Below are 542,593 nucleotides of genomic sequence, written 5' to 3' on the forward strand. Positions count from 1 at the left end.
GCCCGGGCTCAGCAAGGCCAGCACCAGCAGTCGTTCCTTCCCGTACCCTCGACAGCAGCTACTAGTAAGTGCCCCTTCACATGCATGTGACCCACACAATGTTATGCCAGCACAAACCTTTGCATTTTGGCAAGGTTACTTATACACTCATGCACAGTCCCATAGAGCAAGATTACACAAGCCCCATCGACCCTTAGGACAACACATTTGTGCCACATGCATTGTGTGAGTGGTTAACATGCATGACCCAGCTGTTCATTGCATCTCCACCATTCTTGTTAAAGCTCATAGACATAGCTAAACTCTCCACTCACAGCTATGCCACCTATTTATATGGGACTGCATCACAATGTTATCTTTTTGTTCATGGCATGTTCGGCTCCACATGCTCTAAAGCTTCAGGTACTTGTACCTGTTTTTAAAATCTTTTGGGTGCACCTTAGAAATCTCTAGCACCTTACATGTTACAGTGTGTGCATATTATTTTAACAGGTACTTCCGTTCTTCCAATGTCCTGAAAAGGCCCACAGTTAAAAGGGCCCAAACGATTCGACACTACCATTTGGGGGAGTCTTGCAATGTGGAATACTTTAAGCAAAGCTTCGGGCATGCACTAAAAACAGAGGACTCAGCTGTCCTCCGTGTGAGACCTCCCTAAAGACTACCTCCTCTGTGGACTGTGCAATTACTTTGGAATACAGCCACATTTGTTTGAAACAACTGGAGGACTGAAAAAACATTCTAGTTGCTAGTTATTTTTTTTTTTTTTGTCCTGCACATTGGGGGGGGGGAGGGTGTGTGTGTGTGTGTGTGTGTGTGTGTGTGTGTGTGTGTGTGTGTGTGTGGGGGTTTGTGTGTGTGTGTGTGTGTGGGTTTGTGTGTGTGTGTGTGTGTGTGGGTTTGTGTGTGTGTGTGTGTGTGTGTGTGTGTGTGGGTTTGTGTGTGTGTGTGTGTGTGTGTGTGTGTGTGGGTTTGTGTGTGTGTGGGTTTGTGTGTGTGTGTGTGTGTGTGGGTTTGTGTGTGTGTGGGTTTGTGTGTGTGTGTGTGTGTGTGGGTTTGTGTGTGTGTGGGGGGGTGTGTGGGGGTGTGTGTGTGTGGGTTTGTGTATATATATATATATATATATATATATATATATATATATATATATAGTAATTGTGAACCCCTCTAAATTCAAATTTAATGTTTTTCTTTGTTTATTTACCCATCCCATAACACTATAAATCCCTTAGCACCCTATACCCCTACCACCCCTAAAGCTTAAAAATCTTTTACCACTCTATACCTCTACAGGACCCCATAACCCTAAAAATACCCTTACCACTCCATACCCCTCCCCTAAATACACCCTAACCACCCTATACCCTACCCACCCCTGAACACAAACAAGCATTGGCATAGCCAATAGGTCTCGCCTTGGGGACCCCCTAAGTGTTTAGCTATGCAACGGTTAATGTTGTTGCACCAAGGATATTGTGGTGCATAACTAAATACTTATGAGGTCCCAAAAGCGAGACCTATTGGCTATGCCAATGCTTGTTCTAATTTGGTTTAAGATTTTTATAATTTTGCATTTTGATTTTATCACTGTTTTAGTACTGCACAAATACTTTACATAAGTTCTCTGCTCTGAGGCATAGCTACCAGGTTAATTTAGTGACTTTAATGGTTCACCCAGACAAGGGTTGTGATTATTCCTTGAGTTGGGTAGTCATCCCACCCCCCAATTAATTATATCAAATTTCTTACAGAACATACATAGCCACTGCAAGCTGAATTAGAAATGTATACATGAGCATTCCCACAAGACCTTAAGGTTGGGGAAGAAAGCATTCAAAGAATTATTAATCAAAACACCACAGAGTAATAAGATGAGCCCACAAAAGATTCACTCATCAAGCATCTGGGGCAACCATCTTTGAGGAAACTCACCACAAGAAGGAAGAAGTAACCACGCTTGAGAAATTACCACCAACTAAGCTTTTTCAAGGTGGATCTCAAGCAAGGCCTACATGAAGTCAGGTCGCTAGAGTCAATATATTGGGTTGTGTTCTTGGAGAAATTTGCCGACAAATGCCTAGTGGAGGAGTACCACCAATGGACCTGGATTGTATCACTCGCAGAACAAAATTTATAGCTAAAAATAAATAAAAAAAGAGTACCAGGAGAATACATTTAGAAGAAATAATGATTAGAAGGAGCAGAACGAAACATTAATTGGATAGATAAGATCGCCGGGCTGCAATACACAATCTAGTGGAAAATAAAAAGTTACAGATGGAGCGCACAGAGTGGCCCCACTCAATTCACACAGTGGTCTTGCCCGATTTTGGCATGGCCTCAATTTTGAATAAATTCAATATAATGGGAATATCCAGATTCAAGTGTATGCGTATTTACTCCATTCACATTGCAAAAATAGGTTTTCAACCAGTAACGGAATTCGTGAGACACCACAAAAATCAAAACCACTGGGGGCAACAGTTTCATCAGTTTTCAAAACAGCAACCCCAGCAGCACATCATAAAATGTCTAGAAGAAGATCAAGAAATGCTAATTCTAAAAACTGATAAACTCAGGCAAGAACATCATGACTGTTATGAATGAAAAAAAGACCGACATTGCAAGAAAAGTGGGGGAAGAGATCACTTTCTTAATATCCCTCACTCACCGTTCCTCTAACATTGAGGGTGGAGATGGGCACAATGCTGGCAGCGGCTCTATGAAGATGACTTCTCAATACGGCCTACTTATTCCTGTCTGTTTAGGTCCTCCGCGATCCATAGCTGAACTGTTCATAATTGGTGGGGTAGGGGACCCACCCATATTCCCCACCTCGTACGGGTCTCTGGAATTCAATGAAAGGTGACAGATCATGCCCAGAAAAACACACAGTTTATGGATCAGTGCTTTTAGGTCTGTTGTCACTCGGTGAAGTTAATAATAAAACAAAAAAAAATGAACACTTGTTTTCCACTGCTTATGAATCAGAGCAAATAATAACTGGGTTTCAAAACCCACAGTGTAGTTAATTCCTTATAATGCATCCGTTGCATACCTGGATGGTACCCAGGTATCCAAGGTCAGACCACCAAGTGGTTGGGTGGAGAGGGATCCTTATTAGACAACTGTGCAGAGGGTTGGTTCCTCTAGATTGGCAGACACAGCTGGCTTGAACGTCTACCATTCCATGAGCATAGTATTACAAGCTAGTAGGAGGTGAGACTGATTAAGGAGGGATTCAAAAGAACAGTCAGTAGAGAGAACATGAATACACATTGGATAAAAGAGGGAGGAAAGGGTTAGGGAGTGGCAGTGGATGGTTAGCTTAATCCTTAAAGATCTAATGATGGCAGTGCTATAAACACATGGATCACTAGAATGAACGGCATTGTTGACCAGGGGTAGGAATCCCAGAAGCAGAAGTGTAAGAAACTTTGTACACATTCAATGCTTTCTGCTATAATGTGAGAAGTCTCGATTAACTCTCTAAAAGACTTAACATACTACAGGAATTCACTGAAAATAAAGTTCATGAGTCCTTTATTCACATGATGAACCTACTCAAACATGACAGTTCTTGTATTCATTCCCCCTATTTCCCATGGCAATTCTGATAATACTCCAGAGAAAACAGTAGGATTAGGAATAATCATTTTAACTTCATTTTATTTTGTTGGGGTTTTTCGTGCTTTAGATCAATTTACGGAGGCCTCAAAGCACTTTGGGATATGGGTACATAAAAATAGGATTAGTTGAAAGCAGATGTACATATCCAATATGGCAGTAGAAGAGGAAGAGCTAGGCGATCTTAATGGAGGTCTCAGAGTGCTTAGAGATATGAGTACAATAAAAAGAGGATTAGGTGAAATGTAAATGTTGTAGACTTGTAAAGCGCACAGCTGCTCCAGCAACGGGGCGTCCCGGCACTGTAGACCGCTGGGGAACCCGTCCTGGCTATCCCTGTGAGATGGTCCCTTTCTGGGTATCTCCAAGGTGAAACCAGGCATCCCTGGCGTCTGTGGGGGGCCGTTGTAGAGATGAGGCAAGCTTAATGCCCAGAGTTGCCGAGTGTGTTCCTGGTTAGAGTAGGTACCGAGGCGAGAATTATCGAGTCCGTTTTGACCCTGGTCCACAACCCTGCCGCGTTGGGAATTGAACCCTGGTCCCTGGCCGATTCTCCGCTTACGGGTCTGCCGCCTCTAACCAGTGAGCCACACCTCTCCACAAATGTACATGTTTGAAACACCTGGGTGAGAAAGAACCAGGCAGTTGGCCAAATGGTATCTTAACAAGGGGTGTCAGACTGGACTTACCATGGTAGCAGGGAGGCAGGGGTGCATCAGCAGAGGTTGCCAAGTGCACACTGCAGTCCAGTGCAGGTTAAGACTGTCATCTCCACTTCACTGCCGATACAAGGAGTGCTGCTAGGTTTCAGAGCAGCTCAGTGCCACACAGCCTGACAAATAGTTAATGGTGCCTAGTCCCTGGACACACTTGTGATCCTCACCTCATATGCATGTGGATTAAGTATTTTTATTTATTTTATTTGAAAAGTTTTATAAAGCGCGAACATGACCAAATCAGGTATCAGAGCGCTGTACAAAGGAGCGTAAGTGGAATGAGGTAAAAGTATGAGTACAACAACAAAATGGAACATATGAAGTACACGAAAAACAACAAAGTGTTATGGGAGCACAGGGAAAAATAAAATAATAATGGTGACCCAGGGTAATCAGCCCATCTTGCGGGACCTGTAAAGTTCCAAATAGAGTCTCCCTCTTGCGCATGACCTTTTGAAGGAAAATCGGCATGAAATATGCAACACATCCACAAGCTGAGACACTTCACATTCATCACATCCAAATCCTTAGCCAAGAAAGTCAGTCTCTGATTCACAAATTGTTTTTTCCATGAAGTTATATGAAGATATGTTTCTAGTCCCTATATCCTGCCTTGCCTGTTCCTTGGCTGGCACAGTTTTTATGTCTTTCTTTTGCCTTGGAGTCCTTTTTTGTACTTTGCTCTTATTCCTGCATGCCCCTATTGTTTTTTTTTACAGAGTTTTACATAGCACGAACTTGACCCGAATTGGGTATCAGAGCGCTTTACGTAGCACCAGTTACGTTACATGAGGACACACATTCATTTTTGGTAGGCACAGGGAGATTAAGTGATTTTCCCAGAATCACAGGATGTTCAGCGTCATTGCCGAGACTCAAACCCAGTTCCCCAGGTTCGAGGTCGACCGTCCTAGCCGTTAGGCCAACTCCTCTCCCCTATATTTGCAATTCTTCCTTTGGTCACAAAGGACAAGTTCTTTTATCTTTGGTAACGCCTTATTTGGTAGACTCTCTACTTTTTAAGTATCCCCAGGCATCAGACTAGATTCAGAATTTGTTTGTGAGCATTATCCCTGCGTGCCGTTATGTGGCATCGATTGACTCTGTATGGGCATTACCCCTGCACACCGTTATGTGGCATCGATTGGATATGATGTGCGTGGTGCCTATATAGGCACCCCCATAGCACACTGACATCAGTTTCTTTTTGCGACTTTCCATACAGGAGCTCAAAGCCACGAATAACACTGACCACTGGTGTGAAAAACTAGGGCCCAGAAAGGGAGAAGCCCTATCCTTAGAAATCCGTTCACAGAACAAGGAGGATGGGTGAGTCAGTAATGAATCGGCGACTAGATTAGTGTCTCTACCAGATAAGACATTACCGAAGGTAAGTAACTTGTCCATCGGATAGACACTTCTAGCTACAGATTCCTTACCTTGAATAGATACCCAAGCAATACCTCCCTGGGGGTGGGCCTGCAAAATAATTTAATACAAAAAGTCTTGCAGGACCGAAAGGGCAAAGTGCTCATCCAGAAGGACCTGACTGTCCAGGCAGTAGTGTCTTGTGAACATGTGCAAGAAAGCCCTGTTGCAGGGATTCTGCACATACACAGATCTATGTGCAGGAAAACAGGACCTCAGTGAATAGGGGTGTATCAACCTACCACATTAGTACCCAAAATCCCAAACCGACTAGCTATAGTGTCTCATTCGTTCTCCAAATATCATGGAGCTACAAATGATTTGACAACCCAGAACACAACACTCCGACTATCTCAGGAATCACAGGAGCAAGACATACTCTTTCGCTCACTCACTCGTACTTGTCCACAATGAGAAAAGGCAGAGTCACTGAAATAGTTCAAAATGTTTATTTTAACTATGGTGTTCTAGAATACAATTGGATAAGTCATTTTATATAAAGACTGTGGAAATAAGGGCCTTTAGGCCTGACCACCCTCCCCTTGACTAGAAGAAGTTCATTTTATAAAAAGGACGATCTTTGGGCTTTGACAGCAGACCCCATACCTTAAAGCCTGGATGGAAGGTTTACGTCATAGGAACAGCAGAGCTCTTCTCCATGGAACAGCTTTCTCCAAGTGTGTTAAAACAACATGCAACAACGTAATATCAAAGCACGAGTCTTCAGTACTGCAGCTGTGTGTAGCATGTTATGTCTAGGTGCTAGGGACTGTCCAGAACAGAATAACAAGGGGCACTGTTTATCGACCTTGCACATCGTGTTCAGACTAAACTCCAAGAAAGGCAGAGAACGCGAAAGCAGCCCGCTCTCATGTGAAAGGCACCAACAGTCTTGCAAAAACAAAGTTATGTGGTAACGTGCGCAAAAGCAGCATCATGGCAGTGAAGCTCATACTAACTTAGCAATGTTGACAATGTCCCTAAGAACCATATAACACCCTCCCCTTTGGTAAGGTCTTAGACAGTGGACCAAAACAGAGTTCACAAGCTAAGCAGTTCAAAGCTTTTGAAAAAAAAAACAAATTGGAAAAATTCGAAATTTTCAACAACAAAAAAACTTGTTTCAATTGTGTCATCATTGTTTATTGAAATAGAGCTGTCTCCGTGATAACAAAGTCATGACGCAAAACTTATTATGAAGGAGGTGGGAAGTCCATCAAGGTTTAGGAACCGAGGAATGCAATCCCATCCAAAATCGTTGGTAATAAAAAGGGATGCCATCCAATTAAGTAAGTCGAAGGAACACAAGTACTCCTCATAACCAGACGCCTCCAAGTGTGAGAGGTCAACCTGCGTGATATTCGATGAAACTCCGTTGCAGGACGTTTGGCGCAGCAGCACAGATATCCCATTCAGCCAATACTCCGAGTGCCATACGGCCATCCCCAGAACAAACCTGGTCATAAGCCTCTAAGGGACCCATCAACTGGTTAAAATCCGGGAATGGATGGGACGTATTGGAGAGGCATATATCCATTGCCCAATAGAAGGGGCACCGCCGACAGTAAAAAACTGGTTGCACGCAAGTAAAGTAGGCAAAGCGAAAAGTTAGTCCATAACTGACGCCAAGCGTTGCCAATGGCAAGCATCCAAAAATGTGTTGAATGCGATTACAGTACAGGAAGCAGGATTCCAGCACCTAAGACTAAGGGAAAGCCTTCAAAGATGCTGGAAAAAATAAAATGAATAAAAGCCTGTATTACTCTGAATATCGTCTGAAAAGAAGACACAAGGCCGGATCCCACACGTTTAAAAAAAATGTGCAAGGCCTTTTGTGTCAGATGCATTAAATATTTGGAGTATAAGCTCCCCAAAATAATGTGGGAGGTTCGTGTTCAAAAGGGACTGTATCTCACTAGAAGTCCTAGCCACCTGTAACTCGAAGGTCTCTCGGTCCGAAGTGAGAGACACCTCTTGTTGGAATGGTAGCGCTTTGAGCCTGTTCAACTTGTTGAAATCTGTTTTCAAAGTTGGAATGGAAGGCCAAATTGAACTATCTACACTCCCATGCAGGGGTGGAAAAAGCACATTGGTACAACAAGTTATGCGCTGTGAAACTGTTACTAAATACTGGACTCCTGCCCGTAAACCACAGCAGTCTTGGTTGTTCAAAATAAGATACCTGCCATTTGTAAGCAAGGAAAAGCGGGAATTATGACGGAACTGGCGTCCCTTTAAAAAAAACAAGCAAGATAGTGCGCTGACACATTACACACGCCGTGCAACTTAACGTGTTTGCAAACCAGGGAATGCCCTATTGTGGAATCTCAGTCCTTCCCTGTAAGCAAAACTTCCTTACCCTCCCTCTGACATTTGTAAATGAAAGGTAGGGACCACAATTTATGTAAAAATGCACTGCCCAGTGGTTCAAAACGGCCAATCGGAAAATGTTGCATGCATGATTTAAATTTAAATAGCAAAAAAGGGAGAGAGATGACCCCATGAATTAACCAAACAGCAGAGTCCGTTTCTACTACCGACATTGGAAAGGGCTCTAATTGTTCAATATGCAATAGTGTATATGCAGCATCTTTCATGGACATGAATCGTTGTTTATCAGCCAGATTAAATGGCAAAAACTAAGCAGTGGCATTCAAATAATCCTAAGGAACCTATCCCATTTTAAGAGTCTGTATTGTCCAAGCAAATTGCATAATAGAGCGTAACTGATTTTGACCATGATATAACACAGAAACATCATTTTGAACAATATCAATAACATATGAAACAATATTATCCAACGTATAAATGCGAGAGGAAAGTTTGGTAATGCTGTTGTCGACTATGGCAAGGACTTTTTCTAAGTTGGCTTGATCAATTTGGCGCAGACGAAAAGCAGCTTCGATCTGCGAAAGCTTCCATATGTCATTGTATGCGGCTTAAAGAAATCGCTTAGCTCTAGGATTCCTTGGACCTAAGATGAAATCAGCCAGACTGATGTCCTGCAACAGCAGAGAAAGATGTTGTTTCACTGATGTCAGCGTGGACTGTTCCAACCATTGTTGGCATAACTTACCCACCAAATATGTGGTGACCGAATGTGTATTGGTATAACGAGGATCAGGCCTAGTTTGAATGAAACCGTGCGTAAAATTATAAAAACGTAATTGGCATGCATTTGTATTTGTTTGCCACACCAACCACCCAGAAGAATCAATTTCAGAGACATTGAAAGTGTTGTTTCGCAACAAAGCTTGCAATGCCTCGATGGTATAATTTGTGTGAGTGCGCCAATCATCATATTCCACTAAAGACTGAATGGATGGTGTATTTAAATCCTTTACAGTTGCCCGGCCAAAACAAGTTGTTTGGTACACTGTGTCATTTAAAAACATAATTTGAGCTGGGATCAGGCAGGCACGATGTAAAGCTTCAGTTCCCTGAACTTGCCAAGGCGTCGTGCCCCAAATTAATATTAAATGAACAGTCTCTTGCCAATGATCATAACCCTTTGTAGCCAACTTGTTTCTAAACAAATTGGTGTATATTAATTTAGTGTGTGTCAACATAAATTTGGATTGTGAAGATGGTTGAAGTTTAAAATAAGATGAAAGCGGATCAGATATGTCATAATCTTTAAAATATGTGAATTTATCTCTAAGAGTTTTATAACTCCCCTCTACGGGAGTAGGACAATGTTCCCACTGTGTATAATTAAAAAACGGGTTTATCGTGTTAGTTTTATGCAAAAATTATGCCCATAATGTTGGTAACAAAATAAATCCCCATTATTGGCAGAATGTAAATACAAATCTTCAGCATCAAAAGCAGCATATTTTAAATCTGAAAAAAATGCATGTACTGCTTGCACATCCCAATCATCAGAATGTATGTCCCGTGTCACCACATCTCCTAAAGAGACGCGAAACACGTATGGCACGCTAACAACTTCGGTCGGACCGTGGATTTTGTAAGCTACTTTGTCCCAAACTATGCCATCTGCAACCAGGAATGCTGAAATGTTAACATGAGACTGATCACGTTTCATGATATGGGACAAAGTATGAGGGGCCAGAACTCCATCGACCAAATTTACTGCAGAGCGTTCAGGCAAGTAATGACCATTGATAAGCAAAAAGAATACTGTCACAAATCCAATTGACATGAAGAGGAAAATCGGGATAAGTACCAACCAAATGTAGGTCCATGGAGGGACCGGGTAAGTCTTTTCGAACCAAGAGAAAGAAATATTTAATTTAGTCGGTGTGTCTGCCATACTGGATGTCGAAGAAGATGAGCCAGAAAAGTGGCTTGCATGATCTCCATAGTAGCCACTTGTAGGTTGATTGATCAGAGGTGGAAGTGTTGGATCCGCTTGATGTTCTTCAGGACTGTTCGGCACCTCACTTATGGACTCATCAGGATAATATATATACTCGACATCCATGGTAGATGATAGAGGTCGGACGGGAGAAAGATCAATGATAGTGTCCATCACTTTCTTAGCCCTACGAGGACCAGTGAAAGATGATGAAGTTAGTGGATCCAATGACATATCTTTGCACGAAACTGCAGGTGTGACACTATTCAGAATCGGCCACATGGTGTAGCTTGACATTGTCCACTGAAATGTATCTGTTGTCTTTCCGACCAGGTAAATGTGATGAAATAACTGTACGAGTACCCTTCAGTCCAAGCACTGGAACCGATAAGAGGGCCCAAATTCTATTTTTGTTCTCCAACTTCTCTTGTACCAGATCTCTCACTTTTGAAAGGCAACCGTCTACCGGAATCAGATGTGCTGGATCAGTGGAAGAGGGTAAATGTTCACTTGCATAGCTGTCAAGTGTCTTTTGTTCTTCCTGTAACACAGTAGAATGATTATCTATGTCAAAGGTTGCGGCAGCCACCACAATGTCTAGACCATCAAGGTCTGGCACAAACATTTTAATCCTAAAGAGCATTTCGTATGGGGTCCGCCCACCCAGAGATCATCTAGGGAGGTTATTAAGTGCACATTGAACCCCATACAGCCAGTTCCTGCCAGTACCTAAGACTCTAGCTGTCAAGGATTGTTTTAAGTCACGGTTCATTTTCTCCACAATTGAATTGCCCTCAGGCCTGTATGGAGATGAAAACTGCACCAGCACCCCCATAGACTTCATCGCATCCTTGTACGCCTTGGAGGCGAACGCTGGACTTTGGTCTGAATGGAAGGTGCCACAGGCAAACATCCCGACAAAGACACGCAAATCCCTGATGACATTTTGAGCATCAGCACTGCGTTGTGGCCAAACCCAAAGGAATCTAGTGCACAAATCAACTGCAACAAATATATATTTATAAGCAGTGTGGAAATGAGCCTTTTTAGGGGCTCACCGGTAGAGGGGTTCATCCTTATCTGTCCACAGGTCCTCAAACCAACAAAGAAGAGAGTGGCACTGAAGCTGGAATTCAAAATAACAAGTTTATTAATTACTCATGAGTGGGACTACATCAATACAGCACCCTCAGGCACTGTAGGAGGTAGTCCATAGAATACAGAGGCCATGGGCCTTTTATACAGACTTTGTTGCAGAATAAGCATGAAGACTCAAATAGAAGGCAGAAGCATACACAGGAATAGCTATCGACTAACATGGTCAGACAAATATTACTTAGTCAGCAAAGTGGGAGGGTAGACAGAACTGCTTACATCAATTAAGATACCCTGACATTTACATTCTAAAACAGGTGCATTCTAGCAACTACAGGCCTTTCTGAGCTTACACAGTGCTCTGGCTCAGTTCTGAAGGAGATAACTACAGTTGATGACTCAAGCAGAATAGAAAAGCAAGCAACAGTGAAGACGGAAGAATCACATGGCTAACAAAAATGGACGCCACAACCAAGATGGCTTCAGCTCATGCTAACAGGTTATCTGCGATTTCCACAGCCGTATCAGAAGAGAGAGGACCGCAGTGATCAAGATAGATACAGCCAAAAGGTTGATTAGAAATACACAGCAGTGTTTGTGGTGGGCGGGTGACCGTAGATGGCTTGATTTGCCAACAAATGTCACAAGAAAGGGCATAATTATGGGTCTGTTTATTTAAACCACTCCACCAGTAACTTTGCTGTAGAATAGAGGTTGCCGCTGACACACCAGCATGTGCAGATGCTATGCCTTCATGTGCGGCTTTGATCAAGGTAGGTCTGGGTCCATGTTGGGAATCATACGTACCCCAACTGAAGAAATTAAAGCATAAGGAACCTGATCGGGAGTTATGTGATAAGAGTATTTCGAAGGGAAACCCTGAAGATAAGCAGTTCCCTCACTTGTTGCAGCTACTGCTGCCAAAATCTCATCTATTTTAGTCATAAATCTTGTAACTGCTGCTACGGAACACGTGGCTACTGCAGACTTGGCAGCTTCATCAGCCAAAGAATTACCAAGAGCATGTGCTCCCACACGCTGATGGCCAAGAGTATGGGGCAGACGCTGTTTAAGATCTGCCACTTGAATCCAAAGCGTTTTATGCTTAATTGAGCTGCCTTAAGAATCTCGAGTCATTCCAAGACCAAAAGAATAAGTTTTCACTAAAAGACTAGACACAGTAATAAGAATTGCACACAATTAGAGTATTCACATTTGGATCAGCAAACTTGAGAGCAAGTACAAGAGCATGCAGCTCCGCCAATTGTGCCGTACAGTCTCCAAGTGCCTGAGTATGCACAATGGAAGACTTAAACTCTCCATTACCAATTGAGCCTGCAACAATTGGGCAAGCCGCAGAATAAGCATGTTTGGAATCCGTGGCGAGTTGAGCCGAGCCATCGATATAAATGATGCAGGTGTACTCATGTAAAGGTAGCAGAGACAAGGGTGGAGGATGAACTTGTTCATACTGTAAAAACTCCTGTGTCTGTAAGGAAGGATCAAAGATGAACGTGACATCAGCCGATGTCAACGAAGTGGCCCATTGTATCCAACGGGGATGTAGTGCTTTCAAGTTAGGGACACTCGCTTTAGTCAGGGAAGAGCGTGACTATAAGAATGCATTTGCCTTGCGCCAGTGAGCGTTCTTTCAGAATCGCCATCTGTACCGCCGTAAAGATTTTTTCAACAGTTGAAAAGGGCATTTCAGCAGCAGTTTATAAATGTGATTTGTATGCAATAGAAATTGTGTCACCCTCATTGAACGTCAAGTAAGTGAAACCCACCGTCCCAGAAACAATACGTATTACCAGGTTTGTGGTGTTATCATGCATCAACAAGTAGTTGCATGCAAGTCAGTTTGCAAAGAATTTAGAATAGAAGTATGTTCCGGCTAGCTAGCAGAAGAAAATGTAGGTTGTATCAACGCATAAAGCGGTTTGATACGCTGGTCATAATCGGGAATGTATGTCCTCCTGAAATTCAGAAATTTCAGCAAGGACTGAAGTTAATTCTGTGTAGAAAGGGGTTGCAATTGTGCACATTTCTCCAAGAAGTGAGGGGCCAAGCCCTTTCCTTCATTATTGAGCTCATAGCCCTAAAAGAGCACCGCCGAATGGGCGATGTGCAATTTTGCAAAATTCAATTTATATCCATAGTCGGCAAAGGACAAAATAATATTGTCGACTCGGACAAGATGTGGCATAAGCTCATCGTCCGTCAGATAAATGTCATCCACGTATGAGAACGCTTCAGGGTCTATGTCATTCAACAAAGAAACAATACGGGCCACAAATGCCCTGGGGCTATTTTTATATTCCATAGGCAATTGTGTAAATTATTTCTGAATCCCCACGGCAGTGAATGCTTTCAAATCACGTCTCAGGTGCGAGATTGTGACTATAAAAACCATTTGAAATATCAAGTGTAGCTTTGTATTTTTATGAACAAGATTGTTCACCAGCGCAGAGCTGTGAGTGTTCTGCACCGCAAAAGTGCGACAATGACTGTTCAAATTTCAGTAATCCAATCCAATCCGATATGAACCATCAGGTTTTGACACCGTAAAGCGCGGTTTATTCATCGGTGATGTACATGATTTAATCACTCCTTGATACTCCAACTGTGTTAGAATATCACAAACGGAAGCTTTTGCTTCACGTCTGATTGGATATTGCGGTTGTCGCTGTGGCATAGAGCGTAAAGGTTTTTCATGGGCCAGTGAATCGACATCCCAACCCACCTGATTATGATACACAGCTGGGGCAAGGGCCGCTGCCCACCCTGCTGCGAAAGCCTGTGCATGCTCCTCAGGGATGTAATGCGAAAAACTCGGTAGTATCACGTCCTCCCTTCTTGAAGCAGCAAACACAAAGGGTGGAGGCCAATCAGCCTCCGCTAACAAAATGTCATACAAGGAGGTTAGACTTTCTCAGAACACCGCCTTGATTGGACGAGGTATATCACCTTCAATTTGAAAAATAACCTCATATAGCCTATCCGGGGGGGCAACCCGGGTATCTTCAGTCTCTACTGTATCAGGTGCTGTCGCCTCCAGACATGGATGCAGAGCCTCCTGTACTATGGCAACCTCCGCCGCGCTGCCGAGCAGAGTCACTGCCCATGTCCAATCCAGGAGTCACGTTCTCACCGTCTGAGGCATATCTTGCTGTTAAAGCAGCAACTTTTTTCTTTTGAAACGGGGGTCGAAAATGAGGCAAATCCTCTTGTTTTCCTTTGACTTCAAACTGTTGAGGCTGATCTCATCCCTGTGGCGCAGGTTGATTCATGCCAGGATCCTGGCGTTCCCCACCACCGACTTGAGAGCCAGATATGTTTCTGTGAAGAACGAGGAGAACGCTGATCAGGGACTTGAAATCTATCAGGAGACTTAATTTTAGCGAGGTCGCGCAAGTCATAAGTACCCTCAGAAGACTCAGGTGTGGGTGAACCAGCACACAAACCTTGCTTCTGTTGTTGCTGCCCCTGGTTTTTATTGTTTCAGTTCTTTTTAGAAAAGAACGGACGCTATCATTATCAGTCTGGGCCTTTTGTTGTGTTTGCATTTGCTTTTGAGCAAAAAGCTTAACTCCCAGACTATTGCGGCCAATGATTTTATAAGCCTTTGCAGTAATCTTTGGTAATTCGCATGGCTTGTCCACATCAGGGACAGCCTCCAAGCGGTTTGCCACTTGAAAGCTTACTGCATCGCCCTCGACTTTAGCAAGGATCATATCGGCAACCACGTTGAACAACCCCACCAGTCTCATCCCCAACTCTACAGCTGCTTCGGCCCCTTGTTCATCTTGAACACGCTTAATCATGGAGGAGAGCACAGTCATGGAGGGAGTGCTGAAACCATTCGAATATACCGCTGCAAACACCTTGCTCTGGGTGTTACAAGCAGCCAACTCGGGAAGTAAGTCATTAGGCAAACTAATAGTCAATATCCTGTGTTTCTCCATAGGTATTTCAGTAAGCCAATAAGGCAATTCATCCTTATTTTGTGGTCGCTTGCCCATTACTGAATTAACCACGACAGGACTGATAGTTACACCACCAGATCCTGCAGGTTGCGCAGCAACGCCAGGTGGTCCCACCTGGACGTTGCGCGTGATGTACTGAATAACAGCCCTATGGACACGTATTAAAGACGTATGTATGACACAAAGGTCTCCAATTGCTAGAGTTAAATAACGTGGGTGTGGGGTGTAGCCAGCCAAAACGGGCCAAGTGGCCCCAATATCGATAAAGGACTCAAACAGACCAGTAATACTGGGTGAGAAAAGACACCATTAAACCAAATTTGGTGTTGCCAAGCTGTAAGCGGAACTTCAAGAGCCCTAGAAGGCTGATGAGCGTGAGGAAGGGCCATGGCAGTGTATTCATGGAACAGATCATCAGTTTCATCCACCGCCGGGAAGGTGACCCAAGGATAAAACACCTCAAAGTGGTAAGCTGGGTTCGCTTCCACAACAAATATAAGGTCCGCACCCGCATCAGGCATTCCATTTTGAGCCAATTAAGCCTTGAGCATGGCGCGGCTATGAGGTGGAACATCAACCGCCTGCACGAAAAACAAAGATTAACAACCTAGAGCGCGGCAGTGCAAAAACGGGTTAAGAATAAAGAGAAAGCACCTTTTAAAAACTTCAAGCTTTAAATAACCTATAAAAACATCAATATAGGAGGTCACACCGTCACAGCTGTCTCCGGAAACAGAAGTGAGGGTATTGTGGACAAGCACACGCGCTACTCAAGCCTCTCACAGATAAGAACCAGACAAAACGTTGACGGTGCCATGTTGCAGGGATTCTTCACATACACAGAACAATGCGCAGGAAAACAGGACCTCAGTGAATAGGGGTGTACCAACCTACCACATTAGTACCCAAAATCCCAAACCGACTATTTATAGTGTCTCATTCGTTCTCCAAATATCATGGAGCTACAAATGATTTAACAACCTACAACACTCCCGACTCTCTCAGGAATCGCAGGAGCAAGACGTACTCTTTCGCTCACTCACTCGTACTTGTCCACAAGAATAGGCAGAGTCACTGAAATAGTTCAAAATGTTTATATTAACTATCGTGCTCAACAATACAATATACGTGCCACTACTAGCAGCAAAATGCATAAACTCAGCACAATTAGCATTGTTACAATTCCATAGAATACAAAGGGAGAAGTCATTTTATAAAAAGACTGTGGAATTAAGGGCATTTAGGCCTGACCACCCTCCCCTTGACTAGAAGAAGTTTATTTTATAAAAAGGACGATCTCTGGGCTTTGACAGCAGACCCCATATCTTAAAGCCTGGATGTAAGGTTTACATCATAGGAACAGCAGAGCTCTTCTAGATGGAACGGCTTTCTCCAAGTGTGTTAAAACAACATGCAACAACGTAATATCAAAGCACGAGTCTTCAGTACTGCAGCTGTGTGTAGCATGTTATGTCTAGGTGCTAGGGACTGACCAGAACAGAATAACAAGGGGCATTGTTTATCGAACTTGCACATCGTGTTCAGACCAAACTCCAAGAAAGGCAGAGAATGCGAAAGCAGCTCGTTCTTATGTGAAAGGCACAAACAGAGTCTTGCAAAAACAAAGTTATGTAGTAACGTGCGCAAAAGTAGCATCAAGGCAGCGAAGCTCATGCTAACTTAGCAATGTTGACAATGTCCCTACGGGCCATATAACACCCTAAGAACCACATAACAGCCCATGTTGCTGCCTGGCAGATGTCCAGGACCGGGACGCTGCATGCTCACACCAGTGGTTGCAGCCTTGACTCTGTTGGAATGCGTACGCACATCCTAAGGGGGGTTGCTTCTTGGCCAATGCATAGTAGATTTTAATGCAGAATGCGATCCATCAGGAGGTGGTCCGTTTCTGCACAGCCTTTTCCTTCACTCTGAAATCCCCCACAAAGGGTTGGTCATCCATCTGGAACTCTTTCGTGCAGTCAAGGTAGAACGACAATTTTTTGGGGGATCCAGTTGATGAAGTCGCTCCTGCCCGGAAGGGTAGCCTGATCAGAAGACCAATGGACAAGCTCAACACCTCAGGATACCAAACTCTCCGAGCCCAATCTGGAGCCAAAAGGATGACTTGGGCTTGGTCATTCCTGATCTTCTTGAGAACTCTGGGCAAGCGTGGTATTGGCTGAAAGGCATACAGGAGGCCTGAGCGTCACTTAAAACGAAAAGTGTCTTCAAGTAAGAGTTGCCTTGGAAAACCCAGCATGCAGAACTGCTGACATTGCGCGTTTCCGGCAGTGGTGAACCGCTCTAACCAAGGCTCTCCCCACTATTGAAAGAGACTTTGCACCACCTCTGAATGTAGAAGCCATTTGTGATCCTCAAGGCATCTTTGGCTGAGTTTGTCTGCTCTGGCGTTTGAAGAGCCAGCCAGATATTGAACCACCAGGGATATGCATTGCTGTTCCAGCCATGTCCAGAGACGCAGGATCTTTTGACAAAGGGTCCACAACCCCACCACGCTCTGTTTGTGCAGTACCACAAGGTGTTTTCTGTGAACACTCACTTTCTCTGGATGGAGCTTAGAAAGGCTTTCAATGCCAATCGGATAGCTCGAAGATCCAACAGGGTGATGTGGAGCCCAGATTCTGTGGGACACCAGAGTCCTCTGATCTCCACCTCTCCCAGATTGCCGCTCCTTCCCAGGAGGGAGGCATCTGTCACTGCTGTCAGAGCTCGGTGGGGAAGGGACAGGAGTCTGCTGTTGACCCAATAGCACACCACTGCAGGTACTTTGCAGATCTGGAATATGTCTGAGAGATTCCCCTGTTGCTGTGTCCACTGGAACTTCAGGTCACTCTACAGAGCTCGCATAAGCCAACAGGCATGTGTCACAAGCAGGATGCAGGAGGCCATGAGGCTCAGACACCTCAGACTCAGTCGCACCAATATCCATAATTGAGGCTGAAACATTGGTATCCTAGCCCGAATATTCTGGACTCGCCATTCGGAAGGATAGGCCCAAAAATGCACTATGCCCAGAACAGCTCAGATGAGAAGGAGCATCTGAGTGGGAGTCAGGAGTGATTTCAGCACATTGATTGTGATTGTGAGAACAGCCTGCGGCGAGCCTGCCTTCAACAGCTAGTGTCCAGCTAGAGGAAAACTGGCACTTCTGATCTTTGCAGATGAGCTGTAACCACCATCGCCACCTTGCTGACAACCGAGAGGCACTGGTGAGGCCAAAAGGGAGAACAGCAAACTGAAAAAGCTTGTTGCTCAACGTGAAGCGCAGGTAACGTTTGTGGGCAGGCAGGATGGGAATGTTAAAGTATGTGTCCTGCAAGTCCAACGCTACCATCCAGTCTCCAGGGCAGACAGGACTTTAGCCAGCGTGAGCACCTTGAATTTCTCATTCTAGTAACCATGACCTACTTATGGCACCAGCACTCTCTATGGTTTCTTTGGACAAAAGAGCTGTCACTTTCTGGCCGAGAAAAGATAGGTGGTCCTTTGTCAGGGGCATATGTGGGTGGCACGGAGGGAAGGGTAGTCTTGAAGGGGAGAGAGTAGCCCCTTCATACAATCTGCAAAACCCACCTGTCCGATGTTATGGACTGCCAGCGGGGCAGGTAATGGCAAATCCTGCCTCCCACTGTGTGTCCACGATGGTAAGTGGGCAGACTAGGAAGGTTTGAAGGCTGCAGCTGCAAGGGGGGTTGGTGGACTGGTGGACTGACCCGACTGCTGGCCACTTGACCCACAGGGCAGTAGGAATCATGTCAGCGGGCACGCATAAACTGGAAAGTTGCATACCACGGTGGCTGGGCAGGATAAAAATGAGGCTGCACACCTCTGCTGTGGCCACTAAAGCAGCAAAAGGCGGATTGAGGATGACGAGGGGCCATATAATTACCAAGGACTTGGCCGAGGCCCTGCTTTCCTTAAATTGCTCCAATGCCGAATACGCCTTGTCTCCAAAAAGCCATCAAAGGGCATTTCCATGAGTGAGGACTGGACATCCTCAGAAAAGCCAGTCTCCCTCAACCAGGCGTGGCGTTGCAGGGCCACTGTTGACGAAACCGTTCTGCCTAGTGAGTCAGTGGTGTCAAGTCTACAACCTATGGTGAGTTTTGCTGCACCCCTTCAATAGGCAATAGCCTGGGAGAGCATGGCCTGGGCCTCCTCAGGGACTGTTGGCAGCACCTGTGCAACCTTATCCCACAGTGCGTGCTCAAAAGACACGTCATGTACACAGACTGCAGTGCCAGGTTAGTGGAAGAAAGCATCTTTAGACTGTCCTGACTCTTGGATTCCCTTTCCGGGGATGCGACAGGTAATGTGCCAGGATTTGAATGGGATGTGGTGGCTTGGACCACCAAAGTCTCCGGTGTAGGGTGAGGAAATATGGGTCTCCTGGAGCTGGGCGGTGGCAGCGGGCAATCGTCCTGTTCACAGGAGCCCCTGTGTTGGGCTTGGACCAAGTCACAAGTAGGACGTCAGTAAGTGCCTAAGTGAAAGGGAGAAGGGGGTTCTGATGGGGATATTCCTGGCTGAAGCTCTTCCGTCAAGTCAAATATTCTTTACTGCCAGAGGGCAAGCCAGGGTCCAGGACCTCAGCTCCCCGAACCACCATTGTGAATGAAACTCCCAAGGTGGGGGGGAGAAAGCATGCCAGTATTTGGAGAAGTATCCAATCCACTGGCTTCACCCAGATCCTTAGCCCAGTCCCGTTCTTCATAAGGCTGCTATTCTTCAGGGTCCAGCGAGCCCCTCCAATTCTCCCCCAGTCCTCCCCATGAGAATAGGGCTCCGGCTCTGACTCGGAAGGCATGGCTCCAGTCAAAGCACCAACCGGGACTGGAAGATGCCCCTCTGGCTCCATTTGGGAGATGACAATGAGGATGGAGGTGCCAGTGGGTGCCATAAGTGTTGGCTTCAGAATTGGAGTCGGGGAAGGTCAAGATGGTACGACTGGTGCAGATCCAGAACCATCTGTGCATCCAGTAGGGGCCCGTCCCGAACCCATGGGGCCTGAATGCATGCCTATGGAACAGGCCACTCAAAGATGAGGTGCATGGCCTCCTAGAATTCTCCCAATTGGGTGGCTCCAGCTCCCGGACACTCGGGGAGGCACAGAGCTGACCCAGATACTGGCTGAACTGGAGAGCCAGGCCTCAAGTGGCAATGTCCCCTCAACTCCTCGTCTGACAGACGAGGGGAAGCCGAAGTGAGCTTCAACTTCTTCTTGTGGGACTTACCCGAATGGCTTGACGTCTTCGAATGCAATGACGATCTTAGGTTCCACGACCACTCCCGGGACCTTCCTCTCGACTGGGACTGTGATCGTCAAAGTATTGCATGTCGCGCTGCCATAGGTTTGAGGGATCACTCCCTCAAGGCCTTCGGGTGCGTGGTACAGCACTCAGGGCAGGTCTCCGGGTCATGGTCTTTTTCGAGGCACCAGAGGCATCATGGTACAGGTCCGCCACCTACATCTGTTGATGACAGGTGCCGCATACATTGAAACTGGCTTTCTTGGGGAACATTCCTGCCACATCAGAAAGTAAAACTCAAAAGACTGACAAAACATTGAAAAAAAATCTAATCACAAAATGACTAAGGGGGTAGCTCTTCCCAAATCTGCACTGGCTGGCGCAGAAAGAAAAGAACTGATGTCAGCGCACCTTGGTGACGCCTATATAAGCACCATGAACATCACTTCCGGCGTGGCCAACGCCACATGGAGCCAAACAACGCCACCTACCTGCGTGCACAGGTACTGCTCACGAAAAAGTTCCAGATCAGTCCGATGCCTGGGAATAATTCTAAGGTAAGGAATCTGCTGATAGAAGTCTATCAGATGTCCATTTTCATGTGTTCCTTTTTTGATTATTGACCATGCCTCATTTCTCCGGTCTTCTGACACCAGGTGTCTCAATGGTAATGGTAAGATATTGCACATCTGGTGATCATAATATCTTATGATGGCAAAAGCATGAGCCGCCTTGGTGGACGTTGCCATGATTAAATGTATTCTCCAACCCAAGTTATTAATGTGCTTGTCATCTTTAGGTCTCGCTGAGTCAGCGCGCATGCGCTGCTCGGAGAGACTTTAGTAAGGGCTTTAAAAAATGCTACCGCCGGCCACAGCTTGCAGTGCATGTACGCGGGCACGCGCTTCAGGAGAGGCGCCATATGGCGTGATTACTGCTGAGCGCGCACATGCACTGCAAGCTATGGCTGGCGGAAGCCTTTTTCCCTTTGCGTGTTTTAATTTTATTTTTTTGGTCAGGGCGTGTTTTTTTTTGCACATATTGTAATTAGCAGAGCCTTGTATGTGTAGTATGTGATGAGACGCACCACTTGTGTGCCCTTTCTCTTCCAGTTGTGGTTGCAGCGTTATATTCCTTTTATAATTCTCCTTGAAGGTCAGCCAGTGCTTTAACTGGGCTGGTACTGAATACCTGCACTTCTGAGCGGGACGGAGTAGAATGAAAAGACAGTCTTAATGAACAAGTTACTTACCTTCGGTAACGATGTATCTGTAAGAAACATTGGTTAGTTAAATTCCTCACCTTAGAATATCCCCAGGCGTCAGGCTGGATCTGGAAAGATTTTTCGTCAGCAATACCCCTTGCGCATCGCTAGGCGTCGTCTGCGGCTCCGTGTCCGTCGTCGTGTGCCGGAATGACGTCGGAGTACTTAGACGCCGCCCTCGTGCGCTGACATCAGTTCTTGTACATAGCTTTCCGCGCCAGGAATGCAGAGCCATGCAAGAGACCGACACTGGTGCCAAAAAAGTCTAGGGCCCTGAAAAGGATAACCTTAACCCTAGATGTTGGCTCGCAGAACGGAGAGGCTGGGTGGGTCGGTGAGGAATCTAACTAACGTTTCTTACAGATACATCGTTACCGAAGGTAAGTAACTTGTTCATCTGAAAGAAGCACGTTAGTTAGATTCCTCACCTTAGAATAGATACCCCAGCAATACCAACCCCGGTGGTGGGTCTGCGAACCAAGATCACACCAGAAGGTCCTGGAGAACAGAACGGCCAAAGAAGCCGTCTCTCCGGACTTGGCTGTCCAGGCAATAATGCTTGGCAAATGTGTGCAGCGAGGCCCACGTTGCTGCCTGACAGATGTCCTGCAAGGGGATTCCCCGACCCAGGGCAGTCGTCGCTGTCGTGGCCCGAGTGGAATGGGCCCTCAACCCAACAGGAGGTTCCTTTTTATCTAAGTAGTAACAAGCTTTGATGTACAAAATGACCCACCGAGAGATGGTTTGCTTGTGCACCGCCCGCCCCTTCTTAGCGCCCACGTAGCCAACGAAGAGTTGGTCGTCCACCTGGAACTGTTTTGTGCGGTCCAGATAGAAGGAGAGCACACGTTTTGGGTCCAGACGGTGGAGCCGCTCTTCCTCTTTCGAGAGATGCGGAGGCGGAAAGAAGGTGGGCAGAGTAACAGACTGCCCGATGTGAAAGGCAGTCACAACCTTAGGAAGGAAGGAAGGAAGGACGAGTGCGGAGCACAACCTTGTCCGGATGAATAGAAAGGAAAGGAGGCTTAGAAGAGAGAGCCTGGAGCTCACTCACCCTTCTAGCAGAGGTGATGGCTACCAGGAAAGCAGTTTTAAGCATCAAGAGACGAAGAGGACAATTATGAAGTGGCTCAAAGGGAGCGCACATCAGATATGTCAAAACAAGATTCAAATCCCACTGAGGCATTACGAAAGGGACCGGAGGAAACATGTGAGTAATGCCCTTAAGGAATCGAGAAACAACAGGGGATTTGAAGAGAGAAGGAAGGCAGAGATAACAGAAAGATAACCTTTAAGAGTGCCCAGAGCAGAGCCCTGCTGGGCCAAAGAAAGAAAGAAGGAAGAGGAGAACCTCAGAAAGAGGGGCGGAAAGGGGATCATAGCCTTTGCTGTGCACCATGCCACAAATTTGTTCCACCTACAGGCGTATACCGTTTTAGTGGAGGGACGCCTGGCTGCCAGAATCACATTGCAGACTTCAGGAGGCAAGTCAAATGGCATCAACTGTCGCCGCTCAATCTCCACGCATGAAGGTGGAGACTGGACAGGTTTGGGTGGAGGACCGTCCCCTGCAGCTGCGACAGAAGGTCCTCCGGAAGAGGCAGTCGTATCGTGGGATCGATTGACAGACTGAGTAGCTCGGGATGCCAGTACCTTCGTGCCCAATCCGGAGCCACCAAGATGACTTGGGCCCGGTCGCGCCCGATCTTCTTCAGCACTCTGGGCAGAAGTGGTATAGGCAGAAAGGCGTACAACAGACCGCAACTCCACTCGCGACGAAAAGTGTCCCCGAGCGAGTGCCGCCTTGGAAACTCCAACGCGCAGAACTGCTGACATTGCGCGTTCTCTTCGGTGGCGAATAGATCTAACCAAGGCTCTCCCCACTGCCGAAAGAGACCTTACGCCACGTCCGAGTTGAGACACCATTCGTGATCCCTCATGCACCGGCAGCTGAGTTCGTCAGCTCTGGCGTTCAGAGAGCCCACCAGATGTTGAACCACCAGGGTGATGCCCCTATGTTCCAGCCATGTCCAGAGGCGCAGAGCCTCCTGACAAAGGGTCCACGACCCCACCCCGCCCTGTTTGTTGCAATACCACATGGCGGTGGTGTTGTCCGTGAACACCTGCACCACACTTCCCCGGACAACGGGAAGGAATGCCTTCAGTGCAAGTCGGATCGCTCTCAGCTCCAAAAGGTTGATATGGAGCAGAGACTCCGCCGGAGACCAGAGTCCTCTGATCTCCGCCTCCCCCATGTGGCCCCCCATCCCAGGAGGGACGCATCATTCACCACTACATGTTCCGCGTGGGGTAGGGAGAGGGATCTGCCGCTGACCCAATCGCGGTTCGTGAGCCACCACTGCAACTGTTTTGCAGTGCCCTCCGAGATCAAGACATGGTCGGACAGGTTGCCCCGATGCAGGGCCCACTGAAACTTCAGGTCCCACTTCAGAGCCAGCATTCGCCACCTGGCGTGATGCACAAACAGGATGCAGGAGGCCATCAGACCCAGAAGCCGCAGCACCAACCTGACCGAAACCCGGGATAGAGGCTGAAAGATGGGAATCGGAGCCTGAATATCCCGGACCCGCTGCTCCGGAGGATAAGCCCGGAACTGCGCCGAGTCCAGAACCGCCCCGATGAAAAGGAGCTTCTGGGAGGGACTCAGATGCGACTTCGGCACGTTGATGGAGAACCCCAGCAAATGCAGGAGGTCGCCCGTAGTCTGGAGGTGGGAGACAACCTGCTGGGGCGAGCCCGCCTTCAACAGCCAGTCATCGAGATATGGGAAGACTGGAACCCCTGATCTGCGCAGATGAGCTGCGACCACCACCATCACTTTCATGAACACCCGAGGGGCACTGGTGAGGCCGAAGGGGAGCACCGTGAACTGGAAATGCTCCTGACCCACGGTGAACCGCAGGTAACGCCGGTGGGCCGGCAGGACGGGAATGTGAAAATAAGCGTCCTGCAAGTCCAACGCTACCATCCAGTCTCCTGGATCCAGGGCAGCCAGAACCTGAGCTAGGGTAAGCATCTTGAACCTCTCCTTCTGGAGGAAGGCGTTGACGCTCCTGAGGTCCAAGATAGGGCGTCGGCCCCCTTGCCCTTCTTGGGAACCAGAAAGTAGTGGGAATAGCAACCACGACCTACTTCTGGACCAGGAACGCGCTCGACGGCCCCCTTGGCCAAGAGGGCTGCAACTTCCTCCCTTAGAAGATTCAAGTGATCTCCCAACATGCGGTGGCACTGCAGTGGCATGGCTGGAGGGGTCGTCTCGAAGGGAGGGAGTAGCCCCTTCGAACGATTTGCAGCACCCACCTGTCCGATGTGATGGAACGCCAGTGGAGCAGGTGATGGCGAACTCTGCCTCCCACTGGCGTGGTATGGGCCTGAAAGCACGGACTAGGAGGGCTTTGAGGCGGATGCTGCCGGGGTGGATGTGGACTGACTGGCACATTGACCCCCGGTACCGCCTCGGCGGAATCCACGACCGCGAGCGCGTGCAGGTTGGATCTGCGGCCGGTGGCAAGGCGGATGTGAGGGGGCGCCCCTTCCTTGGCCACGAAAGGGACAAAAGGTGGAAGTTTGTGGTCGCGGCCCGAGAGGCCCAAGGACTAGGCCGTAGCCCGGGAGTCCTTGAAGCGCACCAGCGCACTATCCGCCTTCTCGCCAAAAAGGCGAGTGCCATCAAAGGGCATATCCATGAGGGGGCTCTGGACATCCTCTGAGAAAGATGTGGACCACAGCCAGGCGTGGCGGCAGAGCGCCACCGTGGTTGACATCGCCCTACCCAGCGAGTCCGTAGTGTCTAGTCCACATCGAATAGCATGTCGTGCTGCATCCTGCCCGTCGGCAAGACCCTGGGCGAGCCGTGTCCGGGCCTCCTCCGGACACTGGGGCAGCATGTCCTCCACCGTATCCCACAGAGAGTGGGAATAACGGTCCAAGAGGCAAGCGGTGTTCAAGGACCGCAGTCCCAAACTAAGGGAAGAGAACAGCTTCTTACCGAACTGTTCCAGCATCTTGGATTCCCGATCCGGAGGAGCGGACGGGAAGGAGGATTGGGAAGTAGAGGCCTGGATAACCAGGCTCTCGGGCGTGGGGTGTTGGGACACAAAACTGGGGTCGCCCTGAGCAGGGCGGTGGCGCCGGGCCACGTTCTGATCCACAGGAGGTACTGTGGAGGGCTTGGACCAGGTGCCCTTCAGAACGTCCACGGAGCTTGCTGGCGGCTGAAGCACTTCAGTGAGGAGGTTAGTCCTCACGGCCACAGCAGGCAGCTCCAGCCCAAGGGCTTCGGCCGCCTTGCGCAGCACCACTGAAAATGCAGCCCCTTCCTCCGAAGCCACAGTCGGAGGAGAGATGAAACCAGTGTCTGGGGAGGTGTCCAGACCAGTGGCATCCCCCAGCTCATCTGCCCAGTCCTGAGATAAGTTGGCCTGCATGGCCAGAGGGTCCTCAGACCCCTCCCAGTCGCCCCCGTCATCCGATTTCTGATAAACAGGGGGAATAATCTGAGCCGGAGGGTAGATAAAATTGTCATCCATCGGCGTCGGCTGCGTCGCCGCACCGGCGCCGGGCCCGGACCGGGGCTGAACCGGGGAACGGCACTGTCCAGAGACGGCGCTGGGGGTGGAACCGGTGTCGGCACCGGCGGAGGAGGCGTCGTGAAGTCGACTGGCACCGACTGAGATCCAGGCCTGGATCCCACGGGGATCTGCGGCGTCGGGACCGAACTCGACGACGGCGCCGGGGCCGGAGCCGGAGCCGCTGGCTCGCTAAGTCGCCCAGTCGAGCCCGCGGGGCCCGAAGGCGCGCTGGCAGGCGTCGACGGCGGAGCCAGGCTACTCATGGCCGAGAGGAAGGCACTGATCTCCGCCGGAGTCGCGTCGGTCCCAGGGACCGGTGGGTATGGGGACGGACGCCGCTCCTGCGGCTCCGACGGAGCCGCGGGGGTGGTACCACCCGGACCCTCGACCGAGTTGCGCGACCGGCGAGGGGAGTCCGAAGAGCGATGTCGCCTCTTGGACTTCTTAGCATGCTTCGACTTACCCGAAGACTTTGACCCCGATGAGCAGTGGTGGTGGCTGCGGCTCCGCGACCGGTCCTTCGACCGGGACCGTGAACGGGGCAGAGCCGAGTGTTGGAGCTCGAGAAGCTTACAAGACCGCTCCCGCCTAGCCTTCGAGGTCAAGGCCTGGCAGTCGAGGCACTGCGCCATGCTGCGGGGTATTTACTGGCAGATGCGTCACGTAAAGCCCTGCGCCACATGTAGGCGTTCTGGAGTAGGGGGGGGGGCGTTCCGGCGCAGGAACGCCTCCTAAATGTGGCTGAGTGAAATCTACAAGATTTCGCTCAGTCACTTTTAAGGCCATGCTGCGTCAAAACCCTGCGCCTGCTTGAAGCAGGCGTAAGGATTGACGCAGCATGTAAGGGATAGGGCACTCCCGAGCCTTGCTGGAGCTGCGTCGCGCTTGCGACGCAACTCCAGCAATGCGCCGCCTTTCCGACAGGAGATGCGTCACGCATCTGCCCATCCGAGTGCCACGGTGCGCCGCATTTTAAATGTGGCGCATCAATGGTGGCGCATGGGTGGGCAGAGGCGTCACAACTCTTCTGGCGCATCTCTGCTGATTAGCAGAGATGCGCCAGACGTCATAAATCTGCCCCTATGTATTTTACCTATTACTAAATACTTGCGGGCAAAATGCGATGTGTGTGGTGAAGTTGGGGTGGTGGTGCTCGTAATCTATTGTTGTTTGACAGGAATGCCTCCTAACTACTCATTTAGAGAGTGGCTTTGTGTTTTCTGTGAGGCGCAATTAAAGCAATAAATCCCAGTGCTGATTTAATGATTTGCGCCTGATCGGACACGTGCCCAGAATGATTCTGCTTGTAGTAAACATAGTAAAGCAAGACATGAAAGTATCTTTCTGTTGCAGGGTATCAAATAACGAGACAACTGCAGGATAACGTTGGAGACACGTTTATTGTCTCATTATTCACAGGAGCCCACATCCAGGTCCCTGCACCTCCAGAGCTGGGACCTAGAACGTCGGCCAGAAAGACACATAGAACTACTACTGTGCGTCTCCTGGCGTGGCACGAGATGCCCAGCCACAATATACATATGATACTACACGTCATCCTACCATATGTTGACTGCGCACCTTTAACAGTATTTACGGATTTGTTGTGCTGCTACATTGTGAATGCAAATAATTAGGATACGTTTCGCTGTTTTACCAGAATGCAAGATATGTGGTGTGAAATCACTTTGTTCTGATCTTTTTTCCCATCCTTCTTCTGAGCTACTATGTACAAAATAAATACAAATTTCCCAAAAAGCAGCTGTGTTTAACTCTTTGCAGTGTTTCCGCGTGCTGGGTGCTTGTTGGACTTGGCGCCTGTCAGCGCACTGCAAATAGCAGCTGCTCAAGTTCCCGTGCGCCCACTCATATGTTTTAATTTTTTAGTGCCGAGAACTGTGCATAATAGGGTGCTTTCGTCGACAACTGCAAAACATGCTGAGTGTTTAGTGGGGGGCACTGTCTAATCCTGTACTATCATGTGGCGTGAACATAGAGTGAGTGGTTAATGCATCCAATCATGAAGCACCTTTTTTTCTTAAAAATGTCTGAAGGTTAATGTTATAGTGTGTAGCGGTTGAGTCTCTTGGTAATACCGTACCCAAGATCGGTGCGTTTTTGCTTCCGTGTCTTCAGGGAACCTCTGTATCTTGGTTACTAGATTGGGAAATGATAGGCGCTACTATTGGGTTATGCTAGTGGAAGTCCGCCTTCTATAACCCAGACTCCAGCTGACCTCTATTCCCACCCCATCTTAAGCCTGCCACCCTGTTGCCTAGGCCCAGTGCACATGAATGTAGGTGTCTACCAGTAAAGTGACAACAGCATGAAGTTCAGGGTCGGCGCAGCAAGCTTGAAGCTTACTATCAGAAGAGACCACGTAAACCCATATGTGCTTTAACCCTTCATTCAACAGCAGTGGGCCTCCTTATGAATCAAACTGTAGTTGCGCAAAGGCTGTGTGGCCAAGCCTTCCTGGCTATCAACTCTGATCTTCCCAAAAGGCACATAATGTGAATGTCTGATCCTACAGGGCATGCTGGACATAGTCTATGTGCCCAAATGCCAGTTTCCCTTTAAAAAGCTCTTTTGAGATAAAACAGAGCAGTGGTCCAATTCAAAAGGCGATGCCTATGTACAACAAGCATTTGCAATGCAATAGGTCTCGCATTTACGCGAGTTTAAGCTATTGGCATTGTAATGACACTGCCTTTTATTTATGTTTTAAAAACGAAAACAAAAATAAAAGGCACTGTTATTTGCGATGTCAATAGCTCAAACTCCCGTAAATGCGAGACCTATTGCATTGCAAATGCGTGTTTTTGGAGGGGTTGAAGTAGGGGAGACCGGGTTTTTAGATTGCTGCTGGGCTGCTGCCAGAATCTGGATGTGGGTGAGGCATGCTGAAGAAATGTCTGGTGCTCCATATTTCTGAGGCGAGCGAGGTATTACAGCTTGACTGCAGCTGATGGCTTAATAGACTTTCAATTTCTTAGGTTGCTCCTTGAAATCGTAAAGGAAGCATTGCTGTTAAGTTGCTTCCAAGTACAGATCAAATATCACCGCTGTCCTTTCTAAAAGGGGATGGAAGTAAGAAGTGTTGTTTGTAGAAGACTTGAGATGCATTCCTTCTACATCTTAGAGTGTCAAGCAGCCCCTTCGGCTATTATCTGCATGATGGTCCTGTCCCCCTCATCCTGGCTAGGAATCTCCCCACCTTCTTCAAGTTCAACTGCTACTTCCTTATTCTGCTCCTCCCATTCATTATAGTCTTCCCCCCTGTCCTCGTGGACAAAGGTACCTGTTCCAGTCTGTGGAGGTTGCACCAGTAACAGTAGTTGTATTGGATAGGGTGGTAGCAGCTGCACTGGAGGTGGCTCATAATGCAGTTGAGGAATCAGCTTGGAAAGTCTCCATCTGTTGACAAGTGTTCAAGAAATTCAGAGGCACTTGCATCATAGGTGGTTCTTGGTAGTGACACCTCTAAATATACAGGTAAGGGTGTGTGGCCAAGATAGCGACAGAGTAGCTGCGTTTCTGCTGAGTTCTGCTCGCCGAGGCCGGTCCATTTGCACTGCATAGCCGCATCGGGTCCCTATCCAGCCTGGAATTGCCCCCAAACACACCGGCGCCCTGAGGCTCGCAGAGTGGTGCACAGCGGGGCCTACTTTGGAGCAGTCCCGTGGACTCCGGCCTGGCGTGGGGCGCCCACCGTGAGCGGCGGAGATGCTCGATGAGATACTGTAGCGGAGCCCGGCCCGTGCCTGAGTGTGAGACATCTGGGGAGGCCTCCAGGCGGCATCGCTCCCGGCCCCAGTGTGGATGTGCTCCCAGCGGCTGCCCGGCTGACGAGCATGAGGGGTCCTGCCTCCGGAAACAGAGAACTTTGCTGGTCGCGGTGGAGACGCTGCTGCGGGGACCTCGCATGGGGGGGGGGGGGCACGGCCCAGGAGTGGTGCGTCCATTGGGGCATAGCCCTTCCGCCCACAGCTCCCTCGGCGTCTTTGAACTTAAGTAAACTGAATCAGTTTACTTAAGTTCAAAGACGCCGAGGGAGAACTGACAATCATGTCAGTCAGCATGACGTCGGACCGCCCACCCCCTTCAGAGTCTGAAGGGGGTGGGCGGTCCGGCGTCATGTTGACTGACATGATTGTCAGACAGACCGGGGGCATCAGGCAGCAGCACAAGTGCGCATGAGTAGGGAAGGTGCGCAAATTTTCGCACCGTCCCCAGTCATGCTCACTAGTGGATGCACAGGCTGGAGCATGCCCATTAGAAGAGTGAGGGTTGAGCAAAGGCTCAAACCTCGGTCTCCTAATGGGCAGGTGGGCGAGGAGTAACCATGCCCTAAGCCAATCCTGGCGCTGCTGGCAGCGCCAGGATTGGCTGAGAGGGGCTGTAGGCGCCAACGGACCCGAGGCGGCACGGACGGCGGACCTGCTCAGGACAGGTAGGATTTTTTTAATTTATTTTAAAACTCACCCCCCACGCAACCCTCCCCGCCATAACCCTGATTGCAGTGAGTCAGGGAGAGAAATGCACAGGGTGAGTGAGGCGTGTAGAAATAGCTCGATGGCAGTGCCCATGCTAAATGACATTGAAACGTTATCTTAGTCTGCCTGTTTGTTTTATCTGTTTATTATATCTGTGCCGCTGAGAGGTGTTGATACGTGTTTATGCTGCTTAGAGCATGTGTGACTGCGGATCGGAATACATTAATTCATGGATTGTGCAAAATGTTTAATTGACTAGCCTCTGTGGGTTACACTGTGCTGTCAGTTTGCAGGAGAATACCGGAGCACCAAGGGAGCTAACTAGCAAAACACAGTAACTGGAGCCCATCAAGAGGTCGGTTGGCATATAACGTGCACCTGGGGGATCTCATGCCATTAACTGGATTAGGAAAAAATATCTGTAGCCTGTTATGGCCATTGATTACCTGGAGCACATCACGGCTTTAAACATTATATCCATAGAATGGTTAAAAGGTGATCCCTGGAGTACAATATGGCTCTAAGTGTTGTTAGTCAGAGTTCTGAGGCACATCATGGCACTAAATGGCAGACAGGGTATGAGGGGCACATCATGGGTTGATTGGCAAATGGGAAATCCCTGGAGTACATCATGGCATTGGCAGAATATGCGGGAAATATGAGACACATCCTAAGTCACTGAATGGTCTGTGGTTGTTAATTAGTTACATGAAATGTATGTCTGGCATATTATGGGGTAACTGTGCATATGATGACAGACTGATGTGTGATGTGACACTTTAGTATATAAAAGTAATGGCAATCATTGATGCAGGTTGTAATTTGAGTGTATATCCTAGAGAAAAGTGATGTCATTTTGTGGTTATACTGAATAGGCAGCTACCAATATCATTTTCATGTGAAATCTTTTTTATAGATGTCACAACTAAGCTTTCACAAGTGCCTTATTAACCTTCCTACTTTCTCAAATTTGCTTGAAAATGCACCCTTTGCCACATCTTTTTTTCAAAAGGTTCTCAGGGGAAGAACCCCCATCCCGCCTCCAATCAGACTTTATGACAGTTGGGCTAGTTCGCTACGCTCGCTTGATACACATCAGTCACACGATTTTGTTTACGCTCTACCACTTTCAAATGTCACCAGCCGCCCCAACCCGGGACTGCTTGGCGACATCCCTCCTGGCCCCAACTAAGAAGCCGTGACCTGAGCAAGCAGGGGCCCGCGTGGGTGCAGCCACGAGTAATGAGACCCTGGGGTGGCTCCGACGGTGCCCTGTGAGAAGCGGGCATGCCCTCCCCTCCCTGGAGGATCTAAGACACAGTGAGCTGTGGCCTGTGGGAGGGGGGCATAAGATTTGAAGGCTGTGAGGCAGTGGGTCTGCGGATTCCGGCCAAAAGAGGTGCCCGTGCCGTGCCTGACCGGCTTGAGCCTTACCTCCTTTGGGCCTCTGGCAGCACGTCTCAGATGCCTCCTGGCATGGGAAAGCGCTGATTTGCCCCCAACTATTGAGAACAGTGCAGGGAGAGCCATGGCACAGCAGAGTCGAGGAGGCCTAGAGCTGCCCTGGTCCGAGATTGGGGAGTGGGCCTCGCCTCAAAGACACCAAGGCCTTGCCAGCATTTTGCTGTCCTGCCTGGGCGTGATGATGATGGAGTGGGCCCCAGGGAGAAGAACCAAGTGACTGAGGCGAGAACCAATGCTTGTGGCGGCAGGAAGGTCTGACACTGCAAACCAGCGCCATCAGTCGGTCTGGTGACCATGAGGCGGTGCATGAGTACACGTGTTGGGCTGTCTGCGTGCCCCCCCCCCCCCACAGGCGGGCCCCCGCGCTTCCAGGTCCACCTGGACCATAGCTAGCTGAATCCTGGGGCGCTGGCCCGAACCCAGCAACATTGGAACTTCACACAGCATTAAGTCTGAGACCTGTCACAGACAGAGTGCCCCTACAGCCTCACTGGGTCGGCGGCCCTTGAATAGTCTTGCAAACTAGCCCGCCTTGAGTCCAGACACTGGGCGGTTGGTGAGCACTTGCCCAGGCCCTGCAGAGATGTCCATGCATCGCACAAAGAAGGATCCCAATATCAAGGACCTCCTACAGAAACCAGGCCCCAAGATGGGAGACCAGTCCATGGCCCAACAACAAGAGAAGGAAGTAGACTCTCCAGGTGAGCCCCAAAAGGAACTTATCACTCGCGGATTCCTAGAGCAGCTATTCAGCTGGACATTTCCTCGGACATCAAACAGATTAGAGCGGAGGTGCAGGAAATCAGCGGCTGGGTAGACACGCTAAAAAGGAATGGTGGTTGGAGGGAAGAGGAGATCACCTAACAGACCTGTGAGTTGCTGGTGCTCAGGGAACGAAACGAGGAGCTTTACCTCTGCATCGAGGACTCGGGAGAACCGCTCTCGAAGGTCCAATATACGCATCAAAGGAGTACATCCCCTGGTTGATAGGGGGAAATTGGAGGACTGGGTGACCCGCATCATCCGCCATTTGGCCCCTGCGCTTGGCGACAAGGACATCATTCTGGACAGTACTCACCGCGCGGGCCATCCGGCGAGGGATCCGGGACATCAGGACATATTCACATGCCTTCACTCTTTCCAACAAAAAGAGATCATCATGGCCGCCTCCAGGGACAAAGCGACACTTGAGTTTGAGAGGCTCCAGATTAGCGTCTACCAGGACTTATCACCATTGACTCTCCAACGGCCAGTCAAGACCTATCTGCGTGATAAGGGTGTCAGGTACCGATGGTGCCACCCGTTTCGCCTTTCCTTTGTGTGGGATAAGGAGATGCGCTGAGTGCAGTCACTGAAGGAGGCGCAGGAGGTACTTAGGCTTGATCTGGAGGAAGGGGAGTCCATTGGGCGGCCCACAGGAGCCGGTACTTCATGAGAGCTGAAAAAACCCAGTCGAAGAAGGGGTACCAGACATGAGAAACCCACCAAACTCATGGCTACTGCGAGCCAGAAGGAACGTGAGGCGCTGATACACCAAATTCAGAGTTGAGATGAGACCGGGACAGCCTGAGGGTCTGACTGTGTGTCCTGAGCTTGGCCCATACTGCTGCCCTTGCAAATGTTGTGTTACACCCTGAGATGATGAAAACCAGCCTCGGCTGAGGGAGCCCATGCCCGACGACGTGATGACCACCCTACAGACACATGGACCCTTGCACGACGGTGCAACTTCTGCCAGGTTTTTGGCATGTTCTCAATGTTTGCTTGTATGCTCGCTTTCTCTTTTCTTCTTCGCTTTCCTTTGCTAGAGTCCTCTAACCTCTACCAGTCACGGAGGGGGTGGGGTGACGGGGGAGTGGTCTGGGGGCACACCTGTTAAAGAGCGGAAGCATAGCTCACACATTGGGGGTTCGACAACAGATTTGTGGGCTGCTCCCACCTCATATGGTCTCTTAGGCCTGCACTGGGGTACTACGCCTATGGGATATAATGGGAGGGACGGGGGTTGACACGCAACTCGAGGCCAAACAATCTTGGAACGGTGTGGTCGGGAGGGGGGGGGGAAGAGAGGGGTTGGTACATTGTTACCTTTGAATTGTGGTGCCTTAGAGGGCCATGGGCGGTTTTGGAAGGCTGGGTACGGGCCCTACTTTGACGCAACCCCTTACAGAGATCCATTCAGGTAGTTAGCTAATATGTCCACGATTAAGGTTAAGATAAGAAGCTTTAATGTTCGGGGACTCAATACCCTGGTTAAATTCTCGCATTTCTTAAAGAGGATGGGTGTGACATTTGTTTATTGCAAGAGACCCATCTAATGCGTGTAGACTGGAAGCGTCTCCACTCCAAATGGTTTGACAGACAATATTTTTCCTGAACTCCTGGTAAAAAAAGCGGGGGTGGCCAAACTGTTAGCCTCTCAGGCAGGATGTTAGCGCTGCGAGTCTTGGTGGGCACCCACATGTACACTAAAGCCTCCATCTATAGCCCCAACGAGCAGCAGGAAGCTTTCTTTCGGGATACATTAAACGCATGTGGGGGCTCTCCAGATGAGGACCCGTTTACGGGAGGGGGGACGGCTTTAACATTGTCCCGGACTCACAGCTGGACAGTTCTGTGACACGGGTGGGACATTCGGGATCTCTCTGGGAATCCATGCTCCAGAGGCTTGGGGAGATGGGGCGGACTGATGCTTGGCGACATGGTAACCCCACGGTCCGAGAATATACCCTTTTCTCAGCTTAGCAACACATCTATGCGAGGATTGATCTGGTCCGGGTCTCCCAACGAGTGTTGGGATATATCCAGGATGCTACAATAGGAATAGCGGCCCTGTCGGACCACTCCCAGATCAGTCTCTTATCCTGGGCCTTCCAGGGACCCACCAAGACAATGCTCTTGGCGGCTCAATCATGATCACATCCGGGCTACAGTCCGAGAGTATATAGCAACTAACGATGATGGGCCCGTCCCGCTTCCCCAGGTCTGGGATGCGGTAATCAGGGGTTGGTTCTTGTCCATCTCCGCAGGGCAAAATAAGGAAAGGAGACATAAGAGGGAAGTACAGGAGGCGCAGGTCAGGGAGTTAGAAGGGATTCACCGCCGCACGGGAACAACTCTGGCTCAAAAGCAACTTAATACGGCGCGGAAACAGTTAAAGGCCCTGGATTATGATCGGGCGCAGTACACACTCCTACGTACTAAGCAGCGCTATTATGAAGGTGGAAACAAGCCTGGGAATATACTTGCACACCTCCTGCATGCACAGACGAACGAACATCACATTGCCGGCATAAAGAAATCGGGTGGGGAGCTTCTCCAGGGGGATGCAGACATTGCGGCCGGGTTTGTGGCTTTCTACACCTCATTACAAACGGCGGACCACTTGGATGAGTCAGCAGCCATAGACTATGTCCAACAGGTGCCGGTGACTCCTCTCCCCCTGACCCATGCTGAGGCAATGGACTCAGATATCCGTCCTGAGGAGGTCCTGCGAGCTATACACAAACTTCTGGCAGGCAAGGCGCGGGGATGTGATGGTTTCCCTGTAGATTTTTACAAGGCATTTGCCCCGGAGCTGGTCACCATCTTGGTCCGTCTTTTTAATGGCTTCAGTGATACGGGCTCGATAACCAACCCCACTATGACTATGGCAGAATGGGTTGTGATATTGAGGCCTGGCAAGGACCCGAGAGAGTGCGCCTCGTACAGTCCGACTTCTTTATTGAATGTGGACCTCACGCCAGCTGCCCTCTTACTAAATTCCAACTATGGTACATCACACGCACTTAAGACTAACGCCTCTGATATCTACTCTTTCCTCAATAAACCTAAACACAGTGGTAAAATCCCAGCGTAGATGGGAAGCTGAGCTGAGCGGGAATTGTCCCCCAAAGAATGGCAAGACATCATCCATAGGGCCAGAGCTCCCGCCTGTAGCACGGCTGGGAAAGAGATGTTTTTAAAGATTGCCCACCACTGGTACTACACCCCTGTGAGACTTGCTAAATGGAAACCCGCTGCCAGTGATTTATGCTGGCCTAACTGTGGTCAGTCAGGCACGTTAACTCACATTCTCTGGCAATGCCCGAAGGTACAGCCCTTCTGGAACACTATCCTTCAGGAGGTAGACTCCATACACCACACCGAAATGCCCACATTCCCCACTTACATCCTCCTGGGATTGCCTAATCCGCTGACCTACCCTCGCAAGTCATGCAGAGGAAGAGCTATTACTTTAAATCTGGGAGCCGCCAAACCGGTGTTACTATCGAAGTGGAGGGCTGACGAGGTTCCGACCAGACTAGATTGGCTGTATCGGGTATGGGAGTAGTAGGCATGGAAAAGATTACAGCTGGCTTGTCTTGCACTCTCCCTAAATTCGACAAAACATGGGGCACCAAAATTAATTTCCTCTCCTCCGAGTTTGTGGAACTTACCTGCCCAAAATACCTGGGAGTACTCCGCCTCTCTATCACGCAGACCCAGACAGGTGACCAACCCCAGCTCAGGAGATAACTTCCTCTGTGTCCTCCAGGAAGTCAGGGACTCCCTGCTGCTATCTTCTCTACTTCCTATCTGCCTTCATCACTTCTTCTCTCTTCCCTCTCGTTATCTATGTTGAACGACTTTCAAGTAACGATCCCCACCGGCCAAAGGATGTAGGTGGCGGCTTATGTTAATCTTTGCATCAAAAATTAATAAAAAGATTTAAACCATAAATATACAGGGAATCCTAGCCCATATGCAGGACAACCTGATGACAATGTGGTGGTGGAGGCAAATCCTCAGTCAATTGCCTTATAAATCTCTCTTGAATCTTTTTCCGTGTAATAAGCATCATGCTCTTCATCTTTAGGGTGGTCACTCTCACATTCTGGTACATGGTGGAAATATAGCTGTGTGGTACTGCAGGCGATATCTAAGACTAGGCTCTGATCACTAAAGCCTCCAACTCTGAATGTAAAAACTGCACTGGGTAAGTCCCGGGAGCCACAAATATGAAAGTGGCCTCTCCAGAGAGTGAGGGATATAAATAGCTCGGGCCTTTGGCATCAATATGTCGATATATGCTGGAGTTGCAGGGTTTATCATCAATTCATTCTTCAAAGAAGTCAATGGCCAGTTTTGACTGAGTCTTCGTCTACAAGATCTATTTTTGCATCAAAATGATAGTTGACAGTAGGACGTATTTTACAGAGTATCTCCATCCTGAAATGTTTGGGCAGGGGTGTTCTTGAATCATCAGGGATAGCCACCAACATCACGCTGGCCACGACTCAAAGGCCATGTGTGTATCTGCCTGGGAGACCATGTTTCCAGACCTAAGGGCCATAAATTGACGCTTCTTTCCTGCGCTGGAGTGGCAAAACAGAGAGAAATATCGCTTGGCCTTCTTGCACTTATGTTGTGACTTTGGACATTGACTTACTTGGAGATTTGCTGCATACAGGGACTTTGTGTGGAAACCCCGTGACCTAGAGTGGGACAATTGTATCAAGTGCACTTTGACACATTTTATATGTTCTACAACAGAGATTTGCTTCTCAGTCCCTGATCCCCTTTGAATGCATCAGGTAACATCTGTTGCATGACTTCAAGTCATTACTAAAAGCTAGCACCACTAACATAGTATAGATCTGTGCTGGACATCTGCTTCCTGCAGTCACTGCATTGTTTAAAGCTTGTGGTCTTGGTGGAAGACATTTCTGTGCACCCTGTCAAATTCAGATTTTTGTTTTCTGGGAGTTTTTAAAGCCAACAAAGTTGGGAGCAGAGCACGGGATCCACGTCTAAAGGCATGGAGAGAAAGAAACTGACAAGTGCAAAGGGGCAGCACCCACATATGGCTCCATTGCATCGCATCCACTGGTAGTGCTAGCCTGCCACTGATTCCGATGCTGCCAAGTGGGTGAAAAAAACACACAGATCCAATCTAGCTCCTATGGATATTCTAAGTGAGCAATCTGTAGTTAGAAGCATCAATCCTATGGTAAGGCACTTGAGTAACTTGTTGTTTTCTATTTACTTTGTATTTCTTATGATTTGTATGTGCCCTATCATTTTTGCCATTGTTTATCATCTTATTATTGTGTTTATCATTATTTATTTATTTTTTTGAAAACTTAATAGAAATCATTTGAAATCAAAAAAGAAGTATCAATCAGAAAAACCTTTGGCGCTGCAAACAATCATAAGTTGAGAACGATAACCAGGCCCAGTTCATACATAGGTTTCTCTTGATGCGGCCTCCCATATAATTGCCTTTTGTGACTCCTTTGCATCTAAATGCCCAGAAAGGACCAAGAACCATTTTTGTTTTTTCCGCCGTATTGACTGTCTTTTTCCCGCCTGTTGCCGCCCTCCGTCTTCCCTCCCCGCTCCCCGCCACCACCGCTGACCCCGCCCCTTTTTTCCTTCTGTTCCCTCCCCGCTCCCGCCTCCCAGCTGCTCCGCCCACCCGCGCACTTCGCCATATATGGCGACTGTGCGAACGCGCAGCGGTCACGCGCAGCGGGCGCGCCGAAGGCGCGCCAAAGGCAAGCCCGTCTACGCCCGTCCGCGCCTGGACCGCGCCCAGCGCCAGGACCCCTGGCCCACGAGGACCCCAGCCAACCCGCCTGACGTACACCGCCGCCACCCTCAGCGCACTCAACACCGGTCGACTCCCAGGATGCTACCAAGCCACCCCACGACGCACCCACGGACCCTTCAGCTGCCACGCCTGCAAGTTCACCTGCATCCAGACCTGCCTCGCCAAGCCGAAGCCGAACACCAGCAGCAACCACCTCAAGTGCATCCTGCTCAACACCCGCTCCGTCCACAGACACGCCATCGAACTCTGGAACCTCCTAGACGCCACAGCCCCTGACGTTGCCTTCATCACGGAGACCTGGATGAACGCCTCCTCAGCGCCCGACATCGCCATCGCCATCCCAGAAGGCTACAAGATCACCCGGAGGGACCGCAACGCCAACCAGGTGGGAGGAGGCATCGCCATCATCCACAAGAACACCATCCGCATCACGACCAGCACCGACAACACCCCACCCTCCGCCGAACACCTGCATTTCCAGATTCACACCGACCCGAAGACCACCCTCAGAGGCACCCTGATCTACCGACCTCCGGGACCACGCACTCAATTCAGCGAGGACATCGCCGACTTCGTCAGCCCGCACGCCCTCCCCTCCGCTGACTACATCCTCCTGGGGGACTTCAACTTCCACCTGGAGAACAACAACGACTGCAACACCAGCACCCTGCTCGACAACCTCGCCAACCTTGGACTCAAGCAGCTGGTGTCCACCCCCACCCACCTCGCCGGACACACACTCGACGCCATCTTCTCATCCAGCAAAGACATCGCCTTCAGCCACGCCACAGAACTCCACTGGACGGACCACAGATGCATCCACTTCACCTTCAGAAGAACGACGATCCACCACCACCAGCAACAGGTTGCCCGAAGAAGCTGGAACAAGATCACAGCCGACCAGCTCGCCGCTTCCCTGAGCCAGCACCCTCCGGCCAGCTCAGCGAACCCCAGCCAGGCCGCCGACAACCTCTCGAAGTGGATCAGCAAATGCGCAGACAAACTCGCCCCTCTGAGGACCCCGCCCAGCAGACCCGGCAATAAGAGAGCCCCATGGTTCACCGACGAACTCAAGAGCTCCAAGAAGAACTGCCGAGCCCTCGAGAAAGCCTGGAGAAAGGAACCCACGCCGGACAACAGGACCACCCTCAAGCTCGCCACCCGGAAACACCACCAATTGATCCGCACCGCCAAGAAAACTGCATTCAAGAACCGACTGGACAACAACGCACACAACTGCAAGGAACTCTTCAACATCGTGAAAGAGCTCTCCAACCCCAACGCCGGAAACAACGACATCACCCCATCGCAAGACCTCTGCAACTCCCTCGCCTCCTACTTCCACAACAAGATCGCGGACATACACAACAGCTTCAGCACTCAACCGACGCACGCCACGACCACAGCAACGCCACCCACCACCACCCTCCGCGCCTGGACCCCGGTCAACACCGAAGACACCGTCCACATGATGAACTCCGCCCACTCCGGATCTCCGACCGACCCCTGCCCTCACCACGTCTTCAACAAAGCCGACGCTGTCATCGCACCCCACCTGCGGGACATCATCAACACCTCATTCGACACCGCCACCTTCCCCGAGAGCTGGAAGCACGCCAAACTCAGCGCTCTACTCAAGAAACCTACAGCAGACCCCACCGAACTCAAGAATTACCGCCCCATCTCTCTACTCCCGTTTCCAGCCAAAGTCATCGAAAAGACCGTCAACAAACAGCTGGCCGCCTTCCTCGAGACGAACGGATCCCTCGACCCATCGCAGTCCGGATTCCGTGCCAACCACAGCACCGAGACCGCCCTCATCGCCGCCACTGACGACATCCGAGCCCTGATGGACAACGGAGAAACAGCGGCCCTCATCCTCCTAGACCTCTCCGCGGCTTTCGACGCGGTCTGCCACCGCACCCTAGTGCAGCGCCTCAGCAACGTCGGAATCCAGGAGAAGGCACTGGAATGGATCGTCTCCTTCCTCGACGGAAGAACACAAAGAGTCCGCCTACCACCGTACAAGTCAGAGGCCACCGAAGTCATCTGCGGCGTCCCTCAAGGATCCTCGCTGAGCCCTACTCTCTTCAACGTCTACATGAGCCCCCTCGCGGCCATCGCACGCCAACACAACCTCAACATAATCTCCTACGCCGATGACACCCAGCTGATCCGCTCCCTGACCAACGATCCCGCCGCCGCCAGAGCCAACCTGCACGAAGGGATGAGAGAGGTAGCCGAGTGGATGACGACGAGCCGCCTGAAACTCAACTCAGATAAGACGGAGGTCCTCATCCTGGGCTCCTCGCCCTCCGCCTGGGACGACTCCTGGTGGCCCCCCGCCCTGGGCACCGCACCCAAACCGACGGACCACGCACGCAACCTGGGTTTCATCCTGGACTCCTCCCTCTCCATGACCAGGCAAGTCAACGCCGTCTCCTCGTCGTGCTTCAACATCCTGCGCATGCTTCGGAAGATCTTCTGGTGGATCCCCACAGAGACCAGGAAGACCGTCACCCAGGCCCTCGTCACCAGCCGACTGGACTACGGCAACGCACTCTACGCCGGAACCACCGCCAAGATCCAGAAGAGACTCCAGCGCATCCAGAACGCCTCAGCCAGACTCATCCTCGACATCCCACGACACAGCCACATCTCCGGACACCTAAGAGACCTGCACTGGCTCCCGGTCAACAAGAGAATCACCTTCCGCCTCCTTACCCACGCACACAAAGCTCTCCACGATCAAGGCCCGAGCTACCTCAACAACCGCATCAACTTCTACGCTCCCAAACGCCACCTCCGATCTGCCAGCCACGCCCTCGCCGCCGTCCCACGCATCCGCAGAGCCACTACAGGAGGAAGGTCCTTCTCCTACCTGGCCGCCAAGACCTGGAACTCCCTCCCGGCCGACCTGCGCCTGACCCAAGACCACCTCTCCTTCAGGAAGAAGCTCAAGACCTGGCTGTTCGAGCAGTAGCGGCACCCCCCCCCCCCCAGCGCCTTGAGACCCTACGGGTAGGTAGTGCGCTCTATAAATGTCTTTGATTGATTGATTGATCTTTTGCAGTATTAACTTTCAGTTCCACTGAAGCCAGTTTTTTCAATAAGTGTCTCTGTGAGGCCATGCTATCCAGCTAAAGGGGTTTTGCTAATACTTTGCAATAGCTATGACGAACAGGTCATGCCCAAAAGAGATTTGGGGAAGAGCCCCCTCTGGCTGATAATTGGCACTTTGATATGTTTACAGTATTAAATATTACACATAATGCTGTATGTAAATCAAAATACAATTCACTAAAAAGTAATACTCTTGTAGCTTTATATCTATTGTTCACTGGCTTGTGAACAGGAGTCAGTCACACAAAGTTCACTACAATGAAACAGGTTTAAACCAGGACATTGGGTAAATGCATTTTCAGAATTAAAGCACCAAGATCATGCTGAGTGAATCGTGTTCAGTTCTCTAATCTATTGTTAAAAATGAGTAAATCAAATATTTTTTCCACAGCTAAAGCTAACTGTGCAGCATTTTCATGACTTATGAATGAATTTAAATGAACTGTAGTAGCAATGTTTAACATTTTAAGACATCCACTTTTCTGGCAGATTAAATTCTATCTTACTGATATTTTGGAACCTAAAAGACACTGACAATGAAGGTAGTTTGTACTTTCCAGTAAAAACACAATGAATAATAATGCACTTGATAGTAATTTCTATATCACATCATGACCAATGGTCATTACTGGATCCACCTTCTTGCCCATTAGCATCCCTTACAATTTTTCCCAAGCAATCTTTCTTACCCAGCTAGCTAACGAAAAAATGGACTCGTACAACATTTTGAAAAGCAGGTTTATCTAGCTGCGCATTAGGTTTTTGGAAAAAATTGAGTCATGGTAGGTTGACCCACAAAGGTTACAGTAAAAAAAAAAGCTAATTTAACAAGTCCACATAACAATATACAAAACAAATGCTACTATTGAAAATCACTTTGAAGCTACAATTAACAGTTAGAAAAAGCATCCACAGCACGAAAATGATTTAAACACGAAACATGATTTAAAATAATGAATGCAAAACAATGTCATCTGCTTTATATTTAAAATTACTCCTTACCACATGCACCAAGGTGTGAAATTTAAAGACTACACCCTGTTTTGTGCAGATAGTTTTGCTCAGCCTCTCATTCTGGGCTCAACACTCACTTTCCCTAACAGAATACAGTAAACAAAGAAGATATCCCACAAAAAATATACTTTTAGACCTCTTTCAAAGTTGAAATTAGAACCTGAAATGTTGTATACCTGTTCACAAGCATAACATAATGACAGGGAACTTGAACATAACATATCAAAGCTGCAAAATCAGTAACCACTACTAACTCTCATTTTCCACTACCATTGGAGAACTTCACTTCAGCGATATCCTTAATTGCTATTTTAACATTGTGGTGGAAAACACGTTTATGGTGCACTTCTGAAGTTGGACATTTGGTAAAAAATAGTCCACCTGCAATTTACAATACATAAATATGGCTAAGGTAGGCATTTACTGTTGTGATTTTTAATCCAGTGCTCACACCATCAGCATGGAAATAATGACAGAAAAATGAATTGATATTTGCCACTCATTATCCAAATATATATACACAATAGCCCTGCACTCTTTATAATAGTCACAATAGCCAACGCGTTTCGTCCTCAATCGGACTTCTTCAGGGCTTAAAAACGCAAAGAATATTAATTAATTCAGTTGTTGTCAAAAGTTAGAATGCAATAGAGGTGAAACCTTGCCGAACATGATGACCGCATGAAGACGGGCGCGAACCTTTGCCGATAACACTTTTTTCTTGTTCGTGAAATATATTGAACTGACATAAATCATATGTCGAATATATAAATTTCAAATCGATTGCATTCTAACTTTTGACAACTGAATGAATTAATATTCTTAAGCCCTGAAGAAGTCCGATTGAGGACAAAACGCGTTGGCAGCGGTTTTGAACTCTTTTAAAGAACATAAATAAAGAATAACTTTTAAAACATTACAAGATTCGATCGACTTCTCTCATTTGGGAAAATGACCATCTACTGAAAACTACTTACATTATGGTTATAGTTTGCAAAAAAATGATTTATATGTTTATGTGACTATTATAAAGAGTGCAGGGCTATTGTGTATATATTATTGTAGAGTGTACAAAGATGCCATTTGTCTCTCTGGTTAGGACCTAGGGGGATTGTGTCCTAAGCCTTTGCACCTAATTGGTTGTATATTATTATGTGGGATGTTAAGACTGGTGCAGACATTAATGCTTTGATCCCCATTTCCGTGGGGTTATCCAAATATATATTTTTGAAAATGTAATGCCACTGTCCCCCTAAACATATTTTTTCAAAATACAGTAGCCAATACAAATATATTCTCAACACTGAAACCAATTATATTTAATAGTTTTACCCTCAGGGGTTACTTGCAAACCCTGCCCACAAAATTAACTTCAAGTTGTTGACTACCACATTCATCTACTTCCCACTAACAAATTGAATCAGATAAGATCTATTTTTATCAGTCGTTGAAAAAAGCCTGAAACAATCAAATATGAAGACTAGCTAAACATCTAATGTATGATCTGCGAACACTACATTTATGAACACAGAGGAAATACTGCATGTCATTTACTCAAAAAGCAAATAGAGCACTTAGAAATTACGCTATTTTGGAACGAGTGGTAGCACATTTAAATCCGGATCTAAATCTGTAAAGTAATTAATCTGTGCAAATTCAGAGACTGATAAACACTGTCAGTAAAGATGAATTTGCTGCTTTTATGTCGACAAAATACAACATAATTTCTTGACTTAGCAAGTTACAAATAGATGAAAATACTCAATGTTCACATCACAGGTGAGATATGATCACTTAAACAATTAAGGGTAACATTCCACTATCAGTCTGACTACTGGATATTATGAAGCCAAGTATTTTGTTTTCAGTTTTTTTACACCAGTTTCACACTTCTGAACAGACCACATATCACAGTCTTGTGTATCTTACAAATACTGACGATGAATACAATGATGTAAACTGCCGTTTAGCTACTGCATGGGATATAGGTATATCCCAATCGATTACACATTACAACAACTTGGAAACTAAAAGGCTCATTAGGATGGCGGACAGAGTGGAGCCCGTCCACCATCCTGGTGTAAACCGGGACTGTCCGCCATGCAGACGGCGGTCCAACAAACCCGATCAGGATGCGACCGCCACCATGGCAGTCAGATCTTGATTTTTAACACTGCGGCAGGTGCTGCTGACAGCAGCACCCGCCGTGATGTCAAATGCCATGTTGTGCATTTCACAGCACTACGGGGCAGGCACCACACGGTGCCTGCCATGTAGTGCTGTGAAATGTAGGGGGGTAAGTGCATCCTTACCTCCCACCCACGCAAGGGGGGCTCGCAACCGCCCCCCGTCACTAATACCCACCAGCCTTTCCATAGCGGTCTTGCTTCCATGGAAAGGCCTGCAATGCCAAGCATCCTAATTTGATGGACGGTGCCTGCTAGGCACCACAACCATTGAGGGCTATGGGATCTGTCCGTCAGACAATCTGTGAGATTGTTTTTGGCGGACCCGTGGCGGACGGTCTTTGCATCCGCCATGGTCCAAGCGCGATTCCCTCTGCTACCGTAATGAGGCAGAGGAAAATCGCGGTACAATTGCGGAAGGACCGCCACCGCATGGCTGGCAGTGACGGGTCTTCCGCAATCGTAATCGGCCCCTAAGATCACTCAATATTTTCCTATCAGTATATCTCATTAAGCCACAGGCAAGTTGTTGATGATGTGGCGCTCAAAACATGCAGAAGCACCTCTAGCTACCCCACCCTAAATCTGTAAACGCTGAGTGACAAAGGCGCAGAGAAAGGCAGTATGGGGTATTCACAAAGTGAATAGGAGAGGATAGACAGTTGAAAAGTGACTCCATTAAAAGTAGAGATTAACATTGATGCATGAGGAGAGATCAGGTAACTTAATGTGAATTTTAATATAATGTGTGCCATAAGATGCAATATTTTTACCATGCTACTTTAACACCATTTTCCACACATAGCTGTTACGGGCCTAGGTTTATTCCATAATTTCTATATACCGAGAGATTTTTCTATGCCTTTGCAATACTGAAATCTTTTAATATATTTCCCTTCTTTATCAGACAATCTTAGACAATATTGGAACACGAGCTGTGATCATGAAAACCTGAAAAGCCACCTCTCTCTCTCTCTATATATATATATATATAGATCAAAAAATAGAGTTGCACTTTTATTTCCTTTTAAGGATGAACTGTAAGCATTGATTTGTCAATACAATTTAAAATGTGCCTAAATGTTAGCAGGTTGCTTCCTCTGCCAAATTGTTTTTGCATAACAACTCTACAATCACAGGAGTGGTTGTAACAAAGACGATGAGCGTAAGTATTAAGTCTTACAGGAACCATAATTATATTTTGTGTAAACATTTTCAAAAACTATTAAAGATTAATACCGCCATGCAAACCCATTGAGAAATCAGTCTTTATTGTCAATTATAGACCAGACTTTATTTTCTCATGTCAACTTTATTGGACATGCTGGTTCTAAAATCTCTGACTGAAGCTATAATACTGCCTAAAATAAGAGTGGTGCCTTCAAAATGATTTATGAAAAGACAGAAGGGGTCTCCCCATAAAAGAACAAGATGTTGAATTGTTTTTTTTTTTTTTTTTTTAAAGGCTACACTATCTTTCATGAAACTACTGGAAAGCTAAAATGTGTTACTGTAATCTAGTCCATGCTAATTAAATTTCCAATTTTTTAAAATATTTTGGCATACATGCTACAATGACAGACCGGAAAATAAAGTACGAAATTGATACTAGGGTGCCCCAAGCAATACAAATACTTTAAACTTATATTCACTTGATATCTTAGTAAAGGGCATAGAGAATCATATACAAAAGAGACACATTTGTTTTTCCACTCAGTATTAATGGCCATTTGAGCTGCAAATTATTCAAATGGGTAAACCTACAGCTATAAGCACAATAGCATTTCCTGGTGGTATAAATGTAGTTGCTTCCACCTGTATGGAGTATGGGATTTAAAATAAAAGATGGCAAAAGATGGAAAGAGCCATAGCTACCAGCAACAGCCTGTATCATGAAAGTGGGTTGTAGGCGGGTGTTTCTAGACATTTTTACTGCTATTCAATATGATTCCAAAACATATATGCAAGGTGTTGACTGGTCATTATAAGCAAAGCAATGACTTGTCATCAAAACATGTTTTTACGTCACACATGTACCACTTTTTAAATTCCTAAGCCTTGGGACACAATTCAATGTATATGTCATGTGAGTTACTCACATGTAGCTACATATGGACGGACAGTACAACCCGTTACAGAAAAGTCAATGCCTCTCAAAAAAATGTTGTTCTCATAAAGCACTTTGAGGTAAAGTCGAAAAGTTTATACCTTTCACAGCCAATGTCTGAGATTACAAGCAGCAAGTCAAAACACCGGATACCGCACCTCCCTCCTTGTCCAAATTTATTTCTCGAAGGATTTATTTTATGGCGAGCACATCCACAGCACCGCCTGCTCAAAAGGTGCAAGCAAACACATGTGAAGGGCACCACAAAATCAAGAATCCAATATGAATATATCAGTCCAATCAGTTCATATAAAGTCCAAAAAACCTTTATTGTTCTGGATGACAAAACAGGACGGCAAAAGCATTTCGTTTACATCGTGAACTTCATCTGGGCTAATATTCTCGTAGATCAAGAAAAGTTATTAAAATCAGAAATTAGAAAGACTTATTTCCTTCTTTGTAAGTCTCCTCTGTGCGATAATTTCATCCCAAAAGTCCTTTAAACTCAATTAGACTCCAACGCGAAGTACTGTGGGGGTAATTGTCAGGGACATAATTTTGCCCCATCCACAAAAGTTTGTTTTTTTACGGCAAGGCGTGTTACTGTTTCATGATAGGACTTGGCGCTTACTACGGTGCCTGGATGGCACAAAATTATGTTCCTGACAATTAAGTCTCATTGACTTTATAACAATTGCGGATGAAATTCTCACAGCCAATGTGTTATTCACCTTTCGTCAGATTATCTTCTCCAATCACTACCTAACTTCCATACAGGCAACTAGTCAAACTAGATCAATGTAAAAATCTATTTCTGTACTGTGGAACTGTTTCCATGCTTATAGAAGTAATACATTTGGAGTTAAATACCTCAGCCTAGAAATAAAAGGAATGGCTGCCAGCTAATGCTTTACGCATTAATAAAACAATGTTCCATTGAACTAAAACTATTTTTCTACATAAGTATTTTCATACCATTAATGAAACTATCGATCGGTCCAACCATCCAGCATCGTTTTGCTGCAAACAGGCAAAATTTATGATAACATTTGTTTAGCGAAGTACAATACTACCGAAGACACATTACAGAAAAGGATCTTTCTTCCAATAACTACCTTTTATGGGGTCGCCAAATCTGGGATAAGAGACATGTGACTTTTTTTTAACATATAGATATAAAAAGTACACGTTATTGCAAAATGTCAAACACATAGTTCAACTGCCTGTAATTACACATTTTGGTGTCCAATAACCATCTTTTATGTGGCCTCAGTTACTGGAAAACCAGATATTTTGGAATGTGTTAAAAAAATACACACTTTTTTGCATAATATTAATGCCACTGTTTAAATGGTTCCAGTGTGTCTTTCTCTAAAACTTCTGGCTTGTTAAAGCTGAGTGACCTCAAATTATTGTTTAAACTTGAAGTGCTTAAGGATGTGTTCACATTTCACCCATGTTCAACAACATCATGGGTCCTCTAGTATAAACATTACTATGTCACATTCTCTCTAGAAATTGATCTGGCCCAGTACGTTGACCACATCAAAACTTTGATGACTGCTATGGAGAAGCTGTCCTAGAGCAAGTGATTACAATAAAATTTGCTTTTCTACAACTAAGGAAGTTCATTTGTGTAAAAAAATAGTTCACAAAGGAGGTTTGGGATGGGAATTTTGACTCTTTATCATATAGCAGAAATCCTTCCAAAACTAGACACGCCAGGCCAGTTTACTTAGGATTTTTGTACAGCACATACTGCTGTTCATTTCACATCCAGAAAGTAATGTTGACACCAACTTTGTTCTCAACCTTTTCAGCAACGTAACCCATACATCATAATTTCCTAGTTTGTAATTTAAGAGTATTAATCTAGATGAGCTAGTCAGTCTTTAATCAATTCTTAAATATAACAACCTTGTCAACATCATGGATTGCTAGGCTATAACAAGGCAATACTTGACTATTAACTTCACTTTCTAGCATACATGCTTTATGGAATACAATGTTTTTTATAACTGAATTTCAAATGCATTTAACATCCCTTAACTGAGATATATGCTTCACAGATAAGACTGGTCATTCAGGCTCACTTCAACTCAGTGGTTTGGACAACAGAAAGCCTTCAGATTTTATGCATGTTTCTAAAGAAGTAAATCCAGTTGACTTAAAAAGGAAAACTTTTAAATTGCAAAATGGTATATCTAAGGCATATCACCACACTAATTTCAGTTAGAAAACATGTTTATTATTGTTGATTAACTGAAAGATGAATGATTTATTGTACCATTATTTTATACTAACTGGCAGTCGTTTGATATGCCCCCAAATTAATGGTACAATCAAAAATGTCAATTAGTAAATAGGATAGTATTATCTGCATAGATCATTCGGCATGTGTGCTTGCATAATGAGCAGTTTATATAGAAGTCCTAGAGTCATGCAATCCCTCTAGAGTTTTTAAATACATCACAGGAAGGAGACAGTCACACCATGAAGAATTATGACATACTAGCTTTATTTTACTTGGTGTTGATGGACATTACTGTTAGAGATATTTCAGAGGCACTGGAGAAAAGCACCCTTAACGTGTCACCCTGTTAAACCAACATCTTAGACATCCTACCCAAAAAAGATGGCTTCAAGCTTTTTTGACTGAAAGCAGCAAAGTACACAAAAAATATATTTAATAATTACAGAAACACCAAAAGGATTGGTGCACTGAGAAAAAAATTTATCAAACTGACCACAGTTTTCCTTTTAAACAAAAAAAACTCAAACTGCTATTTAAAGATCATTTTGGAAACTCACAATGACCCTAGAATTTAAAGTCTGCAAATTTCATTATACATAGACACCCCTAGCCCCAGTAAGGGCAAGATTGTGCACACTTTCAGAAATTATATTAAGTTACATCACAAAGATTAAGTAATGTGTTTTACACAAATCTTTTTTTCTCTCTTAAGCAAAGGGATAACTCGCTCTAGAGAACTGGAGACAAACATTTTAGGGAACAACCTATCCAATGTCACGTACAATGGTAAACCACAACTGCTCAAAAACTTTAGAGCAGCACACACCTCCATAACAAATAGAAAAATGTAAGTAACTGAAAAGGAAATTATATTATCTTGGCTAACCTTTAAATGCTATAAAATATGTGCCATCCCTCACATTAAAGCTCTTAGAGCTGTACATGCAAAAGTGCATATATACATGTATTCATATATACATATATATATATCATTACATGTTAAGCAATTTCGCCAATACAATGTAAAATCATGTTTTAGCTGTCATCTTATTTGTGACAGTGTTTTATAAATATACATAGAAAATATCAAATATAAATGTGATAGGTTACAGAAAACCTGAATTCCTCAGAACACAATGTTTGGTATCTCAATGAAATAATCTTGAGTTTGTTGTTCAAATCAATGCATCATTCTTATCTACAAAAAATCCCATGGATTCATTAAAATTATGTTAGCAATTAAAGAAACTAAGCTATCAAAACCCATTAGTTCACAACTGGTACAGCACTGACACTGCCTGTACCCAAACAATACAAGAATACGGTTACATTTGTGCAATTTTCTTCAAGGTGGAACCTCAGCCCACTTTGTCAATCTTTTTTTTATAAGCTTGGTGCAATACACAATTTTACAGTTTTGATTTTATTAAATACTATCATGACATTAAATTGTATGGCAATCGTTAGTTCTCATTTATAAATCTGTCCTAAAACGGCAGAATACAGTATTAAAATTTTTTAATTGAGCACAAAATAAAAATAAACACCCTATAAAAGAAGATACAGAACTCCACATTCAGAAACATCCATTTACAGCTGAGCTACTCAGGGTGAAGAAAATGTTCATCATACAATATTAACAGAAAAGGTGCACACACTATGCACATGGAAAAAAAGAAATATGCATAACAACTGCAGACAATTTTGGCCTAACTGATAATGCTTGCCTGGGAAAGGATAATATACTTTTACACACACAGCGGGAAGATGAGAAAGGGATAATACAATGGCCTTCAAACACACTTGAATGACTACAACTTGCATTATTTCAGTCATGTATACACTTCTGGGAACTATTACAACTAAGGCCGTTAACATTGTGAACAAACAACTGACCATATGGTCACTGTGTTCTGAACCTGGTCTCTAAAGTTATGCATATATTATTTAGTTGCAAATTTAGTCTACTAGAATCCAGCCTAGGAATAAAGCATGAGTATCAAAACAATATTATATCAAAATACAAGGTGTATGGCTCCAACAGCCACAGGTTATATTATACAGGTTCTAAATGTACACTGTCCTCTCTCATAATGTGCCTAATATTGCTAAACATGTAACTGGATTCCTACAATGATCGTCAAGTATTTATTAAATCACAAAGTATAAAGCTTAACAAGGTTTTGCAGCATTTTTCCAATGGCAAAATTAAATGTGCAAAACCTAGAAAACATAATGCTATATAGATATGCTTACACACACACACACATTATTTTTCCCTCCTCACCTGTGAACACAAGTGTTTTTAGAAGAACATAATTCAGTTCCTATAGATTCTCACTGCTGGGTGGTGCAGTGCAGATTACAACAATACAAACAGCTCCAAGGATCTTTACAAACACATACATCAGGGAAATGGTACGATAAACCTAATTCAAAGAACTGGACTGTTCCTTGTGGCATGGTCAAGAGAAATATTAAGAAGAGGAAAGTTATTAGGATCGCAAACACCCTGACTGGATCACGATGATCCAAAATTGAAGACCAAGCAATATATCTAACAAAGCCTACCAACGGAAACTTTGCAAGCCCTAAGAGCTTTTATTGCCATAACTGGTTCAAGTGCATTTGACAAAAACATGCCCAGCACTTTAACAGTCTGGCCTGTATGGGGAGATAGGAAGAAGGAAGCCACTACTCAAGAAAGCACACCAGTTTACTTTTTAAGTATGAAATTACTAGATTCAGTAGTAACACGGAGAAAAGTTATGTCATATGCCAAAACTATATTTTGACCTAAGTACAAAGTGTTAGATTTGGCGCTATCTCAACACTGCTACTCGCCCAAGGAACACAATAACTAATTAAATCTATTGTGGTGATAGAAACAGCTCATGGAAATGTTCCTGTCAGCAGGGTCTGTGGCACTTGCGCTGGTGATTGAAGGTGGTAGGAACTGGTGCTTCTTTGGGATTGTGTCATGCTTTCATCGAAAAAGACAGAGTAAGGCAAATAAGAGGAAGAATAGGAAAACTGGAAAACCGTGGCAAAGGATGAAAACAGAAAACAAGAACCTACAAGAGCGAGATAAAGAGAAAGACATGGAAGGCGGTGGAACCAAAGTGGCAGGAAGAATATTCAAAACTAAGCAGCCTTGGTATTCAGCAACTGAAAGACATTGGCCTCTTTACTTTTTTCCTTTTCAATAATGAACTAGTCACAAGGCTAGATGGGGATTTTTATGGAGCAATGCAACAAAATACCTTCAAAAGAATCTGCTGCCATCTAAAACAAATGCTCAAACTTGGACTTGAGAATGCCCCAACCCAAAGCACAATGCCAAAGTTATAGTAAAGTTGTTAAGGAACCAAAACGTAATATTCTACAGTGGTCCGGTTACAGCCCGACCTAAATCCAAGCTCTGTCAAGTCACTCAGTGAGCATTGAAGAGAATCAGTTTTATAAATAAGAATGATCAAAAATTAAGAAATCTAGGTGTGGAAAAGGTAGACACCAGCACAACACACTCAACTGTTACTGCTGCAAAAGAGAAGTCCACCAAATAATGAGGCGTAATACAAATATATTTCAGATTTCTATTTTTGATGCATTATTTATGATGGTTTCTGAACAGGAGCATTGTACTTTGTGGTAATGTCCCCTGCTAAATGTAATAAGAGAAAACTGGATTAGAATGTATTTTAGAAGCTTATCAAACCATTTTTATTTCCAAGAGCTTAGAACTGCCATCATTAGGTATGTTTGCTGATTAAATCAATGTCTCAATGTCTATAGGAGAAATATGAACTAAGTCTAGTGGGTTGTGTCTAACAATGCACCAGGATGTTTATTAACGTAATATCACGGAACCATTTTAATTCCAACCTGTTAGTCCTGGTGCATCTCCAAAAGTAAGCTGTTCCATAACATGTGCTGTACAACGGCAAGACGTTATATGATTGAACATCAGCACTAGACCCTTGTCGCACTTTGTTATAACAGCAATTCAGAGGCAGACAAGTTAAGAGATACATTGATCAAAAACATATTTTTATACTGTTTTCTTCAGGAACCAGAACCACAAATTCCAATTTCAGATGATCATTCACAGGTAATATTATCTTCTGGGATGCAAATATACAGTGAATCTACCACCAGGCCCAATGTGAGAGAAACAGCTCAAAATATTTACTTGGTGCTATTTATGATATATATATATATAGATAGATAGATAGATAGAGAGAGAGGGAGAGAGAGAGAGAGAGAGACTGGAAATGGAGTGTAGGGAGATGGAATGCTTAGCATCCTAACTACTGTATAGATAGAACGTTCAGCAATAAGTACCAATATTTCTAAAACTGCTGGATACCTTCTGCTGAATACTCCATTATGCTTGTAGTACGAAACACGGACATTCATTCCTGTTCAACCACACGGTTTCTAAACAAATTACAAAGAAAAGTAGTTGAATATTCTGTTCAAAATCAAATTTTCCTATACTACCGTTTCATTGCAGGTATGTTGGCAAGCTGAAACAAAAAAAAGGCTAAATGAAGTCCACAAATATTTCTATGAGGTCATAATTTAAACCACATACTGCCCTACTTCAGAAACTGAAGATTAAACTGAATTAAGTACTTCCCTATATATAAGAAAGTCAACATATTCAGGATGAAAGTAACGATTCAGGTACCAACCAATTTTGCAAAGCAATTAAAACCTGACCAGGCTGAATTTGTTAAAGACAAGGAATGTTGAAAAAAAAATCCTAATTGTTTTAATGATTCATATAAATACTTTCTTTTTAAGAAAATATAAGTTATTATTTCATTACACAATAAATTGTGCATCTGGACAGTTATTATAGGGCAACCATCTGATAACTTTCAGAAAGAATGCTTTTAAATGCATTTTAAAATAAGGTTCTCTTTAGGCACGCAACTGTCAAAACGTTCACACACATTTTAGATTCACTGCCACCTTATATAAAATATTGCGAGAGATTTTACTACAAGCTTAAGTGACAATATTTTCACTGTGCTCTGGTAACACTATAAACTAAGATACTTGCCTATTAAAATGTCATTTTATCCTACAGATTTTATAGTAACAGGTTTCGTACGATTAATGGCAAAACAGGCCTTTCGTGCTGCAAAGCACAAAACATCTCATGAATCTGAAATGGCTATAGAATACAAAATAGCCAGTTGGTGGATGTTATTTACAACCCTTCTAAGCCAATTACAATAAATGGGAGTTGCGAAATCAAGGCTCTACATAACAGCCTATAATAGATTTATGTAGTTGTACACAGAAATCTACTTTGCGAACTGTATTGAAATTGAATTGACCAAGTACAATCATAAAGTGTGTATCTATATATATATATATATATATATATATATATAAGAAGCCACAAGTTCCGGTAAAGGGATCCATCTGTCACGGGCGGTCCGAGCCAGGAAAACCGGAATTCCTAGTATTTGAGAACACCCACTCTCGCCGTCACGAAAATTAGACTCGGACTCCGAAGCTGCATGCAGATTTTTTAATGTTCAAGTGCAAAAACGACGCGTTTCACCTTTACGGCTTAGTCACGCGTGACTAAGCCGTAAAGGTGAAACGCGTCGTTTTTGCACTTGAACATTAAAAAATCTGCATGCAGCTTCGGAGTCCGAGTCTAATTTTCGTGACGGCGAGAGTGGGTGTTCTCATATATATATATATATATATATATATACATACACACACACAATCTAGTCTGATAATTGTTTGTGAAAAATCCAGGTCGAACTGCTTTCGCTACATCAGTAGTACAGTCTCCGAGTGGCTCAAACACAAATAAGGCTCATAGGTGGCTTTTTATTTTTACTAAGGTGTGACTTCAAAATAGAACTGAAAAATTGAAAAAGGATAACAAAGCTGTCAGCCAGTGTGTGACATGCTTTAGCTCTTAGCACCACACAGCTCTCTCTGTAGTTTGGGAATATTAGGATAATGGTCAAGTGCTTTTTTGTAACATATAATGCTTTCAAATCATATCTATTTTCACATTTAGCTACAGATGAACATTTTGTTTGCACATCTGTGTAGAACACATCTTCCATTGTAAACTAGCTTTTAGAGCATTAAAGCTACCTTGAGAAACAATGAGAATGTAAGACAAGGTTTAGAAACCTAAATGGATCTTTTAGTAAATTGCAGCACTGAAAACCTAATATCTCTTTAATTCCTCAGTTTACTTCAATCTCCTAAAGATCCTGATCTTGTACATGATTGTCTGGTATCCGGAAATGCAGCATCCAAGGATGAATTTTAGTAAATTTCTGTTGGGATGGCCATTAAGGAAAAAGTTACTTACCTGTAAGCAACTATTATTTGTAATTTGTAGTAGCGTCAAATTTTGTGCTCTATTCTGCAATCTCATGTTGAGTTCAGAATACTATAACTTGTTTACATCAAAAATTGAGTTTCGGCAAGGACTAGTGTTCACGTAGTGAAAACCACAATGTGCCAGCAAGCAGAATCACCATTAAAATATTGCATTTTCCACTTCAGAAGTGTTGTGTTTGTAGAAGATAATACAAATAAAGTATTAAGTCTGTAGAATATAAACTTAAAGTAATCAGTGAAGCAATTTAGCAATCTCTATACTTTCCAACCACAGGAAAGATGGACTGTACATGTAAATCTACAGCAAGCTGCACATTGGTTACAGCTAAATGGCCTTTTCAGTTTGTAACATGCGTTATTGCAAATAATTGGCTTTGAATCAACTTCAAAGCAGTGTGCCTTTCCCATAAGACTGAGGTGGACAGAAAGTAGATGTAGTTTCTGTAAATACGTTTTTGGAACAATTTTGCCCACTTGAGCTGCTTTTCTTGCACAAATGTTGACATATTAATGTTTTTTGAATGCGTGTGCACATGACCATGCTGTGCCTAGCAAATATCTAACACTACATTGTACAAGGAAGCCATGGCGGCATCTTTCTGCATGTAGAATAAGCATATGGAATTTCCATGTGCGGTTTCCCTGCACATACATAACAAACATGTATACAACACACAAACCATCTGGCTATGCTCTCTTCTAAAATAGACTTACTCAGCTGTGCAAGTTACAAAGAAAAGAGTTTTGAGTAAGGGTTTGGTTCTGTTAATGCAATACAAGACTGCATGTTTAACATCTAGATAGTCTAGTGTGCTTTCTGCCCTGCTAATATTCTTCAGAAATGTGTTAGTTCAATTGTTTAAAGTGAACTAGTGATACTGCCATTAAGAGAAAGCTTGGGAGTGTAAGAAACATTGGTATTTGTAAACTTGAATAAAAGAGCATTTGACGTTTGCTAGCTCTTTGTAAAGAAGAGACTAATCATAAATGTACCTTCCCAAGGTAACTCTTGCAGTGAGCAAGTATGTGGTAGTTCAAAGGGTGGGCCCATACATTCACTTAAGACAGTATTAGGATTCCAACTAGGTATCTGCGTGGGTTTGGTGGTATAACCTTTCTCAACTCTTCTACTAATGCTTCGATAACTGGAACTTTCCAGAGTGTGTGTTTTATAAATAAGCAGATAGTGGTGATAAATTAATTTGATTGAAGCGCAGGCCAGGCCTGCTTCTTTAAGAACATAAGTTGTAATCATGTCAGAAGGACTTGGTGCAAGTGAAGGTATAAAAATGAGTTCATAGTAATGGACAAACCGCTTCCACTTTCCTGCATAAACGTCTATGCAGCGTACTGACGTAGCTTAAAGAGAATAGTCCTACACTCCTTCGATGGTAGATTATGGTAACTAAATTCTACTACAACTTTAGGGGCCAAATTGCTAGATTGAAGGATTGTAGACTGGGATGATAAGTTTGGCTATTGTGCACTGTTGGCTAGATTTTGCATGCCACTGCTCATAACAGTGGAAGAGGTGGAAAATGACCAATTTATCCACAAAGCATTCTCTTGGGTCTGGGTGTTTGGAAACCTGGTTTGTTTTGAAGAGCGACAAAAAGATCTGTCTGGTGTGATGCATCTTTGAATATATTACTTGAGAATTCTGATGTTTATATCCCACTTATGTGTTTATTGAGCCTGCTGCAAAGGCCTGCAAAATCGTTTTCTGTGTCTGGAAATTGTTCTAGGAAGTGAAGTTTGTATTTGAGCACCTAGTGCCACATCTGTTGAGGGATCTGCGTAAGAACTAATTAATATTTCCCTCTTCATTTACAAACGAAAGTGCTTATTTTCAATATTGCTGTGCAAATCTGGACAGTTTTGCCTTATCAATGTTTTGGAAAGGCAGTGGTGCAAGAAATACGGCTCTTTACTCTTATCACACACCTAGCAATTGTTCTGCTCTGTTCCGTTGTGAAATAAGTAATATTAGGCTCCCCATCCCTGAACGGAGGGGTCCGTGGTGAGATTGTCTCTATAAAGAATTGCCTTATTGTGAGATTACATATGTAACAACAAAGTAGTTTGCACTTAGAGTAAGTCAGCAATAATTATACCCAATTCGCAGCTGTTTTTGTCCACTGGGACGCCAGACACATATGTAACAGCCTCATGTGTAGAATTACATTGAGAATGAGCTCTATGCACAAAACCATAAACCCAAAAGCATCATTACCGTTATGCTTGCCAGAGATTGTGATGTCTAGAAAATTTGAATCAGTCCCTGAAATCCCTGTATTTCATTGTTGGGAAAGCCCTAGCTAAAGGGGTGTTTTGGGATGCCCCCACAGTCTGGGTATGTAGAGGATGCAGATGGGACATTTTCATACTGATGGTGAACCTAATCGATGGAGCTTGGCAAATGTTATCTGTGTATGATAAAGAGGTTGCCAAGCTGTCTTCGCTGGAGTGGACATAGTAGAGGAACCACAACTAGGGAGGGACATTTAATACAGACTCCTGGAGATAAAACTGTGAACAGATCACCATTCAATACTATAAATTCAAATTATTTGCAATGATTTGATAGCATTATGAAATGGAAACAGGCATTGTTCAGTTAGAAGAGTGATCAAGTCCTGTAACATTGTCATTTTTATATGTATAGGCTGCAGCAAAGAGTTTAATATCCTCAGATCTAGAAACTGTATGCAATGCACTTTACTTTTTATGAGGTACATAGATCAGACCTATGTCCTTGCCGATTCAATGGTACTTCCTCTATACACACACCCATGAATAACACTGAGCAAATTTCTTGCAGTAACAGAGGTATATGGTCTTCGTTTATCTTGTGTTTGCTTAGAGGTTTATGTGGCAATAGGTACATGAACTTGATTGAGGATCCATTTTGCGATGTTGACAACCCCACTTGTCTATTCATCTTCCTCCGCTCCGGAGGGTAATCACTCATTTTTCCTGACAACAGATGTTGTGTGAGTAGGGGAATGCTTAAAGGGTTCTTAAGACTGCATCAAAGGTGGTTTGCCTACAGAAATTGTGTTTTGAGAGTGATGGTCCTTCAGTGTGGAAGTTATTTCTCATGACCAAATCTCATGCCTGACGGTAGGCTTTCAGATACGGGAGTGGAGACTTGGAATGACATTGCTAAAAACCCTTTAGACTATAGGGTGTGTTGAGCGACCCTTAAGTGGAGATATAAATTCTGTTTTAAGCTCAGCGTAAGTCTCTGTGCCTCTGCAGTCTTGTAACAAAATCATATTCAGACCCCTCATTCAGAAAAACGATATCAGTCTTTGTTGGCATCATACAACCCGAAGATAATTTGTCTTCCTTTTCCAACGCCATATGGGTGTAGTAAGCCCACTTATAATCACATCACTTACGTATAGTCCATTTATACTTTAAATACTGTCATGACCAGCAACTTCTTTTGTTGTGAACTTGAGGAGTGCATTAATTACAAACCTGAGGCCAACGCGAGTCTGCAAATTTCGATTGACAAGTGTAAAATCTAAGTGTCGTATTTTTCTTTCCATAATCCTCAAGGAGTCAATCTTATACAGCCTGAAAGGTGAGTAGGCAGGGTTTTTCTACACCTTGTTTAAGTGTTTTTCTTTGGGTAGCAAGTAGTAGAGGCTAATGTAGTTCTATATCACTTTCTCTTGATTGTGGTGCATTAAATGTGATTTTCTGGTCACAATTCAATTTCAAAGACTGAGCACCAAATGTCAGTGATGGTGAAACGGAACATGCATGATGATATATTGTCAAGTTCAGCTACAGGATCATGAGTTATTTTAGAAAATGAAACTCTTTCTTCAAAGTAAGTTTGAATATTTTGAACCCAACACTTGAAGGCACGGTAGTGAAAAGCAAGTTAGCAGCAACACATGCTACAAAGACTCACATACAAGGAAGGCAAGGCACCAGGAAACTAGGATTTGATTAACAGGTGCTTTAAATGAAGTCAAATGTACAAACACTCAAATTTGAACCAGAAAACCATTACAATATTAAAAAAAACTCCATCATCCTCCTGACGAGCTTCTCACCATGAAGTTACTTAGTTCCTACCTACTACACACACACACGCACACACACACACAGGATTATCCGCTTTATTTTATCCAGCACAAAATCAAAGTCCACCATCAAAATGTTGTTGCCTGTTCCAGTGATTTCTCTACTGGTAACCTTCGTCAATCCCACTTCGGTTCACCTGCCATGCTCTGTCCTTAATAATATCTTCCAGCCTATTACAACAAATTAATTTGTAAAATATTGAGCGTCCCACTACACATTTATATATGACTAAAAATATGCATGAGGTGTTTGAGACACTATATTTTACAGGACACTGTTTAAGTACTGTTCTATACAGTTAGTTGAAGCATTAACTTTCCTAGTAATAATGCTCTTGAAATCCGGGACAAACTGGTCAAAATGTATATTTTTCCAGAATATTATTTCCAACTAATTCCTCCACTTCTTGAATACAAACTGTATAGTTAATTATTGTAATTAACTCTCTTGCACACACAGGTAATCTAATATCATGATATTAAACTGCCACTGAAGAATTCTGTTGACAGGAAAAAAACCTCAGAGCTGAAGGTAAACCAAGGTGGCAACAGAAATGAAGAAAAATAGGTTATTGTTTGAACTACCTAATGTGATTGTTTATATTTGTCCATTTTGTTCAATAGTAGGCATTCATCTCATGTGGATGGAGTCTTCCCTCAAAGAGGAAACTACTATTTAGTGTGATATAAAAAGCCCTGATTCACATATTTGCATTTATATTTACACATATAACACGACATATTGCTCCAAAAGACAGTGCAACATCACATTTATTTCACTTCTCATCGAGGGAGCGAGTTACAGCTCATCAGTGGCATAGCCCTGATACCTTCGGCATAAACTCCCTCCGTTCATTAATCTGTGAAAACTGTGATATTATAATAGCTGCTGCATCAAATAACCACAGAACTGTGCAAATCAACATAAAAGGCATTGGTTAGACATATAACCCAATCCCAATAACATTTCAAGGGGTACATTTAATCTAACCAATTGGAAATTATTATATACATGTCATGTATGCACAGACAACCAGTTGGCTAGCACTGTCAAAACCTCTGAATCTGCATGTTTCAGGAATTCCTAAAATCAAAACAGAATTTCCTCTTGATTAGAGCCATACGTGGAGTCTGCCCAACTTTGTTGACTGCGCAATGTGCATGATCATTGTTGTCTGGGCAATTCTGTGACAGAACTTTAGAGATTTTTCGGTGAGGAAATATTAAACAGAAAACTTGAGTGGAAAAAGGACATGCATCTTGTAACAGGTAATGTTGGCAAATAATTCATAAAAAACCTTGCGGAGTAAAAAGGGGAGTGCTTTAAATCTTTAACTGCATTTCACTTGCAATGCTCAAGTAACAACTACATATCATTTCTGTACTTTGGCTGGCATCAGGTACTTTCTTATCTTCAGAGACCTAGAAAAACTACACTTTTTCATCACTTTCTGCTTTTATTTTTGAGTACTATAAACGTAAGTCAAGTCCACGGTCCACATTTTCTTATCTTATTTACCATCCAGAGTCAAAACCCGTGTAGGAAAGTTTCCTATATCCAGAAAGTAAAAGATTCAGTTTTCATAATGTGGCTTGTCACGTCCTGGCATTGGTAAAGTCTCCAAGTAAATGCTTTAAAGGATATGTCCATCGAACAGTGTACTTTTTAGTCACCATTGAAATGTTTCGATCTAGCCAGGTATTGTTCCATGTTAACCACAATGTTTTATTTACACCTTTTTGTAAGAAATTGTAACATTCCGTCCCGGTTCAATGCTCGCTCACAAGTTGAGTTCAAATTTCCAGAACGTGTAACAGATTCCTTATTACAGAACCTCTGCAAAAATGTCAACTGCCCTCAGTTGCAAAGGAGTGCTGGGATGCGATGAGCTTCAGACGCCCGTAATCATGATTGCAGACCTGTTTGTTTTGAAAAGCCACACTGAAAAGGTAGAGGCCAGGCATCTTTTTTCACAATTTAATGGAAATGCACAGATGAATTAATTTGCTGGTGCCTCCTGGCAGTTTTACACGTAGAAAATGAGTAGAAAATAAAAAGTCTACTTTGCCTGGTTATGGTCAAAACCAGTCTCTATCCCACCTTCCATGATGAAATAGTTAAAAACATCCACATTATTCAGATTTGTGGCAATAAAGGTCCTTAAGTGCTTTTAGCTCTTCAATTAAAGTTTTGTTTTGATTTTCAAGCACAGCCACTCTATTTTCTAGACATTTTACATATTCCTTTTTCTTCCTACGACACTCCCGCGCTGCTTCCCTGTAATTGAAAAAATAAAAACAAAATAAATGACCATTTTAAATGTACAATGTGCACCTAAATTAAAAAAGCTTATATATGACTTGATTTTAAACTCGAAAGACCACTAACCTCACCATTCAAGTGAAATTCAGGACCTGATTACTGTACAGAGATTCCCAATGATGTTCGTGTATCAATATATCCTGTATCTCTTGATCCCTCAATGTACAGGTCAGTAACCCACACTAATCTTTTCGCATATTTGTAATGTTTAGACTGCCACATTGTGAAAATCCATTTTATCGCTAAGCATGTGTAATAATATATGACCCAACTCGCCTGCTACTATAGATGCAACATTGGTTTTTATTAACCACCTATACAAAGTAACATACAAAGTAATCACCTTTAAATACAGTTCTCCAGCATTGCTACCTTTCATAGCTTCACATGCTTAAACCATTTCCTGCCTTGCTAGGAATTCCTCACGTTTTAAAACAGCACTAAACATAATTATATGATTATAGAAAAGATAACATAAGGGATATGCTACTTACCAGTATGCATCTGTTCTTGGCATGTTGAGCTGCAGATCTACACACTATGCATAGATCGCCATCTGGTGTTAGGCCCGGATGTTTGCACTTGTTTTTGTCCTGGAAAGTCTTTGGAGGTCACGAGATCGGCGACTCCTCCTTTGGATCATAGTGCACATGGGCATCGGCTCCATCCTCAGATTGTTTTTCGCCAGGAGGGGAATGATGGAGCTTTGTAAGAAACAGGAAAGATGCCTATGTATGCTGTATCTAAATAAGATAATACTGGAATAGATGAAGGTAGCCGGGGAGGCGGGTGGGCATGTGTAGATCTGCAGCTCTACATGCCAAGAACAGATGCATACTGGTAAGTAGCATATTCCGTTGAGAGGCATATGAGCTGCAGATTACACACTATGCATAGATTGTATAGCAGTATCCCCTCCTAGTGGCGACCACCAGTATCTGTTGCAGTGGTTTGAAATAATGTTTTGAGTACAGCCTGGCCCACACTAGCTTGTTGTTTAGTTTGCACATCTACACAATAGTGTTTTGTGAATGTGTGCGGTGTAGACCATGTAGCTGCTCTGCAGATATCATCTAAGGGAATGTTTCCTAAAAATGCCATTGAAGCCCCTATCTTTCGTGTAGAGTGGGCATTAGGAGGAACAGATATTGTACGTTTTGCTTTGTGGTAGCAAATTGGTATGCATTTGACAATCCACCTAGCTATCCCAGATTTTGATATGGGCTTGCCATTGTGTGGTGGAGAGAAAGACACGAAACGTTGTTTGGTCTTACGAAAGGGTTGCGTTCTCTCGATGTAGTAAAGCAATGCTCTTTTGACATCTAAGCTATGAAGAGCTCTTTCTGCAACTGTTTGTGGCTGCGAGAAAAATACGGGCAGCTCCACAGATTGATTGAGGTGGAGGGAAGAAGGAATATGCGACTTACCAGTATGCATCTGATCTTGGCATGTAGAGCTGCAGATCTACACACTTTTGCATAGATCGCCATCTGGTGTTGGGCCCGGATGTTTGCAGTTTGTTTTTCCTCTTGGAAAGTCTTTGGAAGTCACGAGGTCGGTGACTCCTCCCTTGGATCGTATTGCGCATGGGCTTCGGCTCCACCCTCAGATTGTTTTTCGCCAACAGGGAAGGATGGAGCGTAGTGATAACAGTGAAGAAACCCATGTGTGTTGTCTCTAAATAAGATAGACTGGAACAGATACAGGTAGCCGGGGAGGCGGGTGGGCGTGTGTAGATCTGCAGCTCTACATGCCAAGAACAGATGCATACTGGTAAGTAGCATATTCCGTTCGAGGCATATGAGCTGCAGATTACACACTTTTGCATAGACTATATAGCAGTTCCCAACCTTAGCGGCGACCACCGGTATCTGTTACAGTGTTTTGAAGGAATATGCTACTTACCAGTATGCATCTGTTCTTGGCATGTAGAGCTGCAGAGTCACACACTGAGGATAAGATCGCCATCTGGTGTTGGGCTCGGATGATTGCAGGTTGTTGTTGTCTTCGGAGAAGTCTTTGGTCACGAGGTTGGTGACTCCTCCCCTGGACAACAGTGCGCATGGGCATCCACTCCATCGGCAGATTGTTTTTCGCCATGATGGGAAAAGATGGAGTATATAGAAAAGAAAGAAAGGATGTCCATGTGTAATGTCTAAGTAAGACGGATGCTGGAACAGATACAGGTCCCGGGGAGGCGGGCGGGCGTGTGTGACTCTGCAGCTCTACATGCCAAGAACAGATGCATACTGGTAAGTAGCATATTCCGTTCGAGGCATATGAGCTGCAGATCACACACTGAGGATAGATTATACAGCAGTGCTCCCCTTAGCGGTGGTCGCCTGTATCCGTTGCAGCAGTTTGAAATAAAGTTTTTAGGACAGCCTGGCCCACGGAGGCCTGTTGTTTGGCCTGCACGTCAACACAATAGTGTTTAGTGAAGGTATGCGTGGTAGACCATGTGGCTGCCTTGCAAATGTCTTCTAAGGGAATATTGCCTAAGAAGGCCATAGAAGCCCCTATTTTACGCGTGGAGTGCGCCCTAGGGGGAACTGTGAGTGTACGTTTAGCCTTGAGGTAGCATATTTGGATGCATTTAACTATCCACCTGGCTATCCCTGATTTGGAGATTGGGTTGCCTTTGTGTGGTGGCGCGAAAGCAACAAAGAGTTGTTTTGTCTTTCGAAAAGGTTTTGTTCTGTCGATGTAATAAAGCAATGCTCTTTTAACATCTAAGGTATGTAGGGCCCTTTCAGCTACCGAGTCTGGATTTGGGAAAAAGACCGGTAGTTCTACTGATTGGTTAAGGTGGAAAGGGGAAATCACTTTTGGAAGAAATTTAGGGTTTGTCCTAAGAACCACTTTGTTACGGTGTAGTTGTAAGAAAGGTTCTTCAAGTGTAAGGGCTTGTATTTCACTTACTCTGCGCAGGGAAGTGATTGCGATAAGGAAGGCTACCTTCCATGTTAGGAATTGCAATTCACATTTGTGCATAGGTTCAAATGGGGGGCCCATGAGTCTTGTTAGAACCACATTGAGATTCCACACTGGGGCAGGTGGCAATCTTGGGGGAAGAATCCTTTTGAGACCTTCCATAAACGCTTTGATGGCTGGTACCTTAAAAAGGGACAGGTGTTGCCTATTTTGCAAGTAGGCTGCCAAGGCTGCTAGGTGTAATCGTATAGAGGAATACGCTAGATTGCATCTTTGCAAGTGTAGTAGATAGCAAATGATGTTTTGGATGGAAGCATCCAATGGATGTATGTTATTATTAGCGCAGTAGATGGCAAATCGTTTCCATTTAGCGGCATAACACGCTCTAGTAGTAGGGCGTCTGGCTTCTTTTATGATATTCATACAGTCTGGAGGGAGATTGAGGTAACCGAACTCTAAGACCTCAGGAGCCAGATCGCTAGGTTCAGTGTTTGAGGATCTGGGTGTCTGATTTCTCCATGGTTCTGGGTTAACAGATCCGGGGAGAGGCGTAGCTTTTGATGTGGAACTAAAGATAGTTCCAGAAGTGTGGTGAACCACGGTTGACGTGCCCAAGTGGGAGCCACTAGTATTAGTGTTAGTGACTGTTGTTTCAGTTTGCGTACCACAAATGGAACTAGTGGGAGAGGCGGAAAGGCGTACGCAAATCTGCCTGACCAGTTCATCCATAGGGCATTGCCCTTCGACTGTGGGTGTGGAAACCTGGCGGCGAAGGTTGGGCATTTTGTGTTTTCGGGAGTGGCGAACAGGTCTATGTCTGGTTGTCCCCACTTTTGGAAGAAGGGGAGTAGAACCTTGGGGTGTAGTTCCCATTCGTGGATCTGTTGTGTGTGGCGACTTAGGAGGTCGGCCACTTGGTTGTGGATCCCTGGGAGATGTTCTGCTAACAGGTAGATGTTTTGGGGAATTGCCCATCTCCAGATTTGCTGTGCCAGTTGGGACAGTTGGAGAGAGTGTGTCCCTCCCTGTTTCTGTATATAATACATTGTCGTCATGTTGTCTGTGCGTATGAGGACAGTTTTGTTCTTTAGGTGAATTTGAAAGGATTTTAGTGCTAGGAACACTGCTAAGAGTTCCAGGTGGTTGATGTGGAGCAGTTTTTGTTGACTGGTCCATCTGCCCTGAGTGGTATGGTGAAGGAGGTGGGCTCCCCACCCCGTGAGAGATGCGTCTGTAGTTAGCACAACTTGTGGAAGAGGCTCTAAGAACGGTCTCCCTTTGGACAGGTTGATGGTGTTCCACCATTTCAGTGATCGAAGTGAGCGACTGTCCACCAACACCAGATCGGTAAGTTGTCCGTGAGCTTGGTTCCACTGTTGTGCTAAGCACTCTTGTAAGGGACGCATTTGAAGTCGTGCGTGTGGGACTATGGAGATGCACGACGCCATCATGCCTAGGAGCTGCATGAACACTCTTGCTGGAAGAGATGGATGAGTTTGAAATTGAGAGATGAGATTTTGTATACTGGCTATCCTGGCTGTGCTGGGATAGGCAATGGCTTTGGATGTATCTATGGTTGCTCCTAGATACTGATGTAAGTGGGAAGGTTGTAGGTGGGATTTGGGGTAGTTGATAGTGAATCCCAAATCGTGGAGAGTTTGAATCGTGCGATGAGTGTGGAGAACGCATTTTTGGTATGTATTGGCTTTTATGAGCCAATCGTCCAGATAGGGGAAGACATGGATCTGTTGTCTTCTGAGATGCGCTGCCACGACTGCTAGGCACTTGGTGAACACTCTGGGTGCTGTTGTTACTCCGAATGGGAGAACTGTAAATTGATAGTGTTGCCCATCTACCACAAATCGTAGATATTTTCTGTGAGCGGGATGCATAGGGATGTGAAAGTATGCGTCCTTGAGGTCCAATGTGGCGAGGAAGTCTCCCTGTTGTAAAAGTGGGAGGACTTGTTGGAGAGTGGTCATGTGAAAATGATCCGAATGTATATACTGGTTTAGTAGTCTGAGATCCAGTATGGGCCTTAGTGTTTTGTCCTTTTTGGGAATGAGGAAGTATAGAGAATATACCCCTTTTCCCTGATGTTGAAGGGGGACTGGTTCTATCGCATGTTTTTGTAACAGGGATTGAACTTCTTGTTTGAGGAGAGAGAGATGATGCGAGGACATTGGACGTTGTTTGGGCGGTATGTTTGGGGGGGATTGTATGAGTTCGAGGCAGTAGCCAGACTGGATAATTTGTCTTACCCACCTGTCTGTGGTGATGGAAGTCCAGACAGGCAGGAATTGTTGGAGTCGCCCCCCGACCGGAGTGGAATGGTCTGGGGGGAGTGGTGGCAAGTCACTGTTTGGTGGCTGGTGAGGTGCGGGTGTTGTTGTTGTTGCCCCGTCCTCGACCTTTGTTATTGTTTCCCCTATAACCTCCCCGGAAGTAACCTCTGTTAGGGGATGTTTGTCCAGAATTTTTAAAGGTGGACGTGGTCTCAGTTGATGTGTTTTTGGAGCCTCCTCTATAAAAGGAGCGACGAAAGGAACCCCGGTTTTGATGAGACTGCAGTGCTCCCATAGACTTGGCAGTTTCATTATCCTTTTTCATTTTTTCTAATGCAGTATCCACTGCAGGGCCAAATAGCTGCTCTTGGTTGAAAGGTTGAGCTAAAATTGCGGTTTGAACCTCCGGTTTAAAACCGGAAATACGGAGCCAGGCATGTCGTCTGAGTAAGACGACAGTATTGACCGCTCTAGAAGCAGTGTCTGCTGCATCTAAGGCGCATTTAATGGAGGCATTAGATATTAATTTGCCTTCTTGGATGAGGTCAGAGGCCTGGGACTTAAAAGGTTCAGGCAGATGTTGCATAAGGTCCTCAAGTTGGTCATAATGCGCTCTATCATACCTGGCTAACAGGGCCTGGGTATTCGCAATACGCCAATGGTTAGCCGCCTGCGCGGCGACCCGTTTGCCCGAGGCTTCTAAAAGCTTAGACTCCTTGTCTGGGGGAGGCGTTTCTCCAGTTGTCTGTGAGTTAGCGCGCTTCCTGGCATTTGATACGACTAGGGAGTCTAAAGGGAGCTGGGCCTTAATGTATGCAGGGTCTTGCGGGGCTGGTCGGTACTTCTTTTCGATGCGTGGGTTGAGAACCCTAGCTCGAACAGGGTCTTTAAAGACTTCAGTAGCATGCTTTATGACCCCTTTGATCATGGGCAGTATGTGAACAGTCTTTTGTGACTGCTCAAAGGTATCAAGGAGGAAGTCCTCTTCAATGGCGTCTGTGTGCATAGTAACGCCGTGGAATGTTGCTGCCCTATTTATAAGTTGGCCGTACCCTAGGTGGTCATCAGGAGGGGAGGGCTTGGAAGGGTAGGTAGTGGGGTCAGGCATGTCAGGTATAGGATAAGACCAGTCATCCATGGGTGCTGGGTCTGGGAACGTAAAAGGGTCGTTTGGGTCAACAGGATCATCAAATAAATCAGGGTCCGCCCCTCCCCCTAAGTCATCATTATCATCCTGTGGAGGAGGTGAATGATAGGGAGATGGTAAAGGTAAAGGTAAAGGTAAAGGAGAATCAGGAGGAGGAGGGGGGGACGGGTTAGGAGGTAAAACAGGAGAGGAAGGACGAAGTGGTGAAGTAGCACAGTCCTTTTTCCGTATGGGAGCTGGGGGAGGTGTAGTGTCCAGCTTCCGCTTTTTATATGGGATGGCAGTCACATGTCCCGTTTTAGGATTGATATAGATCCGCTTCTGAGTAGGATCTGGTCGAAAAAGATCATCTGGCTCCGAAGGTGGTGTCTGTGACGTCCGCTTCGGGTCTTTATGAGCTTGTTTCGGCGGGGACGCAGTTTTCGGCTCCGATGATTTTTTCGGTGTCGACTGATTTTTCGGTGTCGACTGATTTTTCGGTGTCGACTGATTTTTCGGTGTCGACTGATGTTTCGGTGCCGACTGAGGTTTCGGTGCCGACTGAGGTTTCGGTGCCGACTGAGGTTTCGGTGCCGACTGAGGTTTCGGTGCCGACGGACTTTCAGGCATCGATGTTGAAGAACGTTTCGGTGCCGGTGGAGACTTCGGTGCCGAGGAACGTTTCTGTGCCGAAGGAGATTTCGGTCTTGGAGCCTGTTTCGGTGCCGACAATGGGTGTTTGGGTGCCGAGGGTGTTAAAGGCACAATTAGGTGAGGTTTGCTCGAGCCCGAGCCACCCACAGGCTTAGTTGTCTTCGGAGCCGGGCCCGAGGGCGGGGCTTCTGAAGAGGATTTCCGGTCGCGACTGGGCCCAACTGGCGGAGTCTTGACCAATGCTTTTTTGGATGGGGCAGGGGCAGGGGGGGTGGTACTCACACGCTGCCCTGGAGTGATGAGGTCATCGGAATCGTCGGCTTCGGACACGATCTCGAGATCTTCGGTGTCGTCTTCGGGAACATCTTGAGCAAAGATGTCCTCCGGTTCTGGAGCTGGTTTGGCCATAATATGGCGTCGAGCTCTTCGGTCCCGGAGGGTCTTCTTCGAACGGAAAGCGGAACAAGCTGGACAGGTGGACTCGTTGTGTTCCGGCGACAGGCAGAGGTTGCAAACCTCGTGGTGGTCACTGTGGGGGAACTTCGCTCCACACTGGGGGCATTTTTTGAAGGGTGTCCTGTCCATCAGCCGCTTCCGGAACCGGTCCGAGTTGATGTCGACGTCGATGAAATGAAGATTAAAGAGTTAAATTGATTGCTGGAAGTTTTCTGCTGGAGCGGAAAAAAGTTCATCCGAACCCAATGGCGGAAAAAAACAATCTGCCGATGGAGTGGATGCCCATGCGCACTGTTGTCCAGGGGAGGAGTCACCAACCTCGTGACCAAAGACTTCTCCGAAGACAACAACAACCTGCAATCATCCGAGCCCAACACCAGATGGCGATCTTATCCTCAGTGTGTGATCTGCAGCTCATATGCCTCGAACATAGTGTTTTTAGTAAAGCCTGGCCCACACTAGCTTGTTGCTTGGTTTGCACATCTACACAGTAATGTTTAGTGAAAGTGTGCGGTGTTGACCATGTAGCTGCTTTGCAGATATCATCTAATGGGATGTTCCCTAGAAAAGCCATAGAAGCCCCTATCTTTCGTGTAGAGTGGGCTTTAGGGGGAACAGATAGCGTTCGTTTTGCTTTGTGGTAGCAAATCTGTATGCATTTTACAATCCACCTAGCTATCCCTGATTTCGAGATGGGGTTGCCTTTGTGTGGTGGAGAGAAAGAGACAAATAGTTGTTTGGTCTTTCTGAAAGGTTGTGTTCTCTGGATATAGTAAAGTAAGGCCCGTTTAACATCTAGCGTGTGTAGAGCCCTTTCTGCAACAGTTTGAGGTTGCGAGAAAAATACCGGTTATTCTACCGATTGGTTTAGATGAAAGGGGGAAATGACTTTGGGTAGGAATTTTGGGTTGGTACGGAGAACAACCTTGTTATGGTGCATTTGGAGAAAAGGTTCTTGTATGGTAAGTGCTTGTATCTCACTGACCCTTCTAAGGGAAGTGATGGCTACAAGAAAAGCTGTTTTCCATGTGAGAAATTGCAGTTCGCATTTATGCAACGGTTCGAAGGGCGGTTCCATTAGCCTTGTGAGAACTATATTTAAGTTCCACACAGGTGAGGGTGGTACTCTGGGGGGAATTATTCGTTTCAGGCCTTCCATGAAGGCTTTATTGGCAGGCACTCTGAAAAGTGATAGGTGCTGTCGGTTTTGTAGGTAAGCGGCAATTGCTGCGAGGTGTAGCCGAATGGATGTATATGCTAGGTTACACCTTTGTAGATGGAGCAAATAGCATATGATGTGCTGTATAGATACGTCTAGAGGATTGATTGTGTTGTTATGGCAATAAACAACAAATCTTTTCCACTTGGCAGCGTAGCAGGCTCTAGTGGTAGGGCGTCTAGCTTCTCTGATGACGTTCATACAGTCAGGGGGAAGGTTAAGGTATCCGAATTCTAGGATCTCAGGAGCCAGATCGCAAGGTTGAGCTGAGCTGGGTCCGGGTGTCTGATCTCTCCATGGTTCTGGGTTAGGAGGCATGGTGAGAGGTGTAGCTTTTGGTGTGGTACTACCGAGAGATCCAGCAGCGTGTTGTACCACAGTTGTCTGGCCCACGTTGGAGCTACTAGGATCAGTGTGAGGGAATGCTGTTGTAGCTTTCGCACCACTAATGGAATTAGTGGGAGAGGTGGAAAGGCGTACGCAAATTTGCCTGACCAGTTCATCCATATCGCATTGCCTTTGGACAATGGGTGTGGGTATCTGGCGGCGAAGCTTGGGCATTTTTTGTTTTCGTGGGTGGCGAAGAGGTCTATCTGTGGATGCCCCCACATCTGAAAGAACGGGTGAAGAACCTGCGGGTGAAGTTCCCACTCGTGGATCTGCTGCGTCTGTCTGCTGAGCAGATCTGCCATGGTGTTTTGGACTCCTGGGACAGGTTGGGCTAGGAGAAAGATTTTGTGTGGAATTGCCCATCTCCATATGCTCTGTGCTAGTTGAGAGAGCTGTGGAGAGTGTGTGCCGCCTTGTTTTTGAATGTAGTACATGGCCGTCATGTTGTCTGTGCGAATGAGGACTGCCTTGCATAAAATGTGTGGTTGAAAGGATTTTAGGGCTAGAAAGATTGCCAGTAACTCCAGATGGTTGATATGGAGTAACCTTTGTTGCGGCGTCCATGTGCCCTGCACTGTGAGGTGTAATAGATGAGCTTCCCAGCCGGAGAGCGATGCGTCTGTTAGTATTATTTGTGGAACCGGGTCCAGGAACGGTCGACCTCTGGAAAGATTTGTGGTGTTCCACCACTGCAGAGAGCAATGGGTGCGACCGTCTACCAACACCAGATCTGTCAGTTGCCCCTGGGCCTGGTTCCATTGGCGCGCTAAGCACTCTTGGAGTGGATGCATCTGGAGTCTTGCGTGATGCACTATAAAAATGCAAGAGGCCATCATACCCATCAGTTGCATAAACACTCTTGCTGGAAGGGAGTGTTGAGGTTGGAATCTTTGACGCAAAGCCTGAATGCTTGCAATCCTGGCCGGATTGGGGTAGGCTATGGCTTTTGAGGCGTCTATAGTGGCACCGAGGTATTGCTGTATGTGGGATGGTGTTAGCTGGGACTTTAGGTGGTTCACCGTGAAGCCTAGCTGGTGAAGTAGTTGGATCGTAGTGGCGGTGTGGTGAACACATTGGTTGTAGGACGTGGCTTTTATCAGCCAGTCGTCCAAATATGGGAAGACGTGAATTCTTCCCAGTCTTCTGAGGTGTGCTGCCACGACCGCTAGGCACTTGGTGAATACCCTTGGTGCTGTTGTGACCCCGAATGGGAGCACCTTGAACTGGTAGTGTTGCCCGTCCACTACAAATCTGAGGTACTTTCTGTGAGCATGGTGTACCAGAATGTGAAAGTATGCATCTTTCAAGATCAATGTGTGGTGAGAAAGTCGTTCTGGGAGAGGAGCGGAAGTACCTGCTGAAGCGTTACCATGTGAAAATGGTCTGAATGTATGTATGTGTTTAAGGGCCGGAGATCTAGAATAGGTCGTAGAGTCTCGTCTCTTTTTGGTATTAGGAAATATAGGGAGGAGACCCCTAAATTTTGCTGATTGGCGGGAACTTGTTCTATTGCCTGTTTTTGTAGGAGGGAGATTACCTCCTGTTTTAGTATTGTGGAATGTTCTTGTGACATTGGGCGTTGCCTGGGTTGAATGTTTGGGGGGAGTAGATGTCAATTCTAGGCAGTACCCTGAGCGAATAATTTGGGTCACCCATTTGTCTGAGGTGATGGTCTCCCAGACCTGAAGGAAATTTTGTAGCCTGCCCCCGACCGGAGTGGGATGGTCTGGAGGGAGCGGGGGTCATTGGGTAGGCGGTGTGGCAGAGCGGGCGGTATTTGTTTTGCCTCTGCCTTTATTGTTATTGCCCCTATAGCCGCCTCTTTGATCACCCCTTGTGAAGTTGGACTGAGCAGGGGATTTGTAGGAAGTGGACGCGCTATCTGAGGAGTAGCCTCTAGCCGTACCCCGAAAGGAAGAGCGGCGAAAGGAGCGCCTAGGAGGGCGTGATTGCAGGGCTCCCATAGATTTCGCCGAATCAGTGTCCTTCATTTTTGAGGGCCTCATCTACCTTTGGGCCGAATAGGTGTTCTTGGTCAAAGGGATGATTTAGGATGGAGGCCTGTACCTCAGGTTTGAAACCTGATACTCGTAGCCAAGCATGGCGACGGAGGAGGACGCTAGTGTTAATGGCCCTGGAGGCTGTGTCTGCTGCATCTAAGGCACAGCGTATGGAGGTGTTAGTTATAGTCTTACCCTCCTGAATTAATTAATTGGCCCTATTTTTGTATCTTTCTGGGAGGTGGTGCATTATGGTTTCTAATTCATCATAATGCGCTCTATCGTATCTGGCCAATAGCGCTTGAGTGTTGGCGATACGCCATATATTGGCTGCCTGTGACGCAGTGCGCTTTCCTGACGCATCCAGTAGCTTTGACTCTTTGTCAGGTGGTGGTGCTTCGCCTGACACCTGGGAGTTTGACCTCTTCCGTGCAGTGGAAACCACTAGGGAATCTAGTGGCGCTGGCCCTTTGATATAGGCAGTATCTGTGGGGGCAGCTTTGTACTTTTTCTCAATGCGTGGGTTAATGATCCTAGCCCTGACTGGGTTCTTAAAAACCTCTGGCGCATGTTTTATCACCCCCTTGAGCATAGGTAGTATGGAGGTAGACCTATGTGCGGTATCAAAGGTGTCGAGGAGGAAATCCTCCTCTACTGGGTCAGTGTGTAGCTCTACCCCTTGATAATGTGCCGCCCTTTGAAGTAGGTGGTGGAAACCTAATGAGTCTTCCGGTGGAGATGGCCTGGAAGGGTAAAGGTCATCTTGTGGGACGTCTGGAATATCTGGATTATTGTAGTTGTCCCATGGGTCTGGGGATCCTGTAGGGGTGGGGTCTTGGGGCACATCCCCTGGATCGTAATATGTGTCCCTCTGATCATCATCGTCTGGAGACGGGGTCGGGGAGCGATGAGGTGGGGGTGGAGAAGGCGGAGGGGGCAGAGGTGGAGAGGGTGAGGAGGTGGGGAAGGCATTCTGAAAGGGGGGGTAGCAGAGTCCTTTCTCTTTGGAGGTGGAGGCGGAGCCGGTTTGTCCAAATGTCTCTTTTTAGAAGAGAGTGCCAAATGTCCAGTTTTTGGTAAGAGTCTTTTGCAAGGGATCCGGTGTAAACAGTTCCTGTGACAATCTTTGTTCCGTCTGCACCGAAGGTTTCAGGGCCGATGACTTTTTAGGCTTGTCCGTGCCGTACTTAGCACTGGCCTTGGGAAGCTCCGTTTTCTTGGTCAGCGCCGAGGTGGGCTTCGGTGTGGAAGTGTCGGTGCCAAGGGCCTTATGGGGTTTGGTCGGTACCGAAGATGGCATCGGTACGGAAAGGCTGGGTTTCGACACCGAGGACTTTGGTGCAGAGCTCGGTGTCGAGGTAGAGGCCGGTTTCTTTTTCGGTGCCGAAGTGTTTCTCGGCACCGCTGGAGGGCTGGGGTGTGTGAAGCAGTGTCTCTGGTCTTGCCTAGGCCCGGAGGCGAAGGCGTGACCGAAGCCTTTTTGGGTGTGGGCGCGGGTGCGGGAGGGGGTACAGTACTCATGACCCTCTGCGCCAGGGTGATGTCCTCCACATCGAAGTCGTCGGCTTCGGAAGCACTGACGAGGTCCTCTTCGGTGTTCTGCTGTCCCGGATCTTCAACGTCGTCCCCGAAGATGTCGACTGGAACGGAGGTCGAGGAGTACGCCATGTTTCGTCTGGCTCTTCGATCTCGAATAGTCTTTTTCGATCTGAAAGACTTGCAGGCCGGACAGTCTCGAGCCTCGTGTTCAGGGGAGAGGCAGAGGTTGCACACCTCATGAAGATCGGTGTGGGGGAATTTGGACTCACATCGAGGGCACTTCTTGAAAGGAGTTCTTTCCATCAGCCGGGACCGGAGCTTGGGTAGGCCCGAAGGCCGCCGTCGACGACAGGAATCGAAGATGTGTTCGAAGAGAAGGTGATTGAGGAGATCTGGATCTGAACAATACCGCGATGAGCTCACATTTATGTAGAGGTTCAAATGGAGGACCCATTAGTCTTGTGAGAACGATGTTTAAATTCCACACAGGTGAAGGTGGCACTCTGGGGGGAATTATTCTTTTGAGGCCGTCCATAAAGATTTTTATGGCAGGTACTCTGAAAAGTGATAGATGTTGTCTTTTTTGTAGATATGCTGCTATGGCAGCAAGATGCAGTCTAATTGACGTGTAAACTAAGTTGCATCTTTGGAGGGGTAGTAAATAGCCGATGATGTGTTGGATAGATACATTCTAGGGGATTGGTGTTGTTGTTATGACAATATATCCCAAAACGTTTACACTTGGCTGCATAGCATGCTCTAGTGGTTGGCCGTCTAGCTTCTTTAATGACGTTCATACAGTCAGGGGGAAGGTTAAGGTAACCGAATTCTAGGACCTCAGGAGCCAGATCGCAAGGTTGAGCTGAGCTAGGTCTGGGTGTCAGATCTCTCCATGGTTCTGGGTTAAGAGGCGTGGAGTGATGTGTAACTTCTGGTGCTGAACTACGGAGAGTTCCAGCAATGTGGTGTACCACGGTTGTCTGGCCCAAGTTGGAGCCATTAGGATGAGAGTCAAGGAATGTTGCTGTAGTTTGCGCACCACTAGTGGAATGAGTGGGAGAGGTAGCAAAGTCTCTCTTTTTGGGTGGTGGAGCCGGTGCAGGCGTATCTAGTGGTCGCTTCTTGAAGCTAAGCATTAAGTGTCCAGTCTTAGGGTCCTTTACAAGAGTTTTTTGGGTAGGATCTGTGCGAAACAGTTCTTCTGTGGGAGGCAGATCCTTCGGTGCCAATGGTGTTGGTACTGTAGGCTTTTTCGGAGCAGACTCGGTAGCGGTTCGGGGTTTGGAACCGTGCAGTTTTGTAGTGTCTTTGGCCAATGGAACTTGTTTCCTCGGTTCTGAGGTCTTTTTCGGCTTCGAGGCATGGGAGTCGGGGCCCTTTGGTGGCAGTTTTTTGGTCGGCTCCAAGTGTGTTGTCGGTGTCGAGGAGCCGGTGCCAGTTTTCGATGCCGAGTGCTTGGATGTCGAAGCAGCGGTCGGTGTGGATGAGGAAGAGGACGACTTCTTTTTCGGTGCCTGTGGATGTTTTTCGGCACCGAGGGTAGGTTGACTCGAGCCTGAGTCACCTGAACGCTTAGTAGGCTTCTTTACCGGTCCCGGAGGCGGGGCATGGGAAGCAGTCTCTCAGTGTGCACCTGGGCCCGAAGGTGAGGGTGTGACCAAAGCCTTTTTAGATGGTGTGGAGGGGGGAGGGGGGGTTTGGGGTCGACGTCTGTATTCACGACCCTCTGTGCTAGAGGGATGTCCTCGACGTCGGAGTCATCGGCTTCTGAGGCGCTGACGAGGCCTTCTTCGACCCGCCCCTGCCCTGGCACATCGACGCCCTCTTGAAAGATGTCGTCGGGGATCCAAGAAGACGATTCGGGACCGACGAGCTAGAAGAACCATGGCTCACTCGTCGGTCCCGAATAGTCTTCTTGGAGCGGAAAGAGGCGCAAGCTGGACAGTCTCTGGCCTCGTGCTCAGGTGAGAGGCAGTGAGTTGCACACCTCATGCAGGTCGGTGTGGGGAAACTTCGACCCACATCGAGAACACTTTTTGAATGGCGTCCTTTCCATGAGCCAGAAGCTAAGGCCCTGGTAGGCCCGAAGGCCTTTGTCGATGACTGGAATCAAAGACTTTGAAGTTGTTAAGAGTCGCGTGGATTGGGAAAACGCGTTTGATACAATACCGTTGAAAAGGGAAGGATTGCGCGTCGAAAGAGAAAACCGGTAACCGTTGCGAACTGGAGCGCGAGAAACACAATGGCGGAAAAAAACAATCTGAGGATGGAGCCGATGCCCATGCGCACTATGATCCAAAGCAGGAGTCACCTATCTTGTGACTTTCAAAGACTTTCCAGGACAAAAACAAGAGCAAACATACGGGCCCAACACCAGATGCTGATCTAAGCATAGTGTGTAGATCTGCAGCTCTACATGCCAAGAACAGATGCATACTGGTAAGTAGCATATTCCTTATGTTATCTTTTCTATAATCATATAATTATGTTTAGTGCTGTTTTAAACCGTGAGGAATTCCTAGCAAGGCAGGAAATGGTTTAAGCATGTGAATCTATGAAAGGTAGCAATGCTGGAGAACTGTATTTAAAGGTGATTACTTTGTATGTTACTTTGTATAGGTGGTTAATAAAAACCAATGTTGCATCTATAGTAGCAGCTTATATGCCTCAAACATTAATGAATGTGCTAAGAACTAACACACTTTGGAGGTCACCACAGTTCATAATTTGCAACACAAGCATCAGAACAATAGTGGGTCACATGTTAATCTATGAAAGGTAATACTGGAAAACACCCTTTACAGTGAACTTTTTTCTTCTTTCGAAATTCATTGTCCATAGAATCTTGATTCAGAATAGCAATTATTAGGGAGGAAACAATCATTTATAAAGCGCAGACAATCAACCGTTAGGGTCCTGAGGCGCTTGTGGCTGCTGCCGGTCATATCTCATTTAGACATCCAGGCCTTGAGGTCTCCTCTGAATTTCTGGAGTGATGGGGCAGTCCTTAGGTGCAGGAGAAGGGAGTTCCACATCTTGGCTGCCAGGTGCGAGGAGTAGTATCCTCGACTGTTGGCTCGGTAGATCCAGGAAGTGTCTGTGAGGGATGATACACTAGTTACTTACCTGTAACAATAGTTTTGCAGCAAGACTCTTCTAGATTCACATACTGTGCATATATCCCGCCATCTAGTGATTGAAGTCAGAAAGTGCTTTTATATTTATTTTCTCTTTTCCCTAATGGGTGGTTGTGAAACCCGATCTTCCGGGTTAGACTCGGTGGATCCAGGAAGTGTCTGCGAGGGATAAGGAGGCAGATCGAAGGTGTCTGGTTGGTTGGTGGAAGGTTAGCCAATTGTCGAGGCATGCTGGTCCTTTGTTGTGTAGGGCTTTGTCGATGTGGGTAATCATCTTTAAGTGGCATCTCTTCTGTATCTGTATCAGGAGCCAGTGTCGTTTCTTTAGGTGGGGTATGATGTGGTTGCTTCTGGGTAGGTTGAGGATGAGTCTTGTTGCTGAGTTCTGTATTGTCTGCAGTCCCTTCAGGAGGTGTGCCGTAAATCCTGCGTAAAGACCGTTTCCGTAGTCCAGCCTGCTGGTAACGAGGGCCTGTGTTACAGTCCTTCTGGTGTTGATTGGGAGCCACCTGAAGATCTTGTGAAGCATGCGTTGGATACGAAAGCAGGCGGATGAGACTTTTTCCATCGAGAGTTTACTGTTTAGGATGATGCCGAGGTTGCGGGCATGGTTTGTTGGGGCCGAGACTAGCTGGGCACCATTTGTCGTTCCAGATCGAGGTGTTCTTCCAGAAGATGAGGACTTCCGTCTTGTCAGCGTTGAGTTTCAGACAGTCCACTCTCATTCATTCGGTGACATCCAACCTGCAGGAATGAAAGTTGGCTCTGGTGGTGAAAGGGTCTTCGGTCTGCAAAATGACTGTTACAGTCAGTTTGCAGTGCTAAAGATTCTCATGCCTTGCCCGCTCCTGCCATCTAGTTTTTGGTGTTGGCACTGCAAGTTGTTTTTGTTCAAAGTAGAGGTTTCGGCTCCAAGGTAACTCTTGATACGTCACCCAGAACCTGCAGTGGCGTAGGACGTAGACTTCACCTAAGACGGTATTTTCCCTTAAGGGAGAGAGTATGTAGGTGAAGCAGGTCAGGATCTGTGTACTATTGTATTACTTTTAGAAACACCGTGGCGTGAGCTCGCATTCAGGGAGGTGGGAGAGTGCATGTGAATCTATAGTCCTATAAGCAGCAAACCGATTACGTAACATAGCAAACATTTTCCATTTGCAACATGTGCTACTGTAGATTACAAGCTGCGCACAGACTGAAACTCACTGCCCTTCATTGTAAAGTGACAGCTGTACCGGAGACGCCTGAAACAGTTCACACAATAATATTTGGTGAAAGTGTGGCAAGTATACCACGTTGCAGCTTCACATATATCTGAATACGACATGTTGCCTAGGAAATACTTAGGGCAGTGGTAATGGACGAGTGTCCCGCAGGCTGCTAGCAGTCCGGCAGAAATGTTGTTGTGGCACGCAGACATTTTTAATTGGCCTGCTATGAAGTACTCAGGTGTGACTTTGTCTTGATGGTCAATGTTGGACCTGGCCCAAATTTTGGTCACTCCCAAACTTTATGCCTTCACCCCTCTCCTGTTGCTGAACCCATTTTGTTGGCTTTTGGGACCCTGTGCACGCTTGTGCTCTTTCATTTAAACATGATAAAATTGGCTTACACCCTAGTGCCACATTTAATTTACCTGTAAGTCCCTAGTAAGGTGGTACTATTTAAATGCTACTAGTGGGCTTCAGCACTTATTGTGCCAACCACTTACATAGCCCTTTTAAACATAAATCAGGCCTGCCATTACAGCCTGAATAGGCAGTTTTAAACTGACATTTTGACCTGGCAAAAATAACCCTTCTGCTGTGACCAAGCCACCTTGGGGTTAGCCTATGCAGCCTATAGGGCAGGGTACAGTTTATCTAAAAGGTTGGACATGTACTTTAAAGTTTTATGTGCCCTTTAAGTTTCAAATTCATATTTCACTACTGCAAGAGCGATCTCTTTTGTTTTGGGACAAGTGGAAATGTCATGTTTGGTGTCTGAGGAATTATAATTTAAAACCATCTTTGATGGTAAAGTCTGATTTTAAGTCACAGTTCTGAAAATGCTACTTTTAGACAGTTGGCATTTTCTTCTCCTAACTGTAGGAAGCTGGCTCTTTACACAGTGTACCTCATTTTGGTCCACTATGTAAAGAGATCAGGCAACCCTTATTAGTTTACAGAGACAAAAATGCTCTCTTCTGAGGTAGTGTGGGCGAGCATTTTAGGCTTTTCGGAGGGCAGAGCTAAGAATTTGTAGTACTCACAGAGAAAATAAATGAGACACACTCAAGAATAACTCCTAGACCAATCTAGAAAAATGAGTCTTGTTTTATGTAAATTTTGATACCAAGAATTTCGTTATCAAACACTTTTTAAAATTTTGAATTTAATAGGTAAGTTTTGCAACGTGAATCCTTTTCTGGATTCACATGCTGTGCATTAATACGTCATCTAGTAGTTGGCTCCGGAATTTTTTTGTGGTTGTTGTTGAACACCATTTGGTGCCAGGTACGTCCCATGTGTGATGTCCATGTGGGTGGTAGCCATCTTCAGCTTCTTTTTTCCGCCACTGGGTCTGGAAGCAAGACGGGAAGCTCCGAAAATTTTTCAGATTTCCCCCCCAAAAATATCAAGAACAGAGAACCTCGTCGGTCCACAAATGGCAAGGTAGGGGACATGGAAAATACCCCCTTTAAGTTTTGTCCCAAGTGCCACCACAAGTACGCTCAACGAGACCCACACAACGTCTACAACCTGTGCCTGCCCAAGGATCATCAGGACAAGGACTGCGAGGCCTGCGTGGCGTTCCTCTCGAAAATACTCAGGAGCCGCTAAGACCAAAGAGAGGCCCACTACGCTACGATGTAGCAGACCACGAAGAAAACATCCCTCAAAGACCTGGGTTTCTCCAGCGATGAGGAAGAATGTGGAGTACCAGCAGAATAAACAAACTAGGAAACAGACGTCGAAATTCTAGAAGGGGACTCCAGAAAATTCACGCCCACAAGAAGGCAAAAAAAACAAAGAAAACAGATAAGGTAAGACACCATATACATCTGTCGGAACCGAAGGGCCACGAACATAAGACGCAACCCAAGGCAGCCCCGACGCCGAGCAAAAAGGCGATCGAGGGTCAGACACGATTAAAAGAACCCCACCGAACCCAACCAAAGGAGAAAATCGCAGAAGACGTCGAAGCAAAGGGTCAAACACGAACCTGCGAAGAAAAGCACTACGCTGTTGAAACCGGACGTAGCCGCTAGTAAGAAGAGAAAATCTCTGGCCTCCGACGCCGAGAGAGCTCTCGAGGTCGAAAGGAAAAGACTCAAGGACCAAATGGCAACGCTCCTTCAAAAGAAGGAGTTTGACGCCTCTCTGAAGGATTTTCGAATCCTTAAAATCAAAGTTCAGAGAAAACGTTGACAATGAAGACACCGAGGGAGAAGAAGAAGGTATCTTCGACTCATCACCAACCCCAGAACCTCGCGACGTAGAGCCTGAGGAATACATGGAGCTACCGGAGGAAGTGGAAATCACAGAAAATTTGGGGAATTCATGGAACGACCGACACCGAGAGCCTCAAGGAGGAGGTATACAGTTATCCTTCAAAAGCATCACCACCAGACGACATAGCTTTCTACAATGGACTAGTCAAAAGAGCAGCTGACCATTTCGGAGTCGCCCTCAAGGAAGAAAAAGGAGACACATGTTTTCTCCTGGAAACCCTAGCCCCTGCCATCAAGGGAACTCAATACCTCCTAATGCATCCTAGCATACTGGCTCAAGGCAAAGAAGCCTTTAAGGAGCCCGCCTCAAGCAAGGGCGTAACACCCAGGGTAGAGTAGAAATAAAAGGCCTCCTCAAAGGACCCTAAGTATATTCAAGGAAACACGGTGCCAGATTCAATTATTGTCACCACAGCCAGAAGAAGGGTAAGAGAATGGACATGGTTGGGAGAAGAATGGAAAAGGAGGCGGCAACACAATGGCACATCTCAAATTCCAACGCCCTACTAAATAGATACGGGCACCAACAATGGGACGAAATAGAGGAGATCTTCAATAAACTGCCTGAAGAGGACAAGAAAAGAGCAAGTTCTATTGTCCAGGAAGGCACAAACGTGGCCAATACATGCCTTACGTCAGCCCTTGATGCTGCAAACACTGCCAGTGGGCAAATGTGCACAGGCACCATCCTCAGAAGACATGCCTGGCTCAGAATTGAATATGCTACTTACCAGTATGCATCTGTTCTTGGCATGTAGGGCTGCTGACATTCATATCTGTGCATAGATCGCCGCTTAGTGTTGGGTCCGGATGATTGCACATTGTTGTCCTGGAAGAGTCTTCGAAGTATCACGAGATAGGTGGCTGCTCCCCTGGACTACAGTGCGCATGGGCATCCTCTCCATCCTTAGATTGTTTTTCGCCATTGAGGCAGTGATGGAGTAGATACAGTAAGTGATGACCATGCTATACAGTAATTCTGAGTGCTGCAGCCGCTACAGGCGCCGGGGAGGAGGGTGGGCGATATGAATGTCAGCAGCCCTACATGCCAAGAACAGATGCATACTGGTAAGTAGCATATTCAGTTCGAGGCATGTGGGCTGCTGAATTCATATCTGTGCATAGATTATATAGCAGTCCCTCCATTAGCGGCGGTTGCCCGTGCCAGCTGCAGCAGTCTGAAAAAGAGTTTTGAGAACAGCCTGTCCTACAGCTGCCTGCTGTTTTGAGTGTACATCTACACAGTAGTGTTTGGTAAATGTATGTATAGTGGACCATGTGGCTGCTCTACATATTTCCTGTAAAGGAATGTTTCCTAGGAAAGCCATGGACGCCCCTAACTTTCGTGTTGAGTGGGCTCGTGGGGGAATCGTTAATGTGCGTTTAGCTTTTTGATAGCAAATTTGAATACATTTAACGATCCATCTGGCTATCCCTGCTTTGGAAATGGCGTTGCCCTTGTGTTGTGGAGAAAATGCAACAAAAAGTTGTTTTGTTTTCCTAAAATCCTTTGTTCTGTCTATATAGTACATGAGGGCCCTCTTTACATCTAGTGTATGGAGCATTCTCTCTGCGACATTTTGTGGACTTGGAAAGAAAACAGGCAGTTCAATAGTCTGATTCATGTGGAACTGCGATATCACTTTAGGCATGAATTTGGGGTTGGTACGTAGTACAACTCTGTTTGCGTGAACCTGTATGAATGGCTCTTGAATGGTTAGTGCCTGGAGTTCACTAACTCTTCCTAACGAAGTGATTGCTACTAAGAAAGCTACTTTTCAGGTGAGGAATTGAATCTCACATGAATGGAGAGGTTCAAAAGGTGGACCCATTAATCTGGTGAGGACCACATTGAGGTTCCACACTGGTGCCGGTGGGTGCCTTGGGGGAATCACTCGTTTGAGTCCCTCTAAGAAGGCTTTGATGGCAGGCACTCTGAATAAAGAGAGGTGCTGCCTGTTTTGAAGATAGGCTGCTATCGCGGTTAAATGTATACGTATGGAGTTGTATGCCAGATTGCATCGGTATAAGTGTAGGAGATAACAGATGATGTTTTGAATGGATGCGTCCAGCGGGTTAATGTCATTGTTGTTGCAGTAAATGACAAACCTTTTCCATTTAGCCGCATAGCAAGCTCTGGTTGTGGGTCTTCTGGCCTCCTTGATGATATCCATACATTCAGGTGGCAGGTTTAGGTAGCCAAACTCTAAGACTTCAGGAGCCAGATTGCCAGGTTCAGCTGTTGCGGATCTGGGTGCTGAATGTCGCCATGGTTCTGCGTCAAAAGCGCGGGTGTGATCCGCAGCCTTTGATGCGGCACCACGGAAAGTTCTAGAAAGGTGGTGTACCATGGTTGGCGTGCCCACGTTGGAGCGACTAGGATGAGTGTCAGTGAGTGTTGTCGCAGTTTGCGTGCCACTAGCGGTATTAATAGCGCTGGGGGAAAAGCGTACGCAAATCTGCCGGACCAATTCATCCATATCGCATTGCCCTGTGACTGCGGATGTGGGAACCTGGTGGCAAAGCTTTGGCATTTTGCGTTTTCGTTTGTGGCGAATAGGTCTATCTCTGGATGACCCCACTGTTGGAAGTACGGTTGGAGTACTGACGGATGTAGCTCCCACACGTGCATCTGGTGGCTGTGTCTGCTGAGCAGATCCGCCATCTGGTTGTCCTTGCCCGGGAGGTGTTCCGCCATGAGGAATATGTTCCTCTGAATGGCCCACTTCCACATGCTCTGAGCCAGAGGAGACAACTGTGGAGAGTGTGTTCCTCCCTGTATGTAGTACATGGCAGTCATGTTGTCCGTCCGGATCAACACGACTTTGTTGCATAAGTGTACTTTGAATGCCTTCATGGCTAGGTAGATTGCCATCAGTTCCAGAATGTTGATGTGCATCTTCTTTTGCTGTGTCGTCCATAGTCCCTGCACTGTGTAATTGAGTACATGAGCTCCCCATCCCTGGAGAGAGGCGTCCGCTGTCAGTATTATTTGTGGAACAGGCTCTTGGAACGGTCGGCCCTTGCAAAGGTTTTGTGGATTCCACCAATGCAGAGAGTTGTATGCCCGACCGCTCACCAACACTAGGTCTTTTAATTGTCCGTGAGCCTGATTCTCCTGAAGCGGGCGTATATGTAGTCTCGCGTGCGGTACTATGAAAATGCAGGAGGCCATCATGCCTATCAACTGCATGAACACTCGCGCAGGAAGGGAGTGTTGAGGTTTGAACTTTGTGATCAGCAGTTGCATGCTGTAGATCCTCACTAAATTTGGCTGCGCCGTGGCTGTCAGAGTGTTTATGGTCGCGCCCAGGTACTGTCGTACGTGTGCGGGTTGAAGATGTGATTTTGGGTAATTTAGTGAGAATCCCAGACTGTGAAAAAGGTGAATGGTGAGGGACATGTGGCTGGCACATTGCTGGGCTGACTTTGCCTGAACAAGCCAGTCGTCCAGGTAAGGGAAGACGTGAATGTGCTGTCTCCGTAGATGTGCAGCCACTGTCGCTAGGCACTTGGTAAAGACCCTGGGTGCCGTCGTTACTCCGAAGGGGAGAACTTTGAACTGATAGTGATGCCCCTGAATAGTGAACCTGAGATATTTTCTGTGCGATGGGTGTATGGGTATGTAGAAATACGCATCTTTCAAGTCCAGTGTGGCTAGGAAGTCTCCCTGACTGAGTAGCGGTAGACCTGCTGTAGGGTGAGCATATGGAAATGCTCTGATAGAATGTAGTGGTTGAGGGGTCTCAGGTCTAGTATAGGTCTGAGAGAACCGTCCTTTTTTGGGATTAAGAAGTACAGAGAGTACACCCCTGTTCCCTCTTGGGTGACGGGCACGACTTCTATTGCACCTTTTTGCAGCATACTTAGTACTTCCTGCTGCAATAATGCCAAGTGCTCTACGGACATAGGACGGTGCTTTGGCGGTATGTTGGGTGGAGTGGACGTTAATTCTAGACAGTAACCGTACTGGATAATGTCTCTGACCCACCTGTCTGTGGTGATGGTTTTCCAGACTGACAGGAACTGCTGGAGTCTCCCCCCGACAGGTGTTATGTGGTCGGGGGGCAGGGAGAGGGCGTCACTGTTTGTTTTTGGGGGAGGACCTGGTGTTGCCGTACCCACGTCCTCTGCCTTTGGTGCTGGATCCACGATATCCACCTCTAGTGGTTTTATCATAGTTACTTTGCGTGCCCCCTTTATTGTACTGCTGCTGGGACCCCTGACCTCTAGCTGCTCCTCTATTCCCGGGGCGACGAAAGGAGCCACTACGAAACTGCTGCGACTGCAGGGCCCACATTGATTTTGCAGTTTCAGTGTCTTTCTTAATTTTTTCGAGGGTAGTGTCAACTTCAGGGCCAAATAAATAGTCTGGGTTGACCGGTTGATTTAAGATATTGTTCTGAATCTCAGGCTTGAAGCCTGAGATTCTCAACCATGCGTGCCTCCTCAACATGACGCTTGTGTTGATCGCCCTTGCTGCAGCGTCGGCTGCATCTAGTGCGCATTTGATGGACGCATTTGTAAGGAGTTGTCCCTCTCTGATAAGGAGCTCCGCTGCCTCTTTGTATTCATCTGGCAAATGTTGTAGCAGTGATTTTAGTGTGGTAGTGGGACCTATCATAACGGGCCAGGAGTGCCTGTGTGTTGGCAATGCGCCAGATGTTTGCCGCTTGCGCTGCTATCCGTTTGCCTGATGTCTCCAGCACTTTGGACTCCTTGTCGGGGGGAGGAGCATTACCCGTTGTTTGTGAATGGGCTTGTTTGCGAGCATTAGCAATAACCATGGAGTCTAAAGGTCACTGACCCCTAATGTACATAAGGTCTCCGGGTGCAGGCTTGTATTTCTTTTCGATTCTGGGGTTCAGCACCCGTGCCCTGGTTGTTTCTTTAAAAATGTCTTTTGCAGGTTTTAGAACTCCCTTCAACATTGGCAGGGTTTTGACGGTTTTCTCAGAGGAGGAGAAAGTGTCCACTAAGAAATCTTCTTCTACAGTGTCAGAATGGAGTTCCACTCCATGATTGGCAGCAGCCCGTTCTATGAGGGCATTAAAGGCAGCAGTGTCCTCTGTGGGAGATGTCTTTAGATTATAAAGCTGCGTGTCAGGAGTATCTGGTGCGTTACCCTGGTCGGTGGGGTCATCCCATGCCTGATCTGGGTCTTGGAAGTGATCATCAGGATCGATATCCCCGGGGTAGGTGGTATCATCCCCTATATAGTCCTCTCCTGCGTCTGCCTCTGAATGTGTAGGAGAAAAGGACGGCGGATCCTGAAGGAAGGGTTGAAAGTGTTCATGAAGCACTGGTGCGGAACCTGCCGGCAATTTGTGTTTCAGAGGAATCTTGTATGAGTCCAAGCCCTTCTCTGGCGTGATTTTCCGCTTGTGGAGCATCAGCCTACCAGTGTCGGCGTTGATAAAGTGTGCCTGTGAAGGCTCGATATCGGTTCGTCCAGTGGATAGTGACTGTGTTTGGCGGACACGTGTCCGAATCTCGAACATTTTCGGTGCCGTGGGTGGCAGCAATCCAAATGTGATGTGCGCCGGCACCAAGTGTGATTTTGCGGCCTTGTGCGTTTCGGGACCCGACGTAGAGTGGAGGGTTGCCCGGTCTCTGATGCGTTGCAACGATGCTGAGACCTGTTCCAAGGTGAACGCAGACGGCGCCTTGGAACCGATCGGCACCTTGGAGGTAGGCGTCGAAGCGGCATCCGACTTATTTCCAGTCTTTGGGTCGTCGATCCGAAGGGAGGTATAGACGCTCGTCTGAGTCGATGGCTTGGCAGGCGCCGCCGTCTTCGATGTCGACGCAGACGGGTCGACCACCTTGACCTTGGTGGGTTGGGCCGTAATCTTGATGCCATAGGCCGAGGCGCCTTGTGGGGACCGAGGGTCTTCTTCTTTGGCTCGGCGCCGGGACCCGTCGCGGTGAGCTCGGCACCGAAATCTCGTTTGGCGCGTTCGGTGCCGATGACCTGTGCCGGCGTCGAAGGAGTGGAGGGCTTCGAGGCCTTTGATCTGATCGCAACCTGTTTCACTTTAGGTTTCGATGTAACCGGTGCGACGGACGGTTTCGGTTTCACTGAAGGGAATCCAGTCGTCTTCGATAATAATGGCTCCTGTGAAATGTTCGAGGCCGGGCCTTGAGGCGGGGCCGAAGAACCGTGTGACTGATCATGGGTAAGGCCCGCAGGCGATCCCTCGACCTGAGCCTTATGACGACTTAGTCTCTCGGCCTCCGTATCCACGGGTAGGCCTAGCTCTTCGCTGGAGCTATCTTCCTCGGCCCCAAGGGCCTCATTGTAGTCTCCTACCTCTTCGACGACGTCTGCACCCTCAAAGATCACCCCATCGTCGTCTTCCGATCGGGAGTCATGTTCGGAAGCGTGGCGGGAGTCATGTTCGGAAGCGTGGCTGGAGTCTACGTCTTCTACGCTCTCGGCGTCTTCGTCCTCGGTGCTAAAGATGTTGGCCGGGGCAGGCGCCGATTGCTGTGCCTCCAATCTCGCTGCCCGTCGATTCCGGAGAGTCTTCTTCGAGCGGAACCGGGCGCAGGCCATACATTTCGACTCATCGTGATCCGGTGAGAGACATTTATTGCATACCGGATGGACGTCGATGTGTGGGTATTTCGCGTGGCATAAAGGACATCTTTTGAAGGGAGTCCTCGATTCCATCGTCGATCGAAGTTCGATGTTCGGACCAAAGCCAATCCGAAAAGCGTGAAGAAGGTGCTAGAACACAAAAGAAACTGGTCGATACCGAACGGGAACAGTACCGACGAGATCTAAAGGCCTTTTGGCCTTAAACTAAAGTTTCCTAACTTGAGCTAAGATAAGCACATCCGAACCCAATGACGGAAAAAAACAATCTAAGGATGGAGAAGATGCCCATGCGCACTGTAGTCCAGGGGAGGAGCCACCTATCTCGTGATACTTCGAAGACTCTTCCAGGACAACAATGTGCAATCATCCGGACCCAACACTAGGCGGCGATCTATGCACAGATATGAATTCAGCAGCCCACATGCCTCGAACAACAGGATTCAAACAGGAGGATCAAACCTCTATCATCAATAGACCATTCACTGGGGACGCACTCTTTGGAAAAGAAGTGGATGAATCCCTCCAGCAGATTAAAAAGGACAACAAGACTGCTAAGGCAATGGGAGCCCTTCAGCAGAGAGGTTCCTTTAAAAGAGGTGCATTTGGTAAGGGACAGCAAATGTCACAGCAACCGCAAGGTCAAATCCCTGGGCAACAATCAAGTTAACAGTGAAGCTACCTAGGCTGGCAACAACAGCAGAAGCAGCCCTTTCGGGGGAGAGGCAGACGCCAACCCCCCAGAGGAAGAGGAAATGGCTCTAACTGACTGACTCACAGAAAGGAACCCACACAAAACACCAGTGGGGGGAAGAATATCCTTTTACCTCAAACTGTGGGAAAATATCACAACTGAGAATTGGAAATCAAATTTGGTAAAGTACGGGTATTGCATAGAGCTAACAAAAACCCCAACTGCAAACCCACCGAAAACAAGAACATTTCTGGGATCAGAACTAACACAGCTAAATTCAGAGATCAAGGAACTATTCCAAAAACAAGCAATAGAAGTAGTACCAAAATAGGAATGTTTCAAGGGAAACTACTCACCGTACTTTCTAGTAACTCTAAAGCCAATCCTAGACCTAAGGTTCATACTAACACAACACTTCAAAATGTGTACTCTTCCAGAAATAATCCCACAAATTCAAAAAGGAGACTACATGGCAACAACAGACCTAAAGGACGCCTACTTGCATTTCCCTATGAACAAAGGACACAGAAAATACCTGCGGTTCCTACACAACGGAACACATTATCAATTCAAAGTTCTTCCTTTCGGAATAAAATCAGCTCCACGTGTCTTAACAAAGTGCCTAGCCTTAGTAGTGGCACATCTAAGAAGGGAAGGAATCCATGTCCATCCCTACCTGGACAAAAAAAAACACCAAGACTTTTGCAGACCCAACCACTAGATGGTGGAATAATGCACAGCATGTGAATACAGAAAATTCTTCAAGCTGCAAAACTACTCCTACTGGTAAGTAACCATTTTGTTCACTTATATGCATCTTTACACAGCAATGCCTCCCTATGGCAGAAAAAGAAGTAACTGCATGCAGTTATTTACAGTCGGTTTCTTGGGGTCTCCTTTGGGACTTGGAGTCGTAGGGTGCCAAGGTCCAAAGTACCTGCTCTGAGGCATCCGGGTGCAGAGGTGCCGATGGGGTTGGTAGCTTTGCACGCTACACTACACCGGTGGAAGGAAGAGGGGCCACCTAGAAACAGGCTAAGCATGATGGGATATTGGTGGTCTCTCTGCTCTTAAAGGCACAGTTCTCTTTGTCTACACTTATAATGGCAGCCCATGGGCTACAGGGCCAGGCACTTCTTCATATCTGTCTGTTCATAGCAAAATGGTTGGTGAAGGTTCTTTTTCTATGCTATTACTAAAAAGATATATTCTGAAAGTATATATTCTCACAGTCCCTTCTTTTGCCATTACAAGATGCAGAATTCTCACCTCAGTGGCCTCCTCCTAGGCTGCATTATGACATTCTTAAGTGACTTTCAAAGCATTTGTTATGGCCACAGGTATGTCAGTTCCAAAGCAAGGAATCATGAACGGTCAGTGAACTCTCTCATGAAAATAGGAATTTGGGGTTGGAGGGAAAAAGTTGGGCCACCATTGATCTCCTTGATAACGTAATTTGTGATCTAATAAATGACACCATGTGTGAGGTCGTGAGCAGTGCACTAAAAGGAAGTTGTGTCTGCAGATCACAACTTCTAAATGTTAGTCGTTACTAGGTTTGAGATCATATCCGTAACCACCATTCAACTGAAGAATTTAACTACAATTTCAGTTGCTTTTATGTATATTACTTTTCTGGGTGAAGAACCTGAAGATCGCTTTTACAAAGTTTTCAGAGACTAGATACTACATAAAGATTTACTTGGACAAATTATGAATTGCAGTTTGTCAAAATATTGTGTGCCAGTCCCTCTCTACTCGCAGCATCAACTGTAGAGCCTTTTGCATTGTGTGTGCATGTATCATATTTTTTGTTATACCTACTTTATATTTACTTACCTGTTCTTCATTAGTCGCACCTCTCTCTTTCTTGCAGCCTCCTCCGCAGGCTGCGCAGGGAGCACTGGTGAGGATGCCATGACAACTCCAGGTGCAATGGTACTAGTGGGAGCTGTGCGTATCTGGTAAGTCTGTACATCTCCTGAGGCCGCTTAAAGAAAAACAAGGTGAGAAAACTGTTTTAGTTTTCATAAAAAGAAAAAACAAAAAAAGAGAAAACTTAAGTACTACCATGTGATATATATATGTATATATATCTGTCAGAGCCACTGGAAATATGCGGCAAGGGAACCCCGAATCATGCAGCATGGTTGACTAAACTATGCAGCAAGACAAGGAAAATTATCTAGCATAATGAGACACATTTTTTGATACTACTACTTCATTATTTTGTAATTTTTACACATCGTAATATGTCTGGGAAAATATTTAACCTGATTAGTACCAGTTTAGCAACCAAATATAGATATAAACAACTGAAAGATGCAGAGTTAACCTTTACAAAGGGCATCCACGATGCACAAACACATGTCACAATGTTTTTAGTAACTTTTCATCTATTTGAGGCAGAAATATGTTTTTGGGGGTTAAAATCGGCAGATCATTCAGCAGATGATGGATTATGAGGCAAATGCAGCTGCAGAATTGCAGAATTTTAGTGGCCCTGAGATTATTATATATATTATCTACTGGTGGTCGCCAGTAGATAGTTATAGTTAGGACCTAGTTTCCATAGGAAAAGCATTTTTTCTTTTTCCAATAGCTTTGGTGGCAGTTGACAAAGCATCGTTAAATTTTCAAAACTAGTGGCCCGCTCCGGTCAGCTCCTATTCTGAAAGTTTCGGGGTGATTCGCCAAGCGGTTGCCGAGAAAAAAAAAAAAAGGGGGGGGGGGGGGGGGGGGGGGGGTCTCTCCGTGTTATTTTTCATAGGAAACTTTAGACACAGCTACAGCCTGAACTGCTGAACGGAATTACACCAAATTTGGCAAAAAGGTAGCCCTTGGTTCAGAAGAAAAGAGAAAAACAAACGTGAAAATCAAGAAAAGGGGGCAGGGTAGAAACTGCTCAGGGGGTCCCGCAAAGACCCCCAGGGCACAAAAAAGCATAAAAAAAAAAAACCGGCCAAATTTGCGTTAAGTGCGCGATTACGGCAGAGAAAATAAAATAAAAAACGAAGCGCTGCTTCACTTCGTTGTATTGAAGCCCCTGGGTGGGTCAGGTCCCGGGGGCACTGAAAAAATGTGTTTGTGGGACCTGTGGCGCGTTTTAAGTTGGGGGAATTAATTCCCCTCCAATCCTGAGGGTCCCTGGGGGTCCAACTAGCCCACCAGGTACCGCCAGTAAGCGCCACAGGGCTGCCTTGCAGAGAGGTGGTCAGAGGCCACGACCCTTTTTACACTTCTCTACAACCCAGCTGTGTGGCGCTTACTGGAGGTACCTGGTGGGCTTGTTGGACCCCTGGGACCCCCAGTATTGAAGGGGACTTAATCTCCAAACTTACAACGCGACATAGGGCGCGTTTGCACAGTGGTGAAGGGAGGGGGCGAGGCCTAATGTGACATGTGTGCAAACAGGCCCTGTGGCGCGTTTTAAGTTGGGGGATTCATTTCCCGCCAATCCTGAGGGTCAATGGGGGCCAACTAGCCCACCATGTACCTCCAGTACGCACCAGGGAGCTGCGTTGCAGAGAGGTGTTCAGAGGTCACATACTTTTTACACATCTCTGCAACGCAGCTCTGTGGCGCTTACTGAACGTACCTGGTGGGCTAGTTGGCCCCCAGGGACCCTCAGGACTCAAGGGGAATTAATCCCCCAATTTACAACGCGCCAGGGGGCGCATTTGCACAGTGGTGCACGGAGGGGACGGGGCCTGACATACCAAGTGTGCACAGTGGTGAAGGGAGGGGGTGGGACCTGAGGTGACAAGTGTGCAAACGCGCCCTGTGGCCAGTGTCATCAGTGATGTCACTGACCATGTCATGAATGATGTACTATGTGACGTAATCAGCAGTGCATTGCAGGGGCGCAAGTTATAATTAGCTGAACTAACTATAACGGGGGAATTTTTATGGTTTTGAAGAGTGAAATGTCCAACTAATTATAACGTCCCTGAAACCTATGTTTTATTCAGTGAATTTCTACAGTTTTTTAAATGCTAATTTCTAACTATAACATGCCTGAAACCTATGTTTTTTCAGTGAATTTCTAAAGTTTTTTAAATGCTAATTTCTAACTATAACGTGCCTGAAACCTATGTTTTTTTCAGTGAATATATATATATATATATATATATATATATATATATATATATATATATATATATATATATATATATATATATATATATATATATATATATATATATATATATATATTCAGACAACGCTGTAATTCCTCCTTTCCTGAATCCCCAGCAACCACGGACACCAAATGAGCTTCAAACCGGTCTTTTTTAATGAGAGCAAATAGGCAAAACAATTACTCTACGCGTTTCGGGATCACACTCCCTTGATCACGAGTAAGGCAAAGTGAACCAGGAAGTACAATATATAGTCATGTGATTCTTTTTAGTAAACAAAGAAAACAGACTTCCAGGCTACTCGTTACTTCACGAGGCCATTTTTTTCTTGAAAGCAACTTTAACAAAGTTTACATTTCGACAAAATTGCATTGCGTGGAACTGAGTAACACATTTGATGTGATCAGAACATTCATTGCATTATATACAAATAAATAACTAATCCCGTTCATTTAAATCATACGGGTTAAATATATACCTTCCATCATATTCCGATTCAATCGTTATTGTTTCTAAACCATTGTCCACTAAAGCCCCTGTGGGCAGTTGATATACAATGTCAAAATTGCTTGTTTGAATGGAAATTAATTTTACTTGACATTTAAATGGTACGTCAAAATTGCATATATGCATCTTCAGTCAACACTTCTTGCCCCAGTGGGCTTATCAGAGATACTCAATCTTCCATATGTCACCAGAATAGATCAAAGTTTGCATCTACAAGAAAAACAAATAAATCAATCAACAATTGATCGAAAAAAATTAACTAAGACTATATTTCCTGAAACTTTACACTTTAAAATTCATAAAAACATTTTTTGCAATAGCATTTGTACATAAGTTGCTGACTCTCGTTTCAAAAATGCTGGCCTGTGAAGATTCAACATGAACATATTCAATTCATCCTAAGTGCACCGCTAACTCTTCGTCACAGTTATGACCCATCGGGGCCAAAGTACCATACTGGATTATTAGTTTTGACTCCAATCGTCTAAGGTCCTGTACCCTATTTCCTCCTCTCTCATTCATCTTTATTGTGTCAAGGACACAAAAACTGAGTAAATCACTGTTTTGATTATGATGACTCAGGAAGTGTCGTGCAACAGGGTATTGTTTATCGCCATGTTTGATGGCGCGAAGGTGTTCTAAAATTCTGATTTTAGCCTTATGTATGGTGCTGCCGATATAGGCTTTTTTACAAGGACAAAACAAGGCATAGACGGCATAATCTGTGTTACATGATGTATGTTTTAAAATCTTGTGGGGCTTGTTGTTTGGAGAAAGGATGCATTCCTTGCAGTTTTTGCTATGTTTGCACGCCTTACATTTTCTGCATGTGTAAAAGCCTTGTACCCCTAGAATGTTGGTGTGTGTAGGTTCAATAGTTCTGCACAGTGTGTCCTTTAATGATTTCGCCTTTCTATATGTGACTTGTGGAAACATTTCCACACTTTTTGAGAGGTCACTGTCAGTGTGTAACACTGGCCAAAAAGTATTGAGGCTCTTGCGCAGATCACTGGCTTGATTGTTAAAGGAGGTAATGAACCTTATTTTCTCTGTCTCGTCATCTTTTGTTTCTTTTTCAGTTAGTAATGATTCCCTTGATCTTTTAGCTACTTCTATCTTTGCTTTGTTAACAACAGTCTTTGAGTAACCTCTTTCCAGAAATCTCAGAGTCATCACTCCTTCTTCCTTTTTATAATCCTCCGGGGAGCTGCAGTTGCGCTTGGCTCGCAAGAGTTCTCCCAAAGGGATACTGTCTAACAGAGGTTTTGGGTGACAGCTGCGTGCGTGCAAAAGGCTGTTTCCAGCAGTTTTCTTCCTAAATAGGCAGCATTTTAATTTGTCATTTTGGATGGTAAGGGAAAGATCAAGAAACTCAATGGTACTCTGTGACCATTGGCTTGTGAACTGAAGATTGTAGATGTTGTCATTAAGGCTTTCTACAAACAGATTTGCTTCGGTCTCACTGCCATTCCAGATACATAGGATGTCGTCGATGTACCGCACCCATTTAACTATCTTATTTTTGAAAACATAATGTTCTTTGACAACCTTTTCCTCCCAGTACCCCAAATAGAGACAAGCAAAGCAAGGAGCAAAGCAAGTCCCCATTGAAGTACCGAGAGATTGTTTGTAAATTTTGCCATCAAAAGTGAAGAAGTTTTGTGTTAAACAGGAAGTCATCATGTCAACAAGCATCTGAGTGTGCCTGAGATATGAGATGGATCTCTCATTCAGAAAATATCTACATGCTGCAAGTCCCAACTCATGTGGTATACAAGTGTAGAGACTTGCAACATCTAAAGATAGGAGCGAAAATACTCTCTTCCACTCCAAATTCTCAATTACTTTCAAAAAATGACCTGTGTCCTTTATATATGATGGAAGCTTAGTGACAAAGGGTTGCAAGAAAAAGTCGACATATTTGGAAGTGTTCTCCATACAGCTACCTCTGGAAGAAACAATCGGTCTTCCCGGAGGGTCTGTTGGGTTCTTATGGATCTTTGGTAATAGGTATAGGGCTGGTAATTTGGGATGTCTGCACGTCAAAAAATCATACTCATTTTTCTCTAATACCCCATCTTTCTTCCATTTGTCTAAGCTTGTTTGAAACAGTCTTATAGAATGTTCGTACTCCATCCTATAACTCCTTTGATATTTCTCACTGTCTGCTAGTTGTTGCAAGCCCTCATTTATATATTTCTTTCGTGATTGAACAACCACGTTTCCCCCTTTGTCTGATTTCTTGATAACTATAGAGTTATCATTTTTCAAACTATGATTAGTTTGAAAAATGACGTGCAGACATCCCAAATTACCAGCCCTATACCTATTACCAAAGATCCATAAGAACCCAACAGACCCTCCGGGAAGACCGATTGTTTCTTCCAGAGGTAGCTGTATGGAGAACACTTCCAAATATGTCGACTTTTTCTTGCAACCCTTTGTCACTAAGCTTCCATCATATATAAAGGACACAGGTCATTTTTTGAAAGTAATTGAGAATTTGGAGTGGAAGAGAGAATTTTCGCTCCTATCTTTAGATGTTGCAAGTCTCTACACTTGTATACCACATGAGTTGGGACTTGCAGCATGTAGATATTATCTGAATGAGAGATCCATCTCATATCTCAGGCACACTCAGATGCTTGTTGACATGATGACTTCCTGTTTAACACAAAACTTCTTCACTTTTGATGGCAAAATTTACAAACAATCTCTCGGTACTTCAATGGGGACTTGCTTTGCTTGTCTCTATTTGTGGTACTGGGAGGAAAAGGTTGTCAAAGAACATTATGTTTTCAAAAATAAGATAGTTAAGTGGGTGCGGTACATCGACGACATCCTATGTATCTGGAATGGCAGTGAGACCGAAGCAAATCTGTTTGTAGAAAGCCTTAATGACAACATCTACAATCTTCAGTTCACAAGCCAATGGTCACAGAGTACCATTGAGTTTCTTGATCTTTCCCTTACCATCCAAAATGACAAATTAAAATGCTGCCTATTTAGGAAGAAAACTGCTGGAAACAGCCTTTTGCACGCACGCAGCTGTCACCCAAAACCTCTGTTAGACAGTATCCCTTTGGGAGAACTCTTGCGAGCCAAGCGCAACTGCAGCTCCCCGGAGGATTATAAAAAGGAAGAAGGAGTGATGACTCTGAGATTTCTGGAAAGAGGTTACTCAAAGACTGTTGTTAACAAAGCAAAGATAGAAGTAGCTAAAAGATCAAGGGAATCATTACTAACTGAAAAAGAAACAAAAGATGACGAGACAGAGAAAATAAGGTTCATTACCTCCTTTAACAATCAAGCCAGTGATCTGCGCAAGAGCCTCAATACTTTTTGGCCAGTGTTACACACTGACAGTGACCCCTCAAAAAGTGTGGAAATGTTTCCACAAGTCACATATAGAAAGGCGAAATCATTAAAGGACACACTGTGCAGAACTATTGAACCTACACACACCAACATTCTAGGGGTACAAGGCTTTTACACATGCAGAAAATGTAAGGCGTGCAAACATAGCAAAAACTGCAAGGAATGCATCCTTTCTCCAAACAACAAGCCCCACAAGATTTTAAAACATACATCATGTAACACAGATTATGCCGTCTATGCCTTGTTTTGTCCTTGTAAAAAAGCCTATATCGGCAGCACCATACATAAGGCTAAAATCAGAATTTTAGAACACCTTCGCGCCATCAAACATGGCGATAAACAATACCCTGTTGCACGACACTTCCTGAGTCATCATAATCAAAACAGTGATTTACTCAGTTTTTGTGTCCTTGACACAATAAAGATGAATGAGAGAGGAGGAAATAGGGTACAGGACCTTAGACGATTGGAGTCAAAACTAATAATCCAGTATGGTACTTTGGCCCCGATGGGTCATAACTGTGACGAAGAGTTAGCGGTGCACTTAGGATGAATTGAATATGTTCATGTTGAATCTTCACAGGCCAGCATTTTTGAAACGAGAGTCAGCAACTTATGTACAAATGCTATTGCAAAAAATGTTTTTATGAATTTTAAAGTGTAAAGTTTCAGGAAATATAGTCTTAGTTAATTTTTTTCGATCAATTGTTGATTGATTTATTTGTTTTTCTTGTAGATGCAAACTTTGATCTATTCTGGTGACATATGGAAGATTGAGTATCTCTGATAAGCCCACTGGGGCAAGAAGTGTTGACTGAAGATGCATATATGCAATTTTGACGTACCATTTAAATGTCAAGTAAAATTAATTTCCATTCAAACAAGCAATTTTGACATTGTATATCAACTGCCCACAGGGGCTTTAGTGGACAATGGTTTAGAAACAATAACGATTGAATCGGAATATGATGGAAGGTATATATTTAACCCGTATGATTTAAATGAACGGGATTAGTTATTTATTTGTATATAATGCAATGAATGTTCTGATCACATCAAATGTGTTACTCAGTTCCACGCAATGCAATTTTGTCGAAATGTAAACTTTGTTAAAGTTGCTTTCAAGAAAAAAATGGCCTCGTGAAGTAACGAGTAGCCTGGAAGTCTGTTTTCTTTGTTTACTAAAAAGAATCACATGACTATATATTGTACTTCCTGGTTCACTTTGCCTTACTCGTGATCAAGGGAGTGTGATCTCGAAACGCGTAGAGTAATTGTTTTGCCTATTTGCTCTCATTAAAAAAGACCGGTTTGAAGCTCATTTGGTGTCCGTGGTTGCTGGGGATTCAGGAAAGGAGGAATTACAGCGTTGTCTGAATACGTAGAGGTTTGCCACCTCGCTGCGGACCACCATCACAAGTGAGTAGGGGGAGGGCTAACGGTAGCGGTTCGCTACCATTGCGGTTTTTGATTTATATATATATATATATATATATATATATATATATATATATATATATATATAAAAGTTGCTGTGCATTCATGGTTCAGATGCACTTTCCACTAAAAGAAGGATTATGTTACTTACCTTGTAAGCTTCTGTTCTTGGCATGTAGAGCTGTAGATTCACATGCTTTGTATACTTCTGCCATCTAGTGTTGAGTCTAGATGTTTGCAAGTTGTTTTTCTTCAAAGAAGTCTTCTCCAGCCACGAGGTAAGGTGACTTCACCTTTCGGTGCTAGTGCGCATGGGCATCGACGTCATTGTCAGACTGTTTTCCCGCGAGAGGGTGAGAATGGAGTTAGTAAGTGTAGTACAGAGATATGTGGATGTAATGTAAATAATAAGGACTGCAACAACCATAGGTGTCCGGGGAGGTGGGAGGGAGGGCGCATGTGAATCTACAGCGCTACATGCCAAGAACAGATGCTTACAGGGTAAGTAACAATCCATTCGAGGCATTTGTGCTGTAGATACACATGCTTTGCATAGACTGTATAGAAGTACCCTCCAAAAGCGGTGGCTAACCACTGGGTGTTACAGTTGTTTGAACGAAATGGTTACTTACCAGTAGGAGTAGTTTTGCAGCTTGAAGAATTTTCAAGATTCACATGCTGTGCATTATTCCGCCATCTATTGATTGGGTCTGGAATTGTCTGTTTTTTTTGTCTTGTTTTGATCGCTGTCAACCACCATTTGGTGCCAGGTACGTTCCCATGTAGGACGTCAAGACGGTATCCTGAAGGTCGACGTGCGTGGTAGCCATCGTCTGATTCTTTTTTCTGATCCTATTTCTATTTTGTAGTGCTTGATATGGTCATTAAATAACTGATGTAATCATTTGCTTCCCCACCTGTTTGTTTTCCTTGTAGGGGAGGCCGGGTGGGTCGCATGTGAATCCAGAAAATTATTCAACCTGCAAAACTACTCCTTCTGGTAAGTAACCATTTAGTTTTGCAGTGTGAATCCTTTTCTGGATTCACATGCTGTGCATTAGATTACATAGTGTTTTCTCCTGTGCTTGGGAGGCTGTGGTGAGAGGAAGACTTTGTAAACAGGTGTTGAAGAACCTTCTGTATAATTTGAACTTCCTTACTCATTTGTATGTCCAAACAGTAATGTTTTGTAAACGTGTGTGGTGATGCCCATGTTGATGCTGCACAATTAGTGTCATTGGGTACAATGGCCATGAAACCCAGGGTTGCTCACTAGAGAGAAGGGGAGTGAGCTGTTGGTCGCATTGTTAGTTCTTTTTTGGCATAACATGATTGGATGGTCTGTACTATCCATCGTGCAATTGTAGCCTCTGTGACCGCTGATCCAGTGTTTGTATGTGCATAGGCAAGAAACAACTGTTTTGTTTTGCGTATTTGTTCTGTCTTTTGCAGATAATACAGCAACGCCCTCCTTACAGCTAGGGTATGGAGGCTTCTTTCTCCTTTTGTTTTTGAGTTTTTGAAGAACTGGTAGGATGATATTTTGATTGAAGAGATATTTTGATACCACCTTTGGTAAGAAATGTGTGTTTGTTTTTAAGATTACTTTATCCTTGTGGATTGCAAGTATGGTTCTTGTAATGTTAAAGCCTGTAGCTCACTTACTCTCCATAGAGAAGTAATAGCGAAGAGAAAAGTTGTCTTTAGAGTAATGTGCTTGAGGTCCGCTGCATGCATGGGCTCAAAGGGTGCTGCCATTAGTTGTGCTAATACTGTATTTAGGCTCCATGCAGGAACTGGTGTTGCTCCAGGTGGGGCAATTCTTTTTGATCCTTCTAAAATCCTTTTAATCACAGGTCTTGTGAGGAAACATTTGCATCTTTTGCCTCTTGTGTATGCTACTGTGGCAGCCAGATGCACCATTGTGCTTGAGTAGTTGATGTTGTTGTTCAAAAGGTAAGTTAGGTAAGTGATGACTATTTCTTGTGTGTTGATGGAATTGATTTTATTATTAGCGATGTACCAGGTGGTATATTGCTTCCATTTCGCTGCACAGCATTGTCTTGACTGTTTCCTTGCCTCTTTAAGAATTTCCATTGTTCGTAGAAGTAGCTTGAGGTGGCCAAATTCTATGTACTCAGGTGCTAAGCTGCCAGATGCAGTCGCTGGTTCCAGGTGGAAGATGTGGCCTTGTTGCATTGTTAGCAAGTCCTTGTCTGCTTTGATTTTGATCATCTTCCCTTTGGATAGTTGCAGCAGGGTTGGGTACCATGTTTGCCTTGGCCATTGAGGGGCAATGAGGATCATGTTTGTTCCTGGTTGACGTGCTTCTATTAGCACTCTTTGCATCAGGGGTATTGGTGGAAAGATGTAAGCAAATGTCTGTGACCAGTTGAGTGAAAGTGCATTCCCCTTTGACAGATGGTGTGGAAACCTCGAGGCAAAGAGTTGGAATTTCTTCTTTTGCACTGTTGCAAACAGGTCTATGACTGGTGTTCCCCAGAGGATGAAAAGGTATTGTACTGTTTTCTGTTTCAACTCTCATTCGTGGGAGCAGTTGTTCTGTCTGCTCAGCTGGTCTGCTGTAATGTTGTCTACTCCTGGTAGATGTACCGTTTGTAAGTTGAGTCTTTGAGCTACTGCCCATTGCCAGATTTCTGGTGCAAGTTTGCTCAGGTGGAAGGACTTTGTACCTGCTTGTTAAGATAGAACATTGTTGTTGTATTGTCTGTCTGTATTAGGATAGTCTTCCCCTGGATGTGCTTCTGGAATGCTTAGAGTGCAAGAAAGAATTTTCCTCTCCAGGAAGTTGATGTGTTTCATGGAATCTTGTTCGTTCCATTGACCACGTACTTTAAGCTGGTTGTAATGTGCTCCCCAACCATTGACAGATGCATCCGTGGTGATTGTCACAGATGGAGTTGGGTTCCTGAAAGGTCTCCCCTGTGCTATATTGTTGGATGTCCACCATTGTATCTCTGCTTGCACCTTTTGTGTAACAACCACTGGATACTTCCAACTCCCTGTGGCTTGAGACCAGCTGTTGGTAAGCCATTCCTGGAAAGAGCGCATGTGCAGGCGGGCGTGAGGGATAAGTGGGATGCATGATGCAATCATGCCCATCAGTTTCATGACCCTCCTCACTGTCAGAGATTTTCCTCTCAGATAGAGGGTCGCTTCTTGATGGATAGCCTTATCCTTTTTAGTGTGGGGTACCCTCTCGCACTCGAGTTTAATCTTGTTCCAAGGAAGGTATTTTCCCTTTCTGGGTGGATTTGTTGAAGATTTTTTGTGGTTGATTGCGGCATGCTTGTTTTGAGTGTGCCCTTATGAGCCAGTCGTCCAGGTAAGGCTAGACGTCGATTCCCTCCCTTCTTAGATGTGCTGCCACTGTGGCGAGGCACTTTGTGAAGACACGTGGAGCTGATTTTATCCAGAAGTTAAGTACTTTGAATTGATAATGTGTTCCGTTGTGTAGGAACCGCAGGTACTTTGTGTCCTTCGTTCATAGAAATATGCAAGTAGGCGTCCTTGAGGTCTATTGTTGCCATGTATTCTCCCACTTTTGAATTTGTGGGATTATTTCTAGATCAGTACACATTTTGAAGTGTTGTGTTAGTATCAACACGTTTATGTACCTTAGGTCTAGGATTGGCCATAGAGTTAGGTCCCGTTTCGGTACTACAAAGTAAGGCGAGTCCTTTGAAACATTCCTGTTTTGGTACTACTTCTATTGCTTGTTTTTGGAATAGTTCCTTGATCTCTGAATTTAGCTGTGTTAGTTCTGTTTTTGGTGGGTTTGCATGGGGTGTTTTTGTTAGCTCTACGCAATACCCGTATTTTACCAAATTTAGTATCCAATTGTCCGTTGCGATATTTTCCCACTGTTTGAGGTAGGATATTCTTCCCCTCCCACGTGTGTTTTGTGTGGGTTCCTTTCTGTGAGTAAGTCAGTTTAGAGCCATTTCCTCTTCCTCTGGGGGATTGGCCTCTGCCTCTCCCACAAAAGGGCTGCTTCTGCCGTTGTTGCCAGCCCTGGTAGCTTCCCTGTTGACTTGATTGTTGCCCAGGGATCTGACCTTACGGTTGCTGTAACATTGCTGTTCCTGACCAAATGCATCTCTTCCTGTGGTCATCTTTTGTTGAAACCACCTCTCTTCTGTAGGGCTCCCATCGCCTTAGCAGTCTTGTTGTCCTTTTTAATCTGCTGGAGGGATTCATCCACTTGTTTCCCAAAGAGTGCGTCCCCAGTGAATGGTCTATTAATGATAGAGGTTTGAACCTCCTGTTTAAATCCTGATATTCTGAGCCAGGCATGTCTTCTGAGGATGCCTGTTCACATTTGCCTACTGGCAGTGTCTGCAACATAAAGGGCTGACCTAAGGCATGTATTGGCCACATTTTTGCCTTCATGGGCAATAGACCTTGCTCTTTTCTTTTCCTCTTCAGGCAGTTTATTGAGAATCTCCTCTATTCTGTCCCATTGTTGGTGTCCGTATCTATTTAATAGGGCATTGGAATTTGCGAAGCGCCATTGTGTTGCTGCTTCCTTTTCCATTCTGCTCCCCACCATGTCCATTCTCTTACTCTACTTTTCTGGTGGAGGGCCGGTATTGGAGAATGCATTAGCCCTTCTTCTGGCTGTGGTGACAATAACTGAATCTGGCACCGTGTTTCTTTGAATGTACTTCGGGTCCTTTGAGGATGCCTTATATTTCTTCTCTACCCTGGGTGTTACACCCTTGCTTGACGCTGGTTATTTGAAGGATTCCTTGGCTTGAGCCAGTATGCTAGGAAGCATTGGGAGGTATTGAATTCCCTTGATGGCAGGGGCTAGGGCTTCCAGGAGAAAACATGTCTCCCTTTTCTTCCTCGAGAGTGACTCCGAAACGGTCTGCTGCCCTTTTGACTAAGCCATTGTAGAAAGTTATGTCATCTGGTGGTGATGCTTTCGAAGGATAACTGCATACCTCCTCCTTGGGGCTCTCGGCGTCGAGGTCGTTCCATGAAGACTCGAAATGTTCGGAATTTTCCTCTTCATCTGGTCGTTCCCTGTATTCCTCGGGTTCTTCTTCTCGAGGTTCTGGGGTTGGGGGTGAGTCGAAGATACTGTCTTCCTCTATCTCGGCGTCTTCTGCCTCTTCGCTGCGACGTTTTCTGGTTCAGCAACCGTGGTTTTTGAAATTCGAAAATCCTTTAGAGAAGCGTCGAACTCCTCCTTTTGGAGGAGCGTTGCCATATCGTCCTCGAGTCTTTTCCTTCTCTTTTCGACCTCAAGAGCTCTCTCGGAGTTGGCGGCCAGATATTTTCTATTCTTACTAGCAGCCACGTCCGGTTTCGACGGCGTAGTGCTTTTCTTCGTGGGTTAGCGTTCAAACCTTTGCTTCGGGGTCTTTGGTGATTTTCCCTCCTCGGTAACCTTGGGGTTCTGTTAATCGCGGCGGACCCTCAATCGCCTTTTTGCTCAGCATCGGGCTGTCTTGGGTTGTGCCTTATGTTTTTGGCACTTCGGTTCAGACGAATGTATGTGGTGTTTTACCTTATCCGTTTGACGTTTTTTCGCACGCCTTCTTGTGGGCGTGGATTTCTTCAGAGTCCCCTTCTAGAATTTCAACGTCCGATCCCTTGTGCATCGATTCTGCTGGTACTCCATGTTCTTCCTCGTCGCTGGAGAAACCCAGGTCTTTAAAAGATGTTTTCTTCGTGGCCTGCGACATCGAAGCATAGTGGGCCTCTCTTTGGTTTCGGCAGCTTCTGAGTGTTTGAGGAACGCCGCGCAGGCCTCACAGTCCTGCTCCTGATGATCCTTGGGTAGGCACAGGTTGCAGAAGTCATGTGGGTCACGTTGAGCGTACTTCTGGTGGCACTTGCGACAAAACTTCAAGCAGGTATTTTCCTTGTCCCCTACCGTGCCATTTGTGGACCAACGAGGTCTCTTGTAGTGTCATCGCCGGAGTTCTACTCTTGTCCACGGTTACAGCGTCGATGAACGATGAGATTCGTGGGAGACTTTTTTCGGTTTTCTTGAAAGTTCTTGGAGCTTCCCGTCTTGCTTCCAGACCCAATGGCGGCAAAAAGAATCTGAAGATGGATACCACGCACGTCGACCTCCAGGATACCGTCTAACGTCATACAGGGGACGTACCTGGCACCAAATGGTGGTCGACAGTGACCAAAACAAGAGAAGGAAAAAGAAAAGACTATTTCGGACCCAACCACAAGATAGTGGAATAATGCACAGCATGTGAATCCAGAAAAAGGATTCATGCTGCAAAAAGAGTGTTTTTAGCACTGCCTTTCCTACATTAGCTTGTTGACGTGCCAATACATCCAGACAATAATGAATTGTAAATGTGTGTGGTGTAGACCATGTAGCTGCTTTACATATGTCAGATAAGGGAATGTTACCTAAAAAGGCCATAGATGCCCCTAGTTTGCCGGTAGAGAGTAGAGATCTAGGAGATATAGTTAAAGTTATTTTAGCTTTAACATAACAACTTTGACTACATATAACAATCCATCTAGAAATGCCAGATTTTGAGATGGGATTTCCTCTATGAAGTGTAGCAAATGCAACAAAAGGAAAATGCTACTTACCAGTATACATCTGTTCTTGGCATGTAGAGCTGCAGATCCACACAATTAGCATAGATCGCCATCTGGTGATGGGCCCGGATGTTTGCACTTGTTTTTGTCTTGGAAAAGTCTCTGGAAGTCACGGGACAGGTGACTCCTCCTTTGGACTATAGTGTGCATGGGCATCGGCTCCATCCTCAGATTGTTTTTCGCCAGCAGGTAAATGATGGAGTTTTTTAAGAGACAGAAAGATGCCCATGTATGCTGTATCTAAATAAGATAGTACTGGAACAGATAAAAGTAGCCGGAGAGGAGGGTGTGGATCTGCAGCTCTACATGCCAAGAACAGATGCATACTGGTAAGTAGCATTTCCCGTTCAAGGCATATGAGCTGCAGATCACACACTTAGCATAGATTGTATAGCAATACCCATCCTTAGCGGCGACCACCAGTACCTGTTGCAGTAGTTTGAAATAGTGTTTTGAGTACAGCCTGGCCCACACTAGCTTGTTGCTTTTGTTTGCACATCCAAAGAGGAATATGCTACTTACCAGTATGCATCTGTTCTTGGCATGTAGAGCTGCAGAGTTGTACACTTAGCATAGGTCGCCATCTGGTGTTGGGCCCGGATGTTTGCAGTTTGTTTTTCTTCTTGGACCGTCTTTGGAAGTCACGAGTTTGGTGACTCCTCCTTCGGTCCGTACTGCGCATGGGCTTCGGCTCCATCCTCAGATTGTTTTTCGCCAACAGGGAAATGATGGAGCGTAGTAATAACAGTGAGAAACCCATGTGTGTTGTATCTAAATAAGATGGACTGGAACGGATACAGGTAGCCGGGGAGGCGGGTGGGCGTGTACAACTCTGCAGCTCTACATGCCAAGAACAGATGCATACTGGTAAGTAGCATATTCCGTTCGAGGCATATGAGCTGCAGATTGTACACTTAGCATAGATTATATAGCAGTACCCAACCTTAGCGGCGACCACCGGTATCCGTTGCAGCTGTTTGAAAGAGTGTTTTTAGTACAGCCTGGCCCACCCTAGCTTGCTGCTGGGAATGCACATCTACACAGTAGTGTTTTGTGAATGTGTGCGGTGTAGACCATGTGGCTGCCTTGCATATGTCATCTAAGGGTATATTCCCTAGAAAAGCCATAGAAGCCCCTAACTTTCTTGTAGAGTGGGCTTTAGGGGGAACAGATAATGTTCTCTTTGCCTTCTGATAGCAAATTTGTATGCATTTTACAATCCACCTAGCTATCCCTGATTTTGAGATGGGGTTGCCTTTATGTGGTGGAGAAAAGGAAACGAACAACTGTTTGGTCTTCCTGAAGGGTTGCGTTCTTTGTATGTAATATAGCAACGCTCTTTTCACATCTAGTGTGTGTAAGGCCCTTTCCGCAACAGATTGGGGTTGCGAAAAGAAGACAGGTAATTCCACTGATTGATTGAGGTGGAAGGGGGTAATGACTTTGGGCAGGAACTTCGGATTAGTTCGAAGTATGACCTTGCTGTGATGCATTTGTATGTAAGGTTCCTGTATGGTGAACGCTTGTATTTCACCAACCCTTCTAAGGGAAGTGATAGCTACAAGGAAAGCTGTTTTCCAGGTGAGAAATTGTAGCTCACATTTGTGCATTGGTTCGAAGGGCGGACCCATTAGTCGTGTAAGGACCAAATTTAGATTCCATACAGGGGAGGGTGGTGCCCTGGGAGGAATTACTCGTTTGAGGCCTTCCATGAAGGCTTTAATAGCGGGCACTCTGAAGAGTGACAAATGCTGTCTGTTTTGTAGATAGGCAGCGATCGCTGCTAGGTGTAGGCGTATGGATGAATACGCCAGGTTACACCTGTGAAGATGGAGCAGATAGCATATGATGTGTTGTATGGATGCATCTAGAGGGTTGATTGTATTGTTACGGCAGTACATTACAAATCTTTTCCACTTTGCGGCATAGCATGCTCTAGTGGTAGGACGTCTGGCTTCCATGATGATGTTCATGCAATCAGGGGGAAGGTTAAGGTACCCGAATTCTAAGATTTCAGGAGCCAGATCGCCAGGTTGAGCTGAGCTGGGTCCGGGTGCCTGATTTCTCCATGGTTCTGGGTTAGGAGGCATGGGGAAAGGTGCAGTTTTTGATGTGGTACCACTGATAGTTGTAGTAGCGTGGTGTACCACGGCTGTCTGGCCCACGTCGGAGCTACCAGAATGAGTGTGAGGGAGTGCTGTTGTAGTTTTCTGACCACTAATGGAATTAGTGGGAGAGGTGGAAAGGCGTATGCAAATCTGCCTGACCAGTTCATCCATATCGCATTGCCCTTGGACAATGGGTGTGGGTATCTGGCGGCGAAGCTTGGGCATTTTTTGTTTTCGTGGGTGGCGAAGAGGTCTATTTGAGGATGCCCCCACTGTCGGAAGAATGGGTGAAGAACTTGTGGATGCAGTTCCCATTCGTGTAGTTGTTGAGTCTGTCTGCTGAGCAGATCTGCTATGGTGTTTTGTACGCCTGGAACATGTTGTGCCAGGAGAAAAATGTTTTGGGGAATTGCCCATCTCCATATGCTCTGGGCTAAGCGGGAGAGCTGGGGAGAGTGTGTCCCCCCCTGTTTCTGTATATAATACATCGCAGTCATGTTGTCTGTGCGAATGAGGACTGCTTTGCCTGAAATCTGCTTTTGGAAAGATTTTAGGGCTAGAAAGATCGCCAAAAGCTCCAGATGGTTGATGTGGAGCGTTTTTTGCTGTGGCGTCCATAGACCTTGCATTGTGAGGTGTAAGAGGTGCGCTCCCCAGCCGGAGAGCGATGCGTCCGCTGTTAGAGTCACTTGGGGAACCGGGTCCAGGAACGGCCGTCCCTTGGAAAGGTTTGTGGTGTTCCACCACTGCAGAGAGTGATGTGTGCGGCCGTCCACCAACACCAGATCCGTTAGCTGACCCTGGGCCTGGTTCCACTGTTGTGCTAGGCACTCCTGAAGTGGACGCATGTGGAGTCTTGCATGGGGCACTATGAAGATGCAAGACGCCATCATCCCTATGAGCTTCATAAACACTCTTGCTGGTAGAGAGTGTTGAGGAAGGAATATTTTGCGTAAGGCTAGAATGCTTGTGATTCTGGCTGAGTTTGGATAGGCAATACCTTTTGAGGTGTCTATGGTGGCCCCGAGATATTGCTTTGTGTGAGATGGTATGAGGTGGGACTTTTGGTAGTTCACCGTGAAGCCTAGCTGATGAAGCAGTTGGATGGTGCTGTTTGTATGTTGCACGCATTGGTGGTAGGACGCGGCTTTTATGAGCCAGTCGTCTAAGTAAGGGAAGACGTGAACATGTTGACGTCTGAGGTGTGCTGCTACTACTGCTAGGCATTTGGTAAACACCCGTGGTGCGGTGGTGACCCCGAAGGGGAGAACCTTGAATTGGTAATGTTGCCCGTCCACCACGAACCTGAGGTATTTTCTGTGAGAGGGGTGTATTGGAATGTGAAAGTACGCGTCTTTCAGATCCAGTGTTGTGAGAAAGTCTCCCTGGCAGAGGAGTGGGAGGACTTGTTGTAAGGTGACCATGTGAAAGTGGTCTGAATGTATGTAGGCATTTAGAGGCCGGAGATCCAGAATGGGTCTGAGGGTCTCGTCTTTCTTTGGGATTAAGAAATATAGGGAGTAGACCCCTAGATTTCGTTGATTGCCGGGTACCTGCTCTATGGCGTGTTTCTGGAGGAGCGAGAGTACCTCTTGTTTGAGCAGTGTGGAATGCTCTTGGGACATTGGACGGTGCCTTGGTGGGATATTGGGTGGGGTAGATGTTAGCTCGAGGCAGTACCCTGACCGAATGATTTGGGTCACCCATTTGTCCGATGTTATGGACTCCCATACGTGGATAAAATCTTGTAGTCTGCCCCCGACCGTAGTGGAATGGTCTGGGGGGAGCGAAGGGGAGTCATTGTGCGGGTGGGGTGGCAGAACGGGTATTGTTGGTTTTGCCCCTGCCCTTATTGTTGTTGCCTCTGTAACCACCTCTTTGGTTGCCCTTTGAAAAGGTATTTTGAGGAGGGGATTTGTAGGAGGTAGAGGCATTATCGGTGGAGGAGCCTCTACCTGTGCCACGAAAGGACGAGCGTCGAAAGGAACGCTTAGAGGCTTGGGTCTGGAGCGCTCCCATAGACTTCGCTGTGTCTGTATCTTTCTTCATTTTTTCGAGCGCTTCGTCTACCTTTGGGCCAAAGAGTGTTTGCTGGTCAAAGGTGTGATTAAGTATTGATGTCTGGACCTCAGGCTTGAACCCTGATATCCTGAGCCAGGCATGGCGGCGAAGCAGGACACTGGTGTTTATGGCTCTAGAAGCAGTGTCTGCTGCATCGAGGGCACACTTAATGGAGGTGTTTGTGATTAGTTTGCCCTCCTGTATCAGGTCATGAGCTTGGCGTTTGTATTTCTCTGGAAGGTGCTGCATAAGAGCCTCTAATTCATCATAGTGTGCTCTATCATATCGCGCAAGCAGTGCTTGTGTATTTGCAATGCGCCACATGTTTGCAGCCTGGTAGGCGGTGCGTTTACCAGACGCGTCCAGAAGTTTAGATTCCTTGTCTGGTGGTGGGGCATCTCCTGAGGATTGGGAGTTAGCCCGCTTTCTAGCTGTGGAGACAACTAGGGAATCTAGAGGAGCAGGGCCCTTGATGTATGCAGGGTCTGTGGGTGCCGCCTTGTACTTCTTCTCTATTCTAGGGTTTAGTACTCTGGCTCTGACAGGGTCTTTGAATACCTCTGTAGCGTGCTTGGTGACACCCTTAAGCATGGGTAAAATAGCAGTGGAACGATCTTGTAAATCAAATGTATCCAGTAGGAAGTCTTCTTCCACTGGTTCCGTGTGCATGTCCACCCCATGGTAGTGTGCTGCTCTCTGCACTAAATGGTGAAACCCTAAAGAGTCCTCTGGAGGAGACGGCCTTGATGGGTATAGGTCGTCTTGAGGTACATTGGGTACATCAGGGTTATTATAATCCTCCCATGGATCTGGGGTCCCTGGTGGAGTGGGATCCATTGGGGCGTCCCCTGGGTCATTGTCCGGGTCCCCGTCATCCGGGTCTGGGGATGGGGCCGGATCGTAGTGAGGTAAAGGTGGAGGGGGTGGTGGTGGGAGGGGGGGTGGCAGTGGGGAGGGTACTCTAAGGGGAGAAGTAGCTGAGTCCCTCTTTTTGGGTGGAGGAGGAGGAGCCGGAGCCTCAAGGCGACGCTTCTTAGTAATCACAGTCAAAAGGCCAGTCTTTGGATCTCTGGACAAAGTCTTTTGTAAAGGGTCTGGTGTAAACAGAGCCAATGGCGCCGAGTCGTCTGTCGGCACCGGCGATTTCGGAACCGGAGGTTTCGATGTTCTGTGTACGCCCTGCTTTTTGGAGGTCTCCGTGTGTTTCGGCGTCGAATGCTGTTTCGGCGCCGGAGCGTCGGTGCCGACCGATTTCTGTTTGTGTTTGGTCGGCGCCGAGTGTCCAGGCTTCGGCACCGGTGGTTTCGGAGTCGAGCTGGATTTTGCAGGCTTCGGTGCCGAGTGGTGTTTATCGGCACCGGGCGTCGGCTGGCTCGATCCCGAGCTGCCGTGAGACTTTGAGTGCTTCGACACCGGGCCCGAAGGTGGGGTGATCGAGGCTTTGGTTTTGGTTTTGCCCAGGCCGGCAGGCGAGGGAGTAACCGGAGTCTCTTTGGTTTTCGGTGCGGGGCTGGGAGGGGGCATTGTACTCACGGCCCGCTGTCCTGGTGTTACGTCCTCCAGGTCGGAGTCGTCGGCCTCGGAAGCGCTGACGATGTCTTCTCCCAGTTCGGTGTGTGTCTGCCCCGAAGCTTCGGCGTCGTCTCCGAAGATGTCCGGTGGAGCTGTCGAGGATGAGTGCGCCATGGTGCGTCGAGCCCTTCGATCTCGGATCGTTTTCTTCGATCGAAAAGACTTGCAGGCGGGGCAGTCTCGAGCCTCGTGTTCCGGAGAGAGGCAAAGGTTACACACCTGATGGAGGTCGGTGTGGGGAAATTTAGACCCACATTTTGGGCACTTTTTAAACGGAGTCCTTTCCATCGGCCGGGACCGGAGTCGCGGAGGGCCCGAAGGCCGGTGTCGATGTACGGGATGGAAAAAGTGCCGCTTCGAGAGATGAAGATGATGAAGGAACTCGAAGAATCGAGGATTTTCCGTCGAGGCTGGAACCGTAGAAGTTCGAAGCCGGAGTACGAAGTATCACATCCGAGCCCGATGGCGGAAAAAAACAATCTGAGGATGGAGCCGAAGCCCATGCGCAGTACGGACCGAAGGAGGAGTCACCAAACTCGTGACTTCCAAAGACGGTCCAAGAAGAAAAACAAACTGCAAACATCCGGGCCCAACACCAGATGGCGACCTATGCTAAGTGTACAATCTGCAGCTCATATGCCTCGAACATAATGTTTTGTGAATGTGTGCGGTGTAGACAATGAAGCTGCTTTGCAGATGTCATCTAAGGGAATGTTCCCTAAAATTGCCATTGAAGCCCCTATCTTTCTCGTTGAGTGGGCTTTAGGAGGAACAGATAAAGTACAATTTGCTTTGTGATAGCACATTTGCATGCATTTAATAATCCATCTAGCTATCCCAGACTTCGATATGGAGTTGCCTTTGTGTGGTGGTGAAAATGACACAAAAAGTTGTTTGGTCTCACGAAAAGGTTGTGTTCTTTCAATGAAATAGAGCAATGCTCTTTTGACATCTAGAGTATGAAGAGCTCTTTCCGCGACTGTCTGTGGTTGTGAGAAGAACACTGGCAACTCTACAGACTGATTGAGGTGGAAAGGAGAAATTACTTTAGGGAGGAATTTTGGATTGGTTCCGAGAACAACCTTAATGTGATGGATTTGTAGGAAAGGTTCCTGAATAGTTACGCTTGCAGTTCACTAACTCTTCTAAGAGAAGTGATAGCTACTAGGAAAGCAACTTTCCATGTTAGAAATTGGAGCTCACATTTATGCAGAGGTTCAAAGGGAGGACCCATTAGTCTTTTGAGAGCAATGTTTAAATTCCACACAGGCGAGGGTGGTACTCTATGTGGAATTATCCTTTTGAGGCCTTCCATAAAGGGCTTTGATGGCAGGCACTCTGAAAAGTGATAGGTGTTGTCCATTTTGTAAATAGGCTGCTATGGCAGCGAGGTGTAGCCTAATAGATGTGTAGGCTAAATTGCACCTTTGGAGATGTAGTAGGTAACCTATGATGTGTTGAATAGACACGTCTAAGGGATTGATGTTGTTGGTATGACAGTATATTACAAATCTTTTCCACTTGGCTGCATAGCAGGCTCTAGTGGTGGGGCGTCTAGCTTCCTTAATGACGTTCATGCATTCAGGGGGGTAGATTAAGGTAACCGAATTTTAAGACCTCAGGAGCCAGATCACAAGGTTGAGCTGAGCTGGGCCCGTGTGTCTGATCTCTCCACGGTTCTGGGTTAGGAGGCGTGGGGAGAGGTGTAGTCTTTGGTGCGGAACTACAGATATTTGCAGTAGTGTGGTGTACCACGGTTGTCTGTCCCAAGTTGGAGCAACTAGGATGAGAGTCAGTGCATGTTGCTGTAGTTTGCGCACCACCATTGGAATGAGTGGGAGAGGTGGAAAGGCGTACGCAAATCTGCCTGACCAATTCATTCATATCGCATTGCCTTTGGACAATGGGTGTGGATACCTGGCGGCGAAGCTTGGGCATTTGGCGTTTTCGTGGGTGGCAAAGAGGCCTATCTCAGGTTGCCCCCACATTTGAAAGAATGGCTGAAGAATTTGTGGATGAAGTTCCCACTCGTGAATCTGTTGCGTTTGATGGCTTAACAGATCTGCTATGGTGTTTTGGACTCCTGGGACATGTTGAGCTAGGAGAAAGATGTTCTGGGGTATAGCCCATCTCCATATGCTCTGTGCCAGTTGAGAGAGCTGCAGAGAGTGCGTCCCGCCTTGTTTCTGTATGTAGTACATGGCTGTCATGTTGTCTGTGCGGACTAAGACAGCTTTGCCTAATATTTGGTTTGGAAAGCTTTAAAGGCTAGGAAAATGTCTAGTAGCTCCAGGTGGTTGATGTGGAGCAACTTTTGTTGAAGAGTTCACCTGCCTTGCATGGTGTGATGTAATAGGTGCGCTCCCCAGACGGAGAGCGATGCGTCCTCTGTCATGACTATCTGTGGAACAGGCTCTAGGAACGGTCGCCCTTTGGAAAGGTTCTTGGTGTTCCACCATTGCAGAGATCGATGAGTGCGACCGTCTACCAACACCAGATCTGTTAGCTGACCTTGAGCCTGGTTCCATTGGCGTGCTAAGCACTCCTGGAGAGGACGCATATGTAGTCTTGCATGAGGTACTATGAGTAGGCAAGATGCCATCATCCCTATTAGCTGCATGAACCCCCTTGCTGGGAGAGTGTTGAGGCTGAAATTTGTTTATGAGAGCTTGAATGTTTGCTATCTTGGTGGGGTTGGAATAGGCTAATGCTTTTGAGATGTCTAGTGTGGTACCGAGGTATTGTTGTATGTGGGACTGTTGTAATGAGACTTTGGGTAGTTTACTGTGAACCCCAAGTTGTAGAGTAGTTGGATAGTGGTGTGAGTGTGATGAACACACTGATTGTATGAGCTGGCTTTTATGAGCCAGTCGTCCAGATATGGGAACACGTGAATGTGTTGTCTTCTTAAGTGAGCTGCCACTACCGCTAGGCACTTGGTGAATACCCGTGGTGCTGTTGTGACTCCGAAAGAGTACTTTGAATTGATAGTGTTGGCCGTCCACTACAAACCTTAGATATTTCCTGTGAGCTGTGTGAATGGGAATATGGAAATAGGCGTCCTTGAGATCTAGAGTAGCAAGGAAGTCGCCCTGTGAAAGAAGAGGAAGGACCTGTTGGAGTGTAACCATGTGAAAGTCGTGCGATTGTATGTACAGGTTTAGAGGTCTGAGGTCTAGAATAGGCCTGAGAGATCCGTCCTTCTTTGGTATGAGAAAATACAGGGAGTAAACTCCTGTTTTTTTTGTTGCAGGGGAATTGGCTCTACTGCACCCTTTTGTAGGAGGGAGATGACCTCCTGTTTTAGCAGAGCTAAGTGTTGTGAGGACATTGAGTGTTGTTTGGGTGGTATGTGTGGGGGGTAGAAGTAAGTTCCAGACAGTAACCTGATTTAACTATTTGTTGCACCCACCTGTCTGTAGTGATGTTGGTCCAGACAGGCAGGAACTGTTGTAGTCTTCCCCTGACTGGAGTGGAATGGTCTGGGGGAAGTGGAGGGAAGTCATTGGGTTGGGGTGGAGGCAGAGCGGGTGTTGTTGGTCTTTCCTCTGCCTTTGCTAGTGTTGCCTCTGTAGCCTCCTCTCTGGTAACCTCTGATAAATGTAGACTGAGCGGGAGCCTTGTAAGAGGTGGAGGGGTTGTCTGAGGAGTAGCCTCTGGGGGTGCCCTTGTAAGTTGAGCGACAAAAGGAACGACTGGGAGCTTGCAGCTGCAAGGCTCCCATTGATTTAGCTGTGTCCGTATCCTTTTTCATTTTTTCAAGGGTTGAATCCACATTTGGGCCAAATAGGTGCTCCTGATCAAAAGGCTGGTTGAGGATGGAGCTCTGAACTTCAGGTTTAAAACCAGAGATGCGTAGCCAGGCATGCCTACGCAAAAGGACACTCTGGTTTACAGCTCTGGAGGCGGTGTCTGCCACGTCAAGACCGCAACGGATGGAGGTGTTGGTGATAAGCTTACCCTCCTGTATGAGTTCATTGGCCCTGTTTTTGTATTTATCTGGGAGGTGCTGTATTATGGACTCTAGTTCAGCATAATGTACCCTATCATACCTGTCTAACAGCGCCTGAGTGTTGGCGATGCGCCATATGTTAGCCACTTGTGAGGCTGTTCTCTTGCCAGAGGTGTCCAAGAGTTTAGACTCCTTGTCGGGTGGTGGAGCGTCACATGATGTCTGAGAATTGGCCCTTTTCCGTGCATTGGAAACTACCAGGGAGTCTAAGGGTAAGCTGGGTCGTCAGGGGCAGCTTTATATTTTTTGTCGATCATGGGGTTAATAACTCGAGCCCTAACAGGATCTTTGAAGACTTCAGGTGCATGCTTAATAACGCCTTTAAGCATAGGTAGTGTTGAGGTGGATCTTTGAGTGGTGTCAAATGTATCCATTAGGAAGTCCTGCTCTATGGGGTCTGTGTGCAAGGCAACCCTGTGGTATTTGGCAGCTCTGTGGAAGAGCTCATTAAAGCCCATGGTGTCCTCTAGGAGGAGGGGGGGGGGGGGGGGGGGGAGGAAAGGCCTGGAGGAGTAGATGTCATCCTGTGGAACATTAGAGACATCTGGCGTGTTATAGTCATCCCAGGGGTCTGGGGAAGAAGGTGGACTAGGATCCCCTAGTGCCACATCGTCCGGACCCCCACCCCCCCATGTCATCCAAGGTGTCATCATCGTCTACTGGTGTAGGGGAACAGTGTGGTGGAGGAGGTGGTGGAGAAGGGAGTCTTAGAGGAGATGTAGCAATGTCCCTTTTTTTAGGTGGTGGAGCCGGTGCAGGCGCCTCTAGTGGTCTTTTCCAAGAACTTAGAGTCAATTGACCAGTTTTAGGTTCCCTTATGAGAGCCTTTTGAGTAGGGTCTGGTGTGAACAGCTCTTCTGCTGTAGGTTGGTCTTTCGGTGCTGAACGTTTCGGTTCCGTAGGCTTCTTCGGCACCGACTCTAAAGCGGTTCTGTGTTGTTTTAGTTTGGAACCGTTCGTCTTTACAGTCTCTGTGGCCTGTGGAACTTGTTGTTTTTTCGGTTCAGAGCCTTCCTTGTCTCCGAATCCAAGCCCTTCGGGAGTGTTTTTTTGCTCGGCTCCGAATGTTTTTTCGGTGTTGACGAGTCGATGCTTGTGGGTTTTGGTGCCGTGTGCTTGGATGTGGAAGCAGCTGTCGGTACGGAGGAGGAGGAGGGCGGTTTCTTTTTCGGTGCCGATGATTTTGTTTCAGTACCGACGGCAGGCTGATTCGAGCCCGAGCTGCCTGAAGGCTTAGTAGGCTTCTTTGCAGGGCCAGAGGGCGGGGCATAGGAAGCAGTCTCTCGGTGTGCCCCTGGGCCTGAAGGTGAAGGTGTGACCGAAGCCTTTTTTGAGGGTGTAGGGAGGGGGGTCGGGTCGACGTTCTTACTTACGACCCGCTGCGCCGGAGTGATCTCTTCGACGTCGGAGTCGTCTGCTTCTGAGGCACTGACTAGGCCTTCTTCGACCCGCTCTCGCTCCGGCACGTCGACACCCTCTTGGAAGATGTCAGAGATTGATGTCGACGAGCAAGCCTTGGTTCTTCGCACGCGTCTGTCCCGAATGGTCTTCTCCGAGCAGAAAGAGGCACAAGCTGGACAGTCTCTGGCCTTGTGCTCTGGTGTAAGGCAGAGGTTTCACACCTCATGCAGATCGGTGTGGGGAAACTTCGACCCACATTGAGGACACTTCTTGAATGGCGTCCTTTCCATGAGCCAGAAGCCAAGGCCCAGGTAGGCCCGAAGGCCTTCGTCGACGATCAGAATCGAAGACTTCGATTTGGAGAGATCCGCGACGATTAGGGTTCGCGATCGACACAATACCGTTGTAAGGGTGAAGGAATGCGCGTCGAAAGTGGAATCGGTAACGGTTCCGAACTGGAGCGCGACAAACACATCCGAGCCCGATGGCGGGAAAAAACAATCTGAGGATGGATCCGATGCCCATGCGCACTATAGTCCAAAGGAGGAGTCACTTGTCCCGTGACTTCCCGAGACTTTTCCAAGACAAAAACAAGTGCAAACGTCCGGGCCCAACACCAGATGGCGATCTATGCTATGTGTGTGATCTGCAGCTCATATGCCTCGAACAGTTGTTTTGCGGAAATCTTTTGTCCTATCTGTGAGAAAGTGCCATCTTTCTTGCATGGTATGCCCCCACTTTTTGCTAAATTGCTGAATGTACTTCGATTGAGTGTACCCTAGGTTCCTGCCAATCAGGTGCCCAGGGCCTATGATCCTTCCTTAAACCACACAAACTCCAAATTGGCAAACCCTAGCCACATGTCAGCCCCTAGTAAATGGTACCCTAGGTACCCAGGGCCTTGTGGCCAGGGAAGGCCTCTAAGGGCTGCAGCACTCATTGTGCCACCCTCAGAGGCCCTGTACCCTTACACACACACTGCCCTTGCAGGCTGAGTGTCTGGGTGCAGGACAAAACAAAGAGTCGACATGGCACACATCACTGTGTACCATGCCCATCACCTACACTGCCAAGGCATATGTCAGCCACCCCTCTAGCTGGGTGCATTACGCCTATGGTGTGGGCACAGGAGCAGGAGCCCTGTGCCCCTACAGTACCCGGGTCAATTCCTGGGCACTGTAAGTGCAGTGCTGTCATTTAAGAGTACATGGTGCTGAGAGCTTGTCAAACACGAGCTCCACAGCACCATATTGGCAACACTGAAGCCTGGGAAGTTTGGTATCAAACTTCTCAGCACATTGAACCCACACTGATGCCAGTGTAGGATTTAATGTACTAAGCACCCCAGAGGGCATCTTAGAGATGCCCCCTTACAGCTAACTTACAATCCACGTCTGCTCTGAGGCTGCCCAGGCTGCCACACAGCAGACACGTTGCTGGACCCCTGGGTGGGAGAGCCCCTGCTCTCCCGGGCCTGCAACAATGCACATCCTGGGTGAGGTGAGAAATCTCCTCCCCCAGGATGAGCAAAGGGAAGCTTCAAAGGCAGGCCGCCATTTGGAGTTTCCCCAGGCCACTGCAACCCCCCACTCTGGCGGGAGGCTTGGCCGGAAACCCCATACAAGGACATGATTCTTAACCATGCATGCCTTCTCTCGGTGACCCCTATGGCCATGAGTCTTGCTGAAGTCTCTGCCCCGTCCAACGCCGTCTTTATGCAGGAGTTGGCGATGTTTTTGCCTTCATCTACTAGGTGTGAGGCTCTCTGGCGGTATTCTTCGGGGAGATGCTTTACTAGCTCTCCCATCTCGTCCCAGTGCTGGTACTGGTGTCTATTGAGAAGAGCATTGGAATTCGCCATGCGCCAATGCATAGCGGCGTTCCTCTCGACCTTTCTTCCTGTGAGGTCTATCCTCCTGCTCTCTTTATCAGGTGGTGGGCCCGAGGTTGCTGGTACGTTGGCCCTTCTCCTGGCCGTGGACGCTATGATGGAGTCTGCGGTCACGCTACCTTTGATGTAAGGGGGGTCCAGGGAAGAGTGCTTATACTTCTTCTCAGTCCTGGGAGTGATCGACCGGCAGGTCGCTGGTTCCTTGAAGGCTTCTCTCCCCTGATTCATCACGCTTTGAAGCATGGGGAGGAACTGGCTCCTCGTCTGGATGGGGAGCAGGGTCTCGACGAGAAAATCGGCTTTCGGCTTCTCTTCCTCGAGTTTGACGCCGAAGGCTGTCGCTGCGCTCCTGACCACCATATTGTACACCCCGATGTCGTCGGGTGGCGAAGGCCTCGAAGGGTACGTGTCCACGGACTCCTCCGGGTTCTCGGTGTCGAGATCCTGCCATTCAATCTCGTGGCTGGTCGATGGTGCCGAGCCGTAGACCGACTGTTGGTCTTCTTCCTCGGCTTCCTCTTCATAATAGGTCTCGTCTTCCTCTTCGAGATCCCTCATCAGTCCCTCGGTGTCGAATTCTTCCTCGACCTCGACGACGTCCGCCGATGAAACCGTTGGAATCTTGAATTCCTTCATCTTGGCGTCGAACTCCTTCTTCCATTGAAGGATGTTCTCCATCTCGGCCTCGAGCCGCCTCTTCTTTTTCTCCATCTCGGAGATGCTTTCGGCGTCGACAGCGGATCTTTTCGTCGAAACTTGCGTCGACGTCGACCGTTCTTTCAGTGTCGATCGGGCCGCTCCCTGGGTTGTCTTCGACGACCCTTGCCTTTCGGCGTCTTTCGGCACCAGGGAGTCCTTCTCTAAGGATCCGCTCGGCCTCTTGTCCATGGTTCCCCCTTTGGTCGTCGAAATTTTCGGCGCCGGGGCTCCCTTCGTGGACTTAGACTCAGATTTTCTCGAGTCACCCTCATGTTTGAGGTACTTTCTGTTTTTCGCCCGACGATTCTCTTACCTCGTCTTCTTTTTTCTTGTCGGTCTCTACGACCGTGAAGTTTTCGGCTGTCCCGGCGACGTTGTCCTCGTCGTCCGAGGAGAGGCCCAGATCGTAGAGCGACGGGGCCTTACCCTTGCCATCCATGCTGGCGTTGGCTCTTCTCTGCCGATCTCTCACCCTGAGCGTCTTCGGCGCGAAGGCTGAGCAGGCGTTGCAGTCCTTACTCTGGTGTTCGACCGGTAGGCAGAGGTTGCAGACCGGATGCTGGTCCTTCTGCGCGAATTTGTGGTGGCAGTTTGGGCAGAACTTGAATGGCGTCTTGTCCATTGCGCTCAGGGCCTCTGAGTGCGCATTCTCCAAGGTCATCGAAGAAAAAAGGGCGCTGAACCTCCTTTCTTCGCGCTGCTGATGAAATAACCTCCTTTCCTGTGAAAACTCCGATGTATTTGTCGACGAAACTCGCTTTTCTTTCTTCTTTCTTCGGTTGTAACTCTGGAGCTTCTCGATGACGATCCAGACCCAACGGCGGAAAAAAGAATCTGAAGATGGCGCCCCAAAGGTGGGACTTCCGCAGGAAGCACGACGACGTCACGGAAGGTGCACCAAATGGTGGTCGTCGCCGCCCACCTGGGCTACAAAAAAAAAACAACAAAAAAAAAAACAAAGAAAAGACTACGAATCCGGACCCAACCACAAGATCGCGGAATAATGCACAGCATAGTGAATCCAGAAAGATTCACGCTGCAAAACCTATTTTTAACCCCTGGCAGCAGCCCGGAACCGCGGACCCAACACACTCTGCACCAGCCAAGCCTGGCCAGTGCCGGAGTGGACAAAGACCCTGAAGACGACCCCACGGCGACTGTGACCCCGAGTCCGGCACCCAAGGACCCCCCTCGACATCCCGGAGGAAGCCTGCAGCCTCAGAACCAAGTGCCACCCCAACCGCGATCAACCAGAGGGTAAGATTCCCGACGTCAAAAGGCACCCCTGCACCCCCCTGTACCCAATCCCGGGGTACCCACCTAACCTACAACTACCCAACTTACCTCTCGAAGTGGTGGTGGCACCTGAAACATCCTCGTCCCCGAGCCTGCAGCCTTTTTCCAAACCGGAACATTCCCATTGATTTCCATTGAGCGCCCGAAGGCTCAAAAGCACCCTGCACCCAGCCGCCCGAGTGGCCCTGGCAGTGCCCTCTCTACACTAACCTACTTCCCCACTTGCCCTGAGTAAGTGACCAGGAGCCCAGCTCCCACAGCCGCGTGGCTTGCCAGACAGCAGCCACCAACCAAGGCCCCCCTATCCCTCATAGGATAACATTGGGCCTAACTCTCTCTGCACCCGGCCGTCCTGAAACCGCTGAGGGTGAACCAACTGTACTTATCTAACACTGGGGGACCCCTGAGTCCATGCCCGGAATTTCAACTCTGCCAGTCGAGTACTTACCCTTAAACCGCTAACTTCATTTTCCTCATAGGGTAACATTGACTGGCTTTTTCTTCAAAAATCTTCTAAGTGTGAACTTTTCAAAACTGCAAAAATTCACCAAAAATCAGCCAAGTGACAAAAACGAATTTACTCACCTGCTCCTAGGTGAGCTCCCAGTGCTGGATCTTGGTGCCCAGCCCTGACCCTGAAAAGGGTTCACAACTATACTTACCTCTAACTCATTTTTCTCCCATAGGAAACCATTGTCTGCTTTTCTGTGAAATTTCTTCTAAGTGTCTATTTTTGCAAATTTGAAATATTCTTTTAAAATCGTACCATTTCTGCAACCGAAATTACTTACCTGCTTTTGATAAGGACCCCAGTCCTGGGTCTAGGTACCCAGTCCTGGATTACTAAAGTAACGATAAAGTACTCTACCTGCAATTTGAATTTCTTGCCATAGAGATCCATTGAATGTTTTCTTTGAAATATTTTCTAAGTGCTAACTTTTGAAATAGCTAAATATTATTTAAAAATCATTACAGTTATTAAGTCGACTTTCATCACTTGATTCTGAATACTGACCCAAGGCTGGTTCTAGGAGCCAGACCTGGAATTCCAAAAGTAATTTATTACAAATACCCTGAATTTACCATTGAGCTCAATGCATTGTTATGTTTAGGAAATAGGATTGTTTATTGCAACCAACTGTGACTGTTTACACAAATTTATTGCTTAAGACAAAAGTATTTATATTCAACCTCTCATTCTGAGAAAGTATATTTTTACCCCCTTTGTGGTTCTAAAAATAAAACAAGCATATATTTTATATATATAAACCATTGGCCTAGAGTTCAGTTATTGAGTGTGTGAAACCATTTGCTGACTGAGTGTGTACAATAAATGCTTTACACTGTCCTCTGGTACTGCCTTACTGCTCGACCAATCTACCACTTTTGAGAGTAAGGTCATATCTAACTTTGACCTCTATCAGCCTCTGGGGGACTGTGGACTCTGTACACCCTGTACCTATTAGGGAACAGTATATACAGAGCCACTTTCTCACACTATCAATATAGTATAGTAGTGCTCTTTTGAGTTCAACTATATGTAAAGCTCTTTCAGCTACTGAATCTGGTTGAGGGAAGAACACAGGTAACTGATTGGTTAATATGAAAAGCAGAAACCACTTTTGAAAGGAATTTAGGGTTTGTACGAAGAACTACTCTATCTTTATGAAGTTGAAAGAAGAGTGCTTCTAAGGTTAATGCCTGTAACTCATCAGCACGTCTTGGTGAAGTGATAGCAATCAGAAAGGCAACATTCCAAGATAGAAATTGTAATGGACAATTGTGGAATGGTTCAAAAGGTGGACCAATGATCCTTATGGGTACAATGTTAAGGTGGTATTATTCTTTTAAGACCTTCCATAAAAGCTTTAAGTACTGGAACTTTGAATAAGGATAAATGCTGTCTGTTCTGCAAATATGCAGCTACTGCATTAAGGTGTAGTTGAATAGATGTGTAGGCTAGGCCCGCTCATTGTAAATGCAATCCCTTTCCACTTTGCCGCATAACATGCTCTAGTGGCAGGTTTCCTTCTTCAAGAATTGATTTAGGTATCCAAACCATGATTTCAGGAGTCAAATCGCTAGGTTGAGCTTGAGGTTTGGATGTCTGATTTCTCTATGGTTCTGTGTGAGAAGGTTGGAAGTGAGGTACAGCTTTTGATGTGGAACCACTGACAGTTCCAGTAGTGTAGTGAGCCATGGTTGACAAGCCCATGTATGAGTGATGTCTGCCTTAGTTTCCGAACTAGAAATGGACGGCGAGGGAGAGGCGGAAAAAAGCGTAAGCAAATATCCCCGACCACTTCATCCATAGGGCATTGCCTTTTGATAGCTGGTTTGGGAGTCTGGAGGCGAAGTCTGGGCATTTTGAGTTCTCTGCTGTGGCATAGAGGTCTATGTGCGGAAATCCCCATTGTTGGAAGTACGGAGAAGAACCTGGGGATGAAGTTCCCATTTGTGGACTTGTTGCCACATCCTGCTGAGTGGGTCGGAAAACTGGTTGTGCATGCCTGGAAGGTGTTGCCAGGAAAAGAATTTTGTGATGTATTGCCCAACGCCAAATGGTCTGAGAGAGGCATGATAACTGTAGATTGAGTGTCCCCGTTTATGTACATAATACATAGCTGTCATATTGTCAGTTCGGACTAGGACAACTTTCCCTGTGAGGTGAGGCTGAATAGCTTCTAGTGCTAGATAAACAGCTAGAAGGTCCAAGTAACTGATGTGTAGACTCATTTGCTCGGTGTTCCATAAACCTTGAATTGTTAGGTGATGTAGATGGGCACCCCAACCTGTGAGAGATGCATCTGCTTTTAGTACGACTCGTGTAATAAGGTCGATGAAGGGCCGCCCTTTTGTTCTACCACTGCAAAGAGTGATAAGTGCGACTGTATAACACTAGGTCTGTTAATAGACCCTGTGATTGATTTCACTGGCGTGCTATGCATTCTTATAGAGGATGCATGTCTAATTGCATGAGGCACTATTGTGATGCATGATGCCATCTTTCCCAATAGCTGCATGAAAGTTTTGACTGTTAGATATTGGTGGTTTTGAAACTCTAGTACTAAGTTTTGAAAATGTTGAATTCTGACTGTATTGAGAGGCTAGAACTGTATAAGTATTTAGTGTTGCCACTAGATAGGTTTGCAGTTGTGAGGGTTGAAGATGGGACTTAGTGCATTGACTGTAAATCCCAACAGATAGTGAAGGTTTATGGTTTTTGAGAGGGCTGTAAGCACTTTTGCTGTGTGTTGGCTCAGATGAGTCAATCGTCCAGATATGGGAAGACATCTTCTGAGATGCGCTGCTACTACTGCTAGACATTTTGTGAATACTCTGGGTGCAGTAGTGACTTCGAATGGGAGTACTTTGAATCAGTAGTGATTTCCTTCTATCACAAATCTGAGATAATAGCGATGTGCTGGGTGGACAGCTATGTGGAAGTATGCCTACTTTAAGTCTATCTAGTGTAGACATAAAGTCGCCTTGTTGTAAAAGTGGAAGGATTTGTTTAAGGGTAACTATATGGAAGTGTTCCAACAGTATGTATAGGTTTAACGGTCTGAGATCCAAGATTGCTCTTAGGGGCCAGTCCTTTTTGGGAATCAGGAAGAAAAGGGCATAAACTCCTGATCCTTGGTGTTGGAAAGAAACTGGTTCTATAGCTCCATTTGTTAGAAGAGCTTGTACTTCTTGTTTGAGGAGCTGTAATGCTGAAGCAAGATTCTGTGAGTACAAGGTGGAATAATGGGAGGGTTGCTGGATAATGCTGAATACCCATTTCTCTGATGTTAGGATTGCCAAATGGGAAAGAATTGTATTAGTCCTCCCCAACAGGTGTTAGAATAGTGAGCAAGTCACTATTTGTTGGGAGATGGAGAGGTACGTGTTAGTGCAACTCTACCTCTGCCCTTGAAATTGTTTCCTCTGTAACCACCTTTATAAAATCCTCTTGATGGCGAGGATTGTGTATTTGACTTATATGAGGACGCATTTGGATCTGAGGAATTACCTTTGGATCCCCCTCTATAAAAGGAGTGGCGAAAGGAGGGCTCCTATTTATTTTGCCACTTCTGTGTCATTTTTCACTTTCTCAAGTGACTCATCTACTTGAGGTCCAAAAAGATTTGGTTTATTAAAAGGGTATTAAGAATAATTTGTTGAACCTCCCGTTTAAACCCAGAGATTCTCAACCATGCATTCCTTCTAAGAAGAATGCTGGTGATAATAAACCTTGTATCCTGTATCAGCAGGATCTAGTGCACATCTGATAGATGAATTAGATAGGAGTTTACCCTCCTGCACTAATTCTTTCCCTTTTTCCTGTGTTCTTCTGGGAGATATTGGAGCAAGTGCTACATTTCGTCTCAATGAGCCCTGCCAGATCTTGCTAGTAGGCCTTGTGTATTAGCTATATGCCAATGGTTGGCGGATTTTTGCAGCTACCTGTTTCCCTGATGCATCTATTAATTCAGACTCCTTGTTTGGAGGTGGTGCATCTGCTGTTGTTTGGGAAATAGCTCTTTTCCTAGCATTTGACACAAGTAAAGAATTTAGGGGTATCTGTCCTCTGATTAGTTGGAGGAGGTTTGTATTTTTTGTCACCCTAGGTGTTAAAATACAAGCCTGTGTAATCAATATCAGGCTGTGTGTGTGGTGAACCCAGTGGTGTAATATCTAAAGCGTTTGAGCCTGGTGGTGGTGAAGATGGGGGAGGCGTTAGGATAGGGCTTGTAGCCACGTACTACTACTTTTTCAGAAGGATGTTGCTTAAATCCTCAGAAGGAATGTTCCTTTTAGAAGGAGTGACATGTTTAGCAGATATATGTCCAGTGTGTGGGTTAATGTAGATCTTTTTCTGCTAAATTTGAGCAGTGACTTCGTAGGGAAATCTTTTTCTACTTCGGATCCAGCTTCTCTTGTATATAACCTCTAGGATCGGCTACAGAGGCTTATGATGAGCTGCTGAAATTTCGGTGCCAAGCTGGATTTGTCCTTTTTGTCCTTTGGAGCCAAAGATTTCGGTGTCATAGGAAGTTTTTCTTGGCCCGGTCCCGAGCCGGAAGGCTTGACTGTGTTTCGGTGCCGAGCCCGAGGGCGGGGCGTTGGTGCTGACCATGGCCAGAAGCCTTATGTTTGGTAGAAGGAATCTTGAGGGGCAAAGGAGCTTTGGTACTCCCGGCACCCTGTTTCGCTGGAACATCTTTAACTCGTGCTCGATTTCCAGTTCGGAATCTGACTCTTGGATAGAGAAAGCCTCTTCCTCTTCCGCTGCCTCCATTTCTTCGTGTTCAGTATCTTCTCCGAAGATACGCAGTGTGTGTTTGATGTTCTGCCGTTGCATGCCCCTTTGTCGAGCCAGACGGTCCTGCAAAGTCTTTTCAGACTGGAACGATCAACAAGAGTCGCAGTCCTCTTCATTGTTCTCCAGTGAGAGGCACAAGTTGCAGACTTTATGCAGGTCGGAGCACGGATACTTGGGAATGACACTGAGGACAGAATTGAAACGGAGTTCGTTCCATCGGCAGAAGACTGGCTACTACGAAACAGAGTGCAAGTCAACCGACACGGCTAGGCCTGAAGGCCGCCAACAATGTCTTCTATACCGAAGATAGTGTTTTTTTTTCTATTTTTAGAGATACGAAGAATATGAACTGTGTACGGAACAATACCAATGAGGGTATAGATTGTTTGCGCACCGAGGAGTGCCAGAAGAATGGCGTCGAACCGGAGCGCCGCAAACCACGTCCGAAACCAATGGTAGAAATAAAACAATATAACAATGGAGTCGATACCCATCTCAGAAAGGAGAAGTCACCTTACCTTGTGACTGGAAAAGACTTCTTTGAAGAAAAACCACTTGCAAACAAAACTAGATGGCAGGAGTATGCAAAGCATGTGTATCTACAGCACACATGCCTCGAACACTCAGTTTTTGAGTTGCCATTACATTTTGACACCTTGGATTGATCTTTAGGAAATTTGGTAAAACGTTCGCACAAAATCTGGAAAACAAAAAATCTGCTAAGGTTCGGCATCCCAAATTTCATGCAAATTAGTGCTAGGGAAAAAAAAGTTGAGTGGGGAAAGGGGCGGGGGTCGGGTGTAATTGGGTTTGTCCATTTTAGCTTTCATGTGTTTTCTGCTGGTGCCTACAGCAGAAACCATTGAAAGGATTTACATGAGACTTGGCATAATAAAAGTAGGCCATGAATCAGAAAGTATGCTTACGTTTGCTTGTTGTAAATCCATTTAGTAGGTTTTGAGATATTAAAGTTACATTTTGACACAGTGGAAAAAAATATGTTCACAGCCCGGTTTGGGGCGATTCCATGATGTGGATCACGCACAGATAAAAAATTGAATGCTCATTATCTCACTCTTGCTGTAACAGGTGCAGTCACAAGTGTCAAATAATCTTGTAGGTCTTATATTATATTACATTACCATTAACACTATGAATGAGATGAACATGAATGAAATATTGACTGCTGTGATGATACTTTGTGATTTAATGACGTTGCAATTTTAGGTGTTATTTTTTATTAGTAAAAAGATATTGAATGGTCATAACCATTTCATTTGATTTGTGGGTTTCTGTTTCAATGGCTGTTGTGCAAGTTATGCATTGCGAAACTGGTGAATTTTTATTTATTTTTGGTTATATCATGACTTTAACTGTATTTATTGGGTGAATTTCTGTTTATGTTTAAACATATATTAAGGTGTTAAATATTTTTCAGGGTATAAGCGACACATGAAGTACAGAGAACAATTTTATAGGTCAGTGGTTCTTAACCTTTCGATTTCTGTGTTTCCCCACATTTCTGAAGGCCAGGGAACCCAGTGTAAACAATTTTTACAATTTGAACCTCAAAACAATACACGATAATGCCGAAATGAGTACACATTAAACAAATACATAAATTATGAAAATATTTTAATTCACAAAAACACAACATATGAGCAAACTGACATTTAGATTTATTTACATGAAGCAATACGCTAGACTCCAGCATATCACAGTTTTTTAGTTCCTAATGCGTGGTTTTACCCAGTGCATACCAATGTTGTTTTAACTGATGCACCAATCCATACTAGATTCTGCATGCTGCACTTGCACTGCTCCCACAAATCAACAGGATACCAACTTAAAGTTTAGCTTCTAATTTCAAATTCAGAGCATTTAAAAACTTTACATTTTCCTATTTTGTATATGTACTTTATTAATCTGCTAATATCTTTTGCAATTTTACACTGCAGTGGACCGTGTGAACCCAGGTACCGTGACCCCAGGTTAAGGACAGCTGCTTTACAGCAATGTCTAGTCAAACAATGGTATGCGCAACTAGGAAATGGGAGGTTCTAATGTTGGTGGAGCCTGCTGTTTAGCATAAACTGCAGCAGCGGAACAAAAAGGATATATCATTTGGGAGATTGTTTCTTGACCCACAGTCGCAGGTGGCCATCAACACAGACATGTTGTGGTGCACATATGGCTAACCTAACTATACAGCGGCAGTGGTTGCCACAGCACCAATGGCTGGCAAGCACCTACAGCACTGTCATTGCCCACCACGGGAATCTCAACCTTGATACCCTTTACAGTTAAAATATGCCTATTCATCCACACAAACAGTTAAAACATTGTTCAGACCTGCTCAGGCAACAGAATGGGAATCCACTGCATCCTCAACCTTGCGATCTGATAACTAAGGTCATGGAATTTGGTGCAGTTTCAGGAGGATTGTATGTATATTGCTAAATAAATGAGATTACTCAAACACGCTATGTAGCATAATGGAAATGCCTTGTCCTGTGCTGTTCCAATCTTCATATTTATCTATTAGCACAGCAGTTCTCAACTTGGGGTCCTGGGACACCTGGGAGGGTCTGCTGCACCTACTCCGGGGGTCTGCGACTGCTTAGAAAATTGAATAATGTTAAATTAATAAAAAGTAAAGTTTTAAAATGGAGGAAGGGGGACAAGCATCAATGCAGCGGAAGAGAGGGTGACACGGACAAGGGAGAGAAGGAGGCGCCAGGAGCAAGCAAATGGGACAATGGAGTGTGGTAACCAAGTAGTCCAACAAATGCAAGTTTGTATCCCACCGCTAATCCACCAATGTGTGAAAGTGGCTGTGTACATACTGTTCCTTAATAGGTACAGGGTGTACAGAGTCCACAGTCTCCCAGGGTTTGACAGAGGCTAAAGTTAGATATAACCTTACTCTCCAAAGTGGTAGCTTGGCCAAGCAGTACGGCAGTATCAGAGGACAGTGTAAAGCATTTGTTGTACACACTCAGTCAGCAAATGGTCTCACACACTCAATAACTGAACTCTAGGCCAATGGTTTATATATAAAAAATATATGCTTGTTTTATTTTAGAACCAACACTTGGCATTAAAATATATTTTCTCAGAATGAGATGCTTTATATAAATACTTTTGCAATATGCAATTGACTTTTGTAAACAGTTACAAGTGGTTGCACTAGGCAACACTATTTTAAACACAACAATGCATTAAGCTCAATGGAAATTTCAGGTTATTTGCAACAGATTACTTTTAGGATTACTTTTGGAATTCCAGGACTGGATCCTAGATTCAGTCCTGGGTCAGTACTTAGAATCAAGTGATGAAAGTCGACCTAATTACTGTGATGATTTTTAAACAATATGTAGCTATTTTAAAAGTTACACTTAGAAAATATTTCAAAGAAAACAGTCAATGATTCCCTATGGAAGAAAATTCAAGTTGCAGGTACAGTATGTTCTCGTTACTTTTGTAATCCAGTACTGGGGACCTAGACTCAGTACTGGGTCCTTTAGCCAAAACAGGTAAGTAATTACGTTTTCAGATATTATACGATTTTTATAGAATATTTAAAGATTGCAGAAATGGACACTTAGAAGAGGACACTTAGAAGAAATTTCACAGAAAAACAGTCAATGATTTCCTATGGAAGAAAATTGGGTTACTGGCAAGTACAGTTGTAAGTATTTTTCAGTCAGTGCTGGGCACCAAGATCCAGCACTGGGAGCTCACCTAAGAGCAGGTGAGTATTTTCGTTTTCGTTACTCGGCTGATTTTGCTTAGAAAATTGAAAAATGTTAAATTAATAAAAAGCATATTCATAAAATGTAAAGTTTTAAAATGGAGGAAGGGGGGCAAGCAGCAATGCAGCGGAAGAGAGGGTGACACAGACAAGGGAGAGAAGGAGGCGCCAGGAGCAAGCAAATGGACAATGGAGTGTGGAAGGGAGGAGTTGGGGTCAAGGTGATGCCAGCAGTAGGCAAGAGGAAGGGGCTGTGGGCAAGCTGAGGAGCATGGAGGGGTGGCAAGTACACAAGAGACAGCACAAAAAGATTCACTCTCATTTCGTTAAAAATAAATAAGTAGCACATAAAAGAATGAGCAGCAGAAGAACACAAGTAATTAGTGTAACACATGAAGATGAAGAAAGCCAACAGCAGCAGAACAACTAAGAACATTAGAGTGACAAAGAAGCCGACAACGGTAAGCAATGGGCAGCCTCTAAGCCCGTTGTTAGAAAACAAAAGGTCTCAAAAACCAGCAAATGCACTGCCTAAACAAAACCTAACGACCAAATATAAATCCCACTATGGCGACACAAAGGCCTTCAGTGGAGATAAATGTTGCAAATCTTTAAAAAGTCTCAGCAAAACTGGTGATTTAAACAATGAAGGATGATTGTGGAACATGAAAAACAGACAAAGCACACAAGTAGCTTTTAACAGTGCCCAAACCGGGTCCTTGCTCAGCCATGGACAAAAACTAAATTTCAGAAAACTTGGCCTACGATTTTGTGAACGCTGCACCAAACCACAAATTTGTCACAGAGACCGGCATACACTCATTTGGTAGAGGGACGCCTTCTGGCCAAGATAAGATATACAACTTCGGGGGGTGTTTGTCAAATGAGGTCAACTAACGCTGCTTATCTTCCAAAACAGAGATGCAAATTGTGCAGGTCTGGGTGTAGCACTCTCTGCTGCTGCAACAAAAGAACTTCCCAGAGGCAGCATGATTGGAGGAGAGATGTTTATGCCCATGAGCGCCGGGTACCACACTTTCCTGGCCAATCCGCAACTACTAGGATGACTTGGGCCCAGTCAGCCCATTTCTTCTTCAGAACCCATGGCAGGAGAAACAGCGGTGGGAAGTCATACAAGAGTCCAGAGTCCCACTCTAGCTGAAAATAATCTCAGAGAGCCTTTTCTAGGCACTCTATTGTTCAAAAATGCTGACATTATGCTTTCTCAGCAGTGGGGAAAAGATTGAGCCAGGGTTCTTCCCTTTGATGGAGAAAAGGAAGGCTTTCAACACCAAACAAATTGCACCAAACTCCATCAAACTGATGCGGGGTCAAGCTTCCGCTGGAACGATAGGCCTATCTCCACTGCTCCCAGATGGCTTCCTCAACTCATAAGCGATGCTTCAGTCACTACTGTCAACTATGGGTGGGTTGACGAGCGGGCCTACCACTAACCCAATTGCGGTCCAGCAGACACCACTGCTTATTTTATTTGCAGTTTCCTCCGAAATCTGGATACAAACCAAAAGACAGATCTAGGAGCGTCTGCGAAGAAATCAATGATAGCAAACTCCAATTATGGTAAAAGGTTTGCTGTTGCCTGGAGGTGGTTGACGACTACCTGGGTCAAGCCCGCCTTCAACAGCCAGCTGCCAACCACTACCATCGCTTTCGTGAACACTTGAGGGCCACTGTCGAGTCTAAAACTGAGATATGCAATCTGAAAATGCTCCTGACCAACTGTGATCCGTAAGTAGCACTTGTGGGCCTAGAGAATGGGGATATGGAAAGAATCGTCTTGCAGGCCTAAAGCAAACCATCCGGAGCATGCACTAGAACTCCATTTTCTCACAGGAGGTATTCTGGCGTCCATGCTACGTCTCTTTACAAGAGTAGTAGGGAGACAGAAGCAGTGTTTTGACTTCTTACATTTCTTGTTTTTGGACTTACCTGAAGATTTGGAGGGGGATAAGGACCTCTCTCAGAAGTGGCCTCAGGACCAAGAATGCATCCTTGACTTCGATCGAGATGAGGCCTTGTGAGCCTTCCTATGACCTCACAAATGTAGATGGCCTTTGGGCTCATCTGAGAGCAGCTTTCTCACAACTTCAAGTGCAAGGAGCTGAGACACACCAGAGACAGAACTTGTGCGGGTCCATCACCAGCATCTCCTTTCGGCAATCTTTATAGAGTTTGAACCTAGTTGTCTGAGGGTGAGGAGGACATGTCCCCTCCACACTAGAGAAAAATGTAAGAAAATGTTTTCTGTAAAGTGACAGATTTCGAGGGAGCGGGTTCCCGATCGCGTTCGAAGGCGCAGAAAGGAGAAAACCGACACTGACTCGGAGAGGTGGCAGTTATAGTGTGGCCCAGTATTTTTTAGGGCGGTACAAACCTAATACGGGGCCACACTACTCCACCTACCAGCGCAAGAGGGAATTGGTGAGAAAAATCTTCAAACCCTGTTTAATGGCAGGCGGTATTTACAAGGAGAGGAATCTGTGGTTACAAGTATCCATCAGAAATAGAGGAATCCAACCCTTACTTATCAGAAAATGGACTATAAAGTTAAACAAAGTGAAACAGCATTTACAAAAATGACCTACTTCAGAGCAATGCATTATTTACAGGGATTATATTCACAAGGATTACGACGACGGGTTGTGAGGCCAAATAGATTTTGATCAATTGGAGCGCATTGCCTGCTAGCCAACAGAGTGCTCTTTCTTCTCTATGCAATAGTTTCCATTATATTATCTCTTTTTAGCTTGAGCAACGTAAAAATAAAAAATAATTCTTCAAGAATGTTACTCCTTGTACCTTTAAATCAATTTTTAAAATTTTCCAATTGCGTTTCTTGTATATATTTAAAGGTTTTGCTAAAAATTTAAGACAAATAACGTAAGATGTCTTTAGTATTTTTTTTTTGACAATAGGTGCTTTTCTCTGCACTGAAAAATTGCTCCATTATCACACAAATGGGGATTGGGGTGGATATTCAGTGCCTTTGAATAATAAGGAAAATTCTATGAGGGTAAAATACTTTTGTTGAAGCCTAAGCTCATTTTAATATTAGCCTATGTGGAAGATGGCACATTGTACCTTATTGTCAAAAATATTCACTGTTTTACCCTAAGGAGAATAGGAACATTTACAAAATACACATTCTCTCAACATACTGTAATGTATTTTTGTTTATTCAACCTCTAACAACATAATGCAGAGTGTGATATTTTTTATGTGTTTAACAAAAACTGATTCTACAATGTTCATACCTTGTACAACAACCTGATTGCTGGGCACGAGAATCTGTTGTCCATCTGTAGTCTGGGCATATTGCAAGATGGTTGCACCAGGCTGGTTTCCTGATGCATTTGACATAGTGAGCGTCTGCAAGCCCTGTACAGCGTCTGTGCCATTGTTTGCCAATTGTATTGCTCCTCCTTGAGTGATGGCAACTGTGAAAAGACACAGTGTGATTAGTTGATTTGCCACATGGAACACAATAGTACAGCTTTAAGATAATTTTTTTCACTTTCTTTTATTTTAAGAATAATGTAATTTTTGTTTTCCCATATTTCATGTGTATATACATAACATACCTTGCTGTACACTTTCAAAGGAAGAAGGAACAATAAAAGACAGGCATTTGCAATGCAATAGGTCTTGCATTTGCGAGAGTTGGGGCTATGGGCGTTGTAAATGGCAATGTCTTTTACTCATGTATTTTTGTTTTGAGTGTTGTGGTTGTATGTGGTGTACTGTAATTGTAACTGCATTTATATATATAGCTCTAACAAGCCGAAGATGAGTCAGCAGTGTGCTGAGAAAAGAAGGACTCAGGACGTGTTTGTTATTTAAAAGGGTGAAAGTGACTGCGTTATGAGTCTTCCATTCGAACCAGTGACACAGGCCAGCCGGAAAAAACACACATGCGAAGCAACAACTTAACAGCCTGAAAATTAAAATCAATTACAACAGCTTTTAAAATATATATCTATTTACAACCAGATTGGGTAACTTGACAGAACTTGGGTCAGCGTACATACAAAAAAGTCCATCTCAGAGTATTTCCGCTGGAAAACCGACTCCACGGGAGGTACACAAACATGCTGGAGAGTCTAAAGCAAATAAAGACAGCAAACAGAAAGCAGGCTAAGCTGAGGGACAACACCACAATGGCAACAGTAAACAATGGATGAAAGGCAGTCTTGGGCAAGCTTTCATCAGGTCGTAAATATTTCTTAGGAAAGGCTTGGACTTAATAAGGGGTTTGATTTCAGACCCTTTTCTTGGTACTAGTTTATTTACCCTCGAGGGCACACCTGTAGAATAGACGAAATAAGGTTCGCCCGCTCATAATCTTGTCACGTGCTGCTGCGAGGCACAGTTCCTTGATAGGCAAGGGGTGGTGTTGGTTTAAAATCTGTCTGTTTGATGTAAGTGATTGTGAACAGAAGATAAACTCCCAATGTTTGTAGAACGGAAGTGCTATGTGGAGCTGAGTGCCAATAGAGGGGGCACAGTGGGGCGGTGCCAGCCAGAGATATCGAATAGTTTCTTACCTGTCGGTGTAGTTTTGCAGCTTGAAGATCTTTCTGGATTCACTATGCTGTGCATTATTCCGCGATCTGGTGGTTGGGTCCGGATTCGTAGTCTTTCTTTTTTTTTTGTAGCCCAGGTGGGCGTCGACGTCCCACCATTTGGTGCACCTCTTGTGACGTCGTCGTGCTTCCTGCGGAAGTCCCACCTTTGGGGCGCCATCTTCGGGTTCTTTTTTCTTCTCGTTTTTTTTTTTTTAACCCTAGGCGAATGATTAAATTATATGTCCACTTTTCTGTAGTATTTCATTCCTTCTGTACTTCTCTGTTTTTCCCTCTCTTCCTCCAGCCTCTTCTTCCTGGCGGAGGTGGGTGGGTTCGCTAGTGAATCCAGAAAGATCTTCAAGCTGCAAAACTACACCGACAGGTAAGAAACTATTCGTTTTGCAGCGTGAATCTTTCTGGGTTCACTATGCTGTGCATAGACTTTGTAGCGGTTTGTTATCTTTGTGGCGGCTGGGTGGTAGATGAGCGTTGGTCGTTGAATATGTGTTGAAGCACCTTCTGTCCTACTTGTGCTTCCTTGTTCATCTGTATGTCCACGCAGTAGTGCTTGGTGAACGTGTGCACCGAAGCCCATGTTGCCGCCAGGCATATGTCCTGAATGGGCGTGTTTGCCAGAAAGGCAATGGTTGCCCCTTTCTTCCTTGTGGAGTGAGCTTGAGGCCCCTCCGTTAGCTCCTGTCCTGCCTGTTTGTGGCAAAACTGTATAGTTAGTGCAATCCATCTAGCAATGGTGCCCTTTGCCACTGGTCTCCCCATGAAGCTTGATGCAAAGGACACAAAGAGCTGCTGAGTTTTTCTGTGCTCCTTGGTCCTCTCAATGTAGTGCATCACCGCTCTCCTAGCGTCTAGAGTGTGTAGAGCCTTTTCTGCGTTCGAAGTTGGGTTTTGAAAGAAACTGTATCTGAATACTCTGGTTCAAATGGAATGCCGAAACGACTTTAGGCATGAAGTGTGGGTCCGTTCTCAGGACAACCCTGTCCTTGTGTATCTGTATGTAGGGCTCTTGTAGCGTTAGTGCTTGCAGTTCGCTCACCCTGCGTAGCGAGGTTATGGCTACCAGAAATGCCGTTTTCATAGTCAACATTTGCATTGATGCCTTGTGTATGGGTTCAAATGGTGCTTTCATAAGCTCCGTCAGGACCACGTTGAGGTTCCATGCCGGCGGCGGCAATCTTTTAGGTGGCGCGATTCGTTTCGCTCCTTCCATGAATCTCTTTACTACCTGCGACGTAAAGAAACTTCCACCCTTCTCCCCTCTTGTGTAGGCTACTATCGCCGCTAGATGTACCCTTAGGGAGGTGGAGCATAGGTTACTTTTCAGAAGGTGCGTGAGGTATCTCAGCACTGTTGAGTCCTTTGTCATTTTATTTTGCAGACCTTTTTTGCCACACCATATTGTAAATCTTTTCCACTTTGCACTATAGCATTTGCGTGTAGTTGGTCTCCTTGCCTCTCGCAGCACTCGCATAGTGCTTGAAGGCAATCTAAGGTCCGCAAACTCTAACTCTTCAGGAGCCATGCCGCCAGGCTGAGGCTTTCTGGCTCTGGATGTAGAACCTCTCCGTTCTGCATGGAGAGCAGGTCCTTTCTTCTTGTGAATCTGTGTGGATTCCCTTGAGCCATTTCTAGAATTTGGGAGAACCAAGTCTGCCTTGCCCACTGTGGTGCCACCAGGATCAGTGTCATGTTGCTGGTTCTGCATTTCTCGAGCACCCTGTGTAACAGTGGTACCAGCGGAAAAGCGTAGGCAAATGTCCTTGACCAGCTTATCCATAGGGCATTCCCTTGGGATTGCTGATCCGGTTGCCTGGACGCGAGGCTTCGGCATTTTGCATTCTGGCGTGTTGCAAACAGGTCTATTGTGGGAGTTCCCATTTCTGGAAAAGCTTCTGCGTTTCGTGCCCATTGAGCTCCCACTCGTGTGAAGCCGAGGTCTGCCTGCTTAGCCAGTCTGCCTCCACATTGTCCTTCCCTGGTAGGTGAATCGCTAACAGGTCTATCTTGAGAGGTATGGCCCATCTCCAAATCTCCTGTGCCAGAGTGGAAAGGGGGAACGACTGTGTCCCACCCTGTTTGTTGATATAAACCATGGTTGTGGTGTTGTCCGTTTGAATCAACACTCTCTGGTTGTACAGGTGCTTCTGGAATGCCTTCCGGGCTAGCAGGACAGTCTTCAATTCCAGGTAATTGATATGTCTGACCGCATCTGCCGGAGCCCACAGACCCCTCACTCTGAGTTGGTCCATGTGTGCTCCCCATCCCCTTTGAGATGCGTCCGTGGTGATGGTCACAGTTGGGTTTGGTGGTGCCAGGCTTTTCCCTGTAGTTATGTTGTCCCTGTTCCACCAAGTTATCTCTTCCTGCACTGCGTGCGTAACAACCACTAGATCTTCCCAACTTCCGCTTGCCTGTGACCATTGCTGTTGTAGCCATTCTTGGAATGGTCTCATGTGAAGTCGTACATTTGGGACCAGGTGGATACAGGACGCCATCATCCCCATGATCTTGCTCACTGTTCTCACTGTCAGAACTCGCCCCTTCTGGTAGAGGCCCGTCTCCCTCAGTAGGGCTTCTGCTCTCCTGTCGCTGGGCACGACCGTCCTGTTTATGGTGTTGATTTTTGCTCCCAGGAAAATCTTCACCTGTTCTGGCGTCATTGATGACTTCCCCCAGTGTATGGAGAACCCCAGGTTCGTCAGTGTCTTTGTCACCTGTGCTGCGTGTTTCTCGCACTTTTCGTGGGTATTTGCTTTGATCAGCCAGTCGTCTAGGTAAGGGTACACATAAATCCCCTTCCTTCGTAGGTATGCTGCGACTGCCGACAGGCATTTCGTGAATACCCTTGGTGCTGATTTTAGCCCGAAGGCCAGGGTCGTGAATTGGTAATGGTCCTGGTTGATGCTGAATCTTAAAAGTCTTTTGTGCCTTCTGTTTATGGGGATGTGCAGGTAGGCATCCTTGAGGTCCACGGTGGACATGAAGTCTCCGTCCCTTATTGGGGGCAGCACCTCCTGTAGTGATGTCATTTTGAACTTTTGTGTTCTGATGTATTTGTTTAGGTATCGCAGATCCAAGATGGGTCTGAGATTTCCATCTACTTTTGGTACCACGAAGTAGTTCGAGTAGACCCCTTTGTTCCTTTCCTTGTAAGGCACTGGCTCGATGGCTCTCTTTTCGAGCAGCTTCAGTGTTTCCTCTCTGAGTTGAGCAAGCTCCTGACCTGAGCGTTGCCTTCCTTTTGGTTTTCTGTTTGGAGGCGTCCCCTCCAAGTCCACGCAGTAACCGTGTTGTATGACGTTCAGTATCCACTTGTCCGTGGTTATACGTTGCCATTCCTGTAGGTAGAGGCCCAGCCTTCCGCCTACGGGTGTTGGATGTTCGTAGGCGATTGGGTCTCTTCCCCCCCTCGTTGTTTTTGCATTCCGCCTCACCCCTGGGGGTATGTTGGGGGTGAGCGTCCCCATGCGTGCCGAGTCACTTCGATGAGGGTTGGTCACTCCCACGTCCGTTTCCCCTCCCGCGAAAGGACTGGCCACTTGGCTGGTACTGCCAGTTTTGTTTTTGCTGACCTTGCTGGCCGTGACTATCACCCTGCTGTCCTTGCTGGAACGTCTGGTGCGATGCTCCCTGCTGGTTACCCCCTCTACCGTAGGGTCTTCTAGATGGAGTGCCTCTTCTCATCCCCCTGAACTGTAGGGCCCCCATGGACCTTGCCGTCTCGTTCTCGTTCTTCAGCTGGGTGAGCTTTTCGTCCACTGTCGCCCCGAACAGTGTTTCTCCGTTGAAAGGGGTGTTTAATATGTTGCTCTGCACCTCCTGTTTGAATCCAGAGATTCTCAGCCAGGCCTGTCTTCGTTCGGTGATCCCTATGGCCATTAGTCTGCTTGAAGTTTCCGCCCCGTCCAATGCAGTTTTAATGCATGAGTTGGCTATGTTTTTACCTTCTTCCACAAGGTGGGATGCTCTTTGGCGGTACTCTTCAGGGAGGTGTTTGACTAATCCCCCCATCTCGTCCCAGTGCTGGTACTGGTGTCGACTGAGAAGCACATTGGAGTTCGCCATGCACCAGTGCATTGCCGCGTTCCTTTCGACCTTTCTTCCAGTGAGGTCCATTCTCCTGCTTTCCTTATCGGGGGGTGGCCCCGAGGTCGCTGGCACGTTGGCCCTTCTCCTGGCCGTGGAAGCGATGATGGAGTCGGCAGTGACCACTCCCTTGATGTAAGGCGGGTCCAGGGAGGAGTGCTTGTATTTCTTCTCCGTCCTGGGCGTGATGGACCGGCATGTTGCTGGTTCCTTAAAGGCCTCCTTCCCCTGGTTCATTACGCTTTGGAGCATGGGGAGGAACTGCCTCCTCGTCTGAATGGGGAGCAGGGTCTCGAGGAGGAAATCAGCTTTCGGCTTCTCCTCGTCCAGTTTTACCCCAAAGGCTGCTGCAGCACTCCTGACGACCATATTGTACACCCTGATGTCGTCTGGCGGCGAAGGCCTCGAAGGATATGTGTCCACGGGCTCTTCGGGATTTTCGGCGTCGATATCTTGCTAATCCAGTTCATGAGTGGTTGATGGCGCCGAGCCGTAGAACGACTGCTGGTCGGCCTCCTCGTCTTCGCCTTCATAGTAGGTGCCTTCTTCCTCCTCCTCAGGATCTCTCGGCAGCCCTTCGGCGTAGAATTCGTCCTGTTCTTCGATCTTGACGACGTCCGTCGACGGAGTCGTTGGAATTCTGAATTCTTTCAATCTGGCGTCGAACTCCTTCTTCCTCTGAAGGATGCTCTCCATCTCCGCCTCAAGCCTTCTCTTCTTCTTCTCCATTTCGGAGATGCTTTCGACGTCGACTTTCGACGGAGCTTGCGTCGACGCTGGCTTGTCTTTCTGCGTCGAACGCCCCGCTTCGTGGGCTGTTCTCGACGAACTCAGCTTTTCGGTGTCCTTCGGCACCTGGGAGTCCTTCTCGCAGGATCCGCTCGGCCTTTTGTCCATGGATCCATCCTTGGTCGTCGAAATTTTCGGCGCCGGTGCTCCTTTTGAGGACTTTGACTCAGATTTTCGAGAATCTGTCTCGGGCTTTCGAGGCCCTTTCGGGGGTTTTGAACTCGACGATTCTCTTACCTCATCAGGCGTTTTCGTATCGGTCTCTGCGACCGTGAAGACGTCGGGTCCTTCGGCGATGTTGTCCTCATCGTCAGTGGAGAGGCACAGATCGTAAAGCGACGGGGCCTTACCCTTGCCTTCCATGCTGAAGTTAGCTCTTCTCTGGCGTTCTCTCACCCGGAGCGTCTTCGGCGCGAAAGCTGAACAGGCGTTGCAGTCCTTGCTCGGGTGGTCGATCGGTAGGCAAAAGTTGCAGACCGGATGCTGGTCCTTCTGCGCGAACTTGTGGTGGCAGTTAGGGCAGAATTTGAATGGTGTCTTGTCCATTGCGCTCAGAGCTTCTGAGTGCGCATCTTCGAAGGGCGTCGAAGAAAATTCCTGGGAATTCTTCCTTCTTCGCGTCCCGGATGTAAGTTATTCCTCTCTGTGATCTCAGTTGTGCTTTCTCGACGAAACTCGCGTTTTCTCCTTCTTCCTTCGATTGAAATCCTGGAGCTTCTTGATGACGATCCAGACCCAACGGCGGGAAAAAGAATCTGAAGATGGCGCCCCAAAGGTGGGACTTCCGCAGGAAGCACGACGACGTCACGAGAGGTGCACCAAATGGTGGGACGTCGACGCCCACCTGGGCTACAAAAAAACAAACAAAAAAAAAACAAAAGAAAGACTACGAATCCGGACCCAACCACCAGATCGCGGAATAATGCACAGCATAGTGAATCCAGAAAGATTCACGTTGCAAAAGTAGGTCGCTGTCGAACAGAGCGCGACTTCGGACGGTGAAAGGTGCATTCTGGGTATGTGGATAATGTGTACCTGGAGCCACAGTTTCGGCCAAATAAAAGTACACGTTCTAAAATAAATTCCGTGCCATCCTCTGGTAAATGCATGCCCTGTGTTTAAGCAAACTGCAGCAGCCCTGTGGGAATGGTTGACTCCTTGTAGCGCAATATTGTGCATGCTCAGCATTTGAACTGCAAATAATTCACTAATTCTTCTCGTTCTAAAACAAATGTGTGCGCTGAGGTACACAAACCCCTCCGTGTTGAAATCGTTCTGTGCCTTGCGTTTCACTTCTCTTGTATGCCAAAACTGTGACCTTCGTCAAAGGCGCTTCGATTTTCGGAGTCACTCGGACACAAGAAACTGTAGTTATTCAGGTGGATGTAAGGGATGGTTACTGGTCTCTCACACACAATGATGTATTACTCGTGAGCGGAGGCTGTTCACACTGTTTGCTGCTCTTCAACGGAATACCTATTGGGACAACAATGCTATCACCTAGACATTGTGCACAGCAAATGTACAATACAAATGAAATGCCACACAGCAGCTCTACCTTCACCTAGCTAGATTGACACCCCCAAAACCTTATGAATTCTACTCGCCCACTTGCCACCTCCAGTTGCTGCTCTGGGAAGGGTGGGTCGGGGAGGGGAGGGGCTCTCGCAGCACTGAGCTCTGGGGAGTCATTCTATACTGGGGCTTGTGTTTGGCTGTGGGAGTCACTTCAAATTGCAGCCTATCTGTTTTGTGCACTCTGGAGACACACAAAGCGAGCTCGTCGTTCCCATCCCATCACGCCTGATCCCTCGACACTTACAAACCGTCCAAATGCTGTAAAGCACAATAAAAGCGCCAGCATGATATAACAGCATTTACCATGCGCTGCGAGAGGCGAGGACCTCACAAAAGCACCACCATCACTTTCACCGATACATCAACTTTGATGAGCCCCATCTCAATCATCAACAAGCACTGGTGTTGATAGTTAAGTGCTGCTGCTGAGCACCGGAAACCACCCGTTCAAATTAAGCACTGACTGACGTGCTCCCATTCCGGCTCAGTTCATCTGCCCTGCATGGGATCAGCAGCCACCGAAGTCATCTGCGGCGTTCCACAAGGGTCATCGCTCAGCCCCACCCTCTTCAACGTCTACATGAGCCCCCTCGCAACCATCGCACGTCAACACAACCTCAAGATCATCACCTACGCCGACGACACCCAGCTGATCCTCTCCCTCACCAGCGACCCGGACGCCGCCAGAGCCAGCCTACATGAAGTGATGAAAGACGTCGCCGAATGGATGAAGAACAGCCACCTGAAACTGAACTCAGACAAGACGGAGGTCCTCATCCTGGGATCATCACCCTCCGCCTGGGACGACTCCTGGTGGCCCCCCGCCCTGGGAGCCACCCCCCAAGCCAACGGACCACGCACGCAACCTAGGCTTCATCCTGGACTCCTCCCTCTCGATGACCAGACAAGTCAACGCCGTCTCGTCTTCATGCTTCAACACCCTGCGCATGCTTCGAAAGATCTTCCGGTGGATCCCCACCGAGACCAGGAAGACGGTCACCCAGGCCCTCGTCACCAGTCGGCTGGACTACGGGAACGCCCTCTACGCCGGCACCGCCGCCAAACTCCAGAAGAAACTACAACGGATCCAGAACGCCTCAGCACGACTCATCCTGGACATCCCCCGACACAGCCACATCTCCGGACACCTGAGAGACCTGCACTGGCTCCCCGTCAACAAAAGAATCACGTTCAGACTCCTCACCCACGCACACAAGGCCCTCCACGACCTGGGCCCCATTTACTCAACAGCCGTCTGACCTTCCACAAGCCCACCCGCCAGCTCCGCTCCACCAGCCTCGCTCTTGCCACCGTCCCCCGCATCCGCAGAGCCACCGCCGGAGGAAGATCCTTCTCCTACCTGGCAGCCAAGACATGGAACTCCCTCCCCATCCACCTCCGGGCAACGCAAGACCATCTCGCCTTCAGGAAGCAACTCAAGACCTGGCTGTTCGAGCACTAGCATCCCCCCCCCCCCAGCGCCTTGAGACCCTCCGGGTGAGCAGTGCGCTATACAAATGCCTATGATTGATTGATTGATTGTATTGCCTGGCACGTAGGAGCTGAAGCAGTTTCTGTATTACACTCCTGGCGCCGCCTCTGACTCTGCCTGGCTCTGAGGCAGACCCCATTCCTGGACGGTTACCATTCCTCAGCGAATGAAAGATGTACGGAAGGTATTGTGAGAGGAGCTCCTAGTGTCGCAGGGTTAGGACATCTACGCGTCCGAGGCTGGAAGTAAGAATGTCACGGGCTTGATTTCAGAGACCCTCCACTGGGAAATGACACTCGGTGGGCAATAAAAGCTTCACATTAGGCGGCAGCGGAGAGACGCGGAACTTGCGAAGAGAGTTTCCGCCCCGTCCAATGCAGTTTTAATGCATGAGTTGGCTATGTTTTTATCTTCTTCCACAAGGTGGGATGCTCTTTGGCGGTACTCTTCAGGGAGGTGTTTGACTAATCCCCCCATCTCGTCCCAGTGCTGGTACTGGTGTCGACTGAGAAGCACATTGGAGTTCGCCATGCACCAGTGCATTGCCGCGTTCCTTTCGACCTTTCTTCCAGTGAGGTCCATTCTCCTGCTTTCCTTATCGGGGGGTGGCCCCGAGGTCGCTGGCACGTTGGCCCTTCTCCTGGCCGTGGAAGCGATGATGGAGTCGGCAGTGACCACTCCCTTGATGTAAGGCGGGTCCAGGGAGGAGTGCTTGTATTTCTTCTCCGTCCTGGGCGTGATGGACCGGCATGTTGCTGGTTCCTTAAAGGCCTCCTTCCCCTGGTTCATTACGCTTTGGAGCATGGGGAGGAACTGCCTCCTCGTCTGAATGGGGAGCAGGGTCTCGAGGAGGAAATCAGCTTTCGGCTTCTCCTCGTCCAGTTTTACCCCAAAGGCTGCTGCAGCACTCCTGACGACCATATTGTACACCCTGATGTCGTCTGGCGGCGAAGGCCTCGAAGGATATGTGTCCACGGGCTCTTCGGGATTTTCGGCGTCGATATCTTGCTAATCCAGTTCGTGAGTGGTTGATGGCGCCGAGCCGTAGAACGACTGCTGGTCGGCCTCCTCGTCTTCGCCTTCATAGTAGGTGCCTTCTTCCTCCTCCTCAGGATCTCTCGGCAGCCCTTCGGCGTAGAATTCGTCCTGTTCTTCGATCTTGACGACGTCCGTCGACGGAGTCGTTGGAATTCTGAATTCTTTCAATCTGGCGTCGAACTCCTTCTTCCTCTGAAGGATGCTCTCCATCTCCGCCTCAAGCCTTCTCTTCTTCTTCTCCATTTCGGAGATGCTTTCGACGTCGACTTTCGACGGAGCTTGCGTCGACGCTGGCTTGTCTTTCTGCGTCGAACGCCCCGCTTCGTGGGCTGTTCTCGACGAACTCAGCTTTTCGGTGTCCTTCGGCACCTGGGAGTCCTTCTCGCAGGATCCGCTCGGCCTTTTGTCCATGGATCCATCCTTGGTCGTCGAAATTTTCGGCGCCGGTGCTCCTTTTGAGGACTTTGACTCAGATTTTCGAGAATCTGTCTCGGGCTTTCGAGGCCCTTTCGGGGGTTTTGAACTCGACGATTCTCTTACCTCATCAGGCGTTTTCGTATCGGTCTCTGCGACCGTGAAGACGTCGGGTCCTTCGGCGATGTTGTCCTCATCGTCAGTGGAGAGGCACAGATCGTAAAGCGACGGGGCCTTACCCTTGCCTTCCATGCTGAAGTTAGCTCTTCTCTGGCGTTCTCTCACCCGGAGCGTCTTCGGCGCGAAAGCTGAACAGGCGTTGCAGTCCTTGCTCGGGTGGTCGATCGGTAGGCAAAAGTTGCAGACCGGATGCTGGTCCTTCTGCGCGAACTTGTGGTGGCAGTTAGGGCAGAATTTGAATGGTGTCTTGTCCATTGCGCTCAGAGCTTCTGAGTGCGCATCTTCGAAGGGCGTCGAAGAAAATTCCTGGGAATTCTTCCTTCTTCGCGTCCCGGATGTAAGTTATTCCTCTCTGTGATCTCAGTTGTGCTTTCTCGACGAAACTCGCGTTTTCTCCTTCTTCCTTCGATTGAAATCCTGGAGCTTCTTGATGACGATCCAGACCCAACGGCGGGAAAAAGAATCTGAAGATGGCGCCCCAAAGGTGGGACTTCCGCAGGAAGCACGACGACGTCACGAGAGGTGCACCAAATGGTGGGACGTCGACGCCCACCTGGGCTACAAAAAAACAAACAAAAAAAAAACAAAAGAAAGACTACGAATCCGGACCCAACCACCAGATCGCGGAATAATGCACAGCATAGTGAATCCAGAAAGATTCACGTTGCAAAAGTAGGTCGCTGTCGAACAGAGCGCGACTTCGGACGGTGAAAGGTGCATTCTGGGTATGTGGATAATGTGTACCTGGAGCCACAGTTTCGGCCAAATAAAAGTACACGTTCTAAAATAAATTCCGTGCCATCCTCTGGTAAATGCATGCCCTGTGTTTAAGCAAACTGCAGCAGCCCTGTGGGAATGGTTGACTCCTTGTAGCGCAATATTGTGCATGCTCAGCATTTGAACTGCAAATAATTCACTAATTCTTCTCGTTCTAAAACAAATGTGTGCGCTGAGGTACACAACCCCTTCGTGTTGAAATCGTTCTGTGCCTTGCGTTTCACTTCTATTGTATGCCAAAACTGTGACCTTCGTCAAAGGCGCTTCGATTTTCGGAGTCACTCGGACACAAGAAACTGTAGTTATTCAGGTGGATGTAAGGGATGGTTACTGGTCTCTCACACACAATGATGTATTACTCGTGAGCGGAGGCTGTTCACACTGTTTGCTGCTCTTCAACGGAATACCTATTGGGACAACAATGCTATCACCTAGACATTGTGCACAGCAAATGTACAATACAAATGAAATGCCACACAGCAGCTCTACCTTCACCTAGCTAGATTGACACCCCCAAAACCTTATGAATTCTACTCGCCCACTTGCCACCTCCAGTTGCTGCTCTGGGAAGGGTGGGTCGGGGAGGGGAGGGGCTCTCGCAGCACTGAGCTCTGGGGAGTCATTCTATACTGGGGCTTGTGTTTGGCTGTGGGAGTCACTTCAAATTGCAGCCTATCTGTTTTGTGCACTCTGGAGACACACAAAGCGAGCTCGTCGTTCCCATCCCATCACGCCTGATCCCTCGACACTTACAAACCGTCCAAACGCTGTAAAGCACAATAAAAGCGCCAGCATGATATAACAGCATTTACCATGCGCTACGAGAGGCGAGGACCTCACAAAAGCACCACCATCACTTTCACCGATACATCAACTTTGATGAGCCCCATCTCAATCATCAACAAGCACTGGTGTTGATAGTTAAGTGCTGCTGCTGAGCACCGGAAACCACCCGTTCAAATTAAGCACTGACTGACGTGCTCCCATTCCGGCTCAGTTCATCTGCCCTGCATGGGATCGTTTCTCTGCTGGAATTGGGAGCTTTTGGAAACAGGCTACACGCCAATATCAAACTCTATATATAAAAGAAAGTGACGTATTGACAACATGACGGCCCTCAAACACGCCACCCGCAAACACCACCAACTGATCCGCGCCACAAAGAAGACAGCCTTCAAGGAACGACTGGACAACAACACCCACAACAGCAAGGAACTCTTCAGCATCGTCAAAGAGCTCTCCAACCCCGACGCCGGAAACAATGACATCACTCCCTCGCAAGACCTCTGCGACTCCCTCGCAGCCTTCTTCCACGACAAGATCGCCAACATTCACAACAGCTTCGGCCCACCAACCACGAACCCCACCACCGAACCGATGCCCCCCACCGCCACCCTCCGCACCTGTACCCCAGTCAGCACCGAAGACACAACACGCACAATGAACACCATCCACTCCGGATCCCCTACGGACCCCTGCCCACACCACATCTTCAACACGGCCGACCACATCATCGCACCCCACCTCCGCGACATCATCAACGCCTCCTTCAACACCGCCACCTTCCCGGAGTGCTGGAAACACGCCGAGATCAGTGCCCTGCTGAAGAAACCAACTGCAGACCCCTCCGACCTCAAGAACTACCGCCCCATCTCGCTCCTCCCGTTTTCTGCCAAAGTCATCGAGAAGACCGTCAACAGACAGCTAGCCGCCTTCCTCGAGACCAACGGATCCCTCGACCACTCGCAATCCGGCTTCCGAGCCAACCACAGCACGGAGACCGCCCTCATCGCAGCCACAGTCGACATCAGATCCCTAATGGACAACGGGGAAACTGCGGCCCTCATCCTCCTGGACCTCTCCGCAGCGTTCGACACTGTCTACCACCGCACCCTGGTACAGCGCCTGAACAACACCGGCATCCAGGAGAAGGCCCTGGAGTGGATCACCTCATTCCTCGCCGGAAGAACCCAGAGAGTCCGCCTCCCCCCGTTCCGGTCAGCAGCCACCGAAGTCATCTGCGGCGTTCCACAAGGGTCATCGCTTAGCCCCACCCTCTTCAACGTCTACATGAGCCCCCTCGCAACCATCGCACGTCAACACAACCTCAAGATCATCACCTACGCCGACGACACCCAGCTGATCCTCTCCCTCACCAGCGACCCGGACGCCGCCAGAGCCAGCCTACATGAAGTGATGAAAGACGTCGCCGAATGGATGAAGAACAGCCACCTGAAACTGAACTCAGACAAGACGGAGGTCCTCATCCTGGGATCATCACCCTCCGCCTGGGACGACTCCTGGTGGCCCCCCGCCCTGGGAGCCACCCCCCAAGCCAACGGACCACGCACGCAACCTAGGCTTCATCCTGGACTCCTCCCTCTCGATGACCAGACAAGTCAACGCCGTCTCGTCTTCATGCTTCAACACCCTGCGCATGCTTCGAAAGATCTTCTGGTGGATCCCCACCGAGACCAGGAAGACGGTCACCCAGGCCCTCGTCACCAGTCGGCTGGACTACGGGAACGCCCTCTACGCCGGCACCGCCGCCAAACTCCAGAAGAAACTACAACGGATCCAGAACGCCTCAGCACGACTCATCCTGGACATCCCCCGACACAGCCACATCTCCGGACACCTGAGAGACCTGCACTGGCTCCCCGTCAACAAAAGAATCACGTTCAGACTCCTCACCCACGCACACAAGGCCCTCCACGACCTGGGCCCCATTTACTCAACAGCCGCCTGACCTTCCACAAGCCCACCCGCCAGCTCCGCTCCACCAGCCTCGCTCTTGCCACCGTCCCCCGCATCCGCAGAGCCACCGCCGGAGGAAGATCCTTCTCCTACCTGGCAGCCAAGACATGGAACTCCCTCCCCATCCACCTCCGGACAACGCAAGACCATCTCGCCTTCAGGAAGCAACTCAAGACCTGGCTGTTCGAGCACTAGCGCTCCCCCCCCCCAGCGCCTTGAGACCCTCCGGGTGAGCAGTGCGCTATACAAATGCCTATGATTGATTGTATTGCCTGGCACGTAGGAGCTGAAGCAGTTTCTGTATTACACTCCTGGCGCCGCCTCTGACTCTGCCTGGCTCTGAGGCAGACCCCATTCCTGGACGGTTACCATTCCTCAGCGAATGAAAGATGTACGGAAGGTATTGTGAGAGGAGCTCCTAGTGCCGCAGGGTTAGGACATCTACGCGTCCGAGGCTGGAAGTAAGAATGTCACGGGCTTGATTTCAGAGACCCTCTACTGGGAAATGACACTCGGTGGGCAATAAAAGCTTCACATTAGGCGGCAGCGGAGAGACGCGGAACTTGCGAAGAGAAAAGAGGACGTTACGCAGTAAAGAAAGAATGTGCCCCTCTCTGAATGACACGAACCAGTAATAGCAAAGAACAAGACAAATCTACACGTTTCCAGCTCAGTGGCTCACTTCAAGCCAAGAATACACTGTTTTCACGGTCATCGTTCAGGATGGTGTGTATTTTCCAGGGAAAGCCTGGCCGTCCTATCTAGGAAAACAAATACATGATCCCCACATACTCAGAACAAGCCGGAAGCCAGGCGCTCTTGCCCGGGACGTGGGCGGGGCCTGCTCCTGCATGAAGAGAAGCCGGCGTGCCGTGCTAACGCGGGGCTCCCATGCTGGAGGGAGAGCCCCGCAGTGGCGGCCGGAGTGGAGAGAAGCCCCGGGTCGCAGGAGGGGGCCCGGGTGAAGAGTGCAGCGCGGGGCTCCCAGGAGTGCAGGGAAGCCCTGCAAGAGAAGTGCTGCAGCCGCGAGGAGGACCCCCCTCTCCTCCAGAAGAGCAGCCTGGTGAGTGAAGAAGGGCTGGGGGGCTCTGTGTGGGCTATTGTTGGTGCCTGATCGAGGCACAGTGTTCTTTTGGCATTCTGAGCGGCCCGTCTTGCAGCGGGCCGCTCCAACGGGGCTGGCATGTGGTCGGAAGGGGGACAGGAGATGTGCACATTGCGTGTGTGGAGTGCATGTTCACGTGCGCGTACACAGGCTCAAATCTGCTAAAAGCCTGCGCGTGCCCATCTCCTTTCCCACTTCCGAGGCAAGTCAGCAACAATAGATCTCGCTGTCGCGCTGTGTTCGCCAGGCGAGACCTAAAAAACTAGGTGCACCAGTCTAGAGAATAGTGTTTCAGGTTTTGCAGAAAACAGGTTAGATATTATCTCTGGTATATACACAAAACTGAGATCACTGGAGAGGCTGGGTACAAAATAGAACATTACCCCCATGAAACGATATCTACAGCAAACAACTGCAGGTCACTAGCTCTTTAAGTTGGTATTGTTTCTGTTAAATAATTAGTCTTGAAATATGGTTCACGCTTGACTTATGCGACTCAACTCTGACAAAGGGGGACGGACACAACAATTCTGTCATAACACGAATTTCCTAAGAAAATGCATATTTCCTAAGGGGGAGTTGTGAAGAAGGCAAATGCTACTTACCAGTATGCATCTGTTCTTGGCATGTAGAGCTGCAGATCTACACACTGTGCATAGATCACCATCTGGTGTTGGGCCCGGATGTTGCAGTTGTTTTTCTCTTGGAAAGTCTTTGGAAGTCACGAGGTATGTGACTCCTTCGGATCGTATTGCGCTTGGGCTTCGGCTCCATCCTCAGATTGTTTTTCGCCAGCAGGGAAATGATGGAGCCTAGTAATAAACAGTGAAGATGCCCATGTGTGTGGTATCTAAATAAGATAAATGGAACAGATAAAGGTAGCCGGGTGGGCGTGTGTAGATCTGCAGCTCTACATGCCAAGAACAGATGCATACTGGTAAGTAGCATTTGCCGTTCGAGGCATATGAGCTGCAGATTACACACTGTGCATAGATTGTATAGCAGTACCCATCCCTAGCGGCGACCAACAGTATCTGTTGCAGTGGTTTGAAACAATGTTTTGAGTACAGCCTGGCCCACACTAGCTTGTTGCTTAGCCTGCACAGCTACACAATAGCGTTTAGTGAAAGTGTGCGGTGTTGACCATGTAGCTGCTTTGCAAATATCATCTAAGGGGATGTTCCCTAAGCATGCCATGGAAGCCCCTATCTTACGTGTAGAGTGGGCTTTAGGGGGAACATATAGCGTTCGTTTTGCTTTGTGGTAGCAAATCTGAATGCATTTGACAATCCACCTAGCTATCCCAGATTTGGAGATGGGGTTGCCTTTATGTGGTGGTGAGAAGGAAACGAACAGTTGTTTGGTCTTACGAAAGGGTTGTGTTCTCTCGATGTAGTAGAGTAAGGCTCGTTTGACATCTAACGTGTGGAGAGCTCTTTCTGCAATGTTTTGTGGTTGCGAGAAGAATACAGGTAGTTCCACAGATTGGTTTAGGTGAAAAGGGGAAATGACTTTAGGGAGGAATTTTGGATTAGTACGGAGAACAACCTTGTTATGGTGCATTTGCAGAAAAGGTTCTTGAATGGTGAGTGCTTGTATCTCACTGACCCTTCTGAGGGAAGTGATGGCTACAAGAAAAGCAGTTTTCCATTTTAGAAAGGAATATGCTACTTACCAGTATGCATCTGTTCTTGGCATGTAGAGCTGCAGAGTCACACACTGAGGATAAGATCGCCATCTGGTGTTGGGCTCGGATGATTGCAGGTTGTTGTTGTCTTCGGAGAAGCCTTTGGTCACGAGGTTGGTGACTCCTCCCCTGGACAACAGTGCGCATGGGCATCCACTCCATCGGCAGATTGTTTTTCGCCATGTTGGGAAAAGATGGAGTATATAGAAAAGAAAGAAAGGATGTCCATGTGTAATGTCTAAGTAAGACGGATGCTGGAACAGATACAGGTCCCGGGGAGGCGGGCGGGCGTGTGTGACTCTGCAGCTCTACATGCCAAGAACAGATGCATACTGGTAAGTAGCATATTCCGTTCGAGGCATATGAGCTGCAGATCACACACTGAGGATAGATTATACAGCAGTGCTCCCCTTAGCGGTGGTCGCCTGTATCCGTTGCAGCAGTTTGAAATAAAGTTTTTAGGACAGCCTGGCCCACGGAGGCCTGTTGTTTGGCCTGCACGTCAACACAATAGTGTTTAGTGAAGGTATGCGTGGTAGACCATGTGGCTGCCTTGCAAATGTCTTCTAAGGGAATATTGCCTAAGAAGGCCATAGAAGCCCCTATTTTACGCGTGGAGTGCGCCCTAGGGGGAACTGTGAGTGTACGTTTAGCCTTGAGGTAGCATATTTGGATGCATTTAACTATCCACCTGGCTATTCCTGATTTGGAGATCGGGTTGCCTTTGTGTGGTGGCGCGAAAGCAACAAAGAGTTGTTTTGTCTTTCGAAAAGGTTTTGTTCTGTCGATGTAATAAAGCAAGGCTCTTTTAACATCTAAGGTATGTAGGGCCCTTTCAGCTACCGAGTCTGGATTTGGGAAAAAGACCGGTAGTTCTACTGATTGGTTAAGGTGGAAAGGGGAAATCACTTTTGGAAGAAATTTAGGGTTTGTCCTAAGAACCACTTTGTTACGGTGTAGTTGTAAGAAAGGTTCTTCAAGTGTAAGGGCTTGTATTTCACTTACTCTGCGCAGGGAAGTGATTGCGATAAGGAAGGCTACCTTCCATGTTAGGAATTGCAATTCACATTTGTGCATAGGTTCAAATGGGGGGCCCATGAGTCTTGTTAGAACCACATTGAGATTCCACACTGGGGCAGGTGGCAATCTTGGGGGAAGAATCCTTTTGAGACCTTCCATAAACGCTTTGATGGCTGGTACCTTAAAAAGGGACAGGTGTTGCCTATTTTGCAAGTAGGCTGCCAAGGCTGCTAGGTGTAATCGTATAGAGGAATACGCTAGATTGCATCTTTGCAAGTGTAGTAAATAGCAAATGATGTTTTGGATGGAAGCATCCAATGGATGTATGTCATTATTAGCGCAGTAGATGGCAAATCGTTTCCATTTAGCGGCATAACACGCTCTAGTAGTAGGTCGTCTGGCTTCCTTTATGATATTCATACAGTCTGGAGGGAGATTGAGGTAACCGAACTCTAGGACCTCAGGAGCCAGATCGCTAGGTTCAGTGTTTGAGGGTCTGGGTGTCTGATTTCTCCATGGTTCTGGGTTAATAGATCCGGGGAGAGGCGTAGCTTTTGATGTGGAACTAAAGATAGTTCCAGAAGTGTGGTGAACCACGGTTGACGTGCCCAAGTGGGAGCCACTAGTATTAGTGTTAGTGACTGTAGTTTCAGTTTGCGTACCACAAATGGAACTAGTGGGAGAGGCGGAAAGGCGTACGCAAATCTGCCTGACCAGTTCATCCATAGGGCATTGCCCTTCGACTGTGGGTGTGGAAACCTGGCGGCGAAGGTTGGGCATTTTGTGTTTTCGGCGGTGGCGAACAGGTCTATGTCTGGTTGTCCCCACTTTTGGAAGAAGGGGAGTAGAACTTTGGGGTGTAGTTCCCATTCGTGGATCTGTTGTGTGTGGCGACTTAGGAGGTCGGCCACTTGATTGTGGATCCCTGGGAGATGTTCTGCTAACAGGTAGATGTTTTGGGGAATTGCCCATCTCCAGATTTGCTGTGCCAGTTGGGACAGTTGGAGAGAGTGTGTCCCTCCCTGTTTCTGTATATAATACATTGTCGTCATGTTGTCTGTGCGTATGAGGACAGTTTTGTTCTTTAGGTGAATTTGAAAGGATTTTAGTGCTAGGAACACTGCTAAGAGTTCCAGGTGGTTGATGTGGAGCAGTTTTTGTTGGCTGGTCCATCTGCCCTGAGTGGTATGGTGGAGGAGGTGGGCTCCCCACCCCGTGAGAGATGCGTCTGTAGTTAGCACAACTTGTGGAAGAGGCTCTAAGAACGGTCTCCCTTTGGACAGGTTGATGGTGTTCCACCATTTCAGTGATCGAAGTGAGCGACTGTCCAACAACACCAGATCGGTAAGTTGTCCGTGAGCTTGGTTCCACTGTTGTGCTAAGCATTCTTGTAAGGGACGCATTTGAAGTCGTGCGTGTGGGACTATGGAGATGCACGACGCCATCATGCCTAGGAGCTGCATGAACACTCTTGCTGGAAGAGATGGATGAGTTTGAAATTGAGAGATGAGATTTTGTATACTGGCTATCCTGGCTGTGCTGGGATAGGCAATGGCTTTGGATGTATCTATGGTTGCTCCTAGATACTGATGTAAGTGGGAAGGTTGTAGGTGGGATTTGGGGTAGTTGATAGTGAATCCCAAATCGTGGAGAGTTTGAATCGTGCGATGAGTGTGGAGAACGCATTTTTGGTATGTATTGGCTTTTATGAGCCAATCGTCCAGATAGGGGAAGACATGGATCTGTTGTCTTCTGAGATGCGCTGCCACGACTGCTAGGCACTTGGTGAACACTCTGGGTGCTGTTGTTACTCCGAATGGGAGAACTGTAAATTGATAGTGTTGCCCATCTACCACAAATCGTAGATATTTTCTGTGAGCGGGATGCATAGGGATGTGAAAGTATGCGTCCTTGAGGTCCAATGTGGCGAGGAAGTCTCCCTGTTGTAAAAGTGGGAGGACTTGTTGGAGAGTGGTCATGTGAAAATGATCCGAATGTATATACTGGTTTAGTAGTCTGAGATCCAGTATGGGCCTTAGTGTTTTGTCCTTTTTGGGAATGAGGAAGTATAGAGAATATACCCCTTTTCCCTGATGTTGAAGGGGAACTGGTTCTATCGCATGTTTTTGTAACAGGGATTGAACTTCTTGTTTGAGGAGAGAGAGATGATGCGAGGACATTGGACGTTGTTTGGGCGGTATGTTTGGGGGGGATTGTATGAGTTCGAGGCAGTAGCCAGACTGGATAATTTGTCTTACCCACCTGTCTGTGGTGATGGAAGTCCAGACAGGCAGGAATTGTTGGAGTCGTCCCCCGACCGGAGTGGAATGGTCTGGGGGGAGTGGTGGCAAGTCACTGTTTGGTGGCTGGTGAGGTGCGGGTGTTGTTGTTATTGCCCCGTCCTCGACCTTTGTTATTGTTTCCCCTATAACCTCCCCGGAAGTAACCTCTGTTAGGGGATGTTTGTCCAGAATTTTTAAAGGTGGACGTGGTCTCAGTTGATGTGTTTTTGGAGCCTCCTCTATAAAAGGAGCGACGAAAGGAACCCCGGTTCTGGTGAGACTGCAGTGCTCCCATAGACTTGGCAGTTTCATTATCCTTTTTCATTTTTTCTAATGCAGTATCCACTGCAGGGCCAAATAGCTGCTCTTGGTTGAAAGGTTGAGCTAGAATTGCGGTTTGAACCTCCGGTTTAAAACCGGAAATACGGAGCCAGGCATGTCGTCTGAGTAAGACGCCAGTATTGACCGCTCTAGAAGCAGTGTCTGCTGCATCTAAGGCGCATTTAATGGAGGCATTAGATATTAATTTGCCTTCTTGGATGAGGTCAGAGGCCTGGGACTTAAAAGGTTCAGGCAGATGCTGCATAAGGTCCTCAAGTTGGTCATAATGCGCTCTATCATACCTGGCTAACAGGGCCTGGGTATTCGCAATACGCCAATGGTTAGCCGCCTGCGCGGCGACCCGTTTGCCCGAGGCTTCTAAAAGCTTAGACTCCTTGTCTGGGGGAGGCGTTTCTCCAGTTGTCTGAGAGTTAGCGCGCTTCCTGGCATTTGATACGACTAGGGAGTCTAAAGGGAGCTGGGCCTTAATGTATGCAGGGTCTTGCGGGGCTGGTCGGTACTTTTTTTCGATGCGTGGGTTGAGCACCCTAGCTCGAACAGGGTCCTTAAAGACTTCAGTAGCATGCTTTATAACCCCTTTGATCATGGGCAGTATGTGGACAGTCTTTTGTGACTGCTCAAAGGTATCAAGGAGGAAGTCCTCTTCAATGGCGTCTGTGTGCATTGTAACGCCGTGGAATGTTGCTGCCCTATTTATAAGTTGGCCGTACCCTAGGTGGTCATCAGGAGGGGAGGGCTTGGAAGGGTAGGTAGTGGGGTCAGGCATGTCAGGTATAGGATAAGACCAGTCATCCATGGGTGCTGGGTCTGGGAACGTAAAAGGGTCGTTTGGGTCAGCAGGATCATCAAATAAATCAGGGTCCGCCCCTCCCCCTAAGTCATCATTATCATCCTGTGGAGGAGGTGAATGATAGGGAGATGGTAAAGGTAAAGGTAAAGGTAAAGGAGAAGCAGGAGGAGGGGGGGACGGGTTAGGAGGTAAAACAGGAGAGGAAGGACGAAGTGGTGAAGTAGCACAGTCCTTTTTCCGTATGGGAGCTGGGGGAGGTGTAGTGTCCAGCTTCCGCTTTTTATATGGGATGGCAGTCACATGTCCCGTTTTAGGATTGATGTAGATCCGCTTCTGAGTAGGATCTGGTCGAAAAAGATCATCTGGCTCCGAAGGTGGTGTCTGTGACGTCCGCTTCGGGTCTTTATGAGCTTGTTTCGGCGGGGACGCAGTTTTCGGCTCCGATGATTTTTTCGGGTCCGATGGATTTTTCGGTGTCGACTGATTTTTCGGTGTCGACTGATTTTTCGGTGTCGACTGATTTTTCGGTGTCGACTGATTTTTCGGTGCCGACTGATTTTTCGGTGCCGACTGATTTTTCGGTGCCGACTGATTTTTCGGTGCCGACTGATTTTTCGGTGCCGACTGATTTTTCGGTGCCGACTGAGGTTTCGGTGCCGATTGAGGTTTCGGTGCCGAATGAGTTTTCGGTGCCGATGGACTTTCAGGCATCGATGTTGAAGAACGTTTCGGTGCCGGTGGAGACTTCGGTGCCGAGGAACGTTTCTGTGCCGAAGGAGATTTCGGTCTTGGAGCCTGTTTCGGTGCCAACAATGGGTGTTTGGGTGCCGAGGGTGTTAAAGGCACAATTAGGTGAGGTTTGCTCGAGCCCGAGCCACCCACAGGCTTAGATGTCTTCGGAGCCGGGCCCGAGGGCGGGGCTTCTGAAGAGGATTTCCGGTCGCGACTGGGCCCAACTGGCGGAGTCTTGACCACTGCTTTTTTGGATGGGGCAGGGGCAGGGGGGGTGGTACTCACACGCTGCCCTGGAGTGATGAGTTCATCGGAATCGTCGGCTTCGGACACGATCTCGAGATCTTCGGTGTCGTCTTCGGGAACATCTTGAGCAAAGATGTCCTCCGGTTCTGGAGCTGGTTTGGCCATAATATGGCGTCGAGCTCTTCGGTCCCGGAGGGTCTTCTTCGAACGGAAAGCGGAACAAGCTGGACAGGTGGACTCGTTGTGTTCCGGCGACAGGCAGAGGTTGCAAACCTCGTGGTGGTCACTGTGGGGGAACTTCGCTCCACACTGGGGGCATTTTTTGAAGGGTGTCCTGTCCATCAGCCGCTTCCGGAACCGGTCCGAGTTGATGTCGACGTCGATGGAATACAGATCAAAGAGTTAAATCGATTGCTGGAAGTTTTCTGCTGGAGCGGAAAAAAGTTCATCCGAACCCAATGGCGGAAAAAAACAATCTGCCGATGGAGTGGATGCCCATGCGCACTGTTGTCCAGGGGAGGAGTCACCAACCTCGTGACCAAAGGCTTCTCCGAAGACAACAACAACCTGCAATCATCCGAGCCCAACACCAGATGGCGATCTTATCCTCAGTGTGTGATCTGCAGCTCATATGCCTCGAACCTGAAGTTCACATTTGTGTAGAGGTTCAAAGGGTGGCCCTGTAGGAAGGTGGATATCTGACTATGGTTACCCCCAACTTTTTGCCTAGTGTCTAGCTGGTTTTTCGACTTAGTTGGCCTGAGATCCTGCCATTCAGGGTCTCAGGCTGTCTGCTCTCTCTTTAAAATGGACTCCATGTACCCTAGGTACATAACCAATTGGTAAGGATTATTGGACCCTGTACAGTGTACCCTAGGTACCCAGGGCATAGGTGTACCCTAGGCCTCCCAGGGGCTGCAGCATGTATTATGCCACCCCTGGTCTGGCCTTCCAATCAGACACAACTGGCTGATCACTCAGCTGGGGCAAGGTCGTGTAATCACCCCTTGCTTAGATATAGTATGCCTATATCTACCCTTATATATAGACACATGTGTACCTATCAGTCACTCCTATGGCAGGCCTTAACAATCCTGGAGGCAGAGTGCTTGGTAACATGTGAGATGGTGCTCTAGCATGAGCTGAGCCTGTCTGCAGCTTTCGGAACCATGTCCTTATAGCTGTTCTATGATATAGCCTACCATATACTCTTAAAGTGCCTTATAATCTTAAACGGTTATGGTAACTATGGTTGGGCTGTATCAAAACATGTCGTGTAAGGTGTCTAACACTTTGGAATAATACCCCCATACCATTTCTGGTGATGAGGATATTATTCCTCCCTTCTAGAGGGAGAGACATGTTAAAATCCTACTTTGCTGTTTAACTCTAACCAAAGCCTCAGCATCACAAAATGGATGCTGCTGCCACAGACACAAGTCTGACCTCCTGCTGCTGGGAGTGATCCCAGCCAGGGAGGCCTGGACAATAGGTTTCCTGCTTGGGGAGGTGCTAGCACCTCCCCAGACAGCCTTTAGTGTATTGGGGCAGGGTGGGCTGAAAGGAATGAGACATGCCTGGGGCACACAAGGTGTTCCTTTCATAGTCCAGTTCAAACCGGCGCTGGGGCACTCCAGCCCCAGCTCTGGCGCGAAACTGGACAAAGGGGAGTGGGTGTAACCACCCCCTCCCAGGTCCCACCCATAAGGCGTGACCTAGCAGGTATCCCAGCCCCCCAGATTAGTATAAGAGTGGGAGTTGGGCCTCAAGACTTTAGATTATCCTGAACCTGCAAAACTGAGCAGAAACTCTGGACCTTCGACATTCGACGGAAGAAGAAGACTGAAGAATCTCCCTTGTAGCCAAGGAGTGGCTACCCTGTGCAAACAGGCACCATCAAGAGACTACCCTTTGCTTTGCGACCGTTCTACGAGGAACCGACTGCAGAGCCCGACCAGAGCCTTGACTCCCAGACTTCTCCGACCCTCATCCACATCTGCAGCAGAGCTGAGATCCGTGGAGGCGACGAGCGACGTGGGACCGGCTACCTGGGAAAAGTGGCTAGTAACTTACAGCGCAGCTTCTGAGGTACCCTCGAAGTTGTGCACCGGGGATTGAGAAGCCCCAACCCCAAGCACCATCTGCACCGAAGATCAGCCCCCCACACTCCACGAGTCCTGCGTGGGGCCCTTCAGCATTTTCCTGCTTGCCGCGTCTGTCCGGTTGCTTGCCCGCTGGCTAGTGGCCTCTGTGACGACGCACCCTGAAATCTTCTGCGCTGGTTTGGCTCCTCCAGACTGGCTCCCGCTTCTCTGCAAAGAAGAAGCACCCCAGACCTTCCTGGTCTGCACCAGAAGCAAGTCCTTCGTTCTTCGTGGGTTCCGCTTGCCAAGGCTTGGTGAGTCCTAGTCCAACTTCGACGCCGCCGACAGCAAGAGCCTTCGTGGGACAGCTCGCCTCCTGGTCGTCCTCGACGCTTCCTGGTCCTCCTGGCTGCAGCGACAAGCTTCACCTTCACCTGCAATCTTCACGACATCGCCTGGTTCCTTCCTGGTTCCACGTGGTCACTGGCTAGTGACCTTGACTCTGTCCCTTCTGCTTGCAGGTTTCTTCTCTTCTTGATCCCAGCCTTGGGATCCACCGGACACTCTTCACTGACTGCCTGTCAGCATCTTTCTTCAGGCATCCATAGGAGTCGACGACGAAAACGACGCATCTTCACCCCTATGCACCCGCAGCCTGTGGGCTAGGTAACTTGGGTACTCCGGTGCTCATCAGGATAGTGACTATCCTAGTGTCTAGTTTTCAAGTCTCAACTTCCTAGCTACTCCGGAAGTGTCCTAAATCTACCGTTTTCTAAACTGTACTATTGCTATTGACTTTTACGCATTACGCGTGAGTGTTTCCACTCTGCACACGAATCCCGTGGGCCTCCCACTTCCTAACTAACGCTAGTGTAGTGTAGCCCCAGCGATTCCCTAGGCCTAGGCCTATTCTATTTCCGTGACAGTGGTCCTTATACCACTTACTTAGTATATGGTTTGCGTGGCCCCTAGGGCCTAACTGTATTACTTACCTGTGTGACTTAATGTATGCATAAATAAGACTGTGTTGTACTTACCTCTAATCTCATAAAGAGTGCTGAGGGTTTGCTTAGAATAAATACACTTTATTTTATATATATATCTGTGGTGGTGTCCTTTCATTTGGTATTCAAGGGATTATATATGGTATCACAGCTGGCTTCACATGCCATTCAGAGTTTAGCCTAAGACTGCTCTTGTCCATGCTACCACTAGGATAGCTGGTCTATAAGGTTGACTTTACAACCAATCACCATAAGGGTATTTGGACTGATATAAGGTGTACACTATAACTAGTGACATCATACATCAGGCCAACTTCTCACAGGCCCCATTAGTCTAGTGATAAAAATGTTTAGGTTCCACACAGGTGAGGGTGGCACTCTGGGGGGGGAATTATTCTTTTGAGGCCTTCCATGAAGGCTTTTATGGCAGGTACTCGAAAGAGTGATAGATGTTGCCTGTTTTGCAGGTAAGCTGCAAGGTGCAGTCTAATAGACGTGTAGGCTAGATTGCATCTTTGGAGTTGTAGTAAATAGCCTATGATGTGTTGAATGGACACATCTAGGGGATTGAAGTTATTGTTGTGACAATAGACCACAAAACGTTTCCACTTGGCTGCATAGCAAGCTCTAGTGGTAGGTCGCCTAGCCTCTCTAATGACGTTCATACAGTCAGGAGGAAGATTCAGATAACCGAATTCTAGGATTTCAGGAGCCAGACCGCAAGGTTGAGCCGGGTCCGGGTGCCTGATCTCTCCATGGTTCTGGGTTAAGAGGCTTGGAGAGAGGTGTAACTTTTGGTGCGGTACTACAGATAGTTCCAGCAGTATGGTGTACCACGGTTGTCTGGCCCACGTTGAAGCTACTAGGATGAGAGTGAGGGAGTGTTGTAGTTTGCGCACCACTAAGGGAATGAGTGGGAGAGGCGGAAAAGCGTACGCAAATCTGCCTGACCAGTTCATCCATATCGCATTGCCTTTGGACAATGGGTGTGGATATCTGGCGGCGAAGCTTGGGCATTTGTCGTTTTCGTGGGTGGCGAAGAGGTCTATCTGTGGATGCCCCCACATTTGAAAGTACGGGTGACGAACTTGTGGATGGAGTTCCCACTCGTGGATTTGTTGTGTTTGTCTACTCAGCAGATCTGCTATAGTGTTCTGGACTCCTGGGACATGTTGGGCTAAGAGGAAGATTTTTTTGGGGCATGGCCCATCTCCATATGCTCTGTGCTAGTTGAGAGAGTGTGTGCCGCCTTGTTTTTGTATATAGTACATGGCTGTCATGTTGTCTGTGCGGACTAGGACGGCCTTGCCTGATATGTGTGTTTGAAATGCCTTTAGTGCTAAGAATATTGCTAGTAGGAGGTGAGCTCCCCAGCTGGGGAACGATGCGTCCGCTGTCAGTACTATCTGAGGAACAGGGTCCAGGAACGGGCGCCCTTTGGAAAGGTTTTTGGTGGTCCACCACTGCAGAGAGCAATGGGCACGACCGTCTACCAACACCAGATCTGTCAGTTGACCCTGGGCCTGGTTCCATTGGCGCGCTAAGCATTCTTGGAGAGGACGCATCTGGAGTCTTGCATGAGGTACTATGAATATGCAAGAGGCCATCATTCCTATGAGTTGCATGAACACTCGAGCTGGAAGAGAGTGTTCTGGTTGAAATTTGGCGCGTAGGGCCTGAATGTTTGCTATCCTGGCAGGACTGGGGTAGGCTAGCGCTCTTGAGGTGTCCATTGTGGCACCTAGGTATTGTTTTCTGTGGGACGGTTGCAGATGGGACTTTGTGTGGTTTACTGTGAAGCCCAGTTCGTGAAGTAGCTGTATAGTAGCGCGAGTGTGTTGTACACACTGGTTGTATGAGCTGGCTTTTATTAGCCAGTTGTCCAGGTATGGGAAGACATGGATGTGTTGTCTTCGCAGATGTGCTGCCACGACCGCTAGGCACTTGGTACACACTCGCAGTGCTGTGGTGACTCCGAATGGGAGCACTTTGAATTGATAGTGCTGACAGTCCACAACAAATCTGAGAAACTTTCTGTGAGCTGTGTGAACGGGAATGTGGAAATAGGCGTCCTTGAGGTCTAGGGTGGCAAGGAAGTCGTTTTGGGAGAGCAGGAGAAGTACCTGCTGGAGTGTGACCATGTGGAAATGGTCCGAGAGTATATAGTGATTTAGGGGCCCGAGGTCCAGGATGGGCCTTAAGAGTGTCGTCCCTTTTTGGTATGAGGAAATATAGGGAGTAAACTCCCATATTTTGTTGGTGGGTAGGAACTGGCTCTATCGCACTCTTTTGTAGGAGGTAGATTACCTCTTGTTTCAGAAGTGACGAATGTTCCTGTGACATTGGGCGTTGTTTGGGTGGAATGTTTGAGGGGATTGATTTTAGTTCGAGGCAGTAGCCTGACCGAATTATTTGTGTTACCCATTTGTCTGAGGTGATAGTAGCCCAGACATGAAGCGAATTGTGGAGTCTGCCCCCGACTGGAGTGGGATGGTCTGGGGGTAGTGAAGGGAAGTCATTGGGTAGGGGTGGAGGCAGAGCGGGAGGTATTAGTTTTGCCTCTGCCTTTATTGTTGTTACCCCTGTAGCCACCTCTCTGGTAACCCCTAGTGAAGGTGGATTGTGTAGGGGCTTTATAGGAAGTAGAAAGACCTATATTGACTGGGGGTGAATGTTTTGATTTGTTCTGCATTCCGTCCATCAATTGTGTGTCTTTTGCTTTATAGGAAGTAGAGGCGCTGTTGGAGAAGTAGCCTCTAGAGGTGCTTCCAAAGGAAGAACGGCGAAAGGAGCGCCTAGGAGGGTGTGACTGTAAGGCTCCCATAGACTTTGCCGTATCGGTGTCCTCCTTCATTTGCTCAAGGGCAACGTCAACGTTTGGGCCAAAGAGATGTTCTTGGTCAAAGGTTGGTTGAGGATGGAAGCCTGCACCTCTGGTTTAAAACCGGAAATCCGTAGCCAGGCATGCCTACGGAGGAGGAGGCTGGTGTTAATTGCCCTAGGGGCGGTGTTGGCAACATCGAGGGCGCAGCGTATGGAGGTGTTGGTGATGGTTTTACCCTCCTGGATTAGCTCGTTGGCTCTATTCTTGTACTTGTCAGGGAGGTGTTGCATGATGGCTTCTAGCTCATCATAATGTGCCCTGTCGTATCGTGCTAAAAGCGCTTGTGTGTTTGCAATGCGCCATATGTTGGCAGCCTGGGATGCAGTTCGCTTGCCAGAGGCATCTAGGAGTTTGGACTCTATCAGGTGGTGGTGCCTCGCCTGATGACTGGGAGTTTGCACGTTTCCTTGCAGTGGAGACTACGAGGGAGTCTAGTGGTGCGGGCCCTCTGATGTAGGTGGGGTCTGTTGGGGCGGCCTTATATTTCTTTTCGATGCGAGGGTTGATGACCCTGGGTCTGACCGGGTCTTTAAAGACCTCTGGCGCGTGTTTGATAACACCTTTAAGCATGGGCAGAATGGAAGTGGCCCTGTGGGTGGTATCAAAAGTATCTAGGAGGAAGTCCTCCTCCAAGGGGTCTGTATGGAGATCAACTCGTGGTAGTGTGCAGCCCTATGGAGCAGTTGGTTAAACCCCATAGTGTCTTCCGGGGGTGAGGGGGGACGGTCTTGAAGGGTAATGGTCGTCCTGCGGGACGTTAGGGATGTCTGGGATGTTGTAGTCATCCCATGGGTCTGGGGAGCCTGTAGGAGTGGGGTCTCCTGTGGGTTGGTCATGGGGTCCCTCCCCTAGGTCTTCGTAGACATAATCCTCATCCGGAGAGGGTGTGGGGGAATGATGAGGTGGGGGAGGTGGAGGAGATGGAGGAGGTGGTGAGGGTAGTCTCAAAGGGGAGGTGGAGCTGGGGAAGGCTTGTCCAGCGGTCTCTTTTTGATGATGAGCATCAAATGTCCAGTTTTAGGGTCTTTAGTAAGTGCTTTTTGGAGTGGATCGGGCCAAAACAGTTCCTCTGTGAGAGGCCGATGCGTCGGCGCCGAAGGTGTCGGAGCCGTAGGTTTTTTAGTCATCAGTTCGTTGTTTTGAACTGTGTGGTTTAGAAATGTCCGTTTGTTTCCTCGGTTCCGAGATGGCTTTCGGCTTCGAGGTGTGGGTGTCGATGGCATTTGGATTTTTTGCTCGGTTCTGAAGATGGTGTCGGTACCGAGGAGCTAGTGGTTGTCTTCGGTGCCGAGTGCTTTGGTGTGGAGCTCGGCACGGAGGAAGCCATTTTCTTTTTAGGTGCGGAGTGTTTCTCGGCACCGACGGGAGGCTGGCTCGAGCCCGCGCTGCCAGAAGGCTTGATGGGCTTCTTAACCGGGCCTGAAAGTGAGGTATGTGAAGCAGTGTCTTTGGTCATGCCTAGGCCCGAGGGCGAAGGCGTGACCGAAGCCTTTTTCGATGCCGTCGAGGGTGGGGGTCGATGTTAGTACTCACGCCCCTCTGTGCGGAAGTGATGTCCTCGACATCCGAGTCGTCGGCTTCGGAGGTGCTGACGAGGCCCTCTTCTGTGTGCTGGTCCTCGGGAACATCGACGCCTTCTCCGAAGATGTTGTCGGGGATTGCAGTCGACACGTGTGCCATGGTTCTCCTCGCTCTTCGGTCTCGAATAGTCTTCTTGGACCGGAAGGTTTTGCACGCCGGACAGTCTCGAGCCTCGTGTTCTGGGGAGAGGCAGAGGTTGCACACCTCATGGAGATCGGTGTGGGGAAATTTGGACCCACATCGAGGACACTTCTTAAATGGAGTCATTTCCATGAGCCAGGACCGGAGCGGAGGTAGGCCCGAAGGCCTGCGTCGACGCATGGAATCGAAGTCTATCGATGAGTCGCGTCGAGTGGGGAGATCGCGATCGAGAACAATACCGCGGAAGGGAAGGATTGCGCGCCGATTAGAAGAACTGTTACGAAACGGTTCGGAACCGGAGCGCGAAGTACACATCCGAGCCCGATGGCGGAAAAAAACAATCTGGGGATGGAGCCGAAGCCCATGCGCAGCATGATCCAAAGAAGGAGTCACATACCTCGTGACTTCCAAAGACTTTCCAAGAAGAAAAACAACTGCAAACATCCGGGCCCAACACCAGATGGCGATCTATGCACAGTGTGTAATCTGCAGCTCATATGCCTCGAACATGGTGTTCGGATTATCTTTCATTCCACCCCAGGTCCCAAACACAGTGTAGATTAGATCCACTGGCCCTGATGAATTGCCCCTTTGATCGTTATGGACTTCTTGATGGCAATAAATAAGTCAACATTTTAACTATCCCGGCCACCAGAGATCATTGTCTCAACTGGGAGCCACCACTTTAACTAGACAGTTATACTCACCAATTAAAATTTGACTCAGAGTATTGCTTAGTCTATTTTAAATCACACCTTATATTCACATACAAAACAATCTACACCTTGGACCCTATACTCACACTTTACATGCAGCATTGGGGCAAAAGAACACAGGAAAAGAGCCTCCTTGAGGGTACCCGTCGGGCATTGCAGCACCGGCCCAACCAGGAGCATGCCCTATGATGTAGCATGATACCCACATGGGTGTGTGAGGGCCCACCCCCGGTTCCTTATTCACAGACCTGATACCTTCCCTCCTTTATCCTGCCCAGGAACTGCATACCCTTAGTTGATAGGACTTTGAAGAATGATCAGAAAAACGGATTGACTAGCATAAACACTATACCCACAATCAGCAACAGGTCCATAAGGATCACAGACCTATGATCTGCCTTCCTGGGAGGCAGCAGGAAGACAAGAAACAGACCACAACAAACAAGGTTCAACTGGAAACACAATGAATACCTAAGAGACTGCACCAGCGAGCTAAGACAGGTGAAACGAGTCCATCAGAAGGCAGCAACAATGGACTTAGAGAAAAAGCAAAAAGAACTAAACCAGGAATGTAAAATCCTTATCTGACAGCTATAAGAAACAAACTTGGATGCAGAATCCAAAAACAACAAACAGGAACAATTCTGGGAACACATCAACCTGCTGGATAATGAAAAAAAACACACAGGTGCAACTCCGTGAGCACAGAAGCATGGTTAACCCATACAGGACACATATATACAAAGAAACCAGGACAGCTACTATCAGGTAATTGGGATGGACCATTCACTGAAAGAGGCAACAACGAAAGCAAGCCCACCGCGGACCAAGGAACCACAGCACAGGATAAAAACAGTCAGCCATGAAAATCATTAAAAAGATTAGAAAGGAAGATGCACCGGGCCTCAATGGACTGGTAGGATGTTTAGGAAGGATTTGGCGTTCTGGGCAGGGAGTTTGTCTACTCTGTTCACAGAATGCAGAGTGCAAGCAGATGTTCCAGAATAATGGCGAGGCTCCTTGTTTCAGCCATTATTAAAGAAAGGCGACAACACTGACCCCATAAACCACATACTAATTGCCCTCTTGGACTTTCAGGGAAAGGCATACACAGGCACCGTACAAAAGGAACTAACAAGATGGATAGAGGAAGAAGAAACATTACCTTTTTATCAAACCGGATTCAGTACGGGCGGAACAACAACATCCAACATTGTCGCTCTATCCGACACTGCACAGCGGGCCTATGGAAAAAACAACATGCAGGTGTTGCTCTGCTTTGTAGAGTACTCTGCCGCGTGTGATGGGGCATGTGTAGCAAGCTATGGAGTAAAGTTAGATATTGGAAAATCACAGACAACATTCTGAATGCCATCATCTCACACTATAGTAGGACATGGGTGAGAGTAAAACTGTCTGGGGACACGGTATCCTCAAAACTCCACATAGACCAGGGACTAAAACAGGGCTGTCTCTTAGCCACAACACTTTTTAATTTGTTTACAACCGACCTGAGCAAGGAGCTGCACAGAGCAAACCTAATCATCCCGAAGATAGGACTGAAAAAGTTGATTTTACTGCAGCAAGCAGATGCCCTGGTAATATTTGACCACACAAAACCAGACCTCCAGAAGTGGTTAGATGCCTTACATATCTCCAACAAACGCAGTGACTTCATGGCCAACCCAAACAAGGCCAAAGTCGTGATTTTGGTCCAATACACAAAAAAGCCTTCACACCGATGGAGATTAGGTCCCCAGACCATAGCATCTGCTAGGAACTCTAATTATCTGGGGGCATGGTTTAGCGACACAGGGAAGTCGACAACATATTCATACAAGATGAACAAAAACCCAAGCGACTGTCCGTGCTCTGTGCAAACTCTACGGGAAGCTAAACAGCCCAACAACTCTATCAATTAGGAGAGTCATCAAAGCAAACGTGGTGGCCACTGCAGGGTACGTACGACAATCTTTTCCAGGCCAAACTAACGCTTTACTAGAGTAAGTCAAGTGTAAGGGCTTCAAGCGTATTTTTCAACCACCAAAATACTTGCAGAACACCCTGATTCGTTTGGAGTTTGGCTGCATGCAGCAATAAATATGAATGTCTGGGCACTCAGGGAAATATTATTGGTTCCTGAATGCCCCTGTAGGATCCATGAAGAAAGTGCTTAAATCAATTTACGAAGCCAAGAATAACCCCTGGAACAGCATATACAAAAAGCAGTGGTGACCCTAAACCTGGAAACTGAAAATCAGACAATAGACGGTTCTAAGCTACATGGCTATAAAGAGTACAATAAATAAACAAGTCCACCATCTATAGTGGGAAGCGGACATAGCCAGATATAAGTTAAAAAAAGGGCTGCAAGTCATATTACATCCTATGAGGCCCACAAAATACAGCCTTATCTGAGCCATGGCTAAGGGAAAGAAATGTCTGAAAGAGATCCAGTGGGCCAGGTTGGTGTCCCTGCAGATAAAAGAGTTAAATCTGGACTGGAAATCAATATCACATATCATCGGATGCAGAATTTGCAGCTATAGAGAGGATTCCCTGTTGCATCTCATTCTGCTGCCCAACCTTACTACAACTTCGACACAAATGACTAAGACCGATCTTTCTGTCCACAATTCACAGGGACACAGGCAGTAACATCTCTATTCTCTAGCAAATTATGTTGGAGACTAAAACGCTTCTGAGTCAAGCCATGCGCCTAGGCGATTATAAAGACAAAAGTGAATTATCACACCAAAACAGATGGAAGACGTTGAGGACTGGAACATGATGTTCCACGCAGCCATGTGACCAATCCAAAGCATAAGGGGTCAATAAATACAAAAGTCAAAACAGTAGTTGATGTCACTCGGAAGATTCTGCAGCTTAAACTGAGCTGCTACACGCAGACCATGCAATTATAATGTTTACCTGTACATTACTCAAAGCTCCTTTTATGCTCTCCGCACACACAACGTTATGGCCTATGTGAGAGTCTGGACAACCCCAAAAGGGTGACCCCACACTTTACCTTGCTAACATGCACACTTCACAAAGGACGTTAGTTCTTTAACAATAAAACATTCGGGGGCTTAATAAAACATACTGTAATATCACACGGGGGATTTCCTGCACTTAACTCCGATAATTTGCACACTTTTTTCTTTTTACATTTTTAACTACTATCTCATCCCAGGGTTCAGGGATATATAATATGATATTGCATGACAGATATCGTGCACCTAACTTTGTTAAGATGCAGATTGTCCCAGGGGAGGCATCTGAACTCAGGTTTTTAAAAATAACTAATGCACTTTATTGAGAAAAATGTTATGTTCATAATGATTTACTGCACCTTAAAAGGCAGTGATTTGAAGAATCACTGGGACTGCTCGAGAGATTTTGCCCCTTACTTTGCGAACTTGCATACTGCCCCAACATATGTAACAGACCTGAATCTTTTAAACATTGTTCCCCACGCTTGCTTAAAATTGCTAACTTCGGCGCCTTTATAACATTTACTTGACATAAGTGGTTTACATTTTTTTTTGCCACTTCTTCCACCGTTCTTTTAAAATTGTGATCGTATTAATAGGGAAAAATTGTATGAAAAGCACCACATTCTGTTGCCTCTTCTTCAATTTTTTTCTTATAAGATTGTGTTTGTAATAACTGGAAAAATTGCAATATTCAAGTAATTGTGCAATAAATCTTTACATTCATTTAGTCATTCAGTCGTATATTCATCCACCATTTTGAAAAAAGGTGAAGATCACTTACTATATTGCCCACTGCTGGTTTGATATATAGGAGTAGGCACTGTCACAGTTGTGATGGAAGGAGCTGATGCTTCCTCTTCTGATTTTTCTTCTTCAATTCTTGGCACTCCTGGAACATCTGAAGATAGGTCGTTCAAGATTTTTCTGAAAAATGAATTAAACATACAAATTTAGTAAAGAAGGCTTTCTGTTTAACTTTTTAGAGAGATGTAGTAATAGAATATTCACCTTTACGGACATAGAAATTAAGAGAAAAACTATTTACTAACTATTTAATATATAAACAATGACCCATATGGTTTAAAAATGTACAAAACTATGGCATGGAATACCTGCCATGAAAAAGAACATTAAAACATAAAAACACGTTTTCACCAGCCCTGATACCTCATTATTAAATGGAGGCTTCCAGTAAAATTTCTAGGGTGAATTCACTTCATATCAATTTTTCAAATAGCTGGGCGATTTCCAGGTTTGGTTCAGGCTCCCAACAACTCAGTCTGGTACTGTTGTACCTAAAACGACGACGATTTCTGTCACTTATTTGAATTTTTATTGCTGGGCTGCTCTTGGCCGATGAACAATGATTTTTAATAGGGAACATCTGGAACAACGAGGAAAGGGCCGGAAGCCCGAAGCTAAACAACGACTTTGCCTTAACCACGCATGTACGTGGTTAAAGCAAAGTCGATCTAGTGTTCAGGATGGGCGTGAAAAAAAAAGAAAAAAAGAGAAGAGGACAGGTGAGAGGGGTTCGGGGTAGTTTTTAAGAAGGGGGGGTGGGGGGATTTAGGGCAGTTTTTAGGGGGTGGGTGATCGGAGTAGTTTTTAGGGAGTGTGAGGGGGTTGAAGGTAGTTTTTTAGGGTGGTGGAGGGATTCGGGGTAGTTTTTAGAGGGTGGGAGGGGGTTCGGGGTAGTGTTGTAGCTCTACAATGTGTTTTGTGTTCCCTGAAAGTTCACCTCAGGCAGCCGGATAAATAAAGAAAAGGATCACAGCTGTGTGGAGGGCAAGCACTTTTTTGTGGAACCACACTTCAACCCAATCAAAACATGTACACCTGGCTCCCAACATGGGGGGGGAGCCAAGGCCCTACTCTAACGATCACATAATTGTCTGGTGACAGCTGCACTCTCTAGCCAGACCATAAAAAAATGTGTCAATTTAGAATGCCTTTACATGAATAATACATTGCTAGTATAGCTTCAATGCTCCTGGCACCAACGTAATAGTACTAGTAACAAGTGCCACAGAGCTACATTATTCAGCACTCAAATATAAGCTTTAAATAGATTTTAGAAATGCAAACATTTTTTTTCAAAATATCAGCTAATGAGTTCTGAAAATATACACATTTTGTCTCAAACACACAGTTTTTATGTTGGTGTACATATATTAATTCAGTCAAGCAAAACTTAAAAAGTAATGGGTTGGGCTGAACACAGGAGAGCTACTTAAAGGTAGCTGAAGAGCTACCAATAGCTCACGAGTTTTGGAGAAGCCTGGTGTAGATAATGAATTGACTGAATTCTACATGTGGGGTGTGGAAGAGGAGAAGAGCCTCAGCGACTTTCCCCAATTTCTTTCTTATCCTTACCCTTTTTACATTTCCGCTCCACGTTGCTCACTCGCCCGTAGCTTGTCGTTTGCCACCAGTACCCTTAGTGTTGCTTTCACCGCTTTTTAGGTCTCGCTGAGCCAAAGGCTCGAAGAGACATTTTGTATGTGGGATTTTCAAAGTGCTACCCACAGTCTTTTGGCTGGCCTAAACCTTGAGTGCACGATCACATGCACGTGCACAGCTGCTCCCACTCCCCCCTCCCTTCTCTATAGCTTTCTTTCACTTTAGCCGCTTTGACCCTTGCATTCCCCCCTCCCTTCTCACCCAGCCCTTTGATGCTCTGCTCGATTACTTTCACTTTCGCCGCTTTGATGTTTGATTTTTATTGCCTTTGTTTATGTGACGGAGATCCATTGCATTTGGCAGAACATTTCTGGGGCCGTATTGCATGAAATACACCAGGTGGTGCTAACGTGTTTTACAGAGCACCATACAGCATTTTGTTCTGCGTTAAAAAAAGACGCTTTAGGAGCGGAAAGGAGCTATCCCTTTTACTTGTATTAAAATGTATTTTTAAAGTTGTCTCAAAGGATCCTGAACATAGTCTATACTAGCATGCTCCAATACTGTCCGTATTTCACTCCTGATTGCACTGGCCTTCCAGGTCCTAAGACTCAGACTCATGATTTTACTGTTATTTCAAAACCAATCTAACATTTGTTTTGTTTTAGGTATTACCTTAGTAAAGCATACCTATGTGATCTTACTCTCCTTGGACAGTGTTTTATTATGGATGACAAGATGTTTTCTCATTAGGACTCGCACCATAAGCCTCTTTCATTCCAAACATCTGGAAACACATTTGTCTCTGTAACTATATAGTAATGGCTTTCAGTTACAGCTGGCGGAAATTATGCTACACACCTATTTATTGCCTTCACCAAACGATTCTGCTTTCACTGGTGTGACCATAACTTGCCAAAATATTTTACTGATGCTTTCGGCAGTGTCTCCACTTCGGTATGATCACTCCTCAAATGACACCTTCCTTAATCCCACCCACAAGCAAGGTAAGCCACTCAATTTCATGCTAATTTCAAACACTTTATCCAAATCTAAACCCATCATCGCTCCATCTGACATCACACATTTCACATGCAAATTAGTTCGCCTCCTTGTAGATCGCTCTCTCATGTACCCATCTGCTGTAGAAAACAGGACCCCACTGCTCTCACTGCTTTCCACGTGATCTTCATAAAGACCTCACTTCAGTCTTGCACTACAGCTCATACAACTGCTTCATTATCCACCTTGTACCAAAGATAGGCCTCAGCCATGAATTACACTTGAAATAAGAGCGCATAACAGTAAATGAGGGCAGCAGTACATAAATGGTGAAAGCACATATTCACTGCTAACTTCTTGGTTAACAAGCAAGCCCTTCATACACTGCATAATGATCTAGGAGGTGTCAAATCTATCTATTTCCAGGACCTCATTACCTCACCATCCACAAGCGCTCTGTGCAAACCTTCAGCTCTTTACTCTCTCCATCATCTTCAATTATCAGTATTCTATTGTTCATCCTTACCTGCTCATGACTTCACCCTGCTACATCTGCTCCAAGATTAACACTATAATTAGTCCACAGTGCTCAAGTCCTCACTCGCCTCAACCCTGCGCAGTTACATTATTACGATTTAACACAACATCCTCCTAACAAACGTTTCCTCTTATGAAAGTAGCTAATCCACCCTGTGCGCCGCCCTGTAACCATTTCGTCCTCCCTTCATCAAATCTTTGCCTCTTTCATCCAACAGTTTCCCCTGCGTTTCCCTTCACACTGACTGCCTGTCCTGTAACCGACTACTCAACCCTCTCCTGTGTTCGGGACCCTTTATTCCACTATCCTATCCTCTCCTCTGTTCTTGTCTATGCTCATACTCTTAGATCGTTCTGCCTCTCCTTTGATATTGCTGGTCACCCCACACTTTTCTCAATGAGCGCACGGGGCATTAGCTGGGTACCAGCCCTTATGCTCCTCAATAAGCAGCAGCAATCGTTGCAGTTTCACCAAGGTGAGTTTAGTAAAAGTTTATTTTACTACTTTCGATAACTGGTGCCTTTCGTAAACAGAAAAGGTAATGACAATGTATGGCACATTACAAGATGGCATGTTTTAATACTAGGGCTTCTGATTATATGCATAACGTTTGATCTAGCAGACATGATTGAACATATGGTGAGACCCTTAGGGCTCAAATCACAAAGGGACTAATATGCAATAAAGTTACGTGTCTCTTCACTCATGGCAGAATCTACGCACTGCACTCACTGCAGTGCGCTGGACAGAGATGCTGCCCAGAGTGCAGAGACTCCACACTTGTACCTTTACTACACGTAAGTCCCTTTGCAAATCAGACCCTTTACCTCTACTTCTTTGTGATTTTTAAAATACAGAGAGGGAAGCATTTATAGTAAAAATGGAAAACTCGTGTCTCTATTTACAATGCAGTTATTGGTTGTTTTTAACTTTCAAGAAAATAACACATTTGTTCTTAAACGACATCCATATCTTAAATCACACATTTTATGATTTTGACATTTGGAATTTCATGTCATACCCTTCACTTGTGCCCATTCCCGACTTCTTATACCCTTGTTATCTAGCAGTGCTTTCAACACCACAGGCCATCAAATTCTGGACGGAACGGCCCTAAACGGTTTCGCCCATACCTCTATAATCACACTCAAATGCTAACAAGCAGTGGCATAGCCAATAGGTCTCGCCTTTTGGACCGTTTAAGTGTTTAGTTATCCAGCACAATATCCTTGGTGCAGTAACATTAACTGTTGCATGGCTAAACACTTATAAGGTCCCAAAGGCGAGACCTATTGGCTATGCCAATGCTTGTTTTGAGTTTGATACAGCACAAACATGACCCAAAGGAAGACACCTAGCCTGGCAGTGCAGGATGTCCTGATTCACATAGCTTGTGTTGCTGAAACGTATGGACAGGGAGGCATCAGGAGGGGGTCACCGCTGCGGCACGCACCAATGAAAACAAGCATTGGCATAGCCAATAGGTCTCGCTTTTGGGACCTTATAAGTGTTTAGCCATGCAACAGTTGCATAACTAAATACTTGTAAGGTCCCAAAAGGGAGACCTATTGGCTATGCCAATGCTTGTTTCTTTTTAGTTACTGGTCCAACTCGGATCAGTAACTCAACAGGAAAAAAAAGCAACGGTGTCATTTTGTAGGCTCACATGCATGTTGCGTGCGCCTACATAATGACAAGTGCAACCGCATCCCAAAAATGTTTGTTTTATTCTTTAGCCATGCTGCACTGCATCGAGGATGATATGTGGCATGGCTAAAAAACATCGGCAAAGCCAATAGGTCTCGTTTTTAATATCTTCAATAGAGGGATATTTAATCATGCAATGCCGGAATGCTGTAATTTTATTTTGATACTGCCGATGTATTGAGAATGTTCTTACCCATGGAGTCATTCCCTAGAATAGGCTTTCTTAATCATTTACATCTTTGTCATCCATTGACTTAATTAGCAGGAAATGAGGTGCTTGGAAATGTACACCTAAAAACACATCTATATCATTTCAATTAGCTTTGATTTCCATGCACAACTTGCTAATGTTTGCGTGGTTTAAAAATTCATAAGTTTAAAACTAAATTCATTGTATTATATAATTGGATTATCTCACTGGGATGGTAACCGCAGTGCTCAATATTCCTATGGTTGGAAAATGGAAGCAGAACCACTGTTGCCTCATGTTCTGTCATTCACACAATTTGACGAAGATACGTTTTACTAACAGTTGATTATTCTGGTGAAAAGGAAAAGTTTTCATTTGAATTCACCCCCAGTCATCTCGAAGAGAGCTAACCATCTCAGGTCATTCTGGACACACCTTAGGAAGAACACCATCACACTGTAGACTAAAAAGCATACAAAATTAAAAAACACAAGGCACCCAAGATCTGAAACTACATCCCGGTATCCATCAAGACTACCCTAACGCTGCTCCTATTTAAACAAGCATTGGCATAGCCAATAAGTCTCGCCTTTGGGACCTTAAAAGTGTTTAGCCATGCAGCATATTCTCCCCCACTGGGCAAATTTCTGTTATGGAACTAGTGCTTATGTAAAGCGCTTTGATACCTTGATTTGTGCTATATAAAAATGCAAAACATAAAAAGCAATGAAATGAGAAGTGCTTGCAGGTTCCTGAGGTGGGGGAGGGAAAAGATGCAGGCTCTACACAACTTCTACCAGGTCAGGGTCTTACACGTAGAGTCATAGTTGTTCATTAAAAACAGAGAAAAACACCAAGAGGACTCCAGGGACGATTGATGAAATTTGATCACAATTCAAATATTTAAACAAACATGCACACTTGCAAACCTATGCTCAGAATAAATTGAACCTCAACTTGTATGGAAAATCCGGGAAATCATACAACCACGGTTATATTAGTAAGAGCGTTTGCATTAAAGACTTCCGATTAATTATTTTGCCATAACAGTAAGGATGCATTTTGCGCTAAGAAAATAGCTCCAAATGCCCACTCCACCCTGTCGAGAAAGGATTAGTTACTTACCTGTAATCCTAGTTCTCATCCAGGGGTATACTCATCAAAGTCATAATCTATGAATAATCCCCGCCCATGTGCGGGATCCCGGAGCATATAGAAAAAAATATATATATGCATATGTGAAAACATATACATGCAGCCTAAAATGTTTCAAACATGGTAATGCTGTAAATTTCATAGGTTTGCATAGCAGTGCCCCCTAACCCATAAGGAAAAAAGGAAGCACCAAGCCAATTGTAACACAGCACTGCTTTATTGCCATAAAGCAAACTTGTAATTGTAGGCATTAGCCTGTAGGCTGCAGTAGAGTATAAAGAAACAAGAAAAACTGACACCTTGCCTTTAAGGCATTAGAGTAGGGGGACCGTGCCTTTAAGGCCTGCAGGAGACCCCCTGCTCCCATGATGCACTACAGGTGGCAGTTGGGCCAGTTCTTTTTGGCGGTGCATTCGCACCTGAACATATCTGGATTCCAGAAACAATACCTTAAGGAGAACAATGCTCGTCCGGGGAGGTGGGTGGGTCGCTTATGACTTTGATGAGTATACCCCTGGATGAGAACTAGGATTACAGGTAAGTAACTAATCCAGGGGATACTCATCAAGAGTCATAATCTATGAATAGAGTAGCAAGCCCATACCCAAAGTCTCGCGGACGAGCATTATAGCATTTAAGACTTGCAGTCACATCACATAACATAACCGTCATGCAAACAAGTTCCTCAAAGAAGCCTGCCCCACATGGGCGTCGGCCTGTGCGTCTGAATCTAGGCAATAATGGCGCGTAAAAGTATGCACTGAGCGCCATGTCGCCGCTTTGCAAATCTCAGACATGGGAACGTTGCGAAGGAGAGCTACAGTCAAAGCCTTCCCTCGAGTAGAGTGTGTTCTAGGTCTACCCTGCAAAACCTTATGGGACAGTTTGTAAGCCAAGGCTATACAGGAGACAATCCATTGAGAAATGGACCTCTTGGAAGCAGCCAGCCCTGTGTTAGTGGGCCCGTAATTAACAAAAAGCCTGTCGGACTTTCTAAGTGAGAGAGTCTTAGCCAGATAAAATTTAAACACCCTCTGGAGATCAAGAGAATGTAAGGCTCTCTCCGGGGGAGTGGTTGGCTGCGGGAAAAAAATGGGCAACGTGATCACCTGGTTAATGTGGAAGTCCGAGACCACCTTGGGCAGAAAACTCGGATGAGTACGGAGCACCACTCTATTAGCATGGAAAACCGTGTAAGGTTCCTTGCAGCAGAGGGCCTGAATCTCGCTCACCCTGCGGGCAGAAGTGATGGCCACCAAGAAGGCAGCCTTCCAGGTCAGGTGTTGCAAGGATGCCTTATGGATAGGTTCGAAAGGGGACCCCATCAGCTTAGAGAGTACAATGTTGAATTCCCAGGAGGGGGAAGGAGACCTCATTGGTGGAAATACTTTCTTAAGCCCCTCTAAGAAATCCTTAGCCACTGGCATCTGGAAGAATGAGGTCTGAGTAGGAGATTTCCTATAAGCTGTGATCGCAGCTAAATGGACTCTGATGGAAGAATATTTTAACCCAGACTTCGCCAAGTACAGTAAGTAGGGGAGGATAACCTGTTCTTGACCCCGGATCGGATCAAGGGCGTTATCCCTGCACCAAAAACAGAATCTCTTCCACTTGAAGCCATAAGACTTCCTGGTAGAGGGTCTTTTCGGTTCTCGGAGGAAGTTCATACAGTCCGGTGGAAGATCTAAATGTCCATACTGGAAGAATTCAGGAGCCATGCTGTCAACCGGAGGGAGGGGAGGTTGGGATGGAACACTCTCCCCTTGTCCTTGGTCAACAAGTCCGGAAGGCAAGGCAACCTCCGGTGTGGCACCTCCGACAGCTGGAGTAGGTCCGGGTACCACCATTGGCGGGGCCACTCCGGGGCTATTAGGATCATCCGAGTCCTGGCCCTGTAGAACTTCTGTATCACAGCTGGGATGAGGGGGAGAGGAGGAAAAGCGTATAGCAATGTCCTGGACCAGCTGATCTAAAGAGCGTTCCCCTGAGACCCCCGTTGGGGGAACCTGGAGGCGAAGACGGGGTATTTTGTGTTTGTCGCGTCTGCAAAGAGATCATTGTCCGGTACTCCCCACAGCCGGAAGATCTCTTGAGCGACGCCTTCGTTGAGCACCCAGTCGGGCGCTTCGACGAAGTCTCATCTGAGGCCGTCTGCCTGCACGTTCAGGGTCCCTGGCAGGTGGACGGCGACGATCGACAGGCCTCTCGCCAGAAGCCATCTCCAGATGGACTGAGCCTCCAGCGACAGCACTCGAGATCTGGTGCCTCCTTGCTGGTTCAGATAGAACATAGTCGTGGTGTTGTCTGTCTGAACCTGCACATGGTTGGTGTGGAGGGATGGGTACAGGGATTTGAGCGCGAGATGAACCGCTCGGAGCTCCAAGAAGTTGATGTGATAACTCTGCTCGATATCGGACCAGAGACCTTGTACTTGAAGCTGGCCCATATGAGCACCCCAGCCCTGCTTGGAAGCATCCGTTACCACTGTCTGTATCGGTGGCGCTTGATGGAAAGGAACGCCGTGAAGTAGATGGGAGCGTTTCATCCACCACCTGATGGAGTCTTTGGCTGCTTGGTGAAGGGAAAGAAGATCGTCTCATCGGCCAGACCTCTGTGACCACTGAACCTCTAGGTCTTGTTGCAGAGGTCGCATGTGAAGACGTGCATTGGGTACAATGTAAATACACGAAGCCATCGACCTCAGAAGAGAAGACACTTGCCTGGCTGTGGGAAATACGGTGTTGAGAAGCTTGCGGCATTTCTGAAGCATGGATGATAACCTCTCCTCCGAAGGACACGCGCTTGCCTTTGCGGAGTCCAGAGAGGCGCCCAGGTAGTGAATCCGCTGAGTGGGATTGAGGACCGACTTCTTGTAATTGACCTGTAGACCCAGTGATCGGAGCAGCCGGAGGCAAAATGATAGATGACTCCGGAGACGAGCCGGCGTTGAACTTTTCAGGAGCCAATCGTCCAGATAAGGGTAGACGAATATCTTCCGCTTGCGGAGGAAGGCAGCCACCACCGCCATACACTTTGAGAATGTTCGTGGAGCGGATTTGAGGCCGAATGGCAGGACTCTGTACTGATAGTGCCGACGAGAGACCTGAAATCTGAGAAATTTTCGATGCTTCGCTGATACAGGGATATGAAAGTAAGCATCCTGAAGGTCGATGGCACACATCCAGTCCCCCTGGTGGAGATGCGGGAAGATCTGGTGCAGGGCCAGCATTCGGAATTTCTCTTTTCTGACAAATCCGTTCAGGAGCCGGAGATCGAGAATGGGTCTGTACTCTGTGACCGCTCCTCGTTTTGGAACCAGAAAATACCGGGAGTACACTCCTTGATTTCTCTGCCCGGGTGGAACTTCCTCTATGGCGTTCTTGGAAAGGAGTGTGGCCACTTCGTCCTGTAAAAGTCGTTTTTGGATTTGAGGGAGTGCCTGCCTCCGTGGTGGTATCTGCGGAGGGGGAGACTTGAACCGCAGCAAGTAGCCATGCTGCACAATATTCAGCACCCATCTGCCCTTTGTAATTGCTTCCCACTCTGCCAGGTGAACACTGATACTTCCTCCTACCGGAGTGGCGAACGAGCGCGGAGGAAGTAAGACCTCACTGCTTCGAAGGCTGCTTGGTGGAGGACTGCTGCTGTTTTGCATGTCCCCTTCCTCTGCCGCGGCCCCTTTGCTGGAATTGGGACCTCTGTTGATTTTGGGAGGACCATTGGGGCGTTTGAACGCGCTGATGGATTGCACGCTTGTCGCCCTGACGAAAACGCTTCCGGTACTCCTTCCGCTTTTCCAGCCCCACAGCCTTAACCGTATCCAACTCCGCCTTCATCTTGCTCATCTGGTCGTCTGCGTGCGCCCCAAACAAAGACGACCCGTTAAAGGGGAGATTGAGAATCCTCTTTTGCGCATCCGGCTTGAGGCCCGTTAGCCTCAGCCAGGCCGATCGCTGTGAGCAGACGCCCTGCGAGTAGCCATGCGCGGCGAGATCCGAAGCATCGGCAGCCGCGCTCATGATTTGGTTGGCTACCAGCCCGCCTTCCTGGAGAATTTCTGTGAAATCCTGCCGGTCCTCTCTCGGCAATTTTTCAGCAAACCTTGTAAGGGAATCCCACAAAGAACGATCATATCGCCCTAGCAGGGCTGAAGCGCTAGCCACCTTCATGTGCGAGGCAGAGCTGCTGCACATTTTTCTGCCGTAAGAGTCCATCAGCTTGCTGTCTTTCTCAGGGGGGACAGAAGATGACACTGAGGCCGAGTGAGCTTTCATGGCCGCCGCCACGATCACTGAGTCCGCTGGCGGGTCCGCCCTCAAGAATAAGGGATCCTCCGCAGGGGCCTTGTACTTCTTCGTTATTCGGAACGGCACCGCGCCCACCGTAGCCGGAGTAAGGAACGTGGCCATGGCAGGTTCCAACAATCCTGGCACCAAAGGTAGCAGAGGTCTGGGTGCTGACCGGTGGTGCAATGTATCAAAGATGACTGAAGTGGGTGCCAGAGGGGTGTGCAATGTGATGTTCCGTTTTTGCGCACCTCTACCCAGGACGTCGGAGAAAGTGGTGATATCATCCACCGGGGAAGCTCTAGAAGGAGGTGTAGAAGAGAAGGTCGGAGAGTAGTCCCGGACCGAGGACCTTGTAGATGAAGAGCCAGTATACGATTTGCTGCGTCGCCTCTTGTGGGGGCGGTCGCTGTGGTGAGCCCTGGACCGTGACCTTTGCTTTGACGGAGATCTTGGCCGTTTGTGCGTGGATCGACGGTCCCTGGAATGAGACCGACGTGGGGGAGGCCTCGGACTCCCTCGAGGAGACTTACTCCGACGCGGAGAGAAGCGGGATGGAGAATACGTGCGGTGTTGAAGGCTGTGACAGATCTAATAGAACCAGCATTGCTGACTGCTCGATGTCCTGAGCGAGTCTTATGTTGTCGACTACCTCTACAAAGGAAGTTTCGGCGCTATAGCCAGTCCTAAAACGTGACTGAGAATGATTTACCATTTTATTGACCAAGGACTCAAGTACTTTTCCAAAGTAAGGAAATTGGCCGATAGTTAATAGGCTCTTTAGGATCTGCCAACTGTTATTTAAGGATTGGCTTGATCCTGGCTGTGTTCTATTTAATTGGGACTGTATCTAGATTTAAGGACATGTTAAAAAGGCCATTAAGGAGAGCAGGGGAGAGAGTTGAAATATTATAGGGTGGAACAGGATCGACTGGGGAACCGGATTTGGTCCTAGGGAGGGCTGCTCAAACATGTTCCTGAGTAAATTCAGGGAACTCTTCAATAAGTACTGTGGCCGGTGTCTGCATGCAGTCAGACTCGTTACTTTGATCTACGGTGTTATGTTTGGGGAAGGTGTTATGAATTATGTTGATTTTTTTTTTATCAAAAAAGGTAGACAATGTGTCTACCCAATCTTGTGAAGATGGACTGTCTGTTTGGCAGGAAGAATGGTTGGTAAATTCTTTTATTATTTTATGTAATTCCTTGTGCGAGTTTGCAGCCTTATCGATTCCGTTAATGATATAGTTTTTTTGGCTAGCTTGATATTATCCAAACAATGTTTATCGATGTGTTTGTAGGCTAGTCTGACCTCAGTACTTTAAGTTCTCCATTTAGATTCAGCTTTCCTGCTAGCTAGATTGTCAATTTTGAGAGATTCAGTGAACCACGGTGACGCTTCAGTTTCGAGTTGGACTTTTGACAGGGGTGCAATCAGTTCAAGGGCCTGTATGATTGCCTTCTCAAAGACGTCAGCTGCATGGTCAATATTATCTGAGCCTGTCAGGAGAGGAGGACTAAAATTGGGGGAAAAGGCTGCAAGGCTGAATTTTCTCCAGGGCCTGGTCTATTTCTGTTCAATGCTTGGATTTTCAAGGGTGGAGCTGTTTGTAAATTAAATTTTAGTAGGCTATGGTCCTACCAGATCAGAGGGTTCTCCATAGTGTTGGCTTCATTTGTGAAGGAGATCAAGCCAAAGATCTAGCCGAATGAGTGGGTCCAGTCACCTTCTGCACTAGTCCTAATGTGTTTAGGTCGGTGATCAGTTGACTGGTATCTGTGTCGGAAGAGAATTCAGTATGGTAATTAAAATCTCAAATGAGAAGGAAGTTGACTGCCACTAATACGTGTGGGGCAATGATCTCAGTCAAACGGTTACTGAAATTAGTTTTAGACCAGGAGCTCTGTGGACAAGGGCTCACTCAAAAGTTCCCTTGTTCTGTTTTTCCATTCTAAAAATACATAGTTCAATCCAATCTGAGGTCATGATCATGATGGACCGTATCAAAAGCGGCAGAAAGGTCTAGCATTATCAAAGAGGCATTGCCCCCGATATCCAGGTCCTCCCTGACTTCTTCAGAGGATTTAATAAGAGCTGATTCTGTACTATGGCCTCCTCTGAAGCCGTATTGCGTGGGATCTAAAAGTTGGTGATCGTGAATAAACCGAGTAGCTGAGTATTCATATAGATAGGATCATAGATAATAAACAGCTGCTGCACTCAGCATGGATCAATATATGTTTGGACCAATCAAAATCTTATTAAAGGAAGACCGAGATCAATAGCAAGCCAGATTTCCTTAATTTAGCAAATAACGCTTCAACAAACAAATCTGTTTTCCATTGTTACAAAGCAGAGTCTTAGACTGGAAATGGATTCAAGCATTCAGAAACTATTTCAAATTTTAAAATTCACATTTTGACAGAATTTGAGACAGCTACTGCATTTCTGTTTAGGACATGTTCTTCAAAATAGATAATAAAGTTGTATGGTCCTCTTATGCTAACTATACATATAAAATCAGGGATAATATACAGCTTCTGCTTTCTGCAGGGATCAATATACGCATGACATTTTTTAGAAGTCTATTCTAAAATCAATTAGTGGCAAAGGCATTTCCAAATGAGCATCATAACACATGAGGTGCAAGGGCTTTATTCTTCTCAGTGCCTGGAGTTTTCATATTCACAGAGTTGGAAACGCCCGAGTTGTATATTTCATAAGTTACTCCATGGTTCAGTAAAATAGCCATGGGAGATAGGTTTTTAATTAAAAGATCACAATACTTAAAAAGTAGATATGAATGTGTTAACACTGCAATGATTACTACCACCAATTGTTCTTTGGTGATATCAGTCTCCCTTGCTGATGCTGCAAGACAACAAACTTTTACAACATACACAAAAGGAATATGCTACTTACCAGTATGCATCTGTTCTTGGCATGTAGAGCTGCAGATCTACACACTTTTGCATAGATCGCCATCTGGTTTTGGGCCCGGATGTTTGCAGTTTGTTTTTCCTCTTGGAAAGTCTTTGGAAGTCACGAGGTCGGTGACTCCTCCCTTGGATCGAATTGCGCATGGGCTTCGGCTCCATCCTCAGATTGTTTTTCACCAACAGGGAAAGATGGAGCATAGTGATAACAGTGAAGAAACCCATGTGTGTTGTCTCTAAATAAGATAGACTGGAACAGATACAGGTAGCCGGGGAGGCGTGTGTAGATCTGCAGCTCTACATGCCTAGAACAGATGCATACTGGTAAGTAGCATATTCCGTTTGAGGCATATGAGCTGCAGATTACACACTTTTGCATAGACTATATAGCAGTTCCCAACCTTAGCGGCGACCACCGGTATCTGCTGCAGTGGTTTGAAATAGTGTTTTTAGTACAGCCTGGTCCACACTAGCTTGTTGCTTGGTTTGCACATCTACACAGTAATGTTTAGTGAAAGTGTGCGGTGTTGACCATGTAGCTGCTTTGCAGATATCATCTAATGGGATGTTCCCTAGAAAAGCCATAGAAGCCCCTATCTTTCGTGTAGAGTGGGCTTTAGGGGGAACAGATAGCGTTTGTTTTGCTTTGTGGTAGCAAATCTGTATGCATTTTACAATCCACCTAGCTATCCCGGATTTCGAGATGGGGTTGCCTTTGTGTGGTGGAGAGAAAGAGACAAATAGTTGTTTGGTCTTCTGAAAGGTTGTGTTCTCTGGATATAGTAAAGTAAGGCCCGTTTAACATCTAGCGTGTGTAGAGCCCTTTCTGCAACAGTTTGAGGTTGCGAGAAAAATACCGGTAATTCTACCGATTGGTTTAGATGAAAGGGGGAAATGACTGCGGGTAGGAATTTTGGGTTGGTACGGAGAACAACCTTGTTCTGGTGCATTTGGAGAAAAGGTTCTTGTATGGTAAGTGCTTGTATCTCACGGACCCTCCTATGGGAAGTGATGGCTACAAGAAAAGCTGTTTTCCATGTGAGAAATTGCAGTTCGCATTTATGCAAAGGATCGAAGGGCGGTCCCATTAGCCTTGTGAGAACTATATTTAAGTTCCACACAGGTGAGGGTGGTACTCTTGGGGGAATTATTCGTTTCAGGCCTTCCATGAAGGCTTTAATGGCAGGCACTCTGTAAAGTGATAGGTGCTGTCTGTTTTGTAGGTAAGCGGCAATTGCTGCGAGGTGTAGCCGAATGGATGTATATGCTAGGTTACACCTTTGTAGATGGAGCAAGTAGCATATGATGTGCTGTATAGATACGTCTAGAGGATTGATTGTGTTGTTATGGCAATAAACAACAAATATTTTCCACTTGGCAGCGTAGCAGGCTCTAGTGGTAGGGCGTCTAGCTTCTCTGATGACGTTCATGCAGTCAGGGGGAAGGTTAAGGTATCCGAATTCTAGGATCTCAATGTAGGAGAGTAGGGTCTGCTATGGTCACCCCCACTTTTTGCTTTTGCTTCACTGGTTTTCGACTTAGATGTGGCTGTGGGCCTGCTAATCAGACCCACAGCCCAGCTGTTCTCTCTCTAAATTCATACTATGTACTTTAGGTACATAACACAATTGGTAAGGATCACCTTATAGGGCCCTGTACAGTGTACCTTAGGTACCCAGGGCATGGGTGTACCCTAGGCCTACCAGGGGCTGCAGCATGTATTATGCCACCCCTGGCTGGCCTCCCATCATGACAAAACTGGCTGATCACTCAGCTGGGGCAAGGTTGTGTAATCACCCCTAGCTTAGGTATAGTATTCCTATACCCATCTTATAGATAGACACATGGGTAACCCTTCAGTCACTATTATGGCAGGCCTTAACAATCCTGAAGGCAGAGTGCTTGGTAACATGTGAGATGGTGCTCTAGCATGAGCTGAGCCGGTCTGCAGCTTTCGGAACCATGTCCTTATAGCTGTTCTATGATATCGCCTACCATATACTCTTAAAGTGCCTTATAATCCTCGCGGTTATGGTAACTATGGTTTGGCTTTATCAAAACATGTCGTGTAAGGTGTCTAACACTTTGGAATACTACCCCCACCCCATTTCTGGCGATGAGGATAGTATTCCCCCCTTCTAGAGGGAGAAGACATGTTGAAGACCTACTACCCGGTTAAAGTTAACCAGAGCCCCAGCATCACAAAATGGATGCTGCTGCCACAGACACAAGTCTGACCTCCTGCTGCTGGGAGTCCTTCCAGCGAGGGAGGCTTGGACTATAGGTTTCCTGCCTTGGGGGGTGCTAGCACCACCCTAGACAGGGCTTATCGTATTGGGGCAGGGAGGGATGAAAGAAACAAGACACTGCCTGGGGCACACAAGGTGTCCCATGCATAGTCCGGTTCAAACCGGTGCTGGGGCACTCCAGCCCCAGTCCTGGCGCGAAACTGGACAAAGGGAAGGGAGTGTAACCACCCCCCTCCCTGGTCCCACCCATAGGAGGGACCTAGCACGTAACCCAGTCCCCCAGATTAGTATAAGAGTGGGAGCTGAGTCCCTAGGACTTTGGATTATCTTGAATTGAAACTAGACACGAAACTCTGGACCTTCGACAAGAAGACTGAAGAATCTCCCTTGTGGCCAAGGAGTGGCCACCCTGTGCAAACAGGCACCAACAAGCGACCTGCCGTTTGCTTTGCCCAAGTTCTACGAGGAACCGACTGCAGAGCCCGACCAGCGCCTTGACCTCCAGACTTCTCTGACCCTGATCCACATCCACCGCCAAGCTGAGATCCGTGGAGGCGACGAGAGACGTGGGACCGGCTACCTGGGAAAATTGGCGAGTAGCTTCCAGTGCAGCTTCTGAGGCATCCTCGAAGTTGTGCTCTGGGGATTGAGAAGCCCCAACCCCGAGCACCATCTGCACTGAAGATCAGCCCTCCATACTCCACGAGTTCTGCGTGGGGCCCTTCTGCATTTTCCTGCTCGACGCGTCTGTCCGGTTGCTTGCCCGTTGGCTAGTAGACTCAGTGACAACGAACCCTTGACTTTTCACCGCTGGTTTGGCTTCTCCAGACTGGCCCTTGCTTCCCTGTGAAAGAGAAGCACCTCAGACCTTCCTGGTCTGCACCTGAAGCGAATTTCCCTTTCCGCGTGGGTTGCCTTTGCCAAGGCTTGTTGACTCCAATCAGGACGTCGACTCCGCCAGCAGCAAGATCCTTCGTGTGACAGCTCGTACCCTGGTTCTGGTCGTCCTCGACGCCTCCTGGTCAACGCAGCTGCAGAGACAAGCTTCAAGACATCACCTGTGTTCTGCACAACATCGCCTGGTTCCTTCCTGGTTCCACACGGTCACTGGCTAGTGACCCAGACTTTGTCCCCTCTGCTTGCAGGTGTTCTTCATTCAAGATCCATCCTTGGATCCACCGGACATCTTCCTCCTGGCCGCCTGCCAGCATCTGTTCTTCAGGCATCCATAGGATCCAGCGACGACACCAGACACATCTTCACACCTATGCACCCGTCTCCTGTGGGTGAGGTAACGCGAGTACTCCGGTGCTCCAGTGGATATTGACTATCCAAGTGTCGAAGTCTTTAGTTGCTTCCTACTAGTTACTTCGGAAGTGTCCTTATTCTTCCTATTTCTAACTGTTACATTCCCATTGACTTTAAAGTAACCCGCGTGTGTGTTTCCACACTGCACACGCTTCCCGGGGGCCTCCCACTTCCTAACTATTGGTAGGGTAGTGTAGCCCCAGCAATTCCCTAGGCCTACTCCCTGTTCGTGACGTGGTACTTATACCACTTTCTTAGTATATGGTTTGCGTGGCCCCTGGGCCCAACTGTATTTTTCCTGTGTAACTTAACGTATGCTACTTAACCCCTTCAGTGCCCATGACGAGATAGTCTCGTCATGGAGCGCGGTTGCGCTGTGCTCATGACGAGACGATCTCGCGATGAACCCCGCCCGCTAATGCAACGCCCGGCACAGGGCGGGGCACTGAAGAGGTTAAGAAATTGTTGTGCTTAGACCTCTGAACTCATAAAGAGTGCTGAGGGTATATGTTAGAATAAATTGAATATGCTACTTACCAGTATGCATCTGTTCTTGGCATGTAGGGCTGCTGACATTCATATCTGTGCATAGATCGCCGCCTAGTGTTGGGTCCGGATGTTTGCACGTTGTTGTCCTGGAAGAGTCTTCGAAGTATCCTTGGATAGGTGACTCCTCCCCTGGACTACAGTGCGCATGGGCATCCTCTCCATCCTCAGATTGTTTTTCGCCATTGTGGCAGTGATGGAGTAGATACAGAAAGTGATGACCATGCTATACAGTAATTCTGAGAGCTGCAGCTGCTACAGGCGCCGGGGAGGAGGGAGGGCGATATGAATGTCAGCAGCCCTACATGCCAAGAACAGATGCATACTGGTAAGTAGCATATTCAGTTCGAGGCATGTGGGCTGCTGAATTCATATCTGTGCATAGAATACATAGCAGTGCCCTCTATTAGCGGCGGCTACCAGTGCCAGCTGCAGCGGTCTGAAAAAGTGTTTTGAGAACAGCCTGTCCTACAGCTGCCTGCTGTTTTGACTGCACGTCTACACAATAGTGTTTTGTAAATGTGTGTGTAGTGGACCATGTGGCTGCTCTGCATATATCGTGCAGGGGAATATTTCCTAGAAAAGCCATGGAAGCCCCCAACTTGCGTGTTGAGTGGGCTCGTGGTGGAATAGTTAATGTGCGTTTTGCCTTTTGATAACAGATTTGAATACACTTAACTATCCATCTGGCTATCCCTGCTTTGGAGATGGCGTTACCTTTGTGGTGCGGGGCAAAGGCAACGAACAGTTGTTTTGTCTTCCTGAAGGGTTTAGTCCTGTCGATGTAGTACATGAGGGCCCTCCGTACATCTAGTGTATGTAGTGCCCTTTCTGCGACAGTTTGTGGGTTTTGGAAGAAAACGGGCAGTTCAATAGTTTGATTCATGTGGAACTGCGATATTACTTTGGGCATGAATTTGGGGTTGGTACGTAGTACGACCCTGTTGGCGTGAACCTGTATAAATGGCTCTTGAACGGTTAGTGCCTGGAGTTCACTAACTCTTCTTAAGGAAGTGATCACTACCAGGAAGGCTACTTTCCAGGTAAGGAATTGAATCTCGCATGAGTGTAGAGGTTCAAAGGGTGGACCCATCAGGCGTGTGAGGACCAAGTTGAGGTTCCACATTGGAGCCGGTGGGTGGCTTGGTGGAATGACTCGTTTGAGTCCCTCCAAGAATGCTTTGATGGCAGGCACTCTGAATAGTGAGAGGTGCTGCCTGGTTTGCAGATAGGCTGATATTGCGGTCAAATGGACACGTATAGAGGTGTACGCCAGATTGCATCGGTATAGGTGTAAGAGGTAACAGATGATGTTTTGGATGGATGCGTCCAGCGGGTTAATGTCATTATTACCGCAATAAATGACGAACCTTTTCCATTTGGCTGCATCCAAGCTCTTGTAGTGGGTCTCCTGGCCTCCTTGATGATGTTCATACAGTCAGGTGGCAGGTTGAGATAGCCAAACTCTAGGACTTCAGGAGCCAGATCGCCAGGTTCAGCTGTTGCGGATCTGGGTGCTGAATCTCTCCACGGTTCTGCGTCAAATGCGCGGGTTTGATCCGCAGCCTTTGATGCGGCACCACGGAAAGTTCGAGGAAGGTGGTGTACCACGGCTGGCGTGCCCACGTGGGAGCAACTAGGACGAGTGTCAGGGAGTGTTGTCTGAGTTTGCGAGCCACCAGCGGTATCAACGGCGCTGGGGGAAAAGCGTACGCAAATCTGCCGGACCAGTTCATCCATATCGCATTGCCCTGCGACTGCGGATGTGGGAACCTGGCGGCGAAGCTTTGGCATTTTGCGTTTTCGCTTGTCGCGAATAGGTCTATCTCTGGATGACCCCACTGCTGGAAGTACGGTTGGAGTACTGATGGGTGTAACTCCCACTCGTGCATCTGGTGGCTGTGTCTGCTGAGCAGATCCGCCATCTGGTTGTCCTTGCCAGGGAGGTGTTCCGCCATGAGGAACATGTTCCTCTGAATGGCCCACTTCCACATGCTCTGAGCCAGATGAGACAACTGTGGAGAGTGTGTTCCTCCCTGCTTCTGTATGTAGTACATTGCGGTCATGTTGTCCGTCCGGATCAACACGACCTTGTTGCATAGATGTACTTTGAATGCCTTCATGGCCATGAAGATTGCCATCAGTTCCAGAAGGTTGATGTGCATCTTCTTTTGTTGTAATCTCGCGTGCGGGACTATGAAGATGCAGGAGGCCATCATGCCTATTAACTGCATAAACACTCGCGCTGGAAGTGAGTGATTGGGTTTGAACTTGTAGATCAGCAGTTGTATGCTGTTGATCCTCACTGAATTTGGCTGAGCTGTGGCCGCCAGAGTGTCTATAGTCGCACCTAGGTACTGTTGTACGTGTGCGGGCTGGAGATGGGACTTTGGGTAATTTAGTGAGAATCCCAGACTGTGAAGAAGGTGAATGGTGCGGGACATGTGGCTGGCACATTGCTGGGCTGACTTCGCTTGAACGAGCCAGTCGTCTAGGTAGGGGTAGACGTGTATATGCTGCCTCCGTAGATGTGCTGCCACCGTAGCTAGGCACTTCGTGAAAACCCTGGGCGCTGTTGTCACGCCGAAGGGAAGGACTTTGAATTGATAGTGCTGCCCCTGAACAGTGAACCTGAGGTATTTTTTGTGTGAGGGGTGGATGGGTATGTGGAAATACGCATCCTTGAGGTCCAGTGTGGCTAGGAAGTCTCCCTGCTTGAGAAGCGGAAGGACTTGCTGTAGAGTGAGCATGTGAAAGTGCTCTGAAAGAATGTACTGGTTCAGGGGTCTCAGGTCTAATATAGGTCTGAGTGACCCGTCCTTTTTTGGAATTAAGAAGTAGAGGGAGTACACCCCCGTACCCTGCTCGTGGATGGGTACGACCTCTATAGCGCCTTTTAGAAGCATACTTTGCACCTCTTTCTGTAAGAGCGTTAAGTGCTCTGAGGACATAGGACGGTTTCTTGGTGGTATTGTGGGTGGAGTGGAGGTTAACTCCAGACAGTAACCGTATTTTACAATGTCTTTGACCCACCTGTCCGTGGTGATGGAGTTCCACGTGGACAGGAACCTTTGTAGCCTTCCCCCGACAGGTGTTATGTGGTCGGGAGGAAGGGAGAGGGCGTCACTGCTTGTTCTTGGGGGAGGACCTGGTGTTGCCGTAGCCGCGTCCTCTGCCCTTTGTACTGGAGCCACGATATCCACCTCGGGTGTTTTTATCGTAGGTGGTCTGTGTATTGCCTTTGTTATACGTTTGTTGTGACCCCTGTCCTCTACCTGCTCCCTTGTTTCCGGGGCGACGAAAGGAGCCGCTCCGAAAGGACTGAGTTTGGAGAGCGCCCATGGACTTTTCAGTGTCCGTGTCCTTTTTTATCTTCTCAAGGGTGGTGTCAACCTCTGGCCCGAATAAATAGTCGGGGTTGACAGGCTGGTTGAGTATATTGTTTTGTACCTCAGGCTTGAATCCTGAGATTCGTAACCAGGCATGTCGTCGCAGCATGACGCTTGTGTTTATGGCCCTGGCAGCCGTGTCTGCAGCATCTAGTGCACACTTGATGGAAGCATTCGTGAGTAGCTGTCCTTCTCTGATGAGAATTTCTGCGCCTTCCTTGAACTGGTCAGGGAGATGTTGGAATAGTTGCTCCAGTGTGTCATAGTGCGCTCTATCATAGCGAGCAAGGAGCGCTTGAGTGTTGGCTATGCGCCATATGTTGGCAGCTTGGGCGGCAACTCGCTTGCCAGAGGTCTCTAACACCTTGGACTCTTTGTCCGGGGGAGGAGCGTCACCTGTCGTTTGCGAGTGTGCCCTCTTGCGAGCATTCGCTACGACAATGGAGTCTAGTGGTAATTGGCCTCTGATGTAAGTAGGGTCCCCAGGTGCTGATCGGTATTTCTTATCAATCCTGGGGTTTATCACTCGTGCCCTGGTGGGTTCCTTGAAAATGTCCTTGGCTGGTTTGAGGACTCCTTTCAACATGGGCAGAGTCTTTACATGCCGTTCTGAGGATGCGAAAGTGTCCATAAGAAAGTCATCTTCGATGGTGTCAGAGTGAAGCTGCACCCCATGGTTATTGGCAGCACGTTCAATAAGAGCGTTGAAGGCTGCAGTATCCTCTGTGGGAGATGTTTTTGCCCCATAGAGTTGTGGGTCCTGTGCATCGAGAGGTGCACCTGGGTCTACAGGGTCGCCCCAAGTGTGATCAGGGTCCTGCTGGTCATCAGGGTCTGTGTCTCCATGGTAGGGGACTTGGTCATCCATGTAGTCCTCCAACGCATCCGTGTCGGAGCGTGTGGGGGAGAATAGTTGTGGATCCTGGTAGGATGAGTGGAAAGGTTCATAAAGGAGAGGTTCTGATTCTACAGGCAGCTTCCTTTTTAGTGGGATCCTGAAAGGGTCCAACGGTGGTTCCGAAGTTATCCTTCGCTCGTGGAGAATCATCCTGCCAGTGTTGGCGTCGATGACACGTGACGGAGACATCTCAGCAGGTGTAATCGTAGTCTGGGTGACCCGTGTCCTGAGTTGGAACATTTTCGGGATTGTCGACGGAGGCAAGCCAAAGGTAATGTTGGCTGGCACCGAAGAGGCTGCTGGAGCTTCGATCGGACCGGAACCCGACGGGTCCTGGAGGGCAGCCTTGGTTTTGCTGCTTTGTGTCGCACCAGGTCGTACTTGGAGCGCCTTTGAGGCTTTGGCACCGACCAGGTTCGTAGAGGCGGCCGTGGACTTTTTCGGCGCCGGTGGTTCATCGAGTCGAGGTGCGGAGATGACCGTCGACGTCTTCGATGCGTGAGGCTTTGGTGTCGTCGAGGGAGCGATGCGAGACGCAGCAGGCGGTGCAGCCCTCGGTGTCAGTGGCATCGGTGCCGGGAGCCGAGCAGGTTTGTCGGCGCCGAAGGCCTTTTTCCGTTTGTCGACTCCGACGTCGCCCGCTTCAAGTTCGGCACCGAAGTCTCTCTTGGTGCGGTCGGTGCCGACGCGTTGCGCTGGCGTCGAAGGCGTGGAAGGCCTCGATCCGACCAGCGCCACTTTCGGTTTCGTTGGAACCGGAGCAGCTTTCGGTTTCGGTTTTATGGAAGGGAAACCAGCTGGTTTAAGCAGTAATGGCTGCCGCTGAGTGTCCGAGGCCGGGCCCGAGGGCGGGGCCGAAGAACTGCGGGATGGGTCTCGGGTAAGGCCCGAAGGCGATCCCTCGACCGGAGCCATAGGCTGTGGCACTGGGCTTTCTTCGGTCTGAACAGGTAGGCCTTGTTCATCATTGGAGCTACTCTCTTCGGCCCCTAAGGCCTCCACTCGTCTCCTACCTCGGTGTCGTCTTCACCTCTGTGGAAGAGTGATTCGTCGACTTCGTCCGATCCGGATTCGTGTTCGGAAACGGGACTGGAGGGTAAGACTTCCAATTCTTCGACGTCTTCGGCCTCGTTGAAGATGTCTGCTGGGGCCGGTGCCGCGTGCTGCGCCTCGAGTCTCGCCGCTCGTCGATTCCGTAGGGTCTTCTTGGAACGGAACCGGGCACAGGCCATGCATGTCGATTCGTTGTGGTCCGGCGAAAGGCATTTGTTGCACACCGGATGGACGTCGATGTGTGGGTACTTCGCATTGCATACCGGACACCTTTTGAATGGCGTCCTCGATTCCATCGTCGAAGTAGTCGATGAACAGGTAAATGCGAAAAAAGTCGGTGCTGAAAGTTAGTAAACTAACAAGGTTGTATCGAAAACCGATCGATAAACAGTACCGACGCGAACTAAAGGCCTTTTGGCCTCGACAAAATATTTTCCTAACTTGAGCTAAGATAGCACATCCGAACCCAATGGCGGAAAAAAACAATCTGAGGATGGAGAGGATGCCCATGCGCACTGTAGTCCAGGGGAGGAGTCACCTATCCAAGGATACTTCGAAGACTCTTCCAGGACAACAACGTGCAAACATCCGGACCCAACACTAGGCGGCGATCTATGCACAGATATGAATTCAGCAGCCCACATGCCTCGAACACATTCTTATTTTATATATATCTGGTGTGGTGTCCTTTCATTTGGTATTAAAGGGATTGTAATGGTATAACAGCTAGCTTCACATGCCATACAGAGTTTAGCCTAAGACTGCTCTTGTCCATGCTACCACTAAGATAGCTGGTCTATAAGGTTGACTTTACAACCAATCACCATAAGGGTTGTTTGGACTGATACAAGGTGTACACTAGAACTAGTGACATCATATATCAGGCCAACTTCTCACACTCAGGAGCCAGATCGCAAGGTTGAGCTGAGCTGGGTCCGGGTCTCTGATCTCTCCATGGTTCTGGGTTAGGAGGCATTGTGAGAGGTGTAGCTTTTGGTGTGGTACTACCGAGAGTTCCAGCAGCGTAGTGTACCACGGTTGTCTGGCCCACGTTGGAGCTACTAGGATCAGTGTGAGGGAATGCTGTTGTAGCTTTCGCACCACTAATGAAATTAGTGGGAGAGGTGGAAAGGCGTACGCAAATTTGCCTGACCAGTTCATCCATATCGCATTGCCTTTGGAAAATGGGTGTGGGTATCTGGCGGAGAAGCTTGGGCATTTTTTGTTTTCGTGGGTGGCGAAGAGGTCTATCTGTGGATGCCCCCACATCTGAAAGAACGGGTGAAGAACCTGTGGGTGAAGTTCCCACTCGTGGATCTGCTGCGTCTGTCTGCTGAGCAGATCTGCCATGGTGTTTTGGACTACTGGGACATGTTGGGCTAGGAGAAAGATTTTGTGTGGAATTGCCCATCTCCATATGCTCTGTGCTAGTTGAGAGAGCTGTGGAGAGTGTGTGCCGCCTTGTTTTTGAATGTAGTACATGGCCGTCATGTTGTCTGTGCGAATGAGGACTGCCTTGCCTAAAATTTGTGGTTGAAAGGATTTTAGGACTAGAAAGATGCCAGTAACTCCAGATGGTTGATATGGAGTAACCTTTGTTGCGGCGTCCATGTGCCCTGCACTGTGAGGTGTAATAGATGAGCTCCCCAGCCGGAGAGCGATGCGTCTGTTGTTAGTATTATTTGTGGAACTGGGTCCAGGTACGGTCGACCTCTGGAAAGATTTGTGGTGTTCCACGACTGCAGAGAGCGATGGGTGCGACCGTCTACCAACACCAGATCTGTCAGTTGCCCCTGGGCCTGGTTCCATTGGCTGGCTAAGCACTCTGGGAGTGGACGCATCGGGAGTCTTGCGTGAGGCACTATAAAAATGCAAGAGGCCATCATCCCTATCAGTTGCATAAACACTCATGCTGGAAGGGAGTGTTGAGGTTGGAATCTTTGACGCAAAGCCTGAATGCTTGCAATCCTGGATTGGGGTAGGCTATGGCTTTTGAGGTGTCTATAGTGGCACCGATGTATTGCTGTATGTGGGATGGTGTTAGCTGGGACTTTAGGTGGTTCACCGTGAAGTAGTTGGATCGTAGTGGCGGTGTGATGTACACATTGGTTGTAGGACGTGGCTTTTATCAGCCAGTCGTCCAAATATGGGAAGACGTGAATGTGCTGTCTTCTGAGGTGTGCCGCCACTACCGCTAGGCACTTGGTGAATACCCTTGGTGCTGTTGAGACCCCGAATGGGAGCTCCTTGAACTGGTAGTGTTGCCCGTCCACTACAAATCTGAGGTACTTTCTGTGAGCATGGTGTATCGGAATGTGAAAGTATGCGTCTTTCAAGTCCAGTGTGGTGAGAAAGTCGTTCTGGGAGAGGAGCGGAAGTACCTGCTGAAGCGTTACCATGTGAAAATGGTCTGAATGTATGTATGTGTTTAGGGGCCGGAGATCTAGAATAGGTCGCAGAGTCTCGTCTCTTTTTGGTATTAGGAAATATAGGGAGTATACCCCTAAATTTTGCTGATTGGCGGGAACTCGCATGTTTTTGTAGGAGGGAGATTACCTCCTGTTTTAGTAATGTGGAATGTTCTTGTGACATTGGGCGTTGCCTGGGTGGAATGTTTGGGGTGGTAGATGTCAATTCTAGGCAGTACCCTGAGAGAATAATTTGGGTCACCCATTTGTCTGAGGTGATGGTCTCCCAGACCTGAAGGAAATGTTGTAGCCTGCCCACGACCGGAGTGGGATGGTCTGGAGGGAGCGGGGGGGGAAGTCATTGGGTAGGCGGTGTGGCAGAGCGGGCGGTATTTGTTTTGCCTCTGCCTTTATTGTTATTGCCCCTATAGCCGCCTCTTTGATAACCCCTTGTGAAGGTGGACTGAGCAGGGGATTTGTAGAACGTGGACGCGCTATCTGAGGAGTAGCCTCTAGCCGTACCCCGAAAGGAAGAACGGTGAAAGGAGCGCCTAGGAGGGTGTGACTGTAGGGCTCCCATAGATTTCGCCGTATCAGTGTCCTTCTTCATTTTCTCGAGGGCCTCATCTACCTTTGGGCCGAATAGGTGTTCTTGGTCAAAGGGATGATTTAGGATGGAGGCCTGTACCTCAGGTTTGAAACCTGATACTCGTAGCCAAGCATGGCGACGGAGGACGCTGCTAGAGTTAATGGCCCTGGAGGCTGTGTCTGCTGCATCTAAGGCACAGCGTATGGAGGTGTTAGTCATAGTCTTACCCTCCTGAATTAATTCATTGGCCCTATTTTTGTATCTTTCTGGGAGGTGGTGCATTATGGTTTCTAATTCATCATAATGCGCTCTATCGTATCTGGCCAATAGCGCTTGAGTGTCGGCGATACGCCATATATTGGCTGCCTGTGACGCAGTGCGCTTTCCTGACGCGTCCAGTAGCTTTGACTCTTTGTCAGGTGGTGGTGCTTCGCCTGACACCTGGGAGTTTGACCTCTTCCGTGTAGTGGAAACCACTAGGGAATCTAGTGGCGCTGGCCCTTTGATATAGGCAGGATCTGTGGGGCAGCTTTGTATTTTTTCTCTATGCATGGGTTAATGACCCTAGCCCTGACTGGGTCCTTATAAACCTCTGGCGCATGTTTTATCACCCCCTTGAGTATAGGTAGTGTGGAGGTAGACCTATGTGCGGTATCAAAGGTGTCGAGGAGGAAATCCTCCTCTACTGGGTCAGTGTGTAGCTCTACCCCCTGATAATGTGCCGCCCTCTGAAGTAGGTGGTGGAAACCTAATGAGTCTTCCGGTGGAGATGGCCTGGAAGGGTAAAGGTCATCTTGTGGGACGTCTGGAATATTGTAGTTTTCCCATGAGTCTGGGGATCCTGTAGGGGTGGGGTCTTGGGGCACATCCCCTGGATCGTAATATGGGTCCCCCTGATCATCATCGTCTGGAGACGGGGCCGGGGAGCGATGAGGTGGGGGCGGAGGTGGAGAGGGTGGAGGAGGTGGGGAAGGCATTCTGAAAGGGGAGGTAGCAGAGTCCTTTCTCTTTGGAGGTGGAGGCGGAGCCGGTTTGTCCAAATGTCTTTTTAGAAGAGAGTGCCAAGTGTCCAGTTTTTGGATCCTTTTGCAAGGGATCCGGTGTAAACAGTTCCTGTGACAATGTTTGTTCCGTCGGCGCCGAAGGTTTCGGGGGCGATGACTTTTTAGGCTTGTCAGTGCCTCTGGTCTTGCCTAGGCCCGGAGGCGTGACCGAAGCCTTTTTGGGTGTGGGCGCGGGTGCGGGAGGGGTTATAGTACTCACGACCCTCTGCGCCGGGGTGATGTCCTTCACATCGGAGTCGTCGGCTTCGGAAGCACTGACGAGGTCCTCTTCGGTGTGCTGCTGTCCCGGATCTTCGACGTCGTCCCCGAAGATGTCGACTGGAACGGAGGTCGAGGAGTGCGCCATGTTTCATTTGGCTCTTCGTTCTCGAATAGTCTTTTTCGATCTGAAAGACTTGCAGGCCGGACAGTCTGGAGCCTCGTGTTCAGTGGAGAGGCAGAGGTTGCACACCTCATGAAGATCGGTGTGGGGGTATTTGGACCCATATCGAGGGCACTTCTTGAAAGGAGTTCTTTCCATCAGCCGGGACCGGAGCTTGGGTAGGCCCGAAGGCCGCCGTCGACGACTGGAATCTAAGATGTGTTCGAAGAGAAGGTGACTGAGGAGATCTGCATCTGAACAATACCACGATGAGCGAGGATTCCGCTTCGATCGTCGAACTGGAAATGTTCGGAACCGGAGCGCGAAGTATTACATCCGAGCCTGATGGCGGAAAAATACAATCTGAGGATGGAGCCGAAGCCCATGCGCAATACGATCCAAGGGAGGAGTCACCGACCTCGTGACTTCCAAAGACTTTCCAAGAGGAAAAACAAACTGCAAACATCCAAGCCCAACACCAGATGGCGATCTATGCAAAAGTGTGTAATCTGCAGCTCATATGCCTCGAACACATGTTTTCCATTCTGAACATTACTAGCTTCACAAAAGATCTTTTCTTCATATAAATTAAGCTGTTTAATCAGAGGAAATACAATCTCCGACCTAAGTCCCTGGTGAAGCAGATTTAGGATTTCAAGTATTGCAAACTTACTGCCTTTCGAAGTCCTTATCACTGTTCAAATGTGGCCATTAAAAAACAGCTGTAGGCATTTGTGTTGGAGAAAGAAGTGAGAAAGAAGCTAAACATGTGTGCAAACTCAGATTTCTCACATTAGAACTCATTCCAATTCCCGCATCTCAGAATCAGTCAAAAATACTGAGCTGAGGAAATATCACACAATAAGGCATCTAAATTTCACAGGTATGTATTACTGCATCAAATTACTTAGGATCTTCTTAGGATGTCCTTGCTGTAAAAAGCTATGCTGCATAAAATCTTAATCAGAGGAGGGAGCACATTCCATTTCTAGAGTGAACTACAAACACCTTCCAAACAGCCGTGTTTAATAAATTTTCCCTCGCCATCGGCTCCCCCTCCACCTCCCCTCCCCCGGCCCCACCGCTCTTACCTGCATGGTCCTGTAACTGCTTCTAACCCCACCTTATCTCTGTGAGCACCATGGCAAGTTGGGCACATTCACAATTAATACTTAACTGCTTATCTATTTGTTTCAGATACATGGCTCACTTGTGATGTCCCAGTACCTGTAAGAAGGCCTCCTGGAGAGAATTTCTCTGCGTTTCTGGGAGTCAGTGACACTGTCCACAGACTCCTGCGAATCTTCACTCTCTGCAATAGTGGAAATCTGTTTGCAAAGTAAGCAATGAGAACATTATTAGTAAAATCAACACTACAGCATTTATACCAAACTAAAAAGGTGCACCTTTAAGTAAGTGTGGCGCATTCTTAAGTTTAGTTTGACTAAAATAGTCTTTCAATTACTAGCAGCAACACAAGTCTCTTGAGAAATTGGGACATGAAATGCGGAACAAGCCAGAGCGTTGTGTCACATATTTCCCCAATATGCGTAATGCCTTGGGAAAATTTTCTTGCAGTAGGCTTTGCTTCTCCCACATACATGCGGTAGAATCACCCAACTGCCAACTTCAATAAGCACTTATCACGGAGCCAGAAATCATTTAAAAAACACCTTCAGCTAGGAGGAAGGGGTGAAAGTGCATGAAACATGTTATGAAACACCGATTATTATCACCCTGGGTAAGCTGAAAATGTGCTGGGGGAAAGGCATAAAGCGGATGGATGAAACCAACTGGGAGGGAGTTAGGAGTTATCCCAGAGACACTGCTAACCTATCTTGGTTTTTACTAGTACAACTGAAGATTTTCCACTGCATTTACTACTCACATAACCCAATGGCCAGTAGCACTGCATGTGTGAAGGGATGTGGGTAAGAAAGTACATTCTTCCACACTATCAAGCAATGGCTCTAAGCAAAGATCTTTTGGGACAAGATATAAACCACTTCCTTAGAATTCCCATGGAATTACTCATGAATATAAGATTACTGGGTGTATGGAATGATAACCCAAGGAATTCTGAGAGAAGCAAGAGAAGACATTGCCAAGCTGTGGGGCAGTCAAGAAACCCCAAGGTTTGGGACTTCGTGCTTGATCTTGGGCTGATGTATGACAACAGAAATGATTATCATCTCCACACAGAGTAGTCCCCAGAAGTTTCCCAAGGTCTGGAATCAGATGAAAACATTTCACTTCATCGAAGCTTTTGAACCGCACGTTTTTTTGTTTTGTTGCTGATTTATAATGCTATCTCCAGACGCCAGATGTTTGTCTTTCCATTGGTAATGCTCACCGATATTGACCTTGCTTGTATGTGGAGTGCTCCTAATATCTGAACTAATCTCTTCCATTTCTTTGATAAGGACAACACGATTGTGCATACCCGGTGGTTGCTTTTGTTTTTTAATGTTGCATAAGGCTCAATAAAAATATTGAAAAGAAAAAGACACTAACCATCAGCAATGATATTTCTAAAAGAGACAATCATCTTGCAGACTTCTCACCGAATAAATATAATCAAAGTGCCACATTGGATCTGTAAATAAAACATTTTGTCCAGCAATAGCTCGTCAGGGCTGCCAAGTGGTGGCATTCAGCTTCAGCTGCAAGTCCATCCATTAAGGTTATGACAACGTTGGAGTTTATATAGTGCCAATTGGCATGCTAATGTCAGCTCATGGTACTTTTTCTAGAGCTCATTAAGGCAAGTGCAGAGGAACGACAAGAGCCCTAATGACAATATGATATGTTTGCATACCTTGGAATCTTGATAACCATACACTCACTCAGTGGAGGGTGAAGGGCAGTGAGGAATCTACAACAGGAAGACCAAATATCCACCTGAAACATCTTTGCCAAAGATAAGTAACTTTTTCTTCTAACTGACTTGCCTCATCTTCCTCACCATGAAGGGGATTAGTGGGAGAGGCGAAAAAGCATAGGGAAAGATGCCTGATCAGTACATCTATAGTGCATTGCTCATGACTGTGGGTACCTGGAGGCGAATCTTGTGCATTTTGCATTTCTGGTGTGCTGAAGAGGCAGGTGGCTGGGTTTCCTCTCTGTTGTAAGGACCTGGGGAGCACTTGTGAGGGGAGTTCCCACTTGTGGACTTCCTGATGCATCCTCCTTAACAGGGTCACAAAGCCTTTCTCCACCCCTGGAAGATGTTCCACCATGAGATGGAGCTTAGACAGATTGCCCAGAGTCACATATCTTGTGCTAGAGCACAAAGCTGGAAGGAACAATTGTTACTTACCTGTAAACAGGTGGTTCTCCAGTATTGGTGTCTTTCATAGATTCACATGCTTGAATATTCCCCGTCGTCGGAGTGGGAGTCCCACGGTAAATAATATAGCAATATATACAGTGATAATATATATATATATATATATATATATATATATATATATATATATATATATATATATATACACACACACCTATACATACGTAATCATATAAAAACAGAGATATAAGCATATAATAACCTCAAGAATGTCCCTATATGAAATTTCCATAGAGATACATGGAAGGAGAAAAAAGACATTCGCAGTCTATCTCTGTCATTATGTTAGTCCGAACTCCGGCCAATCAGTCGCCAGCTCCTCTCTAGAACCTTCTCCTCAGAGCTCCTCACCTCAGATTTTCGTAGCACCATAGTGACTCAGAGTGTATGAGGAGAAGAGAGCCTCTGAAGGGAGGAGGGAGGGTCGCATGTGAATCTATGAAAGACACCAATACTGGAGAACCACCTGTTTACAGGTAAGTAACAATTGTTCTTCTCCAGTATTGGGGTGTCTTTCATAGATTCACATGCTTGAATATAGAATAGCTAGCAGTTACAATATCATTGTTTCCATGATCACACAGCTTCGAAATTGTAATGACAATCAATCTTCTTATGCATATGACAGTACTGAATAACTGTAAAGTATAAATGCATCATTATGTCAATTATAAATGGAAACAATATGGAGGAGGGAAGGAAGAGGCTCATCTTATTTAAAAAGATTGCGAAGCACTGCCTGCCCAACTGCAGCATCCTCCTCGTTTAAAGTTGTCAAGCAATAGTGTCTTGTAAACGTGTGTCTGCTCGACCACGTAGCTGCTCTGCAGCTCTGATGCAAAGGCACTCCAGCAAATAAAGCAGTTGAGGAAGACATTGCTCTGGTGGAGTGAGCCCTCACTGGTGACTGCAATGGCTTGTTTGCCTTTTGATGGCAGAAGACGATGGCAGCTGAAAACTTAACGTGCAATAGTTGGTTTCGTCACTGGACGACCCTTGTGAAAGCGTCCATAAGCTATGAATAGTTGATCAGTCCTTCGTAAAGCAGCCCTTCTGCTGATGTAGAATGTTAAACATCGTTTCACATCCAGGGAATGTAATCTCTGCTCCGCAGGAGTTTGCGGATAGCAAAGAAAGTTCTTAAAATCACTGGTTCGTTAATATGACAGTCTGAAGGCACCTTCAGCAAGAAAATTGGATTTGTACGCAATACTACAGAATCTGTTTTGAACTGTAGGAAAAAAGGTGGATTTATTGTAAATGCATGAATGTCACGGACGCGACGTGAAGACGTTAGCGCCCGAAGAAAAGCCACCTTCCATGTTAGATACTACAACTTGACCTTGTGAATCGGTTCGTACGGTGGTCTCATTAGTTGAACCAATACGATGTTCAGATGCCACAATGGAGGAGGGCGTCTAACAGGAGGAAATTTGCAAAATAACCCCTAGACGAATTGATGGATAATCCTTGAAGAACAAAGGGAAGTTGAACCATCCTGACGGAAACGGAAAATTGCCGCCAGAAAAAACCCCTAAAGGTTGCATTAGAGAACCCGGAGTTAGCTAAATGCAAGAAGAACGGTAACAATTGTTCTGGTGTGGAGTGAAAACGGGTGCACCCCATTAGATGCACACCAGTGGAGAACCCTTTTCCACTTTAATTTGTACGTTTTCACCATAGAAGGAGCCCACGCCTGAGCTAAAAAATTCTCTACAGTCCTGTGGAATATCCAAATGGGCAAATTCACAGTGCTCAGGTTCCAAGCTGATAAGCTCAGTGAGGAGGGATTCGGATGACAAATTTTCCCCTTGTCCATCGTGAGAAGATCTGCACGAGGATGTAGAATGATTGGTTCGCATTGAGACAGTAGGAGTAGTTCTGAGAACCATGCCTGCCGAGGTCAACGGGGGGCTATAGAAGTAGATGGCAAGGTTGCCTCCGCATCTTCCACAGAAACTCGAGGTACGAGTGGGATTGGGGGAAGAAAAAACGTAGTCAAACAGATCGTACCAGTCCATCAAAAAGGCATTGCCCAGAGATCTTTTGTGGGGATGCCAGCTTGTGTAATCTCGGCATTTCCGGTTCTCTAGTGTGGCAAAGAGATCCAGCTGTGGGCTACCCCATCGTTGAAATATCCTCTCTAGAGTTGGTTGATGCAACTCCCATTCGTGGGTCGATGAGGAGGACCTGGTCAGGGAATCCGCCAGGATATTGGATACCCCCGGTCGATTAACTGCTGCATATCGTGATGCGATGGTTGACAGACCAATCCCAAATCGACTGAGATAGTCGAGACAGTTTCGGAGATTTTATCCTGCCCTGCTTGTTTATATAGTGCATGCAGGTTGTATAGTCTGTCTGTATCAGGACTGATTCTCCTTGGATTAAAGGATGAAAAGCTTTGAGAGCCAGCAATATATAGCCATGAGATCCAACCTGTAGAAGTGCCAGGTTTCTTGACATATTGACCATTTTCCCTTTATTGATAAATCCTCCAAATGAGCACCCCCTCCTTCCAGAGAGGCGTCTGTTATTGTCATGTCTGGTACCATTGTCAGAAAAGAAATGCCTTCCGTTAGATTTAACGGTTGCGTCCACTACCTTTGCGCCAACTTCATCCGATCTGTGACGTTTACAACATCGTTTAAAGAACCTGTAACCTGGCGTTCTTGGACATCCAGTACTCCTTGGATGGGGCGTGTCTGTAATCTGTAATGAGGGATCAATGCAATGCATGATGACGCCATTTTCAGAAAAGGACTTCAATATTCTTACAGAAACGGGTCTTTTTGATCTGATAAGGGTTACCAGTCGGAGAATTTTTTTTTTTTTTTGAAGACGGTCTTGGGAGAGAAGTGCCCTTGCTGACACTGTCTAAAGTTGCTCCCAGAAAATCCGTGCGATAAGAAGGCTGTAGATGGGACTTTGTGGTATTTATGGAGAGCCCTAAGGCTCGAAAACACCTCCTGTCAAAGATGTGTGTGTTGTAGAAGTTGAACTTTCGATTGTGATTTTAGGAGATAGTCGTCCAGAAATGGAAAGATCTGAATACCCTGGAACGTAGGACGCTAGCACAGGGGCTAGCACCCTTGTAAACACTCGAGGGGCCGAGCGTAGTCCGAATGGTAAACTTTGAACTGGAAAAACCCCTCGACCCACTCGAAAACGAAGAAATTTCCGATGTTGTCGTAGTATGGAGATATGTAAATATGCATCTTGGAGGTCGATTGTTTCCATGAAATCTCCTTGTGAAAATAATCGCAAGATCTCTACATGCGTTCGCCTACGAAAAGAATGTTTCTTTAGATACCTGCTGAGAGCCCTCAGATCTAGAATGGGCTTCCATTCCCCCTTCCTTTTAGTGATAAGGAAGAATCGGGAATAAATCCTTTCCCTCTTTTGAGATCTTGGTACTACTCCTATGGCTCCCTTGTGTTATAGAAATTGAACTTGTTGTAACAGTTCTTCGATATGAGCCTGTGGCAGTCCGGTAGGTGGTGTGGGTGGAGGGAATTCGATGAACTCCAAAGGGCGACCTCTTTCTATAATTTCCAAAACCCAACGGTTCCTTGTATGGAGGACCATTGAAAATAGTACCGATAGATTCGATCTCCAATTTTCTGGGACTGATGGAAGTCATGTCTCTTAGGAGTGTAACCCTTGTAAGAGGATTTTCCTCTGTAAGACTTGGAAGACTGCTGTCGAGAAGTTTGCTGTTGGTTAGAGGAATATCGGTTTGAACCCTGGTTATAAGGTCGATATTGATTGATTCCTCTTCGAAAATTAGAGGAGGTGCCGCGTCCGCGTGCACCCCGAAAGGGTTGTTTTCAAAATTGCAATGTGCCCAGAGAGCGAGCAGTATTTGTATCTTTCTTTATCGATTGGAGAGCTTCATCCACCTGATCTCCGAATAAACCTCTTCTTCGTCATATGCCATGGTCTTTGACGGTTCCGGCAGTTGCTCAACTAGTGTTGACATATCCGCCCATACTTGACGGTCCTAACGACCAAGGATGGCCAAAGAATTAGCTGCTCTCACCATGGTGGAAGCCATCGAAGAGAATTTTCACCCTATGGCATCCAAAAGACATCCACCACGATCAGGTGGTGCAGTGATCGTAGATGCAGGGCTTCTAGCCCGGCGTTGCGCTGCCTGTGTGACTACAGAATCTGGCTTCGCTTGACCAGTGAGGCACGCTGGTGCTCCTAATGGTGATTTGTACCTTTTTCTCCAATCTAGGCACCCGTGCTGGAAGACTATGAGGCCTCCATAATCCTTTTTGCCTTCCTCCCCAATAAATTCGATTATAGGGATTGTATGCGTTTGTTTAACAGGCTGATCTTCGAAATCGTACAGGAAATAATCCTTGGTTAATTTGAACGTTAGTGCTGTCCTATCCCTTAACTGGTGGAACTTGCATATCAACAGGTGGTGAGTCACCAGGTAGCACCGGAGAGGGAGATGGTGTTTGGGCATGATAGTTATCCCACTCCGCCATACCATCATCATCAGCATCGCCACCATCATCGAGAATCTCACCATCCTCCCTGTCCTGAGGAATTTCTTCTTCTTCTTCAGTATCATGAGGAGGTACTGTCCGAGTTGAAGAATGTTTCAGCGGTACTGTAGGTATTACCACAGAAAGTATTGGAGCCGGTACCGGTTCCGATGTATTTGTGGGCACCACTGGAATAAGCGGAACCACAGACACTTGTGGTGATAAAGGAAAAACCGCCGATTATAGTTGTCACAACTGATTCAGCTAAACTTTCTTCTGAATCTTGATCTGAGTCAGTGGTAAAACAATGGTGAAGGAAGGCGGGAATCCTCCACCGATATAACCTCACCCGACATATCTTGTCAAGTACTCGGTGGTAATGGTAATAAAGGAACAGCAGCAAAGGACGAAGTAGTCGCTGTATATTCACCGATGAGACTGCAGTCGACGGGCTCTGAGGCATAGAAGGCTATTGAAGAGATCTTCGTAGACGGAATCGTCGACGGAACCATCGTCGACGGAACCACCATCGAAAGATTCAGGTTTCTCCTCGTCGAGTTTGACGCCGAAGGCCATTGCTGCGCTCCTGACCACCATATTGTAGACCCCGATGTCGTCGGGTGGCGAAGGCCTCGAAGGGTACGTGTCCACGGGCTCCTCCGGGTTTTCGGTGTCGAGATCGTGCCATTCGACGTCGTTGCTGGTAGATGCCGCCGATTCGTAGAACGACCGTTGGTCTTCTTCCTCGGCTTCTCCCTCATAATAGGGCTCTTCTTCCTCTTCGAGTTCTCTTGTCAGCCCTTCGGCGTCGAACTGATGAAACCGTTGGAATCTTGAATTCCTTCATTCTGGCGTCGAACTCCTTCTTTCTTTGAAGGATGTTCTCCATTTCGGCCTCGAGCCGCCTCTTCTTTTTCTCCATCTCGGAGATGCTTTCGGCGTCGACCGCGGGTCTTTTCGATGAAACTTGCGTCGACGTCGAACGTTCTTTCTGCGTCGATCGGCCCGTTTCATGGGATGCTTTCGACGACCCTTGCCTTTCGGCGTCTTTCGGCACCAGGGAGTCCTTATCTAAGGATCCGCTCGGCCTCTTGTCCGTGGTTCCCCCTTTGGACGTCGAAGTTTTCGGCGCCGGGGCTCCCTTCGTGGACTTTGACTCAGATTTTCTCGAGTCACACTCGTGTTGTCGAGGTACTTTCTGTTTTGCGCTCGACGATTCTCTTACCTCGTCTTCTTTTTTCTTGTCGGTCTCTACGACCGTGAAGTTTTCGGCTGTCTCGGCGTCGTTGTCCTCGTCGTCCGAGGAGAGGCCCAGAGCGTAGAGCGTCGGGGGCTTCCCCTTGCCATCCATGCTGGCGTTGGCCCTTCTCTGCCGCTCTCTCACCCTGAGTGTCTTCGGCGCGAAGGCTGAGCAGGCGTTGCAGTCGATACTCTGGTGATCGACCGGTAGGCAGAGGTTGCAGACCGGATGCTGGTCTTTCTGAGCGAACTTGTGGTGGCAGTTTGGGCAGAACTTGAATGGCGTCTTGTCCATTGCGCTCAGGGTCTCTGAGCGTGCATTCTCCAAGGCCGTCGAAGAAAAAGGGCGCTGGTTCTCCTTTCTTCGCGCTCCTGATGAAATCTTTTCCTTTCCTGATATCTTCTAGTGTTTCTATCGACGAAACTCGCTTTTCTTCCTTCGAGTGTAATTCTGGAGCTTCCCGTTGACGATCCAGACCCAACGGCGGAAAAAAGAATCTGAAGATGGCGCCCCAAAGGTGTGACTTCCGCAGGAAGCACGACGACGTCACGGGAGGTGCACCAAATGGTGTACGTCGACGCCCACCTGGGCTACAAAAAAAAAAAAAAACAAAGAAAAGACTACGAATCCGGACCCAACCACAAGATCGCGGAATAATGCACAGCATAGTGAATCCAGAAAGATTCACGCTGCAAAAGATTCATTGCCGACGGAACCACCGTCGACGGAACCACCGTCGACGGAACCACCGTCGACGGAACCACCGTCGACGGAATCACCGTCGACGGAATCACCGTCGACGGAGCCACCGTCGACGGAGCCACCGTCGACGGAGCCACCGTCGACGGAGCCACCGTCGACGGAGCCACCGTCGACGGAGCCACCGTCGACGGAGCCACCGTCGACGGAGCCATCGTCGACGGAGCCATCGTCGACGGAGCCATCGTCGACGGAGCCATCGTCGACGGAGCCATCGTCGACGGAATCATCGTCGACGGAGCCATCGTCGACGGAGCCATCGTCGACGGAGCCATCGTAGACGGAGCCATCGTAGACGGAGCCATCGTCGACGGAGCCACCGTAGACGGAGCCACCGTAGACGGAGCCATCGTAGACGGAGCCATCGTAGACGGAGCCATCGTAGACGGAGCCATCGTAGACGATGAAGCCATCTTTGAGAAACTGGAAAGTTGAAAACCTCACTAGCCTGAGAACTATGTCTCGTGGGCGACAGCAGTATTCAAAGAAGAAGAAGTGGCAGATGTCATAGTCAGAGACATTTTCTTCTTTTTAAGGAAAGGAGTAGGTAACTCCTGTACACTACTGCGTTTTGAGGCTGTGTGGGAAAACGGCCAGAAGTAAAGTTCTCTACCTCAGAAAATTACTTCATCTTTATCCTTAAGTCTCTGGAGCCACAACAAGAGACTGCCTTCCCTGTCTTTCAGAGATTTTTGTAGAAAAATTCTACAGAATTTACATTCACCCACTTCATGGTTAGGGTAAAGACAGTAAATACACTTACTGTGTGGATCTTCTGAGAATAACGTAGCTTTCCACAAAAGAACAAGGTCTAAACAAAGACTTCTACTTGAAGTCATCCTGAAGAGAAAAAACTGAGCAGAGCTCAGGGAGACTCCCTTTCACACGACGTGCGGTAGAAAATCTGAGGTGAGGAGCTCTGAGGAGAAGGTTCTAGAGAGGAGCTGGCGCCTGATTGGCCGGAGTTCGGACTAACATAATGACAGAGATAGACTGCGAATGTCTTTTTTCTCTTTCCATGTATCTCTATGGAAATTTCATATAGGGACATTCTTGAGGTTATTATATGCTTATATCTCTGTTTTTATATGATTACGTATGTATAGGTATATATATATATATATATATATATATATATATATATATATTATCACTGTATATATTGCTATATTATTTACCGTGGGACTCCCACTCCGACGACGGGGAATATTCAAGCATGTGAATCTATGAAAGACACCCCAATACTGGAGAATAGATAATACATTCATGCTTCGGTATGTAGTATATCACTGTTGTGTTGTCCTTCCTTTAAAGGACCACCTTTTCACAGACTAGTAAAAGGCCACAAGCTCTATATAGTTGATGTGCTCCCCTGATGCCTCGCCAAGATGTGTACCCTACCCAATAAGCAGTGCATAGGTGAGAATAATCACCTGAAGAAGGTTGAAAAAAGACCTGCCGGGCAACAGGTTGTTGCGGTTTCATTATTCCAGACAGTGCTGAGTGCTGGCCATTTGTCAACACTAGATCTTCCCACTGACCCTTCGCTTCTGACCATTATCTTGTGATGCACTGTTGGAGTAGCTGCATGTTAAGTCTGGTGAGGAACACAATTGCTATGCAAGATGCCAACATGCCCAAGAGCTTTTTTACAGTTCATACAGCCAGGAGTTGAGTGGACGGAAGCTTTTTTACAGTTCATACAGCCAGGAGTTGAGTGGACAGAAAAAGTGGCAGCAGCTGCTGAAATGCGATTACTCTTTGCTAGTTGTGGTATGCTTTTTTTGTGATAAAGTTTAACATTTAGCTCCGGTAAGGCTGGATCTGTTGGGGTTGGAGGTGGGACTTCTTTGCGTTTACTGTGAACTCTATAAGCTATGAAGGAAGGTTAGAATTGTCTTAGTTTGTGCTAGGCACTGCTCTCTGCTGCTGCCCTTGATCAGTCATCGAGATACAGAAAGACACAAATGCCTGCTCTGTGTAGCCGAGCAGCCACCCTTACAAGCACTTGGTAAAAACCCTTGTAGGGTAGTGTTATCCATTTACCACAAACTGAAGAGAGTGGTGAATAGGGGGGTGTGGTAATAGGCTTCCTTGAGATGCAACGCCATCATAATGTCTTTCTGCAGGGTTGTCATATGGTGCACCGAACAGAATATACTGAATGACTGGCCTCAGGCATAAGTTGGGCTAGAGGGAGCTGTCTGAGAGCAGTACTCCAGCTTAGTGTGCAGCTGAGATGACTTTATTTACCATAGAACGTTTCTCCTTTTTTATAGTGAAAATCACGCACGCTAAGAGGCTGCAGGCAGTGCTCTGTTTAGACGGAGTTTGGTAGGAGTCTGGGCATTCAAAGGAGACACAATGTTGATCAGATGTTGTTGTATCTATATTTATCTCAATGTAGTATTTGATGCATATATAAACATCTAGCGAGTGTAGAACTCTCTCAGCCAGCTTCAAGGGATTTGAAAATAAAGAGCCAAGTACAACAGTGACATTGAAATGAAAGCATGAAGATCCCTTTGGCATGAATCTTGGGTAGGTGCACAAGGTAACTTTTTGTGCAATGCACAATATATATGTATGTATTGCACAGTGGCAGCCACCACTGTGAAGATTATGTGTGAGTTAACTTTCATACATAGGAAGAGCTCTTTTTGTTTTCCCAATTACTTTGACGCAGTTTGACAAATCATCCCAAAGCTTTCCCAAAAAATAAGCTCTTTCAAGCAAAGTTTCAGGGTGATTCATCAAGCGAGGGTCGAGAAAAAGGGGGGTCACAGACACGTTTTCTCCCATACAGTTTCTATAGGAAAAATGAGACAATGATACAGAAAAAAGGCTCAACAAAATTATACGAAATTTGTCAAAAAGCTGGAACGCTAGAAATGTATCCAGAAAGCGTGGTTTAAAGTGATTTGGTGTAAATCTGTTCAGCCATTTAAAAGAAAATTACGTTTCAAAATGTATAGACACATGTTGCAGTGGGACTCGCACAAAAAACAACAAAAAGTATTCTGATTGGTCACAGCGATGCGATTGGCAGCCGGAACATGAAGAAAAATGTTCCACTCACTATTAAAGGACTCATTCCTAGAGCCCTGAAAATGCGGGTCACGTGTAGGACATTTCTACACCAATACTATTTTTGTCCTCCCACGATTTCTTACTTACACATGAGGTGCACCGGTCATAAAACATCTTGGTGGAAAACACAGAGAAAAAGTTATTTACTGAAAAAGCATATTGTAGGATTGTAAAGGAGATACCAAAGGTTTTCCGGCAAACAATAGCCTTGGAAAGGCAAAAGTGTTTGGGGATAATTTTCTGGTGGGTGGGGAAAAGAAATCTGCATCACTGACCAGATACTACCTGATGGGAAGGCTAGCTGTTTCTGGAGATTGAGTTTGAGGCATTTAAAAAAAAGGAGGAGGTGGAGTAGTTCTGTGGCATTTTCAACCAAAAATATTGGATGTCAAAATACATTTTGCCTGTCACAAGCACAACACACAACACTGACAGTTGAAACCTCAGGTTATTTTCACAGATCAGTGGGATCTTTATTCTTAGCATGTCAGTAAAGCTATACGAGAGGGGGATGAGATACATTATTTTCCCACTGTTAATACAAAAATATATTTTGAAATCTTTACCTACTAATACTGTCAGCAGGAACAATATTTTGCTTTTACTCTAAGAAATCGTACTACTTCAAACTCCTATTTCTAACATTACCTGAAGCAATGGTTGAATGGAAAGCAAAAGTGTCAACGGCATTTTCTTCATTTATTAGTATTTCTTAAGTACTACATTTTGAAAAGAGGCAACGTCAGAACAAATGCCATCACAGAACGACACTGGGCTTTTTACGTTGTTGGAAACAAAATCGACACTTCAGTTTGAAGATATTTTTGGTGGTTTCCATTAACTTCTTTATACACACTTGTGTATTATAAAAGAATAAACATATATACTACTTCGCATGTCTGAAATGCATCCAACTGTTTATCATTCTCATTAACTAGAATTTAGGTCGGTCAACATATGGTTTACATTGGTCAAATTTTTCCATTGGTCATAGTATAGCAATGATTCTTGGCTCTTTACTATAAAATACACTATTTGCACGTAATAGTGGTGTACCATATGTAGCACAATAGGCAAAAGGCTTAAAGAAATATGGCACAAATCATACCTGAAGGCACAACTGGCATTTATATTTGATTATTAACTTGGTGATCTTACTTGGACTGTTTGGACCTGCGGGGACTGAATAACAGATGGCTGGGCTGCTTGAATGACTCCATGTACTTGAACAGTCTGCCCATTTGGAAGCTGGACTAAGGTCACAGTGGGGGCTGAAGATGTTCCATGAGCTGCAGCCATGGATACCTAACAAAATAAAAAAAAGAAGAACTTTTATTGAAAAAAGCCACCAACATTAATTAACCAAAGACAGAAACATTCACAAAAAAAAAGAGGTACTATATTTCAGCAAAAGCCTTTAAAAAGATTTGATGACCATGCCCACTGCTGTTCGTCACATTATTAGGTAGGTACGGTAAGTATGGGAAAAGTAAATTGTTATTCTTTACAATAACTGGAGGTCCTGAGTAAAGCATTACATGAAAATGAAAGGTATAACAATACGTTTTAAAACTTATATCCATGTGGGAGGAGTGAACAATTATCTAGCAGGAAAGTTAGATAAAAATACTGGATTCAATTTATTAAATGCTCTTCTTTTTGTGGGGTGCAGTTAACTATATATGCAAAATGATTTTCCTCGTCATATAGGATGGGGCTTAAGTATTTTCATAAACACATAAAGGAGTTTAACAAAGGAATGTGAGTGTACTCTTACAGTACTTTTGCATGCCTTTGCAAATTGGCTCCAAACCATTTAAAACACTATTAAAATACTTGGGTCAAATTCATAAACATCATCATATTCACAACTAATAGTACAAATATAAAGAACTGTGCCCTCTCTGCACTTTTTCTAATGGGGAATAAGACGATTCAAAGCCAATTCACAAAGGTATGTAAAAGTACACAAGAGTACTCCTTCAATACTACTTCTCATACTCTTAAAATTCATTTGTGAATAAGACTCTTAGATCTTGATGGCCAGGACTGAGAGGGGTCTGCAACTGCTGTTAACCTCTTTTGCCCAATTCATGGAAGTTCAGGATCTGCTGGTCAACAATTCAAAGTCCTACGTGATGCAATTAGGTGCCTGCTCAAGTAGGTCCTACACCTTCAAGGTTGGGTCCACCCCAGTCCCGAGGACGAGTTTTTTTTCTTCTCATGTCTGGGAGTTCTGCTGGATACAAAGATGAACTGGGAGCCCATAAAAATCTGTAAGAAGAACGACCTTACCCGGGCGGTTGCAGCTTTTTAAAATGTTGCCTCTAGACTGGGAAAAAGACCGGTTGAGGCCGTATTACAGCTTTACAAGGCCAAGTGCATAACAAAAGCATTGGGATGGCAGTGAAATCTGGGGCTACACCACCTTCGAGGACCTCCAAATCACCAAAAGGAATATGCTACTTACCAGTATGCATCTTTTCTTGGCATGTAGAGCTGCAGATCTACACACTTTTGCATAGATCGCCCGGATGTTTGCAGTTTGTTTTTCCTCTTGGAAAGTCATTGGAAGTCACGAGGTCGGTGACTCCTCCCTTGGTTTGTTTTGCGCATGGGCTTCGGCTCCATCCTCAGATTGGTTTTCGCCAACAGGGAAAGATGGAGCGTAGTAATAATTGTGAAGAAACCCATGTGTGTTGTATCTAAATAAGATAGACTGGAACAGATACAGGTAGCCGGGGAGGCGTGTGTAGATCTGCAGCTCTACATGCCAAGAACAGATGCATACTGGTAAGTAGCATATTCCGTTAGAGGCATATGAGCTGCAGATTACACACTTTTGCATAGACTATATAGCAGTTCCCAACCCTAGCGGCGACCACCGGTATCTGTTGCAGTGGTTTGAAAAAGTGTTTTTAGTACAGCCTGGCCCACACTAGCTTGTTGCATGGTTTGCACATCTACACAGTAATGTTTAGTGAAAGTGTGCGGTGTTGACCATGTAGCTGCTTTGCAGATATCATCTAATGGGATGTTCCCTAGAAAAGCCATAGAAGCCCCTATCTTTCGTGTAGAGTGGGCTTTAGGGGGAACAGATAGCGTTCGTTTTGCTTTGTGGTAGCAAATCTGTATGCATTTTACAATCCACCTAGCTATCCCGGATTTCGAGATGGGGTTGCCTTTGTGTGGTGGAGAGAAAGAGACAAATAGTTGTTTGGTCTTTCTGAAAGGTTGTGTTCTCTGGATATAGTAAAGTAAGGCCCTTTTAACATCCAGTGTGTGTAGAGCCCTTTCTGCAACAGTTTGAGGTTGCGAGAAAAAAAACGGTAATTCTACCGATTGGTTTAGATGAAAGGGGGAAATGACTTTGGGTAGGAATTTTGGGTTCGTACGGAGGACAACCTTGTTCTGGTGCATTTGGAGAAAAGGTTCTTGTATGGTAAGTGCTTGTATCTCACTGACCCTTCTAAGGGAAGTGATGGCTACAAGGAAAGCTGTTTTCCATGTGAGAAATTGCAGTTCACAATTATGAAAAGGTTCGAAAGGCAGTCCCATTAGCCTTGTGAGAACTATATTTAAGGTCCACACAGGTGAGGGTGGTACTCTGGGGGGAATTATTCGTTGGAGGCCTTCCATAAAGGCTTTAATGGCAGACATTCTGAAAAGTGATAGGTGCTGTCTGTTTTGTAGGTAAGTGGCAATTGTTGCGAGGTGTAGCCGAATGGATGCATATGCTAGGTTACACCTTTTGTAGATAGATACGTCTAGAGGGTTGATTGTGTTGTTATGGCAATAAACAACAAATCTTTTCCACTTTGCAGTGTAGCAGGCTCTAGTGTTAGGGCGTCTAGCTTCTCTGATGACGTTCATACAGTCAGGGGGAAGGTTAAGGTATCTGAATTCTAGGATCTCAGGAGCCAGATCGCAAGGTTGAGCTGAGCTGGGTCCGGGTGTCTGATCTCTCCATGGTTCTGGGTTAGGAGGCATGGTGAGAGGTGTAACTTTTGGTGTGGCACTACCGAGAGTTCCAGCAGCGTGGTGTACCACGGTTGTCTGGCCCATGTGGGACCTACTAGAATCAGTGTGAGGGAGTGCTGTTGTAGCTTTCGCACCACTAATGGAATTAGTGGGAGAGGTGGAAAGACGTACGCAAATTTGTCTGACCAGTTCATCCATATCGCATTGCCTTTGGACAATGGATGTGGGTATCTGGCGGCGAAGCTTGGGCATTTTTTGTTTTCGTGGGTGGCAAAGAGGTCTATGTGTGGATGCCCCCACATCTGAAAGAACGGGTGAAGAACCTGCGGGTGAAACTCGTGGATCTGCTGCGTCTGTCTGCTGAGCAGATCTGCCATGGTGTTTTTTAAGCAGATCTGCCATGGTGTTTTGGACTCCTGGGACATGTTGGGTTAGGAGAAAGATTTTGTCCATCTCCATATGCTCTGTGCTAGTTGAGAGAGCTGTGGAGAGTGTGTGCCGCCTTGTTTTTGAATGTAGTACATGGCCGTCATGTTGTCTGTGCGAATAAGGACGGCCTTGCCTAAAACCTGTGTCTGAAAGGATTTTAGGGCTAGAAAGATTGCCAGTAACTCCAGATGGTTGGAGTAACTTTTGTTGCGGCGTCCATGTGCCCTGCACTGTGAGGTGTAGTAGATGAGCTCCCCAGCCGGGGAGCGATGCGTCCGTTGTTAGGATTATTTGTGGAACCGGGTCCAGGAACGGTCGACCTCTGGAAAGATTTGTGGTGTTCCACCACTGCAGAGAGCGATGGGTGCGACCGTCTACCAACACCAGATCTGTCAGTTGCCCCTGGGCCTGGTTCCATTGGCGTGCTAAGCACTCTTGGAGTGGACGCATCTGGAGTCTTGCATGAGGCACTATGAAAATGCAAGAGGCCATCATCCCTATTAGTTGCATAAACACTCTTGCTGGGAGAGATTGTTTAGGTATGAATCTTTGACGCAAAGCCTGAATGCTTGCAATCCTGGCAGGATTGGGGTAGGCTATGGCTTTTGAGGTGTCTATGGTGGCACCGAGGTATTGCTTTGTGTGGGATGGTATTAGCTGGGACTTTTGGTGGTGCACTGTGAAACCTAGCTGGTGAAGTAGTTGGATTGTAGTGGCGGTGTGATGTACACATTGGTTGTAGGACGCGGCTTTTATTAGCCAGTCGTCCAAATATGGGAAGACGTGAATGTGCTGTCTTCTGAGGTGTGCCGCCACTACCGCTAGGCACTTGGTGAATACCCTTGGTGCTGTTGTGACCCCGAATGGGAGCACCTTGAACTGGTAGTGTTGCCCGTCCACTACAAATCTGAGGTACTTTCTGTGAGCATGGTGTACCGGAATGTGAAAGTATGAGTCTTTCAAGTCCAGTGTGGTGAGAAAGTCGTTCTGGGAGAGGAGCGGAAGTACCTGCTGAAGTGTTACCATGTGAAAATGGTCCGAATGTATGTATGTGTTTAGAGGCCGGAAATCTAAGATAGGTCGTAGAGTCTCGTCTCTTTTTGGTATCAGAAAATATAGGGAGTAGACTCCTAAATTTTGTTGACTGGCGGGGACTTGTTCTATCGCCTGTTTTTGTAGGAGGGAGATTACCTCCTATTTTAGTAACGTGGAATGTTCTTGTGACATTGGGCGTTGCCTGGGTGGAATGTTTGGGGGGGTAGATGTCAATTCTAGGCAGTACCCTGAACGAATAATTTGGGTTACCCATCTGTCTGAGGTGATGGTCTCCCAGACGTGAAGGAAATTTTGTAGCCTGCCCCCGACCGGAGTGGGATGGTCTGGAGGGAGCAGGGGGAAGTCATTGGGTAGGCGGTGTGGCAGAGCGGGCGGTATTTGATGTGCCTCTGCTTTTATTGTTATTGCCCCTATAGCCGCCTCTTTGATAACCCCTTGTGAAGGCGGATTGAGCAGGGAATTTGTAGAACGTGGACGTGCTATCTGAGGAGTAGCCTCTGGCCGTGCCCCGAGAGGAAGAGCGGCGAAAGGAGCGCCTAGGAGGGTGTGACTGCAAGGCTCCCACAGATTTCACCGTATCTGTGTCCTTCTTCATCTTCTCGAGGGCCTCATCTACCTTTGGACCGAATAGATGTTCTTGATCAAATGGATGATTTAATATGGAGGCCTGTACCTTAGGTTTAAACCCTGAAACTCTCAGCCAAGCATGGCGACGGAGGAGGACGCTAGTGTTAATGGCCCTGGAGGCTGTGTCTGCTGCGTCTAAGGCACAGCGTATAGAGGTGTTAGTTACGGTCTTACCCTCTTGAATTAATTTATTGGCCCTATTTTTGTATTTTTCTGGGAGATGGTGCATGATTGTTTCTAGTTCATCATAATGCGCTCTGTCGTATCTGGGCAATAGCGCTTGAGTGTTGGCGATACGCCATATATTGGCTGCCTGTGACGCAGTGCGCTTTCCTGACGCGTCCAGTAGCTTTGACTCTTTGTCAGGTGGTGGTGCTTCGCCTGACGCCTGGGAGTTTGACCTTTTCCGTGCAGTGGAGACCACTAGGGAATCCAGTGGTGCTGGCCCTTTGATATAGGCAGGGTCTGTGGGGGCAGCTTTATACTTTTTTTTTCTATGCGTGGGTTAATGAGTCCTCCGGTGGAGATGGCCTGGATGGATAAAGGTCATCTTGTGGGACATCTGGAATGTCTGGATTATTATAATTGTCCCATGGGTCTGGGGATCCTGTAGGGGTGGGGTCTTGTGGCACATCCCCTGGATCGTAATATGGGTCCCCCTGATCATCATGGTCTGGAGACTGGGTCGGAGAGCGATGAGGCAGGGGTGGAGAAGGCGGAGGGGGCGGAGGTGGGGAAGGCACTCTGAAAGGGGAGGTAGCACAGTCTTTCCTCTTTGGAGGTGGAGGCGGAGCCGGTTTGTCCAAATGTCTCTTTTTAGAAGAAAGTGCCAAATGTCCAGTTTTTGGAACCTTGGTAAGTGTCTTTTGCAAGGGATCCGGTGTAAACAGTTCCTGAGACAATGTTTGTTCCGTCGGCGCCGAAGTTTTCGGGGCAATGACTTTTTAGGCTTGTCCGTGCCGTGCTTTTTTGGAACCTCCGGTTTTTTGGTCGGCGCCGAGGTAGGCTTCGGCGCGGGAGTGTCGGTGCCGAGGGCCTTATGGTGTTTGGTCGGTACCGAAAGGCTGGGTTTCGACACCAAGGGCTTTGGTGCAGAGCTCGGTGTCGAGGTGGAGGCCGGTCTCTTTTTCTGTGCCGAAGTATGTTTATCGGCGCCGCTGGCAGGCTGGCTCGAGCCCGAGCCGCCGGAAGGCTTATTAGGCTTCTTCACCGGGCCCGAAGGTAGGGTGTTCGAAGCAGTGTCTTTGGTCTTGCCTAGGCCCGGAGGCGAAGGAGTGACCGAAGCTTTTTTAGGTGTCGGCGCGGGTGTGGGAGGGGGTATAGTACTCACGACCCTCTGCGCCGGAGTGATGTCCTCCACATCCGAGTCGTCGGCTTCAGAAGCATTGACGAGGTCCTCTTCGGTGTGCTGCTGTCCCGGAGCTTCGACGTCCTCCCCGAAGATGTCGACTGGAACGGAGGTCGAGGAGTGCACCATGTTTCGTCTGGCCCTTCGATCTCGAATAGTCTTTTTCGATCTGAAAGACTTGCAGGCGGGACAGTCTCGAGCCTCGTGTTCAGGGGAGAGGCAGAGGTTGCACACCTCATGAAGATCGGTGTGTGGGAATTTGGAACAACATCGAGGGCACTTCTTGAATGGAGTTCTTTCCATCAGCCGGGACCGGAGCTTGGATAGGCCCGAAGGCCGCCGTCGACGACTGGAATCGAAGATGTGTCGAAGAGAAGGCGATTGAGGAGATCAGGATCTGAACAATACCGCGATGAGCGAGGATTCCGCTTCGATCGTCGAACTGGAAATGTTCGGAACCGGAGCGCGAAGTATTACATCCGAGCCGATGGCGGAAAAAAACAATCTGAGGATGGAGCCGAAGCCCATGCGCAATACGAACCAAGGGAGGAGACACCGACCTCGTGACTTCCAAAGACTTTCCAAGAGGAAAAACAAACTGCAAACATCCGGGCCCAACACCAGGTGGCGATCTATGCAAAAGTGTGTAATCTGCAGCTAATATGCCTCGAACATAACTTTTTGAGATGGCTTCTAGCCGTTCCTCAGAGTACCCCCACCTTCATCGTACATGAAGAGTTCGGCATGACCTATCTCACCAACCTGTTAGCCTACTGCCCGGTTTCATTATGGCCAAAAATCTGGACCGGTAAGGGGACATCATTAAATAAAATGATCTTAAGGGACTGTATGGCCCTTGACCATGTCTCCCATGTCCCGTGGCTCAAATACATTAAGGAGTGTCTTGTGAGCCTGGGGAGAGAAGATCTCTTTGCTAACCCTGAACTGAGCAATATGAAGGACCTGGATGAAATTAAGGAAGCCTTCTTTAAACAGCAGTCAATAGGCAGGGAAGACAAGTAGCTATTAAAGCCTAGCGTATGTCGCTTTATCATGTTAAGAACCACTCAGATGGTTGAACCGTGTTTGTTAAATCGTACGATGGTTTTTAACTGACTAGGTTCCGGATTTACCTCTTCTCACCCACCAAAGAGGGCATTGTCCTGTGGCTGCAACGGAAAGTATCCTCAGGACATACTTCATTTCTTGATGTTCTGTAGATTTTAAGACCTACCCAGAAAGTCCTTTATCATCCCGATCTTGAAAAAGGCTAATTTTAGGCAAGTGCGTCCCACTTATATATATATATATATATATATATATATATTTTTTACAACACTTATGGGAAGCACAGTTTTTTTATGTGCTTAGTTTTTAAAAATCTGCAGTCAGGCTTAGGTCCAGTTGTGATTAATGAGTGTGTTTTTAATACATTATTTACGGTACGATGAACTTTGTAATGCTTTGCACACCTTTCCTACCTATTACCTGTATTTATCGGATGTGATTATCTGTTGTTAATCTGAGTGACTTTTTTTTACCTGGCTTTGCTTGAGTGACCTTGGTGTTACTTGTACTTTGTTTTTCACATTTAGCCTAGGTCACTATCTAAATTGGTATGGTTTATTGAGGAATGTTTTATTTACACCTAATGTGTGCTTTTATGGTTTGACACATGAAACCGAATAAAGACTAATTTGATTTGCTTAGACTCTTAGATCGATGGCTTCTTTATAGCATTTAACAGAACCAGAAAAGTCTCTAGATGGAAAGTCCAGAAACAGGCTTGATGTATTCAGGCTTAATTATGTTATTATGTTCTCATCAACATTTTAGGTTGAATCCTCGTTTGCATGTAGGATTTGTCTCGTTCTCACAGACAACAGTACCAGCCAGTTTAGTTTGGGATTTTTTTTCTCCATCCCTAAAGATAAACATGTGGCTGCACAACCTATTCTGGAGCAATTGGTTGAAGTCCTACTTTTTCAGTTTAAAATAAACTCAAGTACAATTCAAAACAAAGCTTAATAAAAAAGAAGGGTCAAAATTTCCTTTTTAATTAACCTTTAAAAAGAAAAAAACAGTTGTATATTACACCTGTTAAGCTGATCCTAGAGTCAGATCCACAGTCCAACTCTACTGACATAAAGAAAGCTCTGCATAGCTCTGCTCGGATGGCTCCAGGAGATCATATTGCTTGCTCTTTCAACTGCCCAGAAGGTGAAGGCAAGCCTCATTCAATGGGTTGGTTTACATTCAGAAGATGGTCTATACTTAAGGAAACTATACATTACATTTTTCGAGCTAAGCACAAGCTTCTCACACAAAAAGTGGTATTATACTCTGGATTAGCTTCTAAAGTAAGGTGGTCTTCAGAATAAATAAATCAGGGTTGGAGGAGAGGGACAGTGGTGCACTGCATTTCATCTGCATTACAGTACGGTATATATGGAACTATGATAAACATTTATATGATTTCTTTAGTGTTAGGAGAGACAAGTGGACTTTTCTGGTATGAAGGAAGACACTCTGGAGGACTCGATGTTGGGAAATCTCTGAAAACTAGTTTGATCTGGCTATGGCCCGCCTATATCGAAATTACCAGGAGTAGTTTTACAACTTCAAAAATGTTATGGATTCACTTGTCTTATTCCACCATTTATTTGTGGGGTCGGGACTTATTCTCTTGAAAATCCCCCTCCTGCGCCACTTTTTGTTTTTGGTTGGGCCATGTTGGTACCATTTGGTGCCTTGCCTTGTTCATCACTCTCCTGATGTCAGATGCCCACCGCAGAAGCCTCAGTGTGTGGTTGCAATCTTCTGATTCTTTTTTGAATGTCGGGATCTACCCCGCATTGGTAAACGGCCCATAGGACCATTACTATATGTGGATGATGCTGTCCTTTTATCCCGCATGCAAATTGGCCTGCAAAAAAGTGTCACGAGTTTTGTAACATACATGTCTAGCTTAGATCTCAATGTCAATATAACAAAAACGTATGTTATGAAATGTAGCAAGTCTAGTGTTAAGTGTCGGGATATCTTTATTGACAAGAAGACACCAGAATTTGTTAACTGTTTTGCATACCTTGGTATTGTTTTTGATAAAGGGGTGTCATGGGCAGACGCCATTAGAGCAAGAAAATTGCAATTTGTCAAAGCTATAGGAGCCCTGACAAATTTTGCCAGGAAGCTAGGAAAGCGCCCCATCGCTGAATTGCTCACAATTTACAAAGCTAGATGTATTTCAACTGCTGTTTATGTAGCTGGAATATGGGGATATGTAAATGTTGATTCACTGCAGACAATTGAGAACACATTTTTTAGATATCTTTTAGCAACCACAAATAGTACGGCTACGTATATCGACCATGCCGGGCTGGGAATGTCATATCTGTCCGACCGAATTAAAATGCAGCAGGTCCTTTTGTGGCATAAGATCTGGTCAAGTGTGGCCATAGGTCTTAATAGGGACGCGATTGAAGATTGCATGAGCCTACAGCGGGTTTCAAGTATCCCATGGCTTAATTATGTCAAACACTTCGTGGCCAACCTGGGACATCCTGAATACTTCTCCAACCCTGTTAGCATCTCCACCATTCAAAGGCAAGAACTAAAGACCACCTGCATGAACCTCTTAGAGAATTTGAGTTTCTCTCTTAATAATGACAAATGGACTGTTAGAGAGAACCAATTTCTCTTGATACAACCAGGGATACAACCATACCTTTTAAATACAAAGGGAAGTTACGACAGGATGTTATTGACACGCTTACACTTAGGTAACTTTCACAACATGGTTACTTTTCGAAACATAAACGTTTGGTCACGCCCCCAGACCCTTGTGAATTTTGATTTGATTCTTTTACCCCCCAGGGAATTGGTTCTTCATCTTACTTCACACTATTTTACCGGAGTTCTGCATTTTGTTGTTTTGTTTCTTTTTTTCCCCTGTCGTAGTTTGCTTTGTTCTACCTCATTTATTGGGGAGGTGGGTGGGTCTCTTGGGAATCCAGAAAATTCTTCAAGGTGCAAAACTACTCTTAGCGTTAAGTAACCATTTTGTTTTGCAGCATGAATGTTTTCTGGATTCACATCCTGTGCATTAGCTTTGTAGTGGTATTTTAGTTTACTGCAGTGGCTGGGTTTGAAATGGGCTTCAACTTGCAAACAAATACCTTAGTACCTTCTGTCCCACCTGTGATTCTTTATTCACTTGGGTGTCTGCACATCATCCATCTGCACAGGAAATGACATCACTGGTTTCCCACCAAAATCGTCTTTAAATGAAGAAGCCAAGCAAGAGGAGTAATTGCCATCAACCAACTGCACAGGAAGTGACATCACATGATTTCCCTGAATTTATCTTCACACAAAGTGACATCACTGGACTTCCTATCATCCATCTGGACAGGAAGTGCCATCACTCCTCTACCCTCCCAGTACCTACTTTTGGCTGCCACAGCTTGGACGCGCAGTAGATGTGAGCAGCGTGCGCACCACAGGCAAGCTTGTCTGCGCTTAGACCACACCCAGTGCCAGAAACCCTGGGACTGAGGCACAGAGGTGAACAACTGAAGCACTGAGGTATTCAACTCTTGTCAACTCAATATTGGAGCTTTTAACAAAATTATACTTTTGAATGCTTTTAAATGGGAGATAATTAAAATGAAAAATTACCTTAATGATCAAGTTATCCCTTCATTTTAATTTTCTCCCATTTCAAAGTGTCACATATACAAACAGTAGGCCCCTTACTCCTAGTAGCCAGTAGACCCTGTGTCATAACTAGAACTGAAAAATGCAGCCATTTTCTAAAGTCAGAGAAATATAAAAAGTAGAAAAATGTTCCATATTATGAACATTTGTACAGAAACTTTTTCTGCACTTTAAACTTCTCCCATTCAAAAAAAAAAAGTATAGATATAACGCTGCCACATATGGCGAAAGGTATGTTGTGTGCGGCAAGTACATAAGACACAGGCTCTCAGTCACCCATACAAATATATTCCATACACACACACACACACGTTCCTGCACACCCAAAGACCACACTCTCACTGACACATATGGCAGCCCTATCACAGTGCACCAGTCAAAGTATCTTGTTCAAATCATAGTATCTAGGGACATTACGCTTAAAGTCAATGAAGCTGGGCGTGGGATTGTCTGGTAACAATGTCAGCCTTCAGTAGCTCACAATAATTTTCACTTATCAGAAGTAGCTCTCAATACAGAAAAGGTTGGAGAACGCTGCTGTCCATCTAAATTGTGATCTTCAGGAAGATTACATCACCGTGGGACTCCACCCGGTGGCTAACAGAGGTCGGACAAACACCCACCCCCACCAAGAACCTCAGAATCATCATCAACAGCAAACTTTATATGGCTGCCCAAGTCCATGCCATTACCGCCTCCTGCTTCCATGTCCTGAAGATGCTGAGGAAGATGGCTCCCAATCAGAACCCAGAAAAAGTCACGCCCGCTATGGTCACATGCAAGATGGACTATGGGAACACCCTCTAATCCAAGATCAACAGAAACTCACCAGAAGGCTGCAAACCATTCAGAACTTAGCAGTCAGAATCACTCTCAACCTCTCATGCTGCACTCACATCAACCGCATCTGAAGGAGCTCCACTGGCTCCTCATTCACAAACTCCTCACCCACACTTTCAAGACACTACATAACACTGACACAGCATAGCTCATCAATTGCATCTTCTTTTACAAACCTTCCAGACAACTCCGCTCATTTAACTATTACTACGCATACGGAAACTGGATCCACCAGTCGACTCTTCTCCTACATTGCTTATAATTAATGGAATGACCAGCCACTATACAAAAGAGCCTCCTAATTACTTCTTGGATTCCATAAGAAGCTAAAGGCCTAACTTTGAGGAGTTCTACTAGGCCCTATGTGTGCCTAGCCTCACACCTGCTCAGTGCCAGGATACCCTATTGGGCGATAGTGCGCTCTACAAATCTACATAAAGTAACAGTAGTATTTTGTGAGCATGCAGACTAATGAATAGGTAGCGGTCATTCATAGGTCACTTAATGGGACTTTGCTAGGAGGCTAGATTGGCTTCCCTCTTCCTTGTGGAGTGTTTTCTGGGCTTTGTTTCAAGTTGCATATCAGTCTTGTAACACATTTGTATTATATGATCAAACCATCTAGTGATGGTGTCCTTGATTAGTGGTGCTCCCTTGTTCTCGTCTGTGAAGGATACAAAGAACTGGCTTCCTTTCCTTATCAATTTTGATCCCTCCAGAAGTACATCACTACCCTGCGTACATCCCGTGTGTGCAAGGCCATTTCAGCTCGAGCCTTTAGCTATGGAGGAAGGGATATGTTACTTACCCTGTAAGCAGCTGTTCTTTGCATGAAGAGCTGTAGATTCAAATGCGTTGCATACTCCTGCCATCTAGTGTTGCGTTTGGATGTTTGCATGTTTTTCTTCGAAGAAGTCTTTTCCAGCCACGAGGTAAGGTGACTTCTCCTTTCGGTGATATTCTGCACGGGCATCGACTCATTGTTAGATCGTTTTCCCGCAAGAGGGTGAGAATGAAGTAAGTGTAGTATAGAGATGTCCATGCGTATATAGTGTGAATAATAAGAACTGCAACAACCACAGGCGTCCAAGGAGGAGGGAGGGTGCATGTGAATCTACATGCCAAGAACAGATGCTTACAGGGTGAGTAGCAATCTGTTTGAGCCATGTGTGCTGAATATACACATGCTTTGCATAGACTGTATAGCAGTACCCTCCAAAAGTGGTAGCTAACCAGTGGGTGTTGGAGTTGTTTGAAAAAGTGTTTTAGCACTGCTTGTCGTACATTAGTTTGTTGACGTGTGTAGGAAGCTGGGTTTCTTTTACTGTAACCTCCCCCACCCCCCACCCCCCTGCAGGCTGTGTTTTGGTGCAGAACAAAGTTAAGAGTCGACATGGCACACATTCCTGTGTGCCATGCCTACAACCCACTGCCCTGGCACAGGTCAGCCATCCCTCTAGCTGGGTGCACTATACCAGTGGTGAGGGCACAGGTGCATGAGTGTCTAGACCAATTCTTAGACACTAAATGTAGTAATGCCATTAAGAGTATATGGTGCTGGTACGTTGCATCTTGCAATGAAAAGAAGATGGTACAGTTAGTGGGCGGTATGTTGCAGGATGTTATAATGTGTAAGGACAACATTGACTGTAAACCATGGATCACGAACAGACTTGAGTGTACAAGGAGTATTGTATATTAGGGTACTGATATGTGAGCGGAAGCTCCTAACTGAAGCATTCCGGAAGTATTGTACAAGGTTAACCAATAAGGAATATGCTACTTACCAGTATGCATCTGTTCTTGGCATGTAGAGCTGCAGAGTTGTACACTTAGCATAGATCGCCATCTGGTGTTGGGCCCGGATGTTTGCAGTTTGTTTTTGTTCTTTGGACAGTCTTTGGAAGTCACGAGTTCGGTGACTCCTCCTTCGGTCCGTACTGCGCATGGGCTTCGGCTCCATCCTCAGATTGTTTTTCGCCAACAGGGAAATGATGGAGCGTAGTAATAACAGTGAGAAACCCATGTGTGTTGTATCTCAATAAGATGGACTGGAACGGATACAGGTAGCCGGGGAGGCGGGTGGGCGTGTACAACTCTGCAGCTCTACATGCCAAGAACAGATGCATACTGGTAAGTAGCATATTCCGTTCGAGGCATATGAGCTGCAGATTGTACACTTAGCATAAATTATATAGCAGTACCCAACCTTAGCGGCGACCACCGGTATCCGTTGCAGCGGTTTGAAAAAGTGTTTTTAGTACAGCCTGGCCCACACTAGCTTGTTGCTTGGAATGCACGTGTACACAGTAATGTTTTGTGAAGGTGTGCGGTGTTGACCATGTGGCTGCTTTGCAGATGTCATCTAGGGTTATGTTCCCTAGAAAAGCCATAGAAGCCCCTAACTTTCTAGTAGAGTGGGCTTTAGGTGGAACAGATAATGTTCTTTTTGCCTTTTGATAGCAAATTTGTATGCACTTTACAATCCACCTAGCTATCCCTGATTTAGAGATGGGGTTGCCTTTATGTGGTGGAGAGAAGGAAACGAACAATTGTTTAGTCTTCCTGAAAGGTTGCGTTCTTTGTATGTAGTACAGCAAAGCCCTCTTAACATCAAGTGTGTGTAAGGCCCTTTCTGCAACAGATTGAGGTTGCGAGAAAAAGACAGGTAATTCCACCGATTGATTGAGATGGAAGGGGGAAATGACCTTGGGCAGAAACTTCGGATTTGTACGAAGTATGACCTTGCTGTGATGTATTTGTAGGAAGGGTTCCTGTATAGTGAACGCTTGTATTTCACCAACCCTTCTAAGGGAAGTGATAGCTACGAGGAAAGCTGTTTTCCAGGTGAGGAACTGTAGCTCACATTTATGCATTGGTTCGAAGGGTGGACCCATTAGCCGTGTAAGAACTACATTTAGATTCCATACAGGGGAAAGTGGTGCTCTGGGAGGAATTACTCGTTTAAGGCCTTCCATAAAGGCTTTAATAGCGGGCACTCTGAACAGTGATAAATGCTGTCTGTTTTGTAGATAAGCAGCAATCGCTGCTAGGTGTAGGCGTATGGATGAATATGCCAGGTTACACCTGTGAAGATGGAGCAGATAGCATATGATGTGCTGTATGGATGCATCTAAAGGGTTGATTGTATTGTTACGGCAGTAAATTACAAATCTTTTCCACTTTGCGGCATAGCATGCTCTAGTGGTAGGACGTCTGGCTTCCATGATAATGTTCATGCAATCAGGGGGAAGGTTTAGGTATCCAAATTCTAAGATTTCAGGAGCCAGATCGCAAGGTTGAGCTGAGCTGGGTCCGGGTGCCTGATTTCTCCATGGTTCTGGGTTAGGAGGCATGGGGACAGGTGCAGTTTTTGATGTGGTACCACCGATAGCTGTAGTAGTGTGGTGTACCACGGCTGCCTGGCCCATGTTGGGGCTACCAGAATGAGTGTGAGGGAGTGCTGCTGTAGCTTCCTTACCACTAATGGAATTAGCGGGAGAGGTGGAAAGGCGTATGCAAATCTGCCTGACCAGTTCATCCATATCGCATTGCCTTTGGACAATGGGTGTGGGTATCTGGCGGCGAAGCTTGGGCATTTTTTGTTTTCGTGGGTGGCGAAGAGGTCTATCTGAGGATGCCCCCACTGTTGGAAGAATGGGTGAAGAACTTGTGGAAGCAGTTCCCATTTGTGTAGTTGTTGCGTTTGTCTGCTGAGCAGATCTGCCATGGTGTTTTGTACGCCTGGAACGTGCTGTGCCAGGAGAAAGATGTTTTGGGGAATTGCCCATCTCCATATGCTCTGGGCTAAGCGGGAGAGCTGGGGAGAGTGTGTCCCCCCCTGTTTTTGGATATAATACATTGCAGTCATGTTGTCTGTGCGAATGAGGACTGCTTTGCCCGAAATCTGTTTTTGAAAGGATTTTAGGGCTAGAAAGATCGCCAAGAGCTCCAGATGGTTGATGTGGAGCGATTTTTGCTGTGGCGTCCATAGACCTTGCATTGTGAGGTGTAAGAGGTGCGCTCCCCTGCCGGAGAGCGATGCGTCCGCTGTTAGAATCACCTGAGGAACCGGGTCCAGGAACGGCCGCCCTTTGGAAAGGTTTGTGGTGTTCCACCACTGCAGAGAGTGATGGGTGCGGCCGTCCACCAACACCAGATCCGTCAGCCGACCCTGGGCCTGGTTCCACTGTCGTGCTAGGCACTCTTGAAGTGGACGCATGTGGAGTCTTGCATGGGGCACTATGAAAATGCAAGACGCCATCATTCCTATGAGCTTCATAAACACTCTTGCTGGAAGAGAGTGTTGAGGAAGGAATGTTTTGCGCAAGGCTTGTATGCTTGCGATTCTGGCTGAATTTGGATAGGCAATACCTTTGGAGGTGTCTATAGTTGCCCCGAGATATTGCTTTGTGTGAGATGGTAGGAGGTGGGACTTTTGGTAGTTCACCGTGAAGCCTAGCCGGTGGAGTAGTTGAATGGTGCTGTTGGTGTGTTGCACACATTGGTTGTAGGACGTGGCTTTTATGAGCCAGTCGTCTAGGTAAGGGAAGACGTGAATATGTTGACGCCTGAGGTGTGCTGCTACAACTGCTAGGCATTTGGTAAACACCCGTGGTGCGGTGGTGACCCCGAAGGGGAGAACCGTGAATTGGTAATGCTGACCGTCCACCACGAACCTGAGGTACTTCCTGTGAGAAGGGTGTATTGGAATGTGAAAGTATGCGTCCTTCAGATCCAAGGTAGTGAGAAAGTCTCCCTGACAGAGGAGCGGGAGGACTTGTTGTAGGGTGACCATGTGGAAATGGTCTGAATGTATGTACGCATTTAGAGGCCGGAGGTCCAGAATGGGCCTCAGGGTCCTGTCTTTCTTTGGTATAAGGAAATACAGGGAGTAGACCCCTAGATTTTGCTGATTAGCGGACCTGCTCTATAGCGTGTTTTTGGAGGAGGGAGAGCACCTCCTGTTTGAGCAGTGTGGAATGTTCTTGAGACATTGGACGGTGCCTTGGTGGGATATTGGGTGGGGTAGATGTTAGCTCGAGACCGAATAATTTGGTTCACCCATTTGTCCGATGTTATGGATTCCCATGCGTGGATAAAGTTTTGTAGTCTGCCCCCGACCGGAGTGGGATGGTCTGGGGGGAGTGAAGGGAAGTCATTGTGCGGGCGGGGTTGCAGAACGGGTGGTGTTAGTTTTGCCCCTGCCCTTATTGTTGTTGCCTCTGTAACCACCCCTTTGGTAGCCCTTTGAAAAGGTATTTTGAGGAGGGGATTTGTAGGAGGTAGAGGCGCTATCGGTGGAGTAGCCTCTGCCTGTGCTACGAAAGGATGAGCGTCGAAAGGAGCGTTTAGGGGCCTGTGATTGGAGTGCCCCCATAGACTTTGCTGTGTCTGTGTCCTTTTTCATCTTTTCTAACGCTTCGTCCACCTTTGGTCCAAAGAGAGTTTGTTGGTCAAAGGGGTGATTTAGTATGGACGCCTGGACTTCAGGCTTGAACCCTGAGATCCTGAGCCAGGCATGACGACGAAGCAGGACACTGGTATTTATGGCTCTAGAAGCAGTGTTGGCTGCATCGAGGGCACACTTAATGGAGGTGTTCGTAATTAGTTTACCCTCCTGTATCAGGTCATGAGCCTTGCGCTTGTGTTTTTCGGGGAGGTGCTGCATAAGAGCCTCAAGCTCGTCGTAGTGTGCTCTGTCATAGCGCGCAAGTAGCGCTTGTGTATTTGCAATGCGCCACATGTTTGCAGCTTGGGAGGCGGTGCGTTTGCCAGACGCGTCTAGAAGTTTGGATTCCTTATCTGGCGGTGGGGCTTCTCCTGAGGACTGGGAGTTAGCCCGCTTTCTAGCTGTGGACACAACTAGGGAATCTAAGGGAGCAGGGCCCTTAATGTATGCAGGGTCTGTGGGTGCCGCCTTGTACTTTTTTTCTATTCTAGGGTTCAGTACCCTGGCCCTGACAGGGTCTTTGAACACCTCTGCAGCATGCTTGGTGACACCTTTAAGCATGGGCAAGATAGACGTGGACTTGTCCTGAATGTCAAATGTGTCCAGTAGGAAGTCGTCTTCCACTGGTTCGCTATGCATTTCCACCCCATGGTAGTGCGCTGCTCTCTGCACTAAGTGGTGAAACCCTAAGGAGTCCTCAGGGGGAGACGGCCTGGATGGGTATAGGTCGTCCTGAGGTATATCTGGAATGTCAGGGTTTTGGTAGTCTTCCCATAGGTCTGGGGTCCCTGGTGGAGTGGGGTCCATTGGGGCGTCCGCCGGGTCATAATCTGGATCCCCGTAATACGGATCTGGGGACGGGGTCGGGGAGCAATGAGGTAAGGGTGGCGGAGACCTGGGAGGGGGAGGGGATGGAGGAGGCAGAGGAGGAGGTAGTGGGGAGGGCACTCTGAGAGGAGAAGTAGCAGAGTCCTTCCGCTTGGGTGGTGGAGGAGGAGCCGGTGTGTCAAGACGTCTTTTCTTGACAACTAAAGTCAATAGCCCAGTCTTTGGATCTTTAAATAGAGTCTTTTGCAAAGGGTCTGGTGTAAAGAGGTCCAGTGGCACCGAATCGTCCGCTGGCGCCGAGGTTTTCGGAGCCGAGGGTTTCGATGGTTTCTGTTGCTTTTTTGGAACCTCCGTTTTTTTCGGCGTCGAAGGAGTTTTCGGCGCCGGAGCGTCGGTGCCGACAGATTTGTGTTTGTGTTTTGTCGGCACCGAGAGTCCAGGCTTCGGCACCGGTGGTTTCGGAGTCGAGCTGGGTATCACTTTCTTCGGTGCCGGATGGTGTTTATCGGCACCAGGCGTCGGCTGGCTCGAGCCCGAGCTGCCGTGAGACTTCTGAGGCTTCGACACCGGGCCCGAAGGTGGGGTGATAGAAGCTGTGTGCTTGGTTTTACCCAGGCCTGCAGGCGAGGGTGTAACCTGAGTCTCTTTGGTTTTGGGCGCGGGGGTGGGAGGGGGTACAGTACTCACGACCCGCTGCGCCGGTGTGATGTCCTCTACGTCGGAGTCGTCGGCCTCGGAAGCGCTGACGACGTCGTCCTCCTGCTCGGCGTGTAGTTGCCCCGAAGCTTCGGCGTCGTCTCCGAAGATGTCCGGTGGAGCCGCGGTCGATGAGTGCGCCATGGTGCGTCGAGCTCTTCGATCCCGGATGGTCTTTTTTGATCGAAAAGACTTAAAGGCGGGGCAGTCTCTAGCCTCGTGTTCTGGGGAGAGGCAAAGGTTACACACCTGATGGAGGTCGGTGTTGGGAAATTTAGACCCACATTTTGGGCACTTTTTGAACGGAGTCCTTTCCATCGGCCGGGACCGGAGTCGAGGAGGGCCCGAAGGCCGGTGCCGATGTACGGGATGGAGAAAAGTGCCGCTTCGAGAGATGAAGATCGATGAAGAAACTCGAAGAACGAGGATTTTCCGTCGAGGCTGGAACCGTAGAAGTTCGAAGCCGGAGCACGAAGTATCACATCCGAGCCCGATGGCGGAAAAAAACAATCTGAGGATGGAGCCGAAGCCCATGCGCAGTACGGACCGAAGGAGGAGTCACCGAACTCGTGACTTCCAAAGACTGTCCAAAGAACAAAAACAAACTGCAAACATCCGGGCCCAACACCAGATGGCGATCTATGCTAAGTGTACAATCTGCAGCTCATATGCCTCGAACACATATTTTACAACAAAAAAAAAAAAAGAGTATATGGTGCTGGGGGGGGGTTTGTCATTTCGAACTCCACACCACTAAATTTTTTTAAAGAAAACTGGGAAGTTTATTATCAAACTTCTCAGCACATTAAACCCACACTGATGCCAGTGTGGGATTTAATGAAAAATGCACTCAGAGGACATCTTAGAGATACCCCCTAAAAAACGACCAGCTTCTGGTGGGTTCCCTGACTGGTACACACCAGCCTTCCACCACGAAACATGTTTCTGGACCCCTGGGGTGGGAGCCTTTGCTTCCTGAGCCCAGAAACAAAGCCTTTCCTGGGCGGAAGTGGTCACACCTCCCCCAGGTCAGGAAGTGCCATCTGTAGCAGGGCGCGCCTCCTTCCTGTCTCCCCTCCTTTTTGATGGGAAGACAGGCAGGAAAAATTAGCACAGCCCAGAAGGTGTGCCTACCTCTGCCAACCCCACCCCTCAGGTGGGGGAGGCAAGGTGAAGCCCACTCTTCAGTGCCCGCCATCTTGCACTCTCCAATCAGGACTAGGGATTGTGCCCACTCCCACACAAAGGGCGTAGTTACCCTAAGGCCAGTAGCCCACTGGCTACTAACCTCGAAACCCCTAAAACGCCCCCTAAGTACAGTATTTAGGGGGCAGCCCTGAACCAAGACGGCAGATTTCCGCAACCTACGAATAAGAACGAAAGAAGACACCCAGCAGAGGAGACTGCAGAGAACAACTGACTTGCCCCAGTCCTACCGGCCCATCTGCAGTAGCCAGAGATCCTGCGCCAAAAGTTGCCTTGTCCTGCAGCCAGCGACCTTCAGAACCCTGGGAGGACTGACTGCCTTCAACAAAGACCCAATCTCTTGTGAACAGCAGCTCTGTTCAAAGGAAACTCCCAAGACAGACTGAGCCTGCTGAGGACAAAGAAACCTGACGCCTAGAACCACCACTGCACCGGTCGCCTACTGCCCGAGTTGAAGTGGCCCACCGGTCCCAGCGAGGTCCCCCACTGCTCCGGAGTCCGAGTCCACCGCGGGTCGACCCCTCCAGGACTCCTCGAGGTCGCCTGCAGCATCTACATGGAGACCCCAACAAACCGCGAGAGGACTGGTAAGGTGAAATCCAACCTCAAAAGAGACCCCTGCATCCAGCAGCCCTGCACCCTGGAGAAGAAAACCTGAGTTGCACCTACGTCCCGAGCCCTCTAACTTACCTGCCCAGCTGTTGGTTCCTCTCAGAAGTTGTCCTGGACAGAGCCTGCAGCTAAAAACCAAAAACGAGAATCCCCATTGAAAATAGGGCACCCGACGCCAAAAAACCACCCTGCCCTCAGCTGCCCCTGCGGGTGCACTTTGTGCTAAAACGGATCCCCCTTTGCCCTGAGCCTAACACCAGGAGCTTTGCTCCCACAACCTTGTGGCTTGATCGTGAGCAGCCACAAACCGGAGGCCCCCTATCGGATAACATTGGGCCTCAGCACTCTGCACCCGGCCGCCCTAGTGCCGCTGAGGGTGTAACGAGAGTGCATCCTTGACCCTGGCAAGGGAACCCTTGTTCTAACCCCAGAATACCAACTTCTACAACCGAGTACTTACCTGGTAATCGATAACTTCATTTCTCTCCATGGGATCCCATTGACTGTTTTTTCTCTGAAATATGTTCGAAGTGTGGAGTTGATTGGTATGGAAACCTGAAAAATTACAATTGTGCAAAACTGATTTTACTTACCTTTCCTCTAGGAAATGTCCCAGTGTGATATCTAAGTATATCACACTGATTAGAAAAAGTATTTTAAAAGGTAATCTAAAAAGTAACTAAAAAGTAATCCATACAGTATTTCAATACCTTGACTTACCTGTATTTCAATCAATGGCATTTTAACTTGCTTTCACTTGTAAAAACTGAAGGAAGACTGAGCGTTTGAATCACGAGTCACGGTGCCAACCATGACCTGTTGGCAGTGGTTTCCGACTAGCTTTTTGTTTTGTTGGATTAGGTTTAGTGGGCAAAGGGGCTTTGTTACTCACCGCACCCTGTCCAGCAGGAATGTTGTTCAATCTCCAACTCGGAGTCCTGGGGAGAGAAGGCCTCTTCTTTTGCTGCCATTCCTTCTAGCTTGATATCGTCAACATAGGTATCATGTGTGTCCTTGATACCTTGTCTCTGCATGTCTCAGAGTCTTCTTGGATCGTAACGATCGACACCAGTCGCTGTCTTCCTCCTTATGTTCTGGGGGGAGACAGAGGTTACAGATCTTATGCTGGTCGGTGCGCAGATATTTGGAATGGCATCGAGGACAAAATTGAAATGGTGTCTGTTCCATCGACGGAAGGCAGGATGCTGGTTCTTGCAGTAGAAGCCGACCGAGGAAAGAAGTGGGCCCGAAGACTGCGGTTTGAGTTTTTTGAATGATCTAGATGACGTTGTCATAAATTTCGGCACGAAAAGGTGGAAGATGCAATCGAAAACAATACCGAGGAGTGAATTGCGCACCGAAGGAATCCCGACTGACTGTTTCGAATCGGAGTGCAGAAATACATGTCCGAACCCAATGGCGGGAAGAAAACAATCTAACAATGGAGTTGATGCCCATGAGCAATATCACCGTAAAGAGGAGTCACCTTACCACGTGACTGTAAAAGACTTCTACGAAGAAAAACAACTTAAAAAACATCCGTACCCACCACTAGATGGAATGAGTATGCAAAGCATGACTATCTACAGCACACATGCCTCGAACACATTGTATCAGAATAGTTCGGTTTATGTGAAACCTTGAAAGGGCTTTTGGTAGAAAACGTGAGTTCTCATAACTACTCTGTCCTAGTGTGTTTGCAAGTATGGTTCCTGGGTGGTAAGTGCTCGTAACTCACTTACCCTGTGCAGTGATGTCACTGAAATTAGGAATGCTGTTCTCTGTGTGATGAGTTTTGCTCTGAAGTGGTTCAAAGGGGTCTCAACAGTTGTGTTAGCTCCCATGTTCCCTCTAATTGTTCCTCTATGTGCAACAATAAAGGTGCTCTGTGTTCTGCAGCTAAGGCTGCGAGCACTGAAGACAAGCAACAATTTAATATGCAAACACGTGCGGTATGCAAGCTAACAAAATTAGTGTCTAGTAAGGGTGTCATGGGCAAAAGAAATACTCCCCTTACCTCAGGGTTGGTATTAAGACACCCCTTACAAGGGCAAAGTGGGCTCCTTGCACTCCTGGGCATGAGTGCCACAGCATCTTGTGCCCTAATTGTTCCACTTACAATTCCTCTCTATTTGATATCTCCATAGCACTCCTTTCTCCTTGAACTTTTTCTTATCCACCACCACTCATTCTCTCTCGCTTATCCGCGTCTCCTTCCTTTTTTTGTTTTTTCTTCTCTCCTCTCTACTCTTTACCCGTCCTACTTCTCTATTTCTGCTCCACTTCTCCCTCATACGGTCTCCTCTCTTCAACCTACGTCCTCTTCTCTCTCCCACAGCCTCCCTCTAATCTCCCTAGTCGCTCTGATTTCAAACTTACTCTTTAAAATCTATATCGTGAATATGCATATCTTTTACCCACCTCATTCCACTTGTCTCCGACCTCCTTGTTTGTCACCTCTTGGTCTACTTATCCCCTTCTGGTCATTTTACCGTCCTTTTCTTCCTTATTCCTCTTACTCTCTTTATTCTTTACTTTCTACATTTAACTCCTCTTTGTTTCTTTTCCCTCCATATCTTGCTTGTTGATTTGTTCCATTTTGTATCTCACTTCTATAGCTCATCCTCTCCATATATGCCTCCTTTTTTCTCCACTCGCACCTCTCCCCTTTCCCTCCCAAATCTTCTTTCCTCTCCATCTTTCTATTATTTTTCTCCTATTCTATCCAGTACCTTTTCTTTCTTTCCAATCCAATCCTGATTGATGTGAAGGTAGTAATCAGGGGGAACAAAACTAGTACCAGCCTGTATTGTAAAGAAACTGATGGTAACAGTATTTTACATACTGGGAGTCATCATCCATGCAATCTCAAATGGAGCATTCCGTATGGGGAATTGCTCCGTGCCAAACGCAATTGCAGCACAGAGGAAACGTATGTAAAAGAGAGCGACAGGATGTTTGAAAGGTTCAAGGCAAGAGGTTACCCCAGGAAAATCTTAGAGACAGCCACTAAGAAAGCAGAAAGTACAACACGGGATACGCTCATTACAAAGAGACTAAGGGAGAAGAAAGAGAATGAGGTACGGAAAAACGATGGCTGGCACCTGGTTAGAAGTGACCCTACCATAGGCAAAGAGAAGCCTCCGTCTTCACAAATCACTTACCGTAAACCTAAATCTTTACGGGATACACTGATGCACAGTTACACTGGAACACAAAATAAGAGGGATGGATGGCAACAAGAACAAAGGGGTTTTTGCAAATGTGGGAGGTGCAAGGCCTGCAAAAAGAGCAAGAATGTAAGAACCTATCCTATTGCCACTGGTAAAGAGCGCAATATTAACACATTTGTGACATGCAGTAGTAACTTTACTATCTATGTTCTGATACGCTCTTGTGGACTCAGGTATGTAGGCAGCATTATAGGCCCAGTAAAAAAGAGGGTACTGGAACACTATAGTGTGAGAAGTTGGCCTGGTATATGCTGTCCACTAGTTAAAGTGGGCACCCTGTACCAGTCCAAACAACCCCTTATTGGTTATAGGTTAAAGACAACCTTTATTGAAAGCTATCCTAGTGGTAGCTATGGAGAGCAGCCTTCAGGCTAAGTCTTGAAGGAATGTAAAGCAGCTTGTTTTACCAGTCTATAATCTCTGGAGTGCCTAAATGAAAGATAACCACACCAGGTATATATATAAAATATATGTATTTATTTCTAAACTCACCCTCCTAGACTCTTTGAGGCTAGAGGTCAAAACACATAAGTTACACTTCAAATATCACAGTAATAAGCACAAATACACGTCAGGTCCTAGGGGCGAGGCAAACCATATACTAAAATAGTGGTTAAGAACCACGACTTAACTAGACACAAGGCCTAGAGCCAGTACAATCGTTGGGACCCCAAGGAACCACCCAAGGTAATGACACAGGGGACCCAGGGCACCTATGGGGAAAGTCGCGGTTAGATTTTTAAAGATTAGGGACACTTAGAAATGAGTCAGGAACAAACCCTTTGGGACTTAAGAAGTTCTAGGGCCAACACCCACGGGAGCACCGGAGTACCCGTGTTACCTCACCCAGGGAAGCCAGGTGCATAGGATTCCAAATGATGTCGGGTCGCAGCGTCAATTTCAATGGGAGCTGGCAAAGAAGTGCTGCTGCCGGGAAGATGCGAAGTGTCCGAAGAGATCCAAGCCTGGATCGAAGTCGAGAAGAACCTGAAAGCAGAGGGGACAGAGTCTGGGTCACTTGCCAGTGACCAGGAAGGCGATGCACAGATGCCCACCGATTTCGGGTGATTTCAGGTGAAGGAGGTGAAGCTGGACTCTTCAGCCACGAGGACCAGGAGGAGTCGAGGACGACCAGGAGCTGGATTCGAGCTGTCCCAAGAAGGATGTCGAGTGCTGCAGCGTCGGTGCATGGATTGGACATAACAAGCCTTGGCAACAGCAACCCACGCAGAAAGGAGAAAGATGCTTCGGCGCAGACCAGCAAGGTCTAAGGGACTCACCACTTGGTAGGGAGTCGGGGCACGTCTGGAGCAACCAGGAAAGCCCAAGGAAAATCAAAGTTACCCCCTCAGGGACCCAACAGTCAACGGACCAGGGATCGCGAAGGGACCTCGAAACGAAACACAAAATGGCGGCCCGCGGGTCACTAGGGGTGACTAGGTCGACAATCTTTGGTGGATTCTGTGCATGAGGTGGGGGCTACATGTGAGCCCAAGCACGACTTCAAGAGACGTCGAGAAGTCAATGCACTTGCAAAAGTGCACGGTGACCAGGAGTTCCGGTTCCACACTACTCACGAGGGCTGCAGGTCTCAGCTTTGCTGGGGACTCGGGTCAGCCTCTGAGATGTCTGGAAATCCTCTTCCTGGGATGCAAATACTTCAGAGTCCGGCGGGAGCTTCGGAGATACAAACCGGCAAATTGCTTCGTTGGTGCCTGACAAGCAGGGGAGTCACTCCTTGACCGCAAGGGAGATTTCTTAAGTCCTCTAGTCGTTAGGAGAGCGTCGAAGTTCCAGGATTCAGCTTCAGTGTTTCGTCCAGGGATATCTAAAGTTCTGGTTACAGAGATTCCTTACTTATACCCAAGGACCTATGGGAGGGTTTGGAAAGAGGGGTGGCTGCACCCATTTCCTTTGTCCAGTTTCGCGCCAGAGCAGGGGCTGCAGGGACGGACTGGGAACCAAAACCGGCCCTGGCAAAGTTCTCGGCAGCCCTACCCCCCCTACCCCGCCCCGCCCTTGGGGGTGCCGCCGAGCTCTTTGCCAGGGCCGGTTTTCGGCCGATTTTGTTACAGGGCCGACAAACGGCCCTGTGACAAAAACGGCCCCCAGGGGCCCAAACCGGCCCCCACCCCTGCGGCGCACCGGGGGATTGCCCGGTGCCCGCTACGGCCAGTCCGACCCTGAGGGGCTGGAAGCCCCTGAACCGGTTTGAGCTGGTCTATGCACAGAGACACCAAATGTGCCCCCAGTGCAGGACTTCAAAGCACTCTGAGAGTGCTCCCACCCAGCCCCAATACACATAAGCCAGTCTGGGAGGTGGTTACACCTTCCTGTGACAGGAAATCTATTGTCCAGGCCTCCCCTGCCGGAGTTTCGGTCAGTAGCAGGAGGCCAGACCCGTGTCTGTGGCTGCAGCATCCATTTTGTGATGCCAGGGCTCTATTAGATTTCTTTTTTTTTTTTTATTTCAAATCTTTTTTATTGAAAAAAGCATAGAAAAGACAAGACATACAATAAATGACACATGAAATCTCGTTACATAACAAGCAGCTAGTCCTGAGCTTGGTGAGTCTGTAGATGGTACACATCCATTCCAGACACATATGAATACAAATTCTTCACAATCGGTACAATGAAATCATTAGAACTGAACAGTACGTCAGGACCTCACATCAGAAAGCATTGACTAACTCATGGACAAGTATACCATGTGAAGTTAAATAAAAGTAAAAGGACTAAAAGACTGAAAGACTGAAATATGTCATGGTACCACGGACAGCACATCATTGTCCATTTGCGTTATTGTGGTAGGGCGCCCTGATAGCCAGTGCCTTATTACCTATGTGTGCAGCCCTTTCTTCTCTATCCTTATCTTCCATTCAGGGTGGGTCAAATGAAAATGCAGATCTGTCTAGGGCCTTCCATAGCCTCTTGTGAGGAGCGCGCCATGGGGAGGAGTGCAAAGCTGGATTATCCGCACCTCTTAAAAACGAGAGCCATTCCTGCCAGACCCTGAACGATACCTCAGATGCGCTCTTCCACTTACACAACACCACCTTGCAAGCTAAAGTGAGCAGAATATCTAACAACTGACGATCATTGTCATTATGTAAGTCCTTATCCAACACTCCCAGTAGCACGTAGACAAACTCTCTTTTAGACTTGAGATTAAGAATATGATCTATACAGTCAAACACTTTCCTCCAGAACGGACCCAGCGCGGAGCAACCAAATAGCATATGCGTTAGGTCTCCCACCTCCATATCACAATTCCAGCATATCGGACTGTCCCTCAAGTGAAGTTTGTGGAGTTTTTCTGGCGTCCAGTATGTCCTATTAATGAGCATGTACTTGGTGTGGGCTAAAATCGGTGAGATCTTATTCGTTAAGGCAGTGGCATGTATCAGGCCCCAGTCAAATACTAAACCAGTAGAGTTTAGTTCAGATTCCAATTTAGCTTCATTTTTCTTATGTGCCCTGCTCGGTTCAGGAAGGAGTAATTTGTAAATTTTGGACACAAAATGACCTGATTTCAGAAAACGCGGAACCTGGGCCTTAAGCCAAGGGTCTGCCGTACTGAGGGAGCGAGGAGATTAGATTAGATTTCTACCGGATATACCAGTACTGCCATGTCTCTCCCTCTAGAAGGGTGGGATCATATCCTCGCATCAAGAACTGATGTGGGGGGTATGATTCCAAGGTGTTTGACACCAAACACGACATGTTTCCATGCAGCCAGTCCAAAGTTAGCATTAACCGTTTAAGATATAATGCACTTAACCTCTTCTGTGCCCATGACGAGATAGTCTCGTCATGGAGCACGGTCGCGCTGTGCCCATGACGAGACTATCTCGTCATGAAACCCGCCCACTAAGGAAACGACTGGCACAGGAGGGAGAAAGGGCGTGGCACCGAAGGGGTTAAGAGTATATGGTCAGGCTGCACCACTGCCAACCCAGGAGAAGAGATTCCGAAGGCTGCAGAGGGGCTCAGCTCATGCCTGGTCAGCCTCTCACATATAACCAAGCACCCTGCCTTCAGGATTGATAAGGCCTGCCATAGGGGTGACTGATAGGTTACTATGTGCAGTGATAGGTGAGGTATAGTGAACCTATACCACATTAAGTGGTGCATGCACCACCTTACCCAGGCTGCAGTAGCAGACCTGTGGTGTCATTTTGCATGGCTTTCCATGTGTGGCATAATACATGCTTCAGCCCTTGGTAGGCCTCTGGGGTACCTATGCCCTGGGTACATAGTATACCATATACTAGGGACTCACAAGGGTACCTCAGGATCCAATCTGTGGTGTACCTAAAGTACATGCAATCAATTTATAAGAGAAAGCAGATAGGCTGGGGACCTGAATAGCAGGTTCCCAGCCAAACTAAGTCAAAAACCATCAAAACACCAGGAAATAAAGTGGGGGCACCCATGCAGTCAGATTCCACCTTCCTACATATAGGGCAATAAAAAAACCTTTGTTCCCTACCCTGTTGCTGCACATTGGGCCAAAGGACATGATCAAGATGCTAATCTACTTGTGTTTTTTGGAATGACAGGATCGAAAAGAGTACCAGAGGTGGCAACAGGGAGAAAAGCGGAGGAAGAAAGAGCCAGAATCCTCAATCTTGCTTAAGTTTCCTGGAGGACTTAATGAGAGTGAAGAAGAAAACAAGTTACTTACCTGCAACTTTGGTTCCCCAGTATTGGTAACTTTCATAGATTCTCATGCTTTGTATCATTCCCCGTCGTCGGAATGGGAGCCTCGGTAAACAAATATGTATGTATATATATATATATATATATCATAACCATAGAAACAAAAGAGAAAAATAGGCCTAGGCCTCATCTCATTTTGTAGTATATCACCCTCTTTGTGTAAAAGAGCCCAAACTTTTGCCAGGACCAATCAGCACAGCCTCACCCCTTGGAACCTTCCTGAGAGAGCTCAGAGCCTCAGATTTTCGTAGACGTTGTGCCAACAGCCACTACCTCCGTAAACCGGCAGAGCTTTCCCAGGGGAGGTGGGTGGGCGCATGAGAATCTATGAAAGTTACCAATACTGGGGAACCAAAGCTACAGGTAAGTAACTTGTTTTCTTACCCCAGTATTGGAACTTTCATAGATTCTCATGCTTTGTATCAGAATAGTAAGCAGTACATCAGAAAAGCACATTTGGAAGACACATGGCCTTACACAACCACCTCAGTGTACATGAAAAAACAATCATTACTGAAACCAAATGTGCTTACCAGGATGGAGGGATTGTAGGGAAAGCTCACCTCTCATTGAAAAAGATTCCGGAGGACTGCTTGACCAACAGCAGCTTCATCTCGTCCCACCGATTCCAGGCAGTAGTGCTTCGTGAAGGTATGTACACTGCTCCACGTTGCTGCCCTGCAAATGTCCTTGATCGCAACTCCAGCAAAAAGAGCCACTGAAGACGCCATCGCTCTCGTAGAATGAGCCCGGGCCCTTTTATCCAAAGGTTTGCCCGCAGCCTGATGACAGTATTGTATTGCACTGGAAATCCAGCGGGAAATGCCACTCTTAGCCAGCGGCAAACCCCTCTGTGGTGCACTGTAAGCAATAAATAGCTGTGTAGACTTCCTGAAAGAGCGTGTGCGCTCGAGATAGAATTTCAGACATCTCTGGACATCCAAAGAATGCAATGTCCGTTCCGCCTGGGTGGAAGGACGCGGAAAAAAGGAGTTCAAAATTAAGGGTTCATTCAGATGAAACTCCGAAGGCACCTTCGGGATGAATTTTGGGTTGGTTCTCAAAATCAGCACATCCCTCTTGAACTGCAGAAAAGGCTCCACTATAGAGAGAGCCTGGAGTTCACTAACCCTCCTAGCCGAAGTTAATGCCAAGAGAAGGGCTAGTTTCCACAACAGGAACTTCAAGTCCGCCCTGTGAATTGGCTCAAAGGGCGCTTTCATCAGTTGAGCCAGTACTAGGTTAAGCTGCCAGATAGGAGGGGGTGGTCGGACCGGAGGATACATCCGAAATAACCCCTTAAGGAACTGCTTAACAATCCTTGCGGACCATAGAGATGGCCCCGATGTCTTCCGTCGAAAACGGGATATGGCAGCCAGATGTACCTTGACAGAAGAGTGCGCCAGACCTGATTTAGCCAGAGACAGGATGTAAGGCAAAACCTGATGTGGCCGGGACTTATAAGGATGGAGTTTATTCCTGTGGCACCACAGACAAAATCTCTTCCATTTTGCCCTGTATGTCTTATTAGTGCTTGGCGCCCGCGCCGGAGATAAAACATCCCTGCACTCCCTGGAGAGATTCAGATGACGGAATTCTCTGTGTTCAGGAGCCACGCTGTCAAGTGAAGTGACTTCGGATCCGGATGGAGCACCTGCCCCTGATCTCGCGACAACAGAGATGGAATCAGTGGCAAGCAAATTGGGCGATCCTGGGAGAGAAGCAGGAGTTCCGTGAACCAGAACTGCCGTGCCCATGCTGGAGCAATGAGAATCATCTTGCATGGTTCCGCCCTGACCTTCCTGAGAACTCGAGGAATGAGGGGAATGGGAGGAAAGGCGTAGCAAAATGCGCCGAACCAAGCAATCGAAAGGGCATTCCCCAGAGACCCTTGATAGTGAACCTTGCTTGCGTAAAACCGGCACTTGGCGTTCTCCGGGGACGCAAAGAGGTCTATGGTCGGAGTATCCCATCTCTCGAACACTGCCTCCAGCGTGGCTTGATGTAACTCCCACTCGTGAGTCACTTCCGTCTGTCGACTTAGAGCATCCGCTGTGATGTTGAGACACCCTGCTAGGTGCTCGGCTTGCAGAGTGTTCTTGTGAGAGATCGCAAAATCCCAGATCGTCTGAGCTTCCTTGGACAGAGTCCGCGACCTTGTTCCCCCTTGCTTGTTGATATAGTGCATGGCCGTCGTGTTGTCTGTCCGGACCAGCACTGCACGATTCTGAAGTCTGGGAAGGAACGCCAGCAAGGCTAAGTGAATGGCCCTCAGCTCCAAGAGATTGATGTGGCGTAGTCTGTCTGCTGGTCTCCAGTGACCGCTGACCTGAAGCTCCTGGAGTACAGCTCCCCAGCCTTCTAAGGAGGCATCTGTGGTCACCACCATAGGCGAAGGAGGAATCCGAAACGTTAATCCACCTGCGATGTTCTCCTTCACCAGCCACCACTCGCAGGCTTTGCGCATAGCAGGTGTTATCCACACCTTGTCGTTGAACGACCCTTCTGCCTGGCGCCATTGTTTGTCCAACTCCTCCTGCAGAGGACGCATATGAAGCCTGCAATGCGGTATTAAAGGTATGCAGGACGAGATCGATCCGAGTAAGGACTTGTACCGTCGAACCGATACATATCTCCTGTGCAGCATTTGACGAGCGGAGGCGGTCAGCTTGCGTTGACGCTCCTCCGAAGGACGAGCTGTGCATAGTTTCGTGTCCAGAATAGCCCCAAGGAACTTTCGTGACCTGGAGGGTATCAGCACCGACTTGGACCTGTTGAGCTGAAGACCCAAATGGGCGAACAACCGTATGCAAGTTGACACGGCCTGAGAAGTTGCCTTGAACGACGGAGCCTTGACGAGCCAGTCGTCCAAGTATGGGAACACTTCCAAGGACTGCTTCCTTAGAAAAGCCGCGACTGGCGCCAGCATCTTCGTGAATATCCGAGGTGCCGACCGAAGGCCAAACGGAAGCACCTTGAACTGGAAATGGCTCTTGCCTACTGTGAAGCGTAGATATTGCCTGTGAGCTGGGTGGATCGGAACGTGGAAGTATGCATCCTCCAAATCCAGGGACGCCAAAAAATCTCCCGGATTCAGTAGCCGTAGAATATCTTGGAGAGTGACCATCCTGAAAGAGAGTTTGATGAGATAGGTGTTGAGCTCCCTTAGGTCTAGTATAGGACGCCATGTATCTTCCGTCTTCCGAACCAGGACGAACCTGGAATAAAACCCGTTGCCCCTTTGCGAAAGAGGTACGGGCTCTATCGCCCCCTTGATGAAAAGTTGGTGGGCTTCGAGATGCAACAGCCGGAGATGTTTTGATGGACGGGCGTCCGGAGCTCTTGTTGGAGGAAGATCTTGGAACTCCAACGTATGGCCACTCTGAACAATTTTTAAGACCCACCGGTCCGATGTTAAAAGAACCCAGCTGTCCAGACAAAAAGAGATCCTGCCCCCAACCGGTGTTCTTGGTAGGGGAGGAACAGTAGCCAGAGCCAGGAGGCCGCAATTGCCTCTTTGTGTTGTCTCGTCCCTGACGATTCTGACGTCCTCTCTGGGACTGACGAGAGAAAGACGCCGTATGACCTTGGCGTTGGCTGGAGTATTGACCTTTATAGGACTGTCCTGATTGTGTGGAATACTGATGTTGGTTTCCTCTGTACGTAGAAAACCCTCGACCACGTGCTCCTCTGAATGGCACCTTGCGATAATTCAAAGACCCCAAGGACTTAGCTGTGTCCGTGTCCTTCTTTATGCTTTGGAGGGCGTCATCCACATGCTTACCAAAAAGCATCTCCCCGTCAAAGGGAAGGTCCAAGATCTTATTCTGGACCTCCTGGCGAAACCAGGTCGCCTTCAACCAGCCTTGACGGCGCAAGACCGCTGACCCTGCCAAAGCCCTGAAAGCAGTAGAGGCTATGTCCATCGCACAGTCAATGACTTCCGAAGAGCATCTTTCCCCTTCCATGAGAACCTGCTTGGCTTCCTCTTGACTCGACTCTGGTAGCTGGTCCATAAACGGCTCCATGTCGCACCACATCTGGCGGTCGTACCTGCCTAGAATAGCCAAAGAATTAGCCGCAAGGACCAACAAGCTGGCCATGGTGGAGAATCTTTTTCCCACATTGTCCAACCTCCTGCCTTCTTTATCCGGAGGCGTGGTTAACGGAGTGGACGGATTCTTTGACTTGCTCTGCGCGGCCTGAGATATTACGGAATCCGGCTTAGGTTGTCCTAGGAGACATGCAGGACTGCCCTCAGGGGCCTTGTATTTCTTCTCCAGCCGGGGAAGAACCGGGATGACCGTCGCTGGGTTCTGCATCGTCTTAATTCCCTCATCCCAGACATGTTCTATGATGGGAATTGATCTGACCGACTTTCTATATTGTGCTTTAAAGTCATATAAGAAACAGTCCGACTGCTCCACTGTAAGGGGCAGACCAAACCTCTTGGATGCCCGTTCCATCAAATTATGGAAACCACCAATATCTGCTGGAGGCGAAATATTTGTCTCCCGGCCTAGAGCATCCGGATCCTGCATACCAGTGTCATCAGGCTCCCCATCCGGATCACCTGGATCAGTAAGGGGGATCACATGCCCCTCATCGTCATCATCTGTATCCAAATCTTGTGTGTCTTGATTGGCAGGTTCCGAATATGAAGACTGAGGAACCACTAACGGTACCACCGTTGAAGTGGTACGAGGTATATCCTTAGGCAGAGGTGGCAAGTCCATTGCCATGTCTCGCGGTACCACAGACGTAGATGGGCGCACCGGTGTGACGGAAAACGAGCTTTATAGTCTTGCAGCATCATTTGCAAATCCGTCACTAAAGCCACTGGCAAGGCTATCATATCCTGCCTCAGAGAGCGGGGATGTACTTCCTGTGAAAAGCTTTGTCGCTTCTCCTGCACCTCTGGACCATAAAACTCCTCAGTATCCGTGTCCTGCTGCTTCACATTCAGGTCTGAAGGGCTGTAGGCGTCCCCATACTGCCCATCCTCCTCCTCCTCCTCCGAGTCATCGAGAAGCATGGATGGTGGCAAAGGCGTGACCCGCCTAGGGGAAGTCATGTCCGGCGTAATTTTTAACCTCTGGATGGCAAATCCCGAATTCTTCGTCGTCGATGGTCCCGTCGACGGTCCCGTCGACGGAGTCGTTGTCAAAGGGATTCCATGCGTCGACGAACTCGACGATGACATCGTCGACTGAAGGGTAGCCGTAGTCGACGGGGCGAGAATTGTCGTCCGACGAGGAGGTCGTCAACGATACAGGAATCGTCGTCGACGGTAAGGTCGTCGACGGAGTCTTCTTCGTCGACGGAGCATGTTTCATCGTCGACGGGGCAACCGTCGACGGTCTCGGCGACGAACTCGTCGTCATCAACATCGACGAACTCGTCATCGTCGTCGTCATCGTCAATGTGGTCTTCGTCGTCGATACCGCCGAAGACGAGAAAGAAGCCGTCGTAGACGATGAAGTAGATATCGTCGACGGTCCCGTCGACGACCCCATGGAAACAGTCTTAACTATGGAGATCGTCGTCTACGTACCTGCTTTAGCCAGCGTCGACGGACGCTGTTTCTTCACTGGAACTGTCTGAGGAGTTCCTGCAGCATATTTCTTCACAGGTTTCTCCTTTTGGGACGGAGGAGAAGATGTTGCAACCTCCTTCTTGTCCCTAAGGGCTACGTCCACACCAGCAGCCCGTCCCTGCCTCTCCTTTACACTTCCGTGAGGAGATTTTATGGGACCAGCCTCCTCAGACCTTTCAGAGATCCCGTGAGGGGGTTCCGCAGAGGTGGAGGGAGAAGACCTGCCCCTCTTCCTAGATCTCCTGGAGGAGGTGCCAGACATTGAATCCTCCTCATCCGAAGAGAGAACCTCCGTCCTGGTCTTCAGCTTCTGCAGCCACGTCAGCAACCGACCCTCTCTGTCTCTCAAGGTTTTGGTAGAGAAGGTCCGACAAATTTTGCAGTCTGTGGCCTTGTGTTCCGGGTATAGGCAGTAAATACAGTTTTCATGTTTATCTTCCACAAAAAGTCTCTTCTTCCCACAAGAAGCACAAGGTCTGAATAAGGCTTTCTTCTCCTTTTCTGACATAATGTCACAAAAGATGGCAAATAAAGATGTCTAATAGTAAAGTTCTGAGAAACTGAGCAGAGCTCAGTGGAGACTCCCTAGCACAACGTGCGGTAGAAAAATCTGAGGCTCTGAGCTCTCAGGAAGGTTCCAAGGGGTGAGGCTGTGCTGATTGGTCCTGGCAAAAGTTTGGGCTCTTTTACACAAAGAGGGTGATATACTACAAAATGAGATGAGGCCTAGGCCTATTTTTTCTCTTTTGTTTCTATGGTTATGAGATATATATATATATATATTTTTGTTTACCGAGGCTCCCATTCCGACGACGGGGAATGATACAAAGCATGAGAATCTATGAAAGTTCCAATACTGGGTGTAGGAGAGTAGGGTCTGCTTTCTATGTTCACCCCCACTTTTTGCTTTTGCTTTACTGGTTTTCGACTTCGATGTGGCTGTGGGCCTGCTAATCAGACCCACAGCCCTGCTGTTCTCTCTCTAAATTAATACTATGTACTTTAGGTACATAACCCATTTGGATAGGATCACCTTATTGGCCCCTGTACAGTGTACCCTAGGTACCCAGGGCATAGGTGTACCCTAGGCCTACCAGGGGCTGCAGCATGTATTATGCCACCCCTGGCCTGGCCTTCCATTTTGACACAACTGGCTGATCACTCAGCTGGGGCAAGGTCGTGTAATCACCCCTTGCTTAGGTGTAGTATTCCTATACCTAACTTACATATAGACACATGTGTACCTATCAGTCACTCCTATGGCAGGCCTTCACAATCCTGGAGGCAGAGTGCTTGGTAACATGTGAGATGGTGCTCTAGCATGAGCTGAGCCTGTCTGCAGCTTTCGGAACCAAGTCCTTATAGCTGTTCTATGATATAGCCTACCATATACTCTTAAGGTGCCTTATAATCTTAGACGGTTATGGTAACTATGGTTTGGCTTTATCGAAACATGTCGTGTAAGGTGTCTAACACTGTGGAATAATACCCCCATGCCATTTCTGGACATGAGGATATTATTCCCCCTTCTAGAGGGAAAGACATGTTAAAATCATACTTCACTGTTAGCCTCTGACCAAAGCCTCAGCATCACAAAATGGATGCTGCTGCCACGACACAAGTCTGACCTCCTGCAGCTGGGAGTGATCCCAGCCAGGGAGGCCTGGACAATAGGTTTCCTGCTTGGGGAGGTGCTAGCACCTCCCCAGACAGCCTTTAGTGTATTGGGGCAGGGTGGGCTGAAAGGAATGAGACATGCCTGGGGCACACAAGGTGTTCCTTGCATAGTCCAGTTCAAACCGGCGCTGGGGCACTCCAGCCCCAGCTCTGGCGCGAAACTGGACAAAGGGAAGTGGGTGTAACCACCCCCTCCCAGGTCCCACCCATAAGGCGTGACCTAGCAGGTATCCCAGCCCCCCAGATTAGTATAAGAGTGGGAGTTGGGCCTCAAGACTTTAGATTATCCTGAACCTGCAACTTGAACAGAAACTCTGGACCTTCGACATTCGACGAAAGAAGAAGACTGAAGAGGCTACCCTGTGCAAACAGGCACCATCAAGAGACTACCCTTTGCTTTGCCCACGTTCTACGAGGAACCGACTGCAGAGCCCGACCAGAGCCTTGACTTCCAGACTTCTCCGACCCTGATCCACATCCACAGCAGAGCTGAGATCCGTGGAGGCGACGAGCGACGTGGGACCGGCTACCTGGGAAAAGTGGCTAGTAACTTCAAGCGCAGCTTCTGAGGCACCCTCGAAGTTGTGCACCAGGGATTGAGAAGCCACAACCCCAAGCACCATCTGCACCGAAGATCAGCCCCCCACACTCCACGAGTCCTGCGTGGGGCCCTTCTGCATTTTCCTGCTTGCCGCGTCTGTCCGGTTGCTTGCCCGCTGGCTAGTGGCCTTTGTGACGACGCACCCTGAAATCTTCTGCGCTGGTTTGGCTCCTCCAGACTGGCTCCCGCTTCTCTGCAAAGAAGAAGCAACCCAGACCTTCCTGGTCTGCACCAGAAGCAAGTCCTCCGTTCTTCGTGGGTTCCGCTTGCCAAGGCTTGGTGAGTCCTAATCCAACTTCGACGCCGCCGACAGCAAGAGCCTTCGTGGGACAGCTCGCCTCCTGGTCCTGGTCGTCCTCGACGCTTCCTGGTCCTCCTGGCTGCAGCGACAAGCTTCACCTTCACCTGCAATCTTCACGACATCGCCTGGTTCCTTCCTGGTTCCACGTGGTCACTGGCTAGTGACCTTGACTCTGTCCCTTCTGCTTGCAGGTCTCCTCTCTTCTTGATCCCAGCCTTGGGATCCACCGGACACTCTTCACTGACTGCCTGTCAGCATCTTTCTTCAGGCATCCATAGGAGTCGACGACGAAAACCGACGCATCTTCACCCCTATGCACCCGCAGCCTGTGGGCTAGGTAACTTGGGTACTCCGGTGCTCATCAGGATAGTGACTATCCTAGTGTCTAGTTTTCCAGTCTCGACTTCCTAGCTACTCCGGAAGTGTCCTAAATCTATCGTTTTCTAAACTGTACTATTGCTAGTGACTTTTACGCATTACGCGTGAGTGTTTCCACTCTGCACACGAATCCCGTGGGCCTCCCACTTCCTAACTAACGCTAGAGTAGTGTAGCCCCAGCGATTCCCTAGGCCTATTCTATTTCCGTGACAGTGGTCCTTATACCACTTACTTAGTATATGGTTTGCGTGGCCCCTAGGGCCTAACTGTATTACTTACCTGTGTGACTTAATGTATGCTTAAATAAGACTGTGTTGTACTTACCTCTAATCTCATAAAGAGTGCTGAGGGTTTGACTAGAATAAATACACTTTATTTTATATATATATCTGTTGTGGTGTCCTTTCATTTGGTATTCAAGGGATTATATATGGTATCACAGCTGGCTTCACATGCCATTCAGAGTTTAGCCTAAGACTGCTCTTGTCCATGCTACCACTAGGATAGCTGGTCTATAAGGTTGACTTTACAACCAATCACCATAAGGGTATTTGGACTGATATAAGGTGTACACTAGAACTAGTGACATCATACATCAGGCCAACTTCTCACACTGGGGTAACTCCATATTCTCATCGGCTGATGTGGTGGTACTCTTTACGCACCTTGATCTCTCTTTTTCCTTCGGGGTGTGGTGGGGGTTCCCGAGCTCTTCTGGTCTATCGACGTGTTCTTTTCCACTCCTTTTTCTATGTTTTTTCTACCGAATGGTTTTCCATCTCGATGGCCTGCTTATTTTTACAGTTGATTACCAATTGTCACTTACAAGCAGGATTTCCTAGGCACTCAAATGCCTTTGTTTTCTGAGCTCTAAGTGTAACAAGTTATTGTGCTATTTCTTTGAGAGAAGTTTTGTTTTTAAATCCCATCAGTGACGTCACTTGCTCTGAATAGGGAGAAGAGCTTGGTGTTATCAATTCATTTTGGCATAAAAATCTTGGTTTTGATTTGTGTTACCAAGGTGGCGTTTCTGCAATAGAACCCAGTTGGTAATGAAATTATATGGTCAGTTATGATAACTGACTATTTTTGAATTAGAGGAGTCTGTATCAACAGCGACATCATATATACATATATATATATATATATATATATATATATATATATATATATATCTATCTATATATATATTATATGTGTACAGTAGACATGTTCTAAACTTGCTATGTGTATCATTCCTGCAATGTATGGTCTGATTTCTAAGACTGCACTTTCTATAATAATGCTAAATACCAAAAAGAATGGTGAAAATATTTTTTGATAACCTCATGTTACCACTTTTTATAATTTGCTTTACATGATAATATTGTATTTGTTAGAAACCCAGGAACCATGACAAACAAAGCCTATGAATATTTTGCATTTACTCCAGCCTTTGATGTATAGTATTTATTTTATGTTTATCACAGCTTTTGCTTTTTATGGGAAATTGAGCACGATGTATTGTAATGAGGCTGTGACAAAGACCCAGTTAGGTTGAAACACGTTGCAGTTAAAAATATGCTGAAACAGACATGCTGTGTGCAGGCTGCTTATCTTGAATTCTTCCAAGGTTTGCCTACTTTTGAGATTATATATATATATATATATATATATATATATATATATATATATATATATATATATATATATATATATACACACATACATATATATATATATATATATAAAGATACACATTGACATACACACACACTATAAATACATACACACACATATAATTACCCAGAGGCAGTCACCACTGGGTAGTTATAGCTAGGTATACATTTCCTTAGGAAATTCATTTTTTGTTTTCCAATAACTTTGGGATTTGATTTCACAAACCATCACCAAACGTTCTAAACGAATGTGTTCTTTTTTGCCTAGTTTGTGCATGTAATGTTTCTGGGTGGTCTGTCAAGCAGGGGCCAAGAAAAAGGGGGTGCCCCAAAATGCAAAATCTCCGTTCATTTTCCATAGACTTTTTAGGAAAGCAATAAAGCAAAAACAGCTTAACAGACTTACACCAAATTTGGCAGTAAGCTACATCCTGGTCCAGAAAGTGTGCATTTTGTGATTTGGTGTAAATCCGTTCAGTAGTTTTAGAGAACTTAAGGATGAAGAATATTTCTATATCTGGACGTTTGGATCCGCGGCACTCTTGCTAGAGAGTCCCTCAAACACAATAAAAAAATGTTTCTTTTTAAAAAGCACTCAGACTAGACTACGGCCCTTCTTCCCTAGAGCCAACTCGCTCTCAAAGGATTAAGTCTTCTGCAGGAACGTACGACCTGGCTGACTGTCTGCAACAAAAGCAAAAATGATGCAGGCAGCCATTAAAGGACTTGGGGATTTAGTCCCCTGCCAAGAGTTTGTTGATAACACTTAGATATAAGGGGGCAGAGAAAGTATACTGAGCCCCTCTAGCCCTTCTGGATGGTCCCAAAGGACCTCAAGTAACTATAATCATACTCTTGCAATGCACAGCTGGATACTCCACATATTACATCGCTCATGACATGTTCTATAACATCATTGATAACATCACTGCAACATTTGAAATAACATTATTGATGACAAATTTGTACATGGAAAGAGAACAAGTTGCAGTTATTTTAGGGCACAAATAGTTATTTAAGATTATTATAAATGGTAAACAGCAGATTTTTTTGTTAAAAACGTTAAATTGTCACTGAAATTTTAGCCTAACTATAAACTCAATTTAACCTCTTTTTTTCAGTGAACATATAAATATATTTATATTAGGTGGGAAACAAACATGAAATGTACATGCTACAATATACAGGAGCTCATCTCACTGAAATAGATGGCGAAGGACTGCTTGCCTCAGTGCTGCATCATTGTTCACCACAGCAGCCGCACAATAATTACGTGTGAACGCATGGCTGTTACTCAAAGTGACAGCTCCGCAGATTTCTGATAAATGCCTGGGGCAGACATAATGGAATGTTTTGTGCCTTGACTGTGTGCCTTGTGTCCTTAGTAATAAATCCCAGGTGACTCAACCTACCCCTATTGACCCGGGGAGTTCTCATTTAATTCAATGGGCGAAAGTGAACAATTCATAGCTGGCCCCATAAATATTTATTGGAAAATTCCAAATTTGCCATAATTCTCAGGGATTACATGTCAAGATGGCCTTTGGTGGCTTTTGTAAATAGCGTCATCTCCAGCTCTGTCATTCAATTTTTACAGTGTATTTGTAAGGGAAGGCTAATCTGCGGAGATTGTAACAGACAATGGCACACAACTGGTGTCATATGAAATGCAGATGTTTCTAGATTCTAGGTCAGGACCAGAGGCGAGGATTATGCTATTCTTTCTCCACTTTATTGAACAGCAGCCATTTTAAGGTAACAAAACAAACTACTATTCCCATGAAACCTAGGGAATAGAGATCAAAACAACAATAGAGTCCACAGGTAGAGCGTCATCTTCCCTGCACCAATCACAGGCTCCGTCCTGGATAAAGTCCTCTGTCACTGTTCACTCCCACTCTCTTTCTTCGCTGCTTGCAGCCAGATAAGTCCTGTTTAGGTCTCGCCTGACCCAGCACATGCGCTGGTCTGGCGAGACTTATTGAGAGGGCTCCAAAAAGTGCTACCAGGCCAGCCTAGAGCCACAGTGCATGTGCGCGGCCGCCGCGTTTTACCGCAATTACTTTCACTTTCGGCCGCACGTCCGCTTTGATGTGTGATCGTGATCACTTTCACTTTCGCGGCCGCACGGCCGCTTTGCATAGCCAATAGGTCTCGCTTTTGGGACCTTATAAGTATTTAATTATGCAACTGTTGCATGGATAAACACTTATAAGGTACCAAAGGCGAGACCTATTGGCTATGCCAATGCTTGTTTTTTCTTGTGATTGAGTAGTTTATTATACTGAGTTACTCATAATACTTTCATTTGTTTAAGCCGTTAATTTCATATACATTGTGTGTTATACCGTAGTGTGCTTTGCACTGGGTTGCTTAATTGGCTTTAGGCAGTTAATGGCTTTCAGGTATATTGGTTGATACCGTATGGTGACTGGCACTGTGTTTATTTTTGCGCTTGCTGGGGCTCGGCCGGTGATGTCCTGCTAGTTTCCTTCGCGCCGCCCAGCATTGTCTGTACATTAGTTTATGCCTCAGACGCGAGACGCGAGGCGCGCGCCGCCACGGATCGACTCGCGCCTCGCGTTCTTCCCGTTTTGGTGTTTACTTTGTCCAAGTAATCTTTCTTCTGTGGCGAGTCCGCCGCTACTCGGCGGACTCGCAAGCAGCCGTGGGAGCGTTCCTCCCTAACGGCTGCGCTGTTGTTGCGGCTCGCGGTGCGCATTGCGGCCGCGCGTGTGCGCGCTCCGTAGTACAGTGTGCATTCCCGAGATTCCGCGCAGGATTGATCTCGGGAAAGCATCACCGTATTTGAGCCTGGGCCTGCCATTACACAGTCTGTACGGTCTGTAACTGCCTTTAAGCAGCATCTTATTTGAACGCCCCTGACAGGATTTTGGTACAATCTGTGCAGGTTGGGGGTCTGTATTAGGCCTGATTCTGATAACGCTCCCAGGAGTCTGTAAGGCAGGTTTCTTCCTGCGGGCCCATATTTGGCAGGTCGCCCTTTGATATACTTTGCACCAGGGCTGCTGGGCCAGGCCTGTGTCCCGATTGCAAGCACTGCTTGCCTAAAGTGTAGGCTGCCAGCCAGCCCCCCCATACTGAGTTTGACCACTTTTTAGCCTCATATATACAGTTCATTTCACTGCAGAGCTATATTTGGTCTCCTTTTGGTAACTATGGAGTCATATGAGGACGAAACCTATACTGAGGAACAGTGGGAGGAGGACCCACTCGCTACTCTGCCATACGACGATGACTTCTACGAAATGGTGGATTCGTCCATCTTAAAAGCGGTTGAGCAGGCCATGGGGCCCCTGGAAGATCGCCTTTCCCAAAAATTGAGCAGGCCTGCGATAAATTGGCCAGGGCGACACAAACTGCGTCAACTTCTAGCATTTCTGGTGCTACCCCAGTGGGTTCTCAACCTCTGCTGGCGAAGCGCCCTATGGAGGCAGGGGTGGACTTGGACGCCTTCGCTCGCCTGAAACAGGCTTTCTTGGCAAGTAACCCCACCCCGGGTACGCCGACGATGCCGGTGGATCCTGATCAAGGAGACGACGGCAATGTTGCAGGCCCTCCATGTCCCGATCGCTCTGCAGGTTCGGCGCTGGACCCCGCAGAGGGGAATCTTTGTGCAGATATGCTAAACCCTGCAGATATCCTGCATCCAAGGTCCTCAGAATGGGCGCCCTGTGACAAGGTCGCTCTTTATGTGGCCAACCATATTCGGCAGCCTTTAGAGGCGTCGGTTCAAAATTGTCTCAGGGCTGAATGCCTTCGCCCCTCGCTGGCAGGCAAAGTGGCGGCCACCCCTGATATTGACCCGCGTATGGCCACTTTTCTGCAGAAATTTGTAAAAGATCCGAAAAAGGGCATTGATAGGTCTTGGCGGGCTTGCCAAGACAAACTTTTGGACGCCTTAGGGCCCGTTACTAAAATCCTGGACATGGTGGAGGAGGCCAAGGCCTCCGGGTCTCTAATTTCCCCTGAACATTTGTCCTCCTGGGCCCAACGTGTGGTAGTGTTTCTTGGCAACGCCAATTGCGCCATTTCTACAGAGCGGCGCAGGTCCCTCCTAATCAAAGTGGACCCGAAGTTGGGGGACTTAGCGGATTCTGAGGCAGGCCCGGTGGCCCAAGGGGGTCTTTTCGGTGAGCCTTTCATGAAGGAACGGGCCGTTTTGTCAACACCTTCACGTCTCTGGACAGAGCTCAATCTTCGATCAGGAAGGTGTTTCGCCCTCGGGTTTTCCGGGGGGCCGGCCGAGGCAGGGGCCGCTCGTCCGGCCGTCCTAACCAACAGAGAGGACAAGGCTCCAATCAAGGGCAGTACCAAGACCAAGCCCGATTCGGGAATTTTTACCCTACAAGAGGACGGCGAGGGCGATACAGAGGCGGTAGAGGCGGAGAAGCCTCCAACTCCAAATTCTTCCGGTGAGTGTTCTCCCTTCTTCCCTTCTAAGGGTAGGGGGCCGTCTGGCTCGTTTTTTCCCGGCCTGGACTTCTCTCACGGGGGATGCGTGGGTTCTCCAAACCATTCAGGGTTTTCATATAGAGTTCCTCGGGGACCCTTTCCAGCCGTCCCCTCCACGACCTCTCTCGTTCTCCTCTGCTGACGCTGCGCTGGTCGACCAGGAGGTGCGTTCCCTGCTGAGCAAAGGGGCTGTAGTAGAATCCCTACCTCATCCCAATGGTTTTATCAGCAACCTGTTTGTGGTGGACAAGGCGGACGGGAGTCAGCATCCAGTGATCAATTTGCGCAAATTCAACGAGTGGCTGGTTTACCGTCACTTCAAGATGGAGGGAATCCATCTTCTTCGCGATCTGCTCAGGCCGCACGACTGGCTGGTGCGTCTCGATCTCAAGGACGCGTATCTGACGGTTCCCATTTTTACCCCTCACCGAAGGTTTCTTCAGTTTCACTGGCAGGGCGTCACCTACGAATTCACCACCCTTCCCTTCGGACTGTCCTCCGCCCCTTGGTGTTTCACCAAGGTCCTCCGTCCAGTGATCGAGAAGCTGCGGGCGTCCGGCATACGCCTCATTGTTTACTTGGACGACATACTACTGATGGTGCAGTGTCCCTCAACCTTGTCTCGTCAACTCCATCTTCAGTTTCGCTGGCAGGGCGTCACCTACGAATTCGCCAACCTTCCCTTCGGACTGTCCTCCGCCCCTTGGTGTTTCACCAAGGTCCTCCGTCCAGTGATCGAGAAGCTGCGGGCGTCCGGCATACGCCTCATTATTTACTTGGACGACATCCTACTGATGGCGCAGTGTCCCTCAACCTTGTCTCGTCAACTCCAAACGGCAGTCGATCTGCTTCAGAGTCTGGGCTTCGTGATCAACGAAGCGAAGTCTACTCTCGTTCCGTCCCAGACTGTAGTCTTCCTGGGGTTTTCGATCGATTCTGTAGCGGCGACTCTCAGTCTTCCCTCCCGCAAGTTGGCGAAGATCCGCCACGAACTCAGGAGGGCACTAGTGCAGCATCATCTCTCTCTCAGACAGCTGGCCCGCCTGGTAGGTTTGCTGTCGGCGTCGATTCAAGCCATATTTCCGGGTCCGCTCCATTACAGGGCCCTGCAGCGTCTCAAAGCCTATCATCTTCGCATGGGTTGCTCCTACTCTCAGAAGATGCCCATCTCGGCGGAGGCCAGGGAGGAGATTCAGTGGTGGCTTGCCAACATGGAGGCCTGGAACGGGCGAGCGATTTTCGGTTCCGTGCCCGATATTGTTATAGAATCAGACGCCAGCAAATCCGGCTGGGGCGCTCGCTGCGGCGAGTTCACAACAGGCGGTGTGTGGTCACCACAAGAGCAACAGTTACATATCAATTGTCTGGAGCTCTTGGCGGGATCCTTTGCGATCCAATGCTGGACCAAGGACTCCGTTCGGTCTTGCGTTTTGCTGAAGATGGACAATGTATCGGCGGTCCGGTACATCAACCATCTCGGGGGAACGACGAGAGCGCTCTCGGACATGGCGGCAAATTTAAGGCAGTACTGCCTACAGAACCACGTTGTCAGTGACGGCGGAGTACTTGCCAGGTCGGGACAACCAGGTGGCGGATTTTCATTCTCGTCATTTTTACGACGGGAGCCTGTGGAAGCTGCATCCAGGGATTTTTTCGAACCTCAAGGGTCTCTGGGGTCCATTCTCAGTCGACCTTTTTGCTTCCCGGTTGGACCATCAGCTTCCTCGGTTCTTCAGTTGGAGACCGGATCCCCTGGCGGCACAGACCGATGCTTTTCTTCAGAATTGGAGGGACGAGCGGGGCTATGCTTTTCCCCAGTTTGCGATGCTTACCAGGGTCTCGGCTCAATTCTGCCGCCAGAATGCGGACGTGGTCCTAGTCTCTCCAATTTGGAGAGCTCAAGTATGGTTTCCGGTTCTACTGGAACTTTCTTGGGATTCTCCAATCCCACTCCCCCGTCTTCCGAATCTTCTGCTCAGTCCGGACAACACACAACTTGGGAACATCCGGAAAAGCCGGATACGAGATGGATGTTGTCCCACACTTCGTCCGTCTACGAACTTTGGCTGGTGTGGTGGCTGTGAGGAGGAAAGTACAAGAGAAGTACGGTGGGATTGTCATGAGGGTCCAGGAATTTAGGTGAGGGAAGTTTAGTCAGGTTCTAAAGGGTGATTCCCGATTTTCTGCCCCCAAGCAAGTTGTCAAGGTGTCTCAAAGTACTGCTAGCACCAGTGATGGCAAGGTTTGAAACAAAGACATGATCGCTGTCATTCCTGATATTTAGGTCGTCCTCATGAGAATCCACCTGGGAGGAAGAGTTGAAGACGAGTGTTGGATGGAACCATCCGTGACAAGTGAGTAACGTGAGGCACAAACCAGTGTGGCATAAGGATTACGTGGTTGGGAGTGTTTCAGACAAACTCAAGATGTGAAGTTTTTCTTTTCATTCCATATCAAGTTGGGGAATCCCAGGTCTGATTCATTTTCATATGCAGTGGGAAATGCTTCAGCATTAACTTTTATTTGCATTCTTTGTTTTTCATTTTTGTTGAAGGGGAAGGATGTGTTGGGTTAGTGGTTGGCATGGTGTGTGAAATGTGGTAGAATGGGGGTTCTGGGCAGAAGGTGGGACGGCTGACATAATTTTAAAAAAGCGGGGATGTGATGTACTGATGGTGTTAGGAGAATTGCGTGCCACAATAAACCTTCCTACCCGACTTGTGATGGCCATCTTCTTTTCATATTTGTACACAGAAAGTGATCTTATTTTGAAAGGGGAACGGCTAATTTTATTGTTTTGTTTCCTTTCCTCTGTAGGGCAGGTTCTGCTTGAGACAGTATGTAGAAGCGCTCCTAGAAATGCTATCATATTGCTAGGTTGAAGGCAAGAGTTGTCCCCATTTAAAGTTAAAACCAGATATCTGAATACCTGAAGACAGTCTTTTGTCGATCTCTTCACATTCTGAAATGAAGGACCCTCTAAAATTCAACTGGCCTTTTCTCCAAAACAAAACAGCAGCAACAGGGGCCATACATTTGGTAAACATTTGTGAAGAGGACTAGAGTCCAAAAGGTAAAACCTTGAACTGCAAATGGAATCTGGCCACCCTGAAGCTTAGATATTTTTTCATTCTTTGAATAAACGGTAATATGAAAAAAGGCGTTCTGGATGTCTAATTAAGTCTTAAGGTTTTCCCGATTAAGCAATTGTAGAATTTCCTAAAAAGTAACCATCCAGAACGATTGTGTTTTCAGAAATGTGTTCAGCTGCTAAAGATCTAGAATTTGCCTCTACTGACCGGATTATTTTCTTGATCAGGAAGAAACTGGAATAGACGCCTGTGTTTCACTGACAGAAAGGGACCTCCTCTATTGCTTTTTTTCCAAATGAGTGAAAGAATGTCCAATTTTAACAGACAACGGTGTTGATGAAATATACTTCAAGGTGGAGTCGAGGAGGTTATAGGAAAAATTTTACATGTGGCCATACTGAATGAAACCCAGCACCCACTGATCAACTGTAACGCATCTCCAGTTGTCTAATAGGAGTCTTCCACCCACCTGCTGGGAGAAAGTGGGAGTGGTGGATAAAGGTGACCTCTGCCAGGAGAATGTAATTGACGCTTGGAGGGGTCCTATACCCTTGACAGTGTATATTTGTTTAGATTGAGTCTGACCTGAATAGTCGGTTATTGGTGGTTGCCAGTATCGCTGTTGTGGGTATTGCGGACTGTAATGCTGCTGCCGTTGTGAATGTGGTTTATTTGATGGGAACTTTCCTCAATATCAGCAAAGTACTCTTTTATCTTGCTCCTCAAAAGGGCTGAAGATGGTGCTGTTGCAAAACACTTACTGACTGAAGGGCATCGTCCTTGTTTGCCAAACAAGGCCTTACTGTCATATGGCATGATCAAAAACTTTGCCTGCACTTCAGGCCTAAAGGATGTGGCTAAAAGTCAATCTTAAGACTATTGCTCTGGTAGCTGGCAACATCCTTAGCTGCATCAATCACCTCATCAGATGTTCTTGCCCCTTCCTGAAAAATTGCCTTGGTTTTGTTCTTTTTATCTGCTGGCAGGAACTCAAGAAAGGCTCCAAGATACGACCACATCTACCTATCATATCTGTCTACAATTGCTAATGCATTGAATGCTTCGGTGGTACATACCATTGCCGAAAAGTGGTTTCCTACTTATCTAGATGTCTTCCCTTCTTGTCAGTTGGTGTAGAACAAGACAGATTAGGTTGGTCTTGAGTTATCTCACCCTCTTCTAGTTCATCTTTATCAGTGTAGTCATCATAAACAGTAATGGTTTTTACAGGCAGTGGCACTTACCCTGCATGCCAACTAGGACTCCCTAAAGTGTGAACCATGTGAGAAGTGTGTGGCAAAACAGTATGTTTAGGAAAAATCAGTTCTGGAGGTACTGGAGGGTCGCCTGACTCTGGGAATCTCCTGTAATAATCAAATAGCATTTGGTGAACAACTGTAACCAGAGCAGTGGGTAGCTGCATCATCTGCTTCTGCTTTTGAACATAGTTATCCTAAGTTTTCACAGGCATACTGTTCGGCAAAAGCCTCTATTGATGGGGACTTTTCAGGATGGTCCTTAAAATGAGAATTCAAGATCAACATCTCAGCATTTGACAGTGAGTTTGGTGGAACTATATGCAGGCCAAAATGAGTCATCATCGAATTCCTCAATATTCAATAAGTGTGCAGGTGGGCGTTGAGACACTCTACTGGGTGAGGTTTGCTCTAGTAAACCAGGGACTGGAATACCCTAGTCAGTGATAAAAATGACATTTTTTTCTTCGCCGGTGGTGTCAACGGTTCTACTGACTGAATAGTCGATGGTTACTTGCAGGTTTAAAAGAATGTTGATGGCTCTGCAGACAAAGGTGCTGGCTTCTCTACTGTCAGTGTTGTTTTCATCATTGTTGGTGGTACTCCATCTGTAGTCAAGATGTGTCACCGACTGTGTCATTGTTGATGGTTTTTTTAGAGGACGTGTGCGTCAACAACTAGGAGTCAGTCAATGCTTTTTCCCCTCAGAGATAGGTAATATCTAGGGTGTAGAAGGCTCTGACCTGTTTTTTCTGGTCTTACAAGTACAAAAATTGTCTTTATTGCCCAGTTTTTGCTTTCCTGTAGCAGAGCTCTTAACCGCAGGTCTTTTATGATGACCTTAATTGATCATTTTAGGGGCTCCTGAGAAGATTCTCTTTACCTAGATCTCTCCTTATTCTGAGCTTTCTCATGCGGAGATGAAGATCCCTCACCTTCGTCTTCTGAATCTGGGTCTTCTTTAAATTTTTTCTTCTGGAGACAAAGGTGTAGTCTGCCTTCTCTGTCCTTTAAGAGTCTTTGTAGAGAATGCGTTACAGTATATGCAGTCTTTAGGAACATGGAGCGGTATAAGGAAGTAAACACATTCCATGTGCGAGTCTTCAGAATAGAATCTGAGCCTACCAACATATTCACAAGGTCTTCAATACTTTATTTTTTTTAAAAGAGGAGACTGACATTTTTCTGCTAGAATTTGCACCAGGTAAAAATAATACCAGGGATTTATCAATCTGATGAAAAGGTAAAAAGATGACAAATTTTTGCTGGAATGCAGATAAACTGAACAAAGGTCAGGGAGGAAGACTCCCTTCACAGGACGTGTGGTTAGATATTTGAGGTATGATGTGCCTTGTGGAGTGCTTCAAGAGTTGCTTTCTGATTGGCTAAGTTTGGTTCTATTAAAATGATGTGAATTTATTAACAAGGTCACTTATTGAGCTGTACTGTGCAATGCTTTTCTTTATACTGCTTGTTATAATTACAGCGGGGCTGCCACCAGAACAACAGGGAAGATTCAAACAAGTGAATTTATGAAAAATTCAATGCTGGAGAATATATGTTTGTGATGTGCAAATGAATTAACTGATCAATAACTTTGCCTTTATGTTTGATATTTGGAACAATATTAGGTACAATACTGGTAGCAATTTGTTTGCAATAATACATACTAAGTATTTTATTAGCTAATATAAGAAACAGGATTTTGCTCAGAAATTGTATCATTGTGTTCTTTACAGGAATGATTGAGGTGAAATCAACATACTAATTAGAAGACAGGCTATTTGTACCCAACTGACACTCAATTATCAAATCCTACATTAGATTTAGGTACTCTATGAACCTCCATGTGACGGTCTCTTCTGGGATACCAGTAATTGAAATGTTTTTCTCATGCAGTATAATTTAAGCACTCAGTATCCCATAATGCTTCGGTGTGATTTTGCACTATTCTCTGCCGAATATATTCTTTTGGATGGCAGCTACATATATAACGTAATGTAATGTAAGCTGTACTCATATAGTGCACTGTCACCCAACGGGTATCCTGGCGCTGGAGATTACCGTGTGATAGTTGTAATTGTAGTTGTGTACACGAAACGACCAACCAGAAGAAAAGCGGGAGGGGGAAGGGATGGTGTCAGGGCAAGATTAGCAATAGCTGTTTTTTACTCATCCCTTGGGAAACACCAAGTGTTCAGCTTTTTCCTAAATCGCAACAGGTTCTCGGATTGTCCAAGATCAATCGGAAGTTCATTCCACAGCCATGAAGCTGTAGAGCTAAATGCTCTGCCTCTGGTCCCGTTTTTTTTTTTTTTTTTTAAATCGTCAAATATTTACTAGATTTGCTGTTGCTGATCGGCGGCTTCTCGGGGGGAGCATACCATGTAAATTTCCTCTGCAGTGGTTCAGGTCCCAGTCCATGTACTGCCTTGAAAACAATGCAGAGCGATTTGAATTGTATTCTCTGTCTGATCGGCAGCCAGTGGAGATCCTTCAGAGCTAGGGATGCAGAGGACCTGCTTTGCCTGTTAAGAGCTAGCTTTGCTGCCAATGACTGGTTTCTCGGTAATTTCAGTATCAGTGAGTTTGGTGCTCCAAGAAGCAGGGAATTACAATAATCCAACTTGTTAAGGATAACGCTCCTCACCACTTGTGTCCTGGCGGAATTCAGAAGTAACAGAAGAACCTTCCGTAAGGCTCTTATCAGGGAAAAACAGGTACCAACTGTTTTGTTAACCTTCGAGTCCAACTGCAAATTGTTATCCAACATCACCCCCAGATTGCGCACTGTTTTAGCTGGAACAAGCGGTTTATCTGTAGGGGTGAGCCGGAACTCAATAGTAAGTGGACGAGAAATTTTATTCGTAGAACAATATACTATTTCTGTTTCATCTCCATTGAACTTTAAATAGTTCTTTCTGAGCCAGGTTGCAGTACCTTGCATGCAGTCATGGAATCTATCGAGGGAAACTGCTTGATTCCCTTCCATTGAGAACATGAGTTGCGTATCATTTGCGTAATTAACCAATTCTATTCCAAAGGATTTAATGATAGAGATGAGCGGATGCAGGTATATATTAAATAGAATCGGGCTTATTGCCGATCCCTGAGGAACCCCATATTGGACGGAGCTCGCCCTTCTTGGATACGAAGGGTGGAATGGTCACTGCTTGCTGTCTATCTGACAGATAAGACTGGAGCCATTCTAGTGCCATACCCTTAACTTCCAATATCCAAGAGTCTTGTTAACAGGATACTATGATTCACCATATCAAATGCGGCTGATCTATCCAGTAATACAAATATCACCTGGTGACCAAAGTCAGTTCGCATACTTAAATCATCAAGGACAGTCACCAGGTTTCTGTTCCGTGCTCATGTAGAAGGGCAAATGAGTGGTTAGATCATGTTTCCTTGACAAACTCCACAGATTTACACAACGACAGTTTAAAAAAATATATTAATCGTCTCAGGGAAAACACATTCAAATTTAAAATTCATTTAATTCTTTCATACATAGCTTAATTCATTTTCCAATTGTTTTAGACAGTATTTAAAGCACCACACATAACACCACCAATTAGTCAGCTGGTGTTTTCTTCAGAACTTAGGGAATTTTATGTTTCAAATAGAAGCCTCTCCAGGGTACAAATCAAATGCTTACTAACAAGATTTAAATGAAAAGATCACAGGGAGTACAATATTCTCCAATACACTAAAAACATACATAAAATACTATTCAATACCTAGCAAAGAGATTTTCAATAATAAAAACGGTGGTCAATTCAACTGTTATATTATTATGCTACTCATTATGAGAAATGAAGCATTCACTTCATTTTTTAAGCTCATTTTAAAAACATTAACATAAAAAATAGCTATGCAGAAAGAAAACCAAGGAACAGAATTAAACGGTACAGTTATGGATAAGGCCACAAAACAGCAAATGAAATTATATATTTGCGGATGGACGTATATGGACCTTACCCTTAATTGTAGAAGTAAGGCATAATGTTTTATGGCTATCATGCTATGCCATGGTTACCAAAAAATGCAGTCATTGAAAAATTGAGGCCCACTGATCAAATATGTTTTAATATTTTTTTCTAAGCTTAGACTGAAAACCAGGCACACTTTTTTAATATTTTCTATGGAGCTTATAATAATTCTCTCCATGGGGATACTTTAATATGAATATTGTCCTCAATATTGCTTTGTGAATTCTTAAACTTTAAATTTCCCAAATCTTCTGATTCAATAATTATAACATTAAATCATGTAAATCATTAAACAGTTATTTAAATCAGAAGGTCTTTTTCTTCTTTTCATTCGGATCCAAGTAACTCAAAAAAGACAGTCAAGATTGAAATGCTGCATGCCAAAATATGACAAAAAACCAGATATTTCCTTCATAAAAAAGTTTCTCATTATACAAAATAAAACTTTAAAAGAAAAACATGAACCTGTCCATTTGCAGAACTTGGTTTAACTATATTCAGTTTTTTTTCCAAAGTATTTATTTGGACACATTAAAAATAATATTCTGTATATATTGTACAACATGCAGATTTCTCTCAAATCAAGATTCCGAGAGAATCCATTATATGTATAAACAAACAAGTTAAACTTTTAATCACCCATCACTGGTGAAATTTTAAAGGAATAAATATTCAATTTTAGAGTAGATTAAAAGCATAAAATCAGATTGTTACCATATTTTTTTTACTTCGTAATGTTCAAATGTAGTTGCACGTCCTATAGCAGTAAATGGGCATTACAGTTTCTAAAGGAAAAGAAAAGCTCAGGTAAGTTTCAATGTAACCACTTACAACTGCCTATGTTAGTAATCATATGAAAATTAAAAACCAGAGCTTTCGACTATTGTGGGCATATCATTTACGTATTTCAGCCTTAATTTAGGTCTTATGCTAAACAACTGATGTTGTTTGCAAGCAGACCCTAAAGAGGACTTCCTCAACATTTTAGTGGTCTGGGTGAAATGTCAATCTTAGAAAGACCTAAAGGTTCCAATCTCAAAATTAGCATAGAATGATTACATACATAAATCAGAAAATAGCATGACTGCAAAAATGAGTTAAAACATAGAATACTGAGTCTTGAAAACAGAAATTAAATAATATGAAAAAGAATGGAGCAAAGTAGCAAGAGGTGAGCTATTTGCATATGCCTGAACAGAAAATCCCCAGTGTGGTGTCTGAAGATGTTCACTTCCCCAATTGGCAGGTACTGTTGACGCTACAAAGACATAAGACCAAACCATTTTATACCTGTGCCAACGTTGCCATCTGTGGCTGTGCCTGTATCGTCATTTGTTGGGCATCTGCTTCTGTAACAGCTGCATCACCGCTCTGCTGAGTCTCTGCACCAGATTCCATGGTCATTTAGCCACCTACAAATAACAGTAAAATTTGTCGTGATTAAAGCCACACCTTCATCATGGCTACCATGGATGCAATTATCTCCAATAATTCTTAAACATTTCAATTACAACGGATTTTTCCAGTGTTTCTTGTTACACGCCAAAACCAACGCCCTACTCAAGAAACCCAAGGCAGACCCAAAGGACCTCAAAAACTTTCAACCCATCTCCCTGCTCTCGTTCCTGGCGAAAGTCATTGAGAAGACTGCTAACAGACGACTGGCCCACTTCCTGGAGGAGAACAACGCCCTGGATCACTCCCAATCCGGATTTCGCAGCAACCACAGCACCGAAACCGCCCTCATCGCCACCACTGACGACATCAGAACCATACTAGACAATGGCGAAACCGTGGCCCTCATCCTCCTGGACCTCTCGGCCACCTTCTACACCGTCTGCCATCACACCCTGCACACACGCCTCCGCAACGCAGGGATCCAAGACAAAACCCTGGCCTGGACCACCTCCTTCCTCACCGATAGAACTCAGAGAGTCCGCCTCCCCCTTTCTGCTCCGAAGCCACCACGATCATCTGCGGCGTGCCCCAAGGCTCTTCCTCAGCCCGACCCTCTTCAACATCTACATGGCACCACTCGCCAACATCGTCCGAGCACACCGCCTCAACATCATCTCCTACGCCGACGACACCCAGCTGATCCTCGCCCTCACCAAGGACCCGGCCACCACCAAATCCAACCTCCACGAGGGAATGAAGGCCGTCACAGACTGGATGAAGACTAGCCGGCTGAAGCTGAACCCGGACATGGCAGAGGTCCTTATCCTCGGATCCACCCCCTCAGCATGGGACGACTCCTGGTGGCCGGCCTCGCTGGGAGCCGCCCCGACACCCACCACCCACGCACGCAACCTGGGTTTCATCCTGGACTCCACGCTCTCTATGACCCTTCAAGTCAACGCTGTTTCTTCCTCCTGCTTCAACACCCTCCGCATGCTCCGAACGATCTTCAGATGGATCCCCACCGAAACCAGCAGGACGGTCACCCAGGCACTCGTCAGCAGCAAGCTGGATTACGGCAACGCACTCTACGCAGGAGCCTCGGCCAAACTCCAGAAGAGACTCCAACACATACAAAACGCCTCTGCACGCCTCATACTCGGACTCCCTCACCACAGCCACATCACCACCCACCTTAGAGACCTGCACTGTCTCCCATGCACTGGCTCCCAGTCAACAAGAGGATCACCTTTAAGCTCCTTACCCACGCGCACAAAGCACTCCACAACGCCGGACCAGCATACCTCAACGAACGACAGTCCTACACCCCGAACCGCCAGCTTCGCTCTGCCGACCTCGCTCTCGCCGCCGTCCAACGCATCTGCTGAACGACCACCAGCAGCAGATCGTTCTCCCACCTCGCCACCAAGACGTGGAACACCCTCCCTGCACACCTGCGGCAGACCCAGGACCTGCTGACCTTCAGGAAACTCCTCAAGACCTGGCTGTTCGACCAGTAGCTGCTCCCCCCCCCCCCCCCCCCCCATTAGCGCCCTGAGACTAGTGATAATCTCCTGTAAAATTGTGCAAAGGTTTTATGGATAGTCAGAGATTCCAAATATGATATCATGAAATCTTATTCTTTAATATATAGTCAAAATATTGTTTTTTGCAACAAATATTTTGTCCACACACTAAACAATGAATGAACTAAGTTTAGCTTTGTAATACTTTCTCGATAAGTGTACCATTAGCTTCTTTCTCTTAAAACAGCAACTATTTATTTCTGCAACCTAAATTTTGTTCTGCACTTGGCCATCTTAATCACATAGTATTTATTCGTATTTATTGTTCTTCTGTAATACTTTGATTAGTGATTGGTAGCCTAAAATACTTCACTGGTTTTATATGGTGTACCAAAAAAATACAGCTCAATATAGACTTTATATCCTGCTATTTTGAATGAGCAATATTAGAAAAATATACAAGTACACCATATATTCACAAATCATAAATGTGCTGTTGTAACCAATGTATAGTAGGTTGTCAGATCTGGTTTTATACCCCTTAACAATGATGCATCGTCATCTTTCTGTACTGATGGTACCTCTACCCCTGGAATTCAGGAATTGTGTGGAAATATACATTTGAAGTTGAATGCAAGCAATAGTAGTTGCCGATTACTGGTGTGTTATATGATGGCAATTCTAAAATGTTGATTTCTACTCTTTCGGACTAAGTAAAGCACATACCAACAACATGTATATAACCATCAGTGGTGAACACTACATCAAGTTAATACCCTGAATTCCAATTCCATTTGGCAGACATAAAGCAACTATAATGCAAATGTTACTTCAGTTAATTTAGGAAGCAGATAAGAGTTCATTAACCTGCTGGCATAGTTTGGCTGATCTGATTTCCTTAACAGGCTAATACTGTTTGTGCCTCTCATTGGTGCCTACTTCACATATGAACTTCATTGGTGCTAGGAAGCCACAGACTCATTGTTGCACCTGCCTCCCTTAATTCTTCCCTGCAATGAAGAAATCGTAACTATCCACCTCCCACACAGCCGCCTCCACAGACTGATATAAAGCTGGATGCTATTTACGCCGATGATGTTGCAGTCCTCTCCCAATCCTTCAGCGATTAGGAAGTGGCTAAGAACGTTGAGACATCACTCAGCAGACTCTCCGAATGGTACAGCAACTGGCAGGTAACCCTAAACACAAGCAGAACCACAACAACATTATTCACCAGAAAGTTGAAAAGGAAGCATCCCCAGATCCTCCTCAATGGAGCGGGAGATCAAATGGGTAAACAGCTCGTACCTGGGGGTGATGCTTGACTCCTAACTCAGCTGGAGAAACCACATACAGAAGACTTGCCAGAGAGCAACAACCAAACTGGCTGCAGTGTACCCTCTACTGAAGACCAAGTCGATGCCTATGCAGAGGAAGGTTTGAGTAATCAATGCAATAATACGACCAACAATGACTTGCGCTTCACCAGTTTGGAGTGGCTGCCACCTGCAGTTTCGGAGGGACATGCAGAGACTGCAAAGCAAGGCCTTACGGATGGCAGCAGGTGCTCCTTGCTTTGCAATAACAGCAGTCCTCCACAGAGACCTATGCACTGAGATGTTGGACGACCAGCTCCGCAAACTGAACGAGACATTCTACAAAGGATTGGTTCAAAAAGAAAACCCACTGATCAGGAAGCTTGCCGACATTTCTGCAAATCCATTTGACCGCTACTCACGGCCCATCACAGCGCTGACCTTGTGAAACCGAAACAGCGACTAAAAAGCTCAAAATAAATGTGGAGCAGTGAGGCTACCGCCTCATTATCCAAAACTCATCACTGTCAGAAGGCTAAAGCCTCAGCAGGCATCCAAAACTCATCGCCGTCAGAAGGTATCTTGACAGACAAAGACAAGACTCTGAGATAAAACTTGCTGACATTTCTGCAAACCCACTTGACCGCTACCCCCGGCCCATTCCAGCGCTGACCTTGTGAACCAACTTCATCTTTTAAATTGGCTCTTGTCCCTGTCCTTCATGAATGGTGGCTTTTCATTGGTCAATAGGCTTAGTAGTCCTTCCTTAGTACTGCCTTTTCTCTTCTTGTAACCAACCATGAGGACACCCCCTGTTACATGTGCTGTTACTCCCTAGGTTTTAATCACAGCCTCGAGGCACTATTTTCTTAAAGGGCTTCAGGCAGGATGCACACTTGGTCTTAAGCTAGGCTGGCAGTGGTTACTTCACTCACTAGAACACTCACATTTATATGAGAACGTCTATATATTTCCCTTCATCAGCTCCACACAGAGTACAACCTAATCTGAAATTAATGTAATAATTTTTTGTCACATTTCAAAGCTACTAATTGTATACTTGGACATAGCTATTTGAAGGTAATCTTGGTACTGTCTTGCATGCAATACATTATGGTAGGGTGGATTTACCAGATCTTCTGCAGGGTGCAGTACCATATGTGACTAAAGGTGGTCCCCTTTTGGCCACATAGGACACTGCACCTAGACATGCAGTGATGGTGCCTTGCTCACCAGGGACCTCTGAGAGCAGCTTGCGGTACTGCATGGAGACATGCAGTGCTGGTGCCTTGCTCAATAGGGTCCGCTAGGAGCAGCTTGCAGTACTGCACCGAGACATGCAGTTCTGGCGAATTGCTCACTAGGAACCTCTAGGAGCAGCTTGCGGTACTGCACCGAGCAATGCAGTGCTGGTGCCTTGCTCACTAGGGACCTCTAGGAGCAGCTTACGGTACTGCACCTAGCCATGCAGTGCTGGTGCCTTGCTCACTAGAGACCTTTAGAAGCAGCTTGCAGTACTGCACCTAGCCATGCAGTGCTGGTGCCTTGCTCACAAGGGACCTCTAGGAGCAGTTTGTAGTACTGCACGGAGACATATAATGCTGGTTCCTGGCTCACTACTCAATCATTTGCAATGCACTCGGTCTAGCATTACTAATAGTATGAGCTATTGGCCAATATCTCAAACTATCAGTAATGCGAGACCTATTGCATTGCAAATGCTGGTCTTTTCAGCTGTTCTTTACCTATTCTTACACCTTCTGACTTCCTATGCCATATCTTTCTTCACAGTTCCTTTGCATTTCTTCTATTTCTGTCTATGGAATAGGATCTTATAACATCTCCCTATTGCAACTACGAGTAATGAGGATGCTGAAATTTAAAACAGCTTAGCCAGCACAATGTTTCCCATAATTGAACACGCCACACTGTACTACACACTTGCCATTAACCCACACACTAGAACACTATGCAAAGTCACACTATACTAGACAATGCACTGCTGCACTAACTACACCGACACTCCCCTGCTCCAACTGTAGAATACCAGCCAACTACACATGGCACGGTACTGCACCAATCCTGCATAAAAAAATCTTAACACTGCTGTAATTGAAACAGCATTAAAATACCTTATTTGTTGTGTATTAGTAATAGTAATGGTAGAACCAGATTAAGCTTGAAAACAAACCAAAAATGCCAACATGGTGGCCAAACAAATAAAACTATCTAAATAAATCATTGATTTAGAAAATACAAAGCAAATAGTCTGACATTAATTGACAGTTTTGGGCTTTTTAAATGCTTATTGTGGTTTGTAAAAAAAATTCTAAAAGGTTTTTTTTATTTTAGGAGATGCTGGACCATTGTCAATATAAAGAAAGAAAAAGAATTGCCTGAAAGCAAAAATATTTTTTGATCTCAAAACGCACATTACCAAACTAGTCCCAGGAACTCAAGTGAACTGCTTTGTGTGTGGGAGTGGGAACTGTGAAAGAGCATTATCGCATCACTCACCATCAAGTTAGCGAATGGCTGAAGTTGACTGACCCATTGCTCCATGCTATATGAGTTAGCGGGTAGATGTGAATGCCAACAGACGAACGACAGAGGGGTGGCTGCAAGCTCCTATATAAATATATTATACATGTAACTATAGTAAAATCAAAAGGACTTGGCTAACGCTAGAGCTAATAAAATATATGTGTAAACAAGCAAATCCCCACCATCCTCACACTACATCTTAAGAACGAATGTGATCAAAACACACACAAATGATTTGTGATTGCAGGTTTCAGAGAACCAATTACAGATGCACAATGAAAGCCCTAATTTGTATAATTTATAATCAAGTGTATAGGAAGGTTTTAATGTTATGGCATTTAAGCCATCCCACAAAAACAATGTCATGGTCGACTTGCAGGGTGGAATTCAAAACTGTTACCCCTGATGTAGAATCATGGAACAAACTAACACTTTTCGTTTATCAACATTTCACAGATTGTCCCACTTTGGTTAGTATTTTTGAGCTTTTAGATGTGCAACGCTGTCTTGGTGGGGAAGGAATATGGAGAACAAAATGGTTAAAACATGGTGTTGTGTTGCCCAACTTGGCACTAATTTTCATTCTAAACGTGTGATGGAATATTTGATCTTAAGACTAACATGCCATGCCAAGCCCTACCTTCCATTAGGTCCAATTCTTTCTTCACACAAGGAAGCCCAACCAGGCAGCCATGCATTATTATAGATGAAATCATAGCATTGTAGGCCATAATTAATTGGTGCAAAGACTCCTCAACAAACTAAATTCAATGGTGAGCTTGATAGGTGTTCCATCTTTGGATTGATCATGTTTGGGTGATGGGGTTTTTTCTGGAAAGGACTACATAGCAGTTCAGTTGGGCTGTTCGTATGGTGTGCCTCTGATCTGCATATAGGCGACTGCAAGTATTCTGCGCTTGGGGTCATCAGGCAGAGAGGTGGACTGTGCAGCGTAAAAGAGTCAGGCCCTAATAACCTTCATGAAACCTAGGTGAAAAGGCCTTCCAAAAGGTAAGTAATAACTATGAATAATCATTTACCTGTATTTTTTAACACACATCTAGTGATTAAATGGCTGGTTTGCCCTCACTAAAGGAGTGTGATATTTCATTAAATCATGTACACAATATCGACCTGCAAATTTTTTTCAAGGTAAGTGCAGATTTACTATTCTTAAATTCACATCTCATTGCCATAAAGAAACATAGTTAAAGTAAGCAATTGTGGGGGTCAAAAATAGTAATTCAACCCAAGAATAAGTTTCAATATTAGCACTTTAGTAACATTTAGAATTGCAAGTATCTTTCAAAGAAAGAGGTACTATTTATTTATTAGAGAACAAAATTGTCAAAGAAATTAAATAATGTGAATTCCTATGTTGCGCTGTGAAGTAGAAGGGGCTGTGTTCTCAAGAAAATCATTATTAAGGAAAACAGCATGTACTTAAGTCACATTTAGGCAAAGAAAGATGAGGGAGAATAGATTATGCTTTTCAAGTTCTTAGGTTTGCTTGTTTTTCAAGACGCTAGTCTGACTACTGAAGATGATTCAGGTGGACATATTTACAAGTTCTGAGGAAGTAGGCCATCAAGAAAATTGAAGATGACAACTTGTTTTTAAACAACACTTAATATTGCAGTTTCTGTTACTTTCATGCACCCATTACCTGTTAATATTATTCATTTAGTGAGAGCCCATTGACACTTTTTGGGAAGGATAAACTGCTGGGCTGACTTTGTAGTTTTCAAACTCATTACCTGCAGATAACATAGATGTCTGTAGTAAGCATAATAAACAAATGTGGAGGTGACCCGGCTACTTCCACGGACAAGGTTAATTTGGAGCAAAGAACATCATTATCGCTGTGCATTGCTTCAATCTTCTGATCACATTCGCCAGAAGAATCAGAGGAAAACATCATACAAATGTCCTAAACCATGTAATCTCTAAACAGCTAGATATATAGTCTTGGATTCTGCATCTCCTTCTGTGTCTAACAACTCAAGTTCTGGCGTTCCCTATGCCACCAATGTCAGTGAGCACTTATTTCATCTTATAAAATGCATTTGTGTTTCTCAAGAAATGAGAATGTTTGATCTTGTCAACTTTGACGTTCTGAAAACCCAGGTGAACTACTGTAATGTGAGTGCTGCCTGATAAAACCCACTCTACCAGCGTCTGCTTGTCTTTTTTTTTTGTTTAAAATTTTTTATTGGGGTTTTACAGTACAGGTTACCATTTGGGACTTCAGCAATAATGCATCTTAACAAACATTTGGGAGTATTTGAATATCATGTACAGTTACAAGGTTCGCGATGTCATCCTATATCTAGCCCATTAGGTAGATTATCTTACAGTAGTTCAGGTGTCATCGCCTGGCTAGTCTCGCCTTATGTTGGTATGGTCTGCTGTGTCTGATTAGGTGAGTAACTCGGGGGCGAAAGTTGTCGCCCTCTCCTCCATCCTTGTATGTTGTACCCATTAGGATACCGGACCATCTTCTCGGATTAAGTCGGTATCGGAACTTCCGAGGGAGAGAACAGAACTGGGGGAAAATTGGGTGGGGGGTACGCGCAAAGCTGACGAGGTGCACAGGTGTGTCAATTTGTGATGTGACTGGCTATAATTTGGTTGGTCTGTGCTGTTGAGTATGTGGGAGGGGGAGAACTTGGCTGTAAGAGTGGGTGAGAACCCTTCGGGCACGTTCCAGGCATGCCGTCTCTCGCACGTGTCTTGACATTATGCAGTGGTGGCTGGTATCTGCACCACAGGAGATAGGAGCGGAGTTTTGGGTGGGGGCTGCGAGGTTTCAGGTGCTTCTCCCACGCTGTCTCTTGTGTGAATTGGAATAGCAACTGTGCCCATTCCATAGATACAGGAGGTTTACGTGTCCCTTTCACTTCCTCCTCCCTTAGTGTCTCTTCTTCCGCTGCCCAACATCTTCTGATCTTGACAGAATTCTAGTCCTTGCCCCTCACTGCCTATTGTGGTAAAGCACTGTTATACAATTATCCGTTGGAAAAAAGATGGAGCTGAAAGAAATTGCTGGTAGGAAAGCTCCTTGATAGCTTGATGGACCACTCTCAGCTCCAGGGCAGAGTACTCTTCTGTGGTACCATTGATCAAGGGATTCTTGAAGAGGTGTTAAGGGAAGTCTGGCATTTAGTACTAGCAAAATGCACATAGCCATGGAGCCAGAAAGGGAGGAGACTAGCCTGACTGTTGAAAGAGAGGTTATATTGAGTTGCAGACACCTGCCCTGTACAGAACACAGTCTGCTGAAGAAAATACTTTTGTGATCCTGGTATCTTAAACTGTTCAACGTAAAGAACTTATTGCACTTTGGATGGTGCAGACTTTTCTGACCTGATCATCACATATAGCGCTAGAAATCCTTGATGTATGGGCAGATGAAGAAGCCTCTCCGTTTGAGTAGGCTTCTACTACCACCATGAATTTGGAGATTGCGTGCATATTCGTCTATACTAGTATTATTTCTTACATCTGTGCCTGTGGTATTTTGAAGTATAGTCATTAGACCAGAACGTCCTGTACAAGTTGGTCCACAAGAAAAAGTCTCAAGATATTGGAAGGAATGGTGGGCGAACAGCTGCAAAATCTGATTTTGCATCCACTGTATAAAATATCTAGCACCCAATTAACTTGTATTATTCTCTGCCATGAGGGGAGAAAACTGATGTTTTCTACTACCACTGTGCTGGATAGTGGGGAAGGCAGAAGAAGTAATTGCTTGGTTGGTGGGGGAAGACTTTCCAAAGCTGTGTAAGGGAGCTGTTTTATCTAGCAGGTTTCTGTCACTGGTTACATGGTTTCAACTGCGGACACAAATATTGCTTTTGTTCCTGGCAGTGCTTCCGCCGGTGGGGTGTATGAACTTACTATTGCTGTCCCCTTATGGTGTTGCACTTTTCTCTACGATTACTGACCATAGTCACCACCTCTGTTTTTATCATTTAAATCGTCATAGTGCAAGCTGAAATGAGCACATAGGAATTTAACATCTTTATCTGAGCATCCAGATTCAACAAAGTAAGCCAAAATATGCCCCAAATTAATACGCCATGATAATAGCCATCTGCAGAAATAGCGGCTGTGTCCACTGTCATATTTATGAGCTGTCTAGAGATAATTAACCGTTACTGTTTTAAAATACATTTGCGTTTGAAAAGTTCCCATTTTCTTGTAAAGCAGTTTCTACAAACTAAACAAATCCCAACAGGTGCAGTGAAAATGACTCCACCAAAGTATAAGCAGATTATCAGCACACTTTACCAAAGGAATTCTTCCTCTTGCTATTCCTGTGGTGGGTTTAGGACAGGCCCTGTATACAGCTGTTGTGCAACACAAAGGACCATGAGCTAATAAAAGGAACAGGCAATAGTAACTTAGCTTGAAGGTTCCATCAGGTCAACAGAAGGTGAAATAATTATTTTCCTGTTATTCACCTTACTTGATGATTTCCAGCAGTGAAGACCTTGTTGCTAAACAGGGTTATAACAAGTACAGGATCATGAAAATGAAAGCGGTCTGAATGGCCGCTTTAAATGTCATTGCATCTTCTCTGAAGAATATTTGGATAAGGCTCTATTCCAAATCAACACCCTCACCCCATTCCTCTAAAGTCACCTGCAGACCCATTCTGGGTCAGAACTTATCATAGACCAAATTCTGAAACTCCCCCTTTTCCACCCAGCAACAAGCTCCCAGGCTGTCCATCACTGTGGAAAGAGCTTGCAGGAACCCTTTTCCATTCAGGGCTGAATATCTCCGTTTACTCTTTTGAAAGTCATATGAACTCGATCAGCAGAGGTACCCGGCAGGGGTGTCCCATGTTACCCCTATTATTTGCTCTTGTGGTGGAGCCCCTCGCCACATTAATCCGCCAGGCCCCTGACATCCACGGCATCCCCATTGGAGGCCACCAGCACAAAGTGGCCCTTTTTGCGGACGACCTCCTGCTTACACTCTGAGCCCCACGCCTCCCTCCCGGCCCTCCTGGATCTCCTTCGATCCTTTCAGTTGGCGTCTGGGCTTAAAATTAATCACGAGAAATCCTGGGCCCTTAACTTTATGCTCCCCTGAGACGAGATCCCTACGCTTCAGGCCCTGGTCCCCTATCAATGGGTCTCCCACTCCATTCGATACCTCTGTCTCCAATTAACCCCCTCTCTTGCTTCTTGGTCCCAAATTAATTGGCAGGAATGCCGGCAATCGGTCCTCGGGGACCTAAGGACATGGAAACCACTCACTCTCTCCTGGCTGGGGCGACTACACACAGTCAAGATGTCGGTGCTCCCCAAAATTCTGTACCTATTTCAATCTCTCCCGACCCCCATCCCGCTTCACCAGATCGGTAGCCTCCAACGAGATATCACTATGTTCATCTGGGGCGGAGGTAGGCCGCGTTTCTCCAACAAAATTCTCATGTCTCCTCGTGATAGGGGCGGGATGGCTTGCCCCAATCTTTTGGAGTACTATTGGGCCTCCCACCTCCGCTTTATTTCGGAGTGGATGGCTTGGCAAAGCGAGAAGGTATGATTCCATATGGATAGAGCGGTGACTGGGAGATCCATTTGGGACCTTCCGTGGCAGCACCGGGCCTCACGCTCGCGTAGTGCCTACTTGGCCGCCCCCGCCCCCATCCGGACGGTACTAGAGATGTGGGATAAAATTGCATTCCCTAAGGGCCTCACCACATTTCCGTCCGACTTCACCCCAATTGCTGGGAATCTCCACTTTCCACCGGCAGTATGTCCCCTAGCGTTCTCCGATTGGCTTGACGGCGGGTGCCGGACCATTAGAGACCTCTTCCTGGGTGACACCATTAAAACTTTCGATCAGTGCAAGGTGGACTTTCAACTCTAGGAGGGAACACAATTGCCATATATCCAACTGCGACATTGGATACATACCTCCTCCTGGGCGCAGGCAGCCACTCGACCACTTACGCCCTTTGAGCGCCTAGTGCGCGCCTTCGATGAGTCTAAAGGGCTTATATCCCGCACCTATCACGTATAGCAACATTCTCCACGCACTACTCCCCACCTCTACCAGTGCAAATGGCAATCGACCATTACCCTGGACATAGCCTCTCCCCAGTGGACTCGTCTGTGGCGGAATATCCCGAAGGTCTACCGCTCTGTCTCCCAGCGGGAGACCGCCTACAAGACCATGACCCAATGGTACTATACGTCCTCCCGACTGCACAAGATGTTCCCTGCGACATCCCCGCTGTGCTGGAGGTGCTAGAGCGCCACGGGCGACTTCCTGCATATTTGGTGGTCCTGTCCCTTCTTGACCTCATACTGGAAGGAGATCCTCAGCCATATCAAAGAGTTACTTGGCTTTCCCCTGCCTGCCACTCCTGCCACAGCTGTTCTAGGCCTCAAACCTGACAACTTGCGCTCACTCACACGCAATGACTGGCATATCTCTCCTCACATGCTAGGTGCTGTTAAACCGCTCATTGCCTTGTACTGGAAAAAAAAAGCCGGAGACCCCCCCCACCACTGTCTGGTTCACGCGCCTATGACACACGGTCTCAATGGAATTGCTCACTGCTCGCCTGCAGTCCCGTGATTCCCAGTTTACTAAATTGTGGCAGCCACTTGTTACCCATCTCTGCAAATTAGAACTCGCCCGCTTCCAGCCCCCTAAACTCCGCGCCCTACGCCTCTTCGAGGATGCAGTCTAACCTCTGGATCCAGAGTAGTCCCCTCCTGCACGCTGTTCGCCCACACCCAGGGGCTTTTTTTTTCTCCCCCCCCCTCGCCCCCCTTCCCCTTTTTGTCTCTCTTACTTCTCCTCTCCTTCTCCATCTTCTCTTCCTCCTCTTGACTTGCCATCTGCTCTCTCCATACGTATGATATGTATTGGCACTTGCCCTTTGACGCGGCCGGCCCGCTTTGGGTTGTAGGCGACTTGCTGTGTTACTTCAATGACATACTGTTCAGCTATGCTTCTTACTGCTGCCTATCGACAGCTTATCTATCCTACGCGGCCGGCCCCTACCATAGGGTTGTAGGAGAAATGCTGTGTCCACAAGCAGTCTCCTTCTGTCTTTTTTGCAAAATAAACAACAGGAAGTCATATGAAAAAGTGTGAGAGTCAAGGACACAGACCATGCAGATGTCATGGTCAACCTTCAATGATTTTCTTTTCTATCATAAGGGGGTACTTGCCAAAGGCATCGTGCATGATGGCCATGGAAGAAATGAGGAGGGATATTTTAAATATTTGTTAGACTGCTAGGCAGATGAAATGCAAAATAAAACTCAAACGAACTGTTCAAGGAGCACAAAATAAAAATGTGTGTGTGCATAATAGGTCAGTGCAGTCGGTGAGGCAGTGAAAACATTTATAATTAATTTGTGGGTTTTTGTACAACAGGCAATTGTACCTAAAATTAAACTCTTTATAGATCTGCACATATGTATGATTTTTGATCACTTTAGCAATGTAAATTTTTTGGAGAAGACTATTCTGAAAATGTGCGTGTAACCTATAAACAGGATATATGAGCCGAATTTAGTTTATTTTTCCATCAATTAAAAAGTCAACTGAATTCATAAATATTAATGAAAAGTACCTGAAAAAGATCTTTCAAACAACGTTATTAAGGAAAGCAAATAAAAGTTGACTGGGAATATAAAGCTAGATAGACACAGAGGCAGAAAAATGACAATTTTTTGGGAAAAGGCCACAACACCACTATACCACCATGCTCTAAACTCTCAGTTCAATTTAACATGAACTCAAGATAATGATTTTAAAGGTATGATCCTGAGGTTTCGGCCAGAGAGACGATTTGGTTATTCCTGATTTTCATGAAGATTCCCAGGATGGAGAACTGGGATTTCAAGTAAAAAAAAAAATTTAAAAAAAAGATTTATACTTGTAGGTTTGATATCAGGCTATTGTAGCACTTTTTCACTTTGTAGAATGAGCTTTCGGCCTTAAACCTTAAAGTACAAGTTACTTACCTTCAGTAATGCCTTATCTGGAAGAGACTGTCTAGCACCTAATACCTTAGAATTATTATTAGTTCCTTTTTTTCCGGGTTCAAGGTAACAAATCAACAGATACAAGTCTGTATCGGATAAATGCCATTAATTACTGACATAGAGCTAGCCATGAACATATCCACTTAGAGATGGACTGCTTGTATGCTGCTGAAACCATGTGAACTGGCCCATGATCGATAAAGAGTGGTTCTGACCTTTATGATATTTGGTTCTATGGAAGGTGGAAAAGTAGGACACTTCTTAATTGACAAGCATACAGGAGAGCATATGTGTAGGAAGCTGGCTTTTTATGTAGTAAACCAAAACAAGGTATACTACATAGAAAGTCCAGATGATGCTTGTTGCTTTACAGGCCTTACATTAATAATCCCAAATGCTCTCTTTTGTGATAGTGTGGATGAGCAGTTTAGCCTTATCTGAGGGTAGTGTTAATGTGTTTGTTGAACACACACAGTCATTAAATGACACATTCAAGAAGAAACTCAAGACCAATTTTGAAAAATAAGTATTTTTATATTTATTTTAACACCAAGAACTTAGTAAATGGGTGTGCACTATTTGTAATAGCAATTTGGTGTGTAAAATGTTCATTCAAATGCGTTTTTACGCTGTAATGCTTTCCTATAGAGAAAAAGGCATATTCTGCATACGGTTCTTAGCAAGCAGTTCTCAGGGGTCCCCTTTAGGACTTTAGGTGCCAAGGTCTTAAGTATCACCAGTAGTTCGGATTTACCTGCCCTAGAATGTCCGGGTTCAGAGGTGCTGGTAGCCTTGCGCACTACACCATAGGCAAGGAGGAGGATACCTAGAAACCGGCTAAAGACGACGACTTTTGGACAAGTCCTATGGCACCAAAAGGGGGGCTCAGTTCGTGGGGGTCCTGGTAGCAGGTGAGCACTGTTGATTGTTGTGGACTCAGGGGCCTTGGATGCAGAGTGTTGTGGTTGACTGGTGTTTGTGCATCACATGCACCCACGGACCTCTGTTAGACCTGCAAAGGGGGTCAAACCAGGACAGCGGAGCCACTCTCAGAGCTGACCTCTGCCATGTTGACGTCACTTGTCGGCTGCTTGGTCTTTGTGTCATAGGAGTCCGGAATGGACTCTAACAAGCTTTGGTTGCTGCAAAGGGTCCAGTACCTCAGGTATTGCTGCAGGGCGGCTCAAGTTGTTCCTGGCATCTTCTCACTTGGTGGGGGAGACATATCTTACCTGTTGGAGAACGGTGAACTTTTCCTGTGCAGCTGCTGTGTCAGTGGACTCAGTGAACTGCACAACGGTGAACTAGACGTTGTGATCGGTGCTTGCAGGCAGGTGGCTCCTCCACTTCAAGGGAGATGCTGATGGCTTGGCGAGGTGCTTGAGGCCTTCCAAGGCTTTTGGAGGGTGCACAGCGGCAGGAGGAGTCAGGGTGTCACCACTGTCAGGACAGAACTCGGTGGGCAGGCAGGGTTTGGTGCTATAGTCCACCAGCAGTCCAAGGTTCTTCAGTCAGTCGAATCTAAGTTCCTGGTGTCAGAGGGCCACCTAAATATTCAATTTAGGGAGGCTACAGAACTGAAGAGTATTAGCCAATTGTCTACTTACCCTCGGGGTCATTACACCCCTAGTTGACCACTTACTGTGAGCGGGCATAACCCTGTATCAGAATTCCTAATTCCACCAAAATCAAAGGTGAAACCCTTCTTTCGTGGGGTACATCAGGCAACCCAACTTAGGTTTGGGAATGGCCTGGTATTGCACGCCTCCTAGCATAGCTAATTTCCCATCTGTCCTGGTGCCAAATGGGACTCAGGGCAGGATGTGGCTTCAGCCAAGACTCAGGGAAGCTGAGATCGCATATCAAAGGTGACAGAGGCTTTGAAGTCCCTGACCTTAGTATGCAGATTCACTAGCCATCTTGCTGGTGGAGGTGTGAATATCTTCCTCCTTTGCAGACAGTATTTCTGGCCTCAGAAAACGCAGGCTCTCACCCGCAGAGGGTCAGAAACGCATCTCTGGTGGCAGGCTGGAAGGGTCAAGTCAGCTAGCACAGTAGAAGACGAGTAAGGTTTCCAGGGCACCTCTTATGTGCCCTCTGGGTGCATGTCATAATAAATCTAGCACTGGCATCTGTGCAGATTTATTAAAACAAGTGTATTGTCAGAGAAGCCATGATGTAGCTAAGGAACTCGTACTGACCAGTGCCCAGTACATATAAGATGGCTTCCCTACTCGCTTGCACAATATCTAGTAATAGAACGAGACATCACCCGGCATTAGGGCTGTTAAGGCCTGCTGTAGGGGTGACTTACATATAGTAACTGAAGCGTACTTTGGCATTGCACAGAGGCAGTATGCAATGTGGTGGTTTCGGAAGGGTTTGTACCCTTTCACAATTCCAACAAACATCCAGTTTCCTACACTATGCGGTTTAGGGAACACATTAACTGCATCTGAGCCGTAGCCCTCATCATTATAAACCTGTCCTGCCAGTTGATTAAAAAAGGAACAACACTTCTGAAAAAAAGTCATCCATCCTCCTGTCTGGATTCTGAAATATCAAATGATCTTAAATAATGGTAGTCAGTCTTTTGTCTAGCAAACTTCAAAATGGAAACTGTGTGCTATGAGTCAATTTGTACAGTCCCTGAAACAAGTCAGCAGATGCCATAACATGCTGTAGAAAGAGCAGAGATCAAAGCAGTGGCAAATAATGTCATTGATAGTGGAGCAGGAAAAGATGAATAATCAGACTTATAAACACTAGAAGCCGGCACCATAGGTTCTAGTACAAGCATGGAGTCTAATGAAGGCAGGTGCTACAGAGGGTTACTTATGGAAAATAGCCAGCAGAGCTTTGTTAAACTCAAATTGCTGGACATAAACCCTTTTCAGAGTAAAACGTACCTACTGTCAAGTCATTAAAACAAAACTATCAAATGCTTCACCTCCATATCCCCACGAGCATTGAGATGCATTGAGTATGCAAGTCAAAGATGCATTGAGTATGCAAGTCAAAGAAAGGACCATCATGTGACTTCTCAAAACAGCAGAAGCACTCAGGATATGGACCTGTCTCCAACACCAGTTTTCTAAAGGTCTTGAAGCCCAATATCTTTAGAACTGACGAACAAGTGGCTTACCTTCGGTAATGCCTTATCTGGTAGAGACTATCCAACTGCAGATTCCTTACCTTGGAATATTTCCCAGGTGTCAGGCGGAGATTTTTCAAGAGCAGTATTCCTGCACGCCGGTAGGTGGTGTAGTTCACTTCCACGTGGCATTGTCCACGCCGACAATGACGTTCCCGTGGCCCGAACGTGTGTAATGAGGTCCACGTTGCTGCCTGGCAGCTATCCAGGACCGGAACTCCGGGCGCTAACGCAGTGGTTGCAGCTTTAGCTCTGGTGGAATGTATACGCAAACCCTGAGGGGGTTTCTTCTTAGCAAATGCATTGCAGATTTTGATACAGAGCATGATCCATAAGGAGTTGGTCTGATTCTGCATTGCCCATCCTTTCTTCGCTCCAACACAAAGGGTTGGTTATTCACCAGGAACTCTTTCAGGCGGTCATGGCAGAACAACAATGCTCTTTTTGGGTCCAGGTGGTGACGTCGCTCCTCTTCCTTAGAGGGATGAGAACGAGCGTAAAAGTAGGCAGAGTGATGGTTTGGCCTAGGTGAAATGGAGTGACCACTTTTGGAAGAAAGGAAGCTCTCTTACGAAGCACCAGTTTGTCTGGGTAGATTCTAAGATAAGGATGCTTGGATAACAAGCCTGAAGACCACTGACCCTCTGGTCAGAAGTGATAGCCACGAGAAAGGCCATCTTGATGGTGAGGTGCCTCAGACGACAATAATGCAGAGACTTAAAGGAAGCGCGCATATGGAAGGTGAGAACGAGATTGAGATCACACAAGGGCGCTGTTAGAAATGGGGGTCTCTAGTTGGCAGAGTTATGCACCATGTCAAGTTAGGGACCCTTCTTTCTAGTCAGGGTAGGGGGATTACACTTCTAAAACAACCACTACTCAGCCCCTCGGTGGCTTGGCACGAGCAGTCTGGCCTATATTAGAAGCAATGTGTAAAGCATTTGCACATAACACAATACTACAGTAAAAACACTACAAAAGGACACCACATCAGTTTCAGAAAAATGGCCAATATTTGTCTGTGTAAAACAAAATCAAAACTATAAAAAAAATCCAACATACAGTAATCAAAATATGAAGATTGCAAAAACAGACTTAAAATACAGTTCCTTGAAGTCGACAACCCGGAACAGAGGTATCACGCTGTTGTAAGCAACTAAATCCAGACAAGATACGGTGTCGGGAAGACCTGCAAACAGGACCTTAGAAATGCAGGGTATATGGATCTTGTGATGAGCTCCGAAGATGCAGCATCAGAGGTTAGGACAAGAGTCGTCAGGCCCTTAAAGTCACATGTGTTGGAGATCGAAATCAGTGAGGTTGAAGTCAGGAGCGCCAACATGTGGGCTGTGGTGCGAAGTGGAGCTGTGCGGCTTACGGTGCCCTCAGATCACAGTGCAGGCAGAGGCTCGGTGACAGCATCCAGTGGCGTTGAGACCAGGGCGGCAGTGCAAAGTGGGGCGGTACTTGTCCCAGTACTAGTAGGTCATGGAGAAGCAGCGGTGTCGTTGTTGCTGAAGCTCTGTCATCAGTAGACAATCTGGAGTCGACGGCGCTGGTGGGCCAAGGCTGCAGTGTGCGACAGGGCATCCTATAACTTACGAGAGGTGCCCCCAGGTCACGGTGTCGGTGTTGGCATGGAGCTCCGTTGTTGGGGGGGATACCAGGCGGTGAAGCGAGTCAGTGCGAAGTGCGGTGCCCTAAGGTCACCGTGCAAGCAGTGGCTCGATAGCTGTCTGCATCTGCAGTGAGACCAGGGTTGCGGTACGAAGCGGGGTGGCGCTCTCTGCTGTGCCAACAGGTCACAGAGCAGGCAGTGGCATCGATTACGGTGTCCGGTTGCTTTTTCTTCTGTTGCAGCACAAATACAGTTACCAGTGCTGTTAGCAGATGATTTTTGAAGTCTTTGCTGTTCCAGAGACTTCTTGAACAGGGGGCAAGCTCTGTCTCAAGCCCTTGGTGAAACTCAGGTAAATTAGTTGAAGAAGGTCCAGTCCATTCCTTTCACTACCCAAGACAGAAGCAGCCACTGCAGGCCAAACCAGTGGTAGTTCCTCCTAACAGCTTCTCCGGCTCTTGTTCTTGCCAGGTTCCCTAGTCCAAACAAATTCCAAAGTTCAGGGTCCAAATATTTATACTACTTTTCCTTTTGAAGTGTTAGGCAGAGAATCTCCGAGTTTTGTAGATACCAGTTCTGTCCAGCTTGACCACAGGAGGTGGAGACAGCACTGTGCAGAGCAGACACAGCCCATTATGGTGCTAGTGAAAACTCCTCCCACCACTCTAAATGTAGAAAGGTCTATTCAGCCTGGCTAGGAGTCACACAGGAAAGGCAGGACACACCTCAACCTCCCCTTATGACTGTCTAGAACAGAGGTCTTTGAACTGTGGTGCGCCCCCCCCGGAAGAGGGGGGGGGGGGGGGGGGGGGGGGGGGGGAGAATGCCTCTACAAGTACATGTAAATGAAGATGGCCTGAAAGTGTTTGTTTATTTGCTGCATTTCCAGGCTGTTTTCATTTACTCTGAAGCCCTTGAAGTCAGATCAGAGTGCCATGGGGCCGGAGGTCAGTGAGTGTGCTGCTGTGGGCTTGGCTGGGCAGTGTCTGGAGTCTTATCTCCGGCATGCCCCAGTTTTTCACAGATCTTTAAAATGAATAATTTGCATATTTACATACCTTTGTCAACTGGTTCTGAGGCTTAATTTGTTTTCTGGTTCCAGTGCCCCTTGGGCCCCCTTATATGTAATGTAATCCTTACATTTGTATTTTACATTTACTAGTGTGAGAATGCATTGCCAAAAGAAAAATGCCAGCCATGTGTTGTTTAAAGAGCCTGCAAAGACCTCATCTTGACACTAGGGCTATAAATAAAAAAGTATGTATTCATTTGTAATGTGACTTTTTCTGTCTTTGTGTTCCCTTTAACTATCAGTCATGAATCATTCAGGCCGCCCTAGAACACAATTAAAAAAGCTTTCTATTTATATTTGCTGTTCCCTAATCATAAGACTGGAAGTTTGTTGCAGGATCAGCGCACTATCAATTTCCTCCACCCTTGATCCCTAATTAATGCCATAATAGCAATATTTTAACTTCTATCTGAAACCTTAAGCCGCAGCGAACGACCTTTACAACGCGGTTGTTACACCGCGATACATTTACATCACGGTCATTACAATGCAAGCCGTTACAACGACTTGCGCTGGATCGCGCTATACACTAAGGAATAGTATGATTTACTATTACAACACCTTCCCTACTGTTACGTAGGCTGGAATTGAAATAGTAAATCATACTATTCTTAAGTCTAGCGTCTCTCGCGCAAGTTGTTGTAACGACTTGCGTTGTAATAACTGCGATGTAACGTATCGTGGTGTAACAACCGCTTTGTAAAGTCACATATTCTAAGCCGCAGTCATTAACATGCTGATTTACTTCAAGTGTTTGGGAATGCACCCTGCATTCAGACAACTCACTCATCATTCTCACCCTTCACTTTCACGCTCACCCTGCACTCTTAGCGGATAGTTATGGATTTCCCGCATTTGCCACATAATCCATCACCTACTGCATAATTTGGAGATTTTTTTAAAAAAACTGTTTCTAGTTTAAATGGTTCAAGTTACTAAAAATGCAGCAACACATGTTACCTCGCAGCGGAAGGCCCTTTCTAAAGGTTGACTGGTCACATTTCTGTTGTCTATTGCTCTATGTGGGTGTTCATGTGGTACTTATGAGTGGCGATAAACGCCAGGACAGTGTTAACAAGTGTAAAAATTGCAAAATAATGCAGTAATACTATCACTAAATGTGAGAAAGTGCCATCTTTCTTGCATGGTATGCCGCGACTTTTTGCTGAATTGCTGAATGTACTTTGACTGAGTGTGCCCTGGACTCCTGCTAATCAGGTGCCCAAGGCCTATGTTACTTCCCTAAAACCTAAAACGGAAAACCCATGCCACATGTCAGCCCCTGGTAAATGGTAACCTAGGTACCCAGGGCCTTGTGACCAGGGAAGGCCTCTAAGGGCTGCAGAGAGTCGACATGGCACACATCCCTGTGTGCCATGCCCACAACCTACACTGCCCTGGTATACATCAGCCACCCCTCTAGCTGGGCGCCCTATGCCAGTGGTGTGGGCACAGGAGCATGAGCCCTGTGCCCCTACAGTACCCAGGTCCATTCCTGGGCACTGTAAGTGCAGTGCTGCCATTTAAGAGTATAAGTGCTGGGAGCTCGTCAAACACGAACTCCACAGCACCATGATGGCAACACTGAAGACTGAGAAGTTTGGTATCAAACTTCTCAGCACATTAAACCCACACTGATACCAGTGTGGGATTTAATGTACAATGCACTACAGAGGGCATCTTAGAGATGCCCCCTGAAACCTAACCTACAATCCACGTCTTGTCTGAGAGGCTGCCTAGGCTGCCAAACAGCAGGCATGTTGCTGGACCGCTGGGTGGCGGGCCCCCGCTCTCCTGGGCCTGCAACAATGCACATCCTTGGCGAGGTGCTGGGTCTCCTCCCCCAGGATGGGCAGGGGGAAGCTTCAAAGGCATGCCGCCTTTGTGAGCTTCTCCAGGCCACTTGCTGTACTCAGCAAACTGGCCCCCACCGGTTCTGACCCCCACTCTAGTGGGAAGACGAGCCAGAAACTCCAAGTAAGGAAAGGGGATGTGCCAGCCCTGCCAACCCCACCCCTCAGGTGGGGGAGGCGAGGTGAAGCACATCTCCGGGCCCTCGCCATCTTTAAGATGGGGAGCCCTACCCAATCAGGACTAGGCCACTGCCCCCCTCCCACAGGAGAGTGGCAGGATAGGGGGTGTACCCACCCCAGGACAGGGACCCAGTGGTCCCTGCCCTTTATCTACCTGTAACGCCCCTAAATTTAGTATTTAGGGGCATCCTGAACCTTCCTTCCTCAGATTCCAGATTCTAAAACAGCATAGAAGATCAAGAAGAAAGAAGACCTGCCGTGCAGCTGCTAAGAAGAGGAAGACACCAACTGCTTTGGTCCCAGCCCTACCGGCCTGTCGACCCTCAAACCTGCTCCTGCTAAATCCTGGCACCTCCTGTGGCCAGCAACCTCACAAACCCCGGAGGACCTGGCTACCTTGTGACTCTGAGCACCTGGGACTCCCAAGAGCAGTGGCTCTGCTCAAAGCAAGTATCTAACCCCTGGCACCAGCCCGGAACGCGAACCCTGCACCCGCCAAGCCTGGCCTGTGCTGGAGTGGAGTGGACAAAGACCCCGAGGACGTCCCCCCGGTGACAGTGACCCCGAATCCGGCACCCAAGGACCCACATCGACGCTCCTGACAACACCTGCCACCTCAGAACCAGGGACCCCCCCTACCGTGATCAACAGAGGGTAAGATTTCCCAGCACCAAAAGGCACACCCGGCGGCCCCCTGTGCCGAACTCCTGGGTACCTACCTATCCTCCAACTACCCAACTTACCTCTCGAAGTGGTGGGCACACCTGAAGAATCATCGTCCCCGAGCTTGCAGCCTTTGTTCATCCTTGAGCTTTCCCATTGAAATCCATAGAGCGCCCGAAGGCTCAAAAGCACCCTGCATCCAGCCGCCCGAGTGGCCCTGGCTGTGCAACTTCTACTCCTACCTACGTCCCCATTTGCCCTGAGCAAGTGACCAGGAGCCCAGCTCCCACAGCCGCGTGGCCTGCTAGTCAGCAGCCACCAACCAAGGCCCCCCCTGCCTCCCATAGGGTAACATTGTGTCTAACTCACTCTGCACCCTGCTGCCCCTGTGCAGCTGAGGGTGTAACAATTGTACTTACCTGACCCTGGGAGACCCCTGAGTCTCTGCCCAGGACCTTAACTCTGCGAGTCGAGTACTTACCCAAAAGCCGATAACTCACTTTTCTTCCATAGGGTAACATTGACTGGCTTCTTCTGAAATTTCTTTTAAGTGTGGAGTTTCTAAACTTTAAAATATTCGCCTAAAATCAACCGAGTAACGAAAACGGAAATACTCAACTGCTATTAGGAGAGATCCCAGTGCTGGACGTTGGTGCCCAGCACTGACCCTGAAAAGTACTCCCAACCGTACTTACCACTAACTCAATTTTCTCCCATAGGAAACCATTGACTGTTTTTCTGTGAAATTTCTTCTAAGTGTCGATTTTTGCAAACTACAAATATTCTTGAAAAATCGTACCAACTGTGAAAACGCAACTACTTACCTGTTTTAGATAGATGTCCCAGTACTGAGCCTAGGAGCCCAGCACTGGATTACAAAAGTAACGAGAACATACTTTACCCGTAACTCAAATTTTCTTCCATAGGAAACCATTGACTGTTTTTCTGTGAAATTTCTTCTAAGTGTCGATTTTGCAAACTTATAAATAATCCTTAAAAATCGCCTGTACAACTTAAACGCAGTTTCTCAACTGCTTACAGGTGATACACTAGTGCTGGATCCAGGATCCAACACGGACCTACAAAAATTAACCATAACCCCACTTACCTGCTAAGTGAATTCCTTCCATAGGATAACATTGGTAATTTGATCAGAAAAAGTTTCTCTGTGTCAACTTTTAAAATAGCAAAATATTGCTTAAAAATCACAACAGTAACTAAAAAGTATTTATTCACTTGTTTCCAAGACCTAGGATCCAGTCCTGGAGTTAGAAAAGTAATCCTGAGAGTAATCAATTGCTATAACTTAAAATTCCCATTGAGCTCAATGTATTATTGTGTTTGAAACTGTGTTGCCTAATGCAACAAACTAACTATTGCATTCCAAGTCAATTGTCTTTTGCAAAGTATATAACTAAAGCATCTCATTCTGAGAAAGTATATTTTGATACCTCGTGTTGGTTCTAAAATAAAACAACCATATATTTTTTTTTATACAAACCATTGGCCTAGAGTTCAGTTCTTGAGTGTGTGAGACCATTTGCTGACTGAGTGTGTACAACAAATGCTTTACACTGTTCTCTGATACAGCCTTACTGCTCGACCAAGCTACCACTTTAGAGATTAAGGTTATATCTAACTTTAGCCTCTGCCAAACCTCTGGGGACTGTGGACTCTATACACACTGTACCTGTTTGGGAACAGTATATATACCCACTTTCCTACACTAAATATGAAGCATTATGCAGCATAATTCGTCTTTGCTTGCAGCAGAATTTAGTCATCCCTGCTGCATAATTTGCCCTTATCCTGCCGCATAATTCCTGTGGCCCTGTTTATAGTGCTATGAGGTCCCAGCCTGTGGCAGAAAGCACTGTGAATATGTAAGTCATTATTTTAAACAGTATTTACTAACTCCAAGCTAGGCTACTGAAAAATGATGCAGTGATTGAGATAAAAAAGTTCTTACAAAATATAGTTTTAAATAATAAACTATCTAATGCAGACATTTTTAGGTCTCGCGCCTAGCGGTGCACTGCGCAATAGTGCTCGCGCAGCGCAAGACATTTAGTAAGTGAAAAACGGGGAATCAAAGCGCACCTAGGAATCACACACGCTTGTGTGTGTGCGATTCCTTTTGTGCTACGCGATTGGCCTTTGCGTGCGTCTTTTTAAAAAAGACTTCACCCAATTGGCCAAAGACAGACGCATTGCTCCGCCCATGGCCTATTGGTGTCTATTACGCGCTTGATGCGCGTAATAGACACTAATAGGCCATGGCTCGCAGTTGCGCGCGCGTGCACCACTCGCGGGCTTCTTTGTTTTTTTTCAAGCGGAATTAAAAGCGAACGCTTTCCCTGCCGCTTGTTCTTTAAAGGCTAAACACAGTAACCAGAAAGGGGAACAGCGGGGCATTGTTCAACGGCTGAAAACACCACAAAATCCCCCGACGGCCTGCTGCAGTGGTTACAATGGAAAAACTTTAAATAAAAATGCAGCTTTGTTACACTCGTGCACTTATTTTCTGTTGGGAGGGTACATGTTTTTTTAAATGGGGAGTGACACCAGTTCCCTAGATTGCACCCATCTAGCTTAAAAAAGTTAAAACTAGTGAACATGATGCAGATTTTATAGTGCTTGCTAAGCATACTTTGTCTCACAAAAATATAAAATTACTGCTTGACTAAGCAGCTCCCACATACTTTTTGCGGTTTCCTCCCCGTATAAACAACTGGACAGTTTTTGGTGTAACCATGTCCCTCTTTTGATTATATTGTGTTGAACGCAGGGCGTGGGGTGTGCAGAGCTTTCCAAGTAGGGATTTACACGTTTGGCCCTAGGCCTGGGGTGTGCGTGAAGGGGTTTTGCCCTGAGAGTTATGAGACATGGCAAACACTGGGCCACTTGTTACTCATGACACATGGTGTTGTGAATGTGTGCTACACCTAGCCGTTGAAGCCTCGTCTTCGGAATGTAATGATCAGACGCCAGGGGCGGTTCATCGTCTAGCACAAGTGGCTGACTGCACACGGAAAGCGCCAGGCGGCCCGGGATAGACGTCAGTGAGCGAAGGCAGAAAATTAAATCCAAGAGGAAGGGCAGTGAGACGCCACACTCACTCACCAGGACGTGTGTAAACAAAGCTACAGCCAAACACGTGAGCTGAGATTAGATGCCAGTTTTCAGACCGAAAATAGAAAGGCCAGGTGCTGGTCCGACAGTACCCAAACATCCCCGTTAAAAACTGAGGCACTGTCAGATCGGAAATGGCGCGCGTCTAGCATTAACTCAATTTTTAGCATTTTTTTGTGTGACAGAAATTTATGGTCTACGCGAGCACAGGTAACTCCAGACGAAGGGGGACGTCATGGCCAGTTCTATATTTTGAGCAATGATGTAGACTCATTTTTCCAGGGTTAGCGGTAACGAGCGTTTTAGTGAGCGTTTCAGGTTGTCCGGAATTAAGCACCGTGACTCCCCGGTTCCTTTAGAACCTAGTTGCACATTTCCTGACCGCTACTGCTTTGGCAAGAAGTAAATAACATGCAGCCCGTGTGAATGGGAGCAGTCTCCCGTTCTGTGAGCGCTGTACACGTTAACATGTGTACTCCGGTGCACGCACCAGGCATGCCCCGTCCATAAGCTGTAAAATAATGCACAGCACTTGTGAACGGAGCAATTGTGCACAGCCCTATGAGCGCCGTACCGCCACTATGTGTGCTCTGGTGCACGCACTGAGCCCACCCCACCCATAAACAGTAAAATTACGTGCAGCCCCTATGAACAGGATGAGAAGTAGGAATACCCTAACCTTTTCTTACTGCCCTTCTTCTGTACTGCCCCCAACATTCTGTTTTTCCTATAACCTTTTCTCCCCATACCCTTCTGTCTCCTCAATGCCTATCGGTCACTTTCCTTGCCCATCTGTTTCTTCCCAGCCTTTCTGTCTTTAATCCGACTCCTGTTTCTCCCCTGCCCTTCTTTCACTCCACTTGCCCTTCTGCTTTTCCCCTTCTGTTTCTACCCCGCCTTCCTATCTTTACCTGTGTTTCTGTCTGTACCCCATCCCTTCTGGTTCTTCCCTGCATTCCTGTCTTTCCTGTGCTTCTGTCTCTACCTCTGCCACTCTGTTTCTCCCCAGCCTTTGTATCTTTACCCGTGCTTCTCTTTCACCCCTGCACCTTTGTCCGTTCCCCTCCTATTCTGTTTCTCTCCCTGCTGTAGTCTTTACCCATGCTTCTGTCTCCACCCCTGCCCTTCTGTTGCCGGTCTATCACCCCCCTGACCTCCTGTCCAGGGCACAAGTCCTAACAAGCATTGGCAATGCAATAGGCCTCGCATTTACGTTTAAGCTATTGGCATTGTAAATCACAATGCCTTTTATTTATGCGTTAAAAACAAAAACAAAAATAAAAGGCATTGTCGTGTGCGATGTCAATAGCTCAAACTCGCGTAAATGCGAGACCTATTGCATTGCAAATGCTTGTTGTAAGTGTCTCCACTATTCCAGATCTCAGCTGCTAACACCCTTACATTACATCTCAAAAAGAATAAATCTTTGCCACCGTGAAGCTTTAAGCAGAGCCACTGGAATTATTCAGCAGAAGAGGACCACATTATGCGGCAGTTTTGACTAAATTATGCAGCAAGAAAAGGTAAATTATGCGGCACAATGCGCCATATTTTGTGGCTAGCATCACTTAATTATTTTATCATTTTAACTCAAGCTAACACTGTCAGGGGAAATATTTCACCTCATTAGTGCTAGTTTAACACCCAAATACAGCAGTAAGCAACTACAAGATTACCAGTCAATCTTTGCAAAAGGCATTCCACTGCTCCATAACACTGTCACGCTTTAAGTTCCGTTTGAGCTAGAATCAAGTTTTTTGTTGTTGAAATCTGCAGATTATGTAGCAAATGCAGCAAACTGATAATTATGTGAAAAACGCTGGTGCTGCAGAAACTCATAATTCCAGTGGCCCTGGCTTTAAGTGACTCAATCAACAGTTGGTAAGTAGGCTAGTTCCTTTTTAACTTTCTGCACTACCCCCACACCTTTCGCTTTCTGGCAGAGGCACCTCAAAGTCAGTATTTAACATTCAGGGGCAGTTTTTTGTGTGAAAGCTGAGTCCATGGGGCGGCAGGTAGAAGGCCAGCAGGGTTGCATTCAAATACAGAGCCCTAATCCTCTCGATCCATGGGGCCTCACTCACATTAATGGTCTAGGAGACAGAGGAAAGGAGCGAGATTCATAGATTTTGTCAAAGAGATGGCCCAGAATAAGGAGCACTGTATGGGGACTAATTTTTTATTTACAAATGGCCAGAGAGATACCCCAAAGAAGGGTACAATATAAGTGTAAACATTTTTTAAATGTACATTTATTAGTGAAGCTGGTACTGCTGCCAAGTGTGTAAGTAGCCACTGCTGGTTATCATTAAGGAAGCAGATGCAGTGCAGGGGCTCAGGGATTTGAGGGTCCCACTGCATCACAGCTAGGACTGTCTACCTTTAAAAAAAAAGGGGGCATCAGAGCTTATTTTCCTTTCAAGCATTAGGACCGAGGTGATGATCCATCATGGTGGGGAAGAGATAAAAGATGTAGAGGAGATAGCCTGCTACTCAGGACTGCGGTTATCATTAGTGGAGCAGGTGTAGTTGCATTGGACACAAAGATTATGAGGGCGCTCACAACACTCCAATTATGGGGAGCAGTTTGTTTGGGATACCCGTTTTTGTTTGATGCACTTGCTGTTTTTTGTCTCATATTTAGTGCGGTTCATAAACTATAGAAAAAGTATTCCTGAAATCTCATAAGCCCAGCTCCCTGCACGCAGCCATGTCCCTCCCACTCCCCAACCCTTGCCATAAAGGTTTGGAGGGGGGCCTGGCCTCAAAACATTTTGCTTAGGGGGGACTCAGAGTAAAAAAGTTTGAAGACCTCTGTTCTATAGTGAATACACATCCCAGCTCCTGTCACTCCAAAACCAGACAGTGAATATACAAACAGGCAGAGGCACACAGGAAGGTTAAGTAAGAAAATGGCCACTTAATAAAAATGTATATAAACAAAGTATCTAGTTGCATTAGTAACACAAAAGAGCCGATGTCTCTAATTCACAAGCCCGTGTGATTTATTTCACTTTTCTTTATCTCATTTTGAAAAACATTTGATGCATTATAGTCATCATAAAGGGCAACACAAAATTGTATGACTTATTTAGAACATTTAACATGTACAAATTACAACTAACGCCAGGGGTTTCACCGAACAAAAGTTGTAAATATACATAACGCAAGATATATAAACTTCTTGACAAATACAATTATAAGACATAAAACCAGTCCTTAACTAGAATCAAAAAACCCACGCAAGGTGGAGAACGTAGATTTTCTCAAACTAAATATCTGTTATCTCCTGCCAGTGTGTACAGCTCTGGGAACTGTAGCCTAAAGTGTTGTACAGCTCTGGGAACTGTAGCTTAAAGTGTTGTCAAGAGGAGAGTACTATTTCTGTGTGTGTGTCTTGCCCCCAGACGATTCAACATGTAATTTGTACATGTTAAATGGGGTAGAAGTGTCCTACCAAAAGAAGCCCAACGTTAGGTAAAGGTCCAGAGTAAATAAAAGCAGCGACCACCAGTGGCAGAACGGAAAAATACAAATAATTTAAAAAAAAGAGTTCTCCAGCATATGATCTGAAGAGGGACAGCATAAGGAAGCTGTAATTGGCCTGTGTGCCCGAGTGTTGCAGGAAAGTGACGTATTGGCAAAGCGAACGAGTTAGGAGGCAGGAAATAAAAGCAACAGTGGAGTGAACCAATGGGGAGTAGGAAGCGGGAAAAAAGTGATGGTATTGATTACTGCAGGTCTTGCAGACAGTGCATGCACTGTAGGCTCGACCAAAAAAGGATCAAGTGTCAGGTCCTTTCCTTGCAATGTTAGTGTATGCTCCTATTATTTTGTACACTTCAGCATCTACCAATTATTTGGCTATTTTCACTCTGAAATTGTGCATTCTGTCAATTGGGCAGGGGAGGCAATAGGCTTGGAATATTCTATTGCCCTCTTGCCCAAAGGCGGCGATGGATGTGGACTGGAACCAAGGGTGGTCCCTTGGTGATACACCTTGGGAGCAAAAGAGGGGGAGAAGGTCGGTTTTGGGCTCTTGAGATGTACTGATTTTAATGAATAAATGTCACGAAAAACGTAGGTTAGTGTGCTATCTTGATTACATTTATCGTCATGTATACAGGAATGCAACACTGATGTTCCATTTATAAAATCGGGTACACAAAGAATGCCTTTATAGTTCTTTGTGAAAAGCTCAGGAATTGCAGCGAAAGCTGTCACAAGGGAACCATGTTCAGCACAAATACATGTCATATTTAGGTGCCTGCAATACCTACTGGTAACTGGTAACCAATGCTTGGTAATATCTACAGAGGGAGCTTGGAAGCCTCACAGAATATTTATGTCTCCTATCACACTATTGGCTGCTAAGGGAATTATTCTGCCTCCTATTGAGAGCTCGCGCTGTAGAGCACGGGGGACTACAATCCATCTCAAAAGCACATTGAACAATCACACAAATTACCTACATTATAAGGTGCGTTTTAATCATAAATAAATAGATTTCCTTCATTTTCCAAGCAGCTGTCAGGACTCACAATGCAAGCCAGATTTACTAGCCATGCCAATGCACATTTCCAGTAGTGTGTCCGTGTAGTTTCCAAAGTTTTGTCTCTCTAGGAATGGATCACTACTGGATTACAGCATTGTTGGCCTACACTGCTAACCAAGTATGAATACTTTGATTTTGTAGGTAAAAAAGAGTTTCTTCAAAAATGAGTCACTGGATAGTATGTCGAAGGAAATGTTTCTTTTGTAGGGTCAACCCCGTTTTTTGTTTTTTTTTAAAGAAATGATGCTCCTGATATTTAGACTTAGAGTGCACTGAGGACTGCTAGCCAGACCTCAGTGCAAGTGCCCTGACCCCAAATCCTGTATGTTACATTGGCTATACCCAATTGGTATAGGTTAACTTACCTGTAATTCTCTAGTATATGGTACACAGGGCATGTAGGTGAGTGTCACCCAAAAGATCGCAGCACTGGTTGTGAAACTCACAGAGACACAGGTAAAACTGCTAGCCCAACTTTGCCGTTTAGAGTAATGGCAAGACCAAACCTCCCTCTACAATATCTATAAATCACCCTCAGGGCAGGCCTACCAAGTGCTATGGCAGGATTCAGCACACTTCATGGACATAGCATGTGTTTTACGTAATCCGACAGTAAAAAAGTGAAATTGTCATTTTTACTGTGGAAATACATGGTTGTCCCTTTGGCACATATAGGATTACACGCTGACCCCCGCACTGTGCCAACTTCTGAACTGTGTGACCAAGGTTGATGCTCCGAGGTATGAAACAACTTGTTACATTAGGCCAGACTTGATTCTCAAGTGGAAATGAATGTAAGTGTGCAGGTTTTATAACGTTTAGTCTCTTGTGCCCTTAACACTTGCACAAGGAACCTGTCTCTGAGACAGCTTTCTGCCTTCTGGGGAGATGTGTTAACGACTCCAAGAAAGGAGACAATATAGGCCTACATTGGCGAGAGGAGTTACCTCCCTTCAATAGGAAGGCACACGGGTGTTGGCCCGAAAAGTGCCTCTGAAGGGAAAGTGGGAAACACTTAGGGGAGGGGGTTCTTTATTGTCTAGGTTAACAGGCTGGCACTAGACAGGAAAGGTGAGACTGTTGAAAAAACGGTTTCCCAGGGGAGTGTAGCATCTTAGTAGCCACACCTCTGGGCTGGGCTGGGCAGCTTTGGACACCAAGAGAGGGCTCTGCCATGTTGGCAGTGGGCAGAGTGGTGTATCCTGGGATGATCAAATGCCACACTTCACAAAAAGTGGTCTTCAGAGGGAGGGAACCTAGTAGCCTATTAGCTACTGACCGCATCTACAGTGAGAGAACTCTAAGCATAAAAAGGTCAACCCTGGCACCCAAAATTCAGATCTTGACTGAACGAAGGTCCAGAGATATACTGCCCTGCTGCACCAAGGAAGTGGCAAGGAGAGGCTGCATTGGAGTGAATTGCACCTGCGCAACCTGGTTACTAGCAGGGGAGAAGAGACTGTGTCCTGCTCTCCAGAGTCCAGCCTAAGCAAGAGACTCAAAGGGTCAGATGGCTGACCTATTTGCAGCACAGGGCACAACTGTTGAAGAAGCCTGTTGGGGCAAGTTGGTAGCCCAGAATCTTCACACTGCAGTTAACCGCCTTCGAGTAGCACCAGAGACCACGATCCGATGCTCGGATTTGCACTTAAGTCCGCTAGATCCGGGACAGTCATCCAAGTGCAGCTTGGTTACCCAGAAGACGAGGTATCCCCCAGGGGAGGACTCGCCAGCTGCACGATACCAGGCGACTGGTAGCCCAGTGGCAAAGGGATTTCTACCAGAGCTTCGAGGGACGTCGTCCCAATGGCCAGGACCGCCTCACCCCTTCCATGGACTGAGGAGTAGCCACAGGAAGACCTCAGTTGGCCAGTCGCATCTACAGCATCCTACATTCCTCGTATCAAGACCACTTCCATTGGAACGTATAGCCTAGGGATAAAAGTGCCTGGAACTGACTGAAGATTGCTCCTACCATTGAGATAACTATTTCTGTGGAGTTTGCTGGTCTCCTCAACTGGCTATTGGTTGCCTAAAGTAACTCTAAGAAACACACAGACACTTGCCCAAGTTTTTTTTTTAACATGTTTTGAAAGTGTCAAATTCATTGAATTTGCCAATGCTTGCTCGCAGTGAAGTGAAAAATTGCGAATTTACTATACCTTGTAAGTTCTGTATCACAGAAACCCTCCAGTGGATCTTTTTTGTTGTGGTGTCTAAAAATACATAAAATACAACCTGTTTTTATACAGTTGTGTTGGATTTCTTCAGAGTATTGTGTATTTCTTCTTTAATTGTTCTGATGTTGTTTAATTGTTTTACACTTCTTCCTTTTGGGTAACACTTGCTGCTCAGAGCCACAACTACTAAGGGTAGAGCTCAAGGTTTAGTAAACAAAACCTACTGGCCTTAAATGGGCTAGTAATTGTATAGTACAGTGAGGCTGCACAACCACACCTAATAATACACCTTAGTTTCTCACCGTAAAAACTTAAAATATACCAGCCAAGGTAATTTACAGCTCCCATCATTTTTTGAGCACCATCCTTTATTATTCCATTGAAAGCTCTCAAATACTATCCTCCCCCAAGAGCAGTACAAAGAAAACACATTTAATATTGTATGACATCAATGGGCTTGCTTTGGGCAAAGAAGCATTGCAATTTCAATTGTAGTCTTTTTTGTCATATGTTGGGGATTTTAAATGTACCCAGGATTTATGAATATCCCTGGAGCTGAAAAATAACTAATTGTAGCAAAAGTTTGTATATATTTTTTAGAGATGGGAAACAAAGGTGCTGTAGAAGAAAATGTACAGCTTTTTTTCGACAAATAGCACCAAGAAATGGTGTGCTGTCTACTCGAAGATCACCTACTACTGTATACCTGCCTGAACTATGAAGTGGAAACAGGTGGACTAACACGAAAAGAAGATGATTTGAAATGTAGACAAAATTCTGATTTCCATGTCAGGACCATTATGCTATTCTTTCTCCACTTTATTGAATAGAAGCCATTCAAAGATAACCAAACAAACTACTATTCCCATGAAACATTGGGAATAACACAAGCAAAATGATAAGAGTATCCATGGGCAGAGTGTCGTCTTCATGCACCAATCACAGGGCTCCGAGGTGATAGTAGTCCTTCGTCACTGTCCATTCCCCTTCTTTCTCCGCTGCTTGCAGCCAGATAAGTCATGTTTTTTCCTCACTCTGTAATTCTGCTTATGGTGACTGTTTCTGCTTATGGTGACTGTTTTCATTCTTTTAGCCGTTTGGCTGTTATTGACGGATTGTTTCATGCATGTTGTGGTGCCTGATTGCAGTTTTTTCCACAGCTGCGTATTTTTCCCTCAGGTACTCCTCAGTGTAGTGCGCCGACTGTTTGCGGTCGCACGCCTCTTTATTTCCTCAATTTTCTATATGGTCCTTAATTAGGGATTTACTTTCGCGAGTCAGCCAGATATCGTTATCGAGTCAGACGCCAGCAGATCCGGCTGGGGTACGCGGTGTGGCGAGTTCACCACAGGTGGCGTGTGGTCTCCGCAAGAACAACAGTTACACATCAACTGTCTGGAACTCTTGGCGTAGTTGTTTGCGATCCAGTGCTGGACCAAGTACTCTGTCCGGGCCTGCGTCCTTCTCAGTCTCTAAGCTCAGGTTCGGCGCCAGGGTGCGGACGTGGTCCTGATTGCGCCAATTTGGAGATCACAAGTTTGGTTTCCGGTTCTTCTGGAACTTTCTTGGAATTCTCCAATCCCACTCCCCCGGTTTCCAACCTTTCTTCTCATTCCGGACAAGGTTCCTCATCCGTTAATCGCACAGGGCTCATTGTCCCTGATGGCGTGGCGGATTACAGGGAACGATGGGTGGTCCCTGGCCTTTCGGGAGCAGCTGAGGCATTCATGTCAAAGGCCTGGGCCGATAGTACCATCAAGTGATACCGTTCTACCTGGAGACGATGGTATCGTTGGTGTCTACGACGGAGTCTCAATCCCGTAGCAACAGATGTGACCTCTATTTTAAATTTTCTAGCCTCCCTGGCGGAGGAGGGTTTGGCCTACAGAACCGTTAATAGCTTCCATTCTGCCATCTCCGCGGGTCATTCCATGGTGGATGGTTCCCGTCATTCCATGGTGGATGGTTCCCCGGTGGGCGAGCATCCATTGGTTTGTCGTCTGCTCCGCGGTATCCGCCTCTCCTTACCTGCTGAGCCTCGTTATTCTCTGCTCTGGGACGTCAATCAGGTTCTGAACGTGTTCCTCTCTTGGCAGCCGAATATGTTCCTATCTAGGAAGGAGATATCTGTAAAGTTAGCTATGCTTCCTTGCCTCGTCTCCTGCAGGAGGGTTTCCGATGTCAGGGCCTTGGATGTTTCCCACAGGATTTTCTCCCCCACCGGGGTTACTTTCACAATTCGAAGATGGACTAGTAGTGGGACAAAGTCCATTTCTTATCCTGCCTTCCCGGACTCCCCGAAACTGTGCGTGGAATCTTGCCTCAAGGCATACGAAGACATGTCGGTGGAGTTCCGCCCTCCAGGAGAGCGGCAATTGCTTATTGCTCTCAAGAAACCCCATAGAGCGGTTTCTTCTCCCAACATGGCCCGCTGGGTTCGGTGGGTAATGCAGGAAGCCGGAATTGATCTTCTGGCATTCAGTGCCCACTCTGTCAGAGGGGTGATGGCCTCTAAAGCTTTTACCCTGGGAGCTCGCCTACAAGACATTCTGAATGCAGCAGATTGGTCTTCGGATTCCACCTTTAAACGGTTTTATTTCAAGCAGGTGATTGACATGGCTCAGTTGGTAGTGAGCAAGCTTTAAACAAGCATAATCCTCGCCTCTGGTCCTGACATAGAATGAAAAATTTCCTAGCTAACATAACGGAAAGTTTCAATTCTATTAAGGACTCGGAGGCGAGGATTATCCAACCCAGGGTACAAGGTTTTCTTTGGTACCTTTCCCACCCTCGTACTGGGGTAAGTAAGGTGTTTGTTTCTTCAATGCAACAGTGGTTACTGTTTCTTGTTGATTTTCTGTGCGGTTTCCCCCGCAGGCTAAACCATAGCCATTTGCTGTTTCTTACATTCTATTTTGCTTTGCAGGTGAGTCTAGCAAACAAGATTCGTGAGGCCTCCTGGCTGGCTGACCTTCAGAGACAAAAGTGGGGGAATGGACAGTGAAGAAGGACTACCATCAGCTCGGAGCCCTGTGATTGGTGCATGAAGAGGACAGTGCCCATGGACACTATAATTTTGCTTGTGTTATTCCCAATGTTTCATGGGAATAGTAGTTTGTTTGGTTATCTTTGAATGCCTTCTATTCAATAAAGTGGAGAAAGAATAGCATAATCCTCGTCTCCGAGTCCTTAATAGAATTGAAACTTTCTGTTACGTTAGCTAGGAAATTTTTCATTCAGCAACAGGTCATTAGTATAATTAGTTCAAGGTTTTCTCAAAGAAACTAATTGCTGAAATGAAATAGAAATGAAAATAACTAGGTAAGTTGAATTATGTTACCACTTTTCATCTTTAATGTTTTGCGCCAGTGGCCGATTTAAAAAAGTAATATACTGCTACATCTGTTAAGACACTTCTGGGCCAAGGGATATATCGTTTTTGGTTGGCCCAGACTCAACAACTGAGAGGGAGCTTACAGTTACTCATTATTATGAAATCTGTTTATTGGCATTTTTGTTTTTATAAAATACAATGAAAGTACATGGTACAATTGAGCGACCTAATGGCCAATGACTGAAATAGGTCCAATGGTACATCTCTAGTCATGAGTATAATAATGAACGAGAACGGGTGCTACTCCCACTTACTAGGAAGGATTAGCATTGTGAGCCTCTCAGCCAGCTCCATTATCCCAACGTCCCCCCTTTCCTTACACGACGTTGGGGGGCTTCCCCTGAAGGAGCCACTCATAATTAGCCCACACTTCCCCATTGTATTCCTATAACCAGCTCAGTAAACAGGAAGAAAAGGGGCAAAACAGCAAGTGCCCCAACAAAACAACAGCAGCAATTCCGGCCTTCACTTGAAACACCCCATGTTCTATCTCCCGGCCCAACCCCCTCCCACCAACCCTGTGTCCCCTTATGCAGACAGCTCCGTTGATAGCAACACCATTTCCCAGCACCTCACCCAGACACTAATGCCTTAGCAACACTTTTCATGTCTGGCTCCCGATCTGATCGCCACCCCCCTCCCCTTCAGCAAGGGTATCCCCAGCATTCACCTCGCAGGGTCTCAGGGTGTCCCCATCTAGGCGTGTCAGTGTCTGCAAGAGTGTGTCCCACTGGTTCGCTATTGGTGTACGTCTGAGGCCTAGCGTTTCCTCCCTCAAGAGTGCCGTGCTCTCCGCCCCTGCCCAAACCAGCATTGAACCCCGCCACGCTCGTGCCCGGGGGTGGGGGGTCCGCTGCCTTCCAGCGTTTGGTAAGCAATCGCTTTGCCACCACCAGACCCAGGTCGAAAAATCGAGAAGCAACCTTTGTGGAGGGGGCACTGCGGAACAGGTGCAGCAGGCAGACCGGCCACTCAAGCGGGGCCAGTCGACCCGTGCATTGCACTTAGGGCTCCATACACCGCCCGCCAGTACAAGTCCAGTGCGGGGCAGCTCCACAACATGTGAACCAGTCCAGCACCCCGCAGCGAGGACAGCTCGCGACTGCGCGATGGAAATACCGATTTATAGAGTCGGGTGTGAGATATGGTTTATGTAGAATAAAGTATTGGATTTGGCGGAATCGCATGTTCCTGGGGATCCGTGTTGGACCCTGCAGCGCTCTGCTCCATTCCTTGTCGGCCATGGGGCGGGCCAGGTCCGCCTCCCATTTACGGCGTAACGGGGATAAGTCGGTCGCCGTCTGTGCGCGCAGAGAAGCTGCGAACCATCGTATCATATGCCTCCCCCGCCCCATGACATGTAGGTATTGCATCATGAGGTGGTGCTCTGGCTTCTCTCTAAGATCTCCCCATCGACTCGCCAGCGTCGATATCAGTGAGCGGTGACAGAGAAAATGGCCGGTTGGTAACCCTGTCCCCTCCGCCAACAAGGCGAATGGGATAAGAGCACCATCCCGATAGAGATCCCCCAATGTGTGAATATCCGCCGCGTGCCAGTCTGCGAGCTCAGCCGAGCGCAGCACCCTCCGCCCACTAGGGGAGCCCTCTATCGGCATGGCAGGGGCATAAGGGACACATTTCCGGGTTAGATAAGGAGCACGGCGGCAACACTTGTAGGCCACTTTAACGAGGAGGGGCACCGGCTTAAACACTTTTGCGGTCGGGTGGAACGACTCGATATCAGCCAGAGAAATAGGGGGCTCCGCGGGCGCCGTGTCGTCACGCTCTCTGTCTGCCAGCCACCTGGCCACCCATTGCAATTTTGCTGCTAGATAATAATGCGCAAAGCACGGCATCGCAAGACCCCCCTGACCTGTGGGGAGGTATAGCTTGGATAGTGCGACTCTGTGGCGTGCACCACCCCACACAAAATCCCGGAGCGAACGCGCCAAGGCTGTAAAAAAGGATGCCGGTATGTAAATGGGTAAGTTGGCAAAATAGTATAGGAGCCTGGGCAGAATCACCATTTTGATTAGAGCGATTCGCCCCGTGACCGCGAGAGGGAGAGCAACCCAAAACCGCATCTGGGCTCTGATCGCCGTTACCGCCTTACCCAAATTACCCTCTACTAGATCAGCTGGTTGCCGGTATATTTGGATGCCCAAATAACGGAAGGTGTCTGGTTGCCACTTGACCGGCACGCCCCCAGGCAGTACTGCGGATTCCGAGTATCGGCTCGGAACGCATAAAGGCACAATTTAGCCGCATTCACTCGTAGTCCGGAGAGCGCGGCGAAGTCAGTCAGGACTCGCTCCAAGTCCCCCGAAATGTGTGCCACATCTTTGATGAAGACCAGGAGGTCATCCGCATATAAGAAAACCTGATGAGTCGCGTCACCCAGGGGGATGCCTTCCGTCAATACGCTACGTAGTGTAGCAGCCAAAGGCTCTATTGCGAGCGCGAAAAGGAGGGGCGAGAGAGGACACCCCTGTCTGGTACCGCGACCGACCGGGATGGTTTCAGAAACGTAAAGGAGGGTTCTGACCCGCACCACAGGGTTCTTGTAGAGGAGCGCCGCCATCTGGAGGAACCCGAGGCCCAACCCATAGTGTGATAACGTTGCCACCAAGTACCCCCACTCAAGGCAGTCGAAGGCCTTTTCAAGGTCCAAGACCAGACAGCTTGCCCTAGGCCAAAGCTGCGCTCCATCCGTGGCCACTCGGAAGAACCGTCGCAGGTTAAGAGAGGTGCTGCGTTTTGGCACAAACCCGTTTTGGTCCTTGTGCACCAACATTGGTACTGTTGGGGTCAGCCGCTCTGCCAAGACCTTGGCCAGAATTTTGTAGTCTGCGTTGAGAAGGGCAAGGGGGCGGTAGGACCCCGAGTTGGTAGGATCACGCCCAGGCTTGAGCAGGGAGATCAGGTAGGTCTCCCTCATGGAGGTAGGCAGGGTGGCCTCCTCAAGGGCCGCGAGATGCAGTGCATGCAGCCTGGGCACTGGGGACTCTCGATAGGCTTTATAGTACTCCGCCGGAAGTCCATCCGGTCCAGGCGTCTTTCCAGAGGCCAGTGAAGCCACCGCCTCCCCTATCTCTTCCACCGTGAGGGGGGCCTCTAGTGTTTCCTGATGGTCACCCGGAACCGCGGGCAGACAGGCGGCCTCCAGAAACTGATCCAGATCCTGCGCCTGTCGAGGTATATAGGGCCATATAATGCGTTGTCAGTATTTGGTGGATCTCTCGTTGTGTGTGCACCAGTGTCCTGTCCGGCCCACGAAGAGATTCTATCGGCGCATGTACCGTCTCCTGTCTAAGCATCCAGGCCAACAACCTCCCCGCCCTATCGGATGTGGCGTGAGCCCGAGCCAAATGCGCCGCGTAGTTGTGGCACCGTAGTCGCTCAAGCAGCTCAGCATGTCGCGTCCGGAGCCGCACCAGCCGAGTCGAGTCCCGACCTCCCCCTTGAGCTTACAGTTACTCATATAGTAAAATGTAATGAATAAAACATGGGCATTAAAAATACCAGAAAATATTTTCAACATGCCAAAGATACAGAATTCATGAACAATGTTTATTTGTACAAATCTGAATCTGGGGTCACCCACACTCATGTGAATCATAGCATTTTGCAAAAGAGGTTTTCTTTCATACTCGCATTTGGAACCAAAAAAAGAAGGGAAATTCAACTGATAACAACAAATCGTCTACCATTCTGTATTACCACACTTCTCCCAATAAAAATGGTTCCCCAATTGTGTGGCTGGGCCTTGCCCACGACATGGAAAGCTCCAAAACGCAAAGTGGAGGCATCAAAAGGGTGTCTTCTAAATAGCGTCATTCTGGCAATGTGAGTAGCTGTGGTATTAGGTCCAGGCTCAGTCCCACTAAGTGAACTCTACCAACCTCTGACATTTCTGAAAACTAAGCACGCAGAGAAGTCCAGGGTGGTGTGACCTGCGTAGATTCCATTATATTTCTTGCCAGGAATTCCCTTCAAACGTCAAACCTTTGACTAATAGAGCAAATTTTCCTCACATTTTAGTGAAGGTAAGTTTGGCACTCTGTGGGCACTCACGAAATTCGTAACACCCAGCGTTCCCATACGTTTCCCAATAGAAAAGGAACCCACATGCGTGCCTGGACTTCCCACCCATGACACAAAAGACACAACGTGAAGGCTTCTTCATGCAAATTGACCTACTCTGGCAAAACGGATAGCTTCATTTTGTGGGCTAGGATTCGACGAGAAACCTACCAAAACCAGATATTTTAGAAAACTATGCACTCAAGGGAGTCCAGTGTGGTGTGACTTGCATGCATCTCACTGCGGATTTTTAACCAGAATGCACTGCAAACGTAAAGCTCTGTCTAAAATGACACATTTTCCTCATGTTTCTGCGAGGGAAAGTTTCAGAATCAGGAGGGATCCCCAAAATTTCTTTCACTCAGAATTCCTAAACTTCTCCCAACAAAAACAGTGTCCCACATGTGTGGGCTGTGCCGGTTTCCATGGCAGAAACTGGTCAGAACTTAGACCATGTGAAATTAATGCACTGACAAAGATATCTCCACATGGTTAGTTTGTTTGTTCTAATGACATGCGTACGGTTCACCCATACACAGGAAGCAGTGGTTCAACTGGGAGAAGCGTGGGAACGAAGGCTGGTAAGACTTGAGCCACTGGCCTCAGTTTATGGGTGCACTAATGTGAGATACACAGGCTTAACCAATACTGGAGTATTCGAAGTAAGAAAATGTGCTGTGATCCACACAAGCAACCTTCCTTACACTGGATTTCCATGGGTCTCTAACTTTCAGAAATGCTATGGATTGGTAGGATTCTCTGGTTGCTAACTGACCCAAAGTCCACATAGTTCAGTCACTTTCTGCGGCAAATGAGGGGGGCTTGGGATTTACCCCTTCTTTGAAGATCCGTTTGTCAAAACTACACCTAAAAGAATCCACATGTCTTATTGCATGCCATGGGGATGTTCTAGCAGAGGCATTGAATTTATATAATATCTACATGCCCCTTGGATCCAATGTGGCAGAATTGTTATGGTTTTGCAAATAAAAAACCAAAACTATCATGTTGTCCTTTTTGGAGCCCAACAATGGGGTGACAAAATATGTCAGTGAGCTCATTATATCAAAGCCCTGATAACAGCCTCTCAGATTAAGCTCATGTTACATCAAGGTTTAATGTCGAGCAAGGCTGACAAATCTACTTACAATGGCTTGAAGTAGGTGGGAAACTGTAGTTCCAGAGTTGGAATTACCTGCGAGTACGTACGTACGAACACGTGTATACACACACACAGCCATAAAACTTTGCTAGGAGTACGGATTACAGGTATACTTTGCTAAACTTTTTTACAAATATATTGAAGTCATAATACTGCAGTACTGTAAAGACATATCAGCGGTGTGCTTTTGTGTCTTTTTTAAAGATATAGTGGCCTGCCTTATTTACATGTTACCCATTTTTTTATTTTTTTTATTTTTGGCGTGTATCAAAACAAAACACTTAAGTTGAATATTTGTGAACTCCATATTGTAAGCAAAACTAAATCACTAATCTTCCTGTCAGGCTGCTGTATGGAATTGGGGAGCATTTTTGGAGCATTAGAAGCAGCCGTAAATTAATTGCTTTTTACTGGAACAGCAGTCAGGGATGCAAGGTAAGCTACTATTTTCCTTGCAATGCTGGCCTTAATAGTAAAAGCTTTACATTAATGAATCATATATACAAGTTTAAACCATACATGCTTCAGTGGGCTGGGCCTACCCATCGAAATGAAAGGAAAACCTGATGCCCTTGACCACTAACAATGTGTGACGCAATAGAAACTTCCTTTAAGGAAATGGTTAAAGCCTGATGCCTGGGTAGGCAACTATCACTTCATATCTATTATGTAAAATAAATAGTCCCTAATGTATAGAGGGCTTTCTGTCTTCAATGGAAGCTCTTTCATCACTTCCTGAAGTTATTTACCGAAAAAGACAACTCCTTCTTTTGCAAGCACAAAAAGATTTTCTCTCCTAGTGTGGAGGGCAAGACATTCACTTCCTCTGCACTTGGGTAGTATTGGAGAGGATGCAAGTGTCTCATCCTCAACAGTAAAGATGTGAAAGGGGTTGCATACTCACCCATAGGTTAGATCTCTATATATGTATTGGCCCCACTGCTTCTAAGCCCAAAATAATTAGTAATTACTGTGATTAGTCAATGACTTCATGACTGTAAGTTTGGAATGTCATGTTTTAGTTGCCTTGTTTTTTGTTCAAATAGCAATAAGAATGTTCACAAAATTAATATAAAGAAAATCTTAATTTTAATTGAGTGGTCCAGAATATTTCACAAACCACTATGTGATTGACATCTAATAAACAGAGGTAATTGGCAAATATAATTTTGGAGAGAGATGCCAAATTAAACTGTAATCTATACAAACTTTGCTTTCATGTAAAGCAGAATAGAGATCGTATACTCTTATAAATAGCACACATTCAAAAATAATAAAGCAGAATGGAGATCGTATACTCTTATAAATAGCACACATTCAAAAATAATAAAACCCTTTTAATTGAAGGGAATAAAATACATACATTTTCAAGATAAAAGAACTGTGGAAGATTTAGAATTTGAAGTCTATATAATTAAAATAGCAATTTCACTCTCCTATATACTAATCCAACTAACATCATGTAGTAGCCTTCAGATTTAGTAGGTATGTAAACAAATTATTTATATTGTTCATATTAAAATGAATAAACCTCACGTATGAAAGGAGTATGCCGTCAAGAATTCCATTTTAGCAACCTAATCTCGTATTTAGCTAAGTACCAGGTTACTATTCAAGGGAAGCGGACATGTGGGCCTAAGGATACAGGGAACTTTCTTTTCCCACTGGGAAACTACAACTTTTCTTTGAGGCCATTTTTCAAAATATTACCAAATGTTGTATGGTATTTCCCCCTTCTCTCAATATGGGAAGCGCCCGAGGCCACATTTTCTCCTGGGGAGTGTAAATAATTTAGCAGTAAATTCACGGTTACTTCAAATGCATAATGTAATGGCCTTAATATGGTGGCCTGTGGATTTCTGGAGTTGGTTAGATTGCCCAAAGCATTAGTATGCCTTTTACTATTTCTTCAATGCATTCTTTACAGCTTAGAAGCGGCGGTGTCTCTGACTATTGAAGTCACAGTACCCATAAAAAGCAACCATTTGGTTTGTATTTAAAGCACGCAATCACACTTTTGGGTCTAGTCTGTGCTATAAACACAGTAAAATATGTTTTGGGGACCATGGTGCATTTGCATTTTAAACATGAACTGGGGCGAGGTTCACTGCAGCTTACTAGTAGCACCAGTATAGATCTATACCATGACGTTTATTCAGAAATTAGCTTAACTAGAATGCCAAGTCTGCAGACATGAGTGGGCTCAGTTGAATTCTTGAAGTTACCTTTATGGCTTTAAAAGTGATCACCAAACCTCAGCCAAAAAACCTTGGGTTGGCTCCGTTAACTAGTAAGCAACTGAAAAACCGACAGGTGTCCATGGGCTTTCAGTCTTTTGGCTTTGTCAATGTTAGTTGGGTGTTATCATGGTCTTTAAAAAACGTTACTGTTGAAAAAGCTGCGCAGCGCTCATCAATAACAAAAACAAACATTTGCTAAATGCAAAATACAAAACAAACAAAACAAGCATTGGCATAGCCAATAGGTCTCGCCTTTGGGACCTTATAAGTGTTTAGCCATGCAACAATTGCGTAACTAAATACTTATAAGGTCCCAAAAGCGAGACCTATTGGCTATGCCAAGCGGCCGCGAAAGTGATCACGATCAAACATCAAAGCGGCCGTACGGCCGAAAGTGAAAGTAATCGCGGTAAAAAGCGGCGCACATGCACTGTAGCTCTAGGCTGGGATGGTAGCACTTTTTGGAGCCCTCTCAATAAGTCTTGCCAGACCAGCGCATGCGCTGGGTCAGGCGAGACCTAAAAAGCATTTGGGGTCCCAGAAAGCACAGTTTCACAGTAGACTCTGGCCTTGAAGGGGGCTACTTTGTGTGCACATGTGTTCCTTGTGAAAGGGCAACATAGCATCACTTGCTGTGAAGTCAGCTGACCCAGTGCCCACACACTATAGTTGGTGAATAGAAATGTGAACACCAAAGAGTGGAAACAATCGACTGAAAGCCCTTTGATGTAAGTATATTCTACAATTTTATTAAAATCAAACGGTCATAACGCCAGACCTAACAAGCATTAAAAATGCGATAGTTCTCACCTTTTTATTTATTTATATTTGTGTTTTATAGAGCGCAAACTTGACCCGTGAAGGTATCAGAGCGCTTTACAGAGTCGTACAAAAGGCAAGAAACAATAAAGTATACCATCGATAGGGAGGGGGCAGGGTGCCAGGTACATAGGAATGGAGCGATAACAATGTACAGTTTACATTACAGTTACTCAAGACAAGGTCCCAGGTTACATGGAGAGGTGGGTAGGTCATCAGAGGGAGGCAAAGCCCTTGATTTGATCAGGGTCTCTGTGGCGGTTGAGGTCAAGTTTAAGCGAGGAATTTGCCCATAAGGAAGGATTTGGCCTCCTTTTTGAAGCGTGCAAGAGAGGGGATTCTTCTGATGGTGGGTGGGAGAGAGTCCCATATTCGTGGTGCAGCTCCAGCGAAAGCCTTTGATTAAGTTAAAGCCATTTGCTTTGCTAATGGTATTGTATAGCAAAGCAAATGGCTTTAACTTAATAAAATGCGAGATATGATCGGAATTTCAAAAAGTGCGCGTGGTAAATGTAGGTTTTTTTTTTTGCAGTACTGTGTTATATAATGCGAACTTGGGGTATAGTTGTATCACAGACGGACGCTTTCATTCATTGTTAGGAACGGGGAAATTATGTGATTTACCCAGAATCACAAGATGTTTGAGTCTACCGCCAAGACTCAAACCTGGTTTCCCTGCTTCGAAGTCGGCCGTCAAGCCAAACTGCCGGGAGGAATGGAGAATTGGGGAGCTGGAAGAGGGAGCCTCAGACGCACACACTCCTGGGGAAGGGAGGCTCCTTTACACCAAACATCGTTTAGTTGGGCCCTAACAAATTGCTTCGGGTAAAACGTAAGAGGAAAATTACCCAACATTGCTTCGAGTGAGTTTGTAAGAGGTAAGCCTTTTACACGGTCTACGTGTTGGAAGTATCACACCCATCACTGCTTTAAATTGGGAAGAAGGTGGTACCCGCGCTCGCTTCAAGGTGACCGAAAGGGCACACGTGTTGTAAAATACCACACACGTACTGCCTTGCGGGGTAGAAAAAAAGAGAACCCCCTCATGCTGCTTGATAGGCTGATGAAAAGCCCCCTCGCACTAAGAGGGAGTATGAAGGGTGTCGCCGTTAAACCACTACCCCCGAAAGAAATTTTACGTGCAGATCCCCACATCAACATCGAGAGTGTAAAAGATGAGTTAGTTTGATTGGATCACGAATTTAGAGAAGGAATACTTCACGGATGTATCCACCCAACTGTACCCATGTAAAGTGTGATCCGCCATAATGATCAGCAGTGAGGCGTGGCGCACCATGAGTGTTTCATCCTTATAGTGCAGTATAGATTATCCAGAGCCAGAATGGAAGTCCCAGACTGTGCAGAGCGTAGAGTGTACGCACAAACGTGAAGGTCTTTCTATGACCAGTGTGTGGTCACAGTATATTAACAGCAGAAGGCATTACAGTGAGGCGCATTTGCGGAGTGTTCTCTATACGGTAGAATTTTGAGATTGTAAACTGAAGTGCTTTGGGAGAGCTCTGAGGGAACGGATTATACGTATAAACGAAGTTACTGAAGTAAAGCGCCCGAGAAGACCTTTTTATGCCCTACGTGATGCTTATAGTGAAACGAGGCATTATTTATGTGATGTGCATTGACAAAGCAGTGTTAGGATGACCACTTTTTAATTTCTTTTAATGCGTTTTTATATAGCGCGAACTCGACCCAAAGGTATTGGAGCACTTTACATGAGCACCAGTTACGTTACACATTATATAAATAGTATAAAACACTAGTGAACATTGCAAGAGATAGCCACACTCCGTGTGAGAAATATTGGTATAACTGTAGCAATACGCAGTGGAGTGAGGTGCATTGGCGGAGCTGCCTGCGATCCCGGTTTTGCGGCAGCAAAATTTACTATCGTCGGTTGCGTTGTCCAAGACAGAGGAGGTCGCGGGGGGTGGGGGAGGGGTGTCGGGTAGCAGAGGAGAGGGGTTATGAAGGCTTGAGTGCGCACTTGCCAGGCAGCCACGGTTTAGCGAGATGCAAAAATAAACACGCAGCGGAGCTTGTCTTTATGGGGCCATGTGTTTGAAACACATGGCCCCATAAAGATAAGAAACCTTTTTGCGAAGGGAGGAAGTCAGACAAGCCCGTCCAAGTGGGCCGTCTTAAAAAGTGAAAAGTCTACATCACAAAGTGCTCTTTCCCAATGGCTGGCCACCGTTTAGCATAAACGGTGACGCCAGCCAATGGGAAAGCGGGGCGGGGCTTGAAGCAGTTTACAGAATTCCCTCAGAATCATTAAATCTCGCTGAGTGAGCTGCGCATGTGCGCAGCCACACTAGCAGAGACCTATAAATGATCAGGGACTAAAACCGCACCCGCAAACTGTGGTATTAGTGCATCTTTTTACCTTTCGGCTATTCAAATTTCATGTGTTTCCCTGTCTGTGCGCGCACATTGGAATATGCCACATTTGCTTGCACGATTTGGTGAAAATTGCCTTGGCACAGTGAACTGCAGAAATTGATGCGAAAACTGAGAATCCTGCTTTGGTCACACACTTTCATTTGAGCCAGACAGACTGCAGGGGCAATCGAATTATGCAGCAGTGGAAGACTACATTATGCAGTAGGGTTGATCAAATTATGTGGCAAGACAAGGGAAATTGTGACACATTGTATGATAGTATTACTTCATTGTTTTGTCATTTTTACACATGTCCGGAAAAAGGTATCCCCTCCTTAGTACCAGTTTAACACCAAAATACAGCAATAGCAACATAAACGTGACCTGTCATCCTTTGCAAAGGTCTTCCACTTCCCAGAATCAAATGTAGCAGAGCTTTAATAACTTTTGATCTGTTAAAACTAGAAACAAATTAATTATTTTTTAAATCTGGAGATCATGCAGGCGTAATGTGGTAAATCCATAATTACATTGAAAACGCAGCCTCAGTAAAATTGCATAATTCTAGTGACCCTGGTTAGAAACAACATTTTAGCACAGGAAATTGGTAATGTACAGAAGAGTTATTCTAGACTAATACTAGCCACAGCTCCAAATCACCGAACGCCATCATCAAGCAGGAATATGTGCAAGTACCATCCCACACGCATGTTAGAAAATGCTGAAAGACCCAGAGGAGTGACTAAACTAAATGTTAACAATCACAAGAAAAATCTGACTCTCAATGTAGTTCAAGCACACGTCGAGATCTAAATTCAGCACATAAAGGTACCCTGCCTGTATAGGATAGACAGATCTGTGGTGGAATCCAAGCTGTGTGAAGGGTCTGCAGTCTGAAGTCCAACAGTGTTTGGAAAATTAAGGGGCAGGCAGAGGGAAGAGCTGTATAATTTATGAAGAAAAAATATCCTGGCAGTGATAAAGCTATAAACGCATACGAAAAGCGAAAATCTGGACCAGACATGTAGCATAAGACATAAATGCAGGAGACGGACAGAAATCAAAGGTTAGAACTGGAAGCCAAAAGGCAGTGGTACACCGAGGTCGGCCCAAAATCACAGATGGACTAGTTTCAGAGCATAAGAGTGCCATTAAACCACTACTCCGAGGAAAGTACACAGCTTGGATCTGATGAATACATCAAATTGCCACCACCAGCCATATGGCTTTATGCCTCCTAGGAGGTAGAAAGTGGTATGCTTAAAACCCGAAAGGTTTAAGCCAAAGAAATGTTGCTGAAGATCATTTTTTGATGGTGATGATGGCAGGAGCTGTCACAATGGTGGAATATCAGCAAAGATCATTAGGCCCAATCATCTAATCATCATCTGAAAGATCTAAACAGAAAGATAAACAATCCGAATTACAAAGGAGCAGCTTTTGTGTACAGGTTGATGGAGTTCCACGCCAAAACAATGATGAAAACAATTAAAACAGAACATCTAGGCAGAGTCGAATTATATTTCAGCAGCACTTCTGTGTATCGGCCCATAGTGTTCTGCACCAAAACAATGATGCAGGAAACTAAAATAGAGCATGTAATCGACCACTACTGGATTCGGCAACTTTTCCATGTGCTCCTCGCCTCTTCATATACCACTCCATCCATTTGCTTACATCAAGAGAAAACTAGACCGATATGATAAGTAGCCTTCCCTTTTTGATTACAAATACAAACTCAAAATGCTATCGCAAATGTCGTGACTAACTGGATTATCCATATCAGGTAGTTTACAAAGGTCGGCATTAAAGAGTTTCTCCTGTTTTTTGGTCTCGCCTACAAACACCTTTGGTTGTCAGTTATCAATCAATCAATCAATCAAGGTACTGTAAGCGCACTACTCACCCGTGAGGGTCTCAAGGCACTGAGAGGGGACGGGGGGCCGCAGATCTGTTTAGCCGAAGAGCCAGGTCTTGAGGGTCTTCCTGAAGGTGTTCAGGGAGGGGGCGCATCTGAAGTCTGCAGGTAGCTCGTTCCAGGTCTTAGCTGCAATGTGAGAGAAGGATCCTCTGCCTGCTCTGGCTCTGTTGATGCGCGGGGTTTTGGCCAGTGCGAAGTTGGAAGAGCGGAGGTTTCTTTTGGGTACGTGGAAGTTCATTCTCTCATTGAGGTATTTGGGTCCGCTGTTGTGTAGGCATTTGTATGCGTGAGTGAGGATTTTGAAAGCGACTCTTTTCTCCACGGGGAGCCAGTGGAGACTTCGTAGGTGTTGAATCATGTGTTTGTGTCGAGGGATGCAGAGGATGAGTCTGGCGGCAGTGTTGTGTATTGTCTGGAGTTTGTGGAGTAAGGACTTGTTGATGTCGGCGAAGAGTGCGTTTCCATAGTCCAGTCTGAGGTACTTGGCGTGGTGTGAGGGGGGTAGGTGGGCTTCCGAGGGCGGTCGGCCACCAGGTGCTGTCCCATGCAGAAGGGGTGGTACCGAGGACAAGGACTTTTGTCTTCTCGGCGTTGAGCTTCAGGCAGCTTTTTTGTCATCCAGAGTGCGACGTCTTGCATTCCTTTCTGGGAGTTGAGTTTGGCAGTGGTGGGGTCTTTGGTGAGGGAGAGGATGAGCTGGGTGTCATCGGCGTAGGATACGATGTTGAGGCCGTGTTGTCTGCGAGGGGGCCATGTAGATGTTGAAGAGGGTGGGGCTCAGGGATGAACCCTGTGGGACTCCTGTGGGTAAAGAGGTGTGGCGCCGCGGCCAGGACGACTGACTCCGGAATCTGGGGATCGCGGTTAGATCCCCGGCGCCAGATTAGCCCAGCCCCATGTGACTCAGGGCATTAGCTTGCTTAATCTTCCCAACGGCCCCCAGCGCCTAGAGACCCTTACTGGTGATTATTCGCGCTTTACAAATGTGGATTATTATTATTATTTTCGAGGGGTCGGAGAGGAAGGGTGGGAGTCTGATCCTTTGTCTTCTTCCAGTGAGGAATGATCAGATCCAGTCCAGGGCTGTTCCTTGTATGCCTGCGTCGTGTAGTCTGGCGACTAGTGTGCGGGGTGAGATGGTGTAGAAGGCCGCTGATAGGTCAAGTAGGATGAGGGCTGTAGAGTGGCCTTGGTCCAGGAGGGTGCAGATGTCATTTGTGACGGCGAGTAGGGCGGTCTCTGTGCTGTGGATGCTTTGGAATCCGGGTTGGGACGGGTCGAGGATGACGTTCTCTTCAATGAATCGTGTCAGTTTCCGGTTGACTGTTTTCTCCGCAACTTTGGCTGCGAAGGGGAGGAGCGCTTCCAGTCGTCTGGGAAGGTGCCTGTTTTGAAGGTGGTGTTGATGGTGCATTGTAGTTCCGTGCAATGGCCGCTGCGGCTCTGTGGTAGATGTGAGGGGGTAGGGGTCACTGAAGCCCCCCCCTCCCCCCCCCCCCGAGTGGATGCTTTTCATGGTCGAGGCGGTTTCTTTGGCCGTGATCGGTGTCCAGTCGGAGATGGTGGGCTGGCTGGTGTTTCTGGGGGACGAAGGCAGTCTGTGACGCATGGTCGATGAAGTTGTCGTAGAGGTTTTTAGGCCTCGCCTACGCAGCGCGCATGGGCTACATAGGAGAAGACCTCTTGGAATCGATTCGCTTTTGAGGCCAAAAATGTGTACGCATTGCATTGCTTTCAATGGCAACCCGTGCGGGAGCGAGCTTTGGCAACATCTGTTTGTAATGAACATCCAAACAGATGATGCCCAAGGCTCGCTCCCGCAAAGGTAACGATGTGTGTGCCCCCCCACCCCTCCCACTTGTTAACCCACGGGCGCACACAGCAGCAGTCGCCTGTCCAAGATCAGCAGAGAGCCCACGTAACTCAATTCTTTGAAAGTCTCTGTCTGGCAAAGGAAAGGTCTCAGGATGCCCCGCCGTGCTAAGAATAGCAGAGCGCGGCGTCCATGTCAAGCAACTCTTCACAGCAGCCACAGCGGAATCCCTGCCTGGCGATAACTCACTCGCCCCCGCTTCTCTATTGCCCCTGCCAGCATGCTCCGTTTCCTGCTCGTTTACTTTGATTCGGAGCACGGCGCCGCTTACTGGTCAACTCATTTTTCCGTTATGACTCCCTGTTATAACTCCCTATAAATGTTGGGTATTTCCACGGGTAGCAACTATTTAGGAGAGGCAAGCGTATGGTATATACGGTTTTATATCCTTCAGCCGTACGGCGGTCTAAATTAGAGGACAAATCCGCCAAACAACCTGCTACTACCCGCTCTTGAGCCCGGTCACGCGCAGCAAGAGGAATGAATGAAATGCGATGCCTGAGTCACGACCAAAATGCGAGTACGAGGCGCCAGCCACTGAACTGCACGTGCACCCCTCCTGCACTCCCATAGGAAGACAGGCTCGTGCCCTTGAAGCCAGCCGCTGCGCAGGCCGAGAGCTAAAGGAACTGAAGCGGCTGTAGCTTGCTTCTTTTCCCTCTCCCCTTGCGCGCGTGCAGCAGCCACAGCTCCGTGCCCCACTCTGTTTGCAGGATGGTCGGCTACCTCCGAGGACTACACTCCATCTGCAGCAGAGCCCATGCCAGCGGTGTTCTAAACAAGAGCGCGGGGACCCTGGGGCCCGCCATGAGCCAGGCACAGCAGCGTAGGAACTGTGAGTATTAAAGGGTAATGGAGCTGTGCAAGTATCACCGGTGGGTGAGGGCATCAGCGCAGCCACTGTTCATAGCGGGAACAGGCAGTGTGGATGAGTGCTCTGTGAACGTCAGTAGGGCAACAAGAGTTCTGTTGTTGGGATGCAGGTGCTGTGACTACATGGGGACCGCGTGTGCTGTGCCGGGTGGGTTCTGGGTCAGTGCACCGTGTGCAGTACATTGAGCGGGTCATTGGAGCGCACTAGGTGTACGCAGGGGTAGACCAGGAGATCATGTAATCACTGCACAGGCTTTCTGCTATATCAAATTCATCTGAATCCTCCCTAGTTATGGAGCTGCAACTCCGCTGCACGCCCTGCCTGCTATCTTGGGGCACGGTGACCAGCTCCGTAAAAGTAGTTATTTCAATGACTTTCAACGCCCTACCTCTCCCTTTCCAGGCGCTAAGCACCAGACTGCTGCCTGCTGAGTGTCATGGCCCCCACTAGAGGCTGTGCCCTTCCTTTCCTCGGATCTAACCTTGAATGAGCCCGTGGCCCCTGTGATGGCGAATACATATTTCATTCTATGAGCACCCTTTCTTTATCACACTCCCTGGGGGATTTTTAATTCAGGTTGCATGCCCCCCAATCCAAGTCTGCCTTCAGTTATGATCGTTAACTCTCATTTCTCCTAGTGTCAGTGTGAACCCTCACTGGTCCCCGTCCTTGCGGGACCCCTCCTTAAAAAAGCATTGGCATAGCCAATAGGTCTCGCCTTTGGGACCTTCTAAGTGTTTAGCCATGCAACGGTTGATGTTGCACCAAGGATATTGTGCTGCATAACTACTTATAAGGCAGTGGTCTTCAAACTTTGGTATGCCAAGCCCCCGCTGAGCAAAATGCTTAGGGGTCAGGCCCCCCCTCAAACATATGAAAGGGCAGATCGAGAAGGCTAACTAAATCATCAATATATTGGGGTTTCCACTGGGCAAAAGACCCATCCAGGTCCTCTTACCAAAGCCCCATTCAGATCTTCTCTGCAGAGCAACGCCCTATCTTGAAAGCACTGGAAATTCGCACCCAGACCGTAGCTGCTAAGTTTTCTGAATGCTTATGTGTCACATTTCCATGGTTTCACTGCTTAGGAGTGACATTCAATGACCAAATGTGCGACATTTAAAGTAAGACTTTCCCATAAACAAAATCAAGCAAGTGCATGGAAAGAGCACCCTTTTAAGCAATGAGAAGCATTAAAAAGTTCTAGAAACTGTTGAAAAACATCCGCAATGGAAGGTCACTAGACTACTACCCCTTAATGAACCAAACCTAACAAAAAATGTAATGACTAATGCATTTTAGTGCAGTGATGTGTACACCAGCACTAAAATGCTTTAGTCTAACCACCCATGCTTGGTACTTGACAGGGCAACCAGACTCATTCTCCAGAGTTCTCAACAAGACGTCCTCTAGAAAGCCCACTATGGACCCCATCTGCCATACCTCGATTTTATCTGAAAAGCCCTACAGATTCCACCTGTAAAAGCAGTACTTGGGCCCCTTTTTAGAAAGCACAATTCAGACATCCTTTACCAAGCTCCACGCAGAACCCACTTTGTAAGACATCATTCAGTACCCCTTTTCATAGCACCACGAGACCTGCTAAAAACCCCAATCTAAAACTCCTCTTAAATACCCATCCAAAACCCTTCTATAAACTACCACTGGGGTGGCTTTTTTTAAAACCATAACCAGCCCCTCTCTTCTGACTCCCATCCAGAAAGTAGAAATTGTAAAGTGCGCAATACTCAGCCTCCCTGTCCACCCTTCGCTACTTAGGATTTTCCGAGACTGCTCCTGATTTTCCTTGCACGAATACAAGCCTCTCAGTACAAGCCCATCTGCCTTTAAAAATAAGGCCAAAAACGCACAATAATGTAAACAGGCTACAAAACGTTTCAATCAAAACCACTAGTAAGTGCGTTCTGGGGCTTCAGCTGGCCACTGGGGGGACATGGACTGGTGCCCCCCTTGAGGTGGCGTCCTTGAAGGTGGTGTGGTTTTCGGTTGTCTTGGTGTTTCTCCAGTTATTCTCCAGGCGTGGTGGGCTTGGGGCTGGTTTGGGTGCCTTGGGTTTGTTGATGGCGAAGTGTACGCAGTGGTGGTCGGTCTATGGCGTCTGCATTGTGTGGCTGAATTGGATGCTGTTTCCTTCCGCAAAGATGGGGTCGAGGGTGTGTCCTGCTCTGTGGGTCAAGATGTTCAAGTCCGATGCTGGCGAGGTTGTCACAAAGGATAGTGGAGTTGGGGGTCGCTGGGGTTGTCGAGGTGGAAGTTCAGGTCTCCAATGAGTATGTTGATTGTTGAAGCGATGGCGTGGGGTGCGATGAAGTCGGTGGTGGTGAAGGGTGTTCGGGGGCCAGGGGGGTCTGTAGACGAGGGTTCCTCGGAGTGTGGCTTTAGGGGTGGTCTGGATCTGGAAGTGCAGGTATTCGGCAGAGGGGAAGGTTTCGCTGCAGGTGGTGAGCCGGAGGGTGCTCTCTTAGGCGAGGCCCCCTCCTGGGTGGTTGGGGCGGTCTTTCCTCTGGGTCTTGTATCCGTCTGTGATGGCGGTGATGTCGGGGGCGGTGGATGCGTTGGTCCAGGTCTCTGTGAAGAAGGCGATGTCGGGCGAGAGAGTCGAGTAGGTTCCAGATTTCCATGGCATGTTTGTGTACGGAGCGTACGTTGATGAGGATGCATTTTAGAGTGTCGCTGGTGCTGGTGTTGGCGGTGAGGGTCTGGCGGCATTGGAGGCAGGAGAACTGGCCGTGGGTCGTGTTTGGCGAGGCCTGTTGGCATTCTCTAAGTCTTCCAGGGTTGAGTGCGAGGAGGGTGGTGGTGTCGTAGCGATGGGTAGTGGGAGGTCCAGGGTTCCTGGCGCTGGCCGCGGTCAGGCGGGCTTGCCTTAGGCGCGACCGCGCAGCGGCCACCATTAAGTAGGGAAGGTGGGAGGGAGGAGAGGCTGGGAGGTGGGAGCGGGGGAATTCCGGGGGAGAGGGGCCGCAGGGGCAGCAGTGGCGAAAGGAACAAGCAGGCACGAGAAAATAAAAACAGTGGTGGAATTAGAGCAAGACACAGATGGGCACAACAACAGTGGCACAACAGGGAAAAATTATGAAAAACAACGGCAGAGAAAGGTTACGGTGGTTGCAGGCAGTCTGGTCCCAGTTGTAGCAGGTGCAGGAGCAGACAGCAGCCTCGAACCTCCCAAGGAGGAGGTCGGGGTTTGGAGGCAAGAGACGGCACAGCAGAGCTGCGGGAGAGAGTGGACCTAGACCGAGGGTCGGAAGTCTTACTCTAGTTATCAAAGTCCTATTGTCAAATACATTAAAAAAGGGGACATGCAATAGTCTTCTTGATCAGCCCCCTTGTTTTGAAACAACAGCTGTTTTTCCTCTTATTTCCCTGCTTCTTATTTAGCAGCTTTGCTCCATATTCTTTGTCTTACCACTGGAGCATTACTTCTTTACTGTCTTCTAATTGAATGGCATATGTCCTTGCTAGCATCCAAGAAACTACATTTTTCTACTAACATTTTTACTCTCATCTTGTGTGTTGCTTTCTCCCTCAAAATCCCCCAAGCAGTCTCCCTAGCGCTTGCCCCAGAGCTATTCTACTGTTTGCTCCACTGTATTTTTTTTTGTTTTAACCACCCACCCCTGCTCAGCAGCACTGCTCCGCCACACATTCCTACTGAGTTATTTTCTGTTTTTTTTTTAAGGAGAACATGAGAGCTGCAATCTTGGAAACATAAATAATATGAATAAAATGGCAGGTGGGTCATGCTGCATACATAGCGACACAAATTCTTAATCACGTAGCCTGAAGCAGCTTCATAACACATGCAAGTGTACACAGAGCTGCACTTTTTTTTTCTTTTTGCCAACAGTTCTACACTGTTTTTTAAAGAATGATTGGCTTTGCCGATGGTTGTTTATTTATTGAGCCCCAAGTGTTGGTTTAGCTGGCAGAAGTCACACATATGGGTATCTGGTAAATAATCTCAGCCGACTATTTTCAGTCAAGAGCTCTGGTGGGCACCAAATGTTTGAAATATGGTTAGGTTCTCGTGTGATGATATTTTATTGTGAATAGTCCTTTTCCGTTCGGAATTTGTAGAACCTTTTGGTGCTAACCAGTCTGCTACTTCTAGAGCTATACGTTTATTCTTATGTGGGAGCTCCCTCAAGGCTGCTCATTCTAGTCCCATATCTCAGGGCTTAGGGTCCTTAATGCATATACATATTTTCGTTTTGTGGGGGACTGGCATTGCATTCTCTATGGACTGCAATTGATGTTACTCAGTCTGGTATTTTCATACAAGAGCAGATTCCATTCCAATCTCATTTATGAATGTGGTATTTCTACAGAGTGAATCTAGCCAAAAGTAGGGCATAGCGCAGTACAGCGTAAAATACAAGAATAAATTCAAAATATGAAAGGAGAGGTTGCTGGTTTATGGACTTAATATATTTTGATGTAGTGTTCGTTAATTAGGTGCGACTTCAACGGTCTCCTAAATTGGATCAGCACTGGGGCAGTCCAGATGGATATGGAGATGTTGTATCAGATCATGAATGCGTAGATGGAACAGGCCTGCTGCCTTTTTTTCACTTCTTAGTCTCCAGTCTGATGAGTGTCCTGATTGCAGGTGTGCAAAGAACCACCAAAGATGGTGAGCATGTCTACCTAAATAAGAGGGTGTTTGTTGAGCTCATGCTTTGGCGGCCACCGAAACTTGCCGCATGTAGGTATGTTCACGAGGGAGGGCAACCGTTCCTGCCCTGCGGGGCCTGTAATACGGGTCTGGTAACGGCCAAAGACAATTGTTTGTTGTCAATGGCCCTGTTGAACTGTCGGTCCCTCCCTAGTCATGCGACAGAAATTAATTCCCTCATTCTCGACCACAAGTTGGACGTCTTGTTTTTAACAGAAACCTGGATCTCTTCCAGCTCCGGCCCGGATATGGTCAGAGCACTTCCACCAGGCTTTCTTATATCTCACCTAGATAGACCAGTAGGGCGGGGAGGTGGAATTGCCATCCTTTACAGGGATACGTTAACCTGTAAGGTTCAGGATGGAGGGATGAGCGACTGTGAGAGCTGTCCATTCTCTCTACGGTTGTCGCATACCGCTTCCTTGGCAGGCCTTCTTGTCTATCGCCCACCTGGGACCATGGGCAACTTCCTCAACTCTTTTCTTGAAACGGTGCGCTTCTTGCCTCTTCCACAGTCAACTTTGTGGCACTAGGTGACTTTAACATCCATTTTGATGACCCCTCTGACTCTCTGGCAGTAGATCTTCAGGGTGATCTGAAAGCATTCGAGATTAACCTGGTCAATTCAGGTGCAACGCACGGGAAGGGACACTTGCTCGACCCCATTTTTTCGAACTCGGAACGCCTTAAAGTACTACCCGCGCTGGTTCTGCCCTGGACAGATCATTTTATGGTTCGCCCTGTGGCAGTTTGATGTCCCAGTGGTACCTACACCTAGAGTATACACGGTGGAAAGAGCCTGGTCTAGGCTCCCAGTGGATACTTGGGCAGTACACTTGGAGGCGACACGTCCCCCCCCCCCGGGCCTGACCCGCTTGTCGCTGAGGCGAACTTAAACACCTGGTTGACCAACTCGCTCAATGCTATCCTCCCTAAGAAAAGACTACTCACCAGGGGTAAGAGAGTGGGCTCAGCTCCCTGGTACACGCCAGAGCTCAGAGCTTTGAGGAAGGGTTGCAAGAGGCAGGAGCGGATCTGGAGGAGGGACTGGGGCGAAGTGAGCCGGAGAGAATACCGGGCAGCACTTAACATCTACAAATCCGCCATCCGGGCAGCGAAATTCAAGTTCTTTGAGGAGAAAATAGGACTCTCTTCTAATTCCTCGAAAGAGTCGTTTAAGGTCATCAGAGAACTTCTGCAAACCCCCGAACCTCCGGTCACTCATGACAACCCGCGTGAAAAATGCTCAGAATTAGCCACGTTCTTTAAATCTAAGATAGAAAACATCTTGGCGTCCCTCCCTTGGTTAGCGCATGAGCAATCCTCCGAATGCAACCCTGGGTCTCAGCCTGGGGTGAGGACAGCAGAGCTGGACCCCTTTGGTCCAGTCACTGTGGACGAGGCTCTTGGGGTCTTGGTGACCGTGAAGAGTGGGTCTCCGAGAGATCCGGTACCAATGAAATACCTGAAGCAGGTAGCTTCTACCATCGGCGGCCCAGTGACGGACCTTTTGAACCTATCCTTCACTCAAGGAGTTGTGCCTCCCAGCTGGAAAGGAGCGGTAGTTAAGGCCCTCCTGAAGAAGCCCAGCCTGGACCCCGCTGACCTTGCTAATTTTAGGCCTATCTCCCTGCTCCCCGGCCTTAGCAAGGTGGAGGAGAAACTTGTGAATAGGCGCCTTTCGGGTTTTCTGGAATCCAACTCTCTCTTGGGTGACTCCCAAACGGGATTTCGCCCTGGCCAGGGGACGGACACTGCCCTGCTGGCAGTCGTGGAGAATGCCAGGAGCATTTTGGATTCAGGGGGATCGGTGGCAGTGATCCTCCTGGACCTTAGTGCGGCATTTGACACCGTAGACCATCAGGTGTTACTCCAGCGGCTGTCGGGGGTGGGGGTCTCCGGGTTGGCCCTGAAATGGCTCGCGTCCTTCTTAGAAGATCGGACGTTTGAGGTCTGGGAAGGCCACGAGAAGTCAACATCGGTTCCCCTCCAGTGTGGTGTGCCACAGGGCTCATCGCTGAGCCCCACACTATTTAATATCTATATGGCCCCACTGGAGAGTGTGGTACTGCCACTGGGTATCAAGATCATCAGCTATGCGGATGATACCCAGTTGGTGGTTGGGCTTCCCCAGCCGGCGAACCAACCCGACTTGCTGCACACATGTTTAGCCAGGGTCTTCACCTGGATGTGCAACTCAGCACTTAAACTTAACGGTTCAAAAACCGAACTGATGATGCTGGGGAACTCCCCTCCCTCCTTGTCCCCTAGTAGCTGGCCTAGCTGTCTGGGAGCGCCACCTACCCCAAAACAGGAGATTAAGAGCTTGGGGGTGTGGCTGGAGCAGGACCTATCCTTCAAGACACACGCCAAAAAGACCGCAGGCGTGTGTTTCGGCCTGCTCCGGTCAGCCCGGAAGATCCTACCCCTCCTCCCGATGGCCACTAGGAGGTTACTAATCCAGGGTCTCATCATTTCACAGCTGGACTACAGCAATGCGCTGTTTCTGGGGGCGTCAGGCTTTTGACGGACCTTCCCAGGCGGCAGTCAGCCCGTCCGGCGCTGAAGGCGCTCCACTGGCTCCCTGTGAGAGAGAGGGTGAAGTTTAAAGCACTCTGCATGGCTCACAAAATCTTGCAGGGAAAAGGGCCCCCTATCCTGCGGAGTATGGTCCAACCCTATAAGGCCTCTCGCGTCCTCCGCTCAGACCACCAACATCTCTTGCAAGTCACGAAAGTAAAAAAAGCCAGGACTGGCGGTAGAAGATTTTCCGTCAACGTGGCAGCATTATGGAACTCCCTTCCGCATGCCCTTCGCTCCGAAACTGGCACCTTGCGATTTCGCCAACTTTTAAAGACTCATCTGTTCTCTGCTTAGTGCTCTGCTGGTTTGGTGTGTACTCTGGACGAGCGCTGGGATGCCCAAGGGTAACCACGCGCTATACAAGACTCAATAATCAATAATAATTTGTTGAGATAGCTTTGTAAATTACACAGTTGATGTTTGAGTAAGTGCAGGTCGGCAAGAGTGGGCAATAGAGTTCCATCAAAATTAGGCTGATGTGATTATCACAGAAAGACAGGAGCAGCCTTTTCATGGTGGTGGGGAAAAAAGTTTACCCAGTGCCTTATTGCTTTCATAACCTAAGAATGGACAGAGAGAAACGCCATAAATACTACGTGTCTTAATACTGGATCAACAAATTAATATGAGGAAAACATCACTGTGATGACAGTGTGATATGGAGAGGCCTGAGGGCACTCACCAACCCACTCTAGAAACGTTATTGGGATGACCTGAAAAATGATTTAACACCCCATATCAGGCTCTCCATTGATTTTTAGCAATTGGTCATGGTTAGTGGAAGAGCTGGAGTCAGCAATCACTTCCCACTTTCTCCAACATGATTTCCCCAATTCTCCGGCATGCTGGCAAGGGAACAGGTGTGAATTCAAGCAGGATCATTTCTGACCGAGTGCACCTATTCATTAATATACTCCTGTCTGTCAAATCAGCTAATGTCACAATTACTTTTAGGGTGTTGAGGATCATCACTGTCCCCACTGTTATTCAATATCTATGTGCAACCTTTGACTCCACTGAGAAGATGTTTTGGTGGCGTGCAATTATCTTATGCTAACAAAACAAAATGTATTACTAGACAGGACAATCTGTACACATCACCAATTTTGAAAATTAGACTGCTTTGCAGTCATTCACGAAACAAAATATGGTGCCACATCTACTTAACACAATTGAAACATGTAAATGGTTTAGGGAATCGTCCTACGTGCTAGGACACTAGTCTGTGACCAGATTATTAGGAAATCCCACTGCATCCCATGTTAATACTCAGGTTTTGTAAAGTGTGTTAAAGACTTTCCAATTTCATTTACCGAACTTGCTGTTGCATCTCCGGTCAGATCAGTTTGTCTTTTGAAATCAATTTCAAAATCTAATTAACAGCCCTTTCAAGCTACCAGTACATAAGGAGAGAATTATTAAACTGTTTAAGTAACGCCTAAAATGTAAAGAGCTTAAAAAAACAGAAATAACTTGCTAATATTAATGTGAACTTGCTCAGAAATTGCAATTGATTGTGCTTACTGGAGTGGGATAATAGTGGGTCATAACAAATATCGCTATTAATTACCACACACTTACTGCATTTTACCATGCTCAATATGCCTGGTTCCCAGTAGGTTCAAATCTTTCTCAGCTGCTAAATCCTTTTAAATTACCTATTAACAAATGCCACTGAAAAATGTCAGTTCTTCAGCACATCAAAATCCCTGCTTCCATCTCAGCTCTTTCATTGTGGGCAATAGTCATGTGAGATGTCAAACACGTGGAAGGAACACTGACAGGATATCCAATCCTCTGTTGGGTCGTCGATGACTGCCTGCAGCCTTCCTCCCTCAAACTTTCTCCCTCCAATTCTCATATTTATTGATGGAACTGATTAAGTTGGAGGGTGGGAGGGGCTGCCAATCACTTTTCATCCACACTCACACTAAAATAACAAAACTAGTCAAGAGGTGGCGGTAGTACTGAAATGATTCATAACACTCATGCGATTTCACGTTCAGCTCCCACATCGGAGATTTCGGGTTTGGGGCAGAAGGAAAACCTCGGGAGGAGGGAGGGGCTGAGTTGTCATTCATGCAAACCCTCTTCCCCTGTCCCCATTTCAACTCGCCCCCTAAACCAAACAATATGTTCTTACTGGGAACTCACAATTAGGAGTTTGCCAATTGGGAACCACAAATGAGCTGTGCGAATGGGGAACTGGCAAATCAATGGTTATTGGGAACTGGCAATGATGCATTGTTACCACAGAGGATGAGCAGTGGGTGCAACAGCGATGGGAATCAGATACACATGGGAGGGAGGTCAAGCAGATTGAGGAGGAAGACCAGGCACTGGTGAAGAGAGCAAATACACAATGGCTGAGTGAAGAGAGGTACAACACAGCAGTATAATAAAAACAAAAACATATGCACATAAGCCTGCAGAACAAACTTACTAAAAGTTATGCACCTAAATCTATTATCCACGTCACGGAAAAAGATTGGGATTGTCTGAATTATGCTACCTTTGCTTAAAATCCTTTTTTGTTAATTTATTGTTTTCTTACCTAGAGAGAATACAGAATAAGTGAGACAAAAAAGAAAAACATGCACGAGTACTGGAAGGCAATAATGGAGTACATCTCATGTTTTCGGAACTAGGGCATATAGGTAAATCGGCACGTCAACAGCCTCTGCAGAAAGGTAACAAAATAATAAACACAAAACAAAGTATACAAAGCACTTTGTTGACTTTGTCAGATGGTTATTCGTAGGTAAATGGGGTAGTTATTCAGCCTGAGGAGATCAACACAGAATAAATGAGGAAAGTCGGAAGGGGGTGGGCAAATAAATGATTCTTGGTCTGGAAGCGTGAGGGGTAGTTTCCAGTTGCTTATTACATTATACCACGTTTTTAGTAGCTATGGCCTCATAATCAGACGACCTGCCGTTTGGCTATTTGGATGAAGTACAATGCTGTACATTTTTTATTTGCAGGTCGGTGTATTTAGGTCTCGCCTAGCTTCGCAGCACATGCGCTGCTCGCCTTGGCGAGATCTATTGTTGTCGACTTCGTTGCCGAAGAGGGACAGGATATGTGCACGCGTAGAAAGGGCAGCTGTCGTGCACGCGTATGGCGTAGTCAGCAGAACGCGGAGGACAGGAGATGTGCACGCGTACGGCACGTTAACACGCCTCCTCCTTGCTTGCTCGCACGCGTACAGCGGTGTTAGCATAACTCAAAAGACATGAGATGTGCACGCATCTTGGTATACGTCCTGCTGGCTCGCTGGCTCTCTGCTGCTCCTTGTGTTTTTCTCTGACCACCTTTCTGTCTCTCATCATCCTCATATCTTTTTTTTTAAACAAATTTTATTTGGTGTTTCAAATGTAATCTCGTCATTGACCGCAACATTGCTGATGACATCATTGAGATGTTGTGCATACTTAATGAGGATAGCAGTATACAAGAATGGGGCGTTCACCGCACGCACAGTATTCGGTCTGCTTCCAGTAACAAAACAACTAGCACTGTATTGGAAGTGGCGATTGGGAAGGGTGTGCAGTGGGCTGTCCCATTGGCATCTAGCGGGTTTGACCTCGGCTGTAGCCAGGTGTGGTCAGAATATGGGAGTTGGGTGGGTCTGGTGTTGCAGTCAGTGGGGCCGGTCTTGGCATAGGGGCATCTTTCAATGGAGAGTCACAGGTGGGCATTCTGGGTCAGAGGGCTCAAACGTGGGGGTGCAGATAGTGGTGACCATCAGTGGGACCCAGCGTCGCCCCACGGTTTGGGAAGCGCAGACTCGCTGTAAGAACCGGACGCGAGCTAGGGAGGCAGAGTCCAGCCACTGCGTCCAGTGGTGAGGCGTCGACTGAGACACACCGGATGATGCCAGGCTGCCGGCGGCTACGGTAAGTCCGACCGCACTGGTGGTAGCAGAAAAGACCGATTTTTGCGTGCTCATGCTGTCTTTTGCGCAGAGCTCTTGCAAACGTGATCCTGTACAAGAGCCACAGAAACCATCATCTGGTGTGTCACCCTCCCTTGATCTGTTGTTACAGCGCAGCGCACGGCATGGCTTTAACCCCTGGTGCTCCAGTTCTGGGAGCCGGTGGCCAGCCAGCACCTCGGAAGTATATGGCATCAACATGTGGAGAGATTTTTTTTCTGGTTCGCTTCGAACGGTAACTTGTGATGTTTACCATGTAGGAGCGCTTGTGTAACTCGGTCACTGCTTCCTGACGCTCGTTGCAGGACCAAACATTCATCATTACATTTGTGGCAATTTCTGTCTACTAGTTTGATTTAACGCAAAAAAAAAAAAAGCCTTTTTGTCCAAGCTTAAGTGCCATGCCATATTCCTAGATCGAACTGGCTGTGGATGCAATTGGTGACGTTAAACACTAGTTTCTGTGGAATTCTATGGATATCGTACTTAATCGAAATGACTGGGTGCAATAAAAAAAAATATGCAAGATTTAAACGGGGACGAAACAATTAGTGAGGGTGACCGTATGGAGAAGGCTGTGGTATCCGCACCTCTGCGTTGGTCGCTCACAGCCGTTCTACGTCGCTTATGACTATTGGTGACCACATGACGTCAAGTCACCAGACAACATTTCCAGGGCTGGAATTTGATTTAATATCTCAGTGTATTAAGGGAGTTATAGTCTTGGTTCATTTTAATTAAGACAAGTGCACCAACACGCCTGCGCAGCAATATTCTATTTCAGCCCGTCTTGAATGGCTTTTATTTCAGCACACTACCATGGTGCGGAAGCTACTTCCGGAAGTGATTATATCAGTAAATATTTTGCTAGAACTCTTTATATTACTTGCATGTAAAACATACAAAGACAAAAAAATTGACTTTCAATTTATAGTGAAATGCTTCCGTGTTGTGCCCTCGTTTCACCAGTCCTCATTTGGGCGTAAACTGGGGTATGTATCTGAATTGAGATCCTTATATTTCCAGGAATTCAATTAATCAACCAATTTCAAACTTTATTTGGAAGCTTTTTAGCAACCATAAAAGTAAATCACAGTACAAAGACACATTGAAAAAGTTCAGAATATATCAAGTGCAAAAACGCAATCTGTTATCAGAGCATTGACCTACGGGCTGGTATGGCAGTCTTTAAATCAGCATTTGCAATGCAATAGGTCTCGCATTTATGAGAGTTTGAGCTATTGACATTGAAAATAACAATGCCTTTTATTTTTGTTTTCCTTTTAAAAACCTAAATAAAAGGCATTATTTACAATGCCAATAGCTTAAACTTGCTTAACTGCGAGACCTATTGCATTGCAAATGCTTGTTGACTTAGCCAAGAAGAGCGGGACATGGAAGATGGAGAAGTTTCAGTCCAACACACTGGACACATCTTCAACAAGCATTGGCATAGCCAATAGGTCTCACCTTTGGGGCCTTATAAGTGTTTAGTTATCCAGTACAACATCCTTGGTGCAACAACATCAAGTGTTGCATGGCTGACCACTTATAAGGTCCCAAAGGCGAGACCTATTGGCTATGCAAATGCTTGTTAAATGTGCCAACTTTACCATGTTGTAGAAGTTTTAAGAAAGACTTCACATAACTGTCAGAAGCCAATTACACCATCTTTGCAAGGCCCTAGCTTGATTGGATTCCATTCTGATGCGGCTAAATCTGCACATAACTTACCTAGGTGTGCCTGGAAGATATCATAGGTAAGTCTTGTGGCTCTGGGAACTACTATGAGAATGTGTACTTTTTGAGCAAAATGATATGTTTTTAGATTTATTTATTTATTTATAATACATAGTGGGGCCGTGCAGATCCACAACAATAGTTTTACAAAGCGCATGACAAAACAAGCATTGGCATAGCCAAAACGCTGGGTCCAAACACCAGACCTCCAGGCTTAGGCAATGCTTGTTTATTATCTAGCATATCAGTGGCTGCCATGTAATCACAGTCCTCGAATGTTTGTAGTTTATTTTATTCCTCTGGGTCACTATTTCTGGAATCCTACAGCTCTGTTTGTAAAAGAATGGAGTGTAGCTCCTTTCTTTTGTTCGTCGCCAAAGGTAACATCAGTATTTTCGTTCTGGAGCACAGAGCCCAAATAAACCCAAACTCAACTAATACACAGTTGCAACCTTCCTTTCCTCGCTCTTCTCCTGCTGGCACTGCTGTAGTTTAGCCCTGCTCCTCCTTTCAGCAATGTTTGGAATGTCAACTGCTGCATTAATCAATCCTGTCCAGTTATTATGATGGATATAGCATGTTATTCTCTGAGGAAGGGGAGTCCTCTTGGCGCTACGCCTGGAGCACAGGAGTTGTGTGATTACATCTGAGTGACGCACCATTTCTTCTGGCTCCGTCGAAAGAAGAGGGGTTCTGAATCTAATATGGGTTTCGCTTTGTTAAATGTTGTGTTTTCCGAGTGATTCCTGCCGGCTTAAGAAAGGAGAGCGCTGGGAGACCCCTGCCGCCATCTGTTTGCACTTTATGGTCTTTGCACAAGATGGGATCTGCGCGGACGTAACTTGGGCCTGTCTGTCAGGCCCTGGGCAGGCCGCAGCCGCCACAGATGATTAAACGCGGTGACTGCGAAAGCCGTTGTCTGGCAGCTGATTGGGGCCACCTTTTGAGGCAGAAACCAAAATGGGGTTTATGTACCAAATTGGGGTTTGTGTACCTAACATAAACCTCGTTTGGATTCCTGTCATAACAAGCATTGAAAATGTTGTCGATCATGCCCTGAAGATTGTCATGAGTCCACTAGAGGGCAGCACATCATAAGTTAAGCTGCATTCAAGTAAACTCTGGGCCATAATTTAAACAAAATGGCGTTGGCCAGTCCACATCGGCGTGCGCATGCACATATTTGTCCATTGGTACGAGTGCATATTCAGCTTAGGCTTCATCGATTACAAAAGGCCCTTGCAATGGTGAGAGCAGCGCATGCGCTGCTCACGACAGGCGAGACCTAAAAATATCTTTACAGAATTTGTATACAGGCTGAGCTCACTCTGAGGCCACATTTCAAGTTGAGTGGTATAAGCGTTGTGTAAACATTTTAGTTGGATACAACTCAATCTACTGCTTGGTGCAAGTGCTAGTTTGTGTACAGCAGAATCTCCATTCTTTCTCCGATTTGCTACTGTACCTCTGCAGACCCTTCAGTTTTCGCTGAGGGAGCTGCTTCAGCGCAGCATGTTTGAGCGTAGATGTAGATACGTGCACCTATGCGCTTACTGGAGCAAATAAAAGTAAACGTCTTACAGTGCTTGATTCCGGAAGGGAATACCTCCCTGCTTGTTATGTGGAGTCTGTAGTAAAAGAAAAGTGTGGTTCGTTTCGCCACGAATATCGTGGACTTGTATGAACCATCGGGAAAAAGACTGCCAATTTCAGCCACACCTTAAGCACGCAATCGGACTATGGTTTAGCAATCACAGGTAATGGGGCTAACGTGCCAGTCGCAGTTATGGAGAGTTATGTTTAAACTGCGCAGTTCTGATACGAAGGCCCCCGCCCCAGGCTTGCATTATACAGGCAACTGTTTTAATTGTAGAGTTTTGGTCAATCATATATCCTACAATAGACCTGAGGGGATTGGGAGCAGTGCTGTCCGATTCAACTGTCGAACGGGGCATGCAGGGGGAGGGGGGATGGCTACAGATGTGGAGTTTGGGGGAAAAGGTCATTTAAAAATCAGTAGCGCATATGGAAAGTATGACCATCTTTATCAAGGCTATCCTGCCAGCAGTGGCGAGTGGGATGGAAATCCCAGTGCATTCAATTCTTACCACTGCTGTGCTATAATTTTGTTGGAACACTGTGTCCTTGTCAAAACTCACCCAAATGCCTAAGTATTAACAGATGTGGTACTCCATTGGAGGGGCATTTCTAATAAACGTGTTAGTGTATTTGGTGTGAGTGGGAATACTGATGTGTTGTTCTAATCGATGGAAAGACTGGATACGTAGCCAGATTTTTTCAAATTTCCAATTATTGGTGACAGGTTTGCTTCAGGATTTCATCCAGTACATATGAGGAGGTAATCAGAAGGCGGTCGGGTTGGTAGAAACGTCTCTGAAAGTTGGTGTCTGAGCACACAGGAAACCAGTTCAAGGGTAATGGCAGAAAAAAAAAACAATAGGGAGGACCCCTGCCGGATGCTTTTGGTGTTGGTGACTGGAGCGGATAGTTGAACATTAATTTGGATTCTGTAGGACGGTTTGGAGTATAACAGCTTCATCTAGCTTTCAAAACCAGCTGAGATATTAATCTTTCAATGGTAGCAGAGAGGAAGTCCTGTTCATGAAAATTAAACGCCTTAGTTTTATCAAGATATACCACCAAGGCATCTAGCTGCAATTTAAGTGTTCAAGCTACATGGTCTACAGAAGTCGCTCAAGTGCATATGTCTCTGGACGTAGTCCAATAGTCTCGCCTTGACTAAGAGTTATGAACTGTAGTTATATACGTGCCTTATCATGCTGCAGGGTGTTTGGTCATCTGAATGTCTGACTGGTTGGACAACGAGTATTTTGGCCAGCAACAATGCAGACGGTTAGGGCGGGACAGAGCATTTAATAGGTCTGGGAGTTAATCCAACACCAAATTGAAATACCCCCAGTTGCAAAAAATATTGATTGAAAGAAGGTTATTAGGCGTTCACATAAGATCTTTTGATTAAAGTCCAGGTCATCGATGCAGTTTTGTTTTTTTTAATATATGCATGAAAGTGAAATGTCAGTTCCCTGTTTGCCTTTGATTATATTGTAATCAAAGGCGACACTGGATGTGTGAAAGGGGAAGAAGTAGAGACCATTCCTAAAGATAGATGTTTAGAGGACGTGTATTTATGGCTGCACCATTTCTTAGCAAATTTCTGTTAGGATTATTGAGTCCGGTTTGGTTGCCCAAAGTATAGCCACCTCTGCTCTCTGGTGGTCCCAATAGGCTAGCCTCAGGCATGTTTTTGTAGGTTATTTAGTCCCTTCATACTCCAGGTTAGGAAGCAATAGATTTTATTAGAGCTGGAAAAGGGTAAAGTGGACTAGGCATACATAATATGGTTAACGTACCCACAGTGGTGTTTAGGATGCATCCACACATAGTACCCAAAAACTATATTGTTTTTCGATGGTGATCTGCAATGTACGCTATATCTGCGGCTAGTCTTAGCCTTCCAGTAGACCACTCCTCCCATCCAAACTAGTCAGTGACTTTAACTCTGGTACCTAACCACGCATCTTCATAGCACGATACAACATGATTTCTTAGCAAACAACGAAACAATAAGAGTAAAAGAGGGAACTTCCCTGGGGGAAAATCGTCAGTGCCATACGACTGCTCTACCTAGTAGGTGGTGTCTATCACTTGAATACTGTCCGGTGCAACCTGTGGTCCTTTGACTGCTTGCCATGTAGCAAATTAATCATAAAACTTGTGGGCAAAAAAGTGTAATTATGTCAAATGTTGGCAGCTAAGTGGACTTGAAAGCATAACGTAGAACCGCACAGATAAAGCCAGTAACTACACTATGTAGGACAACTGTCCATAAATATACAAACCCAAGCAGATCTTCCAACTCAAATCAGACATACCAATGGTGTGTTCTTTGTTGGTATTAGAGCAGGGAGTCGAACCCAACCAGGCAGGTAGATCACTTATTACTCGGTTTTATATCAACAAAGACATTTGCAGCTTGCTCGCCACGCCTCCTGTACCGCAGTAATTAAATCATGATATTTAGAGACTGTGTTCTGGTCATAAGTAATGTCTCATTTTTGTCTCACAAGCTAGAGGGGTGCACCTTGATTTTGAAACTTAGCAGACAGGCAATGATGGGGCATGCTCAAGCTCCGACGGTTGAGACCAATGAGCACTATCCAAAGTGAACAGGCGTGGGGGAAAAAACTGACCAGGCCAAAATGCCAGTAGGCATATTTTCCGCGTGGTCCACCACATTGTCCGTGTTTACATATTTTGGTTCTCACATGACATGTAGATTGTTCCTGCCAAAGTGAGTTTCCATGTCTTTTTGTTTGGCTTGATGACATTAGGACCGTTTCCATGTTCCTGGACTTAGTGCTGGCTTCGAAGTCTGTGATCTGTTGTGACACAACTGTCCTTCTACTTCAAAAGTTTGGCTTTTATTTGGTCCATTCAGTCTGTGAGTGAGTGAGTCAGTTTTACTGCCAGTAGACAGTAAACTTTCTTTGCATGTTTACAAGGAGAGTTTTAACATGAATCTTCTCTAGGGAGGCTGGGGTGTCCTTTAGGGCCATCGGATTAGGCTGTCCTCTCCCTTTTGCCGTCTTTTGGAGCACTTCAGATCAATTGATATTCTGGGCTGTTTATGGAACCAGGATAACACATAAATGGGTTTGCTTTCTACAGAAACATGAACATATTCTAAAAGCAACTATTTCCTGTAAAGTCTCACAACCCTCCAAGCTCAGAGAAGGTCCGACGCTCACCAATGTAATTCTTTGATTGTGCAGAGTGGGCCAAAGAATGGATAACTCAAGATTCCCAGGGTTCTGGGATTATTTTTCAAATATGTGTTATGTACTGTTTTTTATTGTTATGCATGACCATCTCACCTTTGGCTGATCACCAGGACTATACTCTATGTGAACATAACCTACTGCGCATGACCTTTGATCTTGAGCAGCAGGGCCAGGCTGTGAGCAATGAACCCAATCACCATGCATAACAAGGATTGATTGCAAGAACTGGTCTAAGAACTGCAACTCTGCTGAGATCCTGTATGCACATAGTGCACAGCTAAAGTGGGGGGTGGGAAGAGGAAAAGGTTGAGCAAAGCGCCATAGGTAAAAAAAAAACCTGCAGCCATGCACAATATGGTCATAACCACTGCATGTGGTTTTTTGCCGTGCGCATTATGAGTTGAGTGCACCCTTCCCCCCCCCTTTGTGATCCTAGACCCAATTTCCACTAAACAAAACAATCTCTTGGATCTAGATCACTTTCTCAGACAGCAGCTCGGTTAAAGGCAGACTTTGCATTCTTAGTTGATTCAATATAGCAATAGTAATTCCCGGTTTAATAAATGTGTTACTTATTGTAAAGGCTGGTAACGTATAAAATGCTGTCACTCAAGACGCGCCTCTTTGTAATAAAACTTAATTTTGATGGTACCGAGTTGTGCCACTGACTGGGCCTCAGTGGGAAGGTGGTATTTGGTGTAACTAGTAATGTCATCTGGTTGTCGCCCTAAGTGGGACTTGTATGCCCAGACATTGGTCCTGTGCACACTGTATTACAGGAACCAAGCCGAACCTAGCTGATGAGCCCTAACTAGAGTGAAGCTGGTCCATAGTTGCTTGTGTTCCAGTTCAGGTAGGGCCTGTTCGGGCTGGATTGTTCACACTGGAGCAGGGACAAGACTGATTTGCAGACAGCTTGGTCTAAAACTGAGGTGGGATGGTGTGAATAATATTGATGGACCGGGATGCAGCCAGCGTAAATTACCAGTAGCTAAGATTAATTCAAGCATTCCATTCATCACTTTTTGTATACTTTAGTCATATATGTGAAGACACGAACAGGGCATTTGGGAAGGAAGTTACAGTCAACACTAACAGGTGAATTGCTGTATTATCAAAGGATAATCAAAACCATGTTTTAGTAACAACCTGCAATGTCTAACAATCCTTATCAGCAACATTACTCCAATCATATCTTTAACAAAGATGACATGCATTTTGGTGTTTTTATAATAAATGCCATCCAACTTCCAAGCTAGTATAACGTATTGCACATACCTTAAGACATGCACAATAGGTACTCGGTGAAGGTTCTGGACATAGAGTAAAGGCCTAAGCTACAGCCAAGTCTTGAGCCAGACCATGTGTCCCCAGTGCTCACTATGCAGAGTCACACTGTCAATTCATTATTTATTTATGCTTTTTTAAGATCTGAAATATATAGACATATCTGTCTTGGAAGGTGTGCCAACGGGACTGAGAAAAAATTATCAATTCCTTTTTCAGAGCGCAGTGAATTTTTTTCAAGAACATTATCAGCTGGAAAAAAGGTTTAGCTTGTAAATCAGTTACTTTCTCCGCCTAATAACTTCACATTTACGGTAATTTCCATTTTTACGCAAACATACATTTAAAACTGAATGACACTCGTGCTCTGTGGGTACAGCTCGTATTATATGTAAATTGGTCTTGGGTCTTTTAAGTCTTTCAACAACGTATTTTCATTTTAAACATATCGTGGTATTAAAAACGTGTTTCTTTAACTGCTTATTTGTATTATAGCCTGCTTTTTATCAGCAAACCTTGCAGAGTGCGCTTTCCAGGGATTGGGTTCCCTGCTGTCCTTTTTCTATTGAATCCCCTAAATAATTTCTTTCATTTATATTTGTTTCCATAAATTGATTCTTGTCATCTGAAAAGTTTTTTGAAAATTCATCCTAAATCTACATTTCTGAATTCTACCAGATTTCAATTTTATGCTAGAGAGCCCTGTTCATGCACAATTACCTATTGTCCTGATAACTCCAAAAACAATTAAGAGTAACAAACTATCATTTTAATGCTTTCGAAGACTTGCATTATAACTACTTGATTTTAACCATTAGCTTGATGTATATGCCATTGTCCAATTAGAGTATATGTATATGTAAACAAAACTTGCTAATTTCGAACTCTACTCGTATGCGATCACTGGAGCACTTTTCTATCTTAATGCGAACAATGACATTGTATTTATTATTTTTCTACCAACTACATTTTATTGTGTATGGCCTGTGATTTAATCCAAGCATTACTTTATTGCATTAGATTGCACTATAAATACTTTTCATATATATCACAAAGGAAAAATAAATATTTACTATCACATGGGCTTCCTGGCTTGCTACATCTTTTTACAGAGAAGGCTGTTTTTAGGTCTCGCCTGACCCAGCGCATGCGCTGGTCTGGCGAGACATTTTGTGGAGGTTCAAAAAAATGCTACCACTGTAGCCTAGAGCTACAGTGCATGTGCGCGGGCGCGTTACTTTCGCGGCCGCTTTGATGTTTGATCGCGATCACTTTCACTTTTGATGTTCTCCGTGAGCCTGTTACTTCTATGTAGTAATGGTGGCACCCGTGCGCCGCCATTACTACAGAGCAGTAAGAAACAGAAACAAGCATTGGCATAGCCAATAGGTCTCGCTTTTGGGACCTTATAAGTATTTAGTTATGCAACTGTTGCATGGCTAAACACTTATAAGGTCCCAAAAGCGAGACCTATTGGCTAAGCCAATGCTTGTTTTTCTTTCAATAACACAAAAACTTCTCCGGTCTATATGAATACCCTCACCCACCACAGGTGGCATGCTTCATCATAGGGGCTTCTCCTCCCAGTGGGAAAACCTAGTCCCACTGAGGGCTACAACTGCCTCACCGTGAGGTAGGAGCTTAGCAGTTTGAATTTATACTGCTTTTTAACCCTGCCAGTTCGAACAAGTCAATAAAGAGTCTTTTTGTCCTCACTAGGTAGTTTTAAAAATTCTTTTTCACATCTCCACTCACATTTTGCGCTACACCCTCACGACACCTTTTTACTCACATATGGGATTTTAGCATCCTCAACAGCTTATAACACTCTAAAAACACCCCAGAGCTCCTACCTCAGTGAGGAAGTTGTAGCCCTCAGTGGGACTAGGTTATCCAATGGGAGAAGCCCATATGATAAAGCATGCCACCTATGGTGGGTGAGGGCATTCGTCCTAAAGGGGATTGCTCCCCCTTGGGGCTTTACTGTGAGACGAAGATTCACCTTCTTTAATCTTTCCCAAAATGGTTTCATGCTAGCATAGACCCAAGACGTTTTTGTGTTAGGATTATAATGTATGGGGAATCTCTTCTCGCAGGTCTTTAAACCGTCTCCCTTGGACCCTCTCCTCTTTATCTTGGTGTTATGGGTTTTTTTTCTTTCCCAAATATGCTGAAGTGAAATTCTGCACCCTTTGTCACGAGGTTAAATTAGACTGCTGTTAGGACATGGTAATGGCTAGATGAAGGCTACATATGGTCAAGAACAGTTGCTGGCCAATCAACAACCTTAAACCCAATGCAAGGATGTGCACCCATGCACTTAAAGGTATTCCTTGACTGTCATCCGAGGTTCCTCTTGTTATAGGGGTGTCAGCGTTGATGGGCCAGTGTGCCATCGCTACCAACATTACACTTCTAATTATTCACAGGTGGTAAATGTTGGGTTGAGTATTGCTGATCCGCAGTTGTGATGGTGGATTCATGACTCAAGAAAGTAATGTTCCTTAATGGTAAGGAGACTACATACGACTTGTTTTCAAAACCCCAAGGGACAACTTTTTGTACTTAATAGAGAACAGAGTTCCCCACAGACACTCCTGGTACTCAGTAATATGTAGCCAATTCTTTGTTTATTTTATAAACTTATGCATGCTTCAAATGAGAATCCTCTATTCCAGGATGCATAATGAGGTAACCCCACCAAGGAGTGTAGTCCCCCTGAACGCTGCTCTATGGTGGTTGGAAACACCTACGACTAGCCAGTTTGTAATGGGGAAACAAAATATAAACTAGATGACAACTGATGATTTGGTGGTTAATTGTTTCTGGTGATCATGATATTTCAATGCGGACAATAAGGAAGTCTTTAGAACTACCGGAAAAAAAATGGGCAAGTAAAAAAATAAATCACTGCTTCAATCCTGCATCTACACAGAAATAAAAACAATGGAACCAAGTTGAAAGGGTTATTTCCTTTCCGACACCTCAGATGAGGTACCTCGTTTCAGGTAAACTTTTCACAAATAAAATCGGGTAGGTAGTAAACAAGATGTTAAATTCTGCTACTACGATGCCCGTGATTTAAGAATATGTGCTCAGGGGTGTGGACTTTAATAAAATACTCACTTGTCCATAGGGCTGGTTGCTTCATAAATCTAATTGCCCAGTAACAAAATCCACTTGTCCCTTTTGTGTCATGTAGTTAGCCACAAATTATGGCAGAGCAGCAATCTCGTTATATAAGAGCGCTGATAGAGCCTCTGATTATGCCAGGTCGCATATCACAGTAGGGGTTAAATACTAGCAATTCCTTTATATTGCCACCTTTCCAGTCTTACATACTGGTGTTGAAAGTAAGGTTAACCATTAGTTCCAGGATTAGAAGGCCCTTTTGAGTCTATGCAAACTTACTTGCATGTTTTAAGGGTTTTCACCAGCTCTTCTCTAATATTTTCCCCATACTGAGAAAGATTTAAAAATTTACCCTGACGAAGGGTGATGTAAAACTTCCAGGGTTGGGGGGTAAAAGTGGTTGGAGAAAGTGAACCTGCAAACGCTCAACAGAGTTTCACATGTGCAAATCTACACATGCATGTAGGCGCATGTCCAAATACAGAGGCAAATATTTTCTAGGACTACGGTTTCTTGACCTTTTCCTGCAAATTCTTGTGAATTCATCAAAGCCATAAATTTGCATTAATGCAAGGACATATACCATAGGTGCACCTATAAGGTTTCTTCAATTGGGCCCCCAAGTAGATGATCTGGCATTAACCAAGACCTTTTGTGTTTATTTAAATTCTCTCTCTATCAGCTGCTTTTACTACGGGTGACAGCATTCTGCTCTTTCACAAGCAGCATATAAGGTTTCTTCAATTGGGCCCCCAAGTAGATGAGCTGGCATTAACCAAGACCTTTTGTGTTTATTTAAATTCTCTCTCTATCAGCTGCTTTTACTACGGGTGACAGAATTCTGCTCTTTCACAAGCAGCATACTGGCAAAGTAGTTTTGTTTAGTGCCAGGAACTAGTATAGCAATGCTGCTTTCTGAGTCCAAACTTTATTTGCTCTTTGCTCAATATAATGGTGAGGGTCCAGCAGCTCCCACGCCAATAATATTTTACAAACACCATGCCAAAAAAGGACGGGCATTTACAAAACCAAAAGGCAAACCATCCATTTCAGACCTAATGGCTCTACCAATGCTTGTTTATTATGTTTTCCAAAATCTTGCTGAAATTGGTTCCACTATTTGTTTCATTAGAAATATTTTTGGGAAATACTTGCATGCACCAACACATTTTATAAATAATGCTGCAAAGAAACGGTACCTAAAATTTTCCAGCAGTTTAACAAAATGTTTTTTTTCCTAGTTGCATTTTTTTGTGAACATCTTATTTTGAAAGCAAATAATAATCCATCTTCTTTTCAAGCTTCAGCAAAGATTTGCATCTCATCAGAGAGCATTCTGGTAGTATTACACATCATTCTGATAAACTTTGAAAATGTGTCTACAAAGGTTTATCAGACCCCCCAGGATATAGCGGCATGGATTAGCAAATTTAGCGGCACAAATATGGAAATTTAGCGGCATTTTAGTTTGCAGTTTTTCCTACAACAAACACAGATATCTTAGTTTTTTTTAAGTATTTAACAAGCTGAAGCTATGTATATTTGGTTTATTTACAATGTAGATACTTTGTTTGGCTTCAAGGCTACATATGTGTTTAAAAAAAAAAAAGAATTATGTCCCCCAGGCCTCGCCGCGTGCCCTGTGTGTGGCGGGCCCAAAAAGAATGCCACCGGGGCCCGCCGCACACCATGCTTAATAGATTATGTTGCCATTGCTTTCTTTACATATGTGGATCAAATGTACTATTAAATTACAAAAATATTGCTACATTTGTGTTGGTGTGGATGGTTTCAGCTCAATGAGATTTATCTCCCAGTGAAAGCAGTTCATCAACTTCTCATCTAATTACATCGTGAACCTTACTAATGTTGGATGAGCCCATAAAATCTTTAAAACTACAATTCATACAACTTAGAGTAAAGCCAAGAATGTATCTAAAAATATGCATTCTGGGACAAAATGGTCACTTCTAATTCTATTTAAGCCTGCCTCCTTTAACTACTTGACAACTAATTACAGTCAATGCACCGGCAAGCTGTTTCTGACTAATCCTATGGACTTATTCAAGGAGTTTCAAAATCTCACCCTGTATTCTGTCCAGAAATAAAAGCTTATTCATTATAACTCATTTGAATTCATACACAAGAGTTTAATGCAAACAACGTTGTGGGTGGCAGTAAAATGTATACTTGCTGCAGCATAATATATTGTCCTCAGGTCTGCTGCATGAGCAGTTACTTGCACAATCAAATATTTTATATTTTAATTGTTGGGAACTACGGGGTTTGATCATATATATTGATGTTGGGCCTACAGGTGTGCGTGAAGCGGTTGATTTCCTAACACTTTTGGGGAAGCTCAGAGATCTCTCAAACCCTGAATGCATTTCAAGGATCTTCCTGGCAGAATGGAATGTTCAGCGGAGGCAGGCATTTATGACAGGTCTACAGGAACAGAAGCCCAATGCCAGGAGCTGTGGTTGTAAGGTTGCCCGTCTTTTTTTCGGAAGGTCAAATGCAGGTGATATGCACGAGCGTTTCCCTGCAGAAGAAATAGCGCCCGCATCATTGGTTTAGATTCAGACCCAGCAATCCCTCACAGTGGAAAGAGGTCATGGGGTTGTACATTGCCGATTTAGCGGGCACTTTTGTAAAAATTGCTGCAGCATTTTTACAAAAGTACAGATTTCAAAGCAAACCGTAAAATCGTGGAGGGTCTGTATAGTGAAACAGCAGTTCGTAGTGCAGCCCAACCTTACATTTCCATAGAACGCTCTCCCTAATAATAAAGGCTTTGTCTTAACGAACCATAAATACAAGTTCGAACAGTATTAAAATATGAACACAAAAATGACCTAAACTGCAGACTTAGCTCTGCCTTCCCTGATCCAATGTGTGACTATAAACTGGCAGCCAAAGGGTTTGTACTGCAAGTGGGTTGGGCCTACTTGTCCCAAGGACAAGATACACATGAAAACGTGTTGTTCTTGACCCCTAAATATGTCCTGGGTGTTCGCTATAGGAATATTCCACACCTCTGTGTGATACATCGGTTTGAAATGTTTTACTTAACTAACACCTTATAAAGCAACTACAGTCAAGCTAAGTTGATATAAAGGTAGACATATTGACAACAAATCAAGTTGAAAGTGAGGAGTGAGTATGAAATTCGATCACAGAATTTCAGACCAAACCTATTGGCTGAGAAAGTAAATCAATGTACGAACTACTAAAGTTGAAGAGGTGAAGAACCATGACAAATACAAGGAGATGATGGACGGAGCGTTGAAACATTTCAGACACTCACTCCCAGTCACAGATCTGGGTTGAATCCATCATCATTCTTTAGCTCACTTTGCCGCCTCAGTTAAGACCCAGCTATATGCAAATCAGTGGTGACCCTGTGCCTCATGGGAACAGTCCAGCCTGATCTGCCAAGCCAGGTCACCCCTGAACCGGAAAAAAAGCACCCTAGGACCGGTTTCAGGGTAACGCCCTTCTTCAGCCAGGCTAGCTTGAATCCAGTGGCAAAGTGAGCAAAGGACCCACATCTGGGCATACCCTGCCAATTTAGGGCAAACAAAGGAAACACAAGGAGATGATGGACAAAGCGCTGAAACTTTTCAGACACTCGCCCCCACTCACAGATCGGGGTTGAATTCATCATTGTTTAGCTCACTTAGCTACCTCAGTTCAGACTGCCAAGCCAGGACATCCCTTGCTCCCTTTGCCACTGGATTCAAGCTAACCCGGCCGATGAAGGGTGATACCCAGAAACCAGTCCCAGGAAGACCTGGCTTGGCAGTTCGGGCTGGACTGTCCTCATGAGGAACAGGGTCAAGACTGATTTGCATATGGCTGGGTCAGAACTGAGGTGGCGGAAGTGAGCTAAAGAATTATGGATTCAACCCAGATCTGCGACGGGGGTGAGTGTCTGAAAAGTTTCAGCCCAGACGTAGGGACCTTGCTCACTTTGCCACTGGATTCAAGCCAGCTGGGCAGATGAAGGGTGTTACCCAAAAACCAGTCCCAGGATACATGTTTCCGGTTCAGGGAAGACCTGGCTTGGCAGTTCGGGCTGGACTGTTCCCATGAGGCACAGGGTCAAGACTGATTTGCATATGGCTAGGTCAGAACTGAGGTGGCAAAGTGAGCTAAAGAATGATGGATTCATACCGGATCTGTGACTGAGGGTGTGTCTCTGAAAATGTTCAGCACTCCGTCCATCATCTCCTTGTGATTGAAGAGAAGAAACATGCCTGTGAAAAACTATCACAGAAATAGTTGGCAGTCATTCAATTTACTGGCTAACGTGATATTCTTAGAGCCAGGTTGTACACACGTCCTAGTAACTATTACGCTTCCGTCAGTGCTCACCTACAAATTTGAATTTGGCAGGTTAGCTGACACAAGGGTGAAAGTAATGCGGGAAAAGGAATTGAGGGGACAGAAAACATGTAGAAACTATCAGGGTACCCCCAAGAGGGGAGCAAAATTATATTATTACTAAATATTTATTTTAAAATCAGAACTGCAGTAGGTATCAAGTTGAGACTGGCCCACAAATCCCTATAAACCTTCAGTCGGCTTTTAATCTCTTAATCCAAAATATTTTTAAAGGACGTTGGGGGGTACACAATAGCAACGCACTTTAAATAAACGTTAAGAGTTCCAAACTGCAAGATTATCAGAGGCCGTAAATAAGGTACCCCCCCCCCCACATGCCAACCCCACTGCTACCCCAAAAAAAGAGCAGGAAAGGAAAAGATGGTATCTGACTGCAGTGCACTGGAGCTGCTCTTCTGAACAGATGACTTGGCCATGTCTAAAATATATTAGGAGTACAATGGTTGGGGGGTGCTTAAAAGGTGCAGCATGCCAATCATCGATCAACTAACCACACGCAACCATTCTATACCGTTAATGTCACATGACATAGTTATATTGTTCCTTCTATAGGCTGTTCATTACATAAATTTAAATGCAGAACACCACAAGAAGCAACTGAGGAAAAACAGTCTTCTAAATATTGACAGGAAGTATGGTAGCCATACTGTTTAATATTATTAAGTAAGCCATGTAGTAGCTGCTTCCTCACAGAAAAGATCTGCACCTTTGTGTTCATTTAAAAATATTTATATAAGATCCATAGTCACATATGCAAGTGTTAACTATATTCCAGGAAAATAAACTACTCAACTCTCAAATACCTGAAGGCACCCAGAAATCATTTACTGATGGTAATGACCTGGCTAGTGGCAAATAAAAAAGGCATTTGCACCTTAATTAGAAACAATAAACTAGACGCTAATCAGTGCAAATATATAAAGCATCTTAAAGTAGTACAAAGGGGCATGCATGACTAGGTTCATGGACACGTCAAGCCCTAGCACGCATGCATAATAAAATGTACATAAATTACGAAGGGGAGATCACTAACAGGATAAAGCAGAAGCCTTTATTACAAGAAACTAATTGCAAATGAAAATGTGTTGCTCAACATATTCTATAGAAGAAATCAATAGCCTATATATTTCACTGCAGAATAAGGAGTGAGAATTACACAAGATCAGTAGTTTCTTAAATGGCCTTAGGCGAGTTTTTTCGGTATTCGTCCATCACAGCATAATCAATTCCACAATCAATGATGCTAGACATTTGATCATTTTATCCAACAATTATTTAAGACTTTAAGCCCTTTTATATGTGAATTATGCTCTTAGAAATCATGCCACCTATATCAGGTTATTCTTCCCCGACAGAACAGGCCTTTTGGGATGTAACGGTGTAGGTATTCTAATTCAAACGAACGCTACATCAGACTTTTTCGCTCAAAATCATAAAATAATTGCTTCAAAATCAAGGTCAATTCATAAAAGTTTGTTTTTTGTTTTAAACCATGACCGGTACGGATTGCCATTTTCCTTCACATCCAAGTTGCTTAGATGTTTGCAAGAATGCAGGCAACACTCGCCCAACATTTCGCCAAAGGCCATTTTCCATGTTTGACTGAGAACTATATTAAGTTAGGTCTAATGATTAGAAGCAATTTAAAATTCAACTTTGAATGCTCCGATATTAGAAGGGCAATTATTACGATACCCACTGTGATCTAATGCATATTGGAATAAATCTACCCAAACCAAGCTATGTGGAAGGTGGAAATCCTACCGCGAAACACTAGATTATCTGATGTCAAGGAATATACGTTTTCCTTTTTATTTTATCCACTGGAATAGTAAACTCGGCCTCAAATATGGTTTCTGTTAATCTTTTACGTGCCAATACAACACGTAAACCAAGCTTACATGCATAAGCGGCTTTGAGATAACTTTGAGAGAAACCGGCAGGTTTCAAAATGAAAAACAGTAATTGAAATAGTACTCAACGTATGTTCACAAATGTACCAAACTGGGTGACAGATGCACATTAAGTTGACGTGAGCTGTCCAAAAATGTTTACAACGTGACCAAGTGGAGAAAGCAACAGCGAACAAATTTACTGACCTTCCGTAGGAAACCTAAGCCGTGGATTAGACATATAATCGCGGTTTATTATCACTTCATGGGACAAGTATGTTTCTTTTAGAAGGAAAACAACCAAGCATACTTCGCTTATATAAATGAATATTTTATAAAATTCCACAGGCATATTACGATTTACCTACTAAACAAGAATTTGCAAGCCATCAATAAATTAATCACACCAACGGAGGAACTGGACTTTATTGCACAAGTCATGGAACCCATATACAGAACAAAAATAAATCAAACTGTCGTATTAGTCCACAGCCTCATTAAACTGGAAGCATTAAGAAAAGGTGGTACTGCCTCCATTTACATGGTTTCCTTCTGCCACCAGTTGACTTGTTAACCTACAGTAAGCAATTATTGAACCATGTGCTTTAAAAATAAAAAGCAGGTCTTAAATTTGATTTTTAACGCAGCCTGGAAGTTTGAGATGCAATTAAGATATCTGGTACGATCGTCCAGTATTTTGCCACCTTATTGGTTGATTAAATGCCTAGACTTTAAAATGTAGTTCACCCTACTCCTTGCCAGAATTCTTACAAAACTGGAACCCAAATAAAAACAAACAAAAAAACATTACGGGGCACACGTCTATATACCGGTCTGAGATTACTAATCAGTTCCAAGTGAGGAAATACTAGATCACGCTGGAACCCCTCCCAGTGTAAGTTATTAAAAAGTATAGGAAAATGTAAATATTTGTGAGATTAAATGAGCAACCAATTGTCCTATGGGAATCGAAAATTGCACAACATAGTAGAAAAATTGCCGGAGTCACCGAAAAATATTTGTGACGAAAAGTTATACGCATGAGCTGTAAAATATCACTCAAACAAGAAACACGCATGCTGTACAAAAAAATACCTAACAGAAATACCGTCTTTATAGCGCAACTCACAATTCCAGCTAGTTTTTAGTGGGGGGGGGGGGGGGGGGGGGATTGCAAGGCAGTTGCGTATGCGCTGTGTTGAAGTCGATGACGAAATCTTAAAGCAGTCGCTGCAACATTGCTAGCTTTGCAACCAAATAGGAAAGAGGAGAAGGGAAAAAAAGAGAAAAGGGGAATTCCGAATATATCTGGCGGGGTTAATACGCATCCCAAACACCAGACAGCAACCATGAAGCGCCATACAGAAAGAACTCAAACACCTTTTATTTTAAACTTTATTCGTCGGTTGTTTGACAACAAAATGGGCGTCTGTAGGAAGAAAAACACATTAGTGGAATTAACCCTACATGTCTAATACAAAATCATCACAAGCATTTTTACTGTATCCAGGACACGTCTGATATGGTTCGCTGAAGTTGAAATGAAAAATAGTTTAATTGAGCGTGGCAGAACATTTCTATTAAAAAGGTACACTCCATGTAAGAAAATCGAAGAGCTTGATTAGATGTACGATTACTCGAAAGGTTACTTTCGGTCTACTTAGGCTAAGCATATGAGCAGTTCATTAGGAAAAGGGGTTGGGGCAGCATATACAGACTCTCTCATTGATAGGGCTTTTCCACTGCGACTACACTTACATTAAGGCAAACGACTGAAGAGTACGTTTCGCCACCATGCGTCCTTAACGACGGCGAGAGTTAAAGCTGAAATTTGCTTTTATTCGATAATATTAATACAACAGGTGAAGCCTCAAGGAAGGAAGTCTTAAACAATACTTTATGACTATACGAAAGTACAAAAAAGTAAAATAGCTACAAAAAAAGCTCAGTTTTGGGAAATAAATGCTTTTACAAGGGGGTAAAATAAGACTTTAAATGGCATAAAACAAATTTATATTTAAAAAGGTACACATTAAAATAGGGTCCCCAACAGAGAACTTGAGCTCACGGAGCCTCTTCAGCATTATATACATTTATCGTGGGCATCTATCCCCAATTGGGGATGGGGTTGTGCGTTTACTGTGCAGGCCAGGGAAGGGGTGCATCAGCCCGCTGCCTGTTTTCCTGGGTAAAATGGAGGCTTCCCTCTAATGGCGATGCAAGCGAGAGGGCTCACACGGTCGCCTGCTCCCTGTTGACTATTAATTGTACCATAAACGCCCATGATATACCCAAGGCCGGAGCACAGTTCTTTTCCCCCTTTACAACTGCTGTCTAACGTTTGAGATACTCCGGTGAGGTTTTGTTGTTCAGATATTACGGGGGGGTGGGGGGGGCTGGGTTCCTAAAATGAGGGGGGGAGCATTAATAAGGCCAGGCTGGCGCAGATATCTGTATTTATTGGTAGAGTCAATTTAAATGCGGGACTGTTATAGGAAGAGAAATACTAATTTTAGAGGCCGAAGAAATACGGGCACATTGTTCGTCAATCTATCAGACTGCCCCCCCCCCCCCCCCGGCCCCCCGCCCAAGTCTGCACACTTTGTAAATTTGTGACCAGCCGCCCCCAAAAGGTTGCTGCGGCGGGCTCCCCCGTTGTCCCCGCCATTATTCTTTGTTGTGCAGTGGCGAACGGAGCAGTGTCGGCAGCCTCTGTCTCCTCTGTAGACAGGCAGGGCCGGCTAGGCGGGGAAGCTTGCTGCCCCCGTCCGCCTCGACGGCCCCTTCGCTCTCGCTCCTCAGCTCTCTTACCAGTCTCTCTTGCTGCGCCGCCGTCACTGCTGTCGTCCGCTCCCAGGATCTCGCTGGAGTTTTATCCTCTCTCTTCCCCCACGTAACACACCGCGTCAAACTACACCTCGGCCGCGTCACTCGGCTGCAGCACACAGCAGTCTGGGCGCGACGGCGAGCCTCTCCGACGGACTGAGCGACGCGGCCTCAACAGCGCCACAGCCTGCCAGCCGTGGGGGTGCAGTGCGCCTGCGCATAGAGGAAAGGGCGCCCAGCCGACAACAGTCGAACTGAGCCGAACGCACGAGCGCTAGAGAGCAAGCATCTGAGTCCAGAGGAGCTGCATATCAACATTATATGTTGTTTGTTCTTGAAGTTCAGGATTATTTATTTATTTATAATGGTTGTTAAACCAGTGAATAGGGTTTAGTGATATGGTAAATTACAATAATGTAACAACGAAGAAAAATAACTGGGCAGCTAAATCTAAGTTATATTTATTGAACAGTTTATAATGTTTAACAAACTAGACCCGACTTTCGGGGGCTGGGGCACAGGACGGTGGGACGGAGGGGGTTAGGGGTGCGGAACTCTTCAGTAAGTGTGGCGGGACAAGCAGTGCAAGAATTGTAGGTGGAGATATCTTTATAGCCAATATGAGGGATAGACGTGCGACTGGGCAGCTAAATCTAAGTTATATTTATCAAACAGTTTATAATGTTTAACAAACTAGACCCGACTTTCGGGGGCTGGGGCAGAGGACGGTGGGGCGGAGGGGGTTGGGGGTGCGGAACTCTTCAGTAAGTGTTTGCGGGACAAGCATTGCAAGAATTGTAGGTGGAGATATCTTTATAGCCAATACGAGGGATAGACGTGCGAAACTACAGTCTAAACGTATTAGACAAACACTGTCTTATAAGTGACAGACTGGAGTCCATATTTATCCCTAGATTCCTCACTTAGGCTCAGTTGTTAATGGCGGGCCTACTTGCTGAGGCCATACTGTTGATGGGTGGTGGTTGATCCATTTACTGCATATAGATATTTCGATTTGTGACATGTTTATTTTGCTGTGGTTAGATAGCATCCACTATTTGACTTTGAGATATTGTCTGATTGAGTATGAGTTAAAGTCAGATGAGTTTTCATACTTAAGTATGATTTGTGTATTATCCGCTTAACAGTAACACTTGAAATTGAAGGAGCAGAACCGGTGCAATATAGCGCTAAGGTAAATGTTAGAGGCAGTAAATTAGGGTTGGATTGATTCCACAATTAGGCCCGGGCAGCCAAACAAACAGTGGCCCACATTCGCAGATTGCAACCTTTGGCATAAACTGCTTGTTCACAATTGCAGAGCTAAGTGATGGCAAACATTTGCGATAATTGCATAGACCTAGACTTCCTTTTACACTCACCCTGGGCGTTCAGATATTTAATATATTTCTTTTTACCGTACTTAGCAGAGGCCCTCCAATGCTCAGAGACTGGCCAAAGGTGTATATTTTTTGTATAACTGTTAACATCACGTGAAAGTTCCAATAAAGGAAATGATGCTAGAGTGCAGATGCAAAAAAAACAAGCATTTACAATGCAATGGTCTCGGCAACATTCTAGGTAGAGCTATTGGTATTGCTCATTATTTTTTTATGATTTTTGTATCCCTAAATTTATGGCATTGTCTATTCTATTGGCATTAGTTTTTTTTTGCATGTGTGATACCTATTGCATTAGCAGAGAGAGAGTGAGGTAGTGAGATAGAGAGTGAGGTATTGAAATAGAGAGTGAGGTAGTGAGAGAGAGTGAGGTAGATAGAGAGTGAGGTAGTGAAAGAGTGAGTGTAAGTGACTTAGTGTATTTGAGAGAGAGATTGAGGTAGTGAGGTAGAGAGAGTGAATTAGTGAGTTAGAGAGAGTGAATTTGCGAGGTAGTGACAGAGTGATGTAGTGAAGTTTTGAGAGAGTGTGTTGTGATATAGTGAGGTAGTGAGAGTGAGATAGAAATAGATAGTGATGTAGTTATAGAAAGTGAGGTAGTGAGATAGAAAGAGAGTGAGTGAAGTTTTTAAGTAGTGTGTTAGAGTGAGAGATAGTTACGGCGACCGGAGGTGAGTTGGTGACGGAACCACAACCTATTTATATAGTGCGCTACTATCGTAGCCAAATAGCAGGCGGCTGTGATTGTCTCATAATTGGAGAATGGTGCGCAGACGCCGAAACAATCACACTAGTCGGCCGTCCATGCACATATTTAGAGGCTGTCAATTAAATTAACAACTATAAATCGCGGCATGATACTCTTGCCGTCTTTGACTTCAAATTCACTACGTTCCAAAGATATAGATGACAAACAGTGATACACACTACAGACGGCAGTAATGCATACTTCAAAATGCACTTAACTGTTACAGAGAGTAAGCTGACACTACGCAGGCGCCGGAACACTGCCACTATTCAGCCGCGCCTGCGCATTTATGCAAGTAAAAAGTGGTTCAAAAGAAATAATGACTATGCCCACAAAACACTCCAGAATAACCCCGCAAGTAAAGCACTTCACCTGCTCGTTGGGTGCTTCCAGACCTTTGACCGCGCTCCAACAACTGCCGTCCCAGCCCGCCTTGACACTACCTTTCTTCAGCACTCCTCCACGGTCCACACCCCTGCCACCTACTCGCGTCACAGCCTGGCCTCAACTACACGAAGCGAAGCGCGCACCCATTGGTCCACACCAGCCAGCTGACTCGCGGGATAAGCGCACGTGGATGACTGTTTCTTTTCCACAAGATATTAACGTCACTTCCTCGTCTCAGAGAGGCGAAGCATGGCAGCAAAATAGAAAAGAGACAAAGGGCATATTAATTTCCTGTCTAATCAATTGTTTGAAGCACCTAGAGCAAAATTGCTGTCACCGCAGCGGTCATCTTCAGAAAGAGGTGTATTAGATATTTATTCAGTAGCAAGCAATTAAACAATCGTACCGATGACGCCGAAAAGCGAAGTGGACACGCCTATACCTAGATTGGACATAATGCTCACACTGTGGAAGAACGGACCTCTTTAAGTATCCAAAAATTATTACATAGTCAACATTCGTACAAAACTGCTCTTACGACAGCTTCACTATTTGTATATTGCCAACGTATTCGTCTATGGTAGCGGTTTAATTTTCAGCACCCCTGTATTTAATACCGAACACCGTCATTCGAAAATGTCCGTCACTGCGAACAGGGACGGTCGACGAAGGAGGTCGGGGCTCACGTCAGCTGTCCGGGCACTGTGTCGTTTACATAAATAAATCACCGCATAAGTATTTGTAGGAATGGGGGCAGGTCGGGAAGAGAAACGCAGCGGCACAACAACACGGCGCCGAATGGATGGATCCTCATGGGCAGACGACAGGAAAAAAATGGCGGATGAAAGCTCCGAAACTTTTTCGGATTCGGGGGCGTGTTCCTGCTGTTCTAAAAGGGCGTGGCTAAAAAGTGGAAAGAACAGCAAGGAACACGCCCCCGAATCTGAAAAAGACGGAGCCTATTTGGAGGGACGGCTCTCTCCTCCAATGGCGGGCCTCCGTTTAGGAAGCCAGCCAATGGAGGAGAGGCAAAAAGAGAGGCGGGCTAAGGAGCCACTCTAGGAAACATTAAATCTCGACTTCCGGTTCTGCCTTCGGCAGACCGGTAGTCCTCGACCTAATAAACTACTCCGAAAGATTCACTGTAGATCCTCGTGTCCACATATTACCCATGACCCTAGGGTTGTTGGGGTGCCCCTGCTGGTGTCCCTTGAACCCTGAACGAGGTGCACCCTTCACTGGGGCTATATCCTGAACTGTGAGAGAGAGGGGGGGGGGGGCGGGGGAGTCGGGCCCATAGTAGCTGCATGTTCATTTTGTTTTTACGATGCCTGTGGAGGTTTTCCAAGCGCGACTCATGGCTCGGGGAGGATGAACATCTAAGTGGGCTGTGACCGGGTCCGGCGTGTGACCCTCTGGTCATACATGACGTCTCAGCAGCGAGCGCTAAACTCACTGGGCTGCCCGAGCGTTCTCTTGAGAGTGTCAGTCAGCACGTGACGGGGCCTGCCCCAGCTCTGCGCGCTCTTCAGGGGGACGGGTCTCCGAGTCCCAGCCCCACCGTCCTGTCGGGATATGTTGTGATATATGCGCCCACCACCCGCCCCCCACTTCTTGCTGCCACGCGTTGGGCTTGTACAGCCAATGCCCACACCTGGCTGGTGAGTGGTGACGTCCTGTTCGGTGGCTGGAGGGTCAGAGAAGGGCAGGGCCGCTGCCCCCATCCCTGGTGCCCCCGGACCACGCCGCCGGTGTGCTGAGCCTGCCCTGCTAATTTAATGTGTCTGTTACGTGTGTTTTGGGAAGACTCGTGGCGGGGGCGGGGCCGAACGGCAGACGGTGAGCTGCCGCCATACCCGTGACCGGGGATACCTGCCAACAGCTCCTGCAGCCTCGCCCTGCCCTGTGGGCACACTTCTCCTGCGAGGAGGCGGGCCTGCAACAGCTGGGATCCTTGAGAGACAGCCCTGCTGTCCAAGACATCCTGAGGCAGGGTAGCGCTCAAGCACGCCTTGTTATAGGCGCAGCTCACAGACAGCAGGGATATCCCTCTGGTTCCAGGCCCCCACCTGCCTTCGGCGAAGCGAGGCGGCCTCAAACGCCCAGCAAGCCCTAGGTTTACAGACCTCTTCCATCACGAGGCAGGTGACAGCGGAGCTAGCACTCAGTGTAAACATCTCACCGCCCAGCACACAAAAACTGCAGGGCTTTGGGGGTGGAGGGGTAAGGGGTGATAGTAGGTAGCCCACATGTGCCACTCAAAACTCCTTCCTGAGAAGAGGGCACTAGTTGGTGGCACTGGTCCTACAATCGGTGGGAACGACTTATTTTAGAGTTCTTATCTAGTGCTTTAAGATATGAAAAGTAAGAAAGCGCTATCGGACAAAGGGTGTAGCATAAGAACGTTCATATCCGCACGTAGAAGAGGAAAGACACAGTAAATGCATTAGTGAGTGTTGCTCGGTAACCCCCCCATTGAGGCCCACCCTGTTTTCTCTTACTGTTTTCTCTTACATTCGAAAATGTCCGTCACTGCGAACAGGGACGGTCGACGAAGGAGGTCGGGGCTCACGTCAGCTGTCCGGGCACTGTGTCGTTTACATAAATAAATCACCGCATAAATATTTGTAGGAATGGGGGCAGGTCGGGAAGAGAAACGCAGCGGCACAACAACACGGCGCCGAATGGATGGATCCTCATGGGCAGACGACAGGAAAAAAATGGCGGATGAAAGCTCCGAAACTTTTTCGGATTCGGGGGCGTGTTCCTGCTGTTCTAAAAGGGCGTGGCTAAAAAGTGGAAAGAACAGCAAGGAACACGCCCCCGAATCTGAAAAAGACGGAGCCTATTTGGAGGGACGGCTCTCTCCTCCAATGGCGGGCCTCCGTTTAGGAAGCCAGCCAATGGAGGAGAGGCAAAAAGAGAGGCGGGCTAAGGAGCCACTCTAGGAAACATTAAATCTCGACTTCCGGTTCTGCCTTCGGCAGACCGGTAGTCCTCGACCTAAAAAGTGCCACTTTCCTCAAATACATGTAGTTATAAATGGCACAAAATTGTCCCAGAGGCATTGGAGTGCTGTACATGAGCATCAGATAACATTACAGATGGCCAGATTAATTTGTTTTTTGGCTCGTGTAGAGTTATTAAGTTATTTGCCCAGAAACATAGGATGTTGAGTGGACACTGGGACTCAAACCCAGTTTCCCACTTCCAAAGTCAGCTAAGGCCACAATCTCTCCCTGTTGACTGCCGTAATTGATTTATACAATCTACAATAGGTTCTGTTGGGTAAACCAATTGCTTAGTTGGCAAAATTCAATAAATGATACAACACAAACTCTTTTACATGAAAATTATAGTCAGACAATGTCTAATGGGTACTTTTTAGACACCAAACGAAACACACCGGAAATACTGGTTCAATTGTTCATGTGAAATATTTTATAATCACTACTATATCATGTGGCTGTCACTTATACAAATTAAAAAACACAAACAATATAAATAATGTGGCTTTCGTGAGTCAAGTGACATAAACTGAAAGTGGTGCTATTGATGAATATATAAGATATACATATTACAACCACACATACCATAATATGAATCAATGTGGGTCTGTCCTTCTACAGTTATATCACATGTTCTAACAACACCCTTAAATGTTCCTATTTCTTGGTATTGGGGTGAGGAGACTAAGGACATGGACTGAACAAGAAGCGCCGACGTTTCAACCCAAGAATATGTGCAAATCAACAAGTGTCACAGCGGATCTTCCTCAGGACTGATAACAGAAGTGTGGACAGCCAAATCCAAATACGGTCAGACTTCCCACAAGGTAAGTATGTCTTGATTAAGGGCTGGAACATCGTATTTCAGCTACAGTTACTTTAAATCAATCACACGCAAATTGAAATTATATAGATGCCTTAAGCAATAGGTCCATTGGTCAAAGGTTTTAAGGATTCAATTCTCCATTTGAAATCACGAGTATGATTGTATTAAAATCAAAAAGGAAGGAAAAGATCTCAGGTATTTCTCAAAGGAGGTTCCACCATCCGGTTGGAATCTTTACATCGACAAGGCAATAAATGCCGTTGGTTCATCAGCAAGGCGGATGAGCTATGGTATTCACTTCCTCCTGTGTGTCAGAAACTCTATACCCAGAAGGCGATCCCCTCAGAAGCAGATGACTAAAAACCCAAATCCCTCTAACCAAAGCCAGTGACAGTGAACAAGCTACTGCCCCTAACTTCAGCTCGGGGGAAAGGGGAAGTGGAAGACAAAACAAGAGAGACTGCTTCCAGACACTGGATCCTCTCGAGTTGACCGCTCTCCTATTCTTCACGGGAGCTGAAGAGGTGACCCTGAAATAGAAGTTGACATTTCATATAACCTGTTTACCTATCAACTACAATTTCTAATTCTTTTCCTTTATTTATCTGGTCATTACCTGCATCTTATTATGGAATTGCCCCTCTCATGAATGTTTTGTCTATTTAATCGTTTTATCTGATTGGATGGAAGAATCAAAGGAAAGACGTATGATGTTCTTATGGAAATAGTCTTTCAGAGTCTTTCTCAAGTATCTTTCTCATGTAGGTACTTTTTCTGATTTATGAAATTTCCTTTTAATATTTAAATTTGTAGTTTGCAAAAAGTCTCTTGTAAATTATAAGTTCAACAATCCCGAGGACAGAATAGATGACTCACTGTACAATCTTCTTTTAGTCAAAATGAAATTTTCAGGGTAATTCTTCTAGGTGCCACAGTACGTAATGAGAAAATTACCACAGTTTTTTCTGTCACAAAATATTAACTCAGTTTAGATACGCTTACTTGAAATTCTAAGCGCTTCTCTTCACAGAAGCTGCTTCCTCAAGAACCCTGAAAAAACTCGTAATAATTCTTCTTCTCCTATGCTCCACGAAGGTCTACAGCCAACTCTCCTACCTTGAAAACGCTGTAGCACTTACTCCTGCTAAAGAAATTCAAAACTCGAGTTATAGTGTGAACAGGGAAAAAGAACAGACATTTGCTCTCTGAACTTCCCTCGAAAAAGCAGCAAGGCGCCCCAACTGGGAAAACAAGATTCTCCTCAGAAATTCTCAGAGCGAGAGAAAACGCTCCTGACTGGATTCGTTTTTTAGTTGAAGTGCGCAGCGTGAAACTCGCGCATGCGCGATACGCACTTCGGAACGTCCCGTCATCAGGATCACTAGACCGCAACCTCAACAAGGAAGTGTGGGCGATCGGAAGCGGGCAGTTCTTGCGGAGTGCTTTAGTTCCCGCAGAAAGACACGCAACACCAATCTCCAACCTGGATTCCACCTTCTCCAAAGAGGATATCGCCTGTGATGAATAATGCGCGCGAAGGGAATCCTGACAGTACTCCCCACCAAAAGGCGCTCCCTCAACTTAGGTTTCGTTGGGTTAGCTTTGTGGAATTCTCCAATGAGTCTTGGAGCATGAACATTAGTGTATGGTTCCCATGATCTCTCTTCAGGACCAAAGTTCTTCCAATCAATCAGATAATACAATTTACCTTTTCTAAAGGTTGAATCTAAAATCTTGTGTACCTCAAATTCTTCAATAGTCTCTATTAAAACTGGTTTTGGTAATGCCTGAGATCTTAAATTAGGTGGACTTTTTTTTAATAAGGACACATGAAAGGTAGGGTGTACTTTTAAGTAAGGTGGCAAATGGATCTTGACTGTTACTGGGTTTATCACCTTATCTTCCAGAAAAGGACCAATAAAGCGAGGTTGAAACTTTCTATTCTCTTTTAATCTGAGATTTTTGGTAGATAGCCATACCTTGTCCCCTGAGCAAAAAACTGGACCAACCCTTCTTTTTTTATCAGCATGAATCTTGTAGGAGGTTTTTGCCTTAGTTAAATTCTGTTTAACTTGTATCAAGGACATCTGCACTTCTTTTACATATTCCTCTACTGCAGGGACTGGACTCTCTTCCTTCTCTAAAATTAAACTTGGGTGTCTACCATAGTTTAAATAGAAAGGGGAATTCCCCGTGGAGGAATGTTCAGCATTATTATAGGCAAACTCAGCTGCCCACACCAATTCGGACCACTCTGCCTTTTGATCTAGCAAATAGAGCCGAAGGTACTGCTCTAATTCTTGATTGACCCTCTCTGTTTGGCCATCTGTCTCTGGGTGGAAACTAGTGGAATAACGAGAATCTATTCCCAACTTTCTTGTGAAGGCTCTCCAAAAGTGTGAAATAAATTGGGAGCCACGGTCTGAAACCAAAACTTTTGGAATTCCATGTAACCTTACAATATGCTGAGAAAATAGCTGAGCCAATTCAGGAGCCTTTGGAATTCTTTTGAGTGGAACAAAATGTGCCATTTTAGAAAAAACATCTACCATTACTAGAATGGTATTCAATCCTTGACTTGGGGGAAGATCAACAATCAGATCCATAGAAACCGTATGCCAAGGATAAGGCGGATTGGGCATCGGCATTAATAACCCTTGTGGGGCCATTCGAACTGATTTTCCCCTAAGGCATCGCTCACAAGTGGAGACGAACTGTCGTATCTGAGGTCTCATTCCTGGCCACCAAAAATTTCTTTCCACTAATTCCGTGGTTTTGCGGATTCCTTTGTGACCTGCAAGCAAATCATCATGGCAATTCTTCAACGCCTTTTCTTGAAGAGTCTTTGTAGGAAGAAATAGACGATTGCCGAAATATGGTAACCCTTTCTTAATTTCTCTGCCCTTCTCTCCTTGAACCCATTGAATCATCTCATGTCTGGTCATTGCCTCCGGTATTGCTGCTGAAAAGTCTGAATGGCTTGCTACAGATATTATCTTTTCCTCAGATATGATAGGTTGGGACTCTTGAACTCTTTCTTGGGACTTTGAATTGATTCTGGAGAGTGCATCAGCTCTAACGTTGCTTGCTCCAGGGCGAAATGTGATGACAAAATTAAAATCGGCAAAGAACAACGACCAACGTAATTGTCGAGCTGATAATGTGCGAGCAGACTTGAGAAACTGCAAATTTCGATGATCTGTAAACACAGTGACTTTGTGTTTGGCCCCCAACAAATAATGTCGCCATTCCAAAAATGCACTTTTTACAGCTAGCGATTCTTTATCTGCAATTGGATAATTGCATTCTGGCGGCGTCAATTTTCTGGAGTAATAAGCTACCGGATGTAACTGGCCAGTATTTGGATGACGTTGCGATAAAATTCCTCCAATTGCCACATCGGAGGCATCAGCTTCAACATAGAATGGATCTTCAGATCTTGGGTGCAAAAGGACTGGAGCCCGAGTAAAGGAATCCTTCAAAAATCGAAAGGCTTCTTCAGCTTCAGGACTCCAAAAGAACTTCACTCCCTTCTTTAAAAGACAAGTAATGGGTGCCACTTTGTGAGAGAAATTTGGAATGAATCTCCTATAAAAATTTGAAAACACCAAAAAACTTTGAATCTCTTTCACATTTGTGGGGGACGGCCAATCTTGCACAGCTTTTACCTTTGTAGTATCCATACTGACTCCTTCAGGAGAAAGGACAAATCCCCAAAACTCAACTCTTCCCACATGAAATGCGCATTTTTCCAACTTGACGTAAAGATGATTCTCAAGCAATTTCATGAGAATGGCTCTCACATGCTGCACATGTTCTTTTAAGTCTTTGGAAAAAATCAAAATGTCATCTATGTAGACGACCGCCACTCTATCCAAAAATTCTCTTAAGACATCGTTCACAAAATGCTGGAAGGCAGCTGGAGCGTTGCACAACCCATATGGCATTACTTGATACTCAAATAAACCATAACGAGTTTGAAATGCTGTCTTCCACTCATCTCCAGGAGCCACTCGGATCAGATGATATGCTCCGCGCAAATCCAACTTGGTATACACTTTGGCATCTTTGACTTGATCCAGCAACACAGAAATTAAAGGCAGTGGATAACAATTCTTGACTGTAGCTTGATTTAGTGCTCGATAGTCAACGCAAGCACGCAGATCACCATCCTTCTTAGGAATGAAAAATACAGGGGACGAGACTGGAGACTGAGACGGACGGATGAATCCACTCTCTAAATACTGATCCAGATAAGTCTTTAAGAATTGATTCTCTTTTTCTGTGAGAGCATAAATTCTACTACAAGGAAGAACCGCTCCCGGCTCGATTTCTATTTTACAGTCATATGGACGATGAGGTGGGAGTCTTTCTGCTTCCTTTTTGTCAAATACTGAAGATAAATCCTGGTATTCCAATGGAATTTCCTTGGTCTTAACAGCACAAATTTGTACAGGATGATGGAGCACCAAATTTTGAACTGGAGACCCTTGAATTGATTCTGTTCTTTCCTTAAAACAATTCTCAACACAAAAAGGGGAATCCATTATGACCGTTCTCTTACTCCAATCTATACGTGGATTATGTTCAGTTAGCCAGGGGAGCCCCAAAATCAACTGGAATTGGGGGGCATCAATTAAATTGAATGTAATTTGTTCCGTGTGACCATTCAACCCTGTTAACTATAACCACTCGGCCTCATGCATGATTGGCCCAGAAGACTAATTAGTCCCATCCACAGCTCGCACTGCCTCCAAATATTGCTTTTTAACGGACTTTATTCCAATCTGCTGCGCATATTTGATATCACAGAAGTTCCCAGTGGCCCCAGAATCAATCATCACGGAGACCTTCCTTATTTCCGTATCACAAAACTTTACTGTGAAAGAGACCACTAAATGAGGTGCCGCCGATTGCAGGGTGTTAACTATTTGTTGAGTCTCTGGAGTTGTCTTGACAATTGCTTTCACCTGAGCAACTCCGTCTATGGGTGAAGCTGACCTTTTCCCCGTTGAAAGGATTTTGGCTTCTTAGGACATTCTCTCACAAAATGTCCGGGTGACCCACAGTACAAACATAACTGGGCGTTTCTTCTACGCTCTTTCTCCTCTTTTGTTAGTGGGCCTCGGACTGAACCGATTTGCATTGGTTCTTCTGTAGATACACTCTCTGTGGTTTTATGACCTTCAGATCTTACCCGATCAAAACGAGGAGGCGGAGGGCGAAAATCTTTTCTCCTCTCATGACGACGTTCACTTAATCTGTGGTCTATTTGTAGCACCAGATCAATTAACTGCGAAACTTCTGTGGGTCTACGAGGAATTTGAGCCTGTGCATCTTTAAGCTCATCCTTTAATCCTCGATAAAAAATGGCAGCTCTTTTTTCCTCTGGCCAATTTGTTTCCACAATTAATTTGTTAAATTGAGCTAAGTATCCAACTAAATCTCTTGTCCCTTGCTTAAGTTCAAGTAACTCGTCCGTTGCTTGGGACGCAGAGCGTCTATCAAAAATTCTTAAAAACTCACTCTTAAAGTTCTCAAAATTGTACAAAACCGGATCATTTTTGGTGACCAAAGACATTGACCAAGCTGCTGCATCACCATTCAGATACGACAGAATAAATGCCACTTTAGATTGATCCTCAGCAAAAATCACAGGACGACACAAAAAATGTAAGGAACACTGTGTTAAAAATATTTGCGCTCTTTGAGGATCTCCGCCAAACCTTTCTGGAGACGCTAAGGGAATAATGGGTGAAATAGCATGAATAACTTGAGTGGAAATATCTGCTGCAGATGACGTACTAGGCAATGGTTGAGGACCTTTGAAAACTGAGCCTGAAGCTACCAACTCATCTAATTTTTGTCTAGTTTGGATGGACTCTTGACTAGACCTTCTAACTTCCTCTCTCAGGGATTTGTTCTCAATTAATGCAGTGTTTAATTGTTCCTGCATATTGCTCAAAATTGTTGTCAAGGACGTTAAATCAAAACCTTCCGTCATTCTGCCCGGGAGGGGATCTGTAATCCTCAATAAAGTGGTTTCGGCACTTCAATCTGTCAGAAACTCTATACCCAGAAGGCGATCCCCTCAGAAGCAGATGACTAAAACCCCAAATCCCTCTAACCGAAGCCAGTGACAGTGAACAAGCTACTGCCTCCAACTTCAGCTCGGGGGAAAGGGGAAGTGGAAGACAAAACAAGAGAGACTGCTTCCAGACACTGGATCCTCTCGAGTTGACCGCTCTCCTATTCTTCACGGGAGCTGAAGAGGTGACCCTGAAATAGAAGTTGACATTTCATATAACCTGTTTACCTATCAACTACAATTTCTAATTCTTTTCCTTTATTTATCTGGTCATTACCTGCATCTTATTATGGAATTGCCCCTCTCATGAATGTTTTGTCTATTTAATCGTTTTATCTGATTGGATGGAAGAATCAAAGGAAAGACGTATGATGTTCTTATGGAAATAGTCTTTCAGAGTCTTTCTCAAGTATCCTTCTCATGTAGGTACTTTTTCTGATTTATGAAATTTCCTTTTAATATTTAAATTTGTAGTTTGCAAAAAGTCTCTTGTAAATTATAAGTTCAACAATCCCGAGGACTGAATAGATGACTCACTGTACAATCTACTTTTAGTCAAAATGAAATTTTCAGGGTAATTCTCCTAGGTGCCACAGTTCGTAATGAGAAAATTACCACAGTTTTTTCTGTCACAAAATATTAACTCAGTTTAGATACGCTTACTTGAATTTCTAAGCGCTTGTCTTCACAGAAGCTGCTTCCTCAAGAACCCTGAAAAAACTCGTAATAATTCTTCTTCTCCAATGCTCCACGAAGGTCTACAGCCAACTCTCCTACCTTGAAAACGCTGTAGCACTTACTCCTGCTAAAGAAATTCAAAACTCGAGTTATAGTGTGAACAGGGAAAAAGAACAGACATTTGCTCTCTGAACTTCCCTCGAAAAAGCAGCAAGGCGCCCCAACTGGGAAAACAAGATTCTCCTCAGAAATTCTCAGAGCGAGAGAAAACGCTCCTGACTGGATTCGTTTTTTAGTTGAAGTGCGCAGCACGAAACTCGCGCATGCGCGATACGCACTTCGGAACGTCCCGTCATCAGGATCACTAGACCGCAACCTCAACAAGGAAGTGAGGGCGATCGGAAGCGGGCAGTTCTTGCGGAGTGCTTTAGTTCCCGCAGAAAGACACGCAACACCAATCTCCAACCTGGATTCCACCTTCTCCAAAGAGGATATCGCCTGTGATGAATAATGCGCGCGAAGGGAATCCTGACACTGTGTGAAGAATCACCGTATTTGGATTTGGCTGTCCACACTTCTGTTATCCTGAAGTATTGATGAAGGATTGAGGAGATTAAAGATGAGCGACTATAGATGTTTTTCTGTTTTATTATCTTGTAAACTGTATTGAGCTTCTGGAATTGTGGGTGAGAAGTAATGCAAGTTTGCCCTCCAAACAGAAAGGGCCAGTGGTGTGAAGGTGTTCAGCTGTACGGCAAAGGAATCAGGATGTTCAGAGGTACTACCAGTTCAGGTATTATGGCTGGCAGCCCCCTTTTCCTCTGAAATCTTCTAGTGGAGCTGTTGTTTGTGGCCTTCAGGCCTTTCATCAGGTATGAAGATCCTCCACCAGCTGTCTCTATTCAAATCTTCTGCCCAATGTTAGGGGTTTGTGGCTCGCTCAGCTCTGCAGCCTGTAGGTAAGCTCTCCAGGGCATAGGGCAGGTCTCCCTTGAGCAAGGTAGCCACCAGATCACAAGGAGTGGTAACTTTACTGGCTCCATTCAGCTTTCCTTGATATCAACTCATCGTTCTTGTGAAGAAAACAAAACAAAACATCCAAGCTACTCACCATTTAGAGGGTGAGGAGTAGCTATTCCTGCATGTGTGCACTGTGTAGAGATGGACAATGATCAGAAATGATGTATATTTACATTAATGAATATACATTGAGACACAAATATGCACTTGTTTAGTATCTACAGAATAGCATATTTATAGGAGTCAAGTAAATGTATATGTAGTGAAAAAAACATAAGAAAAATCATATTAATTTAGGCAAAACATAATATTGCCTGAACATGCTGTAGGACTGATATTGTTCCCTGCAGGGTGTGCAGTCATGTTGCTATGTTCTGAGTGCTTGACTGTGACTCACTTATATCCCAGACACAAATTAAGTCCTGCAACTGTCCTGTGACCAGGAAGAGTGCACCCATTGTGCTCTAATTTTGCTGGCAGTGGACTACCTCCCCTGTCATGGGTTTATCATGTACAGCGGTGGTGGCAGCATTCTGTAATTTGTGAAACCAGTCTTAATCAGACCTTCTATCTGTATAGCCAGCCCCACTTGTGTAAAGTTCTGCATCAATGTGTAACCTAGATCCTAGTACTAATATCCAAGTGGATTGAATACCAATCAGCCCTTTTGTAATACACTAGCAGACTTCCTTTTAGAAAAAGTTGGCAAAGACAATAGGTCTTGAGTATGGGCGACCAGATATTGGCTTGGGAGTGAACGTTTAGAGAAAAGGTGAGACGTGAACCCGTCTTTGGGCAATTGCGTGCTTTCATTATTGAAAGCCACACACAAAGGCCAATGGAATGTGTGGGAGTTGCCAGACCCACACGGAGAAGTCTCGGGGAAGTTTTGAGGCCTCACAAGAAGCCTCCTATAGAGCAGCGCATGCGCGCTGCTCTAGGCTCGACCTCAAAATGTCACTGATAACTCAATCTATAAAAATTTCATTGATGATCAACCATGCATGATGTCAACATCAGGGACAGAGCGAGATCAATACCCTAATACAATTAAAACTCTGAATGAATTTAGCCCTCCATCAACAGAGCATATCATAAAACTATTAAACACCACCACATCAGGATCACCAGAGGACCCATGCCCGCCAAACATAACAAAACTAGTAACAGAAATCACTGCAGCCAAACTAACCCCTATTTGTCAAAACATGTGTGAAACAGGAACATTTCCTAAAATTTGGAAAAAGCGGTGGTGATCCCTCTTCTGAAAAAAGCTTCTCTTGATCAGAAAGAACTGTGCAACTATCAACCAATCTCCCACCTACCATTACCAGCGAAAATTGGAGAAATATTCTTGAACAAACAGCTGGTTTCTTGTATCAAAACAAATAAACTGCTGGACAGCACACAATTTGGTTTCCAATCTGGCCACAGCACGGAGACAGCACTGCTTAAGGCAACAAATGAGATCAGGCAGGAATTAAACCAGGGAAAGGGGCTGCCCTGATCCTGCTTGATCACTCTGCGGCGTTTGATACTGTCGACCACAAGATACTTCCAAACCGTTTAGACACGTGGAATCACAGGCCAGGCATGGAAGTTGCTGAAATTCTACCTAGCAGATCGTGAACAAGTTGTGAAATTAGAGAACTTCTCCTCCAATTCGTTTTCGTTGCCTTGCGGAGTCCCCCAGGGTTTTTCGCTTAGCTCTACTCGTTTTAATATTTATGTTTCCCCATTAGCAGCGCTGATAAGAAAGTTTGGTTTCTCGATTACGTCCTATGCTGACAACACCTACATTGTCGTTTCCATAGGGAAAAACGTTGGGGGCACTGGAAACAGATTTCTAAACTGCATGAGAGCTGTCCAAAATTGGATGGATAAAAATTCCCTTAAATTAAACTCAGAAAAGACCGAGGTACTATTATTTGGCCCAGAATTAAATTTTTGGGGCCCTGAGGTATGGCCAACTACTATGGGCCTAATCCCCACCCCGGTGGATAAAGCACGAAATCTAGGTGTAATCATCGATACCAAACTCAATTTTACTGATCAAGTAAATACACTCACCTCCTCCACATTCAACACTCAGACTAATTAAAAAAGTTCTGCCCTTTATACCAGCCAACCTGCAAAAAGCTCTAGTCACTGCGCTAGTACTATCAAAAATAGATTATTGCAACAATTTGCTTCTGACAACTCCGAAATATAACCTAAATAAGCTTCAGATATTTAAAAATGCTGCGGCTAAACTCCTAGTGAAAATCCCCAAATTTTGCTCAGTGAGTCAAAATGTGAAAGACCTACATTGGCTCCCCATTAAAGAAAGAATAACTTTTAAGGTACTCTGTCTAACCTATAAAGCAATCCATAATCTGGGTCCCACCTTTCTGAGTCATAGCTTCAAGCAGTATGTACTAGCGAGGAAGCTTCGATCAGCCACTGCAAACTGTTGATACAGCCCAGTTTTACAAGATCACAATGGGACGGGAGGAGCATTGTGATGGAAGCAACAAAAATATGGAATACACTACTCTGGGATAAAGAATGAGCCAAGTCTTCTATCTTTCAGAAAGGCTGTAAAGACCTGCTTGTTCAAAGGAGAGTAACTCCTCGGCAGTACTTATTTACACTCGCTGACACTAACAGCGCTCAGACGCCTCAGGGCATTAATGCGCTATATAAATATAAATAACATAACATAACATTGTGTGTGTTTGTGGCTTGCGTAGTACATTCAGTATGTGTATGACTGGGCCACAGTAATGGAGGCCTGCAGGTCCTATTTTGGGAGCCCCTAGCCTTCTCCTGTGGGGAAACAACCTTTACAACGCAGTCATTACATCGCACTACATTTACAACAGTCATTACATCGCAACTTCCTTTACAATGCATGTCACTACAACGCAGTCATTACATTGCATGTCACTACAATGAATGTCATTACATCGCATGTCATTACAACGCATACCAATACAATGCATAGTACCCCTACACTATCCAACACTTACCCCACTGTTGCACCCCCTTGTCACGGTCACCAGATTATCCTCAGGATCGGGTTGAAGCTTTAAGGGGTTCACCTCTCAACAGTCCCAGGTCCGGATAGAATAAATCCTCTCGGACTAGTGGGATGGTCAAGCGAGGGAAGGAAAGGGTAGGAACAGCAGGGAGGGAGACCTAAGAACAGACAAAGAGAGAAAACAGTTTTACTGTAAGATCAATGTTCTGACTATGCTACTACATCACTTAAGGCCCTACTAAATGGAATCTCACTATACCTGTAAAGAAAACAATGATGGCCTTAAACCTGGTGAGATGTTAGGGTGAACACAAGGTACCTGCAAGTTCCTATCATAAAGAAATAACAGGTTCAGTTATCAACATATTACGCTGTTGAACAATACCCACACCCTCACTGTTGATAAAGAGAGTCTTATTGAAAAGCTCATACCTTCATAGGAAATGTGCTTGTCCCCACCAGACTATGACAGTTCAGTCCTGGACACCCCCAACTGATCTCCCCTACAATTGAAAGGATAATACAGAATCCAATATTAACTGCCTGCAAGAATTAGTATTGTGTTCCTGGATATTCAATCAGAAATTCCCAAAAGGTAATTTAGCATTTCTCATCCGTAACCCAGGATGAAGGGAAAACACTCTCCAGAATAAGGATTCCCTTAGCGCATAACAGTGTTTATGGAGAACTGTGATAAACATCAGCCAGTAAAAGAAATACAAGAAAGCAATAAATGTAGTGCTCCTGCACTCTCGCTTTTGCCTCAAAGCGAGAGTGGTAATAGTTCCAGAATATTTGTCTCATTAAATCGGCAACAACGTTTCCTCCCGCATGAGACCATAAGGATTAACGCGTCTCGCCAACGGGAGGAATAAGGCAACGTGCTCCGGGAGTCTCCGTAGTACAAGAACACAAGAAATACAAAAGAATTAAGCCGGTGCAATTCCGCACCCTTACCCGACCGTACTTCCTGGTACATCGGGAACAACAGGATAATCGGCGGCTTCAAAAAGGCGCCATCTTCTGATATTCAGGTCCGCCGACGGAACGTCTGATAGCGTGCAACGTCAGCGCATGCGTTGACAATGCAGGCGGATGCCGGGAATTTCAGTTTCTTGTCCCGTCTTAGCTCCGCGTCCACTGTCAGTGCGTTGACGCTCTGTGAGCCCTGACAGCACATCCCCCCTTCGGAGAGCACTGACAGGAGCAGGGTCTATCCGGGAATCTCTTATGAAAAGCCGCCACCATCCAGGGAGCATGCACAGAGGAGGCCGGTTCCCAAGAGTCCTCCTCAGAACCATACCCTTTCCAGGACACCAAGTACCACAGTTTGTTTCAGGTGATCTTAGAGTTCACAATACCCTTGACCTCATACTCCTGGTCTTGATCCACCCACAACGGGACAGGCCGCTTTTTGACCGGGCAAAAAGAAGGCTTCAAGAGGGAGACATGAAACACCGGATGTATACGAAAGTGCAGCGGTAAACGCAGCTTCACTGCCACTGGCCCCATCGTTGGAGGACCCTTTAGGGATCTATGTACCTGGGATTTAGGAAACTGTGTCTCTTGAATCGTATGTTTCTTGTAGAGAGTCATACCAAGTCCCCTTTCCTGTATACCGGAGTGTTCCTCCGATGCTTACCTGCTTGCCTTTTGTACAGTGCTTTAGCATGCTGGAGATGATGTGTGGTATCAAGCAATGTTTGTCTGATGTGCACTAACCTTTGTTGTACTTCGGGGAGTTTAAGAGTGCAACTGGGTGCTACAAAAGGGATAAAACGTGGGTGGAAACCGTAAGAACTGTAAAAATGTGAGTGGTGTGTAGAGCTGTGAAGAGCGTTGTTATAAGCGATCTCGGCTATCCACAACCAGTCCACCCATGCTTCCGTGTTTATGTCTACATAACATCGCAGGAATTGTTTAAGTGTCTGGTTCAACCGTTCTGTCTGGCCATCAGTTTGCGGATGAAAACTGGTGGACAGAGCGGAAGATATGTTCAGCCTAGAACACCAAACCTTCCAGAACTGCGCTGTAAATTGTGTGCCCCTGTCTGACACTATAGTACTGGGAAGTTCATGTAACCTGACCACATTGACTAGTAGTAGGCTAGCTAATTGCCCTGCAGTAGGGAGGTGTTTTCAAGCGATAAAGTGTCCCATCTTGGTTAAATAGTCCACAACCACCAGGATGACTGTATGCCATTGGTTCCGAGGTAATCCAACAATAAAGTCTACCGACCATTGTTCCCATGGGTTTTCCGGAGTGGGCAGACGTTGTAGCAGGCCTTGTGATTTGCGTTTATCTGTCTTCATTTGAGCACAGATATCACATCCCTTAAACCAAAGAAGGATGTCTCTGTGGAGAGATGGCCACCAGAATTGTCGTAGTGTATTTTCAATGGTCTTCAAACCACCACAATGTCCTGCACACGGGAGGGTATGGCACCAGTGAAAGGCTTGCTGTCTCACTTCCTTGGTGGGTAGTAGGACTTGCTTTTCTTTCATGGTTATGCCTTGATGCATACTCTATTCAGGATGATGTCTGAACCAGTGTCTCCAAGTGGCGGTCTGTACTCCCCTCTTAACCTTGTGTAGGAAGTCGTTAGTATGGATCACACATATTACTTGATCAGGTTCGTTGTACCTTCCAACTGAGTAGTTTGTCTGGTCAGAGCATCAGCTTTCTTGTTATCTCTGCCGGGCCGAAAGGTGATAATAAAATGGTATTCAGAAAAGGACATCATCCATCTTAGCTGACGAGGAGTAAGCTGCCTGGTGGATTTCATGAACGGCAGATTGCGGTGATCTGTGTAAACAGTTACTTGGTTTTTCGCACCTTTAATCCAATGCCTCCATTCCAAAAAGGCGTCCGTGATGGCCAATAGCTCCTTTTCGGCGATAGTGTAATTTTTCTCTGCACTGTTCAGCTTACGAGACATGAAAGCGACAGGATGCAACTGCCTGGTGGATGGGTATCTTTGTGATAGGACACCTCCTACTGCTCCATCGGAAGCGTCGGCTTGTACAATGAATGGTAGTTCGGGATCAGTGTGGGCCAAGATAGGAGCGGAGGAGAAGGCTGCCTTAATTGCTTCAAAGGCAGGTTGAGCTTCTTCATCCCACTAGAAGGAAATGTTCTTCCTCAACAAACGCGTGACCGGTGCCACCAGGGCAGAAAAATGATGGCTAAAACGCCTATAAAAATTGGCAAAACCCAAAAAACATTGTATGTCATGTACGTTCTTTGGGCTGGGCCACTCAGTAATGGATGTTACATTTCTCTCAGCCATGGTTTGGCCTGCAGGAGTGAGCATGACCCCCAAGAACTCCACGGTGGTGACATGAAATTCGCATTTGCTGATCTTGCAAAAATGGTGATTCCTTTGCAAGATCTGTAATACAATCCTGACGTGTTCCTTATGCTCTTCAGTGTCTGTGGAAAAAATAAGAATGTCATCTATATAGACAGCCACGAATCGGTCCAGATACTCCCGGAGAACATCGTTCAGGAAAAACTGGAAGGCAGCTGGGGCATTACAAAGGGCGAAAGGCATAACGAGATATTCATAAAGCCCGTAACGAGTCTTGAAGGTGGTCTTCCACTCGTCCCCTCTCGCATCCGAACCAGATGGTAGGCCCCTCGAAGGTCGAGTTTCGTGTATATCGCAGCCCCCTTAACTTGTTCCAGGAAAACCGATACAAGGGGAAGAGAATACTGATTCTTCACTGTGATGGCATTCAGCGCTCTGAAGTCAATGCATGTTCGGAGCTCCCCATTGGGCTTTGGTATAAAAAAAAAGGGGGGAAGCTGCAGGCGACCTGGAGGGACGGATGCATCCCAAAGAAAGGTATTTATCTAAGAACTGCCTGAGATGTAGGTTCTCGGGTTCAGTCAATGCGTATATCCTGCTGCAAGGAACCACTGCACCTGGTATAAGATCAACCTGGCAGTCGTACATCCGGTTTGGCAGTAATTCCTCAGCCATGCTGTCACAAAACACCTTCGCATACTTCTGATAGCAATCAGGAAGTTCCACATGTTTCTCTGTGGCCGTGGCGATGTTGTGACGCAATGATAAAGCCTTGGACAGAACAGTAGGGGGATATATGCAGTGAGAGGTGCAGAACCCTGAATCCATCTTTAAGGTCAAAGTAGACCAATCAACGGTTGGATCATGCTTCTGGAGCCAAGATAACCCTAATATCGCCCTACATTGGGGAGCTTGGATGATGGTAAATGTAATTAACTCACATTGGTCGTCCTTGTACCATACCTCGTGCTCCCTTGTAGTAAACCGAATGGGACCGGATTCTAATAGTTTGCCATCCACTGCAAACACACGCTCAGGTGTTCTCTTCTCAATCAATTCCACTCCCAATTTGAGGGCTTCTTCTTCGTCCATGAAGCAGCCAGTGGCCCCTGAATCCACCGTTACTTGGATAGGTTTCTTTTCTTCCCCCACCACAATCTTCATGTTGATGAAAAAGTGTTTGGGGCTATCACTGGAATTGTTCTTCACTGAAGGGATTTCACTTATTCTCAAGGATTCCCCTTCCTTACACCTCAAGCAAATCAGTTTTCTGTTGACTTGTCCGCTGTTACTGCGGCTACTTGTCCAAACTTGGGATGACTGTTCCTAGGCTTAACAGGGCACTCACGGAGGTAATTCCCTTTCTTCCCACAGTATAAACAGAGTCCCTGTTCTCGCCGGAATTCCCGTTCGTGAGGTGTGAGAGAGGCCTGGATCACCCCTATCTCCATAGGTTCAGAAGGAGTCACTCCGTGCTCGGCGGTCTTTGGCTGGTCAAAGCGCTGGGGTACTTGCTCCCATCTACTGTGGTCGCCTTTGCGTTCCTTCAAGCGATGATCCAGACGCAATGTTAGTTCTATCAGCGCGGGACAAGTCTTTGGCTGAGGATCCACTTGTGCTATAACATCCTTCAGGTTGTTCTGAAGCCCTTGATAGAATATGGCTGCTTGCTTTGACTCTGGCCAATCCATCTCAGCAACCAATCGTAGGAAGGTATTCAGGTATACCAATAGATCCTTGTTACCTTGCCTTAATTCAAGCAACTCCTTATCCGCAGAAAAAGTTTCTGCTCTGCGATCAAATGTTTTTTAGAACTCCTCCTTGAATGCGTCCCAGTCATGGAGGAGGCGGTCATCTCGTGTGACTGTAGGAACTGCCCACTGTGCAGCGCCCCCTGCTAAGTATGAGATCAGGAAGGCTACACATGCTTGGTTTGTTGAGAACATCTTGTGTTTGCAATGGAAATGAAGCATTACTTGAGTCAGGAACACCTGTACCTTATGCATATCCCCAACATTATCTTTCGGGAGGGGCCAACGGGATCTGTGAGGCTACTTCCACGACCACTGTGCTAGCTTGGGGAAGGGAAGAGCCACTTGAATCGAAGGGATTCCTCTGCATGCGCTCTACTCTTGCCTGTAACACGGCGGTCTCATTACGTGAGGTCGCCAGTTCTGACTGCACTAATACTAGTGCGACTAGGATGTCTTCTAGTGTCGCCATAACTGATTCCACCCGACCAGTGTGGTAAATAAAATAAATATTACCGGACTGAATTTCATGCGGAATCTTAAATTAAAGTAAATAGCTCAAAATAACAAGAGGCAGAATCCGTGGTATAAGAGGTTTCTAATGGGCTTTATTCCATTCAAAATGGCCGACTCGAGTCGCGGCCCTCAGGTTCCGTCACCACGAAGGTTCAGGAAGTGAAGTACAATAATTTATTAACAGACATGTATTTTTATAATAAGTACATTACAATGAAACGAATGTAGAAGGCGTAACATTTGATAAGAAAAATGACGTGACAGTGACATAATCGAAACTAGGCGTAATAAGGAATAAAAGAAACATGATTGGTTAGAATTATCAGGCATAGGTGGATCTATAAGATAATACTTGGCATAGATGCGCGCGCGGCAGCATGACGTGTAATTGACGTGCAACTAGGGGGTGAAGGGGACTTGACATTTAGCTCTACATGTGGAGACGAGAAGTCTGGGGTCAAGTCATCCTAATCCCAAATCATATCTAACATCCTATGTTTAAAGAACTATGTTATCCACAAGGAAGAGACTCTCGGACAGAATCTATTCTATACTGACTGTGTGCGTGTACAAGCGTCTAAGTGTCTATATGAGATGCGAGGGGCAGAAAACTTTCCATGGCAACAGGGCTATGAATCACTTGCAGGAGGACGGAAAGGCTGAGTCCTTTGCTTGTGAGCTAAAGGAAATGTTTACCTAAATCACTAGGCAGGAATGCATCGGCTGGAGAGCAAAATAGATAATTCGAAGGTGAAATACAACTTCTTGGCAGACAGGCGAAAACTGGCCGAGGCAGGCACCGTTAGCTGCACAGGGAGTAGGACAAAGTTCATGGATACAGATGCGAGCTCAAGCTGAAGCTGTCAGAGACAGAGAGCAGGGAAAGGCTTTGAGGACAGAATCGGGCCTACTCGCCTGAACTGTAAAAATGGAGTAACTTAGCCATATAAAGTCGGTGGCCTTTCATACTTAGGAATCGAATATCCAGCCCATTGATGGCGGATCTGACAGAGAACATGTTGACGGTAGACACACATATGTTTGCGTCTTAGAAACTGGAACTGGAGGGAACATACATGTACTTGTAACATGCATATAAAACCGTTGGGGTCCAAGATAGGGGACATAACTGATCAGGAAAATCCACATTTCCACATTCCCTCCTTGTCCCCTTCTTGCCCTTCACGAGACATCAATCTTCATCATTCCATTGATTTGCTCATGGAGCATCATTTCTTCTTCTTTCTTCTTCCGGGATCTTGAGCGAAAACCTTGATGTGGAATACACGATGTGGCACACAGACCACAAATCGCTGGTCCACATTGCAGGCATAGACAACAACTGAAGAGCATAAGAAGGCCAATACCTAGGAAGGATAGAACTCTCCATCCCCAGGCTGATATCACACTCCAAAACCACCCGGACCACGTCCAAGTGCCTGGATTCTCGTGTATCTGGCTTACAATCTTATGAAGGCGTGTTATAGCTTTATATACAGATGGCGAATTTTCTGGTATGAATATACAGCAGCTGGATCCGATGACCCTACAAGCTCCGCCCCTATCGGCCAGGATGACGTCAAGGACAAGACGATTCTGGAGAACAACAATTCTCATCACTGATTGTTCCTCTGTCAGATTGCCTAGGGCGGCTATAGTCTCGTTTACTACAGCTTCAAGAGTCTTGGTGAGTCTGCGTATCAGCTTACTATTTGATATAGTACCTATATAGGGAAAGATACCTTTATTGAAATCTACATACTTGTCCCATGTTGTCTCAGTATAATCGACAACTGGGAGATCTCTTCGCTCTCTATTGTGTACTAAATGAACATTTCGATAATAATCAGGGGGAGCTAGAAAAACAGGTGGCAAAAGGAATGCGATGTAACAGGTACCATCCCAATCTAGAGGCAGACGCATATATGCAGTCTGACCACATATGAAGTAGGAATGGCGAGAAGCTCTAAATGAAGATTTACCTTGATCACTATATTCTACTGTAGTAACGCATTGGCTATGGCCCATGTGTTTGGAACCAACTTTTCTAACACATAATTCACCCTTAACTGGAAATACTGACATAGTGGGCAGAATTAGTTCAACTTCGGATTTGACATTCAAAATCATAAGATTAGGCGTAAAATTACTTAATTTATACACTTCATTTTCTAAATCAGTTCCTGTTCTACTGGGGTGACCCTCCTTATTAGGGTGACAGACTTTGAATAAAACTAGATTCAGATTTCCCCATATCCAATGTTGTTGATAAACTGCTGTGTCTGGGTCTATGGAATTTAATAAACTAAACCATGCTCCACAGGAGCCATTGTGTGTGAACGGATGTGGAAAGAAAGGCAGAACTCCTTTGTTATTCTGATAGGGAGGGAGTCGGCCACACACCCAACAATTGGTCGCATTACTAGTCTGATGGGAATGATGTAACATACTAATGAATGTGTTATTGCGCAGCGCAAGTCTATAGGATAATTCATGTGGCGGTAGGTCACTAAAAGAATGTTCATCAGTTATATTGAAAACACGTTTAGAAACAGGATGATACATATGCAAAATCATACTCGTAATAATTACTAAAATACTCAATGAAAACAAAATTAATAATGTCACAATACAGTGGTTACGCAGTAATTTACAATAAGCATGTCGTTTCATTATGATTCTGGACTCTACATGATTCAGACCTAAGGGATACATGTCGGGACAGATTCAACCGCTTCACCTTGGAGAGGACTTAAACAATCAAATCGTCCGACAGTTTAGATCTGGACCTGAGTTTCTGTTTATAGCACTGAGAGTCATTCAGTTCAACAAAAGGAAGTTTTGAATCAGTCTGTGAGGGAGTGCAGGGCACAGTGTCTATATCTGAAGGTAGTCCATGAAATTTTTTTTACGTGACTGGAATGAATCCACCCTTTTCGTCCCTCGATCTTCACGGCTGTTCTTGTGGTCAACAGGACCAACTTGGGTGCTTTCCACCTGGGCTCCAATTGACTCTTCCTGTCGAAATTTCTCACAAAGACAAGATTACCCGGAACAACGTCATGGGGTTTCGCCTCAGTGTTGTCGGGAAAGGCTGCAGCTACCTGTGAACGAGAAGATTGTAGTGCAGACATCAAGGAAGCCAGGTAATCTGTCAGCATATTACAGTCAACATCAGTTATTTTACGTGGTATAGGCGTCCCCCACATATTCGGCGGTCTACCAAAGATCACCTCATACGGGGATAGCCCTGTTCTAGAGTGTGCTACCATTCTCATGTAAAAGAGTGCAACTGGTAATGCTACTATCCAGTCGACACCTTTCTCTCTACATATTTTGGACAGTCTGATTTTCAGTGTCTGGTTATGTCTTTCTACGAGACCTGCTGCTTCGGGGTGTCGGACACAGTGGAATTTCCACTGATATCCCAACAGGAGTGAGACATGTTTCATTAATTCGGATGAGAAAGGCTGACCGTTATCTGAATATACAACACGTGGTAAACCGTACCGTGGGAAGAATTCTCGAACTAGCTGTTTGGCAGTAGTCGGGGCAGTGTAATCTGATACAGGGTACGCCTCTGTCCAACGAGAGAGAGCGCAGACAACTACGAGGACATATTTGAATCCTCGACAACGTTCCATCTGAATATAATCCATCTGGAGGACTTCAAAAGGATGGTCAGGAGGCTGAAATCCACCCTGCTCTACGGGAACACTCTTTCCTGGATTAAACTGACAACATATCATACAGGTACGAACTTTTTGTTTAGCTGCTGCTCGTAAATGTTTGTTGAACCAAATGTGCTGAATGCTGTCTAGCATAGCCTTCTCTCCTAAATGTGCTGGACTGTGAACTGTAGCTATAATGGCTTGAACCATGGAATCGGGGAGAAACCATACAGATTTCTCCTTCGTCATCCATCCTTGATCTGTCTGGATCCCTCCTAGTTCAGTCCACTTCTTTATTTCTTCTGCTGTGGCATGTGTCTGTATGTCAATTACATCAAGTGTGGGATCCTTAATTGTCATACACTGTGTTGGTGTCTGAACTATTGGCTTTGTCATGTCTAATGTGCGATTCTGAGCAGTCTGTTTAGCTGTTCTGTCAGCTAAATCATTGCCTTGAGAAATGGTATCAGTAACCTTCGTGTGTGCTTTACATTTCATAATCGATATAGCAGTGGGTAGATGTATTGCGTCTAACAAGGCATGAATGAGGGGTCCGTGCTGAATGTGGGCACCATGGGACGTTAGATAACCTCTCTCTCGCCACAGCACGCCGAAGTCGTGTACAACTCCGAATGCATAACGTGAGTCAGTGTATACATTAACTTTCTTATTTGTGGCTTGAATACAGGCTTGCGTTAGAGCAATAAGTTCTGCTGCTTGGGCTGACAGAGTATCTATACAGTTTGTTTCAATAACTTCAGTGTCTGTGGTGACTGCATACGCGGCCACTAAATCTCCTTTACTTGTTCTCATGCATGATCCGTCTACATACAACGTCAGGTCTGGATCTAACAATGGAACGTCTGTCAAGTCTTGTCTAGGTTTCGTCTTTATTTCAATGATTTCAACACAATCATGAGCTAGTGGGTCTGTTCCAATCACAGGTAATAGTGTAGCAGGATTCAATGTATTACACCGTCGGATCTCTATGTGTGGTTGAAACAATGTCAGTTCATAACCGGTAAGTCTTGCTATGGTCAAGTGTTGTGTTTGTGTTCGGTTCACAAGAATCTCTACTGCATGTGGTACTTGAACTGTCAATGGGTGTCCTAAGACTATGGCATCGCTTTGTCTGATTGCTAAAGCTGTCGCTGCCACTGATTTCAGGCATGCAGGCAAAGCCTGAGCTACGGGATCTAATGTACTGGAAAAATAAGCACATGGCTTGCGTGATCCTGCTTGATCCTGAGTGAGTACTGATAAGGCAGTACCTTCGCGTTCTGTAACAAAGAGTGTAAAATGTTTGCTATAACATGGTGTTGCTAAAACAGGTGCTTGACATAAAGCTTCCTTTAGGCTTTCAAAAGCTTGTGTATGTTCCTGAGTCCAAGGGAGAACAGTCGATGTGGCTGCCTCCTGTGTGGTTAACTGAATGAGTGGCTTCGCTAGAAATGCATATTGGGGAATCCACTGTCTACAGTATGAAGTGAGGCCTATAAAAGCCCGCACTTCCTTTTGCGTCTGCGGTATTGGCATGTTTGCAATTAACTGAATGCGATCAGGTGTAAGCTGCCTTCCCTCCTTGGACAGCGAGTGACCAAGATAAATAACTCGCTGAACACAGAATTGCAGCTTAGAAGGGGACACCTTGTGTCCTTTGTCTGCTAGGAAATGTAAAACTGTCAATGAGGCTTTTTCACATTCGTGTTCGCTTCGTGCGGTGATCAGCAGATCATCGACGTATTGAAGCAATGCGGTGTTAACGGGCATGTGTATACTGTCAAGTTCTCGTTTCAGTGCTTGGCTATAGATGCTGGGGCTTTCTGTGAATCCTTGGGGAGCGCGGGTGAATTTAAAGCTTCGTCCATTCAAGCTAAATCCGAATAAGTATTGGCTCTCCGGATCTATTGGGACGCTGAAAAAGGCATTCTTGAGATCAATTACAGTAAAGAATGTTGCTTCGGAATCAATTGCTGTCAACAATGATGATATATCAGGGACCACAGGGAATTGTGGTACAATACACTTGTTTAGTTCACGCAAATCAATAACCAATCGGTATACTGGCGGAGCAGTAGGATCAGTTCGTTTAAGAATCGGAATTATCGGTGAATTACACACATTGGAGTTAGTTTCTACAACCACTCCTTGCGCGACTAGCTCGTCAATGATTTTCAGTAAAGCCACTACAGCATCTGGTGGTAACTTGTATTGTCGCATTCGTGGTAGTACCACTCCTGCTTTCAATGTAACTCGATAGGGTGTAATGTTCATGCAGCCAACATCCGTAGGGCCTTGTGCCCATAGATGTACTGGTAAAATCTGTAGTCGGGGATCCATGTCTCTAGACACATAGTGACCTTTAAAATCACGCAAAAACAACCTTACTCCTTCCGGAGAACAACATATTATGGCTCCTAGTGCTTTCAGAGTTTTAATTCCTAACAAATTTTCTGGGCATGATTTAGTAAGCAATAAATCTGTAGTTCGTGTCAAAGGTCCTATCGTAAGTGGAAGTGGCTGTGTTACTTCATTAACAATAGGCTTTCCTGAAAAACCAAGGGAAACATTTTGAGAGCCTGAGAGGGGTGCCCCTGGAACTTCACTACGTTTTATGGTTGTTCGACTTGCCCCTGTATCGAGTAAGAATTTTCTATCTTGACCTAATAATTCACTATGTACATAAGGTCCTTCTTGATCTACCGGAATCTCGATAAGCGGTAAGTCAACTTCCCTCTCTAGGCTGGTTCATGCGTAACGCTGATACTCAGGGTATTCATACTGTGCAGTCTGATACATTTGTTGTGTTGTGGTTTGTGTGGCAGTAGCAGGCAACGGTGGTGCAGCTGGCACAAACTGTATGGGTTGCTGTGAGGCTGGCATAGACTGTTGCTGAACTGGCATGGACTGTCCATGCTGCATAGCTCCTTTTTCATTCTGATCTTGTCTAACTAATCGTGGTCTCTCTTTTGCAATACCTGTAGCTATATTTCGTTTCAGGACTTGACAATCATGTACATAATGGCCTAGTTGTTTACAGTAATTGCAGGTTCCCTTTACAGGAACTGCAGAATCACCAGAATGTGTCACACCCTTTTTGTGACCATCTGCTGGTACTGTCTGAGAAACTAGCATTTTCATTTTTGTATCCTTCATGCGTCTATGCTCGTGTTCTTGTTCATCCCTAATTCTATTGTGATGATACTGTAACATTTGTAGCATTTGCGACGGAGTGTTACTTTGCCAGGTACTCTCGAATTTCAATATTCTATTCTTCACTGGAGGCAATGCATTTTCCACTAATTTTGTCACAAATAAATGTGGATATGAGTCACTACTTGCTTTTATACCACTATTTATACCAAAACATTTTTCAAATCGAGCATAATAATCGCTTGTGTCTTCATCTTGCTTTTGTTTACAGGCTGTGATTGCACCCCAATCTTCCTTTTTTGTAGTTAATAAACGTGGCAGTACCTGTACTAGTAAACCTGGTAATAGTTTAACTTTATCCCCGAGCCCTGAACCTGCGGCTCGGCCCCTTTCTTCCTCTGCTAATGCTGTCCAGTCTATCTTTTGGTCTCCCACTTCCCACTCTTTTTCTTTCAGTTTTTCATAAATGCCAGCAGGCAAAAGCACCTTTAATATTGTCATAATATCAGGAAAGGTGTACTCTCCCATCAGTAACATGTCTTTAATTTCTCGGTGGAAACCCGCTGGATCTTTGTCATGACTAGGTACTACTTTTTTCATTTCTAATAATTCCATTTTTGATATGGGTGTGTAAACAAATACACGGTGAAACTCATTGTCTTCGCCTTTTATTGGGTGCACTTCCCGTAAAGGATTTTGTCTATCCATGAAGTACGGTGCTCTTTCTCTGGGGGGCAGGGAGAGAGAATCCGGACTTACAAAAAGAACATACTGCTTACGTGACACTAATATCTCTTTAATTAGCTTGTTACTAGAACCTTTCCATCTGTACGTGAGTAGTTCCGTTAATATATCAGGTAAAGGACCAGGGTCAGCATGTTGGCTCTTATATAATATGAGGAGTTGCTGAATCATATAGATTCCAGCTAAACGTTGTTCATCTGTACTGAGGTTGAGAAACGTGTGTGCTACGGTCTCATCACCGTATTTTTCAGGACTAACAATCCAATGAACGGCTGATCTGGCTAATTCTTGCTCATCCATGGAATCGAGGAGGTGGTAACCTCTTCGTTCTCGTAGTATTTTATCTGCGGCTTGAAACGAATGTTCAGGAGACTTCAGATTTATTACAGGCGTCGGATACGTTCTGCTATTATTTGGACATACAGAGTGTATTGGATCAGAAAAACATCTAGTATTTTCACAAGATCTTCCTCTGCCTACATAGGCTATGGTCTCTGACTGTCTTGCAGAGTCCCCTGATTCGGACACTTCATCTTGCTCAAACTCGTCTGTTCCCAATCTCTCTTCATGAATACGCTCTATTTCTTTACGTATTTTTCGGCACATGGCTATTATACAATTTTGCTTATCGTGTCTCCCTTCTGATATATTCTGACTCCATCTTGTAAGAATAAGCATTGCATTCCGGTCTACCCCCGGACGATCTTGATTTCTGATCACACAGTTTATGAGGAAACGTAACAGTTCCCCCTGTATCTCTACTTTCTGGAATTCCATAGCTCTGTTAATACATCCTGGATCTCGTCCTGTTTGAACAAAATGATATATGTTATCTAGATGCGTAGCCATCCCTGGTAACCTTGCTAAATACTCTGCGGCTCGTCTGATACGTAATGATGCCAGGACCATTTCGTCCTCTTTACCAACCACCGGGTCATATCTACAATTTACAAGAAGTTCCTTAAGCGTACGTTCATTTACGAACTTAGGTGTACGTGAATGTGCTGACTCTTGAAAAACAAGTTTATTTATTCTAGGTGGTGTAAAAATACTGCTAGCACCTCCCGTGGCCCCATCTGGGGCGTCGGGTGTGAAAGGGTTCGTCGAACGTGATACAGCAACTATGGGTGTCGATACCCCTGTAGAGTCGACTGCGGAAACAGATGCGGAAACAGATGTGCTTGCCGATGCTTGTATCGGGACTTGCTGTTGCACGGGGACAGATACCTGATCCTGACGTTGAACCCCTCCGCCAGACGGTCTATGTGGTGTGGCGTTAGCATACTCGGGGGCTGCATCGTCTAGATATGAGGAAAGGAAAACATCTTCTGCGGTTCTGGGATGCCCCTTTGGATGTACCTTAATTGGAAATAACGGGGGTGGCAAGTCTTTTGGCACCTCCGTAACAGCCTTAGGTAGTCCTTCGGCTAGAAGGGGATACATACCATTCATAAGAGCATTTCTTTGTCTATTTACTTGTTCTGATTTCACTCGGATACCTTCCTCAATTAATAGATTTTCTTGAACTTTATTTGAACTTTCTTTACTCCTCTCTTCTTGTCTACGTGCTTTTTCTGTTCGTCTATGAGATTCTTTACGCCATAACTCAACGGCGTCTTTCTGTGACTGTCTGACCTTTCTTTTCCATAACTCTTCCTCCACTTTCATGATGCACTCTGCATCCCAGGTTCCCGCTATGGGCCACCTTTGACTTTCCGGTAATCCTTTGGTATAATCTACCCATAGATCAAGAAACAATATGGCATCTAAGCCATGTTTATGGTACATGAAATGTCCTGGAGTGTCTCTAGGAGGAATAGGAACTGCTTCTTCAAGCACCCCTTTTCTGGTAGTAATCTGTCTTAACTTCGAGAAGAGCGGCATATTGACAACTGATCTGATACTTACTCTTGAACTTACTTAATACGAGAAACACAATAATGAACAGTGAACAATGAACAGTCATTCATACCACAATATGCAAGACATTTTCTGAATACTTTAAACATTAAACATTAAACATTATAACAATGATCGACAATGATGACAGTCTGCCTAACTAATCACCACGCTGAATTCTTGACAATAACTGAATACTTCGGAATACTTGATATACTGCTAAACAGTACATATACACTGCTAAACAGTGCAGACCGGATTTGTGTACCCAAATCCGTCTTGACCGGCACAACCTATGTGCGCGTCAACACGCCTCCCCGGCGATGGTACTCACCGAGTAGCTCCTTGAAACGGAAGGCCTCAGAGAATGGACAGGACTCGACGACTGTGGACATCGGACCCTCTGCACATCGGGATTTCGGAAAACCTGGTGGGCCTCTGTATACCTCGGATCTTGCTCTCTCAGCTAGGCTCTGGTCGGGATACTTCGCACTTCTCACCGCCTCGTCTGGGTTGATCGCAGCCTCAGTCGCCCCCGCTTGACCGGAGGGAGCTTACAGGAAATCCTGCTGGTACGCGTTTATGGTCCGTCCAGCTGTGGCAGGAGACCGGGCCTGCAACGCACCGCCGGCGCGTGAGATGAGAAAGTGTCCCTGTTCGGGCGCCATTATGTGGTAAATAAAATAAATATTACCGGACTGAATTTCATGCGGAATCTTAAATTAAAGTAAATAGCTCAAAATAACAAGAGGCAGAATCCGTGGTATAAGAGGTTTCTAATGGGCTTTATTCCATTCAAAATGGCCGACTCGAGTCGCGGCCCTCAGGTTCCGTCACCACGAAGGTTCAGGAAGTGAAGTACAATAATTTATTAACAGACATGTATTTTTATAATAAGTACATTACAATGAAACGAATGTAGAAGGCGTAACATTTGATAAGAAAAATGACGTGACAGTGACATAATCGAAACTAGGCGTAATAAGGAATAAAAGAAACATGATTGGTTAGAATTATCAGGCATAGGTGGATCTATAAGATAATACTTGGCATAGATGCGCGCGCGGCAGCATGACGTGTAATTGACGTGCAACTAGGGGGTGAAGGGGACTTGACATTTAGCTCTACATGTGGAGACGAGAAGTCTGGGGTCAAGTCATCCTAATCCCAAATCATATCTAACATCCTATGTTTAAAGAACTATGTTATCCACAAGGAAGAGACTCTCGGACAGAATCTATTCTATACTGACTGTGTGCGTGTACAAGCGTCTAAGTGTCTATATGAGATGCGAGGGGCAGAAAACTTTCCATGGCAACAGGGCTATGAATCACTTGCAGGAGGACGGAAAGGCTGAGTCCTTTGCTTGTGAGCTAAAGGAAATGTTTACCTAAATCACTAGGCAGGAATGCATCGGCTGGAGAGCAAAATAGATAATTCGAAGGTGAAATACAACTTCTTGGCAGACAGGCGAAAACTGGCCGAGGCAGGCACCGTTAGCTGCACAGGGAGTAGGACAAAGTTCATGGATACAGATGCGAGCTCAAGCTGAAGCTGTCAGAGACAGAGAGCAGGGAAAGGCTTTGAGGACAGAATCGGGCCTACTCGCCTGAACTGTAAAAATGGAGTAACTTAGCCATATAAAGTCGGTGGCCTTTCATACTTAGGAATCGAATATCCAGCCCATTGATGGCGGATCTGACAGAGAACATGTTGACGGTAGACACACATATGTTTGCGTCTTAGAAACTGGAACTGGAGGGAACATACATGTACTTGTAACATGCATATAAAACCGTTGGGGTCCAAGATAGGGGACATAACTGATCAGGAAAATCCACATTTCCACACCAGGAGGATAAGTAAACGTGGGCCGATTATTCAGTCGCGGTCACCAGATTATCCTCAGGATCGGGTTGAAGCTTTAAGGGGTCCACCTCTCGACAGCCCCAAGTCCGGATAGAATAAATCCTCTTGGACTAGTGGGATGGTAAAGCGAGGGAAGGAAAGAGTAGGAACAGCAGGGAGGGAGACCTGAGAACAGACAAAGAGAGAAAACAGTTTTACTGTAAGATCAATGTTCTAACTATGCAACTACATCACTTAAGGCCCTACTAAATGGAATCTCACTATACCTGTAAAGAAAACAATGATGGCCTTAAACCGGGTGAGATGTTAGGGTGAACACAAGGTACCAGCAAGTTCCTATCATAAAAAAATAACAGGTTCAGTTATCAACATATTACGCCGTTGACCAATACCCACACCCTCACTGTTGATAAAGATAGTCTTATTGAAAAGCTCATACCTTCATAGGAAATGTGCTTGTCCCCACCAGACTATGACAGTTCAGTCCTGGACACCCCCAACTGATCTCCCCTACAATTGAAAGGATAATACAGAATCCAATATTAACTGTCTGCAGGAATCAGTATTATGTTCCTGGATATTCAATCAGAAATTCCCAAAAGGTCATTAAGCAGTTCTCATCCATAACCCAGGATGAAGGGAAGACACTCTCCAGAATAAGGATTCCCCTAGCGCATAACAGTGTTTATGGAGAACTGTGATAAACTTCAGCCAGTAAAAGAAATACAAGAAAGCAATAAATGGAGTACTCCTGCACTCTCGCTTTTGCCTCAAAGCGAGTGTGGTAATTGTAGGAAGGTGGAATCTGACTAATGGTTGCCCCCAACTTTGTGCCTGGTATTTGAGTGGTTTTTGACTAGTCTGGCTGGGATCCTGCTATCCAGGACCCCAGCCTACCTGCTTTCTCCCTAAAACTAATGTGAAGTACCATAGGTACAAACTAATTGGATGCTGAGGATGCCCTGACAGTCCCTTGTAGATGGTACCCTAGGTACCCAGGGCATGGGTCCCTCAGTAGGCCTTCCAGGGCTGCAGCACTTATTGTGCCACCCTGGGACAGCCATACAAACTGACACCACCAGACCACTACTGTAGTCTGGGTAAGGTGGTGCTAGCACCCCTTACCGGGATATAGGTACCCTATATCCCACCCCATTACAACACATATACTCTCATAGGTCACCCCTATAGCAGGCCTTGGTAATCCTACAGGGCAGGGTGCTGAGGTATGTGTGAGGGGGGACCCCTACGCGAGTAGGGCCTCTCTGCAACATTCGTAAAATCATTGCTGGGTAGTTTGTAGTGTAGCCATACCATATACTCTTAACCGCATTATAAGTCTATCGCGATAACGCGATAACTTGAGAATGGCTACACAGAACCATATCGTGTTTGGTGTCAAACATGTAGGAATCATACCCCCAGTCCAGCCATGGGCATGAGGGTACGATTCCCCCTGCTAGAGGGGCGATATGGGAAAAGCGGTAGAATTTGGACACCAATTTAAAAGTGCACAAGTACCACAAAATGGCTACTGGCCGCCACCTACACGACCCTGGCTGGCTGTTGCTGGGGAAAACCCCAGCCTCACCAGCTGGACAATAGGGCTCCTGTGGCAGGGAGGTGCTAGCATCTCCCCAGACAGGATAATGTGGATTGGAACAGGGTGGGTGCACCAAATGTCCTTTCAGAGTTGCACGTAGGCAGCTGTAGAGACCTCATTCTGCATACACCGCTTGGAACCGGTTCAGGGGCATCCTGCCCCTCGCCCAGGCGGGAAACACACAAAGGGGAGAGGGTGTAGCCACCCTTTCCCGCCTCACCTCTCATTGGTGGACACTACTCTGGACACTCCCCTAATCTTGGGGATAAAGGTGAATAACGTGGCCCCAGAGCCTCAGATTAATCTTGAACTTTACAGTCTTGACCTTCGACTTGCTGCTGCCCAGCTGACGGAAGAAATCTCCCTTGGGATAAAGGAGTTATCCCCCTGCTTGGCAGGCACCTGAAACACTGCAAGTGACCCGGTTGGAACCTCGCTGCTCCTACGGACTTCGACGACTTCCAGCACCCTTGAGGTGGTTTTCCAGCGCATCCCAGAGGCCAGTGAGTGTGCTCAACGAGTTTGGGCACCGTGGACCGCGTGGGTGCCGAGATCCCCAATACTCCAGGACACCGGCCACCTCTTGTGTAGCACACGACCCTGACCAGTGGGGAAGTTGTGCTTTGGCCCGTTTTCGAGCCAACCACTCTACAGCAATTGTGCCAAAGACCAGCGCCCTAGCCCCCTCCGGTGGCCCGTGGGTGCCCTTTTACGCACTCCGAATTGCCGCCTCCCGCGGTCCCTTGTCTCTCGACTTGTGGGCCCTAGCGGAGGTCTATTTCTACAATCAAGAGTTCCCCTGGTTGCTCCAGGCCTTCTCTACAGTCTCCTCGAAGGAGACCTCTCACAGACCTCGTGGGTCTGCACTGTAGCAGATTTGTTCATCTTTCGTGGGTTGCGGTTGCCAAGGCTTAGTGGATCCAATCCGGACACTAACACCGCAGCGACCCTCATCCGACGTGGGACAGTCTCCCTCCAGAAGCTGGCCTTCCTTGAAGCCCGTGGCTGCAGATCCAAGCTACACCACTTTCCACCTGAAGCACCTGACATCGAAGAGCTCTTTGCTTTGAGCCTCCTGGTCACTGTGCCGTGACCCAGACTCTGTCCCCTCTGCTTTCAGGTTCTTCTCTACATTCTTCACATCTTTGAGCTTCATGGAATCATCGACGCTTTTGGCTAGCAGAACTTTTTTCCCATTGAAAATCAGCCCGCGATCCGACAGCAGAAACGACCTATGCACCCGGCTTCCCTGGGGCAGGTAACAGTGGTACCTCGGTACTCTCGTGGTAGTGGGCTCCTCAAAAGCTTAAGTCTAAAGTTTTAACTTTGTACTCCTGCTAGAAGTATTTTTAAACTGTTTATTTCCAACCGCGACATTCTCCATAGGCTGTAATAGAGATCCCGATAGCAGCTACTTCCACTGCACGCGCCTCCCGTGGGTCCCCTTCCTCATAACCTGGGGTGGATTTGTAAGGGGCCAGCGATCCTTAATGCCCTAGGCATTGCCTGTAGATTTGTCGTGGTTCTTATACCACTTTTTTAGTATATGGTTTGGTCCCCCCCTGGGGCCCAATGTTAATAGTGCTATTTATTGTGTCTATCAATGCTTGTTTGATATTGTAACTTTGCCACAGCTTCATAAAGAGACTGTGGGATTCTGTCTAGAATAAATAGATATATTTTATATATATACCTGTGTGGGCTACTCTTTCATTTGGTTATTCAAGAGGTTATTATGGTAAAACAATAAGCTTAACACTCCTTCAAGACTTAGCCTGAAGGGTGCTCTCCACAGCTACCACTAGGATAGCTTTATTTAAAGGTTGTCTTAAACCTATCATCAATAAGAGTCGAATTGGACTGGTGCAAGGTGTCCCTATAACTAGGAGACAGCATATGCCAGGCCAACTTCTCACAGTAATAGTTCCAGAATATTTGTCTCAGGAAATCGGCAACAACGTTTCCTCCCGCATGAGACCATAACGATTAACGCGTCTCGCCAACGGGAGGAATAAGGAAACATGCTCCTGGAGTCTCCGTAGCACAAGAACACAAGAAATACAAAAGAATGAAGCCGGTGCAATTCCGCACCCTTACCCGACCATACTTACTGGTACATCGGGAACAACAGGATAATCGGCGTCTTCGTAAAGGCGCCATCTCCTGATATTCAGGTCTGCCGACGGCACATCTGATAGCGTGCAACTTCAGCGCGTGTGTTGACAATGCAGGCGGATGATGGGAATTGCAGTTTCTGGTCCCGTCTTAGCTCCGCGTCCACTGTCAGTGCGTTCACGCTCTCTGAGCCCTGACACCCCTGGAGTTAGAATAGTAATTTTCACCCCTGCACTATCCAACATTTACCCTACTGTTGCACCCCCTTGAGTTAAAATAGTAGTTTTTCCCCTACACTATCCAACACTTACCCTACTGTTGCACCCCCTGGAGTTAGAATAGTAATTTTTACCCCTATACTATCCAATACTTACCTTAAATGCAATGTAATGGTATGCGTTGTAATGGTATGCGTTGTAAAGGTATTATGCGATGTAATGAAATGCGTTGTAAAGGTAGTTTCTAAAAATGCGATATAGTGGCATGCGATGTAATGGAATGCGTTGTAAAGGATGTTGCGATGCAAAAACTGCATTGTAAAGGCATGCGTTGTAAGTGTATGCGTTGTAACTTCATACATTACTCCTGTGCACACGATGAGGGTGAGATTGTTTTTATAGACAGTGGAAGAGTATTGCTGTAATTCCCGAAAAGGGAAGGAGGCGACGCAGCTCCTTCAAAATTCACTTAAGCAGCTCCTGCTGAGTAGAGCTGCTGATTAGTTTTCTTGTGGTACTGTCATTTGGTAGGTGTTCAGGGTGAAACTCTCATCTTTGTTGTTCAGGGTGAGAGAGATCTTTTAGGTGAAGTCAGCCTTTTGTCTTCATCCTGATCACTGTTCAGTGTGGCTGGGGAAAAGCCAGTTGCAGAAACTTGGTGCCTTTCTGGGGCTCTATTGTGAGTAAACCAACTGGAGCCTACCCTCCTGTGAAGAGCACCACTCCACACAAAGGATCTGTCTGGAGAATAGCCTGGAGAGGGCACTTAACTGAAGAACTGCTGCAAACCTGTTTTATGATTGCAGACAGAGAATCCACATTCCTTATTTGCTTTGACTGCATAAATCCAGAATCTGCTTACATCATTGCTGCTACAGTTCCAAGTCCTTTTACTAAGGAAGGTAGTATTCCACAGCACAATTTGAGGGCTGCTGTACAACAACCAGAACTGGTGTCTGTGTGACAACCAACATCCCAGAGGAGAGAGTACACTAATTGGAGTCTTTACTTGCTGGAAGAGATATACCTCTGACCTGAAGTGCCTGGCAGCCAGCCTGCCTGCTGATAAAGTGAAAGAGCCCATCAAGCCACATGAGGTATGACTGTCCAAGTAGTGCCAGAAACTGCCAGACTCTAGTGTGGAAGGTCTACCAGGATAAAGAGGACTGCTGAAATCGATCTGCGAGTTCAAAGAGGGTGGGTGCATTCTCTCTAGAAGTGCATTCCCAAGAGGGAATCATGGACAGGCAGCCAACCTTGCAATAGGAACAATCACAGTTGACCCAGCTGCTTAAATCAAGAGCTGTGCCCAAGGTGAAAGTAGCCACCAAAACCCAGAGCTGTTCTTGTGGTTTATGTTGACACAGAAGTAAAAAACTATGTCCATGGTAGACGTCACAGTCGTAGCCAAGACTTGTGCACCTTATGGTCACTACTACATTATTTACAAAGTGCATCCTGTGGCTTCTAGCGTGTAAGTGGTGGCCCATCTGCTGCTCACTGACTTCCATTATCTGCATTCACCAAAGGACTCACGGCTGCAGCTCTGTTTGCCCCATCCTGCTGTGACCTACCTAGACTAGGAGCCACTTCTGCAACCATGCAATCTCAGCCTAGTAGCAGGCATGATCAGGGACACGAGATGCAGAAATGCATAGAGACTTGCATTGTGGTGAGTCTGTATCTAGGAGACTGTACTGAACTGAGCACAACCATAATTGAACTGGGGTACCTGCACTTGAGCCTTGATTATTGTCTCACAAAACTAACCCAATGGGGACCTGTCTTGACTCTCAAGAGGAGGGACTCATTTGAAAGAGAGAAGAGGAAGAGAGTAGAGACAGTATTCTAACGTGCAATACCCTAAGCGGCAGTGCATTTTAATATATCTGCGGCACTATACAGTTTTAAGTGTGTCTATTAAAGTACGTTTCTGATCCAAATAAAGCACTGGGTTGGACAAACAGATATTGCTCTGCTGGGTGATCTGAGTTCTGAGTATCCATAACCCCTAAACTACCTCCCTGAGAAGTGTGTGAATGCTCCAAAGTGCTACCACTGAAAGTCTAATGGTTAAGGGGTTGTATGTGGCCAGTTTGTGAAGCCAAAGTAGTATAGACTCTGAGACATCCGAGGTAAACCACGCCTGCTCCCACGGATGAGGCCCAGTAGCCCCTGCTAGCCCCATGCCCCCTGAACTGGATCTGACACATGCCCTCTGCCAGAAAGGAAATGTTTTCTGAGTGACCAGTTATACACTGTATGCCACTTAAGTCTATACAGTCAGTGTCATTCACGAAATACTACGTTTTCAATGGGAGATAAGGGCACAATGGGTTTAGGTATGAATGGTGCAAGATGTTTTGAATAAATATAATACTGTTTTGAAAGCCACTTCATAACGTTTGGATGATCATTAGTACTCTGCAACACATGATATTTAACTCCTTGTGATATTCTTGAAGCGTTAATGTGTTAATGTATAGTGCTATGATGTGAGTTATTAAGCACAATATTTAATGTGTTTTAATACTTCTGAGATGTACTTTGTAGGTCTTGTTATCGCCGTACTTTGTGTGATCAGCAGAAAAAAGCTTTTAGAAACACAACTGTTAGAAAGACTTTGACTTCTTCCTCGTTTATCCTGATTACAACATTTGATTGGGCAGAACTTGTGTGGTGCTGCAGATAAAGAGTGCAGTGCTTGTTGCACTTCTGTTGACTCCTGAGCGGTGTTCCCTCACCTATATGACTACCCCATTAAAACACAATACATGGCAGTATGCAAGAAGAAGACCCTCCACAATGATGTGATTTTATTGGCTAAGAATATTACTCTGTGAGACAACAGCAGTATATCTGGTAGAAGTATAGGGGAATAGACCTTCCTGACAAGGAATTTCTCCAATCCCAAATGGTTGCTATGTCCTGCATCCAATGTATCGCATTTGCATTAGTGACATTCAAAACAAAAAGTTTATTTTGCCCAACCTTCCTTGCACTCCAGAATTGCTGCTCACTGCAGCCTTAGCCTGCAGACCTGCATCGCAATAGCCTCATACCAGTGCCTCCACCTCCACCTCCACCTCCACCTTCACCTCCACCAACCTACAACCTCACTTCACTTTCCTCAACTTCACTGCTCCTCCAGGGACTACTCCCATTTCACATAACAGCTGTGGCCTCAGCACCCTCTCCCCTCCAGTACCAGCCCCTGCAGAGCGCTATTGCTATGCAGGCCAACAGGGCCCAGATGTTGGTCTTCATCATGGCTTCAAAAGCAGCAAAAACAGCATGTCTGGCCACAGGTGACCTCCCCACCTTTCTTCACAGTGGCTGTAATGAATGCCAATGGGGCTTAGTGTAGGGTCAACAAGTACCTCTTGAGCTGTAAATTCTTCCCCCACCTGCACCACACCCTTAGCCTGCAGTACCAGTCAATTTGTACACTAGATCACAGCCACAGTTGCAATGCTTTATCCTTAGCCAGTTTTTCTGCTCCATGCCCTGCTGCCTTCACCGCTCCTTTTTGGCTGATCCCCACAGCCTAGGACTGATCCTGGCTCCCACACCAGCCCCCACAGTCCCAGCTCAATCTCCTTTCCCTTACCATCCCAAAGTCTTAGCACACTCTCCTCTCTTGTATTGCACCTGTAGTTATGGATGGAACTCTATAAGCATCTAGTACTGTAGGAAGGATAGATATTCTGTGACTGCATTTGTAAGCGTGTACATGTTTACAAGGGTTCAGTAGTTTAATGTGTGCTGTATTACAGGTGTAGTATTTAACTGCTGAGTGAGGGTGAGTGGTATAAGTGCAGGATGAGCAGTGTGAGTGCATGGTGAGTAGTGTTCCCGTGTGAGAATTTGGTGACCAGTGTGCTCTTGCGAGTGGATGGGAAGAGTAAAAGGTGAGTCCGTGTGAGCGGAGAATGACTCATGAACCTGTTTGAGTGTAGTGTGAGCTGTGTGAATGCAGGATGATGTATCCTTAGACACTCTAAGTAATTCACCTTATCCTTAGCATTTGGCAAGTGGGCATTCAGGTGTAATTTGAACTTTGGTTATCGAAGCTAATCCTGCAACAAAATGTTAGCATTTTGGACATGGTGAAAGTTACTTTTCTAAAAGTGGAAGAGTCATTAAAGGCCAGACCCAGATGCTGAGCTCTGCCTGTGGAAAAAGTCCTCTTGGAACTTCCGTCGAAGACTTCTTGTGGATTCTGCCACCCACGCCATTATATCAGCCACAAAGTCACTTTTCCTGCATCTAGTGGGTAAATGTGTGCACCGTAAAATCAGGAAATCTGGTTTCAAACACAGTTTACCTTCTAGACAACATCTGTTTTACCCTGGGCAATTTCCTTATTTCACTGTGCCTGCATGTCTTCTGTTATCCCTTTTAAGATTACTTAAAAAAACCTCAATTTAGCATAAACCGTCTACAAAAAATTCACTTTCATATATTTTAATAGGCTTTAATGTTGCTCCATTTGTTCTAAAATTCTAAGCGGGGTTCACATGACAACTGACTTGCCTCTTGGTTCACTACTAGCCAGGGCCACTGGAATTATCTTGCAGAGGGTGATCAAGTTGTGTAGCAGTGTTGACTAAATTATGCATCGAGAAAATGCAAATTATGAGGCGTAATGCGGCACATTTTGTGATAGTATTACCTCAATCAATCAATCAATCACATGTTTGTTAAGCACGGCTACTCACCGGTAAGGGTTTAAAGGTGATGGGGAAGAGGGGAGGTGCAGGTTCCAGTCCATCAAGTAGGCGGTCTGTCAAAGAGCCAAGTTTTGAGGTTTCTCGTGAAGATGGGGAGTGATGTTGTCTGTCTGAGGTGGAGCGGTAGGGCGTTCCAGTCTCTGGCTGCGAAGAAGGAGAAGGAGCGGCCTCCCGATCTGGTCTTTCTGGCACGGGGAACCACAGCGTAGGAGAGCTGGGCTGATTGTAGGGTTCTTTGGGGTGCGTGGAAATTGAGTCAGCTGTTCAGATATGCTGGTCCCGTGTTGTGGAGGGCTTTGTGTGCATGGGTGAGGATCTTGAAGGTGATTCTAGTCTCGATGGGAAGCCAGTGGAGTGTGAGCTGGTGCTGGGAGATGTGGCAGTGTCTTGGCAGATTGAGGACCTGTTTTGCAGCGGCGTTCTGGATGTTTTGTAGCTTGCGGGTGAGGTTTTTGTTAATTCCGGCGTAGAGTGCGTTGCCGTAGTCGAGTCTGCTGGTGACGAGGGCGTGAGTGACGGTTTTTCTGTGCTCGAGAGGAATCCATTTGAAGGTCTTACGTAGGAGGCGGAGGGTGTGGAAGCAGGAGGATGCGACTGAGTTGATCTGGCGGTCCATTTTGAGCTTGGAGTCCAGGATGAGAGCAAGGTTGCGTGCGTGGTCCGTGGGGGTGGGTAGGCCTCCGAGGGCAGGGGGCCACCAGGTGTTGTTCCAGGCATCGGGGTGTGGGCCCATGATGAGTACTTCTGTTTTGTCTGTGTTGAGTTGTAGGCAGCTGCTTTTCATCCATTTGGCGACAGCTTCCATGCCTTCTTGAAAGTTGTGTTTGGCTGCGTTGGGTTCGTTGGATAGGGAGAGAATGAGTTGGGTATCGTCTGCGTATGAAACAATGTTGAGTGTATAGGTTCTGACGATGGGGGCGAGCGAAGCCATGTAGATGTTGAAGAGCGTTGGGCTGAGGGAGGACCCCTGGGGGACTACGCATGTGGTTGGTGTAGGGTCCGAGAGGAAAGGAGGGAGTCTGACCCATTGCGTTCTGCCGGAGAGGAAAGAGTGGATGCAGTCGAGGGCCGTTTCCCGGATCCCTGCGTCGTGGAGTCTGCGTATTAGGGTGCGGTGGGAGACCACGTCAAAGGCCGCTGAGAGGTCGGGGAGGATGAGGGCTACTGTTTCTCCTTTGTCCAGAAGGGAGCGGATGTCGTCTGTTGCGGCAAGGAGGGCAGTTTCTGTGCTGTGGTTTTTTCTGAAGCCGGATTGGGACGAGTCGAGGATGTTGTGCTCTTCGAGGAAGGTGGCGAGTTGGCTGTTGATGGCTTTCTCGATAACTTTCACTGGGAATGGGAGCAGGGAGATGCGTCTGTAGTTTTTGAGGTCGGTGGGGTCTGCCGAGGGCTTCTTCAGGAGGGCGTGCTTCCAGTCGTCGGAGAAGGAGGTGTTCGCCAGGGAGTGGTTGATGGTGTGGCGGAGCATGGGTGCGATGGTGTCGGCGGCTCTGTTGAAGATGTGGTGGGGGCAGGGGTCCGTTGGGGGCCCGAAGTGGATTGACTTCATCATCTTTAATGTGTCTTTGGTGGTAAGGGCTGACCAGCTGTCAGTCGTTGGCTTCAGGGTGTCGGGGTTACCTCATTATTTTGTAATTTTTACACACGGTAACACTGTCTCTGAAAGATTTCACTTTATTTAATTCCAATTTAACATCTAAATACAGCATTTAACAACTGACATATGACCATTCAACCTTTGTGAAGGTCCTTTCAGATCACAGGAACATCACCATGTTTATAATAAATTTTAATCAGTTTGAGCTAGAAACTATTTTTTTGTCAAAATCACCAGATTATGCAGCAGACAAAGGATTGTGTCAAATGCTGAAAATCCAATATTATTTGAAAAAACGCTTGAATCGCATAATTCCAGTGTCCCTGTAATAACATCATCATCGCGGGCATGAATGTTTAAAACTTTACGTTTGGAAACTGTGAATCCTGATAAATGTCAGCCCATGCAGAAACTCATTTTAGTATACTTAAGTGAAACGCTTCCAAGTTAAAGAAATATACTTTTTGAAATGTGAGTCTTTGGGAGATTTTTTTGTTTTTTTGTATAATCTTTTTATTAAACATTTTGCAAAGCATGACATCAATATTACTTCCGCATGACATATGAACTTAATTATTCCGGTATCAACATTATCATTACAGTACATCTCACAGCGCCCTCCTTCCCGTTCCAGCTCTGGCAGGCTTGTGGTCCCATCACCTATGCTCCATGCACGTGTGTCCCTTCTAATCTGCTGAGCTACTGGCATCTGATTCCGATGATTCGTCCAGCGGGGGGGGGGGGGGGGGGGGGGGGGTTAGGGGGGCTCACATATATTCCCACGATAGTTATTCCAACCACCCCAAAACATTTGCCATTTTTTGGGACACCTCCGGTGGATATATACTGACTTTTCCGCCACCATTGCCGTATCCATGTCTTTGCTCCATTGATCAAGTGTGGGGCAGATTCTGGATCCCCAGCGCTGGGCAATGTTACGCTTGGCTATCGTCATGCCCAAAGTTACCCAATCTTGAGCGACCGCATTTAAATCTGTAGGTTCCCCAATATTGAGCAGGCAACATCTCGGGCTTGGGAGTGTGCCGATCTGTGTGACCTGGGACAGCGTCCGCATTACCGCCGTCCAGTACTGTATTATTTTGGGGCATAACCAGATAGTTTGGTAAAACGTGGCCTCCTCCCCGCACTGCCGGAGACAGAGTGGTGTATCCGCTCGATGTATTTTATGTAGGAGTGTCCTAGTGTAGTATGTGCAGTGCAGGATTTTTAATTGGACTAGTCGCAGTCTTGATGGGATTGCAGCTTCTCTGGGGGAGGCTAACACCTCCCGCCAGTCTGCCTCATCAGTCTCTCCAAGTTCGTTTTCCCACTTGACCTTCAGCGCTACCATAGGGTCCTTCCAGTTATTAACTATTTTCCTGTATGTAAATGAGATTGCCCTTTTGCGGAGGTGGTCCGTTAGGAGCCGATCCTCCAGTGGAGAGGCCTCTTCAGGCCTCGTACCTGGTGGTATTAGGGACTGCAGCGCATGTCTGACCTGCATGTATCGGAAGAATTCTGTCTGGGCCATGTCATAAGTGGCCTGAAGATGAGCAAAGGTAACTACCTCACCTCGCTGCCACAAGTCCCCAACTTTGGAAATGCCTATTTGATCCCAGCCACGAAATCCTTTCGTCCTTCCCAGCATTCCAAGTCGCTTTGCCTCCCATAATGGCATTGCCAGTGTGACAACATCGTCCCATCCTAGTGTGTGTTGCGCCGCATACCATATTTGCAGTGTGTGTCGTGTAGGCCCCGTAATGTTGCGTTGCTTCCTTTTATTGTATAGAGCACCCATTATCCCTGATGACTCTAGGAGGTGTCTATCTAATCTGAATGCGGGGTAGTCATGTGGGACGTGGAGCCACTGATTGATTGCGACCAATTGGGAAGCCCAGTAATAGACCTTTAGATCCGGAAAGGGCAATTCTGCCATCGTACCAGCTTCTGGTGAGTTTCTGTAGAGCTATTCGGGGTGTTTTTCCATCCCAGAGCAGCGACGTCACTTCCGCATTAACTGCTGTGAAGTACCCATCTGGGACATGGAATGGTGTATTCTGTAGTGCATACAGAAACCTGGGGAGCTCCATCATTTTAAATAGGGCTGCCCGCCCTAGGAGCGTTAAGGGTAGTGTACGCCAGTGCTTAACATCTCTTTTAAATCGCGCCAGGGGTTGGGTCAGGTTTTTTTCCGTGAATAACGCGTGGTCATGTGTAACAAATATCCCTAAATATTTAAATCCGTCCGTGACTATTTGCAGTGGGCATCCTCTTGGGAGCCGCCTTGGGGGGCCGTGTAGGATATATAGCAGTGACTTTCCCCAGTTGATAGTGTATCCTGACATCCGCCCGTACGCGGCACAGATATCTAGAAGACAGTTGATGGACCATGCAGGGGACGTTAAGTACAGTAGAATATCATCCGCATATAGCGAAATGCGATCTTCCCATCCGTTGGCCCATCGCAGTCCTTGTATCGTAAGGTCCTGCCTAATCCAAGTCGCCAGGGGCTCCAGGACCACTGCGAATAGGAGTGGTGACAGTGGGCAGACCTGTCTAGTCCCTCTGCCTAATGGGAACTCGTCCGATAAGTGGCCATTGACTACAACCTGTGCCACTGGCTGCGTATACAACAGACGGATCCATGCGCAGAATTTTGGCCCAAACCCCATATGTTTAAGGACTGCGAATAGAAAGGGCCACTCCACTAGGTCAAAAGCCATTTTTGCGTCTAACGAGAGTATGGCTGCGTCTTCATCTATGATTGATTTACGCTCTATTACTCCGTGCAGCCTTCTAATATTTAGCGCTGTGTTGCGGTGGGGTATGAATCCAGATTGGTCTGGATGGATTATAGCTGAGAGATGTGGCTGTAGCCTTGCTGCCAGTGTCTTCGCAAGTATTTTTGCCTCTGCATTGAGGAGGGAAATCGGTCTATAAGATCCACATTCGTGCGCCGGTTTTCCGGACTTATGTATAGCCACTATAGTGGCCAGTCGTTGATCTTTGGGCAGTATCCCTTTGTCTAAGCTTTCAGTGTACATGGCCAGGAGGTGGGACGCCAGCTGTGGGCCCGCTAATTAAAAAAATTCTACTGGAATTCCATTGGGCCCCAGCGCCTTTCCTGTGTGCAGTGCCCTAATGGCTTGCGTTAGTTCCTCTGGCATAATATCCGCCTCGAGGGCAGTTATGGCGGCTCCGTCAAGCGATGGCATACGTATATCTCGCAGGAACGCTAAGTGCTCTTCCTCTGTCGCTGTAGCCATCGGTGTATAGATTGCCTCGTAGTGTTGCACCAGCGCCGCAGTGATTTGCTGCGGTGTCGTTACTAATGCCCCATCTCCTGCCCTTATCTGGGTTATCCAGTTGCCCGCTCTTTCTCGCTTTCCCAACCAGGCCAGGAGTCGTCCCGCCTTATCCCCCTGTTCGTAAATTACATGTTGCGTCTTTGTCAGTCTATCTATAGCCTCTTCTCGCGTGTATGTCCTATATTCCTGCTGCGCCAAATGTAAATTGTGTGTCGTGTCATCAGTGGTGTCTGCCGCTAGGGCCGCCTCTGCCCGTGAGAGTTCTGCCTCTAGGCCATCAATGTGTTTCCGGTGGTCTCTCTTTTGTCCCACTATCAACGAAATGGCCTGCCCGCGGAGCACTGTCTTATATGCCTCCCATAGCGCTATCGATGAGGGTACTGAGCCTGAGTTTTCCTCAAAATAACATTTTGTCGTCCTAAGGAGGCCCTTCCTTATTGTACGGTTCTGGAGGTGCCCTGGCCTGATGGGGAACAGTCTGCGGGTCTGCGGGGCAAATGGGGCATATGTGATGAAAATCGGGGAGTGGTCTGAGATACCTCTAGGCAAGTGCCTAATGTCTGCCATGCCCAGCATCCCTGTCGCTAATGTGAAGATGTAGTCTAATCTGGAGAGACTACGGTGTACTCCTGAGTGGAAGGTGTATTGCCTTTTGATTGGGTGTCTAGCCCTCCACGCATCGAGCAGCCCGAGCGCTTCTACAAGTTCCTGTAATCTATAGGTTGGGCTACTGGGATCTCTGGGAGGGTGCTGGTCGATAGTCGTATCCATGACGGCATTGAAACTGCCACCGAGTATCAGCTCTCCGCCCGGAAGGGCAAGCAGGAAGTTCCCAAGATCTGTGAAGGCAGTCTGGTGTAGCGTTGGGGGTATGTATACTGACACTATATTGTATATTCTACCATCCCATTGGCAAGTGATGGCTGCAAATCTACCCTGATCATCCCTATGTGTTGCAGTTACAGTCAGAGGGAAGCGTTTATTGAGAAGGACCCCCTACCCCTCGAGACCCAGAGGTGAATTCGGAGTGCACTGCCATTCTGAAGCCCCAGCGATCTAGTGCTTTAACTGTCGTGCCCTGTAGATGCGACTCCTGAAGGAGCGCCACCGCCGGGTTCTTCCGCCGAAGGAATTGTAACACCAGCCCTCGTTTGATTTTGTCTCCCAACCCGTTTACGTTCCATGACAGCACAGTAAATGGGGGCCCACTCGTTTGATCATCTTGTGCGCTTGGGGCGCTGCTGCCGTCATTTTGGTTTATGCCTGTCATCCCGATGTGGAACGAGAACTGTGTCCTTTGCTATTTCCGGCTTGTCTGTCATGCTACCGGCTATGACATTCTTCGTCGCAGCTTTGCAAAAAAGTGTCGCCACTAAAACTAAAACCCCTCCCAACATGAACTGATCCCGTCCCCCTACCCCCCACCCTGCCTCCCTGCCTAGCGGATGTGGAACTACCCGCCTCCCCAACACAGCAGAGCGCTTAAATCCCCTACCCATGTACCTACGTGTAGGGGGGAAAAGTCCCCCTCGGCTCGCCGAGCACCCCTTACATAGAGTCTATGAGTCTGTGGTGTACTTACTGTGTCCAGTGTCATTCACCCATCGGGCCCTATAATTATACATCACCACTGGTAGGGGCCTGCAGCTTCGGCCCCGAGATCTGCAGATGCAGTTCACAATCCGCCGCTCGGCATCATCTCTGTGGGCCGACTCCTTGGCCTCCGCGCAGAACAGCCGCCAGGCTCCACAAGTCCATAGTACTTCGACCATGCCCCTGGGTCTGGAGGTTGCACTTCAAATTCTCACTCCACGTCGCTTCCTGTCCTCTCCCCGGCGGTCGGTCCTGCCGCTTCTTCCCTCTCTGCGTGTTGGGCCGGCTGCCCGGGCTGCCTTTGTCCTCTCGTCTCCCGCGCGCCCTTGCCGCTAGCCGGGCACCAGCCCTCCAGTCAGCCTTGCGCCTCCTCTGGGGTTGCAAAGAACCAACTTTTACCTTCCGCTTCCACTCGCAACTTCGCCGGGTAGAGCATGGAGTATTTTAGTTCTCTGCTGCGAAGTTCTCGCTTGAGTTCCGTGAAATTGCGCCTCTTCTTTGTGACTGCGTCCGTATATTCCGGGTAGAGGGTTAACACACTGTTGTCCACCCGAATCGGTGGTCCCACTCGGGCTGCTTGCAAAATCGCATCTCTATCTCTGAAGTTGAATATTCGCGCCAGGATAGGTCTCGGTGGAGCACCCGGCCTGGGCCGACCTCCCGGCACACGGTGAGCTCTCTCCACCGAAAAGAATTTGGAGAGTCTGCGGGGCTGCAGCTGGTCCTGGATCAGCTCCTCTACAAACAGATCCAGCGCCGGGCCTGCAATACTCTCCGGCACACCCACCGAGCGCACGTTGTTTCGTCTAGCGCGCCCTTCCTTATCGTCGAGCTTCTCCGCCATCTGTTTATTGGCTACTTCAAGCTGGTGTATCTGCCGCTGGAGTGTCTGCGTGTCAGCTGAGAGGACTGCCGTTGTGGCCTCGACTTCCGCCATCCTCATACCCATTTTAGAAATGTCGGCCCTTAGCAGCGTTGATGGAGCGGGTAAAATGTTTTCTTTTTATATACCGAATCCATTTATATAAGTTTATATTTAAATGATTAATAATTAATTCTAATAATTAATAGATTGATGTGAAGGTACTAAATCAACCTTATTAACCAAGCGAATACACATGGGAATGCATTTGCATGGCTAAAATTAATAAGTGAACTAAGTTGTATGCATATTAAAACAATAAGTGTTGCTTCAGCAGTGTTAAGGTGATTTGCGCTTAAATAAACCAGCATTAACGGCTTTGAATGTTGCATATGGCTAGATAAATGCATACACATAAGGGTATTAGCAAGGGAATAACACTGTTTTAATCATTTCTATGTATTAATTACGATTTTGTGTTTCTTTGCTTAAAGTTGACTATTCTGGCCTACCAAAAGATGGCCGCCGACTGAAACCTTACTAGAGTACATTACTTCATCATTTGAACAATGGAGAAAGGCGCCTGCACTGACTTCGTTCGTGTCCCTTGTGTGACCTGTCAGACCATGCCCATGAAGACTACTCTGGGCGAGGTGCCAATGTCCCTGAACGTGAAGCAATTGTTGCAAATGGAAAAAGTGAACTACCGAACTCAATCTATTACCAACGAACTGATACATTTGAACCTGGGATTAGTCTTTCCCATACGTCTACTTTGAGACTTCTTCCACATGAGAAAATTTTAAAATGTTTCCTAATGTATTGAGATATATTTGAATTCAGCCAATCGTTGGCCTGGGAAATGAGAAAATGTAACTGTTATATGTAAATTTTAGTATAAATATTAGTAGACTAGAGAGGGAAGGGCTGCTGCTCTTCGCTAGAGACCACTTTGTGCCGAGCTATTGACAGAGAATCGATGATCAGAGATCCTTATGCTGACGGAAGAGGACGGAGACTTTAGAACTATGATGAATTTACTGAGGACCAGTTCTGACTTAGAGAACGACATTTAGCCAGAATAGGTAAATATGACAAAAGATAATATTGCATTATTAGGATTTAACCTGCATTTAAATTAGATAAAAGAAAATCATTATTTGAACTACTGTGTCGGGTGATTATTTCTTTGAAATGTTTTATTGAATAATTTGAGAGTTAAAAGCATCATTAAACAAAATAACAACTAAATGATCCGATTGACCTCCTGATGGAGGAATTGTTAGGGTAAGTCAGTAGAAGTGGTTTCCTCTATCAAAGCGAACAGCTGTGGTTTGGATTTGATGTCCCTTTGTAGGCACGGATAGTTTGAGAGAATGAATGTTGGTGTTATGGGCCCCACCAGCGTGTGATGTGTGTATGTGCGTGCGACTGAGAAATCATTCTGTCCGTGGAAGCAGGGGGAATTTTAGTGATCCGAACTGCACCAGTATTTCTGGTAGCTAGGGATGGTTTTTATTGTTTTGGTTTGATGATTTTGGCATGTATATAGCTTATTGATTATTGATTGGTATTGATATATGTACTAATACTATATGTTGAAGTCGTCTTGAGTTTTATGTCGTCTGTACGGCTTCTGGGAGGTAGGAAGTCGGGAATTGGTAACAGTTCCGTAGTAGAGCAGAGGTAAGTGCTGCTCTCGGGAAAGACGGGATTGTGGTTGCCCGTAGGTACATGGGAGGAACGTGTGACAATTGAAGTTGCACGACGCATTGTCTGGGTTCGATTCGGTGACATCGTCGTGTGTTGCCATTAGAGACATTTTCTGTGTGAGAGAAGTGTGTATGATACCGAAGGTTACCTGTGAAATTCTGGTCTTAGGTACCAGGGATCCAACTGGCATTCCGATAACGCTTATCCCTGAAAAGGTAGCAGGTGTTCTCTGAGCTGGTTAGAAGGACAAAGTAGAGGTAAGCGCTGCTTTGTTAACATATGTTATAATTCTGTAGTAGGACAGACTGTTCACTTTTCTCGGAAAAGACAGGATTCTGTGTGAATGAACTACATTTTCTTGAGTGAAAGTGCGTGAATGAAATAGCATTCGGATTAATTGCGGAACTCTGGATTTATTTCTCAGGAGCATTGCGTTTCCAACTATGTGTCTTAAGTCTGGGGAAAACAGTTAATTGATGTTTGGTAGAAGGGTAAAGTAGAGGGATGTGCTATTTTGCCAACGGACGTAACGATTCTGTCGTAGGGCAGAGGTAAGCGCTGCTCTCGGAGAAAACAGAATTCTCGCGGGAAAGGTCTTTTGCTGTTCTGTGGTTAGCGAAGCAGACAATGGAGATGTTAGTATGTTGTAACTAACAAGTATTGTAAAATTGAAACAAAGTCTACCGAGTAGTTTGTAAAGGAGAGGTAGACTGGAGACAGGAGTCAGGAGCAGGAAGACCGCGCTGGGATTGGACGGTTAGTTAGAGGGATAGATGCTCCAGGATTGGTGCGTTAGTGTGAGTTGCGCAGGGATTGGAGATTGTGACAGTGATGTAGATGCTCCAGGATTGGTGCGTTAGTGTGAGTCGCGCAAGGATTGGAGGTTGTGACAGTGACGTAGACGCGCTAGGATTGGTGCTTGAGTGAGAGTCGCGTTGCTATTGGACTAAAGATCGTACAGTTGCAGAAAAGACTAAAGGGGTAACGAAAGAAAGGAAGATGTATTATCATTCACCCGAGAAAAAGAAAAAATCTTTGTTTAGTAAAATAAGAAATTGGTTTGTGAAAGACAAAGAGATTGTGACTAGGGAAGGACAGTTACTTCCTCCAGCGAAAACCCCCGCATCCTTCATGGTTGCGAAATATGGGTAGACAATTGGGCAAAATATACGAAGGAAGATGGAGTTTTAGCGTTTCCAGAAAATGGTTCCTTTAATTTGGCGATATTAAGGAATTTAAGGGAGAGGATGATGAGCTTAGATCCGCGACCTAGGCCTACGCAGTTTGAGGCGTTGACAGAGTGGGAAGACGAGATGCATGAGCGAGAAAAACAGAGAAATGGCAGTAGATACCGATATATGTTCGGACGGCCAAATGATCGCGAAACTCATTGTGATCGAATGAGAAGGTGGCGAGACGCAAGTATGACTGAAGGATTGTTTCCAGTGAGAACTGCAGGGGAAAGTGAGGGAAGAAAATGCATAGAAAAGAAAAACAATGTAGAAACCAGAAGGTACGGAGCAAATGACACACAAGATGATGTCTTAGATGACATGTTTTGCAAAAGTCCACCTCCATACAGGCAGGAATCAGAAACGCCAACCGCAGGTTCACCAGTGAGGGAGACTCTGAGAACATTAAGACAGAAGATGTGACTCCAGAGAAGGAATTCTCTTAGGGAACGGGGAATGGAAAATAAGGTAGAGAGTGAAAATTCCAGGGAACTAGCAAAAACCACATTAGAACTGACAGAGAAAATAAGAGAATTGACGAAAAATCTAGAAGCAGTTACAGTCCCTGTGACCATAGGTCCTGTTATGCCTATTTTTGAGAAGCAGAAAGAAAGGGAGCACGGTCTAACAGTCCCGTATGTGAACAATAGACAGACAGACCAGCCCCTGATGAGAGCAAAAGAGAATTCCTGGAGACACACTATGAGTGAAGGTGAACTACATGTGTCGAATAACCCATTTTATTGTCCTGATACTGTAGAGAGAAGCCGAATGGTAGGAGGACCAATATTAGAACCACAGAGACTGATGGAACCAGGGAATGTAGAAAAACCAGTGGGTATAACTACAGACGAATTGAGCGAATGGCTGAAGGGATTGCAAGGTAAAGAGAAAGAATCCCATACCATTGATGTGGCAAAATTACGGATGGTGTTAGAAGAATTGATAGTAGGGACCATCCCCACAGAAAAGCTGAAAAATTACCAAGATGAGGAACTATTGTTTTTGTGCAAAAGTGTCACTTGGAGCTTTACAGAAGCCCTACCGAGTGGATTTCACGGAAAAAGAAATTGAGAATCTGAACACTGCAGGACGAATAGGGCAGATTAGGGACATAATCACAGTGTTGAGGAAATGGGGAGATGTGGACAAATGGAAAAGCAGGTGGTATAGGAAGCGGGATGACACCTCAGGCAGAACATTTCCAGCGTTTCCTGTGAGAGAAAAGGAAAAGGTGGTGACAGAGTTCCCCATGAGAGAGATTCCAGGAGGGGGATATGTGCATGTCCCATGGACCAGACAGGACATTTTGTCATTTACAAATGACTTCCCTCGATTACGAGAAAAGCCGGTCGAGTGGTACAGACAGGTAGACAGATTTGTTAAATTGTCAAAAGTGCTGTGGATTGATCTGAATAGTCTGTTTGATATAATAGTGCCAGCAGACTTCTGGGCAGAATGCAAGATAGTCATAGATTGGCCAACTAAAGAATACCCGAGAGATCCCAAAACAGGAGCACCAGATCCGGAGGTAATGAAGAAATATGAGCAGGTCATGGCGTTTTTGAAAAACAAAGTGCCTCCCAAAGAAACAGACTGGGTTAAGATAGATCGAACACATCAAGAAGCGAAAGAGTCAGTCCACGCTTACTATGAAAGGCTAATATTAGCTTTCAAACAGTTCAGTGGGGATGACAATCTGGGGAAAAGGACCTAACTCATTTTGTGTACAGGTTTGTGTATGGTCTGCGTCCCGAGATTGGGGAAATGATTAAGCAGCATACCGTGGACTGGCAGAGCAAGAAAATAGATGAGATCCTAAGGCATGCTAAATACTTTAGTGATGAGATTGAGGCAAAGCAGCGAAAACTAAAAGAAAAGGCAATGTGGGCCCAAGTGAAAGTCGCAGAGAGACAGGAAGCTCAGCTGGTTGAACAAGCTAATAATCCAGGCATTAAACCAAGATTGGGCTCAGGAAAGGGAAAGGGAAATATAGAAGAAGCTAAAAAGAAGTTTCCATGCCACAATTGCGGAAGGTTAGGGCACTGGAAATCCGAGTGTAAATATCCACCAAGTACTAATAATGAAAATCCATCATTAAATCCACAGGTGCAGTGTGAGGGGAGTGGCCCACCGCCGCAACAGCAGAAGGCTGTTAATCCACAGGATCAGGTGCCAAAACCGCCCTTACCGCAGAGCCGGAACACCCAAAGATATAGTAAAGAGACGGGATTCTACAATGAAGAACAGGTAAACAAACTGCAACGCGCGAGCGCTGTGTCACAATATTGGCTGCAAAATGACGAGAGTGAGTCAGAGGAGATTTATTGACGGTGCCGAAAAGAGGAAGAAGGGTGCGTACTTGGCGCATCTCTAGAAATAGATCAGACAGGACCATTTGTGGATGGGAAAGTTAATGATGAAAACATTACTTTTCTAGTAGACACTGGAGCTACGCGATCTACTGTCAGATCAGCAGACGTGAAAAATCTTCCTCTTTCGGATGAAACAATCCAAGTAGTTGGTGTATCAAACACCCAGATTAGAACGTACCTTACTGAACCGGTAAAGGTCAGAATAGGGACATTTTCAGACATGCACCAATTTGTGGTGTGTGACACCAGTCCTGTGAATTTGCTAGGTAGGGATTTGTTGTGCAAAATGAATTGCACCATATTCTGTACACCAGACGGAATAGCCTTTGAAACACCAGATGAGGATGTTCTGTATAAAATGACCATAGCTAACAGAGAGAATGAGGTTGCTGGAACCTATGCCATATTCAATCCAGATGAATTGCCCCCAGAATTGAAACAGACAGTGAAGGCAGCAGTCTGGGATTTTAATGGAGAAGATATAGGTCTGATGAGAAATGTAGACCCAGTGGAAATCACTGTTAAGGAAGGAGCAGTTTTCCCAAACATTCCACAATACAGACTGACACCTGAAATAATTGCAGGAGTAACACCTTTAATTGAGAAAATGATCCAGCAAGGATTGTTAATAGAAATATTGAGCAGTCCATGTAACTCACCTATAATGGGACTGAAAAAGCCTAATGGGAAGTTCAGGATTGTGCAAGATTTGAGAAAGATTAACAAGATTGTTGTGTCATGTTGTCCCATTGTTCCAAATCCATCAGTGATTTTGTATCAGATTCCCCATGATGCAGAATGGTACACAGTAATTGATTTGTGTCATGCTTTCTTTTCCATTCCGTTGCATCATGACAGCCAGCCGATTTTTGCATTTCGGTTTGGAGAATGTATTTTGGCATGGTGCCAAATCCCACAGGGGTACACAGAGAGCCCCTCCATTTTCAATCAGTTGCTAAAGAAATCTCTGGAAAGTCTTACCATGCCTGAGAATTCAGTTTTGGTCCAATATATTGACGACCTATTAGTGGCGTCAAAGACACGTGAGGCCTGTGAAACGGACACAATAGCTTTACTGAACCATTTGGCAGATGGAGGACTAAAAGTATCTCCGACAAAATTGCAATACTGTAAAAAAGAAGTACAATACTTGGGTCATACTATTGAAAAAGGGCTGAGGAAAGTAACCATAGACAGGATCAGAATCATTAGAGGAATGAGAGCTCCAATGACCCAAAGAGAGGTGAGAATGTTCCTAGGAATGGTTGGTTACAGTCGTCAGTGGATAAGTAACTTCTCCCTGATTGCTAAACCATTGGTAAAATTGACAAAAAGTGAGGTTAAAGACCCCCTTGAACTGAACAAAGAAGAATTGGCAGCATTCAGACAGCTAAAGAACAGTCTTTGTGAAGCCCCAGCTCTAATAATGCCAGACTATGAGAAAGAATTTGAGTTATACTGCAGTGAGAGAAACAGATGTGCACTCTCAGTGTTAATACAGAAACATGGAAGGCAAAGGAGACCAGTGGCATATTTCTCGTCAATGTTAGATCCAGTGGCGATAGGTCTGCCAGGATGTCTGAAAGCAGTAGCTGCTACATGTCGAAGCCTAGAGCAGAGTGAGGGAATCGTGATGGGGTATCCAGTAAGAGTGTTTGTACCTCACAGTGTGGCGATCCTTTTAACAAGGAGTCGAACACAGTTCATGTCACATAGTCGGCTAACTAAGTATGAGAAGGTCATTCTAGGTGCAACCAATGTGAGTCTGGAAAGATGTGTGAATGTGAATCCAGCTACACTTTTGCCTGATACAGAGAGAGTGGAGGTAAGAGATGATGTTGATCATGATTGTCTGGATGTGCTTGACTACTGCACGAAACCTCGACCTGACATAAGAGATCTGCCATTGCCAGAAAGTGACTATGTGTTTTTTGTGGATGGATCTTGTCTGAGAACAGATGAAGGAGTGTTGAGTGCAGCATATGCAGTATGCACAGTTTCAGCAGTTATAGAAGCATCACTTTTGAAAGGAGTTAAATCCGCTCAAGTAGCAGAAATAGTGGCATTGACAAAGGCATGCAAAATTGGGAGGAATGTGAGAGTGACTGTGATGACTGATAGCCAGTATGGCTTCGGAGTTGTCCACGACTTTGGCCAATTATGGCTACAAAGAGGTTTCCTGACCTCAAGTGGAACTCCCATAAGGAATGCAGAAGTGGTTGGAAAATTGCTTGAGGATTGTGGAGAGGTGTGGCTCACTGGTTAGAGGTGGCAGACCCGTAAGCAGAGAATCGGCCAGGGACCAGGGTTCAATTCCCGACGCGGCAGGGTCGTGGACCAGGGTCAAAACGGACTTGATAATTCTCGCCTCGGTACCTACTCTAACCAGGAACACACTCGGCAACTCTGGGCATTAAGCTTGCCTCATCTCTACAACGGCCCCCCACAGACGCCGGGGATGCCTGGTTTCACCTTGGAGATACCCAGAAAGGGACCATCTCACAGGGATACCCAGGGCGGGTTCCCCAGCGGTCTACAGCGCTTTACAAGTCTACAACATTTACATTTACATTTACAAATGCCCAAAGAGCTGGCTGTGGTAAAAAGTGCTGCTCATGGTCAAGGAAGTGATTACATCACTACAGGGAATCGCTTTGCAAATGACATGGCTCAGTATTGTGCACGAAACCAGTATTCTATTAATCGGTCAAAGGAAAGGGAAATATCTTCTTGCTCCTTAATGTTTACTAACGTTGTGGGAACATGGGATGAGGTGAGGCAGTTGCAGGATGAAGCAGGAGATGAAGAAATGAAGCAGTGGGTAAAAGCAGGTTGTGCACCCAGGGAGAAAGATCATGTGTGGGTCTATCGGGATGGAAGACCAGTAATGCCTGATAGCATGATGTCAACCATGGCACGGATGTATCATGGCCAAGGACATCTGGGAAGGGATGCCATGATAAGGGCTTTTAAGCAGACCTGGTACAATGCAAAATTCAGGTTGATAGCAGAGAGTCTCTGTCAAAGATGCCTGATATGTCAGCAGTACAATCCTGGAAGGAAAACCGTGGTGAGTCTAGGCACCATAGGCCGGGAGGGAGGACCTTTCACCAGAATGCAAATAGATTTCATTGAAATGCCCCCTTATAACAAGCTGAGGTATGTTTTGGTGGTAGTCTGTCTGGTCTCTAGGTGGGTGGAGCATACCCAACCAGAAGAAATGATGGAATCACAGTGGCCAAGCTCTTGTTGAGGGAATTCATCCCAAGGTTCCCAGTGACCATTGAATCAGACAGAGGAGGACACTTTTATAATGAAATTATGAAACTGATCTGTGAAGCATTGAATGTGCAACAAAAACTGCATTGTGCCTACCGACCAGAGGCTTCTGGTGTGGTCGAACAAATGAATGGTACCATCAAAAACAGAATAGGGAAAATGTGTTTAGCCACAGGAATGAAATGGCCTGATGTCTTGCCTCTAGTTTTGATGACAATTAGATCTACTCCAGACAGAACTACAGGTTTGAGTCCCCACGAAATCATTATAGGACGAGCTATGAGACACGTGTTTGTACCAGTCAACAAGCTGATGACTATAACTGATGACATGATTTTGGATTACTGTAAAGGCCTGGCTGACGCAGTCCATTCTGTGTTTCACCAGGTTGGAGCGGATGCCACCACACTCAAAAAGAAATCAGCCCATGATTTGAGCCCAGGGGACTGGGTGAGAATAAAAGTCCACAAAAGAAAGAATTGCTTGGTTCCAAGGTGGGGAAGGCCAAGGCAAGTCATCTTGACCACAACAACTGCTGTGAAGTGTGCTGGATTGAAAAATTGGATACATGCAAGTCACATTTTGAGAGTTCCAAATCCAGCAGACAGCATTGGGAAAGAATATTTCGATGAATCAGGATCAAGTGATGATTCAGGCGATGAGAATGCAAAGTCAAAAGAAAATCCTGAAAGGGGGGAAAAGGAGCCAAGACTAGTTCAGACTCCAAGAGAAGAAATTCTGAGGAAGAGATTGCAGATTTCAGATGGTTCAGATTCTGGAGGCGAACAAAACACCAGTGGGGAGCACAGAAAGAAGAAAAGAAAAGAAAAGAATGTCCAGTCAGAAGTAACATTTACACCCGATGAGAGAGTCGAAGAAGTTCCACCTGAGAAAATACTGGAAGGAGAAGAAGGGACAGTCACAGAGAGAGAGGGACAGATTGCGGAAGACCCCCGAGGAGGTGTAGGGAACTGCAACATCCAGCTAGGTGAAGGGACAAGTAGTCAGCATGAAAATTGCGTGCCGGAGACCCGAGGAGGGACAGAAGTAGGGCCAACACAAAAGGTGGACAAAGAGACTGTTGAAAAAGAAAAACTAAACGAGACAGAATCTGAAGACAGTGAGACTGAAATACCAGAGGGTCGAGTTCTAAGGAAGAGAACTTGGATTGAGGAAAGAAACAGTAAGGACGGCAAAACAAGAAGGAACGCTAAAGGAGATCTTTGGCCAAACAAAATTAAGAGACTGAGATATCGATTGACACGAGTCAAACCCTCAGAAGCTGAACAAGTGAATGAAGTAACCAGTCAGCACAAAGAAAAGGAGGGAGAGACAGAAGTGTCTGAAGCAAACAAATGATCGAGAAAACCAAACCAGAAGTATAAGTCACCTGAATGGACGTATGTGGCACTGCCTGAACAAGGAGAAGAGGTAGATAGTCAAGGAAATCCAGAGGAGACTTTACTGAGAGTGGTGAAGGAAGAAGAAACTGCGGAAATCCTGAGAGTTATCCTATCCGATATCGGAGAAGAAGCGGAAGATCAGGAAATTCTGTATGTGGATGACGAGAAGGAAGTGAAAAACGACGAGAGGCCAAGCTGAGTAATTTCGAACAGGTCCTTGTAGAAATATAAAGGATTGAATAAGAAATTGAAGTATTTGGTTCACCTGATAAGGGCATAGCTCTTGCAGGAAAGCTACAAGAGGCGGAGTAGAAGAGGCTAAGTCAAAAGACACGGTTAATTTTAACAAGATGGCTAACATAGATGATAACAAGAGTAGATGTACCTTTATGAGAAGATGGTGCAAGACATGTTGTTGTTGTACAGGACTATTAATGCTTCTTTGGAGCGTACTCGCTCTTTTGATCTCTTTCAAAGTAACCTTAGATACGCTAGAGGGACATACAGATAATATGACTAACATAGTGAAAAGTTCACAAAAGGTAGTTCCATTTAGAACAAGCACTGAGCATATGCACAAGGATAGGTCAATAACTGATTTTTCTAGCAATGTTTTTTCAAAATTATTGTATGAATATGTAAAAACAATGGACGTAAGGGATTGCTATGTATGCATGCAGTTACCTGCCTCTGTTTCAGAAGGGGTGACTTATCATCACCTCCCAGCAACTTATGGAATAACATGTAGCGTTTTAACTAGTATATTTTATCAAGTAGGGAAATTAGAGTATAATCTGTCTAATATAGATAACATTCTTGGACAACTGTCCATGAATAATGAATTGAATCCAGCTAAAGCTGCTAATGTATTAGGTGAGATTTTTATAGAAACTAAAGAACTAACTTTAGAATATATTTTTAAGAACAATTTAACTTGCAGTTTGAAGACAGAAGAGAAAACATTTTTGGATATGGTCGAAGAGAGGAGATTGAAAATACACAAGAATGCAGAAGGACATAAAGAAGGGGAAAACATTTGGGAAATAGATGGGAAAAAGGAGACAAAGGGTGATGCTAGACCAACAATAGCTATAGATTCACCACAGAAAGGCAAATTATGCATTATGAGAGAAAGATCCCAATATGGTTATTATTATATAGGGACAAGTGAGTGTCATGATACATATTTTATTGCATCTGGATGGGGATTTAGAGGCGGAGAAGATCCAGTTTTCCCTGGACTGTACTACATTTGGGGGAACAAGGCTTATTACAGGTTGCCCGACCATTGGTATGGCACGTTATGTTGGCCTGGTCTTTCCAAAGATTTTTCACATGGATAGAGTAGAAAACAGTGGACCACATAACCTACTAATGCGTAGTAGAAGAGAAACTTGGTTAGAAATTGTAGGTGATATTTTTGGAGCCTTGATACCAGCAGTGGGAATATCTTTGAATGCAAATAATATTCGGAAATTGTCAACCATAGTGCATCGCTTGTCAACAAGCACCGCTGGAGGATTTCTTTTGGTAAATACTGAAATGGTTGCCATGCGTGCTATGATTATGCAAAATCGACTTGCCCTTGATATATTATTGGCAAAAGAGGGTGGAGTCTGTGGAATGCTGAAAGTTCAACATTGTTGCAATTACATTCCTGATGAAAGCAAAGATCTAAAAGTATATATTAAGAATATTACAGAATTGCATGATGAAATAAAACCACTGGAAGTTGAAAGTATCTGGACTAGAATTAGTAATAAGATGGCTGCTATTAAAGCTTTCTTAGGTAAATTAGGTAGTACTATATTAGGGAAAATATTATTTCCATTAACGTGTGTGATTTTCATATTATTAATACTTAGATTAGGATGTATGTGTTGTAGACATAGAAGAAATAAAAAGAAGGTTAAACGAGAAATTTACAAAAAGAAAGAAAAGAAACAAGAAAGAGATTTTAATGAAATAGAATTGGAAGAATGGAAGGAGAGTATGTATGACAAAACCAAAAGAGAAGATGAAAAGGAAACAGAATTCTAATTGAGCGAGAAAACATTTCGAATTTCCATAAAAGGGGAAAATAAATTGATTTTTGTGGGTTTCGTTTGTGGTGATAAAATCACCAAAGGGGGGATTGATGGAGCGGGTAAAATGTTTTCTTTTTATATACCCAATCCATTTATATAAGTTTATATTAAAATGATTAATAATTAATTCTAATAATTAATAGATTGATGTGAAGGTACTAAATCAATCTTATTAACCAAGAGAATACACGTGGGAATGCATTTGCATGGCTAAAATTAATAAGTGAACTAAGTTGTATGCATATTAAAACAATAAGTGTTGCTTCAGCAGTGTTAAGGTGATTTGCGCTTAAATAAACCAGCATTAACGGCTTTGAATGTTGCATATGGCTAGATAAATGCATACACATAAGGGTATTAGCAAGGGAATAACACTGTTTTAATCATTTCTATGTATTAATTACGATTTTGTGTTTCTTTGCTTAAAGTTGACTATTCTGGCCTACCAAAAGATGGCCGCCGACTGAAACCTTACTAGAGTACATTACTTCATCATTTGAACAATGGAGAAAGGCGCCTGCACTGACTTCGTTCGTGTCCCTTGTGTGACATGTCAGACCATGCTCATGAAGACTACTCTGGGCGAGGTGCCAATGTCCCTGAACGTGAAGCAATTGTTGCAAATGGAAAAAGTGAACTACCGAACTCAACCTATTACCAACGAACTGATGCATTTGGACCTGGGATTAGTCTTTCCCATACGTCTACTTTGAGACTTCTTCCACATGAGAAAATTTGAAAATGTTTCCTAATGTATTGAGATATATTTGAATTCAGCCAATCGTTGGCCTGGGAAATGAGAAAATGTAACTGTTATATGTAAATTTTAGTATAAATATTAGTAGACTAGAGAGGGAAGGGCTGCTGCTCTTCGCTAGAGACCACTTTGTGCCGAGCTATTGACAGAGAATCGATGATCAGAGATCCTTATGCTGACGGAAGAGGACGGAGACTTTAGAACTATGATGAATTTACTGAGGACCAGTTCTGACTTAGAGAACGACATTTAGCCAGAATAGGTAAATATGACAAAAGATAATATTGCATTATTAGGATTTAAACTGCATTTAAATTAGATAAAAGAAAATCATTATTTGAACTACTGTGTCGGGTGATTATTTCTTTGAAATGTTTTATTGATAATTTGAGAGTTAAAAGCATCATTAAACTAAATAACAACTACATGATCCAATTGAGCTCCTGATGGAGGAATTGTTAGGGTAAGTCAGTAGAAGTGGTTTCCTCTATCAAAGCGAACAGCTGTGGTTTGGATTTGATGTCCCTTTGTAGGCACGGATAGTTTGAGAGAATGAATGTTGGTGTTATGGGCCCCACCAGCGTGTGATGTGTGTATGTGCGTGCGACTGAGAAATCATTCTGTCCATGGAAGCAGGGGGAATTTTAGTGATCCGAACTGCACCAGCGTCACATCGCAAGAAATGGTGCCGATGGAGGCCTGCATTTGCTGCAAAGTGGCCATAACATCATGGAGTGTGATTTCCTTTTGTGCTTCAACAGGTGGGCTAGGCAGAGCTCCCTGTGCCACTTCTGACACGCCAGGGCGATCTTTGGTGGTGGCGTACTTGTCGATGCGGTTGCTCTGCACCGATCTTGGGCCCCTGCCGCTCGTGGCGCTCTGAGTACAAACGTGGGTGACCTCTGCACAAATGGCGCAGGGCAGGCGGCGCATCCAGTCCACCACCAACCTTCTATTTGCCCGCTCCGTCTTCTGCTACTCCGGTCCCGGCCCCAGGTAGGATGAGAGTGCACCAACCTGTACCGGCTGTGCGGCGCGTATGGATGTATGATGCTACAACGCCAACCGTTACATCGCATACTGTAACCATGCTGATTTTACATCGCAAAGACTGTTACTTCGCAAAGCATACCAAAACATTGCGTACCATTACAACGCGTTTTTTTCATCAGCATTGAGTACCTTAATTGTATTACACATTCACTATATGTTATTAAAATGTCTTTAATCAGTGAAGCACACTCTGGAGGGAAGAGATATCAGAAACCGGTAAAATGCAGCCAGGAAAGGCTGGGAGGCCTGACTCCTCTTCATATTTGGAAATATTTCAAGCTCAACATCGGACTGCATAGAAAGCGTTGTGTGAACCGCCGCTTGTGCACCAAGAGCTCCTGCCTGTAAGGGCTTCTCGTGGACAGACACCAGCTGCACGGGCCGCTTGTGAGCTGCAGCACAGCAGCAGATAAATTGTCAAATACAGGTCAGCTTTTTTCTGAATTATGTATTCTTAATAAAACGGGTTCTCTTTTCCCAGATCGTCGGTCCTTCCCTCTCCTTATGTTTCCCATCCCTCACTTCTTTAGCTTTCTCCAATACCATGACGTCGCTGAGATTCAAATCTGTCCATCATTTTTATCCATGTTCTCTTCCCTTCCCTTCTTCTTTCACAATTCCTAATCTTTCATGCCTTCCCTCTCTCACTAACTCCTCTGTTCCTAGGATTTTCCTCTCCCATCCCTAACGCCCCATTAGTGCACCCCCTGCAGTCATTCCCACAGTCTTTATCCGCGCCCGTACCTCCCAATCTGACTTCATGTATATTTTCTCTCTACCTCACCAATCACAAAACTCATGCTCTTCTCTTTACCTCGCTTCTCCGTTTCCCTTTCTCTCTATCTCTGTCTCACCTCTCTACTACCTCCTGCCTGTCTCACTCGGTCTCACTCAGATATCTTTCTATCCCATCTCTCCTTATTTCACCTCATCTCTTCTACCTCACTCCTCTTTACCTCTCGTTTACCCTCTCTCTACATCTCTATGCATCTCTCCTACAAAACTAGCCCTGCTTAATTCACCTCTGTCTACCTCACTGTTCACAAAACACTTATCAGTATCACCTCTGTCTACTTGTCTTTTGCATCTTTATCAGTCTTCCACCTGTCTCTTTACCACTTTCTAGGCTTCTTCCTACCCCTGTAACAGTTCTCTGTAATCCAACCTCTGCAGTTTCCATTACAGCTCGCTGTATCTCTCCCCATCTGCCTCACCTCAATCTCAAACTCATCTCTCTTTGTCCCACCTCTCTGTTTGTATCTCTTGCCACTTCACTTCGCTCTGCCTCTGTCTCAACCTTATCTTTTCAGCCACACGTTGTCTAGACATTGTGCACTTTTTGGATACTGGAGCCTGGTGGTGTGGTGGTGTTCGTTTTTTTATGTATTTATTAGTCTTCTCTTTTTATTAAAGTTTATTAAAGTTTTTTAGATTTTGCACAACCTATTAGAAAGACAGAAATACCATGCAGATTTCAAAGTGCTACATAAAAGTAGAAAAAAGCAATAAATAAAGCGCTACGTAAAACTGCACAGCAATAAATAAAATAGATGTTTGTTCACAGCAAAAATTGGTTGACCGACCCATCCCACGTTACAAGTGTAAATAAAAGTTAAGAAGCGCTGGCGTGTTTTGTGCACCAAAGGCGTTTTTAAAGATGTTGTGGCAGGCTGAAGCCCAACAGTTTTGATGTGTGATACATAAACAGTTCACCTTGGCATGCACGTCATTGTATTCTTGAATATACAAAATTCCATAGCTATGAACTACAAGGCTTTCGATTTTACATTCCTAAAAGATTTCAAACTATGACACTTGGAAAAATCCAGCTTGAAAATCACGATTTGCATACCGAACCGCGACTGTTTTAGCAACTGCTCATTAAAATAATTTACAATATCAACTTCAGACATTCATTGCGTAGTGAGTGACTCCTGCGAGGGCGCGCAGGTGTTAGCAGTGATTAATGGGCAGTGACCCACTCCCTCGTCGAGTGTTGCTCACAAAACGCCGCCCGGCCCCCACCAACGTATGTTTTCAAGACACTTTATCTCCGCCTTCTTTTAATTTGCATGCTGTGAAATAAAGTTACATTTCGTCAGCCCAGAGCCTCGTGCCATGTGCAGCACCATCTGCCAATGCGGGTTTATAGCAAGGAACATTTTGCATTCGGTTTTAAAGCAATAATCAGCGCTCATAAGGCCCTGGTGCCTCTGTACTTATTGCGTAATTGCGGACGATGCACTTGCTTGGACGATGCACTTGCTTGCGTTGTAAACGTTAGCGAAGTAAATGTGCACGCGATCTAAAAACCTGCGGTGTCAAGCCTCCCGCGATGTAAAAGCCGCGTTGCGATGGCAGCGCGTGAATACAGAGTCGTTGTAATGGGTGTTTCCCGGCGCGTAGTTCGCTATGCGGGGGACCTGCCTTGACCCTGTTGAAATCTCCGCACCTGCTTCCTCCACGACCTCCGGAACCGGCAAATATCGCGTCCCGCCAACTATTTGTCGCTATGGCCTCTGGGGATCTCCCCTCTGCTGCACCTGCTGTCTGGCAAGCCGCCGGGGTGTTGGCGCCTCGAGCCTCTCTTCTCTCCCTCTTTCCTAGTGCTCCTGCTCCTCTTTAAGCCCCAGCCACACAGGGACAACCTCCCCCCTGCATGGGGTCCTTCTCACACTTGGCGGGGGTCACGTCGGGCCATCCCCATCTTCTCAAGTTGCGCTGTGCGCGAAGGGTCCAGCTCCGTCTTTTCCCAGGGCCTTCTCACTATTTCCTCACGGGGCCTTCCTTCCATGGGCCAGTGCCTCTTCTTTATGCCAGGGGCGAGCTACTAGGCCTTCTCTTCGCCTGTCCTGCCTTCCATTGCCTGTGAGCTGCAGCGTCCTCGCTCGGCGCGCCACCCGCCGCAGCTCACTTCTTCACTCCCGGCTGCAGCTGCCACTGTGTCTCCCGGCTTCGCCACCGGGTTTAGGCCGCTGCTGCTTCTTTCGGCTTCCGGCGGGTCCGCAGGCACATCGCAATTTTCCAGTCGCCGGCAGGAGTCGCCGCTGATGGTGCGGCGTCTCCGTCACCGTTTCCTGCCCACAGACTTCAGGATTTCTGCCCGGATTGTCGGGGCTAGCTCGGCGTCCTAGGGAGCCTTCTCAGGCTGCGGCCATTTTCTCCGGTCGCAGACCACACCCCCCAGGGAGATTTTAAATGATGAATTTTATACCACATTGAGGGCTCAGTTCCTGTTTTGGAGCTTAGAGGCAAAGCAGGCCAATAGCTGGGCACTTTATATTATTGTGCAACATGGCCCCCTTTGCATTGTAAATGAAATCCTTTCATCCTTTCTCCCACTCTGGCAGCAACAGTCCATAACAAGAGAGGGGACAACAGGGGGGCCAGTAGCAATTAAAATAGACGAAGACCCGTGGACTGATAAATGTTTTTTTTGGAGACCTGCAAAGTACTTTGGATGAGGACAAGTCTGAGTTGTCAGCCCCTGCCCAGCCCCAGCCCAGGACAGTTCAAGAACTGCCTCTGTACTCCACAGCCTAGGCTATGGCAGACGACGGGGGAGGCTAAATCCCTTTCAACCTAATGGACGTTGTGAGCCTTAACAAAACTATATAAACATTGTCTGTATGGACGAAAAGTCCCCTGCACAGTAATGGACATGCACCCCTATCTTGAGTACCCCAACTGCAGCAATAGCTAGATCCTTGGTGCCAATTTTTTGCTTGGGTGACTACGGATCGTATGTTTGCACCATGACTCAAGGATGTCTCACAGATTATGGTCTTGTTAGACCTGGAAGGGTGTACAATGTGTTACTGGTGGTGGTAGAAGGGCTATTTCCCTTACCCAGACATAAGTAGCATGACCGTTGTGTGACAGCGATCAGTAAAGGGAACAGGCCTTTTTACCTATTTCAATGGAGGCCTACCAGCCTACTCATGCAAAGTTTAGCTGCTGTGTACCTAATCCGCCTTTGGCCTACATCATGTCAGTAGATAGCACTGTGCAGCACAAGTCTGATTGTTCATGCTGTAATGTATGTGTGCCTGTATATGGTGCAGTACTTGGAGGCATGTGGGTTCCATATTGGCGCATAGGGCTTTGGAAATGCATGTAGAAGTGAAAGAGCCATTCCAGACATGTTTGCGGATTGCCTGCATTCCTTAGCACTGGGTGGGGCACACACACTAGAGGAAGGGGAAGCCAGGGCCTATTGTGCACTTCAAAACGGTTCTTTGACTCTGAAACGATCACTGGTCAATGAGGCCTGAGTAGATCTCAGGAAGGAAATTTGGCTGATAAGGGAATCATAAAGAATAGACAATAAATCACATCTGTGTTTGGAGATGAATTATTAAAAGGGGCGCTTGAGCCTCCCAGAATTGTCAAAGTAGAGCTGTGCATCAGCGTGGAGAAGCTCAGTACGCCTTTTGTCTGTTCTGACCAGGACTGGGAACCAAGGTCTGCTAGTCTCCTTACTGAGTGAGGGGCCATCACCCAAGAAAATTAAGACAGCTCACCCTGGACCATGCAGCACCAGCATCTGCTTACCTACTGAGACCTGAGGCCCCTGTGAGGACGAGGAGAGATCCTGGAGGGACCGAGGTCCAGTGAGGATCATGTCAAGTGAATCCCTGAAGCAGTGTGTGATATTTAGGGCCCACACTGAGGACCGTTTCAGTGATTGGGCCATCCGCCTGAGTGCTGTTGTTCGTGACAGCCATATGACAGGTGAGAGCCACTGTGAAGATTGAGACCCATGGCACTGATTTGGCCATCTACTGAGTGCTGCTGTTCATGACCCCATGTGTAGGAGAGTAGGATCTGCTCACATGGTTACCCCCACTTTTTGCTGCTGTAATACTGTTTTTCGACTTTAGTCTGGCTGGGACCCTGCTATTCAGGACCCCAGCCTAGCTGCTTCCTCTCTAAATTGATTCAATGTACCTTAGGTACATCACAGATTGGATTCCGAGGTGCCCTTATAATTATACTATGTACCTAGGGCATAGGTACCCCAGAGGCCTACCAGGGGTTGAAGCATGTATTATGCCACCCCTGGAATGCCCTCCAAAATGACACCACAGGTCGGCTACTGCAGCCTGGGTAAGGTGGTGTAAGCACCCCTTATAGAGATATAGGTTTACTATATCTTACCTAACACTGCACATAGAAACCTATCAGTCACCCCTATGGCAGGCCTTATCAATCCTGAAGGCAGGGTGCTTGGTTATATGTGAGAGGGTGCCCAGGTATGAGCTGAGCCCCTCTGCAGCCTTCGGAATCTATCCTCCGGAGTTGTCAGTAGTGCAGCCTGACCATATACTCTTAAGTGCATTATAACTAAAACGGTTAATGCTAACTTTGGACTGACTGCACGGAAACATGTCATGTTTGATGTCAAACACCTTGGAATCATACCCCTACATCAATAACTGATGTGAGAATAAGATCCCACCCTTCTAGAGGGAGAGACATGACAGCACTGGTATACCCGGTACCAACTTAACAGGACCCTGGCATCACAAATTAGATGCTGCAGCCACAGACCCGGGTCTGGCCTCCTGCTGCTGACTGAAACTCCGGCAGGGGAGGCCTGGACAATAGGTTTCCTGTCACAGGGCAGTGTAACCACCTCCCAGAGAGGCTGATGTGTATTCGGGCTGGGTGGGAGCACTCTCAGAGTGCTTTGAAGTCCTGCACTGGGGGCACATTTGGTGTCCCTGTGCATAGCCCAGCTCAAACCGGTTCAGGGGCTTCTAGCCCCTGCTCTGGCGCGAAACTGGACAAAGGAAATGGGTGTAGCCAACCCTCTTTCCAAACCCTCCCATAGGTGAGTCCCCACAGTTAGTCCAACCCCTTCCTTAGGTATAAGTAAGGAACCCCTGGCAACAGGACTTTAGATATCCCTGCAACTGAATCCTGGAACTTTGACTCTCTACTCAAGACTAGAGGACAGAAGAAATCTCCCTTGGGGTCAAGGAGTGACTCCTCTGCTTGGCAGGCACCAACAAAGCAATTGCCAGTCTGCATCTCTGAAGCTCCAGACGGACTCCGAAGTAGCTGCAGCCCAGGAAGAGGATTTCCAGAATACTCAGAGGCTGACCCGAGTCCCCAGCAAAGCTGAGACCCACAGCCCTCGTGAGCAACGTGTAACCGGAACTCCTGGTCACCGTGCACATTAGCAAGTGCATTGACTTCTCGATGTCTCTTGAAGTCGTGCTTGGGGTTACTTGTAGCCTCCACCTCGAGCAGAGAATCTACCGAAGATTGTCTGCCTAGTCACCCCGAGTGACCCATGGGCTGCCATTTTGTGATTCCTCTCGCGGCCCCTTCGCGATCCCTGGTCCGTCGACTGGTGGGTCCCTGTGAAGGAATCTTTGATTTTCCTTGGGCTTTCCTGGTTGCGCCAGACGTGCCCTGACTCCCCACCAAGTGGTGAGTCCCTCAGACATTGTAACGCCCTGAACGTCTCAGGATCGTTTAACAGACACGACAATGAGGACGCAACCACTTGTGAAGGGTTAGTTCTTTTAATGAAGGCAAATAAAATACAAAGAACAAACAAAAGTTATAGTCACTGGAATCCTCCAGGCTAAGTACGTTACCAGCCCACAGCACGGATGGTCCTAACCGTCCTCTGCATATACGCCGATCCCGGCGTATGCCAACAGAGGGCAGAAATGAAATGGCCGACAATGCCAATCGGTAGGCTGTGAGGGGCACGAAGAGTGTTGGGGAGAATCGAGGAGTCAGGGAAACACCCAGCCGGGGTCTCTACCTGAAGGGAGCAGCCGCTCAACCTCTTCCTCAGACTGCACCGGGACGCGGAGTCACCTCCTGGTGATGCGTCACTGTGACGGAGCAGGGACCGAGGATCCAGGGGGGGTAGCGGACTGGTGGGTGCCCAATACGAACTCACACCCTCTTGTCCCCCCCCAGCAGAGAGAATGGATGCCGTCACCTGGTAGAGGAAGTCCTCTAGAGACAGAAGACGCCGGGCCCTTTAAGTGGAACTACGAGGACAGCTGGTATACGCCCCAGAGTGACGTCATGACGGGAGAGACGTCAAAAGAGAAAGAGAGTCAGCACAGGACGGACGGCGATCCCCGGAGGAGCAGAGGAGACGGTTGGCGACAAGAGGAGAACGAAGGCGAGGAGGACGGCGGTGGACGAGACGAGCGAAACAGCGAGGAGGAGGCGTTCCGAGAGGAGGAGAGACCCGGTCCGGAGAACGACAGAAGGGAGAGGAGCGAAGACGATCGGAATCCGCCCGGAGGCTCTGGGCACCGCGAAGCGCCCCGCCACATCCCCAGGGGAGGGGTGTGGCTCGAACAGGTACGAGGGCGTATGGCAGGGTGGATGGGCAGAGCGGCGAAATCTAACAATCCCCCTGTGTGACCCGTGTTTCCCTCATCAACCCACCTGACCTGAACCCCGCACTACCTTCACTACGGACCCCCCCCCCCCACACAGAGCGCAGAGAGGATTGAGTGGCACTTTTACCACAGTTTTTTGGTATTCCCTCACCCCCGGCCCTGGTATTAGGGTGTACTTCCTCAAAGAGCCTAGTTTCCTGAACGATCCTTTTGTTTTCTTTTTGTTTCTGGGACCTACCCTGGACGAGTGAGGGGAGAGCCAGTGACGTTCCCAACTGACAACCCCGAAAGCCGGAAGCCGACAGGGGAAGGGGAGAAGAGAGCCCGAGTCCCTTCACCACGGACCGCCAGGACAGAAAGACTTGTAGAAAGAAAACCTATTTGTCAATAAAACCGACATTACCTAACATTCGAGCCTTGTCTATCCCTGACCAGTCGCCACAACTGGTGTCAGAAGTGGGATACAGTCCATCTTACTCCACCTGCTACAAGATGGAGGCCCTCATACAGCATCTGGTGCAATGTCAGGAAAAGCTCGGATGGGCGGTGGAACGTCAGATGACCTCAGCCCAGGCTGACAGGGAGGCCTTTCATAACACAATGGCGGCGCAATTGGAAGCCCTAAAAAAAGCCCCTGTCACCACCGGGACCCCCCCCACGAGACCGCACAGTCCTCATCCCTCAGGAATCGCACTGCAAAAGTATGTCCCGGGAGAAGACCCTGACTCATTTTTGACTAACTTTGAAAGGGCGGCCCGAGCCTGTGGATGGGCAGAGGATAAATGGCCCTTCTTCCTGGCCCCCCTTCTGTCCGCGGAAGCACAGGCAGCCTACCAAGCCGCAAACCCCACAGGGACCACTCCCTATTCCGTGATTAAAGAGGTGATTCTAGAACATCTCGGGTTAGACGCCGAGGCGTATAGAGTGCGGTTCCGCAAGGAGAGGGGCATGGTTGGCGAGAATCCAAAGACTTTATACTTCCGCCTCAAAATGGCCTCAGAGAAATGGTTGCGACCTGATTCCAGTTCCAAAGAAGAGATAATGTCCCGGATTTGTTTGGAACAATTTTTAGAGGCCCTACCATATGGGACTCAGAGGTGGCTGAGACAGCATCCCAACTTAACGGTAGCCCAAACCATCGAAATGGCTACCCAGTTCAGTAGGGCCCAACCTCGACACCCCGCCCTGGAGTATGAGAAAACCCACAAACCGGGACCCCCGACCAGGACAGAGAAGAAAGTCAAGGGCTTTCCCGAGATAGTCCGTCCTAGAACAGGAAAAGTGGACTTGGGATCTATACGGGGGCCCCAGTGTTATGATTGCGGGGAATGGGGGCATATCGCCCGCCTTTGTCCTAAAAAGAGGCAGGAAGAGCCCATGGAGGTCGGATATCTACCCAAGGCCGTGTTATATTCTGCAGAATTTGGACCTTCATATTATGTAAGGGTAACTATAAATCAAAAATGTGTGAAAGCTTTGTTAGACTCAGGCTGTAGACAGTCAGTGGTAAGGAGGGCCTTAGTACGTCCCAACCAATATTTGCAAAACAACACTGTCCTAATCCGCTGCATACATGGAGATGTCAAGCCCTACCCCTTGGCCCGAGTACCGATTACCCCACACAACCGTTCCACTCAGGTAGTGAGAGTAGGGGTGGTAGACACGTTACCCGAGGACGTCATTCTTGGGGTGGATAATCCCGGGTTCCTGTCCCTGTTCAGAGAGGAATTGAGGGAACCACAGGAAGAAAAGGAAAGACCCGCTACGACCATGTTAGCAACAGACCCCTGGATTATCGATCGTAGTTTTAGGTTTTCCCAGGCCAACGACCGAACCCTTTTTAATGCCTGGGAACAAGCCCATCAGAATACCACCCGAACGGACGAAGTATTCCCCAGGTTTGTTATCATGAATGACCTGTTGTATAGGGAAGGTAAGAAGAACGAACCCCTACAGTTGCTGGTTCCTCAGCCGTTTAGAGAACAGGTCTTGTTCTTTTCACACACCCATTTAACGGCAGGACACGCGGGCAAGGAGAAAACTGCCTCAAGCATCTTACGACATTTTTACTGGCCAGGGATCTATAGGGACATTGAACGGCACTGTCAGTCCTGTGAAACCTGCCAAAGGAAGAACTCTTATCGGCCTCCCCCGGCTCCTCTCCACCCGCTACCCATCATAGGAGTCCCCTTTGAAAGGGTAGGGATGGATTTAATTGGACCGCTTCCCCGGACTCGGAAAGGTTATCTACACGCTCTTGTGATAGTGGATTATGCTACCCGCTTTGTAGAGGCCTACCCCCTTCCGAAGCCGAACACCAAAAACGTGGCGGGTAAGCTCATAGAGCTTTTTTCAAGAGTGGGGTTTCCCAAGGAAGTCATCACTGACCAGGGCACTCCGTTCACTTCCCGGCTAATGAAGGAGGTATGCCAAACCTTGGACATCCACCAGTTGAGAACCTCCGTGTACCACCCTCAAACGGACGGACTGGTCGAGAGATACAACCGCACCCTAAAGAGTACCCTGAAAAAAATGTTGGCAGTGGAAGGTCGAGAATGGGACAAACTACTTCCGTTGGCATTATACGTCCTACGTTCACAGGTACAGAGCAGCCTAGGGTGTTCTGCGTTTGAACTCCTATATGGACGGCAGCCACGGTCATTACTGGAAATGACCAAGGACGCATGGGAAACTGAGGAGAGACAGGACCATTGTACTCTACTCGATTATACGACCCAACTGAAGTCCAAAATAGGAAAACTAAGACAGATGGCTCACGCCACGTTGGAAAGGAGCCAAGAAAAACAAAAAAAGTACTATGATCAAGGAACCAAGTTACGAAGACTACAGAAGGGAGACTGGGTGTTGATCTTGCTTCCCTCCACCAGTAGCAAGTTCACCAAAGAATGGCAGGGACCATTTCAAGTAGAGAAGGTGATAGGTAACACCACATATGGGGTACGGATGACGAACTCCAAAATACAGAACTATCACATAAACCTGCTTAAAAAATGGATTGGACCACCGCCCAGACCTGCCCATTTTTTAGTCCCGACCCCCTCCCTCAAGGAGTCGACGATTCATGAACTGGTAATTAATCCTGACCTTTCCAGATCCCAGCAACAGGACCTGGCAGACACTTTGAAACCTTTTGAGGAGTTGTTCTCCAATAAACCAGGGAGGACCCAGCTGATAGAACATCAAATACATACCCTCCCCGGAAAAATAGTCAGGCAAAAGCCCTACAGAATTCCGGCAGCTAGGAGAGAAGCTATAAGAAAAGAAGTCGCCGACATGTTACGACTCGGAGTCATTAGACCTTCCACCAGTGAGTGGACATCTCCCATTGTGATGATCCCGAAGCCAGACGGATCCACACGTTTCTGTATGGATTTCCGAGCGTTAAATGAAATATCTACGTTCGATGCATATCCGATCCCAAGGGTGGACGAACTCATTGAGAGGATAGGGGATGCCAGATACATCACGACCTTCGATCTCACCAAAGGATACTGGCAAGTGCCCCTGAAGGAAACGGATAGAAAGAAAACCGCCTTCGCCACAGACCAGGGTCTATTCGAATTTACAGTGTTACCGTTCGGCCTCCACGGGGCCCCGGCCACCTTTCAACGGTTAATGAATGCGGTACTACAGCCTTATCTATCCTTTAGTTCAGCCTACCTGGACGATATCGTGGTATATAGCACCACCTGGGAACAACATCAACAACATCTAGCGACCATATTGAGTGCCCTTAGACAAGCAGGCCTACACATCAATGCCAAGAAATCGAAAGCAGCCTTTCATAAAGTCAAATACCTAGGGTATGTCCTGGGTGATGGCATCATAGCTCCCCAAACAGAAAAAGTGAAAGCGATTACCAATACTCCCTTTCCGGTCACAAAAAAACAGCTTAGAGGGTTCCTTGGTCTTATAGGTTATTACCGGAGGTTCATACCACAGTTTGCCGAGTTAGCCTCCCCACTAACAGATCTTCTCCAGAAAGACAGCCCCCTCAGTAGGATAACACACCCGAGTGAGAGTGCCGTACGGGCCTTCCAGAACTTGAAAGCGGCCATAACCACAACCCCGGTCCTAATTTCCCCTGACTTCAACAAACCCTTTATAGTAGCCACTGATGCCTCCAATACAGGGATCGGGGCGGTCCTATCACAGATCGGGGTAGATGGGCTAGAACACCCCTTGTTGTATGTAAGTCGAAAGTTGTTCCCACGAGAAGTCAAGTATCCTACGATTGAACGCGAATGCCTGGCCATCAAATGGGCTATTGAAAAACTGAGTTACTACCTAGAAGGTAAACCGTTTGTGTTGTACACAGACCACGCCCCCTTAAAATGGATGTACAGAAACAAAAGTCAGAACCAGAGAATTCTTCGTTGGTTTCTGTCCCTACAACCTTTTTCTTTTGAGGTGAAACATCGGAAGGGGAGGGACAATAACCATGCTGACTTTCTCTCACGATACCCTCCTCTCCCCGATCGGGAGAATCCAAGGGGGGAGGTGTGTGACGGAGCAGGGACCGAGGATCCAGGGGGGGTAGCGGACTGGTGGGTGCCCAATACGAACTCACACCCTCTTGTCCCCCCCCAGCAGAGAGAATGGATGCCGTCACCTGGTAGAGGAAGTCCTCTAGAGACAGAAGACGCCGGGCCCTTTAAGTGGAACTACGAGGACAGCTGGTATACGCCCCAGAGTGACGTCATGACGGGAGAGACGTCAAAAGAGAAAGAGAGTCAGCACAGGACGGACGGCGATCCCCGGAGGAGCAGAGGAGACGGTTGGCGACAAGAGGAGAACGAAGGCGAGGAGGACGGCGGTGGACGAGACGAGCGAAACAGCGAGGAGGAGGCGTTCCGAGAGGAGGAGAGACCCGGTCCGGAGAACGACAGAAGGGAGAGGAGCGAAGACGATCGGAATCCGCCCGGAGGCTCCGGGCACCGCGAAGCGCCCCGCCACATCCCCAGGGGAGGGGTGTGGCTCGAACAGGTACGAGGGCGTATGGCAGGGTGGATGGGCAGAGCGGCGAAATCTAACAATCCCCCTGTGTGACCCGTGTTTCCCTCATCAATCCACCTGACCTGAACCCCGCACTACCTTCACTACGGACCCCCCCCCCCCCACACAGAGCGCAGAGAGGATTGAGTGGCACTTTTACCACAGTTTTTTGGTATTCCCTCACCCCCGGCCCTGGTATTAGGGTGTACTTCCTCAAAGAGCCTAGTTTCCTGAACGATCCTTTTGTTTTCTTTTTGTTTCTGGGACCTACCCTGGACGAGTGAGGGGAGAGCCAGTGACGTTCCCAACTGACAACCCCGAAAGCCGGAAGCCGACAGGGGAAGGGGAGAAGAGAGCCCGAGTCCCTTCACCACGGACCGCCAGGACAGAAAGACTTGTAGAAAGAAAACCTATTTGTCAATAAAACCGACATTACCTAACATTCGAGCCTTGTCTATCCCTGACCAGTCGCCACAGTCACCGATACCCCAATCACAAGCAAGAAGACTGAACCGAGAGCAGCCGCTCGATCGATCCTGTGGACTTCCGAGTCTGTAACGCGGCAAACACCTCCTGGTGTGCGTTACAGCTGGCAGTCCCTGTGTCTCTGGTCGGGATGGGAGTTACGACTCCAACCAGCAAAAGCGCCACTGCGCTTGGACTCAGCCGAGTCAAAAAGCGAAGCTCAATGGTTGACCAGTAGAGCTTCCGGGTCCTTCACAGGTGACGATGGGGCAAGACACGGCCCAGGGAGTAACGACTCGACCTACCTCCGTTCTTGCCTTACTGGAGCACCACTCCGGAACACTGCTCTTCACGAAGCAGGTACGTCGGTGTAAACACAATATCCGACAGCCTTGTACCTCCCGGTTGCTCCCTTTATAGGGCGTGTTTTCCTTGAGTTATGTAACAGCTCTCCTGTTTACATAAGGGCGTGTTTCCCTTGAGTTATGTAACAGCTCTCCTGTTTACATAAGGGCGTGTTTCCCTTGAGTTATGTAACAGCTCTCCTGTTTACATAAGGGCGTGTTTCCCTTGTATGACAGGAATTCTTGACAGACATGGCTGGTCTGCACCGAAGCATCTTTCTCGTTTCTGCGTGGTTCGCTGTTGCCAAAGCTTGTTGTGTCCAATCCGGGCACTGACGCTGCTGCACTCGACATCCTTCGTGGGACAGCTCGAATCCAGCTGCTGGTCGTCCTCGACGCCTCCTGGTCCTTGTGGCTGAAGAGTCAAGCTTCACCTCCTTCCCCTGAAATCAACCAACATCGGTGGGCATTCACCTATCGTGCCCCAGGACACTGGCTAGTGACCCAGACTCAGTCCCCTCTGCTTTCAGGTTCTTCTCGACTTCGATCCAAGCTTGGATCTCTGCGGACACTTCGCATCTTCCCGGCAGCAGCACTTCTTAGCCAGCTCCCATTGAAAACGACGACGTGACCCGACACCATTTGACACCTATGCACCCGGCTTCCCTGGGTAACCAGTGGTTCCAGACATTACCTCTGTCTGGAACCACTTCCTTAGGGAAACCCACTCTAGTAAAAATACTTAAGAGGGCTCTGGCAACTTCAGGAGCAGTGACAGTCCTAAGGGGAATTGCTTTAGGATACCTGGTGGCATGATCCACTACTACCCGTATAACTATGTTTCCTGATACTTTTTGAGAGTCAAAGGGACCAACCATGTCAATCCCCAACCTTTTAAAATGGATCCCAACCACTGGTAGAAGAATTAAGGGGGCTTTTGGTTTGCTACCTGTCATGCCACTGGCTTGACAGGTAACACAGGAGTTGCAAAACTCCTTCACTTTCTGGGACATGCCTGGCCAGTAGAAGTGAGTGACTAACCTACTCCATGTTTTAGTCTGGCCAAGATGCCAAGCTAGGGGGATGTTTTGTGCTAAGGTGAGTAAGAACTCTCTGTACTGCTGAGACACTTCCACTCTCCTAGTGGCACAGGATTGGGGTATCTGGCCTCGATATACAGGCGTTCCTCCTCCCAATAAGTCCTGTGGAAGCTACTGACATCTTCCTTTAGCTGGTCAGCAGTTTGCTGTCTCAGGCTCTCAAGAATGGGACAGGTCCTTTGCCCCTGGCAAAGATCTTCCCTAGAGTCTCCCTCTGGGCCTAGGAACTCTGCCGTGTAAAGCCCAAGTCCCTGGGGCTCAGTTTCCTCATGGACTGACAGGTCTTCTCGATAAGGAGAGGAGACCTGAGCTTGTGTCTCATCAGAAGTTTGTTTTCCAGCCTCCCTGACTTTTCTCTTGGAGGTTTGGGCCATTATTCCAGGCTCCAATACATCTTCTTTGTGAGAAGTTGGCCTGAAATATGCTGTCCACTAGTTATAGTGGGCCCCCTGTATCAGTCCAAACAACCCCTTATGGTGAATAGGTCAAAGACAACCTTTATTGAAAGCTATCCTAGTGGTAGCTATGGAGAGCAGTCTTCAGGCTAAGACTTGAAGGAATGTAAAGCAGCCTGTTTTACCAGTCTATAATCTCTTGAATGATCAAATGAAAGGACAACCACACCAGGTATATATTTAAAATATATGTATTTAAGATAAAACACTCCGCTCTAGTCTCTTTATGAGACTGGAGTTCAAAGTACTTAATTTACAAGTTAGCAATCAACAGTAATAGCACAAATACATGTTTGGGCCCTAGGGGCGTACCAAACCATAAACCAATAAAGTGGTATGAGAACGACGACTGAGCTAGACACAAGGCCTAGAGCCTGTAGAAGTGCTTGGACCACAAGGAACCACCCAAGGTAGTGACACAGGGGACCCACGCGGGACGCGTGCAGTGTGAGAACACAGCCGCGAATCGCCGTTTACTTCTATGGGGAATGTCGCGGTTGGAAATTTAGAGTTTAAGGACACTTAGGAGATATCTATCAGCGAACCCTTTTGGACTTAGAGGTGTCTAGGGCCAACACCCACGGGAGCACCGGAGAACTCGAGTTACCTCACCCAGTGAAGCCAGGTGCATAGGTGTCAAATGGTGTCGGGTCGCGTCGCTGTTTTCAATGGAAGCTGCTCAGGAAGTGCTGCTGCTGTGAAGAGGAGAAGTGTCCGGAGAGATTCAAGCCTGGATCTAGGATGGAAGGAACCTGAAAGCAGAGGGGACAGAGTCTGAGTCACTTACCAGTGACCAAGGGCACGATAGACCAATGCCCACAGTTGTCGGGTGCTTCAGGTGAGTTGATGGGTGTCTTGACTCTTCAGCCACAAGGTCCAGGAGGCGCTGATGATGACAAGGAGCTGGATTCGAGCTGTCCATTGTAGTCTGTTGAGTGCTGCGGTGACGGCGACCAGATTGGACCCAACAAGCCTTGGCAACGGCAAGTTACTTGGAATCAGAGAAAGGACGTCGGTGCAGACCAGCAAGGTCTGGGGGACTCACACAGCAAGGGTAAGTCGGGGCACGTCTGGAGCAACCAGGAAAGCCCAATCAGAAGAGGAGTTGCCTTCGCGGCGACCTACTAGCCAACGGGCTAGCGATCGCGAAGGAGCCTCGAGCGGTCGCACTGGAAACTGGCCCACGGGTCACTCGAGGAGTGGAGGCCAGAAATCTTCAGTGCAGGAGGTGCTCAAGGCTGGGGCTACTCGAAGCCCAAAGCACAACATCGAGGAGAACCAGGAAGGTGTTGGAGCAAAAAGTTCGCGGTGTCCAAGGGTCACGGTTCCACGTCACCCACGATAGCCACGGGCCTCAGCTTTGCTGTGGACTCAGGGCAGCCTCAGGAAAGTCTGGAAATCCACCTCTGGTAATGCAAAGACTTCGGCGTCCGGTGGGAGCTTCAGCGATGCAGACCGGTCAGTTGCTTCTTTGGTGCCATGCAGGGGAGTCACTCCTTGACCCCAAGGGAAATTTCTTCAGTCTTCTAAGCAAAGTAGAACGTCGAAGGTCTAGGATATATATTGCAGAGTTTCGTCCAGGGTAATCTAAAGTCGCTAGGACTGGGTTCCCATACTTATACAAAGTTTGGGGGTTGGACATACTCTAGGGACCCACCTATGGGAGGGTTTGGAAAGAGGGGTGGTTACACCCATTTCCTTTGTCCAGTTTAGCGCCAGAGCAGGGGCAGGTGGCCCCTGCAACCGGTTTGAACTGGACTATGCACAGGGACACCAAGTGTGCCCCCAGTGCAGGACTTCAGAGCACCAGAGAGTGCTCCCGCCCAGCCCCAATACACATCTGCCTGTCTGGGGAGGTGGTTACACCTCCCTGGGACAGGAAATCTATTGTCCAGGCCTCCCCTGCCGGAGTTTCGGTCAGCAGCAGGAGGCCAGACCCGTGTCTGTGGCAGAGGCATCCATTTTGTGATGCCAGGGCTGTAGAAAGTCCTACCGGGTTAGACCAGTGTGAACATGTCTCTCCCTCTAGAAGGGTGGAATGCTACCCCCGCTGCCTGAACTGGCAGGGGGGGGTAGTATTCCAAAGCGTTTGACACCAAACACGACATGTTTCCGTGCAGCCATCCCAAAGTTAGCATTTACCGCGAGGTTATAATGCACTTAAGAGTATATGGTCAGGCTGCACCACAAACAGCATCAGAGGAGGTACTCCGAACGCTGCAGAGGGGCTCGGCTCATGCAGGGGCACCTTCTCACATAAAAACCAAGCACTCTGCCTTCAGGATTGTTAAGGCCTGCCATAGGAGTGACTTATAGGTTTTATATGTGTGTGCAATGGTAATGATATAGGTAGCCTATACCACAGTAAGGGGTGCAAGCACCACCTTACCCAGGCTGCAGTAGTAGACCTGTGGTGTCATTTTGGAGTGCTTCCAAGGTGTGGAATAATACAAGCTTCAGCCCCTGGTAGTCTTCTGAGGTACCTATGCCCTAGGTACATAGTATACCATATACTAGGGGCTTGTAAGGCACGCCAGAATCCAATTGGAAATGTACCTAATGTACATGGAAACCATTTTAGAGAGGAAGCAGCTAGGCTGGGGTCCTGATTAGCAGGGCCACAGCCAGACTAAGGTCGAAAAACAGTGAAACACCAGCAACAAGTGGGGGTACCCATGTGAAGCAGATCCTACTCTCCTACACCCCCCCCCCCCCCCACCCCCAATGCAGGGACATTAAACTAACCTCTAACTAAGTCTTCATGTTCTAAGTGGAAATACCTAGAGAGTCCATCTGCATTGGCATGGTTACTCCCAGGTCTATGTTCCATTGTAAAGTCCATCCCTTGTAGGGAAATGGACCACCTAAGCAGTTTGGGGTTTTCACCCTTCATTTGTTTTAGCAATAAGAGGGGCTTATGGTCTGTCTGAACAATGAAGTGAGTACCAAACAAGTATGGCCTCAACTTCTTCAGAGCCCAAACCACAGCAAAGGCCTCCCTCTCAATGGCTGACCAACATTTCTCTCTAGGGGCAGCCTTCTGCTTATGAAAGCTTCTGGCTGATCCTGACCTTCATCATTCAATTGTGACAGTACAGCCCCTACCCCCAATTCAGATGCATCGGTTTGGACAATGAACTTCTTGGAGTAGTCAGGACTCTGCAGAATGGGAGCTGTGCACATGGCCTGCTTCAGGTCATCAAATGCCTTTTGACAGCTAGCTGTCCACTGAACCTTTTTAGGCATTTTCTTAGAAGTCAAGTCATTCAGGGGTGTCACTATTGATCCATACCCCTTGACAAATCTCTTATAGTACCCAGTCAGACCTAAGAAGGCTCTCACCTGAGTCTGGGTAGTTGGAGCAACCAAGTCCATGATGGTCTGGATTTTGCTCTGTAGTGGTTGAACCTGGCCCCCACCTACAAGGTGGCCTAGGTACACAACCTGACTCTGCCATATCTGGCACTTAGTAGCCTTGATAGTGAGGCCTGCCTTTTGCAGGGCCTCCAAAACATTCCTCAGGTGGACCAGGTGATCCTCCCAGGTGGAGCTAAAGACATCAATATAATCTAGATATTCTGCACTATAGTCTTCCAGGCCTGTAAGGACTTGATTCACCAACCTTTGGAAAGTGGCAGGTGCATTCTTCAAACCAAAGGACATTACCACAAACCGATAGTGCCCACTAGGGGTAGAAAATGCTGTCTTTGGCTTTGCATCATCAGCTAGTCTGATCTGCCAGTAGCCAGCTGTCAGGTCAAATGTGCTTAGAAACTTGGCTGAGGCCAAAGTATCTATTAGCTCATATGCCCTGGGGCTGGTATGGGCATCAGTTCTAGTGACTGCATTGAGACCCCTGTAGTCTACAAAAAACCTCATTTCTCTCTTGCCATCGGTGGTGTGAGGTTTAGGTACCAGGACTACTGGACTAGCCCAAGGGCTAACTGAGGGTTCAATCACACCCAAATCCAACATCTTTTGGATTTCTGTCCTTATACAGTCCCTGACATGGTCAGGTTGCCTGTAGATATTATTGTTCACAGGCAGACTGTCCCCAGTGTCCACTTCATGAGTGCACCAGGTGGTCTGACTTGGAGTCAGAGAAAACATATGTCTGAAGTGGCTGCAAAGTTTTCTGCAGTCAGTTTGCTGCTGGGCAGTGAGGCTACCTGCCAAGGCTACACCATCAACTGACCCATCATCAGGTTTCTGAGAAAGCAGGTCAGGGAGTGGGTCACTCTCTTCCTCCTGTCCTTCATCAGTAGCCATGAGCAAGCCCATGTCTGCCCTGTCAACATATGGTTTAAGTCTGTTGACATGAAGTACCCTGTGGGGACTCCTAGGGGTTCCAAGGTCTACCAAGTAGGTAACCTCCCCTTTCTGTTCAACTATTGAATGGGGGCCACTCCATTTGTCCTGGAGGGCTGCTGGGGCCACAGGCTCCAATGCCCACACTTTCTGTCCTGGCTGGTAGACAGTCAGTACAGCCTTTTGGTCATGCCAGGCTTTTTGCAGTTCCTGGCTAGCCTCAAGGTTTTTGGCTGCCTTTTTCATATCCTCCGCCATCCTGGAGCGGAGACCAAGTACATAGTCCACTATGTCCTGTTTGGGGGGCTTGAGAGGTAACTCCCATCCTTCCATAACCAGACACAATGGACCCCTGACAGGGTGACCAAACGAAAGTTCAAAAGGGCTGTAGCCAACCCCCTTTTGAGGCACCTCCCTGTATGCAAATAAAAGGCATCGCAAGAGTATGTTCCATCTTCGCCTAAGCTTTTCTGGGAGTCCTTTAATCATGCCCTTTAAGGTTTTGTTGAACCTTCCAACTACAACTAAACCATTGCATTGTGGGTGATAGGGTGTGGTGAACTTGTAGTTCACTCCACACTCCTTCCACATAGCCGTCAAGTAACTAGACATGAAGTTTGTACCCCTGTCAGATACTACCTCCTTAGGAAAGCCTACTCTTGAGATCATTCTTAAGAGAGCTCTTGACACTACAGGTGCTGTAGTGGTCCTTAGGGGAATTGCCCCTGGGTACCTGATGGCATGATCCACCACCACCACCAGTATAAATCTGTGCCCAGATGCTGTTTGAGGATCCATGGGACGAACAATGTCAATCCCAACCCTCTCAAAGGGAACCCCCACCACAGGTAGTGGTATCAGGAGGGCCTTTGTGGTTACACCTGCCTTGCCACTGGCTTGGCAGGTCACACAGGAGCGACAAAACTCCTTACTGTCTTCAGACATGTGGTCCCAGTGAAAGTGAGGGACAATTCTGTCCCAAGTCTTGTTCTGGCCCAGGTGTCATGCTAGGGGAATATCATGGGCTAGTGTCAATAGGAAACCCCTAAACTTCAGAGGTATAACCAACCTCCTGGATGCACCAGGCTTGGGGTCTCTATTCTCTGAGGAAAGGAGTCCATCATCCCCAATAAACTTTATGGGTGCCACTAGCATTCCCAGCAGCCTCATCAGCAGCTTGCTTTCTGAGGGGTTCCAGAGAGGGGCAGGTTTCCTGCTCCTGGCTCAGATCAGACCTGGAAGGGCCCCCTGTCCTCAAGAACTCAACCTGGTCAGGTGCAAGCTCCTCCGGGACAGTTCCTTCTTCAGGCTCAAGATCATCTCCCTGAGGAGACTGATCAGCATTCTGCGTCAGGTGGAAAGGCTCTGCCTTAACCCTACTGCTCGTCCTCTTGTGAGACACCTGGTCCATTTTTCCAGAATCCAGGGCCTGTCCAGCTTTAGACATTTTGGCCTGTGACCTAGTCACAGCAAAGACATGAGCAGGGGTCCCTAACATTTCTGCATGTGTCCTGAGCTCCACTTCAGCCCAAGCTGGTCTCTAGATCATTGCCAAACAAACACTGTACTGGTAGGTCTGCACTTACCACAACCTTCTTAAGGCCAGTTACCCCTCCCCAGGAGAAGTTAACAACTGCCAGAGAATGGTCTGTTCTGACATTGCTAGCATTGGTCACTTGGTACATTTCACCAAGTATAATCTGCCCAGGATCCACAAGATCTTTTGTCACCATTGTGACACTTGATCCTGTGTCCCTGAATGCCCAAGCCTCTACTCCATTGATTAAAGGCTGTTGTCTGTATTTGCCCAGATTACTGGGACTCACAAAGGGGGCCATATCCATGCCCCAATCACAGACAAGCACAGCCTGAGTTGGAACTTTGACTAGGCCAGAGTCCATCTCAGAACCCAGGGTCAACCGTACTACACCCTTATTCTGGACATTGCCACCACCTATTGTAGCTGTACTAGGGGGAACAGTTGCCTTAGGGCCAATGGTGGCTGGAGTAGATTATTTGGACTTGGTGCAGTCACTGGTCTAGTGAGTTTTCTGTTTACAGATTTTGCACCAAGGTTTCATTTGGCCTTTTCCCGTGTTAGACTGTGACTCCCCATTGGAAGAAGATTTTTGGGGCCCTTGAGAAGACTTCTGATCTTCTCCCTTGTCCCCACCCTTGTCAGAGTTCTTAGAATCCTGCTTCTTTGGGTCACCACCTTGGTTCTGTACCTTCTGCCTCACCCTGGTTCTGACCCATTTGTCTGTCTTCTTTCTCAATTCTTGGGGAGAGGTCAGATCAGAGTCTACTAGGTACTGGTGCAACAGCTGATGTTGACAGTTATTAAGAATCTGCTCCCTCATTATCAGATTGTACAATCCTATGAAGTCACATACTTTACTGCCCAATAACCAACCTTCCAGAGCCTTAGCAGCACAGTCAACAAAGTCAACCCAGTCTTGATTTTGTGCTTTTTGGGTATTTCTGAACCTTAACCTGTGTCTAGCACAGTCATGGTTCTTATACCACTTTATTGGTATATGGTTTGGTACGCGCCTAGGGCCCAAAAGTGTATTTATGCTATTACTGTTGATTGCTAACTTATAACTAAAGTACTTCGAACTCCAGTCTCATAAAGAGACTAGAGGGGTGTGTTTTATCTTAAATACATATATTTTAAATATATACCTGGTGTGGTTGTCCTTTCATTTGATCATTCAAGAGATTATAGACTGATAAAACATGCAGCTTTACATTCCTTCAAGACTTAGCCTGAAGGCTGCTCTCCATAGCTACCACTAGGATAGCTTTCAATAAAGGTTGTCTTTGACCTATTCACCATAAGGGGTTGTTTGGACTGATACAGACTGAATGTTTGATTTGGTCTGCATTCCGTGTATCATCTATGTGCCTTTTGCGTTCTTGCCCCAAGTGCGCTGGGTATGCCTAGATGTGTGTACCGGGCTCACTGTGTCAAAGCTAGCCTGGTTTATGAGGAGTGATGCCCTGAAACCGGTCCCAGCAGTGGCGGCTCCCCCATTGGGGCGTGGGGGCGTTGCCCCACTGCTTTCTCGCAGTGTGAGAAGGCAGAAACATAAATGGTAATAACTACCGTTTTATGTTTCTGCTTCTCGCACGGTGAGAAAGCAGAAGTGGTGGCCGGTCCTGCTCGAGGGCAGGGGGGGAGTGGCTTGCCCACTGTTGTGCATACTGACTTTTTGGTCAGCCCTGAGGCCGACCAAACAGTCAGTATGGACAGCAGTGGGCAAGCCACTACCCCCTGCCCTCCAGCAGGACCGCCCACTCTCCCTTTCTCTCTATGTCGGTTGCTGCATGCAGCAGCCTACATAAGAAAATGGCCCAGCTGGGGCGCTCTCCGATCCGCCTCACTGCGTTGTGATTGGTGGAGGGGACAGAGGAAGGCTGCCATGACGATGCAGGAATTGGAAATGGGGAAAGCAGGAAGGCGGGAGTCGGACCCATCCAGAACTTCCTGAAGCTGAGGTGGCAGCGGCGCAAGACGGTAAGTTACGTTTTAGTATTTTATTTTTTTATTAAACGAACCCCTCCCGCCTCCCCCCATACACCCCCCGCACGACCCCATTTGCACCCCACCCTCCCCCCCACCCGCCCGTCATGCCGGCCGCGACTAAGTGCTTGGATTGGCTCGAGAAGCACAGGCTTATTTTTCCCCCGGTCAGAAGGAAAGTGAAATAGTGTCCTGACTCCTGAAGTGTGAAAAACCATTCTAGAGTGCGCACTTTTCAAACTATACTGTGATCTCAACCGGAAGCTATTTGTGTTTTAAACGAGCACCAGTGAGCTGCATCTGTTCTCACTCAGACAATGCAGCACATTGTCGTAGCTGCTGTTCCGAGTACATTGCACGAGAAACAAACACAGGTGGGTGAGATGTTTTCCTCATCAATCCTAACTTGTCAAAAAGCTGGTTACGTTAGTTAGGCCTGATTTTCGAAAGCGGTATGCCAAAGCTCTTTCGGTTCACTTGAGAAGGCAAGCCAACGCGCTTGCTTCCTAAATAAATAAATGCATGAAATGCGTGCCAACCCAGTCACAAATGCAGCGGTAAAAGCAGGTGGCTTGTCATGCCCCACCAAAAATAAACCAGAGAAAAAAAATTCATTGAATGCAAACGTTGTTTGATCTGCTGGACTTGTCAGCTCGACAAACGCCCATTTGTAATTAATTAAGTACAAGGGGGGAGCTCCCGAGCACTGACATTATTGCCCAAAGTCCTTTCTTTATTTGCAATCCAGATGAATGAACAAGCTTTAAAATAGTGCCACCCCGATGATTCTAGGTACAATAAACGCACCCGCGGTGTAATGTAAGCCCCCTTAGGCAATGTGGTGCATTAGGACCAGCTCACTGCGGGTTATAGGGTAACGCCGCACTAAGATCCTTCTCGATCTTAGTGCGGCGTTCGACACTGTGTCTCATTCCATCCTCCTCGCGACTCTCTGGTCCCTGGGAGTGGAGGGTGCGGCTCTAGCCTCTTTTCTAAAAGATCGCACTTTTCAGGTGTTTTCTTCTTCTGCTTCTTCTACAACTTATCCCTCGGCGTCTGGTGTTCCCCAAGGGTCGATACTCAGTGCCTTATTATTCAACATTTATGTAAGACCCCTAGCTACTATTGTGGAGGAAGCTGGTCTCACACTGTATTCTTACGCCGACGACTCCCAGATAATTTTTTCTCTCTCTAACAAAGAGTGTAATAACACCTCTGCTCTGAAAGAAGGTCTGATCCGTGTCTCCAAATGGATGAAGAGTAATTTTTTGAAGCTCAACGGTGACAAAACCGAGGTAGTGATACTAGGCAAGAACAAGGATCTCTGGGGCCCCCACCATTGGCCAAATGATATGGGACCGACCCCGCAACCTGTAACTGCAGTTCGCAATCTCGGGTTTATCATTGATGAGAAACTTACAATGAGACAGCAGGCTGTAAAGGTGGCCTCTATCTGTTTTGGCACCTTGAGATGGCTTCAGAAGATCTTGTGGATGTTGCCCCTCCCCACACAAAGAACGGTAGTCCAGGCGTTGGTTGTTTCCCGCCTGGACTATGGCAACGTCCTATACCTTGGAGCCGACTTAACAACTATAAAAAAACTTCAGGTTGTGCAGAACGCTGCTGCCCGCCTGCTCTGCAATGTTCCTAGGAGAACTTCTGCTTCCGCAGCACTTCGCGACCTTCATTGGCTTAAAATTTCAAACAGAATTAAATTTAAAGCCCTGTGTTACATTTTTAAAATCAAACACGGCTCAGCCCCAAAATACCTCCAGGGCCTTATTCAGGCCTATAAACCCAGTCGAACTCTAAGATCATCAGTACATGGTGATTTTTCTGTTCCCAGATTTAGGCTAGTAAAGATGGGGGGGCCGCTCCTTTGCCTATTTAGGTCCTAGATTTTGGAACGCTCTTCCTGTGACCCTAAAGACAGAAACCAATCTTTTTCGTTTCCGCAAGGGACTTAAAACTTGGCTCTTCCAGCAGTAATTTGTAGCCCAGTAAAATCAGCTTGACATTGCTTTTCTTCTTCAGTCTGTCCCTAAGCGCCGGGAAACCCACTGAGGGTAGCTGTGTGCTCTAGAAGTTTAAATAACTAACTAAATAAATAAATAGGAAAGCTACATGCTGTAGGAGTATTAGGGTCTCCTCGCCATATTTTGGGGAGAGGCGAGGTGGCTGGGGAGTGAATTGCGTTACACCTCCCAATAATGTTGTAAAGATTTCAAAGGCAAACTTGCATTTTGCCTATCGAGCCTTCCGTGTGCACCATTAACTCACAACTCTCCGGCCTTTTGTTGTAATTTGATTCTCCCTGTTAGGGGGGCTTTTGGGTTACATCCTCAACTCGCCCCTAGAAGAACTGGCCCTGGTGCCCCTGATCAGCACAAGTCATTTCAGAAAGAGGGCTGCGGACACCCAGGACTGGAGAGGCAAGAGCCCTGGCCTGGCTAGGTTACCGCCTGCTGCTCTGCAACAGAACACAGCAATTACAATACTCAGGGTCACACTTGTTTTTTAGACATGGTGAGATTGTGGTTTGGCTAGAATCACAGGATGGTTTGTCAGCCCATGCCAAGGCTCAAACCCAGTTTCCCAGTTGCATAGGCAGCAGCTCTGCCCTTAAAGTCACAGAAATCCGAGCGGGTTTGTGTCTGTGGCATTAGATGGAACACTGCACTGGACAGACACCTCAAAATACATGCCCATAGCCGGGACCCTGTTTGTGGGATGGGTGGTGCTGTGCATGTTTCAGAAGGTGTGCATCTCCTGGAAGGCAGCTTCCCCTCGAACCAGCTACTCAAGTGATGGGGACGATCTCCCTGATACCTCCCCTGACAGAACAGGGGCAGATAAGCTGGATGACTCAGTGTGCTAGCAAACAATGGGAGCCAGCGACCAATGGGGCACAACCAACTCTCGTCATCTCTTTGGTCTGAAGCCGGAATGGGCAGTGGGCACCCTACTGCAGCCGGAGGCGTCTTGAAAAGCGATGAGATTTTATTATTATGAATGATTGTGAAGGCGCACGGCACTGGCATTTGTCTGAACCCCATCTGTTTTGTCACAACTGAAAGCCCTGTAAATTACTTGTTTTATTGTTGTGAAGACATACATTTTAAGCTGAAATGTTTTGTTGGAATGTGTAGAGCGAAAGAAACCACAAATAATGCCACACAGTCTTGAAGTAGGGAAAGCTGGTCAGAGTTGTAGATAGTGACATTCACATTTGAAGCAATTTAATTTGCCTTCTGTGTTTTTTTTATTTGTTAATTGACAGTTATGTCCAGCGTTGATGGCGATGTTTATATTTGAAGCAATTGAATTTGCCTTCTGTAGGTTTTCCAATTGTTTATGTGCGACATTTCCTTAGTTTAAGTGTACTGTCCAATTTGCACACTACAGTAACTGTTGAACATATTAAATGCAGTAAGATATAGGGCAGTTTTTAATGTGTTTAAATAGCTCAAGACTGCACGTTCACAATTGCTTTATAAAACTCTGTCCTTTCTCAGATTTGCTTTGAAGTGCACCATTTGCCACTGAATTCCTCAATTTTCTCTCGGGTGAAACCCCAAGTTTCCTTTCTGTTGGTCATGCTTGCACGCTTCGCATGCTCACGACGTAAGATTCATACCCAGCTTTTACGCCGCACCTCTTTCAAATGTCACCAACCGCCACTGGGTCCCAAGATGCTTGTTTCTGGTCCAGGGATGACCTGGCTTGGCAGTACGGGCTGTACTGTTCCCATGAGGCACAGGGTCAAGACTGATTTGCATATGGTTGGGTCTAAACAAGGGCGGCCTGGTGAGCATAGGAATGGTGGATTGAACCCAGATCTCTGAATGATTAATTTGCTCTGCATTCCATCCATCATCTGTGTGTCTTTTGCTTTCGCTACCAGCTCCTTTGGCAGGGTATGTTGTATTTAAAAGGTAGGAAATGTGGGTTTAAGTTTTACATGCCCTAACTGTGAAAATCTACAAAAGTAATTTTTCACAGTTGCCAGACAAAGTCTTCTATAGACTATCACTGGGGTACCTTATTACAGTTAATAAAGTGTAACTTCAGATTGGGTGCAGATAGAAAAATACTTCTTGAACTGTTTTAAGTTGTACTTTAAATCCCCTTTAATAGTAGAGTTGGATTTTAAGTCACAATTCTAGAAATGCCACTTTTAGAAACGTGGCATTTCTGTGCCCAAACGTACAGTGTATTTCTGCCAGTAAACAAGTTCACATAACTGTGGCTGTATTGTCTGAGATGGGTTGTTTATTCCTCCCAAACATGGGGACAAAAGGGACTTAGATGTGGCAGGATGGGCCACCCTGACAGGATGGCTGGGGGAAGAGTTGTACTCAGTACTGGATTGTACCTCAAGAACCTTGCCTGTAGCACACACAAAGGAACCTGACACTAGCCTTTTGTCACCCCAGACATTTGGGAGCCACACCTAGGAAGGACAGGGGAGTATGCCAGGTGTTGCCCCCCACACAAAGACTGGCACTTGGGATAAATGGTTTCTATCTCAGACCATAAATCAAATCACTTCTGGACCGATGGAAGACTCGGAATACTGCCTTGCATCTGGAAGGACTGCCCTGCTGCCTGAGGAAGGAAATATAGACCTGTTTATTGAACCCAGGACCACCAAAGTGACTCCAAGAGTTAGCTGACTGGCCTTCTGTGGGACACAACAAGCTCCAGAGACCCTGCAATTGGCCTGCCTGCTGCTGGTCCTGCTGTGGAGTGAGTCCTAGCCCTCAAGTGGTGATCCAGGTACTGGACCCCTGATCTGGTGGTCTCCTTCTTCCAAATACCAGAACCTAGGAGTTTTCTTATGGTGTCCCTGGTGTCTATTGGGCCTCTGCCCAATTGGTGGGCAAATTAGGGGCAAACATTCTAATCTGCCTTGCAGGGGACAGGAATACTGTATGGCTCCCTTTTGGGTTGGGGAATGACCTATGCCATGGTTCGTAGCCGATCCCCTTTAGATGTTTTTTTTTTTAGAATTTTGTCTTGGTGATTAGTAGGCTTTCAGTCTGGGGGTTAACATCTCTTCAGCTCACTCCCAGGGAGAAGTAAGACTGATAGTACTAGGGTATGGGGGAGCACAGGTCATTGCCCAAGGGTCCAACTCCCTATAAGGATGTCCCTGATATCTAGTGGAAGTGCCGGGCAATTGAATTCCACTGAGTTCGTCTGGTGCTTTGCAGGCCAGGAGAGATGTCACTGGGAAGCTGGCCTACTTAGCTTTCCAGCGATACCTTCCCTTTGGCAGAGTTACATGCAAGTGCGGAGAACGTGGCTGTGTTCAGACCCCTACAAGCTTGCAGAAAAACCAGGAGGTCGTTTCTTGGGTGCCTGTTCCTGCAAGTGACATCATGGTGTTTCTGACATGATTGTGTCAATTGCAGGACTGTCACACACCCCTGGGAGAGTCTCCCACACTGGCCTCCTCCAGTTCTGACCTAGGGGTGTGTGACGGTGGGGGCGGGGAGATCACAGAAACACACAACAGCTGGTGCTCTAGTGTCAGGTTGTAAGCTCTATTGACATGGAGGTTACGTCATTGGCTCCCGAGGGGAACAGGAAATACCATAAGCGCCGATCAACGCATTGCCTTTGCAATGCGGACAGAACAACGAATGCGTCTGAAGCACGCATTCCATTTACAACTCAAGTCGGTACAACGACATGCCTTAGGTAAAGCGACGTTGGACTTTAAAGTCGAGCGCTTTCCCTACTGTTGCGGGGACTGGAATTGGAATAGGAAATTATACTATTCCAAAGTCCAACGCCCCCAAAGGCAAGTCATTGTAACGACTTGCGCTGCAAATGGAATGCGTGGTTCAGAAGCATTCGTTGTTCTGCCTGCGTTGTTATGGAACGCGTCGGAAAGGAAAGCATGGTTGTGTCATTCAACCGCACCCAAGGGGTTAATAATAATTTTTTTAGAATCCCTCAAACTACTACTGTTCTGCCCACACAGAATACACCCTTCTCTATAATGTGCTCACATAGTTTAACAATATAATTGAGTGAAACATACTAAAAAAATCAATAAATACTGAGATAAATGGGAGATTAAAGTCCAGCGCCTCATGCTCTCCTGAACCACCAGTCACCTCTCTGGTTTAATAGTAAACCAAAAATAACAATCTAATTTTATAATCTTTTGTGCAAGTTTATTCAAAATGATGATCTCACAGTACTTTTGGGTCTGAGTTGTGCATTCATCATCATCATAAGTCTTTATGCGGAATAAAAATCCATAAAAGAATCACAAAGTAAATAAAATACAGTGCTTTTATCACAATACATCATCACTATGGATGTTTAAAATAGCATCATATCTTTATCAATAAAAGAGAAACAATTGTTAATCTAAGGTACATATAAAAACTCTAATCACTGATGTGTACAAAAACAGCAGGCATAAAAATAGTTGTGGCTAATCATTATCCAGCATCGTCATCTAATCAACTTCATATCATGGTTCATAAAACGAGATCATGAAGAGCACATTAAAAATCTTGTCATTATTCAGACTCATATATTAAGCCTTCTAAATATGAATGTGATTTTCTTCTGTTAAAGGAAGTCGAAATAAATACGGAGATTGTATGAAATAGACCCAATTTGTCTAGTTTGCATAAGAAATTAAACGCATTCTGATAGTAATTGAGTTTTTGTGACAAAAATAATGGTTGTAAAACACATTTTTGTATGTCCTTGTAGAATTTACAGAATAGAATAAAAGGCAATGAAGATTTTCCATTGCATGGGCATTTGGGTAATTTTTCATCCCATGCCGCCATTTTGGGGAAAGCTACCATAAAGGGCAAAGTGCATATTCTTAATCTAGTGAGATAAAATCGATTCTGTGTGCTTGTTTCAACTATCAGATAAGTTTGGATACCTCGTTGCACATAGCCTGAGCAATTTCTAGGAACAGTTGAATTCGAGCTCAGTCTGTTTTCCATTTTAACCTCTCTGTTCCCCATAAGGAACATTTTCAATTCCTTTTTACTATAACAAGGTTGAGTACTCAAAAGTTAAATCCATGTGCAAGTGCATTCTTAAATTATAGACAGGGCCATTAGAAATATACAATTATGTGGCTGTGGCATTTTCTGCAAAGTTTGAATTTGCCGCACTTGCCACATAGTTCATGTGCTGCATAATTTGCGATTTTTAACGAAAAAAGTGTGTCTAGGTCAAACGGATAAAAACGTACTAAAAAACAGACACACCAGCTGTCACTCAAATGAAGTCCCTTTTCAAAGGTTATCTGTTCACCTTTCAGGTGCCAATTGCTTAAAGTAGGTGTTAAACAGCTACTAGTGAGTCTGGCTTGCACCTGGCCTTACCCAACCGGGCCACCTGCACTGAAAAACTTAATAATATCCTGTCTGACTGGACCGCCCGCACTGTGGGGCTTAATAATATCTATAATGGTCTGCAGCCGACAGCAAATTATCCAAGTCTGTTGGCCGGGAGAGTGACAGGCACGGGCCATTCTTCACGACAAGTCAGGTCCTGGTTTGCAGTGGCATAAATAGAGGACAGAAAGCTGAAATTGCCGTGGGGGTCACTGGCTGTAGCGGCCAGCTAGAGCTGCCTTGTTGTTGCCAATGACCCAGTCACGTTGCCCAGCCTGGCTCAGGCTGAAAGAACAGAAAGAGTGAGTAAAAATAACAACAAGCCACTTCAAGTTGTCAGTGAGTGTCACAATGTGAAACACATTCAAATTAAGTTCATGTGACGCACGATCTCTAGAACTTATAAAATGGGTGTAATTGCTGGTATTTATGTTTCCCTTGACTTCGTTGCTTTATTTTACTGACGAGAAAGTGTCACTCATAGTCATTGAAATGTCACTTCTAACTACACTGAAGTAATGAAAATGTCACACATAGGAATCTGAAACCTTGGCAGCTAGGTAGGACTTGTCTTGTGCCCACTGCCCTGCCACTCACCAAAGATCCTTTCCTCCCCTCGTATCTCTTACCGTCCTCAGGCTTCAGTACTCTAGGGTCTCTACCGTAGGGGTGGTTGGTTCTGCCGCACCCTGCAGCAAATTGCCCAGCCACTGCCCCAGAAGTGTTGCCAGATTTTGAAACCCATACCAAGCCCAAAGATGCTCAAGTAGAAGCCCAAATTCAGCCCAACGCAGACCAGTGTCAGCCCAAAAACCAGCCCAAAGTTTAAACTCTCAAGTTTTGCAAAAGAAGTCTTTAGAAGACATTTTAAGGATGTATCAGTCTGACACATGGGGGTAATTCTGAAGGAAAGCAATCTATAGTCTCTTACAGATACGTCATCTGTGCAACTGCTGTCGTCCTTAAAAACATCAGTCTAACCTGTATACAGATTTCCTCCAAAACACGTGCATGTAGGCTGGTGGAGGGCTAGACAGGGTTCCAGAAGCACCGTACAACTTGGATGTCAGTGTTTCGGACCTAGATAATACTTTGACCACTTGACTAGCCTTGTGTCTCCTAAATATTGGACTGGGTATAAGGGGTTTGATTAATAAGGGGGAAATCCTAGCTATTCAACTTTCATTCCTGGAAACACTTTTCAGTCCGTCAGCCTCTTAAAACATTGTGTCCGTGGCCTCAAAGCAGACTGCCATCATCTACTTCTGCTGTCTGTAAATCACTTCCAACTTTAACAAATATCCTTTGAATTTGGGGCACAAACTTCATTCAGAACAACATTATTCTGCACTGATATGAGATGGAGGGTCCGGTATTTAAAAAAAAAAGGGTATGTTGACTCACCAAAGAACACTGGATCTGGCATGAATGATAGTGACTAGTACACTGCCCTAAATATTGCATGACGACATTGAGCAATTCTAGTAATGTGACTAACCAGACCCGGAGAATAAAGGACCCAAGACGATCAATAGAAAGCTTTGCTGCTGTTCATGGTTGTGGATGCTAAGGAAGAAGATGGATGGATGGATGAATAAATGAATGGAATAAGCAGATAGCAGACCTTTCTGATGAGGATAATATACATTCACTAGTTGAATGCGAGACGCAGTGTACATCGATCTGGTGCCATGAGACCAGATGACAGGAATGGAGCGGTTTGCGGTTGAACTCAGACTGAAGTTCAAATGCGTCCCATAGTCTGTGGTTCTGTTTTTTGTTTTGTTTTATGAGATAAAGGGGTGTAGGTGGGGGAAAACCTGCATGAAGTTTAAAAACTTGACGGTTCACTGAAGAACCGGGTCTCTTTTGCAGCACGAGCAGACACAGAAGTAGCACATGCCCTCAAGTTGTAGTGTAATTGGACCTTCAATTCATCCAAAATATTGAAATCTATTATTACAAGAGCTCTGATTTGAAGTCTAAAGAGTTACATTTGGAATAATACTGACACTACGGATGGATAGAGTCAGCCGCTGTGGCTGTTGGCAACCTCTCAAGTTTAATATTCTGGTAAAGGAGGACATTACCACAGTTCCATACGGTTGGAGGTAACAGCGTTTGTGGAGAAACTTGGTTTGTCAAATGTTGGATGCGGTAATAACGTAAAAGATTATAATAGCATTTTCCTCTTGGCAGACCTGTTACTGGAGTAAGTTAACTGACTGGATACTTGCACAGTCTTACTGATAGGTACTGACCTAAGTAGTGCACTCCTTTGGTCACACCACCTTGGTTATATTTCCAAAGGTGTATTTCTTTTTGCAAAAGTTTGAGATTTGCCCCTATGTACTGATGTGAGAGCCAGGAGGCCCCAAACACGGAAGGTTACAAATGCCACATACTTCGTACATAAACTCACCTTAAAACACCTGCTGGTCACCAAGGGACACCCACGCACAAGAGAAGCAGGCTGCAGGATAGGCAAAATGGCCCAGCCTTGACACTCGTGACTCCTCCTCTCTCGAGCTTCGGTCAGACTCAGCAATCCGAGTTACTGCGCGCCCGCGCCAACAGAGGCAAATGGAAAGGTTTTTAAAAAATGATGACAGGCCTGCCCCTCGCAAGATGATTGGTCGATTCTCTCTGGGGGCAGGCCTGTCAACAAGAAGCAGGGCCGTCATAAGTAGCGCGTTCGTGCTATGAATGATTGATGGCTCTGATTATAACAGCTTCTCTGTGGGCACCGCAGGAGCCACTACTTGTGCGCTCACAACTGCGGCCTTTAAAATGTTTTTGGGGACACTGACACTACTGTAGTGACTGACAGTAGTGTCAGTGAGTGTCCAAATAAATTATAAAGGCTGCCGCCAAGGGCCACCAGTGCCACGCGGCCGCCGCCCAAATAGTGCCACATGTGGTGGACCGCCCCCCCCTAGCTACGCCGCTGCTTACAACTACCTGCTATGCCTTTCCAAGTATTAAAGAGTTGGTCAGACAGTAGAGAATACAAACATGCTTTTATTAGCAATACTCTGCAGAGGATTCCAATCTGACCTGCACCCTAAGATGTCTGCCGAAGGACTGACCCCCCAACAGCCCACAGCACATAATCATTCCTCCCAGAAGCCTCCAACCATGCCCACAGTGGAAAGTTACTGGCCTGGACTGAACATGTACAAAGGAGGCACAAAAGGATGGGCTACCAGCTGCCAGATGGGTACATGTTATCTGTAACTCAAGGTTACCGCGCTGAGTCTCAGCGTCTCCTAACGTGGAAGAAGAACTACACACTCGGGTAGGTACGCAAGGCCAGAATGGCCTATTCATTAGTAAGTCGGGAAGGAGCCTTGAACAGAAGAGAAAATAAGAATAATAATGAAATACAGTGTTCTGCTGAGGCAAGCAATACGAATAATAAGGCCTAGTTCAGACACAGCCTAAGCAGCCTAATAGGGATTACCGAATGCAAAATGGAGTCACACTTGCTAATTAAAGCTTGCACATTACAGGGATAACTTAGTGGGTTGCATAACGTAAATACAAACGGTGTCTATTTAGCCATACACTGCTAACCTAATATAACATGAGATGAGTGAATAACAGGAATGGGGTTTTCAAACCTAACAAACCCTCCTTTTAGCAAGGGTAGCTAAATGCTTTATTGGACTATCCGGCAAATTCTTTACACTTCTAAGTGGGGAGAAAGAAAATGCATAGTCACTCAAGTTACAATGGAGAATAAGGCAGCACAGTAGTACCAAAATCTACTCAGTATTCAAAAATACCTTTGTCGTTAAGCATCATGTCCTGTATATCCTGCATCATCATAGTAGAGACCTTATTATCACGTCCTGACAATTTAGGGGTAGGGGCGAGCTTGCTCACACAATAGGTGCAACAGGCTGGAAGGCAATTGATACATAAGCAACATGTAAAGATGACGCCTGCGATAGCTACTAGGAAAAGTAGTATCTTCCAACCCCATGATGTGAGGGACCATGAACCATTATCCTGATGGATATCTGAAGCAAGCCTGTGTAATTTCTGTCTTGCGGAGTATACATTAGGGGTGTTATCATGAATGTAAATACAACAACTGCTGCCGATGACACGGCAGGCTCCACCCCTATCAGCAAGAATGACGTCTAAAACCATTCGGTTTTGAAGAGCGACGAGCCTCGTAGCCTGAAGCTCGACTGTAAGATTAATCAGTATACCTGCAGTAGTATTAATAACTCCCTCAACTACTCTGGCAAGGCGATTAATATTATGACTATTAAACATACGCTGGCCATACGCTCGATGGGGTTTTCTCCAACGACATGCGGTTGGTCACCGAATTGCCTATCCCCCTTTCTTGGTCAGACCATTATGCAATTCCTCTGGTCCTTACTACCTCTTTGTCCAGTAATAGGGGTAATATGCCTTCCAAGTTTGAACGAAGACGTAACTTAAAAAAGTTATCTAATAATCTACTCGCTCCCAAGCTTGCAGGGCTCTTGATCGCCCCGGGGGAGGAGGTAACATCGGCGGTGGAAAGGCTGGAGAACGGGGTTACTATAGCCCTGGACAAACTTGCACCGGCCATCTTGTGCTATTCGGCCAGAAGAACTCCATCCGCCCCTTGGTTCTCGGAACCACTCAGATTACTTAGGCAGGGATTACGGCGACAGGAGCGTCGTTGGCGGTCCAGTGGGTACGTCTGTGAGAGGGACAGACATAAAACTATGTTGAGGCTATATAAGAAGGAGGTTATAAAAACCAAACAAGAATATTTTACCTCTCTTACTGCCTCACTTCCCTCACCTAAAGATCTTTTTAAAATCGTGGACACGCTTACCTCACTAAAGATGCCAGACCCGGTGGTGAGCTCACAACAGCTGTGCAATGATATTGCACAATTTTTCAACACCAAGATTGTGGATATTTATTCAGCTCTGGAGCAACAAAGGGTGACTCTTTCTATCCCCTTAGACCAGGGGTCTTCAAACTGTGGGGCGCGACCCCCAGGGGGGCCGTGGAGTGATGCAAAGGGGGTCGCGCCTTCCCAGTCACACTTCTGCCCAGGCCCAAGGGCTTCAGCCCCCCCCCCCCCTTCTCCCGTCCTGTGTCTCAGCCCGGGCTGCTGCAGTGAAACTTGAGCTGCTGGGGGCTCAGCTGGGCAGTGTCTGGATTCCTATCTCCGGCACCCCCGTGTTTTTTCACAGGTCTTTAAAGACCATTTGCATTTTAACATGCCTTTGTAAACTGCTTACAGAGGCTTAGGTTTTTTTGCTGGTTCCAGTACCCCCTGGGTCCCCACTGTGCCTATTCCTTACATTTGGATTTTACATTCACTGCCGTAGTGTGAGAATGCATTTCATGGAAAGGAATACAAAGTTGGCTTCCTGGGGGCGCCGTGTGTGAAAGTTTATTGTGCTTTTGAAGCACCTGCAGCGTTTCTTTCCCCGGCAATTACCAGGCCTCACATAAATGTCAAGATAACTTGTGTGATTAATTATCTTCCTGGAGAGAGATCAGAATGTTGTATAGTTGAGGGTTTGACTTGTGTGATGTTAGTGCAGCGGGTTAATATGCCTGCTGCAAAGAACGTGTACCAAGTAGATTACAGAGTGCGTATGATGTGAAGAGATCAGCAGGTTACTGCTTTCAAAAGAGACATCCTTTTGTTACTTGCAATTTATAACTTAAAGTCCTAATAGAGAATAGTGAGCTCTTAACTTTCATCCTAGAACAGCATACACACTACAAAGAATACATTATTAGACCATTGATTAATGTTGCAAAAAGGGTTAATTTGGCTAGAAATCAATTCTTATTATTAAAGGAAACTCCCAACTATGCTGTTTCTTTTTCGACTCTGAGTTTGTGCTTCTCCACACCAAGCACTCTTGAACTATACTGCCTACCAGTATGGATGACATGTGACTCCTATACTTTTAGTCCTTTGGCTTATGTAACATTTCCTATACACTGATTTACACACTTATGATTGATTGTCTCTGTGTAATGTGTGTGTGATGCAAAGTGCTCGGACACCCTACACTGGTATGAGTGGCACTATATAACTAATTCAATTCATCTGAGAGTGTGGGGTTATGGAGACTTGGTCACTGTTAAAGGGTGCTAGTGAGAGAATCCGTGGTGGGGGTGGTCATTGTGTGGGGCACCAACAAACATGGTCGCACAGGGCACCACCAGCACTAAAGCCGGCCCTGGGAAGTATGCACAGATAAGCGCTGAAAATACCGCTTTAGGTGACTGTTTTTTTTTTTTACCGACTGGGCCACCAAAATAATCTGCTGGCAACCCTAACCATAGGACTGGAAGTTTGTTGCAGGATCAGCACATTATTTATTTCCTTCACCCTCGATCCCCGATTAATGCCGCAATAGTTTAACTTAGATCTTAAAGTCTACGCCCCGTCAATAACATGCTGAGTTACTTCATGGGTCTGGGAATGCACCCTGCATTCAGACAACTCATTCCTCTTTCTCGCCCTTCATTGTCACACTCACCCTGCACTCACAGTGATCACAATGCACTCACACTGATCACCATGCACTTGCACCATTCACCCGCTCACCTTGCACTCACAGCGATCACAATGCACTCACACTGATCACCATGCACTTGCACCATTCACCCGCTCACCCTGCACTCACAGTGATCACAATGCACTCACACTGATCACCATGCACTTGCACCATTCACCCGCTAACCTTGCACTCACAGCGATCACAATGCACTCACACTGATCACCATGCACTTGCACCATTCACCCGCTCACCCTGCACTCACAGTGATCACTCTGCTCTCAAAATGCACTTGTCCTGCTCACACTATACCTCAACCTGCAGTCACACGAGTACACTACTCATCCTGCACTCATGTGACACTTCACTCACCTGTCCCCCTCACTACTCAATATGCAACTCACTCAAACAAGCCCATCAGTAATCATACATTCATTCATCCCATTCTGAACTTGCATCCGCACCCAAAATGAGAGAGGACAGCAAGGGAGTGAGAGAATTTGATTGAAGAGGTCAGGGATGAGGAGAAATGTGAATTGCCGAAGAGAAGAGTGGACACGCAAGAAGTGAGTGTGATCCAAAGGTGAGGGCTTCTGTTAGAACAAAGGGGAGATGTGAAAGAGGAATGGGGGGACTGGAGAGGTGTAAGATACAAATAGACAAAAATTTGAATGAAGAGACGAGGTGAATGAGAAGTGCTGAGGGGCACGGGAGGTGACAGGGCCAGAGAGGCCATGAGATAAATGTGAGAGACTGTTAGAGATGAGGGCAGTGAAAGGACAGAATGGCAAGAGGTGATTAAAGGTGAAGTGAGAGGTTGAATGGGGAGAGTTCAGAAGTTGTAAAAAGGGGTGAAAGAAAATGACCTGCAAAGTGAGAGAGGGATCCGGGGTTAGGAGAGGAGAGAGGGATGGAAGGGAGGGGGTGAGAGGAAAGCTGCATGGGTAAAAGGCTTAACTCTACACAAAACCGCCAGGGTTTTAAGGGACCCCTGCTTCTTCCGGTCAGGGCCAGGTGAGCTTCTAATGTGGCAGCACGTATTGCTGCAGAGTGGAAGGCCCTTCACAAAGGTTGACTTGAAATCTTTCTGATGATAATTGCTGTATTTTGGTTATAAATGGGTACTGATTGGGTGAAATCTTTCCTCAGCGTTACTGTGTGTAACAAATATCAAAATAATGAAGCAATGCTATCCCAAAATACGCGGCATCACATAACCTTATTTACATTTTCATCCCACGCAATTTGGTCAACAGGTTTAGACATTTTTGTCAAGAGGGGGTCCTTACGCCTCAAAATGTTGACAGGGGGGTCTCGGCATCCAAAAGTTTGAAGACCTCTGCCTTAGACTGTGTTCCGCCATCTTTATTTGAGGAGGTGCCCTCTGGAAGTCTGTCTAGTTTTCCCTCTCTTTCCCTACTGGATCTTGAAGGCCTCTTGACCAAGGTTAGGTCGGGTTCCCCCTTAGACCCCTGCCCCCTCAAACTTCTTAAACAGTGTAAAGACTGTCTTCTTCCACCCTTATTGGGTGTGATGAATGGGGCAATTAAGGAAGGGACCTTCCCCCTTCAGTGGAAGAAAGCGGTGGTCAAGCCTCTTTTAAAAAAACCCTCTCTTGACCCGGGTGTGCTTAAGAACTTCCGCCCTATCTCGTTGCTTCCAGCTCCTGCCAAGATGCTGGAAATCCATCTAAATAAGCATCTTGTTGATTTTCTGGAAGCCCATGATAAGCTGGACCACTCGCAGCACGGCTTTAGGAGAGAACACAGTACCGAGTCTGCCCTTACTATCGTGCTCGACACCATTCGCACTAGGGTTGATAAGGGACTGACTACTCTCCTCATCCTCTTGGATCTCTCGGCTGCTTTTGATACCCTGTCTCCCTCAGTATTAACATCAAGGCTGAGGGAGATCGGGGTCAAGGGCACAGCACTTAGTCTGCTGACATCCTTTCTCAATCAGAGGGAACAGAGGGTAAAGCTGGGGGATTTTCTGTCTCCATCCCTTCCTGTGCTTTGTGGGGTCCCACAGGGGTCGGCTTTAAGTCCGACCCTTTTTAACATCTATGTTACCCCACTGGCCAGGCTTATTAGATCTTTTGGGATGGAGGTAATCTCTTATGCTGACGACACACAGATTCTGCTGTCCTTCACCCAACCCACTATCCTGGCTGCCTCCAATTTTAAAAACTGTTTGAAGGCAGTCGCTCAATGGATGGTGGGTAATTCATTGAAATTCAATGGGGATAAGACAGAGTTTCTGGTGTTCGGGGGAAAGGAGGATTTCTGGTCAGCTGATTGGTGGCCGCCCTCTATGGGGGTGTGCCCTACTCCGTCGACCCTGGCCAAAAATCTTGGTGTTTTGATCGATCCCCTTTTGAGGATGGATCAACAGGTTAGCAGGACCATCTCCACCTGCTGGGGACTGATAAACATCTTAAGGAGGATCAGGCACTATCTGTCTTTCCAGGCCAGGAAACATACTGTCCTGGCATTGATTGGGTCCAGACTTGATTATTGCAATGCTCTTTATTTGGGCATCAATAAGGGCTTGGTGACCCGTCTACAGATGGTGCAGAATGCTGCCGCTAGACTGGTCCTGGACCTGCCTAAACGGGCCAAGACTCATCAAGCAAGAAGGACCTTACATTGGCTCCCTATTGAGTCCAGGATATCCTTTAAGTCCCTGACTTTGATTTATAGAGCCTTGGCAACTAATCGGTCTGGGGTATGAAGGATTTGCTGGTCCCATACATTCCCCCCAGAACCCTCCGGTCGTCAAATAAACTTCTGCTTTCAGTGCCCAGGATACGTAAGGCTAGGTGGGGAGGTAGAGCTTTCTCAACTCTTGCTCCCAGGCAGTGGAATTCCCTGCCTCTGGAGATAAGATCTCTTCCCTCGGCTCTGGCTTTTAGGAAGGCCCTTAAGACCTGGCTTTTTGCCAAGGCCTACGCTTAGATACGATCTGCCTCTTTTTCGAACTGTTTTGTTTAGGCGCCTTGATGCCTTCGGGCTAAGTAGCACGATTACAAGTTTCCATTCATTCAAACATGGGGCCACAGAATGGCAGAATGCCCTTCATTATGTCAGTACATTGCTGTAGGGAAGTGTCTGTTTGATCTATATCCTCCGGATTGACGACTCTTTTGACCCAACGCAAATATAGATCCCTACGTTGTAGCCTATGATCTTTGTGATAATTAGACGGTGCACTGTAAACAGAGGGGAAAAGAAAAGAGACATAACACCGGCCAGACCATCCCCTGGGAAGCCACGTATAAGCCCTTTCCCCACAAACAAAGTATACATTTGGAGGTGTAAGCAACTGTAGGCTACTAGTAGTGTTCAATCGGTATGTGTAGTTACAACTGCTCTGTCCTACTGGAATTGTTCCTGAATATTCAACACAGAAACTAGCTGCTGTATTGATCATAGGGTCGAGCATGGCTTTGTCTTCAGTAATATTTCGTTCTTGGAAATATTTAAAATATTCAGTAACATTAAATCCTTGAAAATCCAGCATTTCATTTTGTAACCAAGTGACATTCTTATTAGCTTCGAAAATGTTCATACAAGCTTCTGGGTGTAGGGTATCCTCCTTGCCATCTGCCCCAGGTGTATATCCTTGGTGTACCACTATATACTCCAACACTGCTTTGTAATCAGACTGTACCATGTTCATAGCGTCAGCATGATAGTGCATATACACCATAGAAAGCAACTGAAACCATGTGTTAGATTTGGCATCTTTTGGCATGTTTCCCCTGAGTTTCTGCTTTCTGACCTCCCGGTTCTGACTCTGTTTTTGCTGGCTTAGCGTTTCTGCGCACTTTTCGCACTGCTGATCGGTGGTAAAGTGCAGGAGGTCCTGTAGTAAAATGTGTATGGATTGGCGTTTCCATGATTGGCCTGCTTGACTCATGTGTCAGTCCCTAGTAGAGTGCACTGCGTGTGCCAGGGCGTTCGACTCAAGTGCCGTCGGTGAGCTGCAGCACTGGATTGTGCCATCCATCTGAACGGCCCGTAAAAAGGTAACTCGGGCCTGCCATCGCAGAGCCCGTGCGCAGTTCGGGACCACCATGTCAACCTAGTCAGTGAACACACTGCCAGTTCCTAACCTTCCCTTTTCTTACACGTCAGGCACCCGTTAGGTAGGCCCAGGGTACCCCTGTGGGCAGGGTTCAGTGTTTACGAAAGGTGGGACATGCCTGGGTGTGTGTGGCATGTCCCGATAGTGAATTACAGCCAATTTCGTTTTTCACTATTGCAAGGCTACCGGTTCCCCATAGGAGAGAATGGGAGGTTTGTTTATAACATGTTATAAACATAACTGGCCCAGGGAATTAGGTAAGAAAATGAAGTTTCGTATGCCTGAACTCAGAATCCAAAGATGCATCTTTTGGTGGAGGTGATTTTCACATTCTGTGTTTATGAAAATACCACTTTTAGAAAGCGGGTATTTTCTTGCTCAGTCATCCCGTGTGCCTCTGATGGAATGTGGATTGCCTGTCTGGGTTTTGGACGACAGATGGATAGTAAGCAATAGTGGATCCCGATAGTCTAGGTAGGTCAGGAAAGGGCTGAATAGAGCTGGGCTGCGATGGGGGAAAGAGGGAGGAGATTTCCTTGCACCTCAAAGGGCCTGGTCTGCCTCTGACAATTCCATCTCCACCTCCTGCCAGGAATTCACACCAGAGAAGGCAGAACTGATTCTGGCCGGGCACACGCCCTCTCTGCCTAAGAGATCAAAGGATTTTTGGACATAGATATTGGGTCCCAGACCCTTAAACTTTAGAACTCATCTGCATCAAGAAGACTGCCAAGAAGAAGAGCTGCAAGAAGGGACGACCGCTTTGCTGGGTGCTTTGCTGGGCTGACTTGCAGTGGCTGCTTCTGTCTTGGGCAGTGAAAGGCCTGGACTGGACTTTCTGCAACCTAACTTGTGAGTCTTTCCAAGGGCTTGAGGTGGAGCTTGCCCCCCTGTTCACAAAGTCTCAGGAACAGTAAAGACTTCAAGCTCTTCTGCCGCAGCCCTGGGGACTGTGTGTTTTGTGCTGTAACAGAGGAAGAGCAACTCGACAACATCTACGGCGTGCACTCCGTGTCCTGAAGGCACCGCAGATGGCACCACTGCAATGTCGCACCGCAACCTTGGTCTCACCGACGACGCTTGTTGACACCGCCACCGAGCCGCTGCTGGCACCGCCACCGAGCCGCTGCTGACACCGCGACCTGTGGGCACTGCACTCTGCAACACCTCGCTTCATGCCGAAGCTCTGGCACTGCCGAGAGCACCGCCACAATGCTTTGGTCTCAACGACGACGCCTGTTGATGCCACCACTGAACCGATGCTCGCAGCGCGACCTGTAGGTACCGCACTCTGCACCGCCGGGCTTCACGAGGACGCTGTGGCCTCTCTGACGCCGCCACTCCACGCCGAAATCGATGCCGCTGCTTTTACCATGGTTCGAGGGCACCGCTCGTAAGTCACACGAAGCACCACCCTCATCCCGCACCACAGCCTTGGCATACAGACGCCGGCACCATCGACTCCCGCTCGTCAGCCGACGACAGCTCTTCAGCAATGACGACGCCGCTGCTTGCACCGTGACCTGCTAGCACCGGGACGAGCACCGCCTTCATCTTGCACCGCGACCCTGGTCTCAACGACGACGCCTTCTGACACCGCCGCTCGCATCGCGACCTGAGGGCATCGCACACCTCACCGCTGCACTTCGCACTGCAGCACCTGACGCCTGCCGACGCCAGCGCTCCTGATTCCATCAGAGAGGAGCTCGACCTGCACTGCGAGTGACTTCAAGGGCCCCATCGCCCTGTACTTCTCACAGGTACTGTTTGCGGGTCTTCCTGACACCGTAGCTGGCCCGCGACCAGCCAGAACTGTTGGATTTGTTGTTCACGACGCCGTGATAGCCCGATCGGAGCTATCGACATTGAGGAACTTTGTGTGAAACTTATTTTGATAACTGCAGATTTTAAATATAGTATTGTGGATTTTTGTCGTATTCGGTCTTGTCTTAAAGTATATACAAATATTGGCTATTTTTCTAAACTGGTGTGATGTCCTTTCGTAGTGCTTACACTGTATTACTGTTGGTTATGTGCAAACGCTTTATACGCTGCCTCTAGGATAAGCCTAGCTGCTCGTGCCAAGTTACCAAGGGTGTGAGCAGGGGTTATTTTAGGAGTGTAACTCCCTTATAATGACTAGAGTGGTGGTTTCTGCCTGGCTTTAGCGCAAGCCTCAGCCAACCAGAAATCCCATTTCTAACACCATGCCTCACAGCTACCCAAGTATGATGGGGACAATGACACCAGCAACTCATTCTTGTGCATAACTGAGGGAAGCAACCCACACACCCAACAATTCGTGGAATTAGTGGCACTGTGTACCTGATGAAGTATCTCCAGAAAAGCATTCTCAACATAAGTCTGCCTATGTCTCTCTTTATGTGGGGCCAGTGTAACGAACAAGTGCTCAGGTGGAGCCAGGGAAGTCCCTATCAAAGTGTGTACAGGATGCTGTTCTTCTAAACACCACACCACCCCGAATAGTGTTATTGTTACTATGAGAAGGACCACTACCACTACTACCCAACTCTCAATAGACCACACAGGACCATTCTGTTGTAATGGTAGGGCCACCAGGGGCTGTTCCTCCTGTGTTAAAAAAGAAAGCGCGCAACCATCTGCCTCTTGTACGTAGAGCACAAAAGACTTCTGGAAATTAGGAGTACCAAGTACAGGAGCAGAGCAAAGCGCAACTTTTAATTGCTCAAAAGCTTGCTGGCATGCAGGTGTCCAAGGCTAAGGTTCATGCACTTCTTTGGTGGTCAGGTAAAGGAGGGGTTTTGTTAGTAAGGAATAATTAGGGATCCAGTGACGACAATACAAAGTTATACCAATGAAAGCGCGCACCTCGCATTGGGTCTTAGGAACAGGCATATTAGTAATAGCAGCTATCCGTTCAGGTGTTAGTCTGCGACCCTCCTTCGACAGCAGGTGACCTAAATAGGTGACCTCCTGTCGACAATATTGAAATTTTGAAAGTGACACCTGGCGTCCATGGTGTGCCAAATGTAACAGTAATTTAATTGTGGCCTCTTTACAACCATCTTCAGTGTCCGAAGCCACAAGGGGGCAGTCAACGTACTGCAACAGCACATTACAAGGGGGAAGTGTCAAAGATTCCAATTGAGCTTTCAAAGCTTGGCTGTAGATACTAGGACTTTCTGTTTAGAATTGTGGAGCACAGCAGAATCTAAAGCTCCTTCCGGCTATTGCAAAGCCAAACAGATATCTGCTATCTATATGGATTGGAATGCTGAAGAAAGCATTCTTCAAATCAATCACGGAAATTAATTTTGCTGACGGGGGAATCATTGTCAAGATCGTGGTAATGTCTGCAACCACAGGGTACTGGGGACCCACTATTTTGTTAACCTCTCTCTAAGATCAAGTAAGAAGCAGTAAACATCAGGGTGAGCATCAGAAGAAACCAAGGGTGTCTTTTTAAGAATAGGAATAATAGGGCTATTACACACATTCGCCACTGTTTGCTCAACCACACCAGACTTAATCAAATCCTGTATTATTTGCAATAAGACCTTTTCTCCTGTCTGGGATATCTTGTACTGGGGAATACATGGCAATACAGCATTGTCTTTGATCTGTATAGAGACCGGTGGGATCTGGAGTAACCCCACATCAGTGTCTCCTGTAGCCCATAAGGTGCGTGGCACATCGTTAAGCTCAGCGGGGAGGGGGGGCATCCTTTGCAAAACATAGTTTAGCACGGGCCACTTGCGGTCGAATAGTCATGTAAACGCCGTCTGGAGAACAAAAAATTGTCGCTTGCAACCTTTTCTAGCAAAACCAATCCCAACAAATTCTCCCCACAATTTGACATTAATAAAAATGGTGAATCAACCGTGAAGGGCCAATAGTCAAAGCAAGAGGTTTAGAAATGGGGCTAACAACAGGCATGCCTGAAAAACCTACAGACACATTATTTTGGCCAGACAAAGCTGCCCCGAGACCAGCAAATGAGAAACAGAGCTATTCATAGCACCTGTGTAAATCAAAAATGTCTTAGCCGTGCCCTGCAGATCCGCAGTGACATAGGGTCCGCGTTGATCTACAGGAATTGGTCCATTGCCCTGTCCATGGCTATCCTAGCTGTGAGACAGCCCCGTCACTTTGTCCATGTCATAGTCATCATGATAGTACTGTCTCCCTCGGGGATCGTCAAAATAGTTCCCGCTCTGTCAATTAGACGATGTATTCTCTGACCGCATCTCCCCCCGGCCTCCTCCTCCTCTTCCACGTCCTCTAAAACCCGACCTCTCTGAGCTCACCTTTCTGCAATAACTCCACTCATTCCACCAATATCCCTCCAGCTTGCAATATGCACATTGGTTGAGCCCAGTGGATGCACTCGATCCACCCCTGTTAGGCCGGGGCAGCCACTGGGCCAAACCCAAACCTCTTCCTCTTCCACTCCCTCTCGCAACTTGCTGCATCAACACCCTCGTTTTCAACTCTTTATACTTTTTCTCCACTTTCTCATTCTTTTCTTTTTTTCTATGTTCGTAGTACTGTGCCTGCAATTGAGGAATCAGCCAATCCTGTGCATCCTATTTACTCCCAACAAGGAAGTGGCCACACCCAAGCAGCTGCACTGAACCAGAAGCTGTTGGAGGCAGCAGAGAAAGACAAACAGGAGCAACTTTACTACCTGACATCAAGCACCAGAATGGACAGCCAGGACAGGGAAACTGATGGTGCAGAAAGGAAAAGAAAAATGAAATTTAGTGAGAGGGAGCTGGAGATCTTAATTGAGGAGATGGCAAAGGAGCTCACCAAGCTATTTGGTAAACAATCATTACAAGTCCCTGAGTTACCAATAAGAAAAATATGGATTGGAATCCAGGACCTCCTCAATTCCATAGGTGTGACCCACCGTGACGTGGGCAACCTAAAAAAGAGGTGGTATGACCTCAGGAGTATGGCGAAGAAGAGGATGTCTGCAAGGAAAAAGCAAGCAAACCTGACAGGTGTAGGAAAAAATAGAGCACCTGCACCGACTGCCCTGGAACTGTTTGTGGAGTCCACCATTGAGCCTGAGAGTGTCAGCGGCATCGTGGGGATGCAGACAGCTCAGCCAGAGCTGCAACCAAACAAGGTAAGATGCATACACATCAAGCTGCGCACCCCACTCCCCAATGAGGCAGTGTGAATCCCACTCCAGTACAGGTTTTACTAAACACCAGCAATGCATTATGAGAGATATAGTCAGTGTCACACCTATCAAAACAGTCAGCCCACTGAACCCAAAGGCATGTAACGCACATCAGCGATATGCAAGCAGAGGACAGTCAGATTCATTGGCAGACATGAAATTTATTTGTATGCAATTGCTGCCTGACAAGTGAACTAATATACAATCTTTCTCCACAGGCAAGACATCGCGCAGGGCTGTGCCAGGCAAGGCAGGAAAGGCACCCCGGAGAGATAGAGCGGAGGAGGAGGATGTAATTTCGCCTGCGTGCCACACCACAACACCACCACCGTCAATACCACCACCATCAACACCACCACCATCAACACCACCACCACCTGCATCAACACCGGCATCACCAGCAGCGTCACCAATGCCACCATCTACAAGACACAGGAGGCATGCCGTTGCCAGTCTCCAACAGATGGAGTCGCCCGACGAGGACTGCAGGGGGGAATAACAGCCAACGGTGCCAGACGATGACAATAATGCCAGTACACAGTCCCCTACAGAGCGACCACACACAGGTGCCAGACGCCGCAGGGCTAGGGCACACAGTCCAGCTTCGCAGGGCGAGGATCAGGGTGTCTATGCAGGTCTGGAGGTGAGCATGTTGAAGGTGCAGCGCCTGCAAAGGCGATCCGATCAGTTCAGCGGCAGATGGGACACATGACAGGACACTTGCAGTGCATAGAGAAGGGCATCTGCACAATGAACACAACACTGGCTGAGGGAATGAGGGACATGGCTGAGGGTATGAGGGACATGTCCGACTCAGTGAGGCTGCTGTGCAGCAAGATGGACGATGACAGAATGGCAAGGCGCAGAGAGAGGCGGAAAATGGAGAACTACACCAAGGCGGTGAACCGCCTCTCCACTGCCACTTCTCTGCTTTGCAGGCGCTCGGTGGCCATGCAGGGGGAGATGGCACACTGCAGCCGGGATGTGGCAAGGGGGCTGGTGACAGTAACCACTGCACTTGAAGTGCTACAGAATAATCTGACTGCCAAGAATGGTGCAGGTGATGTGGCGGACAGTTAGGAGACAAATAGCCGCAGTAGTAAAACGCCCCCTGTTACAGAGTCCAGGAGGCGCAGCGGACGGCAAAGTGGTGGCACTGGACACATTGCCAGTGAGGACAGTGTACACAGAGGAAGCAGCAATGTTGTGCGTGGGCGCAGGAGGTAATGCCAGGCACACTTGTTGTCAGGAATCTAGTGAACGTCATTTCTGTTATGAAGAATCAAGGTTGCAATCATAGGGTTATTGTGAAGCCCTCTAGTTGCAATTGCTGGGTAAGCGCTTAAGCAGGAGTTGACCTTTCAAGATGGCCGCCCTATTTTCCAGTTCCTCTTATGTACTGGTACTGAAGGAGTGGATGTCGCGTGATTCGAGATTTCATCCTCGGCGCGCGCGCGTTCCACTGCGCACTTCAATTTGAGCCTTGACTTGAGAAGAAGTTGTTTTCCTGCGTCACGCTACAGTTTAGTCAAAACTGGTAGTTTTCCACATTTCCTCTCAGAAGGGTAGAGAAGTACTTGAACTAGAAATGCCTCACCACAATTCGTAGTTTAGGGCAGTTTTTGACAAGAACATTGTTTGTGACGAGAGCGGCCCCTTCAGTCGAGAAGCGTTCAGTTTTTCTCTTCATTGATATCCAGAGAAGCTCACCGTGGATTCGCTGCTTCGGTAGGCTTACCGTTGAGCACGAGGTGAGCGAGTGAGAATATCTTCATCGCCCAGAGACAAGTAAGCACAAGACAGTTTAAGACTGCATCGAGAACTGAGAAAGTTACAAGGCTTCTATCATACATGCTCAGCCTCCCCCACCCCTCCTTCCATGCGTGCTACCCTATTCTGTCCTTCCACCTTTTTTCCTTCCTAGTTTCCTTTTGCGCTTAAAACCCCTCGAGCTGAGCATATGGATATCTGTTTGCATTCAAGGATTACCTTGGAGATTAGAAATTCCTCTGAGGAGCCAGAGAACAAAGGGTATTCTCGCCAAGAAGTGTAATCCAATTGCTGACTATTGCATTTCATAAATTTTCCATTGGATAGTCGCAGTATAGTGAGAAGGTAGGAAGACAGGCCCATAGAGGTATTTGAGTAGAAGGTTAGGAAGGGAGTTTAACTGTTACTTTTCTCTCCCATGTGCACTAGGAAGTAGCTGTCCCTCAATCCCAGCTGCAACCTCCATAATATCAGAAGAGAAGCAATTACTCACGCCGAACCTGGGAGGATTAAGGAGAGAGAGAGAGTTCGATCAAGAGGCAGAAGTCAGAAGTAGGTACAAATGTTAGAATTGAAGAGTTGTCTCCCTCTGTGCATTAGGTGCTCCCGTATCATCTAAGAAGAGCGAAGCAGGAGTTCAGGTCCAGCACGAGTGTCTCTTCTCTGTCCACTCCCCTTTCCCCCGGCCTGGAGAAGCTGCTTAACGCAGTGAGCTCCGGGAGGAGGGCATTGGGAAAAAGCAACATTCTGCCTCTGCGAAGATTCCAGTGCACTCCTGACACTTGTTTTTGATACATGGGTGAATTAACCCATGACGGCTTTGTAGGCTGTTTGGAATTGGGACTGATATGTTAAGCCCTTCATGATGTGGCGAAGTGTCATGCTATTAAACTACGTTACTCACACACAATTACTGGCTGTGTCTCCTTACTTACCTAGAAATAGTTCCGTGTAATCTCAGCCCGTCTTTGTCTCCCATCTGGTGCTGGTGCCACTCCTGCTGCGCTGGGCTCTGGCTGTGGACAGTCATCGTCATCGCCCTCAGAGTCGGTCAAATCGACTGCTGTCCCTTTCTTAGTTGCCAGGTTATGCAGCATAGCACATGTGGTGATGATCTTGCAGCAGATGATGGGTCGGTACTGACGGGCGCCTCCGCTTATGTGGAGGCAGCGGAACCTGCTCTTCAACAGTCCAAACGTCCGCTCCACCACGTTGCGTGTTGATTTGTGCTCAGCATTATATCGTCTCTCACTTGGGGTTGATGGGTTCAGGTGAGGAGTGAGGATGAATGCCCGCACGGCATATGCGCTATCACCTAGGTGAGAAAGAAAGTGCCGTTATTAACAAACACCAACACATTCATCAGCTGTATACATCAGGGTGTGTCATAGTGATTTACCTAGCAGGTATCCTTCTCCAAATTCTCTCCCAGACAGAGGTGTGTATATCCCACTGTTGCGGAATATGAAGGAGTCATGGGTGCTCCCAGGAAATTTTGCAACGATGTCGGTGATGTTGTTGGCGGCATCGCAGATGACCTGCACGTTGATTGGGTTGGCTGGATTTTCTGTTACGGTAGATGTACTCGTTGGCTGCAGGTGGGCAGATAGGTATGTGTGTCCCATCAATGCACCCTATAACATGCGGGAACTGTGCCTTTTGGTAAAAGTCTGTTTTTGTTTGCTGCAGTTCGGCCTGTGTGGTGGGGAAGCGAAAGTAGTGATGCATCCTTTGCATCATGGCATCCAGGAAATTGTTAAGGAACCAAGACATGCAGCTCTGCGACACGCCACCTGCCGCAGCTACCACCCCCTGGTAACTTCCTGATGATAATAGTTGGAGGCTACAGAGCACCTGGACATGTGGTGGTATAGCGTGCGCCCTTGGTTTAGGATGCTCCAGGAGTGGGTGCAGGTCCCGTATCAGGTCAAGGATAGTATGGGGGTGTAGCCTGTACCTTTCATGAATTTCTGCCTCAGTGAGTTTAAATAATGTGATGCGCTGTCTGTATATGCGCTCCTCCCTTCTCCAGATCCTCATTCCTGCTGCCTGCAGTCGTAGCCGCCTTGCAATAACGTAGAGGGCCGCCATTGTGTTGAGACTGTTGCATTTTGGGGCTGTTTAAATGCTGTGCACATGATTACCACCTGCTTTGAGTCAGTGGTAATTACCGACTCTTAAATACCGAATTTCATGAAATTCGGTATTACTGATTTTTGGTACATCTCTTTTACCGATTTTTATTTACCAAACTGGTATTTGGGGTTTTCGGTATCTCCGATTCGGTAATAAGGAATCGGTAACTGGTTTTCCTTATTTTACCGATTCCTTATTACTGAATCCATTCGGTATTACGTAAATTGCAATTGGCTAAATACCGGTCGTAACAGTGAAATTTACCGAATTTCACCGTTACCGACCGGTATTTAGCCACCTACATCGGGCCCTTAGTCATCAATGAACATATCAACAGGAGCTGTTCAATATGCCTTCATAACATGTAGGTTAACGAAGCCTTTGATTAGAAAACCTGGATTATGGTCACTTAGTTATCAGCTGAATTCTAATTTCTCTTCGGAGTCAAACAATCAAAATCAATAATTTCAATATGGATGCTTATATGTCAAAGGATCCAGGAAGAGCTATTGTTCAGTCCAACAAATGTTCTATATCTGATAAACAGCAGCAACCAGAAATTACACCAGGATTTCTAAAACAATCCATTTGAGGTATTATATTTAGCAAACACACCTTCCTAATATCATGCAATCAAGAGCCTTCAAAGTTAACATCTCAAAGAGTACTTAAACCGTTCTAAAACTACAAACCCGTTTTAGCATGAGGTAGGTTTGTTTTTGCAGTTTCACATGGCGCAAACTTGACCTGAAAGTATTGGAGTGCTTTGCTTGACTACCAGTTGCGTCCATTTTTTTTGAAGGCACAAGGAGATTAAGGGGTTTATTACGAGTATGGCGGTCCTGGGACTGCTGCACTCACCATGGCAGTCTGACCACCACCATCCCTGCAAGTCCGCCTGCCTTGTTCCGAGGATGGCAGTCGTTCCACCACAAGACCGCCGCCTCTGCCAGGATTCAGGATCCCGCAGCGGTGTGGAAAGGCGCAGGAATATGGTGCCGATGTCGGCACCGCTGACTATATGCTGAGTTGCATTTCCGACCGCCCATTTCATGGCGGTGATCCCACCATGAAAAGGATGGCTGACATGCATGTAAGGGGGCCAGGCTGAATTTGCCTCTGGGGTTGCACATTTGTTCTGCACTATGCGGCATGCACGACATGGTGCATGGCACACCATGCAGGAATGTGTTGTAGGTGCAGTCACGGCAGTGGTCTGCTTGTTAGGATCTCCTATGAGCCTAACAGACCGCCACCGTGACACCGCAGCCGCACCGCCTGCCCGCCCTAGATTCCTCTTGGATACCGCCAGGTGGGTGCACCATGGGCTAGGCGGTCCTCTTGGGAGTGCAGCTGTGGCAGTCTTACAGGAGGACTGCCAAACCCATAATCATGCCCTATGTGATTTGCCCAGAATAAGAGGATGTTGACCTGACACAGAGACTCAAACCCGGTTCCCCAGTTACAAATTCAGAAGCTGTGTCCATAATGCCACATCCTCTAGCCTCACCTAGTTTACTGTAAAAACCTCTACCATGCTGAGTAGCAAACATCCCTGCCTGCAGCTTCATATACAGGTGTCTAGTTTACATATGAGAAATGTAAAAAAAAGGTATGCTTGCATGCTGTGGTTCTTTTGTATGTATGTAATAGGCCATTCATTTTAGTCTGGTCATGTACAATTTAGCCAGAGAATTTGCAAACCCATTCACTCTGGTCTGCAGATGCTTTTTAAATATAGAGCAGCAAATATCAGAGTAAAAGTTGAAAAAGGTTTTCAATTAATATTATGCTTTACTTAAGTAACCAAAGGTCATATACCCAATCCCATTCACTTTTGCCAATTTCTCCTCCTGAAAACCTTTCCCAGACACAGTTACCTTTGAATTAAACAGACCTTCCATACTAGATACACCATTTGCTTAGAATACCTTAATAGGGATAAATATCAAATTCTATGTTTACAGATAACTTTGGTTTTACTGGAGATAAGGATTAAATAGCCTGCCATATTATCCCTGCTAAGCAATTTAGTATTAGGCAGGGATGAATATCCCATATCTGTGCACCACGAATGATTTGTGGTACTACCTTGTATTTATAGCCATGCATAATACGTCATATAGTAGTACCCCAAATTTAGCATTTTAGCCATTGAATTGTCTCTGAAACCTTTCCACATAATCTACAAATTAGCTTCATTTGTATAGATTTTGTCAATTTTCTGTTAGATACATAGTTTTGAAATGCCCAAGCCAATAATCGATAAACACATATTAGACTCCACTCAAGATCCAAATATTTAGGCACACTACAAATCCTTCATATTAAACAATATTTATTGTATGTCACTTCTTATTTCAGGATAACAAATCAGAATGCCTTGAAAAATCAGTTATCATTGTCTTAAGTATAATACCAAGACACCAGCCAAGATGGAGGCATTCTATGGATGCTCTGAGCTAGCAGAGGGCATATAAGCCCCTTCCCTCAACCAAAGTGCAGTAAAACTCGAATAACTTGAATTATGTGGCAGTGGAGGATTAAAGTGTCTGGCAAGGTTGACTAAATTATGCTGTGAGAAAAGGTATATTATTCAACTGTTACGCTTTGGTTGCTAAGCCTGTGATTCATTATTACCTTGCTTTTGGCATTCACTGTATTTGTTGGAAACGGTGGGCACTTCCTGCGGTACATTGTGCCTGAAATTCCATTGTTTTTTTTGTCTGAAATGATTTTTTCCCTCCGGACACTGGTTAACTGTTTGTTCAACTGTTTGTTCTTACTGCAGACAAAACATAACTTCCATTGACAGGACAGCCTTAAAAAGACTAGATAGATTACAAGGCCTAAATCATCCAGATCCTGTTGTCAATATGGATCAAGTCCAAGAATGATTGACAGCATTAAATAATTTAACAGCCCAGGTATGTGCCTTAATTAGTGAAATTTCTTCTATTCGTTCCTCTTCAGTAGAATTCCAAATACATATCATGAATACTGTGAAGCGTTCTTAGAATCAGATGAAAGGAATCTACCTCTACATAGAAATTACAACTGCTTAACAGATTTAGAAAATTCTGCACTGCACCATTTGGAAGGATGTACTTGTTGACCCTCAAGGAATGGCAAGTTATTCATGAATATTTGGACAAAAATGTAAACAATGGTTTTATTGTTCCTTCCTGGTCCCCTGCAGTAGCATTGTTATTCTTTGTCCCTTGAAATATTTTTTCTGACCTATGCCCAAGGGTTAAATCAGATCATAATGATGGATCAATGTCCCCTTCCCTTGATTTCAGACATCATAGAGGCCAAGATATTTACCAAATTTAAATGGAACCTACCATGGACAAATGGAATACAGCATTCAGAACTCTTAGGACATTTTGAATATTGAGTAATGCCTTTTGTCCAGAAGATTTTCAAATGTTCTTTGATTCAATACTTCCAGATCTTCTCCTTCAGTCCATGGTGGTCTACTTAGATGATATGTTGATATTTTCAAAGGATCCTAAAAATACATGAAATCCATGTTTTAAAACTCGTTCAAAAACAAAAGGAGAAAAGAAAATGTGTTCATCAAGACTGAGGAGGAATATATGATGTTACAACGCATGCTTTTACAACGTTGTCTTTACATCGCAACTACCGTTACAGTGCACAATTTTACAACGCGTGCCAATACAAAGCTTTTAAAAAACTACCATTACAACACATTCCATTACAATGCATACTATTACAAAGCATACCATTACAACGCATAATACTTTTAGGGCAACAGTAGGGTAGTGCTGGATAGTGTTGGGGTAAAAATTACCATTCTCACTCCAGTGACTCCAACAGTAGGGTAAGTGTTGGATAGTGTAGGGGTAAAAATTACTATTCCCATGTCCCCCTAAACCCATACCCACCCTAATACTAAAAAAAATCTCCATTACTTACCTTATAATGCGTTGTAATGGAATGGATTGTAATGGCATGCGATGTAAAGGCAGTTGCGTTGTAACAGTTGCGTTGTAAATGTAGGTCGTTGTAATGACTGTGTTGTAATGGATGTTTCCGTTTCCCCTGAGGAGGCTTATTCAATAAAATTATTATTGAATCAAAGATTCTTCTAAAACCTAGTTTTTATGTTGTCAACAGACGGATTGTCCATGGATGATAAGGAAGTCAACTACATTTTAAATTGGATAACTCCTAAATTGGCACGGAAACTTAGAGTTTGACTGGCCTGGATATCTACTTTTGAAAGTTTGGAAACTTAGAATTTGAGTGGCCTGGCCATCTATTATTGAAAGTTTATTACCAATGTGTCCAACATTCTAAGTCCAATAATAACCTTTTAAAGAAAGGAAAGGTCTTCAGATCAATTGATCTGCTGCCATTATGGAATTCAAGAAGAGATTAACAAAGGCTCCCATTTTGTTGCCACCAGACACATCTGGCCCATTCATTATGATGACAGAGACCTCAGACTCTGTAATTAGGGTAGTTCTTCTTCAGGTAAGTAATAAAAAAGAACATGCAATAGCATACTTCTAATGCAAACGTAGTCCATCAGAAATACATTATTCTGGCCTTGAAAAAGAATTATTAGCAATTAAGGCAGCCTTTAAGGAGTCAAATATTTATTTTACTGGGAGCACCTCATGCAGTCTATGAAAGAACGACCCACAGAAACTTGCAAGTATTAGAGCCGGCAGGTGGTGCTGCGGCGGTGTCACGATGGTGGGTATGTTAGGCTTATTGGAGAGCCTATACAACATACCGCTGCCATGAGAGAGCCAGCTGCACATACTTGCACTGTGTGGCATGCACCATGTCGTGCATGCCACACAGTTCACGCACAAAAGTGCAATTTTAGGGGAGCACAACATGTGCCCCTCTACACCCGACCCCATAGGCAGATTTGCCCCGGGGGCCCTGTTGGGGGCCCCCTCCTTGCCTTTCTGCCAGCTTTTTCATGGCTGGGTCACCGCCATGAAAATGCGTGCGGAAGGGCAACTCGTAATATGGACGGCTGTGCCGGGATCAGCACTGCCTCCATTCCTCCCCACTTTACACACCGCGAGATCCAGGATCCTGGCGGTGCCGCAGTGTTGTAATGGATTGGTTGCAGTCCAACCACCATACTGTGGAAATGTGGATTTTTCTGATCAGTTATGTCCCCTATCTTGGACCCCAACGGTTCCATGTATAAATCACAAGTACATGTATGTTCCCTCCAGTTCCAGTTATGAAGACGCAAATACATGTGCGTCCACCGTTAACATGTCCTCTTTCAGATCCGCCATGAATGGGCCGGATATTCCATTCCTAAGTACGAAAGGCCACCGGCTTTATATGGTTCACTTATGCCATTTTACAGTTCAGGCGAGTAGGCCCTGATTCTGCCATCAAGCTTTCCCTGCCTTCTGCCTCTGAAAGCTCCAGTCTGAGCCTGCATCTGTGACCATGAACTTTGTCTCATTCTCTGCGCGGCTCACGGTGCCTGACATCAGCTTGCTGCCTGCCAAAAAACTGTATTTCACCTTCGAAATTATCTGCTCCGCTCCCTGCCCAATGCATTCCTGTCTAGTAGTTTAAGTAAACATTCTTCCAGCTACCGAGCAAAGGCCCGGCTTCTCTGTCTTTATGCAAGTAATTCATAGCCTTATTATTATGGAAGACTTCTGCCCTCGCATCTAGTGTAGACACTTAGACGCTTGTACACGCACTAACAGTCAGTATAGTCAGTATAGAATAAGATTCTACTCTAAGAGACCTCTCTTTTGTGATACCATAGTTCTTTAAACATAGGATGTTAGATATGATTTGGGATAAGGTTGACTTGACCCACCAGACATCTGTCGCCACATGTAGAGTTAAATGTCAAATCCCCTTCACCCCCTAGTCGCACGTCAATCATACGTCATGCTGCTGCGCGCACATTTCTGCCAAGTATTTCTGCTGACATTGCGAAATTCTTTCATGGAACCACCCTATTATGACATCATACCTGATGACGTTCTTTAGTTACACCCAGTTACGCCCACTTTGGCTACGCATGTATGTTTTATCCCTATTATGAATTGTTACGCCTCCTGCATTTGCTTCACTGTAATGCCTATTGTATAAAAGTACTTACTCATCAATAAAGTATGTACTTCACTTCCTGAACCTCCGTGGTGATGGAACTTGGAGTCACCGATTCGAATCGTCCATTGGAATAAAGCCCATTCCGAACCTCTAATACCACGGATTCTGCCTCTTATTTACTGAGCTATTTCTATTATGTTTCTGTATCAAATTAAGTCCCGGTAATTAAATTATTTACCACATGAATGGCGCCCGAACAGGGACACTTTCTCATCTCACGCGCCGGCGGTGCGTTGCAGGCCCGGTCTCCTGCCACAGCTGGACGGACAACAACGCGTACCAGCAGGATTTCCTGTATCTCCCTCCGGTCAAGCGGGGGCGACTGAGGCTGCGATCAACACCCAGACGAGGCGGTGAGAAGTGCGAAGTATCCCGACCAGAGCCTAGCTGAGAGAGCAAGATCCGAGGTATACAGAGGCCCACCAAGTTCCGAAGTTCCGAAGTTCCGAGGTTTCCGATGTTCCGAAGTTTCCGAAGTTTTCGAGCCGAGTCCAGTCCAGTTCAGTTCAGTTCCGTTCCGAGGCCTTCCGTTCCGAGCTACCCGGTGAGTACCATTACTGGGGAGGCGTTCTGGCGTGCACATAAGTTGTGCCGGTCCAGACGGGTTTGGGTACACAAATCCGGTCTGCACTGTTTTAGCAGTGTATCTGTACTGTTTAGCAGTATATCTAGTATATCAAGTATATAAATTCAGAATAATTCAGTTAAAATGCCGAGGATTATGTCTTGTGATAAAGTTTTCTTAGATCGTCATCATCATTGTTGCTCATTTAAACGTTAAATGTTAAATGTGTTAATACGTCCTGCATATTGTGGTGTGAATGACTGTTCATTATTGTGTTTATTGTATTAAGTTTGTTCAAGACCAAGTATCAGATCAGTTCTCAGTATGCCGCTCTTTTCGAAACTAAGACAGATCACAACTAGAAAAGGGGTACTCGAAGAAGCTGTTCCCATTCCTCCTAGGGACACTCCAGGGTACTTCATGTATCATAAACATGGCCTAGACGCCATATTATTTCTTGATCTATGGGTAGACTACACTAAGGAATTACCAGAAAGTCAGAGGTGGCCCGCAGCTGGGACCTGGGATGCAGATTGCATCGTGAAAGTAGAGGAAGAATTATGGAAAAAGAAAGCTAGACAATCACAGAAAGACGCCATTGAATTATGGCGTAAAGAATCGTATAGACGTACAGAAAAAGCACGTAGACAGGAAGAGAAGAGTAAGGAAAATTCAAATAAAGTCCGAGAAAATCTATTAATTAAAGAAGGTACACGAGTGACATCAGAACAAGTAGACAGACAAAGAAATTCCCTTATGAATGGTATGTATCCCCTTCTGGCCGAGGGATTACCTAAGGCTACTCCGGAGATACCAAAAGACTTGCCACCCCCATTGTTCCCAATAAAAATGCATCCTAAAGGGCATCCTAGAACAGCAGAAGATGTTTTTCTTTCCTCATATTTAGATGAAGCAGCTCCCGAGTATGCTAACCCCGCCCCACATAGACCGTCTGCCGGGGAGGTTCAACGCCAAGACCCTGTATCTGTATCCCTACAGCATCAAATCCTGACACCAGTTCCGGCAAGCACATCTGTTTCCACGTCTGTTCCTACAGCTGCTTCTACAGCTGTGCCCACACCTATAGTTGCTGTATCGCGTTCAACGAATCCTTTCACGCCCGATACCCCAGACGGGGCTACCGGAGGTGCTACCAACATTTTTTCTACGCCACCCAGAATAAATAAACTTACTTTTCAAGAAACAGCACATCCACGTACCCCCAAACTCATAAATTCCCGCACGCTTAAGGAACTTCTTGTAGATTGTAGATATGACCCTGTGCCCGGAAAAGAGGACGAAATGATCATGGCATCACTACGTATCAGACGAGCTGCGGTGTATTTAGGAAAGCTACCAGGAATGACTATGCATCTAGATAATATATATCATTTTGTCCAAACAGGGCGAGATTCTGAATGTATTAACAGAGCTATGGAATACCAGAAAGTGGAGATACAGGGGGAACTGTTACGTTTCCTCATAAATTGTGTAATCAGAAATCAAGACCGACCGGGGGTAGATCCGGAAATAATGCAAACCCTTACCAGATGGAGCCAGAATATATCAGAGGGGAGACATGATAGGCAAAAATGTATAATAGCCATGTGCCGAAAGATCCGTAAAGAAATAGAACGCCTACACGAAGAGAGATTAGCGGTAGACCAGTTTGAACAAGATGAGGAGGAGGAAGGATTAGGACTGCCCACAGGACAGTCAGAAACCATAGCCTATGTAGGTAGAGGAAGATCTTGTAATAGTACTAGATGTTTCACTGACCCGATACGTCCGATATGTCCAGATAATAACAGGAATTTCCAAACACCTACAATAAATCTAAGGTCCCCCGAGCATTCGTTCCAAGCCGCTGACAAATTACTCCGAGAACGAAGGGGTTATCATTTACTCGATTCTATGGATGAACAAGAATTAGCCAGGTCAGCCGTTCATTGGGCTGACAGTCCTGGAAAATATGGTGATGATACAGTAGCACACACATTTTTGAACCTCACCCCAGATGAACAGCGTTTAGCTGGGATTTATATGATTCAACAACTTCTTATACTTTATCAAAGTCAACATTCCGATCCTGGTCCGTTACCTGATATATTGACTGAATTACTCACGAATAGATGGAGAGGTTCAGGTACTAAGTTAATTAGAGAAATACTAGAATCAAGAAAGCAGTACATTCTTTTTGTATGCCCAGAACATGTCTCACTGCCCATCAAGGAAAGAACGACGTATTACATGGACAGACAGAATCCCTTACGAGAAGTACACCCAATAAAGGGCGAGGACAATCAGTTTAAACGTGTATATGTATATACGCCCATATCGAAAATAGAATTGTTAGAAATGAAGAAAGTGGTACCCAGTCATGACAAAGACCCAGCGGGTTTTCACCGAGAAATTAAAGACATGTTACTCATGGGAGAGTATACCTATCCCGACATTATGACAATATTAAAGGTATTAATGCCTGCTGGCATTTATGAAAAACTCAAGGAAAAAGAGTGGGAGGTAGGAGACCAAAAGATAGACTGGACAGCATTAGAAAATGAAGAAAGGGCCCGAGGTCCAGGTTCGGGGCTTGGGGATAAAACTAAAGCACTACCAGGTTTACTAGTACAGGTACTGCCACGTTTATTAACCACGAAAAAGGAAGACTGGGGTGCAATCTCAGCCTGTAAACAAAAGCAAGATGAAGACACTAGTGATTTCTATGCCCGATTCGAAAAATGTTTTGGTATAAATAGTGGTATAAAAGCAAGTAGCGAGTCATACCCACATCTGTTTCTGACAAAATTAGTTGAAAATTCCTTGCCCCAGGTGAAGAATAGAGTATTAAAATTCGAGAGTACCTGGCAAGGTAATACCCCATCACAAATGTTACAAATGTTACAGTACCATTACAATAGAATTAGAGAGGAACAAGAACATGAACAGAAACGCATGAAAGACACAAAAATGAAAATGCTAGTCTCCCAGACAGTTCCAGCTGAAGGTCATAAAAGGGGTACGACACAGTCCGGTGATTCAGCAGGACCTGTAAAAGGGACATGCAACTATTGTAAACAACCAGGTCATTACATACACGATTGCCCAGTCTTGAAGCGTAATATCGCCACAGCTAAAACACAAGAAAGACCACGGCCACCTAGACAGGATCAGAATGAACAAGGAGCACCACAGCATGCACAGTCCATGCCAGCTCCACAACAGTCTATACAGTTTGTGCCAGCCGCACCAGCGTTGCCTGTTGCTGCCACACAAACCACGACACGACAGCTGTACCAGACCGCACAGTATGATTATCCTGATTATCAACGATACGCATGAACCAGCCTAGAGAGGGAAGTTGACTTACCCCTTATCGAGGTCCCTGTAGACCAAGAAGGACCTTATGTACATAGTGAACTATTAGGCCAAGATAGAAAATTTTTACTTGATACAGGGGCAAGTCGAACAACTATAAAACGTAGTGAAGTTCCAGGGGCACCCCTCTCAGGCTCACAGAATATTTCCCTTGGTTTTTCAGGAAAACCTATTGTTAATGAAGTATCACAGCCTCTTCCACTTACGATAGGACCCTTAACCCGAACTACAGATTTATTGCTTACTAAATCATGTCCAGAAAACCTGTTAGGTATAAAAACACTGAAAGCTCTAGGAGCTATAATATGTTGTTCTCCGGAAGGAGTAAGATTGTTTTTACGTGATTTCAAAGGTCACTATGTGTCTCGAGACATGGATCCCCGACTACAGACTTTACCTACACATTTATGGGCACAAGGCCCTACTGATGTGGGTTGCATGAATATTACACCATATCGGGTTACATTAAAGGCAGGAGTGGTACTACCACGAATGCGACAATACAAGTTACCACCAGATGCTGTAGTGGCTTTACTGCAAATTATTGACGAGCTCATTGTCCAAGGAGTAGTTGTGGAAACAGACTCCAATGTATGTAATTCCCCGATAATTCCGATTCTTAAACGAACAGATCCAAAGGCTCCGCCAGTATATCGATTGGTTATTGATCTGCGCGAATTGAACAAATGCATTGTGCCACAATTCCCTGTGGTCCCAGATATATCGTCATTACTGACAGCTATTGATTCCGAAGCAACATTCTTTACTGTAATTGACCTCAAGAATGCCTTTTTCAGCGTCCCAATAGATCCGGAAAGCCAATACTTGTTCGGATTTAGTTTAAATGGACGTAGCTTTAAATTCACACGCGCACCTCAAGGATTTACAGAAAGCCCCAGCATCTATAGCCAAGCACTGAAACGAGAACTCAACAGTATCCACATGCCAGTAAACACTGCCCTGCTTCAATATGTCGATGATCTGCTGATCACCGCTAGAAGCGAACCTGAATGTGAGAAAGCATCACTGACAGTTTTACAATTTCTAGCCGAAAAGGGGCACAAGGTGTCCCCTTCTAAGCTGCAATTCTGTGTCCAGCGAGTTGTTTATCTTGGACACTCGCTGTCCAAGGAGGGAAGGCAGCTTACACCCGACCGCATTCAGTTAATAGCTAACATGCCGATACCCAAGACACAAAAGGAGGTGCGGGCTTTCATAGGCCTCACTTCATATTGTAGGCAGTGGATCCCTCAGTATGCATTTCTAGCAAAACCACTCATTCAATTGACAACACAGGAGGCAGCCACATCGACTGTTCTCCCTTGGACTCAGGAACACGCACAAGCTTTTGAAAGCCTAAAGAAAGCCTTATGCCAAGCACCGGTTTTAGCAACACCATGTTACAATAAACAGTTTACACTCTTTGTTACAGAACGCGAAGGTACTGCCTTGTCAGTACTCACACAGGAACAAGCAGGATCACACAAACCATGTGCCTATTTTTCTAGTACATTAGATCCCGTAGCTCAGGCTTTGCCTGCATGCCTAAAATCAGTGGCAGCAACAGCCTTAGCAATCAGACAAAGCGATGCCATAGTATTAGGACATCCATTGACAGTACAAGTACCACATGCAGTAGAGGTTCTTTTGAACCGCACACAAACACAACACTTGACTATAGCACGACTCACCGGTTACGAATTAACATTGTTTCAGCCACATATAGAAATCAGACGTTGTAGTACATTGAATCCTGCCACACTGTTACCTGTAAATGGAACAGATCCACTTGCACATGATTGTATTGAAGTTATCACTATCACGACGAAACCCAGACAAGATTTAACAGACGTTCCATTATCAGACCCAGACCTGACGTTGTATGTAGATGGTTCATGTATGAGAACAGGTACAGGAGAGTTAGTGGCCGCTTATGCAGTCACAACAGACGCTGAAATCATTGAAACAAATTGTATAAATACCTTGTCTGCTCAAGCAGCAGAGCTCATCGCTCTGACACAAGCCTGTATTCAAGCCACAAATAAAAAAGTCAACATATACACTGATTCACGTTATGCATTCGGAGTTGTACATGACTTCGGCGTGCTGTGGCGAGAGAGAGGTTATTTAACTTCTCACGGTGCCCACATTCAGCACGGACCCCTCATTCATGCCTTATTAGATGCAATACATCTACCCACTGCAATATCAATTATGAAATGTAAAGCTCATACGAAAGTTACTGATATCATTTCTCAAGGCAATGATCTAGCTGACAGAACAGCTAAACAGACTGCTCAAACTCAAACATCCGACATGACAAAGACAATAGTCCCGACGCCAACACATTGCATGATGGTTAAGGATCCCGCTCTTGACGTAATTGACATACAGACACATGCTACTCCAGACGAAATAAAGAAATGGACTGAATTAGGAGGGATCCAAACGGATCAAGGATGGATGACCAAGGAAAAATCTGTGTGGTTCCTTCCTGATTCAATGGTCCAAGTCGTTATTAACACTGTACATAGTCCAGCACATCTAGGAGAAAAAGCTATGCTAGACAGCATTCAACACATTTGGTTCAACAAACATTTACGAGCAGCAGCTAAACAAAAAGTTCGTACCTGTATGATCTGTTGTCAGTTTAACCCAGGAAAAAGCATTCCCGTAGAACAGGGTGGATTTCAGCCTCCTGATCACCCTTTTGAAATCCTCCAGATGGATTATATCCAGATGGAACGATGTCGAGGATTCAAATATGTTCTCGTAGTTGTCTGTGCTCTTTCCCGTTGGACAGAGGCATACCCGGTTTCAGATTACACTGCCCCGACTACTGCCAAACAGTTAGTTCGAGAATTCTTCCCACGGTACGGTTTACCACGTGTTGTCTACTCAGATAACGGCCAGCCGTTCTCATCCGAACTAATGAAACACGTTTCACTTTTGTTAGGTTATCAGTGGAAGTTCCACTGTGTCCGACACCCCGAGGCAGCAGGCCTCGTGGAAAGACATAATCAGACCTTGAAAATTAGATTGTCCAAAATTTGTAGAGAAAAAGGTGTCGACTGGGTAGTAGCTTTACCCGTTGCACTCTTTTACATGAGAATGGTAGCACACTCTCGAACAGGGCTATCCCCTTATGAAGTGATCTTCGGTAGACCACCAAATATGTGGGGGACGCCTATACCACGCAAAATAACTGATATTGACTGTAATATGCTGACAGATTACTTGGCTTCCTTGATGTCTGCACTACAATCTTGTCGTTCACAGGTAGCTGCAGCTTTTCCCGACAACACTGAGGTGAAACCCCATGACGTAATTCCAGGAGACTTGGTCTTAGTGAGGAACTTTGATCGGAAGTCTCAGCTGGACCCTAGGTGGAGGTCGCCTCAGCTCGTGTTATTAACGACGAGGACAGCCGTGAAGATCGAGGGTCGAAAAGGCTGGATACATTCAAGTCATATCAAGAAATTTCATGGACTACCATCAGATGTAAACGACACACCTTGCGTGTCTTCCCCGAGTGACTCTAAACTTCCTTTGGTTGAATTAAATAGTCGTGAACTATATAAACTAAAACTCAGGTCTAACCAGTCAGGCAATTTGATTGTTTAAGTCCTCTCCAAGGTGAAGCGGTCGAATTTGTCTCTGACATGTATCCCTTAGACCTGTACAGAGAAAGAAACAAAAGGATAAAACTGAAACGACATGCGTACTGTAAATCACTGCGTAGTCATTGCACAGTGACGTTATTAATTCTGTTTTTCCTAAGTCTTTTAATAATTACTGCAAGTATATTGTTGCACATATGTTATCCCATTTCTAGACATGTTTATAATGTTACTGCTGAACATTCCTTTAGTGAATTACCTCCGCATGAATTGTCATATAGATTTGCGCTGCGCAATAACACTTTTATTAGTATGTTACATCATTCCCATCAGGTTAGCAATACTACAAATTGTTGGATATGTGGCCGACTCCCTCCCTATCAGAATTATAAAGGAATTCTACCTCTCTTTCCATACCCGTTCACACACAACGGCTCCTGTGGAGCATGGTTTAGTTTAATTAATTCCCAAGATTCGAATTCTGCAGTTTATCAAGACAACTGGGTATGGGGAAATTTGAACTTAGTTTTACTTAAAGTCTGCCACCCCAACAAGGAGGGACTTCCCAAAAGAACAGGAACTGATCTAGAAAATGAAGTATATGGATTAGGTAATTTTACGCTTAATCTTATGATCCTAAATGTCGAATCCGAAGCTACTCCAATTTTATCCGCCATGTCAGTATTTCGAGTAAAAGGTGAATTATGTGTAAGAAAGAATGGTTCCATACATATGGGCCATAGTAGATGCACCACTGTAATAGAATTTAGTGATCAAGGCAAGTCGACATTTAGAGCTTACCGCCATTCCTATTTTATATGTGGTCAGACCGCATATATACGCCTACCTCTAGATTGGGATGGTACCTGTTATATAGCATTCCTTTTGCCACCTGTTTTCCTAGCTCCTCCTGATTATCACAGAAATACTCATTTAGTACACCATAGAGAAAGAAGAGATCTCCCAATAGTCGATTACACTGAAACAGCATGGGAAAAATACACAGATTTCAATAAAGGTCTCTTTCCCTATATAGGTACCGTTACTAATAGCAAGCTGATACGTAGATTAACTAGAACCCTTGAAGCAGTAGTGAACGAAACTATTTCCGCCTTAGGCAATTTAACAGAAGAGCAGTCTGCTATGCGGATTGTTGTGCTTCAAAATCGTCTTGTCCTTGACGTCATCCTGGCCGATAGGGGCGGAGCTTGTAGGGTCATCGGATCAAGTTGTTGCATTTTCATACCAGAAAATTCGCCATCTGTATATAAAGCCATAACCCGCCTTCATAAGATTGTAAGCCAGATACACCAGAGTCCAGGCACCTGGACTTGGTCCGGTTGGTTTTGGAGTGTATTATCTACCTTTGGATGGAAGGTCCTATCCTTCCTAGGTATTGGCTTTCTCATACTATTCAGTTGCTGTCTATGTCTACAATGTGGACCAGCGATCTGTGGTCTGTGTGCCACATCGTGTATTCCACCACCAAGATTTCGTTCGTCCCAGAAGAAAAAAGAAGAACAAATGATGCTATATGAACAGATCAATGGATTGATGAAGATTGATATCTCTTGACGGGCAAGTAGGGGACAAGGAGGGAATGTGGAAATGTGGATTTTTCTGATCAGTTATGTCCCCTATCTTGGACCCCAACGGTTCCATGTATAAATCACAAGTACATGTATGTTCCCTCCAGTTCCAGTTATGAAGACGCAAATACATGTGCGTCCACCGTTAACATGTCCTCTTTCAGATCCGCCATGAATGGGCCGGATATTCCATTCCTAAGTACGAAAGGCCACCGGCTTTATATGGTTCACTTATGCCATTTTACAGTTCAGGCGAGTAGGCCCTGATTCTGCCATCAAGCTTTCCCTGCCTTCTGCCTCTGAAAGCTCCAGTCTGAGCCTGCATCTGTGACCATGAACTTTGTCTCATTCTCTGCGCGGCTCACGGTGCCTGACATCAGCTTGCTGCCTGCCAAAAAACTGTATTTCACCTTCGAAATTATCTGCTCCGCTCCCTGCCCAATGCATTCCTGTCTAGTAGTTTAAGTAAACATTCTTCCAGCTACCGAGCAAAGGCCCGGCTTCTCTGTCTTTATGCAAGTAATTCATAGCCTTATTATTATGGAAGACTTCTGCCCTCGCATCTAGAGTAGACACTTAGACGCTTGTACACGCACTAACAGTCAGTATAGTCAGTATAGAATAAGATTCTACTCTAAGAGACCTCTCTTTTGTGATACCATAGTTCTTTAAACATAGGATGTTAGATATGATTTGGGATAAGGTTGACTTGACCCACCAGACATCTGTCGCCACATGTAGAGTTAAATGTCAAATCCCCTTCACCCCCTAGTCGCACGTCAATCATACGTCATGCTGCTGCGCGCACATTTCTGCCAAGTATTTCTGCTGACATTGCGAAATTCTTTCATGGAACCACCCTATTATGACATCATACCTGATGACGTTCTTTAGTTACACCCAGTTACGCCCACTTTGGCTACGCATGTATGTTTTATCCCTATTATGAATTGTTACGCCTCCTGCATTTGCTTCACTGTAATGCCTATTGTATAAAAGTACTTACTCATCAATAAAGTATGTACTTCACTTCCTGAACCTCCGTGGTGATGGAACTTGGAGTCACCGATTCGAATCGTCCATTGGAATAAAGCCCATTCCGAACCTCTAATACCACGGATTCTGCCTCTTATTTACTGAGCTATTTCTATTATGTTTCTGTATCAAATTAAGTCCCGGTAATTAAATTATTTACCACAATACTCAGACCGCCACCATGGGTAGGGCAGTCTCAGGACCACCATACTCGTAATAGGTCCTTAAGTGCTTTCTTGGCTACCATCCTTGAGCTAATCCCTTAAACCTTTAACCTATAACAAATGTTCCATCACACTTAAGTAAGAAAATGCTCACTTTCTAAAAGTGGCATTTCCAAATACAGAATTTAAAAATCACCTTTACCAAAATATGCGCTAAGAAATTCTGAGTTCAGAGAGCCTAAACTTCATTTTCCGATCTTGTCCCTGTTGAAAGTTACACATGTATAAATATCACAGTGCAACCCCAATAATAAGCCTATTTGACAGATAGCCTTTCAATAGTGAATAACAAAATACACAGTATTTCACTATCAGGACATTTTACACACACCAGTACATGTTCTACCTTTCGCATACATTGCACCGTGCCCATGGGGGTACCTTGGGCCTACCTTAGGGGTGCCTTACATATAAGGAAAAGGAAGGTTCATGCCTGGCAAGTGAGTGCACTTACCAGGACAACATGGCAGTTCACAACTTGCTGTGCAGACACTATTAGTGGTAGGTCTGAGACATATTTACAAGGGTACTCCTGTGGGTAGCACAGCTAGTGCTGTAATCCCACCAGTAGCATTTGATTGACAGGCCCTGAAAGCACACTGTGCACTTTACTAGGGACTGCAGTAATTTAAATATGCCAATCATGGATAACCATTCATTGTCACAATTTATACAGAGAGCATATGCACTTTAGCACTGATCAGCAGTGGTAAAGTGCCCAGAATCCTATAGCCAACGAAAACAGCGTCAGACAAATAGGAGACAAAAGCCAAGTTTGTGGATAAACCTGTCAAAAGGGCCAAGTCTAACATGCAGAATATGATGGATTACGTGGGATGTGCAGTAAATCTATAAATATGCAGAAGACACAGCAGAAAAACATAATTCCAGTGGCCCTGAGCATAGCTAGTCATTACAGTGCCAGATCACCAGGACCTGTACTGAAACCAGCATAAGGGTACATTTCAGATGCAAAGAACAGAGTGATCTGTTACATTGTGACTTATTCCCCAGTGACAAAATGTGATCTGCCATCTTGAGTGTCTACTTTGTTTATCACCTTGGCCACTCTGCTGTTATGAATTGTAGCAAATGAGTGCACTTAATTACACCATCTATTCAGTGAAGGATTCTGTAAATCAGGCTTCTCTGAGTAGCTTATGAGATACTGGTGGCTCTCCAAATACCTACAAGTAGCATGCCTGTGTTTAGCATACTGTACCAAATAGGAAGATCATACTTGGTTGAATGAATATATGTGTACCGAAATTGAAAAGCGTGCATTTGCGAAGAAAATTCATGTATTTTCAGAACTTGTACGCTGATGTTTGGAGAACAATGGTTGAATTTTCAAAATACATTAAAAGCTTACATTTGATTCATAAATCATGCAGCGTTACGGAGACGTATTACTAATAATATTAGTGCCTGGTGGCACAAGGCTAGGTTAGGTCCGGGAAGAAACACTGCCATTTTACATGTACACATTTCTTAAGTTGCCTTCTTTTCTACACAATGACTTTTGACACATACTTGCTTGCGTGACATTGCAGGATTTGTTTCTCTTAAACCACATTGCTTACAATTCCACTTCATAAGTGCACTATCACGACACCTTGAACATTTAGTACAATGCCTTTACTTACATTCTGCAAATGTTGTTTGTTATTCGTCCATTTGTCTCTGAGGCAACATAGCTATCACAAGAGAATAAACAAAGTCAGTCTGTCTGAAGCCTCGACACGGAAGCATGGATAGTGTTATTATATATACACACACATTTACGTGTTCAAATCAGAGGAGCACTCTGCTGACATTTGTGAGGTCGCTGTGTCATAGTCTCAGACCAGCTGATTCCTTTTTACCCTCTGAGATGTGACCAAGACGGGGACCTGCATACACTCACCTTCAGGTAATGGTTGTTAGATCATCCAGTAGGGGATTCTTGGCAGAGCAACCACCTTAGGCAACTAGGTTAGGTAGGGCACAGTAGCAGAACACTATACCCAGTACTTATTTGCCAGCATATATACACTGTTTAAGCACAATGGTGGAATTGATTATCCTGTTCACTGTTCTTATACTGCTAATCACAGTTATCTGCTTTTGTCTATTAATCATTGCGGCAGATATCTTTTATACAAGAATCACAATGGTTCAATAAATATTGAAATGCACCTTTGTGTATTTCTTTTTTTTTAAAGTCCTCACCTTGAAAAAACAAAGAAGAAAGACTCTGGGGCCACCCTTGATCCTCACCTACCAGAGATCTTTGTTTAGAACCAAGGATAGTACGCTTTACACAGAACTTCTCCATTCGCGGTTTCCTCTGCTCAAAGGTCGCTTGCAAAAACCGCCAGAGCGGTGAAGTAACACAGTATAAAGGCATAATCATAGGACTGTATTCAAGCCAATGTATTCAAGCCAATTTTCACATGGAGACCAGAAATAAAAAAATGTATTTACTGATGCCGTATCTAGTCTAATTGTATATTTTACAGATCTAATCCAATCTATCATAGTTGGAGGTATGTTTTTCATTCAATTTTGACATATTTCTCTTCGACCAAGCAATATCAAATAAAAACCAAGCTTTCTTACGTTGGTAGACATGGGCTCATATTGCACCAGAACCCCAAAGAAAACAAAGGCTATGCTTACCTGAAGTATCATAGATATGCAGTTACTCACATCTGCCCAGAAACGTTGAATCTCGGGACACTCCAAGAACATATGTATATCATCCACCTTTTCTTGGCTGCTTTTTGGGTATTTCGGAGTCACACCCTTATCCAATTTAGATAACCTTAGGGGTGTCAAATAGGCCCTTTCTAGACAAAAAAATGTTTTCTCTTTAAGTTTGCGCGCGTGTACCATGGAGTACAGAATGTTACAAGATACTTGCCATAAATCTTCTAACTGCATCCCCGGCAAGCTCTTTCCCCACATGTCAGTCAGTAGTCTGAAATTGCCGCCCAAAAGGTCCATCAAAAGCCAATACAGATTGGCCACCCAGAACATGGCGGCCGGCTAGCGGCAGGTCGTGGAGGCTCCAGGAGTTGGGAGTCTCGTTCCGCTGGTGCAGAGGGAATTCTCACCCAGACATTGAAGGGATCACTAACTAATCCGCGAGGATGGTAGAGAGGACGGTTTTGTTTTGTTTCTGTCTCCTGTTTTCTCCCGCTTACCTCGACCACGGCAGCAACGGCTGCAGGACTATCGGGCTGGGACCTTCAGTGCACCCGAGCGGCGCTCGAGCTTGGCAGGAGGCAAAGGGCGGTTGCACGGATCCCAGTCCAGGGGAACAAAGGCAGAGGTAGCACAAGTGTGGCAGACTCCTCCAGGGAGCCAGGAAGGTGCTTGGAGGAGGCCGAGAGTGCAGGTTTGGAGCCAGGTAGTGGGGTGGAAACCCAGCAGGTGCTGGAATCACAGGAAAATAGCAGAGGAAAAGGGAGGAGTGTTCCCTCTACTAGGCAGTTGAAGAAAAAATTGACGGGGAGGGATAACATTTCTCGGGAGGAAAAAGGCATTGCTTTGGCATCTGATACCAAGGGGGGATGCGGGACAACATTATACATCAGGGCAGATATGCTCTAAGAAGCTCAGCTACAGGGGGTCCCTTATTAGGCTGCGGAAACACTGAATGCAATTTTGCTCAAGACACCATTATAATAAAATAAAAAAACATAAATACCCAGGTAGATCGGGATGTGGTTGAGGATTGGGTAAGCCCCAGGAGGGGGAAATCTAGGAAGACAAGTGTAGCCCCCCAACCGCACAAACCAAAAGTTACCCCCTCATTGCGAACTTTTTTTAAAGTGATGCCAAAAACTCTATTATTAAAACACTCTTTCTCCCCAGAATAGCACCTCATGGTTCTTAGAGGGAGAGGACATTTCTAGTCCAAATAGGTTTCAAGTCTTGGTGGATGATCCACAGACCCTGGAGGAGTCTACTTTTAACACTCAGAGGATTGAAAGTGCAAGTTTGGATACAACTGTGCACCCCCCACCCCACCGTGGTGAAGTACATAGGGGTTTACAGCCTGGTCAGAGTGGTCAGAGTCCGGCAGCAAGTCCCAAGCTGGGGGTAGGGCCATCAATTCAACTAGCATCTCAATCGGTCTCTGACCTGATCCAGTTGTTAACAACAGAAGTCAGGAGAAGATTTAAGACCTCGGAAATTAATCAAATGGAGATCAGATCTGCATGTGATACGTTGGAAAAGAAACTAGATGACCTGTCAGCTAGGACTTCAGGACTAGAAACAACCGTGAAGGAACTGACTTCCATAACTGAGGAACACAAGAAAAAAGAGATCACTTTGCTAAAGAAAAAAGGAGTGGGTATCCAAGAAAAGCTGGAACCCTGGAAAATAATCAAAGAAGGAATAACCTCCATCTGTTAAAAATGTCAGAGGGGGCAGAGGAGGATAACATAAAAGCATTTGTAGCAAGACTGATCAAAGCAGGGACCCAAGTTGACTACACAGAACATGATCTTATGGTAGACATTCAGAGGGTCCATAGAGATTCATTTAGGTTAACCCCAAATAAAACAAAACCCAGGAAAATCTTAGTCCACTTTCATACGTATAAAATAAAGGAAGAAATCCTCATTAAGGCGCTAAAAATGAAGTTATTAACCGTGAATAGAATTAACTTTGAAATAAGGTCAGATGTGTCATTGATCACGGCAAATAAACAATGGGAGTTAGGGAAACTGCTCGATCAATTGAAGAAATTAGGCACCACGGCACAATTGAAATTCCCTGCTATGTTGAAGGTGGAAGATGTGGAGAAATTAAAAAAGTTCATCTCAGATGCAGAGGTAAGGTTGAAGGGGTTTGGGGTAGGGGCAAATATTAGATTTTCTTTCCTCAAGTCTGCCCTTTCCTTAGGCTCTTTCTTCTCTCTGTCTTTCTTTTTTAGGAGATTTGGGGTGTTTTCTTTTTTAGGATAAGTAAATAATGCTAGCGGCACAACGAAGTAAGGTGTTATTTAGTCTCCGGACTCCTGGGAGGCCCCCACAGGCTTACACCATGGAGGAGGAAAAATGAGGGTTCCCTGGGGTGGGTGCTTTAGGGAGTTATGGGAGGAATAGGGGTCACAGGGTGGGGAGGAGGGGGAAAAGAATCAAAAAAAATACGTCCTCTTCGCCAAAGTATGGCTCTTGGCACCCCTCATGTAAGCAGACTATGGTACAAGGAATGAGTGATGGCCAGAGCGTTCAGATTTTATCTTGGAATGTGAATGGGCTAAGAGTCAAATATAGGAGGGAAAAGATTCTACAGTATCTGAAAAATTTCCCGACCCAGATCATAATTTTGCAGGAAACTCATTTGATTGACATGGAAATGGAAAATCTTTTTAAGTCCAGAGGTTGGGTACAAGAGCTTATCTGTACCAGTCAACAGTTAACTATAAAAGGGGTTCACAGTCAAAGAGTAAATACCTGAAGGCCAGTTGAGTCCCATGCATAGCAGATACATTGGGGGCAAGTTCATAATGTTGATAGGCCACTTTGCTAGGCTGGAGAGTTTCCCCACAACATAACTTTATAGATATGTCTACTGCTATTCCATGTCATCCCTATTGCCTCCTCCATCTCACTCCAACTTTTGGCAAGTAGGTCCACTCTAGTCAGGCAAGAGTTTGAGCTGTAACTGAATCTCACACACTTTATTTAGGAGTTCCAAAGATTTGTTGCAACTCTTGTAAATGATTTAGTGATATCAACTTTTTGGAAAATTAATAATGCAAGACAGTAGGAGAGCTTACTCCTTAAACCTTCTTGTTCACTCATGATGGTTAATAGGTTGGCCATTTAAGGTGGTTTATTTGGTGGGTAGCTTTGTCTGTAAGTGTCAAGCATGTTCTCTGGGGCCTACACAACTCAGGGACAGAGAGACAATCCTTGTAATAAGTACCATTGTCCCTGGAAACACAGAAACCAGATACTGCTGCAAGCTCACTGAAATGCCAAGTGCAATCTCGTATCTGTAGATTGTTCCAAGCACTTGGTGTGATCATCTGTCATGACCAGAGAGTGAAGTTGATTCAGGAGGTTTCTAAAGTCTGCAGTTATCCAAGGATAATTGTATGTCCTTACTGATCTCTAGGGATGGCGTCCTGCAGCTTGGCAACTCTGGTATTCCATCACTAGAGATTCTATCTGGGCATCCGTTTTGGAATCCATACATTTATCGTCAGGTGTTTTGACTGTTCCTAGCACTTTAGAGTGTGCCATCTGAAGTACCTGGTAATTGAGGATTGCAGGCCAAACCCAACATTAACCTTGCAGAAGTATTCTGTCTGGGTGATGGCTAGCTTGGTACGAGTGTCATCTAGAAAGCTGCCATCGTCTAAAAGGGTTGTTCTTGCATCAGGGACCTCTTGTTGACTTGGAGTTGTAGGATCCATTTGTTGAACTGGTGGTTTGCATGCCACACTCCAGAAGAATGGTACCAGAATTACTTGAAAAGATTGGCCGTACAGTTAGCACTGAAGATAGGGACACCAACACAATTGGACTATCTCCTCTTTTTTATTGTGGAAGTATTGTTATTCCATCAAGGTGTTATGTCAAATGCAGTAGGGACCCATTCTGTGCACTCTTGCTTTAGGAGACTGTCCCCATATTTTGTTGGGATGGCATCAGCTGCCACCTCTGTCTGCTTCAGGTCTGGATTTCCATGGTACTTCAACATGGTACTAACTGCAACTGTAACTTTGGTGGCCTGGAAGTCCTGTCATGCTCATGTGTCTATTCCACCGTGCTGAGGATTACAAGGGGGTCACAAAGCAGGTCACTGAGTGAGTTAAAGCTCCAAAGGAATAGCCAGCAATATGTAACCTTTTCTTGAACACTGTGTCTTATCTCTGATACAGATGACGATGGGGGAGCTTATTTCAAGTCATCCACCTTGGACGAATCAGGAACAACACCAAGAACTAGTATCCAAACTTTCTGTGCTGGACTTGAGTAATTCAAACTTTTTGTGATGCAGGGTCATACAGTAGTTGCAAAGCTTTTGAAACGCTGCGCTCAGACAGGTATTCTGTTTCTTTACAGTCATGGTTTGGAACAATATGCCATCACTCATTGTCATTACGCTCAACAGATCAGACAGCACTTTCCTCATGCGATTTTGGAACACCTCCATACTGCTCAAGATTCCAAAGTTTAGATGTTTGGACGGTATAAGCTCCCACATGCTTTGCGAAAGTGCCAGTATTTAGGAGTGCAAAAATAACAATTGATGGACAGAATGCAGAACAATGTCATACATTCACCCCATGTCATTCCAGTTTGGACCCAGTTTGGCAGTATTTGGGAGTAGCTGATGGTAGACTTATTTGAGGTCCAGTTTTGAGTCACTGGAACTTTTTGACCTTCACCACGAGCTCATCCAGGCAATAGGGAGCTCCCTCCACATGGTGGTGTTTACATTTACTCGCGGGGTACTGCATTGTAATCAATAGGTAGTGTTTGACCTACACACCTTGGCATACTGGTTTAGTTTCCCACCGTTGAAAATATCATGTCCTTTGCAGGGTAGTTTCAACTCGTGTGAATAAGCCTCTAAGGTGGCCATGTGTCAATTTGGGTTACATGAAGGGCAGGGTCTGCTGGTGGGTCGTTACCTTTCAACCTGGTCTACTGGTACTGACATGATCTTAACCCCTGGCAGTACTGACTCTACATGGGCTTCCCACATATTAGAGAGTTTGTAGGAAAAGCCCAATATTAGCATATTCCGTAGTGGTATACCTGATTCTCTTAAGATAAGGTGGCATAGCTTTGCTGACGAGTGCCTGTGTATGAGTTATGCACAATTTTCTTTGGTTTTATCATGCAGGATGCACACACTGACTACTTCTTTCAAACATGAGTAACAGTCATCCTTTGGTTTCCTGGGCCTTTGCCTCCTATGCCCATGCTTGAACCTTTCATAGACAGGGTTGAGGGAGCGTGGTTCTCTATACCTTAATTTGCAGGTGTAATCATTAAATAAATGCGCCACTAGTCGTATGGACCTTTATTCGTCAACAAGGAGAAATAAGGAGCAATCATCTACATATGTACATAGCAAAAATTATGAACTACTTTTAGTACAGTCAATAAAGAGAATTAGTGTAAGTTAAAAGGTTTCATTTTAAATTCTTTTAGTTTTTCATCTTGTAGTCATTTAGCATTAATAAAAAGGCATGGCAGAGGGCAGAAAAATGAGCAGAAAAGGCAAAAAAAGAGAGGAGAGCAAAACACATGGCAGAAAAACTAGCAGAAAAGGCAAAACGGAGAGCTGAAAAACGAGGAGGGAAGGCAAAATGAAGGGCAGAAAAACATGCATAAAAAGGCAAAACAGAGGGAGAAAAATTACAAGAACATTCAAAATAGAGCAAGAAACAAGCAGAGGAGGCACAAGAAGGATTTGGTGGGCAGCTGACCATAGGGAGGTCTGCCTCCCGGATATTTTGCCGAAGTGGAGCAGTCGCATGACGACTCGGGGTTTGGGCAATTTCTGGGCTACTTAAGAAGACCTGGCGTATATATTCTTCCATTTTGCGGTACCAGCCACCATTTTGTCTTGGTAACACAGTGGCTGGTACCTGGTAGTGGCTGGTACCTGGTAGATAGCATTTTTGTGTTATATAGCGTTAGGTAGGCTTTGGTGGCTTCTGGCATTTGTGGAGTTGTTATAGGGTAGTATAAGTACTGTTCCTCACGTATTTGAAAATGGCGGCATCTGGTGTGTCCATCGACGGCAAGGTGGTCCAAGCAATGAGGCTGTTGGTGGAAGCGGGGCACCTCAATTTGCTGGTGGAGGGGGTGCCTCCGCATGGCAGTTGCCCCACGGTGAAAGCTGCCAGAGGGGCCGCGGCGGCAGTGTGGGCCTGCTCACCGCCACGCCAGACCCCTGAGCCTGTGGAGATCCAGGTAGCAAGCGGGGCAGTGAAGGGCAGCGAGGCTCTGTGTGGGTGTAGGCAGCACTCGTCTCCTCTGGGTGGGTGGGGCCAGTGCACAGAGTTGCACGTTCATCCAGAAGATGCTGAGGTAAGTGTGAGGCCTCTCTGGAGTTGGGAGAGGCCTTGTGGCATCAAAAAGTGGGTGAAGCTGCCACGGACACGTGCATGTCTTCTTGGAAAGGGAGAGGAAGAGACTTCCTGGGAGAGCAATAAAGTGGAAAGGAACAAGCTGAAAAACTGAGGGTTAATGAGGTGGAAGGGAAGGAGAAAGCATTGGAAGGGAAGGAGCATTGGAAGGGAAGGAGAAAGCATTGGAAGGGCTGCATGAAGGGGCTGTGGATAGCGGTGACAAAGGGATTGAGGAAGGGGTGGATATTTCGGTTGTGTACCAATATTTGTTGGAGGCTGACTCGGGTGTGCCTGGGAAGAGGATGTGTCAGAAGGGGGACCCAGTTTCATGAAGAAAGGGTGGTGGAATCCCATAGATTGGGATAGCAGTGCCTGGATCATGAGGGCTCTGGATGAAGTGAAGGCAAAGTGGGGGCATGGTCAATAGGGAAGGGTGAGCAGCTAGGAGGGAGGCGTTACAGAGGTTAAAGCCATGTGGCTTGTGGTCTTGGAGGCCAGAGGTTAGATGATTTGTCAGCTCCTTAAGTGGCAGTGGCCAACCTTCTATTGAGTGATGAGGATGAGGGTGATCAAGAGGGGGGTAGGGTTGATCCCTACGGGCCTGACAGAGTTTGAGGGCGTCCGGTGCATCAGGGAGGCCCCCATTGTAGTATATGGCACATTAGGTCAAGGGGGGCATTGCGGGAGTCATTAGGGGAAGCAGGGGCTGATGGCCGAACATTTAGGTTCTTGGCCGTTAGTAACAGGAGCTCCCTGGTTCCCCTTCAGCCAGAGTCTGTGGAGCTTTAGGAGATTGTTACAAAGTATCTGGGTCTAGGGTTGCACAGGATGTGGGTTGTACCAGCGCACCGGGCCTTTTATCTTCTTTTTTACAGGGCGACGATGTAGAAGAAGTAGTGGACTCGGAAGAGCTTAGTGCGGCTTGTTGGCCCCAAGGAGAAAAAAAGGCTCGGCCCCATGTGGCCAACTGGACGGTGATAGTGGACGACAAGATCACCCTCCCCAAGAAGGTCTGGTGTGGCCTCGGTGGTGCAACACACTAGAGGATTTGGTACAAACCCCAGCAGAACATTGCACATGATGATGCATAACGTTTCGGTGGAGAGGTCGTGAGGGCAAGGTAAGGCCCCTGTGTTAGTGGCTTGTTAAGCAATGACGCAATCTGACAGATGGACACAAGGGTAGGCGAACGATGATGCCCAGCGGGTGGTTAGAGCGAGTGCGGTGAAGTTGTCCATTCTTGACTATGTAAAAGAGGGCTTGGAAGAAAGGGAGTTGTGGGATGAGGATGAGGTTCAGGCTGAGGAATCGAGTTGGTGGCTGGAAGGCTGAGGGGGGGGGGGGATTTCCTTTAACAAATGTGGCCCTAGTATTTTTCAGGATGCAGGTCAGCCGCAGCAACAAAGAGGACAGGGTGGAACCTGGTGACAGGAAAGGATGATGAAGCAGCAGGGCCCTGAGCGGGTATCGACCTTGGCGCCAGGTAAGGTGCCACGAGACGAGCGTACACCTCAAGTATGATATCTGTGGGGTTTGAGGCGAAGTAGTCACAGGAAAGTGGGGAGGCCTGCCTTAGGAAAGGTCTCTATGTGAGGGATAAAGGTGTTGGTACAGAAGAGCACCATTTGTGCACAGGTTTTTCACCCCTAGGGCAACAGGACAACAAACGGGAGGTCCTTGGGGACGCAGAGAAATGGTAACTGGTCATAGAACAACCTGGGTCCTCGAACAAGGCTGCAGACATGGGCATGGGTTCAAGGTCTGTGGGTTAGATGCAAGGGAATACAGTGATACAGTCCAGGAAGCCAGAAAAACTGGAGAGTAAGGTGTTGAAAATCAAAAAGTTGCCTATATGGGGACATCAAAACCATTAGGGACTCACCTGAAGCTGGCTAATAAGGAGAGAATATGGAAGGGAGAGTATTTGAGATCCTGATATTGCTACATGGTTAAGGTAAAAGGAGGAAGAACTGGAGTTGTCCAAATGGAGAGAACTTCACTGCGACATTTCTTATATATGCAAGAGAGGTCGGTCGCACTATATTATATATATAGATGTCATCAGAAAAGCCCAGTTAAATTATGGGGGTTACGCCTGTTCTCAATATGATGAAGAGTTTTGCTCCCCTGTGGCAGTAGATCCGTGAGCACAATGAGGTGAGCTTGACACTGGCCTATGGTAGCACATTATGGGCCCAGCTAAATATGGTAAAACAATTTTTACCGCTAGCGGTTTATCAATTGTATCCTGGCCCTTTCAAGGGCGACCCAGCTGGGGAGGGCGGGGGTTTCAGGCAAAGGACAGGTTGCAGCATTCTGAGACTTCAATAAGGGACTATGCACAAGGGAGTTTTGTAAGTTGCAGCATAAATGTTCCAAATACGCAGGCAGACATGGCTTGGTCAATTACTTTGGACGGGAGGTCCATCCAGTTACTCAGCGTGACATGGGCGACAGCAGGGGGTCACCGGAGGGCAGCAGCAAGGACAGCAACCGTGACATGGGCGGCAGCAGGGGGCCAACGGAGGGCAGCAGCAAGGACAGCAACTGGCTACAGTTCAGGGAGGGACAGACAGGAACCTGGAGGGAAGGGCTCATAGAACTATTAAGTTGAATAGATTGGAATTTTGGCTTTCCCATCATTACCGGAAGGCGAGATGCCAGGCTACTGTTACAAGGTATTACTTGGGGATTCAGATTGGGTAGCCAAGGCCCAAGAGTGCTCCACAGGGCGGCTAATTTGAAATGAGCCAGTGGGCACAAACAAGTAGTGAAAGACAAATTGCTCAAGGAGATTCAAGAGGTCAGTATGGCAGGCTCCTTTGAGGACTGGCCTACTGAACTGGTAATAGTGTCTCCGGTTAGAGTTTTACCCAAATCAGAACTGGGACAGTTTAGGTTGATTCAGTATCTCTCTTGGCCAGAAGGACAGTCAGTCAATGATTTCATACCTGACAAACAATTTTCTGTCACATGCTCATCAGTGGAAGTACACTAGCTTTATTGGAAAGAGTGAAAAGGGGGGTGCTTGTGGCTATGAGCGAAATTAAGTTAGCTTTCCGTTTGTTGCCAGTATACCCTGGCAACTTTCACCTGTTGGGCATAAAATCTGAGGACAGATGGTATGTGGACAATGCTCTTCCAATGGGTTGCTCCATTTTGTGTGCTTTATTTGCGTGCTTCAGCACATTTTTGCAATGGCTTTTCACATAGTCCACAGGCAGTGGCAGTGCGTCCATTGGGGCGTTGCCCCCCTGCCCGCGCCCGCAGCTCCCTCAACGTCTCTGAACTGAAGTAAACGGACTCAGTTTACTTATGTTCAGAGAAGCCAAGGGAGAACTGACAATCATGTCAGTCAGCATGATGTCGGACCGCCCACCCCCTTCAGAGTCTGAAGGGGGTGGGCAGTCCAGCGTCATGTTGACTGACATGCATTGTCAGACCACGGGCAGCAGGCAGCAGCACAAGTGCGCATGACTGTTGAAGGTCGGTGAATTTTTCCACCGTGCCCAGTCATGCGCACTAGTGTCTGCTCTGGCTGGCGCATGCCCATTAGGAGAGCGAGGGTTGAGCAAAGGCTCAAACCTCGGTCTCTTAATGGGCAGGCGGGTGGCGAGTAATCCTGCTCTAAGCCAATCCTGGCGCTGCTGGTGAAGCGCCAATATTGGCTGAGAGGGGTTGCCACTCCAGTCTCCAGTGACGCGGCTGCTGTTCCTGTAGAAAATGTTGAAGGCGACGCGCCAACGTGGGACCCCGGCGCAACCCGGTCAGGTAAGTTTTAAACAGAGTAGATTGACAAGTGCCTTGTTTACTAGTGTGGTCACACCGACAGGGGGGGTAAATTGTGTAACTAGATTCAATGGACAGGAAAAGCCACCTTAAAATGTAAAGTGGAAAACCTATAGAAAGATAGATAGCAGAGGTGAACTGGACTAGGGAGGTAGCTATCTCCTCTAGGTTGAGATTGATACAATTGAAGGTGCTCCACAGGATTTATCTTGCGGGATCGGCAATGGTGAAGATGGGCTACAGAACAGAACAGGGTTGTACGAGAAAGTGAGGTCAGGAGGGAACCTTTATCCATACCCTCTGGGAATGTACATATATGCAGGTATACTAGTCCAAGATTAGGAAATGTATGGCAGAAGTGATGGGTTGTAAGATTGACTATAATGTAAAGCTGTACCTTCTGAATGTGTGGGGCCCCACTGATCTCAACACCAAAGAGAGAATATGGGGGACTCTTGGTATGGCAATCGCAAAACGTAGCATCGCAAGATAGTGGGGGAAGCAGGGTCCACAGGCCCTCATGGAGTGGAAAAACGACCTGGACTGGTGTATGTTGATAGAGAGAAAGGTGTATGAATCTAGGGGGTGCTCCAACAAGTGGTCGCAGATCTGGGAGTTGTGGAATATTTACAGGGGAGAAATTTGCGAGCCTCCAAGACAGAGAAATGGGGAGATCCCATTGTAGACCAGCAAGTCAACTTGTTAAAATGTATTATCTGAAGACGTAGTTAAGCTCTGTGTTTTTTTTAGAAAAGTCAGCAATGTGTACACTCTTGATCGCTACTGTGTGTATAATGTATAAGATGTGTGAACCTGTCATCAATGAAAAGAAATATAAAAAAAAAATTCAGCTCTTTAATTGTGCTTGTGGGTTTTGTAGGTGCAGGTGTTTCTATCTCTGGTATGAAACTCATTCCAACTAAAAGGAGTATTCTTGCTAAAAGAACTTCTATTAGTGTGACAATAATCACTATTTTACACTTTGCCTTGGAGAGGATGCACGTTTATCTTCAGTCAGATCTTGAGTAGAATATAGCAGCAGGCAGATTCAATATTCTGCGTTAACTTCTACATGTGCATAATGAGTAAAACGTTTGATGATCAGCTTGAAGTTATTTTATTCAGCTTATATACAAACATCTTCATGAGACATCCCTAGCCCTACTCCATCTTCTTCTAAATGTTTTATCCCTACACTTCTACTGCAACCTTGGCCCTGCGGAATTCTTCTTAATTCTTTTTATTGATCTTTGTTAATTGTCTGTCGTCACATATTGTTTATTTCAGTCTTAGTATTTTCTACTGTGGAATCCATTTTGGTCTTGTCTGGAGTCTATTTTATTTGTTTTTTCCTGTGATATTCAATGATGATAGGCCGTGAAATATTTGCTCACAAGTCTAATTACCTTGGATAAACGAATGTACTCTGCTGAGCAAGGCTTGCTCAAGGACACCTCATGTGACACGCATTTCCTGGCTCACCCAGCAACAGCCACCCATATTGGTGGCCACATATAGCTAAGGCATTTGCTTGCACAATGTGCAAATATTGTTTGCTAACGCACAGACAGTTGGCATGTGGAAATCATGCCCGCTGCCATGTTGCATCATGCTTGTATCACAAGATGTTATTCTGATCTGATTGGTTATATGATTAATGCTTGTGTAATTCTTGCATCTCTTGATATGACATGCACCATGTATTTGTCCATAACCATGAAGAAATCACCTTTTACTCTTTTATGATGGATATGTATCAAAGATGTGGTTTTTGTGTATATAAGACCTAGTGAAAGTTCCTCAAATGGATATGGTGCAGCATAGCCCATGTTCCTGTGATTGTGTAGAAAATGCTTATGAACCATGACAAGTGTCTGTGTGTTTCTAATTAAAGTTCTACACTACTTTAAACACAGTTCATCATTTGTCATATCAGCTCTTTCGATTTGTAAATTCTCCAAGTAATACTTGTTAAGTTCTTGATTTTAATTCTTTATTTCAGAAATCAATGCATGGAGGTTCAAATGTCTATGATCTTAGTTCATTTGGATTTTGACCTGATGCATTTGGCACATTCTCTACATAGTAAGCCCATCCGGGTGCAGAATACCGCAACAAAGTACTCTCGCTCTTTTGGATCTTCTTGGTATCTGTTGATCTTCTTCTGTTTCACTTACACCACTATAATCAGTTTCTTTGATGATGGGTTGTGGTATACGTTCAACTGGCACACTTGATCTCAATTGCCTCCTACCAATTGGCCAGTCTGATCTCAATAGGGTCTTCCTCTTCTCACTCCTGTTCCTTCAGCTGGATCATTTGATGCATCAATGATTCCTTTATCCTCAGCTCTCAATTCTTCTTCAAGTGGATGCTTCCACACCACTTTGCAAGATTTCAGGAACTTGTACCTGTGTGCGATTTTTCTGTACTTCACCCCCTTCTGATCCTTCTAAACCCACCAACACTGGTGCTCTCAGATGTGGCTCAAAGAACCCAATTTCTTTATATGGACACCTCACTCTGTGTGTGTGTGTGTGAGGCATGCACCCAATTAGGTGTCCTAGCACATTTGATAGCAGTGTTGGTAATCAGGATGACCTGGTAGAGGCCTTTTCACCACGGCTTCAGGCAGGATTTTCATACATGTTTTTTCATAAAATACAGTCACCTGGGTTAAGGTCATGGGACTTCCCCCGATGTGGACTGGCTATAGCAGCTTCAACATGACGAGAAACAGAATGCACCACTTCAGCTTGTCCTTTGCAGTAATCAAGTATTGTGTCATCTATGAGGTTTATAAGGGCATTTGAAGCCAGAGCAGGCAGTCACATAGCACCACGCATGAGGATTTTGTGTGGAGATACTCCAGTTCTCCTGTCAGGGGTGCTTTGAAGACTCATAAAAACCAATGGTAAAGCATCTGGCCATTTCAAAGAAGTCGGTGCACAAACTTTGGCCAGATCGAGACTTAAACGTGCCATTAAATTGCTCGACTATCCCCAAAGTAGCGGGGTGATAGCTACAGTGCAATATCTGTTCCACTTGAAGAGCCACACACAGCATTCTAAGGGTCTCATTATTAAAATGGGTTCCTTGGTCTGATTCCAGAGAAACCATGAATCCAAGCGACGGAATGGGTTCATGTAACAGCAGTTTAGCTACAGTGAGGCTGTCATTTTTCTGTGTTGGGTAGGCCTCCACCCACCAGGAGAAAATGGCAACTATAGCGAGGACATATCACAGCCAATTGCAGACAGGCAGTTCGATAAAGTCCATCACCAACCAAATAAAGGGTCCTCCTGATCTTCCAATATTGCTATGTGTTACAGAGGTTCTCCTTTCTACATTCATCTGCTGACATGTAATAAACCTATGGCATAGTTCTTCAGCTAAAACCCTAAATAGAGGATGAAAACAATTTTGTCTAAACAGCCTTACCATTGCATCACTTCCAATGCATGCATGACCATGGAATTGCTGTGTCATGTGAAACAACAGACTGTATGGCAACACCAGTCTTCCATCAGCTCGAACCCAAATGTCATTGGCATTTTCAACACATCCTGCTCTGATCCACCCATGATGTTCAGCCTCTGAAACCTCTTCCTGCAGTCTTATTATTTCCTCCAAAGTATCAGCCACTGACAGTAGCATGAAAAAGGTAGTTTCCCAATAAGATTCATTTGTATATTCTACATTAAATGTGCATATCACAAGAGCACAATATTGTGAAACTTAATTAGCATATACATTTCTCGTAGTTTGAAAAGTGAATTCACTTCTGTGAGCTGCATGTTTAACTACTGCAATCTCTTGGGGCAGCTGCAAAGTCTCTAATAATTTCATTACATGTTCCCCATTTCTGATTGGGGAGTCAGATGATGTCATAAATCACCTAAGTGCCCATAACTACCCAAAATCATGGACCACACCAAAACCATATTGACTATCTGTGAATATAGTCACTCTCAATTGAGCTGAAAGACAGCAAACTCTTATAAGGACAATTAGTTCTGCTACTTGTGCAGAGGTAACACCTCGAAGCAAGGAGGCTTCTACTATTTCCTGAATGGTGCATATAGCATAAGCTGCTCTCGGAGTTCTCTCATTGTCTCCTGAACATGAGCCATCCACAAAACTGACAGAGTCGGGCTCATCACGAGATTCATCCTTAATGTCTGGTCTTGGCTTGGTGCATAAATGCATAACATCTAGGCAGTGATGTTCAACTTTATCTTCTCAGTCAACAATAACAATGTAGCTGGATTGAGTGTTTGACAAAGATACTACTACCTTCTGGAAAATAGTGGTGCATGATAGTAAGGATGTATTTTCCCACACAGAGCATTATTTAGACCCAGGCACCAGGACCCAACATATTTCTGATCTTTTCTCTGAGATTGTGGAGTATGCCCAGATGTCTCAAGAGTCACTGAATGGTCATCTAAATAATGGTATAGACTACGTAGATCATTTTAGCTTGGAAAAGACAAGAGGACAATCGATGCAATTAGGTCGGTAAAAGCTCCAGGTCAGGAAACAAATTCCAGGAGATCTATTTAGGCATGATAAGGATGTATGAGCACCCTATGTAAATCTACTCCGTAATGCAGTGGCTTCAGGAGCCAGGTTCCCCCGACTTGGAGAGGAGCTGTTATACTCCCCATCTTTAAAAAAGGGAGTTGACAGGAACCGGGAAACTATAGACCAATAAGTCTCTTAGACACCCTTCAAAAAATATCTGCTAGGTCCTGAAAAAACTAAACACTTGGATGGATGGAATGGAAACAGCATTTTGTCACCCTACCAAGCAGCGGGGTTCAGGACGTGTCAGTAAAAATTATCAGGTTTTCAATGCTCCTATGTATTGTGTGGAAGTACATTAGGCTGTGAGGTGGGCACCTGTACTTTGCATTTGTTGATTTAAAGGCAGCTTTTGATCTTGTCCCGAGGGGCCTTTAATGGGCCGTGCTAAAAAGCCCAGGAGAGCCCCATGAACTTTTAACACTAATAACTAGGTTACACCAGGACAATTACACCAAAGTCCGATGGGGGCAACATGGTGAACTTACAGAACCCACCTCCATATGAAGGGGAGTGAGTCAGGGATGCGTAATCCCACCCACCCTGTTCTTACTCTATGTCAATGACATCGTAAGCATCTGCAGGAATATAACCACAATTCTCAGAAGCTCTGTGGGGCCCCAGTCCCTTCATTACTTTTTGCAGATGATACAATTTTGTTGTCAAGACATCGAAGGGCTTTCAAAAGCCACTTGATAGTTTAAATGTGTATTGCACAGCCAAGAGTCTAGAAAGAAATTTGAGTAAAACAAAGCACATGGCTATTAGGCGACACAAGACTTTTAAGAAAAACATTGAAGTACGGCAACAACAATTGGAGCATGTAACCAATTCTAGGTATTTAGTTATAATGCTGGGCTCCAAACTTTCATGGCTTCCCCACATAAACAAATCTAAAACTGTTCTCGCCCATAGTGCTAAGGCTATCATAAATAAGCATCAAGCCACTACATCTAAAACAATCTCTCCGGTCCTCGAGGTTGACAAGGACAAGGCTCAAGCAGCAGCACTATATGGTGCAGAAGTTTGGGGTGTAAACAATCTAGGACAGCGTACTCTGTGGGAGAACAAATATTATAAGGAGGATGTTATGCCTTGCCAGGTCTACACCACTGATACCTGTGTAATCAGGTAATCATAAATAAATATAAAAGTCAAGAAAACATGTTCAAAACCTTGTAACGGGCTTCTTCCTCCACAGACAAATCGGTTGGCAGGGTTCTTCAGTAAGCAGGTATAGCTCCACCTTTCCTACTTAAATACATGCAGCTTATACTTTTTATCACATGGTTACCTAAAGACAGTCTTGCGTAGTTCGACTATAGAAACCTTCACTGCCTACCCCTCCAGAAGAAATTCCAGTTCAAGATCCTCATGCACTCATAAAAAGTTCTACACAACCATCCTACATCAACCATCGATCAAAGCACGTTCTGCCCATGCAGTTTTCCATAAGAAAACTGAACAGCGATACCGCAAAAGCGGCTGAATAGACTTACACCAAATTTGGCAAAAAGCTAGATCTTGATCCAGAAAGTGTGCTTTGTGTGATTTGCTGTAAATCCGTTCAGTAGTTTTTGAGAAATGAATGGTCAAATTGTATGCATAAATCACACTGCAGAGTATCTGTGGAGCCAACAGAGATGTGGTGGCAGCCTTTTTTTAGGACTCGGGACACAGTGCCTTATCCTGTAGAAAGATTTTTTTTAACATATAGGGGACAGGGTAGGGATAGCATGCCCCCTTAGGCTTGGTGGAGGGGTCCTGGAGAGCCCACCCCCTCACAAGGCCAAAATCTTTTTTTTTTTTTAAATGGACTGCAGATCCTCCACGTTCCTGTTAAAAAAAAAAAAAAGGGCTGCCTTCCCCCCTTTTCAAAAATAGGCTGCCTGGGTGGGCCAGGGCCTGAGGGCAGGGAGGTCAGCGTAATTGCTTTTTCTGGAGAGGGGGCCTTGCTCCCCCTCTTCCCAAGTCTTTATGAGGCCCGTGAACTGAACCTCCTCCCCTGGGGCCGACATTGCTATTTAGGGGAGAGGTCATGCGCCCCCTACCCCTAGCCTTTAAGCGGCTCCTGGGACCCCATTCCCCAGAGCCAACTTTTATATTTAGGGAGTAGGGCTTGTGGCTCCTCTTCGTGAGCCTCATATAGGTCCCAGGGGACCACATTCTCCTGGGCTGACTTTTATATTTAGAGGAGGGGGGCTTGTGGCCCCCACCCTGAGCCTAATAGAGGCCCTTAGTACCCCATCCCATAGAGCCAACTTTGAAATTGAGGGAGGGGGGCATTGATCCACCTCCCAGGGTCATTCACTGGCCCCAAGAAGCGCATCCCCTGGGGCCAGAACAAAGCAGTATCCTGGGGATCCCATCCTCAGTACACTGCTGTTTCCTGCCCAAGAGAGTGGAATGACAGGGAATGTAAATTTAATTTAAGAGGCAGATATGGGACTAAAATCCACAATATCTGACTCACTATGTCATGGACGTTGTGGGAGAACAGTGTAAAAAATGCTCAGCACAGGACACAAATAAATAGCTTGGGATTAGCGGAATTCCCAGAAAGTGTAGAAGAACCCTCACCAGAGAAATTCTTCGAATTGTGGGTTATATTCTTGCTACCACCAGATTAGCACAGCACCCACTGCTGTGTGCTCCCCGTAGACCTCTCATTACTAAGGTCTTGAACTATCAAGACAGTGACGCAAACTTCAATGGTGCAGAGCAGTGGGCAACCTTGCCTATCAATCCACCTGTATCCGCATCTTTCCTGATTACGCCCGCCTCACCCAGAAACAATGGAAATTCTTTGAAGGGGTCAAGCAGAAGCTATGAGTGATGAACCTCACACAAATTCTTATATTCCCACCCAGGATGGGTTGCAGAGAAAAAATATCTGAAATGCAACTCTTCCATAACCCATGCCCCATTCCTGTGCTAGGGAAGAAGCTTGTGCGTACAACAGCAGTGGTCACACCGGTGGCAATAAACTGAGCAGACAAAGACGTTTGAGCCGGAAGAAGAGTCCCTCCTTGGATGCATAATGGAGCCGAAAGTGGAATGGGACACAGAAGGAAGGATCCCCGTGGCACGCGCCCACCGGATCTCAGGGCCCTAGGTCTTAGGACAACAGTTACTTCTGTGGTGCAAGTGTGGAAGGGCAGTTTGGGATCACATGTTTTCCAGTTATAGGTTCATCTGTTGTATTCCTGTGCAAAGTGCAACACACTTACCAGACAGAAATGCTACATGACCCTCACAAGGAGACACTCCAGGCACATGCACTGTGTCAAGCCATGGAGTCAAGCATCCAGACACACTTGTCTTCTGCACTAAGATGGACCAACTAACCACATTTGTGGTGATGTCATGGAAGGTCGTTGGCCTCAATTATTGTTTTAAGAGAGTTGCAGTTCTCAAATTCTCTAAGCGTCATTCCTCAGCAGTGCTGCTCCTTCAGGAGACACATCTGCTTAGGACATGATGTCTCACATTGGCCAGATTTGACTATGACAGGGTCTTCCATGCGGAACACACCAAAGGCTCAAGAGGCTTGACAATCCTCTTCCGGAAAACTTTCCCACTTTCTGTCACCCAGGCAATCACTAACACCGGTATGTAGTGGCAGAAAGCCAACTGTAAGGGAAGCAATGTAACTTCGTTAGCATGTACATTCCCCCACAACTATTAAGGTCCTCCCTGGATGACCTTAGAGAGGCAGTCCTAGGACTAACCCAAGGTATGGTCATCATAGTCTTTAACTTGCTGTTAGACCCTGCATTGGACTCCATCGGAGTTAGGACAGCATAACCACAGAGAGATACAGTCTTAGCTGACTGACATCATTGACAACAACACAGTGCATGGCAGGGGCTCTTCCCATAGGACTCTAACTTGAATCCTGGGGACTGTGCATTGCCATGTCTTGGCAGCGAATGGAACCATGTCTGGAAATGACAAACTTTTTCTCTTAGTCGCAGAAATACTGTGCATGTTGGAGCAAGATTTCCATACCTGGGGAACCTCATATGACTCACTAGTCACACTTATAAGAACAACTCCTGCAATGGGATATCATCCAGTGTGGTGCATAATGCATGGTTGATGCTCAGTGCTCTAAGTATTTATTGCAAGAGCTGAAAGTTTACTTTGTACTTAAAGAGGGCTCAGTGGAACCCCTGACTACTCTATTGTCAGGTATCCAACCTCAAAGTAAGCCTTGGCGGTAAATTCCGTTCCGCTCACGGAATTTGCGGAATTTCGGTAATTTCGCGTTCCGCGGAGAACGCGAAATTGCCCAAAATTCTGCTTTCCGCGACTTCGCGAAATTTTTTCTTGTTCGTGTTCTCAAAATGCGTGTTCGCGAGATATTTCTCCCCGAGCATGCAAACAGCAACTGTGCAGGAAAAAAGCATCGCGAACAAGCAATTCCGCGTGTTCGCGGAATTTCTGCATGTTCGCGGAGATTTTTTACCGTTTCGCGGAGATTTGCGTGACGCGATTACGCAAATTCCGCCCACCCCTACCTCAAAGGGAGAATTCTCGAGCTTGAACGTCAATAACTTACCAGGAAAGATGAGGGAATTCAGTGCTAGGTGGCAATGGACAGGCATACTTGCGCCATATATTTTCAGAGGAAGCTTAGTAGTGATGAATTGACACAAATAGACATATCTATGAATAGGGCGAAAAAAAACAAAAATTGAGAGAGCACGTAAACACATGAAACCAGGAAAGACTCTGGGTTCAGATGGGCTCCTGCTCAAATATACTAAATTCAAGTCAACCCTCTCTCCTCATCTACTGAGCATGTACCAGAAAGCCCTACAGAAGGACTGGTCTCCTCCTGAACTTGACTTGGCTACTATCGTGGTCCGTCATAAAATGGAACACCTCCGGGAACAATGTGCTTACTGCACCCTGATTTCCCTCATAAATGCCAAGATTAAATTCTACGCCAAGGTTCTAGCCAATAGGCTTCTCCAAGTAAATAATAATCTTGCTTGTTCACCCAGACCAATGTAGTTTTATCACCCAGAAGCTGAGTGCACATCATGCTGGCACAACGCCATAGATTTCAGAGGTCTGTCACGCTTATGCTTATATAAACTTTGAAAAAGAATTTGATTCCCTTAATTGGTCTTTCATGTACAAGGTACTTCTTCATATGAGATTTGGGCTCCCCTTCATGTATTTGTGAAAATGCTGTATGCTCAACCCCAAGCATAGGTGAAAGTAAATGGTACCCTCTCTTCCCCAGTCCTGTTTTGTAGAGTGGACAGACTCTGGTGCCTCCTCTTGCCAATCCTCTCTGCTCTGGCAATAGAGCCCCTGAGTGAGGTGTTACACAAAGGGAGGGCTGGCTTTAGGGCGGTGCGACTGGTGCGACCGCACTGAGCGCTGACCTGGAGGGGGCGCAGTGATCTCAGGGCGGGCACTCTGTTTAGCAATAACTTCCGATTTAAAAGCACCTGCTGCAGAGTCCCTGGTGCATTCAACTTTAAAAATGTCGAGATAACTCTTGTGATTAATGTTCCTGCTAAAGGGAGAGATCAGAATTTAGCCTAGTGGCCTTTTGACTCGTCATACGGCAGCGCAGAGGATTAATATGCCTTTTCTGCCATGGACAGATCTGTATTTTGTGTGAATAGCTTAGGGGATTAGTAAAGCCAGCCTTTTTACCAGCTCTTTAAAACAAAATGAAATGTATGTGAGAGGTGGGCTATGGAGAGATGAGGGGCACTTTAGATGGGTGGAAATAAAGAGATCCAAGGAGGAGATAATGGGGGCGGGGGAGGCATAAAAGAAGATTATTCGACCAGGCGCCACCAGTGCTAAAGCCGGCCCTGCACAAAGGTATGGAGATTCTGATGGCAATGCGACCCAGAGGACTGGATAGCCCTTTTTGCAGGTGACATTCTCCTTTTGATGTGTTACCTACATGATACTGGCCCCCAGCTTATTTAAATGCTGGAAATCTAAGGTACGGCCTCAGGCCTCATGGTCAACTGGTCAAAGTCACTGTAAATCACTCTCAAGGGTGATCACGAGTCAGTTGAATGCCAATATTACCTTCCTGTCCGTAGGCTCAGCTTCACCTGGGGGTGCACCCTAGAGCTGGGACTCACCTGGAGTCTCAATCTCACCCCATTGTTTGCCTCGGCATGGAGGGACCTGAGAAAGTGGTCCAACCTCCCCCTCAATATCCTCATTAAGGGGGCACGACTGAAAATAATGGTCCTGCCAATGTTCCTGTATGTACTACAAAACGTTCCCTTAGCGATGCCCCCAGACCTGGTTTGCTGACTCGACAGCCAAAGAGCACGCCTTTCTCTGGGCGTATTGCACTCCATGAATGCACCCAATCTACCTGCAGTGGAGGTATGGGAACGGCTGACCTCGGCTCTATTACTGGGTGCCACAGATCCGGGTGCTCGAATAGGCAGTGAGGCAGACATGCGGAACCTGCCTCCCATGCTGAGCCTTTTTGTTTAAGTGTAAGTTTTTATTGGAATTTTCATAATCACAATACCGATGCTGACAAAGTTGACAACAGCACAATATTTAAACAGAAAAACATCTTTTGTGAACTCCCCCTCCCACCCACCTTCAGGCTCTAAAATAGTCTCAGTACAATGCATACGTACAGTACAATGTCGATAATTAAAGTATAACATTTGCAAACCATAAGCTAAAAGTCCTCTTGTAACCCCGATTATAACCATGTCATCTCCGTGTCCGTAGCCGCTCACATCAACTCACCTGGAGGAGCTGGCACCGAGAGCATCGCAGCCCAGGCCCGCAGGTCACCCGCCAGTTTATTGTCCCTGCGCGTCTCGCGCATGTGGCTCTCCTCAGCATTGCATCACTCAGCCATGGCTTCCAGCCAGTCAGTAGCGTTTGGTGCAATCGGTGGCAGCCACCCTACAGGGGCGTAACACAGGCCCCCCGCGGCGCGGGGGGGGGGGGGGGGCGGGGGGGGGGAAGCCCAAGCTCCAGGGGGCCCCCTCCAGAGCTCCTGATTTAGCTCGAAGGGGGCCCCTCCGCTTACCTTGCAGGAGGGCCCCCTCAAGTTTCGTTTCGCCGCTGCCACCCTATAGCAATTCTACGCTTTGCCAATACCAGCCCCAGGATAAGAAATGTCCTACTTAACTTCTCAATGAGGATACGTCCCAACAGACAAGGACCCCCCTCCAGGGGACTGCCCACCCTGAGGCCATGCCAATGACGCGAGGACTGCCTTCCAGTTTTCATTTATGTTCGGACACCGCCAAATCATACGCAAGAAATCCACTCCCCGTCCTCTGCATCAGGGGCACCTAGAAGAGCACGCCGGGTATACAGCATGTAACCTACTAGGGGAAGGGTAAACATGATGTATCCTGTTATATATACTGCAGCAGTTTGGATGCTGAGCCTTGATTGCTTCAGGTTATACACTAGCCGAACTATACAGAGATCCTATTCCAGACTCGCTCCCAGGCTTCACAAGGGTGGTCCACCTGAGCTGGTGACTGGCCCTGAGCTGGATCAAGTGGAAGCAGAGACCATGCAGAAGACACCCCTCTGGGAGGACAGATGGCTTCTACATAGAGCTCATCTACAGGGATTTAAGCAATGGGTCGCAATGGGATGTAAGCAATCAGCAAAATGAGGTGCTTGCTAGGGCATGCTGTACATGAAGATGATTGAGACTAATGAAGAGGAAGGCCCAACGCACCCTCATTATTGGAGTACTTCGAGACTAACACTTGTTGCCAACGAGGAGGAGGAGTATCTTCACCGTGTGTACTAAAGGCAACTTGAAACTTTTGATATGTTGAGGACATCGGGTTCTCTTCCAAATCATGTTCCTTCTCTGGGATGTGTAAGGACATGTGCAAAGCAAAGCAGGACAGTGCCTGAGTCTTTTGTATTGTTGGAGACAGGAAACAGTGTAAGAAAATGATAGAGTCCTTTCCAATAAATATGAGACGTTTCTATCCATAGCTACGTTGTCCCCAACACAATTTGAAATAAATAAACTTGAAAAGGAGTGTGCATTGGTAAGATCAAAGTTTATTTGTTTTACTTGTTCCAACTGGGTAGCCCTCAAAAGAGGTACATTTTATCTACAGACATCCCTTGGAAACAAGGCTGTCTCGCCAATTCCTTGAATTTCTTCAGGGGCAACTGTCTAAATTGTTTGAAGTTGTTCCTCTGTTGGAGGGAGGATTTATTACAGGACAAGGAAGCTAGGGGCGGTACTCAGAGCCCCGGGAGCCACCACAGAACTGAGCAGGAGAGTTAGTCAGGGACAAAAGGGGCACCTTAATTTGAACCGGGGTGCCTAGGAATGCTTGCTCTAAAATTGAAGAAAATAGACATGTGAGACATGGAATTGGAGGCAGAATACAATGGCAGTTTAATGAGAAGATGCAACTTCAAAGAAACTGCAAGACAAAGGCATAAAATACAGAATTCAGATAATCACATGGAGCTCATCATGATACCCTCCGTATCTGCACTATTGTACTGTCAGAGAAAGAGAACGCATCTATAAGTGTAATTGAAGAAACAGGTTACACCAAGGAGAAATGTTTCAGAGTATAAGAACTCTGTTACCTAGGAACTCTCACGTTTACTCTAGAGCAAGCATTCCTGCAATTACAATGAATACATTATGTAAATACAAAAAAGGAGAAACAAATAAAGAGAACAATGATTAAACATGACAAAACATTTCATATGGGTAAAATACAACATAATGCTAAGCAGACGCAAGAGCTTCTTTTGCTCTTGGGGAAAACTCTACGCAGTCCGTAACCCACATACAGACAGCGAGGTAGTCCGCTTGATGTTTGTGAGTGCTCCCTATTAATACTGTTTTTTGGGGTTCTTTGCACGCAACTTCTACCTACGTAAGTTACCCAAATAGCTTTGTCTGCAGTATTTACCAGACATGTCGTCATTTACCCACTTAATGCTGACAATGAACTAGGTGAAAAGGTCAGTGTCTCAGGCCAATCGCTTGTCGTAAATTTCGCAGAGCAAGCAGAAACTATAAGCAGACATTGTACGCGACTCAGAAAATATAAACAGATATTGTGCGCGAATTGAATATGGACACATATAAATCTCCTCAGTTCTCCTAACTTGACACTCTGCGGTTGCCACTTCCCTTAAAAGCGGGACCCCTGCTCAGGAAACAAGTGCCATGCCAGGATGCAGCTTACTGTATGTCGAAGTCTCAAGGGGATGCTGAACTTTGATTCCGATCACAGAGCACGGTAGGGTGGGGGCTACTAGTTTGGAGCGGGAAACCTCGCAGAAAGAGGAACTGAATATGAGTTGGGTCAGACCTGCCATCAGCCTGCAATACACTAAAACGGCAGAGCTATGGTCAATGTAACAAAGGCCTATATTTCGAACAGAAGGGCCTACACAGCAGTATCATGCTGGCTAAGTGGGAGGGATGTCCCAGGGTGACTATATAGCAACACAGGACCCACTGGTCAATGTAATACGGCCTACAAATTAGGCTGGCAGGGCAAGGACAAGGGTCTCATAATGCAGGTGTGGCCAGAACGGGCCAGGGGCCCCCTATGATACAAAACCTACCCTCTCTCATTCCCCCCTCTTGTTCATAATATGAACAAACTCCTGACAGCATACCTATCAGGTCTTTGAGGTATTTTGTAATTGTAGACGCATTTAGGGTGGTCCCATTGTTACTTCTACAACTTCTATACGTGCCAAGATATTCACATTCCCTGTTCCATGCTTGTTCTCCCTTTGCTAATTATGCAGTTGTCAGGAGGTGCAACTGCTACGTACTCGGTATGTATGTCTACAGAAGAGGATATTGCACATTAGGACAAACAGGTATGACATTGTAACACATGCTCTGTCAACTGTCCCCCTGTCCCGTCTTTATCAATGGCAATTCATTCAATGTGGTACAAAAGTCATTATAATAGCAACAATGGGGTGTCAATGCTGCTAGTAGCATCCATGATAATTTTCTCTAATTGTTCTGAAAGTCTTGAGCAAGTCTTGAGGCATTGTTCCAATCGTTGGTACGTGTGGCTAGTGTGACTAGTTGGAAGAATGTCTTATCTTCTGCTGCGTCTGTACTACGTTCCAAAAGAGTCTGCTGAATAATGATGTAGAGCCTCAGAGAGGATACCTTTAAACAGAAAAAGTAACCGTTGGTGCCCATCTTCAAGCAATTTGAGAGGTTTGCGAGCACTTCTTATTACTTGGGCACATTCGAAATGAAGAAACAAAGTGAAGAAAAGGTAAAGATGTCACATCTTGTAGACTGAGGGGTTGGGGCGTCGATGTTTCCAGACGTATCCTAGGGGCCCGCTTACACACTCGTCCTTTCTCCTCTGTGTAGCACGTGCAGCCCTTCAGGATGAACTTGGGATATCATTCCCACTCGGTAGTTTCTGTGGAACACATGTAGTATCTGTGTGGCTCCTTGCCCCTTGCACAACCCCTCAATCACATGTGAGATGAACGCCGGTCCATTTTCAGAAACAAAAAGCATACGTTCTCAAAAGCGCGGTATGTACTCTTTCAGGAGGCATTTGGCAATAGTTTGTGCACTGTTGTTCTTGAATTGGCAGGCCTTAGTCCACTTGCTGATCATGCACACAATAACCAACACGTACTTGTAGCTTCAGTAGGGGATATGTTGATGAAGTCCATTTCATGTGGGGAAATGAAGTGTCCTGAGGCAGTGGAAATACAGCTTTGGGAAAACAGTCTGGTCCTCCTATCACATCGTACAAGTGTTGAACCATGAAAAAAGACAGGTCATGGGGGCAAGCATTATGGTTGGTAAACATTCCTTTCCATTTGGGCCTATTCATATCCCTTTTCTGTTTGCATACATCCTCCTCTGTTCCCTTCTTCCTCTCCTTCCACCCTATTTAGTGTCATAGGCTATTCTTTCTTGAACATCTGCCTCAATAAATTCTTTACCAATTGATACACAGTCCTTGGGGGAGGTGTGTGCAACACATTCTACAATCGGAACTGGAAGCAACAGGCCTTGCAATAGTTGAGTTATTAATGGTGCACACTGCATGTGTTGTCCAGCAGAGGTAAGGAGGGAACTTCCAAATGAAGAAAAGAAGCAAAAAATGATATTGGCATCCCTATACAAAACCTTACAACGAAATTCACTATCTTAAGAGCAAAAGAGGAATCAAAACACTGTACCACAGCTTGACCCAACAGAAAACCCAGATGAAAACCTCTGTCACAGTAACACCTTTAGTAATCAAAACACTCATAGTTGTTAAATTGTGCCCAGGGATGTGTAATTCCTATAGCCCCACGCCCAGGACACATCCGTTTGAGGTCCTTTGGCTGTCAGTTTACAGTACCAAACTGAGGATCTGTGAAAGGCACAGTTTGCAAAAAGGACAATACCTGTGTCCATGTGCTAATGCTGAATGTTCATTGATGCAAAGGCTTCATTATCAGGGTGAGCGCTCCTAGTAACTGTTGTAAGCTCAGACTGCACTACTGACAGTCGTTAGAGTATGAAAATGTGTACACACTTCTATGTATGACTATGAGACTATGTATACTGCTCTCAGAATGCTCTTCAATGAGATGCAAATATTTGCAGAAGCTTGAAAGCAAGACTGATAATTCTTTGCTTCACAAAAAAGAATGCAAAACAGTTAGCTAAACTACTGGAATGAGGTAGGTACCATTACTTTGCAACATAAAAATAAACAAGCATTGGTAAAGCCAATGAAATTGTTGTTCAGCCTTTTGGCTTTGTCAATGCACAACTTGTCTTGGCAATATTTTCATGAAACCTCATTGGTGTGGGTGTTGCTGGGCCCTCATCTTTATAACAAACATTGGTAAAAGCAGAAATTGTTGTGGCCTCAAAAATCACACATTGCACAGTAGTTCCTGGCACTGGATAAAACAACTGTGTGTGAATGTGCTCCTTGTGAAAGAACAGAATGAAGTCACTCACAGTGAAGCTAGCCAAGAGAGGGAGGGAGAGACAACATTTTACTAAACATGAAAGGTCATTGTTAACGCCAGACCTACTTAGGGGCAAAATCATGAAATAAAGTGCACCCATGTCCTTGAATTAATTGCAGATATACACCTGTTGTAATTCATAAGACTACAGAAACCTATTGTCAAACACCCCGAAACATCGCACCTATATATTAAAACACACATCAAATCTGCACACATTGTTTCCTTGAAACATTATAATACGAAGCACATAATTACAAATGAACAATACCTAAACATAATATAAACACAACATTACTACTTTTCTTTACTCCTATCCTCTGTGTCCCTGGCAAATGTACTGCATCTGAGAATGCATTATAGCACATTCACCTTACACGGTAATCTATTCTTCCCATATTCTTGTGAAGATGGCGATGTTCCTGTTGTGGCTGATCACCTGTCCTCTTCTTCTTTGGACTCAGGGATGATGGGGCGGACCCTTCTCCTTCTGCCTGAATACCTTAGTAGAAAGAAACTTCGCAGCGGGTGTTAATTTATACAAAAACATGCTTCTTACATAATTTCAATGCCACTTTGATGCTCAGTTGATGTGACCTATACATATATTAATTGATCAGGGAGAAGTATATGGGGCGTTAAGTTGTTGTCAGAACGTTGTAATATTTGTGAGTGAAAACAGAGTGATCCATGGGCAATAAACCACTTTTGCTTTCTCTCAATTTATTCCCTTTAAACAGTCCATTTAGGCATTGCTGAAAGCTGTTGCTGCTTTTATATCAAAATGGTCACATGGTCTAGCTGTCAGCCAAACGTGTGGGAAAATGTGGTAGGCCTGAGCCTGTGGAATGATAAATTTTCCTATTTGTATTATATTTCGAACCAGACACGAGGTGATGAAAATAATAACATTGAGTCCATGTAAGCAAACATCCCGAAGACGGAAAATCCAATATACTCTTCTTGGAGACGCAGAGAAAAATCTAATAATAATAACCTCTAATCATTCATTAACCAAGAAAGAAGAACCCAAACAGAAGATAGAAACTTTTAAGGGAGATAAAAACTTGTGGTGGTCGAACTGCAAAATATATGCAACCACCTCTAAAATCAGCAACTCCAATTGTAGAATATTGCAATACTGAGCATTGCTTACTCTATCCATCTACTTTACATCTGCACGTATTATTTATTCTTTTGTATTTTCCTAGTACTGGAGCATCCTACGAATCTCTGGTTGTCTCATATCTTGAAGGCTGCACACAGCTGTGCATATCCGAAAACGTATTCCTCACTTCCTCTCACCCATCTGTATATAGACACATACATATTCCTTCACTGAACTTCTCCACGTGAAACCTGAAAACACTATTTTCAATCTCGGCTTCACCCGTTACCAAATTGTGTGATTCTAGGCAACTCTTCCTCTTCACTTCCACAAACAAATATATTTCTACACATACATTTTCCTTTCTACAAAATCCTATGTTCACTTCCAAACACAGGAAGCACCTTTCCTGCCTGGCTCAACGCCCAGAATCTGTGGTCGGCCAGGACTGCTACTTCTGAAGGCAGCCTCAAAAATCTGTTAACCCTTCAACATCATGTAACATCCAGACACGTGTTGTCTTTAATTGTATTTAAAATATAGCTTATTTTAAAATAATATGGCTTTTTTTGTAAAGCGCACGTTTACTCAGAATGGTATTGTGGCGCAAAATACCAAATCTTTACTGTTCCCCTAACTCAATGGTACTTATTTTATCCAACTTGGAAAAATGAAAGGCTGAGGAGATCTGGCAGCACTTGATGTGTGCCCATGAAGTCAAACCGTGGGTATATCTAGCATGCATTCCACTCCATCATTTTATCTCTAAAGTGTCACTAACTTTCTTGGCCATGAGACACAATTTTAAAATCTTCCCTTTTAACTAACCCCAACTGTGTGCTCTTTGTGGCAGCACTTACTGGATCTGCCCTACCATGATGGGCTACTGCTTGTGCCTGCTTCACTTGCTGCTGAATTTGGAACGCAGGTAGGAGTAAATTATTCTGTACTTGGTTGCTCAGTACTACAGCACTCAGTGCAACCTTCAGTGTGAATTATAACTGGCCACCCAAAGAGAGAGATATTAATATGCATTTGAAACTGAAAGTATCTCCTTTTCTGCCAGGAAACTATATTACTTATATTGATGGCTTTTTGTCAGTCTTTTCAATATGGCGGTCCATGACCCATAAATATCATAAGTAACAGCTCCATTTTACCTGGTATCACAACTTCTATCATTGTGCTCTGGGTGGTAAGGGACGGCAGTCCTTAACCTCATCTTATTATGTCCGTCTTTCTTTTGTGTGACTGTTCTATCATTTGATGCTGGGCCTAGTCTAGGGTGTAACAGCAACCAGAAAACGCAAAAAAGGTGCTGTGCGTTGTGGCGAAAAGTGCATGCAAAAAGCCTTCCTCCCCTTCTTACTACCACTTTACTGAATATTCAACTGGGAGGATCCTTTACTATGGGTGCAAGCACGCCAGAAAGGTGAAATGAGAAGCGTGAGTGTGTAAAGAGTCAAAATAGGGGAATCTTTTCAAAACACTGTGCATAAAAAGATGTAATTAAGAATTGTAAAGGCAGCTACTTGGAAGCTAGACACAGTATTCACTGGATGCACCGCGCACCAGTTGCGTGGTCTCTAGTTGAACCTGTCTCAGTTAAAGTGGGTGTGCTTGGCACGAACCCAGATGTTCCTGCTTATCACTTCTTACTGTAGTGCACAAGAGAAGTACACCTACATATAACATCTCCTGTGGCACCACTGTGAGAGAAAGAGATGAGGAGGGCCCATGGGCAAAATAAGAGAAAGTATTTCTCTTCTAAAAACAAAAGGTCTTACGTTGAAGTGCCACCTTTATTTATCAAATCATTAACCCAGCAGAGAATATATTCATCAGTTTGTTAACTCCTGAAAGGCTATTCAAAACTACAACTGTAATTCACCAAAAATAGTGACACAAAAATAGATGTTTATGACGCTCAATTATCCAGAAGGCACACCCTTAAATGAGAAAAGTAATCGTGCAAGGATTTAAAATTTCAAAATACATTTAAATGCAATGAAAGGGTGAAATTTCATGGTCCTGGGGCACTGCACCAAGGCAGTTTAACTTGAGGGGGTGCTTCTGCAAAAATATGCCAAAATAGACGTGTAAACGACAGGGAAGAATAGCTGTCTTATCTGTATGAAAGAAGAACCCCTTTGTTTAAGGAAAATTCAATATATAGCCTGGAAGTCTTAACAAAGTCTTGGCATTTAAAGACACATATCTGAAGCGAAGAACGAACTCATATAGTGCAAATACTTACAAAATGCAACATACACTTTACTGCAATGCCAGGAATGCACATGTTAAGTTAGGAGGGACAACCATTAGTGCTTTGCAATAATGTTTCAGAATAAGGGCTATGCAGAGGAGAGAGAAAAAGACCATTCCATAGCACAATAAGAAATCAGAGCTTCAGCCAAAGATGCTCAAATAGAGGGCTGAAGGAGACCACACAGGCGTCAGTGACCCAAGGGGTCACTGCAGCAGGGTAGTCCGTTGAATGCATTAAGGAGCAGATCTTTATACTCTTTTAATGACGCACAGTTGACTACAAAAGGACAACATTATCAGGTGCCTCTGACCTATAGGACATGACGTACTTGTGGTCACTTCTGGGAAAAAGGCCTATAAGCCAGGTAAGCGAGGGAAGAGACGCTAAATTGCAAATCGAGAGAAGGCGACAGACATCATATCTATTACAGTACACCGCACGTAGCTGACAAAGGAGAAGAACAGAGGACACCCATTACAAATATGGAGAGAGATGTCAAAAGGCGTTGGCCACTGCCAGGCCTAAGATAGGAAAAACCACAATGCTACGTGAGGAAGAAAAGTAGCTCTGCTTTTGGAAACTCGCAGTTGAAAAATAAGACACTGTTAAACGTTCAAACAATACAATCTACACCAAATAAGTGATTCAAATTCAGAACAAATTTGAGCTGCCAGATGCAGTCCCATAAACAAATATTTGTGGCACAAGGTGAGAGACGCCAGACACAACCTCCTGTTGCCGAGGACATGCATAAAAATATAAATGTGAGGAAATAGTTAAACAATTCGAGATATATTGTTGTGCACTACGTGGTCAGTCATCTGAAAATGACCTGTGCTAATCAAATGTGGTGCTGAGCCACATGGATCAGACAGGGGCTAGGGGGCAAGGAAAATGATATAATACTATTTATTCACAAAAAAAAGGCAACAGCTCTAATACATAAAAACAGTTACAATCCTAGTTATTATTGGTCTTACTAAATACACGAAAGGTCGGTGCGCCAGGATTGTGTACCGCTATTATTCTGTCATCTAGTGTGTGCAGAACTACCCCAACTGACTCTTGTTCACTATAGCTCATCTGTATCTCTTAGTATTACATATATATATATATATTCTGCTCTCCTTATGTGTCAATAGTTAGGGAGGAGGCAGGGTGGTCAAGTATAAGCTTGTCCCCTAATGCCTCTTTGATGGTTAAATAAAATGCCTCTTTAATCTCCCGTTTATCTGGGCCGTTATAAACTCCTTCTGGTGAGAAGTCAGATCACTTCAGTTATCAGTGGCAGATCAATGCATGTGGGAGTACAAAAAGCATTTACATTCCTCCCTAGTTATTGAATCTCACTAACAAACCAATCTTCTGCATTTGGCAGTGATCTTCTGTTACAATGGTAACCCTACCTAGCAGGTCTTATCCTAATAAAACGATACAGACCAGTCAACATCAATTAAACATAACCATCATGTTCTTATATATTCAATATACATCTGCATATCATAAAACATATCATCAAAAATACAAATAACAAAATAACTGTGCACGTAAATAATATGGCCTTACTAAAAGCAGCTTCTGTGTCAGTCAGTGGCCCTTACTGCAGTGCCCATATAAGCACCAACCACAATAAAGTGCAATTGCTTCACTTTAATGAGCCTCTGTATGCATTATCAGACGGTAACCTGAAGTCATGCAGTCATGAAATTCTACATGTGTTTCACGAAAGAAGTAAGTCAGGCACGTTCAGAGTGTCTATTCTCAGACAATGACTGCATACCTTGCCCTCTGAAGGACAAAAATAGAACACGTGCTTCCTATTTACAAATGGCGCACGCACAAAAGGGAAACTGTCACAGAACTACCAAAAACTCATAACATCCAATAAACCATCCCGGGGAACCTCATAAAATCCTCATAATCCAGGCGATATCCGTTATCCAGTAGCTAAGTGGACCGACAATATCCAACCTCTTTCCTACCTTGTATTGATGTAGGAGAGCCTCCACTGTATCCACACAGCACTCGGTGGAGCACTTTTTTATTGCTGAAAGAATACGATAGTAAATCGTATCTCTCCTTCTCTTCTACCAGGCCGACCCGTAGCCCCCTGGTAAAGAGGCGCTCTCTGTTTCACTATATACAGAGAGACCCAACAGCAAGCTATACCAAAAAGAATAGCATTGAAAAGACTGCAGACATAAACAGCCTCTCCTTATCCCTTATTCCTTTTACTTTTTTATTGTCTTTCTTCTATGCCTGTTTTCCTACAAAACCAATGTAAAAATGTAAAATGTAAAAATGTAATAAAAAAAAGAACTAAAATAAGCCCGTGAAAGGCGCAAGACGCAGCCTTCTTCTCCGGGCACTCAAGACAAAAACAATAGCACACACATCTATATATAACAAAAAGAAACAATAAACCAACAACTTCCTGACCGTACTGTCCAGCTCAGAATTCCATGCCGCACACACAAGCCTCCCCAGTTAAAAAATGTCCTTAGCGAGGCCAACCAGACAGGAGACAGGAAAGAACTGAGAGCCGAGAAAAACACAGAAGCCTCACAAGCGCTCCTTTCATAAACCGTTACCAAAGCGTCACCTCACGTCAGGTAGTTATAATACTCACCCGAGTGCTTGTACTCAAAGGCTTCGGCCAGAAAGGAGTCACGAGTGCTCAGTCTGCGTCCCCTCGAACCCAGCCGTTACTGCCCCCGTCTGCAGGCACTGCCACTCCGAGTCACGGCACCAAAATTTTGGAGGGAGGATTTATTACAGGACAAGGAAGCTAGGGGCGGTACTCAGAGCCCCGGGAGCCACCACAGAACTGAGCAGGAGAGTTAGTCAGGGACAAAAGGGGCACCTTAATTTGAACCGGGGTGCCTAGGAATGCTTGCTCTAAAATTGAAGAAAATAGACATGTGAGACATGGAATTGGAGGCAGAATACAATGGCAGTTTAATGAGAAGATGCAACTTCAAAGAAACTGCAAGACAAAGGCATAAAATACAGAATTCAGATAATCACATGGAGCTCATCATGATACCCTCCGTATCTGCACTATTGTACTGTCAGAGAAAGAGAACGCATCTATAAGTGTAATTGAAGAAACAGGTTACACCAAGGAGAAATGTTTCAGAGTATAAGAACTCTGTTACCTAGGAACTCTCACGTTTACTCTAGAGCAAGCATTCCTGCAATTACAATGAATACATTATGTAAATACAAAAAAGGAGAAACAAATAAAGAGAACAATGATTAAACATGACAAAACATTTCATATGGGTAAAATACAACATAATGCTAAGCAGACGCAAGAGCTTCTTTTGCTCTTGGGGAAAACTCTACGCAGTCCGTAACCCACATACAGACAGCGAGGTAGTCCGCTTGATGTTTGTGAGTGCTCCCTATTTATACTGTTTTTTGGGGTTCTTTGCACGCAACTTCTACCTACGTAAGTTACCCAAATAGCTTTGTCTGCAGTATTTACCAGACATGTCGTCATTTACCCACTTAATGCTGACAATGAACTAGGTGAAAAGGTCAGTGTCTCAGGCCAATCGCTTGTCGTAAATTTCGCAGAGCAAGCAGAAACTATAAGCAGACATTGTACGCGACTCAGAAAATATAAACAGATATTGTGCGCGAATTGAATATGGACACATATAAATCTCCTCAGTTCTCCTAACTTGACACTCTGCGGTTGCCACTTCCCTTAAAAGCGGGACCCCTGCTCAGGAAACAAGTGCCATGCCAGGATGCAGCTTACTGTATGTCGAAGTCTCAAGGGGATGCTGAACTTTGATTCCGATCACAGAGCACGGTAGGGTGGGGGCTACTAGTTTGGAGCGGGAAACCTCGCAGAAAGAGGAACTGAATATGAGTTGGGTCAGACCTGCCATCAGCCTGCAATACACTAAAACGGCAGAGCTATGGTCAATGTAACAAAGGCCTATATTTCGAACAGAAGGGCCTACACAGCAGTATCATGCTGGCTAAGTGGGAGGGATGTCCCAGGGTGACTATATAGCAACACAGGACCCACTGGTCAATGTAATACGGCCTACAAATTAGGCTGGCAGGGCAAGGACAAGGGTCTCATAATGCAGGTGTGGCCAGAACGGGCCAGGGGCCCCCTATGATACAAAACCTACCCTCTCTCACCTCATTTGTTTGCGTAGCACCTTTCACCCTAAGTGGGATGGGTATACCCAGACGTGGGTCTCTTGCTCACTGTGCCACTGGAGTCAAGCTATCCTGGCTGATGAAGGGTAATACCCAGAAAACGGACCCAGGATGCAAATTTCTGGTCCAGGGAGGACCTGGCTTGGCAGTTCGGTCTGGACTGTTCCCATGAGGCACAGGGTCAAGACTGATTTGCATATGGCTGGGTCTAAACTGGGGTGGCATGGTGAGCAAAAGAAGGATGAATTTAACCCAGATCTCTTGACTGGGGGTGAATGTGTGATTTATTCAGCATTCCGTTCATCATTTGTTTGCATAGCACTGAAGTTGTTCCTCAGACTGGAATTTAAAAACCATAAAGCACCCTGACGCTCACAAATCTATCAAAGCAAAAACTGTAAGTAGTCCTAAAGTAAGTTAAACTTGCAAAAAATAGTAGGCCTTGTTGATAACTGCCCCTTTTAGTAGTAGTTTTGCTCACCCCCTTCCATTAGTTTAGGATGAGCAAATCCATTTCCAGGAAGGTGAGGACAAAAATAAACAAAATGTCTCAATTTTCCACATTATAAACTTTATCTTGCTTCCTTCTTTATTTGCTTTTCCCCTCCCATGAGTGGTTTCAAGTTAACACACACCTGCCTGGGTTCTTCTTGGGGGCGGGGCAGTGGAGGCTGGTACTTTGTAGCAGGGAGGGGGGCGGACGGGACACAAATACACACATAAACACTGACTCACACCCATACTTTCACACGTGCGCACACACACACACATACATATCCATTCACAGCTCTCAGCCCCATATATTCATGCACGCACGTACCAAACATTAAAACAAAAACACACTTACCTGCGCAGCCCTGGCTCGGAGGTCCCAGAAGGGTTGGACAGTTGCTTCCCTTCATTAGATGAGGGAAGGCAGCAGTCTCTACTCGTCACAGAGAGGGATGGGGCCAGAGACAATACTGATCCCAACCCACGCTGCGAGGAGATGTCCCTGATTGACACTCTGCCTTGGGCACTTCCGGGCTTAGAACTTAAGCGCCCAGGTCCAAGGCAATCAGTGACACTCCCCCTTGTCACAGGAGGGGGACCTCGAGGTGCTTTGCCAGGCTGAAGGCGTCAAGGCCACAGGAGCTGTGACATCTTCAGCCCTGAAAATGTCAGCTCAGGCAGCCAGGAGGCTGCACATTTAGCGCATTTCTAGCTCTTGGCCACCAGACCTGAAAATAAAGAGTGTCTGTCAGGCCGAGATTTGCTCAGCTTACAGACACTCTTCTTTTTGGCAAAAGGTGAGACGGCATGGCCCTTTCGCACATTAGGACAGGCTGTGGCTGGGGTGGGAGGAGTAGGTTCCGCAGATTCAGGGGCATTAGGAAACTAGGGACTTTCTGTTTTACTATTATTCAGTTGTCCATCAGATGGTAGAGTTAAATCAATTAAAGTTTTGGAGGAAATGAGACTCTATCCAACCAATGAGAATGCATCTTTGAACAAATTTCTTAATCCTTGTTAAAATGCCACAGTTGCACCTTCATCAGCTCAAACTGCTCCTGAGACTAATTGTTGGAAATGAATATGGCTGATTAATTCTGTTTCCTTGTTTAAGGGTCAACAACGCTGTAAGTGGACCATGTGCTATGTACCAATTTCCAAAAATTGCACAAAATGGAAGAGAAATGGATTCCAATGCATCAGCCCAGGCCTCTGATTCAGAATGAAAGGTGAAGCCCAGGCCAGGATGTCGTTGGTTAAGTGCAACGGTACAAAAGCTATCCTCGTTGTATCTTGAGAGAAATTGTGGTCATTAAATGGGGACGCTTCTGTAAGGCAAGTAGAAGTGGTAGTAGAGGTAGCAATCAGATCATTAATGCACATGCTGTTTCTTGGTGAGCCTGCTCCAAACCCTCCTGTATTTTGGTGATGGATTGTACCATCACCTGAAGGTCAAACAATTAGTTTCCGAGTGGAGGAAGCTGCTGAACTTTCCAGTCATTTTCGAATACCTGCACATGTATCCGTATAACAAATCACAAGCCGTAAGAACCATGGACTAAAACACAGGGAAAGGGTAAGACAGAAACAGAGACCTGGAATCTCAAACCGATTGATTTGTCTCAGATACAGGTAAGTAACAGAATTTCAGGAGCCGTGCATTGAACTCGGGCAGGGGTATGTCATGAACTTGAAAGACCAGCTTTAAAAAGCAATATACATATACTGAATACAATGTATTCACCAGAGTAATAGTTGTATTAAGAGCGGTCGAATCAGGCTTGCCTTTCTCATTAGCAATAGCAGAAGTCGTTATCATGAGCACAGGACAACACGAGGACCAGCTGGACCAGGGCACAGAAGGCAAATTATATACCCAGAGGGGCCTTGACAAAACAAACAGAGCAACAGAAAAGTGGCAAAGGGGGAAATCCCTAACCATGGAACCGAAAAAGGCAAAAACAACAAACGTGAGGCAACACAATAATCGGGTGCAAACTGTGTGAAGGGGAGACGGCCACAACAACCAAACAACATGTTGCCAAGCATTCCCCATTTTGCTTCGAGCTTAAATACTGCCTCTGCCTAACCTCACTCAGATCTGCACCTGCAAGCAGGAAGTGAGACTGTCAGGGTCTAGAACATGGGTAGTCACAAACGGTTTCCCAGGGGCAAAAAAGTATGGTTGGTGGTGTGACGGGGCTGAGGGCTGCATTGATACTAGCAGTTTTTGGGTGGGGATGGAGGTGGTAGGGTGTACGGTTGGTGTAGGGGAAGCGAAGTGTTGGACTTGGTCCTTTTTGCATGGTCATCCCAGAACTTTTTGCCTTCCTCCTGTATTTTTTCTGACCTGTTGTTGGTAGTTTTAGGACTCTGGGCACTTTATCACTGCTGTTCAGTGCTAAGGTGCGTGTCTCTCTGTGGTAAACTTGGTAAGATTGTCTACACCTGTTTGGCATATTTAATGTACCTATCAGTCCCTTGTACTGTCGTATCTCATATACCCAGGGCCAGTAAATTAAGTGCTACTTGTGGGCTTGCAGCGCTGCTTGCGCCACCCACTAAATTAGCCTTTCAAACCTGTCTCAGGCCTCTGCCACTTATGGGCCTGCGCAAGCAGTTTACTGCCGCTGTGACGTGGCACATAAAGTGAAAGCCACATCTGTGACTCCCCTTTTACTACATATCAGTCACCCCTAAGGTAGGCATTAGCTACCCCTATGGGCAAGGTGCGGTGTAGGTAAAAGGTAGGACATGTGCCTTAACTGTGTGTCATGTCCTGGTAGTGATTAACAGCCTATTTGGTTTCTCACAGCTGTGAGGGTGCCCTCTCATAGGAATGCATTGGGGATTCCCTGCCCACGGCCATAAGGAGTCGAGTGAGGGAAGACGAGGTCGATGGAGACTTCGCTCCGTGGAGAACAGCCCTGCCTTCCCAGTGAGGGGGGCCCTGCAGCGGAGACTTCACTCCGTGCCCTGCCATCAGTGATTCGTATCCCCGGGCTGGAGCAGCTGCCCTGCGTGGTTGAGGGCAGCCGTGGTCTCAGAAATCCTCATACGAAGTCCCCCAGCCCGCTGCCACAAGGTCAGTGGAACCAGGGAGGATATCCCACAACGAGGGGGGGTTTGTCTGACGCTGGGCCGGATGTGCTTTTCTTGCTCCAGTCCCTTTGGAAGCATGGGGTCAGTGTCCACAGCTTCATTGGCCTGAGCCCTTGCTGTTGAAGGGGGCATAGTGGTAAAAGCCCAAGACGGGGCCCCCCGAGGACAACACTGTGGCTACCTATGTGGTGGCATGGTCAGGCACAGAAGTGCTGTACTGAAAGCCCCAATTGTGCTCAGGGTACGTGCCTAGGGCACTGTGACTGCTGGGATGGTGGCCTGAAAGGAGTTTACATATTGCTGGCTGGTGTACCTCAAATCTCAGGTGTCTTACCTTACAGCTTTTGCCCTGATTGAAATGTATATGTGGTGATCCTTTGCTAGCGGTGATTCTACTATAATGTGTGCACACTGCTAGTAGTTACTATGGTGCACTACTAATTATATTTAGGCATAATGTGTTGTGTCAAGTGCAGTCCTAGCCAGTAGTAACTGGTTATCCTTACTGTAATGTATTTTTACAGTGGCCCGATTGGCCAACGGATTTCTGTAATCTGTAAAGTCATTACAAGTGCCTGGTGGCACAGTGCATATATGTGATTATGTTCTAATGTGTTCTTTGTAATAATACAAAGACTATAACCTGTGTGGAGTTCCTTTTGTGGTGTGCCCAGTGTGTCGCCGCTGTGTGAGTGTGTTGCACAAACGCTTTACCCATTGCCTCTGGGATAAGCCTGACTGGTCTGCCAAGCTACCAAGGGGGTGAGCAGGGGCTATCTTCAGCGTGTAACTCCCTTCCCCTGACTAGAGTGGTGGTTTCTGCCTGGCTTAGGCGCATACCCTAGCCAACCAGAAATCCCATTTCTAACACAAAGCATATGGATGATGTTGAAAGTGAGTCATAGAGTTATTTGAGGGCTCCATGCCCTCTAAATTAAGCTCCCAATCTCATAGATTTGACAATACTGTGTTATTACAAATCTGAGTGGCTATCCCCCTATCGCACCCTGGGATAAGACTTATTTGCGTGCTCAGTTGTATGAGGCATAGCATTGAGGAAATGAGTGGCTCATGGGGGAGGCTATCCTAGCCTCTCTCCAATCACTCTAATCTAGGAGACCTATCCATCCATCCCATCATTCTCTAAATGGCCTGAAATCATCTGGGGCATTTATAATTAGTGATTTGTAGATGTGAGAAATGGCTCCTTTACCTAGTGGGCCTAGAGTAATTGTTGTTTCTAGCAGGCTGTACTCTGGGGGCTCACAACAATGGAGTGGTGGGCAGCTAATGCGTGTCTTAATTGTAGGCACTTGTGAAATCTGGTGTTTTTGAAGATCAAATTCTGCCTGAAGAGTCAGGAATGACTTTGCGAGCACTCATCTTTGCTATGACCTCCTTTGAGATTCTACCCATGTGCCATTTGTTTTTTAATGCACTTTCTTTATATGATAAACCTTCTTTGGGGTCTGCAATAGTGTGTACAAGACTGTATAGCCTCTTTCTTCCACTGTTTTGGGTGTCTGGATAGGTCCTTGGGTTGCCAACAATTTAAACTCTTCTTCCTTTATTTTCCAAGGCTCAGAAAGCGATGCATTTGGTTTACGACTGTCTGGTAGACTATGGCTTTTGCATTAACACAATCAAATCACATATAAAATCAGTCCTGGAACTTCAATGTATAGGAGCTCTATTTAAGACCAACCTGGGGAAAGTGTTTCTTCCTCCTGCTTGTCAACAGAAACTAAAGAAACGTTTAAGTCTCTTGCTACACTTGCAACAGGCCATGGAGAGGCAATGGTTAACAGTTCAAGGTGAAATGGCAGCATACTTGCGTCTAGTCTCCTTGCGCCACCTTCATCTTTTCGATCCAGTATACCATCTTCTCTCCCGTTGGGATATGAACTCACAAGATCACGAGGAGATAGTTCCTGTTCTTCATTTTGTAGTACAGAACTTTCAGTGGTGGCTGCATCCTGTGAATTTGGGCAAGGGGTTTCTGTTGTCTCCACCCTTTTGACTTTGACCACAACAGATGCCAGCGAACTGGGTTGGGGAGCTATGATGGTTGATCTCTCAGTTCCAGGGCTGTGGATAGTGAGAGAGACTCCAAACATACACAAATCTGCCAACTCATTGAATTAGTATTGGTATAACTCTTCAAATATTAACATAAGCAGTTTAGTCTGGAGCCCAAACATACCAAGTGAAGATATTTATTAAGTATATATTTTCTGCAGTATTTGTATTTCCCACATATGTCAACACAATCTCCTACAAAATCATATGAATAATCAAAATTGACTTTAGCTTAACAAGACATATAAGGCATCATGTATGAAACAAGTAGATTAACCTTTAATTACGACACCCAAAAAACCCACTCAAACTAAAGTAATATGTGGCCACTCATACATGTATTATTCATACTTCATTCGTACTAGCTTACTCAAACCAAAAGCCATTAAACGTAGTTTGATATTCAGATACCAGACAAGACAAAGCGCTACAATATAAATGTAAAGTTGTCAAACTTTGGTATAACAGAATATTATTTGTGATTGATCCAGCACAAGTCCGGGGAAAAGAGAGTGAAATTTACAAATATCCTCCCTGCGTCGCAGACCCGTCGTCACACTAGCTCATTCACACACGCAGTCATTGGTGGGGCCCATAATACCAACATTCATATGTCTTTTTCACTGAGTCTGCACACAGGAGGGATGAATGATTCAAGCGCTGGACATGTGGGGGAACACCTTATAATCTAAAGGGAAGAAAAGTTATTTTACAGAATATACATCAACATTCGTCACCTACAGATCCCTAATCTCAAACATCAAGGCACTCCACCCACTTGGTCGACGGACCAATTAGTTGGATTGGTTGATGGTGATTTAGAACCAGCTAAAACACATTTAAGACTCAGAATCGTTTGTCCTCTAATAACCACAAACTCATAAGTTCTGTTAATCAATATTCGTTTATCAAGATTTTAGTCAAATTATGCAAATTGCTGGACATTTATATTTACCTATTCTGGCTATCTAGGTTTTCTCTAATTCATTGGCTCTGCAAAACCGAAATTTGACGTCAATTGTCCAAATAAAGCAGGCCAAAGCTCAAAGTCCGAAAGTCCTTTGCTTAGCACGTTGCAGTCCCAAAGATCGCCAAAGGACCAGCAGTCGTGCCAGCATCCGTCATCGCCTGTGGGGTCAAAGAGGGTGTGCAGTCATAGTAACCGCCGAATGCATGAGACCGCTCCCTATTCTACTACTCTTTTATAATACATTTCGGGATAACATGAAACATTCTTGGGCGGAGAGTGTTCGTGATTGGCTAGTGGCAAACGTCCGATTTTTAGTCAGTCCGGGTTCACATGGATTTTGCTGATACATCTCCGGTGATGATTTAATCCTGATGTTGCAAAGTTTCGATTTTTACTTGTATGATTCTTTTGTTCATTTATACCAGGTCTTGGCAGTCCACCGATATCCTATCCTTGAAAGGGACAGGGTGTATAGAGGTTGTTGGGAAGTTCACGGAGCCATCCGAGTTTGCGCAGTAGACTTCGCGTTTACGAGACGGTGGCCACTTCTAAACTCGGTTTCTGCTGCCATTTTGCGATAGGCCCAAATGTCAACTTAAGCGAAACAAACACAAAAAGAATAATTAATACAAAGAAATGATGCTTCTAATGTTATACCCTTACTAATCCCTTTATGTATTAGTATTTTCCTAGTATATAGCGACATTTAAAGCAATATATTCACTTTTACGATCCTCCACGAAGATGCAAACTTCACCAAAGCAACATAAACCATGTGATATCTAATTACCAAACATACTATTATTAAAATGCATATGTATTTTAGTTATTAGAGTTATTTCGCCATGCAACTTTAGCAGTTCCCATGTGTGATTTGTGTATGCAAGGATTATGTTAATTTATTCATTTATTTATTTATTTCACAGCAAACCATTAATAAAATTATAATTAGTAGATTATATAGTTAATCTTTACATGCAAATAGAGGAGGTATACAAAATGTTGCTCTACCTGCTCCATCAATCCCCCCTTTGGTGATTTTTAACATCACCACACTACCTTTACATTTTGAAAAATGTAAGTAAAATAAATGAATTCAGTTCTTCCAAATTTTGTTAGATCACATTACTGTTTCACCTCTTGCCTTTCTATACATACTCTCTTTCCACTCTTCTAACTCTACCTCTTCAAATTCTCTTTCTTTTCTTTCTTTTTCTCTTTTCTTTATAGTTTCGCTTTTTATGTTATTTCGTCTTTTCTTTCTTTTGCAACATAAACATCATAGTATCAGAATTAATACTAAAAATATCACACCTGTTAATGGAATTAAGATCTTACCTATAAAGGTACTACATAGTTTTAATAGAAAGTTTTTAATAGAAGAAAACTTATTTCCAATCTTTTCCCAAACACCGTCAACCTCCAGTGGTGCAATCTCTTCATGCAAGTCAGTTATATTCTTTATATACGTTTTTAGATCTTGACTTTCATCAGGAATGTAAGTACAACAATGTTGAACTTTCAGCATTCCACAGACTCCACCCTCTTTTGCTAAAATTATATCAAGGGCAAGTCAATTTTGCATTACCATAGCACTCATGGCAACCATTTCAGTATTTACCAATAAAAATCCTCCAGCAGTGCTTGTTGACAAGCGATCGGCTACTGTTGATAACTTTCTAATTTTATGTGCATTCAGAGATATTCCAGTGCTCCAAAAAAATGTCTCCTACAATTTCTGACCAAGATTCTCTTCTTCTACGTGTTAGATAACTACCTATCCCATGTGCACCATCTTGTCCTCTTCCCACGTGAAATATCTTTGGGAAAACCAGGCCTACATAACATGTGCCATACCAATGGTCGGGTAATCGATAATAAGCTTTGTTCCCGCAGATAAAATATAATCCAGGAAATACCGTATCATTTACACCTTTAAATCCTCATCCACCCATGATTCTATAAGTATCATGGCAATCACTGTTACCTACAAAATAGTTGTCATATGCAGTTTGGTTCCTTATAATACACAACTTCCCTTTCTGGGGCCAGTCTAAAGCCATTGTTGGACTAGCTTCTCCTTTCAAATGTTTTTCTCTTTCATCATCCCAGACTGTCTTTTCTTCCATTCCCACAGGTACTTTCTTTTGCATTTTCAATCTTCTTTCTTCTACCATATCTTAGAAAGTCTTCTCTTCTCTTTTCAGACTACAAGTTAGATTATTTCTAAATATTGACTCTAATGTTAGTTCTTTGGTTTCTAAGAAAACTTCACATAATAACTTAGCAGGTTTTACTTTATTTAATTTGTTGACTACAGGTACTTGTGAAAATATGTTATCTACATCTGAAAAATAATACTCTAGTTTCCCTATTTTGTAAAATAAACTTGCTAATACACTACATGTTATGCCATATGTTACTGGTAGGGGGTCTGGTATTTCACTCCCTCAGACACTGATGCAGGCAACTTTATAGACCTATCTATATGTAAATAATTTCTATCTATTTCAGTTGGGTTAACTCTTTGAATCTTTTCTAAGTTAGTCTTATTCTCACTATGTCCTTTTATTGTTTCTAATGTAACCTTAAATGAAACCATTAAAGCCAAAGCGCTCCACAAAAGCATTAGTAATCCTGTACAACAACAACATATTTTGAACCATCTTCTAAGGAACATACATTTCGATTTTCTACTTTCTATGTTTGCCATTTCGCAAAATGATCAGTGTCTTTTGACTTAGCCTCTTCTACTTCACAACTAGTTTTGTCTAACCCAAGGCTCTAAGCACCTACTTGGTTCTTTTCAGAATATGTATTTTCCAGAATATTTTGTTTCCTCCTTCAGAACACTTTTGGTCTCTTCAGTTTGGCATTTGATCGTCTTTCACTTTTCCTTCATAATCTTGATACAGAATTTCCTGAACATCCGTTTCCTCTCCGATGTCGGATAAGATAACTCTCAGGATTTCTGACTCTTTGTCTTCCTCAACCACTCTTGGTACAGTCACCTCTAGATCCCCTTGGCTATCAGCCTCTTCTTTCACTTCAGGCAGTGCCACATATGACCATTCCGGTGACTTATACTTCTGGTTAGGTTTTCTTGTTCTTTTACTTTCTTCTGCTGTGGTTTGCTCAACGTCTTTTGATTTCTCTTGACTAGATACCTCATTCACCTGTTCAGCTCTAGATGAATTTACTCGTGTCAATCTGTATCTTAATCTCTAAAAAATGGATTTACAATGGAACCTTCTATTTTGCCAGCACCTGAAATTAATGTCACCCTTTGGTATCTTTCCCACAGAAATATGCTATTACACATAGGTCAAGGGGATGTGTGCATTCTGAATAGCACCCATTGTAACAATGCTAGTTCCCTAGAGAACAAGATTAGACAAATCTAACATAAGCTAAGATGCACCACAAATTCATAAACAGTGTCACTTTGTTTGTATTCAAATTAATATAAGAGGACAAGGTAATCCTTGATTTCAGTTTCTTTATTCCAAATTCATTGGACAATGCAAAGCGATACAGCCGACGCGTTTCGTCCTAACACAGGACTTCTTCAGGGCTGTTTAGAAAAAATACATAGATACAATACAATTACACACATATCATACATTTTAAAAAAAATATCCTACAGTGGATATTGGTCTGACAAATTCATGCTTACATACTGACAGACATATTTACATAAATACTATTCAGTAGAAAGTGGTCATTTAAAAAGTCTATTCAAACATAACGAAAAATGTCACGTTATATCTCATTTTCATATTTACTCAATATCCCCCACTTTAAGAACACAGCTCAACAAATTTGCAATACATATATAAGGCAATTTCTATTTGAGATTATCTTATATATGTATGTGGAGACACTTGGTAAGGAAAAAGAGGAAAGGGAGAGGTGAAAATCAGTGGACACAGAGATAGGATAATCTGGAAAATCTGGAAAATCATACTGCCATTCACTAGGTTTACTCGGATTGAATCATGAATATTCTGCATGTATTCGCAAAAAAATCCTATGAATAAGGTTTGTGTATATAGATAACGTTGGTCAGAACTGGGTATGCTCCATAATGAGTATTTACTGTACCTACCAAGAATAGGCAGGTGAGTTGCTTCAAACTTGATTGGATTGTGACTATCCAATATAGGCTGGGAATCTTCCGTCCAGAATTGTTTAATTTACGAACCATATGTTTAATCTGCAATATGAGATAGATAGTCTATTTATTTTTATTGGAACAGAATTATTTATACACTAAGTTGAGTCTAATAAAAAGTCTTAGGGCACAACCTCCATAGTAAAATATTGTTTCTATATAGTCTAATGGGATCTATTAAGTAGGGCATTTAGATTCTGCACTGTAAGATATAAACCCAAGTACGGTCCATGTGATACATACCTACATATGAGAAAAGGAGGTTCAAAAACATATTCGTAGAAATGTCAATTTCGGGGATTGTTTCTCCTTGTCTGTATACTGGGTTAGACTGAAGAGTCGTGGTCCACTCACAAATATGGAGGGAGCCCTTGTACCGATCTAAGGGAAGGGAAGTAAGCATAGTCAGGTATGAGCATATGGAGTGATTTGGGTCCTGACCCTACTCTAAAAATTGCACAAATAAAAACATTTTTCTTTATATCTAAGAATCAGGGACAGGGTCAAATCCATCCAACATTCCCTCATTTTAACGTATATATATTAATAATGCACCTCTTCCTATTACCAAAGGAACTAGGAAGACGCTACAGTAAAGGTCAAATAAAATCCCTATAAATGTTCAATTGCATTCTGGGATCGGTTGGGCATGTGCGCCCTAGTTACTTTGTACATCTCTCAAGTTTTCAGTGCATTCCCATTCTAATATTATATTGTAAACGCAGATCCCGATCATGCACGCCTCTTCTAACCATATGAAATGTTAGGACCCAAGGGAGAATGTAGTCTCTGAATTAACGATCTCATTGTTTCCTAGAGAAAGCCTACTCCACTATTCTAATGCTTTCAGAATGGCTATTCAAGCATGCACTTACCACAATCTATTAGTCATGAAAGGCGGGCCACAGGAAAGTCCACTGTTACAGGAAGCGGTCCCTCGATCAGGAATCCCGCAGTTTAGAAGAACCACTCGCTTTATATGTTTTGAATGGCCCCGCCGATTCAAAACACCTGTGTTGGGTTACGGAGCAACACCCCTTCCAGATCACGTGATTTCTGACATAAACGAAGTGGCCATCTTTGAGTGGAGGGTCAACACCCATTAAAATTAATGGATGGCCGTATGAAATTTTAAGACGATCTATATCAGACATTTAACCCTTACTAGATCTGGGATTTGTATTTGTTAGGTTGTGCCAGAAGTATTACCAAATAACTGGCTTCAAAAAGGTTTCCTATCTCCGAGTCGTAGTTTGAACGAAGTAATAACTTCGAAAGCCCCTATGGGTCATATGACAACCGGCACCAATTATGCGGCCATCTTGGAATGTGCAAAGTCCCTAATCTGGAGTCAGGATCCACCAGGTTGTATTCGGTGAAAGAGCCGAGTATCTGCGTGGCAACTGTAAACAATTGCAAGCGCAGTGCACAGGCTCTGACTGGATAAATTAGCATTTTTTTTATTATGAACAAATATTGAAGCCAAACTTTAAGCGCTGAGAAATATTAGATCGTAGTTTGAACGAAGTAATAACTTCGAAAGCCCCTGTGGGTCATGTGATAACCGGCACCAATTATGCGGCCATCTTGGAATGTACAAAGTCCCTAATTTCTTAATCTATTTTATCTTGTTTGGCCGAACTTCATCCCTTGCTGGCCTTTCCACTTACTTCCTTTTTCATTTTTCGCAGTTCTCCATGCTCTTTTCCTCAGGACTCGTCCTTCTGGTATTTCTTCATCACTGTCCTCTGATTCAGTTCCAACTTGACCTTTACTTTCAGTAGTCTTTCTTTCCACCACGTCCCTTTTATTACCTACTTATGTCCCTCCTTGTGGTTCTTCCACACAATCTTCCTGCTGACTAACTGTCCCTTCTTCTATCTGGATGTGTGATTTCCCTACAACTCCTCGGGGGTCTTCCGCAAAAATCTTTCCCTCACTTTCTGTATCTGGTACCTTACCATCTAATTTTGTTATTTCAGGTGGAATTTCTCTCAAATTTTCACTTGGAACTTCTTTACCAATGATTTCTTGGACAGTCTCTTCACAGTTTGTATTTTTACTCTTGTGTGCTTTTACTGGTTCAGTGTCTGACTCTGAGCTGGTGTCAGAAATCTGCAATTTTCTTCTCAAAGGAAGATTTTCTGGAGCAATAACTGGACTTGGTTCTAGCTCCCCCTTTCAGGGTTTTGTACTGTTCTTATTTCTTCCGCATCTGATTCAGAACTTGTATCCGATTCTTCAAAGTATTCTCCTTCCTTGTTGTCAACTGGATTTGGGATTCGCAAAGTGTGACAAGCATGGATCCAGTTCTTTACTCCTGCACACTTTACAGCTGTCGTTGTGGTCAGAATCACCTGACGTGGTTTTCCCCAACGTGGGACTAAACAGTTTAGTCTTCTATGCACTTTTATTCTCACCCAATCACCTGGGCTTAGATCATGAGCTGGCTTCTTTTCAAGGGTGGTGGCATCCGATCCAACCTGATGAAACACAGAATGAACGGAATCAGCCAACCCCTTACAGTAATCCAACACCAAGTCATCAGATATAGGCAATAGCTTGTTGACTGTTATGAATACATGTCTCATTGCTCTTCCCATCACTATTTCGTGGGGACTCAAACCAGTGTTCCTATCTGGAATAGATCTAATAGTCATGAGTACCAGAGGCAAGACATCAGGCCATTTTAATCCCGTGGCTAAACACATTTTTCCCAGTCTATTTTTAATAGTGCCATTCACTTGTTCCACCACACCAGAAGCCTCTGGGCGATAGGCACAATGTAGTTTTTGTTGTACATTCAATGCTTCACAAATTAATTTCATGATTTCATTATGAAAATGTTTTCCTCTATCTGATTCAATCGTGACTGGAAAACCGAGTCAGGGAATAAACTCTAGCTTAGCTACGGTGATTCCATCCCTTCGCCTAGTTGGGTACGCTTCCACCCATCGAGAAAACAAACAAACCATCACTAAAACATACCTCAGCCTGTTACAGGGAGGCATTTCAATGAAGTCAATTTGCATTCTGGTGAAGTGCCCTCCTTCTCGTCCTATCGTCCCCAGACTTACCACTGTTTTTCTTCCAGGATTGAATTGCTGACATATAAGGCATCTTTGACAAAGACTTGCAGCTACCAGTCTGAATGTTGCATTGTACCATGTTTGTTTGAAAAGTTGGATCATGCAATCTCTCCCTACATGTGCTTGTCCATGATACATCCGTGCCATGGCAGACACCATGCTATCAGGCATAACTGGTCTTCCATCCCGATAAACCCACACATGATCTGTTTCCCTTAGTGAACATCCTGCTTTCACCCACTGTCTCATTTCCTCATCTCCTGCTTCTTCCTGCAACTGTTTCACCTCTTCCCATGTATTCACTGTGTTAGTAAACAATAAGGGACATGAATTCATTTCTCTTTCTCTTCCCCTATTCACAGAGTTCTGATTTTGTGCACAATATTGGGCCATGTCGTTGGCAAACTGGTTGCCAGCCGAAATGTAATTGTTAAACTTCGTGTGAGCTACACACTTCACAACAGCTAACTGTTTAGGCAGCTGTATTGCCTCAAGTAATTTTCCATTCACTTCAGCATTCCTTATAGGAGCTCCACTCAAAGTCAAAAACCCCCTTTGGGACCAGATCTGCCCAAAGTCATGCATTACACCGAAGCCTTACTGACTATCGGTGATCACAGTCACTCTCACATTCTTTCCCAACTTGCATGCTCTGGTCAATGCAAAAAGCTCAGCAACCTGGGCTGATTTTACTCCTTTCAGACAAGATGCTTCCAGTACAGCTGCTACCGTACATACTGCATATGCTGCACTCAGAGCTCCCTCATCTGTTCTCAAGCAGGATCCATCCACAAACATCACATAGTCACTTTCTGTCAAAGGTACATCCTTTATATCAGGACGTGGTTTGGTACAAAAATCAAGCACTTCCAAACAGTCATGATCCACATCGTCTCTGACTTCCACATTCTCAACATCAGGCAATAACGTTGACAGATTTACATTCAGACATCTCACAAGGCTCACATTTGTTGCACCTAAGATGACTTTCTCATATTTAGTCAGACGACTATGCGTCATGAACTGTGTACGGCTCCTGGTTAAAAGGATTGCCACATCATGAGGTACAAACACTCGTACAGGATATCCCATCACAATTCCTTCACTCTGTTCCAAGCTCTTACAAGTAGCCGCCACAGCCTTCAGACAACCTGGCAATGCTACAGCTACAGGGTCCAATATGGCTGAGAAATATGCGATTGGTCTTCGCAGTTTTCCATGTTTCTGTATTTACACAGAAAGTGCACATCCATTTCTTTCGCTGCAATAGAGCTCAAACTCTTTTTCATAGTCAGACATACAAAGTGCTGGTGCTTCCCAAAAACGGTCTCTCAATTGTTTAAAAGCCATCAACTCTTCTTTATTCAAATCAATAGGATCTTTTACATCACTTCTTGTCAAGAGTACCAAAGGTTTTGCAATCAGGGAAAAGTTACTTATCCACTGACGACAATATCCAACCATTCCAAGAAACATTCTCACCTCTCTTTGCATCATTGGGGCTCTCATTCCTTTTATTATCTTGATCCTATCTGCAGTTACTTTTCACAGTCCCTTTTCAATTCTGTGGCCTAAATATTGTACTTCTTTCTGACAGAATTGCAATTTTGACGGAGATACTTTAAGTCCTCCATCTGCCAAATGATTCAGCAATGCTATGGTATCCACTACACAAGCTTCTCGAGTTTTTGACGCCACGAGTAGGTCGTCAATATATTGAACCAGTACTGAGCTTTCAGGCCTTTTTAAATTTTCTAAGGACTTTTTCAATATCTGGTTAAATATTGAGGGGCTCTCTGTATACCCCAGTGGGATTCGGCACCATGCCAAAATACGTTCGCCAAACCGGAACGCAAATATCTGCTGAATGTCAGGATGCAATGGAATAGAAAAGAAAGCATGACACAGATCAATTACTGTGTACCATTCTGCATCATGAGGGATCTGATACAAGATTACAGATGGCATTTGTACAATGAGACAGCACGATACAACAATTTTGTTTACTTTCCTCAGGTCTTGTACTATTCTAAAGGTTCCGTTAGGCTTTTTCAAACCCATTATTAGTGAATTACATGAACTACTCATTATTTCTCTCAAAATACCTTGCTTAATCATTTTCTCTATTATAGGTGTGACTCCGGAAATTATCTCGGGTGTCAATTTATACTGTGGAATATTTGGGTAACTCACTCCTTCCTTTACAGCAATTTTTACGGGATCTCCATTTTTCATCAAACCCACATCTTCTCCCGTAAAATCCCATACTTCTGTTTTTACTGTCTTTTTCAATTCTTGAGGCAATTCTTCAGGGTCAAATACAGCAAATGCCCAGTAACTTCAGTTTCCATATTAGCCATTGTCATTTTATATAGTACGTCCTCATCTGGGGTCTCAAAGGCTATACCATCTGGAGTACAACATATTGTGCAATTCATTTTGCACAGCAAATCTCTCCCTAACAGATTTACAGGGCTTGAATCGCACACAACAAAGCGGTGAATTTCATAAAATTTCCCTATTTTGTCTTTGACTGGTTCAGTGAGATACGTTTTTATCTGTCTGTTGGCTACTCCAACTACTTGGATCGTTTCATCCGAGAGAGGAAGATTTTTAACATCAGCTGACCTAACAGTTGAACGAGTGGCACCAGTATCTACCAGGAAAGTAATGTTTTCGTCATTTACTTTTCCATCCACAAAAGGGCCTGTCTGGTCTACTTCTAGAGTTGCGCCAAGTACGCACTCCTCTTCCTCCCCTCGGCACCGTCAATAGCTTTCTTCTGACTCACTCTCATCGCGTTGTAGCCAATACTGCGAAACAGCACTAGCGCGCGGCAGCTTAGTTACCTGTTCTTCGTTGTAGAATCCTGTCTCATTACTGTATTTCTGAGGATTTACGCTCTGTGGAAAAGGCGGTTTTGGTGCCTGATTCTGTTGGGCAACAACCTGCTGCTGTCGCTGCGGTTGACAACTCACCTCATTCTGCACCTGTGAATTTAATGGTGCATTATCACCATTAGCACTCGGGGGAAATTTACACTCGGTTTTCCAATGCCCTACTCTTCCGCAATTATGACATGGCCATTTCTTTTTAGCTTCATCTATATTAAACTGTCCTTTTCCCTTCCCAAAATTGGGTTTCTGTCTCATGCCTGTTCCATTTGCTTGTTCTATTAATTGAGCTTCCTGTCTCTCTGCCACTTTTACCTGAGCCCACATGGCTTTTTCTTTTAATTTACGCCGTTTTGCCTCAATTTCATCACTAAATATTTTGCATGGCTCAGTACTTCATCTATCTTTTTATTCTGCCAGTCCACTGTATGTTGTTTAATCATTTCACTTACTTCTGGTCGCAGCCCATACACAAATCGGTATACAAAATGACTCAAATCCTTTTCATTCAAATTTTCATCACCACTAAATTGCTTAAAGGCAAGAATCAACCTTTCGTAATAGGCATGTACTGATTCCTTCACTTCCTGATGAGTTCTATCAATTTTTACCCAATCAGCTTCTTTAGGAGGTACTTTGTTCTTTAGAAAGGTAATTACTTGTTCATATTTTCTCATTACTTCTGGATCAGGGGCACCTGTTTTTGGATCTCTAGGGTACTCTTGTGTAGGCTAACTTATTGTTATTTTACATTCTGCCCATAGATCTGCTGGCACAATTATGTCAAATAGACTATTCAAATCAATCCATAATACTTTTGATAATTATACAAATCTGTCTACCTGCCAGTACCACTCGACTGGCTTCTCGCGCAATCAAGGGAAATCATTAGTAAATGATAATATATCTTGTCTGGTCCAGGGAACATGTTCATAGCCTCCACCTGGAACCTCCCTCATGGGACACTTGGTTACCACCTTTTCTTTTTCTCTCACTGGGAAAGCTGCAAACGTTTTGTCTGTTGCATCGTCTCGTTTCCGAAACCACCTACTTTTCCATTTATCTACATCTCCCCATTTTCTTAATAAAATGATTAAATCTTTAATCTGAGTTGTTCGTTCTGCAGTATTCAGATTTTCAATATCCTTTTCAGAAAAATCTACTCTGTTTGGTTTTTGCAACGATTTTACCTTCTCAAAATCTATACCCATTTCATTCACAATTTCTTTTAATCTTGCATGTAAATTTTTTGCTCTCCATGTTATACTTTTGCATAGAAACAGTAATTCTTCATCCTGATATGCTTTTAATTTTTCCGTGGGGATAGTCCCTACTATTAATTCTTCCAAAACAATTTTCAGCTTGGCCCCATCTAAAGGTTGGGGTTCTGCATCTGTCCGATGTAAGCTTCTCAACCATTCACTTAGTTCTTCTGAAGTAGGACCTACGGGATTTTTCTCATTTATGGTTTGTTCTGAACCTTTTGGTGACCCTGGGACTGATTCTGTTGTCATTCTAATTCTATCCACTAAACTTTGATTTACTGTCACATTTTTAGGCGTACTTTGTTCTGAAATACCTACTGTCTGTCTCCATGGATTCTCGTCTGAACCCTTTCTTGGCATCTCGGTTTGTTTATTACTGTTGTAAGGAATCGTCAGACAATGCTCACTATCCTTTTGTTTATCAAAAATAGGCATTACAGGTCCTATAGTCACAGGAACAGTTACGGCTTCCAAGTTTTTAGTTAATTCCCTAATCTTTTCAGCTAACTCTAAGGTTGTCTTTGCTAATTCAGCTGAATTTTCATTACCCGTTTTACCATGTTGTGTTTTCTCTATTTCCCTAAAAGGATTATTTCTTCCTACCTCATGTGGTACTGATTCAAACTTTATATTTCGTGGTGTCTCTTTTATTGGGGCACTTGGTGTCGATAATGTGGAATCTGATTGATATGGGGTGAATTTTTATAAAACATGTCATCAAGAACATCATCCTCCGACTCATGCACACCGTACCTTCCTGATTCTGTATTATTTCTTTTTTCTATACATTTTCTACTGCTAATCTCTTCAGCATTTCTCACAGGGAACAATCCATCAGCCATATTTGTGCTTCGCCATCTCCTCATTCTGTCATCATGATTCTCCTGTCCATATGATCTATCGAACATATATTTATACCTTCCGCCACTCCTCTGTCGTTCTCTGTCATGCATCTCGTCTTCCCATTCTGTCAATGCTTCAAACTGAGTTGGTCTAGGTGTTGGTTCTAGATTCATCATTCTCTCTCTCAAAACCACTAAATTAAATGAAAATGCTAAGACTCCATCATCTTTTGTATACTTTGCCCAATTGTCCAACCAAATACATGTATGATATCCGTATTTCGCAACCATGAAGGATGCGGGCGATTTCGGTGGAGGAAGCAACTGTCCCTCTCTAGTCACAATCAGTTTGTCCTTTTTAAATAAACTCTAGATCTTTCCGAACCAGGACTTTTTCTCCTTTTCTGGTGGATCGAAATACATCATTTTGTCTTTTCAGTATCGCTAGTTTTTCTCCTACAACTATTCTGCTATTTTAACCAATCGTAGCGCAACTTACACTTACGCACCAATCTGGAGCGTCTATGTCACCTCTGTAATTCTCCAATCCCAGCGCGACTCACACCAGTGCACCAATCCGGAGCGTCTACGTCACCCTGTAATTCTCCACTCCTAGCGCGGCGTACACTAACGCACCAATCAGGAGCGTCTTGTTTCTAGCTGACTGTCCAATCCCAGCATGGTCTTTCTGACGTCAGCTTCTCTCGCTACTCCTGTTTCTGCTGACCCCTCCTTTACAAAATTTATCGGTAAGCTTCTTACGTTCCCTGTGACTTACAAATCTGTTAGTAACGACATAAAAACGCCACCATTATCTGTTTCGCTAACAAAAGTATAGTTAATGACCTTACTCACAAGAATTCTGTCTTTCCCGAGAGCAGCGAACAATCTGCCCTACTACGGAATCGTTACATCCGTTGATAAAGTAGCACTTCCCTCTACCTTACCCTTCTAAAAAGCTTAGGGAACACCTATTACCTTTCCAGTGATAAGCGTTCACGTGGACTCCTGGTACTTAAAACAAAAATTTCACAGGTGACCTTCGCTACCCATACACCTCTTTCATACAGAAAAGTCCCTAATAGTAATACACGACGATGTTACCAAATCGAACCCAGACAATGCGTCGTGCAACTTCAATCGTCACACGCTTTCCCCCTGTACCTACAGGGCAACAATAATTCCGTCATTCCCGAGAGCAGCGAACAATCTGCCCTACTATGGAACCATTACAACTTCCGACTTCCTACATCCCAGAAGCCGTCAAACAACATAGAACTCAACGCGACTCAACAAAGAGTGTTAATACATAAACCAATACTCATCCAAACATCCGCAATCAATAATCAATAAACAAAAATGAGAAATCAATAAGCAATAATCAAATCAATAAGCAATAATCACCAAACCAAAACAATAAAACCATCAATCTGCTACCAGAAAAACTGATCCAGCGCAAGTCCGGGGAAAAGAGAGTGAAATTTACACATATACTCCCTGCGGCGCAGACCCGTCGTCACACTAGCTCATTCACACAGGCAGTCATTGGTGGGGCCCATAACACCAACATTCATACGTCTTTTTCACTGAGTCTGCACACAGGAGGGATGAATGATTCAAGCGCTGGACATGTGGGGGAACACCATATAACCTAAAGGGAAGAAAAGTTATTTTACAGAATATACATTAACATTCGTCACCCACAGATCCCTAATCTCAAACATCAAGGCACTCCACCCACTTGGTCGATGGACCAATTAGTTGGATTGGTTGATGGTGATGTAGAACCAGCTAAAACACATTTAAGACTCAGAATCTTTTGTCCAATAATAACCACAAACTCATAAGTTCTGTTAATCAATATTCGTTTATCAAGATTTTAGTCAAATTATGCAAATTGCTGGACATTTATATTTACCTATTCTGGCTAACTGGGTTTTCTCTAATTCATTGGCTCTGCATAACCAAAATTTGTCGTCAATTGTCCAAATAAAGCAGGCCAAAGCTCAAAGTCCGAAAGTCCTTTGCTCAGCACGTTGCAGTCCCAAAGATCGCCAAAGGACCAGCAGTCGTGCCAGCATCCGTTATCGCCTGTAGGGTCAAAGAGGGTGTGCAGTCATAGTAACCGCCGAATGCATGAGACCCCTCCCTATTCTACTACTCTTTTATAATAAATTTCGGGACAACATGAAACATATTGGGGCGGAGAGTGTTCGTGATTGGCTAGTGGCAAACGTCCGATTTTTAGTCAGTCCGAGATCACATGGATTTTGCTGATGCATCTCCGGTGATGATTTAATCCTGATGTTGCAAAGTTTCGATTTTTACTTGTATGATTCTCTTGTTTATTTATACCAGTTTCTAGTGTCCTGGGTCTTGGCAGTTCACCAATATCCTATCCTTGAAAGGGACAGGGTGTATAGAGGTTGTTAGGAAGTTCACAGAGCCATCCGAGTCTGCGCTGTAGACTTTGCGCTTACGAGACGGTGGCCACTTCTGAACTCGGTTTCTGCTGCCATTTTGCGATAGGCCCAAATGTCAACTTAAGCGAAACAAACACAAAAAAAATAATTAATATAAAGAAAAGATGCTTCTAATGTTATACCCTTACTAATCCCTTTATGCATTAGTATTTTCCTAGCATATAGCGACATTTAAAGCAATATATTCACCTTTACGGTCCTCCACGAAGATGCAAACTTCACCAAAGCAACATAAACCATGCGATATCTAATTACCACACATACTATTATTAGTATGCGTACGTATTTTAGTTATTAAAGTTTTTTCGCCATGCAACTTTAGCAGTTCCCACGTGTGATTTGTGTATGCAAGGATTATGTTAAATGTTTTTTTTTTTCACACCAAACCATTAATAAAATTATAATTAGTAGATTATATAGTTAATCTTTACATGCAAATAGAGGAGGTATACAAAATTTTGCTCTACCTGCTCCATCATGATAATGGACTATCATTCGTTATAATGCACCCAGATTAATATCTATGTGCATAGTTAAGTCATATCCTGTTTGTTTTGCAACCTATACATAAAGATATGGTTATATACTTGAATTGTTTGGGGTAAGGGTCATAAATGAGGACCCCGTCTCTTGGATGTAGATAACGTGGTCTTCTGGTTTACATTCAGCTTCTAATGGTGCTGACGGGCGTTTTGGTGCAAGACTAAGGCGGTAACACCTTCTTAAGGGCGCTACGTACTAAAATGAGTAAAAGAAAAAGGGAAGGGAGAGCCGGGAGCCAGCTAGGATAAAAGTAAGAATCATAGAATATGCACAGATAGCATGGCCAATAGGATGAATGATAAAGTCTGCAACAATGTAGCCAGATGATCGGAAGAAATGGCAGGGGCCGGAAGGTTCTCTATCGGACAAGGCACCCTCTCTAAGGAGAAAAAAACAACTCAACAACAAGATACCACACTCCAGTGGAAGTAAGGCTAACAGCCAATCACTGACCACGTGGGTCCTTCAGATGGAATCCGCGTGGTGAGTATTAAAGGCTCATATAACAAAGGCTTCACAATCTATCACTTCACACTCTGCATCCGAGTTATAGGTTACAGCTAGCGAACGGTTGCCCTTCATACCGAAATGGCATGAGTATTGAGTCCCGCAATCCAAGTAACTTGTGCCACAGTCACAGTGAAAGAGCACAACAGCTCATCAAACTGGAAGGAGCTAGCGGTGGTCCAGCTCCCTTTTATCAGTTGCCCCTAGGAGCAAGGATAAGGCTGTACAGATCAGTGTGGACAACAAATCCGCAAAAGCTTATGTCAGTCATCAGGGGAGCACCAGAGTCCCCCTCCTGGCCAATTTGGCAGAGAAGATTGGAATACGGTGGATTCTCCTGTCAATATCAGCTGTCTATCTTCCAGAGTAAAATAATTTGAATGCGGATGGTTCGAGCTGAACTTTCCCTTCTTTGAGGAACATGACACTCAGATATTTCAGACCATTGTGAGGAGATTCTGAACCCCTTGGGTGGATCTGTTGCTTTTTCCCAGGGAATCCGTTTTCCTAGATATTGCTCTCTAGTTCCATTCCGGGGGCATGGAGGGTTGATGCACTGAGGTTCAGGAGGCTCAAGAGTCTTCTTCCGGATTGGTAGAGTTTTGTCCAAAATCCGAGAGGAACCAGTGGAGGTACTGGCAGCGGTCCCAACCCTTACTCGTCGTCCTTGGTATCTATTGCTACAACAGATGCCGGTTGGCCCTCCTTGGATATTTCCAGTTGTTTCTCCCCCTCTTAGATTTCCCTGTCTGACAGAGAGATCTCTATTACACCTCTCTCTGGGGACCTGGAACTTGAGAGGTGGAGATTTGAGGGTCTTGGTTACTCAGCAGACATAGGCTTAGCCGTTCAAAATTCTAGGAAAGAGAGCACTTTGATAGTTTACAATAGACATTGGAAGAATTTTTCTACGTAGTGTGCTTTAAAGAATGTTTCTTCTTTATCTTGTGAACGTGGAAAATTATGGAATTTCTCAGAAATGGGGTTTTGTTAGACTGGCTATTTCAATGCTGCTATTCCAATGGGCAGCTGTGAGAGCCGTGAGAGGCCTCTTCCCTGGCCGAGTTCGGTGTTTTGGCTTCTTGTCTTTTAGGAAGCTTCCATCTAAGGGATCGGCCAATTATGCTCTTGTGCTCTCCAGAGAGATGCCACTGATTTGACTATCTTGCAGAATTCTCCATTAGAACCCCCTTCCACATTTCCTTGAAGTATTTGACCCGCAACTTACTCTTCCTGGCAGTGATGACTTCGGGCAGAGATTGGGCGAGATTGACAGCTCATGACTCATATGAATCTTTTCCAAGACAAAGTCGCTTTACGACCAGAATAGTGGGAAATCAGTTTTAAACCCTTTTCTTCCTATGCGGAATGTTACAGAAATAGTTCACGTGAAATTGTTTTGCAAAACCTGTTTGTACATTCCTTTTTAATGTAAGTAAATAATAGTCCATTTCAGAAGTCGATGATAGATTTCTGACATTTTGTTTGGTGCTTATCTCTTTTTATTCCCAATTCCAAGGTTTTTATGTAGCGCCCCACGTGCAAGTTACCAAAGTGCTCCTTGTCTGCAGTCACCACATTTTCAGTCCTGATATTTCATTTTCTCAAACCATTGGGTCAATTAAGCAAATGAAAACACCACCGCCCTTGCACTGACCCTTTAAACAAAAGTCAAGTGCATGAAGCTTGCTGTCCTGTCTATATGGAGTGACATACTCGTCGCATGTTCAGCTGCAACCACTACACACAAAACTGCTCCACAGACAGCAAACCAACACAATGAACAAAGCCAATATGAACGGTTTTAATGTACTAAAACATTCAAGCAGGGGCATGTGCAAATGCTTTCGTATGTGTTGGCACGCAAGAGCTAGACTGAGGTGCTATGCCAATGTTTTGTTTTTCGCAATGTAGCTGTGGGGTTGCTTTGGTAGTGCATTGTGCTGTCTCTCTCACGCTGATGTGCTAGGGCTGCCTGTCTTCCAGCTACCAACGGCTTACACCCTCTTAGCAAATGCAGTCATGCATCATTTTCATCCAGCCAACCAACTGGAGCATACACAATCTGAATACTGTCAATCATGTTAGGCTGCTCCAGTTCATCAGCTCCTCTCTCTGGGCGGGCCTGGGAACGCGCACACATATGCACACTCCAAACAATACCAGCACTTTTTTTTGCAGATTTAGACCCGAAGGTATTGGAGCGCTTTACATGTGCACCAGTTACGTCACACAACTACAAGCTCTTGGCCAAAATAGCGGAATTCCTACTTTCGTTAACAGACATTCGCTCACTCATGTGAGGAGAAATGTTTACATCTGAAGAATCTCCGTTCAGGTCCTTTTATGTCATCTCATAACTGGCAATAAACGCATGACTAGATATCTCGATCTCTGCTCACTAATGCGACCCGTAATCAAGCAATGCTTCAAGGCTGTAAAGTGTGCCGCGGCGCGGGTAATTAGTGCGCGCTGCGGCGGCATTAATCAGGACTCCACTCGGGCGTTTAGTTGCACTGCGTGGTCTCGACTGCTGGAGCCGGCTACGCCTCTTTATTTTATACATGCGCCAGTGCTAGTGCGTAACCTCCGGGCGTGGGTAGACTGAAACCCTACCCCGCCAGAGGACATGGAAAAGGCGAGGGCTGACTAGGCCGCGCCGCCATTATGGCGGTCGCACCAGTCCCCGACCACCAGAAGGGGGAGGGATGCCGCGTCAGCGAGTGACGCGGCACTCTCCCCCGGCAGCAACCGATAAGTGAAGTGGTTGTTGTGCGCCGGAAGCACTCCAGGGCTTCTGGTGCAGAAACGTCCAGCTTGCGTCCAGGCCGACCGGTCTCAGCCGGTCGGCCTGGGCGCCCTCTTTAAAAGAGGTGGTGGGGAGCAGAACAGTCTCTTGTTCTTGCTCCCCACAGATAGGGTCACCGGGCCGGCTGCGGGCCCGTAACGTTTCTTTCTTTTGCCCACCCACCATCCCCTAAGGCAGGTATTGTTGGAAGGTTTTGGTTTTCCGGTTTGTGTATTGTGACTAATTATTTGTGTCCCTTTTTTTCCAATTTATTGGCAGAGAACAAAGCGATTGTATGCACAGCGATTCTGTAGTAATGTATAAGTAAAAGCACAACTTCGAATTTCTATTTCAGTTAGATATTGTCGTATTTAGAGTGTCTCTGGTCATTAGGGGGGAGTAACCCCCCCCCGGCGGTATTTATTAACATTAACAAACAAATTAAAACATTATATACAGAAACTTTGCGCAGAAAGTACAGATACATTTTTGATAGTCAGATATTCCATGGCTAACCTTAACACAGTCTAATACACAAGACACTCCTACCGTAAATCTATCAATGCATGTATTTACTTTCTGCGTGTCCCATCTAGAGCCCACGGCAAAGTCAATGACTGGCAGCTCCCCCGGTCCCCGTGTACTAATAAGGTTGCGCAGGGGGTTACAGCTTATCGGATGGATACTTTGCCCCGGGGCCCCCCCACGCCCTGTGCCTTACACTCTATTACGGGGGGGCTGCAGACTTCTTCATCTCAGAACTGGCAATAAACGCATGACTAGATATCTCGATCTCTGCTCACTAATGCGACCCGTAATCAAGCAATGCTTCAAGGCTGTAAAGTGTGCCGCGGTGCGGGTAATTAGTGCGCGCTGCGGCGGAATTAATGAGGACTCCACTCGGGTGTTTAGTTGCACTGCGTTGTCCCGACTGCCGGAGCCGGCTACGCCTCTTTATTTTATACACCCGCATGGCGTCATGCACCAGCGCTAGTGCGTAACCTCTGGGCGTGGGTAGACTGAAACACTACCCCGCCGGAGGACATTACATTCCTTCCAACCTTTATTAAACAATAAACAAAACATCAACATGTTGATCCGTTACCAGTTCTGGGCGGCCGTCTAATCTCAGCTCCTACCCAGTCACAGATCACAGTCCGCTGCGAGTTCTTGGTTCTTCACACCATAAATCCTGCCAGACAGGAGGAGGGAGCTGGATTGCTCCTCAGGCGGTATCTGGAGTGCTCTCCCCTTGAGGATGATAGGGATGGGGCCACTTTCTATGAGACCCGGCCCTCCGGGGATCTCACAGCGGAGTAGAACAGTCTTCTGTCTGGAGTTCCGAGCGGTGATGGTGTTCCTCGGTCAGATCTGTCCGGACCATCCCCGGGGACAGTTCCTTACCGTCTCCTATCTCTTCAGCCACTCTCTGTTGACTTGGACCAGCTTCCATACTAACCGGTCCTGAAAGGTTGGGAGTTCCAGCATGGACCTTTTTGAAGAATATGTTCCGTGTGAGTTCTTCTATTCCTCTATGATGTCCGCTAGTTCCTCTTCTTGTACTGCGAGAGCAAATTAAATCAGTTTCAGCTCTTCTGCTATCTGGACATTTACCAGCATTCCCTGTTCAGCAGGCTCCTCGCGTGGCTGCAGGGCCTTGATGATGGGCTGCAGGCTGGCACACAGTGTGGCTGCAGGGCCTTATCCAACGGCACAGGCCACTCACGGTCTCCAGCTGAGCACAAGAGCGGTGTGAGCTCGTCACCGCCTCGTCACCAGTGTAAAGTGTGCCGCGGTGCGGGTAATTAGTGCGCGCTGCGGCGGCATTAATGAGGACTCTACTCGGGCGTTTAGTTACACTGTGTGGTCCCGACTGCCGGAGCCAGGCCACGCCTCTTTATTTTATACATGCGCATGGTGTCATGTGCCAGGGCTAGTGCGTAACCTCTGGGCGTGGGTAGACTGAAACGCTATCCTGCCGGAGGACATTATAAAGGCCTGTGGGTTGATTTGTTGTGATACTTTAGATCAGTGCTTCTTAACATTTTGACTTTTGTGAAATCCCGCCCAATTGTTATTGGAAGACCAGCGGACCCCAACTGAGTTGTTACTGGAAGCTGGTTACCCCGGCCTAAGCAATTTTGATGATTTAAACCACAAATTAATGTACAAAAATGCAGAAACAAGCATTCATCGAACAATTGCACAATGATGGGGAATATTTTATTAAATTAAAAAACAAATATATCAAAATCCAAATTTTAATGGGAAGGTTGAAGCTTTTCGAAATTCAAATTAGGCCACCCATTGTTTATACTATATTACATTTGATGCATTTGCCCTGCTTCCACAAATCAATCAGGGGATACCAACTTCATTTTTCAATTGTCACAATGTTAAATTCATTAATTGTACTACAGTTTAAGAACCGCTGCTTTATATAAGTATTTTATATACCCACAAGAAATAATTGCTATGCAGTATCTAGAGGAATCCTGAAGGTGAATTCAATCTTGGTTGTAAAGAGCTTTCACCACGAGAGTATTCACAATGTAGAGTTTTTGAAATTCAAACTTGCAAATCGTAATGTAATACCACATTTATTTTGAATGGTTTCTTAGGTATTCTTGCCTCACACCTTACTCCTCATTCTGAGTTCAGTGTAGAAAAAGTGCTGCAGTAATTCCACACTAGAAAATACCAACATAATGGGCTAAGTCTGATGTTCCATATGCAATGAAGTAGGATTTGTATAGGGACACTTCACAGTTGGGGCCAAAGATCTCCAGATCGTAAAGTGTTTTTATGAAAAAAGAATTTCAACTCAAAAATAAATATTAAAAATATTTTTATGTTAAATATTAAAATCATTTTATATATTTATTTTCAACGTAGAACAACACAAACAAATGCTCCAACACTATTACAGTAATTTTGAATTAAAACTTTGATGAATGAAAATATTTTTAATTAAATCGCAAATATTTTTCGAAAGTTTAAATTAAATAATAAATTACCACCTAAAAAATATCAAAACTGCTGTACCAGATTATTCAAATTAATTTAATTATTTTAAAATAAAATATCTTATTTTTCAAATTCAAGATAGGTTAGTTGAATATTTTATATTTAAATAAAAAAATTGTTCTATATGTATATATTTCTTAACATTCATTTATGTGTATTTAAATTTCTAACTATTTTAAATCATTTAATTTCATTTGACATTATTTCCTATGGAGCCCTGACTTCATTATTTCTTATGGGAGAGCTTTGCAGTACCAGTGGTTGACCATATGTAGTGCTGGACTTACTAATTTGTTTTGTAGTAGTATGTTACACTTTGAGTTTGCAGATACCAAAAAGAAGTAAACTTACTCAAAAGTGTAAACATACTCAAAAGTGTAAGTTACCTTTGTGAATCAGGTCCCTATTGTTTACGCATTATCAAAAAGTGTCTCAACTGCATGGCAACCCTCTCTACTAGCCTTCTTTTCCCACAGTCTTTATTTAAACATTGGCTCCATTATAAGTCTCTACTGTAAGCTACAAGGCTATTAAAATATTCTACCCAATGAGGATAGAATGTTCTAAATTAAACACAGAAAACAGAAAGACCATCATTGGGAAGGTGGAGCAGAAGGCCTATACCAGCCATTTTTGGCCTTGAGTTACTCCATTGTCTTCAATGGAGATCTCACAATGTTCATGTTCTAATTAATAGTTTATTTTAATTGTGATTACAAACATTGAGCTGACACTTCATCAAACAAACTTGCTTGTGAATTTATTGCACACCTCTCTTCTCTGAACCGTAAATCGAGGCTATGTGGCCCTGCCTATTCTAAAGGCCTCACTGTAGATCTTTTCTGGGCATGTTGATATCGTTATAGCTAACCTTAAATCTATCCCAATCATATAGTCTTAATGTACTAGCCACAGTTTGGCTAAGCGTACAAAATATTCATATTCTTTCTGTATAACCGTACCAGCTTCTAACAGGAGCTTTTCCTTCCCATATAACTTCACCAGTTCTTCGCATAGCCACTCCAGCTCCAACAATAGGAGCTGGGGTGGTTTTGCAGCAAGCACGTCAGCTAAAGAGTGGCTAGTATATTTGCCTCAATTATACATTGAACCACACTCCTTATCATGCCACAGCTATACAGACAGCTTGATGGCAGGTTCTATTGGCATGGGTATATGTACTCAGATCACATGGTGAAGAAACATACAAACAATAGGAGTATCAAGGGTCTTAGCAGATAATTTTAGTCCTAGTGAAACGGAATAATTAAGTCTCAGCAGTGAAACAAGTCAATACGTCTCTTTCATCATGATTAATCATGCAAAAGAAGCATTTATGTTTTAATACATTGGTGCTAGAACACAGCTAATAAAATGAACGTAGTGACTACAGGACACTATTTAAAATTGAGAAGCCTTTTCGATTACGAGAGTAGTACTCGGTACCTGCTCTTTGCCCACAGCACTCGCTCAGAGATAGGAAAAGGGGATATCTAGGAAGCAAATATAAGGTGAGAACACCACCGGCATTGTTCAGGTAGAGACAATGATAGGATAAAGTTGGAAGGGACAATAAAGCATATATTCTCCTTTTGGCATGGACTTTGCAGTCAGCATTATCCATACTGGTTATGACTGTTGAACACCATGAATGAGAATAACAGCTGGCCCTCTGGTGCTCCCTCAGGATATTACCAGTCTTCTTGTCTTTTTCCATCAACTTTATAATATTTAATTATTCAATTTTCTACAACAGTACAACACCATACCAGATAGTATAGGAAGATATATTGTATAAGCCTTGCTTGATAGCCCACTCACCATACAAGTCATTATTTCAATCCTCTTACAGAAAGAGAGACCTTATTTCCAATCATTAATTTCAGTACGTCTCTGAACCAGCATAGTATTAGTGATAGTCCAACATGTAGCCAAACAGAAGCCCACATGGGAATCAGTTGGGCTGTCATACTGGCCAAGGCCCCACCCAGCCGCAGGACTTGCACATGCGAGATCTTGGCTTCATCGCTGTCCCACAATACTATGCTTGGCAGCTCGGCCCATGTCATCCAAGCAGTATTGCTAATCCAGAGGAGTAGCACCAATCAATATGTTTCTAAAGGGTGCTAAATGTTCTTTGGTCTTCTACTTGGAGGTAAGGTGGCATAATAAGTCTCTAATTGATTGTTGTAATATATGAGATCTGCAAACCAGGTATTGGCTTTTGGCATACCATGTCTTACCCATACACAAACCACCCCCTTTTAGCTAACAAAATTGATATGGTGACGAATCTTCTAATTTTCACCGGATGATGTTCCATAAACCCGAAGAGAGCCAACTTGAGGGGTCGGGATACATGGATTTTTACCATTCCGGACTCCCGCTTAAATAACTGTTTCGATTATGCAGCTATTCTAGGACAATCCCAGGTTCGGAGCATAAAATCTTCGTTCAATACAGAGCACCGCATATAATTAGCGGTACCCATAACGCCATATTAGGATAAATTACACGGGGTACTGTAGGTCTGGTATAAGAATTTGAAATGAATGAGTCGACTGTTAGAGGACAACATGCCTATCTGTTTACAGCAATATTATCAGTCTTTCTCTGATATTGTGTGTCCCAAAGCAGTCTCCCATTCCGTTTTAGCTGTTAGGACAGTCGCCAGGGTTTCTGTTTACATGGTAGCATAGAGCTTGCTGGCCACATATGTGTTTGATGGAAGTGTAAGAAGCATGGAAAGTGCTTTGCAGGCTCTCGTTTCCAGCGGAAATGAGGAATAGTTGGATTTACTGATGGGCTGCAAGTGTAAATATGTAAATGTATCAGTCAAAGTAGGATGTATCCTGTCACTTATTGAGGCATAATCAATGAAGGTGCCTCAAGGGAATCAGCCTCTCAATGTGGTCACACATAATTCTGTTGAGTGTCAGATGGTCGGCTATAATTTGGGGAAGTGGGTGATGGGTTCAGTTCTGTGCAGCCATGACGGGGAATCGTCCCAATCAACGTGCCCAAGGGTACCGGGTCTTCTGTAGTAATTAATTTGCCAAGTGAGCCCTGTATGTAGTAGTAAAGCTCAAAATCAGGAGCTGCCAATCCCCTACTGGCCATAATGTAGAGTGAGCATTTCCCTCTTTGTTCTGGGCTGACCGACCACACAAGCTACTGTGATCATATGGGAAAAGAGAGTTTTGAGCAATTCTTTAATAGGACTGGGATATTGTAGAATTTAAATAATACATATAATAGTTTGGATAAAACGATCATCTTCATTAATGCAATTTTCCCTATCAAGGAGAGTGGAAGGGAGATCCACCTCTTAATCTGCTCCTCTACTTTGGACTCCCCAGTGCCATCATTTTTGGCTAATATCTCTGCTTTGTCATAGCTAATCCATATTCCTAAAAATGTAAGAGACGACTGGATCCCGGGCAAGGGGTATTCCAGTTCGCTATTCTGTGTCCCTGGGGTTAATGGGAAAATTGTCGAGTTATTTCAGTTAGTGGATACGCCTGTCAATATTTTGAAGAGTGAGAATT

General features: G+C 45.9%; 1 protein-coding gene across 4 annotated transcripts; it reads right to left on the reverse strand.

Moving 5' to 3' along the window:
* Nucleotides 1–59,895: 59,895 nt before the first annotated feature.
* Nucleotides 59,896–343,698, reverse strand: CREB1 (cAMP responsive element binding protein 1). Of its 4 annotated transcripts, none has more exons than XM_085648883.1 (9): nt 343,486–343,698; nt 261,487–261,608; nt 260,911–260,981; nt 208,567–208,713; nt 195,696–195,796; nt 167,167–167,309; nt 132,333–132,515; nt 90,728–90,878; nt 59,896–62,315 (listed from the first exon to the last, which is right to left on the reverse strand). In XM_085648883.1, the coding sequence occupies exons 3-9, from the start codon at nt 260,911–260,913 to the stop codon at nt 62,171–62,173; spliced, it is 873 nt and encodes a 290-aa protein (XP_085505009.1). In that variant the 5' UTR covers nt 260,914–260,981; nt 261,487–261,608; nt 343,486–343,698; the 3' UTR covers nt 59,896–62,170. The 4 variants fall into 4 exon arrangements, with proteins under 4 accessions (XP_085505009.1, XP_085505010.1, XP_085505007.1 ...); XM_085648884.1 differs by lacking the exon at nt 343,486–343,698 and adding an exon at nt 264,209–264,319; XM_085648881.1 differs by lacking the exon at nt 260,911–260,981 and having other exon boundaries at nt 343,486–343,692.
* Between the last annotated feature and the right edge of the window lie 198,895 nt (nt 343,699–542,593).

This window comes from Triturus cristatus, chromosome 3_2 (assembly GCF_964204655.1).
Source record: "Triturus cristatus chromosome 3_2, aTriCri1.1, whole genome shotgun sequence".
Taxonomy (NCBI): domain Eukaryota; kingdom Metazoa; phylum Chordata; class Amphibia; order Caudata; family Salamandridae; genus Triturus; species Triturus cristatus.

Excerpts from the sequence above, each read along its gene's own strand:
- CREB1 (XM_085648881.1), bottom strand. The coding sequence starts at position 261,600 with ATGACCATGGAATCTGGTGCAGAGACTCAGCAGAGCGGTGATGCAGCT. Across the intron at positions 132,516-167,166 it reads AACCAGCAGTGGGCAATATA|TTGCCATCACTCAAGGAGGA; the intron begins GTAAGTGATCTT and ends GTCTTTTCACAG. Across the intron at positions 62,316-90,727 it reads GTGCGACTAATGAAGAACAG|GGAAGCAGCGCGGGAGTGTC; the intron begins GTAAGTAAATAT and ends TTTCAATTACAG.